This window comes from Heloderma suspectum, chromosome 4, assembly GCF_057233095.1.
Source record: "Heloderma suspectum isolate Gila_16-S chromosome 4, 16-S_ref, whole genome shotgun sequence".
Taxonomy (NCBI): Eukaryota; Metazoa; Chordata; class Lepidosauria; order Squamata; family Helodermatidae; genus Heloderma; species Heloderma suspectum.
In genome coordinates, this window is record NC_139461.1 from 268712957 (window position 1) to 269223231 (window position 510275).

A 510275-nucleotide genomic window follows, 5' to 3' on the forward strand; every position below is an offset into this window, starting at 1 on the left:
TTGCCATCTCATGTTTGACCACCTCCAGCTTACCTTGATTCATTGATCTTACATTCCAGGTTCCTAAACAATATTGTTCTTTACAGCATCGGATTTTCTTTTCACCGCCAGACACATCCACAGCTGAGTGTCCTTTCGGGTTTGGCCCAGCCGCTTCACTCTTTCTGGCGCTACTTGGAAATACCCTCTGCTCTTCCCCAGTAGCATATTGGACACCTTCCGACCTGAGGGGCTCATCTTCCGGCGTCATATCTTTTAGCCTTGTGATACGTTCCATGGGGTTTTCTTGGCAAGAATACTGGAGTGGGTTGCCATTTCCTTCTCCAGTGGACCACATTTTGTCAGAACTCTCTGCCATGACCTGTCCGTCTTGGGTGGCCCTGCACGGCATAGCTTATGGCTTCACTGAGTTACGCAAGCCCCTTCGCCACAACAAGGCAGTGATCCATGAAGGGGATGGACAGCCTACACTTCCCCAAGTGGTGAGAAGTCCCAGGAATGCTGGTTTGGTTTCCTTTGGATGAAGACATCACTTGAGAGGGGATTTATGATGTCTGGTAATGTCTGAATTTCCTTGCAAATATACAGGTTGAGCATAGGTGGAGAAAGACAGTTTAAGCAATCCTCCCAGAAAATCTGTTCTCTCTCTTCAGAGAGAGGCAGCCCCAGAAAGGCACCTTCCAGATATCAAAGAGCTAGCCATTGGCCTCTTTCAGTAGCTCTATTCAAACATTCTCCTGGCATGTAAGTTCTATATGAAAGAAGGGGTGGCAGGGACAAACGCCTTGCGGTTCTTGCCCCTTTGCATGTGGAGAGCACCTGTCTGCAAGGGAGAGTCTCCTCTAGCCCTGGAGGCTCTCCTCAAGGTTTTAAAACCCTTTTAAACTGTCAGGGAGAAACTCCACGAATCCAAGAGGCTCTCCTCTACCTGAAGACAGTCAGCTTCCATGTGTAGAGGGTGACAAAAATGGCAAGGGAGGGTGGGGAAGAGCTCATGTACTCATCCCCACTCCCACTTCTTGTGTGTACAGCTTATATGTGAGGAGAATACTTGAATCGGCCTCCTGTCCCACTCACAACTGCAGTCTTGATTCTATCAGAAAGAATCACAAATTTTACTTACAGCTGGGAGAGGTGGGCAGGCGGGCAGAAAGGTATGCCTTTTGGCAAGATGGCTCTGCCCTTCCACAGGTGTCTCCAGTTGTTTCCTAGTCATTGTGGGCCATTTTCCTGTAATTTGCCTAAAAAAAAGATGGACCTGATGACTTTGCCACCAACCATTAAGGATGTCTGAGGCACTCCTTCTGGCCCCCCATTAACACTCTTCCATCCAAACCACAATATCTTACCACAATAATATAGTTCAAGATGTTATCATGGCGACAGCAGCTGAATCCTATCTGAGGGGTGTATTTGTGAACATTTCCAACTGGCAAGGAATTAATTATTCTCAAATATACGTCAACCACCTGGCATGATCTCAGTGAGAGCGAAGTCTATGGGAAAACATATAGCAACTTGTTGCCGATATGACTGTTAAGCTGCATGTCAGAATATAATAAACAGGAAAAGACAAGTGGTACCTGCAACAAAATGTTGCAGTATGGAGTGCTCCTGTCCACTGTTCTAGTTAGTCAGCCATGCCCTTCTCCACAATATTTCATAATATCCCCCCTTCCAACCCAGTTTTCAGTCCCCCCCACACCTGGCAACAGTCATTCTATGCCCAGTGAGCCTCCTTAGGTTTTTTCCATTAAGTTTTTTTTTTGTACCCCAAGCCTGCTATTACCTCTCCCTTACACATGGGTGGTACCATTTTGGTTATATAAGTAGCAGCACTCTCCGCCTGAACACTGGAAATAGAGGGAATTATGGATTTTCACATTGGTGGAAATCTGTGTTTGGAGGCCTATATATACCACACCAAGGGGTTGTTCATATATTTCAGGTTCGGTTATTTGTTAAGAACTTAAGAAGAGCCATGCTGGATCAGACCAAAGGCCTATTAAGTCCAGCATTGATAGTGACCAACCAGCTGCCTGTGGGAAGCCCACATGTAGGAAATGAATGCCATAGCACCCACCTGCTCCTGTTCACCACCAACTGGTATACAGAAACACACTGCCTCCAATACTGGAGGTAACATATAGTCATCAGGACCAGTATCCACTGATAGCCTTATCCTCCATTAATTTGTCTTTTAGAACCATCCAAGTTGGTGGCCATTACTACATCTTATGATAGTGAATTCTGTAGCTTAACTATGCACAGTGGAAAAAAGCACTTCCTTTTATCTGTCCTGAATCCCCCACCACTCAGCTTCATAAGATGCCCTTGTGTTCTAGTATTATGGGAGAGAGAGAGAAAAATCTCTCTACCCACTTTCTCTACACCATGCATAATTGTATACACCTCTGTCATGTTTCCTCATACTCACCCTTTTTTCTACGCTAAACAGTCCCAAACATTGTAACCTTCCCTCATAGGGGAGTTGCTCCAGCTCCTTGATCATTTTGGTTCCCCTTTTCAGCACCTTTTCCAACTGTACAATATCCTTTCTAGATGTGGTGACCAGAATTGCACACAGTATTCCAAGTGTGGTCACACCATACATTTGTATAAGGGCAATATGATATTGGCAGGTTTATTTTCAATTCCTTTTCAAATAATGCCCAACATGGAGTTTGACTTTTTTCGCAGCAGCCACACAGTTACTCAGTTTGCATGATCAAAACAGCCCGCCATTACTTCGGTAAGGCACAGTGGGCTCCAGTGCATGCCAGGTGGGATTTGCATATTCAACATCATCAGGCCGTAGCTTGTCATGTCATGCAAACCCAGAGGCCTGGGTTATCCATGGGTTAAACAACCCTCCCATAACCCATCAACAGACCACAGCCCCTGGGTTCGCACAACATGACAAGCCACAGCCAGGCACTGAATATTCAAAATGGCTACCCACATACATCACAGCTCACCACGGCTTAAATAAACCATGGTGGGCTGTTTGAGCATGAGAACCAGCTCACTGGATCAACATTTTCATCCATCGCAACCCCAAGATGTCTTTCTTGGTCAGTCTTAAAATGTGAACACAACAAGGTGCACAATTTCATACCAAGTTCTCTTGCATTTAGAATTGTTATCACTTTTCTTATGGTATGGGATGTTAGCTTTGTTTAAAAGATTTAGCCATTGCTTCTGTGCCTGAAAGCACTCAAAGCAGTGTATAATGGGGGGGGGGGGATTCCATGTAAAAATAACCAGCATGTAAAATGGAATAGATAGATCAAACCAAAAAAGCCTTTCATAAAACACCAGCACAATAAAATCACTAAACCATTACACCAAGTGTGAAACAGCCATGAAAACAGAAAATGTGCACTACGGCAAATGGAACTGGTAACATCCGTTATGTTAACTGCTGGCAAAGGCCTTTTGAAACAAGATGGCTTCATGTGCCAGCATAACACTGCTAGAGAAGGACTGAAGGAGACAGGTGGGATTCCTTTAGTAAGGAATAACATAGCATGGGTTATGCAGCTGGCCCTGCTCCTAGCCCTATTGATTTTATTTGAGTAAATGATGGAACACAGCACAGAGTTTTCCCTGCTTATTTCAGGGAAAGGCATGGGAGTGGACATATCTATGACAGGGGTGGGCAACCTGTGGTCTTCCAGATGTTTTGGCCTTCAAATCCCATCAGCCGTAGCCAGCATAGCTAATGGTGAGGCATGAGAGGAGTTTTAGGCCAAAACATCTGGAGGGCCACAGGTTACCCAACCCTGCCATAAGATTAGGGATGTTGGAGAAATCTGTCTTGAGGGTGGAGTTCACAAGGTTTCCTAGGTTCAGTCCTCCAGACTTTGTTCCGGTTCCTGCTGCTGCACCCAATTTGGTCTGCAGTGAATTGGGCCAGTTCATGGATTTTCCAGGCATTTTGCACATTTTTCCCATAGGTTCTGCAATTTGCACAAATTTCAGGACAATTTGCACAAATTACAGCCAAATTTGTGCATGCTGCTCAGAAATTCATGCAAACTGCAGAACCTGCTGAGAAGGGGGGGTGCAGAAAAAGTTCCCAGAGTTCAGGGAAAAGCCCAGAGCTTGGCTTGCAAATGCAAATTGAGTTGTACATGCCGTGGAACTCTGTCGAGTAAAAAAAAAGAACTGGATTTCCCAGCGACAGACATCCCTACATAAGACAATCTGGGCCCAGGGCATTTTGGGTTTTAAAGATGAGCATCAGCATTTTGAACTGAACCTGGAAACAAGTCAATGAAGTTGAGCTAGAGCTGAAGATAGATCTTCTCTGATTCATGTCTCCATAAAATCGAAATAAGACTGAATGACAAATACTACTTCCTCTACCTACCATGTAGGGATGCTAGGCAATATTATGGGATACAACCACCTCTGGTTTCTCCAAACCACAATACATGAACATGTTCAAAGTTCATCAGCTACTCTGTTGAAATTTGCCTGTATATTGAAATGAGATGTGTAGATTTATTACTTCCCTTTCTGGCCTTGAAACCCATTGTCAAGGAAAATCCTACTCAGCATGCATGAGAGTATCCAACATGGACCAAAAATAACATCCCCAACTGTGAAGAGTGAAATGCATGTGCAATGCTATGCATCTTTCAGGTTGGCTCTGTTCGGTTTCATTGATGCTTTGTCACCCGTCATTATTCAGTATCTCCCCTGTAAATAGCTGGAAGCACTTTTCATCATGAGAGTGAACAGTACTATGTACAGAGTTGCAGTGCATATTTTTGGGGAGGTGATTTGCAATGGAAAGTTTGTGAACAGCTTTATTATATTAAGTAGGAGTGAATGAGGTGCAAGATCATAAGGCTTAACGTGCTTGGCAGAAGTGGAAAACGTTTGCATAAATGGCTGTCTTTTTTTCACTGTCTTTATCTCTGTGTAGCTCCGGCCTCCTTTATTACTTGTAGTATCCTCCCTCTATACACAAGGAGTAGGTGACAGAAACTTATTTTTAAAAAGCCATCAGAGTTAGTTCTAAAAACATATCCATTATATAAAACAGAGGTGGCCAACTTCCTTTTGATCGAGAGCCACTTTCAATGTTCGAGAACCAGACAGGAACTGCATTTCGGGGGTGGGGGGCAGAGCAAGATGGGTCCTTTAAAAATAACCTGGCTTAACATATTTGAATATCTGAATGCACCAGAAACAAATATATTAAAGTTCGCACTTGTAATTAAAAAAAAAAAAATAATCCATGACCCTCTGTCAAACAGATGAGTTAAAGTCTGCTTTTCTATTTAAAAGGATGAACTGAGGCCAAAATATGTGGAGGTCTTATGGTCAAACATGAACTTGACACAGGAGGCCATGTATTCTATTTATGATCGCTGAAATTATGAATTATGAAACAGTCAGCAACACAAGTCCATTTACTTTCGGTGTTGTGTGATGCTTCCACACTTATTGTTGCTTATGCTGGAATAGCCATGCTTTGTTCACTCACTTTTTATGAGGCATCTACACGATGCCATCATCAAATTGTGGTCTCCTATATTTCCCCCCGATTATTCTTCTGTCCCTTTTCAAACCTAGAAAATGGAAGAATACTGCAATCCCTGCAGGTATAGGTGGCCTTAGTACTCCTCCTCCACTGAGGAGTGAGGAGGTGCTGCAGGGCTTGGTCCCAGTTCCTGTACTTTTCAACATTTTTATTAATGACTTGGAGGAAGAGGTGGGGGGAATGTTTATCAGATTTGCAGATGGCACAAAACTGGGTGGGATAGTTAACACCTTAGAAGACAAACAAAACTGAAAATTGTCTTAATATGTGAGAAAACTGGGCAAGAAATAAAATAATTAAATTTAACAGAGACAAGTGCAACGTTCTTCATTTAGGAAAGAGAAATTAAATGTATAGGTATAAAATGGGGAATACCTGGCTCGAAAACAGTGCATATGAAAAGGATCTTGGAGTTGCAGTTGATCACAAGGGGAATAGGAGTCAGCAGTGTGATGTGGCTGCAAAAAAAGCAAATGCAATTTTAGGTTGCATCAATAGAAGTATAGTTTCTAAGTAATGGGAAGTAATAGTTTACTCCACACTGGCCAGACCTCATCTCGAATATTGTGTCGAGTCCTGGACACTACACTTTAAGAAGGATTCAGGTAAATTGGAATGAGTTCAGAGAAGGGCAACAAAGATGATCAGGGGATTAGAAACTACATCCTATGAGAAAAGATTGAAGGAACTTGGTACGTTTAGCCTTGAAAAGAGAAGACAGAGGGGAGATAAAATAGCACTTAAAGGGATGTCACACTGAAGAGGGCAACAACTTGTTATCTGCTTTTCTACACAAGGCTGTTAATCTGTTTTGATTTCACTGCAGAACTGAGATCTGAACACTACATGAAGAGCATTTCTTTTCCCGCTTTTCTGCTACATAACCTCTAGGTAGCACTGTGGAAGTGGAATAGCAGAAATACACAAGTGAAAAATGCATTTTCTTTTCCTTTTACAAATAAATACCACATTTTCCCTGCTCTAAAAAAACTCACCAAAAATGCTCCTTAGACACAGAAACAAAACTAGAGGGTCATGACATCGTCTAAACAACCATGCTGTTTAACCATGAGCTGGGAATGAAGAGCACACAATAAATGTCTTGTGTAGAAAAGTTCTCAAGGAGATGAAATAACAGGCTTAAGTTACAGGAAGTCAGTTTTCAGTTGAACATCAGGAAAAACTTCCTGTCAGAGCAGTCAGACAATGGAACCAACTGCCTAAGGAGGTGGTGGGTTCTCTGTCACTGGAGGCATTCAAGCAGAAACTGGACAGCCATCTATCAGGGATGCCTTAAACTGGATTCCTGCACTGAGCTGGTGGTTGGAGTGGACTCGATGGCCTAAATGGCCCCCTCCAACTCTAGCCCTGTTCAGGCGGTCACCTGAACGCATGAAGGCTCAAAGTGCATAGAGAGTTGGAGCTGTGCATGTAGGCCCCGTCCGCTACGTCTCCAGGCACACCGGCCCCACCCACTTCAGTTCAAGCCTTGCTGTGTTGAATCTTGATAAGGCCTGAAAGGGAGTTCTACTGGAGTTCACTTATCAGGATTCCCAAACACTTGGAGAGTTCTACACACCTTGAAGCGAACACCTAAACAGGGCTTCTATGATGCTATTTTAAGACGGATTTTGATGTGGTCATGTATCAGACAGGGAAGCCTATCACCACACATCAGCCTCAACAGATCTTCATTATTACCTTTCCCATTGGTGCCATTGATGATCAGGTGTATTTTTTTTTAATTGTTCTTTTAATTTGCTCTAAAATGTCTATTTAAAACAAGGCAGAGAAACTGAGCGTTTCTAGGTGGAACTATGGGTACAACCTTGTGGGAAATCTGTAATTTGCTGAAGGAGTGCTGTCACTGTGCTCACCTTGGGTATTTATAAATAAAGCAAATATTGGCAAGATACCATACCTCTCCAGTGTTCTCTCATCCAAAGGAAACTAAACCTAATGCCATCATCCCTGGAACCTCTCACCACTTGGAAATGTGGAGCACATAACACTATGCAAATATGTTCACTTTTTTAAAGACGCATCTGACCAGAGAACAATCTACAATTCAGAAAAGAAAAGTGCATATGAGCAAAATTGCATTAAGAAGAGTACAGAGACAACCAAAACAAAACATTAAGGGGTAGGGGAGAGAGAGCACTGTGGAGTAGACATAATTTAAAAGTGCTGCTTTATAGTAGCATTAACAAGGGACAAATTAAAACTGAAACAGCAGCCACGTCTGAATAGCCATCCATTTATAGTGAATCGTACTTCATTCAAGAATGTGTATACAGGTGAACTTCAGTCTGACAAAGAGCCCTTCTTGGATGGAGTATATTCTTTGAATTCTTCCTTCTCTTGCACAGCTGCCTTCACCTTTCAAGCGAGGAGTAGAGTGTTAGTAGATAGAATTCATACCTGATGAACAACCCATCTAATCTTGACCCATTCTATCAACCTGCCATTTTTAACATCTATTCAGCACCCATAATGAGTGCCTATGAAAGGCTGGGAATTTGTGTTCAGATCAATGGTGGACTGATTAATTACCTAAGATGTTATTCAGATAACAGAATTGAGAGCAAATGCAAAGAAAGAGCTCTCAGAAGTGCTCAGTGAAGTAAACCAAATCAGCTCCGAATGTGCTTTAAGGATAAGTGCAGAGACGACCTAGGCAACTGTGGCATCAAAGAAAGCAGACATCCAAAAGCCAATCTCACAATCAACAACATAGGCATGAAAGAGAAAAGAAATTTCTAAAGCCCATTAAAAATCAGGGAGCCTATTAAAACCAGATAAAAAAAGGTACAAGGAAATCAAATCAAGAGACATGGAGTGGCACTTACAAAAGAAATCTTTTAACCGTATGGAAAAATTATTTTGTGTTCCAACTGAATTCAGAAACGGTCTCTTCTCTCTAATGATTATAGAACCATCTTACTTTACAGACCTGCTTCCCATGTGTCTACCTAAAACATATCTTTACTCTTCTGAAGGCGCAAGCCTATGCATGTTTAGACAGGAAAAAAAGTCCTATGGTTCCCAGCATTCCTGGGGAGGTGGGGGTGGGGAGACAACTTTTGCATGATGAACAAGTGGCAGTTAAATTCTTATTCAGATGTAAATGGGAAGGCTCTCGTCTCTGGGATTTCACATGCCTACCTTGTAGATTCTTTTCACCTCCTACTGACTTTCTTCCACATGCTTCATATTGCAGATCCAATGCAAATGCCCCACTGTGAACACATTTTGTATGTTGGCAGTGGCACAGTAAATTAAGCTCAGGGCCCATGGTAGAAAAGACCATATGCCTCCACTCAACTGTGAGAAGAAAAGTCAGACCGGATCGTATAAGCACACATAAAAAAGGTAAAAGGTAAAGGTGTCCCCAACCAGTTGTGTCCAACTCTAGGGTGCGGTGTTCATCCCCGTTTCTAAGCTGAAGAGCCAGCGCTGTCCGAAGACGCTTCCGTGGTCATGTGGCCGGCATGACTGAACACCGAGGTGCACAGAACGCTGTTACCTTTCCCGCCGAGGCGGTACCTATTTATCTACTTGCAATTTCTTGCTTTCGAACTGCTAGGTTGGCAGGAGCTGGGACTGAAGACGGGAGCTCACTCCGTCACGCGGCACCCGGGTCTCGAACTGCTGACCTGCTGACCTTCCAGTCTGCAGTTCAGCATCTTAACCACTAAGCCACCGTGGCCCTGTAAGCACACATAAGGATGAGTATAAATGCGCTTTGCATCAGTGCATAGCTTGTGATGAAGCCAACGTAGCTGAGCTTCATTTCTGAATTTTGGCATGCCAACCCACTCTTGCAGTGGTGCAGCTGGGGTTGAATCTTGGGGGCAAAGTTGAGGACTCTGCAGCCCAGGGGGAGGGAGGGATGACCACCCAGAAAGCAGCAGGTGATGAGGGCAGAAGCAAACTCGATTTTATTCCCACAGTCATGATGGTGCTATGATTTAAGTGAGCTTAAAAATGCAAAACTACACAAGTTCAGAGGCGGATTTTTAAAAATCAGGGACGGCAAACAGTTTTTGTTGCTGTTTACTCTAACATATCAGGAATGTAGAAGCAGTTCTAAAGATGAAATGGCAGGTGGGAAGCGAAAGAGAAATGTTAGTAGGCAATAGCCGCTTCCTTTGGAACATATAGGCCAAGATATACTGTAATCATAACAGGTGCTAATTCTGTTTTGATTTTGTGCTATTCTAGGAAAGGCTGGGATGACACACATCCTACACTCTTAAATCCATCATTTGCACATTCTTTTCTTCTGGCAGGTGCTTATATTGGACCATTCCCAGATTAGACATTCCTCAAAGAGATGGAAGGAGAAAAATCTTACCCAGGATTAGTTTTCATCCCTAATTTAGTTTTCTTACCCTATCTTCTAGGCTCATAGCAGTTAATAATAATTCAAATACATATAATGTGCTAAAATGCATAAGCTGTTCAGCTAAATACTTATAAAACATATAAAGTAACATTGGGTTGTATCCAATGGTGTCATTCTGCTAGCGCAAAGCTTCTATTGCTTGCGGAAACTGTTTTCATCCCTGCGTGTGTCACATCCAATACTTCAGCTCCACTTGACCAAGCCATTCCACAAGCTATTCGACACGCTGGTACACTACTTGTGTATACACTACATATACACTAGTATATACATTATACACTAGCATAAACCATTGCACAACTCTATACAACTTCATTAGGCTGGGTGTTGCTTTGCACTAGTTGGGAAAGTTGTTCTGGTAGTGGCTGCAAAAACACAAGCAGAACAGTGTGAACTCTACCATTTCTCCCCAGTGTAACATTGGATACAACCCACTGGCACCAGGTTGGCAACTGTGTGAACAGAATGCTGGACTAGATGGACCTGTGGTCTGATCCAGCATGGCTCTTATGTTCTTAACTCACTATAATTATCTCTGACTATGGAATATTTCATACTTCTTTTTAAAGTTTTGGTTTTGTTGCTTCCAGGAAATTCTCAAGCTTGGTAAAGATCAGGGAGAGAGAGAGGACTGAGCCTTCTCCACCTTTTTTGCCTGGTCTCTTCCATTCTTCTGGTTTTAAGCCCTACCAATTTTTCACTGCTAATCAGTCCTACCGTGCTGGAATTCCTGACTGTCACCTAGCTCTGCTGCAGCTCTCAGTGTCCTCTTGGCCTGTTGCTAAATCATACAACTATGACTTACATGGCCTGTTTGGTGATGGTTCCCAAACTTTCAAACTCTTTACCAAGGATGACCAACATGGCTGTTTCATTATATTAAGACCAGGTTGAAAGATTTTTATATCCAAACACATCCTTAAGGTGTTGTGGCTGTTTCTGTTTTGGTTGCCACTATGATATCGTGCATTTCTGGCTAAACGTGAGTGATGAATAGTTACTTTTATTGATGATTTTTAGGATTGTAAAGTTTTTTGGTTTAATTTTTAGATTGTGGTTTCATGTGATTTTGTGATGTAAATGATTGCGAGTGCATGTTCAGGGGTATGCAATATAGATAAGTTATATACATACATACATGAAATGCCCCAACCTATCTGATGTCTCATCAACTCCTGCCTACTGTTGTTAACACCTACTGCCTTCCGCATGGCTCCTGTTGCCTCCCTGCCAGGTTGCTCAACAGGTATCAGGGCTGTAGAACACATGCTTTACTTGCACAAGGTCTCAGACAAAATCCCTGGCATCTCCAGATGAGGTGTCAAGTGAGGGAAAAGACACTCTGCCGGAGAGCTGCTGCTAGTCAAAGTATACAGTTTCAAACTATATGGACAAACAGACTAACCTGGTATAAAGCAGCTTCCCCTATTCCCTCCAAAGCACTAAATTCATTTTTTTCTGTTCTGGAACAAATTAAAATAGAGGCATCAACATAATATCCTCCTCATAATTATAATTTATTTATCTGTTTTAAAAATGTGTTAATGGCCCTTTGGTTAAAAGCAGTCATGCTGATGTATGGTTGATTAAAATTAAATAATGTAGACAATAAAACAATATCCAGTGGCAATAAAAAGGTGACAGCAGAAATTAAAGTCACTTTAAAAGGCACAAGAATATAGGATTATTATTTTTTTACACTGTGCCTTTATAGAGTCATCATGAAATGGCAGAGTGGGCATCCCTGAGAAGAACTGTGATCCTAGTAGGGGTGTAAGAAACCCACTTACTGTTCCAGTCTGGGCGTCCGTGGGGGGGGTGATTCGTCCCTCCCCCCGGAATCCTCCCCGGCTGGCTCCACTCTGCGGCAAGTCCGCAGAGCCGCTGGCCAGGCCCATCCGCAGCCGGACTTCTGTCCGCTGCTGGACTGCGGCCGCAAATGGCATCCAGCGTAGGGGATGCCATTTGTGTCCCTGCTCTTTTCAGTGATAGGCTACATAAATATTTACATAGCCTATCACAGCAAAGAGCAGGGACGCAAATGGCGTCCGCTATGCCAGACGCCATTTGCGGCCACGGTCCGGAGCAGCGGATGGACGGCAGCAGCAGACGGACCCGGACTGGCAGGCAGCAGGTAGGGTCCATCCGGGGAGGAGTAGGCCATTCCACCAAGGACTCCAGGGGGCTGGATTCCTTATCCAGCCTCATTGGAGTCCATGGCAGATTTCTCCACCATCCCTAGGTCCTAGAGTTGGCTGGCACCATCATGAAGGAACACCCTGTTCTGCACCCCACAAGTTTTTACTTCTTGGAAAAGTGGAACCTGGAACAGTCTATCTGGCAGATCTTAACAAATGGGAAGATCTGTCTGGGAAGAAATTGGGGTAGCCACTTATGCATTGCCAAAAAAGACAGAAATGCATCACCAAAAAAAGAGGACAAAGACGCATAATGCTTGCATATGCTAATGTGTGTGTGTAGTTGCACATTTAGAAATGATTATTATAATTTAAATAAATCTCAGTGGGGAAGATTGCAACCAGGTGACTTGTGTACCTGCTGCTCAGTCTGCTGACCAGGTGCTAAGTGGCAATGGGCAACTTTGAGACCCTTTTTCTCCCATCTTACGGTTCTTTATCATTAAGTTGGGCTTGGACTTGGCAGATTTCTAAATAGATAACAGCTTGAGATAGAGGACTGTTCTCTGTAAAGTAGAATGCATGGCTACCCTAGAAGAAATGGAGCACCTAAATATGAGAGGCATTTCCTGCAAATAATGTGCCAAGTTCAAGCCTGCCACAAATTTTAAAATAAGTCGACTAAAATGCTTGTGCAAATAAATAGTCCACAGCCTGATTAATATTTCAATAAATCACATGACCAAGTCTTCAACTCAAATCCAACTTTTTCCAGCTGTGTATGTGTGTGTATATAAATCAAATATATTCATATCCAAGCACATTTACATTTGCAAACGATCGTCCAATCTCCTAGAAACATCAACAGTAGGCCATTGAATCGCCCAAATTGAATTAGGAAGAGCAGCTAGCAGCAGGAACATGAAGCATAGTCATAGGAGTGCTTGATGCACGTGCACTAACTTGTCCCACTGAATGGGTACGTGGTAGATTATTTTCTCACTACAGCTGTGATCTTGCAAAGCACGCCTGCTTGCACAAAATGGGCTATTTCATATTCATACATGCAAAGTGAAACTGGCTGATGTGGCAAAAGATAAGGAGGTGGAGAAAGGAACATGGGAAGCTGCCTTATAGAAAGTCAGAACCTTAGTCCATCTAGCCCAGTATTGTCAAGTCTGACTGGCAGCAGCTCTCCAGGGTTTCAGGCAGGAGGTTTTCCAGCCCTACCTGGACCTTCTGTAGGCAAAGCAGGTGTTCTACCGCTGAGCCATCCGCCCTCTGGAGATGAAAGTGACCATGAGAGAGGAAGGGCAAGACATGGAAAGGAGGCACGTAAGGGAAAAGACAAGAGGAATGATAGAACAAACAGCACTGATGAGCGCTTCTTCAGTTAACTATTAAGCTCACTGGTGTGATTTCTGAACTTCTTTATGAAAGTATAAAAATATGCACGAACATTATTCCTTTTAATTTAAAACATTTGCACCCCGTCTTTCCGTGAATCATGACCAACGGGGCTAACAGCAATAATAAAGAGGAAAATATCATTCAAGCATAAAATAGAAAATAACCACAAAAACTGTCAGAGAATAAAAACCAATAAACAATCAAGTGGAGTTAAAACATGACAGAAGAACATTTGAAATGCGAATTAAAGCAGCAAAAATTTAGCAGGAATGTGTCCCAGAAAATGAATACTCTTACACACCAACAGTGGTGCAGTGGTACCTTTCTAAGTGGTGGTCATCATGACTGTCCCCATAGCCACGTTCCCAAGGAGAATCCAAAAATGCAGGCAGATGTCTTGATCCAGATCAATAAACCAGTTCTAGCAGTTTTCATCTCCACCAGAAGCAGGTCTTTGGTAAAGCTAATAGGTCTTAATTGCTCATTCAAGACCAAACCATCCCAAAGTACTTTGCATTACAACAAGGATAGCTCACAACAATATATAGTTGCTGGGGAAATCCATTCCCCTGCCCGTCCCCGGGGACTGCGGCTAAGTTCAGAGGGAACAGGGAAGTGAGGGGCGGCAGATGACATCAGCATCCCCGCTAATAATAATTTAAAAAAAAACACTGGCACTGTGTCCTTGTGAGGCCTAACTAGGGATGTCAGAGAATTTCGCCACGAATCTCAGAGAGGCCGAATGCCAGCGCATTCGGCCCCCCGAAATCGGTGGCGAAACAGTCTGCCACCCCCCCGCTCCCCCTGGGACAGGACTTACCTTAGGCGAATCTTCCTGGTGGTGGCGGCTGCAGCGGCCGGTCTTCTGACTGGCTGCCGCCGCCGCCATTTCCAGTAAAAAAAACAAAAAAAACAAAAAAAGTGATAGGCTACATAAAGATTTACGTAGCTTATCACGGCTAGATTTTTAAAAAATACCGTGATAGGCTATGTAAATCTTTATTAGATTTCTTTATTTATAGGCTACGTAAATCTTTACGTAGCCTGTCACAGCTGAGTAAAACAAAAACAAAAAAACCCGCGCGTACGAAAATGGCAGCGCCCATGGGCGCCGCCATTTGCGTTCCTTATTTTGGCACGTCTAGTCTATGTAAACATTTATGTAGACTATGGCAAAAATAAGGGGAACGCAAATAGCGTAGCATCTACGCTATTTGCGTTCCCCTTATTTTCGCCGTAGTCTACGTAAATGTTTACGTAGACTAGACGTACCAAAATAAGGAACGCAAATGGTGGCGCCCATGGGCACCGCCATTTGCGTACACGCTGTTGTTGTTGTTGTTTTTAACTCAGCCATGATAGGCTACATAAACATTTACGTAGCCTATCACGGCTGACTGCAGGGACGCAAATGGCGGCGGCTATGGCTATACGAATCCGTCCGGCCAGGATTCGGGGGGGAGGGACGCAATACCTCCCCCCCCCCGCCAGAATTTCGGGGGGAGGAACGGGGCGCCTCCCCCCCACCTTGAATCACATTTCGTTAAAAGGTAAGTGACTTTCATACATCCCTAGGCCTAACACCACTGCAGGCCTAAACAGGAAAGGTTTCATACAGCAGTGAAAAGCCATCAACCATGAGTGGGCGAGGTGAGCCTCTCTAGGAAGACTATTCCACAGTGTGAGTGGGCATCAAATAGGGATGTCAGAGAATTTCACCACGAATCTCGGGGAGGCCAAATGCCGGCGCATTTGGCCCACCGAAATCAGTGGCGAAACGGTCTGCCCCCCCGCCCCCCCCCAGGACAAGACTTACCTTGGGCGAATCTCCCTGGTGGCGGCGACAGCTCCAGCGGCGGTTCGGCGGAGGTTTGGTGGTGGCGGCAGCCGGTCTTCTGACCGGCTGCCGACGCCGCCATTTCCAAGTTTAAAAAAAAAAACGTTTTTTTACGTAGCCTATCACGGCTAGATTTTTAAAAAATACTGTGATAGGCTACGTAAATGTTTACGTAGCCTATCACGGCTGAGTTAAAAAACCAAAAAAACGCATGTACGCAAATGGCGGCGCCCATGAGCGCCGTCATTTGCGTTCCTTATTTTGGCACGTCTAGTCTACGTAAACATTTACGTAGACTACGGCGAAAATAAGGGGAATGCAAATAGCGTAGCGTCTCCATGGGTGCCGCCATTTGCATACGCACTTTTTTTTTTTTAACTCAGCCGTGATAGGCTACATAAACATTTACGTAGCCTATCACGGCTGACTGCAGTGATGCAAATGGCGGCGGCTACGGCTGCCGCCATTTGCAGACCCGGCTGGCCAGGATTCGCGGTGGGAGGGACAGGGCGCCTCTCCCCCCGGCCAGAATTTTGGGGGGAGGGACAGAGCGCCTCCCCCCCACCGTGAATCAAATTTTGTAAAAGGTAAGTGACTTTCGTACATCCCTAGCATCAAAAAGGCTCTCTCTGTGTTCCCGCCAATCACAACTCAGGAATAATATGGACATGCAAGAGAGTCTCTCCAGAATATCTTAACAACTGGGCCAGTTCATCCAGGGGAAAGCATTGCTATCTTTAGGATTTAGAAGTCATAAATTGGGCCTTTACCTAGCAATCAGAAGATGGCTCGAAAAGTAAAAGCTGAAAAATATGTAGGTTTTGAAAAGAACACAGAAAACTGCTCCAGCACATTAGGGACCTTATAAGGGAATGCTCTAGCCAAAGTTAAGCACATTTAAATCCCATTGATTCCAATGAGAAAGTTAAGTCTGAGCTTAACCCTCTCCTGTTTAAATCAACTGAATTTAAATGTGCTTAACTTTGACGGGGTCATAACTTAACTTGTGTATATGGTTTGAACATTTAGAGGTAAGAATTGACTCCAACAGATTCATGGACTGAGAAGGTGGTGTGTTATATAGTTTGTGTGTAATGGGGGGGGGTGTTGTTTCTGAACCTTTGGATGTGTGTGGGTATGTCTTTAATAAAATGACACAATTTGGCAAATTCTAAGTTTGCGAAATTATTCTCAGAATCTAGCCCAGCCAGGATGAGTTTAAAGGAAGAGTATAAATCTCTCTCTCTCTTAAAAATAACTGTTCATCTCTAATGGAGAAACAAAGTGCACTTGATTATTTTAAAATTAAATTGGCCAGGCTACAAATGTTTATTTTATGTTCTGATTTTCCAGTCTTTTCGGAATGAATTCTTTCCTTTATTAATCAAAATCAGTACAACTTTCAAAAACTGAAGACACAGCAGAGGTCCCTTTGTCCCTGTTTGGAGAAACAGAAGCAAACAAGATGTTTTTAGAAATCCCCCCCCCCCACAAATCCCCCTCCTGCCCCTAAGTTTTCTTAGCCTGATTTCACCAGCCTTATTGTTTAAGCCCCCAGAGTATGTTTCACCTAGTAAAATCCTTGTTTTGGCCAACTAAAAGCTAACCTTAAATAGGGAATCATTGAAGAATATGTTCTGTTCCCTATTTCCATTTACCTTAGAGCCATAAAAGACTCTTCTTTTATCAGCTTTTAGACATCTTTGGTTACATTCAAAGTTCTGTGGTAGCAGACTCTTTACTAAGATTTTGCTTGTATGCAGATGTGTTATTGTTTTTAGAACTTAGTTCACCAAGATGCTAATTTGCAGCTACTGAAATGCTCATATAAATAATACATAACATTGGGAAGCTATGATGCACTGAAATGGGATAATGCATTTGGCTTGCCTCATATTCCTCCAGGGACCAGACCCTGCATCTTTCAAATAATTCGGCCAAGAGGAGAAAGTCCCGCTGGTGTGAAAACCTGCCTGTCTTACGATCCCAAACTGTCTTATTCTGTGGGGGAACCACACTTACTGAAATTTCCAGTATTCATAAATTCAGACCCTATTCATATTTTTGTTTCCTAAGATTCTACCTCTCTCTCTCTCTCTCTCTCTCTCTCTCTCTCTCTCTCTCTATCTATCTATCTAATATTATGGACATAATGGATCAGCACCAAGCAAACACTGTTGCACCAAACTCTTGCATCAAGCAAGATCAAAATATATCTACACTACAGGAGGCTCAGACAGGTGCTTTTCAGGGCCGGTGTTGGGTAGGCATGGCTGAGTACCAGCTCAGGGTCCACATCCTAGCAGGGCCCCCCTGTCAAGAGCCCCCTGGAGTTGCTCCTCCTCTTCATCATTGCAGCCTGCTTGTTCCCCTGCCTCTTGCTCTGGCTCAGGTGGTGGTGGTGGTGGTGAGAAGAGGAGGAGCAGATGCTCCTGCATACTTGCTCACTGGCTTTCTGCCTGTCAAGCAAGCAAGCAAGCAAGCAAGCGGTAGCAATGAGGAGGAGGAAGAGGAAGAGGAGGAACAATAGCAGCTGGTGGTGAGAATGTAGAATCACTGAAGGGGTGGCCCATTGAAGGTGTCTTGCCCAAGGGCCCTCAAAACTCTGGAACCAGCCCTGGTAACTTACCTTTCTTTATGTAGGGAGGTGCACTGTGACAAAAATCCTTGATTTGTGTCTTTAAGCAGGACCCACTAGGTTTCAATTAATCATCCTGAAAAAATGCTTGCCAGTCATTTTCTTTAATGTCAGTCTTACTCCACAAACTATTTTGGCAACACACCAGTCAGTAGCAAAACAAATTTCCTGTCCAGCTCCTGTGGCATGGTCCTTCTTCTCAAGGTCTCTTGGTGTTGACAAACTAAATAAGGCTCTATCTACAGTACAAACATAACTTGGTTTTATGCCACTTTAATGATTGTGGCTTCCCGCAAAGAATCATGGGAAGTACAGTTTGGTTAGGTAGCGGAAATTCTCCATTAGAGACCTGTAACATATGCATGATAATGTAAATGTTTGTGTTTGAACTGTAAAATGTTGTCCAGGTAAGTTAGAATGTTAATGGAATGTTGGCGTGTGAGGGAAAGGCGGGAGTGGCTCGTGAGTGAGGGAATTCTAAGGAGCTTAAATGGAGAGAACAGACAGTTTAATGACTGGAGAGGGGTTAGCGATTCGCTGAATGTACATCTAGAGAGTGGGGGTTTGGGTGAAGGGTTTAGAAGGAGTGGGTAGGTTAGGAATAAGTATAGGATGATTAAATAATAACCTGTATAACTCTTCCTATATTTAATAAAAATTTAGTTCAATGTATATATATGTGTGTGTGTGTGTGTGTGTGTGTAGCATATGCTGTTTTTAAAAAGCATAATTTAATATGGTGTTTAATCTTTTTATTCTTTGACTATTTCACCTTTTATGTTCACCGCTTCGGAATCTGCTTTAGATATGGAGTGGTATACAAATATTGTAAATAAATAAATAAACCCACATGTTGGTTTGATTTATTAATGCTACCAAACAGAAAAATCTATTTTCCTGTTACTACTCCTGTACTGGTTAAAGGAAACCAGTTAACCTATTGAGAGTCTCCTTGACACAAAGTAAAAGGGCTGAAGCTTTGGGATTCAGTGAAGACAACTGGCCAAAGCTGAGGCAGATATCCTGGGTTTGTTTGTTTTTCAGTTTCAACAGGTGGAAACTGGAGGGCGAATAACCCTGCGCAGGAATGTCACAAGACCCTATGGCCACCATCCAAACTAAAATTCCCAGGGGTCTCGGAGAAGAATAATGGAATGGTAGGGTTGGAAGGGGCCTATAAGACCATCAAGTCCAACCTCTGTGTAGGAATCTAAGAAATGTCTGGTAAGCTTGTTTAAGTTTCTAGTGTGGATATGGTGCCAATGCCTCTTTGTCTGTGGAATGATCTGTCCTTTAAAAGTAAGGGCAACTTTGATCACCCTTTATATATCAGGATTAGCACTCGCACACTCCACACTTTATTCTTTAAATTCCTTCTGAACATTATAACACAATATCCTGTCCTGGGAATTCTTTTCTAATGTGCCAGTCAAGGTCAAGCCAAGCATAATATGGGAGTTAATAGCACCTTTTGGGGGAGGAGCAATTTACATTAGGGAAGGGCCATGGGAGGAAAAGACTAAACACCACCATCCAGAGCACTGCTTCTCTATATAAGCATCCCTGTGGGACTGCTAATTTGCAAACAAAAACCATGGGAGAATCTAATCATGGATCTCCCCACTTCATATCTGGTTTGGACTTTAATTCCAACATTCCTTCTTCAGTGATTGAGTAGTGTGTGTTTTTATTTTCTGCAATTTACTTTTGTAATTAACAGTTAAACTTACCTTTGAATAATACATTTATTCATTCTGATTTGGAGATAAATCTCTCTGAGGGGGTTAAGTCAAGTCATAGCATTATACAAACAGAACACACACACACAAACACAATTTCCTGACTCTGTCTAAGATGGGCATAAGATACAGGGAGAAAAATGAGTGGGAGAAGCAGAGCAAAAGACAGAAAGTAATATTAATCTGCTTCCATGAACCTAATCTAATACACCACTCTCTCCACATCCCCCACCCCTTGTTCTCACTCAGGCACCCTCCTACCAACTCAGACATCACCATCCACTTCATAACCTCTAACACTGAGGAGCTGGAGTTGTTCTTCAGAATATCTATAGACACAAATACATTGGTATCACCCTATTACAGTTTTTACAAGCCAACATTTTTGTATATCTAATGATAGCATCTTGCTAAGCTAGCCAAAAAAGATCCTTCATATTCTTTGGACTGAAAATATGTAGGAAGGAATAGCTTAATTGTGAAACCAATTACTTAGGTCCCACCCACCAGAAAGCAGTTCCGTGATGCTATCGAAATCTTGCTTCTCCACGCTCTGCCCTATTGTGACATCTAACCAGCTTCTTTGTCAATAATTTATATCACTAAGAAATAAGATACCACAGGTTCCATAGAAACAGTTCTTGTCTAAAAGACTTTACTGTCAGCTGGTTTCTATTACCAGCATCAGCTCCAGGCAGTGGAGGCTGGCGGCTCCAATATCAGTGGAGCAGTGAATCTGCTCCAGGTTTCAGTCAGAACTCTAAAGGAACTATCCAAGGTACAGAAACCTTGTTTGGATAACTCCTTTAGAGTTCTGACTGAAACCTGGAGTAGATTCACTGCCCCACCGACATCAAAGGCACCAGCCTCCACTGGCTCCAGGTTTGGGGGAGGGAGACTTGGCCAAGATAGCCTCAATGGACCCACCTCCTTCTCATTCCTTGCCCTCTGGGTCCAATATGTAGGACCACCTCCCAGAGGAAGAGGAGAAGGTGAGCAGAGGCTGCTGTTCCTTCTCCATGTTCCTGTCATGGCTCGCTTGCTCAGAGATGAAAGACAGACAGAGATAGCAAGGCAAAAGAGCATTAGGACCACCACAAACCCTGCAGTGGATCTCCTGCTGCGGTGTGAGCTTTACAGTCCAGAGGTAAGCCCTGTCATGTATGTACATGCATATTTCAATTTAAATAAATGTGTGAAGCTGCACATGATTACAACCTGAGAGGAGTGAAGCCCACACTACCTTGAGCAATGTTGTTTCAGAATTTAGAGTTGCTTCAACATTCTGTTAATTTAATAACATGTTCACACAGGTCATTGCCATAGGCCATAGGGTGCATTTGCAACCTATGCTGAGCAGCAGCTTGTGAGCTGGCACAGAGTTGGTAAACAACTATCTCCGCTAAGCAGTGATGCAAGCAGAGGTCTTCCTGGCATCCTGAGTCCGTAACGGAAGCAGAACAACTCTATAGAAGCTACTAACCCAGCAAAGGTCTACGCGAGACTCAGAGCTTATATGCTGGCTGACTCTGGTTCGGCAGTTGCAGCTGAGTCAGCCCCATTAGTAGCCACAGCTAAGCCTTCCTCATCACAAGTAGACCCTTCCTTCTGCGTAGACCCTGCCTCAAAAGCATACCCTGGGCAAAAGGGTCTTCTGGCAGCCAGGGGTCACTCCGAGGACAGCTTTGAGCATCCCACCTGGTCTGTCGCTGCTCTAGTGAACTGTGGGTGGCGGGAGGAGAGTCTGGCCTCATGGCTCGGCTCGGCATGGGGCTAGTTCTTGGGAGCCTCAGGTGAGGTACCACTGCCACAGGACCCCTCAGATCGCCCCAGGTGTACTATAGGAGAGGGCTGTGCTGGGGGATCAGAGTCCTTCTTCTCGAGTGAAATCTCTTCTGGGCTTGGGTTGGCCAAGAACCTGATACCTGGTAGGTATCACCTGACAGCATTAGAGTCAGGGGGCAGTAGCTAGCAAGGCCCCGCAAGCAGACTGCGGATTCACCTGCAGCACCTTGTGCTAATTTGGACCAATGATCACAGTGGCCTGTGTGGGTCGCTGCTGGCCAGTCAGCAACTGTATGCCTGCCAGGTTTTGCTGGCCTTGCCTCCATTCCTGCAATGTGACATCTGCAGAGAGGAACATAAGAACGTAAGAAGAGCCATGCTGGATCAGACCAAGGGTCTATCCAGTCCAGCATTCTGCTCACACAGTGGCCAACCAGCTGTCAATCAGGAACCCACAAGCAGGGCATGAGTGCAGCAGCACCCTCCCACCGAAGTTCCCCAGCAACTTGTGTATATAGGCTCACTACCTCTGGTACTGGAGGTAGCAAATAGTCATCAAGACTAGTAGCCATTGATAGCCTTATCCTCCAGGAATTTGTCTAACCCCCTTTTAAAGCCATCCAAATTGGTGGCCATCACTACATCCTGTGGTAGCAAATTCCATAGTGTGATTATGCGCTGTGTGAAGAAGTCTTTCCTTTTATCTGTCCTGAATCTCCCACCAATCAGCTTCATAGGATGACCCTGGGTTCTAGTATTTTAAGAGAGGGAGAAAAATGTCTCCCTGTCCACATTCTCCACTACGGTTGGCGGAGAATTTCTCCCCGAAACTTCGGGGGGCCGAGTGCCAACATGTTCGGCCCCCCAAACAAGTTTCGGGGAGAAATTCTTGGCCCGCCCCCCCCCCCCCCCGGGACGGGACTTACCTTTCCCGAATGTCCCTCCCGGCAGCGGGTCCCAGCGGCGGTTCGTCGGGTCTTCGTCAGGGGCGGGGGCAGCAGCCGATCTTTCGACCGGCTGCCGCCGCCACCATTCCAATAAAACTAAAAAAAAACAAACGCCCCCATGATAGGCTACGTGATGATTAACGTAGCCTATCACAGCTAGATTTGCAAAGTCACCCGTGATAGGCTATGTAAATCGTCACGTAGCCTATCACGGGTGACTTTAAAAAAAAAAAAAAAGCGCGTACGGGTAATGGCGGCCCCCATAGGGAGCTGCCATTCCCGTTCCTTATTTGGTTGCTGTAGTCTACGTAAAGATTACGTAGACTACAGTGAAAATAAGGGCATCGCTATTTGCATTCCCCTTATTTTCGCCGTAGTCTACGTAAAGATTTACGTAGACTACAGCGTAGCCTATCACGGGGGCGTTGTTTTTTTGTTTTTTTTTCACGTAGCCTATCACGTAGCCTATCACGGGGGCGTTGTTGTTGTTTTTTTAAACTTTTTATTTCGCGGCCGGGCGAGGCGAGGCACCTCCTCCCCGGCCTGAATTTCGGCCAGGCGAGGCGGGAAGCCTCCCCCCGGCCTGAATTTCAGCCGGGCGAGGCGGGAAGCCTCCCCCCCCCAGCCTGAACTTCAGGGGGAGAGCAGCGAAGCGCCTCCCCCCCACCGCGAAAAACTGCAAGACCAGGTAAGTGGGTTTCGTGCACCCCTATTCTCCACACCGTGCGTAATTTTGTAGACCTCTATCATGTCTCCCCTTAGCCTCCTATTTTCCAAGCTAAACAAGCCCAGCTATTGTAACCTTCTCTCACAGGGGAGATGCTCCAGCCCTTTGATCATTTTAGTTGCCCGTTTCTGCACTTTTTCCAGCTCTACAATTATCTTTTTTTAGATGTGGTGACCAGAACTGGACACAGTATTCCAAGTGTAGTTGCACCATAGATTTGTATAGGGGCAGTCTGATATTGGCAGTTTTATTCTCAATTGCTTTTCTAATTATGCCTAACATGGAGTTTGCCTTTTTTACAGCAGCCACACACTGGGTTGGCATCTTCATTGAGTTGTCCACCACAACCCCAAGATCTCTTTCCTGGTCAATCACCGCTAGCTCAGATCCAATCAGGCTATGCTTGAAGTTGGGATTTTTTGCCCCTGATAAGGGCATGGTGGGCCGCTCCCCCCTTCGGTCGCCACTCAGCAACAGGCAGCTGATTGGCCACAGTGTAAGCAGAATTCTGGACTAGACAGGCCTTTGGTCTGACCAGTAGAGCTCTTCGTCTGTTCTTATGTATTGTCAACTCAATTTACACCCCACCATTGGCACTACAGACAGAAGTACTTTGCTGGTGGATTGGCTGCAGTAACCATCTACTATTTGACAGCATGGGTGAGAGCTTCCCCCCAGCTTCATAGATGCCTGTTAAGTCAGGGATCCCAGCCATTTTAGGTCAGTGTGTACATTTGGAATTTTGAGAGTGTGTCATAGGCACTCTCACAAAATGGCTTCCAGGTGGACCTGGCCAATCACAAAACATTCATTTCCCAAAAGGCAAACTGGTGAGACTAAAATAAATGTTCTTGTATATGTTCTTATATATGGTTCTGCTCATGTGTTTTTTATGGAATTGGCTTTTAAAATCTGTATAATGTATTTTTAAATGTTTTAATTTTTGTAAACCACCCAGAGAGCTTTGGCCATTGGGCAGTATAGAAATGTAATAATAAATAAATAAATAAATAGTGACTTGTCCCCAAAAACCCAGTTACAAGGCAGATCTGGGCTCTGAGTTCAAGAACACAAAGTTTGAAACCAAACAATGATGCAGGACTTTGCTTTGCAGCATGATAGCATCCGAGTTAAAAATAATACATTTAAAAATCTTAGGGGTGCAATTCTATGCATGCTTAGACAGAAAAAAGTCTTACACCTCCCAGCATTCATTGTCCATGCAAAACACTACAGCAAGCTGAAAATTGAAAATGTAGGGATTGCATAAAACAAATTAAATTTAGTGCCAAAACAAATACAAGGGCTGGTGTACTGATTGCATTATTCATCTTCATAATTAATTCAATAAACCTTTCAATTTATGTATCTGAAGCTGCCACCAAGTTTCCAGACTTGTTCTGGAACACCAGAGAATCCAGAAACTGACCCTAAGGAAGCTGACAGCCAGCCCACTGTGGATGCTACATTGCTGCAGTTCAATCAAACAAATACTCAGGATAGAGTCAAAATGTTGGCTTATGTGGCATAATTCTCAAGATATGAGGCACTACTATGGGAGGCACAATTTCCTACTGGTCCTGTTACTATACCTGTGACTGGGGACCATGGGTTAAAGCAATGAATCACCACCCTATCCATTTCCCCAATGAGTCCAACCCAGCTGTATTTACAGCAGTGTACACTGTCTTCTTCCATTCAACACCCATCTCCTCATGGTTTATTATTAAGGTGACCAGTGAGATAAGCCTCCATTTTTGATAGCGAGTCCACAATGTGCCCGCCCCCCACAAAGCCCACAGACCCTCAGCTATTGGGCCGTATAGAAATGCAATAAATAATAAAATAATAATCAATAAACATTGGTTGTACATGTAATGGGGCACAGGAGAGAGCCTTGAGTTTTCACACCTTCTTCTACAATACTTGGAACTTCTAGTGTGAGTTTGAGCCTATGCATGTAATATCTATGAGGATATGCTCCAATCATATGATCCAACCACTATCAAAGAAAGAGAGAGAGGAGCGGGGTGAGACAACCTTCACCAATTTCACTTTATACCTACAGCTTCCAGTGCCCCCTCCCATGCTGTTTCAGGAGGAGATTTTCAGGGGGCATAGGGGCTGCAAGGGGAGGGAGAAACCAGTGAAGATGGTCTCTCCCCACCTTTCACCCACAGGAGAGTCCAATTAGCAGACTTCCACTCCACACAACTCTGGATCCAACCCAATACAATTAGTCCAAAAACAAAACAAAAATCAAATGACAGCAGCAGCAAACAAAACCAAGTCACTAAATACACAGATACGTAACAGAAAAAGGATACACACACACACACACACACACGCTTGTTTTTGACCCAATACCATATAACCAAATCAAATCAATATTCACAGATGGTCTCTAAATACATGCTGGAATCAAACTGTTTTCAACTGTTCTGGTAACTGCACATCTGAATCTGCCATTAGGAACCCCCTCTATCGGTATATCGAAGTTGAAGAGCTCCGCTTCAGTCACAAAAGGCTGCATAATTTATCACAACTAATTTCTGCTTCTAGAAAGAAGGTAGAAAATGTGAATATACGCTTGTTTAAATGTTTGATGCTGAGATGAGGAAAACGAGGAAAGTACGAAACTTTTTTTCCTGAGCTCTCTCTCTTTCTCTTTTTAAATCTTTTGGCAGCGCTTTCTGCAATTAAATAGCTCCACAGGGATGCCATATGTTGCCAATAGCTTTACACTTCTCAGTAGTGGGAGGCTGGAACTCTTTCCAATAGACATGATAGGATCCCATTACAAAATTCTTCTCTAACAGAAACAGCTAAATGTTCTATCAAGGAACTAAATTAAAAATAGACCTGCTGGAATGGTTATCTCCCCGAAAGAATGCACTTGGCATGCTGAGTAACATGGTACATCTGGTGGCACATCACTTGAATTTGTCTCCTGCATTAGCTTGAGAATGGAACAAAGCATCAAGACAAGGCTGCTACAGGCTGTAGTTTTGGTTCAGTTCAGCCCAACAGAGTTCTTGTTCATGCTGCTAATAAATACAAATAATGTCAAGTTAGTTTTAAGAGTCAAGTGGGAGTTTTGCACATGGCAACGGTTAGTTTTAAATCAATCATATTTTCTTTTCATTACAGAAAGAAGTAGCAACATGGCAGCCTTAAGAAAATCATTGGCAAGATCCATTCAGTCCAATATTCAGTCTCCCACATTGTCCAACCAGATGCCCCTGGCAAGTTCACAAGGATGGCATAATATCAACAGCCATTCCTAGTTGTTCACCTGCAACATATAATTTGATTGTAAACATATGAAGCATTACTGAAGAAATCATCATTAGATCCTATGACCCTACGTAACTACTGGCCAATCTCCAATCTTCCTTTCCTTTTCTAAGTAAAGTCCTAGAATGGATGTCAGCAACACAATTCTGCAGGCAGGGTGATGGTGGTTTGGATGAAGCTGATTATTTCGATCCTTTCCAATCTGGGTTTGAGCTTTGTTTTGCTACTGAAACAGCCTTGGTAGGGTTGGTGGATAGGAATATAGGTAGCTGTGTTATACTGAGTCAGACCATTGGTAGGATTGTCCATTGTGGGGAAATCCAGCCCTTTGGGGGCCTGATGGATCCATGCAGCAACTCTGCTTGTATTTGCGAGCTGAGCCATGGGCTAGTTCCCAAAACCCAATAATTTTATTGGCTTTTAAAAAAATTGCACAAATCACGATTTGTGCAAAACCATGGCTGGAAATAGCACTATTTGTGCAATATTGTGGGCATAAATGGTATAATTTGCACAAATTAGACCATTCACACCCACATGTTTGCATGAACTGCACTATTTGGGCTGCAATTTTGCTCAAAGTGTGATTTGCACAAATCCCACCCACCCCAATCCAGAAGCTGGCCTGACTTGTCATGCGCCAAATCGAGCCAGCTCATGGGTGAGTGAGTCAGAGTGAGCTGGCAGAAACATGCTGAGCTTCACTCCCCAAACGGATTCCTCCAACATCTCTAACCATTGGTCCATCTAGCCAGCAACAGTTCTCCAGGGATTCAAGCAGGATTCTTTCCAAGACCCACCTGGACGTGCTGGGAATTGAACCTGGGACCTTCTGCATGCAAAGCAGGTCCTCTACCATGGAGCTTAGCCCCTCTGCCATGGGAAGGAAGATGACCTCCACTGAGATGAAGGATGACGTACACAGAGAACTGGATAGGGGGAGTCTGTTCCTGTTAGTTCTGCTGGACTTCTCCGTGGCATTTGATACTATCAACCATGGTATCCTTCTGGAGCATTTGGCTAATACAGGACCCTGTGGCACCATTTTGCAATGCTTCTGGACCTATTTAGCTGAATGTTCCCAGAAAGTGGTGCTGGGGGACTATTGCTTGGCCCCTTGGCCATTGGTCTAAGGATTCCTCAGGGCTTCATTTTCCCCCCTGTGCTTTTAAACATTCACATGAAGCCACTGTGACTGGTCATCCAGAGTTTGGGGGTTGGGTCTCATCATTATGCTGATGATGCCCAGTTCTATCTTTGTTTTTTAACGATGCCAAGAAAGCTGTAGAAATCCTGAACCGTTAATGGTCTGGACATGGTGAGGGATTGGATGTGGACTAACAAACTGAGGCTCAATCCAGACAGCACAGAGGTTCTATTGGTCAGTAAATGCGCCAACCCAGGATTGTGGGTACAGCCTGTTCTGGATAGAGTTGCATTCCCTCTGAAGGATCAGGTTCAAATTTATGGTACTTATGGATCTGACTGTCAGGAGCACCCTAGCTGCCTCTTGCAGTCCCCAGGAGCTTTGCAGGATCCATCCTGATACTGACAGCTGAGATAAATGTAGCTGAGATAGTCCAAAGAGGCTAGGTCAAACGCGCATTTCTCCAGCTTGGCATAAAGATGGTGCTCGCGGAGGTGCTGGAGGACGGTGGAGACATGGTGCTGATGAGTGTGGGGGTCCTCAGAAAATGTAAGTAAATCATCGAGATACACAATGAGGAAAGTGTCCAAATAGTCCCGGAAGATGGCATTCATAAAATGCAAACATGGGGGCGGGGGGCACAGGCGAGCCCAAATGGCATCACTAGGTATTCATACGCTCCGTACTGGGTGCCGAAACAGGTCTTCCATTCATCCCGCTCCCAGATGCGAATCAGATTGTAGGCGCCACGCAGGTCCAACTTTGTGAAAATCTTGGCTCGCCCCAGGTGCTCCAGCATCTCCGGTATGAGAGGGAGGGGGTACTTGTTGGGGATCGAGACCGAATTCAACGCTCTGAAGTTGTGCACTGGGCAGAGTTTTACCAATTTCTTGCACACAAACATGGTAGGGGTGCAAGCGAGGGAGGAGGAGGGCCAAATGAAGCCACGTCTGAGGTTTGTGTCCAAAAACTCCCGCAGAGCTCAAAGTTCCGGCTCCAACATCGAATACAGCCGGCCAGCGGGGATGGTTGCCCCAGGAATGAGGTTAATGGCACAGTCAAAAGGGCAGTGAGGGGGGAGCTGGTTGGCCTCCTCCTTGTCGAAAACATCCCCAAAAGCCGTATACTTCTCTGGGAGGATCACGGTAGCTGAAGAACTGCCAGAAGCAGACGAGAAGGGGGAGGTTAAGGCCTGGGCTGGGACTGGCGCCTCCATCAGGAGGCAATGCTCCCAGCAGTAAGGAGACGCAAACTCCACCTGCTGAAGCCCCCAAGAAATCTGAGGATTATGCTTAGAGAGCCAGGAAACACCCAGCACGATTGGGTATTGGGGAACCTTGGCCAAGTGAAACTGAATCTACTCAACATGGGACTGGGTGCGCAGAGTGAGCGGAGCTGTAATCCAGGTCACCGCACCCAAAGAAAGGGGACGCCCATCGATGGTCTCCACTGCCAAGGGGGCAGGAAGAGGCAGGGTAGGAATCTTGTGGAAGTGAGCGAACGTTTCATCCATGAAATTGGTCGTAGCCCCAGAGTCCACTAAAGCTAGGGCCTCCGCCCCGCCCCACCCCACTGGGAGGAGCGGAGGTGAACATGCAGTAGCAGATGGGAGGGTGGGGTGGGTGCGGAAGGCACCCACCTAGTGGGGAACCGACCCCCACACTGGAGACCCCCAACAAGCTTGGGGGGCAGCCTAGTCAGGCCAGGGGATGAGGAGGAAGGAGAGGAGAGGAGGGGGAGGCAGTGGGGCTGCGGGTCTGGCACGGCAGTTTTGGCAAAATGTCCCAGCTCTCCACACCAAAAGCATCGGCATTCTGCGCGCCGCCGCTCTAGTTCCTCCGGTGGCAGCGGGGCTCGGGTAGCTCCCAGCTGCATCGGGGTCTCCTCCGCCCCCACGGCAGGGGGTGGGGGAGGGGCAGGAAACATGGGGGAATGGGAGGAGGGAAATCTCGGACCCAGGCACCCTGCCGGGTCTGCTGGTGCTCCTCCAGCCGACTATCTATCTGGAGGCAGGTCTGGAGGAGGTCCTCCGAAGTAGGCGGGCTAGGCATGCGTGCCAACTCATCCAAGATCTCATCGTTCAAACCGTCCCAAAACTGAGCCACCAGCGCAGCATCATTCCACTGTAAATCCTGTATCAGCAAATGAAAAGTTGTTGCGTAGCTGGAAACTGAGTCCTTGCCTTGCCTGAGGCGGCGAATCTCCCGAGAAGCCATCTGCATGTGCAGGGGGTCACCAAAAAATCTGGCCATTGCTGTCATGAGACCTTGATAGTCCCTGAGCAGAGGGTCATTAGCGAGAAGAAGTCCTGAAGCCCATCTAGCTGCCACGCCTGAAAGTAGGTTAATGATGAAGCCCACACGAACCTGTTCTGTCAGGAAATCCTCAGGTCGTAGGCACATGTACAGCTCCGATTGGGCCCAGAAAATCTGAAAAAGTCCTTTCTCACCAGAAAACGTCTCTGGCAGAGCCACCGGGCACTTGCGACGGGGGGGAATTGGAGGTGGGGGGGGTTGAACCGCAGCTTGCAGACTCTGTACGGCAGTCGTCAGTTGAGCCACTTGATCATGAAGAGCCTGGTTCTCTTGCATGAGAGCTTGCACCACCGAGTCCTTGGCAGCCTCCAGAGGCAGTAGGAGCAGAGAGAAAGAAAAAAAGAGGAACAGGGACCAAGCTGTCAGGAGCATCCTAGCTGCCTCTTGCAGTCCCCTCCAATAGCCAACTCAGGACACAGACGATGAAGATTCTTTCTGAGGCTTTATTCCTTTATGACTCTTTCAGATACTAATCACTAACGACTAAGCAAGGAACAGCACTGGCGAGTATCCTAAGCTCCAGGTAAGGCAGTTGGTCCCCGTTGGAAGGGGAACCACGGGAAGACTTTGAACTTATGGGCTAGGGAGAGATCCTCCCCCTTTCCTATGGGTCCCTGGGACGTGACCGTCATTTTAGCACCAAACGAGCAGAGCGCCTCCTTTTGGCACCCTCCATCTGTGTCACTCCCTGCATCAGCGCCGAGCGTCCAGCAAGCCCCCCTCCTGCGCTCCCTCACTGCCAGGGTCACTATCTATACCAGGAATGCTGGCAGGAGGAATCTCTGTCAGCTGTTGTGCTTGTGAGAGATGAGAGAGCTCCTCTCCCACGGATTGCTGTTCCTCCTCAGAATCAGAACTGCTCTGGGGCTCTATGGGTTCAGTTCCCACCCTGACATCAACATTGCTTCTGCAGGATCAGGTGGCTGCTGTGGCCCAGAATGCCTTTGCCCAGCTTTGGCCCAGTGGATCTGGCCAGAGTGATCCATGCCTCAATTGCCTTCTGTTTAGGTTACTGCTATGCGCCCTATGTGGGGCTGCCCTCGAAGAGGATTGGAAACTGTAGCTAGTGCAAAATGAGATAGCCAGATTGCTTTCTGTGTTGTAGACCATGTGTCACTGGTCTTATACGAACTACACTGGCTCCCAATTTGTCTCGAGGACCAATTCAAAGTGCTGGTTCTTCTTACCAATACAGCCCTAAATTGTATTTGGCCAGGATAATATCTGAAAGACCTCCTGTGTGAGCCCATAATTTATTACCTTCATCAGAAGCAGTGTTATATATCCCACCACCAAGAAACATTATGTTGGTGGGGACATGGGACAGGGCCTTTTGTGTGGCAGAACTCCCTCCCTAAGGAGACCAGTTTGGCTAGCTTTAGGCAGGCTGTAAAGACTGTTGTATCCAGCTGACTTCTGGTGAGCTGAAAAATTTTATTCCGCTCTCTGGGAGTTTTTAAAGATGACTTGCTCTGTTCTTACTTTGTTTTGTTTTTAAATTGTATATTGCCTTATGGGCCTTTTGGAGCAGAAAGGTGATTTCTACATATTTTTATAAATAAAAATAAATACTGCCCTGCACGACAGTCATGGAAGCCACTTTCTATTTACACAACCAATAAGGGCTGTGGTAGGAAACATGATGTTGTGTAGGGGTGCATTATTACATCATTATATCAGTGAATATAATCATATATAGGTCCACACAGCCGGTCAAGTAAGTTGCATTATTCAACATGCAGTTGAACACAGATGAATGTTTCAGACTGACTGCCAAACAATTCCTCAAATCAAAGGTCAATTTCCAGCAATGGTAAAAATGAATTGAAACATTAATTAGTTCTAATTTTCAGATTCCATTTTTATTATTAGTTTTATATATGTAGCAATTTCCTCTTCACATTCCTCCTTTTCTTGCTTTATTGTAGTTTTATCTAGTTTGCCATGGTTTGTGCTTTTTAAAAACAAAAAACAAAACTTCATTTGTGCAAAACTGCTTTTTAAAGGAAAACTTGACTCAGGCGTTTAACCACAATGGCATTCTTATAAACTTGATTGACATTTTCTAACTATGGTGTGTGTGTGTGTGTGTGTGTTTATAGTCAACGTATTTATTAAATCTGCCTCGTGCCTCCTTTTAAGAAGCTCAGTGTGGTGTACAGGAGGTTCATAGACAGTTTCCCATCTAGGCAATGACCTAGTTTTCTTTTGGCCAACACAGCTATGTTTGCTTTTCATGGATCTTTGGATTCAAGCCAAGGGGTGAAATCTCACACTCAAGGCAGGAATGATATCCTGTATAGTTAGCACTCCATCAACATCTCATGGCTTGTTTGCCCATAGGGGTAAAATGAAAAAAAGGCAATTAAGGTATCAATTGGAGATACCATGTGTTGAATGTGATTAGTGTGGCACTTCTGTCTTAAGGCTGAGTGCACCTTCCCCACTGCAACCTGATCGTCTTCCCTGGAAGATGGTTAGATCCAGGGTTATATCCAGTGGTGTCTTTCCACCAGCAGAATATATACTGATGGCAGATTGAATTCTCCCTCCACTTTGCAGCCCCCTAGACTGCTCTGGAGGGTTGGGGGACCCTCTGGAGAAGATCTGAGGGCCATGCAAGAGGCTGCAGGAGGGAGGACGGGAAGGAGAATTCTTGCTGTGTGGGTGGCAGCCCACTCACATAACATTGGCTGTAGTCCCCAGGCACAACAAGACTCCTGACTTACAATGCATTTACACACTAAACAATGTTAGCCTTATTTATCTATGTCATTTTGCATAATTCTGGAGTGGAATTCCTGCAGCATGAGAGTTTGATTGCTTCTCTGCTATAGATCATAGGCACAATTTGTGTGGCCAACCTAGCCACACAAATCCAACTGAACTCAATTAGGGTTAAGTATGTATTTTACAGCCCAATCCAATGCATGTCTACCCAGATGCCCAATGAGACATGATTCCAGGAAAGCATACAAAACATTGCCATATAAGTGCCTAAGACCTGTTGGCTTCAATAGGTCTAAATCATGCTCACTTGTCCTTTGACTGCATATAAGAATATTTGGGCAAAGAAAATGCCTTCGAATCTCAGTTCCCACCCAAAAGTATGGTTATTTTCAAAGTTGCTTTGGAAACCACGATGTTCTCATCCATTCAGGTACCTGTAATTGTTTCAGTCATAAAGTCTACACAGCTGTATGAAGAGTGATGCATTCCAACAAGTGGAACAAATACATTTATATAATTCATGAAATATTTGTGAAATTGCTGATAATTTAATGAAGTGGAAGAACAAATAATAGCATAATAAAATTATAGATGAAGATTCAAAATGATGGGTACAGAATGATACTCTACTATATCTACTATCAGAGTTTCCTAGATGTCATAATCATTCTTCTCTAACACCCAGTGAAAATGTAGGCTGCAATCCCATTTGTTTTTAGATGAAAGAGAATATTTCATTGGCCCTCACTGTGAGGCACATGGGACTGTATCACAATGTTACCACCAATGGCTTTGTCCCTACCAGCCAATCACTGAGCTTAGAAATGTTCTGATATTTGCATACCTGGCAGTATATAAACCAATAAGTTGGGTGGAGCCCCAGGCACTTGTAGTCAGGGAGGAGCTGAAACAGAGTGGAGCCATGCCTTCTGCATACAGAGGGAAGAGAAGGATTCCAATTCCTAGAAGACAGAAGCTCAGAAATAGGAAGATTCGCCCTGTGAAGAAGAAGCGCCCTTTCAGACGTGGAGGACAGACAAAGCGAAAGTCAGTCATGAAGCATGGAAACAGCAGCCACAGGAAGCCAAATTCCCCTCCCCTTAATGATTCCAAGACCCTACAACAGCTGCGACGGGACAACATGTACATGACAACCAAGGCCAAAGGCATAATGATTTCCTTTGTTAAGAACCTCTACAAATGGGTGTCCGTTGAAGCCGAGCGCCTGAGAAGAGAGAGAAAGCGCTCCAGCATCGGCTTCATAGAAATGCGGACGGCCCTGAAGAGTGTTATGCCAGGAAAATGTAATAAATGCATGGAAGCCTCCCCAAAGGGTGGGGGCTCTCGCTATATGAAGGCCTCCTAAAGAAAAACCCCTCCCCTTCACCCTGGGGTGAGAGAGAAAGAACTACAAAGGGAGAAGGGAGAGAAGTACACCAGAAACACCCACACCCCACCTTATATTGCCAAGAAAACATGCACTCTCTAACCCTCATAACATGGCAATTCTTCAACAATGGGATGGAGTTGACAGAAGGAAATGGGACAAACTAGTTGAGCTCAGATTCAGTATAAGACTATACCACTAAAGCAAATGTCACTAAGTCCATACAAAATATTTACCCCTCTTTTGACCTGAAAAAGTGAGAAAACTTCCATAATGGATGAAGACAGACAAGCATGCTATACACAGGAGAGACATTGTCTATGAATCAAAGATCATAACATGCAGAACGTACGAGAGCTAATGCATTCTTTTGAATTAGAGACGCAAGAGTCTTCCCATCCTTTAAAACAGAAGAATTGTATTGTGAGTTGTTATTCTGAGGGCGTTATAATAAAAGTGGATTTTTGAATATTTCTGATCTTGTGTTTTTCCAGTGTTTTGGAGATAAAGGTTGTTAGCCTTTCATGAAGTAAAGCTACAGTTAATGGAGAATTTGTAATCTTGCAGGGGTGGGGGTGGAAAAGTCTGCCTTGTGGAACATCTTGGGCTACTCTATTATACAATAACATAGTAATGTAATGTCTGTCACCTTATGAATTGCTTATAGAAAGCTTCCCCAATGTGGTGTCCACCAGATGCTTTGGACTACAACTGCTATCAGTCCTAGCCAACTTGACCAGTGATTAAAGGTGATGGGTGTTTGTAGTTTAAAACATCTGGAGGGCATCCTGTTGGAGAAGGCTGGCTTATAGCATTTCAATCTAAAATGCAAACAAACACCATCCTGCAATCCTGATCGCCATAAGTTACTCTTCTAATTGCTATGGCTCTATTAGGATGAATAATAACAACAAATTGTACAAGCACAGGCTTCTCCAAAATCTGGTGAAATATAGTTTTCATTTAAGAAGAAATGGTACTGTGAACTTGCTTAATTGAAGAGCCTGGTTCAAGCTTGGATGGGAGACCACCTGGGAACCTGGGTTTGCTGCCTTAAGCTCCCTAGAATAAAAATAGGATATAAATGTAATAAATAAATCTTGTGAAACCATGTCTTGTTCCCTGTTAATACCCAGGATCAAACTAGCAGAAGAGTTTGTGCATACTGTATAACAAGGAAGACCTGCAACTAGGGACATCAAAGAAATCTGCAGTGGAATCAAATGAGTTTGGATTTCTATGAAACTGACCCACAAATTCTGCACCAGATTGGCTTTTCCCGAGTCCCATGGATTCTGTGGACTTGCGGACCAGGTTTTTTTTGTTTTTTGTTTTACTTTCTGGAATGTTATGCAAATTTAGTCATAGAAAAATATGTAATTTTTTTTTAAAAAAATACACTGGCTGAAAATGCACATTTCCCTCCACAGGCTGAAGCATGAAAATTTGCATTTTGGGGGGATTTGTGATTTTTGCAACTGTGAATTTGCACACATGCAAATTTGTGCAAATTCAGGAAACTGAAAGAAAAAAAACGATTCTGCCAATCAGTGGATGATGGAACAAATGGCACCTCACAATCTGCAAAAAGGAGATGGAATGGATTTTACAAAACTCCTACATCCCTGCCTGTAACAAAAAAGTTGTCATTCAGAGTGCCCCTGTTCCCTGCTCCAGTCAGTCAACTATGCTGTCCTCCAGAATACTCTATTCCATTTCCCTTCCACCTGGTTTTCTGTTCCTCCACCCACCCAATAGCCAGTCAGCAATTCATGGCCACTGAGCATGTTCAATCCTCATTGGATTGTTTCAGGGGTCCCCTCTTAGGATTGTTCTTCTCTCTTGTACTTCCGCAAACTTTGGATAATGAAAATTTGTTAACACTATTAAGCTATACGGCTCAGATGTTTCATTAGATCAGAAACTTGCCTTCTGGTAGTATCCTGACCTAACAATTGCACCTACGCTGTACAAAAGGGGAAGGCCACCCCTAGCCTGCCTGTATTCCTAGCCTACATCAACTATCTCCCTTCCTTCACAGTAAATAAAATAAAATTCACAGCCTCTTCACAAAAAATGCTTTTATGTCTGCTTCAACAGCATTGCTTTGGCTCAAGGGGTCTGAGACTTGACATTAAAGAGGGAGAGAATTCCATTAGGCACTGTGCACTAAATCCCAGATTTTACAGAGACTCGTCTAAAAATATCCAGGTTGTGAAACAAGATAGAGTATAATAATAAACACACCATGGTTTTCTTATACTTGGGGAAAATAATAGAGTTTCTTGGCCTAATCATATAAGCTAAGCCATGGGAGGAAACTAGTGGGACATATGCTCTTTTGCTCATGGGGAAGCCCATGGCATTTGTTACAGATCAACTTGCTCTTGCATCTCAGAACTCTGTTGCCTATGACTGCATGCAAACTAAGTTTGGTAGCCACTTACATATCACCCAAAAAGAGGACAAAAGGGGGCACCGCTCTGCATAACATTTGCACACACATGTATGCAATACACATACTATACACATATGTATAGGTGACAATTTAGAAATAATTATAATTTAAATAGAAATGTGATATATCTCACCATAGTGGAGAAGACTGATTAGGTGACCTGTGTCTCTACTCAGTCTGCTCTCCAGGTGCTAGCAGTTGATGACCAACTTCAAGGTGTGTGCTCTCCCTCAGCATGGCCCTTTGACTTTAAATCAGACTTGAATTGGATACCTCTTCAAGTAGAAGACACCTTCATAGAGAAGCCAGTCCTTTGCCAGGCAGCTCTCCAAAACAGAACTCTGTCCTCTGTAAAGTAAGCCACCCGGCCATCCTAAAATGAAGGCTTCAGCTGGTGTCATGCCAGAGATCACTGCAACAGTCTGCACTGGCGCTGATGCACTGCTGGATTAACCATGCATGCTCTGACATCATGCAGCTAGAAGTGGGACAACCAACAGCACCCCTGAGTCTTATTCTATGAGCCTTTTAATACACCCATCACATTTTTTTATCCTGTTGAATATGTCTCCAAGGAGGTCTGGATAAGTAAAAACTGTCCCATTTTATCTTTACGACCATCCTTTTAGGTTAGGCTAAGAGATAAGTCCTATTCACACATTACAACGAACAAGTCAGTGAATGTGTAGGTGGTGGGGAGCAATGTCCGGGGACACTTGGTGTCTTCATAGAACCTACAAATCTACAACTTTTTCCATGTGTTCAGGAACCCCCTTTCCCATGGTTCCCCATCACAGGGAGAGAGCCCTACAAGTCCACAAGTAAGCTCTAAACTGGAGGGGGGTTGGGGCTGGGGGCAGAAACTGTGCATGCAGTCCCACTACCCACCTCTCCTGTTCATCATAATGTGTGGTTGAAACTGCTTATGACTGGTCCAGGGTTATCCCGCATATGATGAGGGGCCTGGAGACCAAGTCCTATGAGTAAAGGTTGAAGAAATTGGTTATGCATAGTCTGGAGAAGAGATGATGCCGCTCCAAGGGGTAAGACCCAAACCAATGGGCTCAAATTACAAAAAAGGAGATTTTGAGTAAAGATTAGGAGAACATCCTGAGGATACAAGCTGTTTGACAATGGAGCAAAGTGCTCTGGAAGGTGATAGACTGTCCTTCATTAGAGGCTAGAGACTGGATGGTCACCTGCCAGGGATGTCATAGCAGTGGGTTTCTTGCATTAGCAAGGGGTTGGACTAGATGGCCTTTGAGGTACCTTCCGATTCTACGATTCTACCATTTGTGGCTGAGTGGGAATTTGAACCCAGCTGATTCTAGTCCAAGGCCAATACTCCGCCCACTGTACCACACTGGCTCTGAAAGGCACCCATGCTGGGGACTGAGCCTGGGGACTGGAGCATAACTCCACAATGGCCTCAAGTTGCAGTAAGTGGCTCACAGGATGTTGTGGTAGCATCCTTGCTCAGATGCATTGTGGGGCTAGATGGCCCCTGATGGAGGAAGATCACTGCAGCAGCAGGTACTGTTTAAAGCAAGCAAGAAAGGGAGTTAAGTTTAAAGAAGCCTCTCTGGCTACTACTCTCTCTATTTGCTAAAAGGGTAAGCCCTGCACCCACAGATCATTTAAAACTGAGGTGAATCCCGGCAATTCCAGGAAAACGGTAGCAAAACCTTTTCTAAAAAAGAAAGTTTTATAAGAAGAAGCCTCTGACTGTGCTACTATCTCTGACGGCTAAACATGTAGCCCCCCCCCCTCCCCAAGAAAGTCACCTGAATTTCTCCAAAGCACCCTTAAATGTGTAGAATATGCCTGCCCACCTTTGTAGCCTGAGAATGGGGTTGAGAAGGTGTGGAGGGACTTGCTGGCCATCCCTAGATAGGATGGCCTTCCATGATTCAACAGGTAAATGCTGCAGCTAGCATTTGTGCATAGAAATACATAGTAAATGGTAGCATAAAGGGGTGGAGTGATTTCCTGGGTTTAGTAAATGCAGGCTGATACAGCTCAAGGAGAATGCACCAGGGGAAGAATGCATTCATCCTGCAATAAGAGGGAAGAAGAGAGAACAGGGCCAGGGAAAAAGGACCAAGAGGGGCCAGAGGAATCCTTCTGTGGCAAATAGTGTAATAGTTTTTATTCTTTTGTATCAGGCACAAAAGTCCCAGCCTGAGCACTTGTAGTCATTAAAGATCTGCACAACAAAGGGAAGCCTACGATGTACTTTTACATGGGGAGCCTGGAGATACAAATTTTCTGCATTTAAGTACCATCTTTTGGGCAGTGGGGAAGATTCAGCTGGTGAGGGCAGCGATGATGATGTGTGCATTATTTGACTGCACTGGAGAAGGATCATTTATCATTTATTGCATGAGTGGCAAAAAAGAGAGTTCATGTACTGTGACCAGTGACTACCATGCACTTACTCAACTTTGTGAGAAAATGCCAGAAAGGTCATCTATAACGCAAAAAAGACCACAACACTGGCAATTCCTACAGCAAGAGTGATTGCATTTTTTCAAGGCCTGGTTCATACACTCAAACTGACATGTTGAGAGAGTGTAGGTTGAGTGGATTCATAAAAATATAATAAAATGATCATCACAACACATTACGCCCCCTTAAAACTGAGCAGTTAACAGTTAAAACAGCAATGAATAAAAGCAGACTGAAATGAAAATAAATGTTTTAAGTAATTTCTTAAAAGTTTCTAAAGATATACAATATCTAGAAATAAAGACCTGGGAAATCTATTATCATTATACAACTATAATGATAATAAATATGGGGGGGGGAATAAATAAATAAATGTATTCCTGGAATTTATACCACCACCACCCCAGCTTTCTGGCAGATATTCATGGTGGCTTACGTTCAAAATACTCTATACAATGATTACACAATAATACATAATGATCCTTAAAACCAACAACAATGTATAAAATAGACAAATAATGTTACTGTCAGATGGAAATGGAAGTTTGGAACCATGAAGGAAGTTCAAGATCCTCAGTGACCGTGCAACAGGAAAGCAGAAGGCAGGAAGCAGTCAATACCTTCTGTCCTGCTTACTGTGACCTGGTTTGCACAACACAGCATGACTTGTGGGCTCCATTTTACTTATGTAACTCCCGCTCAGGTGTTGTGTCACGCGAACCTCGTTGGTTGTGCAAGGGTTAAATACAGTCTGGTATGGTGGACTGTCATGTCATGCAAACTGCCCCTATGCACTTACCTACATGAGGCATTTATTGTGTGCTCACCATTCCCTAGTCACGGTTGTTTATGTGTTCTTTAGATGACATCCTGATCCTCCAGTTTCGCTTCTGTTTGGAAACAGCACTTTCAGTGAGTTTTTTTAGAGCAGGGAAACTGTGGTATTATTTGTGAAAGTGAAAGAAAACGCTTTTTCCACTTGTGTAATTGCACTATTCCACTATACCACAGTGCCACCTAGAGGTTATGTAGCAGAAAGGCAAGAAAGGAAATGTCCTTCATATAGTGCTCAGATCGCAATTCTGTGACAAAACCGAAAGTAGATTCAGCACATTAACAATTTCATGTAGAAAAGCCCTATGTCTCTGCAGCACATTGCCCCTTCCAACCCCACTTTGCCAAGAAAAAAAGTGATAGTGGGTGGTTAACAAGATGAATGGGTCATGTCACAAGTAGTTTCATAACTCAATGTTTCTGGAATATTCCTCCACCCACCCAGCCCCCCCAAATTGTTTCATAGTTTTCCGTTTCCAAAGGTGGCAGGAAATTTCAGGGAACAACCTTTTACAGGTCAGGTCCTTTTGTGCAGAATCCTGGAGATTTTCAGATGTTCATTGTAGGTATACTGAACCCATGTTGGGTGAGGACGTGATGAGTAGCGAACTTTGCCCTGACCTATGCTGATCCTGGTGGAGGAGACTGGAGCTGACCATACCCTGTGAGTGTAGGTTTGGGCATGTGGTTGGGGATCTTGCTTTTGGCAGGATTCCTGTCTGAGTGCTTGTCCAAAGCTTATGCAGGTACAGTTTATATGCACGTACATTCAGTTCTAGCCTGCAAATGAGCATGTGGAGGTTGGGGGTAAAGGTTGTTGCTCCCCTTCCCCATGTGCATTTGGTGTACCTACGCTGAACATCTGAAAGGCTCAAGAGTTGTTTTGTAATATCTGTTTTCTAAAAAAAAAACAACCACCCCAAACCAAATATACACACTAAGCAGGAGGGAAGAGGCAAAGATCCAGACAGATTGTGCCAGTCTTTTAAGTAGCATCAATCCTTCAAATGCAACACAATACCCTTGTATCTTTCCCCAAGGCTGCTTCTTATCAGCCAGCTGCAAAAATACCGTCTGTTGTTTTTACAGCCCAAATTCAAAATGGCCAAATAGTTTTCTCTCCCACACTCACACATGCATGCAGGTTCTGTACACTGGTTTTAGCCTCTACCCTGGCTGAATGGTACGATCTGCAAATTCCCATATCTGGAAGCAGCCACTAATCATAACTGAGGAAGCAATCAAGCTGTGTTAACCTTCCCCAACCTGGTGCCTTCCAAATGTGTTGGACTGCAACTCTCATCAGATCTCTTGGACTGCAGCTCCTGTTATTGTCCATGTTGGCTGGGAATGATGGGAGCTACAGTCCAACACATCTGGAGAGCACCAGGTTGGGGAAGGTTCAGCTATTAAAAGCCCTAGAAAGATGGCCATCTCTTTAACAGACACAACACAACAGCATTATCATAACAATATTTTTCCCATATGTAATAAGTAGATAGGGCTAGAAAATAAACAGATGACTGCAGCTAGCAGATAATTTAGATAGGGCTAAAGGGAAAAAATGGTGACATGAAAGTGTAGGAGGGAGAAACATCACTTGCAAGTACTTTGGTTTGGTTTTGTGAGCACATGGATGTCTCCTACCTGGCTGCTGTTCAGACCTACATCATTTCCATGTTTCTTATATAAGCATCCCATTAACCTTTAGCAGTAAAAGCTGCAGGCAGTCACCGACTAATTCAATCATTCTTATATGACTGCTTTCTCCACTACCCTTTAACTTTGCATTGTGAATGTTTTTGGAGCAAGCAGGACTGATATGCAGGGGGCATATAAATGTCTCTGAATGATTCCTAGATTCACACATGTATGTATGCACGTGTGCATGCACACGCACACAGGCACAGGCACTGGGAATTAACTCCAGTGGATGTATTTGCACCTCATTTGTTGGTTAAATGCCCCATGAGAAATTCTTTCTATCCTATTTGGTTTTGTTTGATCTTTATAGGATTCACTATTGCTCTGCATCACCATATATGTATGGAAGTGTCAAGAGACTATAGATTACAGTTTTTATTAAAGCCACCTATAGGCACTGGTCTGGATCCTCCCAATTGCTCAAAACCTAGTCTATTCATGCAACATAAAATAAAAGACAGGCTGTGACAAATTTATAAGCTACTTGCCACTTCCTTATCCCAGTGCAACTGCAACCACAAATTCAGGTCATTAGTGTATGTTTAACATGCTGAAAATTCATTGCTTCCCCTCCTGTTTCCTTTGATCATTCCAGGACAAGATCCTGTGTGCTGTGCTAATGGACTACTTTCACTTTTCTCTGTCATTTTGAGGAAGTCCAATATTTTCAATGTACTCATAGCAGATTTTAGACAGGAAAAAGGAGATAATACACCCCCCACCCCGCACACAAGGAACTAGAGCAGACCCCGATCGAGCTCCCTTCAGATGTTACAGACTACAACTCCCATTACCCCCAGTCAGATACCCCTCCCACATGGACATTCTGCCTGAGGATGGAAGGAGTTGTAGTCTAACACATCTGAAGGGAACTTGGTGGGAGACGGCTGAACTAGAGCATTAATGTGGCTTATCTGAAAGCCATTAGTAGCCTAATGAGGGTGAGGTAATACACTTACCTGCACCAGGAGGAGCCAGCTGGGACAGCTGAACAACATTTCCCCTAAATAAAATAACTGATGTATTGAAAGTTGTTTATTTATGTATTTATTACATTTCTATCCCACCCAATAACTGAAGCTCTCTGGGAGGTTCACAACAATTAAAACCACAAAATGCATCATAAAATGCAATATAAAATGTAAAAGCTTAAAACTACAATATAAAAGTACGAGCCACAATAAAACCTAGCAGCAGAGTTGCCCACATGCTAAAGGTGTCCCCAACCAGTCGTGTCTGACTCTAGGGTGCGGTGCTCATCCCCGTTTCTAAGCCGAAGAGCCAGCGCTGTCCGAAGAAGCTTCCGTGGTCATGTGGCCGGCATGACTGAACACCGAGGTGCACGGAACGCTGTTACCTTTCCCGCCGAGGCGGTGCCTATTTATCTACTTGCAATTTCTTGCTTTCGAACTGCTAGGTTGGCAGAATACATGTATTCTGTATTCTGTACCCACATGCTACATGTATTCTTATTCTTGTTATTTATATTACTATTTATTACATTTCTATACTGCTCAATAGCCAAAGCGGAATACTGCTACTAAGAGTAGTATTCAAATAGTAAATTATGCAGTGTTTTATTTTTCATTTTGGAATAATGGGGCATGTTTTGCTGGTGGTAGGTTGAACATCAGACATTCGCTTGCTGGGGAGGGCAGTAGTTAGGCTCAGAAGAATGGAGACTTCCTTGCAGCTTTTCACTGGCTCTTTGTTTGCAGCCTAACACTGCAGAGAACATCTAGACGTTGAATACTACTGGTAGGGGGAAAGCAGACTGAGGACATGCAACCAAGGGCGCAATCTTATGCATGTTTAGGCAGAAAAAATCCTATGCTGGCTGTGGAATACTGGGAGTTGTAGGACTTTTTTCCTGTCTAAACGTGCATAGGATTGTGCCTTTACTCTCTGGCTTTCTACCTCTGATTATAAACAGCGGCACCCAGAAGGGGTAGGGGGTTTGCATACAACTTCTGAGCTGGTTCAGTGTGGAGCAACAAGCATCAGGAGCAGTCTATCTGAGCATTGAGAACTTGGAATTTGATTAGAAATCCTCTTGAAGGTACCCATTTCTATATGGCATGAATCATCACCTGAGAATCAATATAGGGATAGCTCTTGTTTCATACTTCTAACACCTTCACCTATTATATGTAATCTCCCCAAAGACAGGATGGGTCTTTTGAATATATGTGGTGCTGAGGCCTAGTGGGTGGAGGGAAGTATTGTCTGAAGCATAAAAATGACTCCTTGTGGAACTGGCCCGGATGTAGGGCACAGGTGGGCAATGTGTAGCCCTCCAGATGTTTTAGCCTACAAAACCCATCATCTCTCACTATTGCTATACTAGCTCTGGCTGATGGGAGTCATAGGCCAAAACATCTGGAGGGCCACAAGATGCCCACACCTGATGTAGGGGTACTCAGGAAGTCAAAAATCAGCCAGCCAGGGTGTGCACCATCAGAAAGGAAAGCTGCTCTATTGTTATGCAAAGCTCAATGATCCAGTCAACATCGTTTATCTAAGGCTGTTCCAGTCCTGGTCGCCCAGCCCAAATAAGGAGCCAGCCCAGCCCAGGCATGTATGTATGCACGTGCGCCCCACCCAGCCATCTGCCCTTTCACAGCCCCATGCCTTGTACCAGATTTCCGCAATCTGAAATTCTCCAGATGCATTGTACTACAACTCCCATCACCACAGCCAGTGCTCATGTTGGTACAGAATGATGGGGGTTGTAGTCCAGCACATCTGGATGGTGCGAATTTGAGAAGGTTGCCTTATCCTGTCTCAGGCAGGGTTGTTCACTCCCCTGCTGCTGTCTAGTCTAGGGCCAATGCACAAGTTTGCAATATGCATGCTCAGGGTCAGTTTGTTTGGGTTCTGGCAGAGGGAAGCCACGCAGCTGCAAGAGGGAAGCCAATGCTGTCCAGTCAGTTCCCAGAAACAGGATCTAGCCTCCAGGACATCACTGCAGAGTGAATCATCATCATCATTTTAAATTGCTTATATACAGGGGCTAGAAAAGACAGAATCCCCAAAAGAAATGCAAGCAGGCCCCAGTGACCATGGGACAAATGTGCCCATGGGACAAAATGACAAGAGTGTCCATGGACCCGAAAATGTTGCCTATCCCTGTGCTAGCTGAACAGTTCGCAGCTTTAATTGTAGCTGCGTTAAGAATGGCAGTATTGCCACTGGCTCTCGTTGGTAGCTTGCTGGGCAGAATCACAACATAGAGTGGCCAGATACAAAAAGCTCCTACACCTGGCAATAGCTGTGCAGAAGAGGGAAAATCAGCAGGTGTACCTTCCATGGCAAGCTATACCTGCTGAGATCAGATCCCCCCTTCTATTAAAGTCGCAGGAGCTCTGCCCACTTTTGTATCTGACCACTGTAAGGTTTGCAAAACAAAAAACTCACCCTCCCCCCACCCCCTACATCTCTTTGCCTGGTCTAGACTAGATCTGGATTCAACCCTTGCGTTGATACTTAAATCATTATGGTCTTTTTAAGTACCACTGATTTCTCTTGGCTGAGTCAACTAATGGGAAAAAAGATCATTAGCCAATATTATCTGCACTGCCTTCAAAAGCCCTGCGCATTCTGTCAATTTTAAAAAGGAAATTTTCATAGAGGGGATGCATTAGGTCAGTAGTAGAGTCACATTCAAATGTAAGGCGAGAAGAAATTATTATGTTTCATAGTGTTTATTTGTTAAAGCAATTCCACATTTGTTTGGCTGATGCCTTAATATTGTGCATTAATGGACTCACTTTTTCAGCAGCTGATGACTGTAGTTCTAAGAAATTTATTGTTACTATAAAATCTCTCTCTCTCTCTCTCTCTCTCTCAATCTGTGGCGTTAATTGACAAAGAGGCCCAGTAATTAAAGTACAATAAAAGTTTTCCAGTAATTAGTTTCTGTTGTTTGGCTACAGGCCATCAATTGTTCTTTAATAATAGTGATTGTTAACATTCAGTAGTCTCTCAAAGCATTCTGGGGCACATCCACTTACAAACACTACACATTCCATTCCCATGAGGGCATTTTGCATTCAGAAGGAAGTTAACCCTCTCCTAGTGTACAATGCTTGTATGATGGCGTTATGGTTCTGGATGAAACAGCTGAAGTAACTAATGACTGCAGGCATGTAACTAAGGCAATTTGGACTGCATCTGCAGGAACTTCCTCAGCTTGCAATTCAGTACTTCTGTGCATGGAAAGTTCCCATACTTGGATTACTTTGTGCCTGCTAAAATAGATAAGATGACGACGATTAGATAAGCACTAAAACAAACTAGACACTGAGCTTAACTTTTCATGTGTGTGTGTGTGTGTGTACTGTTCATTCCCTCCCCACACCCCTCAAAAAGCAAATAGCAGTTGGAACTCTTCTCAGTTACTTTTCACCAACTAGCTGGAAAATCTCAGACCCTTGTCTCCTTTGCTGGCTGCATTTCAACTTCACATTTGTTTCTTTCCAGTACCCAGCTTAGGAGGTGATGTGTGTAGGTTTCATAGTAGCTGCTATCCACCAGCCATGAGAGGCTATCAACACTCACTGAAGCTAGCATTTTTGAACCATCAATACACTTATGGAAGCATCTTTAGCTATTAAGTCTAGAGAAAAAAGCCCTTTCCAATATCCAAAAAGGATGCACACAACAATATGTGTATAACACTGGTGGTGTTTCCAGAATGGCACAGCAGTTATATGAAATCATTTCTCAACTTAATGACAATCACTCAGTCACTTATAGTGCAGCACCTGCCTGGCAGATCAGCCCCTGAGCTAAGGCAAATAATTTTCTGCTGAATTTTCAAGAAGGGTTGACAATTTTCAGCCAAGCCTATGGATGTGTAAAGACTCTTCAGTGGTGATCTATGGAGCTGGGATGTTTTGGAATAAAGGATACTCCCTCCAAGTAATTACTGTGATACAGCAGTATCTAGGCATTGAGGCTCAATCACAATTTGCAATAATTGAGGTTCAAATCAGCAGACTTAGCAATTCACCTTCTTCAGGAAAGATCCTGATTGACAGAGATATGACCTCTGTTCTGATTCATAACGCTTCATTCAAAGCTGTTTCTATGTGGTAGCACTACTGCCTGACTGTTTCTTGGGGAGGGCAAGGGGAACTGGCCTTGTTGCTCTGACCTGCCTCCTGCACTTGCTTCATTTCTGCCACTTGACAATTCTCCTTTCCTGCCTGATTCCTGTCCTCAAAGACAGCATTATGATAAAGCACTTGAAGGGATTACTTCAGGTGGTGGATAGGGGTGAAATTTAAGGGGCAGTACATGTTAGTTAGCCTTACAGTCAGTTCTCAGTGCCTAAATTCTGTGGTGTAGCGCAATTTTCCCCCAACCTGGTGCCCACCACGTGCTTTGGACTACAACTCCCATCAGCCCCAACTATCATAGCTGGTGGTCAGGGATGATGGGAGCTGTCTTCCACAACATCTGGGGGGCACCAAGTTGGGGAAGGCTAGTTTTTAACATAGCACTACTTTGAAAGAGAAAGCATTTCTCTTTACAGTGCTTAAGGCAGCAACAAGCTTTGACAAAGGAGGCTTTTTGCCTAGCTACTGTGTTCTCATGAAAAAGGGACGATGTGCTTCAGATTGTATAGGTGAAATTTGTGATGGCCAGGTGCATATTTGGGAGTAGGTTTTGCAGCAAATCAGAAATGCCTTATCTGGCATTTCTTTTAGGGAAAGTTAGTGTTATTTCAATTGAGAATGATTGCCTAATGTTTTTTTCTCCCATCATATCTAAAACATAGATTGGTCTAGAAACTTCAGATTTGTTTAATGCAAGAGTCCATGAAATAATCTCAGGAAGAGGGTGATGTGCTGCTTAGGAATTATTCAAATCAGAGTTAGAAATACATGAATGCTCTAGCAAAAATGATCATTTTCATGGGAGTACATAGACAACTCTGCTTCAGTATGTCAGGGAAAACAAATTATCCTAATTTAACACTGAGCCATTTTCAGCCCATGCCAAACTACAAAGTAACCATATCCTAGTACACCTATGGGACAAATTCTGATGGTTTCCTACAAGCCAGGGCATGTCTCATTATTCAGCATTCTAAGAGGCACACTTAGGGCAGAATCTGTGCTCTAAAAGTAGACAGAAGTAGCTATTATTTCCCAGTACCATCTTGGATCATGCTTTTGGGCGAGATTGTAGTGCGGTAGTAGAGCACGTAAGGTCCTTGCAGTTTCAGTCCCTGGCATCTTCAAAAAAAGAATCTCAGATGGTGTGGCTGAGACAAACCTACGGGGACTCCAGAAGGCACCTGCCAGTCAGAGTAAGCTACGTGAGCCAGTGGTTTGGCTCTGTATAAGTTCGCTTCATATGCTCACTCCGGATTGGCGTCAAGGGTAGGCATGGATGGGAACCTTCCTAGGGCCCATACATCAGGAGGGGCCCACTGACAAGAGTCCCCTGGAGTTGCACCTCCTCTACACCACTACAACCTGCTTGTTCACCTGCCTCTTGCTCTGGACCAGACAACAGTGTTGCTGGGAAGAGGGAGCAGTAGATGCCACTGGCTGCTTGCTCACTGGTTCCCTGGCGCTCAAGAAGGCAAGTGCTAGCAATGATAAGAAAGAGGATGAGGAGCAATAGCAGCTAGTGACAATGGTTGTGAGATGGTAGATTCATTGAGGGAGGTGGCCCATTGGGGGTGTGTTGTCCAAGGGCCCTAAAAAACCTGAAGCCAGCCCTGTGTTCACTTTTGCTGCTCTGGGTCATCAGCCACTGGCGGACATGAATCACAGCCCTTCCAACCCTGTGATTGGTCATAGCCCTTTCTTGCCCCTATGGAACTTACACTGCCTGTTAACTCAGGAACATTTCAGGTTTTATTGTTGTGATCACATGTGGTGCAGTTATATCGCTGTCGTACACACAACATATGTGGAAGGGAGATGCCCACCTCCAGATATCTGGAACACATAGTCAAGAGCCTCCTCAGAATATTTACATTGCGTGTTTGGCTTTGGTATAAAGCCTTCCATGCTTTATATTTCAGCTGTCTTGGTTCCCAGTCTGTTTCCCAGCTCAATTCAAAGTGCTCGTTTGACCTTTAAAGTCCTTCACAGCTTGGGATTGTTGGGAATATTGCAACCTTGTCTGCAAGCCACTGGAAGGAGGCAGTGTTGCAGTTAGTTGCTTCGTGGGAATTTTGACCACAGCTAGGCTTAGGATATCTATAGCCTACAATGTAGTTTCCTGTAATTTCTTCCTTTTGCTCCTCTCCTTCCTTCCCCCTCTCTTTATCTCTGACCTCCTCCATTGCTGGGAGCAGTTCTGTTTACTCTCTTGCTCCTGTCTGTATAAGAGATTATATGTGAGCAAACCATTTTACCTTTTTTTCACTAAGGAAGGGTGTGGTCTCCTTTATTTTAAGATAGCCTTGTGTGCATGTAGGACAGGTAAATGCTCATTCTGTTTTGCCTTTTGTTTTTCTCTGCTAATTGCCTTTCTAGCAGGAGGCATCATTACAAAATAATCCCTCAGGGGTGATACCCAGGACACATGCCAGCACCTGGTGTTCTTGGGTAGCTATGAAGGTCTCAGCATCCCATAGGGCCCACCACTGACAACTGCCATGGACTTTCCCCTTTACATTTTTTTCCAAGCCGGTGCCATCCACCAATTTAAATTTTCCACAATGGCCTTGATGCAGCATCACCCCAAGGCTTTATTTATTTATTTATTTATTAAATTTATTAGTCACCCATCTGGCTGGTCACTCAGCAACTCTGGGCGATGTACAACATATAATAAAACAGTTTAAAACAATAAAATTCTACAATAAAAACATTTTCTAAAATACCCTAACCCACCCCAAACACCCCAAGGTTGTTGCCTGCCTGAACAACCATGTTTTTAATGCACGGCAGAAGCTCATTAAAGAGGGGGCATGGCGGAGTTCCCTAGGGAGGGAGTTCCACAGAGTGGGGGCCACCACAGAAAAGGCCCTCTCCCTCGTCCCCACCAGTCTAGCTGTCCTGGCTGATGGGACAGAGAGAAGGCCATCCGAGGATGATCTTGTTAAGCGGCTGTCTGGTGTTGTTGGGGGCACTCCTTAAGATAGGCTGGGCCTATAGGTCAAAACCAACACCTTGAATTTGGCCTGGAAAACAACTGGTAACCAGTGCAACTCCTTCAGCACTGGAGTGATGTGATCTCACCGGCGGCTGCCTTTAATTATGGGAAATTAAAACCCACTTGCTTGGAACACTGCTCCTGCTCCCACTGCTGCACACGTCCACCTTCCCCTCTGTCCAAGTAAGGCCATCAGAGGCCACTGATGGAGAAAGGGGCCCACAAAAGCACTGTAAGCTGATGCTTACATTTTTAAAAAATATGATGAAGTCACCATGATATGGTATCAGTTTTGCATGGTCCATTTAGGTCACAATCCTATTCATGTTTAGACAGAAAATGGCCTACAACTCCCAGCATTCCCCAGCCAGTCATGGGGAATGCTGGGAATTACAGGACTTTTTCCTATCTAAACATGAATAGGATTGCGCTCTTAGTGTCAGAGGGTGGAATTAGATCTTATGAGGGAATGGAAGTACCAAACTCTGTGGGCCTATTCACATGCGCATGGGGGGAGGGTGGTTAGGGTAACTACAAAGGGAAGGGTAGCAGAACCACGACACATGGGCCTGTCACGACCAGGAACCACATGCTGTGTGGTTCTGCTATCCCCCCCCCCCCATAGTTACCTAGCGAGCTTATTGGAGTGGTTAGCGCACATCCTGACATCCTCAGTGACGCAAACGGGCTCCTGGTGGCAGCTCCAGCATCCTGAACAGCCATGCCGATGTGAACATAGAGAAAGTCCACAGTGGCTAGAGCATCACCTAGAAGTCCTCCGGAGCTTGTTTAAACCACCAGGGAGCCCAACAGATGATACAGTAAGCCTCCCCAGGGGCCCTTAACCCTTTTGCAGGGGGGTGGTTAGTGGGGGTGGCTTAGTAACCATGGAGAAAAAGATTTTTCCCCCACCTGACACGCCAAGCCATCATGGTTATCAGAAATTCACCAACCATCATGGCTTAGTGTGATGTCTGAACAGAGCCTGTGTTTCTTTTGTAACACTAGCACAAGGACATGCACTTGAAGGGGAGAGTTGGCAATCAAAAGTGAGAGATTTAAATCAGCCCCTGAACTGTGATTCTTTCCTGCTCATTCCTTCCACTCATTCCCTACTTATATATGATTTTTTTATGAAAATGCCCATTGCATTTAATCTGTCTGTGGTAAACTTTGGCTGCTGTCTATTATTGTGCTCATTGTTTTTTTGTTTTGTTTTTATGATTATCTTGGTTGCATTGGGATGGGAGATGCAAGGTATTAAGTTTCTTATAAAGTCATTTTTTAAAAAAATGTCACCACAGCAGATTTTACACTGACTGGCAACATCTTGAAATCCAGGAAAGGTTGTTTGTGGGTTAATACAGGGCCCAGAAAGTGAAAATAACCTTTCATAAATGATGAATGCCAAGTATCAAGGCTAGCAGTAGCTGGCCAATACTTGAAGGTAATCTTTAAATCCTCGACATCAAGTACATTCAAATAAGAGAAATCACTCCTGCCAGATTTATGTGGGCTAAGAGCAAAAGCCAGACAACCTCTCAAACCAGAGGAAATACTGTGGCCCAGTGTCTTTTATCCTTTCAACAAAGGACAAGTGAAATGTCTGATAAAGGTTTGTGGACTTTTCAGGAGGAAAATTATGCTGGCCTGTCAGAACCCTGAAAATAGACATTTCAGGGCTGCTATACATATTGGCCATGATCCAACATTGTCCCTAATGTGCCCACATTTTGTGGGTTTGTTTTCAGCACTCTCTGCCCCACTCAACCAAACTATAAACAATCTTTTAAGCACAGGCCAATTTACAGTCAGGATAAAGAGATGCTGTGTGAAAGAAAACCAGGCCCCTGAGTATATGGGTAGCTCATGTGTTCAGGCTCATTGCCATTATGTATTTGGGGGGCTTTTGTCTGTCTGTCTGCTTGTTTGTTTGATTGATTTTACAGTAATCATTTTAGAATCATTGGTCTGATGCTAGGGAAAGTGGAAGGCAAAAGGAAGAGGGGCCAACCAAGGGCAAGATGGATGGATGATATTCTGGAGGTGATGGACTCGACCTTGGGGGAGCTGGGGGTGGCGACGGCCGACAGGAAGCTCTGGCGTGGGCTGGTCCATGAAGTCACGAAGAGTCGGAAGCGACTGAACGAATAAACAACAAAGTTGCCCTCTGTCTCAAAACTACGTTGTAAATAAGATACAGGAACTTCCGTATAGCGTATTGCTTACCTCTAGCATGTTGCCCTTCGGTTGGTGGATCAGAACCGTATGTTACAGTAGGTCACCTCAGTGATAGCAATGAAGGCTGGTGACAACTGGGGCTGGCTGGGTCAAGGGCAGACTGACTTATGGTACATGGAGCCAAGGGGTCACTGAAGGTAGAACCAAGGAGTCACAGTATCTAGAGAAAACTATTTCACACAAAGGCAAATTGAGGGAAATAGGCAAGTCACTTGACAGAGATCATGACTGCAAGAGAGAATTTGGGTCCAGTTCCCAGAACACGCTAAAGCACTCCTTTGAACTCACATTTGTATGGTACAGCAACAATCCATTGCACAGGAAGGCAAACTAAGACAAGTAACTGGAACCTCAAGAGTGCAAAGCAGGGGGGTGGGGGTGGAGATCCATGCAGCAACACAAAAGCAGTCCTTTGGGTCCATATTTTTCTGTTCTAGGAATAATCCTCATTGCACCAAAAAGGGAAACTCCAGAAAATAAAATTGGGGGGAAAATAGAGGGAAATGTCTACATGCACACTGACCAGGTTTGCATGATCACTGCAGTCCACTGTAGCTTATTTAAACTATGGTGGGTTGCAGTGTTTGCCGGCTGCCCTTTTGAATATTCAAGCCACGGTGGGAGGTCACTAGGGATGTTGGAGAAGTCCTCCATGGACCTGAATGAGGTCATATTCCTGAGAATCCAGCCTGTGGAGGTCATATTCCTGAGAATCCAGCCTGTGGAGGTCATATTCCTGAGAATCCAGCCTGTGGAGGTCATATTCCTGAGAATCCAGCCTGCAGCAGACCTGCTCACTCTACCAGCGCATCCTCTGGATTTCACATGGGTTTTTTCTCTTTAAACAGGGCAAGATACGGCAACTGCAGTCGTAATTTATGTATAACTAAGCACTTTATGGCTGCAAATGGTATAAAATACACTAATTACAGCTGTAATTTGCCCAAGATACACTAATTGCGGTCACAATTGCCATATCTTGCCCTGTTTTCAGACAGAGAAAAAACCCGCACAAAATCCAAAGGACATGCCAAGGCTCTGGGGAAATCCACTGAGCCTCAAGAGGGCTGGATTTCCCCGCAACAACTAGGGATGTCAGAGAATTCCACGACGGATCTTGGTGAGGCTGAATGCCAGTACATTTGGCCCCCCAAAATCCATCACAGAACGGCCTGCCCCCCCGCCCCCCGCGGATCCCCCCTGGGACGAGACTTACCTGGGGCGGATGTTCTGGACGGCGGCAGCTCCAGCGGCGGCTTCAGCGGTGGCGGCGGCAGCTGGTCTTCCGACCGGCTGCTGCCACCGCCATTTGCAGTCTGGTCTTTTTCTCCCCCCCCCCCCATAGATGTGATAGGCTACGTAAAGACTTATGTAGCCTATCACGTCTGGTTTTTTTTAAAAAAATAGCCCACTATGCTATTTGTGTTCCCCTTTCTTTTCTTTGTCTTAGTCTACATAAATATTGACGTAGACTAAGACGGCGAAAAATAAGGAACGCAAATGGCGGCAGCTGTAGCCGCCGCCATTTGCGTACGTGTTTTTTTTTTTTTTTACCCAGAGCCCTCCGTGGCTGGAAATCTGGCTGCGGATGGCCCTGGCCTGAGCTTGGCTGGCTGCTCTGCGGAGCCACCACGGAGCACAGCCAGCCGTCGAGGATTCCAGGGGGGAGGACTGGATTGCCTCCCCCCCCTTCGAGGATTCCAGGGGGAGGGACAGAATGCCTCCCCCCCACCATGAACATAATCCGCGAAAAGGTAAGTCACTTTCGTACATCCCTAGCAACAACCCACCCCAGGCCAGATGTTGGGGGGTTCTCACATCTCTAGTGGTCACTATGGCATATCGTGTTGTGTGAACCCAGTGAGGGTGGCTTTTTAACCCTGAGACAAGCCACCCTTGCCAGGTTTGCACAACACAATAAGCCACGGCGACCAGCCTCTGTGGCTTGACTATTCAAAAGGGCAGCTGGCACGCACCACAGCCCACTGTTCTTAAATAAGCCATGGTGCGCTGCAGCAATCGTGCAAACCAGAACTCTGTCTCCCTCTCTCTCTGCTGTAGCCCTCGCTCAGCTGAAAGAAATAGTAAGACGTCACCCCTAGCTAGGAGGCTGAGCATTCCGTTCATTGTGCAAGGTGCTGTGTTTTTGTAGTTTTTTTTAAAGAGTACTGCTTTTGGCTATGGGTGTCCTACATGGATACCCATTTCCTCAAGCAGGAAACTGCTGTCTTGTTCAGCTTTGGGAGCCGATTATGCCCATTTATGGAAGTGAGAGGGAACAGTTCTCCTGGACAACTGCCTATCTGACTGAGTCTGCTGTTGAGGGGAAACAATCTGAGATTGTTCTGAGCATGTGCGATAGCCCAGCAAGGAGGCCTCCTGTTGACTGAAACAACGTGCACTCTGCGCAACTCAACTGAACACTGGATGGAGCACTTGCTGCGGGGATGGTGGGGCGAGGCACTGCACTGCCCTCCCACCCTTAATAAGAAATCATCCCTGGATGCTTTAAGGCTTATCATTCGTAGATGGAAAGAAAGAGGGAAGGAGAAGGATGGGGTGAGAAAGATAAAGGGTGCATTCACACAATCATGGGGGAAGAGTGGGTGGTGGAACCACACTAAGGGGAGAGATAAGGGAACCGTGATGAGCATGCCCCGCACATGACTGCGGAAGCATGCAGGGCAGTGTGGTTCTCTTCCCCATCCCTGCTCCGTGGTTTGTTGTCACCCTTCTGCTGCCATGGCTGCATATCCCAGCAGCCACCATGGCAGGAACAGGGTTGCGCCGGCCGCTGCAGCCTTCACCTCGCAACCGTGACATTAAGTTCAACCACGTGGGCTCAAGCGTCACTGGAATTTCTGAGTGCTCAAGACAGCTGTCTCTATGGTTGTGGGGATTTGTCCACTGAGTGCCCAACTTTACCTACAGAATGCCCCACAGATGACATGGTAAGCCACCCTGGGGCCCCATACACACTCTGCAGAGGGTGAGTAATGAAGGTGAGTGATTTACCGATTGTAGGTAGGAAAAATGTTCCCAACACAACATGCTAACCCACCGTGGTTTGCATTTGGGAGTGACCCACGGTGGATTAGCATGTTGTCTGAACCCAGCCAAAGACAGAGAAAGGAGATATATAAAGCAAGGCTGCTCTATATAAATAGATTAAGGACACAATCCTATGCACATTTAGACAGAAAAAGGCCTACAATTCCCAACATGCCCCAGCTAGCATAGCTGGCTGGAGCGATGCTGGAAGTTGTAGTACTTTTTTCTGTCTAAACAGGCATAGGATTACACCCTAAATGTAACACTGTATATGATATTAAGAAGTTAAAAGTGGGTTCCACATTAAAGGGCAGTGTTAAAGGCCAGTGAGTCTAGAAAGGCTTAAAGGCCATTCCTTTATGTAATTAATTTCTCCCACTGTGTAGACTGCTGGTCTAGAAATAAACACAACAGTTTGCCTTCAGAACAGCAGAAGCCCAGACAACAAACAAGAGGTGATAATGTGTTGATAATGCGCATGTATCAATGTATATTACAAACCCTTCCAAGTGAATAACTCAGATTTGGCTTATGGGAGACCCTAAAACTATCCACTCTACTTCCCAGCTATCTTCATGTACATGAAATTATATCAAAGTAATATACCACCTCCACCCTGCCCCTCTTCCCTGGTTCAGGTGGTTATTCTAAAGCCCTAGAGCAGATTTCATCATGTTTTCACATAGCTAAAATATAAAAGTATTGCAGATTCCTCCATACTAACTTATCACTGACCACCAAATGCCAGTGTAAAAACTCAAAATCAAAAGGCTTAACCCTGTTTCCTGAATATGTTTAGGTTCTGACTGTCAAGAGTAAAGGGTCCCCATATTCATGAAGTAGCCACCAAAATAATATCTTTCTACATTCTTTGCATCAATTATTGTGACTAGGATGTTATGTGTGGTGTAGGGAAGTTACAGAGGGGCTGTTCACACAAAGCACTAACCCACACTCAGTTGCTGAGTGTGGGTTGTTTTAAATCATGGGTTGTTTGTTGAACCGTGGGTTAGCATGTTGTCTGAATGCAGCACATTTTTCTGCAGGGTGGGTTATTGTACTGTTGGAACACAACCAGGGTGGCTTGTTAACCACCCTGAACAACCCAACAACAAACCATGGGTTCTCAAGGTGGCTTCTTCAAGAAAATAAGCCACACTGCATGGTTAACAAGCCACCCTGGCTGCATTCAGACAACACGCTAACCCATGACTCAACAAACAACCCGCAGTTCAAAGCAATCCACACTCAACCATTGAGTGTGTATTAGCATGTTGTGTAAACAGCCCCATGCAGTGTAGCTTTGGGGATCCCCTTTTGACAGCATTTCCATTCTCAGCCTGACAACTATGCTTTTTGGCCCCAAGGGTGTATCAGGGCACCACACGTGGGCGTACACACACACACGCAAACACAGCTATATACAAATACTGCTGAGGTGGTGGGGGGAAGCTGCTCTGGGGGTCACTGAGGGAGGGGGAGGCTGAAGCCCCCTCCATCCACCCACCCGTGGCTGGCATTACTGCTTTCACGCTGCCACTAACAGCATCGAATCAGCGATGGTGGCTGCTTCTGGGTCACCAGGAGGAGCCTAAACTCTCCTCCTCTCTGGCAGCCCCAGTGGGCACAGCTGCTTCTGTGCTACTAATAGTGGCAAGGAAGCAACGGTGCCAGCTGCTGCAGGGTTGCCAGCAGGAGGAGGAGGCCTCAGCTTCATCCTCCTTCCGGCAACCTGACTGGCATCGCTGCTTTCATTAGCAGTAGGGGTGCTGTGGGGTTGCCGGCAGGAGAAGGAAAGCCTCCTCCTCTCCCCATGATGCCGATTTGTGGGAGGAGGGGGGTGGAATTCAGCAGTGGAGGCTGGTGGCTCCTATGTCAGTGGGGCGGTGAATTCTCTCCAGGCGGAGAATTCACCTGGAGTCAGAACCACGTGCTCTGCGCCTTGGATAGCTCCTTTAGAGTTCTGACTGAAACCCAGAGTGGATTCACCACCCCACTCACATCAGAGCCACCAGCTTCCACTGGAATTCAGCAGCAGCATGTTGTGTAGCCCCTGTGCTCCCCCGGTGTCCAGTGGCTACATGAGATTGTATACACCTGACCTATACGAAGGTAAACCGTTGAGGTGTTGCAGCTCTAACACCGTTATGTTGTACATAGTTTGATTGTAAATGTTTCTGTGGGAGTGTGTGTATTGAGTGTGTGTGAGTGTGTGTGTGTGTGTGTGTGTGAGAGAGAGAGAGAGAGAGAGAGAGATTGCCATCTGAAATATTTATCACTTTAAATGTGGAGCGGTGCCGTTTCCTTTAATGAACTGTATCTGGTTGATTTACACATGACAAGATAAGGTTCTTGCCGATTACCTTTTCATGTGTCTGGAAAATTTAGTCAGGTCTGTCTGTCACCCCTGTCTGCATATCAATGGCATCACCGTTTGTCTCGCTCCTTCCTTTTGGGCATTTTAGATGCCAAGCCAAGCCAGCCTTCCTCATAGTGAGGGGAGGCTTTGGGGTTATCTTGGTCACCTCTTACTGCTCTGATTCAATGTTTATTTATTCTTTATTTATTCAAAGCATTTTTCATCACACACCTTGGTCAAAGGGTTCCCAGAGCAGTTTACAGGACTCAGTAATTAGACAATCTCTGCTCTCAGATTTACAATCTAAATTATATGAGACACAGAGCTTTTCTACGCAAGGCATTTATCATGTGCTCATCTTTCCCTACTCACGGTTGTTTAGGGGTTCTTTAGATGACAACACGACACTCCAGTTTCACTTCTGTACCCAAAGAGCACGGGGGGGGGGTAGAGCTGGGAAAATGCAGTATTTATATGTAAAAGTGAAAGTAAACATCTTTTCACTTGTGCGTTTGCACTAAGGATGTACAAAACTCACCTTTCCATGGAATTTTTCGCAGTAGGGGGGGAGGCGCTCTGTCCCTCCCCCTGGAATCCTCGACAGGGGGGGAGGCGATCCGGTCCTCCCCCCCGGAATCCTGCCTGGCCAGCTCTGCTCCAAGGCAGCTCTGCGGCAGCTCCGCGGAGCAGCCGGCCAGGGCCAGACGGGCTGCTGCAGACGCAAATGGCGGCCACCATAGCAGCCGCCATTTGCGTCTAGCCAAGCAGCTGTGATAGGCTACGTAAGTATTTACGTAGCCTATCACGGCTATCCCCCCAAAAAAAACCAGCGTACGCAAATGGCGGTGGCTACGGCGGCCACCATTTGCGTTCCCTATTTTTTGCAGTTCTAGCCTATGTAAATATTTACGTAGGCTATTACGGCGAAAAAAAGGAGAACGCAAATAGCGCCCGCTATGCTATTTGTGTTCCCCTTTTTTTTGCCGTAATAGCCTACGTAAATATTTACGTAGGCTAGAATGGCGAAAAATAGGGAATGCAAATGGCGGCCGCCGTAGCCACCACCATTTGCATACGCTGGGTTTTTGGGGGGGTAGCTGTGATAGGCTACATAAATACTTACGTAGCCTATCACAGCTGCAAGGTCGCCAATGGCGGCTTCAGCAGCCCGGCCACGGCCGGCCAGGAGACCAGCCGCCAGAGCCGCCAGAGCTGCCGCCGGAGCTGCTGCCGCTGGAACCACCACCGAATCCGCCGCATCCGCCCCAGGTAAGTTCCATCCCGGGGGGATTCTGTGGGGGGGCGGGGGGCAGGAGGCCGTTCCGCCACGGATTCTGGGTTCTTTAGAATCCGGCCTCACTGGAATCCGTGGCGGAATTCTCTGCCACCCCTAATTTGCACTATTCTGCTATAGCACAACGCCACCTAGAGGTTATGTAGTAGAAAAGTAGGAAAAGAAACACTCTTTGTGTAGTGCCGGATCTCAATTCTGTGATGAAACCGGATGTAATACAGCATATTAGCAGCCACATGTAGAACACCTCATGAGGAAAGGAATGGGGAGGGAGGAGGAAAAAAGCATGCTGGTGGAGGTTGATTCAGGTGTCCATATGGATGGGGGTATCCCTATTCTGGATCCAAAGGTACTCAGGTTTTCACTGCATCTATTGTCCTTCTGGCCTGGAATGCTCAATGCTCGCTTGTTCCTCTTTTCTCTCTTCTCTTCTGCTATTTCTCTTTTCCTTTTGCTTCTGGTCCATGAGTTCAAGCTTAAGCTCCTCAGAAACCCTTCCGGTAGCAGGTAGTGGTGGCTCCTCCTTCTTCCAAGAGCTGGATGGCAGCAGCTCACCAAGGTAGTTGTGCTTCTTCTCCCAACGTTGGTGTTTTAACATTTCATGTTTTTATATGAGTGTATATTGTTTGTAATATTTTTTGTTAACCACCTTGGAGACTTTTGGGTGAAAGGCAGGCTATCAATATTTCAATCAAATCAATCAATGAGATGAAATAAATGAAATAATATATTACACATTCATGGTAATGACCCTTCAAGCTCACAGTGGTCATTATGATGTATTTCGTGTTGGTTCTCTGCTTCTCCGGAATCCTTGCTGCCCATTTCCGTGTCAGTCAGTTACAAGTTCTTGTGATGGTTAGTCAATAATTGTATTGACTGGCTTAGGGCACAGTCAATAAAAGGACTCAGGACTTAGGGCTGCACCCTGGCTGCTTGGAAGCCACTGAACCAGGAGGTTTCTGAGATTCCAATGCCCTACTGGGCTGAAGCCGGCAGGGCGGGAGGAGCAGTGGAGGTGATCTTTACCTCCCCATCCTCTGTGGTGGTTTTCACTAGACAGGCTTGTGAGGGAGTTTCAGAGGAGGAGGGAAGGCGGAGTCTCTGGATATCTCATCCCCACCCACTAGAATACCTTTCCAACCTCATAGAGGCAGCCAGAGCGGTTCTCTTCACGCCATCTGTGAGGGCTCTGGAGTCAGATCTCTGACTCCCCTTTCTGAGGCTGGAGCGCTATCTCTGACCTCAGAAGGGATTTATGAGCAAATCTGTGGTCCCTGGGATGCTTTCCCAGGGACCATAGGATCGCTCTCTTAAGGCACAATCTTATGCACATTTAGACAGAAAAAAGTCCTATACCATTTTTCTTTCTAAACATTCAAAGTATTGTACCCTAGCCGACAAATCTGATGGTGAAAGCTTTTGCTGGATGGGGCTGTGCTGGGTCTATGGAGAACCATCCCCAAATGCAGGCCTAAGATAATTTGTTCCCTAATCTTGGGTCCCTGTGGGCAGTTTCTGGAAAAAGCAGCTTGAGCTCAAGGTGCAACTTCTCCTAGTGTGCAGCTGCTGTAAAAAAGGCAAACGTGAAGTTTTCCTTTTTTACAGCAGCTGCACACTAGGTTGACATTTTCATTGACCTGTCCACCACAACCCCAAGATCTCTTTCTTGGTTGGTCGCCACTAGCTCAGAGATCCCATCAGGTTATACTTTAACTTTGGGATTTTTTGCCCTAATATGCATCACTTTACACTTGCTTATATTGAATCACATTTGCCATTTAGATGCCCATTCTCGCAGTTTGGAGAGATCCTTTTGGAGCTCCTCACAATCCCTTTGTGTTTTAATGGGCAAGCCATGGCAGCCATTTTGTGAGAGTACCCATGACAGTCTCTCAAAATTCCAAACCTGCCCATCGGCCCAAAAAGGTTAAGAATCCTTGCCCTAATGTCTGCAAGTCTAGCCAAAAGTCTGGACAGAGCCTATGCTCATACAATTGTAGTGTACATACCTTGTCTCTGAATGTACAATTAGGGAGGTTGATTTCTTGCCTGGAAAAGGGGCGAGTGAGGGGAGACATGGCAGCGGTGTACAAAATTATGCAGGGTGTGGAGAATGTGGTTAGGGAGACATTTTTCTTCCTCTCTCAAAATACTAGAACCTGGGGTCATCTCATGAAGGTGATTGGCAGGAGATTCAAGCCAAATAAAAGAAGTACTTCTTCACACAGCACATAGTCAAACTATGGAATTCACTTCCACAAGATGTAGTGACGGCCACCACTTTGGATGACTTTAAAAGAAGATTGGACAAATTCATAGAGGATAAGGCTACCAGTGGCTACTAGTCCTCATGGATATATGCCATCTCCAGTATCAGAGGCAGTATGCCTTTGTACAACAGTTGCTGGGGAAAATGGGCTCAAAGGTGATGTTGGGTTTCCATGGGCAGCTGGTTGGCCACTGTGTGAACAGAATGCTGGACTAGATGGACCCTTGGTCTAATCCAGCATAGCCCTTCTTATGTTCTTACGCAAGGTCCCCAATAGCAAAAGGAAAGCCTACCAAATGTGGGCTCTGTTCTCACTTTGGAATGAAAGTGCAGAGGTCAGGTGTGGGGACAGTGGGCATTATCCTGATTCTCCTTTTCCCCCACACATTCATTATATTATATGGACTTGAATGAAACTATAGCTGAGATAGCGCTGTGAGTGACCCCATTTATTGAACATTCAGCATTGATTCAATCTTTAGACATCTGCCCTGCCACCAAAAATGCAGAATGTTTAGTATTGTGTTTCTGTTCTTCAACATGGTATGAAAACACACCACATATTTATTTTACACACCTCTATAATTCTACTGTTAATCAAAAAGTCATTGTAATGTTTCCATAATTTTTCACTTCAGAGTTAATCTTTTTAAAGAACTCTTTGACTTTATCAGTCTTGGGAATCTGTTTCTAGTTCTCCTTACACCCCAGAGAACATATCCTTTTATCCTTTTAAAATGGGGTTGATAATAGGGTGTGCCCCCTCCCTTCTCAGATGCAGCGCTTGGAACCAGTTAAGGCTGATAAGATTTTTAAAAAACAAAATGACAAACTTCAAGAGGTGTTACAACAATGCTTTATGTAAATGACAGGATTATTTTATTTTCATATAATAAACTAAACGTACACAATCAATCTTATGCAATCAATGGCTAAGAAAAGAAACCCTTGAAGGTTAACCCAAATTCAGAATGTGTAAGTTGGTTTCATTACACTAAAATGTTTTAAATGCCACATTTACCTTTGCATTTTTCTAGTGCTTTCTTCTAGAGCTGTGATCTTTGAGCATGCTTACTTGCTTCAAATAGTATTTTTTCCTGATAATACTGAGAATAATGTCTCTCCCTCCCCACCTTTTATAAGTACTTCTTCACATAGCGCATAGTTAAGGTATGGAATTCTGTACCACAAGATGCACTGAGGGCTAGTGACTTGGAATGTTCTAAAAGAGGATTAGACAACTTCATGGCTATCAATGGCTACTGGTCAGGATGGCTAAGTATTACTTCCCATATCAAAGGCAGTGTGTCTTTCAATACCAGTGGAGGCTGGTGGCTCTGATGTCAGTGGGGTGGTGAATCTGCTCTGGGTTTCAGTAAGAACCAGACAGAACTCTAAAGCAGCTATCTAAGGGGTGAAGCACCTTGAATAGCTCCTTTAGAGTTCTGACTGGTTCTGGTTGAAACCTGGAGTGAATCCACCACCCCACTGACATTGGAGCCACTAGGCTCCTCTGTTCAATACTAGTTAATACGAACACTAGTGGAAGGGGCTGTTGCACTCTGCTTGTGGGCGTCCCATATAGGCATCTGGTTGGTCACTGTGAGAACAAATATGCTGGACTAGATAGGCCTTTCCCCTGATCCAGCAGGGCTCTTCTTATGTTTCTTACATGCACCCGAAAGATGTTGATGGTATCAACTTACTGATGTGATTCACAGTGCAATCTAGGGATGTCAGAGAATTCTGCGACGGATCTCAGTGAGGCCGAATGCCAGTGCATTCAGCCCCCTGAAAACCATCACAGAATGAAGCCCCCGCCCCCCCAACCCATGAAAGGTGTGCGGAATGAAGTGCCCGCTGCCCCCACCCCACAAAAGGCGCGCAAAACGGAGCACTTACCTGCTCCTGTCCGCACTGCTGTGCGAATGGCGGCCGTCCTGCGGCTGCCATTCGCTTCCACCTTCTTCAGTCGTGATAGGCTACGTAAATACTTACGTAGCCTATCACGGCTAACGCAGGGACGCCATTTGCATCCCTGCGGATGCCGTGATAGGCTACGTAAGTATTTACGTAGCCTATCCCAGCGGGGGGGGGGGGGAACCCAGAGTACGCAAATGGCGGTGGCTACCACCATTTGCGTACGCTGGTTGTTTTTTCCCCCTGCCGTGATAGGCTACGTAAATATTTACATAGCCTATCACGGCAGGGGGGGAAAAAAACCCAGTGTACGCAAATGGCAGCGGCTACCGCCATTTGCGTACGCTGGGGTTTTGCCGCTGCCATGATAGGCTATGTAAATATTTATGTAGCCTATCATGGCTCACTGCAGGGACGCAAATGACGGCGGCTACGACAGCCGCCATTTGCGTCCCTGCAGGGCTGCCCAGCGGCCGGATGTCCAGCTGCAGGCGGCCGGAGCCGGCCGGCGGCTCTGCGGCTTGGCCGCGGAGCAGAGCCGGCCGGCCAGGATTCCGGGGATTCCGGGGGGAGGGATGGAGCGCCTCCCCCCACCTGCAGAGCCTGGTGGAGCCAGGTAAGTGGGGTTTCGTACACCCCTAGTGCAATTCTACAGTCAGGGCCAGAAATATTGGAACAAGGATAACTGTTTTGGCAGTTGGCCTCTGTACACCACCACATTGAAGTTGAAAGGAAACACACCCAGATGGGAACGAAGTCAGGACTTTCAGCTGTAAGTCAAGGGGTTTGACAAAAGTGGTTAAGACGTTGAACTGCAGACTGGAAGGTCGGCAGGACAGCAGTTCGAGACCCGAGTGCCGCGTGACGGAGTGAGCTCCTGGCTTCAGTCCTAGCTTCTGCCAACCTAGCAGTTCGAAAGCAAGAAATTGCAAGTAGATAACTAGGTACCACCTCGGCGGGAAAGGTAACAGCGTTCCGTGCACCTTGGTGTTCAGTCATGCCGGCCACATGACCACGGAAGCGTCTTCGGACAGCGCTGGCTCTTCAGCTTAGAAACGGGGATGAGCACCGTACCCTAGAGTCGGACACGACTGGTTGGGGACACCTTTAACCATTCAGGAAGTACAGCCAGTGGCATACACACACACCCATCGTTGGTGGCTCATAAGTAATGGAAGGAATGGCTGACAAGCAGCTGTGTGGCCAGGTACGGCCTGTTTCCTGGGTACCCCATGACCAATCAAGCAGAGAAAAGGCCTGGAGGTGGTTCTGAGTGTTACATTGGCATTTGGTAGCTGTTCACTGGAACTCCCAACATGAGGTCCAAAGAGGTGTCCATGCAAGTGAAGGAGGCCATCATTAGGCTGAGGAGACATAATAAATCCATCAGAGATAGCAAAAACAGTGGGAGTGGCCAACACAACAGTTTGGAACATCCTGAAAAAGAAGGACTTAACTGGCAAGCTCAGCAACAGCAAAAGGCCTGGAAGACCACGGAAGACAACTAAAGTGGGTGACCGCAGGAACCCTTTCACAACAGAGGAACCCTTTCACAACATCTAGCCAGGTCAAGATCACTATTGAGGAGGTAGGCATATCATTGTCAACATCTACAGTCAAGAGATGGCTTTATGAACGTAAATACAGAGGCTTCACAACAAGGTGCAAACCAGTGGTAATGCTCAAGAACAGACAGGCCAGTTTAGCCTTTGCCAGCAAACACCTAAAATAGCCTGCCCAGTTCTGGAATAAGAATAAGATCCTTTGGACTGATGAAACCAAGATGAACTTGTACCAGAATGATGGGAAGAGAAAAGTATGGAGAAGGAAAGGAACAGCTCATGATCCAAAGCAGGCCACATCATCTGTCAAACATGGTGGAGGCATTGTTATGGCATGGGCATCTATGGCTGCTAATGGAACTGGGTCACTGGTGTTTATTGATGACCTGACTGCTGATCAAAGCAGCAGGATGAATTCTGAAGTGTATAGGGCTATACTTTCTGCTCAGATTCAGCCGAATGCTGCCAAACTGATAGGATGCTGCTTCATATTGCAGATGGATAATGGCCCAAAACATACAGCAAAAGCTACCCAAGAGTTTCTGAAGGCAAAGAAGTGGGATGTTCTTCACTGGCCTAGTCAGTCACCTGATCTCAGCCCAATAGAGCATGCTTTCCACTTCCTGAAGACAAGACTGAAGGCAGAAAGACCCACAAACAAGCAGCAGCTGAAGGCAGCTGCAGTAAAGGCCTGGCAAAGCATCTCGAGGGAGAAAACTCAGCATTTGGTCATGTCCATGGGTTCCAGACTTCAGGCAGTTATTGACTGCAAAGGATTTTCATCCAGGTATTAAAGGCGATCCTTCAGTTTGAAATGATATTGGTTTGTTCCATTACTTATGAGCCACCAACGATGGAGGTGTGTGTATGCCACTGGCTGTACTTCCTGAATGGTTAGTGCCCCACTTTTGTCAAGCCCCTTGATTACAACTGAAAGTCCTGACTTCACTCCCATCTGGGTGTGTTTCCTTTCAACTACAATGTGGTGGTGTACAGAGGCCAATTGCCAAAACAGTTATCCTTGTTCCAATATTTCTGGCCCGACTGTATATATGTCTGTTCAGAAGTAAGTCCCATTGGGGTCTATCGGGCTTACTAAGGCTGCAATCCTATACTTACCTGGGGGTATGCCCCTTTGAACTCAGTAGGACTTACTTCTGAATAGACATATATAGGATTGTGCTGTAAAAACCCTCAAAGCACACATGTCACCATTCATTCATGACAAGGTAGATGCTTTTTCTGACACACAGTTTAATCAAATATAAGGAAAATTATAACGTGAAGCTATCATAAGCTCTATTGACCTTTTAACATTGTGGTTTTAATGTTCTATATATTTTAAATTGTTTTATTGTGTGTTGTTTGGTTTTAATTTTTGTGAACCGCCCAGAGAGCTTCGGCTATTGGGCGATATAGAAATGAAATGAATAAATAAATAAATAAATAAATTTTACTCACTGGTTCCCTAATACAAAATCTCATCCTCTGCTGCAGCAATCCTAGATCCACTTTTTACTAGGGAATCAATTCCACTGAAGGTAATTTTAATCAAAATTAACACGTACATGCACACACTCACACACACACACACACCTTACAGTATTTCTACTCTCCTGATGGCAACCAAATAATAATAAATAGCTAAACACAGTAAAACAGCATATCAAAACAGCAAATGAAAACATATGAAGACAGCAGGAGCAATAAAAACATACCAGCAGCATGAAGAGTGCATCATTAAATGATATCTTTAAAAATAGTGCATCATTAAACTTTGTCTTAACATTTCAAAATAACAAGGTCTTTGGCTGGCACAGAAGAGTCATATGAGAGTATGTGCCAGGTGAACCACCCTGGGGAAAGCACTCAGAAGGTCAGAAGCCACAATCATAAAGGGCCTTTCTTGGGTTGCCACCCCCCTCACCTCAGAAGACATGGACACTCAGAGAGAAACTCCATCCGAAGACAGTGCCAGTGTATCACCAGGTTAGGGTGGTCATGTGCCCTCTTTTATAAAGGACAGTCCCCTATTTGAAGGGCTGCCAGACAATTATCTGCTATTTTGAAGGCATCCTCTATTTGAAGGGCTCTCCAGCCCACCTCCAGTATAAAGATAAAGAACCATCAGAAGGAAGAGCTGGGCCTTAAAGTTGTCCATCAATAGCACCTGGACGGCAGACTGAGCAAGGCACACAGGTCCTCTGGTCACAGTCTTTCTCACTATGGTAAGATGTACTGTTTTTCTATTTAAACCATAATAATAATTTCTAAATTTGCATCTATATATGTCAGTTAGCATATGCAAATGTTTTGCAAATTGGTGGTCTCTTTTGTCCCCTTTTTTGATTATTCATAAGTGGCCACTCTAGCTGGTTCATGTTGGTGGAGGTGTACCTAGGCCCCAAGCCATAGAGCGCTTTGAAAATAAGCACCAACACTTACTTTGGTGAACACGAAGGGACTGCAGTCAGTGTAATCTTTTTCAAAACTGGCATGAATTGTTCCCTTCAGCCAGTCCCAGTTAGTTAGTAGCTTTGCAGCTGTATTTTGGACCTACTGAAGTTTCTGAGTCATCTCCAAGGGTAACCCCATATATAATACAATAAGCTAGTTTGGATGATCATATTCTAGCTTACTAAACTGAGATATGAATGAGTCTCTTGCTTGCACACCTAGCCTCTTCATTCCTCCCTTTGCAGTGAACCAGGAAGTCTCTGGTTAACCATAGTTTCCTGTTCTGTCCAAACCAAGTATGGTTTGCCAGCTTCAGAATAAGCCAGGATAAATATTGGGAGGGTTCATAGCTCAGTGGTAGAGCACATGCTCGCAAGTAGAAGGTCCCAGGTTCAATCGCTTGCATCCTCAGTTATGGCTAGGATAGACTCCTGCCTGAAACCCTGGAGAGCCACTGCCAGTCAGTGTCAACAATACTGGCCTAGATGGGTCAATGGTCTGACTCAGTATAAAGCAGCTTCCTACATTACAGAATATTAAATCAAGTTCAAAACATGATTTAATACCCTTGTTCCAAGGGGTGGTAATCATAGTTTCCAGATTCAGATAATATGGTAAATATGGATAATTAGAGGTTGTGTATTCAAAATGGCAGTGGATAACTAACCCATGATTTGCCATGGCACATACCATGTACATGCCGCTGCCATAGTTAACCCACTACTTGCTGCAGTTATGTCCAAACAGGCACATTCTGTCCCGTCATTTCTTTTGCAAGGCACCAGGGGTGTAGTGGTGGGGGGTCTCACAGGGACAAAGACCTGGGACTTTTTTAAGAGCCAGATCTCAGCCAGGTCCCTCCCACTCCCAGCCTACCGCTGTGGGCCAGGCTCTTCCAGCTGTCTCCTCCCCTTCCCTGCTGCCACGTGAGGATGAAACTTCCATAGAGTATCATATTTTGAAAACCTAAAATCTTTTTGTTTGAGTGAGTGAGTGAAAAAGTGAGTGGGGGTTGGACTCGATGGCCTTGTAGGCCCCTTCCAACCCTACTATTCTATGATTCTATGATTCTATGAAAAAGATTTTAACACCCCTGCATTTTTTTCTCAGACGTCCAATTGAAATGCCTCTGCCTTACTCTCAGCTGCACTGTTTTTGGATCCCAGTTGAAGGCTGTATACCTTACAAGGTTGTGTAATCTTAGAAGGGGGCATGACTGTGACTGTCATGAAGGGGCCCTGCATAGGGTTGGCGGAGAATTTCTCCCCGAAACTTCGGGGGGCCGAGCGCCAACGTGTTCGGGACGTTAGACATAATAAATAGCAATACCGTGAGAGCAGGAAGTGATCATCTGCATCTGTGGCAAATATATAGTGGGTTGGATACAGATGTAGTCACACTTAGAGTGGATCCACTGAAATCAATGGGACTTAAGTTAGCCAATACCTATTTAAACCCCACTGATTTCATTGGATCTACTATAAGGGCCAAAACAGACATTGCTTTAAATCCATATCTAGCAGCTACATCATTTTTCATTTTTACTCTACAGGAGGTTTCTGTAGTGGCACCTGGTGGGGCGGAAGGCAGGGCAGATGCTCAATATCCTACTGAGATTGCTGGAGGACTACAGGACAAGAGCACGTGTGGCGCTTGTAGGGGTGGGCAGATCACTTACCTGGCTCCATTCCAGGGATCCACGGTGGGGGGGAGGCTATCCGTCCCTCCCCCCGGAATCCTCCCCAGCCGGCTCCACTCCATGGCAAGTCCATGGAGCCGCCAGCTGGGGCCGCCCGCAGCCAGACCTCCGTCCGGTGCTGGGCCGCGGCCACAAATGGCAGATGCCATAGCGGCCCCCATTTGCGTCCCTGCATTGCCGTGATAGGTTATGTATATATTTACGTAGCCTATCACGGCAAAGAGCAGGGATGCAAATGACTGCCACTACGCCATTTGCGTCCCTGCTCTTTGCCGTGATAGGCTACATAAATATATATGTAACCTATCATGGCAACACAGGGATGCAAATGGCGTAGCGGCAGCCATTTGTGTCCCTGCGTTAGCCATGATAGGCTATGTAAATACTTACGTAGCCTATCACGGCTAACGGAGCAAGCGAGATGGCAGCTGCAGACCGGGGCCACCATTCACACCTGCGGACGGCCAACAAAAGGTAGGTTCCGTCCCAGGGAGCTTTCGTGGGGTGGCGGGGGGGATTGTTCCATTCCGCCATGGACGCCAGGGGGGCGGATGCTAAAGAATCCGGCCTCACTGGGGTCCGTGGCGGAATTCTCCGCCATCCCTAGGCGCTTGGAGCAAATGTACATGGTTGTGGAGTGATCTCTCTGCCACAAGTGGGTGGGCAACAGGCGGAGGGTCACAGCCCCATTTGCCCCAAGTATAGAGCTGCCCCTTGGTGCAGGACCCTCAATCCAGATCAGACTCATAGTGGAGGGGAAAAAGTTGAAGCCCCACTACAGCCTATGCTAGGGTCCCATGCTGGATAGGGCCCCCTGCATCTACTCTAGAGTAAAAATAGGGGGAGACATCACATCACAGATACAGATTTAAAGTAATGTCTGTTTTGGCCCTAAGTATGATTAAGAATGAAACCAAAAAGTTTGCAATGATAATGAAATAGGTACTGGAAATTATATAACCCCTCCTATTAAGCTCTTTTGGGGAAGTCCTGTACTGAGTTCCATTTGTTAGATCTGAGTGCTGTCAGGACTTTTGGGCAGTGGTCCCATTTTTGTGTAGAGCTCCCCAGTCAAACCCATCTGGATTGTTACCAATAGCCTTTGGGAGCTCGTAGTGATTTCCAGTTGTTGAGCTGTCTTTGTGTGCGTGTTTGTGTGTGTGTGCGCGCGCATGCACACGTGCAAGTAAGTGTATATTATTGTTGTGTTTTTGTTGTTGTAGCCAATGCTTGCATGAGTGGAAGGCACACTGGTAAAATGTAATTCTGGACCCTCCCCTCCAGATCACATTCTCCCCTGCTATAAGCCAAATCACTCAAAATTGGGTGGTGGCACCTTTCATGATCTCCACCCCATCCACAGAAGGTGCCTCCGCCTGATTTTGGGGTATTCCTGTTCTTCCAGCAACTCCCTACCCAAAATTCTGATGGTTTCTCCTTCTCATTATTATTTCTGATTTTAGATCATATTCATTTTCGCCCAGTCTCTACCTTTCTAGCATCAGCTGTGTTTTTAATTTACCTGTGGAAACATTTAGCTCTTGCTCTTAAAGCACAACCTTTGCATGGTTACTTCCAGTCATTGAAAACATTGACCAACACCCCCCCACCCCACCCCCACCCACAAACAATGGTCTTCTGCATTCTGTTAATTCATTATATCATAGTGCATGGAAACTCATCATCTTAGATGGTTCCTCTACCTGATGCCAACACACAGCTAACATTTTCCAAACCTAGTTGTATCCTATGTGGAGAACGTTGGAAGCTGTTGCCATGGCATTGAGGTATTGGGGGGGGGGGAATAATGCTTCTTTACTTCCTAACCAAGGCTAAACAATACACATACATACACACATTTTTAAGCACTGAAGCAAACCATGGTTTCCCACAGAGTCATATCTATCAATGCATTTCCTGTGGAAGGAAAGACGAAATTGCCTGTTTTGCAGATTAGGGGCTATTCAAGGAGTGTGTGTGGGGAGGGCAAGATGGAGAGGATGATGACAATTGGAAAGAAAAGAATAAATCAGTCTTGCCACCATTCATGACTTATTCATGAGACATGTGAATTTTGCATTTAAATTTGACATTCTCATGATCTCAATATTGTATATGCAAATCTAAAGATTTCTGCATCCCTTCACATTCTTGATTCAAGTGTGCTCTCAGCCCACCCCCTCACCCACACCCACCTCCTGTGAATACAAAACTAGCAAACCTCGCATGGATTCTGCTTTACTCAGGGTTTATTCTTTTCCACAGATCTGAAGAATGCAATCAATATAATGTATTAATTTCACAGCCTGTTTAAATGTTAATTGTTATTATTGAGCATTCTTTTTGGTTGTGTTCCACACAACCCCCACCCCACCCTTGCTGGTTTATTTGCAATTTTGCTGTCGCCTTCTCCACGATTGTATCATGGCCAAATAGAGAGTCTCTATGTATTTATTTGTCAATATACTTACAAATAATTCAGAACAGCATATCAGAATTAGAAAGGATGGTAAATGTCATCCAGCCAAGAACAAATATCGTATACCATTTGCCATGGCTCTATGAAAATTTTCAAATACAAATATTTAAAGTGTCAGTTGATAAGTAAGGAAAAACACCTTCCTCTTCTTTGACTGCCAGTTCTGAAATTACAATGTTAGTGTAAAAATAGCAACGTGTTAGTTATTAACAGGCAGGCTATTGCATTCCCCAAGCTGAAGAAAATAAGGTCACATAAGTGGTTGTACACAATTTATAGAAGTAGCTGCTAATAAACCAAACACATGCCATGATATTTTTATTTTAAATTATTTTCTGAGTTTTGTAGCCCATTCTGTTCCACACAGCCATAACAGAGGACAGATGGATCCCTTGTCCTGAAAGCTCATAATTAAAAGGCATGAGGAAACAACAAAATAATGGGCGTTGCCACCTTAAAAACAAACCACAGCCCCACTGAAATATTTTTCTTACCAAATAAAAATATTCAGTGAACAAAAAGCCTGCCGGTTTAAGACCAAAGCTAAGGCTATCTCAACCTCCACAAAGCCAAGAAAGTGGAAGGTAAAGCTGATGCCTCAAGAGATTTTCCCTGGGGTGATGATGTTGTACAATGTCACAAACTGTGCTTGCTGACAACTTACCCTCCATGCACCCACACGCTTCCTTGGACTTTCAGGCCCAAATCCAGATGGGATACCTGGGACCAGCGAAGATGCCCCATGTTGTCCTGGTCCTGTATTGCTTTATGAAGCACCTGAGTATTGCTAGAGGAATCCTCCTGAGTTCACCCACGCTTGCTTCTTGCTAACATCAGTACATGTATTGAATTGCCCTGGTTTTTTAAAAGGAAATGTATCATTACAGTATTGGCAAACCCACCCTCGGCCCAATGTACTTGAGTCTGTTTTATATGAGATTAATTAATTAATGGTAATCATGATTTCATGTCATGGTACGCACTCTTAACTTCTTCTTCTTTTAAGTGTACGACTCGAACAAACAATAAATGCAGGAAATCACATTGGCTCATTAGAAGAAATCAAAAGCAGACATAGGGTAATACTTTTAGTAGGAATAGCCAAAAGTTACAAACTAGGGAGCCACCTCTGAGTTATCCAGAAGCCTGAATCATATTAAAGAAGGTTTTATTAGGACTGCCTTCCTGCAGTTTATAATGAAGTGTGTGGATTGCAAACAGAGGCTGCGCGTCTATTCTGACTTGTTAGACAGAAGGTTCCATTACGCAAAATACAATTTACATTTGTGTAAGAAAAATATGAGTTGGGAGGTGGCTCCAGGAACTTGTCCAGCCCTGTCAATAGGGCTTACTTCTGAGTAACAGGCATAGGGTTATAGGAAATAGCAGCTGCAGTTCCAACCTCCCAACAATCTTTCCGAGGCATAAGGATTACTTCTGAGTAAGGGTTACATCAAGACTTTAGTTCTCTTCCCTTTCCTTTTCACTCTCTTCTCTCAAATATTCTGTTTAGCACAATGTCAACAGATGCCATTAGCTACCTCTCTTGCTATGTGAACATCTGATTTTCTGTCTCACAACATACTTTTTTATTCATATAAACTTCATTGCACAAGGTGGTGTGGCATGCACCTGTGCATAGCCAGGCAGAAGCTCAACAGTCAGAGTTCCATCCCTCCTACCCCTTCTCTCAGAAGCATTGCGAAGGTGGAAAGGGCCCAAAGCTAAAATAAAATCAAGATGTCACCTCCATGTTTACAGACTCCAAGGCCCACCCTACCATTAGGCAGAATGAGATGATCACAGGGCCCGTGTCAGGTCCCTTGGTCCTCTCTCTTTGCAATCACAAACTCCTGGATACCAGGCTTCAGGCTCACTACTTTATTAGTTAACGACCAGGTTCTTTACAAATGCAAATCCTTGGAGACTCTCAGGCTACAAAGGAAAACAGCTACTCCACACAACTACGAATATCAAAAGTGGAGCCAAGTGGGAATCAGAGATGTTGCCAGCAGTCTGAAACAAGAACTTGCTGGCCAGAATAACTTAGAGGGGGATGCCCCTCCCTTACAGTTGTGCCCCCCTACACATAGCCAACCAGGTGGAACGTCTGAGCTCCTCCTCTAACTTTTCCTGCTTCACTCTGCGCCAGACTCTAGCATCCTCCAGTTCACACCCCATACTCTTCTCCTCTGAGACCTGAGTTCTCATGAAGGAGGAAAGGGGTGGGGGCCTTCAGGTTGAGCCATCTGTTTGCCAAGGTCCTGAGAAGAATGCCTATCCATATCTGAGCTCACCAGGAAGGAAGCCTCCCCCGGTTCTGGCTGTTCCCATTCTGACTATCTCCATACGCTCAGAGTCATTCCTGACAGCTGGCCTAAGACATTTTGTTGCCTGAGGTGAAGAACAAGATGGCACTGCCTCCCATTCCATGTACAAAATCCAGCTGAAATGTCAGATGAATCTGTTTGGAACACTGATAGTGGGACAGCACTCTCCACTGCATCTGAAGGTGGCAAGCTAACTTAGGGATATAGAGCATAGAATCATAGAATAGTAGGGTTGGAAGGGGCCTACAAGGCCATCGAGTCCAACCCCCTGCTCAGTACAGGAATCCAAGTCAAAGCATCCCTGACAGATGGCTGTCCAGCCTCGTCTTGAATGCCTCCAGTGTGGGAGAGCCCGCTACCTCCCTAGAGAATTGGTTCCATTGTCGTATTGCTCTCACAGTCAGGACATTTTTCCTGATGTTCAGCCGGAATCTGGCTTCCTGTAACTTGAGCCCATTATTCCGTGTCCTGCACTCTGGCATGATCAAGAAGAGATCCTGGCCTTCCTCTCTGTGACACCCTCTCAAAGTACTTGAAGAGTGCTATCATATCTCCCCTCAGTCTTCTCTTCTCAAGGCTAAACATGCCCAGTTCTTTCAGTCTCTCTTCATAGGGCTTTGTTTCCAGTCCCCTGCTCATCTTCGTTGCCCTCCTTTGAACCCTCTCCAGCTTGTCTGCATCCTCCTTAAACTGTGGTGCCCAGAACCGGACGCAGTACTCCAGATGAGGCCTAACCACTGCTAAGTAGAGGGGAACTAGTACTTCACATGATTTGGAAGCTATACTTCTATTAATACAGCCCAAAAGAGCATTTGCCTTTTTTGCAGCCACATCACATTGTTGGCTCATATTCAGCTTGTGATCGACAACAATTCCAAGATCCTTCTCGCTTGTAGTGTTGTTGAGCCACGTATCCCCCATCTTGTAACTGTGCATTTCGTTTCTTTTTCCTAGGTGCAGAACTTGGCATTTATCCCTATTAAATTTCATTCTGATGTTTTCTGCCCAGCGCTCCAGTCTATCAAGATCACTTTGAATTTTGTTTCTGTCTTCCAAAGTATTAACTATCCTGCCCAAGTTTGTGTCATCTGCAAATTCGATCAGCATTCCCTGCACCTCCTCCTCCAAGTCATTAAAAAAAATGTTGAAGAGCACTGGGCCCAGGACTGAGCCCTTGGTACCCCACTCATTACCTCTCCCCAGTTGGAGAAGGTCCCATTAATAAGCACTCTTTGAGTCTGATTCTGTAGCCAACTATGGATCCACCGGATCGTTGTTTCATCTAGCCCACTTTGAGCTAGTTTGCTCATCCGGATATCATGGGGCACTCTGTCGAAAGCTTTGCTGAAGTCGAGGTATATTATGTCTGCAGCATTCCCACAGTCCACAAGGGAGGTTACTTGATCAAAAAATGAGATCAGGTTCATCTGGCAGGATTTGTTCTTGACAAATCCATGTTGGCTTCAAGTAATCACTGCATTGTTTTCAAGGTGCTTACAGATGGATTACTTTATCATCTGCTCCAGAATTTTCCCAGGGATTGATGTCAGACTGACTGGTCTGTAGTTCCCAGGTTCCTCCTTTTTACCCTTTTTGAAGATAGGGACAACGTTAGCCCTCCTCCAGTCAACTGGCACTTCCCCCGTCCTCCATGATTTCTCAAAGAGAATAGACAGCAGTTCTGAGAGTTCTTCTGCCAGTTCCTTTATTCCTCTAGGATGCAGTTCATCTGGCCCTGGAGATTTGAACTCATTCAAAGTAATTAGGTGTTCCTTGACCATAGGCCTATCGATCTCAAGCTGCAATCTTGCCCCTTCAGCCTGTACTTAGGGATGGCAGAGAATTCTGCCACGGATCACGGTGAGACTGAATGCCAGTGCATTCGGCCCCCCGAAATCTGTGGCGGAATGGCCTGCCACTCCCCCACCCCCCCGCAGATCCCCCTCGGGACGAGACTTACCTGGGGCAGATCTTCCAGTCGGCGGCAGCTCCAGCGGTGGCTCCGGCGGTGGCAGCTGGTCTTCCGACCGGCTGCCGCCCCCGCCATTTGCAGTTTTGTTTTTGTTTTTGTTTTTACAGAGACGTGATAGGCTACATAAGTTTTTAGGTAGCCTAAAACGCCTGGGTAAAAACAACAAAAAAAGGCGTACGCAAATGGCAGCGGCTACGGCCACCGCCATTTGCGTTCCTTAGTTTGGGCCGTCTTAGTCTACGTAAATATTTACGTAGACTAAGACGGCGAAAATAAGGGGAACGCAAATAGCGTCCGCTATGCTATTTGCGTTCCTTAGTTTGGGCTGTCTTAGTCTACGTAAATATTTATATTTATATTTAATTAAAATTAAAAATTAAAAATATTTATATTTATATTTATTAAATATTTACGTAGACTAAGACGGCCCAAACTAAGGAACGCAAATGGCGGTGGCTGTAGCTGCCGCCATTTGCGTATGCGTCCCCCCCCCCCCGAGCCCTCCGTGGCTGGAAATCCGGCTGCAGATGGCTCTGGCCTGGCTGGGCCTGGCCGGGTGCTCCGCGGAGCTGCCGCGGAGCACAGCCGGCTGCGGAGGATTCCAGGGGGGGGGAGGAATGGAGCGCCTCCCGCCCCGGCGAGGATTCCGGGGGGAGGGATGGAACACCTCCCCCCCACCATCAACATAATCCGTGAAAGGTAAGTGACTTTCGTACATCCCTACCTGTACTTCGCCTTTGCCAGGGGGATCATAGACCCTCTTTTGGGAAAAGACTGAGCCAAAGTAGGAATTGAACACCTCTGCCTTTTCTTTGTCATCAGTTATCATTTTGCCATCCCTATTTATTAGCTGAACAACCATTTCTTTCCTCTGTCTTTTACTATGCACATAGCTGAAGAAAGCCCTTTTGTTGCTTTTAGCATCCCTCGCTAACCTCAGCTCGCTCTCAGCTTTAGCCTTCCTGACGCCATCTCTGCAATTCTGTGCTACCTGCCTGTACTCTTCCTTTGTTGCTTGGCCTTCTTTCCACTTCCTATATGTGTGCTTTTTTGTTTTCAGGTCATCTCTAAGCTTTTTGTGAAGCCACATTGGCTTCTTCTGTTGTCTTCCACCTTTTCTTCTTGTTGGAATTGTTTATAATTGTGCCTTGAGAATTTCCTTTTTTAAAAGCTCCCATCCATCTTGGACTCCTTTTCTCATTAGAGTCGCTTGCCATGGGACCTCACTGATCATTGTTCTGAGTTTATTAAAATCAGCTTTCCTAAAATCCAGGATACGCGTTTGACTACACTCGGCTTTTGCTTCCCTTAGAACAAAGAAATGAAGTACAACATGGTCACTTTCCCCCAGAATTCCTGTAACTGCTACTTTATCCACTAAGTCATCTCTGTTGGTTAGGATCAAGTCAAGGATAGCCGATCCCCTAGTTCCTTCCTCTACTTTCTGTAGGAGGAAGTTATCTGCCACACAAGTCAGGAATTTCCTGGAGGGGCCATGTTTTGCAGAATTTGTCTCCCAGCAAATAAAAAATTGAAGTCCCCCATTACTACTACATCATGCTTCCTTAAAACATTGGCTATTTGCTTTTCAAAAGTTTCATCCTTGTCTTGTCCTTGATTGGGTGGCCGGTAGTAGACCCTGACCACCAGGTTCCTTTTATTCTTTGCTCCATTTATTTTGATCCAGATGCTCTCGATGGGGCTACCAAGCTCATGCTCCGGTATTTCTGTGCAAAGATATGTATTTTTCACATACAGTGCAACCCCACCTCCCTTTCTGTTCCTCCTGTTCTTTGTAAACAAGTTATATCCTTCAATTGCTGTATTCCAGTCATAAGAGTCATCCTACCAAGTCTCAGTTATACCTATCAAGTCATAATTTCCCTCTTGTACTAAGAGTTCAAGTTCCTTCTGTTTGTTTCCCATGTGCAGGCTTCATAGCACACAGGTCTTTCCTCCAACACCTTGTTGCCACCTCCCAGCATTTGCTGCCTGAGGTGACTGTTTCACTCTGCCTAATGGTAGGGCCACACCTGGGTGACCACTTTAGGCCGCAGATGTCTGGGAGTGTGGCAGAGCAACAGGAGCCATTCCTCCTGAGCCTCTCTGCTGTTCCCCTCTGTTTGATGACAAAGCTGTGTGTGTCACATGGCTGACCCTGTGCCTTTTAAACTAGCCTGCTGCCCTCAGGTGCAGTAGAGGCTGCTCTCCTGTTGCCCTTGTTAAGTAAGATTTAACTGCCAGTGCAGTTGGCTTCTGTACATGGAATGGGAGAGGCACCATCTTGTACTTTGCCTCAGGCTGCAAAATGTCTTGCCTTGGCCCTGACACACTGGGACCACCATGGGACGGGGGCAAGGTTAAAGCTCCCTACCCCTCCATACTAGGGTCCCAACCCTTGTAGTAACGTATAGTTTGACCCTGAGAAGCCACATTCCATAACTAAGGAAATAGGCATTGCACACAAAATCCACTAGATTCCCCGCATAACATAGAATCCATCTGTAAACACTAGAGTGCTGGCAGCATTCTAGCTTCAGAACTTTGCCAGCAGTTGCTGCTATATGGGGCAGGAAAATGTTAATAACTTTTCAATCACAGCTTAGAACTTTACTAAACCAATGAAAATTGTCTTTCTCAACATGTCTGAATAAAATACATCAATAGTTTTCACCAAATTTGAAAGAAATATATGATATGCCTGTTTAAATATGGGAGTAAAAAGGGTAAATGTGTCCATTTCAGCACTATTTAACATGATGTACCTGTGGCAGTTTTTATTGGATTGGTTAGAAATTCGGTGTGGTCCTAGACCTTAAAGCAGTCTGAGCAGGCACACAGGTCATCTGGTCACGGTCCTGTCCACTATGGTGAGTTCTATCATATTTCTATTTAAATTTTAATAATTATTTCTAAATTTATTATGTATTAAAAGTATTTCTATACCACCTTTTAGTGAGAGACTCTCAAGGTGATGTATGACTATTTTGTGATCATCTACCTAGATGACATTTTGATTTATTCAGAATCCCCAAACCAACATTTAGTCCACGTATGTGCTGTGCTGCAATGTTCGCGAGAGCATCACCTCTACACCAAATTGGAAAAGTATGCTTTTGATTTAACAGAACGTAAGTTCCTTGGTCATCTTATGAGCCCCCAGGGGATCAAGATGGATCCCAAGAAAATAGAGACCATTGTGGACTGGCAGACATCCAAAACTGTGAAAGACTTCCAATGTATTTGGGGGCTTGCCAACTATTACTGACGCTTTATACCACTTTCCCCTTGACAAATCTGCTACAGGCCAGGACCATCTTTGTCTGGACTCCCCAGACTCAGCAGGCATTTGGCAACTTAAAGAATTTTTGTACTGCAGCTCCAGTTCACGTTCAACCTGATCTGAAATGGCTGTATGTAGTAGAAGCTGATGCCTCTAATACTGCCATAGAGGCTGTGCTGTCTCAGCAGAAGAAACCCACAGGGCCCCTTCACCCATGTGCATACCTGTCCCAGAAACTGTCATCAGCAGAACAAAATTATACAACCTGGGAAAAAGAGCTACTCAACATCAAAGTTGCCTTTGAAACCTGGTGACACTGAGTATCCCCAAAGGCCAAGTCAGGAACCCATGACCACCCTACTACAGGCCCAGAACTTTACTACTGCAATATCAGACCAAGAACTAGTTGAGCTCCTTCAAACTCAACAACAACAAGATCCATTCTCCCTTGACTGCATAAAACAATTGCAGGAAGGTCCCAACTCCCCAGAGGACCCTGACTGTCACCACCAAGGACTACTGCATTTAAATTTCTGCCTCTGTGTTCCCCTTGGAATAGCTTGTATGAAGGAGTTGGGTTTATGCCATGATGCTTCACCAGTCAGGCACTTTGGGTGGGAGGCAGAAGACAATGCATCTCATTGCTCAAGATTTCTGGTGCCTTTGGTTCTGAGAGGAGGTTCAATGTTATATGGCATCATGCTACAATATCATGTACCAGTTAGCAAAGAATTGAGGTGGTAAGCCTGAAGACCTCTTGCACCCATTACCCACTCCTCATGGCCCATGGAAAACTGATATCAAGGACTTCATCATGGACCTCCCACCATCACAACACTGTACTACCATTACGGTGATCATGGGTGCATTCACAATGATGTCCCACTTTATCCCTTGCAAAGGGACCAAATCTGCTCCTGAAACTATGAAGTAATGTATTCTGGTTTCATGGATTCCCAGGTCAACTGCTTAAGGGCCTTAATTTGTGGCTTGTTTCTGGAAGACTCTGTTCCAAGCCCTAGGGGTGGGGCTACATTTGTCTTCAGCATATCACCCCCAATCAAATGGAAAAACCCAACCAGACCCTTGTGCAATATTTATGTTGTTACACGTCCTATAAACAAGACAATTGGAAAGAACTCCTGCCCATGGCAGAGTGTGCTTATAACAGTGCTCTACACTTCTCCATGGATCAGTCCCCATTTTCACCAACTATGGGCACCACCCACAGTATTTCCCTAACCCAACCACCAGCTAGGGGAGTATGAAACCCCACTTACCTGGCTCCACTGGGTTCCGCGAGGGGGGGAGGTGATCTGGTCCTCCCCCTGGAATCCTTGATGGGGGGGAGGCAATCTGGTCCTCCCCCCCAGAATCCTGCCCAGCCAGCTCCACTCCGTGAGAAAGTCCCTAAAGCAGGGACACAAATGGTGGCTGCTATGCCATTTGCATCCCTGCTTTTGCCATGCTAGGCTACATAAGTACCTACGTAGCCTATCACGGCAAAAGACAGGGACGCAAATGGCATAGCGGCCGCCATTTGCGTCCCTGCTTTAGCCGTGATAGGCTACGTAAATATATATGTAGCCTATCATGGCCTAGCATAGGGACACAAATGTCCTATGCAGGACACCATTTGCGGCTGCAGCAGCCCGGAAGACAACCCGGAGCTGCCGCCACAGCCACCGCCGGAGCCGCTGCCAGGTAGGTCCATTCCGGGGATTTCAGGTGGGGGGGGTAGTCCATTCTGCCACAGACTCCTCACTGGAGTCCGTGGTGGAATTCTCCAACATTCCTACCCCCAGCACTGACTTGCCAGCAGTGAATAATACCCTGAAAGACTTTCAGGCCCTCCACAAGCAGCTATGCCAGAACTTGGAACAAGCCAAAAAGTATGCAGATTGGAAATGTCAAGTTGGGGCCCCATTACAAGTGGGAGACCTCATTTGGTTATCCACCAGACATTTGAAGATTACTCAGCCATCTAAGAAATTAAATTATCTTTTTGTGGGCCTCTTTTCCATAACTCAGGTTATTAATCCAGTGGCCTTTCACTGGCAGCCACCCTCCAACTATGGAGATCCACCTAGGGTTTCACAGATCCCTTTTGAGCCCAGTAACCTAATTCTCATTGCCACAAACAGACACCCCCTCCGGTCATGGTGGATGGGGAAGAGGAGTTTGAAGTACAGTGTATTTTAGAATTTTGCCTAAATTGGGGCCAACTCCAGTACCTTGTGGAATGGAAGGTGTAGGGACCTGAGGAATGTTTCTGGAAACCAGCTGAGAACCTGCATGCTTGGTGAAACTATTTCCCTTCTCATACCCCACAAACAAACCCTGGACCTTGGCTGGAAAGGTAGTGAGGGGCCCATACAGTGGGGGAAGGTGTCATTGCCTAGGATTGCCATCCCTCAGAAACTGAAGCCTCCAGTGACAGTGACTCTGATGAGGTATCAGAACCAGCACATTCTGAAGTGGGGCCCACTGCCTCGGACCCCATGTCTTGTCCATGCAACCCCCAGGAGGTGGCACTACCCTCTGATTCTGTGGAGTGGACTTTGGACTTCTCTAGTGAACGGGGAGACTCTGGGGAGCAGTCCCCAACTGGCTCCTCCCTTCGCCAACCTTCATTCCCTAGGAAAAGCCAACACCTGCAGAAAAAGGCTGCTGGCCCTTTAACAACCAGAAGCAGCACCTGAAGGAGTGGAGTTTCCAGAGAGAGATGCTCCTGTCTCACTATAAAAGCCTGCCAGTTGCTCCTAGACTCTGTTGGGGTAGTTGGTTAGTTCTCTAGCTTTAGGATTGCTGACCAAGGTCCTGAAACCTAACCTTAGTTCCTGATGTGGCTCAGCCATCTTGACCTCACCAAGCCTAAGGCCTCGCCCAGGACAGATGATGGGTTTCTAGATAGAGCATGACAGATTGGGATCTACTGATAGTTCTCTGGGTGATTTGAAGTAGATCTGCAAAGATTTCTGACTCCCAGTTATCAAATAATAGCAACAGTTTAAAAGCTTTTTGTCCCTAAATTAGGTTGCTGAAACAGAATGGTTGGGGGAAACTGGGAGTGGAGTTTTGTCTGAAAGGACTTGTGAAGTTGGTTCTGGTACTGATCACAAATTCCTGGGCTGAGCATGTGCTCAGAGGCACCCTGTTCCTTAATTCTTAGCATATGCCCATGTGTGTGAGCCAGTATTTTGCACCTGGCTCCAGTTGGTGGAAGTAGAACATTTATTTGCCAACCCCTAGCGTACAATGCAACTAAGCAAAGCAACACAATTCGGAACAAGGGCAGTACATTTGCATCTACAAACATGCAAATTAGCACATGCAGTCTGTGTCCTTTTTTTTTTTTTGTAATGTATTTCCTTTTCTTGTTCTTTGTCAATGCTGTAAGTGGCCACACTAGTTTTGACGTGGTAACATTCCTCATAATGCATTATGGGAAATTGCTTGTTTGAAGCTGTTTCGCTTTTCTCTAGTTAGTTGAGAAACTAGCTCCTGTTCAGTTGCTGTCACTATGGTATTCTTAAATTGCCCTTAATTAGTCAGTTCCTGTTCCCTTCCTGGGTGGGGAGAGAGGGAGCTTTAATTTCTCATCTCTACAATCAGAATAGCATGGGGGATAGAATAGAACCCTCTAGCACCCCACAGCTTAGTAGCCATGGAGTAGAACAAGAATCCCCCAATAACAATCTCTGGAATTGGCCCTGCAGGTAGGAGGTGAACCACTGTAACACAGTTTCATTGGTTTCATTTCAGTACCAAGTTAAAACATGGCTTTTTACCAAAGGCTTTGAGGGCTAAATATATTCCCTACAGTTGCACACTGTTTTAACTGTTTTATTGTTTTAGATTTTAATCGGTATCAGCTTATTTAATGGTTTAAAATGTTTTAACTGTTTAAATTATTGTTTTATACTGTTTAAATTGATTTTATCTGTATGCCATCCTTAGATCTTAATGATATAGGGCAGGATACAAATGTTTTAAATAAATAAAAATGAATGTATTTATTGTATGAATTATTATTATTATTATTATTATTATTATTATTATTATTTGTAAGCCAGCTCAGGAACTCAGGTTGAGAGGCAGGATATAACTATTTGAAATAAATCAATCAGTTAAGAATAAGAGACCCAGGCCCAAAGTAAATGCATAATATCCATGCAGAAAAAAGTGTTGTTCAAAAGTGACACATAGTCAGAATTAGGGATGTCAAAGAATCCAACCTGCGGATCCCGCAGTGAACCAGCTTTTCCCCAGACTGGCGGATTCCATGGACTTGCAGACTGGTTTTCTAACCATAGAGAGATACATAAAATCTAAAAAGGGCCAAAAATGTGCATTTGTCCCCTAGGCTAGAGCATGAAAATGCACATTTGGGGGGGAATCTGCACATTTTTGCACGTGCAACTTTGCAAAAATGCACATTTGCACAAATAGAAATTTGCGCAAATTCGGAAACAAAAAAATCTGATTCTGTCAATGGGCGGTGGCCAGAACAAAAGGTGCCTGACAATCTGTGAAACATAGATGGAACGGATTTTACACAGTCCCTACATCCCTAGTGAGAATCCTTAGAGGCACAGTGCCTCTCGATACCAGTTGCTGGGGATCATAAGTTGGAGAAGGCTGTTGCACTCAAGTCCTGCTTGTGGGCTTCCCACACCCATTTGGTTTTTGACTGTGTTCCCCTCCCCACAGAATGCTGGACTAGACAGCATAGCTCTTATGTTCCTAGAATTCCTATACATTTCAGGCTATATAGCTCTTCTACTGGGGAATATTTAATGCCAAACGTACATTAAAAAAAAAAACCAAACAAAGACTGAGAGCTATCTGGTTTAGGCTTAGAAGGTTCATTCTGACACTAAGGGTGCAATCCTATGCATGTTTAGAAAGAAAAATGTCCTACAACTCCCAGGGAGTTGTAGGACTTTTTTCTGTCTAAACATGCATAGGATTGCACCCTAAGACAGATTGTGTATTTGAGCAGATTTTGTTGTTGTTCAGGACTATACTGAGCACATGTGTGTGCGCAAATATATAGGCATGCTTTGAAACTAACCTAAACGTGCTCTATTCACATTCATATTAACAGTGTCACAAAATACTGGGGGGGGGGGGAATAGCAGTAACACCTGGAAACGAAATTGACCCCTTCCCACCAACAAACTCAACAAGAGGAAGAACATCAGAAATATCCACAGCCATTGTGCTACAAAATAAATTATTTTTGACATTTAATCCTTGATCAATTGGTGAATCTTACAACAGATGGTTTTTCTTGTCACTGTAGTAAATGATGCTAAGCAAATCTGCTTCAAAAAATTAGAATTAATTTCCAAAGTTCGGCTATTGGCATTTTTAACAAACTGAAATTAAATGTGAGGGATCTTGTACATCTCCACAATACTGAGTAAGTTTTGAAAGGAGTGTGATGTGTCCTTATCATCATCATCATCATCATCATTAAACTAAAATACTGTAACAAGACTGGGGTGATTAGTCTCTGGGCTATCAGCAGACTTCAGAGTCCCCTTGGGCAGACCACCCTGCTTCCTCTTCCACCCCAGCCACAGGCCATGTCTACCACCCCCTTCTCATCTGCAGACTGCAGCTGCCACCTCCTTCTCCATTCCATTCATCCACCGTCCATCACTGTTGCAAGGCTCCACTGCCACCATTTTGCCTACTTTCCAGACACCTATTGTTGCCTGTTATTCCCCCCTCCCCCCAAAAAAGGTTACTGGCGGGGCAGCAGCACTTCTGAATGGGAGCAGAGCTGGTGCTCGGCTCTGCTCTGCAGTTGCCACCTGCTCTTTTAAAATTATCCTAAAGCCAATGCCTCACATTAATGTGTCAGGCATTGGAAAGGAAAGGTTCCTCCTGTGCATGCACCAGGTCATTGCTAACCCCTAGAGGGGCGCCACTTATGCTGGTGTTTTCATGGCAGACTATAGCGGGGTGGTTTGCCATTGCCTTTTCCAGTCGTGACTACCTTTTCCCCAGCAAGCTGGGTACTCATTTTACCGACCTTGGAAGGATGGAAGGCTGAGTTAACCTGAGCCGGCTACCCGAGACCCAGCTTCCGCTGGGATCGAACTCAGGTCATGGGGAGAGTTTCAGTTGTAATACTGCCACCTACCACTCTGCTGGCAGGTTGCTGCTCTCGCTGGAAACTTTCTGCAGAGTGAGGAGGAGGAGGCTCACAAAATGTTGGAGATAGTAGGGCAAAAGGTGAGGAGGGGGAGGTGAAATGATGGCAATGGTGGCAGCAGAGGTAGGTGGATGAGGTAGCAGTGGCAGCAGTAGTGTCAGTAGGGGGGAAGGCAGGCAAAATGGAGGAGGAGCCATCTTGGCTCTGTTTCAAGAGTGTCACTGCCCCCCCACCAGGGAAACCTTTCATGGGAGTGAGTGGCTGTTGCTTCAGCCTGCCATAGGGGTTGGCATGGTCAAGGATGGGCCCTTATGTGCCTGTGGGCCCTTGGCAGCTGGCCCACTATGCCAACCCCTAATGCTGTGGTCACCCCCACTACACACACACACCTTTGGAGTTTGTGGTTGTAAGAAGAGACTACTAGAATGAGTAAAGCCATTGGGCAAGTTTAGCCTGGCATATGCCCTACAGCTATGGCTGTCCTCAGACATGGCCATAGGTTGACTGTTCTGGAATGGGGTTTACCTTTCTCTTCCCCTCCCTAAGGGATATGTTAATTCAGAGATATGTGAGAACAACAGAAGCAAGCTAAAACTATACTACAGAAATGCAAAACCTCAGGCCCGGGGACCAAATCTGGCCCTCTGGGGGTCCCAGTCCAACCCTCTCCCTGTTCCCACCTCTTTTCCTCCAGTCATTTGGTGGTTTCCCAGCTTTTGTGCGATTTTTCCCCCATCCTAAAAAGTTGAAATGCCTAAGGCTTCATTACTGGCAATAAGAGCTTTTAAGCTAAAATATGCTTAAAATATGTTTGGATATTTTGCCCCATCCATTTTGTCTTCGACCATGCCCACCACTGGAATGTGAGGCCTGAGAGCTTCTCTGAAATTGAATTTGGCCCTCAGGCTGAAAGAGGTTCTGCTCCCCTGCTGTAGTAACAGTCATTGTGCTGGGACTGGGACTGGAAGGGAGGCAGAGAGCTGACTTTGCTCCCTGCAGGAAATCCTATTGCACTCTGGGTTCCCCTGTACATCTGATGGTGGAACGGGGTGGGGCGGGGGTAAGACTCTGTTAATGCTGTGAACCCTCATCTTATGCCCAGCTGGGTGTGTGTGTGCGCGTGTGCGTGTGCATGCATCTAACTATCTATCTATCTATCTATCTATCTATCTATCTATCTATCTATATGACCACCTTATATCACAGAAATGCCATAGGTCTTCAGTGATCTTCTTTTAAGGAAACTGAACCCTGAGTAAGTGCTGGAACCTCTGAAACGTCTCACGATTCAGAAGTCATGTAGATGCGCAACAATACAATATTTGCTGCACTAACGAATCTAAGGAACTGTTTCAGAGAGATTCCTTTCTAGGTTACAGAAGGAGAGTTTTTGCAGCACATATGCAAATGTAGTATTTGTATACTATGTTTAAGCTGCAACCCTTTACCCACTTACCAAGTCCTATTGAATTCAGGGGAGCTAACTTCTGAGTAGGCACATATAGGGTTACACTGTTAGTATACCAGTGTGATGGAGTAGGAATGTCAGGCTAGAAGCTGGGAGATGAAGGTTACCACCCACTGGGTAACACTGGGCCAGTTCCCACCTCTCAGCTTAATCCACCTCACAGGGTTGTTGTGAAGATGAAATGGGAAATTCCCTGTACTCTGAGTTCTTTGGAGAAAGCGTGGGGTAAAAATGTATTTTATTTTATTTTAGTGTAATTTTAAAAAATATTTGTTGGGACTAGGCTGAAGGTGTGGATAACCACATCCCAATAATTGATTCAATTGTTGTAAACTGCCCAGGGAGCTGTTGGGCAGTATAGAAAGAGATGTTGTGGTATACAGTAGACACGAAACAAAAGTTTTGCTGAATAAGACGCAACCTAAGATCCATAGACGTGACAAGTAGACACCAAAGTGGCAATCTACTCATTAGACATTTTGTGGTGGTGCCACAGCATGCGCTCAAATTCCCAAATGTGCCCACAGATCAAAAATGTTGGGGGACCCCTGGTCTAATGTTTCACATCCTATGTTCCACTAAATTCATTCCAGTGGACTTGTGTCAGGGATGAGCTGGTCCCTGATGACCTTGAACTGGGAAAATGAGTGCATTTTTAATGGATAACCTTGAATGATGGGGATATGTAAGAATTCTTTGGACTACAATGAAATGATTTTCTGCTAAGGTCTCCAACACTGTACAATGGCAAAATTAATACCCACAAAACCCTCCTGGGAATTCTTGCTTCATTTGCATCCATATCACAGCGGAGGGATTCCCTCACATTCAGTGGAAATCATAGAGTTAAATATTAAAGAAACATTTTCAAGCCTGCGTCAGAGTTGGAAATCCGGATTAAGATGTAGGAGTGCGAAGAACTTTAAAGATCAAAAGCTTGCACACAAATGCAACAGAAGCTGGTTGAGGCAAAAGCCTCACACTGAAGGGGAAACCATTCTGATTACTAAGAGGCAGGGAAAGGAGCTAGGCTCTTTTAACATTGGCATTTGGCTTGAACTTGTCACTGGGCCTGCATCTTTGGAAAACAGACTCCACAATTATAGAATAACAAGTTCTGATCGCTTCTACATGCATACAAATTGGATTAGTTTACACTAGCAGCATAAAGCAACTAGCATTAGATACTGCTTCATCCATGAAATGTGTAAGCAGCCCACCTCTCCCTAGCCAGAAGGAATCTTCTCAATTTCTCCTCTGTGCTTCTGATAGCAGAAGTATGAAATGGACAAACCCCTGAGCATGGAATTCACACCATCTATGTCCTGTCTGGCCAGGACAGGTTGGGACAAGACTGACTTGCAGTAGAATCACACAAAAGAAAGCTTGCAATTTGGCCAGCTTTTCAGGATCATCAGGATAAGCCCATAAGCCAAAGAGGATGGCTTGAGGTGCAATCTATATGCTTCTTTGCCTTCAGCAGAGTTGATCTGCAGATGGTAATCAAGTACCTTTCAGATGTCCCCATTACTGTACCACTAGACATTTGAAAATCTTAGACAATACCCAGAATTGCTGGAGACCTGTGTGTACCATGATACTGTGTCATATTTTAAATGCAAAATCAATCAAAGAATAATGTGCTTTCCTCCTAGTAATATCTCTGCTTTCTCCCCATGAATATCAGTTCTCTTTACTCTGTCCCCAAGCTTTATACAAACATTAATGTGACAACAGAGGGAAATAAGGGTAATGATTTCCATCTTACAAATGAAGAAAGTGAAGCATCTCTACTAAAATGATTTGCTCTTCATCATACACAGAGCTGATGGTTGAGCCTGGAATTTAAATTATATCTCCTTCCCCCTTGCCCTGTTTTGTGAGTTACTTGATTACATTTCCCCTTCAAACAGCATGTTATGGTTTGGAATATAAAAATATTTGCCAAGTACTTATAGCAAAGGTAAGCAAATATGGGCCCCAATGCAGTTGTGACTCCCATTCCACTGAAACAATGGAAAACATCAGTGCCTCTAACTTAAGTCCCACTGCTTTCAATTGTACTTAAAGTTGCAGCTAACTTCAGCTAAGAGCACACTGGTTTCTTCTATTGTAAATAAAATATTTAACAACAACAAGTGGAACTTGCAACAAAATCTTGTAGTGTATCCTTACCTTCAAGCAGGACTTATCCTGTTCAAGATGTTGGATAACAGGAACAACTCTGCATGCTTCCAGACACTAGGGGGTGATAAAGAATGTTCATCCCCCTTATTTGATCCATTCCTTTTTCCTGCTCCCTCCCCTTCCTCTTCCCCCTTCCTCCTCCCCCCTCTGCAACCAACAAGCACCATGCAATCTCTCCAGAAAGCAAGCAAGTAACCATATCTCCCCTTCATGGATCATTGCCTTGTTGTGGCAAAGGGGCTTGCGTAACTCAGTGAAGCCATAAGCTATGCCATGCAGGGCCACCCAAGACGGACAGGTCATGGCAGAGAGTTCTGACAAAATGTGGTCCACTGGAGAAGGAAATGGCAACCCACTCCAGTATTCTTGCCAGGAAAACCCCATGGAACGTATCACAAGGCTAAAAGATATGACGCCGGAAGATGAGCCCCTCAGGTCGGAAGGTGTCCAATATACTACTGAGGAAGAGCAGAGAGTATTTCCAAGTAGCGCCAGAAAGAGTGAAGTGGCTGGGCCAAAGCCAAAAGGACACTCAGCTGTGGATGTGTCTGGTAGTGAAAAGAAAATCCGATGCTGTAAAGAACAATACTGTTTAGGAACCTGGAATGTAAGATCAATGAATCAAGATAAGCTGGACGTGGTCAAACATGAGATGGCAAGATTGAACATCGACATCTTGGGAATCAGCGAACTAAAATGGACAAGCATGGGCGAATTTAATTCAGGTGACCATCATATCTACTACTGTGGGCAAGAATCCCTTAGCAGAAATGGAGTAGCACTCATAGTCAACAAAAGGGTGGGAAAAGCAGTACTGGGGTACAATCTTAAAAATGATAGAATGATCTCAGTACAAATCCAAGGCAAACTATTCAACATCACAGTAATTCAAGTCTAGGCCCCAACCACTGAGGCCAAAGAAGCTGAGGTTGATCAGTTGTATGAAGACCTACAACACCTTCTAGAACTAACACCAAAAAAAGATGTCCTCTTCATCATAGGGGATTGGAATGCCAAAGTAGGAAGTCAAGAAATCACCGGGATAACAGGCAAGCATGGCCTTGGTGTACAAAATGAAGCAGGACAAAAGCTAATAGAGTTTTGCCAAGAGAACACGTTGATCATAGCAAACACTCTTTTCCAACAGCACAAAAGGCGACTCTACACATGGACATCACCAGATGGTCAATATCGAATTCAGATTGATTACTTTGCAGCCAAAGATGGAGAAGCTCTATACAGTCAGTCAAAACAAGACCTGGAGTTGACTGTGGCTCAGATCATGAGCTGCTTCTTGCAAAATTTCGGCTTAAATTGAAGAACGTAGGGAAAATCACTAAACCATTCAGGTATGACCTCATTCATATCCCTTATGAATATACAGTGGAGGTGAGGAATAGATTTCAGGGATTAGACCTGATAGACAGAGTGCCTGAGGAACTATGGACGGAGGTCCATAACATTGTTCAGGAGGCAGCAACTCAATCTATCCCAAAGAAAAAGAAATGCAAGAAAGCCAAGTGGCTGTCTGATGAGGCTTGACAAGTAGCTGAGGAAAGAAGGGAAGCAAAAAGCAAGGGAGAAAGGGGAAGATATATCCAACTGAATGCAGATTTCCAGAAAATAGCAAGGAGAGACAAGAAGGCCTTCTTAAATGAACAATGCAAAGAAATTGAGGAAAACAACAGAATGGGAAAGACTAGAGATCTCTTCAAGAAAATTGGAGATCTCAAGGGAACATTTTGTGCAAAGATGGGCATGATAAAGGACAAAGAAGGCAGGGACCTAACAGAAGCAGATGAGATTAAGAAGAGGTGGAAAGAATACACAGAAGAACTATACAGGAAAGATCTGAATGTCCCTGATAGCCATGATAGTGCGGTCACTGAACTGGAGCCGGACATCCTCGAGAGTGCAGTCAAGTGGGCCTTAGGAAGCATTAGTAACAACAAAGCTAGCGGAGATGACAGTATTCCAGCTGAGCTATTTAAAATCCTAAAAGATGATGCTGTTAAAGTGCTGCACTCAATATGCCAACAAATGTGGAACACTCAACAGTGGCCACAAGACTGGAAAAGGTCAGTTTACATTCCAATTCCAAAGAAGGGCAACGCCAAAGAGTGTTCAAACTACCGTACAATTGCGCTCATTTTACATGCCAGCAAGGTGATGCTCAAAATCCTACAAGCTAGGCTTCAGCAGTATTCGAACCGAGAACTACCAGAAGTACAAGCTGGGTTTCGAAGAGGCAGAGGAACTAGAGATCAAATCGCCAACTTTCGCTGGATCATGGAGAAAGCAAGAGAATTCCAGAAAAACGTCTATTTCTGCTTCATTGACTACGCTAAAGCCTTTGATTGTGTGGATCACAACAAACTGTGGCAAATTCTGAAAGAGATGGGGGTACCAGACCACCTTCCCTGTCTCCTGAGAAACCTGTACGAGGGTCAAGAAGCAACAGTAAGAACCAGACATGGAACAACCGATTGGTTCCAAATTGGGAAAGGAGTACGACAAGGCTGCATATTGTCGCCCTGCTTATTTAACTTATATGCAGAGTACATCATGAGAACGCCGGGTTGGATGAATCAGAGGTCGGAATTAAGATTGCCGGGAGAATTATCAACAACCTCAGATACGCAGATGATACCACCCTAATGGCAGAAAGAGAAGAGGATCTAAAAAGCCTCTTGTTGAGGGTGAAAGAGGAGACTGCAGAAGCTGGTTTGAAACTCAACATTAAAAAAATGAAGATCATGGCATCCGGCCCCAACACTTCCTGGCATATGGAAGGGGAAGAAATGGAAGCAGTGACAGATTTTATTTTCTTGGGCTCCAAGATCACTGCAGACGGTGACTGTAGCCATGAAATTAAAAGATGCTTGCTCCTTGGGAGGAAAGCTATGGCAAACCTAGACAGCATAGTGAGAAGCAGAGACATCACCTTGCTGACAAAGGTCCACATAATCAAAGCTATGGTTTTCCCAGTAGTAACGTATGGCTGTGAGAGCTGGACTATAAGGAAGGCTGAGCACCGAAGAATTGATGCTTTCAAACTGTGGTGCTGGAGAAGACTCTTATGAGTCCCCTGGACTGCAAGGAGGTCAAATCAGTCAATCCTAAAGGAAATCAACCCTGACTGCTCATTGGAAGGACAGATACTGAAGCTGAACTCAAATATTTTGGCCACCTAATGCGAAGAGAAAACTCTCTGGAAAACACCCTGATGCTGGGAAAGACTGAAGGCAAAAGGAAAAAGGGACGGCAGAGGATGAGATGGCTAGATAGCATCACTGATGAAATGAATATGGACTTGAGCACGCTCTGGGAGAGAGCACAGGACAGGAAGGCCTGGCGTGCTATGTTCCATGGGGTCACGAAGAGTCGGACATGACTGAACAACTGAACAACAACCATATCTCATGCCTTCACTTACTTACACTCATGCACCCAGCTTTAAGGGGTGCTTGTACAATGTTAGATAGCCTTCTCTGATGATGTGCATAAAAGCACTAATAAAGTAAGTTGATTTGAACTTCTTTTAAACTGGCTCTAGCCTGTATTTATTGCCTTCAGTACTAAATGCTGTGTTGCCACGTTTTCTCTAGATAAGGCAACCCTGCTGTCACCAGTCACCACTGAAATTGTTATTCGAGGGCACGGTGGTGGTGGTGATAGAGATGACGCTGATGAATTATGTGCATGCAAATTCTCATTGTTGATATTTGTGAACTTTGATAAAGAATGAAGGAATTCCTGAAAATCATGGCACATAGATATATCAAGGAAGTGTCCTCCAAAGATGTCCTTGTGGCCATCTTATGTTTTACTTGGTTGCAGCACAGGCAAATTGAATATTTTGCAGCATCTGAAAGATGAATCAAGAGACTGAAAATGAGTTATAGGAGCTTATATCCTGATACAGCAATGGGTTTATTATGTTAACAAAATAAAATTGAGTAAAATCCTAATATCCCTAGTGATTAAACTTTGGTTACTCAGATAATTTCTGTACAAGAAATATAATGGTAACAAATATCTAATGAAATGCAAAGTAACAGTGGTTAAATTATCTATGGCTTTCCGTACTCACAGACCAGGAAGTGAGCTTCAAAGAGCCAGGCATAAATATGCACAAAAGCTGAATTTAAAACTCAAGCAAATATTTGCGTGGGTAGTGCATGCACATCCAGCAATATCATGTGACTTGCTTGACCATTTTCAATTGTGCATCCTGAATTTTTATTATCAAATCATGTCCTCATCAAAAAAGAAAAAAGGTTTGTAATCAAATTGCAATGTTAATATTTTCAAAAGTTTTGACTGTATTTGAAAAATAAATGTATGAGAGACTTATGATTTGCCTATGGCTCTCAGATATTGCAAGAACAACAAACAAGCATAAAGGCCTTAAATAGTAGTTTCAATTAACTGCTTCATACAATTATGCTTTAGTTTTTAAAAATGTATAGTTCTTCCGATTTTAAGATCAGAAAAATATAGCCTAGATGTTAACTTTTAAAAGTAGAATTTCCTATTTTTGTTTAATAAGCACTGAACTCTCTCACACAATGTATTTCACACTATTTTTGGTGCATGCAGACTGATTTCAGATTTTGGCCAGCTTTATTTATTATATTTTTATTCTGCATTTTGTGCTAAAGGCACTTCAAGGCAACTAACAACATTAAAACTGAAACACTGTATTACAAACATCAGTCTCAAAACAGTCTTGGGGAAAATGGACTGAACATGGGATTTATACTCTTGACCAACTTGTGAGAGAAGATGGAAAATATATAACTTTCTCTGAACTACAAAACAAATACAACCCATCAACTACAGTCAATTGGCAATATTTACAAAACAAAGGATGTTAACATCCATCTGGCCTGTCAGCTTCAGCACCCCCTGAATCTTAGAAGACCACTCTACCATATATTGTTAAACCCATGCACTGTCTGTGTAGGAGGTTGCTGGACAACAGTAAATTTGATGTGCAGGTTATGAGAGAGGAATGGAACAGGGAATTGAAGTGACATATACACAAACAGCCGTAGTGCTGCTCTTGACTCTTGTCTGCCTTGTTTCACTTGACTAGAAATTAAGGTTAATTCAACAGAAATTATTATTTTTAACATACTAGATGCCATATCATCTCTCTAAAAAAAACCCAAAACCTTCTTCTCTCCTGCTGGGTATTAGTGCTGTGATTTTGATTTTGTGTCACTATCACATATGATGTGGGCGTACCCTGCTGTGGCTCCCTTTGAGTGAATGTCTGTCTGCATATTAATTTTGTTTGAGACTTTATTGAAGTTCACAGATGTCCACATACTCCTGAATGACATTCCCGTGCTTTGGGAATTGTCAGGCAGCCACTGAAAATGGATTTTGCAAGCACTCATGATTGCAAAAAGACTTGTACTACAACACTGAAAGGACAAGTCCCCACTGTCAGTCCTTCATTGGACAGAGGGTCTTACTGTCCTTCCTACATTTGAATGTGCAGCTTACTATCAGCAATGCTTCCAGACACTGATTTGAATATCTGGACTGCATACACTGATGTACATGCCTAGCTGCCCTCCATGAACACTGATCAACTTGACTGTATCTACATTCTCCTCCTCCCATCTGTCACTTTTTCCTTGTGAGCTGTAACTGGTATCCCTTATACCTTTACACTCCCTGCCTTTATTATGTTTGCATTGTTTCAAACAAAAACAAATACAAACTCAATAAAAGTATACTTTAAAAAACCCAAATAAACAGCAGAACAGGAACAGAACCAACAGAAGAAAAATTCCAATACAATATCCAGAGGATCAATCCCTTCAAAACTCAGAAAACCTACAATTTTCACTTGGACGTCACTGCTGAACCATTGCAGAAGAGTCTACAGCCTAGTATATACTGGTGACATAATTTGTACATGATGATGTCTAAAGTACTATGCTAAGGCTGAATTAGTTCGCCAAGTACTGGAGGCAGGGCCCTCTAGATCCCAGTGAACTCCCAATATGGGGCAGAATCAAGATAATGAACCAGAAATCCTATGGAAATCCAGTTCCTGGGTTTCAACGTCTGGTTTTAGCCACAGAATTTCTCTTCCAGATTTTACCTGTTGTAGGGGTGGTTGAGCAACCCCTCAATAGGCCACACCCCAAATTGCAGCCTTTCAACATACAAACATACCAGCAACAATAAACCCTATCTGGTTTAGGACTTTCCCTGAGGTTGTTAGTCTATGTTAAATATTTCCTCTCCTTGTAGTCCATGCTGTGCTGTAATGAATGAGTGAAACAGCACCACTACTCAGGTGGTAGGACTGCAGCTGGACAGGGGGTGGGGTGGTTATGGGTCAGATTAAGCCCAGTAGTTTAATAAGCCAAGCACAGTAGCTTATTAGCCCAGTTGTGCGGTGGGACTATTTAAAACATACACTACTGTGAGTAGCTTATTAAGCCAACATGGCTTAAAGTGACGTCCAAGCGTGGTCATTGACTGAGCACTGAGGAACTGGTCAGTCTAGGACAGGGGTGCAGAACCTCTTTCATTCCAAAGGTCACGTTCCATTTTGGAGAAGCTTTCAGGGCTGCATTCTAGTGGTGGGTGGGGCCAAAGGCAAAAGGAGTTTGGGCAAAAGAGTTGGGCCAAAATGCCAGCATATTTTAGCTTAAAGCTCTTTCTGCTAGCTATTATAATTATTATTATTATTATTTTTTATTATTATTTACATTTCTATACCGTCCCTTAGCTGAAGCTCTCTGTGTACAAAGTGTACAAAGATTAGAAACCATTCAGTATGCAAAGTTTAAAACCATTTAACTAAAAATGCACCAACAGACAGTACATACAGAGACAACATAAGTCTAAAACAATTTTAAGCAATCAACTATGTTGTTGTTGTTCAGTCGTGTGCGACTCTTCGTGACCCCATGGACCATAGCACGCCAGGCCTTCCTGTCCTGCGCTCTCTCCCGGAGGGTGCTCAAGTCCATATTCATTGCATCGGTGATGCTATCTAGCCATCTCATCCTCTGCCGTCCCCTTCTCCTTTTGCCGTTCCATGGGGTTTTCTTGGCAAGAATACTGCAGTGGGTTGCCATTTCCTTCTCCAGTGGACCACATTTTGTCAGAACTCTCTGCCATGTCCTGTCCATCTTGGGTGGCCCTGCACGGCATAGCTTATGGCTCCACTGAGTTACGCAAGCCCCTTCGCCACAACAAGGCAGTGATCCATGAAGGGGAATCAACTATGACCCTAAGACAAATCCAGGACCTAATTAAACCCATTGTATGCTACCAAATGCTTGAGAAAAGATAAAGATCTTGACCTGGCACCAAAAAGATAACAGTTATGGCACCTGGTGGACCTTATTGGGGAGATCATTCCATAATTGGGGAGCCACCACCAAAAACGCCCTCTCCCTTGTTACCGTCTTCTGAGCCTCCCTTGGAAGAGATACCTGGAGGAAGACCTTAGATGCTGAGCATAGTGTATGGGTAGGTTCATGTAGGGGGAGGCACTCCATCAGATATTGTGGTCCCAAGCCATAAACTAAGCCTCAAGAGGCAGTTCAACTTTTCAGAACGGGGAAAAAACTGTCCGAAAGCCCGGGAACCACCAAATCATTGGTGGTTTGAGGGCAAAGCTGTGAGGCCATCTGAGGAACCCTGGAGCACTGGATTGGGATCCCAGGAGGGCCAGATTTGGCTCCCAGGTCTGAGGTTTTGCATCCCTGGTCTAGGATTTCTGCAAGGTTGCTTCTCTATGGCAAAAACATTATCCTGTGCATTGGTTGCACATTTTGAGATTCTAATCTTATCATGGGAGAGTGATCTGAATTCCCAAACTAAGGATTTAATTTGCTATACCATTCAGGGAAGGTACAAAGAGAGAAGGGGGGAAAGAAAGCGCAGGAGAAGCTGGTTGCACTTCTCCTCTGGGCCTGAGAGCCAGCCTCTGTGCTAAAACATTTGGAAGTGGTTCCAGCCAGAAGAAAATTGCCAACTTTTTAAATTAGCCCTGCTCCTGAGGTTCTCTCAGCAGCCTGACCCACATAGTAGGTGGAGTTTTTCTTATGACTTCATTTTCATACATATCAGAACAAAGCTCCATTTGCTTAATTGCTGTGCATGCTAGGCTTCTGTTAAAGGCACCAGAGCCCAAGTTTGAAAACAAAAAAGGCAAACCTAAACCACAGGAAATATAATATGCCAGAGGAGCCATTGATTTGACCTAGTAAAGCTATTCTTGTATTTTTGTGTCCTTCTACACCAAGTTAAAAGCGAGTCTAAAATTGCACAATGCCTCCAAAACAGATTGCGTCAGTCTTCTCTTTTCAAGTCAGGTTTCTTGAAGCCTGTCCAAAAAAGGAAAACATCTTCATGAAATCATTATAAGTGCCAGCTATTTAACCACCTGTCACTTTGCCATTGATGCCTACTCAATATTTGACAGGAAAAACATTATTTTGTCTACACATTATCTCACAACACAAGCAATATAACACATACACAATGACGCTCACCTATTGTGTGAAAATCTGTTTAGACAAAGAAAGGAAATTTCTCCCACAAAAACAAGGCAGAGCAAGGCAGTTGTGGGTAATTAATGTGACTGGTAGGTTTAAACAGTCAAAACACCCAAACAAAGCAAGCACCTCAGTTCTAGAAGATCTCTTAACAGCCTTTCTTAAATTAACCTCTTCTATACTTCTAAAATGTAACAAGAAGAGAGAAACCCCTCAAAATTAGTGTTCCCAGGTGACCCCATCAGATTAAGCAGCTTGAATGTTAACTTACTATAAAGAGGCATGTTTTATTTTTTTATTTATTACATTTATATCCTGCCTTATTTCCTCTTGCAAGGAACCCAAGGCAGCTGACATGATCCTCCTCTTCTCCATTTTATCCTCACAAAAACCCTGTGAGGTAGGTTAGGCTGAGAGTCAGGGACAGGCCCAAAGTCGCCCAGTGAGCTTCATGGCCGAGTGGGGTTTAGAACCTGGGACTCCCGAGTCCCAGTCCAACACTCTAACCCCTATATCACACTGGCTTTCATGACTGACCACCGGTTAATAAATAAGGAGAACTTGCATTATTGATTGTAGTCCATTTTTATAAATACGAGAAAGCATATTGATTTTAATTCTGTAAATTCCAAATGTAGTTAGCTGCCTTATACTGAGTCAGGACGCTGGTCCATCTAGTTCAGTATTGTCTGCATTAACTGGCAGAGGCTTTCCAGATTTTCAGAGAGGAGTTCCCCACTACCAGCAGCTCTACCTGGCACAGATTGAGCGTGGGACCTTCTCTATGCGAAGCATATGCTCTGTCACTGAACTCCAGCCATGCCCCATGCTATATATCGACCTTCCCCAACCTAGTGCCCTCCAGATGTGTTGCATTACAACATCCAGCATCCCCCAGACAGAATGGCTGGCTGGGGACTCTGGGAATTGTAATATAACACATCTGGAGGGTACCAGGTTGAGGAAGGCTGATATATATAGTGGGGTTAAAAAAAACAAAAACATTGTTGATCATGTTTCTATCTCGTTTTATTTATAAACCAGTGTAAAGCCCATGTCACCACAGGCGCTTGTGGTCTGAGAATGACTGGATGAAAATATGTTTGGCTATTTTCCTTGTGACTGGAACAACTTCCAGGGGGCATTTCCTTCTTTCCCTCCCTCTTCGTCTCTCAACTTTCCAGTTATGTCCTGCATCATCTTCCCTTCAGTGATCACCCCAATAATACAAACTTTTCCCACTACATAAAAGCAAGCCTCCCCCGCCCCTGCTATAGCAAACAGGGTCTTGCAATCCACCTCCCTCCCTCTCATTCACCCACACAGTTAGCCTCCCTCCTTCCAATAAGAACCCCCTCCCATTACATGAAAGCATAGACACAACCATACCTCCTCTGTTGCAGGGATAGGGAGTGTTCCAAGCCGCCACCCAAGAAGCCCCACCCTCACCTGGGCCTGAAAAACAAAAGGTGAGATGGGGAGAGAGAAGAAAAAAGCCACCTTTCTCTCACCTGCCTTGAGCCAGAGCCATCCAATATGGTGCCAGCCTTGCACCCCGCCCACTATCCCCCTCTCTCACACACTCACAGACTTTCTTCACACTGAGTTTTTACTCTGTGATTGAGCTTGCTCCCTCACAGAAGTTTGCGGGCTCTTTGCATGATGCCGTGTTCCTCCGAGGCGTCTTCTGCACTAAATGCCCTTTGTTCCATTTTTAAATAGATCTCAGATAATGAGCTATCAAATTACCCCATTGTGTTCCACTTGAGTTCCCACCATGAAAAGAGGAAAAGCGGCAAGAAGAGGAGCGAGATCAGTGAAAGATAATGGAAGACTCAGATACGGGGAGAAGGAGGGGGAAAGGGGAGGGGGGAAAGGAAGAACGTGTAAAGGGGGTCCGTTCTGATCATGCATTTAAAATGGAAGCAGAAAGCCCTGTTTTAAATGCAGGATTTTAGGCTGGTGTAGAGATGCCCACATACACACACAGAGAGAAATTTACAAACCCCACCAGCATGCAGGGCATCACGGGAGGAGCAGCAGTAGCTTCTTCCTCCTCAGTCTCTGATTCATCCTGTTTGAAACAAAACAATCCAAGGGGGAGACCGTGGCTGTTGCCTCTGGCAACTGTCCCGAGACCTACCAGCACCCAGTGAAGCCTACTTGTGAAACAAAATGAATAAAAACAAACCCAAACAGAAACAGAAAAAAGGAAAGTGGGAGGATGCAGGTAATGGAAGTCGAAAACACGTGATGTCAGATCAGGCGCTGCTTGGCACATTCTTTTGAAAAAGTTCATTTTGCATTTTTTTAAGTTTCACATTGAAAATATGTGATGTCAGATCATGCACTGTTTGGCAGGGAGCAAATAAACATACTGTTTTGCTGTTAAAGCTTGAGCTTTGAACTTCCTCAAAGTTTCAAAATTTTCTGCACTGAGTGAAATCTACACTGCTTAAGCTTCAGTTTTTTAAAAAAATGAACAAAATCAGTCTGATAGATCTCTAGTAATAAGCATTACACTAACATATTCTTACATAGATTATAACTTATTATTGTGGTCATGGCCAACATTTTCATTTTCTTGGCCATCCACCATAAACCTTCCAATACAGGCTGAGCACCATAGAACAAAATTGCAGCTTCTCTTTATACTGAATAATTTAGATGGACCCAATTTTCATGAACAAGGATCATCACAAGAAAGGGGGAAAGTGCATGACTATAAGTAGAATGGTTGTGTCAACTGGCTTGCAGCCTTGGTGCATTCTTCAGGTTCTAGACAAGCTGGATATGAGTGTGGGCAGGTATAATGGGTCTTGCCTTGTAGCTGGGGATTGGACTGGGTGAATTTTCTGTCCCTTCCAACTCTGTACCTATGGCCTGCTTCAGGCATAATGCTAAATCATAGTTTACCAGTATGAGAATTAGCCATGGTAAGCCTTGGAGTTGTGCGCTCCCTCTCCCTTCTCCTCCTCTTCCTCCTCTTCTTCATGAGGTGGAGGAGTAGAGATTGCAAGCTCCCACTTCTGATTTCAAATAAATCAGTTTTCCGTTACATTCAAACTCAGGAAACTGTGATTTATTGTAATGGTGCTTAGGTCAAACAAGCCAGGATCAAACTGTGGTTTCAGATCATCATTTTTTAAACTAACCGCATTTAGGATAAGCCACTCTTTTCCAATTACAGACATTATGGGATACTGTGTCTTACTAAAGGCAAAATGTAGACTCTTCCAAAATCCTCCTATCATGTGCAAAAAAAGTGGTGATGAATGAGCTCTAGAATCTATGCTTGTGCTCATGATGCCAGACCATGCTTTAGTTGCTAAAGCTTAGCAGTACTTTAGAACTAGGGTCATGATTAATTTCAAGGAGGGAAGGAGTTCCTTCTTCCATAAAAGTTAATGGGAAGGCTAGCCAACATATTCAAGGACTCCTTATGTATGACAGAGCATGCGTGTAGCTTTGGATTGGGAGTATACACATCACGAAAAGTAAGGTGGCAATCCTAAACATACTTGCCAGAAAATACATCCCATCAACCTCAATTACACGTATTTCTGAGAAAGTATGCATAGGATTGCACTACAGGGTACATTGGAACAATGGCCAAACAAAATAGGCCAGAGAAAAGTGACCCAAATTGCTAAGCTGTGTGTAAGTTCCCTTGGATAGTTGCCAGTGTTTGACCATAGGCATTTATTCTACCCTTTTCTAGTTGTTGCCTGGTGTCTCAAGTTTTATGGAATAAAATACTAAATAATAACACTAAATAATAACCTACTTACAGACAAGCAGGGGTGTATTCTTTGGAAAGGTCAAAGGCTGAAAAGGAGCAACTTCCTATCCCAGAGCGTCTCAGGACAAACTAGACTAGATATTATTCATGTGTTTATCCCTTGCATAGCTGATTTTTTAAAAAGAGAGAAATAGCTAGCGTGGAGGGTGGGGTGAATGGAGTTAACTTTTTGTCCTTGCCATGGTCCTAACTGGAATTGCCTCCCCCACCCCTCCCATGCCTGCTATTTGCACTGGGATAAAATATCCTCTTGGTGCCAGTGGAGAATTTCTTCCTCTTGAGAATAGCAGAGCAGGGGTGTGTGTGTGTGTGTGTGTGTGTGTGTGTGAGAGAGAGAGAGAGAGAGAGAGAGAGAGTCCAATAGAGACAACAATGGGGGCAAAGTGCTAAAGCCTCCTGCCTCATATCAGAGTCCTGATCTATTTGGTTCTTCTCATACTGGCTATTTGTTTTTGTTTTTTAACTAGCCATACAAGGGCTAAATTAATGAATAATGTCCCATATAGTTTGGCCCCCAGGTTAATAAAAATCAAGAATATGATCCAGCCAACACTAAATATGTTTAAGTCCCATTAATTGCAGTTAGAGAGAATTAATCACACCCCCAGTTCTCCCATTAAACTCAGTGGGATTCAAATTGCTTGACTTTGGCTGATTTGTGTCCTATGTTGTTATTTTTCATTACTTCATATCATTCTTTATATCAATTTGTATAGGAAATCTAATGAACAGAAATATATGGGCAATGTCTGATGTTGTTTATGCTCCAAATATCTGGAAAGGGGAGGGGGAAAGGCAAACATTTCCACATTTTTAAAGGAAGCAATAATTAAATGTACAGAAAAAGACCAATTCAATCTAGCAAATGTTTATAAAAGTCATTTTGTATTGGCTGAGGAGATACTCTATTTTTGGTGATGAAATGTGTTAATTTTCATGGGTTATAAAGGGATTAAATTCTGTTTAAAACAGAAAAAAATGTATGCTTAACTACAGAGCTGCTAGTGGTGCCTACACGATGTATGTAATATAATCATCATCATAATTAATTAAGATAATAATATTGCAGAACCTTGCTAATGACTGATAGGTTCATCACTAATTAACAAATTTTGTACATAAACAAACCAGAATAGTGCATCAGAAAATGTATTTTCTTCAATTATTTTGATTACTCTGGTTCAGTTTTAATTATTATTTTTTCCATAATATATTAGTTAAGGCATTTAGATTGGCTCTAAAAATAAAATGAGTAGGCTTATGACAGCTTCATATAGCATTTCAGTACAACAAAAAGCCAACCCAAGAGCACTGGACAATACCACTGTTGTTGTTCAGTTGTTCAGTCGTGTCCAACTCTTCGTGACCCCATGGACCATAGCACGCCAGGCCTTCCTGTCCTGCGCTCTCTCCCGGAGCGTGCTCAAGTTCATCTTCATTGCATCCGTGATGCTATCTAGCCATCTCATCCTCTGCCGTCCCCTTCTCCTTTTGCCTTCAGTCTTTCCCAGCATCAGGGTCTTTTCCAGAGAGTTTTCTTTTCGCATTAGGTGGCCAAAATATTTGAGCTTCAGCTTCAGTATGTGTCCTTCCAATGAGCACTCAGGGTTGATTTCCTTTAGGATGGACTGATTTGACCTCCTTGCAATCCAGGGGACTCGTAAGAGTCTTCTCCAGCATCACAGTTCGGAAGCATCAATTCTTCGGCGCTCAGCCTTCCTTATAGTCCAGCTCTCACTAGGGGTGCACGAAAGCCACTTACCTGGTCTCGCAGCTTGCTTCGCGGTGGGGGGGAGGCGCTTCGCTGCTCCCCCCAAAGTTCAGGCCGGGGGGGGAGGCTTCCCGCCTCGCCAGGCCGAAATTCAGGCCGGGGGGGAGGCTTCCCACCTCGCCCGGCCAAAATTCAGGCCGGGGAGGAGGCTTCCCGCCTCGCCCGGCCGCGAAATAAAAAGTTTTTTTAAAAAAACGCCCCATGATAGGATACGTGACGATTAACGTAGCCTATCATGGCTAGATCTGCAAAGTCAGCCATGATAGGCTACGTTAATCGTCACGTAGCCTATCACGGGTGACTTTAAAAAAAAAAAAAACTGCGTACGCAAATGGTGGCCCCCATAGGGAGCCGCCATTCGCGTTCCTTATTTGGTCGCTGTAGTCTACGTAAATCTTTACGTAGACTACGGCGAAAATAAGGGCAACGCAAATAGCGTCTGTGGTGTTCTGTGGTGTACAGTCACTGTCTGTGGTGATCTTGGAGCCCAAGAAAGTAAAATCTGTCACTGCTTCCATTTCTTCCCCTTCTATATGCCAGGAAGTGATAGGGCCAATTGCCATGATCTTAGTTTTTTTAATGTTGAGTTTCAAACCAGCTTTTGCACTCTCCTCTTTCACCCTCAACAAGAGGCTCTTTAGATCCTCTTCGCTTTCTGCCATTAGGGTGGTATCGTCTGCATATCGGAGGTTGCTGATAATTCTCCCAGCAATCTTAATTCCGACCTCTGATTCATCCAACCCAGCATTTCTCATGATGTACTCTGCATATAAGTTAAATAAGCAGGGTGACAATATGCAGCCTTGTCGTACTCCTTTCCCAATTTTGAACCACTCAGTTGTTCCATGTCTGGTTCTTACTGTTGCTTCTTGACCCTCGTACAGGTTTCTCAGGAGACAGGGAAGGTGGTCTGGTACTCCCATCACTTTCAGAATTTGCCACAGTTGGTTGTGATCCACACAATCAAAGGCTTTAGCGTAGTCAATGAAGTAGAAATAGACATTTTTCTGGAATTCTCTTGCTTTCTCCATGATGCAGCGAATGTTGGCGATTTGATCTCTAGTTCCTCTGCCTCTTCGAAACCCAGCTTGTACTTCCGGTAGTTCTCGGTTCGCATACTGCTGAAGCCTAGCTTGTAGGATTTTGAGCATCACCTTGCTGGCATGTGAAATGCGCGCAATTGTGCGGTAGTTTGAACACTCTTTGGCACTGCCCTTCTTTGGAATTGGAATGTAAACTGACCTTTTCCAGTCTTGCGGCCATTGTTGAGTGTTCCACATTTGTTGGCATATTGAGTGCAGCACTTTAACAGCATCATCTTTTAGGATTTTAAATAGCTCAGCTGGAATACTGTCATCTCCGCTAGCTTTGTTGTTACTAATGCTTCCTAAGGCCCACTTGACTGCACTCTGGAGGATGTCCGGCTCCAGTTCAGTGACCGCACTATCATGGCTATCAGGGACATTCAGATCTTTCCTGTATAGTTCTTCTGTGTATTCTTTCCACCTCTTCTTAATCTCATCTGCTTCTGTGAGGTCCCTGCCTTCTTTGTCCTTTATCATGCCCGTCTTTGCACAAAACGTTCCCTTGAGATCTCCAATTTTCTTGAAGACATCTCTAGTCTTTCCCATTCTGTTGTTTTCCTCGATTTCTTTGCATTGTTCATTTAAGAAGGCCTTCTTGTCTCTCCTTGCTATTCTTTGGAACTCTGCATTCAGTTGGATATATCTTCCCCTTTCTCCCTTGCTTTTCGCTTCCCTTCTTTCCTCAGCCACTTGTAAAGCCTCATCAGACAGCCACTTGGCTTTCTTGCATTTCTTTTTCTTTGGGATAGATTGAGTTGCTGCCTCCTGAACAATGTTACGGACCTCCGTCCATAGTTCCTCAGGCACTCTGTCTATCAGGTCTAATCCCTGAAATCTATTCTTCACCTCCACTGTATATTCATAAGGGATATGATTTAGGTCATACCTGAATGGTTTAGTGGTTTTCCCGATGTTCTTCAATTTAAGCCAAAATTTTGCAAGAAGCAGCTCATGATCTGAGCCACAGTCAGCTCCAGGTCTTGTTTTTACTGACTGTATGGAGCGTCTCCATCTTTGGCTGCAAAGTAATCAATCTGATTTCGATATTGACCATCTGGTGATGTCCATGTGTAGAGTCATCTCTTGTGCTGTTGGAAAAGAGTGTTTGCTATGAACAGCGTGTTCTCTTGGCAAAACTCTATTAGCTTTTGTCCTGCTTCATTTTGTACACCAAGGCCATGCTTGCCTGTTATCCCGGTGATTTCTTGACTTCCTACTTTGGCATTCCAATCTGCTATGATGAAGAGGACATCTTTTTTTGGTGTTAGTTCTAGGAGGTGTTGTAGGTCTTCATAGAACCAATCAACCTCAGCTTCTTTGGCCTCAGTGGTTGGGGCCTAGACTTGAATTACTGTGATGTTGAATGGTTTGCCGTGGATTCGTACTGAGATCATTCTCTCGTTTTTGAGATTGTACCCCAGTACTGCTTTTCCCACCCTTTTATTGACTATGAGTGCTACTCCATTTCTTCTAAGGGATTCTTGCCCACAATAGTAGATATGATGGTCATGTGAATTAAATTCGCCCATGCCTGTCCATTTTAGTTCGCTGATTCCCAAGATGTCGATGTTCAATCTTGCCATCTCATGTTTGACCACCTCCAGCTTACCTTGATTCTTTGACCTTACATTCCAGGTTCCTAAACAATATTGTTCTTTACAGCATCGGATTTTCTTTTCATCACCAGACACATCCACAGCTGAGTGTCCTTTCGGCTTTGGCCCAGCTGCTTCATTCTTTCTGGCGCTACTTGGAAATACCCTCTGCTCTTCCCCAGTAGTATATTGGACACCTTCCGACCTGAGGGGTTCATCTTCCAGCGTCATATCTTTTAGCCTTGTGATACGTTCCATGGGGTTTTCTTGGCAAGAATACTGGAGTGGGTTGCCATTTCCTTCTCCAGTGGACCACATTTTGTCAGAACTCTCTGCCATGACCTGTCCGTTTTGGGTGGCCCTGCACGGCATAGCTTATGGCTTCACTGAGTTATGCAAGCCCCTTTGCCACAACAAGGCTGTGATCCATGAAGGGGGGCAATACCACTAGGTGAACATAAAACATGTAGATAAACAACATGCAGACCCCTTGTGCTTTTTAATCAAGGATCTGAAAGCTGCATGAGATATTGATGGAGAATGTCCGGCTTGTATAGAAAAGACATGTATAGAAAGGTTGGGCTGTTTATCTGGAAATACTGGCCACGATCCAAAAAGCTAGTTTAGGGAAACCCCAAAGCTTGGGCATCTCCCTCCACCCTAAAACTTTTTTCAGTCATATTTACTAAGGTCAGCGCTTGATTTCCTATGTGTATATTGGTCCTCTGTTTCTGTAAGGGCTCCTTCACACTGAGCTTTTATCCTGTGATTGAGATTGCTCCTTCACGGAAGTTTGCAGGCTCTTTACTTGATGCCATGACCCTGCCATGACCCTCCAGGGCGTCTCCTGCACTAAATGCCCTTTGTTCCATTTTTAAATAGGTCGCAGATAATGAGCTATCAAATTACCCCACTTGTGTTCCGCTTCAGTTTCCTCCGTGAAAAGAGTTAAAGCAGAAAGGAGTGAGATCAATGATAGATAATGGAAGACTCAGATATGGGGAGAAGGAGGGGGGAAAGGGAACGTGTGTGAAGGGAGTCAGTTGTGATCCTGCATTTAAAACAGAAGCAGAAAGCCCCATTTTAAATGCAGGATTTTAGGCTGATGTAGAGATGCCCTAAGTCTTGAGGCATATGCCATTGTTCTCCAAGGTTTTTATTTTTGTAATAATGTTGCTCTAGATCCCTCTTTTGAGGTATCAGTGGATAATGTGGTTTGTTTACTATTACCAGTGAAATATTTTATTACAGTGTCCAGATCACCAATGCAACTTCTTGCAGCATCACTTTACCCCTGAAGTGTATATTGGCCAAGAGAAAAAGTTAGACCAATGCCTGATGTCTTGGTTGGGAAAACTAGTAAACCCTTTCTTTTAGACTGTGCTGATTTCCACCTTTAATTCTCAACTTCATGCCCACTTACAAGAGATGATATTTAGAAAAGCGGACAAAACTTTTTCAAGACATGTACTTGAGCTGGGCTGTGTGTCTGGAATTATTCATACCTTTTATTTATGACAATATGGTTTTTAAAGAAAGAACTAGTCCATTTTTTTCCATGTAAATGAATTGTTAACCATGTGAGTAACTGAGGAAATGAATAGCCCCTGTGCTCCACCAGTTGTCTTGAAAAGAAAGAACCTAGCCTTTTGGATGGTACTGGACTATCAAAACTGAAATAATATGACTCATAAGAATACTTACTTTCTCCATAGGATTGAAGACACGGTCCCTTCCTTTTTGGAACTGAGTGGGTCTCCTCCATACTTGAACTTTAAACCAGATATTAAGTGGAGTATCTATTGGTGTCCCAATGCTAGTACTATTGACATTGCACTAGTGTATACCAACACTTGCACAACATAACTAGTGCAATGGGGAAAAGTGGGTGAATTTTGGCAGCAAATCACTTTTCCTATTGCACTGGTTATATTGCGCAAGCATTGGTTTACACTACTGCAACATCCATTTAGCTAGTGGGAGCACACCATTGGATCCTTCCCAGAAGTACAAGGTACATCATTTACTCCTTTTACCACACCACTTCATACCTGGATGTTCCACATGGTGCCCTAAGTTCTCACCAATTCTTCAGCTACCTTTCAGTGTATAATGAAGATAATGTGTGGGAAAAATCTGACAGGGGAAGTAGCCTTTTTTGGATGACGTTATGGTTCCCCCCCCCCCAACACTGGATGAACATGTAGAGAGTGTTATAGCTATTCTATAAAAACTTGTTGACAATGGGATGAAGTTATTATCATGTAGATGCACTTTTTTTTCTAAACTTATGTAAGGAACTTGGGCTATGTCATTTCCAGGGAAGACCAGAGTAGGCAGACTAGAGGCTTGCAGGATCTACTTTGTTTTTTACTAGAACCCCAAGATCCACCAACCAGAACCAAGTGCAAAAGACATACACTTACAGTTAAAGAATTCTGAGCTCAGGTATTTGTTTTCAGTATCGGAACTGAACAGAGCACACAAAAATACAGTCTTTGTCACCCCACCCCCACTCCAGATTTCTTAATTTTAACAGTATAATGTAAGGATGGAGTAATTTTGATTTTGCCATTGCAAAACACTACAATTGGATATGATTGGAAGTTGCAGTTCTACTTCAAACCTTGCAGAGATCTACGGCAGATTATCTACCTTCTGCCCACCCCCTGGCCTAAGCCATAGAGGATCATACAGCTGTAAAAAGTTCTGAGTGTTGCTGCATTCTGCAGGTTTGTTAAGCAACATGCATCACTGACCAGGCATCTTAATGTATTTCTTACAGGGAAGAAGCTGAATTGCAAGAAGGGTAAATTCTCACTTCACTCTGAAGACTAATAGACAGAAGAGTGTTAGAGTGCCTTTGAAAATCTCAAAGATACACTCACAAGAAATCTGTTATTAGGAAAAGCAACAAAGAATCTTGTGGCACCTGAAAGACTAACAAACGTATCCTGGCATAAGCTTTTGTGGACACTGTCCACTGCCAGAATAAATGTGTTAGTTTTTAAGGTGCCACAAGACTCTTTGTTGCTTTTGCCGCAACAGACTATCACAGCTACCCCTCTGTTATTAGGGTTTGCAAATTAAAAGATGCCATATGTTTCACATGCCTATGCCAGACGTATAATGCTTGGAGCAACCTTGAACCAGTTATGAGGGAAAAAATCATGTTATAGACTATATGAGCAGGGGTTTAAATCCCAATGAAAGAAGATCCCTTTTCATAAACTTCATTTCTTAGTTCTCAAATGGGCAAGGGAAGAGAATTTCCGTGATTGTCTCCATGGCTCAAAGATCAGTGAAAAATAATAGCCCGTGTGTGTGTAGAAAAGCCAGAATCTGGGTATGGTCCAGTGAGTACTTCTTACAGAGACATGCTATGTTTATGTGTGGAATTATTTTTGGCGAGGGACACTAACTTAGAAATGAGTCTTAATGAAAATTTTCTTAAAAGAGGTGCTGAGACTGCATCAGGAAGCACACTAGATTCAAATCTCAACACTGAGGCTATAGAACAGGGGTGGGGCTTCTGAACCATGGTTCTAATCCAGCCTGCAGAGGTTCCCCATCTGGCCCATGGAGTCTCCTTGGATCCCTCCAGGAGGTGAGCCCTGCCCCTGAAGGAATCCCCATTGTCAGGGCCGGCCCCACCATTACGTGGGGTCAAGCACCTACATCAGGTGGTGGAACAGGAAGAAGCAGTAAATTATACTGCTCCTTCCACTGCCACCTGTCCACTTGCTTGGCCAGCCGCTCCATCACTTGCTTGGGCAGCCGGCCGTCGGCTTGCTCCTGCCTGCCTGGTCACTCCAGCCTTGTGCACCAGCCACCTGCAGGGTTCCTACAAGCTACCCTGAGAGGCTAGCCCTGGCTGACCTCTCCCAGGAGTTCACTTTACATCTCACGATAGTTGGTGCACAAGGCAGGAGCAGCAGCCACGCTGGCAGGGGCAAGCAAGCAGCTGAGCTGGCTGGCCAATTAAGTGAGGGAGTGGCCAGCCAGTAGGGAGGAAGGAACACACGCAGGAGTGCAGATGGCAACCAAGAATAGTGATAGGCTGGATGGCCGGCCGGTCGGGCAGCAGCAAGATACCTTGGGCCCACTGTTATCTCTGATCTGTGATCAGAGAATTTCCCTTTATGTTGCTCCCCCGCTTAATTGGCAAGGTGAGTGATGAGTAAGGGAATCTCTGCTGTTATCTCCAGATTGGAGATGGGGATGTGGGTGGCACCAGGCAAATCTTTTTGTATGCTGACCATTGTCCCCATGGGGGTGGTGCACACCATGCAAATGGACCCAGCCAGCGCTGCCCGCATCCCTGTTATCCCCGAACCTGACATAACAACAGATTCCCCTGCACACCACTCCCCACCCCTGCTACAGAATATTTGACTATGAGGTCTGGCCCACCAACACCACTGAAGTACAACGCCCCAACATTGTTTGGAACTACAGAGCCAAGTATCTTCTACATAGACAGTTACTGAAGACTGGAGTATCAGTGACAAAGACTCTAACCCATGTGTGGGGAACCCTTTTTCTGTTGAGGGCTGCATTTTCAGGGATAATCTGTTGGGGGCTGTGTGCCAGTGGTGGATGGGGCTGAAGCCATCAGTGGTCTGGGTCAGAGTCAAAAGGGGGCACCCCTTTCTCTCTTTCTGCCACCTCCTTTTCTCTATCTCTTTTTGCTGCCCTCTTTTCTCTGTCTTTCTACCACCACCACCCTCTGTCTCTCTTTCTGACACCCCCTTCTCTCTCCTCTCTCCCTCTTTTTCCCTGCTTGTCAGGCTGCCAGAGGAGGGACAGATCACTCTTCCCAGAGGTCTGAGCTGATTGCTTGCAGGGGGCCTTTGAAATTAGGCCAAGAATTAGGTTGGCCATGCCTACTCTAACCAGTTATGTGAGAGTATGGTTGAAACAAAGCCAGTCTCTTCAACAACCTTATCAATAAAAAAAATATAGTTAGGTAATGACCCCAAAGAGCCCAAGACTTTGTCACTGAATTTTGAACACAAGACTGCCTAGTTTGTTCAGGAAAGCTTGAGACCCAAGTACACTGTTGGGGATGACAGATGTTATCAGGGGAGCATGCATTACCCACTTCAAAATGTTGAGAATCTAAAGACATTGTTGTTAATGGTTCTGTTTAAGGTAAAAATGTTAAGACAAAGTCAGGTGTTCAGTTTAGCTTTAGTTATGAAAGAGTGCTCAGCTTGGGTGTTATTATAAAAATTATAGTCTAAATAACATAAAATTATGATACAGGAAATGTGAATTGTTAAAAGTGTCTTGGCAGGGACAGAGATTTCAGGCTGACAGAAGGCTTTACCTCAAGAGCATCTTGACCTGAGGGCCTAATTGATATGCTTGTAAATATGCTTATACATCACCTCCTGTATCATACTGGAGATACCATATACTACCTCCAGTGACATACTAGAAGTATCAAATACTACCTTTAGTAGTGGAAGCAATATGCCTCTGTATACCAGCTACTGAGGAACACGAGCGGGTGGGTGCTATTGCACTCATGTCTTCCCACTGGCTTCCCATAGGCAGCTGGTTGGCCACTGTGTAAACAGAATGCTGGACTGGATGGACCCTTGAGCTGATCCAGCATGGCTTTTCTTTTGTTATTCATCCATACATTGAATGTACAGGGGAAGGGCGGTGGCCTCCACCCCTAATGTACACATTTTCATTGTACTGCCTGAAAAGAACCTCACACATACAACTGGGAAAGCAAACATTTTCCCAAACATGTGGAGAAGAGCCCTCCATATCTACAGTTTTATATTTTCAGATGGCAGAATGTAGCTCCAATGATCACTTGCAGAGGGCTGTTGAAATTAAGGCTCCTTGTTGTCCCCCTCTGTTCTAAGAAGGTGGAGGAATAACCATTTTAAATGTAGAAATTAATCAGTCAATTATTAATAGTGTTGTCATGTACAGCTATCGATTCAGGGAAATCACAAGGTAGGATGACACCATTCACCCCATACTGAACCTATTTACCCTACTTTGGGTTGCTGAGACCTATTTTACATAGGGCAGGAATGCAGAATTAGGTTTGGGTGGGGGTCCAGATGACCCCTCACCCAGCCCTCTCCAGGCCGCAAGATGTCAGTGGGCATGGCTTCTCCGTCCAGTGGGCATTTGTTTCCTGGCCCAAGCACTGGGTGGATCCTCCACCCAGCAGCACTTGGGCCAGGAACCAGGCTTCACTGTGTGTTGGGGAATTACACTTTCAGTTCTGACTCCATTTTACATAGTGTAAAATCAAACAGATCAAGAACAGCGAATATGACTCCCTAATTGTATATAAGATAATGATCCTAAGCATTCTTATTAGGGAAAAAGGTTCTAGGGGATTTATTTCAAAGCAATATGTATAGTATCAGGGTATCTGTCTAACAATTTTAGAAAGGCAACATTTCACAACTACTGGATAATTATAAACACTTTCACCTATGAGAAATGTATTACAGCTTACAATAAGTAATAGCCAGTAACATACCTCCAAATGCAACATCTCTTATTTAACCCAATTAGGAGCTAATTGAAGACTTAAACAAATTACTAAATATCATGCAATTCATCATTTGAGATTGATTTCCACAGGAGAGCTATCTGGGACAGTCCCTTCACCCTCTGATCAGGATGGAGTGTATTTGACTTAAATATTAGCTCCTGTTGGTAGGAACAGTAAGTTTGACTGATATAACAATAATGTCCCTTTGGAGTATTCTTCAGCCAATCTCATGCTTTCCTTTTGTGCATGTTTCCTACAACTGATATGGCCAATACCTTGGATTAGCTACAGTTTCTATCCTTCCCATGGCATAAACTTTGACTTCCTTTTCCTGTATAAACATATGTTTCATTCATGCCTTCCTCTGTTGCTGCTTAATGGCTAGTCTCTTTATTTCCTTTTGTACTAGACAGAGCTTCTGTTTCTCTTAGGCTTTCAGCTGTACCTACTCACCGTAATATTCTAGACTCCCCTCCCCTCCCCATGTTGGATATGCCCAATAACACCCCCAAAGTCTTTTCTGTGTTGCCCATATTCTTCAGCTGTCTTTCTCACCCAAAACTTACTTTCCCATGGCTGTCTGACCAGGGAGAACCAAGCACAGTATTATGCCCTGTATAGACTGTATATCTGAACACCATGGTCTGGTCCTTTTGTGCCAAGAAATATAAAATCCTGTCCAAACATAATAAAAATGTAGGCATTAGTTCATTTCGTACCACACATGCCCAACCACATAATAGTTTACTCATTCCATTGTTTTACTCCCATGTTGACCTTGTCCCAAACCATATTTCTGTACAATGTTCCTCAAATTAGAGGTTTTAAAACACTATGAGAGGAACTGGAGACCAGGATACAATCCTAAACAATTTCCTGTACAGGCAAATGTAAAGCTGGTAAATTGCAGAATGTGCATCTTATTTCACCAGTACTACCTTCTTCCTCTTCCACTTCCTCTAGCAATCCATTACTAGATGAAGGCCTCCCAGTATGACTCTACAATTTTGAACACTTAGGGCACAATACTATGCATGTTTAGACAGAAAAAGTCCTACAACTCCCAGCATTCCTCAGCCATGCATAGGATTGCACTCTCAATCTATGAAAATCCCTAATTCCATCTTCTGCATCTGCACACACATTCTTTTTTCTCTCCCTGCTTAATTTTTAGTACTTATTTGGAATTTTAATGCCCTGGTACTCTTTCAGATCACACCCCATTTTTGAACTGCTATCACATTTGGCTTGGGGACCATGAGTCTTGTATCTTTCAACTGTCACCTAGCAGCAGCCACTCCATCAGGCTGCAGCAGAGGGATAGATGGGAAGCAGGGACATTTCATCAGGTTTGCTGAGATGCCAGCTCCATCAGGCTCCTCCCTCTATCAAGTGTCACCTAGATGGGAAGCAAAGGATATCAGCTCCTTTGGGCTCCTACTTTCCATGAGCTGTTTCCATCCCAGCTGGTTATTGTAAGAACTCTGTAACTTTAAGAACTGGTGTCTGAGTTTGCTTTTGTCCTCTTCCCTCCCCATTCCTTTTCCTTTTGTGTCATGCCTTTTTAGACTGTAAGCCTCAAGTCAGGGGCTGTTTTATTTTTAATTACTTTTTAGGGCCCTGGGAATCTTTTTGGCTTCAGAGTGGGGTAAAATACGATAAACAAATAAACAAACCTTCTTTGTCCTATCTTTATTGATTGCTATGCCCAGCATGCGCCTTTTCTTCTGAATTTTTGTTAAAGTTTTATGTTCTATTCCTAGGAACATAAAAACCTGGGAATAATGAATGTGTTCAATACAATAATGGTAGGAGTCAAGTTATTTTTTCCCCCCATCCTGCTTCTCTGTTGGCTTTGTTTAGCCTTTCAGCTGGTGCTTCAGTGCTTAATACACAATCACTATTTCCACACATGAAAAACAGCAGGGCTGATTCTGCAGCATCAGGAAATCACAGGGGGCCCCTGCCCCCCTTCCAGAACTGCCAACTATTTACTGAGGGTTTAAAGCCCTGCACATTTCAAGTTGGTGCCCTCCCTCAGGCACAGAATAAAAGGGGGGAGGACGGAGTTTCCGTTTAAAAATCTATAGCCAGGGGTGTCTTCTAGAAGGGCCGGCCCTGGGGCCTAGTTCAGGTTCATGGCCCTGAAGCAGGTCGCGCACAGCACCTGTTTCTTATGACGACGAGAAGTGACTCCAAGCCTAGGCAAACACTTCTTAGGCGAGGTTTTAGCGGGAGGCAGATCCGGCTCCTCAACGATGGGGATCTGTTGTGGATGGAAACTCCCAGCCCAGTTTCTCTGAAGTAAGGGAAGTCCGGGTTGCTTTTTTGAGAGGCCCCCGTCCCAAGTTCGGAGTGGGAGGGAAGCCCGCCCCTTGTGTGCGAATGAAGTCATGTTACGCGGGACAAATGTCGGGAGACGAGGAGGGCACCCCAGCTGCGCTCCCCCTGCCCCGCGCGGGGTTTTGTTGTTGGGAGCAGCGGCAGGTCCACGACTCTGAAACTCTGCCCATCCAGTCCCCTCTCCGGCGCGCTGTTACGAGGCGCCAGCTCCAATCCTCCACCAGAGTTTTACCCCCTTCTTCTTGTTTATGTGCCACCAATTCTCTGGGGGTGAGAGGGGGAGAGCTTCCCAGCGGCGCCTCTACGTCGAGGGGGCACAGTTGGGGGTGTGTGGGGGGTTTGTGGAAAAGAAGCGCAAGCCCAGAGACGCGGGGCATCTGTCCGAGCCCGCCTCCCTTCCCTTCCCTTCCCTTCCGAAGGGGGCGAGGGAAACATTTCTAAAGCCGCGGCTTCCTTTCAGCTCGCTCGTTGCCCACGGAGCGGCCGTACGTGCCAGGCCCTCCGCCTGGCGCGGGTCTGTATTCGGGGCAAGGCAGTTCCCAGGCGCGCGCGGTGTGTGCGGGTGTGTATCTGTGACAACCGCCCGCTCTGTGGCGGTCCCAGTGCCCGCCTGAGAGGCTGCTGCGGGAGCCCAGCCCAGCCAGGTCCCAGGCGCGCTCCCCTCCCCCTCCTCCCCCACCCCCCGCCTCGGTGCCTGGAACAATAGAGTGCGAGAGGAGCCGGCTCTGGGCTGCGCTCCCTCCCCTTCTTCTCCCTCTCCCTCTCCCTCTCCCCGCCTCTCCTCGCCTTCCCTCCCTCCCGCCCCTGAGCCAGAGGCAGAGCAGCCGCCGCCGGAGGAGCCGGTTCCATGCCCGCTGGAGCCTCATCTTGCCGCCGCCTCTTTCTCCTCTTCAGCGCGCAGTCCCGGCATGGACGTTAGGTTTTACCCTTCCGCCCCCACCGCCGTTGGTTCCTTGCCCGGGGCCGACCCCACTTGCTTGGGCCCCCTGGACTATTACCACTGCAACAAGGTAACTAGGGGAGGGAGGGGACGGGTGCAATTGACCGGGCAAGGGTGGAGGAGGCGAGCGAACTGACGACGTTACTCTGTGTACGAAGTCTCACCTCGCCCCCCCCGCGTGCGCCTCCTCCTCTTCCCTCCGGGACTGTGCTGCACCTTTGCCCTACACTGGAGGAGGTCGCGTCGGCGCTTGCGACGACACTGCGCTGGCACGGCGCTGCACGGGACTTGTCACGGCCAGCGGCGCTCCCGGCTCGGGGCAGGGCGAGGAGCTGGGCTCTTCGGCACTCCTGAGCAAAGCCTACCCCCCGCCCGCCTTGGCTCCTCAAAACTGGGGAGAGAGGGAGGGGAAACGTGCTGCCTCCTTCGCAGGCAGCAAGCAGGTCTCGCAAGTCGGCCGAAAGTCCCGTGTCCAGATTGCTTGCTTGCTTGCTTGCTGGCCTGTCCTGGCCAGCCGTAAGGGGGTCGGGCGGGGGGAAGAAGCACGCTCTTTAAAACAAAACATACATGAGGCTGAAACTTCGCCGCCGCCGCCGCCGGGGAGCAAAGTGTTGAAGGGAGCGAGCGAGCGGCTGCATCCTGCAGGAGGGAATTTCAAAACTGTTTTACTTAACTGCACCCAGGCTGCCTGCTTGGTGGAGCTGCGAGGCAATTCCCTTTCCCATCTTGGAAGCAAAAGTGTGTGTGTATGGCCGCCGGGGGGGGGGGGGAGGTAGTGTGGATGGGGGATATGCGAGGCGGGTTGGGGGAGGGAGGAGTGGGAGAGAGGCAGTTGGTTATCAGTTGCTTCGTCACTTCAGACCCCGGATTAGACCTCTCAGTTTTGGTAAACACCATTATGTAGATGGAGAAAAACCAAGTGTTAATAGAGAAGTGTGTGTGTGTGTGTGTGGTGTGTGGGGGAGGAGTGGAATTGTATGGGCTCAAAAGATTGCTCGGTTTGAAGTGTTTTTCTTGCATGCCGGGCAATGGTTTCTCTTGGAAAATGTACAGGCTAGGGGAGAAGTGCTTTAGGGTGAGTATGTTATCATTGTTATTATATCATCCACTAATGGCTTACTCAGAGGGATCTGCATAGGATACATTGGCCAGAATGTGCAAACCAGGATTTTGCCTTGTATGCCATGGTTAGAACTTTGTAGCGTTTACGTTTTTGTTTTAGCGTTTTCCTAAACTCAGGCTGCAGCAGGTTCTTCTTCTCCCTTAGTTGTCAACCTCTTCCCCCTTCTTCCCTACCCACAACACAATGACTTCTGTTAAATACAAGAGAGAACTGGGTTATGTATATTTCATAAGAACTACAGCACAGCATGAAAACCTCTCTAACCTAGATTTGCCTTATTTGCTAGTGCAAGAAAGTTCACTCGTGTGTGTGTGTGTGTGTGTGTGTGTGAGAGAGAGAGAGAGAAATTTGCAGAGGATATTTGAGAGTGCATGGTGCTTTGGGCAATAATCCTTCAACAGAGAAGAGTAAGAAGCAGTTATAGTGTCAGTACTTCTCTGTGAGTACCAACCATTTCAGGCTTGAGGACTACAATGCAGCAACATTTTAATGAAAGAAGAATTTGCTTTTTAATGAAAGAAACTTCAGATGATTTAATCAAGCATGAATATGTTGATGTTTCATATTACAGATGCTTGCAATTTCATAAAAGTAATTAAAGTTGCAGAGGTAGAGTTACAAAGTCCATTGTTCTATGACACATTGAGTTTTCTAAAATAACTTGGTTTTAAATGCTGAAGGCCCCCCTCATCTATTATATGTGCATTTAAAACATGCACTGCTGGCTCAGACTATTTAACGTTACCATAGACTTGCATATGGTTTTATAGAAACATTTAAAAATCTATAATATGACTGTCCAAGCTATTCAACCTCATTTGAAATTTTGTTTTCTAAAGGCAAGCAGTAACAAATATTTATCATTTTATTAATGAAACAACTATCGTTTTCAAAGCACAATAAAACATCTTAATTCTTACAAGCAGAAATGCTAACATTTCATTATTATCAAAGGATCAATTGCTAACACACGCAACAGACTGGATGTTTGGAAGTATACATGGAACACTACCACTCTTTGTAGAAAAAGGGATGACTTTTGACATTCTCTCTGGTTTTTATGAAAACAAATATTGAAAAAATGTTAGAAACAAATCCATATAATATTTGTTCATTTGAAAAGCTGTAGTTAAGAACATTGCAGTCTGTAATTGTCAATAGAAAGAGGTGAATACAGGAGGTCTGTGACAGCTCTAGAGTACAATGGATAGTCACAGAATGATGCACTTTCCCAGAAACTTTAACCATAGGTAGGCCATGGGGAAAACATTCCTCAGAGGATGGACTTAAATCCTTGCACAACTTGGGTAGGCATTTGCTGTTGTAGTTTAAAGTAATTTGCTGTTCATTCGCCCTTTCACAAATAGCTGGTTCTTGTAATGCTGGAAGAGAGACAGCCAGAGTGACAGAGCGCTGTGAAGTTTTTTTGTCAATTTCTCTGATACAGCAAATTAGTTCAAGTCTGATTGGTAAGAGTCTGGACAAGGTGATGCTAAGGAGCACATACAAAATACTGACCACTGCCACCAGGTGCTGCTGTTGTCACTGTTACCAAGATCTTAAAACATGGGAGAGGAAAGTAGAGAAAATGCCTTCAAATGCTATTTACATAGAATGTGCTAAATGTACTTGTACTTTTGGAGCAATCCCTGAATACATAAAATGTAGGGTTGCAGATGGAACTGTATCCCACAACCCCATTTTTCTTTAGCCTTGTCCTGTCCTCTATAGAAATGATACCCCAACTGAGGTGGGGAACCTTGCTTTCTGTTGAGGGCCACAGTCCCTCAGGGTTAGTCTGTTGGGGGGCTGCATGCTGACAGTGAGTGGGGCTCGAGGTAGAGCCAAAAGTGGGCAGGCCAAATCTCCCGTTTTTCTGCCACCCCCTTCTGTCTCATGTTTTCATCCTCCCCGCCCAGCAGGCTGCCGAGGAAGGGACAATTAACTCTTGTTAGAGGTCTTATCAGTTGCAGAGAGCTTTCCCTCCTCCTCCTCCTTCCATCACTCTGTCTGCCTCCCCCATTTCCCACCCTCCTTTTCACCCTCTGGGCTCCCCCACGTGCATGACATTAATCTGTGGGCCACAGGTTGTCATTTTGCTGAACACTGAAAACATGAATTATTGGTGGTTCTTTTCCCAAAGGTCTCACAATGTGAGAAATCCAGGGAATATAGTGGAGGAATACTGTGTGTGTAGTTCTTAGGTAGGAAAACTTTCAAGGAACTCACTGGCTCCTCCAAGTGAATGTTACAAAAGAAATAAACAGTTTCAATGGGATCTGAATGGAAAGAAGGAAATGACTTGGGGTGTGTTTGTGGTTGCTTACTCTGCCCTTCCTTAGTTGAGATTTTAGAATGAATAGGGGCAGCCTCAGCTTTCTATAATTAAATAGTATACTAGCTTGGAGGAGACTTGATGTAGGATGGCCTAGTTATTGCTGGAGCTTCGTCTGTCTGTCTGTCTGTCTGTCTTCCTCCTCCTCCTCCTCCTTCTCCTTCAGTAGCTCAAATATGAAAAAGTTATGACATACATTTTCAAGGCCTGTGGTTGAAGTTCTTTTTCTTCTTGATGGGTTCTTTTGTGAGTGGATGGGGAAATTCTACAGGAAGAAGGTTTTGTGTGCAGTGTTGGGCATTGGGTATATAAATACCTGAAGTGAAAGTTATTGCAAAAGCTCTGTATTTGCTTTCCCTGAGCCAATAGATGTTTTTGATACAGCCAGCCAGCTTGCTGAGGAAACACTATTTAGCTCAAAGCATCCTGAAATGTTAATGTAATTGTTTTGTGCACTTACCGAACATGATATTGTTATCATGAGATTTCCCATCTCATTTGTGCACTGCAGCAAGCCACTGTTGCTCTTTACAGCCACTGAAGTACCTGTTATACATCAGCATTTTCATTTTAAAGAGATAGAGGTGTTTACAAATAGGGCTTGTCTAATGTCTACATGAATATTCAGTTATACTCTGTTTCCTGTGCCCTGGGATACCATCCAGTTGTTTGTTTGGAATAGTCCTTTGAGAGCTGGTACAGTGTGGTGGCTAAGGTATAAGTGAGGTATAAGCCAAGAAGTTTTGGTTCAAATTGCATCTTAGCCACAAGCTCAGTAGGTTGTCTTAAGCAAGCAACTATTCTCTCAGACTCAACATCCAGTCAGTAGTATTCATTCATTCATTATATGTCTACACCATCCCATAGCCGAAGCTTTTTGGGCGTTTCACAAAGAAATATGGAGTCGATAATTCTGATCTACCTTGCAGGGTTCTTGTGAGGGTTACTGACCTAAGTGAATTACTTTGAGCACTGAAAAATTGCTACTGTATATAAATACTGTGTTCTTGTTATTGCGTCTGTATATCTTGAGTGCAGCCATGCAAATAAGCCCAAAGAAGTGACTAGCCACAAAAATGTATACTAGCCTACCTGTCCATATGCTGATTGCTGAAAGAAATAAAAGAATGTGCTTCCATTTTTTTAAAACAAAGCTTTCCAGCCTTGTTATCTGAAGGTACTAGTTACTTGCCACAGGAAACCACCAGGCAAGTTGCTACTTACAAGCCTGCTTTATTGATTCTTGCACTGGCACCCAATACTATAGTATGCTTCAGCACCTCTGTAACTTTTAGAAAAATAGTAGATTTCACCATATTTCACTATTGCTTAAATATTTGCACTGACTGCTGATTGGTTTCTGCGTCCAATTCAGAGTGTTGCTTTGACCTATAAATACCTTATGGCCTAGGAAAAGGGTATTTGAAGGACTACCAAATTTCAGATGAACCTGCTGACACATTAACATTCTTCAGCTGCTTCGGGTGCCTCTGCCTTTGGAAGTGAGGTTGGTGGTTATCAGGGATATAGAACCTTGTTTGTGGTAATAACTGGACAGTGGAACTCTTTTTTCAGGAATAATTTGTTAAGTGCTAACATCATTGGCATTTAGGTACCAGGGTAAAACTTTGCTTTTCTCCAGGTATTTAGTGGTATCTGAATTATTAGCTTTGCCATATTGAGGCTACTGTAATGGTCTCCATTTAATTGTAGATTATTAGTTATATTTTATTTATTTTTAATATTTTATTTTGCAAGCCACATTGGAGACCTTATTGTTGAAAGGCAGGGTCAAATTTCTTTCTTCCTTGTTTATTTAAAACAAATATATACTCTCACTTCTTCAGACTTAACACAGTTTGTACATCTTGCTTCCTGCGTGCAGATGATCTCAGTAGAAAACAATATCACATGTGAAGTGGTCTTTCTTCCCCAGAGAATTTGTCCTTGTCTACATACTTTTTGGTTTATGCCTACTAAATCCAAAATATAGTCTTACTGTTTTATGTGTATACTTAGGACTCTATTTGGAACTTCTTTCAGGTTCTCTCTCTCTCTCTCTCTCATTGTATATGTCACATATTGAGAGAGTTTTTACCCCTTGAAGTCTGATATCTCAAGACTCATGACAAAAACAGAGAGAAATTATATGCAATTTCTATCCCTTGTGTAGAATTTTCTAAAGGTTCTTAAATGAACATGCTCAAAAAGTGAAAAGAGAAACAGAAGCTGCAAATAGACTTTTAAAAAATCCCACAGATCATATGCCTGTGGCAACCAAATTATGCATTAGATACTTATGGTGAGTTTTGAATGTTTATACAACAGAAGGGCCCAGTTCTACATTCCTTACTCAGCCAAAGGTTCCATTGAAGAAAAGTAACATAGAAGGATTCTTGTGTAATTGAGGAATGTAGGGGTCAGGGAATGGTGGTAAACGTATTATTGCTTGTGCTCTGCTTTTAAAAAAAAATTATAGAGAAAACTTGTAAAAGTAAGCTTAACGTCTCTGGATTTTCAACTGTACAGATGTAAACACTGACTTTTCTGTTCATTACAGTTGCAGAGTAAGTAGGTTTAATGCTACATTTTAAAAGCTCCTGATAAACACAATTATGCGAAAAATCTACCCACATTGAATGGTGTGTGGCATGTGCTGCTTCTTCTGCTGGTATGTTGTGCTGCTGTCTAATTATGTGCTGTGATGGCAGAGTGACACAGTGCTAGTGGGGCTTGTTGTGAAAATCAGCAAAGCTACAAGCTATGCTTTTGTTTCATTGAACTGACTGCTTGGACTAAATTTGGTGCCCAACTTTATCAGACATGCTGCTAAGGTGACATGTTTTGATATATTGGGGGTGTGGGAGGAGGGCACTAGCAATATGTTCATGTATGCTTGAAAATTACCCACTTCTTGTAAGAATTTTTTTACTTATGTTGAAAATAATTCTTACAGTTTGATAAAATAAGTTTAAATTTAATGCAGTTAGTTTGTACCATCTGACTACCAATTAGGGGTGAATGGATTTCCCCTGTTAGTCTTGTAAGTCTTGTGGATAGGTTATGCTCAGTGGTCCACTCTGCCTGTCTTTCAACTGATCATAGGGATTTTCTCTTAATTTTGGATTTGCTGTCATATACGTGTGTGTGTGTGTGTGTGTTTGTGTATATATATATATATATTATTTTTTTGCTCTTGCTACTGCTTTCCATTTTTTCTAGCCTATGTGATCTGTCTCTTCAGCTAAACCGTGTGCATGGGTGATTCGGCACATTACCACATAATTTTAAAATATTTAGTATTGTGTCTATGATTGCATTGACATTCTCTGGCAACTTCCGTTTTACCCAGTCTTTCAATTGACCAACTTGCTGATGCTCATCATTTAGTTCTTCATTTAAAGCCCCCTCCGGTCTGCTGGTGCTCATCATAGGTTCTCATTACCATGCACTTCCAGAAACATCACACTTTTTTTAAAAAAATAAGTGATTGTGTGCAGCAGGTAATGTTGATGGGAAAGTAGATTTACCAAATTTGTCAGTTGGAAGACTGGGTAAAAGGGGATGTTAATGTGACTGGGTCAGTTCGCACGATCAGACAGCCATCATGGGCTGCAGCACGTGCGCCAATATTCAAGCCGCGACTGTGTTTTGTCATGTCGTCCGAACCTAGTGGTGATGGGTTGTGTGAGGCTTAAACAACCGTCACATAACACATGGCCTGTTTTAGGGTTATGTGAGGGTTGTTTAACCTTCAGATAACCCATCCCGCCAGGTATGAATGACACGACAAGCCGCAGTTGTGGCTTGAATATCCAAAAGCCACCCAGTACGTGCTGCAACCATGTCATTATGTGCATTACTGTCTGGAAAAAAAAGAAGGAACTCTTTAGTGCTTATATTCCTGATCAAATTGTTAATACATTTGTAAGTACAGGAGTAAAAGGCATATGCTAAACCAATCTTTTAAATGGCTATTATTTTAAAGCTTCTGATAATTTATAATTCTGCTTTTTTCCTGTTCTCAGTTTTAAGATTAAAATACATTTTTCTGTAGTCTGAAAAGATTAAGGCTGGAATCGTAAACACACTTACCTGGGAGTAAGTCCCATTGAACTTAGTGGGACTTACTTCTGAGTAGACATGAATAGGATTCTGCTGTAAGTCACTGGAGCTCAGGTGCATGCTAAATTATACCAATATTTGTAGTTGTATGTTTGTTTTTTTAACAGAGCTCATCAGAAATTGGGTTTGACCTATCGGTATAAAGGAGGGTCAATGTAATGAATAAATTTTTATGGAACATTCTGTTTTCTTTTGACTTTTACGTGCACAGCAAATTGCAGTAGTAAACACTTGCCTTTTTCTCCCTTGTATTTTATTGCTTTGGCATGCTGAGAGATAAAATATTTCCTTTTTTACTCCCCTGAGCTGACTTTGTTTTGAAGAAATATAATTCTTTCATCTGCTAATTTTGGTTTGGAAAGAAAATATAATTCCTATTTTTTTTATTTGGAGCCTCATTTTGTATCTGCTTTTGAATATTGCTAAATAAGATAAAAACTTGCCAGTCAAAATCTTTACATTCTAGAATAGTTTGAATCACTTGATGCACCATCTCTGTTTCCCGCGGCATAAGCTTTGATGGTGTGTGTGTTCCATCTGCATAATAGAAAATGTTTGAAGCTCTCTTTTGCCGAAGGCTTTATTAAATCAGGGTTTCAGAACTAAATAATGGATACCCATTCATTCATAGAAAATGTTGTTCTAGCTTCATATGTAGAGATGGATCTTTATTGTAGCTACTTTTAGAATAATAAAGATATTTTGAACACTATGGTAGACAATATGGCTGCCATGTCAAGTTCTCATTAATTCCCTTACAAGGATGATACGCTTCCCAAATTGCGTATACATTTAATGAATAAGAAAGGATGGCAGAAGAATAGTTAATAAATTAAACACTTTTCACGTATATTTTATGTAATATATTTAGAAACAAGTATACATCACTACAGCATGTTCTATGACTTTTAGTGCTGGATGGGCAACTTGTTTAGCTTTCTGTGTCACATGAAAAAGATAAAATGTGCTGGAAGGCCAAGACTAATCTGTGTGTTTTAGATGCATGTAAGTAAGAAAATCTGCATGCCATTTTCCTGATCTATATGCTACAGAAGTATTGATATGATTTTGCTACTCTCAAATGTGAGAAATCTGAATTGGCCTCTGAAGAATCTTGATGTGGGGATTCAGAAGTGGAAAAGCAATGTAATCTGCTCATTTCCTGTTCCTTTGTTTCTAATCCTGTAATATCTCTGCAGTCATGAGGACTGGGAGCACACTTAACCATAAGAAAACCTGGGACCCTCAGGATTCCATCAAGTGCTTTTAGGCTGTGTAGTTCCACCTCTGAAGCCACATGCAACCTACCTCTGCTGTAATGTAAAGCCAAAATATCTGTATTGTTGCTGGTAGTGTTAATTCCCATTTCAGCAGGAATAGCATAGATCAGCATTTCTTTTGCATTCTGAAAAGTATTGCTGGTGGGGAAAACCCTTTGCTTCTGGTGTATACAGGGCATGTCATTGCTATGGTTATAAAACTGTGAGCATACACCATTTCTTCTCATTCAGGGAACTGTTTTTGATGTAGAAGATTCTTCTGACCCATGCTGCCATCTTTTTGCACTGTTTATTTTTTATCAAACTCCATGTACTTTTAAAGATTCTTCTATGGTGGGATCTAGAGCCCATGCCTATTCAACCAATGCTTTTATTATGTGCCTGTATTAATCTGCATAAAATGTGTGCACAGACCATTTTGAATCTATATTCAGGTTATTCTAACAGTAGCATTTTATTGTGAACTCACTGGGAGGCCTAATGTGCATGGAATGAGTTTTTCTCCCCATTTACCTTTTGTATTCATCTTCTTACAAATAAAGCTCCAAATGCTTCTTTTTTTTACTACAGTTTGGATTATATCTTTCAGCATAAATGAAGCATATAATTGTGTTTTCCTAACAGCTCTGCACTAAAAATAAGTTATTTTGCTGCTAATGGTGTTTTCCTAGAAATTTTTACATCTAGTGATCATGCTTTTGTTTCTAGCTGTTTTGTACAACATTTTTGCTGTGTTCTTCCAGTGGCATTTTGAATTCCCTGAGCAGGAGAAAAGTATTGCTGTGATTCCAGGGTTCATACGAAACCATACGCTATCTGGAGATTTCTTTGATTTCAAAATGCAACCTTTCATGGAACAATAGTTTTGTACTTTGGGATTCATCGCTTACTTTTGAGGTGCTTGATCAGGGCCTGATTAATGCCATGACAGGCCCTGGGCTAGTGGACTGTACTGGGCTCCAGCCCGTCTCTGAACTTACATGACATTTGCACATGTGCGCACACACAGTAAACAAAAAACTAAAAACACCCAACCCCACCCACGATGTTATGTATAACAACAATGAAGGAAAAAATACTACATATCTTAGTGGAATATCGTCTTTCATGCTTTCCTGGAAGCAAAAGGCTCTAAAGTGCTATTCATGCATTACACCCATGTAGGAGGTATAGCAGGGCTGATCTGCTAGCCCTGCCTCTAGCATCTCAGGCCCAGGCTAGCCCCATCCCAATATCCATGTACTTAGCATACATATCTGAAAAAGAATCCTCTACGTACATATGAGCAATATATCCCTTTTCAGACATCCAAATGGGAGTGACAGCAAGGGATGGAGAACATGCCCATTATGTCAGGGCCCAGGGGTGCAGCCTACAGCACAGCCCCACTCCTAATTCAACGTCTATGCCCTACAGATGTGTAAGGCATGAATAGGGCTTAGTTCCTGATCAAATGGTATGTTCTTCATCAAGTTAGTTTCAGTAGACACTAACATCAGTGTGTTCAACCTAGTCTCCAACTGTGCTGATCTGAGGTGTTTTTTTAACAGCAACAATTTGGAAAACATGATCAATCATGAAATTTTAAATCTGAAGAGTCAAGTACAATCTAAATGTAGGGATGGAGAGAGCAGATCTAATCTGCCGCATGCCCATTTTCATATGTGTTCACCATTAAATCTGCACAAAAACCAGATTGAATGGATCTTTTAGGAAAAGTCCAAACGGTTTAACCAAAATGTTAATTTTTTTTAAACAAATAAATTAAGTATGTCATAGTCTGCGCTGCCCTTTATTTGTTTTTCTTTCTTTTACTTTTTCAAGCTGCTAGGAGCAGCTAGAAAGTACAAAGCCTGCCAGGCAGGTAGGGATGTACGAAACCCCGCTTACCTGGCTCCGCCGGGTTTCGCCGGGGGGGGGGGAGAGGTGATCCGTCCCTCCCCCCGGAATCCTCGCCGACTGGCTCCGCTCCGTCGAGTCCATCACCTCCAGAATATCATCCATCCATCTTGCCCTTGGTCGGCCCCTCTTCCTTTCGCCTTCCACTTTCCCTAGCATCAGCATCTTCTCCAGGGTATCCTGTCTTCTCATGATGTGGCCAAAGTACTTCAGTTTTGCCTTTAATATCATTCCCTCAAGTGAGCAGTCTAGCTTTATTTCCTGGAGTATGGATTGGTTTGATCTTCTTGCAGTCCAAGGCACTCTCAGAATTTTCCTCCAACACCACAGAATTGTCCTTGGAAGGGTGCTATTTTTCAGTAGTGATTTCTAGATAGTCATAAGTATCCAAGGCTGGCTGCCATGTACATCTGTAGTGCATATTTATTTGCATATTAACAATACCACAAGGGGCTTGGTAGCTAGGTTTGGGGCACCAGTAGTCATTGTGAGCAGTAGGTGACCGCTGACAGCTCCTGGAGCAAAAGGTAAGAATGCGAGTTGGTTCTCTCCATACTTTGAATAATACTTCTTTACATCATCCTTCTTCTCTCCCTATCCATTTGTTGGAAGAAATGTAGAATTTGCATATGCATTTTTACCATAGAAAAATTGTGCAATTGAATCATGCCCCCTTCCTACTTCGAGTGTGGATTTCATGGTCCAGGAGCCTGGCTCCTCATCTTTAGAAGACGAGGCTCCTGAATTAACAGATCAGGGAGAGGGCTTGGTTACAGAAAGGCAACACGAGTTTCCAGCCTACTTAGGTCCGAGTTCTTCAGGAAGGCCCCATGGGCTAACTCTCTTGTGTCTAGAGGAGGTCGTATTGCCATTTTCTGAGTACCCTAGCCATGAAGTTTCCACCATGCTGCAGCCACTTCCACATCATCACAGCTTGAGTGTCGGGGGGGCCCTAGCTGGCCTATTTCAGTCTACTCCAGTAGCCAACTCTAGACACAGACAAAGGATTCTTTTCAAGGCTTTATTCCTTTTACAACTTAATAACTCTATCACCAGCGACTAAGCTATGAACAGTAGAGTAACCTATGCCCCGGGTTGGAAACAGTTGGTCCCTGTTTGAACGAGAATCACTTGCAGACCCTGAACTTATTGGCTAGGGAGAGTCCCTCTCTTTTTCCCTTGGGTCCTCTGGACGCGACCGTTGCTTACGTGCCAAATGGGCACTATGCCTCCTTTTCACGCCCTCCATAGCTCGTCAGTCTGCGTCGAGCATCCAGCCAGCCCTCCTCCCGCGCTCTTTCACTCCCAGGACTGCTATCTATGTCTGGAATGCCAGCAGGAGGAATCTCTGCAACCTGCAGGGCCTTGGAGGGATGAGCGCGCTCCTCTCCCACGGACGGCTGTTCCTCCTCAGAATCAGAATTGCTCTGAGGTTCTATGGGCTCAGTGTCCACCCTGACATTGAGGTTCCCCTGAGTCTGCTGATACCTCCCTCTTATGTATGGATGGTGCTGTTTTAGCGATTTAAGGATCCACACTCAGAGATGAGTTCACTGTTAGTAATTCTTTATGCTTATTTGACTAGATGCAAATCTAGTCTAGATGCACAGGACATGGCTTCTCTTTTAATAGTTGTTTGAAAGAGGGAATATTTGTCAGGTGCACTGTTTCTTACCCCAGTCAAGTTGCACCTACCCAAATTCCTTCTATTTAGCTGTTAAAGGTTCGGGAGTCCTGTCCTCCTTTATATCTGATCCCTCCATATATTTCTGCCTCTCCTGGCTTGTTGCTGTTGTTGTTGTACTGTTATACCAGAGCTGGATTTATTTAGCTCAAAGATGCTGGTATAAATTGCGCAGGTATGTCTGGCAGTACTGGATTTCTTTTCTTCTTTTTTAATGGGAAGCTTTTCAAAATGTGATATAATTTTTTCCCTTCTTGGGGAAAAAAACTGATGTCAGGAAAAATGTCTGGCTTAAGGATCCTCTTAAGATTGAATTATTAATTCAACAAGTTTCATGCTCCAATCTCACACCGTTCCATCTGGTCACAATCAGGCACGCCCCAGGGTTGTTTGCTGTAGAGTGGTTGCATAGTCCAGCTACTGCTCTCTGAAAAATAACCACTTTTTAGCAGCTACTATATTTTTATGAGTGTAAGAAGGTTTACATCTCAATTTTTTTCCTTTTTAAATTTTGCTTTGCTTTGCATTAACTTTGGTTTTGTAAACAAGACAAATGCCAAAGTGAAGTCTATTAGCATGAAATGATGACTGCATCCTTAGTCCTTACTTGTTTCTCCGCCCTTCAGAGAAATTCATTATCTTTCTGTAAGCTTTCTTGGTTCTTTCTGCCTCTAGGTCACTGGGTTGTCAGGGTGAAGAAATACTGGCTTTAGTGCTGTGGAAACTTGTTTTCATGTTTATGTACTTTACTAGTATAATACAAGGAAAAATGGATGAAGCATATTGAGACAAGTGCATGTGTTGGATGCTTGGTATTCTGAGGAAATAATTGCTTCTGAAGTTTCCAATCCATTGATTTGTTTTGTTTTCAGTGCCAGAGGATATTTATGTAACCATATCTCAAACAACCATTGACTCCCACAGAGTCTAGTGGTGGGCATCTACTTGTACATAACAATTGGTGACCTGGATGGGGATGCAGATTCGCATGTATATCAAAGGCACATGAAGTCAAGTCATGGGTATCTGAATGAGCATTATGATGTTGATGGTCACCTTATGTTATGGATCCAGAATTTCATAAAATCCCCGCCCCTGTGAAATATTTGTGCATCTGAAAAATAGTGAAGAGTCCCGTGGCGTTAACACTATTATATTGTGGCATAAGTATGCATTTGGCAAAATGGGCTCTGGCCCACAAAACTTACGCCACAATCAGTGCATTAGTTTTTGGTACCACAGGACTGTTGTACTTGATGTAACAACTAGCGTGAGAAATTTTTGCATGTATTTCTTTGAAAAACACTTCTTTCTGGGTGAAACAGTAAAACAGTGGAAGAATAGTGGAAGATTTTAACTTAGTACTGAATTTTAGCAACCATGTGCCTATTTTAATAGGATTGCTTTGGGTCATAGTGATCTCATGTAGTATATGTTTTCTTGGGTATCCCATGGGATTGATTTGTAGCTATTGTCTACCTAAAATGTCATAATCTCAGAAAATAAATGCTAACTATGTAAAAATGATTGTAATTTAATAGTAAAGAAGCAGGTATGAAGTTTGGGGAGGGGGGGGCTCCTGGATCCAGCTTTGTCACTGGAGGCCAGGTGACCTTGTTGCTCCAGAGCGCCTGTTACCAACTTTGGTTGGTGCATCAACTACGCCCATTCCTGGATAGGGACAATCTAGCCATGGTGATCCATGCACTGGTAACCTCACAATTAGACTACTGTAATGCGCTCTCTGTGCGGCTGCCCTTGTGCCTAGTTCAGAAGCTGCAGCTAGTGCAGAATACAGCAGCTAGGGTGCTCAGTGGGACACCTACCTATGTTCATATAACACCTATCTTAAAAGATTAGCTACCAAGTCATGTTCAAGGTGATGTACAAAGTGATGTACAAAGTGATGTGCAAAGCCCTAAACAACTTGCGATCAAGGTATCTAGCAGACTACCTTCCTCTGTATGTACTGAGCCGACTTTTAATACCTTCAGAGGAAGCCCTGCTAGTCATTCCGCAATCAACGGAATGTTGCCAGTGTGGTGTAGTGGCTAGAGTGATGGACTGGGAGCCGGGAGATCTGGGTTCTAGTCCCCACTCAGCCATGGAAGCTCACTGGGTGACTTTGGGCCAGTCACAGACTACCTCACAGGGTTGTGAGGATAAAATGGAGAGGAGGAGGATAATGTAAGCCGCCTTGGGTTCCTTGCAAGAGGAAAAAAGCAAGGATATAAATGAAATAAATAAATAAATAAATAAATAAATAAATAGTAAGTTCTCTAAAGTGAGCTTTCGCGGTGGCAGCACCCATTGTCTGGGAAACCCTCCACCATGCAGTTTGGGAGGCACAACATTTGATATGTTTAAACACCTCCTGAAAACACACTTGTTCACCCAGGCTTTCTCTGGCTTGTAATTAATTGCAATTAATCCTATGCAGCTCCACCTTACTGTTCCTTGTATTGTTTTGGATTGTTACTATACTTGAATTTGTTTTAAATTGTGTTTTTGAATGTGATTTTTAATATGTATATGTGAACTGCTTAGAAATTTTGTTATATTAAGCAGCATATAAGAATTACTAATGAATAAATAAATACAAAGACAAATAAATTTTGGGGAAGGTCTTTGTAAAAGGTAAGAATGAAGCCCAATTGAATTTGCCTTTGACTGCCTATACTTCGGGAAGAATGAAGAGATTTCCTCTTGAAGGGGCCGGGGAAGAAGAAATACTCAAGAAAAGCCCCAACTGCCATTTTAAAAAGAGAGAAAAACTTCCTTTACCTCTAAAAGTAATTCCTCCCCCAATATGTCAGTGATTTAGTTGGCAGTAATGTCAGTTTAATATACTCTACTATCTCCGAAAAAAAGTGTTAGAAAAATGCAGAATGAAAAATATTAAACTTTGAGCAATAGCAATGTCTGGCAAAAAGCCTGAGGATTGATAGCAAGGAGTGTTGGTTAAAGATCAGATAGCATACCAATGCATTAAAAAAAAAGGATTCCAAAATTAGTCATTTTATGAACTCTGTACCTAGTCAGTGAGATAATTTTGCCTCAGTCACATTATAATCTAGTCTCCCTCTAGCAGATGCATAGCAGTGACATGTTGCTTCCGAACCTGACAAATTATTTAAAACCAAGGGCAAGATTGACTGGGTGCCAAGAAAACTAAAGCTGTGCTTTCACTAGGTGGTACAAGTTTTTATGCCTGGGGCGGGGTGGGTGGGTGGGGGAGTCTCCAGTTTACTTTAAGACTGCGTAGTCTAACACTGCATTTTCTATTAATTGAACTGACATCCTGTGTTCCTTTTTCAAGGTGGCAAATTAATTGTGGGAGACCATCTGTTTGAAAATTGGGTATATATACTATTGCCTGGCAGTACAGCGTGTAGTGGCTTTCCAATATCCAATTTAAATCAGATGGAAATGTTGGCCTTTTGAGAATTATTATCAATCAATATTTCATTTTAGTAATGGGCTTTGAAGGGAAAAAAAAGAGAAGTATAATCTTTGCAGCTGCTTCAAGCCTACAACTTTTAAAAAATCTTTGTCATTATAATGGCTTTAATTTGGCCTCCTTTCCTCACTCTGAGAAGGCAGCCAGTAAGTTTATGAAAAACACTAGAGGATTTTTTAAATTTAATGTTTATCTTTATTTGAAAGCAGAGATCCACATACTTAATATGATTACTTGTAGGTGTGCATGCTCATCAGAATTCTGTACTGGTCAGTGCTTTATATACTGAAAAATTGTTTTTGCACTTTTTCATGTAACTAAAGGGTAGAGTAGACTCATAGAGCCAGTTGTCACATTGTAACAACCCATGGTTAACAAGCTGTGGGTAGATAAGAAGTTGAGTAAGAGTAAGTGTACATGCCACGTTCAAACGTCGCAATAAACAACCTGGGGACGTTCTGCCCCCGGGTTGTTTATTGTGACGTCTGAACCTGGAACACTTGGTTGTTGTGGGATGAACAACCCTGAGTTTGAACCCATGGCTGAATCCTTAAACCCCATTGATTTCAGTGGGTTTGCTCTAAGCATGACTAAGTCTGGATACAACCCAAATAAAGCCTTAACACCAAACTCTAGTGTATGTTGATCTTTCTTTCTTTCTTTCTTTCTTTCTTTCTTTCTTTCTTTCTTTCTTTTCTATACTGCCCAATAGCTGAAGCTGTCTTGGTGGTTCTCAATAGTTCACAAGATAAAATACAGCATACAAATTTAAATATAAAAAATTTAGTTCCATTTCTTTGTGTAATGGCCCTACCATCTTCTGTTGGGTTTTCCTGATTCTTTTCTGTGGCTGTAGCTGTTTACACTCATATGCATTACTACATAAGATCACGTCTGTTGTTACCTGGAAGCCATACATTTCCATTGCTTTTAAAATTTCCCTGTCAGGATTGTTTGACTGTAGTAGCCAGGAAGAACTGCTAAATTTGAAAAACATGTATAGTGTCTGAACATAGGTTTAAATCTTGGATATGTTAGATTGATGTAAAACGGATGGGAGCAGGGCCAGTAAAAATGTGACAACCCTCTCTTTGGGATATGAACATTATATAATTCATGTGAATGCTAAGTTTGCTCCAGAAATTTGCTTCTAAGTGAGTCTTCTCAAGCATTTCAGTTGAAAGGGTCTCTTTTATATACTGATCTGAGGAATAAAATTTGGACCAATAGAAACAATAACCATAAGTGAAATACAGCACACCAAATTACCTTCATTATGATTAATCTCTATTTCAACTTTTTATTTAGGACAGCTCTCAACTACTCAATCAAAAATGAACTTTGGAAAGCTAGAGCTTTAGATTCTGTTAAGTGTGGAATTTTTTTTAAGGGGCTCAAATCACTACTTGGGATTTGGGCTAGTCATGCTCAACTTAACTTACCCTACAGGGTTGCTGTGATGATAAACTGTGTGGGGAGGTGGCCTGTACACATCGCTGAGCTCCTCAGAGGGAAGAGTGCAATAAGAATGTAATGTATACTAATAAATACTATACATTTTGCAGGACTAGTCACTTTCCTGAAAGAATTTGCAAGGACTTACATTTTGGATTTGGTGTGCTTTCACTATAATTTGATGCAGTAAGCTTTCTATTCTAGAGACTCACTTTTCATGCTAAAACCTGAATGAAATAAAGTTCAGGCTGCTTAATGCTGCATATACTTAAAGTACAGGAAAGTTCTTCTGTGTAGGGAATTTGTAACATTTAACATGACCTTGAGTTGAAGAAACTATGTTGAACATTTGATAGTTAACATTTCATGAGACTGGCTGTATGTAATCTGTCACTGACCCAGACTGTCCAAGGCCTCAGTCACAAGGAGAGGGGGTTGAATTTGCCTGCATCTTCCTTCTTCCCAATTGCCTTCTAAGTATGCAGATCTGGTTAGATGACCTCCTCAACCATGTTGTGCTTGGCAATCGCTGTTTGTCCTTTCAGCTTCCTTCCCCTGTCAGCCCTTAAAAGGAAGCTGTATGATTGGTAAGGCCTCTTTTTGATGCACTGCCCTGTTTTATGAGAGTTCTGAGACAGAGCCCTCTCCAGAAGAGGCAGGACACTCACTTTGGTCAGCTCTTTCATCATACACCCAGCTTGCCTCAGAGCTCTTGATGGTCCCGTTACTGCAATCCATAGCACCTTTAGCCCCACCAGAATTTCTGTGAGCCACTGTATAAGCTATTCAAGCTCTGAATAACTCCATTTTATTTAAACCTACTCTGAGAACTGTGGCAAGTGAGAATTTTTAGTACGGTGCTGTACAATGTTACCCATGGATCTTCATACTGTTAGGGGCCATGTCTCTGATTAACTTGATTGGCAGCTGACTCTCCTGATATTTTTTGGAGTAACTGCCTGGCAGCACCTTGCCTTTGCTGACCAAGTTCTGCATCACTGATACTTGTTTGCAGTGTGTTAATAAAGATTGCTGAATGCACATCCAGAACTCACAAGGGAGACAATTTGTCAGGCTGTGCCTGTCTTCATTGCAACTCATAACTCCACCCCCCTCACCCCCAAGATAATGATTGCTTGCTCATATTTATATATTGTCCTGAGGCTAGTAAGTCTAGATATCTTTTCTGTGACTACTGATACTTTATTTTTTGACAGTGCCTTTTTAAGCACATGAAATTATCAGTTGGTAGAGCATTTGCAGTATGGTGTATTTGGTTCAGTGCTACCAATCTGTAGCTTGCAAACATGTTACCTTTCATTGGCACACCTCATACACCAGATTATAAATTGATGTTAAAAATGGTATAGTTTTAAGCTGGTGGAGCTACCTACGTTTCCTCAAGCTGATGACTAGGTCTTGATTCTTTAATGATGGTGGTTATTGCATTAGGTAGCTTCTCTGACCTGAGAAATTTGTATATAACAATTGAAAAAAGATATTTGGAGATCTCCCCTTACAATTATAATTCAGAATTATTTATAAACTATGAATTGACTGAAAGATTGGCCAGTAGAGCTTTGAGAGCTGTTGGTGTGACCTAAGGGAATGAACCTCTACCCCACGCCTGCCAAGCTCATGACCCCTGGGCTGTATGCGGCATGCCAGCTGTGTAATTGGTCTGCCAGCTGCTTGATAAACCACATTGTTTCAGCCTTCCTGGGACCAAGAAACCCAGGGACTTAATGAAGCATGTGATGGACTGCAATGTATGGCTGGTTTGTTGTGCTTGGCCTGGAGGCTGTAATGACAGGTCTATCTCCAATGCCATTTGTACCCATTTGAAGGAAAATTCTGCTCCTTAGTTTTTGTGTGAGATTTGGATTCCCATAAACAGAAGACCAAGGCCTATGAGTATTCATATGACAGTGTGCCACAGGAAGAGTGCAGTAAAGATTAAGCTGGACTGTGTCGCTGGAGGAAGTGGTGGTCTTTGGTGCAGTTCCCCATAAGTGATTAACATATAGATACCATCAGGGAAGTTGGGTTGGATGATGGATAAATATCAGAAACCGAGATGTTAAAAGTAGAGTTCTTAGGATAAGGGCTGGGATAAGGGTAAATTTTTAACTCCAAAGTTCCAGGAGCAAAATACTTCTGAACATTTGCCTCCAAATCTCACAATATGATTCTCAGTATCATGTGAGAGAGACTGCATGAGAGAGCTGGTCCAGCTTGAGAAAGGTGCCATAGCTCAGTGGTAAGCTGTTCAATGCATGGAAAAAGTCCTGGGTTTAGTCTCTGGTATCTCCAGTTTGAAAGGATCTCAGGTAGCAGGGCTGGATAAAGCCCTTATAGAATCTCTGGGCTAGATGTGACATGACTCAGTACAATACATTCTGATGTGAAATGATCGACTTTGAAGTCAGCTGCAGTATAGCTGTGAAGGGATTCCAGCCAAAGTTGGCTACTAATGTGTTCCATGCTTTGTATAATTTCATGAAAGAAAAAGCTATTAATACGAGTCAGGTGCAGTTTTCCTGAAAGTAATGTAAAATTACACGTGGTGAAAACTTGGATTAATCCAACCCTACTATTCTATGATTCTATGATTGCTTCAATTTCTAGGCTTTTAGAATACTGGATTTAAAGGGGCATTCAAGTCTGCTGATAAGGTTATGCCACTATGGAGTTAAGAGTAATGCTATATAGATTTCATTCAGGTTGTACTAGGTGGATGTTTGTGATCGGAATCTTGCCCAGATTGGAATCTTGTCCAGATAATTTCAGGGTTTGGAAGAAGAAGAAAAAAGGAAGCTTAGTGATCATTCAGATCAAGGTATGAATGCTCGTTGAAGCACTTCTTCCTGTATAATTTATAAATAAATGCTATTTTTAGAAGGCCATTACAGTGCTTCTTCCCTAGAACATAGAGAGGCCAGTTTGGAATTAAGCAGAATTGACTAAGAGTTTTCTCTTATACTGTCAAGGTAGAGATGTTTTACAAGTAATCTTTTAAAATCTTTGAATATATGACCTTAGTTTTAAAACACCCTTTGCAAATAGATGCACTCTCCTGTAGAAGGGGAGCTGGAAATTATCTTCAGGGGTGTATTTATTATTCACTTTTGTAGCTGATGTTGTTTCATTTATAATGAGCATAACCATTATATCTGCCTTGTTAATATTAATAATCTTAGACAAGAAAAATAATGGCATTGTAATTCTCCCTACTAGGGAATCTTGTTTTAATGCACTTGGGGAGGGGGTATTATTTGAGTGCAGAGCTCATTTGTTCTCTGCAGCAAATACAAAACTCCATCAGACTAAATGCTTGGAACTGACAGTTTCATGTTAGGATTAGCATCAAAGGGATATCTCTAGGGGCCTAGTGAAAAATGTGGTCCTCTATTTCTATTTTCCATACTCTATTCCTCATTCCTTTCCCGACTCAGTCAGTAAAGGGAGGTGGTATGTTATATCACCTTAGTGACCTGGTTGGTATATTTTCATGCACATCTAGTATATATGCAAGGAAGCCTGAAGCCTTACTTGCTCGTCATTCTATCCTCTTATATAGGCAGTGTTCTCCACGGAGAAGACTGCAAGTCTGGACTTTTCGTAAGAGTCACTTCACCACTAGGTATAACTGTGGCAATGGGTTTTGTCATTTTAGCTTTGGAGAGACAAAGATGACTTTGAAATGATGCTGAGTACAAATCTGGTCTTGCAGTTTTGTGTACCTCAAATATTTATTAAACTGCTACTTTTGCTGTACATTCATGTAATGTCCAAAGAGCTTTTGGGGAAACTCTTATATAAATAACTTAAAATATGAAAGTCACCTTTTTCTTACAAAAATGAGTGCAAAAAATTTGCATGCAATCTTGTTTTGATGTGAAATTATTAGACAGCCAGAATCACACGAGGATAGATTGAGTTGTTTTAAAAAACTCATTTGTCCCCACTAGTTTTCATGCAAATACACGCATGTAGTCTACGAAATATTGTTGAATTGGTCTGTGGTGGCTAGTAATCTCTGGGTCAAGTCAGACATGACTTTCATTGTGTTTTTCAATTCCATTCTTGGGGACTAGTTGTATCTGTTTTTTTGTTTTTGTTTTTACAAAAAACAAGCCAGTGGCCCTCCAGTTTGGACTGGAACCGTGATGTGTTTTTATCACTTTCCTTTGATGTGGTCTTCCTGCTTAAAACAATCCCCCCAAAACTGCTATTTGTCCTGACTTTTTAAAAAAATCCATAATTTAAAAAAATTGGGAAGTAACAGGTTCGGGGGATGCACTAATGCTAGAAAGTTGAGTTATGGCATCTTGACATATTCTTGGTGTGTGTGTGTGTGTGTGTGTGTGAGTTTCTAGAAGCTGTGCATATCAGAATTCATGGTGGGTTGACAGCATGGTGTATTGGGCAGAAACTGGCTGCCTTCAGTCAACCCTAAGAGAATTAGAAGGCAGAGAAAAACCCTGAGAAAAACATAGTGGAATACATTAATGACCTGGTTTTTAAAAGACATTTAAACTATGAGCCTTTCTTGCTTTTCAGTTAAGAGTCCTGACTGTGTGGTAGGTGCTAGACCAAAATTTTCTCAGCACATTATTTCTTTATTCCATTCATCAGGAATCTTTCCAATTAAATATTGCTGAAAGCAACATACAAAATATAGGATTAGGATTCAGTCCTGCTGGGGTGACCAGAAGTTCTGTTATCACTCACTCCTAACATTTAAAATGGTGTTCTGTCTCTGAAAAATCTTAAGGGGAAACAATGAGGTCTGTAAAAAAAAAAAAACAATCCGGGTCCCTTTATAGCATTTTCATTTTGATAAATGAACTTTTCAGGCACTCTGCGTTTATCATTTATCCATGATTATCTGATCAGCATGCCTCCAAACTCCTCAGTTCTGGCTGAATTTTGATGCAGACATCAACTTTGTACTCAAAGCCTAGATCAACTCCTTTCCTAGAACTGCACACTGTGTGCATGGATGCTTGAACCTTTACTGACTTAGGTAACTCATGGACTAGAGGCAAAATTTCTCTTTTAGTTTCCAAAAGTTGCATCATCTGATGCTCCTCTGGGTATTTCTTTAAAAAGTTGCTTGTCAAATAAAGTAAAGAAGTAGCCTGAATTTCTGTTTCCATACATTATTTGTACTCGTTTTTTTTTTCAAATGAGCAGCGAAGTAGGAAACTGATGGTATGTAACCCCCCCCACACATCTATTTGGCCTGGTTTCCAAATTGTACAGTGTGAGCGACCACCAGCATGTAAACAACTCCAGTGCATAATCTAACAAACATTGCTCTTGTGTTGCTTCCTGGAGATCGCTTTGCATCAATACAGCTGCCCAAACTGCACTGATATGATTGCATAGGCTAAGTGATGGAAAAATTATCATTCATGGTTTTGGAGCTAGGCGAGGTACACAAAGTTGTGGTACACAAACAGACACTTGCAGTGAGTCAAGAGCTTTTGCTCATCAAAAATCTGCAAAAGAATACAGACATGTATTACATCTCGTATTTACCCCTGCAACTTTATCAGTCATCTTTCCCTCCCTCCCCATCATAGATTTAATGGACAGAAGCAACCTTCTCTCCTTACATGTAAAGCCAGCTGCTCCTTTGTTTGTGAAAGGAGTGGAAGACCATAGTACTGCTGGATGGAGAGGGCACTAAAGGTCTATAAAGCCCAGCAACCCAGGAGAGAGGCTTCTGCTTAAGGGAAAAAAATGTATGAACAAGTCTAGGACCCATGGCTTCTGCTCATTCCATGCTGCACTGGATGGAATGGGTCTCACAGTGCATGTCAACTGTGGCGTCCTTTCTTAGGAAGTCCGTCCTCACACTTTCAGGACTGTGGGCCTATGTATGCAAAAGGGTGCACATAAGGGAAAAATATTTGTAATAACTTTCCATATATCATGATCAACTTATCTTAAACCCTTAGGAGCAGATCCTTAAGCAATTTGTTCAGTCGTTAAGTTGTGTCCGACTCTTCGTGACCCCATGGACCATAGCACGCCAGGCCGTCCTGTCTTCCGGTCTCTCCCGGAGTGTGCTCAGGTTCATATTCATTGCATCAGTGATGCTATCTAGCCAGCTCATCCTCTGCCATCCCCTTCTCCTTTTGCCTTCAATCTTTCCCAGCATCAGGGTCTTTCCCAGTGACTTCTCTCTTCGCTTTAGGTGGCCAAAATATTTGAGCTTCAGCTTCAGTATCTGTTCTTCCAATGAGCACTCAGGGTTGATTTCCTTTAGGATTGACTGATTTGACCTCCTTGCAGTCCAGGGGACTCGTAAGAGTCTTCTCCAGAACCACAGTTCGAAAGCATCATTTCTTCGGCGCTCAGCCTTCCTTATAGTCCAGCTCTCACAGACATGCATTACTACTGGGAAAACCATAGCTTTGATTATACGAACCTTTGTCGGCAAGGTGATGTCTCTGCTTCTCACTATGCTGTCTAGGTTGGCCATAGCTTTCCTCCCAAGGAGCAAGCATCTTTTAATTTCATGGCTACAGTCACCGTCTGCGGTGATCTTGGAGCCGAAGAAAATAAAATCTGTCACTGCTTCCATTTCTTCCCCTTCTATATGCCAGGAAGTGATGGGGCCGGATGCCATGATCTTAGCTTTTCTGATGTTGAGTTTCAAACCAGCTTTTGCACTCTCCACTTTCACCCTCACCAAGAGGTTCTTTAGATCTTCTTCACTTTCTGCCATTAGGGTGGTATCGTCTGCGTATCTGAGGTTGTTGATAATTCTCCCGGCAATCTTAATTCCGACCTGTGATTCATCCAACCCAGCGTTTCTCATGATGTACTCTGCATGTAAGTTAAATAAGCAGGGTGACAATATGTAGCCTTGTCGTACTCCTTTCCCAATTTTGAACCAATCGGTTGTTCCATGTCTGGTTCTTACAGTTGCTTCTTGGCCCTCGTACAGGTTTCTCAGGAGACAGGTAAGGTAGTCCGGTACTCCCATCTCTTTAAGAATTTGCCACAGTTTGTTGTGATCCACACAATCAAAGGCTTTAGCATAGTCAATGAAGCAGAAATAGGCGCTTTTCTGGAATTCTCTTGCTTTCTCCATGATGCAGCGAATGTTGGCAATTTGATCTCTAGTTCCTCTGCCTCTTTGAAACCCAGCTTGTACTTCCAGTAGTTCTCAGTTCGCATACTGCTGAAGCCTAGCTTGTAGGATTTTGAGCATCACCTTGCTGGCATGTGAAATGAGTGCAATTGGACGGTAGTTTGAACACTCTTTGGCGTTGCCCTTCTTTGGAATTGGAATGTAAACTGACCTTTTCCAGCTTTTGGCCATTGTTGAGTGTTCCAAATTTGTTGGCATATTGAGTGCAGCACTTTAACAGCATCATCTTTTAGGATTTTAAATAGCTCAGCTGAAATACTGTCATGTCTGCTAGCTCTGTTGTTAATAATGCTTCCTAAGGCCCACTTGACTTCACTCTCTAGGATGTCCGGCTCCAGTTCAGTGACCGCACTATCATGGCTATCAGGGACATTCAGATCTTTCCTGTACAGTTCTTCTGTGTATTCTTTCCACCTCTTCTTAATCTCATCTGCTTCTGTGAGGTCCCTGCCTTCTTTGTCCTTTATCATGCCTGTCTTTGCACAAAATGTTCCCTTGAGATCTCCGATTTTCTTGAAGAGATCTCTAGTCTTTCCCATTCTGTTGTTTTCCTTGATTTCTTTGCATTGTTCATTTAAGAAGGCCTTCTTGCCTCTCCTTGCTATTTTCTGGAACTCTGCATTCAGTTGGATATATCTTCCCCTTTCTCCCTTGCTTTTCGCTTCCCTTCTTTCCTCAGCCACTTGTAAAGCCTCATCAGACAGCCACTTTGCTTTCTTGCATTTCTTTTTCTTTGGGATGGATTGAGTTGCTGCCACCTGAACAATGATATTGACCTCCTTCCATAGTTACTCAGGCACTCTGTCTATCAGGTCTAATCCCTGAAATCTATTTGTCACTTTCCACTGTATATTCATAAGGGATATGATTTAGGTCATACCTGAATGGTTTAGTGGTTTTCCCTACGTTCGTCAATTTTAGCCGAAATTTTGCGATAAGAAGCTCATGATCTGAGCCACAGTCAGCTCCACGTCTTGTTTTTACTGAGCTTCTCCATCTTTGGCTGCAAAGTACATAATCAATCTGGTTTCGATATTGACCATCTGGTGATGTCCATGTGTAGAATTGCCTCTTGTGCTGTTGGAAAAGAGTGTTTGCTATGATCAGCGTGTTCTCTTGGCAAAATTAGCCTTTGTCCTGCTTCATTTTGTACACCAAGGCCATGCTTGCATGTTATCCCAGTGATTTTTTGACTTCCTACTTTAGCATTCCAATCCCCTATGATGAATCTTTTTTTGGTGTTAGTTCTAGAAGGTGTTGTAGGTCTTTATAGAACCGATCAACCTCAGCTTCTTTGGCCTCAGTGTTTGGGGCATAGACTTGAATTACTGTGATGTTGAATGGTTTGCCTTGGATTCGTACTGATATCATTCTCTCGTTTTTGAGATTGTACCCCAGTACTGCTTTTCTCACCCTTTTATTGACTATGAGTGCTACTCCATTTCTTCTAAGGGATTCTTGCCCACCGTAGTAGATATAATGGTCACCTGAATTAAATTCACCTATGCTTGTCCATTTTAGTTCGCTGATTCCCAAGATGTCGATGTTCAATCTTGCCATCTCATGTTTGACCACCTCCAGCTTACCTTGATTCATTGACCTTACATTCCAGGTTCCTAAACAATATTGTTCTTTACAGCATCAGATTTTCTTTTCACCACCAGACACATCCACAGCTGAGTGTCCTTTCAGCTTTGGCCCAGCCGCTTCACTCTTTCTGGCGCTACTTGAAAATACCCTCTGCTCTTCCCCAGTATTATTATTATTATTAATATTATTATTATTAAATTTATTAATCGCCCATCTGGCTGGTCACCCAGCCACTCTGGGCGATGTACAATGTACAATAAAATAGTTTAAAACAATAAAATTCTACAATAAAAACATTTTCTAAAATACCCTAACCCACCCCAAATGCCTGCCTGAACAACCATGTTTTTAATGCACAATGGAAGCTCATTAAAGAGGGGGCATGGCGGAGTTCCCTAGGGAGGGAGTTCCACAGAATGGGGGCCACCACAGAAAAGGCCCTCTCCCTCATCCCCACCAGTCTAGCTGTCCTGGCTGATGGGACAGAGAGAAGGCCATCCGAGGCTGATCTTGTTAAGTGGCCTGTCTGGTGCTGCTGGAGGCACTCCTTAAGATAGACTGGGCTGGAACCAAATAGAGTTTTAAAGGTCAAAACCAACACCTTGAATTTGGCCCGGAAAACAACTGGTAACCAGTGCAACTCCTTCAGCACTGGTGTGATGTGATCTCGCTGGCGGCTGCCTTTAATCAGGCGAGCCGCCGCGTTCTGTACCAGCTGCAGTTTCCGAACCATCTTCAAGGGTAACCCCACGTAGAGTGCATTACAGTAGTCTAAACGAGAGGAGACCAGGGCATGTACTACCGATGGGAGTAGATGGTCGGGAAGGAAGGGGCGCAGCTGCCGTATCAGATGGAGTTGATACAGCGCTGTCCGGCTCACAGCTGACACCTGAGCCTCCATGGACAGCTGGGAGTCTAAAATGACCCCCAGGCTGCGGACCTGGTCTTTCAAGGGTAGCCGTACCCCATTCAACACCAGGTCAACATCCCCCAGCCTCCTCTTGTCTCCCACCAAAAGTACCTCTGTCTTGTCAGGGTTCAGCTTCAGCTTATTCCTCCCCATCCAGCCACTCACCATCTCCAGACATTTGGACTGGGATTCTACGGCCAACCTTGGTGAAGATTTGAACGAGAGGTAGAGCTGCGTGTCATCCGCATATTGATGACACCGCACCCCAAACCTCCTGATGATAGCCCCCAGCGGCTTCACATAGATATTAAATAGCATCGGAGAGAGGGTGGAACCCTGTGGAACCCCACAAGTGAGTGGCCATGAGTCTGAAACCTCCTCTCCCAGTGCTACCCTCTGGTACCTGCCGGAGAGGAAGGACCGGAACCACTGCAATACGGTGTCTCCAATGCTCAGCCCCTCCAGGCGGTCCAGGAGGATACCATGGTCAATGGTATCAAAAGCTGCTGAGAGGTCGAGGACAACAAGGAAGGAGCATTCACCCCTATCCAGAGCCCTCCTCATATCATCTACCAAGGCGACCAAGGCCGTTTCTGTCCCATGCCGAAGCCTGAAGCCTGAAGCCTAACTGAAATGGGTCTAGATAGTCAGTTTCGTCCAAGTGTGCCTTCAACTGCATCGCCACCACCCGCTCAATCACCTTTCCCCAAAATGGCAGATTTGAGACTGGGCGAAAGTTGTTCAGAACTTGAGGATCCAAGGAGGGCTTCTTTAAGAGCAGTCTTATCACTGCCTCCTTGAGGGCTGATGGCATCACTCCCTCCTCAAGTGAGGCATTCACCACTGCCCTGATCTCCTCACCCAGTCTCTCTCTGCAGCCCATAATGAGCCAAGATGGGCAAGGATCAAGTAAGCAGGTGGTTGGCCTTACAGATGAAAGCACCTTGTCCACTTCATCAGGAGGAAGAAGCTGGATCCGATCCCACAAAACTGGTTTGCCACAGGCCGCCTCTTGCTCACTAACTGTATCCACAGCGTGCAGAGTAACACACCTAATCTGATCAATTTTATCTGCAAAGTGCCTTGCCAAGGCCTCACAGGAGGCCTTAGAATGCTCCAGTGGTTCTGGAGCCACAGGACTGACCAGGCTCCGGACCACTTGGAACAACCTCCTGGGACAGCACTCTGCAAACGCGATAGAGGCAGCATAATATTACTTTTTTGCTGCCTTCACCGCCACGTGATAGGCTGAAGATACAGCTCTAGCCCGTGTCTGATCGTCTTTGGAGCGAGACTTCTGCCACTGGCGCTCTAGCCGTCTCACCTCCTGTTTCAGAGCTCGTAACCGCAGATTGAACCATGTTGCAGTCCGAGCCCTGTTCAGGGGGAGAGGGCGTTTCGGAGCCACCTGATCTAATGCCCCAGTGATTGCGGCATTCCAGCCACCCACCAGGGTCTTGACCGAGTGGCTGTTGGCGTGCCCCAGAGAATCCCCAAGCGCGTTCAGGAATCCATTTGGATCCATAAGACGCCTGGGGCGGACCATTTTAATGGGTCCTCCACCCCTGCGGAGGGGTTGTGGAACCGAGAAGTCCGACGTCACCAGATAGTGATCTGACCATGACAAGGGAGTGGTGGATATACCCCCGACTTCCAGATCACTCCCCGCTTCTCCAGAAACAAACACAAGGTCTAGTGCATGACCGGCTACATGGGTGGGCCCAGTTAGAATATGGTGCAGCTCCCAGGAGGCCATGGTCTCCATGAACTTCCGAGGTGCTCCTGTGAGGATGGCCTCTGAATGTACGTTGAAGTCCCCCAACACCAATAAGTTAGGGGACTGTACACGCACATCAGAGACCACCTCAAGCACCTCGGCCGGGGAGTCAGTCATGCAGCGGGGTGGACGGTACACGAGCAGAATCCCCAGACTGCCCTTTGGGCCCAACCTCCAGTACATGCACTCAGCAACCTTGGTCTCCCAGAGAGGGGGTCTGGTGAAGACCAAGGACTCTTGGTAGATAACAGCCACTCCCCCTCCCCGATCCCCAGCCCTCTGCTGCTGTGCATACGAAAATCCGGCTGGACACATGGCTGCAAGGGTTGGAGCAGCAGCCTCGGCCAGCCAGGTCTCCGTAATACATGCCAGGTCTGCACCCTCATCCAGGATCATGTCATGGATGAGGGAGGTATTCTGGGTAACAGGCCTGGCATTGCAGAGCAGCAAACGAAGGCCAGAAGATGGGGTCATGCCTCCCCCAGCCATCCTTTGGCTCTGGGCAGGCCCGGAGCAGGGGACAAATACTACACATCTCCCCCTTGTTCCCTTTACCTGGCATGGCCTGCCCCTAGCGCTCCACCAGCGCCTGCCGCCCAGCCTCGGTATGTTCTAGCCCCCAACATTCCCCCCACTGCCTCCATCAGGTGGACACATGCCCCCTCGCTCCTGCCTATCAGGCAGGCTACGCACCCCTAAAAACACAACAAAATCTGCCAGAAAAACAACAACAACAAAAAACTATTAAAAAAAACTATTAAAAATCCCCTTAAAATAATGCCAGGCAGGAGTCCACAGGGAAGGCCTGGCGGCGGCAGCAGCAGCAGGAGGCCCGCCTCTTCCCCGGTGGTGGTGGTGGTGGCTTCTCCTGCAGGCCCTGACTCTCCCAGGCCACCTCAGCCAGCCAGCTTATGTAGCCCCTCCAGGGAGGGGCAGGTAGATGCAGCACAGCTGGCTCGGTACCTGGGGGCCTGGTCCTGCAGGGACTGGCAGTCTACCAGGCAGAAGTCTGCAGGGAAGGCCTGGTGGTGGCGGTGGCGGCAGCAGGCCCAGCAGCAGCAGGCACTACTTTCCCCAGTTGTGGTGGCTTCTCCTGCAGGCCCTGGCTCTCCCAGGCCACCTCAGCCAGCCATCTTATGTAGCCCCCTCCAGGGAGGGGCAGGTGGGAGCAGCACAGCTGGCTCGGTACCTGGGGGCCTGGTCCTGCAGGGACTGGCGGTCTGCCAGGCAGAAGTCTGCAGGGAAGGCCCGGTGGTGGTGGCTTCTCCTGCAGGCCCTGGCTCTCCAGTATATTGGACACCTTCCGACCTGAGGGGTTCATCTTCCAGCGTCATCTCTTTTAGCCTTGTGATACGTTCCATGGGGTTTTCTTGGCAAGAATACTGGAGTGGCCTGCCATTTCCTTCTCCAGTGGACCACATTTTGTCAGAACTCTCCGCCATGACCTGTCTGTCTTGGGTGGCCCTGCACAGCATAGCTTATGGCTTCACTGAGTTACACAAGCCCCTTCGCCAAAACAAGGCAGTGATCCATGAAGGGGTCCTTAAGCAATACCTCTTCTCATAAATCTGTGGAAGGCTGAATAATTTGATCTTTGCCAATTGGGTTGGAATATTTTGTTTTATTAATCTTACTGATTTCATACCTTTTTGTGGCACTGCCTTGATGAATGGGTGTGAATGTATTGTGCCGGTGTTAAGCAAATCAATTCTTTACATTACTTTAATGTTAAATTAAATTTTTTAAAAGTATGCCATCTACAGGGAAAGCAAACTGAAACATTAAATACCTTTTCAATCATGTGTCTTGTTTTATAAAGTATTGAGTTTGCAGATGACTCATAACTTGCAAGGCTCTGACACTGGGTATCATAATATTTTGATATTAAGCTGCAGAAACCCATTGCATTATCAACCTAGCTCTGTAGAATAGAGGAGGCAGCAGCTGAGGCATAAAAACCAAGGCTTCAGTATGACAGAACTAAAATTGGACTTGGCAATTACCACATGCATGATTCACAGTATTGTGAAGAGAAGCTACTATATAAATCAGCCCCTGTAATCATAGGGTTTAAAATTAGTCTGTTACTATTAACTCTGCTAGCATTGGCATATGCTGAAGCATTATAAAAGTGAACGGTGTAGAATATTTGAAACACAGGTTTAAAGTAAATCACTTAAGCAACCCCCAGCAGGAGGCCTTAAGTTCATGGAGGAGGAGAGTTTCAAGGTGCTAACAAAGGTTTCTGTAACACAAATGCCCTTTATTGTGCAGTGAGGTCTAATAATAGCTTAGTGATGGAGCACATGTTTTGCATGTATAAGGCCTCAGATTCAGTCCCTGGCATCTCCACTTAAAGGATTTCAGGTAGCAGAGCTGAGAGGATCCTTTGTCTGAGAACCACTGGAGAGCTGCTCCAAGACAGAGTAGAGAGCAGTGGGTTAGATGGACAAATGGCCTGACCGGACTAGAAGGCAGTTCCTTATACCTAATCTTCTGAATGCTTAATATCCTTTATGAGGCACATTTCCCCCATTCTCAAAATTCTCAGCGTGGACGCAAGACTCAGCAGATGCTGGGAAGGCTCTTGTAGCAAAGTCCTTTCTTCTACCTGCTCCTGAACACAGATATTCCCAAGGCAGGAAAAATCCCAGGCTCTTTAAATGTTGATGCTGTGATCTAGTAAAGGTGGAATACTTTCCTAACACTGAGCATCACACAGCTTCAGCTTGTCCCAGGGCAGCGCAAAATACAGAAAGAAATTCTTATTTATTCCTTGGCTTCCAACCTGTCCCTCTGTTTATACCTCTAAAAATCACTTGGTGCCTTTCTTTTTCAGACAAATAAAATAAATAAATTGTAAACTATATTAAGGCTGCAATCCAATGCAGGCCCAACCCTAATTATGTTATACTCAAAAGCAAGCTCATTTAATTTCATTGGGACATTTCTAAATTAAATGTGTTTAGGACTGGGGATGTAAGGTTGTTTAGCATTCCCTAGATATCTAGTTTAACCAAAATGTAGTTTGTTTATTAATTAAAATATTTACATTTCTCCTTTCCATCCCAAATGGAATCCTCAAGGCGGCTAACAATCATTATTTAAAATGTAGCAACCAAAAATAAAACAACATAATAAGCACCTTAAAACATCAGCAGTATTTCATCAGCGAAAGAATACGAACACGAGCCAGTATTCGTGGTATTTAATATCAGTACTGTTATCGTATTTAATAACAGTACTGTTTAAACACTGTTTAGTTATTATATTTGTCTGTTTGTCTCTGCTGATTGTATTTTTTGCTACTGCAGTAAAGCAATTGGTGGTGTTCAATATGTGATTCTATTTAGTGTGTGCCCCTTAGTATTTATTTCCATTAAATGGAAACAGGGATATAGAACCACTGATCCTGGATGGAGATAGTGCAGAGAAATTCAAGTGTTACCCTCTGCACTCCCTCATATACCATGGTGCTAAAAACCCTTAATCCCTAAGGTCCTAACCAGGTTAGGGGGCTAAAGCATTAACACTACAGACCAGAAACCGAGGTGGGTTTTGTACCATTTTTTACCAGTAATGAGGCTTTAATATAAAATATTAGTGACCGTATTGTTTGATTCCAGGTTGTGAATTTTGAAGGTTTCCTTTGTATAAGAAAGTCTGTGTTTGTTTGTTCTTGGAAGTTTTGCATTCTGAAATACTACTCTGTTTGCCACCAAGTGAAATGGCATTGCTTTTATCAGGCAAAAATAAATATGTGGGTATTCTGGCAAAGGGCTGAAGGTTTCTGATTTTTCATTGTTTGCAGCTGTTTAGTTCCCCTCCCCCATTCCCCACAAATGAAATAGCATGTAATACGTTTAAAGGGCTAACTAATAGTCTAAACAAAATGTATAGAAGATAGTGCAAACAAACGGAACATGAGAAATCACAATTAAAGAAGCAGGAAGTTGCCTTTAAGCCAGGAAAAAGCTGTCATTGGCATTGTGAAAAGAGTGGTATAAATAGGGCATTGGATTAGAAAGCAGGAAACCTGGGTATTGTGTATTTTGCTTTTCTGGTGGCCTAAGATAAGACTATTAACCCTTTTTCCCTCTGTGTTCTAACAGGGTTTCTTTGCCATTCAAGGAAGGTCAGCTTTTTTTTAAATGCTTCACAGGTATTGGAAATAATGTTACTTGGTGATGTCAGTAGTAGCTTGTCTTGAGAAGGGATGTGCCTGTGTTCTGTTACTGAGACATCTCCCTGTGGACTAGATTTTCTGATGTTTCCCATTTCCTAGAGGTGACACCAGCACTGCTCTCTCAACCTGCCAGTGGCAATGCTGAGAAAGTGAGACATCTGGCACCATTCCCATAACGCATCATCTCTGTAATGTCCTAGCTTGCCTGGGGCTTGAGGTTTTTGCTCTAGTTTCCAGTGAGGCCTTTCCAGGAGGGAGCTTCAAGTATTGTCATTGCGCCAACTGCCTAGATGAATTAAACTTCTTGAGTGACAGCTGAGCTCCATATTTATTACCCAATAAAGAAACTAAACATAGATACCTATGTTTGTAGATTTGTTTCTCTCTTTTTGCAGTTGCAGTGGCTTTTTTTAATGTTTTAATTTCAACTATAATGAAAATATATGCAGCATATGCAACTCTCTTCCCCAAACAAGCAAAGAGAGATCCAATGATGAGCAAAGGGAGGGCTGGACAGACTTAGGCTGCAATCCTGTGTATACCTGGGAGTGTCATTAAACTCACTGGAAATTCTGAATAGACCTACAGAGGATGGCGCTGTGGGACCATCTAAACTTCATTGCTTTGACTGTTATTTGAATTGTGGTACCTAAAGCTGAAATCCTAGGGCAGTATCCAGTGTTGCCCCTGTGCCTCTGCTGTTTGTGTTGCACCAGCAGGACCCACCACCAGTGCAACAGGAAGCTAGGACTTCCTAGAGTAACCATGAGAATGAACTCCAGTGCTTGTGTCCGGAATGGGACATGCTAGTGGAGCACTCTTCTGTCAGCTCCACTGACCTGGAACGACCATTTTGGCTTATTTCCAGTTACTTTAGGAAGCACTAGCCGCCTGTTGTGCCTCCGGTGCTCCCCCTGGCACATGGGTAGCATTGGATACTGCCCCTAAGAATGCATATTTGGAAGTTAATCCCACTGAAAGCAGTAGTATTTATTGTCATATAAACCTGTTTGATGTAAGAATTCATTGTAAACAAAGTATGCACCTACATTTTGGATTGGAATAAACACAAGTGAAAGTGTGAACTCTGCAGAAAAGCTGGATATGCATGCATTACAAATCGCTGATTTGTGTATTTTGAGATAACGTTGCCTTGTCATTACTTAGAGGCAGTTCAAGTCATATGTTGCCATGCGTACGTATTTTTCTGGTGTTTGCTATATCCCCCAGTAGGCCAGCCTTCCGCAACAAGGTGCACTCCAGATGTTTTAGACTACAACTCCCAGGATTCCTGACCATTGGCCATGCTGGCAGGGCTGATGGGAGTTGAAGTCCAAAACATCTGGAGGGCCATTGGTTGGGGAAGGCTGCAGTAGGGAAATAGTATTGTGTTGCTTAGAATTTTAGTTGCACTGATTACTCCCAATTATATAACCCTCAAGAGAGTGCTGTTTACCGAGGCTCCTTTGCATGATCAGAGCTTGTTTCCACAATTGGTTATCCTGAAGTAGCAACCTTTAGATTCACTTCAGCCTCTGGTTTGTTTACCCAGTTTGTAGTTGAAAGAGAGTCAACAGCCACCAGCATGATTGTGCTGGAGAACATGAATGGCCCTTCTCTTGTTGTTAATTGGATCTTCCTTGGCTTCAGATCCAAAGAGTACTGGGTTAAAGTTAATATTTGAGAATAAAGGCCTGAAAATTTGTATTTTAGGCTTACCTGTTATTACAGAAAGTGTGCATCCCACACAGTTTGGTTGTTTCTTGGTTATAGTAGATTCACGGTTTTGTTGCAGTTGGCTAGTATCTTAGCACATCTGAACTAAGCTATCTGTCAGGGCTGGATCAACCTTTGTAATTGCATATTATTAGGGAAAAGCCCCATGCAGTTTCTGTCTGAGCGAATATGCAGGCAGCTGTGCCTAGTATAGTGCATGCTGTTTATACCATTGTATTTGCTTTTATTTGACTTATCGCCGTGTTGCTGATTGCTAGACAGCAGCAAAAATTACATTTTTTAAAATGGAGAGATGCCAAAGGACCCCGAAAAAAGTAACATAATTCAGCAACAGAACAATAAGTGAAAGGGAGGAGCTGTATTTTATGCTGCAAAATGGCATGTTATTCACATCATTTTTTACAAAACTTATTCCTGTTTTCTTAAAGATCACATTAATGCTGGCAAATGCTGGACGTTTTTAGAAGTCGCATATTCTTCTCAGACTTAAGATATAAGCATGCTGTTCATGTCCCATTTGAACTTGAATGCACTGATCCCTTTATTAACTTTTTGCTTTTAACTTGAATTTTATTGAAACTTCTTAAAAGAACATGTGAACATTCATATATACTGACCACTGATTTTCACTTTGTTGATTGTAACACTTTGTTGTTATCTTGCATTCCCTACTGTCAAAAACCCTTTACAAGTCTAAGCAAGATTGTAGTGTTTCTCCATCAGCTCCCATCATGTACACTAAAATAACATATAAAAGTGTGAATATACAGAAAGATATGTTACATAAATATACACTTAAACAAAAGCAATCTCATCGATCATATAGAAATAACTGTGAATTTAACAATAATACATCCATCTTGCACACATTTTATTCAAGCTATTAATTTAATTTCCCCCTCCCCCAACCCACTGGCAGTAATTGCAAAACACTCAAATTACTAAGCAAACATGTCCCTTTCTAGAATTGGGATTCTCTTGTCACTTGTTAATTGTTAACTTACCTTGTCAGTTGGCCATTTATTATATGAAAATATTTGACCATATTCCATGGAGCCAAGGATGCCATTGTGTAGGTGATAGCCTGCTTTTTTTATCATATCATGAGGTCCTTTCATTAATTACTTGCATTGAGACTCTCATGGGTACAATGAGGAGCAGATCCTCACTGCAGGCTTCATTCCCAATGTCACACAGCTAAGTTAGTGCTGCTCCTGCCATCTGTGCATTGAGGACATACAATCAGGGCCAGAAATATTGGAACAAGGATAACTATTTTGGCAGTTGGCCTCCGTACACCACCACACTGAAGTTGAAAGGAAACACACCCAGATGGGAGCAAAGTCAGGACTTTCAGCTGTAATTCAAGGTGGGGCACTAACCATTCAGGAAGTACAGCCAGTGGCATATGCACACCCCCATCGTTGGTGGCTCATAAGTAATGGAACAAATGGCTGACAAGCAGCTGCATGGCCAGGTGTGGCCTGTTTCCTGGGTACCCCATGACCAATCAAGCAGAGAAAAGGCCTGGAAGTGGTTCTGAGTGTTACATTTGCATTTTGTAGCTGTTCACTGGAACTCCCAACATGAGGTCCAACTGGTGTCCATGCGAGTGAAGGAGGTCATCATTAGGCTGAGGAAACAAAATAAACCCATCAGAGAGATAGCAAAAACATTGGGAGTGGCCAATACAACAGTTTGGAACATCCTGAAAAAGAAGGAATTAACTGGCAAGCGCAGCAACAGCAAAAGGCCTGGAAGACCATGGAAGACAACTAAAGTGGATGACCACAGAATGCTGCTCATGGTGAAGGAGAACCCTTTCACAACATCTAGCCAGGTCAAGAATGCTCTTGCGGAGGTAGGCATGTCATTGTCAACATCTACAGTCAAGAGATGGCTTTATGAATGTAAATACAGAGGCTTCACAACAAGGTGCAAACCGCTGGTAACTCTCAAGAACCGAAAGGCCAGATTAGCCTTTGCCAGCAAACACCTAAAAAAGCCTGCCCAGTTCTGGAATAAGATTCTTTGGACTGATGAAACCAAGATTAACTTGTACCAGAATGATGGGAAGAGAAAAGTACGGAGAAAGAAAGGAACAGCTCATGATCCAAAGCAGACCACATCATCTGTCAAACATGGTGGAGGCAGTGTTATGGCATGGGCATGTATGGCCGCCAATGGAACCGGGTCACTGGTGTTTATTGATGACCTGACTGCTGATCAAAGCAGCAGGATGAATTCTGAAGTGTATAGGGCTATACTTTCTGCTCAGATTCAGCTGAATGCTGCCAAACTGATAGGACACCACTCCATATTGCAGATGGATAATGACCCAGAACATACAGCAAAAGCTACCCAAGAGTTTCTGAAGGCAAAAAAGTGGGATGTTCTTCAATGGCCAAGTCAGTCACCTGATCTCCACCCAACAGAGCATGCTTTTCACTTCCTGAAGACAAGACTGAAGGCAGAAAGACCCACAAACAAGCAGCAGCTGAAGGCAGCTGCAGTAAAGGCCTGGCAAAGCATCTCGAGGGAGGAAACTCAGCATTTGGTCATGTCCATGGGTTCCAGACTTCAGGCAGTCATTGACTGCAAGGGATTTTCATCCAAGTATTAAAGGCGATCCATAAGTTTGAAATGATGCTGGTTTGTTCCATTACTTATGAGCCACCAACGATGGGTGTGTGTGTATGCCACTGGCTGTACTTCCTGAATGGTTAGTGCCCCACTTTTGTCAAACCCCTTGAATTACAGCTGGAAGTCCTGACTGGCCCTGACTGTATGTCTGAAGAGGAAACCTTGTATGTGAGCAGGTGCTTGCATGCAGGGGCTCTTCAGATGTCCGTGCTTAGTTCACAGACACCGGGGTGGGTCTGTGAACTAAGCTAGCTTGGCCACATTTTGGTGGGGAGCAGTGGAATAACTCCTCTCTTTCTATGTGTGAGAGCCCTCCATGTGAGTAATGCATGAAGAGGGCTAGAATGTCATGCGATAGCAAAGACAGAAGTGAGCTTCTTGTCCCTCAATCCTGTGTGCATATACAACTGGACGCATCATTTAGGAGCACGTATCAAAGCTATGGTTTTCCCAGTAGTAATGTATGGCTGTGAGAGCTGGACTATAAGGAAGGCTGAGCGCCGAAGAATTGATGCTTTCGAACTGTGGTGCTGGAGAAGACTCTTACGAGTCCCCTGGACTGCAAGGAGGTCAAATCAGTCCATCCTAAAGGAAATCAACCCTGAGTGCTCATTGGAAGGACAGATAATGAAGCTGAAGCTCCAATATTTTGGCCACCTAATGCGAAGAGAAAACTCTCTGGAAAAGACCCTGATGCTGGGAAAGACTGAAGGCAAAAGGAGAAGGGGACGGCAGAGGATGAGATGGCTAGATAGCATCACGGATGCAATTAATATGAACTTGAGCATGCTCCGGGAGAGAGCGCAGGACAGGAAGGCCTGGCGTGCTATGGTCCATGGGGTCATGAAGAGTCGGACACGACTGAACGACTGAACAACAACAACAACTCCTGTTCTGCCTTAACATTTTAAAACTGAGTTTTCTCTTTTGTAGTCACTATGTTTTTGTTTAATTTTATTTTAAACAAAATTTATAACTGCTTTCAGAAGAAAAACCAAGAGCAGCATTTCACTTTCTTGAATATTGTTTGCTCGTATAGTTATGTGCATAACACTTCACTGTTTTGTAACAACAGTCGCTTAACTTGGGGTTTGGTAATTAGCATAAACATCTCTCCTTGTTACAGTTCTACTAAATTCATGCTTTAAATACCTGACCATATTTGACCAAAATTTGACTGGTCTATTGCCAAAGTATTTTTGACTAGTCAAATGGTCAGCTCTATTCTTCTTATTCTCAGAACATGTGCATAACTTTTAAGGATGCCCTGGTTTTGTCCATCCCTGATTCTTTCCTTCTGGATACATAAAATGAGGGTCCCATTCTTTTAAAAACATTTTTTACTTACCCATTTCTTGCTGTTCTCCTCATGATTTATCCCTAGCACCCTATAATACAACCGTCCCCAACCTGGTGCCTTTCTGATGTGTTGGACTGCAACTCCCATCATTCCCAATCAGCAATGGCCATGCTGGCTGGGAATGATGGGAATTACAGTCCCAACACATCTGGAGGGCACCAGGTTGGTGAAAGCTGATATAAGTGGATGTCTATTGTCCCTGAATCAGGAGGTTCTATTCTTTAGCTATCATGGCTAATAGCCACCCATAGGCCAAGCTCCAATGAATTTATCTTAACATTTAAAAATCCATCTAAGCTGATAGTAAATTTGACAGTCTTGTGACAAAGGAATTTTCAAGGCCAATCAGGTGCTGTGTGAAGAAATACATTTGTCAATCCTGAACTATTAAAAAGGGGAGAGAGAGAGAGGGGGGAGGGAACAAAATGCCATATGGACTTGACACAGTACCATGTGCTGTGTCTTTGCCTGACTTCATGAAAGAGCTTCACAGGGGCCTGTCTCTATTGCTGTAAGCCTGCCTAGCCTGTGAAGGTCTTCGCCTGAATAGGCTCATGGCAGCAACTGCTCGGTTCCTCTGCTACCTATTTCCTTGGAGGTGGCTTACAAAAGGAACAAGGAGGGATGGAGACTTCCTCCCTTTACCCTTACTTCAGATATCATGCATCTTCATTCATTGCTGTTATTTTGCAACCCTGAAACTAAGGCTGCTCGATAAGTTCTATTTTAGGCAAATGCCAAGGGCTCTAAAAGAATTTACTCATACTTGAGTGTTTTCTCCTTCAGGTTTCTGTTGTTATAAACCTAGGTCTGTTATCTGGGTCAAGTGTTACAGTTGCCATGTGTGCTGATGCCACTACTTTGTTTTATGGAAAAATGAAGATTGTCTTGATTGCATTTTAGGTAGATGTGAAGATTGAGCCTTGAGGCAGAGGATGTTGCACAGCTGGAACACGGCATGGAAGAGATTATAGTCTAATCTACTTTTACAGTATGGCTGTTCAGAATTGAAGTAGAATGTTCTTCTTTTCTTTTATATAAGGAGCCAGCATGTTTTTAGATTGAAGGAAAATTGCATTGTGCTAGAATACTTGTCTACCAGATTTACTTCTATGCCACTATGACCATTGTTATGTTGGTCACCAATTTCTAGTTTTAAACACTACCCAACGGACCGTATTTCATGGTCCCATTCTCCTAGCATGCTGCAAGGCATTACGTCAGTTTTCTTTGAAGATGACTAAGAAATTCCTACATTTCTTGATTTTCAGCCTGAATAATGAGGAGAGACATTTAACAATTGTAATGCACTCCCTAAAGGTTTCACGTTGGCTTCTGTAGGAGAGGTTCAGGTTGGAGTTTATGTCATTAACCAGATCAGAGTTTCTGCCATGCATCAAAAGCAGTTGTTGTCTTTTTGAACATTACAAAAGTGGAAAGTAATTCAAATATGTTGTTAATGTGTTTCATGAACATTCACCGATACTTTCCCAGTATTTTTGAAGATAGTTGTTTAAACTGAGATGAAATGAACAACACATTCGTCAATTTTAATGAGTAGGTTTGGTGGTTGCAATTTTTCCTAAGGGGTTTCTGCCTGGGCATTATGATATTTTGCTTAGTGAATAATCAGGAACAAATAGTAGATTCACTGTTTCTGTGCAGCTGCTACTCATGGCAAAGATATTATTTCCAATTCTGCTTCATGTTAGAGGAATTTCCTACATGGATATAACTTTTCTGTACCCCATAAATTTACTATGATGTGTGATGAGTGTACAGGTATCTATTTACATACCCTGAAACAAGGCTGGAAATCCCAGTTGGTAGCAGGGTCTTGGGAGATTGTGTACGTACAATTGCCTATATGGTAGTAATGCCCATCCAGGAAATTCACCTTGTCTTAAGCATTCCTTTGGCTCTGTCTGCATAAGAGTGTATTCATGAGGGCTGACTTTATATTGGTTGCAGGCCAATGTAATCAACCCACAGAATTAAAAGCTGCATCTTGGCTGTTCTCCTTGGAACAAAACTTGAAGCAGTTGTAAGGTAAGGAAGTAACTAGATCACAACTTTGCTGTTATAATCACACAGTACCCTTCATGGGTGTCTATTAGGTTTAATGCATATATGGGCAACATGTACGTATCTCTTGTTCCTTAAACAGCAGAGGAATAAAAATGTTTTATACAATTTACCTGTAGAGCAAGCCACAGCATTTTGTGTATTTTTTTACTCTGGTAGTCTAGTTGATGTCAGTGTATTTTCTCTTGGCCAAATGTTATCTGTAAATTTAGCAGGGTGGACAAAAATCAAGGATTTTTTTTTTTTTAAGAAAATAAAAGAAAACAATTCTATACATTTTAATTAATTTTAATATTTTAAAAGTTTTGGGAGTTGTGTGTGGAAGAAGGGGACATCTTTGCATCTGTTTCTGTTAAAATTGTCAAGTTCATCACAGTTCTTTCTAGTAGCTTTTGGAAAGAGCTTCCCCAGGGATCCATGAAACTGTCCAGCAAATGTATTGCCAGGCAGCTTCCTAAATTCTCAAAGGAGCTGCCTTCTGAGCTGCTTCAGAACTTTCAAGGACAGTCTTCAGGTAATATAAGGGGGCTTGGTGTGTCACGATGATCAGCTGATGATCAGTATGAGCTACACCCCATGAAGTTATATACACCCCACCTCCTCAGAGCTCGGTTCTCATCAGCTCTGGCCAGACTGGCACAGGCTGCTAGAGCTCACAGGTTCTGCTTGCAAGTTGAGTTTGTTTACTTCTGTGCTGCCACCTTTCTGCTCTTTCCCTACCTTGTGGATCTATTGGCCTAGTAATGGACTGTCATAGATGGGGAATAGGTGACCCACCAGATGCTGTTGGACTGCAACTCCCACATTCTCGCCAGTTGCAATGCTGGCTAGGACTGATGGGAGTTGCAGTCCACTAACATTTGGAAGGCCAAAAATTTTCCACCCATGGACTATGTAGAATTCCTTCCCTTTGGGCAGTGGCTTTGAGCCCCCCCCCCCCCCATTTTTCCCTTAGGCTTTTTCTTTTCACTGGTTCTTAGATGGGAGTTTCCCGTGGATATTTCTTCTCATTGGGTCCTGGGTAACACTCGTACTTAGCATTCTGCCTGCTCCTTGCCTTTGAATTTTTATTCCCCAAAGACTTTGCTTCAATTCAGCATGCTTTGAACTTACAACTAACTGCTGGAATGAAGTAAAGCCTCAGCTATATACTTATTACTCCAAATCTTCCCCCCACCTTTTTTTTTTTTTGCTTTTTGGGGGATTGTGCGGGGGAGGGGCATATTTTGCTCCAGCCCTTATTTTTCAACACATCCAGTGTTCTGTGCAGTTTTGCTTATGTGTAGGGATGCTGGAGAAATTTGAGATGGATTAAAATGAGCTCGGATTTCTAAGAATCCAACCTGTGGAATCCGCCTTGGAGCAACCCCCCTCAGGCCCTGCGGAGTCCGTGGACTTTTGGATGATTTTTTTTACTTTCCCAAAATTTATGCATATAATACGCAAGTTTCTGCTTAGGAAATGTAGAATGGAATAGGGGACAATATACTAAATGTTCCGTACTGGGGTAAATTATGTAAATACTTACGTAAATATTTTCAAATTTTTCCGCATGACAAAAACAAATATTCACATCTGTCTGTGGGCGGATGACAGAACGAAAGGCACCTGACAATCCGCAAAACACAGACGGAGCGGATTTTACACAGTCCATACATCCCTACTTCTGGTGGTGATGGATTCGACCTTGGGGGAGCTGGGGGTGGCAATGGCCAACAGGAAGCTCTGGCGTGGGCTGGTCCATGAAGTCACGAAGAGTCAGAAGCAACTGAACAAATAAACAACAAACAACATCCCTACTTATGTGCTGAAGCAAGTTTGTACAGTAGTCCTGTAGTTAACATGTGTCCACATAGAATCTGGCAGGTCAGCACTGGAATGTAAAGAGTGAAACCAATAACAAAATTTTTCAGGGTATCTGCATCTAATGGGAGTATTTCTGTTCAGGGTTCCAGCCAGCTAGCTGTGTTCTCCTCCAGTATACTTACTAAGGAGCTTAAGCTTCCCTCCCCTGTTTTTCATTTCCAACTGACACTAAACATTCTGTGGCTACTGAGCATGCTCAGTCCACATTTCACTGCTTTGGGGTTGTTGTTTTTGCTCCATAGGCTTTTTTATTTTACTTCTGCAAACCTGGAGATGGGCACCAGGAGGAAACATGTGAATCCATTTGGGCTTCATTTTTGTTAGCACTCACTACCTGATTTGCTATTAGACAGAGTGATTGGGAAATTATCACATGTAGTCTGGCCTTTTTGGGTAGAGGTTTGTCATCACTGCATCTTGCTTGTAGGGAACCTCTGTCTGTCTCTCTCTCTTTTTCTCTCCTTTTCCCCAATTTGCAGTTTTTACACTAATAATTAGAATGTATTAAAATCTTTCCCCTTCATGGATCACTGCCTTGTTGTGGCGAAGGGGCTTGCGTAACTCAGTGAAGCCATAAGCTATGCCGTGCAGGGCCACCCAAGATGGACAGGTCATGGCAGAGAGTTCTGACAAAATGTGGTCCACTGGAGAAGGAAATGGCAACCCACTCCAGTATTCTTGCCAAGAAAACCCCATGGAACGTATCACAAGGCTAAAACAGATGACGCCGGAAGATGAGCCCCTCAGGTCGGAAGGTGTCCAATATGCTACTGGGGAAGAGCAGAGGGGATTTCCAAGTAGCGCCAGAAAGAGTGAAGCGGCTGGGCCAAACCCGAAAGGACACTCAGCTGTGGATGTGTCTGGCGGTGAAAAGAAAATCCGATGCTGTAAAGAACAATATTGTTTAGGAACCTGGAATGACAGATCAATGAATCAAGGTAAGCTGGAGGTGGTCAAACATGAGATGGCAAGATTGAACATCGACATCTTGGGAGTCAGCGAACTCAAATGGACAGGCATGGGCGAATTTAATTCAGGTGACCATCGTATCTACTATTGTGGGCAAGAATCCCTTAGAAGAAATGGAGTAGCACTCATAGTCAACAAAAGGGTGGGAAAAGCAGTACTGGGGTACAATCTTAAAAATGATAGAATGATCTCAGTACGAATCCAAGGCAAACCATTCAACATCACAGTAATTCAAGTCTATGCCCCAACCACTGAGGCCGAAGAAGCTGAGGTTGATCGGTTCTATGAAGACCTACAACACCTTCTAGAACTAACACCAAAAAAAGATGTCCTCTTCATCATAGGGGATTGGAATGCTAAAGTAGGAAGTCAAGAAATCACCGGGATAACAGGCAGGCATGGCCTTGGTGTACAAAATGAAGCAGGACAAAAGCTAATAGAGTTTTGCCAAGAGAACATGCTGATCATAGCAAACACTCTTTTCCAACAGCACAAGAGGCGACTCTACACATGGACGTCACCAGATGGTCAATATCGAAATCAGATTGATTATGTCCTTTGCAGCCAAAGATGGAGAAGCTCCATACAGTCAGTAAAAACAAGACCTGGAGCTGACTGTGGCTCAGATCATGAGCTGCTTCTTGCAAAATTTTGGCTTAAATTGAAGAACGTAGGGAAAGCCACTAAACCTTTCAGGTATGACCTAAATCATATCCCTGATGAATATACAGTGGAGGTGAGGAATAGATTTCAGGGATTAGACCTGATAGACAGAGTGCCTGAGGAACTATGGACGGAGGTCCGTAACATTGTTCAGGAGGCAGCAACGAAATCCGTCCCAAAGAAAAAGAAATGCAAGAAAGCCAAGTGGCTGTCTGATGAGGCTTTACAAGTAGCTCACGAAAGAAGGGAAGCGAAAAGCAAGGGAGAAAGGGGAAGATATACCCAACTGAATGCAGAGTTCCAGAGAATAGCAAGGAGAGACAAGAAGGCCTTCTTAAATGAACAATGCAAAGAAATCGAGGAAAACAACAGAATGGGAAAGACTAGAGATCTCTTCAAGAAAATTGGAGATCTCAAGGGAACGTTTTGTGCAAAGACGGGCATGATCAAGGACAAAGAAGGCAGGGACCTAACAGAAGCAGATGAGATTAAGAAGAGGTGGCAAGAAGACACAGAAGAACTATACAGGAAAGATCTGAATGTCCCTGATAGCCATGATAGTGCGGTCACTGAACTTGAGCCGGACATCCTAGAGAGTGAAGTCAAGTGGGCCTTAGGAAGCATTAGTAACAACAAAGCTAGCGGAGATGACAGTATTCCAGCCGAGCTATTTAAAATCCTAAAAGATGATGCTGTTAAAGTGCTGCATTCAATATGCCAACAAATCTGGAACACTCAACAGTGGCCACAAGACTGGAAAAGGTCAGTTTACATTCCAATTCCAAAGAAGGGCAACGCCAAAGAGTGTTCAAACTACCGCACAATTGCGCTCATTTCACATGCCAGCAAGGTGATACAAGCTAGGCTTCAGCAGTATGCGAACCGAGAACTACCGGAAGTACAAGCTGGGTTTAGAAGAGGCAGAGGAACTAGAGATCAAATCGCCAACATTCGCTGCATCATGGAGAAAGCAAGAGAATTCCAGAAAAACGTCTATTTCTGCTTCATTGACTATGCTAAAGCCTTTGATTGTGTGGATCACAACCAACTGTGGCAAATTCTTAAATGATGGGAGTACCAGACCACCTTACCTGTCTCCTGAGAAACCTGTACGAGGGTCAAGAAGCAACAGTAGAACCAGAGATGGAACAACCGATTGGTTCAAAATTGGGAAAGGAGTACGACAAGGCTGCATATTGTCACCCTGCTTATTTAACTTATATGCAGAGTACATCATGAGAAATGCCGGGTTGGATGAATCAGAGATCGGAATTAAGATTGCCGGGAGAATTATCAACAACCTCCGATATGCAGACGATACCACCCTAATGGCAGAAAGCGAAGAGGATCTCAAGAGCCTCTTGTTGAGGGTGAAAGAGGAGAGTGCAAAAGCTGGTTTGAAACTCAACATTAAAAAAACTAAGATCATGGCATCTGGCCCTATCACTTCCTGGCATATAGAAGGGGAAGAAATGGAAGCAGTGACAGATTTTACTTTCTTGGGCTCCAAGATCACCGCAGACGGTGACTGTAGCCATGAAATTAAAAGACGCTTGCTCCTTGGGAGGAAAGCTATGGCAAACCTAGACAGCATAGTGAGAAGCAGAGACATCACCTTGCCGACAAAGGTCCGTCTAATCAAAGCTATGGTTTTCCCAGTAGTAATGTATGGCTGTGAGAGCTGGACTATAAGGAAGGCTGAGCGCCGAAGAATTGATGCTTTCGAACTGTGGTGCTGGAGAAGACTCTTACGAGTCCCCTGGACTGCAAGGAGGTCAAATCAGTCCATCCTAAAGGAAATCAACCCTGACTGCTCTTTGGAAGGACAGATAATGAAGCTGAAGCTCCAATATTTTGGCCACCTAATGCGAAGAGAAAACTCCCTGGAAAAGACCCTGTTGCTGGGAAAGACTGAAGGCAAAAGGAGAAGGGGACGGCAGAGGATGAGATGGCTAGATAGCATCACGGATGCAATGAATATGAACTTGAGCATGCTCCGGGAGAGAGCGCAGGACAGGAAGGCCTGGCGTGCTATGGTCCATGGGGTCACGAAGAGTCGGACACGACTGAACGACTGAACAACAACAACAACAAATTAAAATCTTTAGATCCAACTGAGCTTTCCCTAGGGCAAGACAAGACATCTGTATGCATGATTCATGGAGGGTTCTTTTTCTCTCCAGCCTAACTCACAAACTCTATGTACTTGGTAATTTTTGTTGTCATTAATCACAAGTGCCTGGACAGCCTGGTTTTGCCCTCTGTGCATTGTAAAGCTCATTGACTGACCTATTAGAAGTTCCAGTTAATTTTGGTGACATTTATAGTATTGAGATCTACAACATTGACCTGCTGTGGGGACACATTGTAGCTTGACATCAGTTTAAGTAAAAGAGAATGTGCTTTTGGAGGGAAGGGGGAAAAAATCCTAGATCAGTGCATGTTGTCATGAGCAACAGTGGCTACCTCTTAGCTTGGACATATTACATTTTAATCAGTTGAAGTTGCTGGCAATTGATTTCTACCATCATGGAAACAAAACAACTGATGGTGGAAAATGCCTCCATAATTAATTATTGAAATGTACCTTGGGAGAAAAGTAAGGACATGCCTGGTACTAGCAGATAACTTTAGAATATTTTTGCTAACAGTTCTCTGTGGCACACAGATATTTAGAACTGGGTTTCTCTTCATTTGGTTTAAAAAACAATGAATGTAGAGCCTACAATATATACAGTTTAAATACATTTAAGAACTGTTGCAGTTGGAAAAACGCTGAGAATGTGTACTTTGCAAGCTGAAAATGAATGTTGAAAAATAATACCTGTATATTTGTTGCTACATCTTTGTGACTAAAACAGAGTGCAGCATTTATATGACTACAATACTATATTACAACAAAAAAAGCCTTGAACAACCTGTTATAAGACATTTGAATTGAGGTGATCACTTAGTGACCCAGGTAGAAAATCTGGGTCACAAGAAGCAACAGAGTAGTTTTGGATGTACAGACCGGAGAATAATCGGAGGATAGTATTTAATATTTTACCTACATTTTGCAACTTCTTTTGCCTTTTTATAGTAAGCTTGCCATATTCCTGAGAATGCTTTCCGTTCTTAGCATTCTTAGAACTATTGCTTTGATGCCCCATCCCAAGTTTGTAATCCAACTGTGTTACTGATGAAACCTGAATCCTTGACAGTGCAATCCTATACATGCTTATGCAGAAGGAAGTGCTATTGAATTTGGTGGGACTTACTCCCAGGTGAATGAGTGTAGGATTGCAGTCTCAATAATTTTAACCCTCCCTCTGTTCTATCTATCTGCATTAATTATTTGATTGTTTCCTGGTATTTATTACACCTGCTACAATTTGATCCTCCTTTTCACTGAGACAAGAGTTTTTCTGTCAACTGTTCAGTCATTTCCTGAGTGCTTACATAGAACCCATCAATAAACCTATTATAAAGATATTCCACATTTGTCAACCTGGAGTTTCATCTATCAAAACGCTGACATTCATTTTAATTTCAGAAAGAACCTCTGAAACAGCTCACAGTTTTCCCTAATCTTGGCTCACCAAATTAATTTTTATGGTGATGGCTATATACATTGCCTTTGGAAAAATATGGCAATTCAGCATCATAGACATCCTGTTGCCTGGATTTTCTTAATAAAACTGATTTTGAAAGTACCATAATGGCTCTTGATGATAATTTGTGGACTAGCATTTAATTTGATTTGACTGATGTGGTGAGGAGGTAGAACTAGGGATATTTGATGATGAGAGAAGAAATGCAAAAAGGATGTTTTAAAACTATTTGTTTTTAAAATGCATGGCTTTTAATCAGAGTTTGCACTGGCAGAAAGAAAGCATTTAGATGTAGTGGATCTGGTATGGTGCTGCATCTGGTAACTTGGAGGCAATTTTTGCTCACTATAGGAAACCAGGCATGTGCCTAATTACAAGGATAACAGTACAATCCTATAGATGTCTTTCAGAAGTCCTATCGAGTTCAATGGGGGCTTACTCCTAGGTAAATGGTTATAGGATTACAGCCTATGTTAGAGCCATATACTATCTTTCTGGGGGCATAATTAAGCTCAGTTTATTTTAAAACAGTGTAAATATAGGTGGAACTTTTCCTCCCCCCCCCCCCCCGTATCAGTTAGATTCCTTATATTCTGTGACTTTAAAACCTATCTGTGTGCATTGCTGGTTTGCAGCAGAGCCTCTAATCCTCAACCACATATCAGTGAAACATTTCAGTAACCCTCATCTACAGCAGAATAGCAGCTGATCCTCTCTTCTCAGAATAGTTTATCCAGTTTGCAAAATATCCAAGGACTTAGTGCTTTCTAGTGAAGTGCTACACCCTCTTATGGGTGTACTTGCTAAACATCTGAGAACTTTAATCCTGGGAAGTAGTCAAATATGACAGCTCATGGTAAATCTTCTGGGAAATAATACATAAAAAGAAGTGAGCATGAATTTCTAATTAACTAAATTTGCAACTGATACACATGAGTTAAAGGGCACCTGATTTATCACTTGTCAGTAAAAATGTTGGTTACAGTCACTGTTGCTGTCAGTATTTCAGTGTATGCAGCTGTGACACACAAGATAAAGGGCATCTGATTTATCACCTGACACGAACTGTGTTCATTAAGCTATCTTGCCTTGGGGTTGCAGCGCAGTACGTGTTCTGCTGTTTCTCGTTTTAACATTGTACCTTTTGGAATGTGTGCATTCCTGAAGGACATACAGTGATGCTTTTATTTTTTTAAAAAAACACATATAAATATGTGTGTTTGATCCCCTACCCTTTATGTGTGACGCTCCATGTGTTCCTTTGCTGTAAGATCTGTGCAGGTAAGTGGCCAGGAAGTGACTGTAGTGTGTATATTTGTAATGTGCAACTAGCCAAGTGCACCTGTGAGATGCTTTTTTTTTTTTACTCCATGGAGCAGTTTCAAAAACCTTTCTGAAACATGTCTTTAGGACCAATCTACACCTTACTTTATCTCCATGGCATGCCACTTCTGCATTATGACTCTTCTTGCGTGTTGCTACTGTGACTGGCCATGTAGATTTGTCCTGTTATCCAAATGGCAAACTGCACCAGGGCAAGGTGAAAAAAGTTGGCCACACAGAAGCAGTCCTCTGCGGGGATCAAGTATATGTAGACCATCACTCAGGCACAGGATCGCTTTGTGTGCATTACTAACTGGTATCAGCTGAAAACACCACACCACCAAAAAGAACCCTGTGTTATATTTGGGTACATGGTGATATATAAGATGTGTATGTTGCATATGAAAAACAAGTCATTTTGATGTGTTAAATGTGAAGCTATATTTTATTTGGACATCCAGTCATTTTAAAGATGCATGTCTTTGGCCCATTTTGCAGCCAGCCACTTACCTACATTGTCCTAAGACAGTGAACAGGGGGAAGAAAAGGTATGCATCAGTGCTCAGGGCCAAACTAGGTATGACTCTAAATATAATAGAGTCATAGGTACAACATTAGCAACTGTGTCTGTGTTTTATTTAAAATTAATAGCAAGCACAGGTGTCAATGGACACTTTCCTTCCTGGAGCTAATAACAGCTGGGGAAGGGGATTATCAGTGGGGGAAGAAAGGGTTCAACCACCCCTCCCTGCATGCTGTGGTCTCACCAAAAATTGCCTTCCCATGCCAGCTATTAAAAACAGACATGGTTGGTAATGGCACATTGATAGGACTGTAAGACTGAACATGCATGTTTTTACAAACTTGGTATGTAGATCTTCTGATTTGTATAGTGGCCTCTGATTTCTGTATTAATGGTCAGTGGCCTTAGACATATGATTTTGGTCTTAATGAGATATAAGCTAGTTACTTTTGTTACTGTACTGCTTGATTTTTTGCTATATAATGCAGCCTTCCCCAGCCTGGTGCTCTCCAGATGTTTTGGACTTCAATTCCCAGCAGCCCTAGCCAGCCTGGCCAGTGATTGGGAATGCTGGAAGTTGTAGTACATCTGGAGGGCACCAGGTTATCGAAGGTTGATATAATGGATGGCTAACTCAAGAAGAGCAATGCTGCTATCCCAGCTACATCTGGCGATGTCAGCTAAAATTAGTGTAATGTTTAGTTGGTTACTCTCCGCTGCAAAGTCAACAGCAAAATGATATAACCTTATCATTACCATGGCGTATATGGAAGCACCACTGAGTCTTACCAGCAAGAAGCTGCATGCAGTCGATGCCCGCCAATCAGCCACTGTGGTGCAGGCAGCAAGAACTTGATCTGCTCTAGGGATCCTTGCAATCGGCTTCAAGTCCTATCCTGAAGTCAGCTGAGGTGATTTACACAGAGACAGAGCTGGAAGACAGCAAACACTTTATTAAACAGCATCATGCAGTGAGCTCTGAACAGAGCTACCAATCTCCTTTTTCAAGCAGAGCTCCTGCTTTTCTTGGAAGGTTGCATGACAGACAGCACAGGAACACGGCAAGCGTTCCTAGGCTAGACGTGGCATCAGCTGTTACATAACTTGTCAAGTAGCCTGCAGAGGCGCAGGAGCTAGCTAGAACAAAAAGGGTTGGCTACAGGTGGAGTCACAGCAGTCACTGTTTCTTTAGGCCTCATTTATGCCCTGCATTATACTGTGAGTTGGGAATGGGCTTGCCTCTGCACCTATTGAAGGTCTGCCTGTAGAGAGCCAAGACAGACACAGGAATAGTATTTAGTTAGTTAGTTAGTTAGTTAGTCATTATATTTTTAATCCACACAATAACCAATGTTTTAAAAGTAATCAGTAATGATCAGCCACTGCAACACATAGTCACTAGACTTAGATGCTCAGTAGGTGTTCACGAACAACTGAGGGAGAGTGATACTCTTTCAGTGCCTGTGACTCAGCTTCCGTACCCCTGTTGAGGAAGAGAATATAGTTCAGGGGTGAGCAAGTGGTGGCCGCCTGGATATTTTGGCCTACAACTCTCATCAGCCCTAGCCCACATAGCCAGTGGTGAGGGCTGATGGGAGCTGTAAGCCAAAACATCTGGAGGGTCCCAAGTTTCCCACCCCTGAGTTATAGTCTGAGAATATTGTGAAGGGAGTGAGAGAGAAATGTTATATGTACAGATCTATGAAATTGTGAGCCTGGGACTGTCTTTTATTATCTGTATACTGCTTAGAATATTTTAGGTGCTTTATACATGATGATGATGATGATGATGATGATGATAGGTTGTATGTTGTTTTTTTAGGGGGGGGGAGGAGGTAAACATGTGGTTTTTATTGGCTATGGAGATTGTAGAATTTCAATATGATTTGGTTTTTCCCCAGAGATGGGATTGGACAGTGGGGTTCTAAGAGCTGTTGGAGAGAGGTGAGCATTTAAGTTAGGACAGTTGGAAACTGGGGTTTGAGAAAGGGAGAAGTCCTTGGAAACTGAAGAAAGAAGTAATATATATGACTGCAAGGTCTATATGTCTTGTAGTTCAGGAAAAAAAAAAAAAGTTAGGGAAGTTAGCTACCATAAATTAGAGAACACCATTTTTTCTCTTTTGTTATTATTATGTACCTGGCCTGTTTGATTTTGTTTAAAATAATATAAAGTTGTTACTGTTATTTTAAAAGAGGAATATGTTGTTACGTATCCAGTGTGGTTGGAAAAAATAAGTTCCCATGTTGTTAGCAGGTTAACAGCTTTCACAGAATAACCACAGGTTATCTTGGTATACTTGTGAGTACATTGTAACAGAAGGGAATTTCTGAAGTGGGGGCAGTGGGCTGGTAATACCAGCAATAGAAATCTCACCTCACAGGATTAGGTGTTATACAGTTAGGGCCAGAAATACTGGAATAAGGATAATTGTTTTGGCAGTTGGCCTCTGTACACCACCACATTGAAGTTGAAAGGAAGCACACCCAGATGGGAGCAAAGTCAGGACTTTCAGCTGTAATTCAAGGGGCTTGATAAAAGTGGGGCACTAACCATTCAGAAAGGACAGCCAGTGGCATACACAAACCCCCATCATTGGTGGTTCATAAGTAATGGAACAAACCAACATCATTATAAACTTAATAATTATAAACATTATAAACATCCAGCCTTTAAAACCTGGATGAAAATCCTTTGCAGTCAATGACTGCCTGAAGTCTGGAACCCATGGACATGACCAAATGCTGAGTTTCCTCCCTCAAAATGCTTTGCCAGGCCTTTATTGCAGCTGCCTTCAGCTGCTGCTTGTTTGTGGGTCTTTCTGCCTTCAGTCTTGTCTTCAGTAAGTGAAAAGTATGCTCTATTGGGTTGAGATCAGGTGACTGACTTGGCCATTGAAGAACATCCCACTTTTTTGCCTTCAGAAACTCTTGGGTAGCTTTTGCTATATGTTTTGAGTCGTTATCCATCTGCAATATGGAGTGGTGTCCTATCAATTTGGCAGCGTTCGGCTGAATCTGAGCAGAAAGTATAGCCCTATACACTTCAGAATTCGTTCTGCTGCTTTGATCAGCAGTCAGGTCATCAATAAACACCAGTGACCTGGTTCCATTGGCAGCCATACATGCCCATGCCATAACACTGCCTCCACCATGTTTGTCAGATGATGTGGTCTGCTTTGGATCATGAGCTGTTCCTTTCTTTCTCCGTACTTTTCTCTTCCCATCATTCTGGTACAAGTTAATCTTGGTTTCATCAGTCCAAAGAATCTTATTCCAGAACTGGGCAGGCTTTTTTAGGTGTTTGCTGGCAAAGGCTAATCTGGCCTTTCGGTTCTTGAGAGTTACCAGCGGTTTGCACCTTGTTGTGAAGCCTCTGTATTTACATTCATAAAGCCATCTCTTGACTGTAGATGTTGACAATGACATGCCTACCTCCGCAAGAGCATTCTTGACCTGGCTAGATGTTGTGAAAGGGTTCTCCTTCACCATGAGCAGAATTCTGCGGTCATCCACTTTAGTTGTCTTCCGTGGTCTTCCAGGCCTTTTGCTGTTGCTGAGCTTGCCAGTTAATTCCTTCTTTTTCAGGATGTTCCAAACTGTTGTATTGGCCACTCCCAATGTTTTTGCTATCTCTCTGATGGGTTTATTTTGTTTCCTCAGGCTAATGATGGCCTCCTTCACTCTCATGGACACCTCTTTGGACCTCATGTTAGGAATTGCAGTGAACAGCTACCAAATGCAAATGTAACACTCAGAACCACCTCCAGGCCTTTTGTCTGCTTGATTGGTCATGGGGTACCCAGGAAACAGGCCACACACAGCCATGCAGCTGCTTGTCAGCCATTCGTTCCATTACTTATTGTAGTAATGGAACGAATTGATTTTCATCCAGGTATTAAAGGCAACCCTTAAGTTTGAAATGATGTTGGTTTGTTCCATTACTTATGAGCCACCAATGATGGGGGTGAGTGTATGCCACTGGCTGTCCTTCCTGAATGGTTAGTGCCCCACTTTTGTCAAACCCCTTGAATTACAGCTGAAAGCCCTGACTTCGCTCCCATCTGGGTGTGTTTCCTTTCAACTTCAATGTGGTGGTGTACAGAGGCCAACTGCCAAAACAGTTATCCTTGTTCCAATATTTCTGGCCCTGACTGTACCTTGTTTCTCTTGTGTGGAGGAAAAGATCGTTTACACAAATACATAGCTGGAGTCATGTGTGACTTCTTTTTAAACCCTCTTCCCCATGGAGGGGGGTAGAATTTCAAGACAAAAGGGGGGGAGGAGCTTAAACCCTCCTCCTCTCCCAAAGCACCATAGTCCTGATCTGAATTGAGGCCCTGTGTGCTTGCAGGAGAGTAGCGGAGACAATCATGCATAGCTCAGCTATGTGTGATTAAAGGAACGTTTAGTTTGGCCCTCAGATGTAGGAATGAAGTTCAGGATTCTGTGGAGTGTTGGGAAACCTCTGAGATTGGGAGATGACAAGTGTTAGCAATATGCTCTTCTGTATGTGTTCTGAGATCTGGCAAAATGTTCCCCATCACCAAGGTCACCCCCTTCCAACTTGTGTGCTCTTAACTATGCATAGAATGAGGCAAAAGTGATGGTGGCCTTATCCTCTGAGATAGGAGCTCCCTGGCAAGGGTTTACATACTACTGTAGATGAGTTATGATTGGCTGTTGAGTTAGTCAAAATCCTGTGCTCTGTCATGGCTCTGCAGGCAGACTGGGTGAAGGTGAAGGCAATGGTATTTTGCTCTCTGAGTTCAATGGGAGCATTTTAAGTTCAATGGCAGCATTCTTGTTTCAAATCTCATCAGTCAGGAGCTCACTAGTTGGCCTAAGGCATGTCACTATTTTCTCACCTGCACCTTCCCATCTGCAATATGGGTATAATAATACTGGCCTACTTTACAGGATTATTCTAAGGATTACTGAGACAATTGAGTAGTTCACACATAACAACAGCCCATGAGTGAACCAAATCATGGGCTGTTGGGGATGAGTGGGAGAGAACGGGTGGGCTGCCTCCACCGCACCAGCCGCTTCCACTTTTAGTGAACAGTCTACGATTTGGTTTGAAGGATGCTTGTCTGACTTACCTCCATCACTGTTGAATGCTGTCCAGTGATGACTGCATGCATTGTTCTTCCAGTAAGAGTTACCCTAAAGACCCAACCCGCAATAAACAGCTTAATTAAGCAACACATCATATTGGTTTCCTGTGGGAGTTGGCTTTTCACACATTAAGTAAGCACATCTGGTAGCTGACTGTTCTCAGTGCTGATCTATGCTGTAACAGTTGTGCTTTTAGTATAAGGAGTATAATGTAAACTGGTCTGGAGGCTTTCCTTGAGTGACTCCACCAATGCAGCATGGTAGGAATAAAATACCCTGTGATTAACTTTATTTGTTTAATATATTTCTATTCGACTTCATTGATTCCACCTGCCCCGGCCCCAACGAAGTGACTGAAATGTGTTCCTTTGCTTATGCTTAGATAGAAGCATCTAATGGCTTTATATGACTAGAGCAGCAATCCTATGCATGCACACTTACCTGGGAATATACCCTACTGAAATCAGTAGAACACTTTTTTGAGTAGGCATGGATATGCTCAGGCTTTTCAGGTGCTGAGAGTGATGGGGGTTCTTAAACATTTTATGAAATGAGTCCATTAAAAAATTGACAATATTTTATTTTCTGGGTTCACCTCTTAGTGTCAGCTCCTGACTTGGTGGTCTCCTTCTATAGCCCCCATGCTTCAGTGTTCCAGACAGTTACCTAATAAATGGTTTAAAGATGGGCAGAAGTAAAAGCACTTCATTTATAAGTCATGGGAAAAGTGAAGGCATTTGGACACTTTCTCGAGTTGTAAGGTTCAGCCTCTGTTTATGCACAGTCCTCACTTTCCCAGGTATTGGAACAAACAAACCTTCTATCCTAAGCATATTTACCAGGAAGTAAGTTCTGTTAGGCACAGTAGGGCTGTTAATTCTCCCATGTGTGTGCATAGTTCATCCCAGCAGTCGCTGGTGTCAGCATCGAACCCTAGGCTCTCCAGTCTCACGTCTGGGGCTTCCATTTGCAGGCAAAATGGTGCATAATGCAATATAATTAAGCACAGCATTTCTCTGCTGCTGTGTCTAAAGTTCTTCGTTTCGAAATTGTTCTGTGCAAATCTTAGTTCCTCTTTCTAGAGAATTGCTCACCTTTCCTTACAATTGGGATAAGATAGCGAGCCACCTATGCCAGTGACTCAGCAGGAATTGCTTAATGTTTCCAGCAGGGCTCACACCTTCTCATAAGAATGCAGTGTGTTTAAACTAGCACTGCCAACTTCTTCCACCCTGCCATAAATCGTGACAGTGAATGTATATAAAACAGAACAGCCTTGAGAACAAAGGTTGCTCAAACCTGTGTGGGAGTGCTGTTGGTTTTTCAGTATACTTTTGCTTCCATCTCATTTCTCCATGTTACTGTTTTAGAAATGTATGCCTTGGTAGTTAGACACATGAGCTATAAAACAGATGCATGCTTGTGACATTTTTAATTAAAGCAATTACAGTGAGCACTGGAGGAAGCTAGTTACGGCAAATTCATCTGTCTCACCCACATTATTACCTGTCTCCCACCTTCAGAAGTAATGATGGGAACAAGGACTGAAAGAAACAACAATATTTTCACATATGCAGGGATTCAGTTTTAGTTTCATATTTCATTAATTATTGTTTTGTCACATTACTTGTACAGGAAGGAAAATTTTAATCACAGGTGCTGCTAAGTACAGTGTCTCTCAGTAAATTGATTGATTTTAAGCAGGAACCTGGGCATGCTTGGTGTTTCATTTATTTTCCTTTCTAAACTGAAGGCTTCCTTACGATGCACTTGAGAATCTTGATCTGGTTCCCCTGTATGGTTTCATATGTGAGTGACATGCATGTGCCTAAATAATGGCTATTGCCTTTGAAATACACATGAGCACTGGTTGGGAAAGGATCAGCTACTAGACTGTATTCTGTAAGCAAAACAAATAGAATATGAAGGGAGAAGGGAGAACCATGCAATGTAAAGCTAAAACTGCAACTCACTCACCACCACTGGAGTAATGAATCCAATAAATTACAGTTCTTAAGTGGAAATGTATTGTATTCAAAACAACCACATCAAAATCAGTTCAGTGCAATAAAATAAAGTCATGTAGAATAAAGATTACATCAATAAACCAAATTGACTAATCAGACTGAAAATGAAAACTTTGTCCAGGAGCACAGATTCACTTTATGATGTAATAGCCAAGTGTTTTAAAAATGATTCATCGATGCTACAGATTCAAATCCTCATTATTAAAATATAGTGAAAGTTCTCTGATGGGAAGCTCATTTCAAAAGCCCCTTCCTTAATGAGATCAGGTGTCAGATGTAAATTGCTAGAAATTCAAATGGTAAGGCCTTGTACATGTCATGTCCATAGATGAGTTCTCTTTATTTTCAAGTAATTTATAAAGTGTAATGTATGATGACATTTGCATCTTAAAGATTCTTGTGGTTGTTCTAGCTCAGTCTCCCCAAATTTAGGGAACCACCATCTGAAGGCAGTGTAGCTGTCTTTGTTTAGGTTGCACATCATGTCGCAATGGTGCTAGTCATCTATCCCCCTCCCCATCACAATGCTACAACAACAGGGAGAGGTAATAAAACACCACATGATTTGCATGCAGTTTCCCTGGCATTTTCAGTTAAAGGACCTCAAGGAGTATAGTTGGCACAAGTCTCTGCCTGAGATCCTGGAGACCAGTTGCCAATCACAGTGGACTGTACTGAGTTAGTGTACTATCGGTCTTATTTTGTAAAGCAGCTCCTTGCACATTCTAACAATGCTGTTTCATTGATGGCCAAATCCCAGCCATAACCCCAAAGCTTAACTAACTTTCAGGACTTGATTAAATATGATATATCATCAACATGGACACCAGCTCCTTTGACTTCCCTCCCCAGCTTTGGTTTCCTTAAATCATTCTAACCAAAATGCTTTTTTTCATGCTTGCCCTTGCAAAGGACTTTAGAGTTAGGAAGCTCTGACAGATATATCGAACTTCCACTTACCAGGACTTTTAAGCAAGGGTTTAAAAAGCATGTTGTAGCATCAGGCTGCAAGAGGGTCAATTCAAACTGGCTCTTTGGAGCTAGACCACGCACCCTCCAGCAAGGGCAGACATGCATACAATGTTTCTACAAAGCAGCCACTCCATGGTTGAGGTAAGCTAATTTGTGTTTATCACTGTGGGCTTCATAACACTGAGCTTTTATCCTGAGATTGAGATTGCTGCTTCATGGAAGTTTGCAGACTCTTTACCTGACGCCATGACCCTGCTGTGACCCTCCCGCACCAAATGCCCTTTGTTCCGTACCTCGTTGTGTTCTGCTTCAGTTTCCTCCATGAAAAGAGTTAAAGCAGCAAGAAGAGGAGCAAGTTCAATGAAAGATAATGGAAGACTGAGATATGGGGAGAAGGGGGACGTGGAAAGGAAGCGCATGTAAAGGGAGTCAGTGGTGATCCTGTATTTAAAATGGAAGCAGAAAGCCCTGTTTTAAATGCAGGATTTTAGGCTGGTGTAGGTCCTGTGTGTCTGTGTGTGTGTGAAGAGTGCTAGCTGTCACTTGCCTCTAGTCGAATTTTCAGCTCTCCTGTTAAAAGGGTGTTGGGTCTGTGCACACACATTCCCATGCTTTGAACAGAAGGGCTAAATGCAGAGGTATTCTAGAGTAAAATAAAAACAAGAATGTATCATTCTAACTTTCTCAGGATAGAGAAATTGTAAGCATCTGCTGTGTAGGTCTGCTAGAAAAAATGGTGCAAGATTATATTTAATGCTTTTTTGATAACCAATCTAGACTATATGAGTGAACTGTTAATTTTCATTCAGTAATCGTGTTACATTTGTTTAAAATGAGAACTTGTTACATGCTAAAAAGTAAGCAACTCTTTAAATGCCAGTTATTATGGCCTCTAATTTTTATACTGAATTTCTCTGGGTCTCTTTTTGGTCATAGCTGTAAGTGGGGCATCAATACTATGCAGACTTGCCAGAGAGTAAATGTTATTGAATTAAATAGGACTGATTTCTGAGGAGACATGCATAGGATTGTACTCTGAACAATTAACACCCCCCCCCCCATATTCAATTTCAAAAGTGCTCTATATTCAGGGGCTTTTGCAACAGCTGGTTGCAGAACTGTGTTTTTTCTTGAGAACAAGGGCAGCAATTTGGCGATGAATTCACTTGTTTACCCTCCTGTAGTAGCTTTCTGTATTTATGTTCTAGTGATATGTACTCTGTCCCCTTTTGTGCATTACTGTCTGAGGGACATAGCTTGGTCTTCAAGCTGTGGCAGGCTGATGAGATCCTACTGGCACATTAACATTGTTTTAGCAAACTGAAAACAGTGTTTGTTTTGTCAAGGAACAGTGCCCTGGAGTAGCTTTGCTTAATGGAGTACAACATACAGTGCACCCCTCTGGGGGAAAAAATCTGCCATTAACCTTAAAAAAAGAAAAGAAAAAAGCAATGTCTTTTGGTTATGTGTGGATCATAATAAATATAACCATGCCAGATATTTACATAAGAAGGCAGGTTTGCATCATTCTCAGTCATGAGGTGTATGAATCAGAGCATCAAAACTATCCAACCACCTTTGCTGTTAGCATTACTGACTTACTGAACTTCAGGGTATTTACCTTTGTGTGTACGTGTATCAGAGAAAGAAAGAAAAACTGCAGATTGCATTAAGATAATCAATTATGTGAGAGAGGAAACCAGAACTTTTTTTTTCCACTGCTTTTATCAGATATTGTGGTCAGTTGAAGCAATACAAAGCAACTCAGAACCCTATTACATTTACTTTTGCTGTAATCGCTTCATCTCTGTTTACCATATTCAGTTAAATTCGCTTGTTTGCTACATCCGCTTTCCTGCCAAAATAACCTCATTTACTCTTGCAAAGGCTTCTTTCAGTGCTGCAGCAGCATTGTTGCCTTGCAAATACATTCTTGGTCATAGAACTGAAGCTCAGAATATATTGCTGTTTGAATCCCGCAATGGAGATTATTGGTTGATATATTCATTCACTTTTAAATAACATTTGGATGAGCAGTATTTTTGGAAATGTACATTTGGCAGGACTATTCTTTAATCTCTTGCAAGGTTGGGTGATCTGTTAACTTGGCATTTCTTCATTCTGAATTTATTTTAATTCAGATTCAAGCAGAACAGCCTATTCCAAATGCTTCTATTAAAGACTTTGCACAAAGCAGGCTGTGAATTCAGCAGCAAATCCAAGCACTGGCAGAATTAGAGGTTTTAATGATTTGGCCATGAATGTTAATAAATGTTGTAGGCACAGTGTTTCTTGCCATTTGTTCAGATATTGAAGCCCATTATTTCCTGGGGCCCATACATTTTCATTCTTCTCACCCTTCCCAATCTGTCAGTCCTGGGAAACCTGGTGATTTAATTTGGGTGTTTGTGGTTTAGGCCAGTGGTCATAAGAGATGGTGAGTGCCCCAAATAAATAGAAGGTAAGTGGCAACAATCCTTTCATCAAGATTTCCTCCCTCGACCACTGGCTAAATACGAAGTTAATAGATTCTTAGACAAGGCACTTGAACTATAAATTTAGTATTGTGAATTTTCTGTCCCTAACTCTCATGGCTCCTCATATCAGAGTGCTACTACCTGCTGTTGATACACAGAATGTGGGGCAGCTTACACATTTTACAAAAGGTGCCCCACCCTGGAACAGAGGAGTTGTCTGTAGTTGTCAGTCCCAAGAAGTAGGGTGTGGTTTCTATATTGTACCACATTATTTAGCACAACGGATGTTTGTAATCCAGGGTGAAGGAAGATGCAGTATGCATAGCTTTAAAGGTTTGTTTGTGGTACCTAGGGAAACACGTGGAATATTTCATTTAGATCAAAAGAGCAGTCAGACAGCAAAACCTATATAGTCCTGCTTCTCTAAGACATTTACATCTTGAAGAAGATTGATTCATATTATACTTCAAACATCAATGCATTATGAAAGATTTTCTAGGGCTGCAAAAATAGGGGTTTACCAGCACGTTTGTGAATAATACAGTGGTGGCATGCCAAATATGCCCTGAGGGCAGAGTTTGGCAGATCTGCCAGGCAGGATAAAGTTAAAGGTTTAATGTACACAATAAATAAGCATTTAGTATTTATATTTATTTATCTGTTTAAATCAGGGGTGGGGGAAATCTATGGCCCTCTAGATGTTGTCACACTCCAGCTCCTATCAGCCCCAGCTACCATGGCTAATAGTCAGGGATGTTAGGACTTATAGTCCAACATCATCTGGATCTGTCAAGTGTTCTTTAAAAATAACTTTGTATTCTGTATGGATATTTATCAGACAAATTTATTAAAATGTGTGCTTACAATATCTTAAAACGGGATTTATGACCCTTTATCAAACACAGAGTTAATGCCTGCATTTAAAAGAATGAACCAGGTGCAAAATTATGTTTCACTTGCATCTAAGCCAGGGGTGGGCAACTTGTGGCCCTCCAGATGTTTTGGCCTACAACTCCCATAATCACTCAGCATTAGTTATGGTTGCTAGGGATGAAGGGAGTTGTAGGCCAAAACATCTGGAGGGCTATAAGTTGCCCATCCCTGGTCAAAGCAGTCTTAACATAACACAATAGGTCATGAATTGTACTATTATTCAAATTACGAATATTTAGAATCTATCAGATAAATTGAGTAACAATTTACTTTCCATATTATAGAGAGATAATGTTCTTCCCACTAAGCAGCAGCCCTTGGTTCAGAAAAGGTTTTGGCACTTGGTCTTTAAGCAGGAGATCTTGCTTCGTGTCCTTATGAGAGCCAAATAGAAACCTTTTATTTCATAGTTGCTCCTCTAAACATGTGCGTGTGCACACATACACAGAGAGAGAGAGAGAGAGAGAGACTACTGCAATGCACTTTATGTGGGGCTGCCCTTGAAGACGACTCGGAAGTTGCAGCTAGTACAAAATGTAGCAGCTAGACTGTTGCCCAGAACATCTCGGAAAGATCACATAACACCAGTCTTAAATGAATTGCACTGGCTGCTGATATGCTTCCGGTCGGAATTCAAGGTGCTAGTAATGACATTTAAAGCCCTAAGCGGCTTGGGACCTTGATATTGGAGGGAGCACCTCCTCCTATATATGCCTGCCCGAGGATTGAGATCTGTTGGAGTAGCCCTCCTTTGCATCCCACCAGTGTGAGACATGTACCACGGTGGGATGTGGGAGAGGGCCTTGTCTGCTGTGGCACCATGGTTGTGGAATACCCTCCCCTTGGAGTTCTGATTGGTGCAGATGTTGGTTTCATTTGGACGCCAGGTTAAAACATGGCTTTCTATCAAAGCCTTTGAGAGCTAAATGCATTCCCTAAACTAGAACACTGTTTTAACTGTTTTATTTGTTTAGATTTTAAATTGTTATCAGCTTGCTTAATAGTTTAATATGTTTTTAGCTGTTTAAAGTATTTATTGTTTTATACTATCTCAGTTGATTTTATCTGTACACCGCCATGAGATCCTAATGATATAGGTCAGGATACAACTGTAATAAATAAATAAATAAATGTATATATACACACACGCACACTTAAGTGCAAAAGTCACATGGGCTGCTTGAACAGATCTTCTGGTTTATGTTCCTGAGTAGTTTAAAAACTTAATTTTGTTCCAAACAGATATGTGTTATTTGTTTTAGTAGTCAATTACTATGCACACTTATTCAGGAACTCTGTGTATTATGAAGTCAAAGATTTGATTCGAATAATTGATTTAAATTAGTCTTTTTCTTGGTGATTAAGTCAGTTATAGAAATTGCAAAGGACTGTGATTAATCTGAATCTGACATAGTTGGGGGAGTCACCCTTTTACTTTAGAAGTGAAACTTGACAAGAAAAAAATCAGTGAGGAGCGGGGAAGCCGACATGCACAGAATTTGTTCAGAAACATGGAAATTTTCCAATGGCTTTCAGTATTCAAGTCATTACATGAAATCTGTGGATATCAAACACCATGCAGTAGAGCAGCAGAAAACTGTACTGAAATAAAGGGGAAAGTTTTCTGTAGAATCAATTCTAAAGATAAGTGAAAGTGTGTATTTTAAAATAGCTTTTATAGTCTCTTCAGTCAAACTGATTTTGGATTCTGCGGTGAACTTTACTAATCCAGATGCGCCGTTATGTCACTAATACAGCCCTATTGAAAGCAACAGATTTGTGTCACTATAAATAAAGAGAATGGGCTTGGTTGTTCATTCCACTATCCCTGTTTATTTGGGAGCATGACTTCTCCTGCCAGCTCTGAGAACTGAAAGGTTTCTGGTGAACTTCGTACAATGAGAAATAAACCTCTGTGTGACTTGGGTATAACAAATGTCTCTGTGTGAGGGAAATGTGAAGATCAGAGCTTTAGAGAGCTGCTTTTAAATTTCCCTTTGTCAGCATGAGTCAATGTGGAGCAAGCAAATGTATCCCCTTCAGAAGGGAAGCCTAATAAGATCTTATTTATGAATATATGAATAGTGGTTTTGTAAATATTGCATCTGAAATTTATGAATGATCCGACACTGACAGGCTGAAATGAACTCTGCAGTGTTATTGTATTAGATTTAGTGGGTCGGAGGCAGGGATGCAAAGTAGAAGTGACCTAGAAAACCTTTCTAGGTCAGACAATGGAAAAGCAAGTTGTTGGGCTTCCTTCTCTCCCACCCCCCCAAGGGCAAGGCCATACTATTTTATGCTTACCCAAACATTTTTTTGTTTTTGTTTCCACAATGTAGCACAGTGTCTGAAAAATATGACTTGAGGCCTGATTTCATACCCTTGGAGGAGAAGAAATATGAATTTCACTCCTTAGCACAGCTTTTCCCAACCTGCTGCCATCCAGATGTGTTGGACTACAACTCCCATAATTCCCAGACAGCATGACTAATCTGGCAGGCAATAGATTGGGGAGCACTACATCATTACTTGCCTTCCAGGTGTTTTGGAGTACACCTTCCATCATGGGCCATGCTGGCTGGAAGTTGATGGGAGCTGTAGCCTACAATATCTGGAAGATACCACTTTGGGGAAGGCTGCTGTACTATATCTATCTATCTATCTCCATCCATCCATCCATCCATCCATCTCTATATCTATCTGTTACAACAAGTTAAAATAACAAATTTAAACGCTTAGGAAAACTTAAAACATATTTTCCTGGTGCAAAAAATAATTAGTAATGTTGGGGACAGGCAAGCTTCTCTGTTAGCGAATTCCATAAAGTAAGGAGCAGGACCACACAGAATGTAAATGCTATGCTAGATCAGACCAAATGACTGTCTAGTCCAGCACTCTTGTCTTCAGCAGTGGCCAGCCAGATATCCCAGGGAAGCTCACAAGCAGCACATGATGGAGAAAGCCAATCTCAGATGTTCCTCATGTGTCTAGAAATGATGTCTTCTCTCCCTGAATATGGAGATTCCATTCTAAGGGCTCAGTCTTATGGGATTGCTACCTGTTAGACAGAAGCTTCCAAGCTCAGAGGCCTCTGAAAATCCTGTGCCCTGCCAGGCTGTTGCTGGCAGTAGAGAGGAGGATGGAGGTGACTTCACCTCCTGTTCCTCCTGAAACAAACAAACAAACAAAAAAGCTAGATGGGCCCCTGAGCCCATCTAGCCCACCTACCAGTGGTGGGCAGGAATGGGCGATGGAGAGGCCATAGGATTCTGCAGATCCTGGCCTTTCCTCTCCTTCCCCACTGACTGGAACACCCGCTTTTGACCTCTATGAACCTTTTGGATAGCAGCTGGTGTGGTTCTTTCCACTATGACTGAGAGGGGTCAGGGGAATGGGAGGGATTCAATGTCTGGTTCTTCCTCCTGAGGTCATAGGAGTGTCTACGGCCTTGGGAGGGGAATCTGAAATATCCTGTGGTCTCTGGGATGCTCTCCCAGGGACCATAGCATTGCTCTGTTGGTTTATATATTTATATAATTATTTATTAGTCACCTTTTAGCTCAAGGACCCGCAAGATAATATGCAAATTGAAACATATAACAGTATCATAATCAGCAACTTATCAACACTAAAACAGGAGGGGAAAACCCTTTAAAACCAGAATGCAGATTTACATTTAAAATAATTCAAGCACCAGGTGGAACAAGAGAAGTTTTAAAAGCCATAAATTGTATTTGCTATGGCTAATACTGATTGATAGACCCACCATTCATGAATTTATAAGTAAAATAAAACATGACTTTTAGCTTCCATTGCCCTTTTAAAGGATCTTACTTTTGCCCTCTTCTTCCACAGACACAGAAAAATCCCCTACTGGGGGAATCTGGGCCTAACTTTCAGATTCTGGCCCAGATCCTAATCTGAAAGTTAGGATCAGAATCTGACCCTTGAATTCAGACATGTGAGACATGTCTTCCAAACTAATTCATGAAGTCAAAGTGGAACACGTGTCTATGCTGATATCCTGTTCAGTGCTCCATAATTCTCAGCTCCAGCGTCTGAGAAATGTAAAACAGCTGGAAAGATCAAACCTTGAGGTTTCCTAATTCCAAATATATAAATATTATAAGATTAGCTCAAATTTCACACAAGTTTTTTGGTTTCTGAACGTGAGAGGGATGCTGCTCCATAGCTTTTGGCACCATTTTCAGAGTTAGTAGTTGGTAGACCACTTGCCAGACGTTAGGTCAAACGTCAGGAGTAGGCCACTGTCTTCAAGCCCTTTTCCCAAAGGCATCTTGCTGGCCACCGTTGGAAACAAGACTAGATTGTACTTTAGGGTTTATTCAGTATTTATTATGTTTTCTCCACAACCATAAGAACCAGATGAATATGTAGGGGAAAATGCTGAAGCTTAGGTTTTAACTGCTGCAGCGTTCATGAACTCTGTGGTAGCAAGGGGCTTGAGATGAAACTGTAGGCACTCAGCAGTGTGACTGTTCTCCATGCATTGTTCCATATCCCTACTATGTAGTGGATAAACCAGACAGAAAGCAACAGACTATGTTTCCCCTCAAATTAAATCACACAATATATCTGGCTCATAAGGGCAACTGTGTAAGGGAAGAATCACTGGAGTTTTCTGCCAGTGACCATAAGATATGGGGGTTTATTCCCTGGCCACTAGCAAATAGGAGAGCAGAACAACTTCTTTATGTACTGTCTATTCCAATAAAGGGAACAGCAAAATGAATCTTTCCAGCTTTTCTCACTCACTGGCTTGTTGAAGAAGTATCATAATGAGAACTCCACAGGTTTCGAGCTGCATTCTCTAGAGCACTTAACTACTTCTAACACTGGGTTTTTGTGTTACCTCAGCAGCATGGGAGCCACAATAGTGCTATGCTTTCCCACAGTGTCAGGCTAAAACGTTAAGCCCAGATTGTGCAAGAGGAGCTCATGCTGATGCCTGTCCCCACATCATCATTATAATATCATTATTATCATTTTAATGAATGGATTAAATGTCTCATAAAATAAATTTATCTAGGTGTTTTATAACGTAAAACATAACAAATTAAATCCCAATAATAATAATAATAATCAACAATATAAAACAAATAAATATGCTAGCACAGCATACAATATAATGCAAATATATAAAATATAATGCAACTAAAATGACCATCAGATATAAGAGTTAAAACTCCATTGCAGGGACTAAAATAATAGGTCTTAACTGCTAAAAATATTAACATACTTCAAAAGCCTGGGAGAACAGAAAAGTCCAAGCTTCCCTTGGGAGAGCCTTCCAGAGCTGGGCTGGGGGCCACCACTGAAGAAGCCCTCTCTTGTTGCTAACCTGAGATGGAGAATGAGGGAGCACTTGAAGACGGGTTTGCGTGGGTAGGTACATATGGGAGGAGACGTTCCATTGGGTACTGAGGTACATGTAGAGTTTTATAGGTCAAAACCAGAGCTTTGAATTGTGCCCAGAAAGTAATTAGAAGCCAGCACAAGCAAGAGAGGACTGGCATAATATGATCATTAAGCCTGGCCCCAGTTAGAATAATACAGCCATATTTTGCACTGAGTGAAGTTTCTGGAATGGGAGGTGAGAGCTGCAGCACAGTTTCCTCTTGCATGGTCTGGAGCTTCTCACTTTACCCTGGCAGCGCAGGAAGGAGTGGCGCTGCCCTGACTCCCATGCCACCTAGGTAAAAACCCAATCAAAGTAGCTTCTGACATCCCAGCAGAGCATTAGATTTTGAGGCTGTGGTGCCTTCTGAACAATTACAGCTCACAGCAGTCCAAATGAAAATGTTTGTTGAAAACAACATGTGCATAATTAAGGCTTAATGAGCCCTTGTCTGTTTGGAATCTGCAATTAGATTTATAATAGAAAATACTAGCAAATGCCAAATAGCTTTAAAGGAAGCTTAGATGAAAGGTAATTTTGTTGTAAATCTATAGTAATACTGTAATTGAATGAGCTGGAAGTGCTGGAAGAAAAGGATTGTAAAAGCACTGGGCAGGTGTGCATTGTGCAGGGTTATCTTATCTGTCCATTTGCCTATCTTTGAAACTGTCAGTCCCACTTTTAACTGTTGAGCAGAGCTGCACAGCTTCTCTGAAATGAGCACGGATTCGATTTGGGCTTTTCTCTAAGCCATTAATTAGTTGGACAAAGATGCTTTTACACTGTCTCATCAACATGTTTTAAACTTATTGTTGGCCATAATGATAATAATGTACCATCTGAAGCCTCTGATTGTTCCAGGCAAGGTTTGTAGAGTAACAGTTAGAAAACAGAATAAGTTGTAAACTTTCAAATATTTTAAGCTTTCCTTGGCTATCTAAACTGTTGAACATTTAATACTTCCTTATTCTGTCCCTTCATGAATCACTCATGAAAAGGCCAGATAAGAAGTTCAAACATTTATGCGCCCTCCTACTTAAAATAACTCTTGGGCGGCCTTACCATATTTATTTATTTATTTATTCACTCACTCATTCCAAGAATGTATATCCTGCCTTTTGTCAAAATGGCCTTAAAGCAGGTTGCAATATCTTGCTGCCCTTTATGCATGAATGACCTCCCAGAACACCTGTATGAACCCATTTACTTTAAATCGCTCCTCAAAATCCACCATTTATTTGAAGCCTTGGAACAATTCCCTAGTTTCCATTTCCCAGTGTAACTAAACCTAACTAAATACATATAACTGGAATAAATGCGTATTTTTCTCTACTTACCCTCTTTCTCCACGTTCTTCCTCTGTTCGCCTGTGTTGAATTTTAGATTGCAAACTCCTGGGGACAGGGATATCTCCTCTTGTACTCTGTAAAGTATCATGCTCATTGCAGGAACTGTATGGGGGTGGGAATGGGGGGTGGGGGGGTTGCTAGGATTATCATTATTAAGAAACCATCTAAACTAGAAGAATAATTCTTCTTTTAGATTTCTTAGGTACTTTCCTCAAAGACTCAATGCAATGTTCAACAAAATTAGAACATACATACAAAATTTAAAATGGCTACAACAATTTCCACTAAAATACAACCATGCCATAAAACAGCTAGAACATCAGTGACAGCTATAAACAATTCAACGGATTTATTAAAAAGCTGATCACATGCCAGCAAATGCCTGGGAACAGATGAAAGTCGGTGCTGACAATATGGCAGTGCTAGCATCAGGCGGGCCTTGCTGGGGAGAGCATTTCATAAGGAGGCCATCTCCAAAAGGCTTTTTGGGGTGTCTCCATTTTTGCCATCCACTGAATCTCCCTCTGAAGAGGTGCTGGGAAGAGGGCCTCAGATATTGATTGTAGGGCATGGGTAGATTCATACTGGGAGAGATGCTCAGTCAGATATCGTGGTCCCGAGCTGTGTAAGACTTATAGCAGGGATGGGGAATGTGTGGACCTCCAAATGTTGCTGGACTACAATTCCCATCAGCCCTAGCCAGCAAAGCAAGTGGCGAGGGATGATGGAGTTACAACCATCTGGAGGGTGTCACATTCCACATCCCTGTTTTATAGGTTAAAATCAACACCTTGAATTGAGATTGGAAACAGATAAGAGCCAGCGAAAGCAGGCCAGAATTGGTGTTACATATTCAGACTTTCTGGTCCCCGATACAAATCTAGGTGCCTGCATTTTGCACAAGCAGCATTTTCCGAACCGTCTTCAAAGGCAGCCCCACATACAGCATGGGTTAGGCTGCAATCTTATAAACACTTACTTTGAGTAAGCAGATATATCAGACTTCTGTCTGAGTAATTATGTATAGGGTTGCTCCTGAAATATTATCGACTTAAATGGAATTAAAGTAGTTTCAGTGCAAGTATGTTTAAAGGTTTGCACAGCTATCTGAGAAGGTCAACCAGTTTCATACTTAAGAGCATTATTCTAATAAGGCGTAGTATTCTAATAAACATCAGCAGTCAACTGTATTTCTAATTATCATTATTATGTTTAAGTTTGTTAACTTCGCTGTGTACTCTTCCATTTAGATTCCTTTCAGATAAGACAAATATGTTTATTTAAATAAATTGTCCTGTTTTAAGTTTCTATTGAGGTTTGTTGATCAAACTAATGAGCATAGTCCCTATTTTTCTCATAAGCATAAAGTCTTTCTGAACAGAAACATGAAGAAAATTGGCACAGATGCAGGCTTTCAGAAGAAATTACCCATATTGGGGCTGATCAGTGAGAGAACTTTGAAAAAAAATGAAGGGAAGGAAAAAACAAGACTTCTGTGTTAGGAATAGACCTGCTGTTTTAATGGCTATAAGCAGCATCCTTCAGCCACACCTATATGTGGTTCTATATTCAAATAAGTACATTCAACAAAGTGTAGAACTAGGGCCACATTTTTGCAAAGTTCGTTCTGAGAGGTAATAAGTGCAATTTAAGGGATTGATGAGAGCTCCTGAACCAGGCAGGCTTTTTGACGAAGTCCCTCACGAAAGACTCCTGAGCAAACTTAGCAGTCATGGAATAAGAGGACAGGTGGTCTTATGGATCAGGAAGTGGTTAAAGAACAGGAAGCGGAGAGTAGGAATAAATGGTAAATTCTCCCAGCAGAGGGAAGTAAATAGTGGGGTCCCACAGGGATCTATATTAGGACCAGTGCTTTTCAACCTGTTCAAAAATGATCTGGAATTAGGAGTGAGCAGTGAAGTGGCCAACTTTGCCGGTGACACCAAATTATTTAGGGTGGTTAAAACAGAAAGGGATTGTGAGGAGCTCCAAAAGGATCTCTCCAAACTGGGAGAATGGGCATCTAAATGGCAAATGCAGTTCAATGTAAGCTAGTGAAAAGTGATGCACGTTGGGGCAAAAAATCCCAACTTCACACATAGCCTGATGGGATCTGAGCTAGCAGTGATCGACCAGGAAAGAGATCTTGGGGTTGTAGTGGACAGCTCAATGAAGATGTCAACCCAGTGTGCAGCCGCTGTAAAAAAGGCAAACTCCATGTTAGGCATAATCAGAAAAGCGATTGAGAATAAAACTGCCAATATCAGACTGCCCCTACACAAATCTATGGTGCGACTACACTTGGAATACTGTATCCAGTTCTGGTCACCACATCTAAAAAAAGATAATTGTAGAGCTGGAAAAAGTGCAGAAAAGGGCAACTAAAATGATTAAGGGGCTGGAGCATCTCCCCTGTGAGAGAAGGTTACAACAGCTGGGCTTGTTTAGCTTGGAAAAAAGGAGGCTAAGGGGAGACATGATAGAGGTCTACAAAATTACGCATGGTGTGGAGAATGTGGATAGGGAGACTTTTTTCTTCCTCTCTTATAATACTAGAACCCAGGGTCATCCTATGAAGCTGATTGGTTGGAGATTCAGGACGGGTAAAAGGAAGCATTTATTCACACAGCGCATAGTTTAACTATGGAAGTCGCTACCACAGGATGTAATGATGTCCACCAATTTGGATGGCTTTAAAAGGAGGTTGGACAAATTCCTGGAGGACAAGGCTATCAATGGCTACTAGTCTTGATGGCTATGTGCTACCTCCAGTGCCAGAGGTAGTGAGCCCAGTTGCTGGGGAACATGGGTGGGAGGGTGCTGTAGCCCTCATGCCCTGCTTGTGGGTTCCTGGTCGACAGCTAGTTGGCCACTGTGTGAACAGAATGCTGGACTAGATGGACCCTTGGTCTGATCCAGCATGGCTCTTCTTATGTTCTTACACTTGAAGAATATTTATGTTGAATGAAAAATAATTTATATAATTTGGCACTTATATGGTCCTCTGTGTTTGCTCTGATTAGTGGATAGAGGTCCTGTATGAGTTCTACTGTGTGTCTGAGTTCAGTTGTGAAGGCAAATCACAGTGTGGCTGTTCTCACATTATGGTGGCATTTAGCAGCAAATTGTGGGTAAATTAACCCATGATTTGTGGGGATGCGCACCGCACATGAGCTGCTTCCATTTTCTGTAACAACCTCTGATCGCCCCAGTTGGAGGTTGTGAGCGTGACATGCAAACCTGGACCGATGGATTGTTTAAGGGTTAAGTAACCTAGCAGCTAACCCAACAACAAAACATGGGTTAACTGCTGGGTTGTTTAACCCCTAAACACCCCATTAGCTCCTAAACAACCCATCAGTCTTGGTTCATACATCATGCTCACAACCTTCAATTGGAGGTTGTTTACAGAAACTGCAAGTCACTAGCAGGTGGCATTTGTCCCCATGAATAATGGGTTAAATAACCCAGGATTTGTCACTGTGATGTGCGAATTGGGTCAGTGAGCATAAACCAAGTTTCACAAACCAGCTTCAAACCATAATTTCATATCATGGTTTGTCGACCCCCCAAAAATCATTATTAGTGAGCCAGGTTGGGTTCAGATGACAAAGAAACCATAGTTAAGGTAAACAAACCATGATTTAATGTTACATCCTGACTGAGCCTGAGTGTGCAGCTCTGTGGTGGGGAATCTGTGTGGTACATGGGAATTCCTTTGGGGGCATTGGGTCAGTTGAGTTGAATTGTATCACTTTTCAGGTAATGACAATTTCTGGAAGAACGCCTTATTAGTCTCCTTGCAACGAAGGTGACAAAATCGGTGGTAGCTTAAAGACTTTGTTGCACTATGAGGTTTTGTTTAGTAAGAGCCTACTTTTTGTTAGTAAGAGAGACATCTGCTGAAGTAGGCTCTTGCGTATCAAATCTTGACCTGTAATAAATTAGTTCATATTTGTATAGTTGCAGGTCCTTTGTCTGGTATTCTCATGGGCTATTTTTTTAAACAAATGTGAGGTTCAGATTTAAGCTGCTTCCATACTGAACCTGTTGCAGAATGCTCCTTTTTATGCTGTGTAGTGTTTTATTTTTATCATATTCACCTGTGCCATTTTTCAATTTTCTTCCATTTTTGAAGGATATCATAAGTTTCCAATTACCCTTCTAAAGATAATCCTGCATGTAAACTTTGTCTTTCGTTCCTGCAGCTTCTTTTGCAGATGAAGATTTTTTCTGTATGTAGATTGTCATGGCAATGTCTGTGGAGCAAAACTGCTAGTAAAAGGCATAGGAACAGGGCCTAACAACAACCTGGCTAGTCTGTTTGATCCAGAGAGGTTCTTATCATAAAGATTACAATAAAGTTATTGTTTTGGCTACATGGGCCAAAACAATAAGGCATTAGAACTTTAATGATTTAAAGGCATTAGAACTTTGTATGTGTGCATGGACATGTGTACTCTGTCATACTTCGTTTTTCTATCTCATACTTTCTTGTAACAAAATAAGTATTCTTTACAGAGCCATCAAGGCACTAGAGCAAATGCTCAAAATGCCAAGTTTTGCTGTTTGAATTGTCATTCTTGCCTGCCTTGTTTTAGAGGGTGCTTTATCACTTGGGATTATCATAGGTGTTAATTTCAGTGAATTTGCTAACAGCCATATTTCCATATGTCAGTTGAACTCCCATCCTTTTTCTCTTTCCCATCTTTTTTTTTCTTTTTGGTCTGAAAACAGCCATACCAGCTCCTTCCCTAACTGCTTCTCTTGTTATTTCTGCTTGTATCCAAAAGGGGCATTGGAAATTACCAGGACTTCTTTGAATCCTGCTTAACCACAGTTTTTGGCATTGTCCTTTCTTGCAACAAGCTTAAAGTTCACTGTGAACTACTTTGCAGGGCTAATTTCATGTTTGTGCAGGCCCTTGGATGTGTCTTCTGCCATGCTGTGGTCTCCCCCACCATGCTGTGGGTGGCCCTTGATCCCCTCTCCCATCCTCTCACCCCTTCACACTAAACAATTCCACTATTGGTGGACAGGCAGGTGGGCAGGCTCCCCTGCACAGAGAGAGAGGGAGACAGAGGGTGCAGCATCAATGCCAACAGAGGAACTGGAATCAGCGGTGCCATGATGGATGAAGGAGGAAGGGCAATGGGAAAGAGTGCTGGGCTATTGGTAGGTGCTTGGCCATGCCACCTGGTGCTGCCAGGCCTGCTACCAAGAAGAATAAGAGAGCACAAATTTTCCTTTCTGTAAGAAAGCACACATCCTTTCTGACTGACATTCACCACTGAAAATCAAGTTCAGAATCAGACAGTTATTCTCTATACTTTTATCTTATATGCTAATGTTTTATCTTGAAAGAAACAAAAACAAAACTGTTTCTGGATGCCTTCAACTGTTAGCTGTTAACTGCTGGCAATGTCTGTGGATTCTTTGTATTATTTTGCTATGTGCCAATGTACCCTCCATTTCCTGTTAGTTACAAGGTGTTATTGTGTAAGTGGGATACAAAATCAGTGCCATTATCACTTAACCTTGTTTGTTTCAACTTCTGTACATGTGTTAACACACTGCATGAAAACATGCAAATTTAATTTACTCTCTTGTCAAAATAAGTGTAGGGGCCAACCAGACCGGCACAATTTGGGGCCCACTATGTCAATCACTGTGCTCTAGTTGTTGATTTGCCAGGAACTCAGTAAACCTATTTTTGCTTTAACTGCAAAGTAAGTAAATGAATGGGCTATAAACAACTAGCAGGTCAAAATGCATTAATGTTAAGTATTTGGCTTGGCGCGTCACAAGTTGGGCATGGAAGGAATGTACAAAGATAAAGGGAAAGGAAACATGCACTAAAGTAATGTATTTGGCCCATGCTTTCCAGTAAACTGTTTTAATCTATTCAAAGAATAACTAAAGCAGTCTTGTAGACATCTGGATATTCTGCTGCTGATATGAACGTTGCCATCCTTCAGCAGAGGGATTGCCAAAGAAAACTCCAGTGTAAAATAGCTGAATGAGAACTAATAAAAAAAAATTTGATTCTATATTAGTTTTGGCTTGAATTTGAGATAATGGCTTCCTGACCCACTACAGGTATAAATGTCCTTACCAATGCTATGACGATTGTGTAATATCATCAATTACTGCTAATGTGAATAGGCACTGTGCTTACTTTGCATATATTTAAGCTTTAATTGATTTGTCACAGACTCTACTTTTTGTACGTATTTGCCATTTTAACTCGGTTGTTACAATTTTTCCACTCATGTATATATTCTGCCAACTGAGGATTGCACTTCATATATCTGTCGAAGGGGACTCCAGTCTATGAGAGCTTGTACTATGTGTGGAGCCAGTGTAGTGTAGTGGCAAGAGTGTTGGACTAGGAGCTGGGAGATCCGGGTTCTAGTCCCCACTCAGCCATGGAAGCTCACTGGGTGACTTTGGGCCAGTCACAGACTCTCAGCCCAACCCACCTCACAGGGTTGTTGTTGTGAGGATAAAACGGAGAGGAGGAGGATAATGTCAGCCGCCTTGGGTTCCTTGCAAGAGGAAAAAAGGCGGGGTATAAATGCAATAAATAAATACATACATACATACTATAACAAATTTGTTGGTGTATATGGTGCTTTACCTTCTAAAGTAGTCTTGCATACTGTCTCAAGGTAGGACAGATGTGGTGCAGAACATGCCCAGCTAGAGCAATGTCATGATTATGTATTATTATTATTTCAATTTATGAGTTGCCCTATAGCCATTCTGCATGTAAAACTGCAGGTATGGCCACCAGTAATTTAATACGTGTTTCTTATTTCTTTGGGGGGGATGACTGCTTTTTGGTTGGAATAAAAACCAAAGGTGCTGGTGCTCTGAAATACTGCTGAAATAACCAAGCACTATACCGCAACTTAAGAAATTGATTTTGAAAAATGGTTAGACTTTTGTGGCTTGGTCTTTCCCCTTCCCCAGCCACACAGCTATGATGGAACACAGCAGGATGTAAACGGAGAAAAAGCACAATATCAGTGGTAGTCTGGAAAGCCAAGTGCAATTCCACTTGCAGCTTACAGCTAAAGAGTAATGGGTGTGTGGCACTTGGAACACTCTGTCTGGATGCACATTATAGGAAAATTGTAATGTTGCAAAAGGATTGTATTTGACAGGAAATTCATTTGGCAATATTATACTGAAGAAAAATGGATGTAGCACCAGTATGTTGAGGCACTTTGATTAGAGATGCAATCTTATACACACTGGGGAGTAAGACATATGTAGGATTGCACTGTAAGTCTACTTATTGAAACAGCTTGGGATATGTTCAGAGGTAGGTCAGTAGAAGTTTCTGGGTTGTGATGTTTGGAATTTTTTACCAGTGGCTATTTTTAAAACTCCATTTTAATGCTAGGCAATCAGTTAACCTTAAGTGTGCCTGTATTTAACAATTGCTTATTTCCTCCCTTTCTTGCCTTTAGAGCTTGAACCCATTATCTGGGCTAATGCACTGGATAACTTAAGGAGAAGTGCTGTATATTAAGAGGAGGATTTGATTACTTGCAGTAGGAGTTAGTCTTCCAATATGCATCAAATATGGTTGTAGCAATACTGCTGAAAGGACTACTGTGGGTGAACTGCAAACTATATTCTTCAGAGGACCTCTGCTATTTTATGAGAACATTGTCTAGTTTTGATGTATCTATAGATGCTAAGAAATATTGGAAAATGGCAAGCAACCATGGCAATATAATCCCAGTGTTAGTAAAAGAATCTTGAAATGACTGTTGAAATAGAAAAAAAGCCTATTGGAGCAACCCACCATTTCTGAGTACTTTAAAAGTGTTGCCTTTCTTTATTGGAGTCTTTTAGGAGGAAAAACAGAAAAAATACTAAGATAAATAGCTGCAAATGAATTAATTAATTAATACATACTAGTTGCATACCATCCTTCATGCAAATACATCCCAGGACAGTTAACAATAAGTAATTGCAATAAAATACACTTCCATAATTAAATACTACAACACACATGCGCAAACAAAAGCACTTCCAAATTCCCACAACTTCAAAACCCATTCAAACAGTGGAATGGATAACTGTTATGGATCTGGGAGGAGGGATGACTTTTCCTACCCCTTCATTTACAAAGGTTCCCCCCAAAGAATTACTGATGGATGGCCACCACAAGCTAATCCTTGCCTGAACAATGTAGTTTGTCCAGCTGGGGTGTTCTAAACTATTTGCGCTCAGCCTAGCTCTTTGAAAACAGTCAATAAAAAGAAAGGTACTTTGGATTTACTTACCCAACACTTGAAAAACAGAACTCTACAAAACCTTGTGGAATTGTCTAAGAACACAAGGGGCCTCTTTGCAGCCGTGCACATGGACAAGGTTTTAGTGAGAAATTCCCTTTTAGAATAATACAACCAAATGTCCAGATATAAAAAGGAGTTTATTTGGGAAAAGGGGGAAGAGGAAGAACAAGTGAAGACATCAATCACACACACAGAATTCCAAATAAAAGCCAGTAAAATCCATCTGCCTTAGCTAGTTGCATATTACCTAACTGAGTATGGTCTTGGGTTTCAGAGTATATACAGAGTTCCTTGCAGAGAGGATGCTGTGTGTGAGGGAGTCTTTGGCCTCCTGGTTATATGTTACAAAGACCCAGAATGAGAGCAAAGTAATGTATTTCTGAGAATGTGAGATCAGTGAAAGCCAGCTTCTGAGTGGAAACTGACTGTTTTGTCCAGTGGGACAATACCTTCCGTTTCTGATTTCACTCGTCTAAACAAATCAGAAAATTACATAGCACCTTAATAACACTATAGTTGAATTATAAAAGAGCTGTCCAGTTCCAGTGGAACAAAGTGTTATACAAAAGAGCTTAAGAGAGAAATCCTATGGTCTGGGCTCGGATTACCCCATCTGAGGTCAGAGACAGCACTCTGACCTTGGAAGGTGGCATCGGAGATCTGATCCTGCTCCCTCACAGCTGGCGCAGAGAAGATCCCCCCCATTGCCTCTCCAAGGCCAGAAAACTGACTGTGGAGAGGGGGAAAAGGAGGCATTCTGGTGGGTGGGGAGGGGAGGAGAACAGAGAGGCCAGGATTCAATTTATCCTGAGCCTCCTCCAGCCTCCTTCCCCTCTCCCAGAAGTGCCCTCACTAGACAGGCTTAAAAGCCCATCTAGCCAAAAAATTAAAAGATCAGAAGTAGGGAAGGCAAAGATCACCTCTGCCACTCCTCCCATTCAGTTGGCTTTATCCCGGCAGGGCATGGGAAGCTCGGAAGCCTCTGAGTCTGGGGGTTCTGAGTAGCAAGTGTGTAGTCCATAGGATTGTACCGTTATTTATGGATGTGTATTCAGTGACAAACTAGGGTGTATGCTTATTCAGGCTTCCCAACAGGATGCCAATTTACCAGACACTGTAGGGGGCACTGTTTAGCTACATCAGAATGTATGTTTATTATTACAACCACTCTCTTCTGTACAGCACTTTCCTGTTCCTTACCCATTCAGCCCTGAAAGAGTTAGCTCAGAACTTTGATCTCTGCAATGTTTCCACATTCTGTTTCTAATTGTCTATGACAAAGATTTGAGAGGGACAGGATATGGTACAGATTTTGCAGACCAATTTGAGTGCTGTAATGGGAAGAGAAAATGGCAGGGGCAAGGTTGGGGGCGGGGGGGGAGAAAAGAATTGTAATATAAAATAGAGAAAAAAGAGTCCAGGATTACTTCTGAGCAAACATACATAGGATCCTATTGCATGTATTAGTTCTGAATGGGACTAAATGAAGTTACGGAACGACTGGATCTAGGATCTGCCTTCTGTGAGAGGAGGGGACCTTCTACAAGAAGAAGGCCTCTGCTCACCGAAGATTCCTCCACCTGAATTTTGGGAGATCTCCTCCTGCCACCATCACACCTTCACATCATAGCTTGCCCCATTCAGCAGTGTCTCCTGATTTTCTGGAAGGCCACTGCCATTTGTGCAGTTGATCCAGCATAAATCTGGATCCACCCCATATGTTTTGTAATCCCCATCCTAAACTTGTTAGTGAGTAGTAAGTCCCATTGGTTTCAGTTTCAAAGGGACTTGCTTCCAAATAGATGTGTCACTTAAGGCTTCATTTTGTGTGTTTGAGAGAGCATCCTCAAACATGCAAATAAACTCATCAGCTCAGGTGTGATCTGTACAGAATGGTATTAAATTCATAACCATGTTTTAACAGGAGCTTAAAAGTATCCCTTAGTAAATGCCAAATTGCCTTTGCAATAGCTTTTCTTCTATAACAATGAGAAATAATGCATGCTGTAGTGCTAAAAACAATGCCGGTAGTCAGTCCTATTTCATGGTGCAACAATGAGAAATAGAAATGTTGCTATTTAGTTGCTATAGTTTTCTTGGGGTTTAAATAAATCTGTTGCTGAACTATTGACCCTCTTTGACATTACCCACTCAGGGGAAATCCATGCATTTCAGCTGGTCAAATGAATAATGCTAAGTGGATCACTTTGGGCAACAGTTTGTGTGAAGACCATAATGGGGAAACTGCAGTTAAAAGAGATTAGGCTAACCTTAGTGGTATATATTCCCAGAAGGGGGCTAATGTTTAATAATTCTTTTAGGAAAACACACTGGTAGCCCTGCGGATAGGAGGTTTTGATGGCAGCAGTCCAGAAGCAAACAGTTTTACATCCCTGGCACTTGACAAAAATGAGCACTGACAAAGTAGGCATGACAGTATTCTCAGGTGTTTGTTCTTGTATTAACCCTGCAGATTGTGCATGTGGCTTATGCTGTGCTACGAGGACTTCAGTACCTTTCATGGAAAGGCGTGCAGGGATTAATATTCTAGCTAGGATACTGCAATTTTTAAAGCATTTTAAGATGCAATCCTAAGCAAGTTTAGACAGAGAAAAGTCCTACAGCTCTCAGCATCCGTTGTAGGACTCTTTTCTGTCTAAAAATTAATAGGACTGCAGTTTTAAAATGTTATTTTTTATCTCTCTCTCTCTCTATTCATTGAACTTATTGTTTGCTGTTCTAAATGTTTAAAAAGCCACGTGTGCTTTAGTTAATAAATAAAAAGGCATTCTGTAGGCATTTTTAGGTAACTATATTTAACATTGGGTAATATCTTTTTTAAAATGACTCACTTTATCAAATGATTCATTGTGGCTGTGATCTTTCAAAATCTTGCACACTGTCAGGCAAGCCCATGCAAAAGCTGCTATTGTTTATATTGGGTTTTGAATAGGAACCATGAAGTAGTTTCCTTGATTTTAAACTCATATATCTTGGTGGCATTTGAGCCTTTGGGCTCACTCAGCTGTTCCATGCAGAAGCATGCGGCACGACATAACACAACCCACATTCTTAAAATCCCATTGCATGGCAACGTTTATAGTACAATAAAAATAGCATTTGCATGTTGGAATTCATTAATTAAACTTATGTTATTATTGCCAATGATGTACAGCCTCAACAGATTGTATGACTTTTATTCAATCATACAAAAATAAAATGCAATATAACAATAAGCAATAACAAAAATAGAGAGTTAAAAACCAGAGCCAATTAAAATATATTCATAGCAGCCGGGAAGCAAACACTGAAAAACAAAAGCTTGGTGAAACAAAAATATCTTTACATGTCTTTAAAAAGCCATCATTGAAGAGGCCAGTTGGGAGGGAGTTCCAAAGTCTGGTGCCACAGCTAAAAAGGCCCTGCCCTGTTTTCCAGCCAACCAAATCTATGGCAATGGGACAAGGAGCAATGTCTCAGTTAAAGAATGCAGTAGTCTGGCAGGCTCATGTGGAAAGGGGGTGGTCCTTCAAATAACACGTTCACAAATTGTTTAGGGCTTTATAGGTGATAACCAGCACTGGAAATGAACTGGAAGCATGTTTAGGTTAAACAGAACCAGAGAAATACACTCTGAAAATTGGACCCCAGACAATAGTATGGCTGCTGCAGTTTGCAACAGATGAAATTTCTGAATGCTTGTCAAGGGCAGTCCCACGTGGTGTGCATTGCAGAAATCTAATTTGGATGCGACTATGACATGTATGACAGTGGCCAGATCTGTTTTATTCAGGAAGGGACACCACTGGCTCATCAGCCAAAGCTGTGCAAAGGTACTCTTGGCCTCAGCCACCACCTGATGATGTAGGAGCGAAGTCTGGTCTAAGAGCACCATCAGACTGCAAACCTGATCCTTCTGGGGGACTGCAATCCTGTCCAGCTGTACACCTAATTTTCCTACTGACTAACCACACTTTTTTCTTGTGTGGATTAAATATTATTGTGTTTGCCTGCATCGAGTCCGTTACTGTGCTCAGGCCACCAGGATCTCCACAGCCTTCCTGGACTTGGGTGGAGAGGTAGAATTGGTTTCATGTAGAAGTTGAACAGCATAGGGGACAAGATGAACACCTGTGGGAGTTTATAAGCCAAAGCGTCAAGCAGCAGATCCCCAGCACCACCTTCTGGAATTTTCTGCCAGGTAGGTCTGGAGCCACCTCAAAACAGTACCTCCCAGGCCCATACCAGCCAGACAGCCCAGCAGTTGCTGAGATGTCCAGCAGAACCAAAAGAGATACATACTTCTTGTCCAGCTCCCAGCGACAGATCATCCACCAGCCCAGTCAAGGCTATTTCAATTCCAAATCTAGGCCAGATCATAAATTGCAAAGGAGCAAGATAACTCCAGTTAGTAATCTCAGTTAAGCTGAGGAGTGGCCATACTACTGAGTGGTCCCACCCTTATTTGCATTCTTTAATTTCAGCTGTTTGACTGATCTGCCTTGCTTATCGTCCTATTCTTCCAATTCACTTGAAGCATGGTTAAGTTTCCCTCTTATTTCTGTCTCTTCGTTGGTTCCATTTTTTCTCCTATTAGCCTTTACATCTTCTCATGCTGCTGCTCTCTCTCTCTAGTGTTCTTCTCACTCTGTTTGCTCTTTTTGTTCTCTGCTCCTTCTGAAATCTAAACTTTCCTGTTTGTTTGGCACCTCTCTCATTTCTCACTTGCCTCACCCTTTGCTTGGAATGCTCTGTCTACCTGTTCATGTTTGACTTGCTTCTGACCCTCTCCAAAAGTCATTAAAGACTTTTTTTCACTTTAACCTTCCCTCTCTGCCTTTATACTGAAGCCTATTTTGCTACTACCATCTAGCACTAAAAGGACTGACATAGTGCCTAAATAATCGTACCTTTTTGCTTTCCTCTTCTTCCCCTTTACTTGAATGGTTGACCTTCATTGTTGATAGTTAATCATAGGCATAATATTGTTTTATTTTTATTTTTAATATGTATTGAACAGCTCAGGCATTTAACCAATGAATGATAAAATCAACAGAATAATGCACACATGTGGTAGAGAACAAATGAAGGAAACTGATTATATATCTCTCACTTCTATTTATTAATTAACATTATTTAAATGCATTTATTATTTATTCGATTGATACCCTGCCTTTTTCCCAAGAAAAACGATGTGCAGGGCAGTTTATAGACTGCCTTTCTTCATAAAAAATAACAAGACAGTTTACAAAACAAGACTGATACAAGAAAACCCCAATTAAACATAGGAGATACCCAAAATTCATAATTAAATAGGCTGATTATTAAATAATTGATGAATGAATAGATATGTTTTTACCAACCAACAGAACACCTGCTCCATAGGTCCCCATTGGATCTCTAAGTGGAGGTCATTGTACAGAATGGGTCCACCATGGAGAAGTCACCATATGATATGTGTCTGCTAAAGACAGCATGACTGGGAGAGCCTCCGATGACAACCTCAGTGAATGGGCTGATGTATATGGAAGGAGGTGCTCTCTTAAGTAGCCTGGCCCCAAGCATAATTCTAGTGTATAATTTGGAAAGCACACCAGGTAGAGAACTTCAATTGAAATTTGGTGGTAGAATAAGCCAAAAGGTATCAAAAATAGTATAATGCAAACAATCAAATCCTGATAAGTTTTGAGCTAGAATGCTCTTCATTAGGGGATATTAAAATCAATTTTTAATTTGGTTCTTCAACAGGCTTGGCTGTGATTTGAAGAGAAAAATTTTATTTTGTTGAAGAACCAAGTTAACTTCTTAAAAATAAACGCCCTGCACATGTTTAAGGCTGCAATCCTATAAAAACGTACCTGGAAATAAGTCCCACTGAAAACAATGGGACTTACTTTTGAGTAGATATGCATAGGATTGGAGTATAAAATACTGTTTTGTCCCTGGTATTAACCTATTTTTGATATCAATTTACTGAATGAGGTGTGTGTGTGTGTGTGTGTGTATATATATATATATATAGAGAGAGAGAGAGAGATAACAAACCAATTAAAACAGAATAGATAGAATCTTTCAAAGTTTGCAGGGATTACATATCACCCTCATCTGTTCTGCTCTAAAAATCCCATTCTTCGTCTCACGGGCATACAGAGTAAAATATATTTTAAAAAATCAATTGCATGTGGGCAGAAGAATAATTAAGACAATAGTTCCAGTCTAATCCCCCCCCCCCAAATTAACAGAACTGTTTCCATTGTGCAGTATGCTTAGGTGATTAAAGATAAATCGGATCAATTTTTATCGGAAATAGAGTATGATGAATGTATGTCCTTATATCTGGAAATCGATTAGTACCTCTACATGCATGAGGAGTTATGCCTAATCGAAACTGGGAGAAAACGGTCCTAACAAAAGGAAAATATTAAAATGTTTTGTTTCTACCGTAAATCAATGTGGAATGATGAAGCCGATCGTCTTCAATTGCATTCTGCAGCACAATGATAATGAGAATACAGCACACATTATTTATCTACTATACCTGGCTATAGCATAAGTGGCAAACATTTAATTGAAAAAATATCCTGGCAGGAGAATTTTTATAATAAATTTGTTTGTGCCCTTATTGCCTGTAGGGCTAAAAAAAATTATCTAATCTGCAGTAAGGAAGTTCTGAAGTTTTCACTGAATTTTGAAAGTTGATTTTCAGCCTCACTGGTTGGCAATCAGAAGCATAGTAATTTTCAAGACAGGCTTCATTTCAGTTACTGGGATGGGGGGCAAAAAGAATATATAAAGCAATAAAACTAGTATGTTTTACCAAATTGGAATTGTATAAAAGGAGAGTTTAAATTTGCTTCCAGGGAAATGACACCTTTAAAAAAGACATAATAAGTATGAAGATGAACTCAATCTCCTGCCTACTTCTACAATGGAGGTGATGCAATTAGGCTGTTTCCTGGAGATGGAAAACATTCGGTTTTGAATGGATAAAGAAATGAGTGTGTATTATGAGCGATGTAGATCAACACACTGCCTGCACAACAGTAGCATACAACTGGAGTTGAAGAGATTCAATTTTAGTGCAATCCTAAATTCACCTTCCTGTTGAACTCTGCTTGGTCATATGTGGTTTCAAAATGGCAACCTTAATTTTATAGGTTCACCTCTGCCATGAATGGAGCCAGCATCTGGTTGCCTGCTGGAGTTGTGAATTATCGAGGTTATGGCGAACCAGAAATAATGTAATGATAACAAAAACTATATATGCTGTAACATTTGTGTGTGTGTGTGTGTGTATTGCAAATATCTGTCTCACTCATACCTCTGTTTTTTCCTCCTTGGGAATTTTTATTTCCCAGCATTCCAAACTGCCATTCTTGGTACCTGTTTAACATAACAGCTACTGATGAGGGTGGACTCTGAAATGTTCAGTTCTAAATATATTTTGAAATTACTCTGTTAGTCTAGCTGTCTTTCATTCATATATATGTGTATGTATGTATGTATAAAAAATAAGAGGGAGGTATAAGCATGCTTGGGGGAATTCCAAGGTTTGCAGAAGCAGAAGAAAAATCTTTAGGGGGAGAAAACTGTAAGGGGTGCACACACACATCCTGCACCCCCAACCAGCTCAATGTGGACTCAGTTGTTGGACATCACCAGATGGTCAATATCAAAATCAGATTGATTATGTACTTTGCAGCCAAAGATGAAGAAGCTCTATACAGTCATTAAAAACAAGACCTGGAGCTGACTGTGGCTCAGATCATGAGCTGCTTCTTGCAAAATTTTGGCTTAAATTGAAGAACGTAGGGAAAACCACTGTACCATTCAGGTATGACCTAAATCATATCACTTATGAATATACAGTGGAGGTGACAAATAGATTTAAGGGATTAGACCTGATAGACAGAGTGCCTGAGGAACTATGGACGGAGGTCCGTAACATTGTTCAGGAGGCAGCAACTCAATCCATCCCAAAGAAAAAGAAATGCAAGAAAGCCAAGTGGCTGTCTGATGAGGCTTGACAAGTAGCTGAGGAAAGAAGGGAAGCGAAAAGCAAGGGAGAAAGGGGAAGATATACCCAACTGAATGCAGAGTTCCAGAGAATAGCAAGGAGAGACAAGAAGGCCTTCTTAAATGAACAATGCAAAGAAATCAAGGAAAACAACAGAATGGGAAACACTAGAGATCTCTTCAAGAAAATCGGAGATCTCAAGGGAACGTTTTGTGCAAAGACGGGCATGATAAAGGACAAAGAAGGCAGGGCCCTAACAGAAGCAGATGAGATTAAGAAGAGGTGGAAAGAAGACACAGAAGAACTATACAGGAAAGATCTTAATGTCCCTGATAGCCATGATAGCACGGTCACTGAACTTGAGCCAGACATCCTTGAGAGTGAAGTCAAGTGGGCCTTAGGAAGCATTAGTAACAACAAAGCTAGCGGAGATGACAGTATTCCAGCTGAACTATTTAAAATCCTAAAAGATGATGCTGTTAAAGTGCTGCACTTAATATGCCAACAAATTTGGAACACTCAACAGAGGCCACAAGACTGGAAAAGGTCAGTTTACATTCCAAATCCAAAGAAGGGCAATGCCAAAGAGTGTTCAAACTACCGTACAATTGCGCTCATTTCACTTGCCAGCAAGGTGATGCTCAAAATCCTACAAGCTAGGCTTCAGCAGTATGCGAACCGAGAACTACCGGAAGTACAAGCGGGGTTTCAAAGAGGCAGAGGAACTAGAGATCAAATCGCCAACATTCGCTGGATCATGGAGAAAGCAAGAGAATTCCAGAAAAACGTCTATTTCTGCTTCATTGACTATGCTAAAGCCTTTGATTGTGTGGATCACAACAAACTGTGGCAAATTCTGAAAGAGATGGGAGTACCAGACCACCTTCCCTGTCTCCTGAGAAACCTGTACGAGGGTCAAGAAGCAACAGTAAGAACAGGACATGGAACAACTGATTGGTTCAAAATTGGGAAAGGAGTACGACAAGGCTGCATATTGTCGCCCTGCTTATTTAACTTATATGCAGAGTACATCATGAGAAACGCCGGGTTGGATGAATCACAGGTTGGAATTAAGATTGCCGGGAGAATTATCAACAACCTCCGATATGCAGATGATACCACCCTAATGGCAGGAAGTGAAGAGGATCTAAAGAGCCTCTTTTTGAGGGTGAAAGTGGAGAGTGCAACAGCTGGTTTGACACTCAACATTAAAAAAATGACGAACATGGCATCTGTCTCCATCACTTCCTGGCATATAGAAGGGGAAGAAATGGCAGCAGTGACAGATTTTACTTTCTTGGGCTCCAAGATCACCACAGACGGTGACTGTAGCCATGAAATTAAAAGATGCTTGCTCCTTGGAAGGAAAGCTATGGCAAACCTAGACAGCATAGTAAGAAGCAGAGACATCACCTTGCCGGCAGAGGTCCATCTAATCAAAGCTATGGTTTTCCCAGTAGTAATGTATGGCTGTGGGAGCTGGACTATAAGGAAAGCTGAGCGCCGAAGAATTGATGCTTTCGAACTGTGGTGCTGTGACTCTTACGAGTCCCCTGGACTGCAAGGAGGTCAGATCAGTCAATCCTAAAGGAAATCAACCCTGAGTGCTCATTGGAAGGACAGATACTGAAGCCGAAGCTCAAATATTTTGGCCACCTAATGCAAAGAGAAAACTCTGGAAAAAACCCTGATGCTGGGAAAGACTGAAGGCAAAAGGAGAAGGGGACGGCAGAGGATGAGATGGCTAGATAGCATCACCGATGCAATGAATATGGACTTGAGCATGCTCCGGGAGAGACCACAGGACAGGAAGGCCTGGCGTGCTATGGTCCATGGGGTCACGAAGAGTCGGACATGACTGAACGACTGAACAACAGCCACAGTGAATTCTGGGAATGGGATGGAACAGAATATCCTGAAGGAAGGCATGGCTGGCATATCAAATTGCAATCTTTTGATACAGGTCCCATTTGTTCTTATTCTTCCCCAGCCTGGTGCCCTGCAGATGTTGTGGGAGTTGTAGTCAAATGCATCTGGAGGGCACCAGGTTGGGGAAGGTTGTACTAGGGACGGTCCTTGATAAATATGGAAAGTTGGAGTATTTGAATCTGGCCTATCGTTTATTTATGTCATTTGGCAGTCATAGAACTATGATTTGTTAGAATCCATAGCATGTGTGCCTCGTGTGGCGCAGAGTGGTAGGCAGCTGTATAGCTCTCCCCATGACCTGAGTTCGATCCCAGCAAAAGCTGGGTCCCAGGTAGCCGGCCCAGGTTGACTCAGCCTTCCATCCTTCCGAGGTCGGTAAAATGAGTACCCAGCTTGCTGGGGGGAAAGGTAGTCATGACTGGGGAAGGCAATGGCAAACCACCCCGCTATAGTCTGCCACAAAAACGCTAGCGCAAGCGGCATCCCTCTAGGGGTCAGTAATGACCCGGTGCTTGCACAGGAGGAACCTTTCCTTGTAGGGCCGTGGTGGCTTAGTGGTTAAGACGCTGAACTGCAGACCGGAAGGTCGGCAGGACAGCAGTTCGAGACCTGAGTGCCGCGTGACGGAGTGAGCTCCTGTCTTCAGTCCCAGCTCCTGCCAACCTAGCAGTTCGAAAGCAAGAAATTGCAAGTACATAAATAGGTACCGCCTCGGCCAGAAAGGTAACAGCGTTCCGTGCACCTCGGTGTTCAGTCATGCCAGCCACATGACCATGGAAGCGTCTTCGGACAGCGCTGGCTCTTTGACTTAGAAACGGGGATGAGCACTGCACCCTAGAGTCGGACATGACTGGTTGGGGACACCTTTACCTTTACCTTTTTATAGCATGTTTACCTAACAATCACTTGTTAGCAATGCAGCACAGACTTGGAGCAGTATTTGTCTTTGACATCTTCAGCATTTGTTGATTTGTGTTGTTGACTTTAGATATTATATTTAAATGCTGTCTTGTAAATTTCAGATGATCCTTTGTCAGTCTGAATGATTCTCTATGGACCTTCTTTTTAGGACTGTAACAACATTATTTCCATTGACTTGCACTATTGTGCACCATTTTAATGGTTAAGTCATGTGTGACACTTTAAGAGTAGGAGTGGTTCTCTGCACATTTTTTACTGGTCTAATCTTACTGACAGTGCCTTCTAGAATAAGAAGCATTTTGAACAAATTTGCCCCCTTTAATTCCCTTCAAAACCCTCCTCTCCTGAATTTATGATGCAAATCTGCCAAATATTCAATATTTGATACAATTTTTGACTGTAGATATTTGATGGCCAATTTTTTTTAAAAAATATTTAATGTTTAATATTTGGTACTTTATCAAATATGTTCCTTGTTATAAATTAATAATCAGAAATACTTGATCTCTCATAATAGCAAAAGTCACAGTGGAGGTGAGCTGTTGGAGTTCTTAACTATGGTCAATGAATGAGGTGCCCAATTAAAATGCAGAACATATAGATTTGCAGAAAACCTGCTGAATTAGCAAATACATACTCTAGTCTGGAGGGCCCTTTCAAAGGATTAAAGAGGTCTTTTCCCTCTTAGCAGTGCACTTGTGCTGCCCTTCCCCAGAACTATTATTTTTTTTATTTTGTTTCATTTCGTTTCTATACCACCCAATAGCTAAAGCTCTCTGGGTGGTTCACAAAAATACAAGATAATAAAAACATAATAGAACATCTCTAACATACAAAATGTAAAACAATTTAAACAGCTAAAACAGTTACAATAAGATACTGGATCTAATAGGAACCACTGGCATAAATGCCCCCATCATGCACCATCAAATACCTGGGAACAGAGGACAGTCTTAAGAGGACACTCTTGTTTATATCCACGACCCACTTATTGAAAGGAATAAACGATCTTATGTGGGGGAGGGGGGAATGGGATGGGGAGGTAGCCAAGTCTAGGTGAAGAAAACTTTTCATTTTTATTGATACTATTATTGTACAGTCATTAAAGTTGCAATCTTTATAGTGCAAGTATTGCATCATGTTTCATGACATTATAACCATATAGTAGCTACTCCACTCCTAGGAAACATTAATTTCAAGCCTGATTTGTTATGTATTGCTGGCCAAGCCTACTGTCGATCAGGGAGGATGCAAGAAAATTAACTTGTTATTTCAAGATTTGGGCTCATGACTTGATTTGGTTCCATAGCTGCTGTTCTCTTTCGCTGGGTGACCAACATGATAGGACACAATGCTGTGGGACAATGTGTGTTGGATAACATCGTCCTTGTTTGGGGATGCATCATGTTCTTGGGTTCTGCAGGGCTTTTTGCACTTTGCTCTTGACCCTGGCCTGCACTTTGAGAGCTTGCAGGTTAGATTATCAGCTAGGGGTGTGCAGCTAGGGGCAGAAAACTTTAGAATATAGTGTTGAAGGGTTTAGGAAGGGGGCTGCTAGATGGTGGGGGGGGGAAGCTGAGCTTGTTTGGCTGCCATTTGTAAATACACCTGCTAGGCTTTTTTTGCAGTTTTGTTCCCTCTACTTTGGGGTGGCAGGAAGCAAGATGAAGGGATGCAAGACATGTTGAACCTCACATCAGAAACATGTTGAGTAGGATAACCCTACCCTGACATTGTTCCTGACCCCATGTAGGTCGTATGGTTTAGATAACTATTTCCCAACCCTGGATCCCCAGATGTTTGATTACAGCTCCCATAATACCTGACCATAAGACCTGCTGACTGGGAATTATGGGAGTTGTACTCCCCCAACATTTGTGGGTTGGGAACTTTGTATAGGTTGGGAACTTTCTTTCGGTTGGTTTCACACTGTCATAGAAATGATGCAATATCAGTCCATAGATATGCTACCATACGGATTTGAGGCAGAGATTTTAAGAGGTTTCAAATGTTAACATATTTTTCCCTGTAGGACAGACACTGGTGGTAGTTCTTGCACAAAATTTATTTGCTGCATGAAACAATAGATGTGCCTTACAAGAAACTTAAGGAGCCCTTTCAGTCTTGCATTCTGTATTTTGAAGAAGGAAATAGTAGTATTCATTTATAATTACTTCTATATGACATTTAAATTAACAACTTATTGATGTACATATTTATCAAAGCCATTGTTCTGTTTTCTCCAGAGTCATTACAGTTCTTGTTTTAGTTCTTTTCAGTTCAGTTCTTACTAGCTAGAGGGGTATGCTGCAACTACACATGTAGTTGCAGCATAGCTGGAATGCTTATTCCCTCCTATAATTCCTCCTCTGCCAGGTTTCTTTCCAGTCTCTGAGCCCAGCTGTGAGGGAAGCTGCCTGGGGCAGGTGGAGGGGGGATGGGTTGTGGGGATGAGAAGGAATGAGCACCCCCACTTCCACCCAGTGCTTTCCTCCTGTAAATACCTCTCAGCCTATGCAGTGATGTTATGGGAACCCATGTTTGTCCTGGTTAACATTAGTTCCAATTTTACATTGTTTGAAATAGTTGCCTGACACAGATTGCTGTTCAAGCCAGATGTTTCCCATTACAGCTGGTGAAGTTGGTCCAGTAAAAAGGATAATTTGATCCATTTTGCATCTCTTCATTTAAAATCTCAAATTTCATAAAAAAAAAACCAGTTGCCTCTATTTTTGTCATGGCACCCAGGTCTTGAAACTGGTTAAAAGAAGGGCTCCATTTGAGCTTATTGTAGAAGCTTCATTAGACTACACTATTGTGAAGATGAGATTGGGGCTTTCACAATAACAACATGCATCAGAAAAAGGAATTAAAACAACTTTGGTGATTGCTTCCAGTTCTTGATCCCTGGGTAAAGCACTGTTACATTTCCAATAAATGATTCTTTCACCATTCATGCATTACCTTTGCTATGTATGTTGCTCCATAGTAATATAGAGGAGTGAGGTTTCAACAGTTTGCACATCACGATAAGCTACTGTGGTTTAATTCACCAGTGGGGCTCCAAGACACATCATCCACCATTTTGAATATGCAAGCCATGGCAGGGATGCGCAGGGGTTTGTGTTGTGTGAACCTGAGCATCGTGGGTTCTTTGAGTGTTAAACAACCCTTGGATAACCCAAGAACAACCATGGGAGCCCCGCAAGTGAATTTACCCATGGTGGCTTACTGTGACGTGTGAACCAATTCAATCAAGGGCAGTTATGACAGGCTCATACTGATAAGATACAGAATAAAGATGGAAGACAGAAGATATAAAGTAAAGTTGACTGGGGGAAACGAAGTGGAGCGCAGGTTAATATTTATAAATTTATTTATAAATTTGTCTCAAATGCCCTTTCAATTTATATCTATGTAATAATGCAGCTTTGGAATTTTAATCTATATTTTGTTTTATAAGAAATAATACATTTAACAATGCTGTATTAAGTATATAAATACAAGGATATTTACCTTGCCCATAGTAGGTCTTTCCCACTGTAAGCGACTAGAAGGGGAAAGAACCTGCTTTTACAGTAATGGGTCTTTGCTTCATATAGATGGCAATGACAACTCCATGTCCTCATGAGCTTTTGTGCCTTAGGCAGGGACTCTTGTTAACTGTTAGCTCAGTTTTCTTATTTTCCCCCTACTTCTGTTTCCAGATGGCTTCTAAAAGAGATTTTGGTTGGAGGATGATCATTAATAATAACAAGTCAGTTCTTTGGGGGTTATAAAATTTAACTCCCCGCTTTTTGTGAATTTATGCACACAGACATACATGTGCTAATGAGCCTTCCACGATCTTGCGTTTGTGTATGATGCTCATGTATAGTGGCACCTTTATGTCTACTTTAGCACAGTTCATATGGATCTTCTGCAGGATCAGTGCTGCTATTCTGGTTTTATTTGGTGCTGATTTTCTGTAACCAGTGAGATACAGGGCCTTCAGCAATAAAAAAAAATAAAGTAACATGGTGCTTCACCATTAGAAAGGCTGTTATGTTTTCATGGGAGACAAGCATTTCCTTGAGAGTGGCGGTATATTCAGCATTGTGATAACTACTGTTTCTTCTGCCTTTTCAGTTTGACGGAGAAAACATGTATATGGGAATGAATGACAATAACCAGGAATTCCTCTCAGCAAATCAGGTAAAGCTAACAATGTTTTGGGGCTGTGTATATTTATGTGGTGTAGTGGCAAGAGTGTTGGACTAGGAGCTGGGAGATCTGGGTTCTAGTCCCCACTCGGCCATGGAAGCTCACTGGGTGACTTTGGGCCAGTCACAGACTCTCAGCCCAACCCACCTCACAGGGTTGTTGTTGCGAGGATGAAATGGAGAGGAGGAGGATAATGTCAGCCGCCTTGGGTTCCTTGCAAGAGGAAAAAAGGCGGGATATAAATGCAATAAATAAATAAAATAAAATGTAAGTTAATGCACATTATATGCTTGTGCATCACTGAGGACACAAGCCTAGCTGTAAAATGTAGGTGTCACATAGAACGTTGGATGTCAGCTTCTCTAGAAATGACTGTGATGGCTGTACAAAGTTTTCTATCATTTTAGAACAGCAGTTATGCAGGAAGACTCTTTTCATTTTTAACATTTACTACCTTACGAAAAGCCAGCATGTACTGAAGGGAAGGTACACACATACCCCTGATGTCATACACTTCTTTCCCCATGTTTTGATATTTCATATACTGTTGGTTTTGAAATGCAATACAATTAAAATGGGGATTAATGATCTGAGACTAGTCATCTTGCTTATCATTTTCATTGCACCTATTTGTGATGCTCTTTCTGGTTTGGAGCTCCTTAGTGACCACAGGAACATAGGAAGCAGCCTTTTACTAAGTCAAACCATTGGTCCCTCTAGTCCAATATTGTCAGCACTGACTGTCAGCGGCTGTCTAGGGCTGTGTTTCCACCAGCGATTTACTCCAACCTGGCTGCGTGGTGAGGTCTCTGTGTTTCCATGATGTTGTGGCCATTCAGCACCAGCCCCGCATTTTGTTGCGGAAAACCCACTTCTTCTGAGACTAGTTATAGTCCGACTTTTCCAGCTTACTTCGACTCCATTACTGGCCTGTTTCCACAACCTCACTAGGTTCGGTATCACAGTCCTGCCCATGGCGTGTGTAGCGTGGCCCGTGTGAGTGTGTCGCTCACCTGCCCGTGATCTCAGTGAGCCAACCCTTTCCCTCTGCCTATTTTCTGGAAGTTTCATTGCCATTTTGGAGCAGGATGCCGAGGGATCAACTTTTGAAACATCATTGAAAGTAAGCGCTAGAACACTAGTGCATATAAGCCTGCTATCACAGGCAAGTAAGTACTCCCACTACAGCCTGAAAATCAGGTTTATCTCGGGTCGTCTTCCATCAGTACGCATACCCTCTATGTCAGTATCTGCCTATGACTCGATCACTCAGTCATGAAATAGCAGTAACGTGCATTTGTGCATTCGTGCGATAACGCGTTTTCCAGAACAAGCCTCCTTGACCTCAGCAGGAGTCAGCAGGCGCCCCTGGACTGATGCGCTATTGTCTGTTAGTGCTATTTCGTGATTGAGTGATAGAGTCATAGCAAGACACTGATGAGGAGGGTATGCGTATTAGAGGGAAAGGAAAAAAATGGGTGGAATCGGGCATACGTCCAGGAAGTCTACTCAGAAGTAACTCCCGTTGTGGTCAGTGAGGCTTGTTCCTGAGATTGCCATTAAGGGGAGTTGAGCCTGGAGGGGGGAGCCTCTTTGATTGGGTGAACAGCCCCTGCCAGTCTGATGACATTCACTTCCAATCCCCCCACCCCACCTGGAAGTATTTTTCTGTCAGCGACATATGGTGTGCAGAAGTCGTAACGGGAGCGGTGCGCTACGGGAACAATGGGAAGGATTGCAGTGCCTGTTACCGTGCAACTGTGCCTTTGCTTTTCCACTCCTCTTTGTTAAAGTGCAGTTGCGCTTTAAAACTCACATTAAAGTGGGGGGGGGGAATGGGCTCGGAAAGCAGGGAGGAGGCTGGCCAGAGCAGGAAACTGGAGCAGAGCAGAAGGGGGAGAGGGAGGGGGGACTCAGCAAGAGGAGGAAGTGGGAACACGGATGAGGTAATCAGACCCAACTCAGACTCCACCCAGACTCCACTCGGCCATCAAGAAAATAATTTGATTAGAGCTCAGCGGAAACAGCACAGACCCCAGGCTACAGCGATAATAAGCTGGGACTTCAAGCGCTGTGGAAACTGGAAAAGGAGCAGGTACAGTTGGGGAAGCATTGCAACAAAGTTGCAAGCCAAGTGAAGCCAATAGCATGGAAACACACCCTAGGATTTCATACAGAAGGTGCCAGGATTGAACCCAGGACCTTCTGCATGCAAAACATATGCTCTGCCACTGAACTACAGCCCCTCCCTCAAAAGATCAGGCTTCCTTTGGCTTAAGGTACATATGTACTAGGGATGTTAGAGAATTCCACCACGGATCCCAGAGGGGCCAAATTCCAGTGAATTCGGGCCCCCGGAATCAGTGGCAGAACGGAGCAACCCGCCCCACCACCCCGCGAAAGCCCTGCGAAATGGAGCCTACCTGGCTGCGGCGGTGGCGGCAGCGGCGGCTGCGGCTGCTGCCGGGCTGCTAAGGACGCAAATGGCGCCCTGAGTAGGGGATGCCATTTGCGTCCCTATGGTAGCCCGTGATAGGCTACGTAAATATTTATGTAGCCTATCACGGGCTACCATAGGGGCGCAAATGGCGTCCCCTACTCAGGATGCCATTTGTGTCCGCAGCAGCCCGGCAGCTGCTGGAGGCCCCGCTGCAGGTTGGCCTGGCCGGTGGCTCTGCGGCCTGGCCGTGGAGCGGAGCCGGTCGGGCAGGATTCCGGGGGGGAGGAACAGATCGCTTCCCCCCCCCCGTCAAGGATTCCGAGGCAAGGGACGGAGCGCCTCCCCCCCACCGCGGATGTCCCTGGACGAAACTAGGTAAGTGTTTCATACATCCCTAGTATGTACTTACTTCCTGACCCTTGAATAGCAGCACACACAGGCCACAAGTCTCACAAGGCCTTATTGCTGAATGTAAGAAGCCCTGGGGTGGAAAGAGCATTATGTATGTGAGAGTTCTAGTGGTGTGTGTTCGTCTTTAGGCCTCAAGGTTCACAGGCTATGAAAGTAGCATGTACAGCCATTCCAGAAACTCTGTTTCTCGCTCAGGACTTGGAGAAGCTCAAGGTTTGCCACATGTCCAGAAAGCTGCCTGGCGTAGCTCTGTGGATCAGTAGCAGGCATTTGCAAGTCTGCTTCATTGTCCCCACTGGAATTTGATTGCTCTGCCAGAGACTGAGGAAAGACTGCATTACACATTCTGTATAATGTAGTGATCAATGTGTATTGTAGGTTTATCAGCCTGTGTCATAGAAATGTAGAGCAGTATGCCCTGTAGAATATAATCCTGCATGGGGATTTGTATCCAGATGCAGAATATTGTAAGCATCTCTTTTTTTCTTGGAAGCTGATACCTGTTTTCTAGGGCAAAGTTGCAATATGTTCTCGCTCCTGTGATTACTCTGGCAGGAACCTTGTCTTGTCCATATATCTGAATTCATAAGTGAAGTGTTAACTTTACATGTAGAACAGAGACTGATTATGATGTAAAACTAATGTTAAACCAAAGACAAGAATAAAACAACAGATTTACACCGTCAGAAGTACAATATGTGAGCTTGGCAGGTATGGATAAAATGAAACATATCTGAGGCTTCAAGAGATAGGCTAAACTTATTGCTAATAGAAAAAAGGTTTCATTTTTCCAAGGAGGAAAAAAGTTAACTATTAATTGTAACATATAAAACTCCCCCCCCCCCGATCAATTCTACAAAAAATATTTCCTAAGTAAATGATTAGCAAATTCAGTGGAGTCATCATTACCTAAACCTTGGTCATACAAAACATGTTGCTACCTAAATTCATTTATTTATAAATTTGTTACCTGGTTCATACAACACAGCAGCCCACTGTGACTTAATTTACCTGTGGGGGCTGCCACACTGTGCCAGGCACCCATGGGTGCCATTTTTGCATGTTGCTTGTGGGCACCTGGCTTGCCTTGTTGTGCGAACCCAGTCAGGAGGAGTTGTTTGATGGTGATCTGACCCTCAAAACCTCCTGCCGCCTGGGTTTGTATGACATGGCAAGCCACGGGAACCTAGGCACCTATGGAAAGGAAAGGTTCCTCCTGGGCAAGCACCGGGTCATTGCTGACCCCTAGAGGGATGCTTGCTTATGCTGGCGTTTTCATGGCAGACTATAGCGGGGTGGTTTGCCATTGCCTTCCCCAGTCGTGACTACCTTTCCCCCAGCAAGCTGGGTACTCATTTTACCGAACTCGGAAGGATGGAGTGCTGAGTCGACCTGAGCTGGCTACCCAAGACCCAACTTCTGCTGGGATTGAACTCAGGTCATGGGAAGAGTTTCGGTTGCAATACTGCCGCCTACCACTCTGCGCCACACGAGGCTCCTCTAGGCACCTATGGCTGCCATGCAAAAATGGCAGCCATGGACATCTGGCACGATGTGACAGCCCCCTGTGGGTAAAATAAGCCACGGTGGCCTGTTGTGTTGTGCCAGCCTGGTCAGAATGTGCATAAGGGAGACTTGGGTGTGGCAGTCAGGTCCCCTTCAGCTTTCCTGAGGTCACATTGTGTCCCTCTCAAAAGTCTTTTATCATCAAATACTTCTTCCAAGCTTGCTGTGCAGTTGTCACCACTATTTGTAAAAACACCTAAGCTATATAGTTGTACAGAGATAATATACACAGAGATTCCAGCTCAGAGATTCACAGTCTAAGTAAAAACTGAAAAGGAAAAGGAAAGCACCTGGAGGGAAACCTTGCATTTTTTTTTTGCGTGAAGCTAGAAGCTGGTTAGCTCTTATGACAGCCAATTAGCCATTTTTGCCACTGTCACTCCTTTGCCTCAATGTATGTATGGATTGGCAAGGAGAGAGTCCATTAACTGCTTGGTGAGTTTCTTTCTGCACTCTTCTTTTCAAATCCTTCTGGAAAGCCCATGTGTATTAGAAAGCATTTTCCTTGAATGTTTCAAAATGGGTTTGGAATAGCTGCATCCAGGTTATGCATGCATAAGAATGTGATTTTAACTTATCAGTGTTCTAGACAAGGCAAACTCTCATATATGTAAGCATCTGATGCCTTGATTGTTTCCAGAAAAGAAACAAATAATACTTTAATTTAAAAAAAATTAGCATGAATGTCATCCTTTTCTCCAGATGTGTAGTCTGCTCTTTGCCTTAAACATCCCAGCACCTCTTCTGATATACAGTGTGTACACTCTGACAAAAGGGATCACAAAAGATGAGCTTGGTTATTGCCTCTTCACCATGAAACAGAGTTGGATAGGATTTGCTGATATTGAGCCAGTTCTCGTGTAACAAAAAGCCACCACGGATAAATTTCCCCAGGGGTCTTCCTGTTGCGGTGCTGGCTGCCATTTTGAAAATTCAAGCTGTGTCGGGGGGCACATCACAGCCTGTTGTTAAGTGCAAACCTGGCCAGGATCAGTTGTTAGGGTAGTTAACAAGCCACCAGCAACCCTAAAACAGGCCATGGGTTCTGGGTAGCTTGTTAACCACCCCAACAACCCACCCTCACCAGGTTTGCATGTAACAACAAGCCGCAGTATGCCCCTGCCGCAGCTCGAATATTCAAAATGCAAAACGGCAAGCCCCACGGGGAAATTCAGCCATGGGGTTTGCTGTTACGTGTGCACCCATTATCTGTTACCGCCTATCAATATAAATGTCCAAAGTGGTTCACGATACAAATCTGGAACATTCAAATAATAGAAGATTATAACATAGTTAAAATGTTACAATCTTGTATTATTTGAATAAGAAAAAGTACAGTAAAAGCAAAACAAATACATAAGTAAACAGTAGAACAGAGAAAAGCATGTTCGAAGGCCCAACTTCTGAAAGCACAAACAGAAAAGGAAGGTCTTAAGCTGCTTATGGAAGGATGAGAAAGAGAGAGCCACATATGTTTTCCATGAGAGGGATTCAAAAGGATACAAGGTTACAAGCAGGTAAGTTTCTTGAGCTAGATACTGTTCTTTAAATATGGACACAATCCCATTAACTTCAGTGTGTTTATGTAATCTTCTGTTCTTGCAACAGATAGGGCAGGCTTTTATAAGCTGATTATGCACTAGAAGAGTTCATTTGGCTATAGCGGGGTGGTGTTGGGTATGAGGATGAGACAGTACCATGGAGGAACTATTCTTAAAAATCAGCCCCCTTTTTCATGTGGCTTTTTTAGGAATTCTGATTGTCTCCACACAAACCGTCTGATCTAGAGAACTACAGAACCACACCCACCCACCCATCCCTGGCCAGCTGATATCTAAGCTCTGGGCTTGATACAGCTAATTAACTCTTTGTTTTGTTGCTTATCAAGGTAAAACCAAATAATAGAAGTTCATTAGCATCTGAACTGAAACCACATAAGTCACTGGGAACAGAAGTTTTCTAGTACACCTCTGAATGAAACTCAAAGTGTGTTATTAATAGAACATGAATAATGAAAGGAGGAGCTAGATGCTCTGTGTATTCTTTATTGGGAAAACATAAGCAATAATTTTACATACTAATGCACAAACAAAGGTCAAAGAACCCCAGTCCAAGGGCCGGGATGACTCATCTATCCATGCGGAATATAACATGGATCAGCAAAGACAGACAAAGTAGATTATGGTGAGTTTGGTTTGGTATTCCCTGTGGTAGATTGGAATCTTACCATACTTTTTGTACTTTGCTCACAATATTCAAGCACAAAATATGTGATACATATTAGATAAGAAGAGCAAACCTGCACGTGTATAATTTGCCACTTTTAAAACACACGTAAATGGGAATCTGATCCTTTCACATTTACTGCTCATGGTATTATAAAGGGAGTGATGCAATTCATACACATCTCTCTCATATCTGATGTGATACATATGTATTTTTTATTGGGATATCAGGATCCAAGTCCCAAAAAGTAATGAAAGAAGCTCCCTTTTGCTTAAAGTTACAACCTAATCAGGGAGGTACTAATGGCTGTCCAGGGTGCCATGATTTAAAAAAAAAAAAGTGGTATCAGATTGGCCCACCATGGGAACCATTGCAACTTCCTTCTTGTCACTGCATGTGGCTTAAAGGCCCAAGTCATCATAAGACCTGTTTAGCGTTTGTGGTGGTGCCTGGAAAATCACTCTGACAAACATTTATGTGATTTGCTGAGGTTGCTTTTGTATGTTGCAATAAATGCTGAAAAAGGAATTGTATTGCACTTCCTGTACTTAGACTTTGCCTGCAATGATAAAAGCAGGGTTTTCTAATATGGCGGACAGGATATTTTTCTTTCCAAGGAGGAACATATGCACACTCTCTTTTCAAATGTTACAGAAAATGTGCAAAAATGGGCTATATTTGCACTGGTGCCTAAGCTCTGGGACATCTTCCCCTGGAAGCTTAGTGGGAAGCCCCGCTTCTCCTGCTTTCCATAAGAATGTGAAAACGTTGCTTTTCCAATGAGCTTTTGCTTTAAGATGCTACTTTTAGTTAGGTTATTTGTTGCTTTTGGATTCCTTTTGATGCTGTTCATATTGTTTGTTTAATTGGTTTTATATCCAGTTCAGAATATGCAATATTTAAATAAACAAACAAATGCGAACATGATTAGTGATAGTGGCAGGCTTCATTTTTTATGGGATTTGAAGCATGATTAGTGATGGTAGTAAGCTTAATTTTTTTAATGGGATTTGAATAGTAGATTTGTTAAGTTTGAACTCCTTGAGCCCATTGTGAATAGGGCCTTGACTCCTCTGGAGTCTAAGCCTGGCTGAGTTATAATACCTCCCTGACCTATACGTCCAGGCCCTCCCCGGCATCACCATCATCTCTTTTCCCTATTTCTACATCAAACCATTGTTTCAGATCCTAGCTTGTTCTCAAACTATAGTTTAGACAAATCAGAGGTACCCTGTTTGGAAATCATGGGGGAGAGTGGTTAGTTTAAAAGCAGAAGATTTTGATCTTCTCTGGTACGCAAAAGAGGAGGGGACAGGGTACATGCAGGCCCAAAGATCATGCAGGTTCATGCATAGTCGACAGGCCTGAACGCCCACTTATGTGACAGCCTATCATGGAAGGCTTAAGAATACACACCAGTCGGGAAGCTTGACAAGAACTGTATTGTCTCTTTCCAAGAAGAACAGAACAGGAAACTCCTGACTCCACCCAGATGTAACAAAATCCAGTACTACCTAGGGACTAAACTTTATAATGAGTCTATCCACACAGAGCCTATTCAGACCATCAGAGAAAGAAGGACCACACTACTTTAGGATATATGTTTAAATGGAAAGCTAGGATGTCAGGGTGAAGGCTGGACTAGAACCTTTCTGGAATGATAATTTCTACTGACAGACATTAAGGCTTTTAATTTTTTTTTTAAATTGGACTTTTTAAGATTAGGTATTGTTTAACTGCTGTGTAGAAGGTAGCCCTTCTACCATCCAAAGATGGAAGGAAATATGCAGCATCTTAAAAGTAACCTAAAGATGCTTACTTCTATAATAATAATCATAATGTATTATTTCTAAAAGCCCTAGAAAATAGATGCATTTAGTAATCATTCTAATATAATAAATTATCCTGTCCCCGACACAATTTTTTTCCTCTTCATAAGTAAAGAAACCCAATCAAACTGTCTGTTTTCTGCCTCTTCCTCTAACTCTTGATTAAGATGCTAATTTAGCCAGCACAGCAGTATATCATAATTTGGTTAGCCATTCTGGCTTAGATGGGCACTTCTGAGATTTCCAGTATTGGACCCAAATGATTCATGCTGTGAAAATCCTACTGAGAATTAATTCCTTATCCTCTTTAGCAATATATTTCTTAATGTAATTGGAAAGTAAATTAAAGGGTCTTGGAGTAAAGTATACCCTGCCATTTCCTTTATACTTTCTGCAGTCTTTTCTTCCTAAATTGTACCCCTTTTGAACATATCTAACCACATGTGGAAAAAAATCCCCCTTCCGGGCTCCACATGCCCAACATTTTTCATATTCATTTTTAAAGCTATGTCTTCCTATGAGGTAACAGGTTAATTATTGCTTAAAATGGCAGGTCTATGGAGATCTCTTCCAAGATATCTGAAAATCCCTGAGCCAATTTTAACAGTAAAAAAATCAAGATCAAAGCAAGAATACTTATACTAGTTTGAAGTACAAAGTATGATATTAATAATAAAAATCCTACTTGCCCATTGCATGGATACCTGGGTACAAAGGAACTCGTTCAAGAACAGTATCCTTCATATTCATACTGCCTTAGTGTCTGGGCAGAACTGTTGCCTGTGTGTGTTTTGTCACACACAGACAACAGTGCTTCAAGGAAAGGCCCTTCCACATCTCACACTGAAGCGTTCAGTACCCACCTCCTACACAGGTCCATTGAGATTCTACTCTTCAGTCCTTGGAGGCTTTATGTGCTCCAGCTGATCTCACAAGGTTATCCATCTTGCATTTGGCCACAGACAGCAGCCACTGACTCGGATTGTGTTGCTACGAATCAATGCATCACCTTGCAGGGCAGTACTGAGTAGATGGGTTTGGTGCTACCATCCATTTGCTGACTATTGTTGGGTTTGGTTTTGTTTTTTTGTAAGATTGCAGATTGTTTTCATCTCCTCCATAATTGGCCTCTCTTTCTTCCTCTCTCCTCTGCAGGCACAGCTTACTTATTGCTTAGCGCTTTGTAACAAATGCAAAGAATTTGAAATACAGAAATGTTAACTGTCTAAAAAAATTACAAGGCTAGTAAAAAGATAATACTATTTGTGGGTGTGAAAGATATGCAAACAGAAAATGATAAAAGGGAAAAAAGAATAACTGGCTAACAAAAAGTATATAAGATATGCATAACATGCACAGATGTTTGATTAAGTTAACTTACTATATAGTTACAGTAAAATGACTGTTTTTTTGCATGATAAAATGTTTTGATTCTATTCATTAATCTTTTCAGCTCAGACTCGAAATGCCTAGGGAGTAGTGAAAATATGCTTGTTTGGAAAGCTTGTAGTATTACCGTATGAGGTTTTCTTTTCAATAGAAAAATAAAGTCTATAGAAATACTGCACTGTTGTACATGTTTATATTAAAAGTATCTATTAATATTTAAATTTTAAACTTACAAAGATGTGCTGGTTCAGGTGTAACACTAAACCTTAGTTTAGTTATGTGAACACGTCCAGCACCCTACCCTGGGCTTACATGCTCCCCCTCCTTTTCCAGTGCAGCTGCAAGAAGGAGTTCAGAGGTATTCGTGTCTGTTCTAGAGTAACCACAGCTTGCCATGTCATCTGAACCCAGAAAGACTGTGGTTAACCTTAACTATGGTTACCGGAAATAAGCCAACTTCAAACCATAGTTAAGCACAGTTCAGGGTTCAGAAAATATACTGAACAGCAGCTCATCTAAAATGGAAGCAGAAGCTTCCAATCTCCTTGCAGCTGAGGTGATGGGAGGAGGGAATGCACAAGCCTGGAGGGAGACTAGGTTTGTTCTTGTAATGCTAAACAATAGTTTTGTGTTATGTGTGACCCAGGCCAGTGAAAGTTGTAATGTAAAGAGAAGGGGCACAATCCTATGGCAAGCTCTACTTATTTAGGCGCTAATACAGGGTTGAGATGCTCTTCACTGCAGCTTTAAGAATGTAAGAGCTGCCTTACTGGATCAGACTGAGGTCTAGCTAATCTGGCCAGATGCTTCTGGAAACTCAACAGCATGCAGGTAATGGTCAAACTTGTTGCATGTCCCTGTCAAGGGCTCCTTGGAGGCCTCTCTCAGTCTAATCCAGTAGCCAAGTCCAGACACAGTCAAATGGATTCTTTTCAAAGCTTTATTCCTCTTTTACAACTTAACAACTCTCCCGTTAGCAACTAGATATGAGCAGCAGAGTACCTATGCCCTAAGTTGGAAGAGTTGGTCCCTGTTTGAAAGGGAATTACTGGCAGACCCCTGAACTTAAGGACTAGGGAGAGTCCCTCCCCTTTTCCCTTGGATCCTCTGGGTGCAGCCGTTGTTTGCGCGCCAACCGGGCACTACGCCTCCTTTCTGCGCCCTCCATTTGGCGCCGCTCTCTGCGTCGGCATCGCGCGTCCATCAAGTCTGCTTCCCTCGCTCTGTCACTCCCTGGACTGCTATCTAAGCTAGGAATGCTAGTGGGAGGAATCTCCATCAGCTGTTGGCCCTGGGAAAGAGGAGCGCGCTCCTCTCCCAGGAACGACTGCTCTTCCTCAGAATCAGAACTATTCTGGGATTCTGTGGGCTCAGTGTCCACCCTGACAGTCCCCAACATCTGCTACTGAGAATACTGCTTTTGAACACGGAAGTCCTGTTTAGCTATTATGACTAAAAGCCTCTAAGGGAGTAATCCTATAGCCACTAGTCAGCGGCTAGATGGCCATAGGATATCTGGTTTTCTGGGTACTGACCTTGGAGCCCATGCCCCAAGGTTGGTTCCCAGAGATCCAACCTTCCCCCCTTCTGCGCTGCTTCGCAGGCAATGCGAAACAGCTCCGCACTCCCCTGCTCCACCTTCCTGTGGCTAGACAGCTGAAATTGGCTGTCTAGCTGCAAATGTAGGGCAGGAGAAGTGTGGAGGGAATAATCCTCTCTGTGCTTCTCCTGCCCTGCGTTGGATAGGTGGTCACCTCCGAGTTTGGAGGCGGCCGCTTATCCCCGTAGGATTGTGCCCTAATAGAACTACGTATCTCCCCTGACTTAGAGCTGTGGAAGAGCATTAGAGTTTGTGCTAGGTAACCTCTAGGCAGAGACATAGCTCAGTGGTAAACCACATGCTCTACAAGGTCCCAGATTCAATCCCTGTCACCTCCACATAGAGCTATACAAGGCCCTTGTCTGAAAACCTGGAAAACTAATTGACTGTCTTGGTATAAGGCAGGTTCTTATGTTCTGAACCTTTTTGCAGGAAGAGCTGTAGCTTAAAGCACATGTTTTGCGTGGAAAAGGTCCCAGGTTCAATCCCTGACACCTTGGGATGTCTGGGAAGGCTCCTTTCTGAAACCCTGGAGAGCCGTTGCTAGCCAGAGTAGATGATACATAGCAAGACTGATCAATGCTCTGACTCCGTATAAAGCAGCTCCTTATATTCCTGTGGTAGATGCTCGGGAATCAGTGAATGAGACATCCATGCAGTAGAACTTCCCAACGTATTTATTCTAATTTTACATTGCTTTCTAATTTACCATTTGTGACATCCACTGAATGGAGGCACATTGCGTTCACATCATTAATATGCACAATTATATGAAATTATGAATGTGTGGCTAAAATGATTTTTTTTTAATTTAATGTTAGTATTTAAATATATAACCTTCCTTTCTATCCATGGCACTCAAGGTGATTAACAATCAAAATAAAAACAAAGTAAGGGATAAAAATACATAACGATATACAAATAGAAAAACAAAGAAAAATCAGGCAGGGACTGACAATAAAATAATACATTATTTTATGTCCTAAATTTATGTTTATCTAAGACATTTGATAGGTAGCCTGGTTGCTGCTCAAAACATGACACTGGGTGCAGCTGACAAGCTGTTTGTGAGAAACAACTTCCTTTACCTATTGGTACAGTAGTACCAACCATGCTATCACAGATTTTTTTAAAAAGATTTGCAGTTATTGATATTTCTAGAATAACATGGGCAGCTTCATATAAAGAGCTTACAACACAGAGTTGTAACCACATGTCTGTGTTTCAGGATGTATATATTGATAGGGTTGCCATGCCACAACCTGGAGAGTCCCCCAGTAGCTTTAAATTACCAGGTGCTGCAGCAGATGAAATAGCTGTGGGTTTTAAGAACATAAGAAGAGCCATGCTGGATCAGACCAAGGTCCATCTAGTCCAGCATTCCATTCACACAGTGGCCAACCAGCTGTCGAATGGGAACACACAAGCTCAACCACACCCACCCATGTTCCCCAGCAACTGGTGTACATAGGCTCGCTGCCTCTGGTACTGGAGGTAACACATAGCCATCCAGACTAGTAGCCATTGATAGCCTTTTCCTCCTGGAATATGTCTTTTAAAGCCATCTAAATCAGTGGCCATCAATACATCCTGTGGTAGCAAATTCCATAGTTTAACTGGGTACTGTGTGAAGAAGTACTTCCTTTTATCCATCCTGAATCTCCCACCAATCAACTTCATAGGATGACCCTGGGTTCTTATATTTTGAGAGAGGGAGAAAAATGTCTCCCTATCCACATTCTCCACACCATGTGTAATTTTGTAGACCTCTATCATGTCTCCCCTTTCCTACCTGTTCCTTCCCCACCTCCAGGTTGGGCAGGGGATGGATGACCAGACTGGAGGAGGAACATTTGGGAGAACTCATAGCTACTTTGCATCCACTGCATTGGGGAATAGAAAAATACAGCAAAATATCTGGGTTACAATCTGGCCACCCTATCAACCATGCTGCTGATTTCACACATGAATTTGGCCTTAGAATAACTTATCTCTGTTCTTTAACTTCCTTATAATACTTTTGCTTCTAATAGGAACTGCAGTGTCATTTAAAAAATGTCGTTGTTTAGATTTCATGGCACTTTTTCTGCACACAAAAGGACTGTTTCCTTTCATTGTAATAGCAGCAGTGTATGATTTTTTTAAAAAAATTGCTTTGGGTTCCCATTCTTCTCACCCTCATTAGTTTGTAATCTTGCCATTATTTACCTTGACATTGCTGTTTATTTACCAAAGAGCCTTTTATTGCATTGGTCATAATATCATTGCTAATAACACAAATGTTGTATTAAAATGAGCACTCTAGATATTATTTATTGTTTGCCGAACCTCGCCTAAGCCTGCATAAGTGCATTAAAACGTCAGGAACACATCTTCAGAATCTCATTTTGAGAGGGGAGTAAATAACCATGACAGATATGAGACTATAGTACACACTGGAATATCACTCTGTTTTTCTCTGCGGATTTTAACGCATTACTCATACACAATAGTTCATCAATGTAGTATGTTTTGATCACTTATTGTCAGAAAATGTTGCACACTGCCCACCACCAATGTAACTAAAGAAGTGCTTTAGTTCTAAAGAATTAAGTAAGGTAACACTCTTGGATGGTCAGTAGTTTTTCAGGTGTAATTCCGTAGACAAGTAAATTTCTTCCCACCTCTTATATTGATAATCTTTTGTCTCTTTGATATTTTACGTTTCACCATGCTTCTATGTTCTTTGCAAATCCTGCTAGATAGAAATTGTTTTATCCTTGAAGCAATTTTTGTGTGTATAACCAGATGATAGTATAAATATTGAACACAATTCTGAGAATGCTGCTATGCTCTGGTAGGAAGCATAGGAACATAGGAAACTGCCTTATAATGGCACTGTTTGGACGATCGCGACAGGGAAGAAGCCATCTTGGCTTCTCCCCCCACCCCACGCGTCCTGTGTGTGTGACCGCTTATTTGCATAATCCCTTCCGATGCAGTGTGAGTTGGCGTGTTGTCCAAACTGGTTGTGTGGGGTGGCAGGAGTGGCTTCATATCCATATCACTACACGTCATGAGTTTTAGGATGGGTAAGAAGCCACAGCTGCCACACCGCACACCCGGTTCAGGGACATGCCAACCTGTGCTGTCTTATGGGGAATTTTGCAAATGGAGGCCAGGAGCTGGAGGAAAGCAGCCACAATGGCTTCTTTCCCCATTGTGATTGTCCAAACCCAGTCATTAAGTCAGGCCTCTAGCGCAGTATCAGCTGCACTGATTGACAACAGCTTTCCAGGATTTCAGACAGGAGTCTTTACCAGTGCTACCTGGAGATTCCAGGGTTTGAACCTGGGACCTTTTGTATCCAGAGCTGATGCTCTGTCACCGAGCACACTGATCCTGCAAGGGAGATCAGCGAATGGAAGCAAGGTTCTGCATCTGGATCCATTCGCTGTATTGGAATTCATATATAAGTACAACATGGTACTGCCTACAGCAATTTCTTGGGGAGGGTTTGCCTGCATCTAGTGATTTGGCCTGCATGTTTGGGTACTGATGCTGGATCAAAAGCTGTGTCCACAGCATCTAATGAATGGGGATTGGGATCAGATGCACATGATGATAAATGCGATCTCATTAGCATTGCATGATATAAATGGGAATGCACATTCTCATCCATCTTGTGATACAATTGGGGGAATAGGTGGTTCTTCAGGTCTCAGTTTGAGCCTGAACTTTATGAAAAATCCTCTAAGTATTCAATTCTGGCCAACTGAATTCCTTCTTGTGGACAGTATAATGCATTAGCTAATTATACAAAAAACATTATTTGAAAAATGTGCATTTAAAGGCTGTGATATTATGAGGACACTTCCGTGGAACTAGATTCCACCATAAGAAATAGAATTTACACTGAAGCAGATTTATTTAAGGCCAGTTTGCAAGGCAACGGATCTTCCATTCCCACTGGAATTATTTTAAAATATGTGGTCCAGGCCTATAAATGTCTAGCTCTGTTGCCAAAAACAGTATGTCTGAACTGAGAAATAATCCTGTGAACACCAAAAGCATATAGCATAATAGAAATGCTGACAGATTCTTTGTCACAGCAGCACACAACTGCTGCATGAAAATAATTCCCGTTGTTCAATCAAATCAGAAGGGCATTTGACCCTCACAGTGAGTCAAATGCAAAATGTAATGCAATCCCCAACAGGGGCATCGGTATTAATGGAACTTGACATGTGATCAAACGGCCATGGCCATTTGACCTCAGAGATGAGTGAGGGATCTATTGTGTCTAATAAAATTGGCAGGGTGTCATTCTTCACCCTAATCAATTTTCTCCCTTTCTCTCTCTTTCTTTAAACAAAGAGAAAGATCTAAATTATGTAGATTGGTTACCAATATTTCTGCATTCCGTGCAGTTGTTTTAAGTGACAGTAAGGTAGAAATTGAAACATATTTATGTACGGTACATACAATTATGGTGGAGAAATGGTTTACTACAATATAGCAGCAATAATATCTCCCAACCACCCTTGACTAAGATCTTCCCACCAACAAAAGGAAAGAAAGAGAAAAAAGAGAGAAACAAAACAACCCTGAGAACAGAATGAAAAAATATGTGGTAAGCAAGGTGTCCTGGGTGCTCAGTTTGGCTTTGTTGGGTGCTTAATTCAAGGTTATTGCATGTTGAATTTGTTTTTACACTGGAAGTTGAACACAGGGCTTACATGTTTGTTTCTGTATTTTGCTGTCTTAATTGATAAACCAATAAACAATTATTTATTGAATACATTTATACTGTGCTTTCAGAATGGCTTACATGCAGTTTTAAGGTAGTCTTCCATGCAGACAGCATAGTCTAACAGGGCCAGATAGGCTTAGCTTTACAAGTAGAACTTCTGTCCCAATGCTCTAAACCCAATATCCTATTTTAATTAAGCTTAAGACTGTGTGGCTGAAATAACCACATATTCCTCCTTTCCTGCATTTCCCACCCCTTCCACTGTTTCCCCTCTTGTATCTATTTCTAGACTGTAAGCCCTTTGTGTGCAGGGACCTGTTCTCATATTCTTTGCAAAGTATCATGTACATTGGTGGTGCCATAGAAATCAATCAGTCAATCAGTCCTCTGGGCCCAGTTAAAAGCAAACTAAAGAAAATACTTGGTCAACAGTACCTTTGCAGTGGAAGAATTGGCAAATTAAATGTTTGAAAATGTGAAACTTGGAATGAATTTTGCTTTGAGAATTGCATTAGGTGTTAAAACATTTTATAGACATTGTATATACATGAAGTAAAAATTTAAAGGCATGTTTATATATGTCAACTAGCTAATTTTGAAAATGATTTGTAGGTTTGTTTGTATGAGCTCCAGACACTGCTGGCCCAAGACATGTTGCTTCTAGAAGCAAGGGTCCAAATTCACATACACGTACCCCACTAGCGCTAACCCTTAAAAAAAAATCTTGCTGCACCGTTCATGTACCAGTTCCTGCCTTCATCTACTCCCCCCTGCCCCAGACCGGGTACCTGAAGCAGGTCACTTCACCCTTCTGCATTGCTAGGCTAGCCCTATCTCATACATTTCTGAATGGCTTTCGGTTCCAGGGCTCAGGATAGAATGTTTGGCCTATCTGTTTAGATTATTACTTTAGGCCTATTCAGGCATTCTAAAAGAGGTAACACTTAACACATGAGGAGAGGGAGCACTGTAGTGCGTTGCATTCATCGTCCCCTACTTGTGGAGGGCAACATTCCGACGGGGAGAACCTCCTATATCCATGGGGGCCCTCTACAAGATTGAGAAGCATTCTTGATAGTGTGGAGAGCCCCCATGGATATAGCAGGCTCTCTTGACCTGCATGAGTAGATTGTGATGAATGCAACTGTCAGAACTACCAGCCCTCCCACTGTGCAATCACCAGGCAGAGATCCGATCTTCAAGTCTATAGTCCTTTAATATGCTAACAGCTTGTCTTCAGACAATATAGACTCAACCTCGTGTGGTGCAGAGTGGTAGGCAGCAGTATTGCAACTGAAACTCTCCCCACGACCTGAGTTCGATCCCAGCAGAAACTGAGTCCCAGGTAGCCGGCTCAGGTCGACTCAGCCTTCCATCCTTCCAAGGTCAGTAAAATGAGTACCCAGCTTGCTGGGGGAAAGGTAGTCACGACTGGGGAAGGCAATGGCAAACCACCCTGCTATAGTCTGCCATGAAAATGCCAGCGTAAGCGGCATCCCTCTAGGGGTTGGTAATGACCCAGTGCTTGCACAGGAGGAACCTTTCCTTTTCCTTACTTGCCCAGAACTGCCCCAGGCCTAATTCGTTAATCCTGAGTTCCCTAATAGAGAAAGACTGCAGTGGAGTAAGAGAGTTGCAGCTAAACTAACATTAGGCGACTTAACACAGAACTCAAAGGGCTTCCTCAGTCGCTCCCTCAGGGAAGGTCCTCCCTCCATTGACTCTGGTGAGTGTCTGATCTGGCAGAGCATCTCAGTTCCCTCCTCTGCTCCGCCCTCTTTGAGTGACGGCGGGCTCTTGCATCTGCCAAGTCTTGCCCCTCTCCTTCTTGAGTTGCTTCTTTCCCACAGAAGGGAGAAGTGGTATCTTTGCCTGGCCCAACTGGTTATCATGCTCTTGGGAAGATTCTTCCCTGACTCCTGGAGTCTTTTGGGGAATTTCCTCCCCTGCTCTCTGAACCAGTTCTTCTCTGCCTCGAAATCTGATTCAAAATCTTCGAACTCCACAGGGCGCCTGGGCCCAATCCTAACAGTGATGAAGGAGAAGGTAGGTCTAGAACACTCCCTCTCCTCACATGTTAAGTTTTACCTCTTTTAGAATGCCTGAATAGGGCTTTTGTGCAATTGCATTGGGGTAAAATCAGCACAGTGTAAAACAGCTTCTGTGTTAGAACTATAGCAGTGGACATTTGATAGTAATCTTGTGATAGCATCCACTAAGATAAACAAGGGGCACAGTTTTTCTTACTTTCTCTCTCTCTCCATATAAATCTGCAGTGAATGAATGGAAATCAAGGAAATTGTAACCATGTAATAATAGTGACACATATAGTTGGAGAATTTAAGGGATGTTTCAGACTAACTTTGACCAAATATACAGAGCTCCTGTCAAGCAGAAATAGTTATTTTCCAACAGCAGCAGTCAGATCGTGTTTGTGTTCGATTCTGAGAATTTCGCATTCTGAATGTTTTTTAAGCCACTCTCTAAACAGATGGTAAAGAACTAGAAATTTCATGGTTCCTTTTACTAGGCCATTTCTGAAATGTGCAGCAGCAAGTTTAAGTTAAATCCATTTATTTTATGTTTGTAGTAGGAATGTTTGAAATATATGACAGTCTCACGCTTATCCCCACCCCAAAATGTGCATTTCTTTAGATGCTGACATCCTATTTATATCTATTTAGTTAGAAAAAAGAGAGCAGAGAGGAGGCAACAGTGCTGTCATTATGGACTGGATGTGAATACATATATGGGTTAGATGTTCTTAGGGGCATTTCTCAGGAAGGGAAGCTTTAAAAGGAATACCTTCGAGTGCTTTGCTGCTTGAGGCGAAGGACAAGCTTGCAGCCCCCTCCCCATTCCGTGTACAGAAACTCACTGGACTGCCAGTTGATATTTGCTTTAGCACTGGCAATTGGACAGCATCCTTCACTGCCACTGAGGGCAGCAGCCTGGTTTAGGAGGTGCAGGGCCACTGCTCACTTACAGCTCCCCTTTACCTGCTCAAATGAATTCTGCAATGCAGCAGTGGTAGCAGCACTAACATGTGTTATGGGAGCAGAGCAATGCAATGTGGTGTATCCAGTGATAGTCCTACCCAGAGTAGACCCATTGAAATGAATGATACTTACATTAGACTAACACCGGATACAACACAAGGCCTGCTAGGGTGTATGGCTTGGGCTCGCTGTCTCTCGGCCTGCTCACTCAGGGGTTATCATTCCCAATGGCATGATATGTATGACTGACATGTTGAAAGAAGACAACAAAGTGAAACACCGTAGCAATAAACAAGCTTTTTTGACACCTGAGCACCAGCTCATGAGGAGGAGAATAGGCTGGGGGCTTGGGAAATGGGATGGGGGGCTGCCACTGCTACATCCCCCCAGCACCTGCCTCACTGTGGTCCTGTGGAGGCCAGTGGAAATAGATTGAGAGAAGTGCTTAATAACAGATGTTGTGCCAATGTCTTCAGAATCTGAGAAGGGGCAGGCGATAAGTAAATCAATCAAAACTGCCAGCTCAGAGCTCGCTGGGGCAGGAAGGGTATAGCGGGAGTTATTCTTGGCTTTGCAGCCTTGAAGCAGCCTTAAGCGGTTTCAAGGCATGGGAGGAATATGGGTGCATGGCTTCCCCACCACAGGTAAAGTATCATCAACAGGTAAGCCATCGACCAGGCTTGAAGGAGAATGAAATCGCCCTGCATTTTTGTGTATTTATGTGCACATTTGTATGCTGGTTGCTTACAAACAAATCAGCATGTGTATCACCACATCTTCATCTTCTTTGCATTTTGGTCTGCAGGGAGCCACAATACATGCAGTACTTTGCCACTCTTCGGGGCTGAGGATGAGGTCAAATGGTCAGGTTGCTTTATCAGATGTCAAGATGCATTACCACCATGTCCTCTGTTGGGTGCTGAATTACAACTTGCATTTGACTCATTTCTAGGGTCAAAATGTCCCTCTCATTTGATCAAATGGCAGAAATTGTATAATTTGTATATATCCCTGAGCCATATGTGCTCTGAGTGCTGCTGTAATGTGTTTTATAAAGGCACAGCTGTCTGAGTGACTTATTTAAAATGGGATTTTGAAGTAGCATTTTTGCTATTAAATGTCCTCATTCAGGGTTACGCAAGGTTTATCTGTTAATATATAGCATTTAGGGTGCTCATTTTATAATCACAATAGTTTTGCTAGTTATGAAACATTGGCCATTGCAATAGAACTATGTTTGGTAAACAACCAATAACATAAAAATGAATAATGGCATAATTGGGCCCTAATGAGGATGCTGGAAATGATGGCATGTTCGTTGCAAATCAGACAGAGCTTTTTTCTTAGCACTCCAGGTTATTAGATGTGGTGCAAACATTTTAAATAAGTTGGCAGATATATGCTCCCTCTCCCTAAAAATCCACCTGATATATATTGCAATAAGACATCAATAGAGGAGTGTGTGTGTTTGTGTATATATAAAAGCAGGCAGATGACTACAGCCCTATTTCATTAACAAGGGCCACCCACCACATCAAGTAGTGAGAACCAGACCAAGCCCGCCTCATAGTAACACAATGCATTCAGAACTGTGATAACCTTGGAATAAGGTAGCCTTCTACAAAAGCAAAGGTGTGAAAAGTACATAACACACTTAAATCAAAAGAATTTCAGCACTTTGCTGTTTGGGCAACCTAGTCCAAACTTGGTGACAGTTAGTGGGTATACTGACATGGACTTCAGATAACAATGGATTACAGAGATGGGGAGAAATGCACATATCTTTCCTTCCAAATAAGGATGTAGCAACAGAGGATGGCCTGGTCCAGACATGACAGGGCTGCTCAACAAACCATGGTTTATTTGAACATGCACAAGCGACAAGCTTGAGCTCTTCTCCTCCCGTGTGCCTGGCTGCAGAGGAGACTTTCTGTTTTCTTATTTTGGAGTTTCCTGCAATGTCCATATGGGGAAATTGTGGTTCAAGGGCTGCTTACAAACCAGGAACAGTCACAATATATAGGCAGTCCTTAAACCACCATTTCCTGGTTCAGACTAGGTGTGGCTGGATCAGCCTATTTCTAGTGCATGTCAATTTCACATGTGTTCATTCATAAGTCCATTCAGTCCCATTGCCACATCAACCTGTAGTTTAACCTCCCTCCCCATTCACTTTGTTTTTAATGTATTTTTTTTTCACAAAATATGCATTTTTGGACACGTTTTGGTATGCATTTTGGTACTTTTTTTGAGATGAGAACTGTATTGCAAAAATTGAAGAAGTGTGAAAAAACAAGGTTGCTCCAATCCATGTATAAGTTCACGAAATGCAAACCAGATTGTTTAGCTTAAAATGTGGACTGAACAGAATTCTCAGTCGTCCCTACTTAAGACATCACTGGAAACTATGCTTTAAGAAATGAGGAAATCTCTTCCTCTACCAGGTGCATGAAAGAAGCGTGGGGGGGCAAAATGCTCTCATTAACTCAAAGACACCATGGTCTGCTGAGTGGCTCTGTTACATCTGAATCAAACCAGTGACATACTAAGTGTTTTCATTCATTCATTCATTTCATTTATTACATTTCTATACATTTCTAGAGAGCTGGTGTGGTGTAGTGGCTAGAGTTTTGGACTGGGAGCTGTGAAGTCCGGGTTCTAGTCTTCACTTGGCCATGGAAGCTCACTGGGTGACTTTGGGCCAGTCACAGACTCTCAGCCCAACCTACCTCACAGGGTTGTTGTTGTGAGGATAAAATGGAGAGGAGGAGGATTATGTACGTCTCCTTGGGTTTCTTAAAGAGGAAAAATGGCGGGATATAAATGTAATGGTAAATAAATAAATAAATATACCACCCCATAGCTGAAGCTCTCTTGGCAGTTCACAAAAATTAAAAACCATTAAAATACATTATATAAAATATAAAACCATTTGTGTAAGGACATAAAACAGATAGCACACACACAACAACATATATCTAAAACAGTTGAAAACAATTGGTCAGAGTCCATCCAGGACCTGATCAAAAGACTTGTTAAATGCTGCCAAATACCTGAGAGAAGACTCAGTTTTAACCTAGTGCCGAAAAAATGACAATGTTGGCGCTGGGTGGGTCGCGTCAGGGAGATCATTCCATAAGTTTTAGGGTCACTTCATGCATTAGAGCAGAATTAGGAACAAGTTAAAAATTTACTGTACACCACATTCTTCCCTGTGATTTTGTGAAGGCTCCATGTTGGTATTGTTTGCAGCGTGTGTGTGTGTGTCATGGAAACACCCCGAAGGAGGTGTGATTGGCCTCACCTTTCTGATGTTTTCCACAGTATACACATTGTGAAAAATATATATTGTCAGGAGGGCCCTAGCTGCCTCTTTCAGTCCCCTCCAACAGCCAACTCATGACACAGACGAAAGGGATTCTTTCCAAGGCTTTATTCCTTTACAACTTAATGACTCTTTCAGATGCTAATCACCAGCGACTAAGCAAGGGAACTCACTGGGGTAGTTGGCAGCGTAGCCTAAGCTCCGGGTAAGTCAGTTGGTCCCCGTTTGAAGGGGAAGAGCGGGAAAACTCTGAACTTATGGGCTATGGAGAGGTCCTCCCTCTTACCTGGGGATCCTTGGGACGCGACTGTTGTTTTAGCGCCAAGCGGGCAGAGCACCGCGTCTCGGCACCCTCCAGCAAGATCCCATCCCCCGCTCTCTCACTGCTAGGGTCACTATCTCAGGAATGCAGGCAGGAGGAATCTCTCCCTGCCGCTGTGCCTGTGAGAGATGAGCGAGCTCCTCTCCCACGGGTGGTTGGTCCTCCTCAGAATCAGAACTACTCTGGGGCTCTATGGGCTCAGTATGCACCCTGACATATATAGCCACACTCACCCATTATGTTGGATACTCAAGGATAACACAAAATTATGTATTTACGACCTGTGTCCAGCATGCATACTTATCCCCACCAATTTAAGGCCAATAGATGCAATCCTGCTGAAAAGATCACGACTACTGGAAAGAGGAGAAAGGCCTTCCCAGCATTAACCCCAGTGATCTGGAATGATCAATCAGAGGGAATACATCCATGTTTTTCCATGGTAATGTTCAGAACACATTGTAAGATTTTGGAATACAAAAGGAGTCATTTAACAGCCAGCTTTTGCCCACTGATCAGGTCCAGACATGAACTGTGTGCAATTAGCTTTAGAGACAATTTGATGCAAAGTGAGAGCCAGAAGCAATCTGATGTGGTATCTTGGCAATTTCATTTTTTAATTTTATTTCAAAAAATTATAACCCACTTTTCAGCTGGATACCTAGTTTCCAAAGCAGTTGACAATAAAAAGATAAAACAATATACATATCATAAATGACAAAACAACCAAATCAATACAGCAGTGGATAAAAATTAAATGCATAAAAGGATAAAGAGCAGCATTAAACCAAAATGGTCACAGTGAAACAGCAATTGAATCAGTCATAATTCTAGCTGTTCATCCCTAGAATAAGTTCTAAAATGCCTGGTTGAACAAAGAAACGTAAAACCTTAACCTGTCACCTAAAATGTAATTTAAAAGATGCCAGACAGACCTCTGTGGAGATGAAATTCCACAAATGGAGTGCCATCATAGCGAAGATCCTTTCCACATCTTGCCACCAGAGTAGGTCTTCTGATGACAATCTCAATTCTTGTCAGTTTGAGAGAAGGTGATACCTTCATTGGTAATCACAAACCCACTGTAATATTCTAAGCTTGCACTATATCCATTATTGATTTATTTGATATATATCCCACCTTTCCACCAAAAAATGGCACTCAAGGTTAGATTGTAGAATACCACCATTCATTACAATATATGTAACATGTTATATTTTCTTTCATTTCTGTTACATTAAGTATTGTATGTAAGTATCATATGTAAGTATTATAAGAGGGTATATGCTGGAATTGTATCAGCAACATGTTCCCATATTAGACTATGGGTCTTCAGGAATGGGTATACAGCTGGACAATTGTCTTGGTCCTTGTTTGTGTGTTGTTTTGGTTTTCAGCTTGGGTCATTTCTGGGAAAGAAAAAAAAAAGATTTAATCGTGTGCAGAAAAGAGACAATGTGGGCACTAATATTTAGCTCAGCAGGGTGGAGCATGTGAGAAGCTCCATTGTTGTAAAGACAGAAAAAAATGAAAGGAAGAGTAATTGTTTCCTTGTTTTGTCCTTTTCTAATTTAAAACAATCATTTTAGGTAGTTGAATCAGGCCAGCTACAGGCAACAGGAATTTCTACCTCCTGTCATTGAAGTCTTATATGATTCTTCTAGTTATTCCTCCTGGGTTATTTACATATCTAGTTTGGCTACTGTAAGGGCTTGTCTGCACTAGTTCATCTGCAACTGTGCCAACTTATGACATCTGCAATTTGTACCTCACCTGCCTTTTCTGCATCATAAGCATCCGATCTGCATATTCTGTTCTAATAACATCTGGGAATTTGTGAAGTACTGTGCTGAAAACTGGATTCCTTAGTTTTTTAAAAATTGCATTGAGTATTTCATTGTATAAAAGCTGTTAATGATCAGCTAATGATGGCAAGATGTATTAAAATAAAAAGCAATATCATAGAATTAGTGACTTGTTCTGAGAAATCCTCAAAAGACAGCCATCCTACCATTAAGTAACATATCCATTCCATATAGATAAGGGTCAAAGCTACTGCTGACGACTGGTTTTGAAGGGAAATTTATCCGATTGCTGGTGGGGGTTGGAGGTGGAAGTGGGGAAAGAGTAACTGCAAAAATCTGACAGTTGGAGATTCTACCAAGAGAGAAGAAACAAGAAATTCAAATTAGTTTGTCTGTCGTCTCATTACAGTAGTCTAACTTACTTTCTGTATATTTGTTCTGCAGTTTGAGGAAAAACAGAGGAAAGGGCAGTGCATTGGAAGTTGCTAGGATAAAGAGGATTTGGGACAGTGATTGTGTGAGTGACTTGCCTAATAAGTTCTGTGTGTGTCAACTTAGAATCTTGGCTATATAAAGTTTAAGCCAGTTCAGCGGTAGTCAACTGACCTAAGTATTTTCCCTGCTGGGCAATGGCCCAATGTTGTGAACTTGTTGCCACCTTTCCTGATGGGAAAAAGAATCTCCCCCAGAAATACACTTTGGGGCTGTAACTGGTGAGGAATAAACTGGGCAGTACAGGTGTGTGTTTATGTAATTGAGTTACTATACCATGTAAATGTATCGTGTGACTGTGTGATCGTTTGCTGAGAATGGGAATTCATCTGAGTGATGTTAAGATGTAAATAAGCCAAGGCTAAAAGTGTTTAGGTATTTCATAGTATGCCTCACAAAAATTGTGCATCTTTTGCTTTAGTGTAGTTTGGCATAATTGCAGGGTTAATCAATAGGGTAAAATATAGGGCAGCTACTGCATAATTAACTGAGGTATTATTTCCTTAGTCGTAACTGCTAGTCTCTCCACATGAATTGGTTGGGATCACGATACATCTCTTTATAGAATGATTACTTTGAAGTGGGACTTATTTCCTCATGTCATCTCAACTGTGCTACATAAATGTGTGGAAGGCAATTCTATACATCAGGGGGCCACGGACCGGTATCGGTCCATGGCCTGTTAGGAACCGGGCCGTACAGCAGGAGGTGAGTGTAGGGGTGTGCGAAGCCCCCTTACCTTGGGTCCATGGGGGTCCACGAGGGGGGGAGGTGATCCATCCCTCCCCCCTGGAATCCTCGCTGGCCCTGGCTGGCTCTGCTCCGCGGCGAGTCCGCGGAGCTGCCGGCCAGCTCTGGCTGCTAGCAGACTTGCGTCCCTGTTCTTCAAGTAATCGGCTACGTAAATCTTTATGTAGCCTATTACTGCAAAGTAATAAATGTAATGCGCTTGAATCATCCCAAAACCATTTCCCCCAGTCCGTGGAAAAATTGTCTTCCACGAAACCAGTCCCTGGTGCCAAAAAGGTTGGGGACCACTGCTATACATGATAGCCTGTTGGTATCTCTCTTGCCCCCTAACTAGTCTGTTGCCTCCGGTGTGGTGGAGGACACTGTCCCATTGCAACTGTTGAAGTAAGTTACACCTGCCACTCCAGCCAGATGGTGCACATGGGGTGAGAAGGTACACCATCTTGTCCTTTGCCTCTGGCAGCAAAATATCGTGGGCCAGCCCTGAATTAGGGCATCTTCTTGATTCATTCTGGTGAGTTGTTCCACACACATACATAAGTTTTTGCTTGGTTATTATGATTCATTCACTGTGTAAGCCAAAGAAGGTTCAGTGGCTCTCTTGGAGATGACAGAGTCTAAGTCACATGAAACAGAATAAGAATCTTAACTGGCCTCAAGAAGCGGAGTTTTCTCCTCTGTCCTGAGTGCATTGTTTCTGAGGATTGCTGTTTGTTAAATGGATGCTTAAACTGGGATGATGGGTGGAAAGGCACCTGAAGGCGGAAGTGGCACATTAGAAGAAACCAAGGTTGTTACTAATGCTGAGACAATATGAAGCAACAAACTGAGGATGCTGATTTCCATCTATTAATAGAAGATATTGTCCTTCCAGTTTTCTTCCCTGATCCACAAGATGAGAAGGAACGAGCCTTACGTACCCTAGATATGTGTAGGCCACTAGCTTTCTGCTTTAACAGAATGGAACAATTCAGGAAAGATAAAAACATTTCCATCTGTTATTCAAATTTTATTCAAGGATTTACCTGATGACTATTTTCTACTATCATCCCCTAGGCTGTCCAGATGACCTATTCCTTTTGGGATTAAAGGCCAATCGACTTAAGGAATGATTTCATCTTCCATCTTTTCAAGAAGTGTCTCTATTGCCAAACTGTGTAAAGCAGCTACCTGTTCTACACCTTCCATGTTCACCAACTATTATGCCTTGGATGTGTGTGTTCAAGGGTTCCAGTCACTCTAGGTTTTTTTTCTACATTTTGGGTTTTCTTCCTGGGGGTATGGCACGGAGACATCAGTGGCCAATCACAGTTACATTACAATCTTTGATTTCTCTGTTGATGTCTGTGGGCAGGCCTCACTTCTGTCCATGGGGATTTTTAACATAACTTCTCGGAGTGAATGAGGAAATGACCTATTGAGACACTAAGCTGTTCTGTCTACTGCTTTTATTTCTATGTATTCTTCCCTCCTCCTTGACCAGCCACTCCACTCCATTCCATTTCCCCGGCCCCAGTCAATTGTCAGGTTGTTGTCGTTGTTGTTTTCCTTTCTGTCTGTCAACATTCCATGTAATTGAATTATCATCGGGAGTTTCCCCCTTCGGGATTTTTTTTCCTTAAGCATTTTCATACCTTTTCAAAACTCAGGGTTACAGAGTCTGGCAATGCTGCCCTCTTGTGCATGGGTGGTGCAATTTTGGCTACATTCCCACAAGCATGGGAAAACTTGAATCAATATTGGAAGGAATGATGATCAATCTGCAATATTTGCAATTTTATTAAATTTTATTTTACAGATTATGGAGTAGACGGGAAAACAGTTTTAGTAAATATTAGTATTTACAGAAAGTTAAAGCTACCAAGATAGGAACTGCAAAGTCAAGCCTAAACCAGGAAACGCAAAAGATAAAAATGAATGAGCAGTCTTGCCTCTTTCTCTTGTATGTATATATTAAGATATCATGTTCCCTGATCATAGGCTTTTCTCAAATGACACTTCAATATATATAATATATATGCAATGTTGAAAGAGCAAATACAGAGGGTACTGGTATCGGTGGACTACAGGGGATGTGCTGATTAATGTTAAACACCTATCTCAGCACAGTGCATAGTGATACCATCATGTACCATTTTAAAATGAGCGGTATAATGTTATATTCAGTTTAATGGAATAAGGAGCTAACATACATCATCTCCTCCTCAAATAAGAGTAATATTGAGCTGAACGTGAGTGCAAGTGAAGATCCAAGCACCTAAATTTTGTATGAGCTCTTATCTGACAATGGAATTTTTAAAGCACACAGCCAAGGAGGCATTATTGTAATTTAGTTTGATAGTAATGAAGGTCTTTGTAGTAAAAGCATGCACATCTTGGGTGTAAGACTGCTATATTGGTTAAATGGGGAAGAAAAAAATACTTTGGTATTAAAGGAGAATGAATATTATTTTCCCATAATTTCCCATAACTGGTGGCGGTTCTTTCAAACTGTTGTGAAAAAACAGAAATAAAGATAATATCTTTATAGAAATAAAGAACAGCTCCTGAAGCCTAAATGAATACTTTCTGTTTCTTTTGTGTTTGCTGTGGGGCAGCAAAATAGTATCTTACACAATTGGGACGGCTGAAAAAGATGTTAGATGAAGTTCTGAATTCCTTTTTGGGTGAAGATGGTTCCAAAGAGCAGAATGCTATATATGAATATCATAAATAATAGTTGAAAGAGCATCTTGGGACTTGTAGGAAATCAGATGTGAATTATAAGTGAGGTTTGGGGGGGGTGAGAGAGAGAGAGAGAGAGAGAGTCTACATTTGGGAAAGAATAAAAGGGAGGCAAAACCTACTGTTGGCACCAAAACATGGTGGTCCCTATTACCTTTGATGGCTTTGCTGCCGAACTCTTCAGACAGATGTAATAGTGAAAGGCCCTGTTTAAACTAAAAGTGGGGCTCCACACATTTTGGCTGGCTTTGCTAGGTAGCCAAAACTTATGATCTCTGAAATCTGGCTGAACTTGGAAGTAGAGAAAAGTCTTGCTGTCTAAGCCAAATGGAAGGAGGGTGAGAACTCCTCCTTGCATTTACATTGAGCTTAGGAGGCACTCTGGAGCACTGAGATTGCTCCAAAACTGTCACAAGGCAGTACAGGTTGAAGTAAGTCATGCCCATACCACATCAATTGCTAGCCCAGTTCGGATGTACATATCTCCATTTAATAAGTTAAGATATGTACATCCAAATTGGGCCATTGAGGAGGGACACATTTTCCAAGGTTTCTTCCATATGTAGGCACTATACATTTTGCCCCAACACCAGGAGCAAAAGTCATGGAAGTGAAACATCCCTTAACATAGTTAAAAACTGGATGGCTATTTCCCAATGGCTCAGATAACAGCTAAGACAGAATTTTAAATGCAAACAAGACAGCTGAAGTATTTGTTAAGTGAACCACTGACACCCCCCCCCCCCCCGCAAAATAGCTCTGTTGATCAAAAGTGGTGTTTCTCTCAGGAACTTGAACAATCCTCCGGCTTATTAACCAGAACTAAGAATTAGTTTTTCACATGATCGTGTTAATTCTATGTAGCAAAAAACAAAGCAGGACTGAAGGAGCTTGTCCTGCTAAAGTTTAGGAGAGGTGGAAATAGTGCTAGGACGTAGTTGGGAATTTAGAGGAAATCTAATCAGATAGAATTTTGTTCAATAGAAACACAATCTTCTAGGAACAAGAGGATATTAGGATAATGAAGATGAGTTTCAACAATATCCCATAGGATGAATCAGCATTTGGAACAAATAGTTTGTTTTTAAGCACTAGCTGTCTGCCTCTCCACTCTTCCTGCTATCAACATTATTCTATCACCTTTCTGAACTTCTTTTGGAGGTCACTTGCGATCCAGTCAACATCACCATGTGTTCTACTTTTTAAATTATACAAGTATGGGCACTATCAAAAAGAAACATGGCAGCCTGGGCAGGGGCACCAGCACAAAACTGGTGACAGGCTCCAAGCCAGCAGTCAGGAGGTAGTCTGGCTCTGCTAATGGTTTATTTAGTTAGTGTAATACCTTAACTATATTTTCATGAGCTCCCCCCTTTTTCTTATTAAACATGCTGTGTTAAGGTGCTGAGGAATATGGGCATGTGTTGAAACCACTGGAGCATGTTTCATTTTTTGCTTGTACATCTGTTGATACAGAGGGATTAGGAGTAAGAAAACAACAGAAATTTAGCGCTGGCCTATGAAAGCTGGTACCAGACTTGTACTGAAAGATATTTTGAAAGCCCCTTACACTTCTGAAGGACAGTTACATAAGACATAATAAGAACAGGCTGCTTACCTGTAACTGTGGTTCTTCGAGTAGTCATCTGTGAATTCGCACATATGGGTTATGCTCCTGCCCAGAACAGTCATTCGGAACATTCTAGAGCTAAACAGAGTTTTAGGTGGGAGTCCTGCCCACTTTGTCTGCACATGCTCAGGGCGCGGCTCCCACCTGCCTCTCAGCTCCAAGTCCACCGCAGCGGAGGAATAAAGAAACCGAGGAATCGAAGCGGGGAGAAGGTTCACAGATGTTAAGTGAGTTCACAGATGACAAATTGAACAACCACAGTTACAGATAAGCAACCTGTCCTCTTTCGTGGTCTCTGTGACTGACACATATGGATGACTGAAAAGCAAAAGACCTACCAGAGGAGGGAGATGTCACAGCAGAATTGAAGAAAGACCACTCTGCCAAAAGCTGCATTGGCGCAAGCTCTCATATCCAGGCAGTAATGTTTGATGAAGGTAGAGGGTTGCTGCACTACACAGTTGCGGAAGCGAAATACCTCTGAGTAAAGCAGCAGAGGATGGTATGGCTGTAGTCGAGTGACCCCATACTTGTAGGAGGGCCAGTAAGTGTGCCAAAAGGATGGCTGAAATCACCTGCTTAGCAAAGTGTTGTGATGACATCGGAACCGTCCACCAGTGAAAGGAATGTTGGACTGAATCAGGAAGAGATAAGATATGAGTCTGGAGGTCTGTTTCTGGGTTGAAGATTTGTAGGAACCATGCCTGAAGTGGTCCATATGGAGTCATGCTGATAGAGTTACTGAGGTGGTGGAGACCATGAGACCGAGAAGGTGTTGGATGATGGTTCCTTGACATTGGTGAGTGGCCTTCAGTTCCTGTGTGAGGTGTCATAGGGTGTTCTCTCTGTCCCCTGGTATGCACGTTCAACTGGCTTGGAACTGGCTTGTCTCAACTATAGATACTGAAGGGCTGGTTTCAATTTTTTTGGACTGAGGGGATGGCTGAAAGCTGTTGGTATGGCAGGGGCTGGTACTTTCTATGCCCTGAAGCACTTTCCATAGTATTTGCTGGAAGCTGAGAGAGAGCTGGGGCTGGCTTCTTGCCAATGGAGCTGAGGCAGTGTGCAGTGCAGCTGTGTCTGCTGCCCTGAGGGCTTGTTCCTGCAACAGGGCTCAGAGGCATGCTGGCCCTGGCAGTGGGTACAGGAGTCCACCCTGCGTGCCTCTCCAAGGCCGTTGGGGTGTCTGTTGATTAATGGTATCTTCCCACCATTGGTGCAATATTTGAAGAAGGCCTTAGAGGCCATGCACCCCAAAGGGGCCAATGAAAGAGGAAGAAAATTCAGGGATAATAGGAAAGGAAGAGAAGAGAAAGAAGAAAGGATAACTTCGGCTATTGGGCAGTATAGAGATTAAATAAATAAATACATACATACATACATACATACATACTTTGTTCTGTGTCCCAGGAGGGAACAGTAGAATTTTTGAGAATTTTGCAGTGAGGTGAGAGAATGTTTGAAATGTTGCTAGCTGCTGTGGTGGACACCCAGGAGGCAGGTGGGAGCCACACGCAGAGCGTGTGCAGAGGAGGTGGGTTGGGCTCCCACCGAAAACTGTTTAGCTCTAGAAAGTTCTAAACAACTGTTCTGTGCAGGCACATAACTTATATGAGTGAGTCACAGAGACCACAAAGAAGAATTTAGGCTGCTGTCCTATGCACCTTTACCTGAAAGTAGGTTTCATTGCACTCAATAGGACTTAATTCTGAATTGACATGCATAGGATTGCACTGTTAGTTACGTTTTGGTACAGCTAATATTTCTCTCTCTACCTATGCCAGATACTTTGTTATTTTTTCACTTCTAGTCTCTGGAGTTACCTACCGTTGTATAGAATAAATGGCAAGTAGTTTTCACTTAGTTAAGGAGTAGTACTGAGCTCTGGTTTGTGACGATACTTAACAACATAGGAAGAGCCATGCTGGATCAGACCAAAGATCCATTCTAGTCCAGCATCCTGTTGACACAGTGGCCAACCAGTTGCCTGTGGGTAACCCACAAGAAGGACATGAGCGCAATAGCACCCTCCCTCCTGCTTATGTTCCCCAGCAACTGGTGTACATAGATACTGCCTCTGATACTGGAGATAGCATATAGCCATCAGGACTAGTAGCCATTGATAGCCTTACCATAACTCTGATAAGCAGAATTTTCTGCACTTGTGTACTTGGATCCATCATGACTGTACTTCAAATGTTATCTCAGTAAGTGTTAGAATTGTATGTCTAATATAACTCTGGCAAATTCTTAAAGAGATGGGAGTACCAGAACACCTTACCTGTCTCCTGAGAAACCTGTACGGGGGTCAAGAAGCAACTGTAAGAACTGGACAAGGAACAACCGATTGGTTCAAAATTGGGAAAGGAGTACGACAAGGCTGCATATTGTCACCCTGCTTATTTAACTTATATGCAGAGTACATCATGAGAAACGCTGGGTTGGATGAATCACAGGTCGGAATTAAGATTGCCAGGAGAATTATCAACAACCTCAGACACGCAGACGATACCACCCTAATGGCAGAAAGTGAAGAGGATCTAAAGAGTCTCTTGTTGAGGGTGAAAGTGGAGAGTGCCAAAGCTGGTTTGAAACTCAACATTAAAAAAACGAAGATCATGGCATCTGTCCCCATCACTTCCTGGCATATAGAAGGGGAAGAAATGGAAGCAGTGACAGATTTTACTTTCTTGGGCTCCAAGATCACCGCAGACGGTGACTGTAGCCATGAAATTAAAAGATGCTTGCTCCTTGGGAGGAAAGCTATGGCAAACCTAGACAGCATAGTAAGAAGCAGAGAATCACCTTGCTGACAAAGGTCCGCATAATCAAAGCTATAGTTTTCCCAGTAGTAATGCATGTCTGTGAGAGCTGGACTATAAGGAAGGCTGAGCACCGAAGAATTGATGCTTTCGAACTGTGGTGCTGGAGAAGACTCTTACGAGTCCCCTGGACTGCAAGGAGGTCAAATCAGTGCATACTAAAGGAAATCAACCCTGACTGCTCATTGGAAGGACAGATACTGAAGCTGAAGCTCAACTATTTTGGCCACCTAATGCGAAGAGAAAAGTCACTGATGCTGGGAAAGATTGAAGGCAAAAGGAGAAGGGGACGGCAGAGGATGAGATGGCTAGATAGCATCACCGATGCATTGAATATGAACTTGAGCACATTCCGGGAGAGAGCGGAGGACCGGAAGGCCTGGCATGCTATGGTCCATGGGGTCACGAAGAGTCGGACACGACTGAACAACAACAACAACAAATAACCCATATATCCAATCTTGCAAAAGTGAGTGAGCTTTTCCTCGGTTTTTTTCCTTTTCTTTCTTTTTTTTTTTTTACACCAGTTGTCCCACAAGCGTATCCATGATATACTAAGGATTGTAATCAGTGGGTTTATTTCCCTAAGGATCTTGTTGAATTGTTGTATGTGCTCTTTTCTACTGTTGCCTGTGTTTTTAAGTTTATTTCAAAATAAAATTTGATAAACATTGTATTTGGTGTTTTTTTTAACCCAGAACTGACTACAGCCTCCTTATATCTTACTGCGACCTGGCTGGCCAAAATGGAACCATAACTGAATTTGTGTTTACACCTTCTTCACAACAGGATGCTTAGCTTGCAAGAGGTTATTTGGGAGCCATTTACTTCAAACAGGAAAGCATTATTTTCCACTTGAGTGTTTGGATGGAGGCCTGTGCAAACAGGAAGAAGACTTAGCAAAGCAAAATTGACTAAGGGAATGCATGTTACATGTAGTTCTAAGATTATTTTTCCCAACTGCCCGCCTCTCTCAGAAAAATACCCTTGGGAGGCTGGAATTGTGAGTGGAAGACTGGCGGTTGAAGGGAAGAGGCTCCTTAACATTTTCCTGCCAGCCATTCATCTACTCAAAATCACCTTTGGAATGAAAAATGGGGCCCATATCGGGTTGATTTTAAGCAGACAAAAGCTTGTAGGGAAAGAATCACAAATGTTGATTGTTTTTAATTTTTGCAGACATACATGATTATAAAACAACAATAGAACAACACCACTTCTCACCCACTCCCATAAAATATGGGAGAACGAATTAGAAAATCAGACCTAGAACTACAAGTAATATGTAGTTTTATTACTCTTATTATTACTTCACAAATGGATTGGGGCCATTATCTATTTACAGAAAGCCATCTTAGTATGCCATTAAGCTGATAGAACAGTATAGGATCCTCTGTGCGTTTGTTCGTTCGTTCATTCATTCATTGGAATTTCTTTATTGGTCCCAGTATCTGAATAATCTGCCATGTAATCATGCACATTCCTATTGACTACTTGTTGAATTTACCTCTGTGTATTATTCATAACTTGTCCTGAAAGGAAACACATCAAAGAGAAGCGTAAAATTGGCTTCTTGGTATCCATACAAAACCATGGATCATTTGCTGTCAGTATTCTGCACTCGCATGTTATCTTTTTGGAGGATTGACTCTGACTTAATTTTTCTTGCAGAATACCGTTTGCGCTACCAGCATGGTGCTTGCTTTACTCACTGAATATTTTTCTGTAGAGATTTTGTGTTGCTGTTGCTGTTGTTGTTGTTATTATTATTTGCTTCAGCAGAAGTGAATGCTGCAGCTAGCAAACTAGCATGATCAAATCTAGCTGTAGTATATGACACCAGGTGGAAACCAGTAGCAAGGCAAAACACTAACCTGAATAGTTAGGAAATAAATCTTGTGACCATTTCACCTTGTATTCAAGATCTGTCCACATTCTGGTCATTTTCAAGTTTGTTTGAGTAGGTAAAAAAGGTAAAGGTGTCCCCAACCAGTCATGTCCAACTCTAGGGGGTGGCGCTCATCTCCATTTCTAAGCCGAAGAGCCAGCACTGTCTGAAGACGCTTCCATGGTCATGTGGCCGGCATGACTGAACACCGAGGTGCACGGAACGCTGTTACCTTTCCCGCCGAGGCGCTACCTATTTATGTACTTGCAATTTCTTGCTTTCGAACTGCTAGGTTGGCAGGAGCTGGGACTGAAGACGGGAGCTTACTCCGTCACGCGGCACTCAGGTCTCGAATTGCTGTCGCCGACCTTCTGGTCTGCAGTTCAGCGTCTTAACCACTAAGCCACTGCAGCCCATGAAAACGTCAGCTTAAGCAGCGTCCCTCCAGGGGTCAGTAATGACCCGGTGCTTGCACAGGAGGAACCTTTCCTTGTTTGAATAGACCCTAAGCCAATTCAAGCTGAATTTGGCCTCTTGTTTATTTAGGTTGTATACTTGCATTGATTACACAACAGCCTGGTTCAAACATAACATATCTTTGCTTATGAAGTCGAGATTTGCACAAACCCTGTGCCCGCATGCACTGTCCCTTCTCGGTATGCTATAATTAAAGAATTCCTGCATTCATTAATTATAGTATCCTATTGTGTATGAACCAGGAAAGTATGGCTACCAGTTTTGAACAAACCAGGAACTTAAGCAAACTTCAAATGGTGATTTCAGATTCTAGTTCATTCAGAACCTGACAACCGTAGATTTCTAATTCAGATGTAATGGGATATGGTAAATTAACCCATTGAGACTTCAGTTGCAGGATGCTGAGAAAGGAGAGAGGATGGGCTGGCACAGCACCCCTTGCATATCTCAGCTAAATAAAATGAGATATGTTATGCCCAGACTGGGGCGTTGTGATTTGGGTCATTGGGTTCATGTTAGCCAATGACGCATCAGAACCTGGTAACCATAGTTTTCTGGTTTGGATATAATGGGAAACTATTAATTAAACTGTTCTCTTTTTTTTTTTTAATTGAACATGTGAGTCACCCTATAGCCAAGGCTCTCTGGGCAATGTACATAAATACAAAATAAACACAAAATCAATAAAATACAGTAAAAAAAAAAGACGAAAATATCAAAAACAAAAAATACCAAAAAGACTGAAAAAAATTAACCCAGGAGCTATTCAGCTGCAGTGCACTAAGAAGCTAGGGGGGGGACTGGCATGAGGTTCATGCTTAATAAGCGGAGATACGTTACGTCTAAATTCTGACTTGAGTCATGTGGTTCACGTTAGCCGTCTTTCCTGTTGTGCTACAGTTGTAGCACTGGGCAGTCTCCAACACTGCCAGTCCACTTACACTATTGATGTACTAAGTGTCCTCTAACTGTACGTCAATAGTGTAAGCTGGCCTGACAGGTTTCCCCAGAAAACTTGTTGTACCAACTTATGCTGTTTGTGTGCTGCTAGAGGTCACTTATGCTAGTGGTACATCAAAAGTGTAAGTGGACTGGTCGTGATGGATATTGTCCAACGTCTCTTCATGAGAAAAGCCTTTTTAACAAATCCAAATTGGATTTATTCCATATTGACGAACGCTTAATTGACAAACCCTTCACCAGTCATCAAATGTCTGCATTGTTGATATATAGCTCAGGTTTGGGTATGTCATAAAGGGCAAAATATGACTTGCTTTTTATTACTTGAATTAAGATCCAAGTGAAGAGCATGAAGTTCATATTAAATTGTATTTTTTTTCTGGCTGCTGTTGTTAGGGAGCCAACTGATCTGATTACCATGAAGATTACTGACTATCAAAGTGAAAAAAGGACTTTCTGCAAGCATTTCATATTAAACCTTCAGATATAACAGTTTAAGAATAATTATAGTAGTATTACTGGGAAATGATTCATGAATTTTGAATTAAATATAAGACCCCTGAATTTTTTTAAAAAAAGAAGTTACAAGACCATAGTATTCATTCTAGTCTGATGAAATTTAGCATCCATTTTGTAGCTGTAGACTAAAATGCGGGAAAATATGTACTTGGAGTGTATTGCATTTGCCAGACTAAACTAATGAGGGTTTTTTTTGTCATTGACTTTAAGCATGCACTCAAGCAAATGGAATAGCCATTCTCATTTTCAGAATAGAAAGCTGCTAAGGAAAAGGGGGTGGTGTGGTGGAAAGGCTGTAATTGATTGTTAAAATATAACTATCTGTATATGTAGGGAGAATTCTCATATCTGGTCTACAGAATGTTTGAACTGATTTTAATAGGCCTGTAAGAAAAAGGAACACGCTAAAAAAGAAAGAAAAGGAAAAAAAGAATAAAGGAAGGACTTGAACTGGAAATTTTATTAGAATTCCCAGGGGGCTATAATAAAGATTCTTTTCACACAATACACAGACTGTTTACAGTGGACAATTTAGTTTCCTTCCAACAATTATGAGTGAAATTGAATCTCAGGAAATGTTACTTTTCTCCAAAATTAGAAATAACAATAAAGATATCCCTGAAAGTTTATGGAGAGGGTGAAGCGGGGGGGGGGGGGAGTAATGTTGGGGGGGAGCCATTACTCTTTGAAAGACAGTTTAGTACATTTATTTAAAGAACTTCAGATGGCTTATAAACAAAGCATATCCTCGTGTAGTGATTAAAGATTGAACATTTTCCCTGCAGCTCTGTCTGTGAAGCATGGTGATAGGATGCGCTGTGCACAGGGGTACTGCTGACAAGGCTCAAAAGAGCATTTTCCGTGTATTATTTGTGTAGGACCAATGTGGGTTCATCTTGATTTTGTAAATGGTAATTAAATTTAGCATGAGGTGTTTCTTGGTGAATAATGTAAAGCTTTTTGGCTAACCACTTGGGAGGCACAGCTGTGCTATGTTTACTTTTGCTCCTATAGTAATGATAAATCCCATCCCTCATTATGCAACAGAGGGTGATACTCATCTGACAGGAGTTGTTCAGAGAAGGAAGTGTGTGTTTATTCTTTCTTCCCCACCCCTTTTATTTTTGAGTGAGAGAGAGAGAGAGAGAGAGAGAGAAATATAAACAGTTAAAATTAGTATTGGCCAAATCATCTCTGTTCTAATTCTGTCACCCATCTCCAGTAGTCAGTTTAATAATTCACACATGAAAGGCTTGGATTAGCATAGTCTTTCTCTGTTTTACTATTTTGAATCAGAGGGAGACGGAGAGAGAGAGGTAGAAGTGTTTCATGTTGAGAAGGAACCTTGGGTTGGCAGGGCAGAATAATGGAAATGGGCACTCTATGGTATACTTTGATCTGAGCCCTTACAAAAGGTGTTATTGCCTATAACAGTCTTCCCCAAACTGGTGCCCTCCAGATGTTTTGTACCTCAACTCCCATCAGCATAGCTAATGGTCAAGAATGCTGGGGGTTATAGTCCAAAACATCTGGATGGCATCAGGCTGGGGAAGGCCATGATCTGAAGAGCCATGCATTGTCTTCCACATGTGTACATGGACCTTTCGGTCACCCCTATCTCCTGCAGCCTTCTGAACTTCCCAAAAGTTGTCTCTGGAAGACTCTTCAGAACGGCATTCAGTGAGGAGTTGCTGTCGGAAGGGGAAATGGGCAACCCTCCTTGTGTACATACAAAAGTGTTTTGCACATGGACAGTGGCCTCTTTGGATCCTGGCCAAGGTATGCAATCACAGATGTTGAGCCACCTATGAAATGTGCTGCGCTACAGATTGTGTAGCTGTTCTTTTCATTTCAGTCACTCTAGTGTTGTCTTAAATTCTCTAGACATTTCCTCAGCACTCCTATCATCAGATGTGGGAGATGGGAGATGTGGGATGTCCAACCATGTTCTGGGTTATAAAAGCCTTACGAACACAAGAAGCCAAAAATCCAAACACAGAAAGCCACACTTGGCAGCAGGGAATATCCTTCACAATTGAAATGGAGTCTTACTCCTTAGAGGCAAAATGCTTGAGCATTCTGGGTTTGTTTTTCAGAATGTATCCTAATGTTACTTTAAATGTGAGTCCATGTGAAGTTTGCATAACTACATGGGTTACTGTAATCAAGTCACATAATAAATGCATGCTTTTTCATTCACAACTGGGCAGGTGCACAAATACCAACTGAGCAATCCAGTAAGCTTCTCTGGAAAATAAGCCAAATGAAGAAAACAAATAGACTATCAAATATAAAAGCACAAATAAGAAGTTGTAAATGAAGGAAGAAAATTAGTAAACTAATCAATCAAATTTGCCTAGCATACTGTGGTTCAGAAGAAGGAAAGCAACTCTGTAAAATTCTGAAAACTCTTCAAGCAGAAGAAGCTATGGCTTTTAAATGTCAAGAACTCAAAATTGATTATTCTGTTCAACATTTATATGAAGCCGTTGGGTGAGGTCATTAGGAGTTTTGGGGTGGGGTGTCACCAGTATGCTGATGATGCTCAGCTCTACTTCTCCTTGTTGTCGGAGGCAGCAGGGGTGGTGAAGGTGCTGGACCAGTGCCTGGAGGCTGTAATGGGCTGGATGAGGGCCAATAAACTGAAGCTGAATCCTGACAAGATGGAAGCTCTGTGGACTGGTGGTTCCCAAGTCCGGGAATTGGGTAAGTGACCTGTCCTGGACGGGGTTGCACTCCCCTTGAAGGAACAGGTGTGTAGCTTGGGAATACTCCTAGATCCATCCCTGTCACTGGAGCCCCAGGTGGATTCTGTGGGCCGGAGTACTTGGGGCCAGCTTCGGCTGATCTGCCAGCTATGGCCTTTCCTGCACAGAGATAACCTAGCCACAATAGTGCATGTGCTGGTAATGTCCCGATTAGACTACTGCAATGTGCGGCTGCCCTTGAAGATGACTTGGAAGTTGCAGCTAGTGCAAAATGCAGCAGCTAGACCGTTGACTGGAACATCACGTAAAGGTCACATAACACCGGTCTTAAAGGAATTGCAGTGGCTGCCCATGCGTTTTCGGTCTGAATTCAAGGTGCTAGTGATGACGTTTAAAGCCCTAAGCGGCTTGGGACTTCCATATTAAGATCTGTTGGAGGAGGCCTCTGCGTCCCACCAGCGCGAGACATCCACTATGGTGGGGTGTGGGAGAGAGCTTTATCTACTGTGGCACCCCAGTTGTAGAATGCCCTCCCCTTGGAGGCCTGATTGGTGCAGACACTGGTTCATTTCGGCTCCGAGTTAAAACATGGCTTTTACTAAAGCCTTTGAGGGCTAATTGGATTCCATGAGTTTGTACAGTGTTTTAACTGTTTTATTGTTTTAGATTTTAAATTGGTATTAGCTAGCTTAATGATTTAATATGTTTTTAGCTATTTAAATTATTTATTGTTTTATACTGTTTAAATTGATTTTATCTGTACACTGCTCTGAGATCCTAATGATATAGGGCGGGATATAAATGTTTTATGAACTTGAGCACACTCTGGGAGAGAGCGGCGGACAGGAAGGCCTGGCGTGCTATTGTCCATGGGGTCACGAAGAGTCGGACATGACTTAACAACTGAACAACAACAAATAAATGTTTTAAGTAAATAAAATATTATTTTTGCTTGCTATATGTAGAAATGCACGCGCGCACACACCCATAGTTAGATAGATACAGATACTGATATATCTTCAGAGAGCTAGTATAGGCTAGTGGCCAAAAGTCTGGGCTATGTGAATCAAACCCATCTTGTTCAACCACTTTCAAGATCTTGTTAACATGGAAAGTTCGCTCAGGTTCTTTTCTGTACTCATGAGCAGCCCACAGCTGACATTGGGCACATACTCATACAGAGAAAAGTCAGTCAACTATGGTGTAAGCCAGCAGTGGGAAATCAGCCCCAGCCAGTATAGCCAGTGGTCAGTGATTATAGGAGTTGTAGTCCAACAGCATCAGAGGCAGCAAAGGTTTCCCACCCCTGATGTAAATGGATACAGTCATAGTGATTCCTGCAAACTTCAGAACTTGGGAAAAGTATTGCTGTAGTTGTGGAAATTGCTGCCTGCTGTTGTTCATGAAGAGCCCAGTTCATATTTATCTTTCCCTATCCAGACAAACATGGCTTTGGGACTACTCATATAGCAGGTGAAGCAACTATGTGAATCATGCTTAGAGCTGACAATTAGGAAGAAAATGAATGGGTTCCTAAAAGTATTCTAGTAAGAACCAAAGAGGTATGTTAGCTGGAAAGTTTGTTCAAGCTGATTTTGCTCAGGCCTGACAAATCCTGAGAGTGATCATATTCCTTAAGCATATGTTCCTCTTTTGCTGGTAACTCTGGATATAACTGCATGTGGATTGCTAATTGCTGTATCTACTAATAATTGCCTAATTCATTTCTGTTAGTTGAGTTAACACGGATTACCCCATAACACATTTTAAACACCCTTCACAAGGTTTGAACCACAGTTTTTGTTTCATTTTTCATTTTTAGGTTGTTCAAAAAACAAAGGAAAAAACCCTTGCCTTTTGTCATTTTTTTGGCACCCTCTAGAATATTTTTGCTAGTCTTCTCTCACACTAGGCTGTACAGTCTCCCAAGTGAGCTTTAAAGGGGCACATGGCTGTCTTGCATCAAGGCATCTACCTCCATGAGAACAGAGAAACCTGTGCTAAAGCAATGCTTTGCCAAACATCCTGCTTCGATAGTAGCTTAGGATCATTTATCCAACCTCTTGCTTAACTTGCTGCCAAGGTTTGCAGTGATGCTCTCTCAGACTGTCTATGCATCCTTAGCTGCTACAACTCTGGCTGCTTCCTCCTGAAAATGGGATGAAGAAGTGCTAGATAAGCTTTACTTCTGAAACTGCATAAGTAAAGGCAAGGAACAACCAGACACAAACACCACCTTTGATCCCTTGTTGCTGTGGGCAGGGATTGCTCTAGCAAAGTTTCCATTGCAGATCCCATAGCTTGGGTGTGCAGAGAAATTCAGGCAATGTAAAACTATATCAGATTCATGCTCATTCAGAATATACTCTTGTGTTGTCAGAAGGCACTAGACACTCTTTTTTTCCTGGATTGGTATTGTGTCCCTCTGTTAATGCTGTGCTATCAGTGGATATAAGGGACAATATCCCCTGTTCCTATATACCGGAAAGACATGGGGGCACACCTTGAGAAAGGAAGCTCATCACACACACACACCCCACACACACATACACACACACACTTTCTTTAATTGTAAAAACCACACACTTGAGCCCAGCAGTAGTCAAGACAGTGATGAAGAAGAAAAATGTAAAAACAGCCAAAATATTGCTGAGCAGTTAAAAATGACATAGGTAAGCGGTAGGGCGGTGGTGATGGTAGTCATGTGCCTGGTGGTGATGTCGCTGGCACATTCTAATAGGTGTTCATGACACTAATGCAGACACCTGCCATATGGAAATACATGCAGCGATAATTGTGTTTCTCTGGGGGGTAACAATCACTGTTTCCTACAAGTACAGTTAGTTACCTAACTTGCTGGGGAATAGTAGTTTACCCCTAGCAGGAGCCTAACTGAGATGATGCTATGAGTAAAGGAGTTGTGTCTGCCCGGGAAAAGGTGAGTGCCTGGAAAGGTCCAAAGTTAACCCAGCTTTGGTAGTCTTCCTTGCATTTCACCCTCATTTAGAGTCACGACTTGATTTTATTTCCTGTTTTGTTGTTTTTAATGTTTGCCATAGTACCATTAAGGTTTTTTTGTTAACTTTACTCTCCCCAGCTCCTTTCTAATGTTTTGATGTTGAGTCCAGGAGCTTGATATCAGCTGTTAGGATGCTTTTATTGAATTTATGCCAAACTGCTCATAATCCTTTTTTTTAAAGCAATTTTTAAAACTGGTATCTAATGCCTGCTAAGGCAGAAGGTGTGGTAAAAACCATATAAAGCTTTTTTGCAGGGGTCATAGGGAGGGTCTGGAGGCATTAGCTGTGTAGGTTTAAAATTAAAGATATGTGCTTTGTGTAGTGTTGCAACAAAGCAGAGCTGTTCCAAGAGTTGTTAGCAGAGCTCTAAGTTGAGCTTCCTATCTCCTGTGTATGTTCAAAGGAGCCTGTATTGTATCAGTGCTGCTTCAGTGAGTTTTGCCCCCAGAAGGGAATGTAAGTGAATTCTGTAAGGGATTTGAACATGGACTTGGACTTCATTTTATAAGTGCACTTCCTCTCTTGTATCGATTGACATGAATGTTTTGGTGTTGTTCCATAGTAAGTGCCATGGATTTATTTCCTGGCTGTGGGACTCTGCTAAATCATCTATTTTCTCTGTATTATTGGCCTATCTGTGTGCTGTCCAGCCCAATCCCCCTACAGTTAGAGCCACCTTGTGGTAATGTAGGGAAATGTATGTAAACAAACACCAATCTGCAAGGGTTTGTAAATTTGGTTTCTTAAATTACAGGATAAGGAGAATGGCAAAGACACAATCCATTAAGAAATAACTAGGTGGGTGATTCACTACCATTTGTGTAAATGGCACTAACTCCAGGCTGCCTGCACAATTTATTAATACTTCACGGGAGGAAAAAATTATTTTAATCTCATAATGGATGATGAGCTGTGAAATTGCTTCAGCAGCAGCTGGGCACCCTGGGGGAGGTGCTAGATTCTGCCACATTATGCAAGCTTCCTCTGAGATCTGCTACACAGTGCTAAACAGATATCATCAAATGTTTAAGGGAGAGGGATACAGTGGGGGCAGGAGGGGGGAAGCTGTAATTGTCTTCTCTGTTTCTAGAGAAAGACAAAAACAGCTTTCTAAAATGTTACAGACTTGGGGAAATGGGAGATGAGCTCAGCTGTCCATTTCATAATGGCATATTGGGGAGGATATCAAAGGGTTTTTTGAACAGGTCTTCCAACGTTGTACGTTGGCCATGGGATTAAGGGTGCAATCCTATGCATGTTTAGATGGAAAAAATGTCCTACAACTACCAGCATTCCCCAGCCACCCATGCTGGCTGGAGACTGCTGGGAGTTGTAGGACTTTCTGTTTAGACATGCATAGGATGGCATCCTAACATATCTAATCCATTTCAAGCACTTCATGATGGGTTTGGGGAGGACTGGATTTGCAAGCATGTCTGATCTCACAATCCACTAGCACTGGCAACTTTAGACTTGCAGAGCCCCCCCCCCTTTCCTACCTATTCCAGTTGGAGATGGAGAAAATTATATTTATCTCCCACAGTTGGATTGACAGTATGGGGATGCAGGGGGGGGGGCAGTGTACTTGTTTTGCCAGTTTCCTGCACTTCCAGTTTGGTGTTAATGTGCTAGACCAGTAGCTGAAGGAGCTCTTGTGCAGGCATGCCCTTGGGGCTACCTAAAAATCTCAGCCCTAAGTGTATATCCTGTTCTATTATTCATAAAATAATAAAAAAAGGAATGTATATATTCCTTTCAGGAATGAACAAATTACAAGAGCTACCAAGAACATCAACAGAGTAGTGCAGACTTTTTAAGAAGTAGTGTAAGTAAACAGAAGCTTACATCACTCACACAAGATGTTTCTGAGAATCAGCAACCTTTTCAGGAGGAGTGGAACTACTTCATATTTTAAATGTATCTTGGTTGTACTGAACTACATTACACATGTAAGTTGGATATAACATGAATTGAAGAGTCTGTCCACATATGGCTTGCAATCCAGACAACCATTTGGTGAACTCTGGCCCAGAGGGAATTGTACCTTTTCCCCTATGTAGTTTGTGTTTCAGTACAAACAAAATTGACTTCCTTGTATTGCCCAGTGGCTAGCTGGACTTGGATATAAGCTGAACTCCCATCTCTGCCATTTAGGCAAAAGATAGTAATAACAGTGAGCTACCTGTCTCCTAAAATTACAGTGGTGATGAAAGCAGTAAAGATTGTAAAGTATATTTCAAAGTAGAAGTGATATAAGGATGATACTTAGAAATGTATCTTTTTACATCTTGAAGTATTTAGCCAGGATCCAAAGAAATGTGGAACTATTTCCAGCAACCCAATGGGGTTTCAAGCTTGTTTTTCTTAAATAGCAGCATGTCAAGGCAAACTTATTTTGAACCTTTACAGTTTGTTATATGGTAGAGGAGTGATCTGTTCTAAAGAAGAAGTCAGTGGCTTTTTTAGTGGCTTTGAAGAACCCCCTGCATGAAGTTAAGCAACTCTTTGGATCATTTTTTAATCCTGGTTATAGAACCTGGTTAGTAAAATGACATTAAGCTAGAGTTTTCTGTTTGGACATTATGCAGAATTCTGGTTTAAACAAACCAGGATCACAGCACTGAAGCAGGCACACAATAGGAGGAGGGGAGGAACATGCTCATTCCTGGTTTAGCAAGCTGAGGACATTAGGAAAAGGGCCAAGGAGATTTGAGAGCAATTTCCAATTGATCTTTAAATGTTCTGGCCTGTTGATTGTACTGATGTGATTTAGTATCACTGGGCACTTTCCATGCTCTCATCATTGTGAAATTTAGTAATGAAAGTACCATGTGTTGGGAAATGTAGCAGGTTATTGTCACTGTGGGATTAAGTTCTCGATCTTTATATTAGAGGAAATCGGTAACATTTGCTGATTGTATGGCACAAACTGCTATTTCCAGGCATGTGCATTTGCCATGGTGGTAACCGTAACCATTTCCTGAACTGGAGATTTTTCCTGAACAGGAGCCCTTTGGGACTTGTGTGGGCTTTCTGGATGCATTTTTTATGAATGCAATTAAAGTACCATGAAATTGCAAACCCAATTGTGTTTGCTTTGTTGGCTACTCATTTCTGCATCCAAACCCACCATAGAACAATGAAAGGAAAGAACTGACAACCTCCACATACAGTTGGTATGTGTTATAATAAACCAGCTCATCTTCTCCACTGCACTTTATACTTTATGTATTGCCTGTAAATAATACTCTCTAAAAGACATTAAATCTTAGATCCAGCCTAATTGTAACTATAGTTTGGTTTTTCATTTTGGTTTATGTACAGTGTGTGACTTTTGCAGAGACATTTTTATTCTAGGAAAATGACAAGCCAACAAGAAGCTATAATTGCCCTGATTTTTAGAAGTGGTGCAATACTACAGATCTGATGTACTGCAAGACATGAATCAGAAAAATTCTATTAAAAAATCTCTTGAATGGCTGACACGGGAGTATTATCCGCAATGATTAATTTGACTCGGTCATTATGAACACAGACAAGTCTGACAAAATTGCATTTCATTCCCCACTGAATTCATAAAATCGCTGTACACATAATAAGAAGTTATAGTCCTATGCTATCCACTATATTTGACAGGATTTCAGCTCTGGAAAAGGGGTGTGTGGGGGGGAGAGATTGGGGAGAGGGAATTGCGAAGCTGTTTAAAAGCCTACAGTATATTTTGCTGTAGATGGCATATCACAAATATGCACTTGAAGTTTCTTGTTAAAGTTGCAATGAAAGTAACTTTGGAAGGACCTGGAAGTGACTGCTGTGCTGCTGCCAGGGAGGAAGGCAGGTTTCCCTATTTAAGCAGAGCTGAGGAGCCAGTTTGGAGAGGGGAGCATGAGGCCACATCATGCCAGGGTGAGAAAAACTGCACCTGTCCAAATGCCCTCTTCTGTTCTTGTGTAAAAGCTTACCAGAGCCCTGTTGGCCTTTGCAGCTAGTGAGAACAACTCAACCCCCAGCTGTATGCTCTTACTGGAAAAACAATACTATGCTGCTGTTCCTATCCTGGTTCACTGGCATCTTCACATCAGCAGATGACCCCATTACCCCTGTCCTTGCCACAGAATCCATGGGGGAAACCTAGAAAAGGAATACCACTGAGTAAGTATAATTGTGGTGTGCAGCTTTTTGAGCTCCCTGTCGGTGTCACTTAGACCCATCAAAGCACATTGACCCCTTGGAGGAAACTAGGGGACCTGGCAAGTTAGAGATGACATCTCACTGCAGTGGAATTGTATTTTAGAACAGTGATTCCAAATAATAGAGGTTCAGGAGTGGGATGTACAAGCTAGGTGGACGTTTGGCAGGAGAGTGGCAGTGGGTCCTTAGTTGTAGACCAGGAACCCAAAGAGAGCAAGTGGGCATGGCTATGTGGCCATGGGTCAGTAAAATGGTTGGGGACTGATATTTTTGAAAGTGTAGCAATAGTGTTGTGTGGGCAGTGATTCTGTTGAAAGGCAGGAAGGGATCATGCAAACACCCATCCTGTCCCATTTTGCATTGACAGATGAATTTATATTGCTCAGCTTGTTTTCCTTGCAGTTCACCAGAAACAATTTCTCTGCTGCTTTCTCTCTTAAACTTCTGTTTGCCTCTGAATGTTATTTGACAGGGCAAATATTTACCTCCAATAATGATGAAAATCTCCATCTTGCTAACTGTGAATAACATTCTTTGAATCAATGTTTGTCTGAAGCTTCCAGGATCCTAGCAGATAATCACAGAGAACATGACTTGACAGAGAATTGGGGTCACTTGATATTTGTTAGGTTTCTAAGGAGAGCGTTTCCCCCGAATTCTTGCTCGGCCAAGTAATGTTCTTTGTGATTATCAGTTGCACACAATGTCTGTCTTGATGGAGTTGCTCATCTATAGAAGTGAAAGCACTTTTCATTTACAACCCATTTTACATGTGTGGAGTACTGAGGCACAAGAAAGGAGTTTATTTTCAAAGATGTTGAGCAGGAGATGCAATGAATAGATCTATGCAACATTACATTTGTATGGCATCTAGAGTGTTCAGATGCAGAAAAAGGCAGCGGCCTTGTATCTTTAACCATTGCAGAGAAGAGGGAATTTTGACAGGGTCAGTAGCTGTCTTCTTTTCTCTATATGACAGTCTGCTACAATTCTCTTTTCTGCACAGCATATAAACTTTGCACTTGGCCACCTTGATGCATCTGAAAGCTGTAATAAAGAGTTAATGTTTAAATGTATGCATGTACAGTTGGTAGCAGACTATTATGAGAAAGTTATGTGGGTTTGTTTGTTTGTTTGTTTGTAGCATTGTCATCTGGGTCGCCAGCTTTTTTTCTAGCAGGTTCCTATGCCATTAAAAGCTGCATAACAAGCAAACATTCAGCAGGCAAAGTTTCCCCCATCACCCAGGATTATTTATTTATTTATTTATTTATTCTCCAAGGTCTTTGGAAGATTTTTAAATACTTGTTTAGATTTAAAAAAAAAAAAACTTTTAAAGCTACTATGGGTGTTTTTAACTGCTATGTTTTAGGATTTTTTTTTAACCAGCTCTTTCTTTCTGTTGTTTCAGTGATTTTATGAGGTTGGTTATTACAGTATTCTTTTTTGTTTTACTGATTATTGTAACCTGCCCTGGGAGCACTTGTTGCTAAAGGTGGAGTTTATAAATTTGACAATACACAAATATCATACCCACACACACACACACACACACGGAGGGAGGGAGGGAGTCCCAGGGCATCTCTACACCAGCCTAAAATCCTGCATTTAAAACGGGGCTTTCTAAATCACAGCTGACTCCCTTTACACGCACTTCCTTTCCCCCCTCCCCTTCCCCCCTCCTTCTCCCCATATCTGAGTCTTCCATTATCTTTCATTGATCTTGCTCCTCTTCTTGCTGCTTTTCCTCTTTTCATGGAGGAAACTGATTGTTCAGGCAGGCATTTGGGGTGGGTTAGGGTATTTTTTAAAATATGATGTTTTAAAGTAGAATTTTATTGTTTTAAAATTGTATTGCTGTACATCGCCCAGAGTGGCCAGGTGACTGGCCAGATGGGTGATTAAGAAATTGAATAAAATAAACAAACAAACAAACAAACTGAAGCGGAACACAGCGGGGTAATTTGATAGCTCATTATCTGCGATCGATTTAAAAACGGAACAAAGGACATTTAGAGCAGGAGACACCCTGGAGGGTCACGGCAGGGTCATGATGCCCACAAACCCCACAAACTTCCGTGAAGGAGCAATCTCAATCGCAGGATAAAGGCTCCATGTGAAGGAGCTCCCAGTATGGGAAAGAAATGCTCTGCCATTTGTAGGACTCCTCAGGCGGCCACTAAGGGCCAAAATAGACATTACTTTAAATGTATGTCTAGCAGCTACATCTTTGTTTCCATTTTTATTCTAGAGTAGGTGCAGCCCCCCCCATCCAGACTGGACCCTAATGTGGGGGTTAGGGGTTTTTAACATCTGGATTGGGGGCCCTGTGCCAACTCTAGAGTAAAAATGAAAAGAAGACATAGCTGCTTGAAGAACGTTTAATGTGTGTTTTGGTCTGGGGGGAAGGGGGACTTGCAACACCCATTAGACCAGTTTGTTTCAACCTGGTACCCTCTAGATGTATTCACTACAACTCCCAGCATCCCACAGCCAGCAGGATGGCAGCAGGTTGGGGGAGGCTGTGTTTGAGCAAATAGAACTCACTCCTCTCACTGGTCCCTTTCACACGAAAGGAGTTTGCAGTATTAAAGTGTCAGTGGGGCTGTAGGATTGGCCTCACCCCTGAGGTCACCGCACTCTGTGATGAAGGGATGTCTGCAAGGGGAAATCAGTCTTCCACAGGAGCTGGAACCCTGCATGATTGGGAGTCCAGATCTCATCAATGCCTACATGCATATATGGACTAGCATGAACTGGAAGAAATCCCTTTATTACTAGGACTTGTCTTAAGTAGCAAAGCAATCTAGACTTCCCCCATGTTGTTTCCATAGCCTAATTGCTCTAAAGCTTAACTGCTAAAGCTGTTTTAAAATGTGTTATTTTCCTAGAAATGTCATCCCCAAAACTGTTTCTCCAGACTTGGTAAAAACTCAGTTGTTGGTGTTTTAACCTTGGTCTGAACTGCCTTGATTTTCACTCCACATTGAATTACCTTCCCACTCTACCCAGTACAAAGAGTTGCATGGTTAGTAAGGAAGTCAATAGAGACTGCACAGTTTCAAAGAATAAAAGGCTGTTTTTAGTGGAGGCATCCAGGAAAAATAAAGATGTTCACTTGGTGGCAGCAGTGAGGACCACAGGAGGGGAAGGGAAAATAGGGGCCTAAGGACACCATCCTATGCATGTTTAGACAAAGAAAAGTCCTACAACTTCCAGTGTTCCCCAGCCATCACAGGGAGTTGTAGGACGTTTTTCTGTCTAAACATGCATAAGATTGCTCCCTAAGTTAGTTGGATTGCTCGCTTTTGCGCCTTCTCACTGTGCAGGCTACAGCCCATGCTGTGATGCCCCCCCCCCTTCAGCAACAAGTGCTCCCAGGGCAGGTTACAATAAAAAGTACAATTCCAGAATCCATCTCCATGTAACACCTTTATTAGGCCAACTGAAAGATCACCAAAAATGTGCAAGCTTTCAAGATCTCCAGATCTCTTCATCAGACAAGATGTTACAAAAAGCAGGTTGTGGGGGTTGGGGAAGGGGGGGGAACCTAATTTGATGCTGAATTCATGGTGCCTGTACAATCACAGTCTCGAGATGGAATGAGGGAGGGAGGAAGGGTCTGCAGACATTCAAATAAGGCTGTAGCAGGTGATGTGATGGTTTCAGTTTTCACCTGGAGTTGCTACTGGGAGGAAGAAAGGCAAATGTTTGATCCTCCATTTTTGAAAATATAAAATCTAGCTGTTTACTCAGAAATGTCTCCATCTTGGGCAAAGTTCATTGGCTCCCTTGACAGTGGCAACAGTAAATAAAATAACAACAATAAAAAGTAAAATGCAGTAAAACAAAAAGGTATGTTTGCATAGGCTTTCTCCCTGCAGGCATCCATACTCAATATGTGGACGTCGGTGCTTCTGATTAGGAAGCAGCGCAAACTTGGGGGTGAGGACAAGTGGGCCCATTGCTGTTTCAACTGTGTGGACCCCATTCACATGCTTAACCCATAGATGGGACTAAAATGGCTCCAGGGTTTACTTTATTCTGTTTTCAAGGTGTCAAAAATGGATATGTGGACTTAAAAGATTTAGCTGGTTTATTAAGAAAACACTAGTGTCTTTTCCATCCTAGCAGCAATCCAGCTGGGAGATTCCTTATCCTCTATAGATTTATTAAACAACTACCTCCTCAGTCCAACTGGCGTGAGCTATACAGTGTTCCTGCAGTTTTATTACCACAAACTATAAGAGCTTTGCATTTACCATATGAAGCTCTGCTTGCCATCTGTTACCAAGGGATTCACAAGAGTATTCACGCTGTGGCAAATATCCTGGTTTGATCCATCTTTGCAGAAAGCCAAGAGGGAAGTCAGAGCAACCATTGAGTTACTGAAGGACTACAGCTTCCTAATCAACTACACTTTCAACGGGACCGGATGTTTCTGATGACAAAATGACAAGAGAAAGGCTGAGGTTGTGCAGGGGTCTTGCAGAACAAATCTCTTCCTTTGCACACTTGAGCATCTTGTTAGGATGTTTGTGCTCTGGGTGACATTTCATATACAGCACCTGCAAAGCCTACAACTAACTTTCCAACTACAAATATTGACTTAGGCACAGGTGCACATCCCCACATCCAGGAAGACAAGGAAAGACATGCACTGCCAACTGAAACCATACAGGCTATCCGAGGGCATGTCTTTGAGAACCATACAAAATTCTTACCACACTTCTTTGGCTCCAGGATGAGCAAGCATGAACCTCAGCTCGGTCGCATTGGCTCTTGTAGCCTTCAAGGACAGAATACAAGACTGCACTGCTGACTGAATGTTACATCTTCAGGGGCCCAGGAGATCATAGGAAAGCTTGGAAATCCAGTAACAGAGCTCTTTGCAAGCCAAGTGGAGAACGTCAGATGGAGCCATTCACTTGTCACTATCTACCACCAACCAGCCCAGCCTTCTCCAACCTGGCACCCCGCAGAAGTCTTGGGGATTACAACCCCATGGATCTGTATTTTCCATCTGGAGGGCACCAGGTTGGAGAAGGCTGACGTAGCCAATGGTGCTTCTCAATTGATGTGGGGCTTTCCTCCGATTGATTCTGCTGGTTTTGCATTTGCTGCGCCTGGTTCGAGGATCAAGGAGCTAGAGATAATCCTGGAAGCCACTTGTGACCAAAAAAACTCAGCTATTTGGAGTAGGCCAGTATGTTTATGCTGCAGTCTTAGTAGCTGCTGAGAAGAGTCAGCTTCCTTTCTCAAGGTCCGGTAGCAGATCTACAGTCATACCTGTTACAGTAAGAACATAAGAGCCCTGCTGGATCAGACCAAGGGTCCATCTAGTCCAGCATTCTGTTCACACAGTGGCCAACCAGCTGTTGACTAGGAACCCTCAAGTTCTATCTAACCCCCTTCTACAGCCATCCCAGTTGGTGGCCATCACTACATCCTGTGGTAGTGAATTCCATAGTTTAACTAGATGCTGTGTGAAGAAGTCCTTCCTTTTATCTGTCCTGAATCTCCCACCTATCAGCTTCATGGGATGACCCCAGGTTCTAGTGTTTTGGGAGAGGGGAAAAAAGTCTCCCTATCCACATGTCCACACTATGCATAATTTTGTAGACCTCTATCATGTCTCCCCTTACCCTCCTTTTTTCCAAGCTAAACAAGCCCAGATGTGTTAACCTTGTCTCATAGGGGAGAGAATGAATTCAATCATTTGTCTCCCATTACCTCCTTTTCTCCATTTTCCATCTCCTCAGTCTGCATCTGTTGCCCCTGTGAAACATCTAAAGAGTATAGCCCAGAATGAGCTTGGGGATTGCCATCAGGCCTGCATGCAATTCTTGGGATTTGTCTATATAATGTCCTTAGCCTAGAGGCTAAGCAACGGCTCAGAGCAGGTTCTAACTCTTCTTTATGCTGGAAGAAGACCATTAAGTCCTATAATAGAATGCAGAAAGGCTTCTGAAGCTGATCTAACAGGAGGGATTTTAACCAAATAAGACCCATTTGGAGAAGATACATAAAACCCATCTTTTCTGGAACTTTTAATGAGGCTTTGCTGCTGCTGAGGTTTGGTGCTGCTGCTGATAGAAACTGCTGAATTACTGTTTGGTTAATACGTATCTTATTGTATTTTTATGTTTTATGGTTTTAATTATTGTTGCAAGCTGCCTTGAGACTTGGAGAAGCAATATAAAATTTTTGTATTTGTTTAAGAATTTATATGCCACCTTTCAAAACAATTTTTTTCAAGGCGGCTTAGAGTTAATATAAAACATTTAAAGTCAATATATTAAAAACACTTAACTAAAAGCAGCAGCATAAAATGATTTTAGTCAGACCAATTAAAAACATATTACCGTTAAAAGTAGAGAGAAGGCATTAAGAATCCAACTCATCATTTCAATAACAAGTGGATTGAAATAAGAAGCTCTTTAAGCCTGCTTAAAAGCAAACAGGGTGGGAGTTCCATAGATATGGGGTCACTATTAAAAAGGCCCTGTCACTATTAAAAAGGCCCTGTCTCTTATACTTGCTAACCTACCTGATTTTAATAGCAAGCCTACAAGCAGGACCTCTGAGGCTGATCTTAATATGAGCCATGCAGGTTCGTATAGGCAAGGGTCTTTCATGTTTTACACAGATAAGTAAACAAAACTCTTTTTGTTTGGGTTCCCCACTCCTGTCCCTCATGCATGGTAACCCCCCTTCCCTGCATACATACATATGAATTTGTTCAATTGTCATTTCTTTTATTTCCTGGTGATGCTCAGAGGAGTACCACTGAATGCCACAGAGAAGTATTCCACTGAAACAAAAATCTGGCATCGCTGTGAAAGTTACTGGAACGAATAACTGACAATCTTGCATGTGTGTCTGCATGGAGGAAGTGTCTCCACATGTATAAAAACCACAGTACAAATCCATTGTAAGAAAAGTGTATGAGTTGTCAAAATCTGTATCTCATTGTTTTTGTTTTGTCTTTTGTCTTTAATGGGGTTGGGGAAGAAGAGAGTCTTCCTTAGTAGCATAATTCCCCGCTCCCCATTATTTTTTACTTTATGCACCCTCTTTGGGGGCCACCCAAAAAACTATTTCTTTAGAATAATTCTGGAATAGCCATAAGTCCATTCTGGGGAGTGGAAGGGGAGATGATTCCAATGTAACTCCTTCTTGCCTAACTTGTGAAGTGGCATTGTGCAAGACTCTGATAAGGCCAGAACAGAGAGGCAATTGTTTCATTCCAGCCAACTGGAAGTGACAGAGTTCTGTTCCTTTGTCAACTATATACTTATGCAGGGCTAGACATTTATGCTGAAAATGCTCAATGCTGCTTGGAAGTTGTTCATTGCTAGCTTCAAATGTTTTGACTAAAAAAATCAGTGGCTTATATATGTGAAACTATAACTCTTTTTGGAACCCAATTAAGTTTGCTTGCATTTCCAATTTAAGTGATTCAGCTGTGCTGTGTAAATTACATGATTTAGTATCTATGGAACACTTGAATGATGCCCTGAACAGTGGACACAAAGACGGAAGTAAAACTTAAAGGTAATTCTGACACCTTGGTATATCAGTACTATTCAAAAACCATTTGGCTTCCTTACTCTTTCGCTTACCTCCTTTTCTCCATTTTCCATTTCCTCAGTCTGCATCTATTGCCCCTGTGAAAATATCTAAGGAGTATAGTCCAGAATAAGTTTAGGGATTGCTATCAGGCCTGCATGCAGTTATTGGGATTTGTCTATATAATATCCCCACACTTTGTCCCAGTAGTAGAAATTACTCTGAAGTACTTCCATGCCTTTTGCTGAGTGGGAAATCTTGCCAGTGGGAAAACCTTGGCCTTGGGATTTAACAGAGCTTCTTTCACTCTGTTCTGCTGCCTTTCGACTATGCATCATGAGTGTGATTGATCCTTCATTCCTCCCTTGTAACTTGCAAATAAACTAATCTATAAGTCATAGCATCATTTGACAGTTCTACTTGCATTATTAATTCCTTATTCTCCTCCTCCTATTTCTCTTCCTCCTTTTTCTTCTATCTTGGCTGCTACAAGCTCCTTCTTTCAATACTTCTCATGAGTTCTACCCGGTTCAGATCATTGCAGCTCACCTTTGCAGTAGGATATCCCATTTTGTTTTTTGTTTTAAGCTACACTGGCAACTCTGCATTTTTGCGATCCAGTTCTGTCTTATGTTTATTTTCCCACTGTCTTTCTTTAGCAGACATCTGGGATTGCATTGTGTATCCCTGCATCTCATTGGTTCTTCCTGCCAACAAGAGCAGCTAAACAAACCAAGGAACCTGTGCCCATGATTTATTTAACATTACATTTGAACTTGGATCTTTAGCTTGTTGCTCTCCTAACAAGCCAGAATAATAAACCAGTGTTTGTTCTTGGCCTATGACTTCAGCTTGTTAGGAGAGCAACAAGCAAGAGCTCCTAGTTTGGCCTTAACTATAAACAAACCACGGACAAAGGCTCCCAGGTTTGTTTAGCTCCTCCTTCTGGCAAGAGGAGCCAAATGGGAGTGACTGAGCAACGCACATCACCAACATGCTTGTTCATGGTAAGCTAGAATTCTCAGCAATTCTGACTTAGGGGTTCATCACACGGAGCTTTTATCCTGCTATTGAGATGGCTCTGTCATGGAAGTTTGTGGGCTCTTCGGGTGTCTCCTGCAATTTCCCCCAGCCTCTCCTGTGTTTTCCCTAAAAAACACACAATAAATGTGGTATTTTTTCCAGCCCACAGAACAGGAGCAGCATGATCTCTCCGTGTAGTTCTCCAATAGTGGGAGAAACCGCCCTGTCTGCCTGCTGTGGGCGTTTGTTTTCAGTTGCTGGTGGCATGCATGGTCAGGATGAGGAAGGCATTGAGGATGGGAGCGGGGTGTGCAGGAGCAGATTTGACAGGCGTAAGGGTAAGAATCGCCTGTTGACTGCAACTCCTGCTTCCACTCAAGGCTTGCTGAGGAAGGACGTTCCTCGATTCCCAGGTATCTGCCATGTAAATGCTTGAGCACATTTCTCAGTTGGAGAGAGAAGAGGGCAAAATGCCTCCCTGCAATGAAGGGTGACACATCTGATCCCCCATCCCACCAAACTCAGAAGCAACATCCTCTGTTGATTCAGAGCACCCCATTAAGTTCAGTGCGGCTTACTCCCAAGTAAGTGTGCTGAGGGTTGCAGACTTACAGGGTGATCTTATGTCTACTCAGAAGTAAGTGTCATTGCATTCAATGGGGTTTACTCCCACGTAAGTGTGCCAGGGTTGCAGACTTATGGCACAATCTTACATTTTATGTCTACTCAGAAGTAAGTCAGAGGCTTCCTGGGGGCTGTGAGAAAAGAGTACAGTGGAAGTTAAGCTATGGAAACAAGAACCCCCCCACCCCCCACTCCTCTCCTTTGCACACATGCCAGGGAGGGAGGGAGGCACTCCCTCAGCTCAAATCAAGTGTCTGCCGTGTAAAGGAGCCCTTCCTAATCCAGCAAAGAAACCGAAAGCAGGAAGCTCCAGAAAGGATGTGGATTTTTGCGGGGATTTTGCTTAATGTAGAAACACCCTTACTGTGAGATGCAAACGGGCTCAGTATGCACTGCTGTGTACAGCATATCTCCTAGTGTCATACAAATATGATGGCAGGAAATAGAATGGGAACAACAAAGCAAGTTGGCAGACATGTGATGTGTTTCATTATTTCTATGTGACAGTTTTTGAAGAGCTGACTGTAATATTACACATTTGTGGATACCAATTTCAGAATAAATGCTAGGCATCTACCAGTCGCAGCTTGGTATGGAAATGGAAAGCATGGTAGTTTGGTTCATGAAAATGATAGTCAATTAAGTAGAATTACATGCCAAGAAATAAGTAAAACTCCCATGGCCCTCTGGCACACAATATACTTTGTGATGTGGCTTTTGGTGGAGAACAAGAATCAAATCCCTGTTACAGTTTCATTGAACAGTGTTTATGGTGCTGTGCAAATAAAAGATACTGAACAGATAGAGATATGCTGTACCTCACCTATAGGTTTACTCTTGTGGGGAGGGCAAGGAAATCAGAGTTGTCCTCTACCTTATCAGAAATGGATTTCTCCACCCCACCCAGTAATTGATTTGTGAAGAAACATATTTATAATGGGTACAAAATTAATTTCACACAAAAGTGGCTATTGCCTGCATCATTGTTCTTATGCTTTATGAAATATTGACTGAAGCAGTGGGATCTAGTGCTCTGTAGAAAAGTTGTCATAAAATACCAAATCAAACCTTCTGATGGGTGAAGATAAACTGAAGATTCAGCTTTCATTGCTCATTCTCATCATCAATTTAAGAGCAGCCATCAAAAGGAAAGGGAAGGATCAGGGTTACAAGGGATGCTGGAGCAAATAGCTTTGGGGGAAAATAGATGGTCAATCTATTGATTTCATTTGACTTATGTAGCTAAAATCATGCTCTTGGAGCAGTATCCAACAGTGTCATTTCACAAACTCAAATAGCGCTAGCAGAGCTCTGTTGAATCTGTTGTGTGAGTGCTTGTGCATTATCCTTGCGCAAGTGCTTGCACAACTGTGCTTGCACAAGTGGAACTTTAGTTGGAATCTCCTCTTGGATGTAGTGTGGAGTCCTGCCTGTGCAGTGCCATTTGTGCAAGTGAAATGACACATTTGGATACTGCTCTTTGTTTCCATTGTCGCCCTTATAGCAGTACCAAGCATTTGCTCTCGACTGGATCTAGCTATCTAGCTGACCTAGAGCCTTCTTACTGTACATGTGTTATGATCCAAGTATGCAACAATTTCTCCATTGCCTTCAGTGACCTGGTTTGTACGTAACAGCTAACTATGGGTTGTTTAAAATATAGTTGTGGTGCATGGCAGTGAGCGAGCGCGCTGCCTGTCATGTGCTCGTTGCTTCTCCTTTCCTGAACAACCCAGAAATGCCCTGTTCCTGGGTTGTTGTGACATCCAAACCTGGCACTCTGGATTGTTTTAACCTAGCAACAAACCATGAGTTAAAAGTCTGGGTTGTCTAACCCTAAACAACCCATAATGTCAGGTTTGGAGTTATGACAACAACCCAGGAATGGGGTGTTCTTGGGTTGTTTAGGAAAACCCAGTTCTTTCAGTCTCTCCTCATAGGGCTTTGTTTCCATTCCCCAGATCATCTTCGTTGCCCTCCTCTGAACCCTCTCCAGTTTGTCTTCATCCTTCTTAAAGTGTGGTGCCCGGAATTGGACACGGTATTCCAGATGAGGCCTAACCAGTGCTGAGTAGATGGGAACTAGTACTTCACGTGATTTGGAAGCTATATTTCTATTAATGCAGCCCAAAAGAGCATTTGCCTTTTTTGCAGCCACATCACATTGTTGGCTCATATTCAGCTTGTGATCTACAACAATTCCAAGATCCTTCTCGCTTGTAGTATTGTTGAGCCAAGTACTGCCCATCTTGTAACTATGCATTTGGTTTCTTTTTCCTAGGTGCAGAACTTGGCATTTATCCCTATTAAATTTCATTCTGTTGTTTTCTGTCCAGCGCTCCAGTCTATCAAGCTCATTTTGAATTCTGTTTCTGTCTTCCAGGGTAGTCACTATCCTGCCCAATTTTGTGTCATCTGCAAATATGATCAGCATTCCCTGCACCTCCTCCTCCAAGTCATCAATAAAAATGTTGAAGAGCACTGGGCCCAGGACTGAGCCCTGCGGTACCCCACTCGTTACCTCTCCCCAGTTTGAGAAAGTGCCATTGACAAGCACTCTTTGAGGCCGATTCTGTAGCCAACTGTGGATCCACCTGATTGTTTCATCTAGCCCACTTTGAGCTAGTTTGCTAATCAGGATATTGTGGGACACTTTGTCAAAAGCTTTGCTGAAGTTGAGGTATATTATGTCCACAGCATTCCCACAGTCCACAAGGGAGGTTACCTGATCAAAAAATAAGATCAGATTCGTCTGGCAGGATTTGTTCTTGACAAATCCATGTTGACTTCGAGTAATCACTGCATTGTTTTCAAGGTGCTTACTGACTGATTGCTTGATAATCTGCTCCAGAATTTTCCCAGGGACTGATGTCAGACTGACTGGTCTGTAGTTCCCAGGTTCCTCCTTTTTATCCTTTTTGAAGATAGGGACAACATTAGCTCTCCTCCAGTCATCTGGCACTTCCCCCATCCTCCATGATTTCTCAAAGAGAATAGACAGTGGTTCTGAGAGTTCTTCTGCCAGTTCCTTTATTCCTCTAGGATGCAGTTCATCTGGCCCTGGAGATTTGAACTCATTCAAAGTAATTAGGTGTTCCTTGACCATATGCCTATCGATCTCAAGCTGCAATCCTGCCCCTTCAGCCTGTACTTCATCTTTGCCAGGGGGGTCATAGACCCTCTTTCAGGGGGAAACTGAGCCAAAGTCAGAATTGAACACTTCTGCCTTTTACTTGTCATCTGTTATCATTTTGCCATGCTTATTTAATAGTTGAACCACCATTTCTTTCCTCTGTCTTTTACTATGCACGTAGCCGAAGAAAGCCTTTTTGTTGCTTTTAACACCCTTGCTAATCTCAGCTCATTCTCAGCTTTAGCCTTCCTGATGCCATCCCTGCAATTCTGTGCTACTTGCCTCTACGCTTCCTTTGTAGCTTGTCCTTCCTTCCACTTCCTATCTGTGTCCTTTTTTGTTTTCAGGTCATCTCGAAGCTTGTCTTCTGCCTTTTTTTTCTTGTTGGAATTGTTTGTAATTAAGCCTTTAGAATTTCCTTTTTCAAAAACTCCCACCCATCCTGGACTCTCGTTAGAGTTGCTTGCCATGGGGCCTAAAATTTGCTTTCCTAAAATCCCGGATATGCGTTTGGCTATACTCAGCTTTTGCTTCCTTTAGAACCAAGAACTCAAGTATAACATGGTCACTTCCCCCCAGAGTTCTCGTAACTGCCAATCCTCTAGTTCCTTCCTCTACTTTCTGTAGGAGGAAATTATCAGCAACACAAGTCAGGAATCTGTTGGAGGGGCCATGTTTTGCAGAATTTGTCTCCCAACAAATATTGGGGAAGATAATCTGTTTAAAAACATATAGAGACCATGAATACAACTTACCAAAATTGTCTTAGCACTGTCTTGCTACTGTCTTGACTGGATATTGTCTACTCTTGATTTTGATGTTTATAACTTTGAAAACTTTAGGACAGATAAAAGGAAGTACTTTTTCACACAGCGCATTAACTATGGAATTCGCTACCACAGGAAGTAGTGATAGCCACCAGTTTAGATGGCTTTAAAAGGGGGTTAGAAAAATTCCTGAAGGAAAAGGCTATCAGTGGCTACTAGTCTTGATGGCTATGTGCTACCTCCACTACCAGAGGCAGTGAGCCTATGTACACCAGGTGCTGGGGAACATGGGTGGGAGGGCATTGTTGCACTCATGCCCTGCATGTGGGTTCCTGGTCGACAGATGGTTGGCCACTGTGTGAACAGAATGCTGGACTGGATGGACCCTTGGTGTGATCTAGCATGGCTCTTCTTACGTTCTTATGATCCTAATTTTGACAGTGGCATAAAGCTTCAACAATTTTTTCCCCTGAACTGAACAGATACAGAGGAAAATGTGCAAAGGACACAAGAGGGGTGATAGGTTTCTTAGGACGCAGTTATGCGTGTTTAGAGAGAAAAACCTCCTGTAGCTTCCAGCATTCCCCAGCCAGCCATTCTGGCTGGGGAATGCTGGGAGCTGTAGGAGTTACTTCTGTCTAAACATACATAGGATTGTGCCCTTATACTTTAAAACTGGGTGGTGGGGGTGTTAAGAACCTTTTGGTGAGCCACTCTGAAGTTTTACCGGAAGGGTATGTTTGTGAAGAATGCTTTAGGTCACTTCAAGTAGGAGTTTTATAGCTAGCTAAAAGGTATTTTGCCATTTCCCCCCAGCCCTCTTTTTCAAACTCAGAATTTCTCATGGGGTGCTCTGTCCTACTCTTCAGAATACAGTGGATACTATGTAGCATTTTGGCACATGCCTTTTATTTCTAGTCTTGCGTTCGATACTAAATCACAATTCATCTTTGAAACACGGTGTCCTGGACAAGTCGGTGTTCTGTACACGAAATCTCAGAAGAACTTTTGTTACAGGTTCAACAAGGTTAAGTATTTCAAGAAGCTTTGTCTTTATCAAAGAACTGATTGCATTTTGTTCCCACATTGCAACTAAGGCTTCCTTCAATATTCATTCCTGAAACCAAAGTACATTTATAGAGAGAAGTCAATTTCACTAGTGCAGTACCTGATCATTTTCAAGTGTATACATAATATTTCCCAAAACCTTCTTGTGTCATCCAGCTTCCTATGAATTAATATGTTTCTAATGTTTTTCCCTCTCCTGTAAGGAAAACATTATCTTTGTCTAGTCCAAGGATGCAGAACCTCTTTCAGCCCAATGGCCAAATTTCATTTTGGAGACGCTCTCGGGGGCCGCATTCTAGTGGTGAATGGGACCACAGGCAAAGAGGGATGACCAAAATACCAAAAACACCAGCATATTTTAGCTTAAAGCGCTTACTACCATTAACTAAGCCATAGGAGATGCATTTCAACCTTCTAGAATGGGAAAAACTGCACAAAAACTGGGAAATCACTAAACAGTAGGTGGTTTAGGGAAAGGGTAAGGGGGTATGGCCTTCTGGGAAACCCTGGAGAGCCAGATTGAGACATCAGAGCATTGGATTTGCCCCCTGGGCCTGGGGTCTTCACCCCTGGTATAGACATACTTCTTCTTTCTGGCTGCAATTTTGTGTGAGTAAACCCCATTTAATGAGGCTGCATTCTATGCCCACTTAGTGGCAGTCATTGGCTTAAAAATAACTACAGTTTTATATTCTTGGGGATGCCATTAATAGAAAGAGTTCCATTCTAATTGTGTCTGTTCTTAAACAGCTTTTCCAGAAGAAAGTAATGACTGGAAGATTGCATATCTGGGATTAGCCTTTTTTTGGACAAAAATACTGTGAGACCTATTTTGTAAAAATAACTTTTTTTTTTCATTTTTGTTTTAGACATACAATGGTCAGAATGAAAATAATGAAGACTATGAAATTCCTCCTATTACTCCTCCTAACCTTCCAGACCCTTCCCTCCTTCACTTGGTGGATCACGAAACTGGATATCATTCACTGTGCCACAGTCTCCCTCCAAATAGCCTGATACCAGCATATTCCTACCAGAATATGGACCTTCCAGCCATCATGGTGTCTAATATGTTAAGCCAAGATGGACATCTCCTCTCTAGTCAGCTGCCTACTGTGAGTAACCTTTCCCTTTCTACTTGTGCTTCTGTTTATACTTCATGTTGTGTACCATCAGCATTCTGTTTAGTGTGCAGAGGTCCTGTTAGTTTGGTTCCAGGTTATGAAATACAAGTTAGCTAAGGTGATGCCTTACAAGGTTAACTTCTGCTTCTAAATTGACAGCTTTTGTATTCAGAATGCTCTTGACTGCAGAATGGAAATTCTTAGTTCAGTGCAGAGCCCTGTAGCATATGTTAAGAACCACCATTATATAACTGAGCCTTTCCATTCTGCTGGCTCAAAGACTTTTGTGAATCTGAAATCTTGCATATTCTTTTGCTGACAAAAGTTGGCCCAAGAAATACACAATTTTGTCCCATTTTCTATCACTCATTTTCATTATGAACAGTTTAGATTTAGAAACATATTCATACGAAAGCATGCCTTAGGGTGAATTGAGTTACCACCAATAGATTTTTGACTTGAGGGAACCTGATCTCAAGACTAGAAGTTGTACAGGTGACTTCTTTGTATGGTCACACTGACAATACTTTTCCATGCAATTTTGGATTTGAAATTCTCTGTCATTTTTTTAAAAGCCCTTGCTGATAACCAAGATGTATTCATGTGGTAGTTTTATGTTTCACTCTTTGTGTATATAATGCCATACATATTGATTTGGGCCTTTTGGGACTTGCATGAACGTGCTTTATTCTTCTTGCCTGCTTTGGCTTGATTGGCAGAAGAGATCTTCCACAGCCTCCTGCTCATTGCTTTGTTGATATATTTTGTGGCAAATACAAATACCATCATGTCCATCCAAGTTTATGATAAGGGAAGTGAACATTTCCATATGTTAAAGTATGTTGTCAGTATTGGGCCATCTAGCTCTATGTCTGCAAAAATCCATACAGCTTACATTTTATTTTTTAGTTTTTGATAAGAGTCTTTTCTTGATTTCCTTTTCCTTCTGCTTACCCTTGTGCACAAGGATATGGCAGAGAGAACCATCCAGGGCGGGAAAGCTAATGGGCTCATTCAGTCATCTTCAATAGCAATGCCTAACTGACTGAAGCAAGACTAGGATTTCCCCTGGCCATGTGCACTTTTTGTACCTCACCCCATTTCTTGAGAAGTTTTAGGTATTGTTTGGTCCCCCTCCAACTGCATAGAAACTGGGAAAAGGACGAAAGGGAAGAAAATAGAAAGAAAAGGAGCAAACAGGGACTAAAAGCTGTTCTACACGAGGCTTTTATTGTGCACTCATACTTGCTCAGTCATGGTTGTTTGTGGGTCCATTACACGACGTCGACATCCTCCAGGGCCTCTCCCATGCTTTGTAACCATTATCGCAGTTTTTTTTCCCAACGAGGGAAGACTGGTATTATTTAGAAATGAGGAAATGAGGGTCTTGTGTAATTGCACAAGACTCTCATTCTGCTATACCACAGTGCCATCTAGTGGCTGTATAATAAAACATATAGAGCATCTCTGTTGTTGTTCAGTCATTCAGTCGTGTCCGACTTTTCGTGACCCCATGGACCATAGCACGCCAGGCCTTCCTGTCCTGCGCTCTCTCCCGGAGCGTGCTCAAGTCCATATGCATCAGTGATGCTATCTAGCCATCTCATCCTCTGTCATCCCCTTCTCCTTTTGCCTTCAATCTTTCCCAGCATCAGGGTCTTTTCCAGTGACTTTTCTTTTCGCATTAGGTGGCCAAAATAGTTGAGCTTCAGCTTCAGTAACTGTCCTTCCAATGAGCAGTCAGGGTTGATTTCCTTTAGGATGGACTGATTTGACCTCCTTGCAGTCCAGGGGACTCGTAAGAGTCTTCTCCAGCACCACAGTTCGAAGGCATCGATTCTTCAGCGCTCAGCCTTCCTTAGAGTCCAGCTGTCACAGCCATACGTTGCTACTGGGAAAACCATAGCTTTGATTAGACGGACCTTTGTCGGCAAGGTGATGTCTCTGCTTCTTACTATGCTGTCTAGGTTGGCCATAGCTTTCCTCCCAAGGAGCAAGCGTCTTTTAATTTCATGGCTACAGTCACCGTCTGTGGTGATCTTGGAGCCCAAGAAAGTAAAATCTGTCACTGCTTCCATTTCTTCCCCTTCTATATGCCAGGAAGTGATGGGGCCAGATGCCATGATCTTAGGTTTTTTTATGTTGAGTTTCAAACGAGCTTTTGCACTCTCCTCTTTCACCCTCAACAAGAGGCTCTTTAGATCCTCTTCGCTTTCTGCCATTAGGGTGGTATCATCTGCGTACCTGAGGTTGTTGATAATTCTCCCGGCAATCTTAATTCCGACCTGTGATTCATCCAACCCAGCGTTTCTCATGATGTACTCTGCATATAAATTAAATAAGCAGGGCGACAATATACAGCCTTGTCGTACTCCTTTCCCAATTTTGAACCAATCGGATGTTCCATGTCCGGTTCTTACTGTTGGTTCTTGACACTCGTACAGGTTTCTCAGGAGACAGGTAAGGTGGTCTGGTACTCCCATCTCTTTAAGAATTTGCCACAGTTTGTTGTGATCCACAGCATCAAAGGCTTTAGCTTAGTCAATGAAGCAGAAATAGACATTTAAAGTGGGGCTTTCTGTTTCCGTTTTAAATGCAGAATCACAATGGACTCCCCTTACATGTGCTTCCTCCCCCCTCCCATATCCTAGTCTTCCCTTATCTTTCATTGATCTCGCTCCTCTTCTTGCAGCTTTTCCTTTTTGAAGGAGGGAACTCAAGCAGAACACACTTGGGGTAGTTGGATAGCTCATTATCTCCAATCTACTTAAAAATGGGATAAAGGTCATGTAGTGCAGGAGACGCCCTGGAGGTTCATGACATCATCTAAAGGGCCTGCAAACTTCCATGAGTGAGCAATCTCAATAACAGGATAAAAGCTCCCTGTGAAAGAGGGCATAGAGAGGCAGAGAAAGAAAAACTGCTGAAAAACAGCACGTGTAAAGGAGCTGATCTTAATCCCTCAAAGAACTCAGAAGCAGAAGCCTTGGTAAAGGTGTGGGATAAAATCCTCATGTAGAAATGACCTTAAAAACTGCTGAGGGGGTGCTCATTCCCAGCCCCTCTCTTCAAGGCATCAGCTTCCATCAAGTCCATTCTAAAGAGAAAAGCAGGATATAAATGTAGTAAATAATATTTTGGAGAAGAAGAAAACAGCCCCTCAATCTGCTAGTCTATTGTACGCTCATAATAATTTAACCTACTACCTTTTGATTATTGTGAGATGTTAAGAAGGTCCATGTTACCCTTTTGCATAAAATAGCAGCACAGGAATAATTCATTAAACATTTAAAAGGTAGATCTGGGAGAGAATGTCTGAAGTGGTTGTCCAGAGCAAAGCTGAGTTCATCACGGGAGGGGGAAAAAATTGTTATATTAACTTCAATCATAGTTTTATGAGCACTGTGGAAATTACTGTGCAGTCTTATCAGATAACTGTGCATGATTTCCTTCCATCTTTGGCTTGTGAGAATGTTAACTTCCTTGGATGCATCATTTTATTTATTTAAAACATTTATATCCTGCCTTTCCACAGCTATTGGCCTCCAAGGCCACCTACAACAGATAATTAAAAATGCTATCCATTATAACAAAATCAATAAAAATACAGAAACAGGGGGCCAATAAAAGAGCAGATTAATCATGAATAAAATTAAATGCTGCCAGTCCATTGGGCCAATAAAGAAAAGGGTTTAGTTGCTACTTAAAAGACATATTTTTTAGGGCTGTGCACCGCTTCAGCCTGAGGCCTGAATCCCGAATCGAAGTGGGCCACTTCGGGTCACTTTGTGCCCCTCACAAGGCAAAGCGGAGGGGACACAAAGTGACCTGAAGCAGTTCGGGGGGCTCACCGAAGCACTTGGTGAGCTTTGGAGCTTCAGCCCCTGGCCCAGCCCCTGGCCCAGCCCCCCCCCCCCCGGTGCCTTCAGGTCCTTACCTGAGCCGCCTTCTCTGCTGCTGCCGCCTTCTCCTTGTTGCCACCACGCCGCCACCTTCTCCACCTTCTCTGCTGCCTCAGCCATCGCTTTTGCTGCTGCCGCTGCCGCCGCTGCTGTCTCCACCACTGCCCAACACCGCCACTACCACCATCTCCTGAGGCCTGGACACACGGCGACTCATCTTCTTCCAGGGAGTTGCCATTTTTAAAATGGCAACCTCCTGGAAGTTCTAGGAAGTTGCCATTTTAAAAATGGCGACTCCTTGCAAGAAGAGTCGCTGCACATCCAAGCCTCAGGAGCTGGCAGCAGCGAAGGCGGCAGCAGAGGTGAAAGTGGGAGTGACGCGATGCCACTGCCTGCCGCCGCCTGCTCCTGAGGCCTGGATGCGTGGCGACTCTTCTTCCAGGGAGTTGCCATTTTTAAAACGGCAACTTCCTGGAACTTCCAGGAGGTTACCATTTAAAAAATGGTGCCTCCCTGAAAGAATACGAGTCGCCACGTGTCCAGGCCTCAGGAGATGGCGAAGGCAGTGGCAAAGATGGCAGCAGGGTGGCAGAGAAGGTGCCAATCCAAACCCCGCTTCGGGTTTGGGTCTGAGGTGGGTAGGGCCCCCCGAATCTGCCCAAGCTGGATTGGGCCCACCTCGGATCAAGGGGTCCCTTCACAGCCCTAATATTAACACGTGATGATCAGTATAATATGGTGGCTACAATGTTGAGCTTGGATGTGGGAATCCCAAGTTCAGAGTCCTAATAAACTATGAAATTTTGTTGGCCTTGAGTAAATAACTTATCTCTCAGCCTAACCTACTTCACAGGGCTTTTGAGATAGCTTGACAAACCAAACTGTGCTTTACAAAGCCAAACCAGCGATTACTGAATCACAACCACATGGCAAAACCATGTTTTGTACATGCCCTCCTATCCAAGATCTGAAACTGTGTTATGAAGCTGGTGCGCAAAGTACAGTTTGGGCAAACTGCAGTTTGGCATTACATATAAACAGACCAGACATCATTTGGGATGCCGCTTTTCCCTTTGAAGCTGTTGTTTGGGATAGCATTAGGGTATTCTCAAGGAGTGGGAAGAAGAGGGAAGTCACATTATCTAAGGTTTGCCTGCACACCTGGAACATAAATCATGGTTTGGAGTTTCAGCTGTACCTTGTGCTAATCATGGTTTGGCATTACATCTGAACTATCCCTTTGTGAGAATAACATTGCTTTTTAGAGGAAGGGTTGGGATACAGATAGATATAACCATTTTTGCCCAGTTAATATAGCAGCAATTATACAAACCTTCCAGCTAAAAAGTAACACAGTTTTTTGGTTGTGTGTATGTCAGGATCTAGAAAACAAGTAAAATTCATAGGAGACAGTAGTTCAGGAACTGGGGAAAGCTCAGTTCAGTTCCACCCTCCACCCCACCCTCACAACCATCTCCTAAATTTGAGGTGGACCTGTTTATTTCTTTGTGATTAAAATGAGCATGGCTATCTCAAAACCAACAGGCGCCTTTGTATGAAATCAAACATTACTTTAGGGCTTCTCTTCAGCTGAGTTGATTAAAACATTCATTTCTGAGACAAAAGAGTCAATTTCATATGAAAGATATTTCCCCCCTCAGTTTAATTTAAAGCGCAGCCCCAGTGCCTGACCCCTATTTTCATAACATGATAATTTTATCCTGCGTTGATTGTCTCATTTTTGAGAGGAGATATTGCACTTATAAATCAGTTTCTAAAATACCCAAAGAAACAAGAATAGTGGGATTTATTAAGCAGCTTCCACACATCTGAAATAATTTATTTTGGAGTAGTCCTTGGGAAATGTTCTCTTCCTTACTTTATGGTTCTCTTTTACAAATGCAGCATCATGACAATAAATCAGGACTGAGCTGCAAGAAGATAAGAAGAGGGCTTAGTGTGCTGTAAGCGTAGAATAGGCATATTAAGATTTGTTTCCCCCTTGTAATGAAAATGAAAAACAAAACAAAACAAAAATCTGGAAAAGTTAGAGTTTCCCAGGTGGTTGTGAATGGAGAAGGGTTCATTTTCAATGGAGGCCTCTGGAAGCATGATATATCCCTAAAGCTCTGAGCAGCAAAGAGGCCGTTGAGGAAGAAAATTGTCTTTCTGCTTTAAGCCCAAAATGTAAACTTTTCTACATTTCTGTCAGACATCTTTTCCAAAATCATCAAAATTTCCATCTCTGGTTAAAATGATATTTAGCCGCTTTCCTGTCATAGCAAATGGGCCATTATTTTCTGTTGACATGCACTCCCAATATTTCCGCTATATATTCATGGCTGGGTAGCATCTAGCCCGGTTACATGCAATGCAGTTTTTAAGTGGCATTAATAGAAGCTATGCATGCACAAGAGGGAGAACTAAATCCTACAAACAGAACAGATTTCAAAGTTTGTCTACATTAATACCTTTCACATATGTGTCTGACCAACCCTTACTTCATTGTATAATAACCATGATGAAGTGAACTGTATCTATTTTATTGTCGCACAATAAATTGCTCCAAAAATGTTAAAATGTGGAATGTGTCAAAATCCATGTAAGACAGCATTTTGCCACTCAAAGGCTATAAATTTTGGTATTAACTACACAGCCAAAAAGGTAGGGGTGTGCACGTGTGTGTGTGTGCGTGCGCGCGCGCGCGTGCGCTATGTGTTTGTATATAATATGTAAAAGCTGGATGGTGTAAAAGAATGCGTTTGCTCTTCAGCTCATCCTGTTTTAAAGGTCTGTGTTTGAAAGAAAAGCATTCATCCTGTGCCAAACTTCACATATAACCAATCACAGCCAGGAGCAGGCGGACTCTTAGTGTGCTTCTATTTGTAGGGTTGCTAGGTTGCAGTCCAGAGGATCTTCCTCCCTCTTTTAATAGCCCCAGAGCTCTGAAGGAGGATCCAACCAAGTCTTCTCTCCTGTAGCCCCTCCCCCTTCTTGCCTGCTGAAACAGGCAAGAGTCTTGTTCTGTCACATCATGGGTGAGCGAAGGTACTGGATAATGAGCATGGTAGGAGAAGCAGTGGCTGCATCCTCCTTTGTGACTCTGGGGCTGTTAGACAGACAGAAAGGTACCCCTAGACTGTTAACTGGCAATCCCTCCTGTTTAAGATTTATGTACTGTACTCTCCACCTCTGTCAAAGTTTTACTAGTATTTATTATATTTTTAGTACAAGAGTGGTGTATTAATGTGCAAGAGTTTAGGATGCAATCGCAAGTGCTTGGATTCAGATCCAAGTTATGGATCTTAAGGTTCCATTGAAAATGGGACATGGTATTCATGACTTAAGTCCCATTCTTTTTAATGGGAACTAAGTGCAACTAATATAGTCTGGATCCAACCCAAGGTGTTTGAACTTGTTTTGGCATTCCCTTTGAGTACTTTAGATTCTCCCCCCCTCCCAATACGTTTTGACATAAAAGCTATGGTCACAAATATACATTGTCTGCTAGGACCAGCTGGAAGCAAGAGGGACTTGCCTTGTACAATCATGTTTTCAAATAAGGAAATCATGTGCAGCTACTCAGTAATGCCTGTTATCCAAAACATCTTCAAAACACTGTATGCAGATGAATAAATAATTCTCACAATAGCCCTATTAGATAAGAAGAGAGAATGATTGTCCCTCTTCTATAGATAGAAAGTCAGAAGGACACTGAGAACCAGCGTGATCTAGCTGCCCTAAACGTAGGAAGGGCTTTGGACAAATAAATAAATGAATAAATGATTCACTGGCAAAGCTTGGAATAGATCCTTTGTTTCCCCTAACTCCCAACCCTGTTGCTTTAGTCATTAGATTGCCTTCCACTGAGGTCCATGGGACTGCACAGGAGTAACTATTTGCAGCATGTGGTAAGTGTTTTCAGAAATGGAGCTTTAAACTCCATGCATATGCGCAGTTATGTTTAAATTAACATACCCATATGCAGAGAATTAATCTTAACCTCCATTTTTGTTTCATAATGTGTGTTTTTCATGATGTTAAGAATTACTGGTTAGCTAGTGATCAGAAGCTGTATTTACCTTACTTTTTTGTGTAGTTCCATTGGGATAGAAAGCTGAAACTGGATAGAAGTATATAAAACAGAACAATATTGTTAAATTTTATTATTATTAAAACATACAGAAAGCAATGGCTGTTCTCCAGATAATCATAATGTAGAAAAAAATCACAATAAAATACTGATATCCTACAACAGAGCAAAACTTTAAAAACTACTTACTGCGTTGGAATTAGCTGCACATAAGGAAAACACATGGGTTAAACCAATGTTGCAGTAGAGGAAGTCCTCTAGCACATTGGGACTTTATTCTTCTCTCCTCTTCACTGTAGCCCTCCACACTGCCTGAAAACCTGTTCTGGAGGGTTTCTGAACCCTCCGGAGCAGATTTTCAGGATGTGTGGGGAGCTGCTGCAGCGGGGCAGGAAAGGGGGGTATGCGGAATCCATAAGTGGAATGACCCGGTTGGACACAACCCTCTGAAATGCAGAGTATGGTAGTAGCTCAATTTAGACATCACGTTAAGCCATGATGACAGAAGCTTAACCATGGTTTGGTGTGAATTCACAAATTGTGCTTTGTGGTCAGCTGGCAGTCCACAATCAGAAACAGTAGGTTGAAGTGGATTTGCATATTATTGTTTGTCATGATATCTGAATTGACCAATCATAGTTATGGCTATCACTCTTACCTTCAGAGGCTGCTATACCTCAGAGACAAGAATAAACTTATGAACTTAAGAAGTCAATTGCTAAACACACAAAAAATGAAAGCAGGCAATTAGCTGTAGAGTTTTAACCATGGGTGTCTTGTTGTACATCTTGAAGCTCAAATCATGGGATGAGGTTTTTTACTATGATTGGCCATGATGTTGGAATCAAGCCATTGTGACCTTATTGTTCGTAATTTATCTAAGCTATAAAAATTTTAGTAGCACAGCATCAGGGGCCATGGATACTTCCTCAGGGCTCAACCATAACTATCAATTATAGTATTTGCTGAATGGGACCATTGAGTTCCAGTGTCCAGAGCTAGACACTCAAGCAAGCCTCTGTAGGACTGTGGCCTAATGACTGAATTAAGGCTGCAATCTTACCCTCATTTACCTGGGAGAAGGCCACATTGAATAAAATTGGATTTATTTCTGAATGAACATATAGTACACTGCCTTGGGTTCCTTAAGGAGAAAAAAAAGGCAGGATATAGATGTAATAAATAAATAAATAATTCTGCTATAAGTATCCAGTGGGTCCAAACCACCAAGCACCATTGTTTCAACCCTCCCCTCATTAATTTTAATTGGGGTTGTGCCGATTTCCATGCAAGCCCAGCTAAATGAATGGAGGATGTGCAACAACAGTGCTTGGTAGATTGCACACAATGCATATTTAATGGAATGATTTGATGAATGCATTGTTAAGTTTTTAAACTTTCAAACTTTGCTAAAGGATTAAAGATTCTACATACATACTACCTTTCATCTGTTCTCTGCACCTGTCAGACTTTTTCTCCTTTCATCCCCATTGACTGTGAGATATGAAGAAAGTTAATGTTCTCTTCGTTAAGGCAAGGGGAGTGTGGCCAATATTTTGACCACATCCTCCTTCGTTGGTTATAAAAGAAACTTTAGTTCTATAAATATCCTGCATACACCAAGTTCTCATTACGAAGGGGCAAAGTGAGGAGGAAATTCACCAGTTGAGGTGTAACCACAGATGTCGATGTGTGCCTTTCTCTTCTTGAGGCCTGCCTGATGTGAAATGCTGTTACAAAGACAAGGAGACTGTTCTGGGCCCACTCATATTTATTTTTATAAACACAACATTAGCCTCCCAGTATTGTCAGGAAGTCATGCTGCACTAGATGTTTTACTAGTTGGAATTTGTTACATAGTCCATGGCATCTGTTGAAAGCAGTTGTGGTGGGAAGCATGCTCAGTTTCACTGATGTGCAGCCCTGGAGTTGAGGAGTATTAGGGACCTTATGCATCATCAGAAAACTAGGAGTAAGGAACCTGCAGCTGAGTCAGCATCAAGAAACGTTTTGTCAGGGCAGAATCAAGAGGACTTAGTCCACAAATGAGGGCCATTCTTAGGAACCCATAATAAATATCATATATAGAAATGTGTCCTGTTTAGAACCACAGCCTGAGCAGGCATTGTTTGATTTTTTTTCCTATTATTTCATATGCCTAAGAACAGCTAATGGAAATTATTTTTCTTACTGAGTGCAGCACTAGGCTCAGCTTGTGGTGTGGTGGGGGGCGGGGTGGAGAGGTGTAGTCCATAAGGATTCTGTCTCCCTGTTCAGCTGCCTACCAGTTTTGAATGTCTGTATTTGGCATGAGGGACTCAAGACAGGATTGGGATTTTGTTAGTGTACCATCTGGCCCAGTACAACAGCTGGCGGAGGTAGTCTCAAGGTGTTGTTAAAGACCACAGAGATATTGGTCTTGGGAATCTTCAATATACATGCCGAGATCACCTTGTTTGGAGCAGCTTGGGATTTCATGGCCACCATGGCAACTATGTTCCTGTCTGAAATGATTGGATCCGGTTTTCTGTACTGGATTAGGAAAAGGTAATCTATGCATGGGTAGCTGACAGTCACTCTGTTGTCCTGGACAGACCATTATCTGATTAGGTCTGGCCTACTACATGCTGCTTTGGAACTCTGCAGGGGTGGAGAAACATTTTTAATGGTCTGCCCCTGGATGCTTATGGATCCAGAAAGTTTCCTACAGTCCCTGGAGGAGTTTCCCCATAGATTTGTCTGACTGTTCTTCCATGTCTGTGCCTGCAAGAAGGAGATGACTCAGGCTATTGGTACTATTGCTCTCAGATGTCCTCAGACAAATCATGAAGTCATGTTGTCCATTGTATTCTGAGGAGCTGAAGGCAATGAAACGATTGGGTTGACAACTAGAGCATAAATGGCAGCAGGACTCAGGGAAAATATGGGCTAGAGTAGAGTCAATTTAAGGGACTTCTCTGTGGTATTGAAGAAACCTTACTTCTCTGCCACCATTGCTTCTGCACAGTGTTGACCATTGCCATTCCAAGCTATTCTGAATCCTGTGGGTCAACTGGTAGAATCCTTGGAGGCCAACTGTGATCAGTTTGCTTTAAGTTTGGCAGATAAAATCACATCTGCACTGACTTTGATGCCATTGTTATTACAGACTCAGGGAAGGATGTAGCCAGGATACCATCAGGTCATATTGTTATTGATACTTATCAGCTTATGCAGCCTGAGGATTTGGACAAGCTGTTTGGAGCGTTGAGCACTACTACCTGTTTGCTGGATCCTTGCTCTTCCTGGCTCTTGTTAATGTGTCTTTGGGAGGGGGGTGTACTCTACCGTCTTGAGAGAAGTGGTGGTTCAACCTTCATTGGAGAAATCTGACTTGGACCCCACTGTTTTGGATAACTTTCACCCAGAGTTCAGTTTATTACTCGAGCAAAGTATTGGAGTGAGTAGTGATGCCTGAACTTCAGGCAGTTTTGGATGCAACTGAGTATTTTGATCGATCCAAATCTGGTTTCTGGCCTTGTTTTGGGACATAAGCAGCCTTGGCCACCCTGGTGGATAACTTATATCAAGGAATGGATGGGGGAAGTGAAACCCTGTAGGTTCAACCGGACATCTCAGCAGCTTTCAGTACCATTGACCGTGGTGTTGGTCAATGGCATTGAAATGGGGTTGCATTCTCCCTGAAAGACCAAGTAGGCAATTTGGAGGTTCTTCTGGACTTGGAGCTACCTATAGAGGCACAGTTGGCATTGGTGGCTGGAAGTGCCTTTTACTAGCTTATGCTGGATAGCAGCTGCAATCCTATCTGAAGAAAGCAGACCTTGCCTCAGCTACTGTACCATTTAAGGCTGTGGGTTCTGATGATGCTCTGCGATGTGGCTTGAGTTATAGGGTTCTGCTATGGATTGGATCTTGAGCAGGGGTCAGATTGGGTCAGTTTTCTCAGAAAGCAAGACGGAAAAAGATCAGCACCACAGAAAGCTCCAAGTCTACTGGGGCTGGAAGCTAGACCAGGTGTTGTCTGTATGTTGCTCCAACAAGGAGCAGAGCAAGACTGAGATATAAATAGAAATATAGCAGCCTTTAGGTTGGTTGGTGCTGCCTCCATACTGTCTGAGGCATGGTCTCTTATCGGGGCTGGCCTGTTCTACCAATCTCAAGCTGCGATGACGTTGGGGTGGCTGGAGTATATTAGTGTCCTCATGGCCTGAGTCCTCAAAATCTGAAGAGGGTAATGCAACCTCCTCTAGATGCAAGAGAGCCAGCTCTTGGGGCCTTTCTGGTGAATGGGGTCCTGCAGAGGTGGAAGCCACATGATGATTTTCCATGGCCAAGTCATATCTCTGAACCATTAATTCTGGAGCCTCATCAGAGGACAAGAAGTTGGGAACCTCTGAGAATGAGGGTTTAGGGTCCTGGTCCTTGACAGCTACACATGTTCTGATCTCATCCAGATTAGACTACTGCAATGTGTCTATGTGGAGCTGCCTCTGAAGATGGTTTGGGAACTTCAGCTGGTACAGAATGCAGCTGCTAGAATGCTTGTGGGGACCAGGCAGTCCAAAGATATTACACTAATACTGTACCATTTACATTGGGTGCCTGTTCATTTCTGGGTGCTGGTTTTGACTGTTAAAACCCTGAACAGTTCAGGATCAGGTTATCTGAAGGACCATCTGCAGCCATAGAAACCTGCCCGGGCCCTAAGACTAACTTCAGAGGCCCTGCCTGTTAGCCTGCAATTAAGGTCTATTGGACTGGCAGGCATTAGATACAGGGCCTTTTCAGTGATGGTCTCACATCTGAAACCCTCTCCTAAAAGAGATATGTATGGCCCCAAGTTTGTCCTCTTTTAACCCAACCTTAAAACCCTTTATGTTTCAGTCTGGATTTTATTGAAGTGTTGTTGCATGATGGGCTTTTAAACAGCTGCTGTTTTTAGTTTTGATCAATTGTTTTATGTATATTGTGTATGTTGTATATTATGATGTTTTAATTAGTTTTATAAGCCTCAGTGGGAGAGCTGAAAGATGGCATATAAATTTCCTAAAAAATGAAATAAATAAAATTATCTAGTCATTACCACCATATGCACAGTGAAGGCCAATGGCAGTTTGGTCTCTGATTACTGAGGATTTACAGCTGATCCATACAATGCTTGCATGATGTGGTTGCCATCTTTACTCACCCCACCCTATTTATGTTTGAAATTGGTCCACAGAAGGGAGGTTGGATAACATGGCTACTTCTCATAACAGCATTGGGATGGGAAGTAACCACATTATCCACTCATCTCATGTGACTCCCTCTTTCAAATGTTGCCAGCGGCATGGGGGGTGATTGAACAGAAGCAGCAACATTTCCACACAGGAAATGAAAGAACTGGACTTCAGTACAAGACATAACATTTTGGCTGACTGGTTTCCAAAAGTGTCTGCAGGAGGTCCAAAGTTCATCCTATCATGATTCATAGCACAGGCTGCCGCCACAATGGGTAAGATTAATTTAGGAATGTCTACCAAATTGGAAAGGAATAAAAAGAGAACTTGGGGCCAGTTAACATGTTATTACATGGAAATACATCTGCATTGTGGTGCTCAGTGCAATTGAAGATTACATGGGGGTGCAGGGAGAGAAACATGTATGCTACCTTGAGTTCATTGGAGGAAATGCAGGATATACATTTACAGTGTACATTTACAAACAACAGCAGCAGCAGCAACCAAAAGATAATGTTTGCAAGCACTTACACCATGTAACATTCCAGTTGTGTGGAGTGTCTCCATGCTGTGCTGCCTGCCCTTGGTAAGATTTGGGTAGTGAAGAGAAAGAAGTTACTGGGAGAGGACTGGTTTTAATGCAAGAAGGGAAGGTGGGAGAGTGAAGTAGGACGACTAGAAGAGATAAGCAAAGAAAATATTGAAATAAGGAGTGGAGTGGACGGGAGGATAAGAATCGCACGTGTTAGGAAAACAAGCGGAGCCAACAAAAAAGGGCATGATAAAGCAAATTCCTCATCAGTGCAGTAGAGTGTTTTTTTATTTTTTCATTTGAACAGGAAGCTTTTTCCCCCCTTCTCCTCATTCATTCATTCCATTTCTATACTGCCCAATAGCCAAACTTCCCTTGGCAGTTCACAACAGGATAAAACATAATATAAAACCTTTAACATACAGAAATTTAAAACATTTTGGGGGAAAAACAATAACAACCCTTCCCAGGCCTTTTATAGTATGTAGGGAGACATAAGCTTCTAGGACGTTGCTGAGCACTTTTTAGCTGTTCATTTTGCAGGAATAATATCAGATACAGCAGAGAGTTCTTTTCAGCATCTTGGCAAAGAATGTGAAGCAGCACTGAGAGACAGACTCTGCAACAGGGGAGGTGGGGGGCATCTATTGAGCAGGCTGGGTTAAAGAACTGTCAGCAAGAAATGGGTTTTCAGGGGGGATTTGGAAATATGTTCATTTGTCAGAAATAAAAGACAGATCAGAGCCAGAACAGGAGAACATTCCATGCAGTACAAACCACTTTCTATCATGCTAGAGAGTGGGACAGGGTGTTTTTGATACAATGGCCCCATTTAGAGAACCATGAGCACAGCAGAATGCTATGCATGTGTTCCTATGCTCATGGGGCAACTGTGCAAGTCAGAGCAGAAATTTCTCGTAGCATTGGTGGAGGGAAGGGTGGTGAATGGGGAAATTGTGTGTGTATGTGTGTTTGGATTCAGTGTAAATTGCCTATTATGATGGCCAGAGGAACCTAGACTGTCCAGGGTGCTCCCACCCTCGTTTCTCCTCTGCCTAATGGCTGATGAGTGCTAAGAAAAGAGACTGGGTATGTCCAGACAGAAAGACATTGCACAACTATTCCATCTTCTCTTCCTTAGGCAGTGAGAAAACACAGGAGTATTATAAGTTGAAGACACCATCTGGACCCAGGGCCATCATCAAGGGTAGGCATGGTTGGGCACCTGCTGAGGGCCCATATCCCAGCGGGGGCCCATTGACAATAGCCTCTGGACTTGCTCCTCCTCTTCATCATGTAATCTGCTTGTTCACCTGGCTCTTGCTCTGGCCCAGACAACAGTAGTGGTGAGAAGAAGCCACAGTAGATGCCACTGCCTGCTTGCTCTCTAGCTCTCTGCGTACCAAGCAAGCAAATGGTAGCAATGATGAGAAAGAAGATGAGGAGTGTCAACGGCAGTGAGAAGATACACTCAATGTTGGAAAGGCCCCCTTGAGGGTGTCTTGCCCAAGGGCCCTCAAAAACCTGGAGCTGGCACTGTCTGTACCCCTTGTAATCCCATGACTGAGGCAGGGCAATTGTATGATAAAGGCCTGGTCTGGAAGCACACCGTTTAGAAGCTCCACACAGAATAAATCTACTAGGGAGGCAGGGAGAAGAAGATTCAAAATCACAGAGACAACACTGTAGCAGGTTTAGGGCAGTTACTGAATGCTGAGTTTCTTCTTCAGGCTTTCACATAGAGAGTAAAAAATATGTTTTGCTCACTAGCTGCTGTTACGTTTTCCTCTGCATGTTCCCCTTATAAAATAGTGCCACCGTGCAGTTCATTTTCTCCATTTCTATGATGCATGCTCAGGGCCGTTGGATAACATGGTAGGTGCTGCTGAACCTTTTATACAGAGACCCTTTAGCATGTCATTGAAGCTGTTGTAAACAGAAACCGCTGAGCCAGGGTGTTTGTGTCTGCAATTTGTTGTTGCTTTTATCCTAGAGATGTGGCTTTAGCCAATGCCATGCCTCTCTTGTCTGGGTATATTTCTGTTTGGGGGTTGAAGGCAGTTGCAGACACACTCACAAAGGGGTGTTCCCTCCTTTTAGGCACTTAATTGGAACATTCTAAAATCCTGATGTGGATTAATAACAAACACACTTCAAATAAGTAAAGTGGTTCTTTTTTCTTCTTCTCCCCCCTCCCCCTCCAATTGATTCCAATTGCGGGATTAGCTGCAACAGCTCCAAGCTGCCATAGAAGGGGGCAATTCTGTAGCTTCCCTGGCAAACATAAGGGGATTGGATCCCTGTGCGTGGAATGATCCATTTCAGGGACATACTGCTGGTGGGTACATTGGTGGTGGTGCTTGTCATTAACAGCTACAGAGCTTTCCAGAGTGTAACTGAGGCCTCTGGGGTGCTTGTCTGATTTTGATTTTTGATAGTTATGTGTTTGTTTATGTTATAACTCTCTGTAGTCCTTAGGAACAGGAAAGGGTTGACATGCAAACAAGTACATGCAGTTTAACATTATAATATGGAAGAATATTTGAAGGGGCAGCATCACATCTTCAGATATTACTTCCTTGTCTATTAAATGTTTTAAATCAACATCTGCAGGTTTCAGGAGTGGAGGCTCCCAAAGTGCCATCTTTCTAAACTGGCAAAGTATTAAATAGCTTCTGCCTTGTGCAACATACAGTCAGGGCCAGAAATATTGGAACAAGGATAACTGTTTTGGCAGTTGGCCTCTGTACACCACCACATTGAAGTGGAAAGGAAACACACCCAGACGGGAGCGAAGGCAGGACTTTCAGCTGTAATTCACGGGGTCTGACAAAAGTGGGGCACTAACCATTCAGGACATACAACCAGTGGCATACACACACACCCATCCTTCGTGGCTCATAAGTAATGGAACAAATGGCTGACAAGCAGCTGCATGGCCAGGTGTGGCCTGTTTCCTGGGTACCCCATGACCAATCAAGCAGGTAAAAGGCCTGGAGGTGGTTCTGAGTGTTACATTTGCATTTGGTAGCTGTTCACTGGAACTCCCAACATGAGGTCCAGTGAGGTGTCCATGCGAGTGAAGGAGGCCATCATTAGGCTGAGGAAACAACATAAACCCATCAGAGAGATAGCAAAAACATTGGGAGTGGCCAACACAACAGTTTGGAACATCCTGAAAAAGAAGGAATTAACTGGTAAGCTCAGCAACAGCAAAAGGCCTGGAAGACCATGGAAGACAACTAAAGTGGATGACCGCAGAATTCTTCTCATGGTGAAGGAGAACCCTTTCACAACATCTAGCCAGGTCAAGAACACTCTTGCGGAGGTAGGCATGTCATTGTCAACATCTACAGTCAAGAGACGGCTTTATGAATGTAAATACAGAGGCTTCACAACAAGGTGCAAACCACTGGTAACGCTCAAGCACAGACAGGCCAGATTAGCCTTTGCCAGCAAACACCTAAAAAAGCCTGCCCAGTTCTGGAATAAGATTCTTTGGACGGATGAAACCAAGATGAACTTGTACCAGAATGATGGGAAGAGAAAAGTATGGAGAAGGAAAGGAACAGCTCATGATCCAAAGCAGACCACATCATCTGTCAAACATGGTGGAGGCAGTGTTATGGCATGGGCATGTATGGCTGCCAATGAAACCGGGTCACTGGTGTTTATTGATGACCTGACTGCTGATAAAAGCAGTAGGACGAATTCTGAAGTGTATAGGGCTATACTTTCTGCTCAGATTCAGCCGAATGCTGCCAAACTGATAGGATGCTGCTTCATATTGCAGATGGATAATGGCCCAAAACATACAGCAAAAGCTACTCAAGAGTTTCTCCAGGCAAAGAAGTGGGATGTTCTTCACTGGCCAAGTCAGTCACCTGATCTCCACCCAACAGAGCATGCTTTTCACTTCCTGAAGACAAGACTGAAGGCAGAAAGTCCCACAAACAAGCAGCAGCTGAAGGCAGCTGCAGTAAAGGCCTGGCAAAGCATCTCGAGGGAGGAAACTCAGCATTTGGTCATGTCCATGGGTTCCAGACTTCAGGCAGTCATTGACTGCCAGGGATTTTCATCCCGGTTTTAAAGGCGATCCTTAATTTTGAAATGATGTTGGTTTGTTCCATTACTTATGAGCCACCAAAGATGGGTGTGTGTGTATGCCACTGGCTGTCCTTTCTGAATGGTTAGTGCCCCACCTTTGTCAAGCCCCTTGAATTACAGCTGAAAGTCCTGACTTCGCTCCCATCTGGGTGTGTTTCCTTTCAACTTCAGTGTGGTGGTGTACAGAGGCCAACTGCCAAAACAGTTATCCTTGTTCCAATATTTCTGGCCCTGACTGTATATAAGCTAAGTATCATGGCCCTATAGGGAGGAACAGGCAAGAGTTCAGTTGGAGGAACCAGAGTACAGTGATGTGAATGTAGTAGGCCAGGAGTGGGCAACCTCTAGTAATAGGCCAGGAGAGGCAGATCATTCTTGCCAGAGGTTTGGATCGTTCACATGCAGAGGGTTTTTGAAATTAGGCTGAGGGACACAGGTTGCCCACCCCCGATTTGGCAGATAAGCAAGCCATAGTAACTCGTCCTTCGATGAATTCAAGAGGAAACAAGTGGTTGTGAGAGTGATATGTGACCCTCTTTCTTGATCTACTGATACAAGATTCTTAAGCAAGCAAATTCAGACACCTGCATTTGCTGAGCAATCCATGGAGTGGGTGTGCATGAGATGGGGACAGGAGATTTAAGGGAAGGAAGTGGGAGGCACCTGGAAAACTCAAATGTACAGAGCCACTCAGCCTCTGCAACTGCATCACTCGGAGCCAAACAAGACATTACACTAATTCCGTAGCGTGTAGCTGAGGCTTGACTTAGTTACATGAGCTTGACTCATGTAAATGCACATGGCCCTGATTCAGATTGGGACCATGGCACTCTGAGAGGGGAGGGCTAAACTCCCCCCCCCTCATTTTTTCCCCTGAAATCCCACTGCAAGAGGGTTGAAAAAAGAAAAAAAAAGTCTCTATTGACTCCAACGGAGGCCTTTTCTCCTTTCTTTTAACCTACCCATCCAGGAATGGGAAGGAATTTCTGGGGGAGGGAAATGGGTGAGGGGAAGATTCAACCCTACCCTCCCAAAGTGCCATGGTCCCAATCCAAATTGGGGATGTGCACACTTACAAGAGAGTAAAAAGTAAGTCAGGCCTGAGCTATACACTACACATTTAGCCTAAGGAGCAATCCTATGGCTGCTAGATAGTGGGTAGACAGCCATAGGATATGCTGTTTTCCAGGAAACCCCCCCCACACACACACTTCTGCGCTGCCTCAGAGGCAGTGCAGAACAGCCCCATCCTCCACAAAGGGGAGCGTGGAGGGGCTGGAAAGGGGCGTGTCTGGGGACATTCCGGGGCAGGGAGATCGTAGCTGCCTGTATGACACATCTAATATGTTGTACAGCAGCCTCCTTCCCCGCTCCGTGCTCCTGCAGCTAGACAGCCACAATTGGCTGTCTAGCAGAAAAAGCAGGGCAGGAGAATCATGGAGGGAACGATCCCCTCCGTGCTTCTCCTGCCCTGCTTTGGATAGGCGGTCGCCTCCAAGTTCAGAGGCGGCCATCTATCTAGATAGGATTGTGCTGTAATGTGTTGCTTGCCTCTTAGCCTTGCCAACGTACATGGTGTGTACATAAATCAGATTGACTACATCCTTTGTAGCCAAAGGTGGCGGACATGTATGCAGTCGGTAAAAACAAGACCTGGAGCTGACTGTAGTTCAGATCACGAACTTCTTATTGCACAATTTAGAATCAGACTAAAGAGAATAGGGAAGACCCACAGAGCAGTTAGATATGAGCTCACTAATATTCCTAATGAATATGCAGTGGAGGTGAAGAATAGATTTAAGGGACTAGATTGAGTAGATAGGGTCCCGGAAGAACTATGGACAGAAGTTCACAACATTGTTCAGGAGGTGGCAACAAAAAACGTCCCAAAGAAAAAGAAAGCCAAGAAGGCAAGATGGCTGTCTGCTGCGACACTGGAAGCAGCCCAAGAAAGAAGGAAAGCAAAAGGCAACAGTGATAGGGGGAGATATGCCCAATTAAATGCAAAATTCCAGAGGTTAGCCAGAAGAGATAAGGAATTATTTTTCAACAAGCAATGCGCGGAAGTGGAAGAAGATAATAGAATAGGAAGGACAAAAGACCTCTTCCAGAAAATTAGAAACATCGGAGGTAAATTCCAGGCAAAAATGGGTATGATCAAAAACAAAGATGGCAAGGACCTAACAGAAGCAGAAGAGATCAAGAATATCTCTTCTGGCAAGAATATACGGAAGATCTGTATAGGAAGGATAACAACATCGGGGATAGATTTGACAGTGTGGTCAGTGAGCTAGAGCCAGACATCCTGAAGAGTGAGGTTGAATGGGCCTTAAGAAGCATTGCTAATAACAAGGCAGCAGGAGATGACAGTATCCCAGCTGAACTGTTTAAAATCTTGCAAGATGATGCTGTCAAGGTGATGCCTGCCATATGCCAGCAAATTTGGAAAACACAAGAATGGCCAACAGATTGTAAAAAATCAACTTATATCCCCATTCCAAAAAAGGGAAGCACCAAAGAATGTTCAAACTATCGAACAGTGGCACTCATTTCACATGCCAGTAAAGTAATGCTCAAGATCTTGCAAGGTAGACTCCAGCAATTCATGGAATGAGAATTGCCAGATGTACAAGCTGGGTTTAGAAAAGTCAGAGGAACTAGAGACCAAATTGCCAATATCCACTGGATAATGGAGAAAGCCAGGGAGTTTCAAAAAAACATCTATTTCTGTTTTATGGACTATTCTAAAGCCTTTGACTGTGGATCATCACAAATTGTTGCAAGTTCTTGGTGGTATGGGGATACCAAGTCATCTTGTCTGCCTCCTGAGGAATCTGTATAACGACCAAGTAGCAACGGTAAGAACAGACCACGGAACAACGGACTGGTTTAAGATTGGGAAAGGAGTACGGCAGGGTTGTATACTCTCACCCTACCTATTCAACCTGTACGCAGAACACATCATGCGATGTGCTGGGCTTGAGGAAGCCAAGGCTGGAGTTAAAATCACTGGAAGAAACATTAACTATCTCAGATATGCAGACGATACCACTTTGATGGCTGAAAGCAAGGAGGAGCTGAGGAACTTTATGACGAAGGTGAAAGAAGAAAGTGCAAAAGCTGGGTTGTAGTTAAACCTCAAAAAAATCAAGATTATGCCAACCAGCTTGATTGATACCTGGCAAATAGAGGGAGAAAACGTGGAGGCAGTGACAGACTTTGTCTTTCTAGGTGCAAAGATTACTGCAGACGCTGACTGCAGCCAGGAAGTCAGAAGACGTTTACTTCTTGGGAGGAGAGCAATGACAAATCTTGATAAAATAGTGAAGAGCCGAGACAGCACACTGACAACAAAGGTCCACATAGTTAAAGCAATGGTATTCCCCGTAGTAACCTATGGCTGCGAGAGCTGGACCATAAGGAAGGCTGAGCGAAGGAAGATAGATGCTTTTGAATTGTGGAGCTGGAGGAAAATTCTGAGAGTGCCTTGGACTGCCAGAAGATCAAACCAGTCCATACTCCAGGAAATAAAGCCAGACTGCTCACTTGAGGGAATGATATTAAAGGCAAAACTGAAGTACTTTGGCCACATAATGAGAAGACAGGATACCCTGGAGAAGATGCTGATGCTAGGGAAAGTGGAAGGCAAAAGGAAGAGGGGCCGGCCAAGGGCAAGATGGATAGATGATATTCTGGAGGTGACGGACTCGACCTTGGGGGAGCTGGGGGTGGCGACGGCCAACAGGAAGCTCTGGCATGGGCTGGTCCATGAAGTCACGAAGAGTCGGAAGAAACAACAACAAAATAGTCACAAGCAGCCCTTTCCCAGTTGTAGTGAATGGAAACACCCTGTAATTGGGAACATGGCTGCTCACCTCTATGAACTACATCTGCATATAGCCCAATTCACACCAAGGTTTCTGTAGAAACGAGTCCTTATTTTAAAACAGCACTTGTGGCTAGTGCAGACATAATGCTAACCAAATGCTAACCATGGTTTAGCGAACTGAAGTGGGACACAAAGTTAAGTGCTCCTGTCAGTCACGTGTGAATTTACAATCAGCCCTGGCCTACATTTGCTCATTGCTAACAATGGTTAAGGCTGCTCCTGAACTCCAGGTCAGAGATCAAACCGTGGTTAGCAAAGGTCACACATATCGCCCAACCAGGAATGGGGGAGGTATGGTGAGAGAGAACATGAGACTGGACAGCGAGTTCCTGATCACAAAACCACAGTGAGTGGTTATATCTTTAGAGTCTCTCAATCTCTCATTCATTTAGACAAGGAAAGGGCTACTGTACATGTTACAAGACTATACAGAGGCCACCAAATTGCACCATGTTGTTGCTATTATCACATGTTAAGCCATTCATGTGCAGCAGATTACATAAATGTTGCCACTCCATCAGGGACCTTGCCTTTTGAACATTTGCCATAGTGTACAGTTCATGAGGAGCTGCATATGAATAACTCACCACTTGGTTTTTTTTTTTTTAAAAAAAACCCTCTGGTGAGGTTTAAACATCCTGTATATGGCAGCTGCCACAGGTAAATTATTCCCTCTCTCCTTGTTTCATTTTTTAAAATTGTGAGCTGGCAGGCAGGGACTTGTGTTTTTCCCCCCCTACTTTTGTGCAGCACCTAGTACATATTGGATACTTTTTAAAGTAATAAATTATGATGATGATGACGACGACGATATGGATTTTACGTTTGTGTACAGCACCTACTGTGATTTAGGTGGTGGTGTTACTTTACTATTAAGAAAAATAAATCCTTCTCAGGAAGAAAATCAAGGCAGTATAGACCACAACTGTCATCCTCCTGCAGAAACCAAATGTTGCTGCTTCTCTGAGTTACAGTGTTTAAGAACACCTGTGAAGTGTAATGAGAAATAAATTAGCATTTAAATATAGCAGTACAGTTTCCAGGCCTGGCGACCGCTGCAATAAAACAGAGCATAAAGCCACTCAAATCAAGCTGCAAAACAAATTGAATTCCAAATTAGCAGGCTTACAAAAATAAACAGAGGTAAATGTTGGAGCATTTTAAACATAACACCAGACATTGTTGACACGGGAACAAGCAAGCAAATTGAAGTGTTCAGGACTCTGAGGCTTCTTGTAATCCTATGAAGACAGTAGTCAGCCTCTCTCCATTTGAATGGAGCCTTTACACTTTTGGTTATAACTATCTTGAAATTCTGCTCATTAATGGGACTCTATTTAAAAACAAAATTCTCTGCCATAAGTCCATGGTGAGGAATAATAATCATACAATCCTGTGTGAAGATTTTCTTCGTATTAATCGGAGGCCTGTTTGCAATCCTGTGCTAGTGTTTTTCTCAGAGGCAATAAATGAAAGAAATATGTCTTTTTAAATTTTATAAAACTCAAAGAAATGGTTTTAAACAGCTTTTCTTCACCTCCTATAATTATTTATTTTCAAACAGTCCTTCAGGGTAATGTTCCGTTTTCTTATTTCACACTCCTTTTTCTCATAAATGAACCATCACTTCAATAAATCATTATGAAAACAGAGACTAACACAAACCCTGAAAGGTTGAAAGATTTATGTAACACATTTATGTTTTCCATTTTCTCATTCTGGTACTCTGCTGCTAAAGCTAAGCTAATAAAAGCTGCTATTAATATTTCTTGTTGCCTAGCAACCGCAGAGAGGGAGTAATAGCTATAGCTAGAAAAATAGATGACCGATAAGGAAAAATTCAATTCTTTTATTATCTCAAGGGAAAATGGGCTTTTACTGGAACATTATGATGTACGAGTGCGAAGTTGAATACAAAGGATTTTTCGGGTTGTTTTTCTGTTTTTAATGAACATTATTTTACCTTTGCTAACTCTGTTAAGTTGTTCCTCTCCCCCCTTCTTAGGCTTAATTGAACAGCCCCCACTAATGCTCTCATTGTAATAAATTTGGCATATACATTTGGAAACTCTCTCCTTTTTTTGCTAGAGGATGTATAATCACTTGTAATGTTTTTCTCCAGGCTGATACTTGCAACATGACATCTAACTGCTTTATGTGTGTGTGTGTGTGCGCGCGCGCGTGTATATATCCTTATCCTTAACTGAAGGAATGCATAGTTCAAAGAAGCTACTTTTTAATTATTTGCTGTGTGTTCAAGTTTGTGTCCATTAGGGGAGTTTTTTACTTTAGTTAACTCACTACTATAAACCATGAGAGATGCTTTTGTTAACTAGATTTGGGGCCTGTTTTCAGAAAATCCCTTTATAATGGGAATGAGCCAGAACTCGTTAGTGCGTGCTTGTGTGTGTGTGTGTGTGTGTGTGAGAGAGAGAGAGAGAGAGAGAGAGAGAGAGAGAGATGTCTTACCAAGGTAAGTGCAGGCGTTAAAGCTTAACAAACTCTTCTATAAGCAAATCTCCACATGCACCTTGAGTTCGAATCCATATTCGTTGCTAGAAGTTGCTAAGAAACAACTTTGTGCCACCCAGAACTGTCATAGGATTTCACTCCTTTGTCTTTGTTTGTGGCTATTGTGCAACCTGTTGAGATGAGACCTGGCAGCAAAGGCACAAATGGAAGAAATTAACTGTCATTTTTAAAAGAGAGGAAATGAGGAGCGTGTTGCATATGTTTTGACTGTATGAGAGCCAAACAAGGATGGCTTAGCCAGTCTTGCTATGATTAGACTTGACCTTGGATCCTTATTTTTCCCTTAGGAAAAAATGGTCATTTCTCAGCAAGGTGGAAAGCTCACTGAAATATACTAGAAGTAATATAATATAATACAATACAATATAATAGTTCAGCATTGGTTGCATCTTTATTGCAAGAAATGCAAGAGGCAGCCCTAGTGCTAAGAAAATAACTGTACAGAATATCCAGCTATTCTCTCTGTTTTTGAACCTCTCCACAACATCCTGTAGCCCTTCCTAACCAAAGCATTTGGGAATTTAGATTTCTACTGCCTTCTGTGGGCAGCTTCCCAACACTGATGAGGGCCTGTGGCCTGATGCATATGTTCATTTTTAAAATATTAAAGCCAACACACGTAAGTGTTCCCTTAAAATATCTTATCAGGAACCTGTGGGTATCTTCACACCATTCTTCAAAATTCCAGAACATGATAGCAGTGATGTGATAGCTCCCTTTGGTTAGTCAAGAAGAACCTTGGTTCTTCCAAGCTTCCTTGGTGAGCTCTTGGGGCATTCCATTAGTGCAAATGGTGTTGTGCGAGCGGAAACTAGGTTCTGAACTTGCGCAAGAGAAGAATCCAACTAAAGTTATTTTTGCACAAGCACAGTTGCATAAGTAGTTGTGCATTATGCTTGTGCAACCCGTTGTATAACCCATTGTGCAACCAGTTGCACAACTGCTTGCAGAACTGATTGCGCAAGAGTAATGGGTACCCGCTTGCACAACAGAAAGATTCAGCGGAGCTCCGCTAGTGCTATTTGAGTTTGCAGAATGATGCCATTGGATACTGCTCTTAGAAACTGATGGTACAGAGGGGTAAATGAGGGCTACAGGAGAGGTGTTGTAGGCCTCTACCTTAAGGCCAGAAGGCTGCTCAGAAATATCCTTAGCTGCTGGGTTCATGGGAATTGCTGCTTACAGGTCTTCCTGATTCAGTGGTTTGGGTTAGAGGGCACTAAACATTTCAACTCCTGTCCGTGCATGTGGTATTTCTCAGCATACTCAGTATTGTCCAGGCTTTAAAGTTGAGACCTACATGGCTTTTCCCGTTGCCAGCCAACCCTTCCTGCTGTCAGTCCTCCCCACTTCAGTTTTTTTGAGATTGAACCAGGGACTTTCTGCATGTAAAGCATGTGCTCCACCACTGAGCTATGGTCTCTCCCACATTGTAAACTGTGCATTCGCCACATTTACCTGAATGGTAGAGCACATACTTTGCATGTAGAAGGTCCTAGGTAGGGCAGAGAAAGTTTCTATCTGCAATCCTGGAGAGCAACTGCCAATCTGTGTAGACAATACTGAGCTAGATAGACCAATGGTCTGGCTCAGTATAAGGCAGCTTCATACGTTCATATGCTTTCTTGGGAAGAGAGGGCTGGCTAGCAACAATCCCCTTATGAGCTGGGCCAGAACTTCATAATGGTTTGGGCTGGGCCTGTAATGGGGTTGGGAAATGCACACACTCTCAGTTCCAACATCACCATATGGTAGAGATTACCACAGAGAAAAGTTGACACAGAAGAAAGGTTTATCTTGCAACATGAAAGGGAAATGTCATGCGTTGTGGTTTTACTACATCAACAATGCTGCAATAAACAGATCTTTAGGGCGCAATCCTATGGCCGCTAAACAGCAGCCAGATGGCCATAGGATTTTTCAGGTTTTGGGAACCGACCTCAGAGCCTGTGCTCTGAGATCAATTCCCAGAAAACTACTTCCCTGCCCCCGCCCCCACTGCCTCATAGGCAGCACGGATCATCCCGGGCCCTGGGCTCAGAAGAGCAGTGCAGAGCGGGAGGAAAGGGGGCATTCCCAGGGGCGGGGATGGTAGAAGCATTATTACGATGCTTCCTATGCGTCAGCCCCCCCTGCCCGAACCGCTCTAGCTAGGCAGCCAAAATTGGCCATCTAGCTGGTAATGCAGAGGAGAAGATCCCCTGCGTACTCTGCCTGCCCTGCATCGGATAGGAGGTCGCCTCCGAGTTCAGAGGCGGCTGCCTATCCTGATAGGATTGCTCCCTTAAAAAATCAAAAATGACCTTAAGAATCTGCCCTGAATCAGCTACAGCAGTGGCCAACATTACCCTGGGATATAATGCATGTTTATGTTAAGTCCCTTGGATAATCTTATGGTTTTACATCAGAGGAACTTTCAGTCCAAGATGAACTGATCTATGTACTCAAAGTAAAATGAGTGTATATGGCTTCTTCCAAGTGTCATATTATTGTTTGGGGTTTTGCAACAGGTATTGTGTGTATTTGGATAGCTCCTATCTAATGCATTCACTCAACTTCAAGACAGCAGCTTTTGTTACATAGATGCTGCCATTACTGCTATGGAACTGTAGCCTTCCATGTTTCTGTTGTTGTTGTTGTTGTTCAGTCGTTCAGTCGTCTCCGACTCTTCGTGACCCCATGGACCATACCACGCCAGGCCTTCCTGTCCTGCGCTCTCTCCCGGAGCGTGCTCAAGTTCATATTCATTGCATCGGTGATGCTATCTAGCCATCTCATCCTCTGCCGTCCCCTTCTCCTTTTGCCTTCAGTCTTTCCCAGCATCAGGGTCTTTTCCAGGGAGTTTTCTCTTCGCATTAGGTGGCCAAAATATTGGAGCTTCAGCTTCAGTATCTGTCCTTCCAATGAGCACTCAGGGTTGATTTCCTTTAGGATGGACTGATTTGACCTCCTTGCAGTCCAGGGGACTCATAAGAGTCTTCTCCAGCACCACAGTTCGAAAGCATCAATTCTTCGGCGCTCAGCCTTCCTTATAGTCCAGCTCTCACAGCCATACATTACTACTGGGAAAACCATAGCTTTGATTAGACGGACCTTTGTCGGCAAGGTGATGTCTCTGCTTCTTACTATGCTGTCTAGGTTGGCCATAGCTTTCCTCCCAAGGAGCAAGCGTCTTTTAATTTCATGGCTACAGTCACCGTCTGCGGTGATCTTGGAGCCCAAGAAAGTAAAATCTGTCACTGCTTCCATTTCTTCCCCTTCTATATGCCAGGAAGTGATAGGGCCAGATGCCATGATCTTAGTTTTTTTAATGTTGAGTTTCAAACCAGCTTTTGCACTCTCCTCTTTCACCCTCAACAAGAGGCTCTTGAGATCCTCTTCACTTTCTGCCATTAGGGTGGTATCGTCTGCATATCGGAGGTTGTTGATAATTCTCCCGGCAATCTTAATTCCGACCTCTGATTCATCCAACCCGGCATTTCTCATGATGTACTCTGCATATAAGTTAAATAAGCAGGGTGACAATATGCAGCCTTGTCATACTCCTTTCCCAATTTTGAACCAATCGGTTGTTCCATGTCCGGTTCTTACTGTTGCTTCTTGACCCTCGTACAGGTTTCTCAGGAGACAGGGAAGGTGGTCTGGTACTCCCATCACTTTAAGAATTTGCCACAGTTTGTTGTGATCCACACAATCAAAGGCTTTAGCGTAGTCAATGAAGCAGAAATAGATGTTTTTCTGGAATTCTCTTGCTTTCTCCATGATGCAGCGAATGTTGGCGATTTGATCTCTAGTTCCTCTGCCTCTTCTAAACCCAGCTTGTACTTCCGGTAGTTCTCGGTTCGCATACTGCTGAAGCCTAGCTTGTAGGATTTTGAGCATCACCTTGCTGGCATGTGAAATGAGCGCAATTGTGCGGTAGTTTGAACACTCTTTGGCGTTGCCCTTCTTTGGAATTGGAATGTAAACTGACCTTTTCCAGTCTTGTGGCCACTATTGAGTGTTCCAGATTTGTTGGCATATTGAATGCAGCACTTTAACAGCATCATCTTTTAGGATTTTAAATAGCTCGGCTGGAATACTGTCATCTCCGCTAGCTTTGTTGTTAGTAATGCTTCCTAAGGCCCACTTGACTTCACTCTCTAGGATGTCCGGCTCCAGTTCAGTGACCGCACTATCATGGCTATCAGGGACATTCACATCTTTCCTGCATAGTTCTTCTGTGTATTCTTGCCACCTCTTCTTAATCTCATCTGCTTCTGTTAGGTCCCTGCCTTCTTTGTCCTTTATCATGCCCGTCTTTGCACAAAACGTTCCCTTGAGATCTCCGATTTTCTTGAAGAGATCTCTAGTCTTTCCCATTCTGTTGTTTTCCTCGATTTCTTTGCATTGTTCATTTAAGAAGGCCTTCTTGTCTCTCCTTGCTATACTCTGGAACTCTGCATTCAGTTGGGTATATCTTCCCCTTTCTCCCTTGCTTTTCGCTTCCCTTCTTTCGTGAGCTACTTGTAAAGCCTCCTCAGACAGCCACTTGGCTTTCTTGCATTTCTTTTTCTTTGGGACGGATTTCGTTGCTGCCTCCTGAACAATGTTACGGACCTCCGTCCATAGTTCCTCAGGCACTCTGTCTATCAGGTCTAATCCCTGAAATCTATTCCTCACCTCCACTGTATATTCATCAGGGATATGATTTAGGTCATACCTGAATGGTTTAGTGGTTTTCCTGACGTTCTTCAATTTAAGCCGAAATTTTGCAAGAAGCAGCTCATGATCTGAGCCACAGTCAGCTCCAGGTCTTGTTTTTACTGACTGTATGGAGCTTCTCCATCTTTGGCTGCAAAGGACATAATCAATCTGATTTCGATATTGACCATCTGGTGATGTCCATGTGTAGAGTCACCTCTTGTGCTGTTGGAAAAGAGTGTTTGCTATGATCAGCATGTTCTCTTGGCAAAACTCTATTAGCTTTTGTCCTGCTTCATTTTGTACACCAAGGCCATGCCTGCCTGTTATCCCGGTGATTTCTTGACTTCCTACTTTAGCATTCCAATCCCCTATGATGAAGAGGACATCTTTTTTTGGTGTTAGTTCTAGAAGGTGTTGTAGGTCTTCATAGAACCGATCAACCTCAGCTTCTTCGGCCTCAGTGGTTGGGGCATAGACTTGAATTACTGTGATGTTGAATGGTTTGCCTTGGATTCGTACTGAGATCATTCTATCATTTTTAAGATTGTACCCCCGTACTGCTTTTCCCACCCTTTTGTTGACTATGAGTGCTACTCCATTTCTTCTAAGGGATTCTTGCCCACAATAGTAGATATGATGGTCACCTGAATTAAATTCGCCCATGCCTGTCCATTTTAGTTCGCTGATTCCCAAGATGTCGATGTTCAATCTTGCCATCTCATGTTTGACCACCTCTAGCTTACCTTGATTCATTGATCTGACATTCCAGGTTCCTAAACAATATTGTTCTTTACAGCATCGGATTTTCTTTTCACCGCCAGACATATCCACAGCTGAGTGTCCTTTCGGGTTTGGCCCAGCCGCTTCACTCTTTCTGGCGCTACTTGGAAATACCCTCTGCTCTTCCCCAGTAGCATATTGGACACCTTCCGACCTGAGGGGCTCATCTTCCAGCGTCATATCTTTTAGCCTTGTGATACGTTCCATGGGGTTTTCTTGGCAAGAATACTGGAGTGGGTTGCCATTTCCTTCTCCAGTGGACCACATTTTGTCAGAACTCTCTGCCATGACCTGTCCATCTTGGGTGGCCCTGCACGGCATAGCTTATGGCTTCACTGAGTTACGCAAGCCCCTTCGCCACAACAAGGCAGTGATCCATGAAGGGGTTCCATGTTTCTCCCATGGCCCAAAAGAAGCTACCTGAAGATAATAGCGTCTATTAGCAACAAAAACATTAACTGAGTGTTTTTCTGAGCTCCTCAGATGCTGGCAGATGTGAAAATGTCACTATGACTGTTAGGCTGTGAGTGTTCCTACTGAACAGGATCCTTGTACATATCATATTCATTGTCAGGTCTTGCCCTCAGCAGCCATAACATTTCCTCCATGTGAAATGTGGGAGTAGCATGCTGCAACATGGTAGATCAGAGGGTCCAGATTTTATGGTAAATTACACGGTTTGTGTCTGGCCACCTGACATACCTTCCAGAGTGTGGGGGAACCTTATGTTCTCCAGCAGGACAGGCAGGCATCAGTTTGTTCTCATGACAACCCTGTGGTCCAACAGCCATTCACAGCTTACTCTGCTCTTGCCTGCAACAGTCACTGGGCTCGAGCAAAGACACTGGGCTGAGGCTTTCCAGAAACATGGCCGGGACTGAAGAACGTTTAATTTGGTTGACAATGTATGCATTTTAATGCAATGTATTTTATGCAATGCAATGTATTTTAATGCAATGTATTTTATGCAATGTATGCATTTTAATGGCACCACTTTGGAGATCCCAGGTCTAACTTCTTAGTTTGACTTCTGCCCTGGCAGTAACTTTTTAAAGTTGGTTTTTTTAAAAGAATTACTGTAAACTCCTTGGAGTGCATGCTTTACCTGAAAGCAGTATACAAATGCATAAATGTGCATAGGACTGCAGCTTTGAAACCTGATTCTGTGTAGGTTTATTAAAAAATAAACCCCCATACAGCTTAACGGACCTTACCTCTAAGCAAATGTGTATAGGCTTGAGGTCTTTAAAGTTACATATCTTCACCCTGGTCTAAGGTAACTTGAGCACAGGAGGAGGCTGGCCATTCAGTGCTGTGCCCCCAGAGATCCAGGAGCAAAGCTCTTCACTCACTTATCCATGCACATGCCTTTTGTGAAATTGAAGCAAAAGGCAACAAGTTCATCAACTGTCCACCCATTTGGAAATGGGGTGCATTCTAATCACCTGCTTTTTCACTGAAATCCCCATTCCATGGCTGGGAAGATGGAAGAAGCCATTGGCTTGCATCTTTCAAGGCAGCTTCTGAGCTTTTTATCCAGAGCGTAATGCACCTGTTTCAGTATGGCTGCTCTGCTGGTTCCTGGGCCATCTCTGGTATGCTCAGGGGATGGGATTCATGTTGAAGTGTTGTCCAAGGAACATGGCAGAGACATGGCAGTGGTGTGAATGACCAGTCCAGGAGCAACAGGGCAGGCTCTAGGTGTTCAGAAGCTGCAATGCACTGGCTTCATCTGTCCTCTCTGCCTTGGAATAGCACATGTCACTGGAGTAACACGTGATAAAATGCAGCATGTTCCAAATAGTCAGAGAATTGACTACCAGCCCTTGATTCTGACACATCTGCTACCTGCACTGCTAGCAATCCCCCAGAAATTGGTTAGAAGTCAACTTGGTATTGGCTGTAGTCAACATCCTGCTTGCCCCTGTTAGAAAGGCTGCTGTCATAATTGGAATTCATTGCAATCATAGAACAACACTCTTATGTTGAAGAGGTACTATTGCTCCAACATCTTGACCTGTTCCCTTGCCCAACCCAACATGAGGAATCTGTTTTACAGGTGAATGTGCAGAGATTGTCTTACAGAGTTACATGCATTGTCCTGCTGCATGCAATAACCTGTGGGTTGCCACATCATGGCAGTAGAAGAGAAGTAGGACATCTCTGACCCTCTTCTAAAACCACACATAGGAAACTATTGTTAAAACAGAACAGCAGTTTTCCTTAAGCTTCCTTCTTCAGATTGAGATGAGAAAAATACTAGGGCTGCAGACAACTTCACAAAATTAATATGGATCAGTCAGGCTTCTTTCCCCAGTGGGGCAGCGGGACATGGGGGAGGGGAAAGAGGCATTTAACCAACCCAGGTCTTATCTGGCGTGGTGCGGTGAAGGAGGCTGTAACTCCCTAAAGATCCTATTTTCTTTCAATGTCTTGCAGCCCCAAGTGGGAGCTGCTCCACTGTTTCAGAACCACTGGGGTAGAATATATAGTCTGTGGCCACAGTCCTCTATTTATGTCAACTGAGAATTTGATACGAATTTATGGAATTTGTGCTACAACGTTAACATTTCTCTGTAATTCTTCCATGGTTACTTGGTGTTATAAACACAATTCATCAAGATCCACCTGTGGGAAGTATATCAGTCACAAACCAACAATTCCTTTCTCATGGTTGTATCTCATTTTTAACTTTCACCATTTGGGGTTGCAATAATAAGAATAATAACATCAGCAGAAGAATAATAAGAATAATAACATCAGCAGAATTCCAGAGAAAGAAGAAACTTGAAATTTCCTTGTGAAAATTGATCATATAAAGTTCCCCATATGTACATTAGTGGGCAGAGGATGATCATATAAAGTTCCCCATATGTACATTAGTGGGCAGAGGATTAATGATAAAGCTTTTTTTTAAAAAAAAAATTACCATTGGCCATGTTTGGTAGTTCTGTTCCTTTTTCAGTCTAATGATATTTCCATTCACTGCACTTATTCTTAGAAATTATTTATTTATTCTTTAATTTATATAACACCCTCAGTGTGCATAGTTCTGACTCAACATGATTGACAGTAGGGACCAGGGACACACACATCTAAAAAGACTCCCCAGAGCAAAAACCTTCATCATATGTACATACATACAGATGTTTTTAATGCTTCTGAGTTCTATCTAGTACTGTGCCAAATTTTAACACTTGAACGTTATTGAGGGGGAAAGTGGTTTTTCAAGGTGTATGAAAAGTCTCTTGGGAAAAAAAATCAGCCTTAGCAGTCTTTCGTGTGTTACTTGTGCCTGTTTCCAGCCCCAATATGCTGCAGCTTCAGTGCCATTGTTAAGGCTTCTTTCTTCTGCACTGCATGATCCCAGCCAATCAAGGATGACATCGTGCATCCAGGGCCAAATTCAGCTTCCTGGGGTTCCAATCTGGCCCTCTAGAGTTTCCCAGAAGGCCATATCCCCCTTTCCCTGGCCTCACCCCCTTTCCCTCAACCACTGATTGTTTGATGGTTTCCTGGCTTTTGTGTAGTCTCCCCCCCCCCCCAATTCTAAAAGGTTTAAATGTCTCCTTAGTTACTGGCAGTGAGAGCTTTAAGCTAAAACATGCTGGCATTTTTGGTTTTCAGCTCTGCCTATTTTGCCTTCAACCCTGCCCATCACTCCAATACAGCCCCTGAGAGCTTCTCCAAAATGGAATTAGGCCCTCAGACCGAAAAAGGTTCTGCACTCCTGACATAGTGAATGTAATGATGTCATAATGTCATGTAGCCATAGGATAATGTCACTGAGGGCAAACAAAACCCTCATATTGCCCTCACTCTGAATGGAGCAGGAAGAGGGATCACATCCATATTGCCGAAGCAACCAGGCTGCTGGTAGTTTAATTGCCTGCCAGTGCTATGCACCAACACTTTCCATCTGATCTATGCATGACCAGTTGCAGTACTATGTGGATGGGAATGTACATCCCTGTCCACATTTTGCTGCATCTAGTCAAGTACAGGAAATGGAATCGGGGCAAGGGAGCGTTGGCCATTTGCTTTGGCAACAGGGACACATTCCCTCCTCTGACACCCACCCCATTGTGAACACTTCTGTGTCCTTGCAGAAGGAGGTTGTTAAAAATAAATGAAAATGGGGTGATTTTGCAGGGTGTTAGTGAAAGGTGATCCTTGCTCAATGTTAGTGCTACCAAGATGAGGATGGTGAAGATGAAGCTGAACATTCTTCATAATCTGCCCTCTGCCACCCCTTTGTGGATTTGCACATTTGTGATACAAAGGGATGCCATATGTCTGGCAAATTATTGTCTTCAGTTCAGTAGTGTTGATGGATGCCAACTAAGGATTGCCTCAATCATTCCTTTCCATCTCCCTTCATAGATGAATCACCCTAAGAAACGAATAATTCCTGTTGCTCTTCTCCCTCAGCTTTTTCCTGCCTTGTACTCCTCTTCTGGTCTTCTGAACTAAAAGCATGGTTTCCACATATGGTTGATCAGAGTCAACAAATCAGCTGTAGAGTGCTGTGAATGTAGATATTGTTGCCTGGTGCCTCATCTACTAAACACATGTCAAGTGGAACAATAATTCTACTTTGCATTTTGCTTGGCGTTTCCTGCCGTTAGGCATTTGCAAAACAATTTGGTGTTGGGTTGTGGGGTGTGTGTGTTTTTTGTAGCAATTTAAAATATTACTGATTATAAATGCAAAACATCTTTGGAGCAATAATCAGAGCCGTAAATAAGCTGTTTGTCTAACACCAATGAGGAGGTTCATTGGGAACAGCAGCATGTATGTATTAGTAGTGTAATTAAAATATCAATTACGCTGTGTTGACAGTTTGCCAAATAGCTGGCTTTTGTGCACAGTAAACTTAATCACTCCTAAATCTGCTCAGAAGTCACGATGCAATCCTGCGAAGCTCAACTGGTAGAAGATAATAATAGCATTTGTTAAAGCACATTTCCAGTATAACTCTCTGTAATGGCTCTGCATTCCAAGTGCATATTGGGTATCATGTTCTGAACATTATTTTTTAATGTAAGCTTTGTACTGCTGAAAAAAGTCACTTAATCTTGGCAAAAGGAGCCCCAAGATTTATTTTAGTCATCCTTTTTTTGTCTCCTACATCAGATAGATAATAGCAATCTTACATTACGTGTGCCATGTTTATGTCGGGTTTTAAATTTAGGATTTCATAAAAGGATGTAGTATAAATAAAAGCTGATATAAATTAAAAGTACTGTAGCAAATAAAATATATGAACTGCTAAAGCAGGGGAAATAAATGCAACATGAGGGAGCTTTAGAAAAACAGTATAAAAATGGATGGGGTGGCTGTCCAGTAAATATGTTGGGGTATGTAGAATCATAGAATAGTAGGGTTGGAAGGGGCCTGTAAGACCATCGAGTCCAACCCCCTGCTCAGTGCAGGAATCCAAGTCAGAGCATCCCTGACAGATGCCCAGCCTCGTCTTGAATGACTCCAGTGTGGGAGAGCCCCCCCCCCGCCAGTAATTGGTTCTTCTTCTTTTTTTAGAATACTTATTTATTTTTGTCTTTATAAATGAAATAAACAATACCAACAACCTGATCAATAACTACAATTTCCTAACAATAAAATATTCTTAAGAGGACACAACAATACCAAAAAGAAGGTGGGGGGGGAGAGAAAGGAAAAAGGAAGAAAAAGAAAAATAATTTTTCCCCTTCTTTTTTAAAGGGTTAAATTTAAACTCCAATACACACGAGCTTCAGATCCCATTCTAATTTAGAAACTATACCTATAACATTAGCAATATTACAATTTAATAATCAACCTTACATTTCAATATCATATCATCAATCTTATAGCAAGGAAGCAGGCCTAGAATTTATTCCCAGCAACCTTATATTGCCCTTAAGTTAGAATATAATAGTAATAATAAAGCTTAACAGTGTAACCAACCAAAAACTTACTTAGTAGTCTTATAGTAATGATAATAATAGTAATAATAATAATAATAACGGCAAAAAAAGAGAGATGGAATTACGTTATATAATAATAAAGCTTGAAAGCAACCTTACAACAGTCAGTAATATATTTTATACTAGATATATAAATGAGTGTGCAAAATACACCCTCAAACAATATATTTAAATACAGCATATCATAACGAGAATTTAGAGAAAAATAAAAAAGAAGAATGAAAGAAAGAAAGCAAACGAATGTATGTATAATCAGTTATCTCTGACCTAGCCTGAATCATGCAGACTAAACATAAACAATTAACAAAACTTGTTCTAAAGATTCCAGTTCAGGGGGCTGGAACAGAAGTCTCACGCATTTTTACATTCAGCCATGCCTCCGCCATTTCATGATTTAGGAACTTCTTCATCTGACCTTCAGAAACAATGCAAAATGTAGCAGGATATTTTAAGTGATATTGTAAGTTCATTTGTTTTGCCATATTTTTCGCCTTGATGAATTGCCTTCTTTTATCAGCCACCTCTTTGATGTAATCCGGAAATAACATAACTTTATCTTGTTTCCAAAAAAGATTTCCACCCTCTCTTGCCAAACGCAGGATATAATTCTTTGTGGAGATTCTTGCAAATTGGACTATAATCATATAGCCAGTTCTTTTAACATTTGGTACATGCAGTGCCTGCTCAATATCAAGTAAATAATCCGATGGCACAGAGAATATCTCATGCAAAAACTTGTCCACAAAGGTAGGCAAATTTACATCTCTAGGCAGATTTTTAATACCAATAATACGTACATTGGATCCGCGCGTGAAGGACTCCAGTTGGGAAATTTTGACAGAAATTTTTGAAAAAAGCTTGTGTCGTAGTTTCGTTCGTTGTCACCTTGTTAACCTTCACCTCCATTTTTTGCCAAGAAGTGTTAATTAAATCCACAGCTCCTTGCAGGGCGGTGATGGAATTTTGGATTGAATCCAACCTCTTAGATTGCTCAGCAAATTGCGAAGATAAAGTTTTTATCAAAGTAAATAATTCCCCTATATCTTTGGTTCTCGGAGCCTTTGCCAGTGGAGGTATGGGGGGAGTGGGCAGTGATGCAGTTCCTTTCTTTCTCCTTGCTGTAGCCATGTTTCTCTTCAAACAAATCTTGCAGGTCCTCAGATATTCTCAAATATTGTCGATATTTCTTATACCATCCCTCAGTTGTTGTTGATATTTCTTAATCCATATATTACAATGGAACACATCAGCCCTGTTTTCTCCTATTAGATAGGAGTTTCAAAACAGCTTTTTGCGATGTTTACGCTCTGGGAGGGTAGTCTCGGAATCCAGCCCTCCTCCCCCCGCTTCTTCGCGGATAGTACTTTTCTCCAAGATCTCATCCAGCTGCTGCCTTGCCCCCCCCTTTTAATTCCAGGAGGAAGATGAAAAGGTTTTTCAACCTTTTAAAAAGCTGTTTGAAAATAGCGTCCCGTGGAGGTTCCGTGGACTGCTGCGAGGGCGACATTGGTTCCAATCGCAGTAATTGGTTCTATTGTTGTACTTCTCTAACAGTCAGGACGTTTTTCCTGATGTTCAGCCAGAATCTGGCTTCCTGTCACCTGAGCCCATTATTCCGTGTCCTGCACTCTAGGATGATCAAAAAGATATCCTGACCTTCCTCTCTGTGACAACCTTTCAAGTACTTGAAGAGCACTATCATATGTTCCCTCAGTCTTCTCTTCTCATGGATAAACATGCCCAGTTCTTTTAGTCTCTCCTCATAGGGCTTTGTTTCCCATCCCCTGACAATCCTTGTTGCCCTCCTCTGAACCCTCTCCAGCGTGTCTGCATCCTTCTTAAAGTGTGGTGCCCAGAACTGGACACAGTACTCCAGATGAGGCCTAACCAGTGCTGAGTAGAGGGGAACTAGTACTTCACGGGATTTGGAGGCTATACTTCTATTAATGCAGCCCAAAATAGCATTTGCCTTTTTTGCAGCCACATTACATTGTTGGCTCATATTCAGCTTGTGATTGACAACAATTCCAAGATCCTTCTGTAGTAGGATCTTGTAGTGTCATTGAGCCACGTATCCCCCATCTTGTAACTGTGCATTTGGTTTCTTTTTCCTAGGTGCAGAACTTGGCATTTATCCCTGTTAAATGTCATTCTGTTGTTTTCTGCCCAGCGCTCCAGCCTATCAAGATCACTTTGAATTTTGTTTCTGTCTTCCAAGGTATTAGCTATCCTGCCCAATTTTGCGTCATCTGCAACTCTGATCAGCATTCCCTGCACCTCCTCCTCCAAGTCATTAACAAAAATGTTGAAGAGCACTGGGCCCAGGACTGAGCCCTGCAGTACCACGCTCGTTACCTCTCCCCAGTTTGAGAAGATCCCATTGATCAGCACTCTCTGAGTCTGATTCTGTAGCCAGCTGTGGATCCACCGGATCGTTGTTTCATCTAGCTCCATGTAGAAAGCCATCTGGTAAAAATAATTGAAAAACATTTGCACATGTGAATATAATGTTATATATCATATATAAAGATGTTTAACATATATAAATAAGAACAGTATATATTTATAAATATAAGGATATATAATATCCACAATAAAGCAGAATGTACAGCACTCATAGTTGGGACTGAAACTAATTTTGATTCTAACGTTCATGTTTGAGAAACAGTATATTTCAAATACATTGTCCTGCCCAGCCCAGCTCAATAAGGAAAGGATGCTGCATGCGTGGTATTCCAGCACTGGATCTTTGCATCAAACACTTCAGGTTAACTGCAATTCCTATCAACAGAGCAAGAATTATTTTTGCAGCGCTGAACAGAAACCTGCTTTGGACAATAGGGAGTAAAGGCAGTCTTGTCAAATGATGAGGAATGAAGGGGGCGGGACGCTTCCATTAAGGTCCCGCTATCCATACCAAATAGATGATTGGTGGTGCCAAAGCTGATGGTACCAGCCAATGTTTGGATAGCCGGGTGCTCATGAATGCACTCACACAGGAGCACATGAGTTACCCAATGCTGCACATATTTTTCTCTGAAAAATGTTGTGGGTTGAAACTGAATTATTATTTGTCTTCTATTGTTTTGTCTATTTTACACAAAACAAATCACCATTTTACAAATATAAAAAACAAAAAACAGCATTTAATTTGCTTTTGTTGGAATGCATCTCCACTTGGAACAATAATAATATCTAAGTGGCAATAATTCCTGGTGCCTATGGTCTTTGGCGAACACACCTAAGCTTCCCTTTGATGGTGCATTATGGAGTAAAGTTTTTAGTGCTGCTTGATTGCAGTGTGGCCAGTTCAGGGAGGTTCTCCCCCACCCCCTTTCCCAGTTTCAAAATCGGAATAACAAAACGCAGCAGTAGTTTCCTTCCTGTGGAGATTTGCAATCTAGTGTCATTTTCCACTGGTGGGTCTTGCAGCCTGAAGGTAAATGGTGATGTGGACTTTGCCACTCCCAAGTGTGAAGAGTTGAAAACGCCAAGGCTCTGAGAACACAAGGACAGGGAAATGAATGCTTAGGAAGCTAAGGGCGCATTCCTATCAGGCGGCTGCCTCCGAACTTGGAGGCAACCGCCTATCCAAAGCAAGGCAGGAGAAGCACGGGGGGATCATTCCCTCTGCGCCTCTCCTGCCCTGCTATTTCTGCTAGACAGCTGATTTCGGCTGTCTAGCCGCAGGGGGGCTGAGTGGGAGAGGAGGCTGCTGTACGACACATAGAATGTGTTGTACACACAGATCTGCTCTCCCCTTCCCAGAACGCCCCAGCCTCACCTCTTTTCAGCCACTCCGCACTCCTGAGCGCGGAGGACAGGGCTTCTCTGCGTGGACATTGGGGGAGGTTGGTTTTCCAGGAACCGACCTCGGCGCATGAGCTCCGAGATGGGTTCCCAGAAAACAGCATATCCCATGGCTGTCTACCTGCTGTCTAGCTGCCATAGGATTGCTCCCTAAGTAACCCATCCTTTAATTAGAAGGGCAGGGGAGTGTTGCAGTTCAGGGAAGGAGAGAATCATACTATCAGTTGGAAATGTGAAATGCAGACTCACCTGTTGCAGGCTGCTGGGCCCTGGTGAATGACCTGGGTAGGCCTGATGTGGCACTATTGCTGAAGCTAAGCAGGTACGCACCCATATGAGTACATAGGAGATAACGACGAACACTATATATCAGTGGGACTTAAATAAAACAAAAACCTAAGCGTTGAGATTGCTTGTTTCGCCAGGCACCATATGCAAATGGTCGTCTGAGCAATCTCAACAATGTATTCTACACTGCCTGCAATTTTAGAATTCCTGTTAGTAACTGTGAGCCTTGACTGAATTAAACTCGGTGGGCATTTTGTACTGAATAATTTTTCCAAGAAGACATTTCTTCAACAGCATCTCACAAACATAGAGAGGATGGTGGGTTTTGCTGCACAATTTGTAAGAGTGGGTGACCTTTGAAGAAAGAAGAAAGAGTCTATTTTTGCATCCCCCCCTCCCCCTGTAAACATGTTGTGGTTCGTATTTAATTGTTTCAGCAGAAGATTATTTATGCCTTTACTTGACATTGCCAACTCTTAGCACCTCTTCAACTTAGATCTAGCAATAAATAATACATAATTGTAGTTTTCAGCTCAAAAGCTGTGCTTCAACAGCTTCTAGACTTGTTTTAATGGAAATTTATGCAGAAATAACATTGCTTTTTGAAAACATTTTGCATAAATATCTCTGCTACTAAAAAGGGAAAAATTCCATTCGTTTATGTATAGTACAGCATGGGAAAGCAGCCTGAGTGCCATCCCTTTGAATTGCTTCTAAGATGTACTTTGGGCAAGAGAGCTCAAAGGAATGGAAATTTCCTTGCCTTTGTTTCAAATACAGAGGTTATGATGACTACATAGAGATGAAGGTGTATGTGCACTGAAGAAGCCTTTTTTATTTAAATGTGAATCATTTTAGAGGCAAATAACACATATTGCTTACAATAAAAACTAATAGGCTGTGAAATGCTTCTTTATGTAATAAGTACTTCAAAGGACTCCATGAGCAACCGTGTAAGTGGTCGAGGTTTTTGAGGAGTAGGTTCTAAAGGGAAAGCAAAGGCTTTCCCATTTAATCAACAGAAAAACTAGTATCCATCTTAGAATTATAGAATAGTAGGGTTGGAAGGGGCCTATAAGCCCATCGAGTTCAACCCCTTGCTCAATGCAGGAATCCAAGTCAAAGCATCCTGACAGGTGGCTGTCCAGCCTCATCTTGAATGCCTCTGGTGTGGGAGAGCCCACCACCTCCCTAGGTAATTGACAATTCCATTGTCGTATTGCTCTAACAGTCAGGAGGTTTTCCTGATGTACAGCCGGAATCTGGCTTCTTTATTAGTTTTGTATTTATCTTAGGGCCATATTAGTAATTTATCTTAGGGCCAAATTAGTAATTGCATGAATTGCTTTTTAAAAGTAGGGATGTTGGAGAAATCCACAACGGATTCAAATGAGATCAGATTTCTGTGAATCTAACCCACAGATTCCATAACAGACCAGCTTTTTCTGAGTCATGAAGATTCTGCAGACTTGCAGGAATTGTACACAAATATGAAAATTTTTAAAAAGACTGACCAAACATGTGCATTTCCCCCCCATATGATAAAGTGTGGAAATGCATATTTTGCATAGATTTGTGCATTTTTGGAAGTGCACCTTTTCGCAACAGCACATTTGCACAATTTCCAACATGAATGCAAGTTTGGGAAATGGAGAAAAATCCGATTCCGTCAATGAGCAGATCATGGAACAAAAGACACCCGACAATCTGCACACGACAGGTAGACTGCTAATTGTGTGAATGGCATTGCTTTTAGTTTGACCTGTAGTAAGGACTTAAGTGGGGGAAAATGATTAGGTTCGTTTGGCAATCGAATCGTGTCACATTTCCAGTTTCTTTTCTGAGGAAATAGGTCATCAAATCTTTTCTTTGCACATGTAAATAATTGGCAACACTTGTTCTTTTGAGTTACATGTATCTAAGGAAGGTTGGGCTCTCCTCCTTTTATCATTTAACTCATGCTGTACTTTTTTTGTTTAAATTTTACATGGGTAAATGCAAGAAAAATGAAGCTACTGTTGAGTAAAAAAAAAAAATCTTTAGCCCATCTTGTCTTGAATGTCAAGAGATGTCATTCCAGAAAAATTAGGACAACCGAGAAAAATTGAGAAAAAGAGAAGGAGAAAGAGAGAGAATGTTCCACATGCAACACATTCAACAAGCCAGTCAGTAGTGAAATGCATCCAAATGTTTTTGTCTGGCCCTGCTGCTTATAAAGGTTAATGTTGTGCCATATTTTGTGGCTCAGCTCTACAGAATCCTATTACTAAGCTTCCTTTTACACCTTGGACATTGTTTGGCTTGTCACTGAGAAGGGAGGAATTGTATTGCTGCAATTCTTCAACATCCATAAAAATTGCCGGTGTCATACTTCTCACTTATCTCTCAGTGCAGTGGGCATTTCTCATTATAGATGGAGACTGGCCTGCAACCTGCTCAAGCCAGCTGTTATACACCGCTGGTGTCATTAGAGATAAACCGTCCTCACCAACATCCCTTCATTGTGGCCACGGCTGCTGTGTGGAAACCAAACCTTTGTGGAAATAGTCGGAGGGTTAGCATATGGTTGAATCCTTTTGCCCTCACATCTGCACACTGTATCTTGCACTGTTGGATAGTGATCTGAGATAGAAACTCTATCTTTTTAAAAAATATGTATTTCTATGCTATCGGTGAAATAAATTTTTAACCATATCAGCTTCATATCATAGCTGCACCACTTCATAACTCTGTGATCTTGTGAATTCCATTTCCTGGTACAAAAATATTATCTAGGCTACATTTCCCTTTAATTCTATTAAGAATTAAATGTTAGAGACCCAAATCTAGGTTATTATGGCTGTTTTATTGATTCCTGTGCTGTTTATTGTTTTGCATTATATTGAATTTTATTATTTTAAATATTTGTATTGTATTTTATATTTTTAACTATTCTGTGGCATCTTAGTTTTTTAACTGTTTATAATCTGCCCAGAGAACATTAATTATTGGGCAGATTAGAAATGTAATAAATAAATAATAAGAGGCCTGGGGATTTTTTTCCTTTAGTATGTATAAACCCAACTTCATATGCTGGTTCTAGGGCATTTGTGTTCCAAAAATGATTGAGCATAAATTTGAGATAATTTTGAAATACAACATCTATTACAGTGTAATTCTGTACATGTTTACTCAAAGGTAAGTCCCATTGTGTTCAATGGGGCTTACTCCCTCATAAATGTGTCTAGGGTGTGTCTAACCTTAGACTACAATCCTAGTAAAGTCTAAACTAAGGATAGGTAACTGGTGATCCGTAGACTCAACCAAGCCTCCCAGAAGATTTCCATCAGGCCACTAGCATAGTCTCCCAAACCATATTCCCATTCACTTTCTTGAAAGCACCTAATAGCAGAATCTGATGATTCTTTGGAATTCAGCTATGGCAGTATCATCCTTGAGCCTGTATTTCATTCACTACTAACTAGGGCTGAGCCAAAACTGTGCTTGGTTTTTTGTAAATACTTTCACCAGTGTCTAAAAACACCTTCATTTTTTACTATTTCCAGCGTTCCTTGCAAAAGTGCTCATCAGTTTGTTCACATATGCTAGCCTTATTCAGACATTCCATGGAACGTGTGTGGGCCTAAACAGGGAAGGGCTAGGGGCACACGTGCAAGCCCCGCTCCCAAGATCCCCAGAGGCATTGGCTCCACTTCTGACTGTCTTCTTCTGATAAGGCAGGGTCACAAGTGCAGGCAGGCTGCTAAGCACATTCAGTTGAAAGGTCTGAAACATCTTGTGTGGGGATAGGTACACTTGGGGGCAGGGCTACATGCACAGCCCCACTCCTCCCCACACACAGATATTAATTTTGGATGCCTAAAGGGAGCTTCTGTTACATTGGCCCTCAGAGTCTAGAAACGGCAATTCGAAACTACTTGTAGAACGTTACCCACATTACCCTCTGCTACCACCTTAGAAAGTTATTGAAAAGATTTTTTATAATCCAGTAGTAGTTTGTACTCCATCAATGGAGGCTTACTTGATTTAGGGAGCAATCCTATGGCTTCTAGACAGCGGCTAGACAGCCATAGGATATCTTGTTTCCTGGAGAACTGACCTCCCCCCACTTCCGCACTGCCTCGGAGGCAGTGAGGAACCGCCCCACACACATGCAGATCCTTTCAGAGTGGTGGTGTTTTGTTGTTGTTGTTGTTACATCCCCATTTATTTACTCTATGATGGAAAACAGATGTGATTGTGCCTTTACAAATCAGAATATGAATTCAGATCCCTTTAAAGATTTATACTTCACTGTCTATAATGGTTGATAGGAGCTGGAATTCTCTTGAGTGGCAGCTTTCCACATTCACTTTTGTTTTGCGTTTCCAGTGAAGTAGAAAAGTCACACGGAGTACAATGAATTTAGTTCACTCAGTCAGCAAGAGCTGCTTTATACAGAACCATTCAAATCTAGGTTTGCTGCTGCACAGTAACCACTAAATTTTCATGTTGATTTGCTTATCATCTAATGATAGATTTTCTCCCCCAAGTTATTATAGCCAGACCTTGGCTCTGTCATGTTCAACTGAGGAATGATTTTGCTCTCTGCAGGGGGGTGCACATATCAAGAGAGCAGAAGGCTAATTCTGAAATCCAGTATGTAGATCATTTTGTGACCTACATTTTAATGATGTGGGACCCTCATATTTATGCATGTCTCACAGGGCATACCCCTGCTTAGTAGAGACTGAACTGTTGTGGGAGGAAAATGGGTTGTTAGTCATACCCAGAGAAGACCCATTGAAATGAATGAGAGTTAAGTTAGTCATTTATTTCAGTGGATCTACTCTTAAGTGTGACGAAGTCTGGGTCCAACCCATAGTCTTTATTGTTGTTCAACTTCATGGCTCTCTAAATAATAATTAACAAAATTGATATCGAATAAAAAATAACTAACTCACTGGTATGTGGCAGTTCTTTATATAACGTGTATTTATTGTTTAATTCAGTGCACTTTGTTAGCAACCCAGGCAACTCTAAATATATCTGCATTGTTTATTAGACAACAACTACATGTGCATGATCTGTTTTTCCACGTAATTCTGTGTCGAAGAAAATATTAAAAAAACCTTTACACTCTCTCTCAAAAAAAAAACCCACTTAAAATTCACTAAGGCTGCAGTGAATATTCTCCTGATCCAGTTTTTGAGCAGAAATTAGTAAGGAGTGGGAGAGAAATTGTTTCCCAAAAATGCTTTGTGAAAACCCTTTTCAATTTTGTTCAGTGCCATTGCTTTAGGGGGTTTGTGGCATGGCTCCTGGTTAGAACATCTTTCCCTTTCTTCCATTACTCACATGGGGGATCACAGCTGGACAGGGAATCTGTAATGAACACAATGACATCACAATCCTGCATGGCTGATCAGATTTGGTTATGTACTGCCATCACTGAGGGAAAATAAAGCCAATTGATAGTGAGTGCAGTACTTCTTGGATTATTCACTGATGCTATGTAGCCAATCCAATATGTCTTTTTGCTAATGTGAAGGTAAGCAAAGTCCATTCAGAGTCAGATCAATGTTTCCTGAATATTCAAACACTTGAAGGCAAGAAAAAACATTAAAAAGGGGGTAAGATTTTCAGTTCTGCTGAAAACATTCACAAAAAAACAGTGAGCACCTTCTTCACAGCTTAAAACTTGCTATACATTAGATCTACTAAGTCAGCTTTCCCAACCTGATGCCTTCCAGATGTTTTTTGACTACAACACCCAGCATTCCTGACCATTGGCCATGCTGGCTGGAGCTCATGGGAGTTGAAGTCAAAACACCTGGAGGATACCAAGTTGGGGAAGGCTGTACTAAGTTCTTCCCACAATAGAGGTAGAGGCCCTTTATGCAACATGTGCACACTAGGCAGTACCATAGTAGGAGGAAGTAATTTGCAAAGTTTGCAGAAATGTAGTACACTTCCTTTTCCTGGCACACTGCATTCTCAGTTGGATGTTAAAGTGGGGTGGCATCCTCTAGAAGAGAGGTTCTCACACTATCACAATAAGCTTTTCCAAGTCTAGAAATAAAGGGTTTGAACCTCTGTGTAAGACAAAACAAATACTCATTGATGGATGGGGCCAGGATTCAAAAGGAAGGGGAACCAGTGCCATATTGGCCCATGGCATACTTTTAGGATTGTTAAGAGGACAGGCCCAGGAAATCAAAGAACCCCATGCAAAAAAAGGAATTACTATATTTGGGTCCAGCACCATAAAATAGAAGAGGCATGTACCTGCCTACAGGACTCTGATGTGAGGTATGAAAGGGAGATGTCTCCTGGTAAACCAGTATATACACTAAGTGTTGTGTACATATTCAAGAATGAGCTTGTTGCCTCTTTTGCAAAATGCTTGTGTTTCCATCAGGAGTGTGTCTTGAGAATACTGCGTCTAGACGCCCATCTTTTATTTTGATTGATTTATGTGAATCTTTGTCCAAATATTCCTTGTTCAGAAGCAACATCAAAATCCATATTCTTATAAGCCAGAAGGTCTGGCTGATTACGCTGATAAAGTCAGGGAGCAGCATCCAAGTCTGCCTGTGAGCCAGCATGACCCACTGCTAGTGCAAAGCTAACAGTTCTAAAAGCAACCCAAAATGAGTGGAAATGCTCATTTCTAGAACAGGGCAGATCAGCAGAGTTTGCAGAAGGAAGCTTAGCTGACCTGTCCTGATCCAGACACAAGCATTTCTGCTTGTTTCCAGGGTTGCTTTTTGAACTGCTACCTTTCTGTTGCACAAGCAATGGGTCTCACTGATGCAGTGGAACTAGTAGGAATGCATCAGCAGTACTGGATACTGCCCAGGCTTTACTAAAATGTTGGCTGCCACCCTGCAAAGTCCACAGGAGTAATCACAACCTCCATAACAACAACTGGGCATGAGTGAATTGTGTGAGTGCATATTGCATTTCAAGGGAATGGTTGTTGATAACATGATTTGGTAATGAGAGGGTGCAGAAGCTGTTTTATATTGTGACCCACCCTTTACCAAAATATTGTATTTTGGGGGCTTGTCAGTTTATATTTCTGTCAAGCCTATTAGAAACCATAAACTTTGACTGAGAGCAGAAGTCATAAATCATGCTAGCGCCTATCATTAAATCAACACCCTATGGGTTGAATTTGTTGCTTATTAACTTGGGGTGGAGAAGGCCAAAGGTCTCTGAATTTGCATTAACCTCAAGAGGCTGACAAGAGTATTAAAGAGGCAACATTAGTACTTGTCTAAATGGAGCAAAGCATTTACTGAAGTGACAGTAGGAAATTCTTCATCATTTTAGATTCATTGGCAGAGTTTTGGCAGATCCTGCTATGCTCAAGATGCCAAGAGTTGTATTTTCACTGCACTGTTTGGCAGAGAGTGAGTTTGAAAATTGCTGTTGGCTTGTGTTTAGTTCCAGAAATATATTTCACAGCACACTGTCCTTGGTGCTGGAAAGGCTAGCAACAAGTAAGAGGCATACATTAATGATGTTGTAGTCTCTCTCAATCAGCACCTTTGTTAAGTACTCTTATTTGGAGCAATGTGTCAACTCATAAATCGGCCAAGACTTAAACTTATCATAGTGACAATGATACCTCTTCTTGATCCAAGGAGATGAATAAACATCTTCATATACCTGGGGTGGGGAACCTGTGGCTCTTCCATATGTTGTTGGACTACAGCTCCCATAATCCCTGGCCATTAGCCATGCTAAATGGGGCTGATGGAAGTTGAAGGGCTCAGGTTCCCCACTCCTGCCACATACAGATAGACTAGAGTCTTCAAGTTATGTTGAATTGTGTTGATGTGCTTGCACTCAACTATGTATCTTAAACAGCTCACTCATGGGGGCTCCATCTCAATTAACCAAGGTTCCAGAGAATGAAAGAAATGTAAGCAATTCGAAGTGTTATAATTCTTTAACTAGTTTTTAGGACTTTGGAGATATGGAAATGATTGCCCGTGACTTGTGTTCTACATGTTGCTTATAGTAAGAGGGGAAATTATTCAGAATATAAGGAGACATAATCATGGCAGAATAAAGGTCCTTGGTTCGATCCAAACTTAGTCATACTTAGAGAAGACCTTTCAAATCAAAGGGACTTAAAGTCATGTCTAACTTGTGTCCCATTTATTCCAGTGGGTCTGCTCTAAGTATGTATAGCAAGGTCTGAATCCAACCCACTGAATGTTTACTCTGGTTACAAGTTAAAAATATGTTTCCAAAACACATGCCACAATGGAAAAAAATCTGAATAGTCAAGAATATGGTTACTATTCTTGAAAGCACTGATGGCTGAAACCAGATAATATCTTAGAAATGCAGCAATGCTGGCAAGAGCATGTCTTACACTTCTTGACTCACACATACAGTTGGTGGGCCAGGAGCAAAGTGTCATTCCAAGAATGGATGGATGTACTGAGTGATGATGTGCCATGGCATACAATGGGTGAGCCATAAGGAGGAAAAAGTAGAGAGTGAGCACTTCAATCACTAATCATGATGAAAAAATGGAATAGAGAATCCAACCTCATCATTCCTAGTTTGCAACCTCTACATTTCCTAGTTTTGTACTTTCATATTCCCATTGTGCAAATAAATCTCAATTGATTTTAGGAGTTCTGCGGTATAACAGTAGCCTCCTGGGATAGTAAAAAGGAAAACACAGAAATCACACAGGATGCCTGAAAATAGATAAGACAGAGGCATTGATGGAATGTTATAAGTGGAATGTGTCTGAAATAGAAAGATGGATAGAAAGAATAAAATACGCACTGCTATAGGACCAAAGATGTTGTTCTATTGAACTAATAAAGAATTGTTTTTTCTTGTTTAGAAAAGCATTGACCACAAAATCGTAATGAACTGCTGGAACATCTTGTTTCTAATTATAATATATTTTAATGTTGCATATTTCAGTCAGGATGGAAGACGATTGTGTAGTTTCCACTAGCTTCATGATGGAAATGCCCCCAGTTAAAGGGTGGTTTGACAAAATATGAGAACTGCTTATAATGGACAAACTTCAAGGATAGTTTCTTGGAAAACTAGTTCCCATTTCTGGTATATGTTGACTAAAAATGGGATGCATAAAAGGCCTGCTAAACTCAATCCTACATACACACACGTGGCCACGCCTGCGCGCACACACACACACACACAAATATTGTGTGTTATACTTTCAATGAATTGGATCTCTGGTGACTGAAAATATGTGAGTGAAAATTGGTGGATATGTTTGAAGTGAGTGCTTAATATACTGTTGGTTAATGAAATCTTGCTCAGTGTAGTTCTCATTTGTAATGGACAAGCCATCAAATAAATAAATAATATTTTTAAAAATCCAACATACTGGGTTGGATCTAAACTGCAAGCCTATACACATTTACCTGGGAATAGGTCTCACTAAAATGAATGGTGCTTACATCTGAGTGGACATGTATAGGATTGCATATTAGTCATATTTAGAGTAGGCCCATTGAAGTCAATGGAAGTGATGTTACTCATGACTAACTCAAGTCTCATTGATTCCAATGGGATTATTCTGACTAAGTCTAGATTCAACCCATAATTATTTGACTAGAAGTGAAATAATGGAGAGCTTGGAGTGCTGTAAATCAGCCTTCTCCTACCTGGTGCCCTCCTGATATTTTGCACAGCAACTCCCAGCACTCCTAACCATTCGCCATGCTACCTGGGTCTGATGGGAGCTGAAGTCTAAAACTCTGGTGGGAACCAGGCTGCAATAAATCATCTTCCCATCATTCAGACAGGGGCAAGTAGCTTGCCAAATATATTACTCAAGCTACTTTCTAACATATAAGTATATGCGGGAATGCTGGCTGGTTAATGTTAATTTGGAGACAGGGGAAAGGCAAAAGTGGACATATTTCTTAAGGGAAGAGCTAAATGAGGAGGGGAGAAGAGGACCTGGAAGGAAAATGGGTGTTGAGGGATTGTCATGTGAGGAATAATGGAGGGAATGAAGGGAGGGGTGTAGCGTGAGGTTATGACTGGGGAGGGGGTCCTAAGGGAAATTTTGGGATATTTAATAAGGAGAGTATTGAGGCAATATGGCTGGGGAAACTGAAAAGCAAATGGGGATTGGGAGGGGGCCTTGAGGAGACTAGGGCTTTAGCTGAAAAATGGGCCTGGGGTGTCCTTGGGGGAGTAAAGTGGAGTTAATGTGGAGATGGGTGGGATATTACTGGAAGCTGAAAGGAGACTAGGGATGGGAGTTCCTGAGAAAGGATTGTTCCTGAGAGCTACCTTGAATGCAATTTTTGTGGGTGGAAAGGTGGGGCATAAATCTAATAATAAATGTACCTGCACCACATGTTGACATTTTCAAAATGGGTAAAACGAAGGTTAGGTGAGGACACTGGGCACCAAGTCAATGCTCTTCATGCCTGAGGCTGTGTCCCACTGAAATCGTTATAGCCCATGGTAATATCTCCATGGAATATATAGACATGCCTAGTTTCTCTAGATAACTCCTTATGGCAGTGTTAATGAGGCAGCACCAGTAATCTAGTCCTACTTGAATGAAATAAATAAAATCATGAAGTTACAGTGAGGAGCCTGTTTACCTGAGGAAAAATGAACCATGTCTGTCTACAGAGCAATGCCACTGTAATGTTGAAACTTAGAGCCAGAATTTCAGTTGAGCAGACAGATACATGCTTGAATATCAGATACAAGGCATAACCACAGGCAATACAGGCAGACTTGGCAAGAAGGTGCCTGCATTTGTTTAAATTGGTTCAGTCAAGCAATTGAGTAAAAATATTTAAAAGGAAAGGGATGCTACCATATGCATTCCCATCAATGTCACCCAGACATTCATCAGTGGATCTCTTGAGTTTTTCAATAAGGCAGGCAAAACACTTGGGCGGCGATGGGGGTGGTGGGGGTGTTTGCCTGTGTTGCACAGGAAATATTGAAGAACATATAGAAATATAACAAGAGGGACCTCCGCAAATTGTTGCAGTGTGCCCATGTCCAGAATACTCCATTCCACCACCACCACCACCCCGATTTCCATCCTACCCTCCCAACAGTCAGACAGCATTCTGTGGCTACTAAGCATTCTCAGACTTTATTGGACTGCTTCCCCACCACCACACCTTTTAGGGTTTTCTTTCCTACTTATCTTTTGTACTTATGCAAACCTTGCGGTTTTCCCAAGCATATTGATGCTTCCTTCTTGCATGTGGATGGTGCCATGTTGGCTACATAAGGTTCCACACTCAGAGAATGACTTTGCTACTAGAGTATAGGAAGTACTTCTTTGAAAGGGCAAAATAAATGTGCAGTCACCATGTAATAAAATAATTTTACTCTGTTTGTGCTTATCTTCAGCACTCTGTATATTCTTTTGTTGCCATTATCTGCAAGTAAACCTTTGAGATCAAAGACTGAAGTTTGTGGTATATCATTAAAGAAACAAAGTGATTCGGTACTATACGCAAATATATTAGGTACAATGTGTGCTGTTAGATTTTGGGGTGATGATTTTAAAGGGAAAAATTGGTCTGTAAATGACTGTGGTATGCATTATGCAACAGGCTGCTATACCCAAGAGCAAGACAGATGCCCATATTAGCTTATCTGTGAACAACCTTATGTGACTAGTAGACTAGCCAGATGCAAAACAGGACAGGGTTCCTGCACCTTTAATAGTTGTGCAGAAGAGGAGATTTCAGCAGGTGTAGCTTGTATGGCCAGACCATTCACAGATTTTCAGTGCAATACTGAGTTGGTTTAGGCAGAAGTAACTCTTGTTGTGTGCATTTGGGTTTACCCCTAGTTAAGTGTCAGTGGGATTGCAGCCTTAATTTGTCACTTGTTGGTTGTTACTTTATTTGTATGACTGTTTTTATGTGGTATACTAGAGAAGGGTACTCATTCAGAGAGTTAACACTGAGCGGGCAGCCTGATTCAAACATAACATACATATGGATAAGACTGACAGCCAATTTTGAACAGCCAATATAGCAACAGAACCTGCTTACTCCACACTTCCACTTCTTGTCGGTTTCATTCCCATCAAAGTGGTCTTGACAGAGTGTATATTCAGGTTCCTTGAACACTATTGAAAACCGGTGTGATCCTGCTCTTCAAATTTTTACTGAAAGTGGTCAACGTTGACTTAACTCAAATGGGAGTCAAGTAGTTCTTTGGTTGTATTCTAAAAATGGCAGAGCAGTAGCTGGAATATTGCTGTGATTAGCTGTGCAGCATTACCATTTTTACTGGCATAGGAGCTTGTGATGCAACTGTGATGCCTCTATGTTGCTGGTGTATCAGCGTGACCTGTAACACTGACTTGGGATGTTGGCATAACAGTTTATACACCCCATTCTAAACAGTTATGCACTGGAACAGAAAACCTTAGAATCAAGCCAGAAAATGTATACAGATAAGTTTTAAAATGATCTTTTATTTCTGTTTGCCCTATGGAGACCATGTATCTAAGGAAAAGTGAGTAGGAATTTGTTTCAGAATTTGATTCATTTATCATTGTTAGTAGAACTGTTAATGGCTGACATGATTTCCTCAGTGCTTAATGTCAATGTTCCTATAAATTGCCTAGAGCCCAAATCCTATGCTGAAATGTGCCGAAGTGAAAACTCTTTAATCCTGGAAGTGAAAACTGGCAATCCAATCCAATCCACTCTCCACTTAAACCGAAGTAATAGTACTTAACACTTAATCAGGGTGTGTACAAATTAGTGCTGTAAAGCAGAGAGATTCTGGTTTGACTCTCAGTTCACAAATTGAGATTGTACCAGTGTCAAGGGAGATAAAATATCATATAGTCAATAAGCAACACAGACATTTATGCCATGAGGCAATAAATAGAAAGAATGCTTTTTAACTTCAGGTATACAACCATGCTGAATTTATACAGCATTTAATTTTCTTTAACATTACTTTTTAAACTGTGGCATTAAATGGTGTACCACTACATATGCCTGCCTTGAAATCATTTGCCAGCAGTTTTATTTCCAGCTGCATTTCTGTTCATTAATTTTGGCTGCACCGTGTACTCAGAACAGAGAGCAAATAATTACATCTTACAGCAGAAGAGCTGCCACTTATTTTTGAGCTAATTATCTACAGTCTGAGCTAGCTTCAAAGTGAACCCATAGCAACTGCAGATTTCAGTGTAAATTGAATTGTGTGAATCAGTTTTTCCAAGAGTTTGGGGATTTTACTCAGCTAAAAGCAAAGTTGGATTTGTTATCCTCAGTGTAACAGGTACTCTGCAGGACGAGTTGCTCGAAGTTTCTAAAAGAAGGGCATTTTGGCTGAGTGGTGGGTGTTTTATATGTTGCTTTGGAAAGTTGTGGCGTAGAGTGGTAGGCAGCAGTACTGCAACTGAAACTCTCCCCACGACCTGAGTTCAATCCCAGTGGAAGCCGGGTCCCAGGTAGCCGGCTCAGGTAGACTCAGCCTTCCATCCTTCCGAAGTTGGTAAAATGAGTACCCAGCTTGCTGGGGGAAAGGTAGTCACAACTGGGGAAGGCAATGGCAAACCACCCCGCTATAGTCTGCCATGAAAACACCAGCGTAAGCAGTGTCCCTCTAGGGGTCAGTAATGACCCGGTGCTTGCACAGGAGGAACCTTTTCTTTCCTTGGAAAGGTGGATTCAGAAATATGGAACCTCCACTGTATTCTTTATGTAACCCTTTTACCCTTCCCCAGTGGGGACATTCTTCACCAGCACGTCTTGGAACAACAGAGTGGGTCCCCTTTAGCCATTAGAATCTTGTACCTTTTGCTATTTGTTTTATTTGCTGCATTATTATCCCACTATTGTATTATTATAAGCAGCTCATGTCAATAAAAAAGAGACACAGGCCCTGCCATCAGGCTCACAAACTAAAATGACAAGACACACAAGGGAAGGGGAGGGAGATCACTTTCTCAAGGCCAGAACAAGGTGGTGAGCTACAAGAAGGCATTTAAATGCACTTCAGGCCAGGCTGATCTTCCTTTGCTGATGTTCTTGCTTGAATGAGGCTTTGTTTCTTAGGCCAGTGGAAGAGGCCAGGGCATTCTTACCCAACTTCTGAAGGCCCAGGGCAACTGTCAGTTGGAGCCCAATGTTCTTTCTGGCCAGGAGTGGGAAGTGAGCTCCCTGCAACTGCTCCTCTTCTGGATGGGCCAGGTTAGTCTCCCTCTTGGCTTGATGTTATTCCTGGGAAGCAGAGGGGTGCAGCCTCCCAATGGCCCACGGTCATGGCAGAAGCCAGAGTGTGCTTCCCTTCTTTTATGTGAGCTAGGGATGGCCCCACCTCTTCCATTTCTTTTCGACCTGTAGTGGATAGGTTGCCTCAGGGAAAAGCTACTACTGATTTCAGTTCTAAGAGTTTTCCATATTTAAACTTTTCTTTTTAGGGTTCTTTGATGTTAGATCTGTATGAGGGTCTATAGAGGAAGAAAGGTATTCCAAGGAAGTAGCTAGGCTTAGATGATGGAACACTTCCCACAAGCCCCCACAGTTGGTTCTTTATGGTAAACCCTGGCTGACTGTGCTGTGTGTTTTTTAAAGAAGTATGCCTCCATAACATTCATAATTGCAGTTATCTAGGAACCCCAACTAACCTCTTATTGGTCCACCTGAGCCACCTTATCAATAATCTGGCTGGAGCCTTCTTCTTTTTTAAAATATGAATTGATGCAAAAAAGCCAAAATACTTGATGCATGATTATTTCTTGATGCTCTGTCCTGCTTTAGGCTTATTTGCATACCCCCTTCCACTAAAGATATGACCGAGCTACTTCCTGCATAAAGGCAGCCTTGCACCAAACTGAAGAGGTTGAGCGGGAAGTGCATACATACAATTCATTGGACAGCCATAATTATTCAGAAACTGCTATCTGAGTGCCAATATATTCTCTGTCTTGTAGTTAACCACCTATCTTCCTATCGTCCATACATTTCAGTGCTCTTACATTTACATTTATATAGTCAATGGGTCTTTTCATAGATAATGACCAAAACTATGGTTTGTTTTTTAGGACTATGCCTTGCCGACACTTACACCCGCATTGCTTCTGTCCTCGTACACTCTAGGTCAGATTATGACATCTTGGCTTAATAAAATATCAATGAGCCTTGTGGGCAAGAGCCAACCAATCAGAAACTTTTAAATTAATTCTAGTTTCATGAGAACCAGGAACTATAGTTAATGGCTTTGAAACAAGCTAGGATATTAAGCCAACTTCAAACCATGACTTGATGTCTTGGCTTGTTCTGAAGCCATTAACCATAGTGCAAAGAAAGGATCATCTGAATGGGGCATCTGATTCCTTCCTTCACTTCTTCATTTGGGGCAGTCATAATTTGTCAGGACATCTAAAACGGGAAAACTATGGTTTGTGAGAACCACAGAATATGTTATGCTCTTCTGCAAGGCCTCTTTGAAGTGTGTTTTCAAGGGGACAAAAGATAGCAGTTCATCATCAATTAGCACCTTCTGTAATGTGGCAGAAGATTGGCATGTTTGATCCTGATGACTTGGGAAAACTGTAGTGCTGTAGTTGCACCGTATGTAAAGCTTCTTCCATTTGAAATTGTGCCAGGCCACATGTTTGGAGCAAAAGAATACAAGAGTAATATCTGCTTTATATTAATTATGACTTCTGAAGCTTTGCCTAATTACATTCCCTCTCTTAAGATGACACAAATATTTATGAGTGGGACATTTTATTTTTGTTGTAATCAGTGGCATAAATAGGTAACACCTTTATAAAGAGTTAATAAAAATATGTAAACACCGGATAGAGTGCAAAATATTGAGCAGTGTTCAGTAAAACATTCCAGTGTTTATTGTATTAATTGAATATTCATGAGATGCCAATTTAAATTACAGTTCACAACTGTTGCTGTGTCTAATGAATAATTTAAACAAGTGTGGCCAAAGAGATTTCAACGCTGCATTAGCAAACTGCAACGGATTAGCAACAGAGAATTTATAATTAGCTTTGTATATCCTATAATAAATTCATTGGGAAGATGGTTTTAATTATCCCACATGTTAATTTGGAATGGAGTGCATTAATTTTCAACTAAAAAGTAACTCTTTCCTCCCAGGTGATGCATTTTTTCCTCTTTAATTTTGTAATTGGTTTGCACTTTCTGGGTTTTCAGCTTGTAATTCTGCATTTTTTTGTTGAATGACCTTTCTGTTTGGCTTAAAAGTTTACTTAACCCCAATCACCCGCCCAGTTGGTTCTTGGTACCAGGCACCAGTACCAATAACTAATTCACATATATTGGCTTTCAAACATAACATTAGCATGCAGATAGATAGATAGATAGATAGATAGATAGATAGATAGATAGATAGATAGATACTCCTGGATCCATCTTTGTCACATGAGACTCAGGTGGCCTCACTGGCATGGAGTGCCTTCTACCAGCTTTGGCTGGTTGCCCAGCTACATCCCTATCTGGACAGGTGTAACCTGGCTTCAGTAGTCTATGCTCTGGTAACCTCCAAGTTAGATTACTGCAATGTGTTCTACTTGGGGCTGCCCTTGAAGACTGTTCAGAAGTTGCAGCTTGTGCAAAATGCAGCAGCTAGGTTAATAACAGGGACCAGAAGTTCTGAGCATATAACACCAATTCCAGCTTGCTTGCATTGGCTGCCTGTATGTTTCCAAGCCCAATTCAAAGTGCTGGTTTTAACCTATAAAGCCTTACACAGTTCGGGACTGCAGTACCCAAACTGTGCCTCTATATTTAACCTATAAAGCCTTACACAGTTCCCAATGGAGTGCCTCTCCTGACATGAACCTACCTGGACATAACAATCAACCTCTAAGGCCTTCCTCAGAGTGCTCCCTCCAAGGTAGGCTCAGAAGGTGGAGAGGAGGGAGAGGGCCTTCTCAGTGGTGGCCCCCAGTTATGGAATGCTCTCCTCATTGAGTTCCACCTGGCACTAACACTGTCATATTTTCAGTGCCAGGTTGAGACTGTCCTCTGCAGTACTCCCAGGCATTTTATGGCATATGATGGAACATTTATGTCAGTTGTTTTTATCAGGTCCACTATCTTATTGTACCTGTTTTAGTTGTTTAAACTGTTTTACATTTTTGTAAGTTAAAAATTTTATATTATGTTTTTAGTATCTTGCATTTGTATTTGTGGTTTGAAATTTTTGTGAACTGCCCAGAGAGCTTCCACTATTGGGCAGTATAGAAATGAAATTAATAACAGTAATAACAACCACAACTATATATGCCTATATTTTGGTCCCTCTTGAAATGCCTTTTATTGTGTTATTTTTCTTTTTAACACTTCAATCTTTTTTTACTGGCCCTTCTTAATTCCTCTGTCTGTGTTCTCAATATCTGTCTTATCCCACTGTGTTCTTCAAAGTGCTGGCACTGTCCTCCTTGTTAAACCCAGAGTTTCATCCTTGTTTGCGATCACTGTCCTTTCTTGTGTCCCTTATTGCTAGAATCCCTTATTCCTGGCCATCCAGGTACTATCTTCTGTTACTATGTTTAAATGCCTTATTAAAATTATGGTCTTCATTCCAGTTTTTCCTCTGTACTTGTCCTTTCACCTTATGTCTCCAAACTCCCTTTTTCTTATTGTCTTTGTTCAGCTGGACGCTTGTGGGCAGGTCCTGACTCATTTTATTTAACTGTGCACCTTGCAGTGTTGATGATTTAAAGAAAATAATATCAGAAACCTGATGGATCAATGAAAATTAATGGGATACAGTTACCCCTGGATGTAAACTAAATGGAAAAGACAGCGTAGGTCTCACAGGAGTTGGTGTTTGTATGTCAAAGGCATAGAGTCCAACAACTTAGAAACTGTAACAGAAGTTAACCACTGGTGTTGGATCAGGGCCAGAGCTACAGTAGCATTGAGGGAGAAATTGTTCCTGTTGCCCTTCAGACATTCTTATCTGTACATAATCTTTGCGTTATAGTATTACGATCAGTCAGGACTTCAATCAGGAACATAACTCTGTGCAGTGGTGCCTTTTGTTGCAAGCCCCTTGAGGTCATGGAGTGGAGAAAAAGATGGAATTGTTGTCTGCCCATATCTGCAGCATGGCTCCACCATGTCCCCGGGCATTTATTCATTTATTTATTAGATTTATATCCCAGTTTTCCTCCAAGCAGCCCAAGACAGCGAAAATGACCCTCCTCCACCTCCTCCTCCTTTTTATCCTCACAACAACCCGGTTACCAAAGTCACCCAGTGAGTTTCATGGCCAAGTGGGGACTAGACCCTGGGTCCCCCGAGTCCCAGTCCAACTCTCCAACACTGGTTATAAATGCTTCCAGGTCAGGCCTGCATCTGAGGCAGCATTCCTCTGTGTACCAGTTGCTGGGAACACAAGCAAGAGGAGGGGGAGTTATTGCACTCATATCCTACGTGTGGGCTTCCCACAGTTAGCTGGATGGCCACTGTGGGAACAGAATGCTGGACTAGATTCAGCATGGCTCTTCTTATGTTCTTATCTGGAGGGCCAAATAACTACCTCTGAGAAAGACTGCCCTTTCTTGCCTGGCTCCTTCCTTTACTCCTGCAAGCCTGCTTGCTGTTTTATCTCCTTCCCTGCCTATGCCTGCCAGGCTACTAGCTTCAGTATCTGCTTACCTACATTTCTTCCTTTGCATGGCTCCATCTTTGCTACAACCTCTCTTTGGACCCTGGCCTGTGATTGACTCTTTAGCCCTGCTCCAGCACTCCATCCATTTCCAGTCCCAATCCTGCCTGGATTCACACTTTAGTTCCCACATGCTCAGCTACCTACAGCCCAGTGCTGACGTAGAGTTCTAAAAGGGATGAAGTGGCTGCTTTCTGTGTTATAGAAGCAAAAATGTCATCCATAAATGCAAGTGAAAATATATATTCTTAAAGCTTGGTTTCCAACAGAGTTGACCACTGAAATTTTAGCAGAGGATTCCAGTTGAGAGATTGTTCCAGAGCCAGCAAACTGTGGTATGGACAATTTTTAATCTTTAAAATGTTCAGGAATTGAAAAATAGAACTATAGTTTGGAATGGAGAAGGGCTTTGAGGGCTATAATATAAAAATTTACATTAATTCAAGTATTATATCCCCCCAAAGCTCATTCTATACCAGGCTCCTTGAGATATATAGTTCCCAAAGCTCCTGATATCCTTTACTCCTGCTCTCAAACTATTTATTTACCAGTGCATCAACTCTGTCTTGAGATTGGGGATCAGCCATTTCTAAATACATCATGAATCATGCAACAAAAAATAGCATTTCCTTTAGATGTCAGCTATTCTTCCCTAATCCTGACACTGGCTAGTGACTTTTTATTTTCTTCAGGAGTGCCACTGTGAAGGCAAGAAGCATTGCCCTGTCTTTGATTTGGCTTTGTGATGTCATTGCATAGCCAAATCTGATTGGCTTTGTGGCATCATCCCAAAGCTAAATCAGAGTGAGGGCAATGTTTCATTCTCTCACTCTGATACAGCAGAAGGATAAAAAAATGGTGCTGAGCAGCAGTGGAGGGCACTTTTGTCACCACTGTTGGTACTTTGGAAAGGAGTTGTGAAAGCGTGGTTGAAAAAAAGGTGTCCAGGGGAAGCTTTTAAGAAACCTTCCCACTCTCAAAAGCACCTCCCGCTTTCCTGCCACAACTAAATAAAAATTTCATTTTAGGAGTACAGTGCATTAAATAGAGGGAAATTTGGGAAATATTTCAGGGTATATACATCTTCGGGTGTGCATGAAAACATCTGTCCTTGGCATACAGATTCTGAAAGAGTCTCTCTGTTTCCAGTGAATATAATAGCACCCCATCCAGGTGGTATTGTTTAATTCCAGGTCGTTAGGTTAATCAGATCTTGCTGATGTTTGATTTGTTCTGTAATATAAACATTGACTTGGCACATGTCCTTAAGATCTGATTGGATAAAAATGCAAATGCTGCATTGAACATAGTGTTCCTTCTGGAATATTTTGGTGACACAGACACTGAGACAAAGAGAGGAAGCTTTTGAAAAAGCTTAATTGAAATATGTGCTGTTTTCTTTGAGATTCATCTGGTATATTAAAATAGGCAGCTGGCTGTAAAATGTAAAGTGCAGAGAGATGGAGATAAAAAGTTACTTTCTTCTCCCTACTGCTCTGAAGGAATACATTTTGTTTTGCTTTGCCATATTCTTAGTGAATCCTAATCCGTTAGTATGTCTTATGTCTGGGTAATACCTATTGAATGATACACCCAGATAGAGATTTGGTATAAAATATTAGAAGTATTATATGTTGAAATTTGAGTCTTTCAAGGAAGTGCAGATTGTAGATACTTGTATCTTAAATGCTCAAGTGATTCTCTTAATGGAATCTCATGTTTGGCACACAAGAGAGTGAGACCCAGGTGGAGCAGTCTTCACCTTGATTAATCAGGGATTCTTTTGTTAATTTTTCATGAGAATATCAAGAGCAAATCATAGCATCTTTCATGTATTTAAGATATACAACATATAGCTTGGCTTTGCCATGATATCAGACTACAGGAGTGATAGAATGTAAAGGAGAAGATCTGCTCTTGCTAACTAGCATATTTTAGGAAATCAAGACAATATGATCAAATATCAGACTATCTGGTATTTACTGCTTGGGAGACCAAAGTGATGTGTGACCAAGCAGTGAATAATTCAAATGAAAAAACATAGATGCGACACCTACATGACTGGCTGATGACTGCCCCTATTCCTCTAGGATCACTGTATGCATGATGTGTCAGAAGCCTTAATGGTAACAAATTAGACATGGCATGAGTCAGTTCTTGCCTTATTTGACTTACGACCTTGTTAAGATAGTTATTACTCATGCTAAGGCAAAACAGGAGAGGGGATTTTGTTAACATTTCCCTCATTTTCAGTTATTTTTCGCATTCCTTTCCAAAAGGGTGCAAAGGTTCTGTAAAATCAGTCTCCTAAAACCATTCCAACCCACCTTATTACCTTTTTGCTGTCACACGTGAATGTTGGTGTTAGACACACTAAGGATTCCACTACCTCCCTTCACCCCAAAAGCTCCTGTGATGGGGCTTATCTTTCAGTGGCCCCAAACCTGCACCTGTGTCTGCTTTTGCCCTAAATCTTGGCACCACAGCAAAGGGAAAAGAGAGCAAATTGGGGATCTCTGCATCAAAGCAGCATTGGGCTCAATATGTTGTGTTGCAGAATTCAAAGTTGAGCTGTACTCTTCTTGTGACAGCATAGTTTGTTTTTCTAGTTTAACTCAGGCATCAAAGAAAAGAAAGATTTTCTGGTTGAATAGGGAACACTTGAGGTGATTTGGTAACTGTTTCTGGCTATATAGTATGTCTGCATAACAACATATTTAGAAGATCAGACCATAGATGACCAATGTTATTTTATATTCATTTAGGGTGCAATCCTATGCACGTTTAGACAGAAAAAAGTCCTACAACTCCCAGCATGGGAGGGCAGGATTGTGCTTGCAATGTTACTTGCAAGAGCTAGGAAATACTACACCTTTAACACTTCTGACCAAGACAGCTTTAAAATATTACAATGTTAATATTATAAAATGTAGCAGCACACAGCACACTTAAGGCCAGATGTAAAAATAATAGCATAGTGGTACATGGTACATGCGCACAGTAAACTGCGCATCTGAAGCAGTTAGTCACTGGTTATGGCATTTTCACCATAACACTTGCAATTGTGTGTGAGAGAGAGAAGGTGTGTGTGGGGGGGGGGAGGCTATGTTGCCAGAACAATATGGTGAGTGACCAGGATATTTTTTAAGGAATTGTTACTGGGTGTCCATTTTTTCCTTCAAGTGGCTTGCACATGGACAAGCCCTGACATCTGGATTGAGGTGAAAGTGGTTAAAACTAAAAACAAAGAAGTGCAGGCAGTGAACACAGCCTTGCAAATGAATTTATACAATTTACTAGCCTAGCAAAATTCTTACTAGCCTGTCTACCCACCAGTAAATACATGAATTAAAAAGCAAAATCATCATCTCTAAAGCTCTAATTTCAGAACTTAGAAAAAGTGGTTAAAAACTCAACTATTCTGGTTTTACAAATATATATATATATATATATATATGGGGATTATTTTTATTTTTGTTTTGCAGGAACTTAAAGAAGGAACTTAAAAAACTGTGTAACTTACAATAAAAACTAAAAACACTGAATCCTCTAATGCCAGAATTTTAAGATCACAGAAGAATTATTCTGGGATTAGTCAGGATTGAAAAGAAAAGTTGTGTTATTTCATTTTTATATTTTGTAGTAAAAGAGCAATTCTTTACCTTTCTGCAAAGAAGGTTTTCTCTCTTCCTACCCCAGTCATGGCCCCCAACATCTATTTAAAAGAGCAAGTCTTTGCAGTTGAAGCTGGGCTGCAACACACATACACACACAGTATATCAATTTTTTCAGAATATGTATGGGCTTAATTCATGCCAGATTTTAATCCTAGAGCGAAGTGATTTCAATACCAAATTGAGCCACTAATAATAAACTCCCCCTGGACCCTCTAAGCATATTCAGAGGGCAGCCCCTTCCCCCTCCCCAGTAAGTAGCCATAGACCTATACATTAGATCAAATTAAGCAGAAGGATTTCCAGGGCAGATGGCATGGTCTTCAGGCAGCTTTAAATTTTGGAGCCCTAACACTTTTCTCAGGAATTAAGGCCTGGCCTCTGAGCATATACAGAATTCCCTTCCCATATCATAGAAAGTAACCCTAACAAAAAGAAAAAAGCAACAACACAAGGGGTGGTGATGAATTGTGGGGGTTTGGGGGGGGGTTCTGGCCCACTTTTCACAGATCAGATAATCACTCAGTCAAACAAACAATACCTTACAACTTGGGAGGGTGACCATCAACGAGACATCTGACCCAGAGAACCAGTGCCTGCAGTAGGAGAGTTATAGTTCCCATCAGCTATTGCCCAACCAGCAAGTTTAGTCTCCTGCCCCTGAGTGCCCCCTAGTGGCTGAAATATGGCAGTAGTAGCTCTATTGCGCTGTATAAAGGGAGATTTCGTCTCTAGTCTGCCCCTATGAATGAAAGAGGGATTGACTCTTCTGACTCCTACGGCTCCCTCTCTGGGACAAACTTCCCTTTCCTCCCAAGAATCCCTGTGGCGGCCATAGCTTGTAAGATTACAAGTGCATTCTGCATCTAAAGAACAATATTGACAATATGAAGCATTCAAATTTGCGTGACTTGGACAAGAAGAAGGAGGAAGAAAACACAAAACTGTGGAAAGATGCTCAACAAACAATTCAGCAGAAAATAACCTTACTCACCTGCACTGCTGCGGCTTCTACAGCACCTCACCCAAAAACAGACCCAAAATCAGCAGTAGCACCTCATATTTCTCTAGAACCCACTTCAGAGAAAAACATAATTGCTGCAAGTTCTTATGATCATATGATTCCCAAACATGACACCTGCAGGCACCTCCAATCGTGTCTGCAAATGGGTCCCCGCTGTGGTTCCCATGGGCACCCAATTTTTTTAATTTTTATTTTTTCCCATTTCTTAAATATACATATATGGATTTGTATGAAATGCATGCAACTTTGTAGCAATTATACATGGGCTGCAACAAAAGTGGACCAAATATCCAAATAAGTATCCATTTGAAGGTGAAGTATATATGCCACCTGTTCAAATATTGATAGCATTGTAAGGTCTTCAGTCCAATGCATTATAGGAGGTGAGTGTTTATCTTTCCAATGTTCCAATATCAGTCTTTTAGCTGGCAAAAGGGTGCAGAGAATCCATTTATGCTAATCATTTGTTAATTTTGATGAAGCAGGTAAATCATTTAAAAGATTGTGTACATCAGTGAATATTAAAGACTGTTCCAATACAAAATTTCTGTGTAATAGGCTCTTCCCAAAAAGAAGGAAGTACTGAACATTGCCAAAACATACAATTAAAAGAAGTATTCGCTGTATTGAGCAGTGAAGTGGCCAAGTTTGTGGATGACACCAAATTATTTAGGGTGATTAAAACAAAAAGGGATTGTGAGGAGCTCCAAAAGGTTCTCTCCAAACTGGGAGAATGGGCATCTGAATGTCAAATGCGGTTCAGTGTAAGCAAGTGTAAAGTGATGCACACTGGGGCAAAAAATCCCAAATTCAAGAATAGCCTTTCAGGATCTAAGCTAGCTGTGACTGACCAGGAAAAAGATTTTGGGGTTGTGGTGGACAGCTCAATGAAGATGCAGCTGCTGTAAAAAAGGCAAACTCCATGTTAGGCATAACTAGAAAAGGAATTGAGAATAAAGCTGCCAATAACATACTGCTCCTAATCAAATCTATGGTGTGACCACACTTGGAATACTGTGTACACTTCTGGGAAGAAAGGAAAGGTTCCTCCTGTGCAAGCACCGGGTCATTACTGACCCATAGAGGGACGCCGCTTATGCTGGCATTTCATGGCAGACTATAGCGGGGTGGTTTGCCATTGCCTTCCCCAGTCGTGACTACCTTTCCCCCAGCAAGCTGGATATTACCGACCTCGGAAGGATGGAAGGCTGAGTCGACCTGAGCCGGCTACCTGGGACCCAGCTTCCGCTGGGATTGAACTCAAGTGGTGGGGAGAGTTTCGGTTGCAATACTGCCGCCTGTGACTCTGCGCCACACAAGGCTTACACTTCTGGACACCACATCTAAAAAAAGATATTGTCGAGCTGGAAAAAGTGCAGAAAAAGGCAACTAAAATGATCAAGGGGCTGGAGCATCCCCTTATGGGAGAAGGTTACAACAGCTGGGATTGTTTAGCTTGGAAAAAAGGAGGGTAAGGGGAGACATGATAGAGGTCTACAAAATTATGCATGGTATGGAGAATGTGGATAGGGAGACATTTTTCTCCCTCTCTCAAAATACTAGAATCTGGAGTCATCTCATGAAGCGAATTGGTGGCACATTCAGGACAGATAAAAAGAAGTACTTCTTCACACAGTGCATAGTTAAACTATGGAATTCATTACCACAGGATGTAGGGATGGCCATCCAATTTGGATGGCTTTAAAAGGGGGTTAGACAAATTCCTGGAGGACAAGGCTATCAATGGCTACTAGTCTTGATGGCTATGTGCTACCTCCAGTACCAAAGGCAGTGAGCCTATGCGCACCAGTTGCTGGGGTACATGGGTGGGAGGGTGCTGTTGCGCTCATGGGTTTCCGTGGGCAGCACACTGCCCACTGTGTGAACAGAATGCTGGACTAGATGGACTCTTGGTCTGATCCAGCATGGCTCGTCTTATGTTCACCACCAGCAATTAGCCAAATTAGACAATCCCTTATTAAGGAGACGTTGCAGTGTCTAATAGACATGAAACAAAAGTTTTTGCTGAATAAGACGCAGCCTAAGATGGGTTGGGAGATGGAGGCACTGCACTGCAGTGGTTCCACTCCTACGTGGATGGCCGACTCCAGAAGGTGGTGCTGGGGGATTATTGCTCTGTCCCCATGGCAATTATGCCGTGGGTTTCCACAGGGCTCTATTTTATCCCCCATGCTGTTTAACATCTACATGAAACCACTGGGGGAGGTTATCCGAAGGTGTGGGCTGAGGTGCCATCAATATGCGGATGACACCCAGCTCTACCTCTCTTTTTCATCAAACCCAGGTGAGGCAGTGGCTGTTCTGAATCAGGGCCTGGATAATGGATGGTAATGGACTGGATGATGGCCAATAAACTGAAACTTAATCCAGGCAAGACAGAGGTACTGTTAGTAGGTGGTTTGTCTGCCCGGCTAGGTGAGATTCAACCTGTTCTGGAGGGGGCTGCACTCCCCCTAAATGATCACATTCATAGTTTGGGAGTGCTCTTGGATCCAGAACTGTCACTTGAGGCACAGGTGAACTCAGTGGCACGTAGCACTTTTTATGAGCTTAGGCTTTTATACCAACTACGCCCATATCTGGACAGAGATAACCTAGCTACAGTTATCCATGCTCTGATAACTTCTCGTCTGGATTACTGCAATGCGTTATACATGGGGCTGCCTTTGAAAACGGTACAGAAACTTCAGCTGGTCCAAAACAGGGCAGTAAGATTGTTAACAGGGACTGGCTAATGAGCTCATTTTATGCCAGTACTTTTCCAGCTGCACTGGCTGCCAGTCCATTTCCGGGCCTGATTCAAAGTGCTGGTATTAACATTCAAAGCCCTAAACGGCTTGGGGCCAGGTTATCTGAAGGATCGCCTCTTCCCATATGTGCCTGCCCGGACCTTAAGATCATCTTCAGAGGCCCTTCTCCGTGAGCCTCTGCCAAAGGAAGTGAGGTGGGTGACTCCTAGGAGGAGGCACCCCAGCTGTGGCACCAGGTTGTGGCACCCCGGCTGTGGAATGAGCTCCCTAGTGAGGTTCGCCTGGCACCTACATTGTATTCTTTCTGGTGCCAGGCGAAGATGTTTATTTTCCCAGGCATTTTAGCATTTTAGATCTTTTAGAGCTGTTTTAAATCTGTATTTTAAATCCCTGCACTGCTGCTAGGTTTTATTCTGGTTGTACTGTTTACTGTGGTTTTAATGTTTTATATATTTTGTATTGTTTTATTGTGCTCTTTGGTTTTAATTTTTGTGAACCGCACAGAGAGCTTCGGCTATTGGGCGGTATAGAAATAAATAAATAAACAAAACAAACAAACAAAAATCCATAGCAGGTAGACACCAAAGCGGCGATCCACTGATTAGGCATTTTGTGGTAGTGCCCACAGCATGGTTTCAAATTCCCAAATATGCCCATGGATCCAAAAAGGTTGGGAAGCCCTGAACTACAGCCACAGACTGAAGCATCATCTGTAGCAGTTCAATGTAAGGAGTTGATTTGTTCAGAATCTACTGAATCAATGCTAACTCTCAGTCAACTGTTGCTGCACATACCAACACTGTCACCTATACAGAAAATGAGGTAATAGAAGAATCACAGCCCACAACCACGACAAAGTTAGATTATTTCAGTAATCTTGCTCTTGAAACTTCAAATACATCATCATGTTGGTATAAAGGTCATAAAATGCACCTGTACTGGCTATTGAAGAAATACTAGCTATTGAAGAACCAGACATCACAGTGTACAGGGGGAGAGATTTTGTTAAGAAGTTTTTCAGAAATACTGGTGGTTTGTAAGAATCCTAAGAATTATTGTGTAATATGCCCCTATCATCTACTGTTTCGATCTGATTTCACTCTAGTCAGTATTTCTGTGCTTTCCAATCTGAATTTGTGTTCTTGGTTCATTGATTAAATTTTATGTGTCCGTTTGTGTCCACTGGGTGTCCAAGAATTTGAACACACAACTGTTACTTAAAAATGCCTTGTGAGTGACTAAACTAAAATAGTTTAACACATAAAGCAGTCTCACCCTGTAACTGGCCCAATTCAGCCAGGAAGACTACAGAACCCTGTCCTGAATTGCACCCTGCAATCACGTAGATTTTAAAGAAGCAGCTATGCTTCTTTCTTTTTTTCACCCTGTATAAGTCTTTGTTAGCTAAACTTGAAACCTATGGAGAAAGCATCTCAAAGTCCCTGGATAATGAACTTGCATGCAAACCTCTGGTTTCTCTATATCCCTTATAGTAATGTCGAAACCATAATGGTTCACAACTATAGGTTCTCACAGAGGCATGAAAAGAAACTGGATTGAAATATATATTTCCATTGCATTCCCCCTTCACCCCTGATCCTCCCACTTCAAATTGATGAATGCAAATTAGATACTTTTTTCTGTTGGCTGTTTTATATCCCACCACACTGGGATAGAGAAACAGCCAGATGGAGCTGCAATGGAAGATTGCAGGGGTGGTGGATGAGGGGGCAGGAGGAATTTGGGCAAGAGAAATGCTTGGTTTTGCCCTCTGTTCATTCCCTTAATTCTCTGATATGTTACTTAGTGAAATATGAACTTTTTTTTAATGGGAAAAGTACCTTCTACTACGCTGGTAATTTGGTTTTGAAAAGAGAAAAGAGGACATTTTTATTCTGTGAACCAAGCTGTTGGAACTGGAAAGGAGGCAAGAGGATACCAGGGGGAAAGGACTAAACATGTTCTTGGAGGCAGTCTTGGTGAGACAGGGCATTGCATTGTTTTCAAACCATAAGCCCCATATTCCCCAGCAGGAAATGACACTTCCATCCTAAGGAAAGGTCTTGCAAGGCCTTTCTTGTGTGCTAATTGGCCGTCCCCATGATGTGTTGTCCTCTTCCCCGAGGCAAAGCTTTTTCTGAGGTGGGGGCGGGGACTTCCAGAGAGGACTGGGTAGTGGCTTGACAGGAACTTCAATCCAGGCCTCCTTAATCAAAGTCCAACATTCTATTCCATATAAGGTGCCCAGGTGTCCTACTTTACAGAGGACAGTCCTCTATTTGAAGGTTTCCTCTGTTTGAAGGGCTGTCCAGTTCAACTCCGGAAAAAAGATAAAGAACCAGTGTAGTGGTGAGAGTGATGGTGTAGTGTAGTGGTGAGAGTGACAGACTGGGAGCTGGGAGATCCTGGTTCTAGTCCCCACTTGGCCATGGAAGCTCACTGGGTGACTTTGGGCCAGTCACAGACTCTCAGCCCAACCTACCTCACAGGGTTGTTGTTGTGAGGATAAAACGGAGAGGAGGAGGATAATGTCAGCCGCCTTGGGTTCCTTGCAAGAGGAAAAAAGGCGGGATATAAATGCAATCAATCAATCAATAAACAAACAAACTATAAGAAGGGAGAGCAGAGCCAGGGGCCTTGAAGTTGCCCATCAACAGTTAGCATCTGAGAACCTTATATGTTCCAGACTGAGCAGGAACACCAGTCACCTAAGCACAGTCATCCCACTCTGCTGAAATATGTTGTATTTAAATTATAGTAATTTCCAAATTTGCATTTATGCATAAAATTTAGTGCACAAATGTTTTGGGAAATCTGTGTTCTCCTTTCTCCTCTTTTTGGGGGTGATGCATCAGTGGCCACCCTACTTGAAAAGCAGGGTAAGTTCACATTTCAAACTCCCCCATTCAAAGTTTTGCGGTATGTCTGATTATTTGTACTTGCTCCTTCTATACCAGTTGGTAGAATCCCAGAGGCAAAGTTGGATCTGACCAGCCTCCTTATATGAAATTTGTTATGGCCCAAATACCATAGAGCCTTCTCTGCCTCTTTATTGAGAAAAGTTTCTTCAGGCAGGTATGTAAGGCAGCTTTATACTATCTTGGCTTGGCATTTTAGATCTACAGCAGGATAGCAGAGTTGAATCCCTGAAATGCAGAAATGATGTGTCTGAGCACATCATGCCCCCTAAATGCTCCTTTTTTTTTTAGTGCAGATGAGTGGAGGAACCAACACAGCCTTATCCCAAGCACATAATAGCCACATCTATTTCAGTACTAAACCAAAATATCAGAGAGTTACCTACTATGACATATTTTTAGGAAAAAAGCTTCCAAAAATAAATATAACAAATGCATTTGTAAATCTCCGTTTTCATAGTTAGACTTTAGTTTTACAATGCTGTATTGTTTTAATTACACTTGAAATGCTTGATCAGATTTTGCATTGAAAAAGCATGCTTTTAAAATTAATTCACAGAGCTCCTCCCCAGAGGGTGATTTTTCTAGATGGTCTTCTCATTTTTCCTGTTCTGTTCTAAAATCACTATATTTTATACTCCCTGCAATAAAATGTAGAGGCCTGTCATTACTTTGGTTCCTTTTACTTTATGGCAACACAATATCTAAAATGTCTAGCAAAGGCCAGAAGAGGCATAAAACAAGGTGGATGGGACTCTGCAAAAAAGCTCAATAAAATACAAACGCTCATGTGGGGGAACGTTTCAGAGCTCTAGATACATATTATGAACTCTGTCACCATTGCTGCATAGTACAGCGAGGGAAGGAACAGCAGAAAAGACTTACACAGAACAGGCGCAAACATTGAAAGGCAATGTGCATGCCAACCTGTCATAGGCATTCCTCAGTAAGATCTCTTCTGAGAGTAATATTCTTCTGCTAGGGACAATGAAAGCTCCACATAATTATTCCAGCATCAGAATGACACCATGTGAGTCCAGTCTTCTGTTGCACTCATGTTCTGCTACACAGAGCATAAAGAAACAAAAAAAGGTTATTTGACAAGAACCAAGAGGCAAACGTTAAGCCATTGTTATAGTCTCTTTATATATTAAATATGTATTATGTATACATTATGCTGAAAGTTGTCACACACACAAAATACATCACTATCCATCATATCCATCTAAGACCATTCAGAATAGTGACATAATCACAAAATACATAATAAAATAACATCCGTATCAAAACATCACAACTAATACTTCATTTACCACAAAAACATAGTGAAACACCCTCTGATTTAGATGGTAAGCATCAGGTAGCAAAGCTTTCTCCTCTGGTGATAGTGCTTCTTTTAAAAAGCTGCAAAGGGAGGCAAAATTGAGTGTCCAGAATTTTGATTCTAACTAAGCACAGGTTTTTGTTGGGCCATGATTTGATTCTACTACTTCCTCTCTTTGCCAAGCTCTCACCTCCACAACGACTGCCATTGCACTAGCCAGCCAATAATGGCACTTCTTGCATCAAAATATATTAAGGTCCAGCAGTAAATCCAAAATATGGATTTAAAGTAATGTCTGTTTTGGCCCTTAGTATCTTGGTGTGCTCTGTTGGATTGTCAATTAAAATGAAGGGTTAATATGATAAACTACTAGTGAAATCGAGAAAACAGACTTCTGATCTCTACATCAGATACTGGGGAATTATTAGGCTCATTACAGAAGCAGTGGCAACAAAAATTCAGAATAATGTTCCCATTTATAAGCATCCACAGTGAAAACAAACACCAAGCTATTCTTCTAATTTGTGGCTCTAAAACGTGGATGAAGCCTGGTATGTTAACAAGAGACGCTCCCCATTTGTTAAACACCGTTTTCATTCTGTTTCCAGCAGCTTTTCTTAACACTGAGGCTGTGGAGATTCATCTTCATAATGAAGTGTTAATTATGTTTGGATGACTCTTTCCCCAGTAATAATAGTATGCCGTAACACTAGATCATAGCCCGTCAAAACACTGAATTCAGATTGCTGAACAAGTATTCTCCAAAAAACAGTAACAGAGTCCTGTCAAATACGGGATGACAATAAATGAGGAAAGCAACAAAGACATCTGGGCTTTTTGAAAGGGGGTATTTTTTATGTTTGAAGTATGCAGTGCCTGAATAGAAAATGTTTTAGTATTGGGTAATTGTCTGATTTAAAGTAGCCATGCTTTGTTTCTGAGTGAGAATTAGGTTTAATGGTCTAGTTTTTGATCTCAAGTCACCACATAGTAGAAAACTAAAATGTTCTAGGATGTGGTAAATCTCAGAATTAGGAGGCACATTCGATAGAAATGTTGACCATGTGATGAGGAAAAGTCATGTTGCGGTAAAGTCATCACATTAATATATGTGAGAAATGGTCATTATCTGCCTTGTGTTCCGCTTGGCAAAGACTTCTCAGCACCATGCAGAATGTGGACTTTCAGTAAAGAGTACCATATTACATTACAGTAATGTGAACTGGCTGTGCTTGTATATGAACCAGTGATTGAGAGCTATAGCAGCAAGAAGCCTCTACTGTGTGATAAACGCACCCCTACAGAAATAAATTGCTTCCTCTTTAAATCATTCCCTACTGCTCCCCTTGTATTCATAACAGGATGTTTGGTTGAACCAAAAAGGTGGCTGTTACTTTAAAGGATAAATTAGTTTGACTCTTAACTCAGTAATTAAAACGGTTATGGCTATGAGCCTGCAGGGATAATGTACTATTATTATAGTCATTTGTTTCAATTAAATGCTTACTGATTTTACAATAGCAGCTGGGCACCTGTGTGAGACAGCTATTACTCTGAACAAGACATCTCAAATTCCACCAGAAATTTGTCACCTCTGTAAAGCATTTTCCATACACCACGAAAGTTTATTAGGAGCTGGTACAAATTGGGAAGAGGAGCGGATGGTAGTTAGGAGTGTGTGTAGGCTTCTCTGTCCTCTGTAAAGTGATTAATTTTAAATATTTTGGCTGTGGTTGTGCATTTAAATTTAAATGTATACACACACACAGTACCTACTGGGAGATGCTTTGGAACTGTTTGTGTGATATTTCACTTCCTTGTCTAAGAGGAACTGACATGGGTTATTTTTAGGGAAGCCCAGGGGGATGCCACCTGTGTCACAGTCATAGATGGAGCATATCAGAATATCTTTCTGATTTGTTACCACTGAGGAAGTCGCTCTTGTGGGCAGCTGATTTGAGTTGGTTGTAGCTTTTGGTTCACCAAAGGAGCAGAAATATAAAATGGTTGATCAAGCCTGACAGGAGAGAATGGTTTCTTCAGAGGGATGGAGTAGTAGCTAATCATAGCAGTGGGGACAGAGCATGTTGTACTGAGGATATATTAATGACTGCCTTAGCAGTTCTATGTAAATTTTTATGTTGTTTGGTTACCTTTTGGCAAGGGAAAGGAAATAAATAATTCAGGACTGTTCTGATGATATTATCGTTCAGGTGGTTCAGATTTCTTGCTAGTTTGGGATAACACCAGTAGTTATGGTGCTCAGGAAACTTTTCACATATAGAACAGAATTGAGACACATGTTTTTAAATGTCTTTGGAGGTATACCTTCCACTGGAAGTCCCTTAAGACCTGAAGACATTTTCTAGAATATGATTTCCAGATATGCTTGCCTAGACACCTCTGCTATTAGAAGTTAATCATTTGTTAACATAATAGCAAAATGGTAGCCATGCTTAAAATTTATGGTTAACAAGAATGCTAACAATTTATGGTGGTATAAGGTAGATGTGACATCTGAGGACCCTTTTCTCCTCCATGTTTGTGAGGTTTCGGCAGGCTAGGAAATTGGTCTGATTTAAAAATCTCAATTTGTATCCTTAACTGAAGCTGATTGAAGTCTAAACACGTGTAGCACCATTTGCTCATGGTCATGCCTTCTTACATTTGCCTTTCCTATTTCCACTATTAGTTAACCTTCCCCTTCCCACCCCTTGCCTGAATTTTTGCTTTTGTCTCCCAAAAGGATTATCCCTTTGTTGCCTCTCTCATTGCTGAAATTTAAATTGTAAGTCCCTTCGTCTAGAATCTTTGCTTATATAATTCTAGAAAGTACCATGACACTCATGGCACCATATTATTAGGGCCAAACTACGTGGGACATTAATCACATGATTTGCCCTTGAGTGTAGAATTTTTCTTTCAGAAATAGCCAGTGTGGGCCCCACTCCAGAACACGACCCTAGTTGAGGGGGTGGTGTTGGGGACTTTAGCCCTTTACCACTCCCTGCTGCCCCAATATGGATTGTGTCCCTCACACCTGTAATTTGCATGGGGAGGAAAGCTGTTATTAAAATGAATGTGAGTCTCCTCCTACCCCTCAATGTAAATTGCAGGTTTGGGGAGCCCAGTCCAGATTGGGAGTGCAGCAGCAGGCAAAGAGCAAATGCCTCCACCCCCACCACGCATGTTGGTCCCAATCCCGGGGGGAGGGGCATACTGGCTATTTCTGAAAGAAAGATCCTTCACTTAAGAGCAAACCACATGATTAACATCACATGTAGTTTGGTCCTTATTTATTGATCTTTCTCATCTATCACTCTTCTTAACCTATAGCTGTCTTCAAGTCCACCTCTCACCCACATCCCTTACCGCACTTCTTCCACATTGGTGAGTGCTAGCAATTATAAATGTGCCCATCTGGAATTTCAGGAAAATAATACTGATCTACCTGGTGAAAGTATGTAAAGCACCAGGTATTATTATGACTAGGCCTTGCATTATCAGGCAGGAATCCTCAGGCAGCTGCCCAAGTCCCAGTCCCGCAGCAGGGCCAATGACAATGCCTGTCCTGGTCCCTAATTTAAATGCTTTCCCCCAGAGTTCACAGTTTCAATTTCTCACAAACCTCTGGATTTAATTTCTGGGAAATTAAAATGGCAGCTGTCTAGTGCTGATCAGGGCACCTTCAAGGGTCCCCTCAAGCCTGGAGCCCACTGTGATTATGATTATCCAGATAAGTTAGAACCCCAAATCCCCTGTCTCAGAGCCAAGTATATTACCTGTGCTGTCTCTGTTGTGGTCTGCTCACATGAGCAGTGTAATGTTTGAAGAAGGACTTCGTGGAAGCTATTGATCCAGCTTCCATGAGCAGATATTTCTTGTATCAAAGTGCTCCCTGTTTATGGGAACTGAGTCATGATCTTCAGTGAATTATTTTCTCTGACATTACACTTCTCTTGCCAAGTAGACCACTCACATGAGTACTTAAATGTGTAAGAGAGCCTCTGAAGGTAACATATGTACTGGCTCTCAGAGGCTGGAGTCAAACTACTATTGGTTGTCTCCTGTTGAATGTGTTTGTCTGTAAAGTAAATGGTAAACCTGTCACAGCAGGTAGAACATAACCCAACCTCCCTATGGAGAAAGAACGAGATTTATCAGAAACTGTTTCAGTGGATGGTGCTTTGCAAATGCTCAAGCATAATCATGTGTGTTTTTGTAGTTTCTACTTAATTCTCTTAACTATATTTTCTCTTTAGGAATACGGCAGGGAGGGAGGACATGGCCCAATCATACTCTGATATTTAAAGTGTAATAAAGAGAGAGACTGGTAACAATGTCTACCCTGCATGATGAGTAAAGCTTACCAGGGCCCCAATCCAGTGTGTTCATCTGGAATCTTTCCATTGATATTAATGGCTGCTAGATGGAGCTCATACTCATTTCTGCAAATTTCATAAGAAATTTTCTGAACAGGTCTCATATCCATAATTACATTCCTGGACTGGTTCTGCTCTGCTGCATAAATAATATGCACTTTAAAGGGAAAATGTATTATTACATATTTAATGGATAAATGGAGCCGTTGTGGTCTACTGGCTCCATAATAAGAATTTTTAAAAAAATATCTTAATATAGTATTTGCCGGAGAGACTAACGTAACTGCAGATGGGAATGATCTTTTAGATTTGTTTAAACCCAACAACCTATATTATATATTTCCACAATTATAAAATACATATTTTACAAATTTTACTTAATGTAAATGTAAAATAAGGAAAATACATTATTTTCCTTAGCAGCTGGAAATCATCTTTAACGTTAAAAGTCTTTATTAAACAGATGAAATCTAAAATAATTCTGAACAATTTTATTAGACTTTAGAATAGACTCACGGCGAATAATGCAATAAAAGTTCATAATATGTACCAGACCACTAGAATCAGCATCCTTACCAAAGAAGGTAGACTGAGAAGGTAACACCATTAAACAACCCCCCAAAAAAGGATTCCTGAGGGTGCCAGGAAAAACAACCTGTTAGCCTACCTTTGCCCCTTGCAAATTGGTGGAAAGCATTTTGAAACATAGATGAACAAGCCTTGCCAATGAAGAATCAGCATAGCTTTTGCAAAGACAGTACTTGCCTCGCTGACCTTTGAGAGTATCATCAAGCATATGTAGATTAAAGTATTCCCATAGAAATGATGTCTTGGACTTTAAAAAAACCTTTGTGTTTTCATGACAACAGAAGGAGAAGTGAATGGAGGAGTACCGGATTTTTTTAAAGGAATCAGTTTTGCTGCACTTTGGACCATGCAGGGCTCCATGAGAAGGTTCTCCGCACCAGTAAAAATCACTTCACTAAACATACTTCCTGGTGGGGGTGGGGGTTGCAGTGAATGTCATCTGACTGGCAGGGGCTGCCAACTAATAAGAGAGGCTCCCCCTCCCGCCCCTTTCTCCTTTTCCCTGAAAGTCCAGATGCACCTGCATTTCAGGAGCAAGCCTCATTGACCACAGTGGGAGTTACTTCTGTTGTTGTTGTTCAGTCGTTAAGTCGTGTCCGACTCTTCATGACCCCATGGACCATAGCACGCCAGGCCTTCCTGTCCTCCGCTCTCTCCTGGAGTGTATTCAAGTTCATATTCATTGCATCGGTGATGCTGTCTAGCAATCTCATCCTCTGCCGTCCCCTTCTCCTTTTGCCTTCAGTCTATCTCAGAATCAGGGTCTTTTCCAGAGAGTTTTCTCTTCACATTAGGTGGCCAAAACATTTGAGCTTCAGCCTCAGTATCTGTCCTTCCAAGGAGCACTCAGGGTTGATTTCCTTTAGGATTTTATTTTATTTTATTTTATTTTTATTATTAAATTTATTAATCGCCCATCTGGCTGGTCACCCAGCCACTCTGGGCGATGTACAACATACAATAAAAACAGTTTAAAACAATAAAATTCTACAATAAAAACATTTTCTAAAATACCCTAACCCACCCCAAATGCCTGCCTGAACAACAGCATTTTTAATGCACGACGGAAGCTCATTAAAGAGGGGGCATGACGGAGTTCCCTAGGGAGGGAGTTCCACAGAGTGGGGGCCACCACAGAAAAGGCCCTCTCCCTCGTCCCCACCAGTCTAGCTGTCCTGGCTGATGGGACAGAGAGAAGGCCATCCGAGGCTGATCTTGTTAAGCAGCCTGTCTGGTGCTGCTGGAGGCGCTCCTTAAGATAGGCTGGGCTGGAACCATACAGGGTTTTAAAGGTCAAAACCAACACCTTGAATTTGGCCCGGAAAACAACTGGTAACCAGTGCAACTCCTTCAGCACTGGAGTGATGTGATCTTGCCGGCGGCTGCCTTTAATCAGGCGAGCCGCCGCGTTCTGTACCAGCTGCAGTTTCCGAACCATCTTCAAGGGTAACCCCACGTAGAGCGCATTACAGTAGTCTAAACGAGAGTAGACCAGGGCATGTACTACCGATGGGAGCAGATGGTCGGGAAGGAAGGGGCGCAGCCGCCGTATCAGATGGAGTTGATACAGTGCTGTCCGGCTCACAGCTGACACCTGAGCCACCATGGACAGCTGGGAGTCCAAAATGACCCCCAGGCTGCAGACCTGGTCTTTCAAGGGTAGCCGTACCCCATTCAACACCAGGTCAACATCCCCCAGCCTCCTCTTGTCTCCCACCAAAAGTACCTCAGTCTTGTCAGGGTTCAGCTTCAGCCTATTCCTCCCCATCCAGCCACTCACCGTCTGCAGACATTTGGACAGGGATTCTACGGCCAACCTTGGTGAAGATTTAAATGAGAGGTAGAGCTGCATGTTGTCCGCATATTGATGACACTGCACCCCAAACCTCCTGATGATAGCCCCCAGCGGCTTCACATAGATGTTAAATAGCATCAGGGAGGGGATGGAACCCTGTGGCACCCCACAAGTAAGTGGCCACGGGTCCGAAACCTCCTCTCCCAGTGCTACCCTCTGGTACCTGCCGGAGAGGAAGGACCGGAACCACCGCAATACTGTGTCCCCAATGCCCAACCCCTCCAGGCGGTCCAGGAGGATACCGTGGTCAACGGTATCAAAAGCCGCTGAGAGGTCGAGGAGAACAAGGAAGGAGCATTCACCCCTATCCAGAGCCCTCCTCATATCATCTACCAAGGCGACCAAGGCCGTTTCTGTCCCATGCCCAGGCCTGAAGCCCGACAAGGATTGACTGATCTCCTTGCAGTCCAGGGGACTCGTAAGAGTCTTCTCCAGAACCACAGTTCGAAAGCATCAATTCTTCGGCGCTCAGCCTTCCTTATAGTCCAGCTCTCACAGCCATACACTACTACTGGGAGTTACTTCTAAGTAGACACAAATATGCTTGTGCTGGGAAAGAGGGGGGAGGAGAACACAAAGACGGGAAACCAGCCCACATTTTAATCCACAGGATCTCTAACACAAAGGGTTGAAGTAGATACTTCCTAAGGCAATAAACCAAATGGAGAATTGGAGCCTTGAGATCGTGCTTTACCACACTTAGGGAATTGGGCTTTAAACTGTGCCATATCAATTGAGGAGGATCTCTGTAAGTTCTGATGTGGGCATTCAGAAGGCAAGCCTCATTCAGCACAGTGGGAGTTACTTCTGAGGAGACACTATTTGGTTTGTGCAGGGATGGGAAACACACAGGAAAAATCCCTTGACTGGGGTCACGGTGAAAGGCACACCCCTGGGCAAGGCTAGCATACCCGAGGTAAATGCTGGGATTGGGGCACACAGCAACTATACAGAGGAGAACCCGACTTAAGGAAAAGAACTGGACTTTAAGCAGTCTCAGGAAATCCGTTTTTTTCCTGATAAGCTCCAGGGTGGCTGTTGGATGGTCACAACGTCATGTATCCCTAACGACCTCAACACGCAGCCGGCTCAGAGCAGGTCGCTCATGGACACACCTCCAAGCTCAAAATCTGAGCTCTCATGCTCAGCTGCTCCATTCTGCAATTTAGGCCTCATATTCCAACTAGGAATCAGGGCCAGTTTACTCCATCCTGTTACCATTATTCCTCAGTGTAGGGGTTTCTGCAGAGGCTTATTTAAGGATGGAAGATGCATGCACAGCCTTATTTAGGGATCACTCCCCTCGCCCAAAGGAAATGTGTCACCAAAAAAAAAGAAAGGAAAGAGGACAGCAGCTCACAGGTGGCTGCTGGATGGCCACGACGTCATGTATCCCTAACAACCTCAACATGCAGCCGGCTCGGAGTAAATTGTTGGTGGAAACACCCCCAATGCTCCTAAGCTACAGGTAGGGAGACATTAGGCTATCAGGAGCCCTGCCCCCGGCCCCACTTTTTTTTAATTTACACTAGAACATCAAGATTTGTTATTTGGAAATAGGTGCAAAATAGTGGCTACAGAAGGGTGGAGTCAGATGCAAAATTGTAGCTTGGAGGAGAGCTAATTTTCTAGCACCTCATGAACCATACTTTGGGACAACTGCATGTGAAACTGCAAAGTTACGTCTGAGTTACTACATAACAAGGATTCTAGCACAAAACTAAAACTGTCCAGCAGAGCTGCATGAAGGCAAACAGCTAATACCAAGTAATACTCAGAATGACTAGAACCCAGGGTCATCTCATGAAGCTTATTGGTGGGAGATTCAGGACAGATAAAAGGAAGTACTTCTTCATACAGCACATAGTTTAACTATGGGATTAACTTCCACAAGATGTAGTGATGGCCACTTTGGATGGCTTTAAGAGGGGGATTGGACACATTCATGGAGAGTAAAGCTATCAACAGCTACAGGTCCTGATGGCTATATGTTACCTCCAGTATCAGAGGCAGTATGCCTATGTATACCAGTTGTTGGGGAACACAAACAGGAGGGTGCTGTGGCACTCCTGTGCTGCTTGTGGGTGTCCTGTGGGCAGCTGGTTGGCCACTGTGTGAACAGAATGCTGGACTAGATGGACGCCAGGTCTGATCCAGCAGGGCTCTTCTTACATTCTTAATACTGAAGCCACGATAGTACAGGCCAGCTATGGCAGGTTTTTTTTGTTTTTTGTTTAAGCTTGCTGTTGTTAAAACTCCTGTGAACCAGAAACCCTAGCTGATCTACTACAAATCACCTAGAGATCTACCAATAGAACCTGCTGTATCTTCAGCCTGCCCCTGTCCTAAACAAACGTAGTAGTCATGGAATAAAAGGATTTATCCTCTTATAAGAGTATTTTATGGATTAGTAACTTGGTTGTGTGTTTTTTAAGGAACCTGAATAATTTTTTTTAAAAGTTATGCAGAGGAGAGGAATAAATGGTCTTTTTTTTTACAATGAAAGGAAGGAAACGGTGGGTTCTCCTCAAGGCTGTCTATACTGTTCATGTGTTCATAAATTACCTGAAATCAGCCACATTTGTGGTTAACACCAAATTATTCATGATGGTAAAGTCCCAATCTGACATTTGGCCATATAGAAAGGGCTCAAATTTAGCATTTGAGTTATAAATTGAATATTGCGATCTGTGATTAATTTGGTTAACCTTTTTTTTAATTAGAAACAGGTTATTCTACCAGGGCTACCTCTATGCCATATAAATCTTAAGTCATTTTGAATTTCCAAGATGATTAGCCACTGTTTTTCTAGAATCTAAAGTATAGAGAGGTAATGTAGCATAGTGATTGGACTAGGATGTGGAAACCCAATGCTCAGATCCCCCCTTAGGCATGAAGCTCACTGGGTGGCCTTGGGCCAGTTACATTGACTGGGTTCAGAGGACTGCATAGAGAGAAGAAGCCATTGTGGCTTCTCCCCCCATCCCCATGTGTGTGGCGTACACGACCACCATTTACATAATTACCAGCAGCAGTGGTTGGAGCGTCAACCGGACCCAGCGTGTGGTGTGTGTGTGGGGGTGGGGGTGGCTTCGTACCCACCCTGCAACCTCTACTGCACATCAAGGGTTGTAGGGTGGGTACGAAGCTACCCTATGCTGCATGCTGGATTCAGATGACACGCCAATCTGCGCTGCAGCGCAGGTAATTATCTAAATGGTAGTCGCACACGCGGGGGCGGGGGGGAAAAGCCACAACAGCTTCTTCTCCTTATGCAGTCATCTGAACCCAGGCAATGATGTTGACAATGATATATATCAGTTTGAACCTAAGGCCTACATCAGTCAAGCAACTGCTCATGTTAGTAACTGCTCAAATTGTAGATGTATTCAAATCCTCCCCCAACTGTAAATCTTACTGGATGCTTTTACCTGCTTAAAATTACTGGAACTGCACAGGGCACTGGTTACACAAACAGCTAACCATGCAGAGCTTGCCATGTAAAGGCTGGTTCAGACATGTATGTACATTGTTTGATTTCTCTACACCTGATTATCAGCTGGCAGCTTAATCTGGAAACTGACTCAGTTTAAGAGCTTGGTGCTTGAGGTAATATGTGTTGGCATGAAAGTTCTATTTGTAGCAATCCATTTACACACTGACGTCATCAACTTGTGTTGCAGTCATCAAGTCAAGGTGTGAACCAGCCCTCTGGAGGAAGGCCAGTTGACATTTCCATGCATAAAGGGCTAGTCTAAAATGCTGTGCTCACCTCATAAGCAGAGCCCTGGTGGATCAAACCAAAGGGCTATCTAGTGCAGCATTCTGTTCTCACAGTTCTTGTGCCCACAAGCAGAACATGAGCACAACAGCCCCCTCTTCGTCCACCAGCCTCTCTGCCCCTCTCAGCTCCCTGGAGGTTGGATGGAAACAGAATACAAATGTACCAAGTTTTAAAAAGTAAATTGAATCCTCATATTTATTTAACAGAACAGACAAGAGCTGCTCTTGTAAAAACTGTGCCAGTTCCCCACTTTTCTTAAGCTCCCCCCTTCAGTGCCTATTGAATATCTGAGCCCTACATGCTGTCTAGTGTTGTAGAAAAGCTCTTGATTCCCGACCTGTAGCAGTAAATCTGCTTCTGCATTTGGATTTATTTCTGCTGAAACCTACTGAGCCCTCCCAGCTCTTCCTTACGTTTCTTACTTTATGAGCTGCTAATGGAGTTGGCAGGAGTCCCCTGCTAATGAGAGATTGCACCTCAGTGGGCTTATCGGAAACGAAAATTGTTAATAAATAAAGCCCTGGGTCTTTAAACTCATGTTAACATTAATCAGATTAATATAAAAAGAAAAAAAGAAAAAAGGTCTGGAAAATGTTTAAGACAGAGTTTGATTTCCCTCCTGCTGGTTTCTGCTGTGTCTGAATCTGATTGTACCTAAGTATCTGGCTTAATTCCATCTTTGAAACTAATAAAGAAACTGTGGTGTCCCAATGCATTGCCCTTTTATTAGCATACCAGAGTAATTAATTCTTTGATATTACCTTTACAGGTAGGATGGGAGTGACAAATTGCTACTCCTGTGGGGTTTTGTCTCCAGCAAAAGGAAACCTAAATTAGGTCAATTGCTCTTTTTTGGCATTTCTGTGGGCCCATGCTTTGTTCCTTGGGTATCCCAGAGTCTGATCTCACTAATCATATGTAATTCACCATTGTATTTTTGCCTTTAATTGGGATTATTTTAGGGTTCTGCATCTTCCAGAGGAGGAAGATGTCAATTTCCCACTTCCGTCTGTTAATTCATTTAAAGTAAGCCAATGAATAGCAGGAAGAAGTTAAGAGGCAAGATCAGCTGAACAGGCATTTATATTACTGTAGAATCCAGGCAAATGGGGGTCCCATTTGTTTATTTATAGCACCATCAACATCCATGATACTTCACAGGGTAAGAAAAAGAAGATAACTGCTCTGCTGCAAGGAGCTTACAATTAAAAAATTCTACCTAGGGAAAGCAATGAAGGGTGGGGAGGAAGACAGTGAGAAGGTAAACAGGGGAAGAATATGCATGCAGTTCACATACATGCAGTTACATTTAGTTTCAGTAGGGGATGATGCCTAAAGGGTTGTACCAAAGGCTTCATGGAAAAGATGGGGGTTGAGAATGAATAGAGAGAAATGGCATCATGAAGGTTTTCTGCGAGACACTTTCAAACATCAGGGGCAGGAAGGGGGAAATGGAAGAGTCATTTAAGAGAGCAGTAGACCTGGGAAGTGGAGCAAAGGTAATAGGTAGGCAAATATCAGAAAATGGGAACTAAGAAATAAAAAGGGGCTGCCTTCCCCAACCTGGTGACCCCCAGAAGTGATGCACTACAACTCCCATAATTCCCAGCCAGTATGGCCAATGGCATCAGGTTGACAAAGGCTGGGAAGGGGTAAGGAATTTGTAGACAACTTGTAGGCATTCTTGGAGTGGACAGTATAGGGATGAAGTGGAAACATCACATAGTCCAAGCAACAAGAGAGATCAATGATTTTGCCAGCAGTTATGAATGGGAGGGTGGTCAAGGAATGGTAACAGAAGCCTAGAGAGCAGAAGGGTGCAGTCGTCATGGTGAGAGATTGCAAGGGGCAGGGAGCATGAGCAGTGTTGTAAAGGGACGAGTGACATGATTTGGTGATGGACTGAATAGAGGGAGCAAAAAATAGAGTCAAAGATAAAGTCAAGGCTCCATGAATGTTCAAAAGGATGAATGATGATGTTGTTTGTCAGAGGAGAGGAGGGCTTGGGAGGAAAGATAAGAACTTTGATCTTGGACATGTTGCATTTGAGGCAGCAATCAAACAGACAGGTGAAAATATCAGACAGCTATAGATGTAGGATTGGACGGAGGGAGGAAGTCCTAGGGTAGACAGGTAGATGAGTCCACCAACAGTGCTCTTCTCCAAATGCCTGTTATCCCTGGGTGACCTTGTTAAATCCCATGGCTTTTAGTACGACAGGACTGAAAGCTACATGATTTGATGAGGTCACCTAGGGATAGTATGTGTTTAAAGAGCAAAGGATCAAGAACAGATCCTTGAGTGACCCCTCAACAGAAAGGGAGAAAGCAGAGGAAGAGCTTCCTTTTGTAGAGACTTCAAATGAGTGATTAGACTGGCAAGAACAGAACCAGCTGAAGACAGTGTAATTGAAGCCCAGGCTTGACAGGAGTCAAGCAGGAGAAGATGATCAACTTGTATCAGTGGAAGCAGGGGGTCAAGGAGGATGGGGGTTGAGTAGAGACTTTGGATTTGGCAGTGAGGCAATCATCAGTGATTTGATGGCAGTTTGAGTGGAGCACAGAGGGCAGAAGCCAGATTTTAGAGAGGAGAGGAGCTGGAAGACAGAAAGTCAAGGCAGGAAGAGTAAGTATCATGCTCCAGGAGTTTGGAGGGAAAGGGTAGAAGGGAAACGGATGGTAGCTGGAAAGTCAGGATGGATTGAGAGGTGTTTTTTTTAGAATAGGGGAAACAAGTTTGAATGCACATTGCACATGGAAAGAAGCCAGTGGAAAATGATAGCCTGCTTATGAGGTAGACAGGAGAAATAATGGGGGGGTGGGGGAGATGGCAACCAGGAGTCATGACACAGGGGAAAGGATCAAAGGGAATGTGGAGGGGATAGAGTAGGACCACAGAATCTACTGTGAAATCCCAGATAGGTGATCTTTATAGTCAATCAGGTATCCAGTCAGTGATAGTGGATAATACCAATTAAGGCCAGTATCAAGGGCACCAGCAGGGGCCTCACTGATAAGAGCTCCGCTCTTCACCATGGCAACCTGCTTGTTCACCTGCCTCTTGCTCTGGCGCAGACAACAGTAGGAGTGAGGAAGTGGCACAGTAGATGCCGCTGCCTCCTTGTTCACTGGTGCTCTGCCTGTCAAGCAAGCAAGTGGTAGCAATGATGAGAAAAAAGACAAGGAGCAATAGCAGCTGATGAAAATGGTCATGAGAAGGTAGACTCACTGAGGGAGGGTGCCCACTGAGGGTGTCTTGTCCAAGGACCCTCAAAAACCTGGAGCTGGCAGTGATAACCAATTGTTTCAAATGGATTGCAAGAATTAACAGATATTGAGTACTCAGGACACAGAACAGGCTCATTTCACTGTTCCCTTTCTACCCTCCTCCTCTAGCTCTCATGTAGCTGGTAGCTCTTTCACTGTGCCCTCCTGTCTTGTGGTGCTGCTATTTAACGCCAGATTGGTCTGCAGTAAGACCACACTCATTCACGATTTGATCATGGATGAGAAGGCCTACCTGGCGGGTATTACTGAGACTTGGGTGGGTGAGATGGGTGGAGTCAACTTGACTCAGCTCTGCCCACCTGTGTACTCAGTGCAACACCAACATAGGTTGGAGGGCTGGGTGTGGGGGAGTTGCCGTGGTTCATAGAACTTCCATCTCTAACACCAGGAGACCACTCCACCTTGGAGCGGGACTTGAGGGGTTGCACCTGGTGTTGGGCCATAGAGACAGATTGGGGATGCTGCTGCTGCACCACCCACCCTGCTGCCCAGCATCCTCCCTGACTGAGCTGGCGGAAGCAGTTGCAAGTGTTGGAGGAACCCAGGACAGAGCTTCTGGGTGACTTCAACTTCTATGCTGAGGCTGTCTCCGGAGTTCCAGCTCAGGATTTCATGGCCTCCATGACAACCATGGGGCTGTCTCAGTATGTCATTGGCCCAACACATGAAGTAAGGCACACCCTTGATCGGGTTTTTGCTCAAACTTGTGAGATGGGTAGTCTGAAGATTGGGGGGCACCAAGTAATCCCATTGCCATAGTCAGACCATTTCCTGGTGAGATTTGAACTTATGGCGTTACTCTCCTCCCGCGGGGGTGGGGGACCTATTCGGATGGTCCGCCCCAGGAGACTGATGGAATACAATGGATGTCTGAATGCTGTTGAAGATTTTCCAGTGGAGAGAGCTGGTGATCCAGCCAAGGCCCTAGCCTCACTGTGGAGCAGTGAGATGTGGAGGGCCATCGACTTGATTGCACCTGAGTGCCCTCTCCAGCACTGTGGAGCCTGTTCTGCTCCCTGGTATACTGGGGAGCTGCAGTCAATGAAACAGGCTAGACATTGGCTAGAGCGTAAATGGCACAAGATTCGAAGTGAAGACGACCGAGGACACTCTATCGTGCCTACTGTGTGGCAGTGTAGGCAGCAAAGAAGGTTTATCTTGCTGCCTCCATTGCGTCCTCAAGTAGCCACCCAGCGAAGCTCTTCCAGGTGGTCCTGCAGTTGTTAACATCTTCCCCAGTAAATGGGGCCCTGGCCCTGTCAAGGACCCGCTGTGACCTTTTTGCATCGCACTTTGAGGACAAAATCGCTTGTCTCCGCAGTGACCTTGATGCTGTTGTTAGTGTAGTACCAGTCGAGGTGTCTGATGCCACTATCTGCCCGACTTTGTGGGATCAGTTCCAGTTGTTACAGCCTGATGATGTGGACAAGATGCTTGCAATCATGCGACCAACCACGTGCCCTCTTGATCCCTGTCCTTCCTGGCTAATAAAAGCCGGCCGAGGGGGTATGACTGGGTGGGTCCAGGGAGAGATAAATGATTCCCTACAGGAAGGGGTGGTCCCTGCTGTCCTTAAGGAGGAAGTAGTGTGGCCACTCCTGAAGAAGCCCACTCTGGACCCAATGGTATTAGACAACTACCGCCCAGTCACAAATACCTCTTTTCTAGGGAAGGTACTTGAGAGGGTCATGGCGGACCAACTGCAGGCACTCTTGGAGGATACTGATTATCTAGACCCATTTCAATCTGGGTTTTGTCCTGGTTACAGGACTGAATCAGCCTTGTTTGCCCTGATGGATGACCTTTATCGAGAGAGGGACAGGGGGAGTCCAACCCTGTTAATTCTGCTCGATCTCTCATTGGCTTTTGATACCATTGACCATGGTATCCTCCTGGATCGACTCCGTGAGATGGGTATTGGAGGCACTGTGCTACAGTGGTTCTGGTTGTCAGGGTGGAGACTGAGCCCATAGAGCCCCAGAGCAGTTCTGATTCTGAGGAAGAACAGCAATCCATGGGAGAGGAGCTCACTCATCTCTCACAAGCACAGCAGCTGGCAGAGATTCCTCCTGCCAGCATTCCTGAGAGAGATAGTGACCCTGGCAGTGAGAGAGTGGTGGAAGGGGGCTTGCTGGACGCTTGGCGCAGACACAGGGAGTGGCGACAGATGGAGGGCGCCGAAAGGAGGTGCTCTGCTCGTTTGGCGCTAAAGCAACAGTCACGTCCCGAGGACCCACAGGTAAGAGGGAGGATCTCTCCATAGCCCATAAGTTCAGAGTCTTCCCGCGGTTCTCCTTCAAACAGGGACCAACTGCCTTACCTGGAGCTTAGGCTGCTCTGCTATCTACCCCAGTGCAGTTCCTTGCTTAGTCGCTAGTGATTAGCATTTGTAAGAGTCATTAAGTAATAAAGGAATAAAGCCTTGGAAAGAATCCTCGTCATCTGTGTCTTGAGTTGGCTATTGGAGGGGACTGTAAGAGGCAGCTAGGGCGCTCCTGACACCGGCCCTACCTACGGGGCCGATTTCAGAGAGTAACATTGGGCGACTATTCCACAGCCCCTTGGCAATTAAGCTATGGGGTGCCACAGGGTACCATCTTGTCCCCAATGTTGTTTAACATCTATATGAAGCCACTGGGAGCGGTCATTAGGGAATTTGGAGCTAAATGCCATCAGTATGCTGATGGCACGTAGCTCTATCTCCCTGTGACATCTGAATCGGGAGAGACTGTGCAAGTCCTGAATCGGTGCCTAGACTCAGTAATGGGCTGGATGAGGGCCAAAAAATGAAGCTGAATCCTGGCAAGACGGAAACCCTGTGGGTGAGTGGTTCCCGGGTCCAGGAGATAGGCTCATTGCCTGTTCTGGATGGGGTTGCACTCCCTCTGAAAGATCAGGTCCGTAGTCTGGGGGTACTCCTAGATCCATCATTGTTGCTGGAGGTCCAAGTGGTCGCAGCAGCTCGGAGTGCCTTTTACCATCTTCATCTGGTTCGCCAACTACGGCCTCTCCTGGACAGGGATAGCTTGCCCACGGTGTGTCAGGAGGTCACCCCTGCTGCCTTCTGAAATCCTCAGGTAGCCAGAATCAACACGCAGACAATAGAACTCTTTTCCAAGGCTTTATTCCCATTCAACCTAATGACGTTTACAGATGCTAATTGCTTGATCCTACGAGTAAGACCTAAGAGAGTTTCCTACTCAGGGATTCTAACCTTAGGAATCAGTTGATCTCCATTTGGAGGGGAAGGCGGGAAACCGCTGTACTTATGAGCTAGGAGGAGAGAGTCCACCCCTTTCCCATGGGGCATCAGGGTGCCGCTGTTGCCGTCGCGCCAAGCGGGCTGAGCGCCGCTTCTCAGCGCCCGCCATCTCATGATTGAGGGTGCGCCGGCGCCTAGTGTCCAGAAACTGCTGTTGCTCCACCCTCTCCCTGTCAGGGTCACTATCACTCTCAGGAATGTGTACCGGGAGGGGCTCTCCCCCTGGCTGCTCCTCTGAAACGCGCACAGGTTCCTCTCCCATGGTTTCTAACTCTTCCTCAGAATCAGAACTTCTTTGGGGTTCCCTGGGCTCCAATCCAACCCTGACACGGTGGTACAGGCATTAGTAACCTCAAGTCTGGATTACTGCAATGCGCTCTATGTGGGCCTGCCCTTAGGGCTGGTCCAAAAGCTGGAGCTAGTGCAGAATGCAGCAGCTCAGCTGTTGTCGGGAGCTGCCCCTTTTCAGCGTGTAACTCCTTTGCTGAGGGAACTGCACTGGCTGCCTATTCACTACTGGGCCAGGTTTAAGGTATTAGTACTAGTGTACAAAGCCCTAAACAACTTGGGACCAGGATACCTGAGAGAGCGCCTCCTTCCTTACTAACCTGCCTGGTCACTGAGGTCATCAGAGGGCATGTTCCTGGTGGTTCCACATGGACCCATGGCCCGGTTGGAGTCCACCAGGAAAAGAGCCTTCAGTGTGGTGGCCCCCTTCCTGTGGAATTCCCTGCCTTTAGAGGTCAGCATTGTGTTCCTTCCAGCGCCTCCTGAAGATATTGTTATTTCAAGAAGCCTTCTTTGCATGACCAGCCGTAGTTTGTTAAATTCCACCTTGTTGGGGTTTGTCTTTTTTTTTTTTTTAATGTTTTAACTCTTTTAACCTGTTGTTTTATTCTTTTATCATGTTGTTCAGCACTCCGAAATCTTCTGATGTGGAGCGGTATATAAATGTTGTTGTTGTTGTTGATGATGATGATGATGATAATAATAATAATAATTCAGAATCAGGCATCTGGAGACAGCCCTGAAGCACAATGGTGTATATAACTTTTAACTTATTTTTCTCCTATTTGATACAAACAAGACACGTCTCCCAGTGAGAATATTATATGTTTTTGTTCACTTCAGACAGCTTAGCCTCAGGCAATTTAAGCGCTAGCACCCTTGGTGATCTTTAGCTGTAGTTTCCCATTTTTTAAAATGGGCCCATGTTTAAAGATTAAATATTGCAGGTTCTATTTGCATCAGTGGATATATTCTCTGCATGGGTCCAAAATTCCAAATTTGGAAAAGGGTGTCATTTTTTTAATTCTTCAAAGCATGTTAATTTCACTAATAATACCATGTATTAAGCTGATTTGAGTGAATGCATTTTGTTTTTTTAAAAAATGTTGACATTAGTATTAGATTTTATCTTCAATAAAAGTAATTTAAGAAACTATACATACCAAGAATTACTGTATAGGACAGTGTTCCCCAACATACTGGCTGGGGATAATGGGAGTTGTAGTCCAATACTTCTGGATGGCGCTGGGACCAGATGTATTCATTCTTTAAGCTGAATCTGCCCTTTCTCTCTTTCTTCCCCCTTGATTTTGGATCTTCTTTCCATCCTCTCCTCACTTCTGTTTGCAAATCTCCAGCTAGTTCAGCAAGTTTAGAATTACTTTTTTAAAATGTTAGAAATATCCATTCAAAACTGGAAAACAGACTTGCTTGTTCTACTACATCAAGTTTGATACTTATTACTACAGAATATTGTGTGGACCGTTGGACCCAGATTTGTAGTCTCCATCTCTTCATGTTTGCTTAATTATTCAAGAAGAGACTCTTGCATTGTTGTTGCTTTGATCATACGATCACATGTTTCAACTTTGGCTTTTTATCATGAAAACAGGAATATCTGGAGGTCTGAGGTGGATAGTAAAATGACAAACCAAAACTTGGTACAGCCATTTTGAAAAGTAAACATTTAAGAGCACAGTTGGCAAGTCTGCTGCACTGTGCTGCCACAATCGGCCTGTGCAGCCCCCACCCCCAAAGCCTGGTATATCTGGGAGCCAGAATACTGCATAACCCAGTTCAACAACAATTAATCACCTGCTGATTAATGTCAGGGGAACATGGCAGTCTTGTAGTTCCCACTTGTCACAGCAGCACTGCTGTGGGATGTATGGTATTTGGATCCCAGAGATGCCTGTTTTTGCCAGGGATTACAGGACCCTTTAGAATACCCTGTTATTTATTCATATTAAGACATATAGTATAGTTTTTTATTTGGCAACCATAAATACATTGCCGAATGTTCTGCAAACTGGAAAAAACAAAACCTAAAGCAAAAATGTGTAAATCCATTGCAGTCGTCTGTGTAATGAAACGGTTCTGATAACAGAAAATAATTGAAGAAGATATTAATGCCTTAAAATAGGAGCAACTTTTTCCCAGCATGGAACAGACTAGTTTTCCCCAGGGTGATTAACACCCTGGTAATAAGCATTCCCAGCCTGCATCATAACGTAATTTTTATAAGACAATAAATATGATACAATTTTAATTAAAAAGTAATATTCTCCTAACTCAGATCCAGGAGATGGTCCACTCAGACGCCACTTCCTATGAGTCCAACCATCAAGTTCCCCTGATCAATCGACCAGGGATGTTAACCGGTCACATGAGTGCCCTCAGCCAGTCACAGCTGATTTCTCAGATGGGTTTGAGGAGCGGTGTTACCCATGGTTCCCCATCACCCCCGGGAAGCAAATCTGCTACGCCATCTCCCTCCAGTTCTACTCAGGAAGAGGAGACAGAATCACATTATAAGGTACGTGCAGCCATGCCTGTTTTGACAGACATACTGTTTGACAGTGGCAGCCAGCCTGCAATGGCGGAAATAATGCAGAGCAGTCAGAGCAAAGACATTTTGCTTTTCCTTGAGAAAGAAAGGGGGAAAGAGACTTTCTCTGTCTACAGAGAACATTTCTAAGCTAAGGAATTGGAAGGCATGTCAGGTTTGCAAATCATATCAAGAACAGTAGTGGTATTATTGATGCATATAATAAATAGAACAATTAAGGAGGCTAATTCTGAAAGAGGTTTTTCTCCCTAAATCTTTTTCTATCTTGCAAAGATGCCAACTATATCATTTTGTACTGTCCTTCCAGGTTAGGATTGTGACAATAAATGTATGGCTTAGTACGCGCACGCACACCATTTTGCCAGTTAGGAACATTTTTCTGTAGAAGCAAAATTCTCATATTTGTTTGGAAAGGGAAAATGGAAAAGCACAGATATCCAGCTGGGGTTTCAGTCGAGTAGCTTGCTGCCTCATCACCAGAATGAAATAGAGAAAGTTTCCACTGTATTTTAGCTTTCATAGGGTTTTTAAAAACTCAATAATTATTAAGTTAGTCAGTAAACCAGAAGGCTTGTTAGGCTTCAGGGGGGAAATCTCACCTTTCTGCTTTGGCTAGCAATCAGTAGATACTAGATGTAGTGTTTCTGCTGAGCAGACAAATAGAATGGGTATATGTAACACAGAAGCATTCTGTAAGATGAAAATCCTCTTCATATGTTGGGATGCTGGGAGGATAACTGGAAGGAAAGTCATGCTAAAAATAAATATTACCAATCCTCAAAGCCCTGTTTTGTTTTATCAATATCCTCCTCGAAGCCAGGTGCATGAGGGGTGGAGGAAAGGGGAATAGCGAGCAGGGAGCACACCAGCACAAGGCTAGTCCTCTGTCCAATAAACTATGGTTTAGTAGACAGAGATCATGTCTGAACCAGGCCACTGAGTCCATGCCATGCACTAGATATTTTTACGTGAGGTCATCAAGAGCCTTTCCTGGACAATTGTGCAAAGCTTGCTTCAGCCAGATCTTTGCTTAGTATGACAGCTTCCACAAGTCCCTTTTGGAATACTGAACCCTAATATTCCAACATAATGGAAGGCTCACTCTGCCATGCTACTGCTGTTCACCTGTGTTAAGAAGAAAGAAGGTGACCTTACAGGATGAACAAGTTGGAGAAGACAGGAAGAGCAAGCTTCAAAAATAAAATAAAAACTAGAACAAAATGAAACAAAAAAAAATAGCAATATGGCAGGGAGGACTTTGCTGGTGTCACTTTTTAAGTTATGCATTACTCATTTTAATACCATATGAGTTTGGAGTTAGTTAGTTAGTTAGTTTGTTTGTTTATTACATTTGTATCCCACCTTTCCTCCAAGGAATGCTTCTGTGTTACATATACCCCTCCACCACTTTATCCTCATAACAACTCTGTGGTGTAGGTTAGGCTAAGGTGGTGACTGGCCCAGTAAAGTCACCCAGTAAGCTTCAAGGCTTAGCAAAGATTTGAACCTGGGTTTTCCCAGTCCTAGTCTAACACACTAATGCAGAAGTAGGCAAACTGGTGCCCTCCAGATATTTTGGATTACAGCTCCCATATTTCCTGACATTGGTCATGCTGGTTTAGGCTTAATGTAATCAATGCTTAGCTCTAAAGTAATGAAAAAGTGTAGCCCTGGAGAAAAGGAAGCTAGTCATGTAAGTAGAAGCTGGAGATTTGATTATTTGGAAGGTATTTTGACGGTTTCCCTTTCCCCTGCCTTTAAAGTCTGAGTAGGGTTTATGTTGGAAGGATTTATGGCTTCCCAGGGAATAATCACTGAGTGCAGAATGGAGTATTACATTGGGTATTTCCATTTCTTGAATGGTGCAGTCAGCTTACACTTACAACAATAAGGGTGCTATTGCACCCATGTCCTGCTTGTGGGCATCCCATAGGCATTTGGTTGGCCAATGTGGGAACAGAAATGCTGGACTAGACAGGTCCTTGGTCTGATCCAGCATGCACTGCTGGTATCAAGGGTCAGCACTGTCAGGCACCTGCTGAGGACCCACACACCAGCTGGGGCCCACTGACAAGAATCCTCTGGAATTGTTCCTTCTCTTCACCACTGAAAGCTGCTTGTTCACCCACCTCTCATTCTGGCCCAGACAACGGTTGTAGCAGTGAGAAGGAGGAGCAACAGAAGCCACTGCCTACCTGCTGCTTGGCTCTCTGCTTGTCTAGGAAGCAAGTGGTAGAAATGATGAGAAAAGGAATGAGCAGCTGGTGGCAGTCTCATGAGGGAGGAGGTCCATTAAGGGTGTCTTGTCCAAGGGCCCTCAAAAACCTGGGTCTGATTGTGCCAGCTTGGTTCTTTTGTTCATATATTTCTTAGACATAAATATATCTTCCTACAGTAAGGACAACCAGTGACATGCAGATGCAGAAATGCTGTTTTGGTCGGGGTCATCAGAGCAGAGAAGCAGCAGCAGACGGTGGTGCTCAATCCTTTTCACATCTACCATTTCCCCACCCCTGTTGCCCCTCATTCAGCTTCCTCTCCTTGCAGGCTTTTAAATGGGGGGAAATGTGGATGGGATTCAAGGAAGGGCAACACTGGGAAGGAAAAGAGTTAAGCACACACACACCCTACCAGTTCTCCTCTCCTGATCATCCCCACAAGAAGCAGCTTTTCCTCATGTAAATGGGTCATTGGCTCCAAGTACACTTGTGTAGGTCAGGCATCATCAGCTTGAAGATTAAAAGGCTAGGCTCTCAGACGAAAACCGGAGGATGCAAAGCAGGGGGCCATCGTAGAGTTGAAGGAGTTTTCAGAAGGGCACACATACGATTGAACCTTCCCCTGGATTGCTGGAATGGTAACGTATTTATTTCATTGTTTTTTTATTAAAACATTTTTAGACCACCCTTCATCCTTGCAGATACCAGGGCTGTTTACAAATACAAATTAAAAGAATACATAGTACAGTAAAAACATAGAACCTCATCCTGATAAAGACAGCAAATAGAACAGACAAAAATCAACCATTTAAAATGCTTGAGCCAGCAAAAAGGTTTTGTGCCCGCACTGAAACAGCTGCCATGCTGGTGCTAGCTGCACCTCCATTGGGATGTTATTCCAGAGCCAGGGCCACACAACTGAGAAGGCTGTCTCCCTTGTTGACACAGAATGTACCCAAGGTACTTTGAGAAGCACATTTTCTCAGTAATAGGATGTGTTCCTTTTGTCATTAGATTATTGTTGTTTGTTTGTTAGATGTTTATTTAAAGTAATTTTACCCCACTCTTCAAGTGGAAAGTCTCCCAGAGCAACATACATAAGATCAAGATAGTCCCTGCCTGCAGGCTTACAGTCTAAAAGACACAATACAAAAGGGATGAGGAGGGAAGAAGAAAACAAGCAAACTCAAGCACGAATTCAAGTAACATAGTAATCCTTATAATGGATATAATAATTGGAATTTATAAAGTTCAGGGAGAGGAGGAGCCAAATGGAAGGAGTCTCAGCAGAAGGGATGGAATGGCCCTGCAGGCCCATCTCTCCCTCTATTGCCACATAGTGGGATTGTTCTCTTTCAGGCAGTGGTCCCTGCTGAAGAAAGGAAGTTGGAACACTGTTAGGGGATTGGCAGAGGAGACAATCCGGAAATGGGGTCAGACAATTCCAGGGTCAGATCTTTGATGGGCAGAGCAAAGACCTGGACAGTACCACAGAGGGCTCCAAGTGGGTATGGAAGCCAGAAAAGCTTAAGCTGCATGTTGCTCTCACACACCCTGAATGAGCCTTAAGTAGGGGTTGGGCTTCCTTTAGGTTGTTTGCTCTGCCCCTACACTGAATGGGGCCTTTTCCCTTAAAGGGACCTTGCTTACTTTAGAAACCTTTGTCTGTAATGACAAGAGGTGAGTGCACTGTGGTGGTGGTGGTGGTGGTGGCGGTGGCTTTGGAGCTGGACTCCGAGGATGGTAATGTGACCACCTCCAGATGAAGGGGGCTGGCCCCATGGGCCTTTCTGGAGAAAGGGGGTCTGAGGAGGTAGGGAACTTGAGAAGTGCTTCCAGAACCCAATCCTATTCCTGCCCTGTGAGATGGTCTACATCAAATGCCTCTTCCTCTGAGGAAGAGGGATCGGAGCCCTGAATCCTGATGGGAATGGGCTGTTAGTGTATATTTATTAACTGTTGATCCTACCTTACAAAATAGTTTGACAAATTCTCTGACATACATGATCTAGGGCAGTATCCAATGGTACTCCTACCCAGACTAGGCCCATTCACTTCAGTGGGTCTACTCTGTGTAGGAGTGCCATTGGATACTGCCTCTAGTTTGTCAGATTTCTGCTTTAAATCTGTTCGTTACCTAAATTATCCTTTCATACCTAGAGACAGGTGTTATCTTCTCCATTATGGCAACTGCTAGTTTGCAGCATTTACTCTGGGCTTTTTCCTATCCTGTGATGATAACAGGAGAATATTGATGCACAAATAGCAGCTCCGCTGGATTGCAGTCACCTTCAATGATATGCATATGGAAGCACTGAAATACTAAAGTTAATGAGAAATGTCTACTTGAATGGAGCTTTGTATATTTATTGTACCCTTTATGTCTACAATAAAGGTGCAGTATCAGGGTGAAGTTGTGTAGCACCCCTAGATCAGAGGTAGGCAACATGCTGCCCTCCATATGTTTTGGACTACAGCTGCCATAATCCCTGACCATTGGCCATGCTGGATGGGGTTTATGAGTATTTTAGTGCAAAACACCTGGAGGACAGAGGTTGCTTAGCCCTGCCCTTGGTGTTTTCTTCCTCACTTTTAGTACATTGAAATTACTTGTCACAATTGTTTTACCTTTCCTACAAGTTCCCATGGGCAATTTAGTAGGTGCAGCTTGTTAGGCAATGCTGGGGAAAAGATGCACCGGTGACATTCCCTCTGCTGCACAACATTCAAGAAATAGAAACTCTGACTTCTTTTGCATTTGGTCATCTAACTGAAGAGCGTTTAAACTGAGATGTTAGCCCACATTAGGCAGTTAGTACAGATGTCACGCAGTTGTAAAATTCAGCTATGATGGAGAAGCAAAGAGTCTAAACAACATGTTCTAATTATTTCTGTGCTATCTGCCCAGCGGCTTCAGTTGAATTTATCTCTGTCAAATCATGGATTTTCATAAAACCATTGTGCGATAGAAGAACTGTAGTAAAGGTTAGATACCTGATATCACGAGGCTCTCTTCGTATTTCAGCCAATCAAAGCAGGATTTTTGCAAGACAAAATTCATGTCCATTTTAACCCTTGGTGGCATGGCAGTCACAATCAACAGTGGAAACCATTTGACTTTACCTAGTCCCTTAAGGTGGTAAGATGTTTTTGATGAAAATGCAGCATACATTGCTTTGTTTATTGATATTGGCAGGCTTTTCCTATGGGAAAAAGGGTTATTGTGTTCATTGGAGAGATGAGACATTTGTCCTGTGGCTTTTTAATGGTCTTCCAGAAAGTTTCATCAATGGTCTTTCCCATTTGCTCAGGTCTTTGGTGGCTGAGAGGGGAAAACAAGCTGTGTCCATTGTTTTGTTTACTCTTTGAAATTGTTTTGGTGGATATGCTGTTTTAGTAATATTTTATTTTGGAATTATGTTTCATTGGTTTCATTTTTGGTTTTTGTATGTTGCTTCAAATGGCTGGAGAAGTCTGATATAAATATATACAGTAAACAGAGGGGGGGCATCCCGCAGCAAGTGGCTGGGTGATCCCACTGATGCCATGAGTCCCTGTGCTTTGGGAAGCCAGCTGAAATGCAGGAGAGGTAGCAGTGCTAATAAGGGGAAAATGGGAATTGAGCAGATGTGTCTGGGAGAGTATATGGGCTGTCAAGGAGTGGGGGCAGAGAGCAAGGGAATGAAAATCCATTAGGGAGAGCAGATCTGGGTCCTCTCTAGCCTTCACTAGCTAGGACCAGTCCCTGAGACCATCCTAATAAGTCTTCTGGATGCTAGCTTGGGTAAACAATCAGCTTCTATGGCAGAATAAAATGTCACACGGGACATTCCTTCTTAGTTAAAAACCAGGAAACAACCTTGATCATGTTCAGAATTTACAATACTGCTGAAAACGTTATCGTCTAAAGGGCATTTTATTTTTGTTGTTTGTGGTCTAGTGCATGAACTTTAATCCATTATTGCTTGACGTTCATGGCATGTTATCAGGGACCCAGTCCATTAACAAATATGACAAGGGGACATTCTTCTACAGCTACAATGAATGATGAGTGAACTCTTGGCAGCCCAGAAGAGCTTCAGTAGTGATGGCAACCTGACTTACCCACTGCATGCTTAACACATGCAGTTGACAATCATTAGTGCACTCTTAATGTCAAGCTTTAAAAATACTTCAGGCATATGCTTTAGGATTTGCCCTTCTCTTCTTGTAGGAAAAATGTGTGTGTGGGGGGGGGGGGTCTCTTTCATCAGTAAAAGCATCTGAGATTGTCTATCAATGGCTGCTAGTCCTGATGGCTGTATGCCACCTCCAGTATCAGAGGCAGTATGCCCATGTACACCAGTTGCTGCAGAACATGGGCAGGAGGGTGCTGTTGCACTGATGTCCTGCTTGTGCGTTTCCTGTGTGTAGCTGATTGGCCTCTGTGTGAACAGAATGCTGGACTAGATGGACCCTTGCTCTGATCTAGCAAGGCTCTTCTTATGTTGTATTATGTGGGGAGAACAATTCAAGAAGAGGTGGTGACATAGGGTAACTTTACTCACTGTAAAGTATATTTCAAGTTGCAACTACCTTTTGGGCAAAGTTCTGCTTACTACTGATACTGTTATTTAAGGCTGATTCTCATGTTGCTTTTTCATACATTGAGTACCACATGCATGTACAAAGTCATATGTGTTTTGAAGCATGGGCCCTTTTTTTCTTCCCCAAATGCATGCTGAGAATGGATGCCCTCCCTGCTGCACGTATTGGGGTTGAAAAATAGACCATCATAGTCATTTCCACTCCATGTTTTCTCATACATGAGTATTGGCTGAGGAGTGCAGAAATGTAACACTTTGGTTACAAGTGAAAGCTGGCATGACTTTCTAAACAAGTCCTTGTAATACAGTGCAAATCTTCTAATAGTTTTTAATAAGAGGGATACCCAAAGATATATTGAATTTAATCTGGCCATTACATGTCAGATCCATCCTCTCCTACGGATTAGTCCCATTTGTCCTGGTATTGCATTTTTTTCCCTTTAGCACCTATTGGGAAACCTTCCACAAAGTCCATGGCCCCACTGATGGTTGGGATTGTCACTGTATTTTCTGGATAAAGTTTCTACCAGTTGAAATCCTGGGTTTTACAGAATGACCTAGTTCACATGTAATGGCAAATCATGGTTTAATTAAGCCATGATTTGCTGTGCAGGTGTGAGTGAGTGTGCTACCTCCTCATTTCCACTTCTAATCAACAATCTTCAATTGGCAAGGTCGTAGGTTATGAGTGTGATGTGTGAACCCGAAGCACTGGGTTGTTAGAGGCTAAACAACCTAGTGGTTAACCTATGGTTTGTTGTTAATTAACCCACAATTTGCAAACTGGCCTAATAACTGTTTTTCTCTGTTCTCATTACCCAAGATTTTAGATTCAGTTTTTAATTAATGGTTGTAGAACTGAAAAGATATGTTCAATAAGTAACATCCACATAATTTAATGCCATATGTAGTTGGTTTTGTATTTTAGTAATTACTTAATGCGATTATTACTAGGGCTGAGCTGAAAAAGAGAGGGTTATTGAAAACATTTGGCATTTGCAAAAAGCTCCTCCCTTTTGACGATTTTTCAGCGAGCAGAAGTGTCCACCCATTGTGCTGGAACAGTAGACATCTTGGGTGACAGGGTACTAACCTGGTTGCTCTGATAACAGGACTCACAAAAGTGAGAGTGAACAATAAATCATTGCAATGCAGCAAGATAGGGAGCATCAACCCAGTTGTGCTCCACATTCTCCCTTCCCTTTGATTGAGGCATTGTCTGGTAGCCATGTCCTCTCTGACTCCCATTCAGAATGAGGGCAGTGTGATGCAGGAGATTATCACATACCTCTGATCAGCTATGTGCTGTTGTGACATCACCATGCTCTATATGATCCCTCATTGGCTATGATCATTCAAGGAAGGAGAAGCCCTAAGAAAAGATGGCACTAAAGCAGCAGTGAAAGGAAACAATGGGTGCAAACAGCACTAGAAAAAAAAGGTAAAAGAAGGGGGGGGAATAGTCCACCTCCTTCCAAAATCACACTTTTTGGTGGACAAATATCTGGCATTGCCTAGTTTTGAAATTAAATATGAACATTTGGCATAGCCCTAGTTACTATATCTAGACCCACTTCAATCTGGCTTCAGGCCTGGGTTTGGCACTGAAAGTGCTCTTGTCACCCTGATGGATGACCTCTGTCAGGAGAGAGACGGGGAATACGACCCTGTTAATTCTCCTTGATCTCTCTGCAGCTTTTGATACCATCAATCATGGTATTTGCGTGATCAGCTCTGTGGGTTGGGTGCCTGAGGCATGGTGATGTAGTGGTCCCACTCCTATCTTCAGGGTTGCTTTCAGAAAGTGGTTTGGGAGGATTTCTGCTCAACCCATTGGCAATTGCACTGGTGGGTCCTACAAGGTTCCATTTTGTCCCCATGCTTTTTCACATCCCTATGAAGCCGCTGGGTGAGAACATCAGGGGATTTGGAGTGAGGTGTCAGCAGTATGCTGATGACATTCACCTCTGTTTCTCCATGTCATCTGAGTCAAGTGAGACTGTGCAGGTGCAGAATCAGTGTTATGGGTTAGATGAAGGCCAATAAACTGAACCTGAATCCTGACAAGATGGAGGCCCTATGGTTCTCTTGTCTGGGAATTGGGAGCTCACCCTGTTTTAGACAGGGTTACACTCCCCCTGAAAGAGCAGGTGCATTGCTTTGTCCTGTAATATCACTTGAGGCCCAGGTGGCTTGGTTGCGAGGAGAACCCTTTATCAGCTTCATCTGGTTCACCAGCTACGATCTTTCCCAGACAGGAGAAGTCTGGCCATGGTACATGCTCTGGTAACCTCCTGATGGGATTACTGCTATGTGTTGTATGTGGGGCTGCCCTTGAAGATGCCTAGATAGCTTCAGGTAATGCAGAAAATGGTGGCCAGGGTTGTAACTGGTACAGCAAGGTAGAGTCACATCACACCAATTCTAAAATAATGGCATTGGCTGTGTATTTGCTTGCAAATGCAGTTAAAGGTGCTGATGCTTACTTTTAAAGCCCTAAATGGCTTGAAACCCAAATATCTGTCGGAGCACCTCTCTCTGGGTCAGTCTGCCCATGTGTGTTAAGATCATCAATAAGGGAGAGGCTTCTCCAAGTACCCATAGTAAATTATGTGCCAACATTATACTCTTTTTGACGCCAGGTCAAAACCTATTTGTTTGCCTTGGCATTTTCAATTGGTTTATGGAGCCAGGTGGTCTTGCTGCCTATTTTATATATCTTTTGCCTTTTTTGTTGTGGTTTTATTAGGATGTTTTAAATTTTTAAATTACATTTTGTAAACTGCCCTTGTACCATGAGATGAAGGGGAATATATAAACATTTTAAATAAATAATAAATCAAATATGTCGAATATTTCTAGTTTTTTTAATATAATATAAACCAAAGTTAAATATTAGAGCATTTGAAAATAACAATAGCACCAGAGTCTAAATATGAAATATGTAAACTTGTAGACTGCCAGCAAAGGCTATGTGACATTATAGATTCCCTTCCGTTTATGTTTGCTAACAGTACCGCTGTTTAAGGCTGATTCCCATGTCACATTTTGAGACGCTCATGTACACACAGGCCAGTTTGGCCACCAAGCGTACTTCCCAGGGAGCTAGACAGGGTAAAAGCCAGATATCGCCTTCTGAACTGGGGGCGTAGGAGCTGATTGACAATTTCCCCCCCAGAAAATTGTCAGGCTTGGACTGATGTTGGTCTTGTTCCATTGTGCACCTGCAACACTCATGCCATTCTGCCAAGGATAACTTTAGCCTTATGACAATCCTGTGAGGTAGGTTCAGCTGAGACTGTGAATTGCCCAGGCCACCCACTTTGATTCACACAGGAGCAGGGAAGTGAATGCCGAATTCCTACAGCCAAAGCCATCACTTGCAGTGCACTGGCTCTCATGGGCCACTATGTGAATGACTGTAAATAACCATTCCTCGGCAGACCATTCCTGGACTTCCTGCCATGCCTCACCTGTTTACTCACACAGGAAAGAAAGAAAGAAAGAAAGAAAGAAAGAAAGAAAGAAAGAAAGAATCTGCATCACCACCCTCCTTCCACTAATTCTGCAACTTCCTCTGTGCTGCCAAGCTTGAGCACAGGGCAGAAAAGCATCTAAGAAGGGCCCATCTGTGTGGAGAGCCTGAGAATTTAAATTGAGGCGGAGGCAGGGTAGGAATACTGTGTTGATGGTAGAGATTCCTCCATTTCTCAGGAAAACATTTGGGGGTCAATATGACCCTAGGCTCAAAACTCCAGCCATAGATGCCACATTGGGAAATATCCCCAATAGTAGAGGGCAGCATGCATACACTAATGCTAAGCAGGGATCTGGGGTTACTTTGTATTGGCTGATGGTTCTTCAGATCCCTCCCCTCACAGTGATCCCAGGGATGAAGGAAGGATGAGCCCTCCATTCTCCCCTGAAGTTACCATGGTGGAAGAGTAATGTTGGTCTCACAGAAAGCATACCTCTCTGAGATAACAGCAAGCTAGAAGTTGGGCTGTTAGGGGACGAATGTGAGAATTGTGCTAGAAGGAGGGCAAAGAATTCTCTTTATTCCTCTGCCCCCTTCCTTTCCTTGTGCTGTTTATTTCCCCCCGCCAGTGTGGTATAGTGATTAGAGTGTTGAACTGGGAGCTAGGAGATCCGGGTTCTAGTCCCCACTCAGCGATGGAAGCTCACTGGTTGACTTTGGGTCAGTCACAGACTCTCAGCCCAACCTACCTCACAGGGTTGTTGTTGTGAGGATAAAATGGAGAGGAGGAGGAGGATTATGTACACCACCTTGGGTTCCTTGGAGGAAAAAAGGTGGGATATAAATGCAATAAATAGAGAAATAAATAATTTATTTCCCAGGGCTCCACACTTGTTCTAAATATTCCTGACCCTGGCATATGCTGATAATTACAGCTTGTTCTACAGTTTCATCAAGTCAACCCTCATCATTTACTCCCTCCCACTAATAATAGGGTGCTTTCCACCTTTTCAATCCCCATTGGCATTTTTAAATTAAACTCATTGTGAGAGAAGGTGAGGAGTATTGTGCTTAGTAGTGGACAGCTGTCCACTTGACAAATACCAGTGCATTAAGAATTAGCTTAATGGCCAGTCTGGACTGGATGAGCAGAGAAAATTATTACTTCTGCCCTTCCCACTCTTCCCAGGCTGTTCCCAGCAAACATGAATTCTTTTACACTCAGCAGGCTTCAAGCATGTTTGGCAGAAATGCTTGCAAAAACCATACTTGCAGAAGTCTTCGCTGTTGACTGAGTGACTGACAGACTGACATATTGGATTACTACTTTTATCTTTCTTTCTTTTTTGCTAAATGGCTTGGTATTCAGATTTCATTCTGTCCTAGTTTTTTAGAGTGTTCTCTCTCTCTCTCTCTCCTTCAAAATGCATACAGTTTATATCCAATATAGATAGAAAAGCTGCTGGAGTGCTTAAAACTAGCTGCCTTAGAGGTACTTTACATTATGAGTCTTATTCCATTCAAAGAAACCTGCTGTAGTTTAAGAGCAGGCCCGACTTTTCGCACTTTTAGTTTGTGTTCTGGGCTTAGCAGTTGACTCTGAATGTAACATTTGACCTCTCTGGGTTTTTGTGAGGATTTTTTAATTCACAATATGGCTTGATCTCAATATCAGTTATGCAGAGATTTTTTTCTACCCCACATAAGTATGGACAGTCTGAATAAACCTATGTGCAAAAGGGCACTGCAGGCAATGACTATTGTGTGTGGTAATTTGTCAAGGATGTACATTTGCATCCAGATCCAGGGACTCATTTTATATGGAAATATGGAGTATAAATTTAACATATAAACCATAAAACTAAAAACTTGTGTGTGAAACACTCCTAAAGAGGATATTCTATTTGGGCTGGCAAGTGATATACTATGTGATTTGCTCAATTCTCGCTCTCCCACCCCTTTGCCTTCTTTGTTTTATCTTTTGGGTTTTAATGGTAAGGGATGTCTTTTGCTACAAATGGAAAAAAATGGCGATGGGTGACATTGGGTAGCTACTATAATGCATTAAAAAAAAGAATCAAAGTACTTTACTGCAAGCTTGTAACTTTACTGCAAGCTTGTAACTCTTCCAGTTGAAGAAGAAGAGAAGCTTAGCAATAATGGGGTTTTCTTTGTTTTAGGCCAAAACAAAAAGCTTTGGGGAAAGGGCCATATCTCAGAGGTGGAGAACAGCCTCTGCATACAGAAGGTACCAGGTTCAGTCCCTGGCATCTGCTAAATGATCTCAGATTGCACAGCTGGGAAAGATCTTTCTCTCTATGTGTCTGATACCTTGGAGAGTCAGTCACTGCCAATCAGAGTAGATAGTATTGGTTAGGAGGACCAGTGATCTCACTCCGCATTTGTCCTGGTTCACACGTAACAATAACCCAGAGTACAGGTTGAGCATGAGTTGTCACTGAATCGTGGGTTGTTGTTGAATCATGGGCTGTCATTACATGCAAACTCTGCACTGTGGGTTAACTATGGGTTGTTAACCACAAACAACCCAGAGTTCACAACCCAACAACAAACAATGGGTTCTCTTCCTGGGTTGTTTGCAGTTAAACCATAGTGCAGGGTTCGCACATAACATCCCATGATTCAGTTACAACCCATATTCAAGCCATACTCTGGGTTGTCGTTATGTGCAAACCAGGCCTTAGTCAGCTTCATATGATCATCTAAAATGGCTAATGGAGATATTTGGGCATGTCAGCTAGTCAGAATGTTTGTGGGCTCTTAGTGTTTGCTTGACTTATTTGCAAGGCTGCTGTAGTACCGTGCAAACACATGAAATATGTTACAGTGTTTCCTCAAACTATGCTAGTTTATTTCTGAAACTAATGACAATTACTTTTCAGACCTTTAGTTCAATTGTAATTAGTATTACAATATTCAGTAATGCCCAAAGATCCAATGTGCAACAATCTGCATCATTTTCTGAATTTCAGGAATGACTGAGGCCATGGCTATCAGAAGAGCCTGAGGCCTCATCTACACATGCAGCAGAATAAGGTAGCAGAATACTGAGGTGGTAGAATGGACCATATCATTTCAGACTTCAGGGGGCTCATATTTTTGAGTGATCCTTTATAGGAGGGGCACAGAACCATTTTGGGCTCGAGGGCTGAATTGCAATCTTGGAAGGGTCCTGTGGGTCACATTCCAGAGGTGGGCAGGGCCTACAGTGAAAGGGCAGGGCTATGATCAAAGGGCAGAGCCTGTGGGTGCAAGGCCTAATTACAAATGTAAAAATATTTAAAATTCCAAAAATTAGAAAAAAATGTCATTCTACCTATCTACTTCAGTTTTGGCATTCATGACTTTACAATAGGATTAGAAGCGAGCCGCAGCAAAGCACAGCTAAAGAACTCTGAAGTAGGCATGAGCAAGCAGTGGGGTCAAGCCCATTCTGTGCATATTTACTCACAAAGTAGCAGTTCTGTGCATGTCAGAGCCATCTCCAGTGTTGCTGAAAGTTAAGGAAACTTTAAAAAAGGATGAAGTGCTGATGCTGCTTTCTGAACTTGCAAAGCAACAAGTCTCTATAGAGTCTACAGAAGAATCTCCATGTAAACAGCACAGCAGAGAAAAGGCTGGAATAGAACCTCTTCCCCTGATGTGCTGCTGCTGCTTTGTATGGGAGCGCTTATATTGGGGGCTCATTCAACCCCCCCCCCCCGTTGCAGTCTGGAATGGTACAGTCCACTTCACCTCTTCAGGATTCTACCACCTCCACCTTTCTGCTGCCTGACTGGGGCTTGTAAAAAAAGTGTTGTCAAATGATGACTATCAGATGATGAAAATTTCAGCCAGCTCAAAGCTGGACTTAATATGTCTGGAAAAAGAAATGGGGAAGATGTTAACACTTCTGTCAGTAGGTTTTGGTGAAATGTATGAACTGTTGAATGAAACCTGCAGGGAACTGGAAATGACTGCAGAAATCACAGTCAGAAAGAATGAGGGGTTGGTTAGTGAGAGAAACTTGAAACTCCCCCAGGGAGATGTTTTGCCAGAATCGTTGAGGGAGATTACAGGTCCATGGGGGGAAGCAGAGAAGAAATATCTGATATTTCTTAGAAACCTTGTTGCTTTTGATATTTGGCCTTGACGTTCACAACAGAGAATGTGGGAAGCATTGCTACACCCACACAAAAGGAGTTTTGACATTTGTAAATCTAGGCAACAGCAAAGTAAGTGAAAGAAACTACAGAGCGATTCTAGGGAATAGGGAAGGTTAAAGTTCAGTGTCTAGGCAAAACTGGGATGGAACTATTGGACTGCTATTTAGAACTGAGAAATGAAGAGTGCTTTCTCTTGCTCGCTTTCTCCTCTCTCATGCACACACAATCCATATCCACAACAGGTAGAGGCCAAAACGCACATCACTTTAAAGATGTAGCTGTTAATAAGCATAAGCGCAGGGGCCCTGATCCAAACTGGGACCCTAGTGTGGGGGTCCCGTCCCCCGGCCACTACAGTCCCAGTTCAGATGGGTGGTCTCACACCTGCAATATATTTTGCCAAATAATGATCCATTCGCTTTAAGAATGTTGCCAACTAAATGTTTTAAATAAATAAATATTTGGCAATATAAATTTCAGGCCTAGGCCCCCTGATCTGGATTGGGACCATAGCAGAGAGAAGGGTTAAGGGTCCCCTACCCCCCCCCAACCTAGGTTCCCAATCAGGGTCAGGGGCTCTGCGCTTCTGCACTTACACTGCCATAAAAAGGAGAAGAAAAAAGAGATAGCTGCTAGCTACACCTTTAAAGTAATGTGTGCTATGGATCTAAGTGCGAGTGCTCAGTTGTCCAGGCTGCGAAGGATTCTAATGTAGAATTCAGATGATGCAGATGGTAGTGGGAAGCGAAGTAAATAGTGCCTGAGCTTCACCATGGGGAGGATATGCTCAACTAACCTAATCATTAATGTCTCCAGAGAAATAACAATATGGGCTGCAAAGAGTGCAATTGGCCCATTAATCAGACTTTGAGGAGGGCTTTGATACAATATACAGCTCTAAAGGATGTGGACAAGGTTAACGGTATAATATCAATTATTCTTTATTTCTATAGCAGCTTCAGCACAGAAGGCATTTTTACAGAATAGCGCAAGCAAAATAGAATATCCCCTTTCTGCAAACCAGTGACAGAATAGTAAAAAAACATTGGCTGCATAGAGTAGAGGGGTCAGTTAGAAATGCAGGCTATAGATAGAATGGAGATAAAAGAGTGATCTCTTCCAGTTTGTTCACACTGTAACTGCTGTTGCTGCTTGAGTTCACAATTCCCTGGCTTGGAATATGAACCTTGGTGACTTGGAATCCTTGCCGCCAATCAGAGGGGAGCATTATATCACCCTGGATTCTTCTCTGGCTAGGATTATAATCCAGGTTGGAGTCCAACACTTCATTCCCTCCCTTTCCCACTTGCTTACCTTCCACATCCACCTGCTTACCCTATGCTTTCTCCCTCTCCTTACCTGGCTACTGTGGTGGCAGCAACAGCAGGTACATAGGAACATACGTAGGAAGCTGAGTCAAACCATTGGTCCATCTAGCTCAGTATTGTTGACACTGACTGACAGCAGCTCTTCAAGCAGGATGCCTTCTTAGCCCTACCTGGAGATGGTGGGGATTGAACCTGGGGCCTTCTGCATGTCAAAGCATGTGTTCTCCCACTGAACTACGGCTCCTCCCCTTAAGAGAGTAAGGTCTTTCCCTTTACTTGGCTGCATGGTTATCACTTGATGACTGGTGGAATGGCCCTGCTTTCCCTCTCATCTCCCTCCATACAGTCTGCTGGGATGGCTGCTGGTGGTAACAGTTGAGGGAAGAGGAGCCTTCATGAGGGAGGTCTTCAGCAGAGCTGATGGAATGGCCCTGCTCTCCCTCTCATCTCCCTCATTCCCTTAGTTCCTCCTTCCACTCTTTATGTGGAAAAAGATAACTCCCTCAGTTCCCATCTTTATCTTTATATTAGGCCTATTAGTAGGACTATACTTGTCCATGTGCCAGTGGTCCGTGTGCTGTGAGAACTAGTACACTGGTTCAAAAACTAACCAAGCCCTTTTTTCCTTTTGTAATGCATGTGCGTGTTAAGAACAAATTCTGGGGGGGAAAATCTATGCTTTTGAACTTCAATGAGTGTTTGAGCTAATTACCTCATTTTAGAAAAATAACTATTTCCCATTCTGTTAAAGCATAGTGCATAAATCTGTTGTTTGCACATCACACCTCTGGTAAAGGTCCCCTTAGATCTGTGTCTGTTGTAACATGTGTACACATGCAAGATCAGATGGACGTGTGAACAAGGATGCATAGCAACCACAGATATCTCACACCACATCAAACACAAGGATTTCAAAGGATTTTAATCACACATTCAGGGGCAGTTCTTCAAATGTTTGAGTAACCGAATAAGGACAAAGAATATGTTCGCAAGTGTGAATCTCCCCTTAAAATAGCAACAAAAGTGGACGGCATGCATAAATACAGTAGTGCACTTGCAGAGGTTTGTATACAAACCAGATACAGGGGTGAGCAATACATGGGCCACAGGCCACATGTGTCCCCAATGGCCATTTTTGCGGGCCTCAATGTGTTCCCCTGCCACCACCAATTTTGCTGCAGCAGTGGCAAAAATCATGATGATTTTTCAGGAAAACCAGGCGTGCAAGGAGTGCATGCCTTTTTTGCTAGCAGAATATGTTCCAGACACCTCTTAAAAGCATGATTCCACTTGGAAACAATGCATGCACTTCCTGCAGTCCTTGTTTTCCTGAAAAATTGCTGCAATTTTTGCAACTGCCACTGCAGTGGCAAATCCAGCAGCAGCAAATTCAGCAACGAGGGTGAGGTGTGGGCCCTGGTGGGTTTGTGGGTGGGGGAATGCAGCCCCCCAACCTCTGGAAGTTGCCTACCCTTGAGATATAGGATAATAAAGACATCAAAAGTTAGGATTGTGGAGGGAGCATCTACAAAAGGATTTGTCTGTCTGTCTACATTTTGTTTCATCGTGCTTCCTTAAGAACTGAGTTCATAAGCAATTATATGGAAGGCTACTTGTGGGTGATTCTTAATTCTCTTGAATATTGACCTTTCCCCCCAGTTCAAAATCCATTAGAAAGTTTAAACTAAACTAAGAGTGAATTGAAGGGCAGTAATTAATGCATCCTTCTTGACTTTTGACAGGTAACTGGAGAGAAGAGACCGTTGACAGATCTGGGCAAAAAACCCAAAAATCAAAAGAAGAAGAAAAAGAAGGATCCCAATGAACCCCAGAAGCCAGTGTCTGCTTATGCCCTGTTTTTCAGAGACACACAAGCAGCTATCAAAGGACAAAACCCCAACGCTACCTTTGGAGATGTATCAAAAATTGTTGCATCAATGTGGGATAGTTTAGGAGAAGAACAAAAGCAGGTGATTTCCTTATCCATCTCACCACTGGTTTCTTTTCTTGATTATGCAATGCTTATTTTATTTTTTAAAGATAATGTAATTATTTGGTGCAAAAATGTCCACACTGGTTTTTGTATTGTTTGTTTGTTGCCGTGGCTTACTTGTATTATTTTCTGCAACAATATGAGTTGTAAATTTACCTTTTCTTCTTCAGAGCAAAAGCTAGAATTTCCAGTAAAAGCCTTGCCTGGGGAAAAAAATACAGTCTTTGCAGCATGTGAACTTCAGTAATCCACGCCCACCCCCAGGGGTGGAGGCAGAGAATGTGCAAAAAGAGACCCCTAGGATCTTAGATGCCAAAAGCTCGTGCTTTTAGTTCACTTTCAGATACGTTTTGTTGTTCTTGTTGCAAACGCACCCTCTGCAGAGCTTTTGTAGTTCTGATATGACAGAGTACAAACTGGTTTGTGTATTTTGGAGAAGCCTCCTACAGACTAAAGACCAGTTCACATGCTACATTGTGGCATGATTTAGCATCATCACACATTGTTTTTAGGGCCAGTTTCTGGAGAAGGCATTGGGGACAATGTAAAGTGAGGAGCAGAAACTCATGAATTCACTCTAAGCCAAATGATGCAGCTTATAAGTAATTAACTATGTTAAGGCCTGTGTTATATGTTCTCAAACTGAGATGAAGCCCATAGCTTCTTTTAAGCTTGTGATGACTATTTAAAGGGGTACAAGCTTTTAAGTGTGCACTGCTTGGTATTTCTCCTCTATGGAGAGACCTCACTGCCATTTTGAAATGGCCGCATTAAAGGGCAGAAGTCATTTCATTAAGCAGCACTTGCAAAAAGACAGTAGGCAAAGTGGCTTTATGCACATCATTTTGAAGACTGGACCACAGGGACCTCATAGGGCAGAGATATGTACCCCCATCCCCTGGAGGGTCCCTGCTTGGCAGCACATTGGTCTTCCTCCTCCTGTCTAACTTGCAACATGGTATCAGCCTGCCTCACACAAAGCCGCCATTGTGGGCCAGACTAGTGATAGGGGTCTGCCAGAGCAATAGGAGAAATTCATTTGGGTTGCCTTGAGCAGCAAGACCTTTCTCTCCCTCCCCAAGCCAAGCTGCTGCTAGACCCAGATAGGCTGGAGCAGAGGCAGTTCACTTGGGCTTGCATTGTGTACAGAAATAATGCTGTCTCTTTCACACACACACACACACACCAAGGTGGATGTGGCCAAGGTGCCTGTGCTACTGTGAAAATGCAAAAGGAAGGAGGCCAGGGTCCCAGGCCTGCCTCAACTCCTCTGCTTTGCATCGCATATATTCCATATCTCAGTGTTACAATCTATCACCTAAACAGAAATGGTAGCTGATTTTTGTTTGTGCTGATTCTTAATATTGAAGGGGCATAAACTAGTGTCTCTACAGGCCAGTTGCGTTAAAGCTTCAAACAAGGCTAGCAAATCTATGTTTAAAATGAGATTATCCAGGAAATCTCCTTACAATTGCCCCATGTACATGGGCAGTAGCATTTCTAGGCATCTAATTGGCATTAAACCTGAAAATCTGTAATTGTTTGGTAAATTCAAAGGCTTAGTTTTCAGAGAGCAACTATGCCCTTAATGGCTACTTTATGTTCTCTGGTGATTGCACTAAACTTATGCCTGCTGTTCTTTTCTTTTGTTTTTTAAGCATGCAAAACTCAAATATTGCCTGACAGTTTGGATCCTCCCACTGGAAGGGTTCCAAGTGGTTACATCTAGGAAAGGAGGAGCAGGTGGAGAAACCAATTTAAATTAAAACTGTGTTTGAAAATGGTTCTGCATTTTATATTGTTTTGTGTAGGCGACAAGTGCCATGAATATGTTTAACTTTAATGAGGCCAAAGTCTTTCTTTTTAATTCTGATGTAGTTTTCTAACTTTCTTCACTTTTGTGGCTCGATAGCATGGAGTGTTGGTGATTTTCCATTACACTTGGCTGTGTACAGATAATTATTTCTATAGAATAACTTAGGGTTATTTTTCCCCTTACTGGTATCTTGGCACTAGCCATGCCCCACTGCTGAAAAAGAACATGTACCATTGCAAAAGAGGGCAAAAGAGGGTGTAATTTGCATAGAATTTTCATATGCTGCACATCTCAGATAATTACAGTGATTTAAATTTCACAGAAGGCAAATCAATTAATTTCCCAACCAAGTCATCCCCTCCAAAATTCTTAAATTAGTTTTCACCCTATCCCAGATTAGCCAAATCAGTTCTCTACTTTTATTCAATTAATTTACCCGAAATGATTCAGATCTTGCTCCAAAATCAATTTCCCTACAATTAGAATTACCCTAGTTCAATAGTCATTCGCCTTCTCCATCAAATTAAATTAAACATAAATATGGTGCACACAAATATCACAATTCCCTTCTGGGGCTGGGGGGCGGGGTGTCTTACAATAAGATGAAGTGGTTGGAAGACTGGCCAGTCCGTCTTTCTTCCTATTTTTAATTGAATTAAGCCAGGAGGCAAAAAGTAAATCAGCAACTGAGCAGAGTTGATCTGCCTTCCCTGCTGGCACCTTGTGATGCAAACTTCATATGTCTCTTCTGGATAGGAATATAGCTTTTCCATTCCTTTTCGAGGGCAATGTACCGGGGGGGGGGGGGGGGCTGGTGGAAATGGCTGCCCCTAGAGAGTGTTGAACATAGACCTGTATTCAAATTATCACTCTTGCCATGAAGATTACTGGGTGACTTTAGGCTATACCAGATTAACCTACCTCCTCATTGTTGTAAGGAGGGGGAGCACGTATGAGCTCTTTGGAGGGTGAGATAAAATGTAATAATAATAAAGATAGCAGAGCTTTGAAAGTCGTCCACTTGAAAGCTTTGAGAGCTACTGGCACTGCCCTAGATGGAGCAGTGATCCAACTCTGTGTAATACAGATTCATATGTAGCCGTCATGGGCACAAGAAGATCTATGCTGATCAGACAAAAGGCCTATCTAGTCCAGGATTCTGTTCCCACAGTGGTCACGCAGATGCCAGTGAGAAGCCCACAATTAGGACATGAGTGCACCCTCCTGTTTGTGTTCCCCAGCAACTGGTATACAAAAGCATACAGCCTTTGATATTAGAGGTGGCATACAACCATCATAACTAGTGACCATCGACAGCCTTATCTTCCATTAATTTGTCTAATCCCCTTTTAAAGCCACCCAAGTTGATGGCCATCACTACATCTTGTAGTGAATTCCACAGCTCAACTATATGCTGTGTGAAGAAGTCATTCCTTTTATCTGTCTTGAATTTCCCACCATTCAGCTTAATTGGATAATTCTGGGTTCTAGGATTATGGGAGAGGGGGGAAAAAAATCTCCCTAGCCACTTCCTCCACACCATGCATAATTTTGACACCTGTACAAAATTATGCATGGTGTGGAGGAAGTGGCTAGGGAGATGTTTTTCCCCCCTCTCCCATACACCTGTACAAAATTACACCTGTACAATTACACCTGTACAAAATTATACTCATACTTGCCTCTCCCCATACTTGCCTTTTTTCTAAGCTAAATACTCCTAGACATTGTAACCTTTCCTCATAGGGGAGTTGCTTTACCTCCTTGATCATTTTGGTTGCCCTTTTCTGCACTTTTTCCAACTCTACAACATCTTTTTGAGGTGTGGTGGCAAGAACTGTACACAGTACTCCAAGTGTGGTCGCACTGCAGATTTGTTTAAGGGCAGTATGATATTGTCAGTTTTGTTTTCAAATCCTTTTCAAATAATGCCCAACAGAGTTTTCTTATCATGCGAACATGCAGATAAAACCCTACCTCCTCCTGGCTTTTCTCATAGTTGAGAAGATCTGAACCATTCACCCTTTGCCTTAGAGAGGCTTGAAATGAAACAGTTTAAGAATTTATTTACTGTATGCCTGAATGTCTGAGGGTAGCTGGTTTAAATAAACCAGTTTCTGCTTTTACAGAATTAATTTTAAGATCTCTTTTTTGCCCCTTCACCAAATTTTGTAGATCAATTGCTTGAACCAAATGTCCCTTGCTGCTTGTCAATTTGTTGTACCTAATAAATAAGGTACAATATTTACCTGTTTGCTTGGTTAGCAGTTGCACAAATCTTGCTAAGCTGTCATGATGATGCTTTCCCTGCTGTGGTGTTCAGGAAAAGTGTCCTATTTGAAGATAGGAAAGGACAGATGATCAGGAACTCGGGGCTTGGAACAGTTTGGAATACACAAGATGAGAGCTGTTGTCTTGCTGAGTCATGCATATTGATCTCAGCTGATTTTTCATCAGCACATTTTCATTTGGCACAGTAATCTCTCTCTTAAGCAGCCTTCCCCAATATTACTCTGCAGTGGACTATTATTCACTCTGGTCAGTGATCCTGTCTACAAGCTGACAAAGGGAAAATCCATAACGTTCTCTTTCCCCTTGGAGCCACAATTAGTGGATAACTTATCCAGAGGACAGGCTAATAATGGCAGCCCTCAAGGCAGGACTCTGATTATCTTCCTACAGCTGGCTGGCTGGGTGGCAGATAAGTATTAAATTGAGGGACGCTAATCCTGGCACTGCTACAAACTGAAAGGAGTGACCATCCATTTTGGAAGTGCCTTATCCAGCACACAGAGGGTTAAGTATCTCTGGGCTGCTAAATAGTTGTATACACTTAAAGTATCAAAGCTGGAGACATTTATGTGCTATTGAACAGGAGCTGCTGCTCCCACAAAGTAAATTTACTTTTCTCCCATTGATTAAGTACGCAAAACAAAGATTGCTTATTTTATATTTGTGTGTGTGTGTATGTATATTATATAATTTGCTTACATTTACTGGAAGGCAGACATTGAGAGGAAAGCATCATTTTCTTTCTAATGGAGGTGGGGGAAAATAAAGTAAGGCCATGTTTGATGTAGATGCAGATGTCATTTGTATGCATATTTTCACAATAATCCTATATTTTTGTTTGTCAGTTGTGCCTTCTGTCATATTGTTCCTTTTTCTTCTTCTCTTCCCCAGCTCTTCACAATGAATCTTCATTTTCTTGCTGACACACTTATATCTAAATTCCTCATTTCCTGCCTTTTTTATTTATATCTGTTGCTTGGTGATTTGATCATGCTGTGGAATACAGGATTAGCAATCTCCCCGTCCTTGGGTTTTCATCAAGGACACCTGTTCTGCAAGTTGCACAATTTCCTTCTGCGCCTTAACCCTTTCAAGTGTTGGTCTTGTGCACAAATATGGGGTGGGGGAGCTCACAACTAAAAATGCCTTCACCACTGTGGTTTACTACATTATAATCTTTATTCTTTACCAGCTGGCATAGCCTTTCCTAAGAGGTTTACACAGGAATCTAAAGAATGTGCCAGTAAGGGGGGGGGGGGGGCGCAAAAGACTCTTTCGAACCTTGCAGATAATTTAGCAGCTGTTCCTGTAGAGATAGTTCACATTTGACTAAAAAAATAAAATGCTAATTCAGCTGTTATCATTGAGTGAAGTACCTGCTCCTAGTAATCTGTCTTCAGTGCCCTGCTTCTCCTTTTTTAAAAGCTCAGAGAATGCCTTGCCACAATGTATATTTATCTATCTTAAAACAAATCTGTTCCTAAATTCACAATGATACTAAGTAGGCTGATTTGACATTAGCCATAGCAGATCTTAATTCTAGATTGAAATAAAGCCCTCTAATCAAGCAGCGAAGGCTCTGCCCTGCTATTGGCAAGAAAAAGTGTTGTTGTTTTATAATCCAACTGTCTATGCAGGAGAATCAAGAGGCTTAAATTTGGTTAACGTTAGCACCATCTAGAGGAACTGGGGTTATCTAAATGCATTCTAAGAGACCAACTGTCTGGACTAGCATGGCTTCAGTTTATAGCTATGACCACATTTCTGTCCACAGTTACAAATGGGTAGATTCCACTTGAAGTTGGATTGATTTTGACATATGGGTATAATACAGAGTGCTCATGTGCACCAAATTTGTTGTAAGCATTTCCTTCGTTGCCTCTTTGCATCCCCTACTGCTTAATTCCCCTTTGCCTTTTCAGTGCTGCACAGGCAATAGAGTCTGGGTCTGAGGCCTATCCACCAACGCGGTAACCACATAGTTTGCATGCTTTAGGTTCGGTCCTAGCCTCTCCCATTAGAAAGATATCAGTTTGCTGAACTAGGAAAGACCTGTGCCTGAAACCATGGAGAACTAATTCCAGTCAGTAGTGGGCTATTCAGATAAACGGTCTGACCCAGCATAAGGCAAGATTTGAATGTTCAAATATGTCCCAGATCAGCCCAGAAAATTGATCATGCTCAAACCTCTGTTTGGCTTTTCCTTTCAGATTGCTTCTTTCCCTTCTTAGGTGCTTTACTTAATTCTTCTAATTTCCTTAATTTTACTATACAATTTCCCAGTATTACTTTTATGTTACCATCTCTATATGCAAAAACTAGAGCAAACATCCATTACCCCACTCCTACTTTTAATAACTGGTGTTCTGTGCTGTCCCAAAGTCTTTGCCTGCCTCTTTCTTATATTTGGCAACACTTAGATGTGATGTTTTTATTCTCCTTAATACCTTCCATCAAGTGAGAGGCACACCCTTCCCCTGCAGGCTCCAAGCCATTTATCTGTATTGATTGAGTCAACCATTTCTTACTATTTCATTTTTTCTCCTTTAATGTGAACCTACTCACTATGACTCTGTACCTTGGCACTAAACTTCGCATTGTTAATGTTCATCATTGCCCACCCAGCACCACGTCAATAAACTAATTTAAATTCCAGGGCAGTTAAACTTTATCCTTTTCTTCTCATATTATCTGTCTTCCTGGCTCTTTTCACTCCTGTAAAACCCAAGAATCGCCTATAATGTAAATGGGGTTCATAGAGGGTAGGGCAAGGGTTCGGCTCCTCCCTCTCTCCCACCAATGCTGCACCAGTTCAGCCATAATGCCAGATCCTTTTACCATTGTAGGGTGAGCCTGCACAAGCCTCATGCTTGCGTGCTCCCCACTCTCCTTCCTCCACATGCGTGAGAAGATAGAAAGGTTTAGAACTAACCACAGTTCTCTGACATTTAAACTTGGTGAACTGTGATTTGTTCTAACTATGTTTAGTTAAAAAAAACAAGCCAGGATTGAATCATGGTTTGATATCCTGATTTCGTAACTAATCATAGGTAGGTTGCAACATCATATTACCTCAAGCAACCTGTGCTCAGAAACCCACATTTCCTGAGGTAATATGAATGCAGATATGGGGTCATTTGTAGGTGAGAATTGGTGGGAAGGAGGGGAATCTTATCCCTATTTCTTGCCCAGACAGGCTTATTTTTAGTCTTGGAGCCCAGAGGTGGACGTGGGGGGAGGTTAATATATCCCTGTATTAATGTTACAAGGCAAACATAGGTTGGGAACCGTGTTTGCATCATAATTCAGGTTGCCATAAGGGGAGATTTTGCCAGGATTCTGGTCATGCCACATGGTGCAGGTTAGCCATTAGCTGGTCCAGATTCCCAGCTTGATTTTATTCTCTTTTTAAAAACACACACATTTATATCTGTTATAGATCTGGAGTTATGAGGAAAACTGTACAGGCAGGGTTCTGCCCAATTGTATAATGAGAAAAAGCCCTTTCCCACCTCCTGTTATTCTCAGCCAATGAGGGAAGTCACAGCTATGGCTGACATATAAGAGAAACAGTGATAGCCAGAGCTAAGGAAGGCTAAAGTGCCAAATTATCACTCGAATTTCCTGGAAATGGAACTGCTGCTTCCTTTTAAAGCTCCCCCCACCCCCCCGGCCACATGGCAGAAATGAGAGGTGCCCATAAAAAACACATGGAGAAATCCAGGACTTTAGCATAGTTGTGCTGGGCAGCACCATGTTCTGCACCGCCACCAAACAAAAGGTAGCATCACTCCCTGTGCTGCCAGTGATGAGCTATGAGTGGTAAACCAGGAGTGCTCTGGGTGAACTTTAAGTTGCAACTGTCAGGGATGACATCTCACTACCAGTGAATGGAGGCATAAGGATGGGGGGAGTAATGGGGGTTACAAAGTGGAGGATTCGTTCTGTAATGGTTTCAACCAAAGGCATTGATGCTTCCTCTCTGTCTATGCACTGTTTAATATTCAAGGCCTGGGTTCGTCCCGTGAAAGACAGGTGTAGAAAACATAGGAAGTTCTAGAGTATGGGGACCAAACTGGTAGGTTTTTCCTACTGCATCTGGAATGGGAAATGATTGGGGTAAGATACATAAGAGGAATGTTTGCACATTTATTGTCATTTTAAAGGATTTTTGTGCTTCTGTTAGCATGTGATAGCTGATTGAAAAGCATTACTGGTGAGATATGACAGCACTTTCCCATTCATTTTGCAGAATACTTCAAGACTCTAGAAATATACAACACTACTGGGCTTATCCCAGAGATATCCTAAAACCATTCTGAGTATCTTGTCAATCACAACATTCTGTAATGGTGCCCATATCTATGATCATGGAGTGCTTGCTGACAGCGACTATTATTTAAATGATTACTTAAGAGTGGTGGCCATTTATAAGCTACTATTTCATTTTTACATTTGCAAGTCTCAGATTGATGACTGCTAGCTAGGAGTGCTTGAGAAGTAGCCCGAAGCAATGCTAAGCCATTTAATTATGCTAATATTGCTCTTCATGATTTTATTCTAGTTACTGCAAGAGATAGGCCACTACAACTGGTGACCCAAATGCTACATTTTTAGTTGGAATTGGCATGGTGTAAGCTTTCTTAAGCCAAGGGGGAAAGGTGATGAGATATTGAGAAAGTGACAGGTTAGCCAACAAGTGGAGATGGCTTATTACTGTGCTCATAGAAACTGAACACAGATAGGTACTTCCAAGTAAGCATCACACCTGCTGTGGTTTAGACATAATTCCCTTATGTACAGAAGTGCATCCCATCCCCCACTCTTCTCTATATAGCAGGATCATGTTCATTCATAACATGTTACAAGTTCCCCAGAGTGCTCCTCTTTCTGTGCAGACAGTTTCCAGTGGAGTACACATGTTAGTTTGCAGCTGCAAGATTATAGCCTTAACTATGTGAATGTATTCCAACCACCTTTTCACTCTGCATTGTGCATGTAATGAACTGAGCAAAGTGTAGTGTAGTGGCTATGAATCTGAGGGAGCAATCCTATACCCCCAGACGGGTCTGGGGGCGGCATAGGATAGTTCAGTTTCCTGGCTCCATGGTCAGAGACAGGGCCCACTCTGTCACTCTGCCACTCTGACCCCAGAGACAGGAAACCGCACTCCCCTCCCCCTCGTAGCTGATGCAGAGAGAACCACACCAGCTACCTCTACACACTTAGAAAACAGAGCACAGAGATGGGGAAAAGGGGGTGTTCCTGGGGGTGGGGAGGGGAGGAGACCAGGGCAGCTGCAATGTGATGTATCCTATGGCTACTCTAGCCTCCTTCCCTGCCTCTCTGAGGCGCTGCTGCTAGACAGGCAAATGCCCATCTAGATGCCCATCTCCGCTGTCCTCCCACCCTGCATTGGATACTCTGCAGCCTCCAAGTTCGGAAGCTGCCAGCAATCCACATAAGGTTGCACCCTGTGTTTTCAGTTTATTTATTTAGAATATTTCCGGATTTCTCCTCCACTTAATGAATGCTTGAGACAATGAACAATAAAATTCCAAATATTTAAAATACAAAAAAGTACAAAAACCTAGAACATATTTTTAAACTGGGGATGAATGATGAAAACAGAGAGCAGTGTTAATTGTTAAAAACATGGCAGAATGCTATTGCCTTCACCAGCTGCCTGAAGTGTCCTAAAGAGGAGGCTAGCCTAGCCTTCTTGGGGCGAGTGTTCCACAACTGGGTTGCCACTACAGAAAAAGCCCTGTTACAAATGCCGACCAACTTCACCTCTCTAGGAGGACATGCAAAAGGGCCTCAGATGCTGGTCCCAAATTTTTGAGCAGGCTCATATGGGAGGAAGCATTCTTTCAGATACCCTGGCCCTGGTTCAAATCTCACTTCTACTGTGAATTCGCTGTGTGCCCTTATGCAAGCACACAAACATTCCATCTGCATATCTACAATGCGGAGGATTAATCCTGATTTATCTTATAGCCACCTTCCCCAAACTAATGCCCTCCAGATTTGTTGGACTGCAGCAATCTTGTCCGCCATGCTTTTTAACGTCTATGTGAAACTGCTGGGGGAAGTCATCCAGAGGTTTGGGCTGAAGTGTCATCAGTATGTGCAGGGGTGTCGTTAGTAGAAGCCCACCTGGGCATGGGCCCTGGATCTTTTTTGAGCATGCCCCGGATCTTTTGAGCTGTCCTAATTGCCATTTTTCTTTTACATTTTCCCATTGACTTGCATTGGAAAACAAAAATGGCCATAACTTTTTGAGTTTGTATGATAAATACATGAAATTTGGAGGCTTGGTTGTTGTTGTTCAGTCGTTCAGTCGTGTCCGACTCTTCGTGACCCCATGGACCATAGCACGCCAGGCCTTCCTGTCCTGTGCTCTCTCCCGGAGCGTGCTCAAGTTCATATTCATTGCATCCGTGATGCTATCTAGCCATCTCATCCTCTGCCGTCCCCTTCTCCTTTTGCCTTCAGTCTTTCCCAGCATCAGGGTCTTTTCCAGGGAGTTTTCTCTTCGCATTAGGTGGCCAAAATATTGGAGCTTCAGCTTCAGAATCTGTCCTTCCAATGAGCAGTCAGGGTTGATTTCCTTTAGGATGGACTGATTTGACCTCCTTGCAGTCCAGGGGACTCGTAAGAGTCTTCTCCAGCACCACAGTTCGAAAGCATCAATTCTTCGGCGCTCAGCCTTCCTTATAATCCAGCTCTCACAGCCATACATTACTACTGGGAAAACCATAGCTTTGATTAGACGGACCTTTGTCGGCAAGGTGATGTCTCTGCTTCTTACGATGCTGTCTAGGTTTGCCATAGCTTTCCTCCCAAGGAGCAAGCGTCTTTTAATTTCATGGCTACAGTCACCGTCTGCCGTGATCTTGGAGCCCAAGAAAGTAAAATCTGTCACTGCTTCCATTTCTTCCCCTTCTATATGCCAGGAAGTGATAGGGCCAGATGACATGATCTTAGTTTTTTAATGTTGAGTTTCAAACCAGCTTTTGCACTCTCCTCTTTCACCCTCAACAAGAGGCTCTTTAGATCCTCTTCGCTTTCTGCCATTAGGGTGGTATCGTCTGCATATCGGAGGTTGTTGATAATTCTCCCAGCAATCTTAATTCCGACCTCTGATTCATCCAACCCGGCATTTCTCATGATGTACTCTGCATATAAATTAAATAAGCAGGGTGACAATATGCAGCCTTGTCGTACTCCTTCCCCAATTTTGAACCAATCGGTTGTTCCATGTCTGGTTCTTACTGTTGCTTCTTGACCCTCGTACAGGTTTCTCAGGAGACAGGTAAGGTGGTCTGGTACTCCCATCACTTTAAGAATTTGCCACAGTTTGTTGTGATCCACACAATCAAAGGCTTTAGCGTAGTCAATGAAGCAGAAATAGACGTTTTTCTGGAATTCTCTTGCTTTCTCCATGATGCAGCGAATGTTGGCGATTTGATCTCTAGTTCCTCTGCCTCTTCGAAACCCAGCTTGTACTTCCGGTAGTTCTCGGTTCGCATACTGCTGAAGCCTAGCTTGTAGGATTTTGAGCATCACCTTGCTGGCATGTGAAATGAGCGCAATTGTGCGGTAGTTTGAACACTCTTTGGCGTTGCCCTTCTTTGGAATTGGAATGTAAACTGACCTTTTCCAGTCTTGTGGCCACTGTTGAGTGTTCCAAATTTGTTGGCATATTGAATGCAGCACTTTAACAGCATCATCTTTTAGGATTTTAAATAGCTCGGCTGGAATACTGTCATCTCCGCTAGCTTTGTTGTTAGTAATGCTTCCTAAGGCCCACTTGACTTCACTCTCTAGGATGTCCGGCTCAAGTTCAGTGACCGCACTATCATGGCTATCAGGGACATTCAGATCTTTCCTGTATAGTTCTTCTGTGTATTCTTGCCACCTCTTCTTAATTTCATCTGCTTCTGTTAGGTCCCTGCCTTCTTTGTCCTTTATCATGCCCGTCTTTGCATAAAACGTTCCCTTGAGATCTCCAATTTTCTTGAAGAGATCTCTAGTCTTTCCCATTCTGTTGTTTTCCTCAATTTCTTTGCATTGTTCATTTAAGAAGGCCTTCTTGTCTCTCCTTGCTATTCTCTGGAACTCTGCATTCAGTTGGGTATATCTTCCCCTTTCTCCTTTGCTTTTCGCTTCCCTTCTTTCGTGAGCTACTTGTAAAGCCTCATCAGACAGCCACTTGGCTTTTTTGCATTTCTTTTTCTTTGGGACGGATTTCGTTGCTGCCTCCTGAACAATGTTACGGACCTCTGTCCATAGTTCCTCAGGCACTCTGTCTATCAGGTCTAATCCCTGAAATCTATTCCTCACCTCCACTGTATATTCATCAGGGATATGATTTAGGTCATACCTGAAAGGTTTAGTGGTTTTCCCTACGTTCTTCAATTTAAGCCGAAATTTTGCAAGAAGCAGCTCATGATCTGAGCCACAGTCAGCTCCAGGTCTTGTTTTGACTGACTGTATGGAGCTTCTCCATCTTTGGCTGCAAAGGACATAATCTGATTTCGATATTGACCATCTGGTGACGTCCATGTGTAGAGTCGCCTCTTGTGCTGTTGGAAAAGAGTGTTTGCTATGATCAGCATGTTCTCTTGGCAAAACTCGATTAGCTTTTGTCCTGCTTCATTTTGTACACCAAGACCATGCCTGCCTGTTATCCCGGTGATTTCTTGACTTCCTACTTTAGCATTCCAATCCCCTATGATGAAGAGGACATCTTTTTTTGGTGTTAGTTCTAGAAGGTGTTGTAGGTCTTCATAGAACCGATCAACCTCAGCTTCTTCGGCATCAGTGGTTGGGGCATAGACTTGAATTACTGTGATGTTGAATGGTTTGCCTTGGATTCGTACTGAGATCATTCTATCATTTTTAAGATTGTACCCCAGTACTGCTTTTCCCACCCTTTTGTTGACTATGAGTGCTACTCCATTTCTTCTAAGGGATTCTTGCCCACAATAGTAGATATGATGGTCACCTGAATTAAATTCGCCCATGCCTGTCCATTTGAGTTCGCTGATTCCCAAGATGTCGATGTTCAATCTTGCCATCTCATGTTTGACCACCTCCAGCTTACCTTGATTCATTGATCTGACATTCCAGGTTCCTAAACAATATTGTTCTTTACAGCATCGGATTTTCTTTTCACCGCCAGACACATCCACAGCTGAGTGTCCTTTCGGCTTTGGCCCAGCCGCTTCACTCTTTCTGGCGCTACTTGGAAATACCCTCTGCCGTTCCCCAGTAGTATATTGGACACCTTCCGACCTGAGGGGCTCATCTTCCGGCGTCATCTCTTTTAGCCTTGTGATACGTTCCATGGGGTTTTCTTGGCAAGAATACTGGAGTGGGTTGCCATTTCCTTCTCCAGTGGACCACATTTTGTCAGAACTCTCTGCCATGACCTGTCCGTCTTGGGTGGCCCTGCACGGCATAGCTTATGGCTTCACTGAGTTACGCAAGCCCCTTCGCCACAACAAGGCAGTGATCCATGAAGGGGGGAGGCTTGGTAGCCCCCATGCAACTGGGTGAATTTGCCAAATTTCAAGCAGTTAAGTCCAGTGGATTTTGTGCTAATCACGGGTAAAATTTGCTTTGTCCAAGAAAATCTGTCAAGGTAAAGAGCTATAATTTTTTTGTGCTTCCACATAAATTCATGGAATTGGGAGACCTGGCAGGCCCTGTGGAGCTGACTGAGCCTGCCAAAGTTCAGACAGTTAGGCCCAGTGGCTTTTGCGCTAGCCATGCGTAAAGTTTCCTTTTCTCAAAGTCTAAAACAAAGTGTTTAAACTGTCAAGGCACCCAGGGGATTAGAGATCCTAATCAGAAGGTGTTTAACGTGACCATTAGGCAGTCACTATCTCTAATCTCTGGTGTAGGGGGTTTTGTTGAGGTGCAAAAAACCTCTCTCCTCCTACTTTTCTGCTCTTACATGCCCACTGTTGGGAGCTTGCCTGCAATGAAATTTTGAAGAGGGAGAAGGAAGGGAAGAAAGAGCTCCATGTGAAATACTAGCATTTCACACCGCATCTGATTTTACTGCCCCAAACTAGAACCTTTGCCTTCTGTAGAAGTTAAGTAGCTTCAGTACAGCAAAAGATCCAATCAGCCTCCACAAAGTTCTTTCTCCCCCTCCAGTTTAATTTCTCCTAAATAGCTGTAGGACTCAAATACTCCCAAAGTAAGGGTTAGGACTATGTGGCGTCATGATCAAGAAACTGCTGGGACTTGTAAATAGGTTCTACAGTTTTAAAAAAGCTAGAAAAAGCCCTCAGCCACCTCACTTCATAAAGTTCATTTAAGTACATGCAATCCTTACAAACCCTCCACAGCCTCCTAAATTCGTCTGAAGTACTACCTCTCTGAAAGGAGCCACTTGGCTTAGGGAATTCTCTCTACCCGCCCACCCCCGCACACATTTCCAATCACCATTCTTCTTTTCCCCTCTCCTCTCCTCTCCTCTCCTCTCCTCTCCTTTTCTTTCTTTCTTTCTTTCTTTCTTTCTTTCTTTCTTTCTTTTTCTTCTTTATTCCACTCAGAGCATATCTTGGGGAATTCTTAAAGAGAATTCTCTTTGGCGGGCAAGAGAAGTTCTGAACTGTATTTGACTTTATACAAACAGACAAGAGGGTTGGTTTTTCTCCTTCTCCTCACTCAAGTCTTTGAGAAGAGTGGGTTCACATGGTCACAGAGAATGGAGGGGAATAGAATTGGTAGGGGGACAATGTAAGTGCTCAATGATGAAAGAAAAACATTCTGTACATGCTCAGAGACACTCTATATTTAAGAACATAAGAAGAGCCATGCTGCATCAGACCAAGGTCCATCTAGTCCAGCATTCTATTCACACAGTGGCCAACCAGATGCTCATAGGAAATCCACAAGCAGGACGTGAGTGCAATAGCATCTTCCCACCCATGTTGCCCTGCCGCTAACATGTGAAATGTAAATAAATTCTAATAATTCTAAATTTGCATGCATGTATATCCTTCAGAAACGTTGCAGGTTTCTTGCCTGGTGGACACCTTTAATGACCTGTGCATTTTCATACAAATTTACCCAAAAACTGTTGGGGAAGGGGTGAATGGAAGGGAAAGCAAATCACTCCCTCCCCCAAATTGGAGAACTCCACTTCCACATGAACTGCTGCACCTATCCTTCTGAAACTTTTCTGGTTTCTTCCTTAGGGACAACTCTAGGTTGTCTGTAATTTTCAGAACAGTGGTCCACAAGGAACATAGGGAGATAAATATGTCCTCTTTTGGAGATCTCAAAATGTCAAGGCCACCCTTGCACAAAAACCCTTGTGGCTATCATTCTGAAATTTGGCAGACTTTATCTCCTCTGATGGGGCAGTGAATCCTGAAATTTATATCAGCTTCTTCCAAGTAATAAAAATGCTATTGGCAGTTCCCTTTAAAAGAAAATCAAAATATAAACCCTGTACCTTTTCTTTTTTTTTTCCAGATATTGGGCAGGTGTAATCTCCTTCTAGGGGGCTACTATGCCAGAAATTATCATCCATTTCTGACCAAGAGAAAAAAGTTACTTTTTTTTTTCTTCCTAATTTCGCATGGTAGTCAACAGGAAGCATAAATACTCATTTTTCCAAACATTGACTCAGGTTTGGTGCTGAGCTGAAGTGGTCCGACTACAAATTGGCCTGAGCGAGCAGAAGCAGGATGTTTTCCAAAATGTTGAATCGGGGTCTGAGTTGCAGTGGGGTGGGGGGGGGTCAGTGCACACTTCTTATGTATGTATGTATGTAATCTACACACGCACACAAGCACACTGCATGTACACCTCATGCACACATATTAGACGTGCGCTTAGACTCAGATATATGTGCAAATTTTTGGGCCTGTGGGCCTGTGCCCCGGATATATGTGTGATATATGGGCCTGTGCCCCGGATCTTTTAAGAACCTAGCAACGCCCCTGAGTATGTGGATGATACTCAGCTCTACCTCTCATTTCTATCTACACATCCCAGGGAGGCTGTGAAACTCTTGAACCTGGAGGCTGTTTTGGGATGGATGAGGGTGAACAAGCTGAAACTTAATGCAGACAATACGGGGATACTGTGGGGAAACAGTAGACAATACGGGGAAACCAACTACTCTGGATGGAGTTTTACAACTGGTCTTAGATGGGGTTGCGCTCCCCTTAAAAGACCAAATGTGTAGTCTGGGAGTCATCCTGGACTCCGCACTAACCGGGGAAGCCCATGTGGCTGCTGTGTTCAGGAGTGCATTTTACCAGCTTAGGCTGGTACACCAGCTGCAGCCCTATCTGGAGAGGACAGACCTTGCCACCGTTATCCATGCACTAGTGACATCCAGGCTAGACTCCTGTAATGTGCTGTATGTGGGGCTGCCTTTGAAGATGGTCCAGAAATCCAGAAACTTCAGCTGGTGCAGAAAGCTGCTGTACAAGTGTTGGTGGGGGGCAAGGCATTCAGAACATATAACGCCTATACTTTGCCACTGGTTACCAGTGTGTTTCTGAGCCCAATTTAAAGTGCTGTTTTTGACCTTTAAAACCTTAAATGGTTTCAGCCTAAATTACTTGAAGGACTGCTTTCACCCTTATCAGCCTGCCTGATCAGTAAGAGAGGCCCTTCTCACTTCCCCACCTCTGAGGGCAATTAGGTGGCTGAGTAGATGAGAGAGGGCATTTTTCCACAGTGGTCCCACACCTCTGGAATAAGTTGCCAGGCCCCATCACTGCAGGCTTTTAAGTAAGCCCTGAAGACTTACTTCTTTATTCTGGCCATTCCCTATATTTTATCAGACTGGGTTATAGCTGCAATTGTGTTGTAGAGTCTGTCTTATGCTGGTGTTTGTTGTTTTGTGGAACTTTTGCTGCTCTTATTACCGCATCATTTTTTTATTATGAACTTATTATACACAATTTATTTATTTATTTACAATATTTTTATACCGCTCCACATCAGAAGATGTTGGAGTGCTGAACAACATGGTAAAAGAATAAAACAACAGGTTAAAAGAGTTAAAACATTAAAAAAAAAAAAAGACAAACCCCAACAAGGTGGAATTTAACAAACCACAGCTGGTCAAGCAAGGAAGGCCTCTTAAAATAATGACGTCTTCAGGAGGCGCCGGAAGGAACACAACGTTGGCGCCTGCCTGACCTCTAAAGGCAGGGAATTCCACAGGAAGGGGGCCACCACACTGAAGGCACTTTTCCTGGTGGACTCCAACCAGGCCATGGGTCCATGTGGAACCACCAGGAACATGCCCTCTGATGACCTCAGTGACCAGGCAGGTTGATAAGGACGGAGGTGCTCTCTCAGGTACCCTGGTCCCAAGTTGTTTAGGGCTTTGTACACTAGTACTAATACCTTAAACCTGGCCCGATAGTGAACAGGCAGCCAGTGCAGTTCCCTCAGCAAAGGAGTTACACTCTGAAAAGGGGCAGCTCCCGACAACAGCTGAGCTGCTGCATTCTGCACTAGCTCCAGCTTCCGGACCAGCCTTAAGGGCAGCCCCACATAGAGCGCATTGCAGTAATCCAGTCTTGAGGTTATTAATGCCTGTACCACCATGGCCAAGCCATCCCTGTCCAGGAGAGGCTGTAGCTGGCGAACCAGCAGAAGCTGGTAAAAGGCACTCTGAGCTGCCACAACCACTTGGGCCTCTAGCAACCCTGATGGATCTAGGAGGACCCCCAGACTATGGACCTGATCTTTCAGAGGGAGTGCAACCCCATCCAGAACAGGCAATGAGCCTATCTCCCGGACGCAGGAACAATTTTATTGTTGTATGTCACCTTGGGAGAGCTTCTTCCCTGAAAAGCAGCCTATAACGATTTTAAATAAATAAATGAATAAATAAACTCCCATCATCTCAACCAGCATGGCCATGTTGGCTGGGTAATGGAAGTTGCAGTCCAACACATATGGAGGGCGCCAGGCTGGGGAAGCCTACCTTATAGGGTTGTTGTAAGAATTGCAGTTAGTAATACCTGTGAAGTGCTTTTAACACTTGAAAGTGCTACACAAATGATAATTATGACCAACAGTTTTCCATAAAAGCTAATGTTGCAATAGATTGGTTAGTCTCCAAGGTTTCACAGCACCTCCTTGTGTTCTACCTTGGGAAGAGGTGGTAAAAGCTTTGCCAAGGTAACATTTGCATGAATAGTTTTTGAGTTCACTCCTCTTTGAAGATCTGCAAAGATAATGAATTAAATGTCATTGCTGCCTCTTCGGTTTAGCACTCCTTTCTCACTTGGAACAAAGTAAGTTCCGAATGGACAGACTCCATCCCTCATACGTGAAGTGGGGGAAATGTGCAGAAGGTCATTTGGCACCTCTAGTTCCTGCTACTTCTCTCCAGTAGTAGTGCATGTGGTGCTGTGCCATGCAGGAAGTAAACAGGTGTACAAGTAATTTGGGAAGGGAGTGGCTTGACCTCTGAAGCGGCCCCAGAATTCCTTGGGGAAGCAGCAGATCGAGGCCTCAGGGTGAAAAAAGATAAGACTACATTCATCTTGGATCACACAGTCTATGCGCCAAACTAGACATACGTCTTTGCATTTAACATGCAGGTTTTTAAAAATGCAAAAAGCACCAACTGATCATTATTGGGATTTCAGCAGGCGTAAATAGAGAATTTAGCCCTTTCCTCCCCTGCTACAGTCCTGAGGGAAATGGTGCCAGTGAGGGATTTCCCCCCAAGGCAAATGCGGAGGATGGATTTTCTTCAGGACCACAGGAAGGGAGAGTTAGATCCCCTCTTCATACCTGCTGCAATTCTGATAATTATTGGCCCTTCTCCCACCAGCTGATGCTGTGATCAGAGAACCAGTGTAGTGTAGTGGTTAGAGTGTTGGACTGGGATTGGTGAGACCCAGGTTCAAGTCCACACTTGGCCATGAAGCTCATTAGATGACTTTGCCCGAGGCACTGACTCTCAGCCCAACCTATCTCACAGGGTTGTTATAAGGATAAGATGGAGAGGAGGGGAATAATGTATGCCGTTTTGAGCTCCTTGGAAGAAAAGGCAGGATATAAATTTAATAAAAAAATAAATGTTTGACTTTTTAAAAATCTGCAGTTAAATGCAAAGACACAATTTAACCCCATGTCTAGTTTGGGGCATGGTGGAGAGTTCTGACAAAATGTGGTCCACTGGAGAAGGAAATGGCAACCCACTCCAATATTCTTGCCAAGAAAACCCCGTGGAACGTATCACAAGGCTAAAAGACATGACGCCGGAAGATGAGCCCCTCAGGTCGGAAGGTGTCCAATATACTACTGGGGAAGAGCAGAGGGTATTTCCAAGTAGCGCCAGAAAGAGTGAAGCAGCTGGGCCAAAGCCAAAAGGACACTCAGCTGTGAATGTGTCTGGCGGTGAAAAGAAAACCCGATGCTGTAAAGAACAATATTGTTTAGGAACCTGGAATGTAAGGTAAAAGAATCAAGGTAAGCTGGAGGTGGTCAAACATGAGATGGCAAGATTGAACATCGACATCTTGGGAATCAGCGAACTAAAATGGACAAGCATGGGCGAATTTAATTCAGGTGACCATTATATCTACTACTGTGGGCAAGAATCCCTTAGAAGAAATGGAGTAGCACTCATAGTCAATAAAAGGGTGGGAAAAGCAGTATTGGGGTACAATCTCAAAAACGATAAAATGATCTCAGTATGAATCCAAGGCAAACCATTCAACATCACAGTAATTCAAGTCTATGCCCCTACCACTGAGGCCGAAGAAGCTGAGGTTGATCGGTTCTATGAAGACCTACAACACCTTCTAGAACTAACACCAAAAAAGGATGCCCTCTTCATCATAGGGGGATTGGAATGCTAAAGTAGGAAGTCAAGAAATCACCAGGATAACAGGCAAGCATGGTCTTGGTGTACAAAATGAAGCAGGACAAAGGCTCATAGAGTTTTGCCAAGAGAACACGCTGATCATAGCAAACACTCTTTTCCAACAGCACAAGAGGCGACTCTACACATGGACATCACCAGATGGTCAATATCGAAATCAGATTGATTATGTCCTTTGCAGCCAAAGATGGAGAAGCTCTATACAGTCAGTAAAAACAAGACCTGGAGCTGACTGTGGCTCAGATCATGAGCTGCTTCTTGCAAAATTTCGGCTTAAATTGAAGAATGTAGGGAAAACCACTGAACCATTCAGGTATGACCTAAATCATATCCTTTATGAATATACAGTGGAGGTGAGGAATAGATTTCAGGGATTAGACCTGATAGACAGAGTGCCTGAGGAACTATCGACGGAGGTCCGTAACATTGTTCAGGAGGCAGCAACAAATCCATCCCAAAGAAAAAGAAATGCAAGAAAGCAAAGTGGCTGTCTGATGAGGCTTGACAAGTAGCTGAGGAAAGAAGGGAAGCAAAAAGCAAGGGAGAAAGGGGAAGATATATCCAACTGAATGCAGAGTTCCAAAGAATAGCAAGGAGAGACAAGAAGGCCTTCTTAAATGAACAATGCAAAGAAATCAAGGAAGACAATAGAATGGGAAAGACTAGAGATCTCTTCAAGAAAATCGGAGATCTCAAGGGAACGTTCTGTGCAAAGACGGACACGATAAAGGACAAAGAAGGCAGGGACCTAACAGAAGCAGATGAGATTAAGAAGAGGTGGAAAGAATACACAGAAGAACTATACAGGAAAGATCTGAATATCCCTGATAGCCATGATAGTGCGGTCACTGAACTTGAGGCAGACATCCTAGAGAGTGAAGTCAAGTGGGCCTTAGGAAGCATGACTAACAATAAAGCTAGCGGAGATGACAGTATTCCAGCTGAGCTAATTAAAATCCTAAAAGATGATGCTGTTAAAAGTGCTGCATTCAATATGCCAACAAATTTGGAACACTCAGCAGTGGCCACAAGACTGGAAAAGGTCAGTTTACATTCCAATTCCAAAGAAGGGCAACGCCAAAGAGTGTTCAAACTACCGCACAGTTGCGCTCATTTCACATGCCAGCAAGGTGATGCTCAAAATCCCACAAGCTAGGCTTCAGCAGTATGTGAACCGAGAACTACCAGAAGTACAAGCTGGGTTCTGAAGAGACAGGGGAACTAGAGATCAAATCGCCAACATTCGCTGGATCATGGAGAAAGCAAGAGAATTCCAGAAAAACGTCTATTTCTGCTTCATTGACTACGCAAAAGCCTTTGATTGTGTGGATCACAACCAACTGTGGCAAATTCTGAAAGAGATGGGAGTACCAGACCACCTTCCCTGTCTCCTGAGAAACCTGTACGAGGGTCAAGAACCAACAGTAAGAACTGGACATGGAACAACCGAGTGGTTCAAAATTGGGGAAGGAGTACGACAAGGCTGTATATTGTCTCCCTGCTTATTTAACTTATATGCAGAGTACGTCATGAGAAACGCCGGGCTGGATGAATCACAGGTCGGAATTAAGATTGCCGGGAGAATTATCAATAACCTCAGATACACAGACGGTACCACCCTAATGGCAGAAAGTGAAGGGGATCTAAAGAGCCTCTTGTTGAGGGTGAAAGTGGAGAGTGCAAAAGCTGGTTTGAAACTCAACATTAAAAAAATGAAGATCATGGCATCTGGCCCCATCACTTCCTGGCATATAGAAGGGGAAAAAATGGAAGCAGTGACAGATTTTACTTTCTTGGGCTCCAAGATCACCACAGACAGTGACTGTAGCCATGAAATTAAAAGACGCTTGCTCCTTGGGAGGAAAGCTATGGCAAACCTAGACAGCATAGTAATAAGCAGAGACATCACCTTGCCGACAAAGGTTCTTATAATCAAAGCTATGGTTTTCCCAGTAATAACGTATGGCTGCGAGAGCTGGACTATAAGGAAGGCTGAGCGCTGAAGAATTGATGCTTTCGAACTGTGGTGCTGGAGAAGACTCTTACGAGTCCCCTGGACTGCAAGGAGGTCAATCAGTCAATCCTAAGGGAAATCAACCCTGAGTGCTCATTGGAAGGACAGATACTGAATCTGAAGCGCCAATATTTTGGCCACCTAATGCGAAGAGAAAACTGACTGGTAAAGACCCTGATGCTGGGAAAGATTGAAGGCAAAAGGAGAAGGGGACAGCAGAGGATGAGATGGCTAGATAGCATCACCAATGCAAGGAATATGAACTTGAGCATACTCCAGGAGAGAGCAGAGAACAGGAAGGCCTGGCGTGCTATGGTCCATGGGGTCACGAAGAGTCAGACATGACTTAACGACTGAACAACAACAACAACTCTCAGATACTGAATCATGATGATTAATAGTGTGATTGTGTGATATGACTTGGACAGGTAGCAGCTGATGGTGGTAGTAAATCCAGTATCCATGGCAGGTTTCTGGATATAGTGGTCACCTCATGTTCTGTCCAAACCCCTGTGATATACAGTGGATATCAGCATGGAATGAGAGCTACTGTGGAGTATTTCCACTACCAACTTAGAACACATTTGTTTGCCCAGGCATTTCTGTGACCACTAGCGTGGTTTTATCACTATTTGATTGTTTTAATGATTAGTTTTAATATATTTTACCGTTATTTTATCTTACAAACATCTTTGAGGTGTGCTTTTTTTTAATGAAAAGCAGTATAGAAATCCTTTGAAATAAATAAGAGGAGCATTTGCATAGTATTCTTCAGTTACAGTATAAAGCAGCCTTCCCCCACCTGGTGCCCTCCATATATGTTGGACTACAATTCCCATAATCTGGGAGTTATAATCCAACATGTCTGGAGGCACCAGGTTGGGGAAGGTTGTGATAAAGCATAGCTCTATTCAAAAGAAGTGGGCTGGAACCCAGAGTTTGCCGATAACAGCTACTCCTGTCATTCAGCATGTATACTTGACATAGAGCAGTTCCGTGGGTGTCAGCAGGGCTTGGAATAATTGTCTTGTCTAATTAACTGGTTATCAAAACTGAACATTTCATTATGGCACAATTACTAGTTGCTTTGCTAAGATACAGAGGCGTCAGGATTGCAAATCTGACATATGCTTCTATCAGCTCTGATTTCTCCCCCCACCCTACCCATAATCAGTAACATATTTGTTCCCCTCCCCTCCTTCCTAACACCCACCCAGTCCCTTAATGACTAATGAATGCTCCTGCTGACAAATAGGAAAATAAACCCACAAGCATGGCAGATTATCTGGGAAAACATGCAGAATATTTCTTTAAATCTTTAAATCTAATAAATGACTGAAATTAATATCTCTGGGGGAATAGTTGATTAAATTAGAAAGAAGGCCAGTTCTGTCAGTATTTACATGAATCTTGCTGCAAAGCCCTTTTTACAGGGATGGTTTTTAAGCAACCCTGCTAGGAACTGCTGTTCACATTTTGCCCTGGATTTTCAGGGTGTCAAGTAGGGTTTTAGCTATACACTTCTCATTGTTAATAAAACCAAGTGGATGCTATAGTAAGTATGATTTCTGAACAGGGTCACAGGTAAATCATGTTAACACATACAAAGCTAAAGAAGTCTTACTGTCAGTGGAAGCTTTGCACATGTGTCAGTCAGAACAGTTGTTAAGAAGACACAGATTTAGAAGCTCTGGTTTCATTTTGTTTTTTTAAAAAAGTTGAATAAATATATACTATTTATGACTATTAATGATTACAGTAGTATTGATTAGGGTTTGTTTTCCAGCCATTCCAAAAGACAATTAACAACCCAGATAAGCAAATTAGATGTATACACCATGTAGCAGCAAGATATAGTAATATAGTTACGAAGGGTTAAATGGTAATGAAAACATACCAATAGAGAACAGCAACAATAACAGTAATTGTTAGCATTATTAGAGAGGGGAATGCAAAACATGCAGTTAAATCTTGAGTTTAACAAACAAAAAATAACTTTTATCTACCAGACATGAAAGAAAAATGAAATGATAAGCAAAGTGTCTTGTACAATATATAATAAAAAAGGAAGTGTGGAAAGATAACTCTTGTGTCTGTTAGGCAGGAATGTGGATATTTGGACTGTCAACCAAAGAGTTGTTTTGAATTATTATTATTATTATTATTATTATTAGTTAGCTGCCAAAAGTTGTGGAGCAGACTAGAGATACCTGTTCCACAAAAGGAGAAAGCAGGATTTAGTGTGGGCATAGGTCTGTCCAACTGGCCTTCTGAGCTCCAGCTTTCCCTCTTCTTTTATGACCTCAGCAGGATGGGCAGGTAAAGAGAAACCAGAAAGATGAAACAGATCCCAGCAGAACCTTGTGTTCTCCCATTTGTTCATATTTTCAGAAGTCCTATTTCGGAATGCAGTCAGTCTGCATAGAGACAACTGAGAACAGAAACTGGAGATGTTCTGCACCTATATTGGAACCCCCTCTGCTCTTGCAGAAAAAGAATGGGGGATCAAACCATCCTCCTAGCAGATGTATATACATCACTTGCCAAACACTAATAGTAGAAGGTTGGGTGAGTTAGGTATACTCAGTTGATGCCTGCCCCACCTTTTCTGGAAGCTCCAGTTGTCTTGGGATGCCTGTCAGCATCTTCCCCTCATAATAATTCCTATCACCAACTGCTGGAAAGGCAAGGAGAGAGTTTAAGAGGAAAAGAGTATGTAAGTGTAGGGGGGTATCCTATGTATGCATGTGAATGGTGGGGGAAGATAAAGATATTCTCTCCTCTGTCCCTTCACTCATTGTGTATGTGTCTGTATGTTATGCATCATGTGTATGCATGTGTGTATCTATGTGTGTGCATGTTTTTTGTGTTGGTTGGAGGGAGAAGGTGCAGGTCCATCCATTTGTCCCCCCCATCCACCCTTCATTGGGAATTATTGTGCATTCTCACTTGTATTCTCTACTCTGGTCATGTAACAGAGTGAGAATCAAAATATCATTAAGAAAAACCAAGACCTATTCAAATTGTGGAAGACGGTTTAAAAGATGTTTTGATACTTATTTCAACTTAACATTGTTAAGATTCAGCTCTTTGCATGCATATGGTTATGGTTATTAGAAGGAAATGGTAATAGATGCAACAGAAAAAGGAAAATTCTTCTAGCTCTTCATACAAATTAAAAAGGAGAAAAACTCATTTTAAGTTCCATCAGATTGATGTAGGAAGGAGGGGACGGTAGCATCTGTATGAACCTCTTCAAGAGAACTGAGTGTTTGCTCATCGTTAGCTCCACCAATTAACATATATTTAAAGCATTAAACACCAATCCAGCACAGGTGATCTGCAAAGAGCAGAAATCCCAGGGCAGTGGCCCTTGACAGATTGGGGCCGCACCAGCATCCCCTAACAGATGGTCTGCATGGTTAGTTCTAACAGTGCCAACCACCTTTGGAGCGCTGGGAGTGGGGACTTTATCCAGGCCGCTTCTTCTCCCCTAGCACCATTCAACAAGTGATCACGATCTGTGTGTGTGTGTGTGTGTGTGTGTCTATGTAGATGTGTGCACAAAGATCAGTAGCTCAGGGCTTTAATCAACAATTCATGAATTGAACCTCAAGGCCCAGAATCCTAGTTTAACAAATGGAATGGCTTTATATCTCCTGAGTGAAATGTTTAACTGGAGTCATACAGAGCTATTCTAAGAGCCAATTTCTCATGATCTCTCCCTAACATGGAAGTTGCTACTTAAGGCCAATGGTACTACTCACAGAAGTAGTTATGTGCAGGCTGTGTGTGTATGCATATAGGCGTGTATGCATTTTTTATGTGATGCATAGAAGAAGAAGGTGCAGATCCATCCCTTTGTCCCACCCACCTTCTGTAGTGAATTATTGTGCATTCCCACTTGTATTCCCTACTCTGGTCATGTAACAGAGTGAAAGTCAAAATAACATTAAGATAAATTAAGATCTATTTGAATTGTGGAAGGAGGTTTACATTAGACATGTGCGTTAGAGATGTGAAGGCATGGGCTGGTAGAGTGGGGGAGGGTATGGAAAAATTTGGAAAATTTTTCCATACATCCCCCCCAAAAAAACCCTTTTTCAATTATACCAATGGGAGAAAAAATGGAAATTTCATAGAATCATAGAATAGTAGGGTTGGCAGGGGCCTACAAGGCCATCAAGTCCAACCCCCTGCTCAATGCAGGAATCCAAGTCAGAGCATCCCTGACAGATGGCTGTCCAGCCTTGTCTTGAATGCCTTCAGTGTGGGAGAGCCCACCACCTCTCTAGGGAATTGGTTCCATTGTCGTATTGCTCTAACAGTCAGGAAGTTTTTCCTAATGTTCAGCCGGAATCTGGCTTCCTGTAACTTGAGCCCATTATTCCATGTCCTGCACTCTGGGATGATCAAGAAGAGATCCTGGCCTTCTTCTCAGTGACAACCTTTCAAGTACTTGAAGAGTGCTATCATATCTCCCCTCAGTCTTCTCTTTTCAAGGCTAAACATGCCCAGTTCTTTCAGTCTCTCTTCATAGAGCTTTGTTTCCAGTCCCCTGATCATCTTTGTTGCCCTCCTCTGAACCCTCTCCAGTTTGTCTGCATCCTTCTTAAAGTGTGGTGCCCTTTTAATTTGAGAGAACACTGGAAAAATTCCTATGAAATATTTTCTCTTTTGGAATGGATAAAATGCTTTTTAAGACAAGGTCTTATTTACTCAAAATGTGTAGTATGAAGATTTTTATGTAAGACAAACTACATCATTAGAGAAAAATAATGAAGCTCCCTCCCTCTCTCTCGTATTGTGTATATTCATAAAATGAAGCATGCAGTCTTAAACACACATAAAGGTGTCCCCAACCAGTCGTGTCTGACTCTAGGGTGCGGTGCTCATCCCCGTTTCTAAGCCAAAGAGCCAGCGCTGTCCGAAGACGCTTCCGTGGGCATGTGGCCGGCATGACTGAACACCGAGGTGCACGGAACGCTGTTACCTTTCCCGCCGAGGTGGTACCTATTTATCTACTTGCAATTTCTTGCTTTTGAACTGCTAGGTTGGCAGAAGCTGGGACTGAAGACGGGAGCTCACTCCGTCACGCAGCACTCGGGTCTCGAACTGCTGACCTGCCAACCTTCCAGTCTGCAGTTCAGCGTATTAACCACCAAGCCACCGTGGCCCCTTAAAACCCCTTAAACATACATACCTGGAAGTAAGTCCCATTGAACCTATTGTGTAGGTATGTATAGAATTGCACTGTACATGTGGCGCTGCAATATTTATCTGGGAGCAAACTTCACAACACAGAGAAGGCCTTACTTCTGAATACAAATTTTCGCCAAACTTCCGTTTTCCCTGAAATCCCCCCATAAAAAGTGGCTTCTCCCCCCATCCCTTCACTTTTGTGGAAATGTTACATCACTACTCCGCATGCATTAGCTTTTAGCGTGCTGCTAAGAGAGGGGCTTGTGAAAGCCTCTCAGTGGCATGCTAAAAGTCAGTGTGTATAGAGTTATGTGTTCACCTTTCACTTGCACACAACCACCTTCCATATATGGTTTATAGGTCAAATACAATTCAAATGCTAAGAGCAGTTTGAATATTGTCTGATGTGGAGAATAGCAGCTAAAGCCATTTCACCTTTGCATGGCAAGTTTATGACTAATAGCTTTATTTTTACATTACAGATGGACACAGATTGCAGAAGCTTTTTCTTGTATCTCCCAAACAAATGCATGCCTTTCAGTAGATCACACAAGGATCGGTAGATCAAGGCTACTGACTGAGTATAAATAATATATTTCTAAAGATACTGTTTTGACAAAGGCATCTTTATTTTATGGAACCGAGATTTCCAGTATTTTAATATTTTCTTTTCTGCAGTCTTGCGTAGCAAGATTAGTTCAGTCTCAGCTCTGAGCAGATAGCCTGAAGTAATTTTAGAAAAAGCCAAGAGTGCTTTAAAAATATCTTCCATGGGACCCTGGTTGATTTGATAGTCTCGAGCTCCATATGCTGCCCCATAGAATGCTTACGTTAGGGATTTAGCCCAATATATTTTAAAGCAGGCTTAATTAGAAGTCTTGTGTAACATAATTGTGTAACATCTCATGGACAATTTGTTTCATTGTATGGGAAACACGTGGGGTTTTTTCCTGCATTTGCTTGAAGAAGAAAAGAGGACTCCTAAATAAGGAGAGGTCAATGGCTGCTGAACTGGATGACCATTGATATTTCGTTCTTTGGTAACCAAACACCATAACTGCAGTTTTTGAATAGTTGATATTGAGCAGGCCATTACAACAGTAAACAAATAAATTACAACTCTTGTAAGGCATGTGTGATTATTAGTGAAAAAACATAATATGCTGCGGGGGGGGGTACAAAAATCAATAAAGGATAATTCTTAAAAGATGATTTCTTGATTTTCAGTCTTGTCCATGCCTCTAAAGATAGCTTTTAACTCCCCCTACCCCTCGCCTCCCCATACGCACACATTGTAGTGGTTGGGCGATCTAGCATTTGCTAACAGTATTGTACAGCTCTAATTGTCATGGTGCACATGGGTTACTTGTGCCCTGGGTTCAAATCTTAGTTCCTACATGCAGCTGCATCTACAGGACTGCTCTGTGTGAATGAATATCAGATATCAGAGCTAACGATTAGTGATTGGAGCTGTACCCTGGAGAATAGAAAACTTGCTTCCAGAAGTGCAACACTGCTTCTGCAATAAATATTTGTACATTTTGGTGTGAGTACAGTGACCATGATGAACAACATACTTGCCATCCTTGCCCAGAAAGTTTTAAAGGGTTTGAGAAGTATGTGTTTTTTTAAGTTCATGAAAGGAAGCTTACATAGCCACATGAGTGCTTGTTTGAAAAGAAAAAAAACTTTGAAAAGAAAAAAAAGTGTAGGGTTCTCTGTTCCATACACTCATTCCTCGCCATTTCAAGAACATTTTTTTATTTTATTAAATCTATTTTTCTTTGAGCAGTATGTGTTTCCCCTCTTTACTATTATAGCAAACACCCCCTTTGTTCTTGTTTTAATGGCCTGCCAGCCTGGCTGATAGGCTTTTTCACCTGTAGTAAGGCTGTCCCCTTGAGGTGAAATTGAACAGAAGCTGCTTGTAATCTTATCTAGTCAATTTCACCTTTCCTATTACCTATGACTTGGGCAAGTGGCTGCAACTAGGATTTAGGAAAGTGGAGTGTAAGGCTCATCCTCCTGCTCTTTCCATCCTTCTCTGTTATTCTTCTACAGTTATCAGATCACCTATTCTAGGAGAGAGAAGAAATTGCAGGTGGAACCTAAGAAAAGACATGAACATTATGATTAGTGCTTTCCTCACTATCATTTCTTATAACTGTTTGTCCCCCGTTTCTTTGGTTTTCTTAAGACTTCACTGCATGTGATCACCAATTCAATTTGAGATTAAGGAGAGCAAATGTTGGTTAAGCTGTTACTTCTAACATCTTACCTTAGGAGAGGGGATTATTATCTATAAAAGTTGCAACTTCTGCCTGGAGCTAAATCTTTCTGAGTGTAACTAAAGTAAATTTTTTAAAGTAGGAAATTTATTCACTGACAAAACTGATATTCTCTTGGGAGTCTTGTGCAGAATTGGGGTGGGTTTTTTGAAGCTCAAATTGGTTTATTTAAATTGGTTAACCACAAAGCAGTATTTCTTGTTACGAAGTTTGGAAACCTCAATTTGGAAACCTACATACAAATGGCCTGAATTTCCTTTGTATCTTTGTGTAATTTTTATGCATATGAAAGCATCCCAGTTGCTCAGATGTTCTAATAAGACCAGGGCAGAGGGGGAGGAGGTTTTTTAAAAAAAGTCTAGTTTCTCAGACTGAATAGTAACATGAGGTCGCTACCCAATGTTAATATTCAAATTCTCCTTTGACTCTTCTTGGAAGTTATGCAGTACAGGGTTTGACATCACCTGTCTCTCCCATTGGATTAGGCAGCTGCCATTTGTACAGAACAGAGTTGACAGTGGGGTAGTCACATGTCATGCTCCCTTTTCAGTGGGGAACAAAGCCCCTTCTCCCCACTTCCTACCATAATAAAGTAGCAATGACAGATACTTCAGATGTATTTTTAGTTCCTAAAATGCCAAAGCACTTTTTTTTTAATCTTCCTGCTCCAGGCTAGAGCAACTGCTGTTCTAGTACCTCTACCAGTGGACTTATAATGTCTCTGCAACTGGACAGCACTATAGATGTCAGTGCAGTGTAACAGTTTTGAATCCAGTCTGAGGACAGAAAGCCGTAATATTTGCACATCGTTTTTTCACTTTTGACAACAGTTATCAATGACTCAACAGCTTTGCTATATTGGGTGATTTCTAAACACAAAGAAGAAACTAGTGCTTGGGAGGGTTGTCAATTCCCCCCAACAATTGCAGCCCCTCCCCCATCTTCCGGATGGACTTTTGGAGGGAATGGGGCACTGCTGCCAGAAGGGTTGTTGGAAAATCCCACTTGTGTGCGTAGGAGCAACCTTGTGCTACTTTGCATTCAAGCCATAGGCTGGAAAGACTGGAGTTCAAACCTCTGTTTATGTCCTGTTCTATGTTCTCCTAAGGCTCACAGGGGAAGGTGGTAGCATCCGATGGAAGTCAGAGGAAGGCAAGAACGAAATAGGGCCTTGGAAAGCTACAAGTAGGGATATATGGGAATTTTGTTTCAGTTCACAAAATCACTCAAAAATATCTCATTCACAAGCCCAAACATGAACAGGAGTGCATGTTCTCTGAAAAGGTTTGCAAATTCCTGAACTTCTGTTTGCGCTAAAATATGCACACTTTACGAAATGCAGAACTTAAAAATGCACAATTTAAGGTGCATTTTTAAAAGTGAGCATTTAAAGAAAGGCACACTTTTAAAAATGCACACTTCAAATTGTACATTTTTAGAGTTGTGCATTTTTAAAAAGTCACATTTTCATGCTTTAATGAATTGGGGAAAGTGCACATCTTTGAACAAACTGGAAAAACAGGTCGCAAATGGGAATGGGAGAGAGCTGAACCAAGCTTTGAAGTAAAGTTCAGAGAATTTCATTGTGGGCGAGCATCCGTGGTTCTCTATTCCTAGCCCCAAGTGGGTCCTGCTGGCCAGAGGATGTTGTCTCAGGGAGCTAAAGCCAACTGAAGGCTTAGTAGGCTGACAAGACCTGTAGTGTAGTCCACTTTGCCCCTACTTAAGGAGCTGACTGGACTGTTAATGGGCCCTCACCTGATTTTGTACCCTGAGACTTTTGCAAGGCTGGGGAGGTAGAGATTCTGCTGGGGACTCATCTTCTGAACCAGAGGATGATGGCAGGACTGCATCCTCTGGCCGGGAGGGCCCTGAATAAGGCACTGACTATCCTGCCTGTGAAGAAGTTGTCTGTGCCTTGTCCTCATCAGAATCCTCTGCTGCACACTGGAAGGTCAGCCTAACCTACCTCTTAAGGGCTGTTGTGAGAATCAAATAGGTTAATCCCATGAATGTCACCTTGAGGAAGAAGGGTAGATACAAATAGTATTTAACAGTAATACTGTATAGATCTTTCATAATGCCAAAGCACAGAATGTTATCCACCTCTTTAAAACAACCTGCTGTACTCTCTGCCAATTCTTTGCACTTTAATGAATCTTTAGTCGTAGAACAAACTAAATATGATCATATTAATTCTTTATTAACTCAGTGGGATTTGCTTCTGGGTAGATGTGTTTAGGAAAGGCCTGTAAATTGCACCCATGTTTTATTCACTTTGTGATCTCTTAACTTGCCTAGTGGTTATTAGTTTTAAGCTTTGGCAGAGGTTCATCCCAGTTCTAGGTGCAAAAATAGTAATGACGAATGGCAGTGTGGTTAGTCATTACCACACTTCACTTCTTTTCTACTTTACTTCTTCGCTACTTTGCTACTTTCTCTTCTAGTTCAGAAAGCACCCAACTGATTTTAGTGCAACTGAAGTAGGTTCACATCAGTGCCAACATGAATGATACCTGGTCACCTTGAGCTCACTCCTATGATGAGGACTTTGTTCCTCTATTTCAAGGAACCGTTCAGAATTCTCACATTCAGAGGTTACTGCCTTGTCAGTTTCAAATGTTATGAATCCAAAATGATGGTGGGGAAAAGCATGCTCTGTTAACTAAAGCTCTATATGGCTTCAGACCAGGCTACCTGAAAGAACACCTTCTCCTACAAGAGCCTGTTTGGGTTTTAAGATCTTCAGGGGAGGTCCTTATCTTGGTCCCACCACCATCAGATATACATTTGGTGGACCTGTCTGCCAAGGGAGGCCTGGTTGGCTCCCTCTTTGTTAGCCTTCCACTGGCAGGCAAGATGTTTGGTCCAGGCAGGCCTTCGGCACGTAAGCTGGTTTGTTGTTGAAGTGGGGCAGGCTTAACTGACTGGATGCTGTTTATTTCTTTTATTGTTGTGCTTTAATTGATGTGTTTATATGTTGTGTTTTAAGTAATATTCTGTTTTTTAATCTGCATTTTATTGTTAGCTGCCTTGTGTCCCGTTTGTGGTGGAAAGGCAGGATATAAATTTAATAAATAAATGAATCTGAGAGGAATTAGAACCGTGCAGATACGAAACCTGGAGTAATATAGTTTAGGAGATCTTTCTTATTGAAATAAGCTTGCTTACCTAACAAACACCAGACTGACACTCTGAACAACACCATGGTTGCAAGGAGGAGAATCCTATTTGTTCATTATTTATATAAAAATTTGTATCCTGCCCTTCTGCCCCAAAAATGCCCTTCCAGGACAACTGACAACTCACAAGCATAATAAAACAAATCACAATACAGACAATATAAAAATGAGTTAAGAAACTAAATAATAGAGATAGCAATGAAGAAATTCCGGCAGCAACAAACTCACACAATTAAGAACAAAACTGAAAGCAGTAATTTAATTAAAGTTCAATTTAAAGAGCAGCATGTTTACCTTTCTGTACAAGGTAGGGGGAATGAGAATCAGATTTCCTGGAGCAAGGTGTTCAGAACCTAGGTGCCACCAACAAAGTTCCACTCTCCCATGTACACACCAATCTCACTTCTGTTGGGATGGGGCCACATGGCCCACACAGCTCCCAACACCTCACCGTCACTTTCCAGTATTAATTGCCTGAGGTAGTTACTTCATGCTGCCTAATGGTAGGGCCAGCCTTGCAATGAATAGCTAGATGAGCTCTCTAATACTGTGGGGAAATGCACAGGGAGAAATATATGATAAGGCAGGCCTTGATCATATCAGGTATCTTTTCTTGATTACAGTTTCTTTTTAGTTAGGTATATGTTTAGATATGGCGATTTTGATTTGGGCTGCATTTCTGGCTTTGGAAATAGCATATCAGTTGCATTTTCACATCAATCATATATGGAATCTTTTCTTGTAACAAATCAAAACATGTCATGGACCCCTTGGGCAACATGCAAGAGGTAAGTCACAGCAAAGTCTGAGAAGCACCATCCTATTCTGTTTGTTTAATTAATATTCTCTTCTTGGTCTTTTCAGGCATATAAAAGGAAAACCGAAGCAGCAAAGAAAGAATATCTAAAAGCTCTGGCAGCCTACCGGGCCAGCTTGGTTTCCAAGGTAACAGACTATGTTTCATACGTGAATCTCTATGGATGTGGCAATGATAAATTAGTTGCAACTCATGGAAATCTCCAGGGAGGAGTAAGTTTATAAGAAATGCACTGTAACCGTGCTATCAAAACTAATTTCAGTGTTTAACTACCTTCTGTGAGAGCTAAGCAAAATACTCTGTGGCATGGCTCAAGGAGGCCTTGCAAGGAGGCCAGTTTTCCCCCCGCTGCACCAAAATAACACCTAGTTTACTGTGGTATATTGCAATATTTGGAGGCAGGACTTCTGGGATTTCTCCTTGCTGTAACCAGAGTCATAACTTTGATTGGGAGGTCTGGGTTAATACTTGTTTACCCACACAATCAAAGGAAAACTGAATCAACTGCATGGCCATTCCAAGCTCCTTAAAACAACACAAAACATAACTTCCCTCAGATGGTTTTGTCTGCAGTCAAACTAAGGTGGAGCTCTTGTGTTCTTAGCACACTACACATTTGTTTCTAAGCAACCTCTAAGAGATGTTTATTAAACTAGGCATACACCTGGTATGTACTGATAGAGAGGCTTGTCCCATCAGAGAGACTCACAGCAACAAAGGATCTGCCCCAATGTTTAGGTCCTGGAGAATTCAGCATGAAATATTTCTAGGTTGTAGACCTTGCATTACTTTTTGGAATGGTGTCAGTTTTGTCAAAGGAAGCAGCAGTAATAGTGGATAGTTGTAGTTTACTGGGAGGAAAATGGACAGAAGAAACCAGGAGGGTGTGGGAGAAAACACTGCATCTTTTAGCATTTGATAGGTGTCTGCTACTTTCAGAAACTGAATGGTGGATTGGGTGGACTTCAACTGATCCAGTAAGGAAGTTCTTATGTTTTTAACTGTAGCAAGTTCATTTTGAAAAGTTATTTTGTTCAAATAAGTTGTTCAGGTAACCACATACATGAAAGAAATTATGGAAAAGAGTGCACTTAATAGTGTAATTGTCATCCATGATCAATGTACACAAGAATGACTATTGGTTCATTCATGCAGTTACAGTAACGATGTCAAGTCTGTGCACATGATCACCTAAGATCATTTGAAGTTGACAAGCATGGATCTCCATTGTTGCCTCAGACAATGCATCCGCTGAATAAATTGGCCAGTGCTTCCTGCTGTTCCTTTCCACCATATGCTTCATATTATTTTGTATTACCCACAGATCGTAAATTCTCAGCATCTGAAATACTGAGTCCTTAGACCTCAGTGTTCAGAATTCATAGGATTAGAAGTTAGGAATGCATGATGCTGTCTAGGGTGCTCCTGAGCAAAGTCTACAACAAAATATGGGCTCAGCAGAGAGAACAAAACACCGTCTGTTAAGATCTCATGGAGTATTTGCAGTTGCTCAAAGAAATCATGGCAGGATATGAGGAATAAAAGTTGGGGACTGGGCTTGCCACAGTAGAGAGCAGGGAGGGGGAAAACTAGTCACTAGTTTTTAACCTATGACCAGTCAGGGCAGAATTAGTTGGGTTCTGATTCCAGTAAATATAAGAAAAGTAGACACTATCCAATGGGATTGTAAAGAAAAGAGGTAAGTGAATTGAGAAACTAGAGATGTGGACTGAGAGAGAAAAAATCTTAAAAGTTTAAGATGAGTACCTTTAGCCTGAAAATGTTCTTCCATTTCTGAATTCATCTAATAAGTAGCTGTTGCAGCATACACAATGTGACCCATTGGCCACTTGAGAATTAATTATGGGGCAAAGAATAATGCAGCTGCCTTGTGGTTATCGTTGTCATCTATAGTGATGGCAGCATTTCTATGGTGAAGTAGCATTCTGTGGTAGAGCCTGCAATAGCTATCGCTGGATGATGTCACAGATGCATTGAGGAATTATGAGTAATAACTCTAATGGTATAGTTGATTGGGTAGCGATGGAAATAGGGGGGGGGGAAGAATGATTATCTGCTAGAACAAAGGAGACACTGGGATATAATAATTATTTTATTTTTTAAACTATCAGTGCAGGTAATTCCTGCTATGATTTGAAAAGACCTCCATCTTTGAATGGCCATTGTCACTGTATATGGATAACCACAAAGATATGGTACTAGAGCTAATGTATTTATCACCCATGAAAGAAGACATTAAGGGGAAGCAGCATTCCATCATAAACATAGTAAAGTCAGCCATCTTTTCCCCAGGACTGCCACCACACTCACTGTTGGAAGCAAACTATGCAAATTTCACACAAGTAGAGTAGGAAAGAACCAGCAAAGGCTGAAGGACAGTGCACAGCTGGACTCTGAAGATCGAAAGCATTGAGACTGCCCAATTCCCCCAGTGGTGTACAATGCATGCACGCACGCACACACACTAACATAAAGACATAAAACAAAATAGCAAGCTGTACTTATATTTTTTAAACCCTGAAACTACTGAATAAAACAAAAGCCTCTGAATTATTTTTTCATGTCCAGCAGTTCTTGCACAGTCAAAGATTGGCTCCTTCTAATATATAAAGGCAAGTCATTCAAAACCGGAGCCAGTCATGCTAACTGTCCCACAAGCCCATGCATGATATACTAAGGACTGTAATCAGCAAACCTAGTTTTTCCTTTTCATTCCATTTGTGTTAAATGTTTAGGTGGCATTCTTCCTTTTTGTTGTCTGTATTTTCAACTTTGTTTCAAAATAAAATAAAATTTGATGTTAATAACAGAAGTGAAAGCCTTGCTCCTCACTGTCACACTCCTGAACTCTCATTGTGAGGGCATAAGAAGCAGGTTTTGATCTACTGACCACAACTGGCATGAAGGCTGATAGAGGGTCAATTAGGCATGCTCCCTAGTGAGCTACCTGGATGTGCTTCCTAGTGAGCTTCCTGGATGTGCTCTCTAGTGAGCAGATTTAGTCTAGAGGTCGCTACTGCAAAAGATGTACAATGGAGGAAAACAGTTGGATAATAGACTGGAACAGTGTGGTAGCCACAGAGCTCAGAAACCATGTGGAGTTCTCTAAGTCAGCCATGCAAGTGGCCAAGCAGATACTAGTTTTTAAATTTATATTGTGAGGAATTACATTTACCTTTAAAAAGAACCTTGCATAATTTTAATTTCAGTATAATTAAAATCAAGGTAAACATACACTTCATGCTGTTGAGTGAGCACAGAGGAACCTTGCCTGGGGAGTTAACTGAGCCATACTTGAAGGTTAAGAGCTGTGGCAAAAAGGTCAAAAAGGAAATAATCTGAGTCCCTTTCATTGGTTTAAGTGTTTAAAAAGATTCATAACTGCACTGAATGTATTTAAGGTTGGATATTTTGATATTGGTATTCCGTTCATGCTATGTATAATTCATTGGTGCAGTATCTTGCTGCATTTAGCAAAGCAGCAATAATAAGTGTTGTGGACTTTTTTAAAGGAGAGTTTTAAAAGGTGACTTTCATATTTAAATAAACTTGGAATGAGGACTTCTAGAGCAAAAAAAATAATAATTGAATCACCTCTTGCACTTATCCTTGCTAGTAAATGCCTTAAAATCTTGTCTATTGCCATAGATAGATAAATATTTTTTTAATGTCAGAAATTCCCTGCATTTGAAGCAACCCACAAAATGTTGCAGGTGGCATGGTAGATAACATACACGGACCAGGTTTTCTGCTAGCTCTCCCTAAGTTTGGGAATTTGCACTTTCATTACTTAGACCAGCCTTCCCCATGTGATGCCCTCCAGATGTATTGGACTACAACTCCCATCAGCCCCAGTCACCATGGCCGGCAGTCAGGGATAAAGAAAGTTGTAGTCCAACTCATGTGGCGGACCCTAGGTTGCAGAAGGCTGACGTGGACACCAAGGATACCAGAACTAGAAACCACACACACACAATTTTTCCAAATCCACCACCACTCAAATGCTTTCCCCTGCCCTGTGTTTTTTTCCTCTCAAGCCACTGTTGTTCAGTAGAAAGGGTGTGTGTGTTTTTTAATTCTGACCTTGGTTCTAGTCTCTAATCCATTCTAAGCTTACTGGGTGGCTCAGGCTTACTGGCTGTGGGAAGGCAAAGACCAGACCGTTTCAGTCCGTTCTTTGCAAAAATGATGATGATGGTGATGATGAAGAAGAGGATAAAGAAGGTTAAGAATTGCTAAGACTCTTAACAGGTCAAAAGTGCAGCCTAAATAAAATGAAAATCACAAGAAGCTGCTTTATATTTGTCCATCAAGACCAGTATTGGCTAATCTGAGTGGCAGTGGTTTCCCAGAGTCTTGGGAAGAGGCATCACCTGCTACCTGATCCTTTAGATGCTGAGAATTGGTCTTGGTACCTTCTGCATGCAAAGCTATGCATAAGGTCCCTCTCCTCTTATAAATCATAATTTATAGAAGTATCATGTTATAAACCACAGGTCTATTTGTGCTACTAGGGCTACCTTTACACTAAAGAAAAACCCAGCAGTCCTTCTGTTCACCGCAGGCTCCCAGACAGTGACCACTGATTGCTGAGAGGGGAAGCTTTTAATTTTCAAGGTTCCATAGAACTCAATGAAACAGCACCATCTAGTGGCTGTTTTAATCATGTAACATTCTGAGTTTAAAAGATAGTTCATTAGTTCTGGATCTTTTTGAGATGGAATAACCAGGAAATACCTCTGGATGTACCCTGGAGGTTGACGACGTCATGAAAAGGACCTGCAAATTTCCATGAGTGAGCATTCTCAACAGCAGGATGAAAGCTCTGTGTGAAGAAGCCCTAGCACTGCTTATAAGGTTATGCATGAAATGTTTCAGATGCCATACTTCACCTAGTAAAATGCAGGGAAAATGCAGGATGTTTGTTGTATATTTGCTTTTTCCTCCTGGTGTTGATTCTGCTCTAAAACTGTAAGCCTAACTTAATTGCATCGCCTTCTATTACCATGGGAAATAATGCTAGGCGCCAAAACTAGATTCAGTTGCAGGATTACGGTAGTGGATGAAATGGCCTTCAGGAGAGCAAGGCACTCAGGTTAGACACATGTGCTGTAGCATTTGCAGTAGGAAAACACCCCCAAGGACAGCCAGACTAGATCTCTGAAAAAATGAACAGAAAGCAAGAGGCTTTTGGAACTGGTCTCTCTGTTATCTGGATCTCTGTAAGCCAGGCTCTTCTTCCAAGATATATGTTATCTCCACCCTCCACATTAAGCATGGCACAGCAAGATTCTCATAGCTAGCCAAACAAAAGGCATGGCCCTAAGATGACCAGATACCTTGATTATGCAGTTACTGACCAGATACTTTGATTATGCAGATTATGCAGTAGAAAACATGTCCAGTATTTGCATTGAGCTGTTAGTTCGCAGTGTCCTTAAAAGAGTTTACTCGGCACTTAAGGGATTGTGAGATTTCTTGCAGAGTTGCCCTTTGTGGAAGAGAGAGAGAGAGAAGCAGATTGCATTAGCACTGGATGTCATAGCAGAACTGTAGCATGTTTGGAATATAAGGCATTAGTACTAATTTAGTTTCCTGTCTGCTTCAGTAGCCCTTGATCATAAGAAGTAAAGAAAAGATGAAAAGTGAAAGCTGCTGAGGAAAATGTCTCCACGCCACACTGGTTTCCACTGTATTTCCCCCTATTTATGAGATTCAAACATTGGAAAGATGTATTAAATCATGTATTTTACAACTTGTTCTTAGATTTCTTTTCTTAGCATCATCCAGAAGCAGGGACACTGTTTTAAAAGGGAGGCAAACAATGCTGTCCAGTAATCCAAAGTTGTGCTTGCCTCATTTCAATGACTCATCTTTCATTTGCTCTGTGTATGTGTTTTCCCCCCAACAGAGCTCAGCTGACCAAGGGGAGACAAAAAGTGCTCAGACCAACCAACCTTCAAAAATGATCCCACCAAAACAGCCCTTGTATACAATGCCACCGCAGGCCTCATCACCTTATCCTGGCTTGGGCTCCTTCTTGTCCCCATCAGATCTGCAGACTTACCGTGGACACCCTCACTCCAGCCTCTCCAGGACCCTGAATTCCAAGCCCATGTTGCCCAGCATCAGTGCCTCGCCACCCCCTTCTTTCCAAATCAGCCCCCCTCTCCATCAGCAGCTGTCTTTGCACCACCCGCAGAGCTCCATCCTTAACCAGCCCCTCAGCATGCAGCAGGTCCCACAGCAACCCATTTTGTCTCCTTCAATGGCACTACAGGTACAGCCCCCAATGAACTCTTCACCACCGGGCCAGCAGGTGAGTGGCTTGAGTTGTACATTGCAGTTCTTTAAGCAGGGACATCCTGCACATCTGAGCTTCGCACACTTAATGGCCAAAGTGGACGTGACACTTGAGATCCATGATTGAGGTCTCCCAGTTTTTTTTGTTTTGTTTTACTGATTAGTTGCCCCCCTTGGGCTGCTTTGAAGATTGCAGAAATCGTGCTCTGGGAGGGAGTGTTGAACTCTTTCCTCCCATGCTATTTTTTCCATGAAAATGCTCCACCCCCAACCCTGGGGCTGCTATTTGCTCTGCAGGGGACAATTTGTTCCCCCTTGTGGATCTAATAGCAACGTCTGGTGGTTGGGGCCTGATTTATCTTGTGGGGAAAGGCATCAGAGGAAACAGTCAAACACCCTCTTTCCAGAGCACCATTTTGCCGATCTTCAAGGAGGCCACTGATCACAAATCTTCTGCATCACTTCTGGTTTGCACTGCTCGTTCAAATGACATGTAAAGCCTGCTAACTGTCGTTATTTTCTGGGACGTAATAATTTGAATTCTTTAATAAAACACATCAACCTTTTTGGGGAGGCTCCTATTTTACTCCCACAGGTGGACCAATGTGACCTAGGCAGCTCCAAAGTAACAATGGCAAAAGGTCAACATTGCCACTTTTCCATTCCCCATAGTTCCATGAGTCGTGACGTAGCAGCACTGCTCTGCCAACTAATGGAGAGTACATGTGTCAGAAGGTCCTACGTGGAAAAGAATACCGAAGTTATGTTCTCTTCATTTTCAAGTACATTTTGTGGGATCTAGGATGGTGTTTGTTTATCAAAGCAGATCCCCCAAATTTATCACTCAGATAGATACAAAGGTGTATCTATATAGCCATCGTTTGTGTGCTCAGGCCATCTGTCTTATAGAGAAGCAGGGCCAAGTACAAATATGTGTCTGGGGGTTGACTTTCCTTTGATGTATTATCCATCCTCTTCTGAGCTGCTGTATGTACGCACCCTCAGCCTCCTACTTTGGTTTTTGGTATCAAGAGTGAGGACTGGTCTGTGGAAGCAGATATGAACATTTTCCTATATCCATCGAAGTATAATATTTTGGTAAATTGCCACATAGTAAGGTCAAAGTCCTCAAACCAGCTTCAGAATAATGTGGTGAAGTTGAACTAGTAACTGTGGTTAAAGTCAGTGAGACTGCTCTGGAGTAAGTAAGTACTAGGGCTTTAGAAATGGGGTATTTTGCACCATTGACTCAAATTATCTATAGAGTTTAATTTCTGTAAAGCTTGAACTTCTTATGACTGCCCAGATGTCCCATTTCTCTGGTTAAAACATACTGACCATTTGCTTATGATTAGGTCATGCACAGACATGACCAGCATCTGCAACAGCATCTCACATGAGGCTGTTTGCTGTCCAAAAGTGGTAGCTGATAATGAAACAATGCTTGTAAGGGTTTTCCTTATCGTGTCGCTCCATATTCTGCTAATTTAATGTATTACGCCAGTGAGAAATACATTTCTGTGGGAAATTTGGCTATGATTGCAACCAAAAACTAACCATAGATGCAGGCAAAGACATTGACATCCAGCAACGGGCATAATTTGGAAAATAAATATGGAATGACATTTTCCCAAAACATCACTTTGTAAAACAAGGACAAGAAAGAAAGCAGCAGACTGCTTTACAAAAGCAACAATCTTTTGGATATTTCTACTTTGATCATGATTAAATAAAGTTCTTGAACACATGTTCAAGTCCCATTGGCTTGCTCAGTTATGTGTCTGAGTACATATCTAAGTAGTTTGCTCAGTTGGGATTATTCTGTTTGGGATGTTTTCTTTAAATGGTGACATGTAGCACCAGATTGTTCTACTCATATCCAGGTTATGTAACTTTTCCTTTTTTTCTGTTCTTGTCTTCTACACTTAGGACTTTTCACATATTTCATCCGAGTTTCAGAACAGTGTTGGGCCACGATCACCTGGTGCATCAAATCCCCCGGGAAATACCGACTGGGACAACGATTACCCCAGCAGAGAGTGTGGGATTAACCACTGCAGGCTAGTAGACAAAATAAGAAACTGCAGCTTACTTAGAGGGCCATCTAAACTGTATTTATTTGCAGAATCAGGGACACAGTAGTTTGTCATTTAAAGGTCAAGAAGAGAAAATGATGAAGTAATCAAAACACCATGTTCCAAAAACATTCACATTTGTTTTGAACATGAGTGTGTTTTTATTTAGTGCCTTGCCTTTCCAAGAAACAAAGCTATCTTGTTCCCAAAACAATTGTGTGAGTTTTCAGACTAAAATGGCCCAGTTTTGATTTGACAAAAACTCAGCATTTACCTTTAGCTGTCTTTCTTCCTTTTATGCATCACAGAAGCAATCTGTATTATCTAACCATACGCCCAGACCTGGGAGGAAGCTCAGATGCCAACACTGAGTGATAAGACAGGGCAGGAAGACAGGTGAATAGGATGGACTAACCTACATATGTCCCCCTGCCTCTTCCCCTCATTTGTCAGCTGGTCCTTGTATTCTCACTATCCATGCACAGAGCCTCCATGTGCCTACTGGCCATATAAGCCAAAATTGGTTAACTAGGTAATCACAGGAATTGGCCAACAACAATTTCCAAGATCATGGTGGCACTTCAGTGTGGTGTAATCACAGAACTTGCTGTTCACCAATATCTAGGATTATCCAGTTTACACATTATGTTTGGACTCATGAACATGTACCAAGACAATGCTCAGAACTGTGCCAGTGGATATGTAAATGCAGTACCTAAACCAACCCCAAGTTATATGGGAGCAAATAATTAAGGATACTTGTGGAAGTAGTGGTTGAAGAGGTAATGTATATGCACCCAGAAGCCTTTCCTTTTTCATTTCCTCATAGGCCTCCATAACTTCTGCCAGCTAAAAGTGGTAACAAATCTGTAAAAAAAAAAAAATCCAACCAAATGTGAACATCTATCTGTCTGTCAGGGCATATCTGCATGGTAGCTTTCAATGGGTTCTGTTCAGCCTGTTAGAGTTGCTAGAAAAGCATTACTGGGGAGAAGTATGCACTATGTTGAGAAAATGGGTTGATCCTGGGTTGATCATGGATCATCTTTGCCTGGATTTTGGTTTGCTTGTCTTCCAATTGTTCATAGAGGATTTCTAGAATTAATTTTGGAATTGGCAACTTGATCTTGCTGCAGCTTTCCCTTCCTTCCATTGTTTGCCATGATCCCCCCACTCCCACCCCATTTCATCTAAGTCAGGGGTGCAGGCCCAGGCCAGCCTGCATTCCCACCTCAGATCGACATAGTAGGAATGAGGGGCAGGGAGACTCACCCGTGCCAGTAAGAGCAGCTGCACCAACTCTCCACTATTATGTCCAGTCTCAGATCAAAGATAATAGTGGGGCATGCCTCCAAGGGCATTCCCCCAGGGGGCTCCATGGGTCAGATCAGGGTGCCTACAGCTAGATTAGGCCTGCAGACCAGGGGTTCTGCACCTCTGATCTTAGTAATGTGTGTGAACTATAATGTGCCTTGAAACATCAGAATTTTTTTTTTAGCATGCAGCTGTGCATATAATTGCATCAGCAACTCACTCAGTATACAAGTTGGTGTCTCCATTTAGAGTCTTGACTGGTTTGCTAATGCTCATCCAGTTCTGAGCATGTACATGCCTAGGGAAAAATGACTAGGGAGAAACCTGAGCCAGGAGTTATTTTGACAACACTTAAAGCTTGAAACAAAGGGCAGAATCCAATGCTGCACATCCACTAGAAGAGCTTGTGCGACCAGCCCCACCACTTCTGGTCTGCAAGCAGCCCCTAGCACTTGCGGAATGGCTATTTAGTGCTTCTGGAGGCAAGCCCCAAAACAAGTGGAAACACTTATTTCTGGAAGGGGGCAGATCGGTAGAGCTCTGTTATGCGAGCTCCACTGATCTGCACCTTTCCAGAAACAAGCGTTTCCTCTCATTTCAGGTTGCCTCTGGAAGCACTAAATCACCGTTCTGCAAGTGATAGGGGCCCCTTGAGGACTGGAAGTGGCGGGGCTGGCCACAAGCACCTTTGGATTCTGCCCAAGGGCTTTGGAGGCCCTGACAGGTTTCACAAAACCACATGCTCCGCAATACCATTAAAAAAAAAAATCCTTACATAATGAAAACTACTGTAGCATGGAGAAATCCAAGATGATATTTACTTTTCTAGGTGTAGATTATTATTTTTGTATCAAGAAGAATTCAGTTATGTGAATCCCTACCTGTATTCTTTAGGCTGTGCAGTCCAGATCCATACTTAAAACCTCATCTGCTGTTTGTGAGAATAAGATTTAGCACTGACTGGTTGCACATGGGTAAGAGCGCACTGGAGGAGAAGCGTAGCTTTTTTCTTCTGTCGTGTATCCACTGTAAACATAAACCAGTTTGACTGGCAAGCAGCATGCATGTGTTTCCAATAAAGAATCTTGAGAATTGCAATTCTTTGAGGCAGCTCAAGAGTTCTTTTTGAGAGTCTTGTCAGTGCCTCTACAAAATTACAATCCCCAGGAGGTCCCTGGGAGGTGCCATGAGAATTAAATCAGTTTGTAATGTGAATGTAGCACTGGTGGGTGTTTTTTGTTTTTGTTTTTAAAGAAGTTAGGGATATATCTTGAAACCTCATTCCATCCAGAAAAAGCATTTTATTTGGACCAACTATGCACGTCCAGTGATGTTTCAGCATAGAGAGCATCTCCATTTCTTTTGCAGAACTAAATATTGTTCTGGTCCCTTAGAATTACTGCTGTCTGTTTTAAAATTGCTTTGCTACAGGGAATGTTTCTGAGTGTATCCTTTGTGAATATAAAGCCCCTAGGGAAGTCTAGAAAAGTGCTGGGTTGTTGTTGTTTTGGCTTTCCTTTAAGACAACTTGGGAAATAAATAATTTCTCCAACACCATGATAAAGCAGTTTTCTATGTGTAAGACTAAACACTCTGTAAAGTTAGCTATGTCTAGATGTTGGCATTAAACAGCTGTTGAATTCGAGAGGAACGAAGAGCCCACTTTCAAATGCTGACCATTAAAAAAAACACCTAAGTAAATGCTGCCCTTCTATAATAACAAAGGTGAATGTATGTCTGAGTGTCTTCTGTGCCATAGAGCCAAGACTATGATATCTAAACACCTGAAGCTTGCCATACGTACTAGGAAGGCCCTAAGGGTGTGCAATTCCAGGTTATTTCCTTTTTGAAAAGCATCTTTTAATTTTAATTATTTAGATGTGTCCATGTGTTTCAAGTCTGCAGTATCATCTTCAGTCAGTAGGTAGCAGATTTCCCTAACCAACACATAGCTTTCAACACAGTTTGAAGCCCTCCCCTCTGCTGTAGGGCACGACCTCCTCAGAGAATGGAGTGGGCAGGCCCCTCCCCCAGAGGGCTCTGTGGTCATGCCTAGGGGTGCCAGCAGGAGTGGCTTCGCTCAGATGGGATGAGCACAACCTGTCCAACTCTGACAGCCCTGAAATGTTGCTTGAAGGTGTTGCTGCATCAGACGAAGGGCTATTCTAACCCATGCAGAGCTAGATCCATTTGCAAGTTTAAAAATAAAATAAAACTTGGCCAACATTTTAAAATATAGCCAGGGATTGCCTGTGCCAGTATTGCTGGTATTCAGACAGAATTATGAGCCTTAAGCATTTGCTTAAAATCTAGCTCATTGTCTCAAGTTAGGACAGATTAAATCTCTCCACTGCACCACTTCAAAACATTACAAAAAATCATGAGCCAGTGTCTGAAATTTAGTGTGCTTTTTCCAGTGGTAAGCTCATGTTTTGCATATGTAAGATCCCAGGTTCAGTCCTTGACTTCCCCAGCTAAAAGGTGTAAGGTTGCATTACTGGGAAAGACCCTTGCTAGGGATGGTGAGATCCCCTGCTAGTCAGAGGATGCGTCCAGAACCACATCATTTTAATCATGATCTCGCTGTGAGAGCACACTTGCTGTGTGTGGGTGAGACATACAACCTTTTCCCCCAGGTCGCATCAGGAAACCCATTCTTCTTGTTTGCAGCAGAGCCTGCTGAGCACAACACTGATTGGCTAGGAATGGGTGAGGTCACTAGCCCACTTCCCCCTTCTTCTTGAACTAATTGCACAGATATATATATAATGGCGCTTTACAAATAAAAAGACCAGACAGCTCACCTAAAGCAGTGGGGGAGAGCAGCAAGACAGACTATTGAATTAGTATATGATTCATTACCCAGCTGCAAAGGCAGAGGGATACCAGACTACTGTATTTGTCCATCTAGCTTGGCACTGGATTCTTTGATTCTCCAGGGTCTCTAGCCAAGGCCCTTCTCATCACCTGCTACCTGAACCCTTTTTTTGAACTGGAGATGCTTGGGATTTGAACCTTCTGCATACAAAGCATGTGCTCAACCACTTATGTATGTATGTATTACATTTCTAATCCACCCAATAACTATTGTTCCCTTGTTGATGTGTGGGTGTACGTGCCGAAGGGGAGATCAGGTCAAGGAAGAGGCACTGGTATATTTAACCCTTTCTCCCATACCATTTCCTGATCACCCCCCTGCTCTCCCCACAAATGCTCCTATTTACCCTGTGAGGGGGGGGGGGAACATACAGGTAACTGTATGTTTTCTGCTGCAGGGCTTATAACAGCTTGTGCAATTTACATCAGGAAGATGACATGTGGGGGAAAGGGTTTTACACCATGTCCTCCACTGCCATTTCTCCAATCTGATTCACCTACCCATATGGACTATAAAAAAAAAATCCTGACACAGACCTGCCAGCATCTTGTCTAGTTTGATCTTGAGTGTCGTGTGAAAGGTGGCTGTGGGAGTATCAGAGGCACCAGTTGGGGCTTCACGTGTAGCACATCCTCCTTCCCCTACAAGCTTGTGCCTACTACTGATTTTTACATTAGCATTTTTACCAATGCTGCGGGAGCATTCAGCTGTTTTCTTACAATTTGGTGGAGAATACACACACACACACACACGTAGATACATTCATAGTCTGGCAAACGCCAGCAAGGCTCCTTTACCACAACAGTAGTCACCTACCATTTCCAGTGAACCGATCAGTTCCAGTGAACTGATTTTAATTTCATTTATTACATTTCTATACTGCCCTATAGCCAAAGCTCTCTGGGTGGTTCACAAAAATTAAAAACAATTAAAATACATTATTGTTGTTGTTTATTCGGTCAGTCGCTTCCGACTCTTCGTGACTTCATGGACCAGCCCACGCCAGAGCTTCCTGTCGGCTGACGCCACCCCCAGCTCCCCCAAGGTCGAGTCCGTCACATCCATCCATCTTGCCCGTGGTCGGCCCCCCTTCCTTTTGCCTTCCACTTTCCCTAGCATCAGCATCTTCTCCAGGGTATTCTGTCTTCTCATTATGTGGCCAAAGTACTTCAGTTTTGCCTTTAATATCATTCCCTCAAGTGAGCAGTCTGGCTTTATTTCCTGGAGTATGGACTGGTTTGATCTTCTTGCAGTCCAAGGCACTCTCAGAATTTTCCTCCAGCACCACAGTTAAAAAAAATACATTATATAAAGTATAAAAACCATTCACATAAGGACATAAAACAGATAGCATACACAACAACAACATATATTTAAACAATTTAAAATGATCAGCCAGAGACAATCCAGGACCTGATCAAAAAGACTCATTATATGCTGCCAAATGCCTGAGAGAAGAGGGCAATTTTAACCTGGCACTGACAAGATGACAATGTTAATGCCAGGCCAGCCTTGTCAAGGAGATCATTCCATCATGGGAGGCCACCACTGAGAAGGCCCTCTCCCTTACTGCCACCCTCCGAACCTCCCTTAGAGGAGGGTCTTGGATGCAGAGTGTAGTGAATGGGTCAGTTCATGCCCATAAACGCCCGTAAATGCCTGGTTGATTTGTCTTTCATTTTCTTTTTAAGTGACATTTGTGTGCCCTCTCACCTCCAGCACTGAAGCATGCATCTAACTACTGTATTATTAAAAGAAAAAAAGATAGAAAACAGGGAAAGCAGCAAAGAAATGAATTTCCAAGACAAGCCTGCTCTAGTGCAACAAGGCTTCCCACCCCCATCTATTTTATGGAGATGGGAAATGGGAAGATCAGGGTCAGACTGGTGCCCTGCTAAGAGGAAAAAAGTGGGTTTTATATAATCTGGAAAGTGCAAGGGCCTGTACAAATTTGTTACATACCCAGCACGTAAGAATTTAAGAAGAGCTTTGCTGAATCAGACCAAAGGCCTATCTAGTCCAGCATTCTGTTCCCACAGGCCCAACCAAATGCCTATGGGAAGTCCACAATCAGGATACAAGCGCAATAGCTCCCTCCCACTCAAATTCTCCAGTAACTGTTATTCAGAAGCCATCCAAGTTGGCAGCCATCACTTCATCTTGTGGTAGCGAATTCCACAGCTTGATTATGTAGTGTGTGAAGAAGTGCTCCCTTTTGTCTATCCTGAATCTCCCCCCATTCAGCTTTATTTGATCTCTCAAACACACACACACACACACACACCAGGTTCTAGTGTTATGAGAGAGGGAGGAAAACATCTCCCTCTCCACTTTCTGCACTGCATGCATAATTTTCCACAAGGCTTAATGAACTTGTGTTGCTCATGACCCAACTGCTTGTTTGGGTCCATCCTACAACACCTATCCACACAGAACCTGCTGTGGAATAAACAATACTTTGCATGGGGAAAGAAAATGATGGCTTGATGTGTTATTTTTATAATAATGCAGGAAGCAAATAAGCAATTTCAAGCAACACACTAGCATTCAGGACTCTCAAACTTTGCCATTTCTGTTATATGTAATCATATTTCTTTATACGTGATTCATGTCTGCAGTAAAAGAGGGTGCTTTTTAAACATCGCATATAAACCTCACACATGCATGTTACAGAAAGCAGGTTTTATGAAAAGAGCTACATGGTCTAGGGGTGGTGTGGGTTAGAAGCCTCCCTTAAGTGCAGCTTCATTATATAGCGTAATATAAAAAGAATATATTGTCTAATATAAAATTGCATTATTTAGGCCTATTGGAATATTGACGAATGCTGGAGTACCCTAATGAAACGTGAATGCAGTGGGTAGGTAGGAGCTCTAAGTAGCTAAAATGAGCTCTTTAGCATTCTGGCAAGATGTTGTTTTGTGTGCTCTCACATTTCATGCCTTTGTTACAGCGAAAATATCAGATTTCATGGTTTTATCTCATATTCCTGGAAAATAATATTTAAACCATGCAGATTATGCAGAGAATGACAGAAAATCATTATAGCAGATTATGGGGGTGAACTAACTTCTGTAGTTAAGCTTTAGAATTTGCTACCACAAGACGTAGTGATGGCCACCAATTTGAATGGCTTTAAAAGGGGGTTAGACAAATTCCTGGAGAAGAAGGCTATCAGTGGCTACTAGTCCTGATGGCTATATGCTACCTCCAGTATCTGAGGCAGTATGCCTATGTACACCAGTTGCTGGGGAACATGGTGGGAGGGTGCTCTTGTGCTCATGTCCTGCTTGTGGGTTCCTGGTTGACAGCTGGTTGGCCACTGTGTGAACAGAATGCTGAACTAGATGGTCCCTTGGTCTGATCCAGCAAGGCTCTTCTTACGTTCTTAAATTGAGCTCCATCTTTCAGTGGAACTCAGACCAGTCTATAAGTTACGCTTGTCACACACACTGCCCATCCTGGCCATATTGGTTAACATAACACAAAGTTTGTGTTTGGAGCCATATGGATTTTTTTCCCACCTATAACCTATATAGCAATGGCATTTGGCAGCAGACTAACGGAAAGTCATGACATGATGGGCCCAGTAGGTATGGCCAGGAGTTGAGAAATTAATTTCTGTTGCAACTAGAGATGGGTGAATCCATCATGTTCAGTTTCTCTCAAAGTCTGCACAGAAATTTGTCTGAATATTTGCTTATGTTTATTGGTGATACTTTTATACAGCTAAATATCATAAAATCCCTAAGTGGGATAGGGTTAGAATATTATCCTAATATTCTCATTTTTATAACTCTTGCCCAATATATGCATTTTTGCATACAATCCTCCCATATATAATTATTTGTGGGTACATTTCTGTCATTAATATACTCATTTTTGTGCTCACTTTCCCCTAATGTATGATTTTTGTACACAGTTTTGTTGACAAGAACTGTATTGCAAAAAAACCACAGAAGTATGAATGTTGTTGTTGTTCAGTCGTTAAGTCGTGTCCGAGTCTTCGTGACCCCATGGACCATAGCACGCCAGGCCTTCCTGTTCTCTGCTCTCTCTCGGAGTGTGCTCAAGTTAGAAGTATGAATACTGAAGGACAATCACGTTCCAGTTTACATATTGATTCAGCAAGTGTGAATTTGGTATGCTTGTATCAATATGCAAACTGAATAAAATTCTCTCCCATCCCTAGCTGCAGCAGTAATGACATCTAAACAGGCTTTTAGGCATGCCTAATGTTCTCTTCATTGTCCATTGTGAGTCATTCAAGCCATTCTGCGACAGCCATTGTCGTTTTCAATTTTGTTTTTGTCTGTCATGAAGTATTGTGAGATAAGTATTTGCTGTCTTCAGCAAACCATGATACCTCCGGTTATTCCTCCGTGCTGGAAGCATCATGGCCACTTGGCTTTGTGGTCTTCCGCAGTAGGCTGCTGCATGCTACTACATCTGGTTCTTAAGTGTTAAGAATAGGAGTGTGCATTAGAACTACGTTTGTTTGTTTGTTTATTACATTTGTATACCACCCCATAGCCGAAGCTCTCTGGGTAGTTTATAAAAGTTAAAACATTAAATACAATATAAAAAGTTTAAAAGCCATTTACATAAAAGCACACAGACAATATACACAAACAATATATAACTAAAAACAACTTTGAACTGTCAGTCATAACTAAAGACACATCCAGGACCGATTAAAACTCACCACGTGCGGCCAAATGCCTGGGAAAAGAGAGATGTCTTAATGTGGCACTGAAAAAATAATAATGTTGGCACCAGGCAGACCTCATCGGGGAGTTCATTCCACAGATTGGGGGGGGCACCATCCCTCATTGCTGCCTTCCGAGTTTCCCTCAGAGGAAGCACTTGGAGGAGGACCTTAGATACTGAATGTAGCATATGGGTAGGTTCATTTCGGGAGAGGCATGCTGTCAGGTATTGCAGTCCCAAGCCATGTAGGGCTTTATAGGTTAAAACCAGCACCTTGAATTGAGGTCGGAAGCATATAGGCAGCCAGTGCAAGCAGGCCAGAGTCGGTCTTCTGTGTGAGGATCTTCTAGTCGCAGTTATCAATCTGGCTGCTGCATTTTGCACGAACTGCAGCTTCTGAACTGTCTTCAAAGGCAGCCCCACGTAGAATGCATTGCAGTAATCTAACTTGGAGGTTACTAGAGCATTGACAACTGAAGCCAGGTTATCTCTGTCCAGATAGAGGTGTAGCTGGGCCACCAACGGAAGCTGGTAGAATGCACTCTGTGCCACTGAGGCCACCCATGCCTCAAGTGACAAAGATGGTTCCCCAAGCTGTGGAGCTGCTCCTTCAGGGGGAGTGTAACCCCATCCAGAACAGGTTGAACACCCTCCATCCAGTCAGCAGAACCACCCACCAACAGCATCTCAGTCTTGTCTGGATTGACATATGCGAGTCAGCAGTCTTTTTGTTATAGTCCTTTTTTAAGCCTACAAACCATACGTCGAGTACACTGCAGTGTTATATAGTGAGAATTGAACTAGTATGGATGGGCTTCAGAAATGTGGAGTCATTTCCCTGCTTCATATTTGTTTTTGAAACCTTGATTTGAAACATATTGACCATATGATCAGTGAGAATAAATAGCACAAATGTGGCCTATACTGGTCTACTTATTGTAAATTTTGGTTTTGTGGGGCAGCCAAAGCTGGAGGGATTTTGGCAGCATAAACGGTAGCATCTTACGCCTGGCAGATGAGATAGAATTTGCTTTGCAAAAGCCTCTTTTGAAGGTGTTGTCAGTCAAGGTGGCTTGTTACAGGCACATGCAGGGCCCCACCCTTTGCAGGATGATGCAGCTGGCCTTTTGCCTCTTTTCAACCTTTCTTATCAGAATGCAGCCCTGCTCCAGCCTAATCAGGACCATGTACCAAATCTGAGTTGTAACAGCAGCTGAGTCACAGATCTTAGAAAAAGACCATTAATATTTGCTCTGTTACTTTACTAGGGCTTTTCCCATTGTAATAATACTAATGACTGCTGAGTTTTTCTCTTTAAAAGCGACGGCTATGTTTTGATTTGTCTTTTCTGTTTATCAGACATTAGACTACTGAATGGTTGTCTGTTGCTCATATCCCTCACAGTTAATTACTGTTTACTCTTCTTTGCCACCACATACGACCTTCTCTCTGGGCATCTTAATCAAACTTCGTAATTTAAGCTGAGTTCTTTAAACCTTTTAGTCCAGAGTGGTCATGGGAGCACTCTGGGATAAGTAGCCTAAAAAGAGCATTAGTCTGTGAAGCAAATCACACAGACCTGCTGACTTGCATACAGTCAGTTTGTCCAAACAAAAACAGACTACTAATTCATGCTGGAGACTGGAAGATGTATCCCAAATTATTCAGTCTTCCAAATCACTTGAGTAAGTGAACAAACACCATAAAAAAGGAAAGATAAAACATGGCAAATGCACTTAGTTTAGATTCAATTATTTATAGTAATACCCATAATGTGTCTGGGAGAGTAGTTTGTAAAATTAATGAAGTTTTGGTACTAGAAGACCTCACTGCTCCATGCTCATATTAAATCTTTGCTGAGCATAAGAACACAGAACATTTAAATGTAGATTATAAAAGGTACAGATAAATGAGTTATAAGAGAGAAATGTGATGGATACAATACAGTGATGGCATCTTTTGCAAACAGGTGCATCAGTGAAGTACTTCAGTATGTTCTCATTGTTCCTGCTCTAGTGTTTATTTTTAATCCCCAGTACGCAATCCAGCAAAGGTCAAACTTGACATGATGGCCACTGACCCATTTCTTTAAAGCTGGGTCTGTTCCAGTCACATATAAAGGAGTGGGAGCGGAGGGGGAAGGTCCATCTTTTAGAAAAAAAGGAGTCATGCAGGTGATGGGAGCTGAAATCTCCAGTCTCTTACCTCTCCATAGCCTCTTCTCGCCAACACTTTTTTCCCAGCTGAGCACACTTCTGGGGTCGGAGCTTAGTTTTGGAGAAAAGCATCTGTGGGACTGTTGATAGGTGAGTTTTTGGCAGGTGGATTATTTAATACCCTCCTATCTGTGTGGCCCTTCTGTTGTAAAATCAGACACCCCCACTCACTTTTTACATTAGTGTGGCACACCTAGTTTTAAACAAAAAGTCTGCTACCATCTAATTTGGCCCCAAGTCCCTTTGAAATCAAGCCCCTCCCCCAATCCCCACAATGGCAGGGTAAGATATTCACTTGCTTTGTGAAATGGGATAATGGTATCTTTTAGTTTGGAAGCATTGTAGACATACTCATTTTTCAAGGTTTTTACTAAGAAGCTGCACAACCATTCTATGAATTGAAACACCTCCATGTAACCATTAAACAGGATGAAGTCTTGCAGCTCTGAAGTAGCAAAGCATTTGTGAGCGCAACACCGATTGAACCAAGTAGAAATCTTGCATATAAAGACTTGGAGTATCTCTACACCAGCCTAAAATCCTGCATTTAAAACAGAGCTTTCTGGTTCCGTTTTAAATCAGGATCATGACAAACTCCATTTACACGCACTTCCTCCCCTGCTCCCCTTTTCCCGCGTCTCTGAGTCTTCCATATGTTTCATTGGTCTAGTCCCTCTTCTTGCGGGTTTTCCTCTTTTCACGAGAGCTCAAGCACTGTAACTTGATAGCTCATTATCTCCAATTTTTAAAAAATGGAATAAAGGTCATTGTGTGGGAGACACCCTGGAAGTTGACGGTGTCATCTAAAGGACCGGCAAACTTCCATGAGTGAGCAGTCTCAACAGCACAATAAAAGCTCCATGTGAAGAAGCCCTTTCACTGTGTTCCTTCCCAGAAACTGCTTTCGGAATGGAAGAGGACCTTGGATGCATGCTTGTAGCAGCATATGTCTCTGTACCATAAAACACCCATTTATACTAGCATTAAATGCACATAAGATTTATTTATTTATTTAATTTCTATACTGTCCAATAACCGAAGCTCTCTGGGGAGTTAACAACAATTAAAACCTTAAAATATAATATATAAATTAAAGCTACAATATAAAATAAAAACCAAAATAAAACTTATTATCTAGCAGCAGTCCAAAGATTTAAAATACAGTAACAGATTTAATGGGCTCAAGTGACAGGAAGCCAGATTCCGGCTGAACATCAGGAAAAACTTCCTGACTGTTAGAGCAAGATGACAATGGAACCAATTCCCTAGGAAGGTAGTAGGCTCTCCCACACTGGAGGTGTTCAAGACAAGGCTGGACAGCCATCTGCCAGGGATGCTCTGACTTGGATTCCTGCATTGAGCAGGGGGTTGGACTCGATGGCCTTGTAGGCCCCTTCCAGCCCTACTATTCTATGATTCTATGATTTAAAACAACAGAATTGTCAAGTCCAAATGGTGGAGTTCTTGTAGTACAATAACCATAGATAAATGCCTAAGGGGGGCAAACAGCACTTGGCTGCAGCAGGATATGGGAGGGGACTTTCCCTTCCATATGCACTTCAGGAAGAATGGAGGCTGAAGGAAGCAGAGTAGATGATCGAATCTGTAGGGAAGCAGAGGAGATTCAAGCCAACAATCTAGGGGCAGCAGGCAGAAAGGTGAGAATTCCAGGGGCTTGAGGCGGGGGAGTTGGGGGCCATCATAAGATCCATATCCCCCGCACTCTTCCCCCACATTTAGGAATTTATGCCCTGCCCGTAGACTTCTAGAGTAGTAAGTAAGGGTGCAATCCTATGCATGTTTAGACAGAAAAAAGGACCATGGCTGGTTGGGGAACGCTGAGAGTTGTAGGACTTTTTATGAGTAAACATGCATAAGATTGCGCCTTAAGGGAGCTATCACACACACACAACTCCCCTGTAACTTCTGATGGCCATCTGAGTTGGTTTCTTTCCCCCCGCCCCCCACCCCGCTCTTTTCCCCACTGGAGTTCAAGATTGTGCTCACCTTTTGGATCCTGATATTGCTCCGGATATACGTTTAGCTTTAAAGCAGTTAGTGAGACTGTTCCAGTTGGCTGGAAAGCTCCTTCAGTCAGAGTGCATAAACTCTTATGTTAGCTGGAATCCTTGGGGTGTAGCGGGAGACTGGGGGGTATCTGACCAAAGCAAGTACACAGGAGAGAGACAAGCAGCCTGCCACCCAGCTAGCTAGAGAGAGATCCAGCCTGGGGACATAACATGGGTGGATCTCAATAGGCAGCCTGAGAAAACAAAGGTGTGCAGAGCTGGAGACCAGATTCCCTTTCTCACTCAGGATGGAGAGTTCCAGGTGTGGGGAAGAGATCCAGAGTTAAAATCCTGCCCCCAGTAGCTAGAGGCAGTATGCCTATGTACACCAGTTGCTGGGGAAAATGGCTGGGCGGGAGAGTGCTGCTGCACTCATGCCCTGCTTGTGGGTTCCTGGTTGACAGCTGATTGGCCACTGAGTGAACAGAATGCTGGACTAGATGGACCCTTGGTCTGATCCAGCATGGCTCTTCTTACGTTCTTATGTTCTTATAGCTTCCTAATGGTAGCTAAGCAGGCCAACGCCAAGGTAGAAGGTTGGGGTGGGGTGGGGGGCTTCCCCCACCTGTTCTTTGAGCACTGTATGAGGCATAGGTAGGAGGGACAAGAGCAGCCCATCGAGGCCCAGGAGGCTGGAATTGCTGAGAGGTCCAAACAGAAAAAGAAACTCTATTTAAATTGTTTTCCTAGAGTTCCAGCCTGAGTTAAATGGCTCAGGCAAATTATACAGAGGAGCACAATGGAACAGCTAAATGTGCCGATCAGCAGCTTTCATATGACCGTTAGCTGAGTCCAGTGAATTACATTATGAGCCTAAGCATTGCTACTCACTTGACAATGAGAGTGTCCACCTATTGATGGAATGTAGGAAGCTGACATACCAAGTTAGTCCATCCATCCATCTAGCTCAATATTGTCAATGCTGACTGGCAGCAGCTCTCCAGGGTTTCAGACCAGAATCTTTCACAGCCCTACCTGAAGATGCCAGGGATCGAACCTGGGACCCTTTGCATGCCAATCACATGCTCTGCCACTGAGCCACTGTCCTTGGACTATAATATTGGAGGAGTAAAACAGAACGAATGCACTACTGCTTGGAATTGCCGTTCCACTGGACAGTCTGCAGAGGGCCATTGCCAAGCGAACGTAAAAAATAACAAGATCTAGCCAAGGAGGGTTTAAAGGAGGGCTGGCAATGAAACAAGTTCACCAGAGGACCAGCTGTGCATTCTCAGTAAAGGGGACTGTTAATTTATTATTTATTTATTAAATTTCTATACCACCCAATAGCCAAAGCTCTCTGGATGGTTCACAACAATTAAAACCATAAAATACAAGAAGATAAAAGACAATATAAATGTTTCAACTACAGTATAAAAAAAATAACTAAATAGAAGCTAGCAGCAGTGTGAAATTTTAAAATACAGTACCAGATTTAAAACAGGAATGCTAAAATGCCTGGGAAAATAAGAAGGGTATCACCTGGTGCTGAAAAGAGCCCAATGGAGGCACCAGGCAGACCTCTCTGGGAAGCTCATTAACAGCAACAGCAACTAGAAAAGCCTTGTTATCCTATTTTTATTTATTTTATTTAAAAATCATTTTAGGCTGCCTTGAAGGATAAAACCCTCTCAGGGTGGGTTGCAGGATAAAAACCATACAAAAATATGGTAATAGGCAATAAATATACAGTAAAATATTATGAAATCTAATTACACCAGTACAACCTGCAGCCCATAGATTACGAGAAAGCCAGAGAAAGCAGGTGAGTCTTCAGAGCAGACCGCCCAGGCCCACCAATGTCCAGGCAGCTGCATTCCGCGTCAACTGAAGTTTCCAAACTGTCTCCAAAGGCAGCCCCACATAAAGTGCATTAGAGTAGTCAAGCCTGGATATCATAGGGGCCCTTTAGACATGACTGCAGCAACAGCAGCGTAGGAGCCCCTCTTTTCCATGAGTTCATCCTACGGCTCTGCTATGTAAATTCTTGAGACTACATGGGTGGTGCCAATCACAGAGTTCATCACCACGTGGTCATTGTCCGGGTTGTGATTGAGGATGACCATGCGATGGAAAGGACCCACGCAGAGGGCTCTGTCCACATGGTAACAGGACTTTAAAGGATAAAGCAGCACCATGGGATGAACCCACACCAAAGCTGCTCCCATATTGCTGCTGCAATGTTTGAAGGGCACGCTAAACTTGGGCTCTTTCCATTTTAACACTGCCAGCTAAGTCAGCAGCGTTCATGCGTGCCAATGAGCTAATACTGCCAGGATGCTACCAGCAAGCCTTTGCCTTGCTTATCCCATAAGAGGTTTCACTCATACGGCCATTGCACACCTGGGGTTGTATCCAGTGATGTCGTTCCGCCAGCAGAAAGGGGATCATTGGCGGAATGGATTTCCCCTCCCTTACAGCCCGCTACACATCCCCAAATGTGCCCTGGAGGGTTGGAGGTCCCTCTGGAGCAGATCAGGGGGCTGTGGGGGGGAGGCGAGGATGGAGAAGGGCTGTGCATGAGCAGGAATCCCATTGCATGACTGGGCTTCTGTTCATGAGACATTGACTTCAAGCCTTGATGTTTTCTGTACACTGGTGCACACCACTGGTGCATGCATAAAACCATCATGCCTACATATTGTCAGTGTGTCTGTTTTACCACATGTATATGTGTTGGGCTGTTATTTGGGACCCATATGTGTATGGAGCAAAATCTTACTCCTCAGTCACCACAGGTAGTTTTCGTTCCCAGCCCATATAAGTGAATGGCCTCTATTCATCCTAATAGGAAAAGTAAAGCACTGGGGCACTATACCTGGGGAGGATATTGCGGGTGCCTCCTGATACTGGGTGGCCAGCCTTCACCAGCAGGTATCTCCTGGGAGGGAATGGTGTCTCTGCGCAGACCCCCAAGGTTCCTGCAATATATAGGCCTACCACCTACACCTATCCCAGCTGTCATAAGTAGACTTGTGCAAGTTGTTCTTGAGTTTGCAGCAAAGAGAGCAAACAAAGAAACACATAAATGAATAAGAAATGGGTCATCTCATGGGTCATCTCCACCTTGGATGAAATTATGGCCAAACACAGAACATTTATTTATTTATATTTTTATCCCACTTTCTCTCAAACTGGGTCACATCATTAAAAATAATTGACTCGGACTCTGCTCCCAAGCTTACAAACTAAAAAGAAAAAACACACTAAGAGCAGGAATCAAGGGGAAAAGTGAAGGAGAGCAATACCAGAAGGAAGTGCAAATTGAAAACAGGCATTTATACATCCAGTTGTGGCCAGGCTGGTCTTTCCTCCCTGTTTTTGCTTGTATGGAGCGTGCATCCACCCAGTGGCCTTTGTCCCCCTGGCTGGTGGAAAGCCTAGGGGGTAGATCTCCTCACTTCTACAATGCCAGGAAACTTTTTCCGAGAAGGAAACACTAACAGCCATTTTACTATTCATGAAAGATGTAGGAGATCAGGAGCTTATCCACTATAAGAAGAATATGAGATACATTGTACTAATTTCACTTCAATATCTGTGGGCTTTTATAAATATATAATTTAAGTAACTGACAGTTTTCATTCCTTTGGCATTTCAGTGCTTGTAGCTCACCTTGGTTACATTGGCTATTCATAATCTGACAACGGTTCAACCAATCAGCGAGATAAAGAATTTTAATAAGGGAACATGACAAGTACACACAAAATGAAACACACACAAAAATCTGCTGGACTTCTTTGAGAAGCTTTTGAGAAGCTTCATCTTTCCAAAACCAGGCTGCCATCTACATCCCACTGGATTTAATGGCAAATATCTCACTGATTTTAATTACTATAGTTTGCCCCTAGAGTCACTGGAGCCATTATGCATTTCATGTAAGAACAACAAAGTGGGGGGATTTAATCCACTTACTTATTCCTTTATGTCCTACAAGTATTGATGATCCAATTGTATTTGAATCATCCAAAGTATTGATGATCCACTGTCCAAGTGGGCTTGGATTATTACATCTCATATGTTTTAAAAATCCAATGCACATTTACAGTGTATATCTGCACAAAGCACTGGTATGGAATCTCTGTGTCTGCTGGCCTGGTGGCTAACTTTTTCTTTTTAAAAAATTACTTCTCATAGGCCGGGTTCATACATAACACTAACCCATGGCATGGGTTGTTGAATTCTGAGTTATTGCATTGTGCAAACACAGCCACACTAACAAACCATGCTTTGTTGACCATGAACAACCCAGAAAGAGAACCCATTCTTTGTTGTTGGGTTGTTAATTCTGGATTGTTTAAAACATGGGTTTACTTGTGAACCCAGAACCGTGGGTTGTACATGGGTTGTTTCACCAGGCTACAGAGGCAGTAGCAAGAGTGATAAAAAAAAACAACCCCCCCAGCCACTCTACGTGCCACTACCTCAGCGCAGCAAGGGCATTTGGAATACAAGAAGGGAGCAGGCCAAGGAGTGAGGAAACAAACAACCCATGGACTGAGAAAATAAACCATGGTTTGTTTGATTGTTTGCAAGACAAATCATGGGTAGGGCAACAAACCATGGGTTAGTGTTAGGTGCAAACCAGGTGACAGTCTCACCTGCCCTTTTCCTTTTGTTTCTCTTGCAGCATGCTGCCAAGGGACAAGTCACTCTACCTCACTTAAACCCTGACATCTCCATTCTGCAAAGGTGAAAAGGAAGGACATTTACGAGAGTCTGTGTTACAGGCTACCCAGATGGGCATCAAGCAAGTCACGTGGACAAGAGAGCACCTCGCCTTTGGCTTCATATCCTGGCTCTGAGAGCAGCCGGTTCCTTTTCTTCTCTCCTCCTCCTCTCTTTCTTTCTCTTTCTTCTCAGAAGTCTACTGTACATGGAAGCCAACCTTGCATAAATCATAAAAGAACAAAATTTACAGATGACTACCCCATCCCGCGCACACCTTTCTCTGCTTGCCACCAGCTTAGCTATGGACCCTTTTCCTAGCGAACTGCTTTATAGATTCAGCACAGACCTGGGCACAGCGCTCGAAGGTATTAGGCTTGGCTCATCAGGAGGAGACACTCTTTTGACGACTTGCTAAATGGCACTAACCTTTGTGCAAGACAAATGTGAAGTCTGTGTGAATATTGTACATGCAAAAGGCCTTGGATGTCTGGCAAAGAAAAAAAATTAAAAATTAAAACTAAAACCTATTGTTTGGAGGTTGGGTGGATGGAGCAGATGGGAAGCAGAAGTGCAAATATGAGAGGGAAACAATGTGAAAAAAGACCATGAGAAATATAATTTGTTGGATAGTTGTAAGTAGCTTACTAAATGTTTTAGACCTGTGCTAAAGACATCTTTAAGATTTTTTTGTGGAAAAAATTAGTAGTTTACTTTATAGTAAAAGCATTTTATATTAATTGTAGCACATTTTTTTAGTTATACATAGAATGGAGATGTGTATAAACAAAAAACAAAAAAACCCTGCCAAACTCGTTTCTATTATTTGTACAGCAAGAAATGGACAATTTATATCCATGTTATATGGCATTATTATATTTTTTTCAGCCATATGTCCATCTATTTAAAATTGCTGACAAGGATTTTTGTCTATTTATGAAAAAAAAATTAGAAAGCAGAATTACAGTTTATGAAAAGTGCGTTTTCCATGGTTTTTTTTTAATTATTATTTTTTATTTTCTTTGTGGTGCTGTTTTTACAGTACCTGCACATTTTGGCTCACAATGCTTATCTTACCTTTCTTTATAATAAAACATATGAAAAGTAGAAACAAAGTTGTCTCATTCTTTTGTGGGACATAGAGAGATACCATTCTGTGTAGCTGCATTTCACCCATGGAAGTACTGGGACATTTGTTGCTCTGCAAAGTCCTATGCCGTTTGTGATGTACCTACACAGTAAAGTACAGGATCAAGGATGTATGAATGGGCAATGTTCTTGGCTTGATATCATTACGTCACAGACATTTGCTTCCTGCCTTAAGAGAGCTTGCTCTTATTATTTGCTCCAGTCCAATGGGTATCAGAGTGGCCATGCACACATGGGGTGTCTCTACTTAGGAAAGTTTTATTTTTCTTACTTCAGTGGACACCAAAAGAAAGTACACACAGAACTGCCCTCTGCACTGAAGTGTAAATGGAAACTTGCACCATCAAAATAACGAAGGATTCTGTAGCATCTTAAAGGCTAACAAATTTATTATGGCATACACTTTCATGGATTACAGTGTACTTCACCAGATGCATGATGTATCCGCACAATCCAGAGTCCCAGAGTGCATTAGAAGGTGCATAGGAGTCTGAACTATAACCACTGGCCACAGCAAAGAGTGATCCAAAATCCATATAGGGTAATACTTTTATTAGGCCAACTCAATAGATCATAAAAGTGTGCAAGCTTTCAAGATCTCCAGTTCTCTTCATTGGGCAAGATGTTACAAAAAGCAGGTTGGTGTGGGGGAGGAATAGGAGTGGGGGAAAGGCTGATTGGATGTTGCAGTTGCTGCATACAGTCATAGAATCATAGAATAGTAGGGTTGGAAGGGGCCTACAAGGCCATCGAGTCCAACCCCCTGCTCAATGCAGGAATCCAAGTCAGAGCATCCCTGACAAATGGCTGTCCAGCCTCGTCTTGAAGGCCTCCAGTGTGGGAGAGCCCACCACCTCCCCAGGTAATTGGTTCCATTGCCGTATTGCTCTGACACTCAGGAAGTTTTTCCTGATGTTCAGTCGGAATCTGGCTTCCTGTAACTTGAGCCCATTATTCCGTGTCCTGCACTCTGGGATAATCAAGAAGAGATCCTGGCCTTCTTCTCTGTGACAACCTTTCAAGTACTTGAAGAGCGCTATCATATCTCCCCTCAGTCTTCTCTTCTCAAGGCTAAACATGCCCAGTTCTTTCAGTCTCTCTTCATAGGGCTTTGTTTCCAGTCCCCTGATCATCTTTGTTGCCCTCCTTTGAACCCTCTCCAGCTTGTCTGCATCCTTCTTAAAGTGTGGTGCCCAGAACTGGACACAGTACTCCAGATGAGGCCTAACCAGTGCTGAGTAGAGGGGAACTAGTACTTCCCGGGATTTGGAAGCGATGCTTCTATGAATGCAGCCCAAAATAGCATTTGCCTTTTTTGCAGCCACATCACATTGTTGGCTCATATTCAGCTTGTGATCGACGACAATTCCAAGATCCTTCTCGCTCGTAGTGTGGTTGAGCCACGTATCCCCCATCTTGTAACTGTGCATTTGGTTTCTTTTTCCTAGGTGCAGAACTTGGCATTTGTCCCTATTAAATGCCATTCTGTTGTTTTCTGCCCAGCACTCCAGTCTATCCAGATCACTTTGAATTTTGTTTCTGTCTTCCAAAGTATTAGCTATCCCTCCCAATTTTGTGTCATCTGCAAATTTGATCAGCATTCCCTGCACCTCCTCCTCCAAGTCATTAATAAAAATATTGAAGAGCACTGGGCCCAGGACTGAGCCCTGCGGTACCCCACTCGTTACCTCTCCCCAGCTTGAGAAGGTCCCATTGATAAGCACTCTTTGAGTCCGATTCTGTAGCCAACTGTGGATCCACATGATCGTTGTTTCATCTAGCCCACTTCGAGCTAGTTTGCTCATCAGGATATCAGTCTTAAGATTATATGGAGGGGAGGAGGAGGATTTGAATGTCTGGAGATCTCGAAAGCTTGCACACTTGGGGTGGGGGGTGATTTTTGAGTTGCCCTAATAGAAGTATTATACGATATGGATTTTGGATTTTTTTCTTATGGCAAATGCGGCTGCCTTTGTTTTTAGGAAAGAATTGAGCACTCTTAAGTCCATTAACTTTGTATTGGTTGGAGCTATTGTGTGGAAGGTTCACATATGATCGCTTTATAATCACAATTTTAACAAGCTGATGATATGTAAATCTTGGAGCAACAGTGTTGCTTCCTATGTTCCTCCCTTGACGCAATTATCTTTCATTGGTGCTTGCCACTCTTAGACTTTCTGAAGGGGATGGAATCAGGAAAGCAATTTTCCCACTGGTGATTGTTTTAACATGGTCAGGTCCATCCATGTAGAAACTGGATCCTAAACAAATCCAAAACACAAGAAGTGCCAGGGACACTATGCTTTTGCAAAGAGCCAATCTTTGATCTGCCATTTTGGGATGGTGCTGCAAACCTTAAGAGCCTGAAACAAAGCATCTCTGTTTCAATCCTACTGTCATCTTGATAAGCCTCCAACTTAAGCCCTGTTCACGAGTTGGAAAATCAATGCACCCGCCTTGCCGGTTTGCACTGTACGTAACATGAACTAGTCGATATGGACATATGGCCATAAGGCATTGTCCCTGCCTAGCAAAATAAGGGAGGCAGGATAATGCTTATGCTGGCGCAAGAAAGGCAAGCCTGATCAACTTCTCCAAACATTCATTCTACCCACTTTTCTCAGCTTATAAATAGGGTAAGTAATTCAGCCCTGTTATTTGAATGGTTTCAGCAGAATCACTTACATCCAGTTATTTTGGTATACCTGGGTTGTGATTTGGGTTCCATAGCCAATGTACATTCCAAAACAGCTTGCTTGGTCATTTCAGTGTGGATGAGGATTTATGGTGCAATCTTATTCATGCCTACTCAGAAGCAAAGCCCCATTTAGTTCAATGGGACTTGCTCCCAGGTAAGTATATCATTGTATCTTTAGATATGTTAACACCAGCCAACTTTTTTTTTAATGACTCTGGTCATGCTCTGACTCTTGGCTTAAAATCACTGTTCTTCTTCCTGAATTTCTGACATCAACAATACTCTTGCAAGCTAGGCAGCTCTCTGCCCATGCTGAAAATATTTGTGCTTGGCTTTCCAGGAGAACAGGAAAGCAACCTTGATGGGTGGCACTTTAAGGGGGTTACAAGTAAGTACTCTTTACACAATTGTCTAAAGTGTTAATTTTTCTTTTTCATGCCTTTGAGTTCAGTCAGCATGAAAACCGGCTGCATGGATCTGAGCCTAGTCCTGTGTTTTTTTAAACAGTGGGCAAACATTTGTGATTTTTTTAAATTTTAATTTGATTTGATTTTTGTGAGCTGCCCAGAGAGCTTCGGCTGTTGGGTGGTATAGAAATGAAATCAATTAATCAATAATTTGTGGCCACAATGGGGCTGCCAATAAAACCTTTGTCCAAGAAGCGTGGCAAGCAAATGCAAGTAGGACCATCCGACTGTTAAGATGAGCACCATTTTGGCCCAGTTCATACACTTCCCGGTAGAGGAGCAGGCACGCCCCACCACGCCTCCCAACACATACATAATGTGTGATGGAGTTGCTGTGTCGGCTCCAGGTTTGTGAGTGTGCGTGGGCAAGCCGCCCTCAATGGGCCCTGTTCCTCAGTGAATCCACCTCCTCACCACCATTGTCACCCGCTGCTGCTGCTCATCTTCCTCTTCCTCATTCTTGTTGCCTCTTGCTTGGCAGGCAGAGAGCCAGCGAGCAAGCAGGCAGCGACTGCTCCTCCACCTCCGTTGTCTGGGCCAGAGTGAGAAGCAAGTGAACAAGCAGGTTGTAATGGTGAAGAGGAGGAGCAACTCCAGGAGGATCTTCTCAGGGGGCCTCTGCTGCAGATGTGGGCCTCCAGCAAGCGTCCAGCCATACCTACCCTCGATGCCAGCCTTGTGTAGTTGGTCCATGTGGAGGCCTATATCTGCAGATGCCAGTCTCTCAATTCTTCCCTTTCAGAAAAAGGGGGAGGTGGTTCTTGGGTATCTCAGGCATGAGCAGCCCCGTTACACATTTCATTTGGTACATGGTGGAAGGGAAGGTCTAATGGCCACTGCTTCGCCACAGATGTTGGATCACTGCCTGCTAAGCATAGAAGCTGGGTCAATATTAAAACTAGTAGCCAACAGAATAGGCAGGCAGGCAGGCACTGCAGGGAGATTAGCCCATCTCCCCCCAAATAGCTTCTCTACTGCTAGCTGGGACTGCCAAAATCCACTTGCATTTCCCACTCGCTGTGGTGGAGGGCCAGCCCAGCAAATGGGCTGGCAGAAGCACCTCTGTCTTGTGAGGATTCTTCACCACCTTCACGAAGTGTTGCAGCTACATTATTTGTAAGGAGAAGATTAAGCTGTTACGTAGCACAGGCTTCTATCTCTTTGGATGCTAAATGATGCCCACTGAAGCTTGCCATCACGAATCACCCCCTTAGCATTATTGATCCTGTTTTAAAAATAGGAACCCAGAAAGGTAATAAAAGCTACTGAAGAGCTGTGAGCAGTAACATTCAGACATTGTTGAATGTTATGCATCTAGCAAATAAATATATGTTAATAGTAGAAAGTACTCCCTGAAGGAAGACATGAATATGAAGTTAAAATCTACTAGGAGACGTGGTCAGTTATGCTCTTATAGGATCGCATGGGCTTAATCAGCGAGGATGGATGGATTTTCAGCAGGGACTGAAAGCAGAAGGCCTGTCTCACTGATCAGCTTGCAGAATTAACAAAAGGCCTCACTGAGCTTGAATGGTAAAACTTTTCCAAGTATTTCCCTAACATTATTTCTAAGAGAGCCCACCATTTTTAAAAAAACAAGTACATGCATTTTAAGTAGATACCATCTGCTGATCTATATTGTTGCTCCAGTTATTTAATTCCAAAAAGCGGTATCTATCTACCTGTCTGTCATCTTATCGTCTGTCTGTCTGTCTGTCTGTCTGTCAGTCTATCTCTTGCAACCCCTGCAGTACAGGTGGTTTGTTTAGATGGCCTATGACCTGCTTGTCCCAGCAGACAGAATAGCCAGAAGGATTAAGAAAGGGCAGCGAGCAAAGTTAACATGGAGCTTGTCAACATCGGATGGGCTGAACTGTGACCCTAGAGTGCCCTGTTGCTATGGAGCTCACGATCCAGATTGGAGGGAGAGTCTGGAGAACTCATTGTATACCTGTATTCTATTTTTCATAGCAGAGCAAGGCTGAGCTATTGTTGATCACCAATCTTGTTTTCATTGTTACAAACTAAAGAACTGCAATCAACCTAGATGTAAAAACAAGATTCCTTTTATATTTGTTCCGGAATAGATTGTGTGAGTTGAGAAAGCTTTCATAGTTGGGAGTGAGGAGGATCACAGACTTGTGTTAAATGGTTGATAACTATCTTGTTATCAAGACAGGGTGCCGTTGGGGGATACCAGGCAATAATAAAGCTCAGTTAATAACTACATCCAATAGTGCACAGCCCTGTTGTTAATCTGTGGCATACCACATGTATCGAGAAAGGGACTGAACTGCTTTCACAGGGATGCTTTGCTTGTTTGTTTCAAGTACTTTTCGAAATCTTGTAAATATGCCATTAACTAGGGGAAAGCGGCACAGCTACAGTTCAACTGATTGTTTCTAAAAATGATAGAAGTGAGTTGATGAACCTGCTTTTTATTTCATTATTGTAAAAACGTATGTCCTGCTTTCTCTTTCATTAGCATTCAAGGCAACTAATGAGAAAATCTATTAAAAACAGTAAACTTATGTCAAACAACAAACAAAACCAGACCACAACAGATTAAAAAAATCAGAACGGCAGTAACAAAACAATAAAAAGTGAATAGCACCATTACAAAAGCAGGAGAAGCAATGCAACTAAAAGCAGCCAATTACAAAGGCCTTTCTAAAAGGACAGGTTTTTGCCAGGCATCTAAAAGCACTCAATTTGGGGGCTCAGGCCTCCCTGAGGAGAGCACTCCATAAAGCTGATGCCACTACAGAGAAGGCCCTGCTCCCTGTGGACACCTGCCATACTTCAGTTGACAAGAGAACAGAGGGCAAGGCCTCAGATGCTGAACAGAATGTGTGGGGGAATATATATGGGAGAAGCTACCCTGGGCCCAAGTTATTGGGGGCTCCTAAACTGAAAGAAGGGGATTTTTATACCACCTGAAGATACGACTTTATTCTCTGAGAGTACATTCCCTCCAACTACTAGATAAAGCTACCCAATTTAGCTTCTATTCAGTTTTAAAAAAATAACACACTACCCAAAATTAACATCCAGCTATGTGGAATATAGAAACTGTCTACTTTCTCTTTCCCACCTACCAAGGAACCTGCATGATTCACGTAAAGATTGATGCAGATCTGGATAACACTTGGATCTTACATTTGTAAAAAGGGGGGGGGGAGGTCAACCATTGCATGTTTTCTCATCCCAGCAGACCTAAGGAAGTTCTAGGTGTAGTCTGAAATCTACATAGCACCTGAAAGGGCCTAATTTGAATGTCCGCTGTCTCCTCCCAATTTCCATTTTAAGATTGTGAGTAAATGCAGACTCCATAGCTTCAACATCAGCCAGCATTTCTCCTCCTCCATTCCCACCCCATGCTTTGTTTAACATCTTGCCAGATGAAGAGTTCTGGAGAACTATTTTGCAACATTTGGTTGGCCTAAGACATGTATTGCCGTAATATAATATGGATTTTGGATTTATTTTTTTTCTTATGGGCCAACACAGCTACAGTTGCTACATTTATTCCAGTCTCTCTTGAATGTATCAGGCGTTGTGTTTTGTTTTGTTTTTGCCTTTCTCAATGCCATAGAGCCCTCTGAAGCTCCCCCTCCCCCCACCCCGGTTTTTGGGCACACCAGGTGTTCCCAGCTAAATTTGTCCATACGGGCTTTACCTCCAGATTAGCTGTGTTTTGCAACGAGAAAGCAATTTTCATTTTCCATTTACATGGCTGGATCATTCTATTCTCATATCATTTCCCCTCCAGATGATGGCACACAGTAAAGTATTTCAGCAGGTTTGATTTGTGCATGCAAAAACACCACTGATATCACTCAGGAAAAGAACAGAATAAGTCTGCCTTCTTTAATCCGGGTCAATTGGCTGTTATAGGGCTTTGCTGAGAATTAGGAAGAGGTTTCTACAGGTTGGACCTGCAACAAAATGTTGCAGTGTGAAGTGCTCGTGTTCACTCTTCCAGGATACTCCATCCCATTCCATGGCCACTGAGAATGCTCATGGGAGTCCACATGGGGGTTGGGGGGGGTCCCGAAAGACTTTTGAACTTCTGCAGACCTCATGGTTCCCTGAGCCCGATGAAAACTCCCTCTGGGATGTGGGTGGTGCCATTTCGGTTACATAAACAGTGGCACTGATGCCTGAACATGGGAAATACTGGGAATGATAATGGCATGTCTTGATCATTATCCTCTTGCCAATACTGTTCGCCGGGGCATCCTTTGCTGATCTGTAGCTCAGCTGCTTCCTACTGTTCCAGTTTGAAACCGCTCAAATCAGAGGTATTGTTACATCTGAGCTTCAGAATTTGCGAGAGGTCAGTGCTAAGACTATGTCCAGGCCTTAGGACATAGGTCCTTGACGTGGCACCAACAGCACCCATGAAGTTCTACACTCCCTGCCCCTTTCAAAAAAAAATAAAATTGTTTTAATAAAGACCTTGAAAAACGTACAGCACCAGGTTCTCCTTTCTGTCCTGAACCTCCCACTGATTAACTTTTCGGCAGCCAGGAAGAGTTGCTTCCTGGTCTCACCCAATCTTCATCTTCCCACACAGACCTTTCCCCTTTGCTGTTTCTCTCTCTGTCCATGTCCAGGCTCTGGCTTTGCTATTTCTCTCCCCCAACGCCTTTCCTCACGATTTCTCTCCCTTTGCTGTCCCTAGCCTTCTTCTCCCTTCCTGGTCCCTAGCCTTGCTCTCTCTCTCTCTCCCTCCCTCCCTCCCTTTTATCTTGCTGTTTTTCTCCACATCCAACCTCTAGCCTTGCTATTTCTCCTCCCACCTCTTTACCTCACTGTTTCTCCCCCCATCCCAGCTCCTAGCCTTGCTCTTTCTCTCCCTCTCGCTCCTTTATCTTGCTATTTCTTCATCCTCCCAGCCCCTAGCCTTGCTCTTTTTCCTCTCCCTTCCTAGCCCCTTCTCTCATTCTTCAAATGCACACATACAGCACAGCACCTTCCCGGGTGGGCGCTCTGATGGCAGAGGAGGAAGTGGGAAACAGAGTGGCTGAACCTGGGGTCAAGGTAGGGAAAACATTTTCTTTCCTTTTGGAGCTGGGGGCATTTTCCTTTCCTTTCGGGCTGGGGAAAGGTGTGTGTATGTATTTGAAGAATAAGTTCCAGGTAAGCATGCATAGGATTGCAATGTTAAATGAGGATTTTGTTGTGCTTTTGTGAACTGGCTTTGGAGTTTAAACTCTTTCTCTGCTTGCACTCAGTTTCTTGAGTAAATTACTTGTTTTTTGACTAGCCAGGCCCCCTTGCAGCCATTATGTGAGTAGCCACATCCTCCATGGGAGCCATTTTTGTGGTGGTTCTTTGGAATGAGTTTGCATCCAATCTGTTAAGCTGGGGATCAGGCAGCAATATAATACTGGAGAAACAGGAGGGACATAGCCAGTCCCACGGGCCCTTCCTGTTCCTGTCCAGAACTGCCGCAAACGCCTACTGTTTGTGCTGCTCGTGGATACCCATACTGCCGACTGGCCACCCATGCAATCATGCTTTCTTCTCTGTGGCTTGTTGTGGTTGCATGTATATCTGCGGTCTCATGCTTTCATAGTCCTAAATAGAAAAATGCGTTCAAGTGGTAGAAATCCTTTTCATGCCATTTTAAGGTCCTATACTCACAATCGTTTTAGCCCATGGCAGCCAGAGGAAAAGCTTAGCCAGCTGCTCTCAGAGTATACCAAGGCAGCTGTGTGTACTTGCTGCCACGTGCACTAAATTCAATGTTCGTATGCCTCCAGCCTTCCACACACCACCCTAGGTATGGGCTGGTGATGGCATGCCAATAATTTAATTCAGCCTTGGCTGGAGAAACAGAATGTCAGCATAAGCTAAGCTTTTCCTGCAGCTTCTCAAAGGATTGTCAGAATAGGCCCCCAATCCTCCTCAAAGTGTATCTAAAAGTTCTCCTCAGAGAACGTTTGGCCCAGCCTTAGTACCAAGTGATCCTCAGTATGCCCTCTTGCTTAAGAATATAAGACGTGCCTCGCTGGGACCAATCAAGTCCACCAAGTCCAGCATACTTGCAAACATCCCAGCAACAAGCAGGTACCAAATTAAGTTCTAGCAATCTGCAGGTGCTAAATTATTATTTATGCTAAATAATAAAATATTACATTATCATCATAATCATCATCAAATTTCTGCATTGCATCCCACTTCAAAAGCAATCTTGAAGCAACTTACACACAAATACATAATTACTATAACAGGAAAAATAATAAAATTGATATAAATCATAATCAGCAGAATAATACAAATAAACACCATAAAGACCAATACAAAAAGTGTTCATCCACAATACACATAATCTCCCACCACCCCACTCATAGGCTAGAATGAACACCACATCAGGAACCCACAACAGTGGGGCCATAACTAATGCCCAAATGCCTCAGTAAATAAGTACGTCTTGTCCTGGTGCAAAAAAGATGATAAAAGGTGTCTCTATTTAATGGAAAATCCCATTTTCCCACTATTTAATGGAAAATCCCACCATTTAATGGAAAATCCAACAGCCCTACCTGAGCATTTTGCCTCCATTTCCGTGGCGCAATTAGGACTGGCTGCTTTAGACAATGAATGTAACTCAGCAGCCTTACCAGGGCTTTCTATATTTTCCAATGAAACAGCGCCATCTAGTGGTGGAATTATCACGGTATGCTAGCACTCCTCACTACAGAAATGGCGGGGGTTTTAAAAAATATATTCCAGCTTATCTCCAGTCTTTTTTAAGGTGAGATAACTGGAGAAAACTTCGGGAGATGTCCTGGAGGTTGACAATGTCGTGTTAGGAACCCTCAAACTTCCATGAATGGCCAATCACGAGCACACGATAAATGCCTTGTGTGGAAACGGCCAAAGCGTCGGCACAAGGCAAGCTTTCTTGTGAAGAGTGTTCCATACACAGGTTGTCTAGAAATCAGAAGCCCAAAGAACAGAGGTTAAAAGCTTCAACATGATGCTCAAAGCGGGAAAAGCTACTGGAAAATGCAATATGCCCAACTGAATGTTTTTGAATAACATGCTTTGAATGAATCCCCACAAGTGGAATAGCCATTTCTTTGCCCCGAAAGCATATTGCAATCTCCAGTTCATTTTTCCCCATTGAGCATTGCGATGCTTTGCTTCATTTTAGGGGCTCCAGTGCTGCTGCTTCTTTTTTCCAACTACTACACATTAGCCAGCGGTCTGCTGTTGGACTGCAATCTACCTCCTGCCCATCCCTGTTCTAGATGGTGACCCCAAAAAGACCGATAAGCAATCAGTGGCTCCATGACCTCTTCCTTGCAACATGCTTCCTTTGAGCGAGAGCACTTGGATTTCAAATAATCTTCTATTGACTTCCATGGAACTCAGTCCGCTGAAACCCATATACTCTCAATTAGTTGAATTGTTCACTGTGTTTGCCTACGTGGATGGCATGTTTTACTTTTAGTTCCATTATCTAACTAAAGTACCCAGCAGGCATGGTACCAGAAAGGGCTCAACATTTAAGGGATCAGGGGGCAAAGAAAGGCCACCGCAACCTGTTTTGCTGCTGTGACCCTCCTCTTGGTCTCCATTCCCCCCCCCCACACACACACACACTTTAGAATCCCCTTTAAATTGTGCTACATGGGATTCGGGTGTGTGTGTGTGCTGCTATTGCTGGTAATGCACCTCTTTCATCCCCATTCTGGCCTCCACTAAAAATCATTGTAATACCCCCTTTCACAATTTTACCATTTGTGAATGGGCTGGCAGAATTGGGGGAGGGGGCATTTTGGGCCAACTTTAGTATAAGCAGGAAGACAGTGGTTCTAAATACTCATGGAAAAGATTACCTTCCTTTATAAAATTAAACAAGATGGTGCACGGTATCTCCTGCTTAATCTCAAGCCTCCAGTTATACACCATACCCTGCCTAAACCCGTTACATGGAAGTAAATCCCACTGAAATCAGTAAGACTTCCTTCCACAGAAAGGTGTAGGGTAGGGTTCGAGATGCAAAGTCTGTAGCCAGGCAAGGCTACACTATGGGATGCAGCATGACATGAAACTTTGCTTTAAAAAGCTTCACTTGCAGTCATTTGGCTGATAGCACAGAGAACAATTAAGAGGCACAGTCGGAGATCTTGTTAATTGCATTTGGATTACGGAGAGTTAATTAATTATATTGTGGAATTAAGGTAAATGTCTTGCAGGATTTAACAACTCTCAGTGCTGGCTCTACAGCAATAAGTAAACTGTTTAAGTCACAGTGTACTGAATTGTTGGGTTCCTCATTACTCATCATATTGTGGCTCCTGAGCAAACAAGCTGTTTTTAATTGGTAGGAAGAGATAGAAGGGATAACTCCACACCTGGTGAGAAGGGATGACATGGCACATAGATGAAGGTCACCAGGACAAAGCAGGGGACGACGACCAAATTTTGATGCCACCTCCCTAGAGATCAGGTGCCTGAGATTTGACTACTGCACAGGACTAGCCTACAGGCTTATCATACACAGAATTGCATTGACAGGGGTTGGTTCATCAGGTGCACCATTTAATCCCACTCCCATCCTTATCCTTCAAACCATGTACAATTAATGTATGAATGAATATATGTACGTAAGTGTGCGTGCGTGCGTGCTTGCTTGCTTGCTACATTTATATGGTAGGTTGGATCCAGATTTATGCTGGATCAACTGCACTGACATAAAAAGAGCCTCACTGTATCAAATCAAGGGTCCATCTAGTCCAGCATTCTGTTCATACCATGGCCAACCAGCTGCCTGTGGGACACCTACAAGTAGGACACAAGTGCACAGAAGTGGACTTCCCTGCCCATGACAGCCTCTCCAGCCCACTGAAAATGCTTCACAGAGAGTTAAGAGGCCCTACTGAATGGGGTGAGCTGTGGCATGGGGGAGGAGGGGGATCTCCCAAAATTGGGTGGAGAGACCTTCAGTGAGTGGAGCCATTTGTTCCACTCTTATGGGGTATGAAACAGAAGAAAAGGACAAGAAATGCTCTCAAAACACACTGCTTGTTAATACAATTTAATTTTAACTATATGAAAAGCAGGCCTTCAGAAGTTCCTGAGAACCTTGTCCCGCTCCACATCGAAGTCTGAAATGCCCCCCCACACACAGTTCGCACATCTATATAGAGGCATGGGAGCCATTTCTGTGTGACATAACACCAAACCACACTCCCTGATCAGATACGAAGGAACCATTGATGTGGTTCCTTCATACACACATTTTTGGAATGATGTGGAATTGCACCATGGAGAAGCGGCTCCTGTAGTGATTGTTGTAATTTAGAGATGCTTCCCTATAAGGAATGGGGGGGGGGATTTAGAGATGATCCCTTCAGAAAGGAGGCGAGGCCAGGAGCAAACTGAGAGAAGAGCTCCATCAGATGATGTTCATATCTGTCTGGCAATAAATAATTATATTAACATCTTCTTTGGTGTGATCTTCATGTGAGTGAACCCCTAGTTTATTACAGCAATTAGAACACTGTGGGTAAATGTGAATCACCCCTTAAAGAGCTTAAATACAAACATTCAGAATTATATAATGAGTAGGGTGGCCACTTGTGAATCACCAAAAAAAGAGAGGACATGCATCACTGAAAAGAACGCAAAAGGTGACACCAATTTGCAAAATATTTGCATACGCCAATTTGTAGGTATAGATGCACTTTTAGAAATTATTAGCATTTAAATAAAAATACAGTACATCTCCCCGTAGTGTGGACGACTGTGGCCAGGTGACCTGTGTGTCTGCCTAGTCTGCTTTCCAGTCTGCTGTTGATGGGCAACTTCAAGGCCCAGCTCTTTCCTGTGGTGGTTCTTCATCTTTAAACTGGACTTGAACAGCCCTTTAAATAGAGGACACCTTCAAAATAGAGGACAGTCCTCTGTAAAAGAGGACACATGGCAACCCTATGACTCAAAACGTCATAATGGCATTGTATTTTGCTCAAAGTGTTTAAGCCTATTCCAGGATGGAAATATTCCTTCAGATATACTTACCTGCAGTTAGCATTAGGTACAATAAATTAGTACAATGGAATTTCCATTATATTCCAGGAACATTTATCTTGATAATCAGTCACAGTGTTCCATTACTGATTCCTGGGATGGTCAGTCAGTGCGTGCAGCAGTCATTCTGGCCCTGTGTGGTTGTATGAGGTTTTAATGTAGTTATAGTTTATAAATCCCCACAGTTTCACTCATAAGACAACAAAAATTGTTTTCAAAGATTCGATGAGAGAGATCACACACTTAAAATTTACTGAACATCCATGAAGGGATTTAGGTTTTGCAGCAAAGTATACTTCTCACTCCCTGGGCCGTGTCTGGAGAAAAGAGAGGCCTCTGAGAATACAGAAGTTGGCCATCCATGATCTATTCCATCTCTCCTTCCTTTTTTCTCTTAATTTTTGGGCATAAGTTTCCACAGACATCTCCAAAAGAAGATTTCTCTCTCTGATTTTTATGCTACTGAGAAACTCACCTCCATGTTGTGTCTTGCTTTTACCACAGAGCTTAGTCTGGGAACTCACAGATGTGTAATCTCTGCTTGATAGAAGAGTGTTTAGTCTTTGTTATGCTCATGCTATTATTCTGACAGTGATGGAATGGAAATGAAAACTATCTTGACAAGCCATATTGAAAATATTATGCAGAAAGGGCCAAAAACAAGGAGCTTCATTTGATAAATTCTAAGCACCTGGAAGCCGGACATCACACGGGGCTCAAAGAAGTGGCTTGTGAGGAAAGCTCAGACTGATTCATATAGCCATTTTTAGGTGAAAAGTCACTACAATTTGCCTTCAAAAGATGCACAATGAAAGAGTTTTGTGGACACACCTCTGTGTGGTAAGACTGAAAACTCTGATGCACTGAAAAATCATAGTGATTTTTTGATCTCAGGAATGATCATATTATTGACCCTTGGACCAGCAAATATTTCCAGAGATATTTATTGCTTCCAAAAAATCTCAGAGCTAGGATTATATGTGAAAAAACATTTATGATTACCATTTATAATAACGTTATGTTATAGTGTTATGGCCACTGCCTCCTCCATACAAATGTTTTCCCTCTGCCCCTACATAAAGAAAGCGAATTAGGGCTAAAACCCTCTCCCCATGACATTTAGTTTTCTGTGTTGTAAGAATGTTTTATATAGAGAAGCAGTCATGTGAGTCCTCCTCCAATTGTTGCCTGAAGTGGTATAGCCAGACACAGTTTCTGTTCCTTGTAGGCCTATGTATGTCCTTGCACTGGGCTGAAATACCATTGATGTATCCTTTGAGCTGCTGATGGGACTGTTAATCAATGTTGTTCAGTCGTTAAGTTGTGTCTGACTCTTCGTAACCCCATGGACCATAGCACGCCAGGCCATCCTGTCTTCCGGTCTCTCCCGGTGTGCTCAGGTTCATATTCATTGCATCGGTGATGCTCTCTAGCCATCTCATCCTCTGCCGTCCCCTTCTCCTTTTGCCTTCAATCTTTCCCAGCATCAGGGTCTTTTCCAGGGAGTTTTCTCTTCGCATTAGGTGGCCAAAATATTTCAGCTTCAGCTTCAGTATCTGTCCTTCCAATGAGCAGTCAGGGTTGATTTCCTTTAGGATCGACTGATATGACCTCCTTGCAGTCCAGGGGACTCGTAAGAGTCTTCTCCAGCACCACAGTTCGAAAGCATCGATTCTTCAGCGCTCAGCCTTCCTTATAGTCCAGCTCTCACAGCCATATGTTGCTACTGGGAAAACCATAGCTTTGATTAGACGGACCTTTGTTGGCAAGGTGATGTCTCTGCTTATTACTATGCTGTCTAAGTTTGCCACAACTTTCCTCCCAAGGAGCAAGCGTCTTTTAATTTCATGGCTACAGTCACTGTCTGCGGTGATCTTGGAGCCCAAGAAAATAAAATCTGTCACTGCTTCCATTTCTTCCCCTTCTATATGCCAGGAGGTGATGGGGACAGATGCCATGATCTTAGTTTTTTTAATGTTGAGTTTCAAACCAGCTTTTGCACTCTCCTCTTTCACCCTCAACAAGAGGCTCTTGAGATCCTCTTTGCTTTCTGCCATTAGGGTGGTATGGTCTGCATATCTGAGGTTGTTGATAATTCTCCCGGCAATCTTAATTCCGACCTGTGATTCATCCAACCCGGCGTGTCTTATGATGTACTCTGCATATAAGTTAAATAAGCAGGGCGACAATATGCAGCCTTGTCGTACTCCTTTCCCAATTTTGAACCAATCGGTTGTTCCTTGTCCGGTTCTTACTGTTGCTTCTTGACCCTCGTACAGGTTTCTCAGGAGACAGGGAAGGTGGTCTGGTACTCCCATCTCTTTAAGAATTTGCCACAGTTGGTTGTGATCCACACAATCAAAGGCTTTAGCGTAGTCAATGAAGCAGAAATAGATGCTTTTCTGGAATTCTCTTGCTTTCTTCATGATCCAGCAAATGTTGGCGATTTGATCTCTAGTTCCTCTGCCTCTTTGGAACCCAGCTTGTACTTCCAGTAGTTCTCGGTTCACATAATACTGAAGCCTAGCTTGTAGGATTTTGAGCATCACCTTGCTGGCATGTGAAATGAGCGCAATTGTACGGTAGTTTGAACACTCTTTGGCATTGCCCTTCTTTGGAATTGGAATGTAAACTGACCTTTTCCAGTCTTGTGGCCACTGTTGAGTGTTCCAAATTTGTTGGCATATTGAGTGCAGCACTTTAACAGCATCATCTTTTAGGATCTTAAATAGCTCAGCTGGAATACTGTCATCTCTGCTAGCTTTGTTGTTAGTAATGCTTCCTAAGACCCACTTGACTTCATTCTCTAGGATATCCGGCTCAAGTTCAGTGACCGCGCTATCATGGCTATCAGGAACATTCAGATCTTTCCTGTATAGTTCTTCTGTGTATTCTTGCCACCTCTTCTTAATCTCATCTGCTTCTGTTAGGTCCCTGCCTTCTTTGTCCTTTATCATGCCCGTCTTTGCACAAAACATTCCCTTGAGATCTCCGATTTTCTTGAAAAGGTCTCTAGTCTTTCCCATTCTATTGTTTTTCTCGATTTCTTTGCATTGTTCATTAAAGAAGGCCTTCTCGTCTCTCCTTGCTGTTCTCTGGAACTCTGCATTCAGTTGGATATATCTTCCCCTTTCTCCCTTGCTTTTCACTTCCCTTCTTTCCTCAGCGACTTGTAAAGCCTCATCAGACAGCCACTTTGCTTTCTTGCATTTCTTTTTCTTTGGGATGGATTGAGTTGCTGCCTCCTGAACAATGTTACGGACCCCCGTCCATAGTTCCTCAGGCATTCTGTCTATCAGGTCTAATCCCTTAAATCTATTCATCACCTCCACTGTATATTCATAAGGGATATGATTTAGGTCATACCTGAATGGTTTAGTGGTTTTCCCTACGTTCTTCAATTTAAGCCAAAATTTTGCAAGAAGCAGCTCATGATCTGAGCCACAGTGAGCTCCAGGTCCTGTTTTTACTGACTGTATAGAGCTTCTCCATCTTTGGCTGCAAAGGACGTAATCAATCTGATTTCGATATTGACCATCTGGTGATGTCCATGTGTAGAGTCGCCTCTTGTGCTGTTGGAAAAGAGTGTTTGCTATGATCAGCATGTTCTCTTGGCAAAACTCTATGAGCCTTTGTCCTGCTTCATTTTGTACAACAAGGCCATGCTTGCCTGTTATCTCGGTGATTTCTTGACTTCCTACTTTGGCATTCCAATCCCCTATGATGAAGAGGACATCTTTTTTTGGTGTTAATTCTAGAAGGTGTTGTAGGTCTTCATAGAACCGATCAACCTCAGCTTCTTTGGCCTCAGTGGTTGGGGCATAGACTTGAATTACTGTGATGTTGAATGGTTTGCCTTAGATTCGTACTGAGATCATTCTATCGTTTTTGAGATTGTACCCCAGTACTGCTTTTCCCACCCTTTTGTTGACTATGAGTGCTACTCCATTTCTTCTAAGGGATTCTTGCCCACAGTAGTAGATATAATGGTCACCTGAATTAAATTCGCCCATGCTTGTCCATTTTAGTTCGCTGATTCCCAAGATGTCGATGTTCAATCTTGCCATCTCATGTTTGACCACCTCCAGCTTACCTTGATTCATTGATCTGACATTCCAGGTTCCTAAACAATATTGTTCTTTACAGCATCAGACTTTCTTTTCACCACCAGACACATCCACAGCTGAGTGTCCTTTCGGCTTTGGCCCAGCCGCTTCACTCTTTCTGGCGCTACTTGGAAATCCCCTCTGCTCTTCCGCAGTAGTATATTGGACACCTTCCGACCTGAGGGGCTCATCTTCCGGCGTCATGTCTTTTAGCCTTGTGATACGTTCCATGGGGTTTTCTTGGCAAGAATACTGGAGTGGGTTGCCATTTCCTTCTCCAGTGGACCACATTTTGTCAGAACTCTCTGCCATGACCTGTCCGTCTTGGGTGGCCCTGAACGGCATATCTTATGGCTTCACTGAGTTACGCAAGCCCCTTTGCCACAACAAGGCAGTGATCCATGAAGGGGAGTGATCCATGAAGGGGTGTTAATCAATACTATGTAATAAAGAAACATTATTGCCTACTGTTTAAATGTCAAGGGCTTTCACAACAAGAACTGCAAATCCAAAGTGTGCTATTTTTCCTTTCATTTTCTGTCTTAGCAGCTGGTTGTCCTGCTTAGATGTTAGACAGCAATTCTCCAAAATGCCCAGTGTCTCCTTCAATATCTGGTAATAGAGTAGTGTGTGCATGCAAAATAAGTATGAGGCTGACTGTTTAGTTGTAACAGACAAGAAGAGATCTGAGAGCCATGTAAGTTTTTCCCCTGGATGATATACTGCCCAGGCCATGGAAGGTCATTTAGTATCTGCTTTCAGATGAAACATTTTATGGCAGTTTCCTCAACTCTTCTTGACTTCCCACCACAATCTGATAGATCAGCATAATTGCCTTGCCCAGGAATTGCTTTAGATAACTATTGTGGCTCATTTATTATGCTTCAAGCACCTTAGAGGGGAGGTTTTGGTTACTCTGCTCTTTGGAGCAAATGATGTATTTTTAAAGGTTTGTGGCTAGTGGATCAGCTCAAACTGTTGCCCTCACTCTCATGCTATAGATCAGTGCACCCCACCGCATGGAAAGGCCAGCCCTGAGTGCCCCACAACATTGCATAGTGTTCCAATTGTGGGAGAAGGAGGAGGAGATTGGAAGGTCACGTGAGTGTATTTGTGTCACTTTGTGATGCACATTTATACCACATGTTGGCTTGTAGAGCTTGGATTGTGTTAGAAGTGGGAGAAATGAACTGCGCCCTTTGAGTTCTTTCTTTCCTTCTTTTTAATCCACTGACAGAATGCACACCTGCAATGGTGCGAAGCGATGGAGGTTCGACAACAACATTCAGAGCTCCACTGTAACTTACATGTGCAGTCAAAAGTAGCCACACACAAAACTCACAGAGGAGAAAGAAGTGTGTGTGGGGGAGAGGGGGCTATCTTGCCTCCTCCTCCTCCATCTCTGCTTGCACCTTCAGCATGCCAACTAGCAAGGGACCTTCACTCACCCCCAACACCCTCTTGCTTCCTCATCCACTCTTGTATGGCAGCACCCAGCAAAATGGCCCCTTGCTGCTGCGGCCCCTCCCCAAATCTCTGGCTCCTCCTCCTTTCATTCCCTGCTCTTTCCTCAGTGACGGCAGTGGTGAGGGGCCATTTTGCTGGGCAGCCGTGTGAGAGAGAGTGAGAAAGGAAGGGCATGGTGGGGTGGGGGGAGGCTTCCTGCCCACAAATCCAGCTAAAATCAGCGTGCCCTGTTTCAGCACAGGCAAGGGCCTTGGGCAAGGTGCAGATAGTCCCAGGAGCAGCAGCAAGCAAGCAACCAGTTCAGCCCAAGGTCATACACAGGAGTTCCGAGGAGGTTTTGCAGGCACAGGCAGAGGCGAGGTCAGAGCAGTCCAAAGGTCAGTTCACAAGCGTCAGTTTTATCAAGCGTCAAGGCCAGTGAGGGGGTGTCCGAAAGCGTTGTCCAGATGGGTAGCCGAGGGTCTAGGAGCCTGTCAGAATGCAAAGCTGAGGTTAAGGCACTGTTGTTTGCAGCAGACAGCGGGCATCGGCGGGGCTGATTTATAGCTGGACATTAATCAGCACAGCTGGCTAATTAGGTCGGCGTGTTGCTTTTCAGGGAGGCCCCACACTGTGACTTCCTTTTGTTCTTTTGCTGCTTGCATCTGATTCTACGCCTTTCCAAGGGATGGATCATCTCAAGCTCTGCTTCCACCATTTGGGGAAATTCAGGAACTGCTCGAGAGGGGCCAGGTTGCTCCTGTAATGTTTCCAGGGGAGGACTGTCAGCCAAGGCCTCCTGTTCCTTGTTTACCTCTAGCTGGGGCCCATGGTGCTGGCTCTCCCCCTCCTCTTCTTCCTCAGATGAACCCTCCTCCATGTAAGGCATGACACAGTGTGAGGAAAGAGCAGAGAACAAAAGGAGGAAGAATAAAAAGGCAGGGGTAGGGAAAGCTAGTGGGAAGAGATATAATACCACTTGGCTGGAACACACATATCTTTGTAGCACATGGAAACCGCAAGCACCAGAAAAACCGTTGTAAAAGTAGTTTGGAAAACAATGGAATATTGAAAGAGAAACAGGGCATCTCTACATGAGCAATTTATTACTTGCTTGTGAGTGGTGACCCACGGAAGTTTGCAGGCCCTTTACACGACTTCGTCAACTTCTAGGACATCTCCTGTGCTTTTCCCCATTTATCCTGCTTTCAAAAAGATCGGAGATAAGCTAGAATTTTAAAAACAGTGGGATATCGCCAGTGTGTAATACTGGCGTAGTGCTAAAATTTGGCCACTAGTTGGCGCTGTTTCATTTAAAATATAGAAAGCCCCAGTAAGGCAGCCGAGAAAGCACGTTTTCAATTCCATGTCATGTGTTAATTGTCTAAAGGAGCCCATCCTAATAACGCCATGGAAATGGAAGCAGAAAGCTCCAGTAAGGCTGTGGGATTTTTCCATAATGTAGAGAAGCCCACAGTGTGAGGAGGACAGTTTGGGGTGTGCATTTTGTGATGTGCCAGTGAGCCAGGCATTACAATGCCAGTAAAAACCCTTCATGTGGATCAGCCCCTGGTCATGGAAGAACTGCTTTGAGGAATTGCTCTTTTCACTAACTGCTGACTAGGGATGGCAGAGAAATCCGCCACGGACTCCAATGAGGCCGCATTCTAAAGAACCCCCGGAGTCCGTGGTGGAACAGACTGCTCTCCCCCACCACCCTGCAAACTAAGGTTGGGATGGACCCTACCTGGCGCCAGCCGGTCTGGGTCCGTCCGCTTTGTTCCGCAGCCGGCCGCTGCCAGGCTGCGGACGCAAATGGCATCTGGTATAGCGGACGCCATTTGTGTCCCTGCCCTTTGCTGTGATTGGCTATGTAAATATTAACGTAGCCAATCACGGCAAAGGGCAGGGACGCAAATGGCATCCCCTACGCCAGATGCCATTTGCGGCTGCAGCCTGGCAGCGGATGGAAGTCAGGCTGTGGACAGCCCCGGCTGGTGGCTCCGTGGACTCGCTGTGGAGCGGAACCGGCCGGGAAGGATTCTGCGGGGAGGGACGGATTGCCTCCCCCCCCAGCGGACACTGGAACGGAATGGTAAGTGGGGTTCGTACACCCCTACTGCTGACATGGGGACTTCTGAGGGCTCTCGAGCAAAAGTTGTTGACTCTGTTTTTAACATATTTGTTTTATTATTGTTTTAATCATGTTCTATTTTTATTTTTAATACGTTTTTAAATGTTTTGGGTCTCATGATTGTTGGGTGTCATTTGCTTGGTGGAAAGGCAGGATACAAATTAAATCAATAAAAAGTTAAAAATCGACATTCTCCTGCAGCCCTTAGCTCCACCTTGTTCAACCGGGTTCCCTCCAGCTGTGTTAGACCACAGCTCCCATCATTCCCAGCCAGCAGGGCTAATGGTCAGGGGTTGCAGTCCAACACATCTGGAGGGAACCCGGTTGGGCAGGACTGCCTCAGCATAGTAAGCGCATGCCATGTGCCAGCCAGGATTGCTTGGGGCTGCCTCGCTCTCCCATAGAGATAGAAAGCTCCCCTCTGTTCTGAAGGAAGATGGTAGCCAACAACCAGAATCTGGGTTGGGATTCTCACTCCCCGGCATCTGGCATCTTGTGCATGGTGGCTGACCTCATAAACTGCCCAGTGAAGCAGCTCAGTGAAGTCTTTGAGGCAAAGAACACAGAGGATTCTTTGCTCAGTTTTAGGCAGGTGGTGAAAATGTTTTCTGATCCATTTGGCTTTTAACTGTTTTTAATATGAGGTTGGTTCCACTCTCTGGGATTTCAATGATAGCTCTACTATTCATCTGACCTGTTGTTCTGAATTTGTTTTAATGTCTTTTCCCCTTTTTGTACACTGCCATGGCAGGTTATAATCAATATTTTTAATGAATAGTATAAAAGCCCAGCTGGAGCAGACCAAACATCTTTCTAAGGCCAATCAGTGAGCATGAAAATGATGGACTTTCCTTGATTTTATCCCCAGTAGCATCTGGTGGTATACTGCAGCAAAAAACCCAACGATTTTGGACCCATGGGCACATTTGGGAATTTGAGACCATGCTGTGGGCACTACCACAAAATGCCTAATCAGTGGATCATCACTTTGATGTCTACCTGTTGCATCTATGGATCTTAGGCTGCATCTTATTCAGCAAAAATGTTTGTTTTGTGTCTACTGGACACCGTAAGAACTCTTTAATAATTTGGATAATTGCTTGTGGTGCAATGCAGCTAATGCTTTTTTTAAACATATGTTTTGGCAATGTTCAGAAGTTGCTTCTTTTGGGGAAGCTGTTATTACATAGATAAATTTTGTTCTTAAACGATCTTTAATAGTCACTGATGCACACGCTCTTTTAAATTATTTACGTGCTTCATGGAAATTTACAAATGGTCAGTGTAAATAGATTCTCTGTGCCCTTTTGACAGCGAAAAGACTGATATTACAACATTGGAAGGATAAATGCTCACCTCCTATAATCCAACGGATTGAGGACTTTACAGCGCTATCAATATTTGAATGGTAGGCATACAGACACTACCTTCAAATGGATACTTATTTTGATATTTGGTCCACTTGTGTTGAATCCCATGTATAATTGCTAGAAAGTTGTATGCATTTCATATAAATCCATGGATGGATATCAAAAACGTTGACAAACTTTTAAAAAGTATTTAAAAAAATCAGGTGCCTGTAGGCACCACATTGGAGATCTATTCATGGATGCCATTGGAGGTGCCTGCAGCCACCATGGCACCCATGGGCACCACGGTGGGAGCCCTTGGTATACCGCCTCTGCATGTCCATTTAGCTATCATGGTGGCCCCTACTTAGGAAATGGTTCAACAACATGTCCAGTCATTATCATTCATTCTAACGTATAGAGAGTCTAGGGCAGCCTTCCCTGATCTAGTGCCCTCCAGATGTGTTGGACTTCAAGTCCCATAATCCCCCAGCCAGCAATGGGATTGTGGCAGTTGTAATCCGGGAGTTTTAGTTCTCTGGGATTATAGGAATTGTGGTCAAAACACCTGGAGGGCACTAGGATGATGGAGGAGTTGTGAGCGGATGGATAGTTGTGTGTAAGGCAGCAAAGCCAGGAAGCCGATAGCCAGCAGCTCACTCTGGCTCTCCATGTGTCTCACTCTGCTAACTGCAGTTAGTCACATGGACTCACAATCCAGTTCCTCTGACGATAACCATATTAAAAATTTATTACGTGCAGCGCCTCCTGCCCTGTGTGTCCAAGCAAGAGGGAACACATTTTACCGCTTTTCGGGAAGTAATTAATGTCCGTTTCATTGCTTTACAGATTAATTTTTTTAAAAAATAGGGAAAAGTTATGGCTATAAAGGAAAGGGGTATAAGTCACTGCATAGAATGCTAACAGAACCCTCACTGTGCTGGTTGTATTCTCTATATTTTTCATGATGCATCCACCAGAAAGGATTGCAGAAGGACAAGTTGGTCATTTGAAAATGACATTCCAGTTATTGACTATTCTTACTAACATCCCAGAGTCCAGATGGTGGCAAAAACTAGCTGCTACAGAGTGGTAAAAAGGTCAAATTTAGCTTGTTCTCAAGCTAAATTTGACCTTTTTATCACTTCATAGTGTTTTGCCAGTGAACATTTTTTGCCATTGCAAATTTCAGCAGCGCTGCAGTGGTGGGCAGCAGGGGCCATGCCAGGGGGCAGAAGGGGACGCATGTGGCAAATGTCCCCCGGCCCCCGTCTACAGCAACCATCCAAGGTGTAAGATACAGCATTATCTGAATGATTTTACCACATGCAGTTATGATGATACACTTTGAGCAACCATCCTGTTCTACATTATGTAATGTTATAGTATAGGAGGAACTGGAAATACCACTCACTTGAAGTTCCTGTTCCCCACATGTCTTTGTAAAGTTTTCTGAGATGGGGGTAATTTGAAGTGCAGTTTTGTTGTTTGGGGGTGGTGGGAAAGAAGGGTGATTGGAATTAGAATTGAGGGTGCACAGCTGTATTTTTGGTACCTCTACATCCACTGGCCGCAAACATCCACAGTCAGCCTAATGCAGCCTTCTGGAATCTAGTGTCCTCCAGATGTTTTGGACCACAGTCCCCAGCATTCTTGACCATTGGCCATACTGGCTGGGACTGATGGGAGTTGAAGTCCAAAACATCTGGAGGGCACTAGGTTGGCAGAGGAAGGCTGGCAGAATGTGTTTAACAGCACATTCCTATGCATGTCTACTCGGAAACAAGTCCCATTGAGTTAAATGGGGCTTACTCCCAAGTAAGTGTGTTTAGGATTGCAGCCTAACTGTGCTTAACTTTGTATTGGATTGTGGCCACTGCATTTTATAGCCTGTTTGTAAAATGCTTATTTATAAATCCCTATTGATTTCAATGGGACTTACTTTCTGGTAAGAATGCTTCAGTTTTCAGCCTAAGGCTTAGTTTACACTCAGAACAGTAGAATTAACTTCTGTGCAAACACGGTTAAAAGTGGGCTTTTTTATTCATCATGTGAAGGGCCTAAAAGGCCATTTAGCTCTGCTCCCTGCTGTGAGGCAGGGCTGTCCACCCATCCATGTGCCCCACAGCCCATTACAAACACATGCACACACATCAGCCTATGCCATCCGGAGCAGATGAGGTGGACTGTGGGTGCATTGCAAAATAGACTTCCCCTGGTCCCGGAGCTCCCACATCGAAACCAAAGGGACTCTGGAAGCACAAGCCTTAAAGCATGTGGCTGAGTGATCTATTCATGGATAACCTAGAAAACTGCGCGCGGAGGGGTGGGGGTGGATATGAATCACTGCATCTATTTTTTCACTGTATCAGGACTTCTCTTTTACATGACAAACATGATTGTATTCAAAGAAAACTGAATGGCTTTATTTTGAGTTAAAGTATATTATTTTTCAAATTAATGGTTTAAAATAGCACAAACACAATTGCAGAACGAATCACAAGCATCTGCCACGAGGGATGCTTTCCCCGCCCCCCAGCCCCCAAACACGTACAGCAACAGTTCCGCGAAAAGAAATGAACTTGCATAACCTTATTCCTGTTGAAGATACACAGGAGATTAATGGGAGGAGTGGCTGTCGTTTGCAAATTTTCCTATAATGTTGTCCTTCTCTAAGCATTTTTACTTAATGGCTTCAAGATAATAATAATGATGATGAAGAATAATGAGAAGGAGAAGAAGATTTGTGAGAGTTTACATCTTTGATTCTGTCAGTTCTGCAGCAAATAATCATCAACGTTTCCAGGATGACTATTTCGAGATGGAGTCAGAAATGTAAAACAAAAATTAGAGGAACGGTCTTCACACTGCTCTAGGAGCCAAAATGCAAGCAGTGTGCTTGGATGCTCCTGGTAGTTGTCTTCTTTCTTTCTTTCTTTCTTTCTTTCCTTCTTTCTTTCTTTCTCCAGAGTGGTTTGGAAACCAAGAGGCACTCAGTAGGTGACTAATGGAGCCTCACGACTGCAACAACTTACATCTATGTCATAATGAAAGTCAAATATTTAAATGATTCATGCCACAGGTTATAATGCAGCAGGAAATAAATGCTTTATCTAGAGGCATGGATCTCAAGGGGAAAGCATTTGAGTCTCCATAAAGAGACTTTCCGAAGGAGGTGGTAATCAGAGGCAGAAGATAAAAGCAAGGTGAAGTGGGGAGTGGGAGAGAAGGCTAGGGAAATAATAATTCTAGAAAGAGTAAAAAGGAAAGCCAGATAGAAGAATGGAATACTAAACACAAAGAGAAGGTCTTATCTACACTACCAACTTATACTGGTGTTAACGGCGTTTTCACTGTCATGGCTCACCGCAAAGAATTCTAGGAACTGTAGTTTGCTGAGGTGCTGAGAATTCTGTAGTACAGATCCCTACCCCATGTCTATAAAACTACAATTCCCATGGTTCCTTGTGAAAAGGAAATTGCTCAGGACCATAGTTGTGGAGTGGGGCTGAAACAAATGAATCATTTTTAGCAATGTAAATTGCAGGCACGGGGCCCCTGACCCAAATCAGAAAGCAGTGGGGGGGAGTGTTAAAGCCCCCAACCCCCGTGCTAGGGTCCTGATCCAGACTGGGGGCTCCTTCACACTGAGCTTTTATCCTGCGATTGAGATTGCTCCTTCACAGAAGTTTGAGGGCTCTTTACATGATGCGGCGATCATTCAAGGCGTCTCCTGCACTAAATGCCCTTTGTTCTGTTTTAAATAGATTGCAGATCATGAGCTGTCAAATTACTCCCATTGTGTTCCGCTTCAGTTTCCTCCTTGAAAAGAGTAAAAGCAGCAAGAAGAGGAGCGAGGTCAATGAAACAGAATGGAAGCCTCAGATACGGGGAGAAGGAGCGGAGAAGGCGAGGGGGGAAAGGAAGCGTGTGTAAAGGGAGTCAGTTGTGATCCTGCATTTAAAACGGAGGCAGAAAGCCCCATTTTAAATGCAGGATTTTAGGCAGGTGTAGAGATGTCCTGGGTCTCCCACTCTTTGTTGTTGTTTATTCGGTCAGTCGCTTCCGACTCTTCGTGACCTCATGGACCAGCCCACGCCAGAGCTTCCTGTCGGCTGTCGCCACCTCCAGCTCCCCCAAGCTGCTACTCTTACTTTTCAGTAAAAAAAAAAGACGTAGCTGCTAGTTATGTCTTTAAAGTAATGTGCAGTTTGGCTCCCAGTTATAAGGAAAAGTATGCAAGCAGTATGTTACCCAATTTCTCACTAAGAACTTAAGCTGCTCCTAGTCTCCTTTTGACCAATGAATGCAAAGATTCTGAAATAGGCGACAGGCGCTAGGCACATGTTTTAAAGTATATGTTGGGCTTTTCTACACGAGGCATTTATTGGGCACTTGTCGTTCTCTATTCATGGTTGTTGAAACATCTTTAGATGGCATCATGACCCTCCGGTTCTGCTTCTGTGTTTAACCAGCACTTGGTGAGATTTTTTGGAGCAGGGAAAATGCAGCATTTAATTGTGAAAGTGAAAGAAAGCACGATTCCCTCTTGTGTATTTCTGTTATTCCACTATACCACAGTGTGACATAGATGTTATGTACTGGAAAAGCAGGAAAGGAAATGTGCCTTATGTAGAGCTGGGATTTCAGTTCTGCAATGAAACCAAAAGTAGATACAGGGCCGATTAACAGCCTTATGTAGAAAAGCTCGTTATTTCAGAAATACTTAATACATCTAAATAATTTTATACATATTGGGCTACCTGTATTTTGCTACTGATTCTCCTCCCCGAGAATCCTAACATTTCCCACTGCATCATAACATTTCTGATTACAGACAGGAATTACTTTTAAGTCAGTTTAAGTCTTTAGTGTATAATGGGCTATGTTCATGTTGTGTAGAGAGCCAGTAGATTATGCGGGATAAGGTTGGGCTTTCCATCCATGTGCATACTACACCAATGTCTGTAACATGCTTATTACATGCTTATTTGGCTCCCTATTCCTATCTGTCCTTTGAGATGCTCTATCCTCATTAGGCCATTTCCCCTTTGCTATGTCATCTTCTTCACCTGTGTGGATAGTGTCATTATATGGGCGTCTCTACACCTCCACTTTATTGTACATTCATGACTGTCCACTCACTGAATTGTGCGGGTCCATTACATGATGTCATCATTGTCCAGTGATTATCCCACCTATCCTGTGTTTTCCTCAAACGGAAAAAATGTGGTATTTTTCCAAATATGCGCAAATGAAGCACCATGACCTCCCCATGTATTTCTCCCCTAGCACAAATGAACCGCTGTGTGTTGGCAGTTGTGGGCAGTCGTTTTGGGTTGTTGGGGGTGCGGTTCTGATGGCGAAGGCGATGACAACAGGCTGTGGGGTGTGTTGCCTCCCCCTGCCAGCACCACTTTGGGTCCTTGCCATTTTCGGCCTGCAGCGTTCTAAACAAGGCAGCAGGTCAGCAGAATGGCAGAGCGGCAAGGCGGCAGAGCAACAGGTCGGGCTTCCAACCTGCCAGGACGCCCCCTGCTGTGCATTCGCAGCGAGTAAATGGCTGAGTAAATGGCAGAAATTGTCAAAAACACTGAATGAGGAAGTGGGGGGGCGGGGAGATCGGGGGGGCAGCCAGTAATGTGCAAGGGGAGGGAAAGGGGCAGGAACCAGGGAAGAGCTGTCGCGACACCCCAAGTATGTGTAATGCTTTTTTGTGGAAAGGTGGCAATGCCTCTGAGCAGCATCACCACCCCCGTGAGAAGGACAGAAATGACAACACGACAGGGACAGCCATCTAAAGAGAATGACCCAGTCCTGCAATGATACTGGATGGGGAAAGAACTGGCATTGATGTGGAATTCTCTGCCTGTGTGATGGAGCCCTATAGTTGGCTCTGGACTTAGTTATATCTGGGTTGAATCGGGAGTTTTCTGTCACTGTTCAGTTCTTCTTGGAAAGAGATGATAAAGTTCTTGTCTAGCTTCCTGCTGTGCCCTTTAAGCCCTCCACAACATCACCACTGCTGCCTTCTCCAGTGACCAGTCCCCTTCTAATGTTGCACTGGGAAGCCAGGGCCATATCCATGGATCTTTGTATTACACACCAGCGCGGTGGGGCATGAGGGGGGGTTTGCATTGTCAGCCTCAACTCCTTAACAATCCATGCCTCGGGGTTGTTTTTTACAGGTCCTTAAAAAATCACTTTGCATACGTATTCCGTTATTATATCTGTATGCTGCCCTCAGAGCACTGCACACGTCCCCTGTTTCTTACTCATAACAACCCTGAAAGGTAGATTTAGGCCTGGTCTTCACATGCTGCAGACCAAAGTGGAAAAATCTTGTGGTGGTATAACAGACTGTACCATCTGAGACTGTTTCCACCCTATCGGCTTCACTTTGTTTGCAACTTTGTTGCAATGTTTCCCCAATCGCAGCTTCTCCTTTTCCAGATTCCACAGTGCTTAAAGTCCCGGCTTATCATCGCTGTAGTCTGGGGCTCTGTGCTGTTTCCACTGAGCTCTAATCAAATTATGTTCTTGATGGCTTGGTGGGGTCTGGGTGGGGTCTGATTACCTCATCCGTGCTCCTGCCTCCTCAGCCGTATTTCCAAGACAACGGAAGGAGAAGCTAATGGAAGAGTACGGGATTTTTAAAAAGGAATCAGCTTTGCTGTGAAGAGAGGCTTCCTCCCTCTCCCCGCCTTTCTCCTTCCCCCTGAAAGTCCAGATGCACCTGCATTTCAGGAGCAAGCCTCATTGAGCACAATGGGAGTTACTTCCAAGTAGACACACATATGCTTGTGCTGGGAAAGTGGCGGGGGAGAACACAAAGAGGGAAACTAGCCCCCATTTTAACCCAGAGGACCTCATTGACCACAATGGGAGTTATTTCTGAAAAGACAGTAATGGGTTTGTTGTGGGAAAGAGAGCGAAACCAGCCCCCATTTTAATGCACAGGATCTCTGTACAGAAGCTGTGAATGAGTTACATCGTAAGGCAATGGACCGAAGCCTCGGGATCGCGCTTAATCGCATTTAAAGAATTGAGGGCTTTGTTATGTGCCATGTCAATTGAGGGGCCTCTCTGTCATTTCTGTGGTCATTGAGAGGGCAAGCCTCATTCAGCACAATGGGAGAACACATGCCTTGACTGGGGTGATGGGCTGTGTTCTAGTGCTTATTTTCAATGATATTTTAAAAGTTGCTACCTCGGCAGCCTGCTCCAAAATGGCGATGTAACTTCCAGAAAACAGGGAGGGAAAGGGCTGGATCACTGAGGTCAGAGCAACACACCCACAAAGGCTGGGCTACACGCCCCATGGGCAGGAGTATGATACCAGACCCAGTGTGGTTGTGGAAACAGGTCAGTAATGGAGCTGTGGTAAGCTGGAAAAGTCAGACTATAAGCAGTCTCAGAAGAAGTGGTTATTCAGCGATAAAATGCGGGGCTGGTGCTGAATGGCCATGATGTCATGAAAACACAAAGACCTCACCGCGCAGCCAGGTTGGAGTGAATCGCTGGTGGAAACACAGCCTATAAGGTTGTGGCCATTCAGCCCTGTCGTGACAGGGCCAACTGCTTGCCCCTTCCCTGTTACTCCCTTTAATTCCTCACCCCCCGCACACACACACACTCCAATCTGGATCCGGGAGCCACCACTTTAATTGCTCACAATACCATGAGGTCACATTGCTCTGTGGCACTGTGGGAAATGTAAATGGTGTCCAGTGTCCAGCTAGGTAATTTTGCTTAATGGTCGGGGGTGGGGGAGTTAAGATAGCCATGTGTATTACTTCAGTTGTGATGCACACAAATAACATTTATCTTTCCTTCCCCTCCAGCTGCCATTCCATCCCTTAAAACTGCATCGACATTCCGGCTACGTTACAGTAAGAACAACAAGAAAACTCTTTGCCAACCCTGATTTAAAAAATAATCAGTGGAGGCCAGCGGCTCAGTGGGGCAGTGAATCCACACCGGGTTTCAGTCAGAACCTGTCAGAACAATAGTTATCCAAGGTGTGGAACACTTAAATCATAGCGCTCGCTTAAGTCATAGCACTATCATGGCTACAGGAATAAAACGAAATCTGCACCTGATGCTTTCTGGGTATTGGGCTCTGTATTTGCCCCCAAGGTCCAGCCCTGGCTGCCCCACTGCTGGTGCCTCCCAGTACTGAGCAGAGTCTTCAGAATACTGCTGCTGGTACTACAGTTGTCCCCTGCTTCTGCCGCCATTAGATTTGCCCATCGCGACCCACCAAAGTAGGAAGGGGCCTACCAGAAGGCACTTTGCCGAGAGCTCTCACAGACCTGGTGCCCCTGGTATGCAGCCCTTTTAATAACTCGACTACAATAATTTGGGACTGCCAAGCCTCAAACGATCCAGAAAAGAAAGGAGTGAACCCCAAGCTGCCTCAGCGTTACCTTGGATGTTTGAATTCCCCTTCTTCCTGGGGACTTGTGATGTTGCGGATGCTACGCAGGCCTGTGCTGCGAAGGAGCCCAAGTTAAGAGCCTTCTCAGAACAGTGGTAATATATTGTCCCTCTGAACTCCCTGTGGTCAGCTGGCAGACTTACTGGAGATTCATGGGAACCTTTTGTGCAGGCCGCGTCTCCCTTTTATGCCTAATTATGATGTTTTTGCCATGAAATATGTTCTGGGCTTTGGAGCTGAAGTGCAGTGTAATCTATGAATACCAGGCTAAAGCACTCACAGAGTGCCGAGTGGCACACCACGTAGCACATCCGTAGGTCAGAGTTTGCAATCTTCCACTTGATGCTTTTGCATCAACTGTTGCACCGAACTTGGTTACCATTCACAAGCGCTTTTCTAATGTTCCTGTGTAGATGCATATAAATGTTAAAAATGCAGATTTTATTTACACTTGTCTTAGATTTTAGTACTGGATGTTTGTCATTATTGCTGGTATGTATTGATATTTATTAATGTTTGCTGTTCTATTATGGGAGGGGATTTTATCATGTAAGCCACTTTGGGAGGGGTTTTTGCCTTTAAAGGAGGCCTATAAATATTTTAAATAAACACATACATAAATAAAAGATTCATAAGCAGGTTATTAATTCCTCTCTCAGACCCTTCCCATGCATCTGTTCTGTCTTGCAAACTATATATGGATGAGCACATTTGACATAGTGGGCAGCTTGGAATGTAATAAACATAGTTTACCATTACAAGCATGAGCTGAAATGAGCCTCTTCCCCTGACACAGCCTTGAGGAGATCAGGAGCTTCCACTTCCACTGTAGTTTCACAGCAGTTTGCAATGTCTTCCAGGTAAACTGTAGTTCAGTGTTCTTCACTGCAAGGCCTGTGGGCTACTGGCAGCTCCCTATCCCCTCTTCCCCCCGCCCCCGCCACTCACTCACTCACTCACTCACTCTATCTTTTTGCAGTAGGTGCTTACTCAGCAGGGGCTCTTACCATGTTTGCTTTTGGGTGGACTGGCTGCTGTGACCTGGACCACTGGAGGAGGCTTTGGGGTTTCTCAGCTGTGAGGCTTGTGTGTGGGGTGGGGGGAGAATGCAGGAACAATCAGCCAATTAGCTGGGGTTGGAGCAGCTGCAGTGGGCACTGCACAGGCACTGGAGGGGTAACTGAGTGTGTGGGAGGGAAAGAGCGCAATGCCGGCCTGCGCGGGGAGATTCTGCAGCACTGAGTAGAGCAGAGAACTCTCCCAGTGACGAGAAAAAGATCCATCCCAACCCAAGGACCAACTGAGCCTGTCAAAATTTGCCAGCCTGGTGATTTGGTAACTGACTGATGAGGCTCCGCTTGGATGATGTGGAGGGGGGAGAGGGAGGAGAAGCCTGAAAAGGCTTCTTTTCCAGCTGACTGGTGCACAGTGTCATCGCTTGACTGGGGTTGGGGAGAGAGGCTCCCATAGCTGGGAAAAGGCCCCCATGTGGCCTTGGTGGTGGTGCCTGGAGCCAAAGTGGCTCCTGCTGGAAAAATAGTGAAGATCACTGCTGTAGTTAGTATTAACTACAGTTAGTTGAAACAAACCTACTTCAAACCATAGTTTACAAAGGTAGCTTGTTTCAACTATCTGTCATTAAGAGTAACTACACTTTAGGGTTCAGATGACTGATGATTGGAGGAAAGGGGGTGGGTCCAGGGGAGGGGGGCATAGCCATCTGGGGAACCCTAGAGGGCCTGATTTAGCCCCCAGGCCTAAGGGTCTGCCCCCTACCCTATCATATGCTACAGAACTCTCTGCAACATGCTGGGGCTCATAGGAAGTTGTGCACAGATTCCACAGCAGATACACTGGTGTGAAAAAGTCCCCTAAGTATAGGAATCTTCAAGGGCACCTGCACAAATGGAGTTCAGCTACTCTTCGATCTCCCTTAGTTTAGCTGATCTGCTGTAAGCAGATAATACAGACACAACAAGATAAAGGGGCATCTTTCTCTTTCTCAAAATAGTCAGTGGTGAGAAAATGGTGAGGAACTCCAAGCAAGCACCAGAGAGCTGAGTTGCTGGGGTCTCAGAGCTACTTGTATGAGACTGCAGAAGCTGAGGGGAGAAATGACCATGAATGGTAAGAACTTTAAGAAACCTCTACTAATGTAATACACATTTCTTAGATGTTGGGAGGAACTGTGGTTGCATTACAGGAAGGCCACAAGCTTCTGGTGACACATTCACAAGGAAAGGATTTGGAGGAGGGGTAAAGGACCACCTAAACCACATATGGTCCCGTTACTGAAGAATCATCTGCATTTGAAAAAGGGCTGTAACGGTTTACTGTTCACAGAACTTGTTTTGTTGGGGTTTTGTAGGAAACAGGAAGAGTGTAGGTGTCTGCAAAGATAAAGAGACTAAGCAGAATTCTTAAATGGGTGGTCAGAAAGAATGCTCCATAAATTTCATCCAAATTTCTTCCCTCTCTGATCAACATTTGCATAAAAAATACCCTGACACCCCCCTCTCAATTTACTGACACCCCTTCCCCACTCTATTCAGAGACTGTCGGGCCTGGGCTGTAGGCAGCTGACAGAGAGCAGCCAGAAGCTGGGAGCCAGGAGTTGTGCCAGACAGCTGGAGCCTAATAATATACCAAAACACACCAGAGCTGGGAAGAACTTGTTGTTCAGGCAAGGCACCAACACAGACAGGAAATCCTGTATAGCCTTCCTGTCTGAGAGGGCCCAATGGCCAGCCTAGGTGGGCAGGGCCAGACCAAAGCCAGAGAATACTTCTTGGCCCTAGAAGATGCTCCAAGCCACAGATTTGGCAGCTGCACAGAGAGATCTTTTCTACATGAGGCTGTTAATCAGCTATTACTTCACTGCATGCACTTTCGGTTTTGTTGCAGGATTGAGATCCAAGCACTATACAAGGAGTGTTTCCTTTTCTGCTTTTTCTCTACATAACCTCTAGGTAGCATTGTGGTATAGTGGAATAGCGCAAATACATAAGAGGAAATCACACTTTCTTTCGCTTTCACAATTAAATGCTGCGTTTTCCTTGGTCTAAAAAGACTCTCCAAAAGTACTGATTAGACACAGAAGGAAAACTGGAGGGTCATGAGGTCATCTAAAGAACCTGTAAATGCTAGTAGGGAATGAAAAGTGCATGATAAATGCCTTGTGTAGAAGAGCTCACTGTCAAGGACTCCCAGTTCTAGGCCTGGGACTTCCTTACAAAGACTGAAGTAGGGTGGCCAGTTGTAAATTGCCAAAATAGAGGATATGCATCACCAAAGTAGAGGACAAAAGAGGACAATGATGTACATGAAATGTGCGTATGCTAATATACGTATATGTGTGTGTGTGTGTGCATGCGTGCGCGCACATTTATGCACATTTAAATATGCACGTTTAGAAATAATTACAATAGAAATAGAAATACAGTCTCACCATAGTGTGAGAGACTGTGACCAGGAGACCAGTGTACCTTGCTCAGGGTGCTGTCCAAGTGCTGTTGATGGGGCCAGCTCTTCCTTCATATGGTTCTTTATCTTTAAACTGAGCTCGGACTGGACATCCCTTCAAATAGAGGATGCCTTCAAAATACAGGACAGTCCTCTGGCAGCCCTTCAAAGGAGGACACATGGCCAGCTCCACACAATGCAATTGTTGCAGGAAAAAGACTGATGCTATACATGTGTTTTACACAAACATACGAAGTGTGGATGTCCCTCACCCATGTACATGCAGCTGTTTGTGCCAGGGTTTCCAGACCTATGTATGTGGGTGTTTAAAGATATGGGTCCACACATGTGTATGATGCATCCACATGTTTGTGTGTGCTGCAGGAAACACTGGTGTAACACTGGTATTTCCCACAGCAATCAGGAACTGTGGTGCTCTCCTAAGATCTATCTAAGTAAGTATACTAAATAAGTAAGTATTTGATGCTTCCAAGAGAGGCAAATAGACAAACTCTGTATAATACCTTAAGCCAATTGTCCTGTTTCGTACATGGGGAAAAAAATCCTCTCATTCACTTCCAGACTTTAACACCCAGAGGATATTGCTTAGATTGCTCTGTTTTTCAGACTCAGTTTAGCATCACAGAGGACATTTCAGTCTTACTAGAATTAGGAGTATCCAAGAAAAAACTAATCTTTCATGTGGAAAAGCTACTCCCTAGACATTGACCTTTATGAGCCTCACTATTTCTATCTGCCTAGTGAAATTATCATTTTTTTTCCTGGCCGCTGCCTATGCTCAAGGAACTACATGCAAGAAATCAACCTAGCAATGGGCTATTGAAAGGTCGATAACAGCAGAAAAACTTAAGAGTGATTTCCAATCTCTTGTTCAGCACATTCAAAAGAATGTTTAAGAGGAAATATAGGGTGGGCTCCCCCCCCCCCCGCACCCCAGTACCAAGTGACTAAACGCTGTCATTTTGTAGTAGTGGTTGCTATGGATCTAGGTCACGAAAAGAATCTAACATGCTTGACAAGCTGTTTCCCAAATCTGTGTTGGCCCATGTTCCCAGCATATAGTGCTGCCTGAAGGGCCATCTATAAAGCCGAGCAGGGAGAGTCTTGTCAGCAGGTACCTTTTTAATACACCCTTCTTAATACACCATAAATTACTACAAAAATCTCATGATCTTAAACGTATTTTGATCAGGTACTGGAGCAAATGCTAGTGTACTGATCCAATATATGAAACGTTCTATTCATCTCTGGCATTAACCTTAAAGAGACTACAAAATTCAACCCTTAGTTGGAGAAGAAAAGAACTTTGTGCTCAAACCTCTTATGCTCAGTCTTTAAAAATAGCTGAATTCACACTCAAATGCATTCTGTACTGTAAATTGTACACACTCAAGAATACATCAGTTTTGTGAATTTTGTAAGTACTCATGAATGAATTGCAAATTGCGCATGTACATTTTGTAGATTTATGAATCTAAGCCAAAAATAAACTTCTATCTGAACTTCGTAACTAGAACTTTAAATTAAAGTTGGTATGGTAAGGATTAGTTGAATTCCTAGTTCCTTTTGAATTTTTGTTTCACTGCTAAATTATTAACAGGGTGGAGGGTTACTGACATATTTGAGAGCTGCACTTAGTCTCAATACAGCTTTCTAGAAAATGCCCATTTATCAGTTCTTGCCATTTCTAGCTGTCTGTTGTGATTAATTCACATCACTCTTGTTACAGATGCATCTGTCTTTCCATAGCATGATGCATATGTGCATGAAAAATGTAGCAGTGTTGCTATATATGTATCTAATATACTACAAGATGGCAGGCATTTGTCTCCCTCTTGTGGCTCATCTAAAATCTTTGTTTATGGGTTAGTCAAGTTTATTAATGCACAAGCTGAAGGCCATGATGGCATTTTAAAAGCAAATGGATACAAAACAGCATGATACATAATATATAAAATGATTCATATAAAAGCCATAAAATGGAACCAAATCACAATAAAATAACTTATAAGAATACAATGGCTACAAATCAACACAAAGTTAGGCACACTTAAGCTTATTGACTTCACTGGACTTGTGTGCTCCAATGTGTTAGATCGTGGGCAATAAATTCATTGCATAATACATTTCGTTCTGATTTTGCTTATGGCAAAAGAGTCTATAGTTCAGTAAACCTTGTCACTTAAAAAGAGCATAATAATGACTATGGTAGTCCTACTCCATTACACACTGGGTTACAGATATCCTTGTATCTGTAAGAATTGGGTTTAGATGTCACCAACAGTCCAAGCAATGCTGTTAATATGTTAGAGAATGGTGTTAAAATAAAAAAGTATCTGTTCCAGCATGCGCAACTATTTCTGAGCCCATTTCCTTGCTGTGTAATGCAATCCTGGGCATGTTTACGTAAAAATGAATACCACTGTGATCAAGGGGGCTTACTCTTTGGTCAGTGTATTTAGGACTGCAGCCTTAGCTACCTTAGGGCAGGGGTGGGGAAAAATTTCGTGTCAGGGTCTGCATTACCTTGGTCAAAACCTGCCGGGATCCACAATCCAGCACTGGGCATAGCCAGAGCCAAAAGTTATAGTTATATAACTATATTATATAGTTATAATATAGTTATAGAAGCAACTCTTACTTAGAGATATGAAGGTGGGGGAGGGGGCCTGGAGGGAAACCAGGAAAATTCAGGGAAAAACCTTTCATCTCCCAGATTTTCCAAAAATCCCTTGAAAACATGTTAGTTTTCTTAAAAAATGTCTCTCCCCCTGCCATTTTTTCTGTCCCCCCCCCCCAGGTCTTCACATCAGTACACAATGAAAAACATACACAAATTTGCATCCAGGCATTCTCCTTCTTCAACTTGTAAACGTTCCCTCCATCAATGTGTAGTTGGGGGTCAGAGCAGGGCAGACAGTAGTATCCAATATTAGTCCAACTTAGAGTAGACCCATTGAAATGAACGGGACTTAGGTAAGCCATGACCACCTTAAGTCCCATTCATTTCAATGAACCTATTCTAAGAAGGACAAACATTGGATACTAACCAGAGAAAATAATAATCCCAGTACCCTGGATCAGGGGCAGTGAGGGAGTGTGGCCTGGAGAGAGTCCAGACTGAGAGGCATGGAGGTCCACATTGGCCCATGGGCCAGAAGATCACCACCCCTGCTTTAGGTTGAAGACAGATGTAATGTTGGAAGACAGGCCATTACAGGGAGTTTGCTTGCAGCATGAGTGCCTCCTAGAATACACAGTTTGTATGACAGATGTACATTCCATCAAACTGATTGCTGGGTTGGACATTACTTTTGCCCCTCCTGTCTCCCTTTGCTTAAGGTGGGCTACTCACATTTTAATATATCTATATTTATGCCTTTATACCTTGACCCCAGAAAATCTTTAAAGCATTTTCAGGGCTTCTTTGGGGATACGAGGGAGGTGACTTAGCGATGAAATAGGTGGGAACCAACTGGCATCGCCACAGTAAAACCCCACACGCACACACGTGCGCACGCACACCACTTGACTCTTTGGAGAGAAAAGCACATTTATATTTAACATAGTGACCGCACTTCCAGAGCAGCTCCAATGCTCTACCAGCAATATGCCTGTTCTCTCTCTTAGCTGGCTTGGCTTGGTAAGATCAAACCTCGCTGCTTATACCGCAAAGCAGCAGTCAATGTGGATGTAAATGGACCTGGCATTTCTCCATTTGAAAGGCAGATGGCTATTTTTCTGGCAGGAAAACTGTTCTATGGAGCTGCCTTATCTCCTCTGTTTTGCAGATATAGACTTGATGGAAATCTGCAAAATAAGGCAGATTTGACTACAGACAAGTTTTTCCTACATATTACCTGTGATTTCAGTGCTCAGATTTGTTCATAAAAGAAGGAGGCTGCAATGTTTCCAATGAACGTGACTACAGCTTGTAGATTCTCCAGCTCCATTTGGACGTAATTGCTTTTCTTCTAATATTGTTTGAATGTTCTTTTGAGATATCTTCGCTTTTCATGATCATAAGCAGACTTTACTGCACAAGTATTTCTGCCCAAGGACGTTCATTCCTCCAGCCAGACATGTCTTCCAAAATGACCCCAATGTTTTCATTTTACATTACACATGCAACTTATTTAAGATGAGCAATTTAAGATTAAGTTGCCTTTGTACATTAGAAATTCTAAAACACTTGTTGTGAGTATCTAGTAGGATAAGAATTAAGAAGCACTTTGTGAAGTGGAGTATAATGTAGAATTAACAGGTAAAATCTGCATTCAGTTGAAATCAATGGCAGTATAATTCCCATGGAGAGTTGCAGTGTATGTATATGTCAGGGTTGCGATGATCAAACACGCATGAGATGCTGGGGAAACAACTGCAGTGTATTCTGCATGAATGTTGATTTGGATGTAAGAAATATTTAACAGGACAATAAAGCATATTGCTGTACAGATGGACATTAAGGGGATGATCCAGCCAAAGGTTATATACTTAAGCCCCATTGATTTCAATGAGAGAATTAAGCACATATTTAAATATATCCCATTAACATCAGTGGGTCCCCACTGACATTATTTTGATGAAAATAACTACGTTCAGTACCAGGGCTCAGCCCTAGGTAATGATGATGAGAGTGCCTTTAAGCATGTGCAGGGTGCCTTTCTGTTATCAATTAATTATCACAGCCAACCTTGTCTTAAGGGATCAGGGTTTCCGTATCAGAAGTGATCAGGCAACTTTTAGCCAGGGTACACCCTTGTGTCTCTCTTGAGCCATGGTAGCTGCCCTAGTATCCCTAATTCTCACTACAATTTCCTCCCCCTTGATATGCAACATTTACCCTGTCTTGATGGGGGGGGGGTAGTTCAATGGCATAGCACATGCTTTGCATGTTGTAGGACCCAGGTTCAAGCTGCAGCATCACTCGTGGAAAGGATCAGATATCAAGTGATGTGTGAAATGCCTCTTGGAGAGCTGCTGCCAGTCAGATTAGACTGGTCTAATACTGGTCTAGATGGACAAATAGCTTGACCTTGTGGTACATGGAAGCTTCCTATGTCCCTTAGACTCCTAAATTTTCCCCTCCGTTCTTTCCCACATCTTGCAAAAGTGCGGATGATTGCAGAACAGTTCCAAAGGTGGGGTTGATTCAAACCAGGGGAGAGAGAGCAGTGGGATAGAGGTTTGGGGGGCAGGGTTAGTGAGACCACTAATGACTAGGGTAAAGCATAGGTAGACCAAGAGCTTTTCTATACAAGGCTGTTAATCGCTGTATGGAGATCTGAGCTCTACACAAACAGCTTTTCCTTTCCTGATTTTCTGCTACATAACTGCTAGGTGGAGCTGTGCTCTAGTGGAGTAGCACAAATACACAAGTAGAAACAGCACTTTCAAAAATAATACCCGATTTTCCTCATTCTAAAAAAAGCCCTGGAAGTGCTCTGAAAAAACAGAAGCAGAACTGGAGGATCACTACGTTATCTAAAGAACTCATAACAACCATGAGTAAGAAATCACAAGCGCACAATAAATTTCTTATGTAGAAAACCTCAAAGAAGGAGGAAGCAATCACAGCCATGCATTCTTAGAGTTTGTGCACATTTTTCTCTTCAGTGCAGTCAGCTCTGCACTTTCTTCTTTCAGGGGATACCCCAGTGATTCCGTTTAATTACAGCTGACATTTCATCTGTCATACAATGACTTTTATGAAAGGACAGAAATAAATTAGCTTGCCTCTGGAAAGAGCAAGTGTAAACTCAATAAACAAAAGCACATTATAAAATGAATACATCACAAATGTACAAGGTGGTTCCTCCCACCCCCCTCGCTGCATCGCCCTTTCAAGACTAGTTTGTACTATTGATGTTCTGTGCTAATATCAGATGTCTCTGAGCAGACAGCTACAGAAGAACCTGCAAGTTGACTTCATTGTAATGCAATATGCCAGTTCAACAGCCCTGGATTCATCCACATAACTGGTCTACCAGCATGTCTGCTCCCAGGTAGAGCCCTTCAGCATTTTCTTCCTTCAGAGAAACTGCCTGTCTATGCCCGCCTGTCCCTTCCTATCACCAAGGGAATGACTGTGGCCAGGAGCCCCCCACTCTCCCTGGAGCTCCAGGAGTGGTGTGATTATAGGCTCTCAGGTAGCAGGTGATGGAAAAGAGCTCAGGATGAGACTCTGGAGAGCCCTTACCAGTCAGAGTAGTAATACTGGGCTAGATGGATAAATAATTTGACTAGGATAAGACAGCTTCCTATGCTTCTAGAAATGCATCCTCCTCACCCAGGATGCAGAACTTGGGACAAGTCCATTACCATGCTAATGTACTGGCTTAAAGTTTCTGTTGGGAAATAAAGCTGTCACCCGCTGTCAGGGTTCCTTTTATGACCTGGACCTCCTGAGCAACTCTTTAAGGATCTCCAACCTTCCTTCTTTTAAATTTCTCCTTCCCAGTAACATGGGGTTTAAGCTGTAGACATGGGGTGACAGACACACTAGTCACAAGGTTTAACCACAACAGTTTACTAGCGGATTTAAAGCCAACGAATTACAACTAAAGGTATTTACACAATAGAGCTGAGTAATTAAAAAAGGAAATAAAAGTTGCAAAATGCAAGTTCTTTTACCCTAGTTGTCCTTAGACTTTTCTAAGCTGCTTCTTCCTGCTCATTCTTCAGACTCTGCTCTCACTTCAGGCTCTGGCTGTCTCTCTTGCTCTTGCTCTCTCACTCTCCTTATATACCCTCCTCCCTCAAAACCCAAAGTACTGCTTCAAACCTGATGAAATGAAATTTATGTGGATAAATGAAACTGACACTTAACCTGAGAAATGAAACTACTCCTCTCAGGGCTACCCCCTCCCAACAGAATCTCTAGGCCTCTAAGTCTGACCTTTTTTCCCTTTGCTTCTGTTGGCCTCAAACCTTCACGCCTGCATATTGATGGCACCTCACTCCAAATGTCTGGATGATCTCACTCAGTGATTTCATTTAGATGTTAAAAAGCATAGGGGATACAATTGAGCCCTGCAGGTCCCCATAGCAGAAATGTCAGTGAATCAAGCAATGGTCCCCAGCATTACTTTCTAGAATCAACTATCCAGGTCAGAATGGAATCACCATCAGATGGTGCCCCCAATTCCCAATCCAGTCCACCTGTCCAGAAGGATACCATGGCTGATGGCATTGAAAGCTGCTGAGAGGGACAGGAGAATCAACAAGGTCACACTCCCCTGTCTCTTTCAAAGCATAGGTCATCCATCTGGGTGACCAATGTAGCTTCTATACCAAAACCAGGTCTAAGGACCAATTGAATGGATAGAGAAAATCAGTTTCATCCAAGAGTGCTTGGAGTTACACAGCCACCACATGCTTGAGCACCTTGCCCAGGAAGGAGATATTAGCAACCAGCCAATAGTTATTTAAATATTCTGGGTCCACAGTAGGTTTATTCAAGAACAGTTGTACCACTGCCTGCTTGAGATGACAGGGACCACCCCCTCTTTCAAGGAGGCACGTGCCATCTCCTTGATTCAGCCAGCCAGACTGTTTCTGCTCAAGGTAACAAGCCAAGAAGGGCATGGGTTGAACATACATGCAGTTGGTTGGCCACTATGTGAACAGAATGCTGGACTAGATGGACCCTTGGTCTGATCCACAATGGCTGTTCTTATGTTCTTATGCTCTTATGTAGTAGCCTGGACTTGCCCAAGCACCTTGTCAACATCCTCAGGCCTCAGGAACTAAAATTCATCTTTCAATATAGGATGAGCTGGATTATTTGATGGAAGTCATTTGATGACACCCACCCATCCCATCTTTCCTCATTCCCTTATAGTATCTATTCCAAAGGAACTTTTAACTGTGGGTTTGGGAAGTTCAAGTATACTAACAAGCAATTGTCTATATGTCACTAGTAGAATTTGAGAGAGACCATTTCTCACCACATTTTTCAGAGCACAGCTAACATGACCTGTGCTAGTGCCTTTGCTCACTAGTTTGACTGCCTGTTGTGTTTCCCATTTATAGTGGATCTTCTAATTAGCTTCAACCCAGCAGTTATGTTTTAATTTTGTTTCTTTTCTACCTCTCTCCAATTCCTCCATCAAGTAGCTCTTGGTTGCACCTATTGCATTGACATCTCCCAGCCCTCATCCTTTCTCTTCAACCTTTTTGGCTGTTCCTGGGGTGGTTTCAGAATCCATGGGTTCCCAGTCTGAATGGCAAGTGGACCTTGCCCATATGAGGGGTACATGAGAGAGGCCGTGGCTCAGTGGGAGAGCATATGCTTTGCATGCAGATGGGTCCCACATTCAATCCCTGGCATCTCCAGGTAGGACAAGGAAAGACTCCTGCCTGAAACCCTGGAGAGCTGCTGCCAGTCAGTGTCAACAATACTGGGCTGCATGGGCCAGTGGTCTGACTCAGTATAAGGCAGCTTCCGATGTTCCTAATGGCTCCTATACATAATCATTTCCAGGGATATTAGGACCAACCTACACGTGGGCCTAATGTATCTATACATCTAACCTGCAGATTTTTAAAAACTTTCTACTTACCTGGACCTGTTAGGTCAGTGCCTGCCTCAAGACTGCCATACTACCTGCTTCGCCATTCTTTAGATTAAAGATATGTTTTATTCCAGTCTTCATTCCCTTCCTTTGTTGCCTGCAGGTACAGTTGAGACTTTGGCTTTACAGAACCTGCGTTCAATTTGAGGAAGAACCAAAGGGAACAAAATAAAATTGTTGTTTCCAGCTCTGTATGATTATTCTGAAAGCAGAGAATATAACCTCTCGAGTCAGATCCAGCTCTACCATACAGCAAGCTGAAGCAGGCAGCTTCAGGCAGCAGATGCAGGGGGAACAGATGAAGGCAGAAATTGAGTCTGAATGGGGCAGTGAGACTTTTCAAGGTTTGGTCCTTTGGATTTGACCAGCCTGGCAGAAATCACCAGTCTCAACCAATACTCAACTGACTTCCATCTTTTAATACTATCACAATAATCATATACTATTATGCAAGATGTTTAGAGGAAGAACAAGTCATTTTCCAGGAGATACCAGTTCCTGTTCTTCCTTTAATGAATGTAAATGTTTGTCAGATGAATAATACTTTCCCAGAGGTATGTACCTAATGGACCTCAAGGAGCTCTGAGCTCTTAGCTGCCGATTTACAAAAAGCTCTGCTGTTCAGCAATCAGAAGAACAAGCCTAGAAAATTAATAAAGGCATATTTCCAAAAGACAACAATTAATGAATTTGTATGGTATCCTGGCTACAAGGTACATTAATTTAGATCGACAGCACTCAAGGCCTTAAGAGCTGGCACTGCCGTAGATGGACAGGATGAAAGCAGGAGACAGAGTAAACAGAGAGATTTCTAAGTGCTGGTGACATTTGTTCAAATACTTTATTTCAATCAGCTTAAAAGGAAAATACAAAGCGGGGGTCATTCTTAACTGAGGAAACAAAATTGAAATGTGGTGACTGCAATTAAACCACAGGTGGAGAGGAAAATCCTCCTGGACATAAAGGCCAGAAAAAGGAATGTTGTTGGGGTTTGGTTTGTTCTTTGCTTCTTGGGTGATTTTTCAAATATCAGGCTCATCAGCACAGAAGATAATGCTGGTGTTCCTCAAAGTTAAGGTGTGAGTGATGTGTTTCAGAAGGCTGTTTTCCTCCCGCAGGTCTTGTTATTTACAGCATCAATTGGGTGAGAAACTGCTAGAAAATGAAACACAAGGGACAACACCCCACCTTCTGTAAGGAATGGTATGTAGTAATATTGTACTAAGATGTATGTGCTATGCCTTTGTGTAATAAGGGGGTATTTGGAAGAACAGGGAATTTTTAATTGTGCACATCCAAGAATCTGTTCCGTGGAATTTTGTAGCGCTAGGAGTTTCTGTTTCATTACAGACTAGCACATTTCTGAAATAAGGTGTACTTTATAGCAACTGTGCCTTCTCTACAGATGGCATGGACAGTTTTAGTTGCCTGAATATGTGTGGAATTTGGTGGGAGATTAGGGGATTTTTCGGGAGAACTGTCATGCTGAGAGAAGCCTTGGCTAACTGTTCCATTTTTATTTTACTTAAAACATTTCTTTCCCTCAGATTCCTTTTAAACTTAAGGCTGCATGCAATAAAAACAACATGGCATACACAGAACAAACCAGATCACGTTAGATGTGACAAATAGGTCACATCTAACATTAAATAAATTAAACACTGCTTGTTTGAATAATAATGTCTTAAGGCCAAACTACACACATAAGGGTAGCTGAACTTTCTCTCTCTCTCTCTCTCTGTGTGTGCGTGCGTGCGTGCGTGCGTGTGTATGTGTGTTTGAGAGAGGGAGAAAGAGAGAGAGAATTTCCTTCATGGAGAGTCAAAGGTGAGTGGAGAAGCAGCACGGGTAAGGAAGTACCTAACCCCTTCCCCATTCATTGATTCTCCACTCTAAATTACACCCCCACCCCACCCCACCCCACCAAGCTGCTTCTACTCCTATAGGGTTCCAGACATGTATTTACCTTCACAAACACACGTTTGTTTGGAATTTCCCACTGCCACCTCCTGAAGTGACATTTTATTGAAGAAAAGAGGTTTGGGGCTCCATTTACATATAACCTGTAGTTTGGCTCTTACCGTGTTTGCAGAGCATCCATAGCAGGCCTGGCACCAGCGTGCAGCACCTTTGGGCAGCTGCTAAAAACACCCAGCACCCTGGCAGGGCTCACTATTGGTGCTTCCCCTGCACCGCCCTTTGAAACCAGCACTCCAATCAGTGTGGAGCAGTTGCCATTTTAGGGTAGTATCCACTGTTAGTCCTATGTAGAGTAGACCCATTCACATTCATTTCAATGGATCTACTCTATGTAGAATTAGCATCGGATATTACCTTTATTTTCCCTCAGTGCCCAAGAGCAACACTGTGTCAAGAGCAGGCAGCCGATGCTGATTAGAGCACTGTTGCTGCCACTTGTCACTGGGAAAGCCTGCTGAGAGGCGGGTGTCTGAAACAGAAGGGGTCCACCAGAAGCCATTTTGTTGAGGGCCCAGCCAAAATGAAGCCAGCTTTGTTCCTTGGACTGAGGTGGAGCATTAAAGACTTTTTATTTTGACTTGATGGTGCTATGGTAACGACTGACTCTATGAATCATATTAGATGTACCCTTAGCAAGCTGTGCTACAGGGTCTGCAAGGAGAAATCCTGGCAGTTTTTGTGTCCTTATTCAGCAGGTTGTTAAAATTACTGTTTGGTCATATTTCAATCTCCTGAGTTAGTTTAATGTCCTTAGCATGATTAAGTATGACTAGATAAGATTTGATACTGTAGATATTAGATTCGGTAGTCCTACCAATCTTTTGTATTTATTTATGGATTCTCAAGACTCTGCCCTTACTTCGAGACCTTGACAGAGTTGGCTTATCTTTCACCCAAGGCTGCCAGCAAATACGTTTTCCAGTCAACAGATCTGCCAGGTTACAGACCTGGTTATAACTACGTAAGAGAGGTTATGCTGTGGGAGAGAAGAGCCTTTTCATAATCTTTACTCATACTTCAGAGTGAGAGAAGAGAGTAAACAGAGTATTCAGAACCTACTGTAGAAGAGGGTAGACAATGGGTTGGATCCAGAACAAGTCATATTTAAATTAAATTGATTTCAATGGGTCTACTCCAAATATGACTAAGTCTGGATCCACTCCAATGTTTAGTAGCATTATAGCTTTAAATTTAACTGATACAGCTTTTCCTACCATGGATAGGGAGTGGCACTGTTGCACGCCTCTTGAATTTACATCTGCTATGAAGTTGGTAATAAAGGCAAGTAGTCACGGCCAGGGGAAAAGGGGCGGGGGGCAACACTGGTTGGTGGTGGATGCAGAAATCTATTCTAGAATATTTTCCCTTTCCTAATTTATTTACTTACCACATTTATGTAACACCTTTTCGCCAATGTGCGCAAGATGGTGCACCATAATGGCTTAAAATAATGGCTTATAATTTAATGGACAGAATGCAATAGTGAAAAGGGGTAGGAAGGTAAGAAGAAAACAAAGAAATTCAGGTACCATAGTGACTTCATTAGAAACTTCTGGAGGGGAAGGAGACAAAGGGAAGCTGGATCTAGTCATCATGGGTGTATATTACCTCCAGTACCAGGGGCAGTTTGCCTCTGAACACCATTTGCTAGGGAACACAAGAGTGCTCTCGCCTTCATGCCCTGCTTGTGAGCTTCCCATAGGCAGCTGGTTGGCCATGGTGGGAATAGAATGCTGGACTATTGCTGAATGCTGGATCCTAGAGTAATAAAGGAACTGGCAGAAGAACTCTCAGAACCACTGTCTGTTCTCTTGGAGAAATCATGGAGGATGGGTGAAGTGCCAGATGACTGGAAGAGGGCTAATGTTGTCCCTATCTTCAAAAAGGGTAAAAAGGAGGAACCTGGGAACTACAGACCAGTTTGACAACAATCCCTGGGAAAATTCTGGAGCAGATGATAAAGCAATCCATCTGTAAGCACCTTGAAAACAATGCAGTGATTACTCAAAGCCAACACAGATATGTCAAGAACAAATCCTGCCAGACGAATCTGATCTCATTTTTTGATCAAGTAACCTCCCTTGTGGACTGTGGGAATGCTGTAGACATAATATACCTCGACTTCAGGAAAGCTTTCGACAAAGTGCCCCATGATATCCTGATGAGCAAATTAGCTCAAAGTGGGCTAGATGAAACAGCGATCTGGTGGATCCACAGTTGGCTACAGAATCGGACGCAAAGAGTGCTCATTAATGGGATCTTCTCCAACTGGGGAGAGCTAACAAGCAGATTACCGCAGGGCTCAGTCCTGGGCCCAGTGCTCTTCAACGTTTTTATGAATGTCTTGGAAGAGAAGGTGCAGGGAATGCTGATCAGATTTGCAGATGACACAAATTGGGTGGGATAGCTAATACTTTGGAAGACAGAAACAAAATTCAAGGTGATCTTGATAGGCTGGAGCGCTGGGCAGAAAACAACAGAATGAAATTTAATAGGGATAAATGCCAAGTTCTGCACCTAGGAAAAAGAAACCAAATGCACAGTTACAAGATGAGGATACATGGCTCAACAACACTACAAGCGAGAAGGATCTTGGAATTGTTGTAGCTCACAAGCTGAATATGAGCCAACAATGTGATGTGGCTGCAAAAAAGGCAAATGCTCTTTTGGGCTGCATTAATAGAAGCATAGCTTCCAAATCCCGGGAAGTACTAGTTCCCCTCCACTCAGCACTGGTTAGGCCTCATCTGGAGTACTGCGTCCAGTTCTGGGCACCACATTTTAAGAAGGATGCAAACAAACTGGAGAGGGTTCAGAGGAGGGCAACAAAGATGATCAGTGGACTGGAAACAAAGCCCTATGAGGAGAGACTGAAAGAACTGGGCATGATTAGCCTTGAGAAGAGAAGACTGAGGGGAGATATGCTAGCGCTCTTCAAGTACTTGAAAGGTTGTCACAGAGAAGAAGGCCAGGATCTCTTCTCGATCATCCCAGAGTGCAGGACACGGAATAATGGGCTCAAGTTAAAGGAAGCCAGATTCCGGCTGAACATCAGGAAAAACTTTCTGACTGTTAGAGCAATACGACAATTACCTAGGGAGGTAGTGGGCTGTCCCACAGTGGAGGCATTCAAGGTGAGGCTGGAAAGCTAACTGTCAAGGATGCTCTGACCTGGATTCCTGCAATGAGCAGGGGGTTGGACTCGATGGCCTTGTGGGCCCCTTCCAACCCTGCTATTCTATGATTCTATGACTAGATTAGTCTTTAATCTCATCCAGCAAGTCTTATCTTATGTTGTTATGATCTAGCCAAGCCAATGGGGAGGGGGTCTTCACTGCCTCACCTCTCCTCCTGAGGTAGGCAATGGGTTTTTCTACATGAGACTGTTAATCTGCTCCATCTACTTTTGGTTTTGTCCCAGAACTGAGATCCAAGCACTACACAACGAACGTTTCCTTTCCTGCTTTTCCGCTACATAATCTCTAGGTGGCACTGTGCTATAGCAGAATAGTGCAAATACACAAGAGGAAATCACACTTTCTTTTGCCATCAGAAATAATACCCATTTTCCCTGCTTCAAAACCCCCCACAGAAAGTGCTTTTTACAACAGAAGTGAAATTGGAGGGTCACAATATGGTCTAAAGAAGCCATAAACAATGTTGAGTAGGGAACGATGAGCACACAACAAATGCCTCATGTAGAAAAATCTAATATCAATCTTTGCAGGCATGAAAAGGCAAAAACAGAATCTTGAGGGGTGGGGGGTTGCACTGGGAAGGAGCAGGAAATGGAAAGAAAATAATGATTTCAGCAAACCTAAAGTCAATTCATAGGCTTTTTTCAACTCCCCCCACTCCACCACACACAAGAGACCTGGTTCACATGTAACGACAACCCAGAGTACGGGTTGCATATGGGATGTCATTGAAACGTGGGTTGTTGGAGAACCATGGGTTGTTGTTTTGTGCGAACCCTGCACTATGGTTTAACTGTAGATTGTTAACCACAAACAACCCAGAATTCACAACCCAACAACAAACCATGGGTTCTCTTCCTGTGTTGCTTGTGGTTAACAATGCATAGTTAAATGATAGTGCAGGATTTGCACTTAACGATAACCCATGATTTAACAACAACCAACAATTCAAGGATAATCCATACTCAATACTCTTGGCTGGGATGTACAGATTTTGTTAAATCCGTTCCATCTGTGTTTTGCAGATTGTCAGGCATCTTTTGTTCCATCAGCCGCTCATTGACAGAATTGGGTTTTTTTAGGGATGTACAAGAATTTCGTTCCACTTGCAGAAGTGTCCATTAGTGCAAGTACACGTTAGCGCAAATCCCTCCCACAAGTAAAAAAAAAACCCCACTGGTCTGTAGAATCTGTGTGACTTGGGAAAAGCTCATCTGCCATGGAATCCACAAGTTGGTTTCATAGAAATCAAAACTCATTTGAATCCATTTCAGATTTCTCCCATGTCCCTAACTCTGGGTTGTTGTTATGTGCGAACCAGGCTACATCCCATCCACAGGTATTAATGAACTGTTAATTACATGATTTGTAGCCATGACAGCACTCGAAATATTGTTCCAGGTGCAAAAATATTTGCGAGTGTGTCTCCATATGTGTCACATAGTGCTTTCTCTGCATGATAAGTATGAACCCACTAAGGAAATTCAAGTGATGAAAGTGGCAGTGTAAAACTGCTCCTCAGTTGCATTTTAGGTCTAATATATGGGCAATGGAACCCCACTGTAATGTCACCAAAAGAAGTAAAGCTACCCTAGAGTCCCCCTCTAATGAAGACATTTATTTATTTATTTATTTATTTATTTATTTTCTTTAAAGTATTTTTATCCTGCTCCCAGACGTTGCAAAATATTTATCTTTAGCAGTTGTATTTGGAAGTTTTAACAATTATTATAAATAAATGTATTGTAACGGCAGCCAGAGACCTAATAAATGCAGAAATCATTTGTACTTAGAAGAATGAACTATTTAAAAACCAAATTTGGATGTGTATTTATGTTGTTGTTGTTGTTGTTCAGTCGTGTCCGACTCTTCGTGACCCCATGGACCATAGCACGCCAGGCCTTCCTGTCCTGCGCTCTCTCCCAGAGCGTGCTCAAGTTCATATTCATTGCATCGGTGATGCTATCTAGCCATCTCATCCTCTGCCGTCCCCTTCTCCTTTTGCCTTCAGTCTTTCCCAGCATCAGGGTCTTTTCCAGAGAGTTTTCTCTTCGCATTAGGTGGCCAAAATATTTGAGCTTCAGCTTCAGTATGTGTCCTTCCAATGAGCACTCAGGGTTGATTTCCTTTAGGATGGACTGATTTGACCTCCTTGCAGTCCAGGGGACTCGTAAGAGTCTTCTCCAGCACCACAGTTCGAAAGCATCAATTCTTTGGCGCTCAGCCTTCCTTATAGTCCAGCTCTCACAGCCATACATTACTATTGGGAAAACCATAGCTTTGATTAGACGGACCTTTGTCGGCAAGGTGATGTCTCTGCTTCTTACTGTGCTGTCTAGGTTTGCCATAGCTTTCCTCCCAAGGAGCAAGCGTCTTTTAATTTCATGGCTACAGTCACCGTCTGTGGTGATCTTGGAGCCCAAGAAAGTAAAATCTGTCACTGCTTCCATTTCTTCCCCTTCTATATGCCAGGAAGTGATAGGGCCAGATGCCATGATCTTAGTTTTTTTAATGTTGAGTTTCAAACCAGCTTTTGCACTCTCCTCTTTCACCCTCAACAAGAGGCTCTTTAGATCCTCTTCGCTTTCTGCCATTAGGGTGGTATGGTCTGCATATCGGAGGTTGTTGATAATTCTCCCGGCAATCTTAATTCCGACCTGTGATTCATCCAACCCGGCGTTTCTCATGATTACTCTGCATATAAGTTAAATAAGCAGGGTGACAATATGCAGCCTTGTCGTACTCCTTTCCCAATTTTGAACCACTCAGTTGTTCCATGTCTGGTTCTTACTGTTGCTTCTTGACCCTCGTACGGGTTTCTCAGGAGACAGGGAAGGTGGTCTGGTACTCCCATCACTTTAAGAATTTGCCACATTTTGTTGTGATCCACACAATCAAAGGCTTTAGCGTAGTCAATGAAGCAGAAATAGACGTTTTTCTGGAATTCTCTTGCTTTCTCCATGATCCAGCGAAAGTTGGCAATTTGATCTCTACTTCCTCTGCCTCTTCAAAACCCAGCTTGTACTTCTAGTAGTTCTCGGTTCGCATACTGCTGAAGCGTAGCTTGTAGAATTTTGAGCATCACCTTGCTGGCATGTGAAATGAGTGCAATTGTGCAGTAGTTTGAACACTCTTTGGCGTTGCCGTTCTTTGGAATTGGAATGTAAACTGACCTTTTCCAGTCTTGCGGCCATTGTTGAGTGTTCCAAATTTGTTGGCATATTGAATGCAGCACTTTAATAGCATCATCTTTTAGGATTTTAAATAGCTCAGCTGGAATACTGTCATCTCCGCTAGCTTTGTTGTTACTAATGCTTTCTAAGGCCCACTTGACTTCACTCTCTAGGATGTCCGGCTCCAGTTCAGTGACCACACTATCATGGCTATCAGGGACATTCAGATCTTTCCTGTATAGTTCTTCTGTGCATTCTTGCCACCTCTTCTTAATCTCATCTGCTTCTGTTAGGTCCCTGCCTTCTTTGTCCTTTATCATGCCCGTCTTTGCACAAAACGTTCCCTTGAGATCTCCGATTTTCTTGAAGAGATCTCTAGTCTTTCCCATTCTGTTGTTTTCCTCGATTTCTTTGCATTGTTCATTTAAGAAGGCCTTCTTGTCTCTCCTTGCTATTCTCTGGAACTCTGCATTCAGTTGGATATATCTTCCCCTTTCTCCCTTGCTTTTCGCTTCCCTTCTTTCCTCAGAGACTTGTCAAGCCTCATCAGACAGCCACTTGGCTTTCTTGCATTTCTTTTTCTTTGGGATGGATTGAGTTGCTGCCTCCTGAACAATGTTACGGACCTCCGTCCATAGTTCCTCGGGCACTCTGTCTATCAGGTCTAATCCCTGAAATCTATTCCTCACCTCCACTGTATATTCATCAGGGATATGATTTAGGTCATACCTGAATGGTTTAGTGGTTTTCCCTACGTTCTTCAATTTAAGCATAATTGTTTTATGGTGTGTTGTACATCGCCCAGAGTGGCTGGGTGACCAGCCAGATGGGCGATTAATAAATTTAATAATAAATAAATAAATAAATAAATAAGCTGAAATTTTGCAACAAGAAGCTCATGATCTGAGCCACAGTCAGCTCCAGGTCTTGTTTTTACTGACTGTATAGAGCTTCTCCATCTTTGGCTGCAAAGGACATAATCAATCTGATTTCGATATTGACCATCTGGTGATGTCCATGTGTAGAGTCGCCTCTTGTGCTGTTGGAAAAGAGTGTTTGCTATGATCAGCGTGTTCTCTTGGCAAAACTCTATTAGCTTTTGTCCTGCTTCATTTTGTACACCAAGGCCATGCCTGCCTGTTATCCCAGTGATTTCTTGACTTCCTACTTGACTTGAATTACTGTGATGTTGAATGGTTTGCCTTGGATTCGTACTGAGATCATTCTATCATTTTTAAGATTGTACCCCAGTACTGCTTTTCCCACCCTTTTGTTGACTATGAGTGCTACTCCATTTCTTCTAAGGGATTCTTGCCCACAGTAGTAGATATGATGGTCACCTGAATTAAATTCGCCCATGCTTGTCCATTTTAGTTCGCTGATTCCCAAGATGTTGATGTTCAATCTTGCCATCTCATGTTTGACCACCTCCAGCTTACCTTGATTCATTGATCTGACATTCCAGGTTCCTAAACAATATTGTTCTTTACAGCATCGGATTTTCTTTTCACCACCAGACACATCCACAGCTGAGTGTCCTTTCGGCTTTGGCCCAGCCGCTTCACTCTTTCTGGCGCTACTTGGAAATACCCTCTGCTCTTCCCCAGTAGTATATTGGACACCTTCCGACCTGAGGGGCTCATCTTCCGGCGTCATCTCTTTTAGCCTTGTGATACGTTCCATGGGGTTTTCTTGGCAAGGATACTGGAGTGGGTTGCCATTTCCTTCTCCAGTGGACCACATTTTGTCAGAACTCTCTGCCATGACCTGTCCGTCTTGGGTGGCCCTGCATGGCATAGCTTATGGCTTCACTGAGTTACGCAAGCCCCTTCGCCACAACAAGGCAGTGATCCATGAAGGGGGTGTATTTATGGATAAGCACATTTAACAAACCAAGTGCTGGTTTTATTATCTTGATAAGAAGAGTCATGATTAGCTCAGGTCAAAGTTGCACTCCAGATTAATCCCTTCTCCTGTTACACAGCTGTAAAAGGCATGAAAGCCCAGAAGGAAACCTACTAGATGCTGGGATTAAAAGAAATGGATATTGCCATTTTGTCATGATTGCAAACTTCCCTGACAGCAGGTTTGAATGTTAACAGAAACATCACTAGCAAATAGACAAGTGATTTCCTTCTCTGGCTGCAGTGCTTCTTTTTACCATTCAAAAGGGAACTTGCATAGGAGAAAGATGCAGGCTGTGAATGGAGGTATAGCCTGTGCAAGTTCCCCAAGACATTCCACCACTGGAAAGGACAGGGCATTTGGCTGCTGGTGCTTCCTCAGTAAATAAATAAGTAAACCACAGCTGCTCTGAGCTATTTGGTGGACTGCAAATGGTGGACAGAAGGACCATCAGTAAGACCATCAGAAGAAGGACCATCCTAGAAGGACCATCAGTAAGGACCATCCTAGAAGGACCATCAGTAAGACCCAGCATGGCAATTTGTATGCTTTTTGTATGCTTGTCCACACGGAAAATACCAAATGATAAGCTTGGCTCTCTAAAGACTGCCTGATAAAACATCTTTATCTCTACTCACCAAGATGCACGTACACACACACACACACACACACACACACAGCATTGTGATTATCATATGGAAAAAGTGCACTGTGCTGTGAGTTAATATTGCACCATATTGCATGGTATTAGATGAGCCTCTAACTGTTGGTCGCTTGGTAACATCATGGGTCATCACAGTGTGTATCAGTTAACTCTCGAATTAATGGGTATGCTGGACCTTGATACGGGAGAGAGAAGAGATCTCCTGTTAAAATTGCTTTTCCCCCCTGCCAGAGTTTCAGACTGTTGGATTTGCTCCAAGTGGTGTGAAGTGGTGAAAGTCATTAACTTCCCGCAGTTCTAATCTGGCTGTGAATGAGAATGAGCAGCAGGACGCCGCATGTTTAACTGCATGATCTCCTTGTGTTTATTATTCACGCAGTCTTTGCAAGCAAGGGAATCCTCCGCTGGCCCTTTCAGACGTCAGAGGACTGGCAAATCTTTCTCTGCAGCAGGTGCCTCAAGGCAGAAACAGGCCAAGTACTTTAAGGGACTTGCCAGAAACCGTGTGTGTAAATGTGTATGTGTAAATGTGCGGTAAAGCACTTCTGTTGTGGGGGCTCAAACAGCAATATTTGGTTGCTGGTGGATATGCATCTGGATAGCTCTAGGAAGACCCCCAAAGGTTGACTTTTTCTTTCTTGCTGAGCTTCTACAAACTTGAGAGTTGTAATAGGTAAATGAATACAGGGGACAGTAGCTATATTAGTTAGTTGGAGCAAAAAAAGAGAGAGATGTGGCACTTTAAAAGCTTAGTATATTATGAAGTGCTTCAAACAGAGCCAAATTATTGGTCTGTCTAGCTCAGTCTTATTTACACCGGCTGGCAAACTCCAACATGCCTCTTTGAGTCCAAGGAGAGGAAGAGTAATGCAGATACAATGATGAGCCATTTCCACATTCCCACTTCTACTTCTTGATTAGTGATGGACTGAATATTCTTATTAAAGAACATTAGGCTGGATGGGGGGAGGCATACCCAAGGAAAGGGTGAAAGTGCCCCCCCTTTTACATTCTTGGGGTTGGATGGTAAATTTTGATGGCAGGAGGGACCAAAGTGACTAACATACCCCACCACACAGCTACTGCTGGCTACCATTTTGCTGCCTCAGAATGCATTGAAACAATGTTATGTCACAATGTAGCATCATTCTAAGGGACATTCTGGGGGGAAATGGTGGTACCCACTGGCAACTAACATCCCCCCCCCAAATACCCTTAGGATGATGCTATGTCATGATGTATCATTCTGGGGGCAACAAAAAGCAGCAGCAAGGAGTCAGGAGGAAGGCTAATGAATTCCTTGTGGGGGAGAAAAGGAAGAAGCTGAACTTGACGGGACCAGGTCCTAAGTTGTTTAGGGCTTTAAAGAAACTGGACCTTAAATTGACCCTAGAAACTAATAGGTAACCAATGAAGATTGAATAGGATTGGAATACTATGCTCCATCTGAGGGGCAATCTACACTTAGGTTTTTTTCCCCGCTTCCAATAAGGTTTCACCACTCATCTTTCACACTACGCAGGACTTGCCTCGAATTGGGACCGGAATTTCCCACTTCTGTGCTCCCGCTTTCAATACCCTGATATCCCGGTATTTCCCATTCATGTGCTCTGCTCTTCAGTGTTCATTACCTTATAAGGTCATAGCCCCCTCCCATGCCTGGCCATATATGGCAGTGTTTGTATTTCCCTCCTGTCCAATCATAGCTCTAGATGTCCCCATCTGGTCTTCCCGCTACTTATAGCATAGCTTCCTTAGCACTGGAAGTTTTATCACCAATGAGCAGAGGGCTGGAGGTGCTGGCTCTTGTCTGATGGGGAAGCTCAGCTGGGTCAGCCCTGGTCAGAATTTTGGATGGGTGACTGCCTGGGAATCGGGCTTCAGGGGGTTGTTCTCTCCCTTCAAATGACCCTAACTTTTACCTCCTTCTGTCCTCTGCTTTGGCTTAAAAAAAAATTAAGGAGCACAACTGAGTGCCTTTACACGCGCTGCCTTCCCCCCCTTCCCCCCCCATTCTAGCTTAACTGGTGCTGTAATGTTTTCTTTTGGCCCCAATCCAGGGCACTCACTTACTCAGGGGTAAGCCACATTGAACTCAATGGAACTTACTTCTAAGTAGACATAAGATCACCCTGTAAGTGATCTCTCTTTTTTTTAATTAAGGCATTCAAATATTCAGATCTTCAAATCTTTGAAGAATAGGGCTTCTCCAGCCTGATTTCCCCATGCACAAGCATAAATTTCTTCACAAGGGCAGTCTTCAAAGACGCAAGCAGCCCCCGCCCAACCTGAGCATCTCCCGCCTCTGCATTTCTCAATCAGAGGGAGCAGAGGGTAGAATGCCTCCCTGCAATGAAGGGAGACACCTCTGATCCCCCACCCCACCAAGCTCAGAAGCAGTGTCCTCTTCCAGAGCACCCTATGGGGCTCAATGGGGCTTACTCGAGGCTTGCAGACTTACAGGGTGATCTTATGTCTACTCAGTAGTAAGTTCCATTGAGTTAAATGTGGCTTACTCCCAAGTAAGTGAGTGCCTAGGATTGGGGCCATGAGGAAACATTACAGCACCAGTTAAGCTACGGGGAGAATGGGGGGGAGGGGGGAAGGCAACACGTGTAAAGGCACTCAGTTGTGATCTTTAATTTTTTTTTAAAGCCAAAGCAGGGGATAGAAGGAGGTAAAAGTCAGTGTCATTTGAAGGGAGAGAACAACCCCCTGCTCAGTGCAGGAAGCCTGATTCCCAGGCGGTCGCCCATCCAAAATTCTGACCAGGGCTGACCGTGCTGAGCTTCCAAGACCAGACACAGCATGCACCTCCAGCTGTTTCCTTGCTGGTGCTAAAGCTTTGAGTGCTGAGGAACCTATGCAATGTCATCTCAGGGACTTCGAAGCTGTGCAGCTTTGAAGCTTCGGAGATGCTAGCAGCCACCCCCCCAAAGCTGAGCACTGGGTGTCGCCGCCGCTGCCCCTCTTCCTCGCGCTGGCTGCAAAGGGCTGGTGCGGGGAAAAGAGCATTGACAGATGCTCCCCCAGCCTCTCGCCCTGGCCTCCAGCAGGTGTGGGGGGAGAAGAAAATAGGTGCCTCCTTCTTCCCTCCACCCCCACCTGCTACAGTGGTGGCAGCAAGGGACAAGCTCTCACTGGGCTTCGACCCCCAACAGGAGGCTTGCACCATCCCTACACACACACACAGGGATAGAGGAAGAGAGGGATGATGGGCAGGGAATCAGCAGAAACAGGGAGAGTTTCTGCTTCTCCAATGAGAGCCACCGTCTTTAAGATCAGGGAAACAGCGCCGCTCTCGAGTGTGAACCGAGCTTGCGCATTCGATCAAGAACTGCAACGGGGAAAATGGATGAGTGTGGATAATCATGTTTTAATGTGAGTGCGTTTAACCCAACAGGACCCCGACTTCGTTGTGATGGCGGGCACAATGTAGATCGGCCCTGACTCACCACAGACATGTAGAATTTTCAAACAAATAGAGTTTTGTAAGTATAGCTTCACATAGAACATGTTACAGTAGTCCAGTTTGGAAGTTACAAATGCATGAATGATTACTGTGTCCAGGTCTCCAAAATGGTAGAAAGCACTCCTAGCCACTCCTGTGCATCCAAAAGTAGTGCTGGATCAAGAAGCACTCCAAAGCTGCAAAGCTACCTCTTAAGAGGGCGTGCAACCCATCCAATGTAGGCTGTAAACATATCCCAAGCAGGGAGGGGAAAAGAAGCATTCCCTAATCTTTTTTACTTTTAGCTTCTCTATGGTAAAAATCAGGGGCCTCTCTGAGTTGCCTCAGCTAAATCTGACTCAAAAAGTCAGGTTTACACATATTCCCCACTTTTGTCTGAAGCTGGTACTGACTTTCAGGGATGCCAAAAAGCTTGCCAGCTTTTAAACCAGCCCTTGCTTCTGTTTGTTTAACATCACCTTGAAGTATAGACATTAGCAGGTGACAATGACCTCTGTGACATGAGCAATTTCAACTATTAGATTTCTACAAATTAAGCTGCTGTTAAAGGCAGAGAATTAGGCCAGGACCTTTTTTTCCTGTTCAGTTGGCAACTCTTTTCCCCCAGCTGTTGCACAACATGGCCCAAATGGAGATTATATATGAAAAGCACCCCTCTTTGGTGGATGGCAGATGCCAAGTTGTCCTTACTGCAGCTAAAGGGTAAGGACTTTGAATCAGTTTTAATCAGATGGTTTGATGCAGTTTTGAATCAGTTTGAATCAGATGGGTACCTACATTCCAGCTGGCAGATGCCAGGTTGTCCTTACTGCAGCTAAAGGGTAAGGACTTTGAATCAGTTTTAATCAGCCTGGCAGCCCTTTGAACTAGCAGGGCTCCTCTTCAGCATCTGCTCTAGGTGAAGAATTACCAGGATTACATTTCTGGCTTCTCAGCATCACTCTCCCTTCCGCTGCCCAATATTTCATCATACTCCTCAGCAAAATGTGTATTTCTCTTTTGAGAGCTCTCAAAGAATTATATATATATATATATATATATATATATATATATATATATATATATAATTATCCTGACAGTGAGGCTGTTGGTTGCCATGGTTACATCCCTTTGCTGGAATAGGAGCTCTCTGGATGTTTTTAAATTCTGCTATTTCCATCACCACCCTTCTACCTTTTCATCAACCCCCCCCCCCATAGCCCCATCCACCATGTTGTCTTTATAGGCATATTTGTGTCATTATGTGGAACAATATATAATGAGTAACAAAGAGATGCTGAATCCTTCATCAGACTTGTTAACAGAACCTGCTCCTTCAAGGTGTTTTTGAAACACACACACACAATCAACCATGTGACATTATGTAGACACACAGACACAGAGCACCTAAATAAATAGATAGATAGATAGATAGATAGATAGATAGGAAACTCCAAAAGGGCCTCATCTGTCTCTCTTCTCTCTATATATTATACATTAAATCCCATCCCTGCACTTCAAGACTTTTGAATGAGTGTTGTAAAATGAAGTCCAATTTGTGTGGTTTTCATAGTCTTGGTATAGAATCAGTCTATATCTTCCACTTGTCAGCTTGGCTGCCTTCAGCTCCATAGCCTTTTAAAACCTTAATCTGTCTTGAAGTACACAAAGGGTTCGATGGATATATTTGCTTTTTATTTATTTTCTTTATAATTTCCAGACTGTGGCATCTCAGCAGCCAGCCAGATGCCTATTTGCAATTTATTTATTTTTAAGCACATTAGAGAGACAAGTGAGCCATTTTTAAAAAAATCAACATTATTTGGTATTCTTCTAAAGCAGATTCAATCTTCTCAGCTGTATGACAAAGGACGCTGTGCTGTCTAAACTGAAAACAGAAAAGCTTTGTAGAAACCTTAAATATACATGGCCCAGTATGGGATGTTTTCTTGACAGGAGTGGCCAATTCAGTCTTGGCTTGCCATCTTTTTTTCTGGCAGTGCTTCTGTTCTGCCTTTGACAGTTGTGTGATAAGCAGAAAACCAGCAAGTGAAGCTTCTCCTGCCAGATAGAGGGATAGAAAAAGCTGAACCTGCCGAATTTCTGCTTGTGTACTATTGTGAAAGACAATGGAGCCCCACTAGAAAAAAGTTGGCAACTCTAATCTCATTTTTTAAAGCAATTAGGTTACTAACATTATTTTAGTTCCTTACTGTTTTAAATGGGCATATTCTAATGATGTGTTGGACTATAACTCCCATCATCCCCAGCCAGCATGGGTAACTTCCTTAATAGTTACTGGCCAAGCTGCCAGTAACATCTGTCCTTGGGAATCTTTAAATATGTATACGTCTGTGGAAAGGAAGGAACCAACAAGAAAATGCAGTTTGGAGAATGGGAGAGACAGAGGCCTGGTTCACACCTAACAACAACCCAGACTATGGGTTGAGTATGGGTTGTTGTTACTTGCAAACCCTGCACTATCATTTCACTATGGGTTATTAACCACGAACAACCCAGGAAGAGAACCCATGGTTTGTTATTGGGTTGTGAATTTTGGGCCATTCATGGTTAACAACCCATAGTTAAACCATAGTGCACGGTTTGCATGTAACAACAACTTACGATGCTATAACAACCCATATTCAACACATACTCTGGGTTGTTGATAGAAGCAAACCAGGTCAGAGACTCAGAGAGAGCTAAGCTGTAAGCTCTGGAAGTATTTTGGAGGTATAGGTACCTCTTTCTGGGGATCTGATATAGCCGGTAGATTTGCTGCTGTTGGAAAGTTAAGCTGTGTCTGCACCTATGCTCAACTTGTATATGTGTAAATAAAACTAAATATTACAGAAACACCTTAAGTCTCCCATCATCTATCTTTCCAAAGGGGACCTTAGCTGGGTAAACACTGTCCCTGGAATTCTTCACTAGGGGAAGTAGGACATGTGTTAACAATATTTAGGATCCATATTTTTATGGAACTGGGTAAAAGTGTTTGCAGGGGAGAGGATATATCTGTAGGAGCAAAGAAAAGCAAACATTCATGCCTCATTCTCCAGAGACAGGAGCTGTGTTGGCATAAATGGCTGAGAGGAAAGTGGCAATCACTATAGTTTTGAGCTATGGGATACATATAGGAAGCTTCTGGCTCCTGTTGACCTCAGTTCAATGGAATGTTCATCATATTACACAGATGAGAGTGTAATTTTGATCTTGAGTGTAATAATTCCTTGCAACTAATTATGGGACTTTGAGAATGGAGGAGTGGCAGGAAAGAGCCACACACATCTGGCTGGGGAATGCTGGGAGTTGTAGGACTTTTTAGACTTTTTTCTGTCTAAACATGCATAGGATTGCGGTCTAATTAGCTAGCAAGCAAGCAAGGTGTGCAAATTCCCTCTTCTACCCAATGATTAAAGGATGGGTCCTCATCCTCTTTTGCGTCTGGACACTCTGTGCAGAGCTGTGTTTGGGGGTAGCTTATAAAAGAGCATGCAGAGACTCCAGTTACTCCATCTCCATCTCTACTGTGCTTGGTTAACAAACCTGAGTTAATAGTCTCAATCACCAAAGCTGTGAAAAAAACTGCACGTGGGAAACTGATAGGCAAAGACAAATTAAGTGACAGGCAAATTGGGTATAAACAATCACCACAAAGAAAAGTGGTGGTAGGGGCGGGGTGCGGTGGGGGCTGGCTTGTGTCTAGTCTTCATTTCTTACCCCTTCCATCAGTGTGAAGTTCATTTGATTCCCATGCCAAATGACATCCTTTCTCCTGTCATTTGATGTGCCTAGCAATTTTTGTATTATCTGCAGAATGCTACACCATCCCATCACACACACAATATCTGTTTTAGAACCTCTTTAACAATGTCACCCCATTTAAAGCACATTTCATCAAAATATGATTTACCTTTAATACAGGCTGGGGGGAGGGGGGAGACGACAAAAAGCTTATTCATGACTCATTTCTTGGTCTATCCATTCAATTTCACATCACAAGCTGTTGCCATGGAAATGTCACACACGTAAGATGGGAGCTGGAAGTCTAATACAACAGCAGATAGGCGCAATGAGGAGAAGGAAAAAAGAGAAAACAAATATTTTTCATAAACAAAGAAAGGAAAATGGAAATGGAGGCAAGTGACAGCCAAGCAGATGCTATGTTTTTAAAACTGGAACTATTATCGGAGAGTTGACAAATATACCACAGTGTGTGCGATATTTCTTACAGTGGATTAGGAAAACAGTCCCAGCCCTTGCTCGCCTCTCAGTACATCAGTGGGCAGGCTAACATTCAGCAGCAGTTGCCAATTTTTCATCTGACCGTTGCAGCTATGCCTTTACTACCAATTTGATATGCAGGAATTAGCAGTCAAAGATCTTCAATGCACAGAGATAAACATTATGTACTAGTTACTGCAGAGGAAGCTGCTGTTAAAGGCACACCTACAGCAGACTGAGAAATTGGCAACCCAATATTCATTGCACAATGTAAGTTAAATGTAGGGGATCTGCCTTAAAGCTGCATCTGCCCCAGCTCTTTTTATCCCACTTTTCCCTTGTGTCTCAGTGTTCTGGGATGTTCATGTGCTGGTCTTTGTACTTTTGCAGACCACACATGCAGTGAATAACACACAGATAAATACCCCAGAAAACTAGCCTGCTTGCAAGTAGAGGTGTTGGCTTACCACTTAAAATAGCAGGCTGGAGTGCTTACTGACAAGTCAGTCTGCTCATAGCTCCACGTTCAGAACAACGATAGAACACAGAGAAGATAAGAAGAGCCCTGCTAAATCAGATTGAGGACTCATCTAGTCCCACATTTTGTTCTCACAGTGGCCAACCAGCTGCCTGTGGGAAGCCCACAAGTAGGACATGAGTGCAGTTGCTCCCTCCTGCTCATATTCTGTAGCAACCGGTGTTCAGAAGTGTACTGCCTCTGATAGGTGGGATAAAATATAGCCATCATGACTAGCAGCCACTGATAGCCTTCTCCTCCATGTGGGGGAAAAGGCTAATCCCCCTTTAAAGCCATTCAAATTGGTGGCCATCGCTACATCTTGGGAGAGTGGATTGCATGATTTGATTATGCAGTGTCAAGAAGTCCTTCCTTTTATCTGTCCTGAATCTCCTGGGTTCTAGTGTTACGAGAGAGGAACCTCTCTCATATTATGTCAGACTATTTGCAGTGGAGGTTGGTGGCTCTGATGTCAGTGGGGCGGTGAATCCACCCTGGGGTTTCAGCCAGAACTCTAAAGATGCTATCCAAGGCATGGAAGCTTGGATAGCTCCTTTAGAGTTCTGACTGAAACCCATAGTGGATTCACCACCCCACTGACATTGGAGCCAGTCTCCAATGTTGACTGTTGACCCTGACTGGGAGCAGCTCCCCACGGTCTCCAGCAGAGATTGTTAATCTCACCTGCTGGGATCTGGAGCTTAATTCTATGCCAGACTTTCCCAACTGTGTGCACTGGTTGGGAAGGCTGCCCTATGCATCGCTGTCTCACCACAGTAACCCATAAAATTGGCCTGCAAAAGTCTATTTGTGTTGTTGGTGCTGAAGATGAACTCTAGCTCCCTAACAGGAAATTTCAGGAACAAGGAGGGAAAGATTCATTTCAGGGAAACTGCTGCTTTCCAGATCTAATGTGATGCCTCCTATTAGAGAAACAGGAAAAAAAAAGGGGGCCTTTGCTTCTCCGGGTCCCATAAATTTAAAGCAAAAATATATATCTGCTCTACCCATTGATATAATGCTATTTGCCCCTGTAATATCAGTTATACTTTACGCTAATCAAATGCTATCTCCGTGTCCTCAGCATGGGAAATAGATGTGGTATCTTGGATACCTCTGAGCACTAGTAATTCCCGATGAATATTGACTGTTTAATGACAGCCACTCCAGTATAAATACCAACTGATATTATTCAGTCAGATACAGATGATTGAATAGGGATGACATACATGTTACTCAGCAAATGAATTATTTGATTCGTCCTCCCTCACCGTGCGCTGTCTGCTAGGAAATTTTCATTTGGTCTCCCTAACTGGAGAACCAATTGTAAATGTCAGGCCTAAATGCTCAGATTTAAGTGTTAGGTTGTCTTGTTTGATTACAGAAGTAAAGGTCACAAATGACTAATGAAAAGTACAAGTGATATTGCCAGGGTAATGGTGTACTGCTGCAGTAAGCAAACAGTGTGGGACAACCTTATCAGTGATTTCATTGTCTCTTTCTCAGAGGGGCCTGCTGCAGGCATTTTACCGCCCTCTGCTGCTCACCACAGCGATTGCAACCCCCTATCAGGGACACTGCACCCCTCCAATCCCGGGTTCTACTTCTATCTGGCTCTGCATACACCCTTCCCACCCTGCCAGAGTTCCTGCTGCCCCTCTCAGCATAGAATTTCTAAAAAGAGAAGAACAGGAGCCTGCCTGGGAGAGATGCACCATTGGAACATCCTGCTTCCTAATCCCAAATATGCGGAGATAACCTCTAGTGTTGTTGGACTATTTTTTAGGAAAGGCAAGGTATAAATCTTATATGAGACAGAGAGAGAAGTACGCTTTGTCCATGATCAAAAGTGTTCTTTCGTATGAGTTGAACTCTTCCAAATAGGACACTTTTCCTGGCATTGAAAAAATGGGTTCTGGTACCCTGCAGCAGATTAAGATTTGGCAGTCCTCTTCTCCTCATTACTGCTGAATCTCGACCACCTCCCCTGATTGATCGCTGCCAAGATGGTCTTCATAGGAAGCTGTCTAATACTCAGTGGAGGCTGGGGCTCTGATGTCAGTGTGGCAGTGAATCCTGTCCCAGTGTAAAGCACCTTGGATAGCTCCTTTAGAGTTTTGACTAGTTCTGACTGAAACTTGGAGAGGATTCACCGCCCCACTGACATCAGAGCCACCAGCTTCCACTGCTTATACTTCTTCAGACATTGGTTCATCTAGGCAAATATGGGCTACTACTCTGACTGGCAGGTGGTATCCAGGGTCTGTATGTCTTTTCTCATCACTCTAGTAAAAATAAGGTTGAACTTTAAAATAATTCTTTACAGGAAATTATTTTTTTAGACAACAATCCCACTAGCGTAAGAAACAACATGCTAACAGTTCCAGTGTCCAGCTCAATGCAAAATAGATATTTTCATCTCCAGTTGGTGCCCTTGTTACAGGGCCTTATTATACCACTCAGAGCATGGCAGGCCACCCTTAGGTGATATCATTGAAGGCCTCATGTGGTTACCAAGGCCTCTTCCCAGGCTTGGGGAAAGGGAAGGGCTATGGTCAAACCAAACAGGAAGTGACACATTTCCACTTCCTGTTGGATCAGAGCCTGGGGGAAAAGTATCAGAAGCCCGCCTTGAAGGCCTCAGTCAGTGCAACCCTGTGTCTGTTACTCAGAAGTAAGTATCACTGTGTTCAGTGGGACTTACATACAAGAAAGTGTGCGCAGGATTGCAGCCACAGATAGCGGCGGTGAGGAATAGCTAGATAAGTGCTGGAGTAAGTGGAGGGAGAAAAGAGGGAAAGATTACTTGGGGTAGGGTGCTCAGTCCCATTGAGCTGTTTGGTGTTTTTTCCCCTCATGTGTTTTTTCCCTAAATATTTCATTGTACTTCTGCAAACCACGTCTCACAGAGTTGCTAGGAAGATCTCCTTTCAATATTGTAGCTATCTCAGACCTGTTTATTACTTCAAGTTGCAAACACAGAGTTAAGTCTAGTCCCTTGGTCACTGAGCGGCTTAATTTTGCATGCCCTTCTTTTTGACATTTATGTTATCTTACCGTTATACCTTAGTGCTGCACTTCTGTGCAGTTTTGAAAGGTCAGAAACTACTTACAAACATGCATAATGTAGGCATGTTTTACTAGCTGAGAAGCAGAACACCCTGCTGCTTGAGATATCCTTATCCTTTATTGTGACTGTGGCTGTTAATTTACAGTGCAGTCTTTTAGAGAGCAATCCTATGGTGCTGGGAGTCCATTCCAGGGACCACAGGATTGTTTGGAGGCCCCTCTCAAAGGCCGTGGACACTGTGACAACCTTGGAAGGGGGACTCCGGAAATTTATTTATATGTATATATGTATATAGGGGTCACGCTGGCTTAGTGGTTAAGACGCTGAACTGCAGACCAGAAGGTCGGCAGGACAGCAGTTCGAGACCCGAGTGCTGCGTGACGGAGTGAGCTCCCGTCTTCAGTCCCAGCTCCTGCCAACCTAGTAGTTTGAAAGCAAGAAATTGCAAGTAGATAAATAGGTACCGCTTCGGCGGGAAAGGTAACAGCGTTCCGTGCACCTCGGTGTTCAGTCATGCCGGCCGCATGACCACGGAAGCATCTTCGGACAGCACTGGCTCTTCAGCTTAGAAATGGAGGTGAGCACCACCCCCTAGAGTCGGACACGACTGGCTGGGGACACCTTTACCTTTATATATGTATTTATAAATAATTACTATAATTTAAATAGGCATACAATACACCTCACCGTAGTGGGGAAGACCATGACCAGGTAATCTGTGTGCCTGCTCAGTTTGCTGTCTAGGTATGCTTCAGATGGACACCTCCTAGCGCTACCAGAAGAAGACATTGTGCCACTGTTCCATCTTTTCCTCCTTGATGCATTTTTTTTCCAGTAAGAAGAAAGACAGAAGAAGTGGTGGGAAAACACAGGAGGGTTACCAATGGAAGATGTCACCTGGACCCCCTATAATAATCCATGAGTGAGGCAGGGCAATTGCAGGATAAAAGCCTTGTCTAGAAGCATCCCATGTGGCTGGGATGCTGTGGATGGGCGACTTCAAGGTCCCTGCTCTCCCTTCTTGTGGTTCTTTCTATTTAAACCAGATTTGGACTGGACAGTCCTTCCTCTGTAAAGTAGGACATGTGGCCAACAGAAAGACCATCTTAGAGGATAAACAGGGAATGGTGAAAACATAATAGTCTGTTTTCTGGACTGTGTGGCATTAACTTGGCATTCTCCAAATTCAGCACAACCACAGTCCTTCTTCAACTATTCACTAGCTCTTGACACTAAGTAAGAAAAGTTTTTCCTTTTGCCTGATATGTGGCAGCTTTTACAAATACAGTTTTGTGTGTTCTTCCAAGGGTGGTGGTGGGGATTATTGTTATGTCAGGAGCTGTATGAAATCACTGCAAAGTAAGTACCGCAGTTGATGAAAATGACTCATTAATGGAAGGTTTTCTTTTAAAAGAAGCTCATTTCTTTTATGTGAGTTGGTATTTTATCCTCTTCTTTTAAAAGCCAGTGAGCTAAAATCAGGTGGGTGGAGAAAACTTGAAAGGAGGCCAATTTCTCTGTATTCCCAACTCGGTAATACCTGGTGTAGTTATTCTTGCTTGTTTCTGTCAGATAACTGCCATGGGCTGTCAACGCTTGCTGATCTGGAGCACTTTCATGCTACTTGGCTAGCAGAGCCAACAATAGCTCATGTTTAGGGACTGAATGGACCTGTGGCATGAGCATGAGAGGCAGTTCTGGCTTTGAGCTCTGTATGTGCGCACGCACGCGCGCGCTCATGTACAAAAGATCGCAATATATATCCTTTAAGCAGTGCATTCTAAAATTGCATCCCCCCCCCCCACACACACACACACACATCCACTTCGCAATAGCAACAGTTTTTGGTACCCTATAACCCAGAGAATGATTTCCTCATTACTTTTATCTGAAAGCAATTGAGAATGTTGTATTCTTCCCACCCTAACTAACCAATATTCTCTGGAGTAAACAAGTATGTAATGAATAGGCTGAACTACCCACTGCAGAATTACTTGTTAAATCTTTTCACAGGTTTGGGGTGCAGGTTTTGGGATGGGCAGGTTTTGGGATCCAGTAGTTCAGCGCTGTGTCGTATTATAAATAGACGGATAGAAACATAAGAAGCTGCCGTATACTGAGTCAGACCCTTGGTCCATCTATCCCAGTATTGTCAATACTGACGGACAGCAGCTGTCCAGTGTTTCAGGCAGGATTTCTTTGTAGCCCTACCTGGAGATGCTGGGGATTGAACCTGGGACCTTCTGCATGCAAAGCAGGTGCTCTGCCACTGAGCTACAGTCCCTGAGCTACGGTCCCCATGAAGCTATGAAGGGGAATGGTGGAGCTCAATGGCAGAGCGCATACTCTGCATACAAAAGGTCCCAAGTTTAGTTCCTAGCATATCCAGGTAGGGCTTAGAAAACCCAGGAATGCTGCTGCTAGTCAGCACAAACTACAGCTAGATGGAGCAACAGGCTGACTTAGTGTAAGGCAGCTTCCCCCGTGCTCTATGGTTGTAAATTGGTAATGAGAACATGGGAAGCTGCCTTATACCCTTTCAGAACTTTGGTCCACCTAGCCCACCCTGATTGGCAGCAGCTCTCCAGGGTTTCAGGCAGGAATTTTTTCAGCTCTCCTTGGAGGCCCCCATGATCAGACCTGGGAGCTTCTGCATGCAAAGCAGTTGCTCTACCAATGAGCTATGGTCCCTCTCACATTCCCTCCCTATAGTCCATGCTTCCATGTACAGATCACCTTCCTGGATGAAGATGTTGCATTTATGAAGGCCTTCCAGTCACAAGGCAAAGGCTCCATGAAAGTACCTTGTCATTTCAGGTTGATCGTTACTTTGCCTTGAGGAGTCTGAGTCATGTAATCTACCTTTTCTTTTAACTTATCAGGAAAATGTCGGGGTATGTGTGTGCACGCTACATATCTTTTGCAGCACCTGCTTTTGGCATGCAGATTTCCCTTTTCCTCATTTCTGACCTGTTGCCCTCTTTCCAATCCATCTTTTCTTTTCTAATTTTCCTCTGACACATTATCTGCTGCCTTGTATGTTTCTGTTTATAGCTTCAGCTAGGATTAAATTTTGTTAATTTTGAAAAAAAGAAAGAAGCTGCATTGGGTCAACATGACCTCCAAATATTTACGATGGATCGTAATCAATTCTGGTTTCCATAAAGCTGTACTGAGTTTTCCTACAGCTGCAATACAGACTTTTGGGGATGAACTTTTTCTGCCTCTGTTCTTTATCTATTTGAGTGTAGGAGATTTAAAGTGATCCATAACAACTTAAAAGATGACACTACAGAGCGTAGACCATTCTGTGATATTTCCTACAAAAAAGCTACATTGGACAATAATGCTTTTTGGGCTTGGGGTTGTTACTTAAGCATAAATTTTGGATAAATAATACATGTGGCATCCAAGTGGGAAAACAAAATGCCTATTATTTTATTTTTTGCTGAAGGTAGCAGTTTGCATGGGGGATCTCCAGAAGAAGATGTAACCATTTTTTGTCATGAAACTTGACCTGCATTTCCAGTTTAGCCCTAAAATAATTCCTTCTGTAGGCAAAGGAGTTTGTGGGGAAGAGTTTGCTTTCTTCTGTAGCCCTACGGTGCAACTCAACACCACAATGGAAAAAATAAACAGTAAGAAAATGTATCTGAATTGGAACACAAACAGATCTTAAAATTTCAAAGACAACATCAATTAATCTGCATAGATCTAACTAGTAAAAATAGCTCTTCCATTGGTTCCACTGTTCTCTATTGTGCTATATTCTGTTGCTGCCAGAACACGGCCAACACCAACAGATAACGATACCAGCACAAGTTGATGAAATACATATTGGGTTGGATCCAGATTTTGTCATCTTACAGTGGTGGAGAATCTGGCCCTCTTGGGGTCCCAATCCAGCCCTCTCGGATTCCCCAAATGTCCCTGCCTTCTTCTCCCCAACCACCGATCATTTGGTAGTTCCCCAGGTTTTATGCATGTTTTTCCCCATTCTAAAAGGGTTAAGTGCCTCTCCTAAGGCTTATTCCTGTGGCCACAATCCAGCTGCGTACAAGACAGATTTTGCACGAATAGCCACCCCAAATGGGAATGGGCATGTCCTTCATCCTTATACCAACAGATAGATCCATCAGTTTCATTGGGGTTGGGTTGGGCATCAGAGTAGCAGTATCTGCTGCATGCACACTTCCTAATCTGGCAAGGAGACCAGATTTGTGTGCACAAAGATGCTGCTGTGCTCACCATTGCTGAGCAATATGCCTGTTGGACAACCAGTTCTAGATTCCCCCCTCCCTTCCCTGGCCACATGTCTCTGAAATGGAATTGTAGCCCTTCAGAATAATGTGAAATTTGCTGTGGATTGGAAGTGATTCCTTCTCTTATTAAAAGGATCATGGCAGCAGGATAGTAACAGGAAGCTAAATTACTATAATAATTTTTTTCCAAGAGCAGACATGCTTTTGATCAGAGAAAAATACACCACCGTTTCTGAATTACTTGTTGTATTGATTTAACAGTTAGTAACTTTTTGTTGTTGTTGCAAATCCATATTGTCAGGCTTTCTGGGAATGTGACATTTATGTGTGATAAATGGGCTCCTGTTAATCACAAAAGAAGATAGCTGCTGTGGCCAGTTACATGAGCGTGCTGAGGCACTCCAGTATTCAAATTTCAGTTTTACACAGCATCCCATGAGTTTCCTCTGCAGCCTTTCCCCTCCTTGGGTCCCCAGATGTTTTGGCCTACACCTCCCATCATCCTTGACCATTGGTCATCTGGGGACCCAAGTTCGGGAAAGGCTGCTCTATTGGATCCAGGATCCGCCTTCCATGGAGGAAGGGCTCTGCTAACGGAAGGTGCCTCTGCCTGATTTTTGGGGGTCCCCCTCTCCCTGCACCATGGCTCACCCCATTCATTAGGGGCCCCTGACCCTCTGCATAGAGTTTTCAGAGGGCTAGAGGGGCTGCCATAGGAGCAGAAAAGTCCAGTGCCATGCGCCTAAATCTGGCTCGACTCAGCACATTTATTATTATTACTTTTGTATCCTGCCTTTCTTTCAGGATGGTAATCAAGGCAATAGGCATAGGGTTCCCATACTCAAGTCTACAATCGAGGTGGTGATGAGACTAAGATCTCCTTATCTTCAGCACAATTGTTGCATCATGTGCCTTCAGACCATAACCCTTGCTCCATAAGTGGTGTGTAGTCTGTGCTAAAAATAATAGCCGTGTTTATTTTTATTTAAAGCATTTATATCTTCCTGTTCAAAAATGTTCAAGTGGACTAACAAAGAAAAAGAAGTAAAATATATGCAGAGAGATTAAAAAATACAAGAAAACATGATTACTTAGAAGAAACAGAACAGCAAGACCCAGGAAGATAAAGTCATAAAACAGTACAAACCTGTCAACCAAAGTCCACTAAAATCACTAACAACTGAAGGATTTCCTAAAAAGTGAGGTCTTCATACTGCACCCAGAAGACCATCAAGGAAGGGACATGGGGAACTCTTTAGGCAGGGAATTCCAAAGCCTGTGTGCAGACCTTGAGTGTCCGTACCTGTGGGCACCAGAGACAGAATTGGGATCCTGTTGGTGTACCATAGCCTTTCCAACAGTGTGATCAGAGCTCCACTAAGCACTGCTCTACATCCAATCCACTGACTACACAGCACACAGTCTTCTGATTTATTCACTGCCCCTGTAATTTTTAACACAGCTAACTTACTTTTGCAGAAGAAAAACATCAACAAATGGTTTTGGTGGTGGTTGTTGTTACTACCATTATATTATTTTTTGGGAGGTTTGCACGCTGTCTAATAGTTTTACAGAGCACAGAAACAGCATTACCATGACAACGACTAACCGGCAATTGCGTCAGTCAAGGGGAAAGAGAATACATTGCTGCAGAATCAATTTATTACCATTGCTCAGGAGTGCCGCTCCTTATATATTTAGAATACCTGGCACTTCAGATGAGATTGTATCTGAGCTAATCATTTGCATATGTGAAAAGAACATTTCTCCCTTGATAATGGGAGCTCTTTTCTTGGTAATGAGTCATGACTCTCTTTCTCCCCCCACCCCACCTCACCAAATGCTGATTGAGAGTATAGGTACAAACAGAAGGGGCTACCCGTATGGCACTGCTTACAACTGGAAGGCATTACTTCTCTGCTTCACTTTTAGCTGTTGGGCCACAATCAAAAAGGATTAAGTGTGATTAAGCCTACTGAAATCAATGGGGTTAAGTGTGCTTAGCTCCAAGTTGGATTATAGCCATTGGGAGGAATCAGAGAACCTGTTTGTTCCATTGTGTTCTCTTTTGCGGTGACTGTGGTTGGAATCGAGTTGAACCAGACTGTCAGAAAGGGTTCAGTGCATGAACAAATAAATACTATTTATTTATTTTATTTATAGACTGTATACATTGACTGTATCTAATAAGACATCCAGCCAATTTATACAGTCTACAAATTAAATACATAAATAAACAAATAATATTTATTTGTTCATGCACTGAACCCTTTCTGACAGCCTGGTTCAACTCGATTCCAACCACAGTATAAATTGATTGTATCTAATAAGTCATCCTCCCCTTCATGGATCACTGCCTTGTTGTGGCGAAGGGGCTTGCGTAACTCAGTGAAGCCATAAGCTATGCCGTGCAGGGCCACCCAAGACAGACAGGACATGGTGGAGAGTTCTGACAAAATGTGGTCCACTGGAGAAGGAAATGGCAACCCACTCCAGTATTCTTGCCAAGAAAACGCCATGGAACGTATCACAAGGCTAAAAGATATGATGCCGGAAGATGAGCCCCTCAGGTCGGAAGGTGTCCAATATACTATTGGGGAAGAGCAAAGGGTATTTCCAAGTAGCACCAGAAAGAGTGAAGCGGCTGGGCCAAAGCTGAAAGGACACTCAGCTGTGGATGTGTCTGGTGGTGAAAAGAAAGTCCGATGCTGTAAAGAACAATATTGTTTAGGAACCTGGAATGTCAGATCAATGAATCAAGGTAAGCTGGAGGTGGTCAAATATGAGATGGCAAGACTGAACATCAACATCTTGGGAATCAGTGAACTAAAATGGACAAGCATGGGCGAATTTAATTCAGGTGACCATTATATCTACTACTGTGGGCAAGAATCCCTTAGAAGAAATGGAGTAGCACTCATAGTCAATAAAAGGGTGGGAAAAGCAGTACTGGGGTACAATCTCAAAAACGATAAAATGATCTCAGTACGAATCTAAGGCAAACCATTCAACATCACAGTAATTCAAGTCTATGCCCCAACCACTGAGGCCGAAGAAGCTGAGGTTGATCAGTTGTATGAAGACCTACAACACCTTCTAGAACTAACACCAAAAAAGGATGTCCTCTTCATCATAGGGGATTGGAATGCTAAAGTAGGAAGTCAAGAAATCACTGGGATAACAGGCAAGCATGGCCTTGGTGTACAGAATGAAGCAGGACAAAGGCTCATAGAGTTTTGCCAAGAGAACACGCTGATCATAGCAAACACTCTTTTCCAACAGCACAAGAGGCGACTCTACACATGGACATCACCAGATGGTCAATATTGAAATCAGATTGATTATGTCTTTTGCAGCCAAAGATGGAGAAGCGCCATACAGTCAGTAAAAACAAGACCTGGAGCTGACTGTGGCTCAGATCATGAGCTGCTTCTTGCAAAATTTCAGCTTAAATTGAAGAACGTAGAGAAAACCACTAAACCATTCAGGTATGGCCTAAATCATATCCCTTATGAATATACAGTGGAAAGTGACAAATAGATTTCAGGGATTAGACCTGATAGACAGAGTGCCTGAGGAACTATGGAAGGAGGTCCGTATCATTGTTCAGGTGGCAGCAACTCAATCCATCCCA

The 510275-nt window shown here is 43.1% G+C and overlaps 1 protein-coding gene across 15 annotated transcripts; it reads left to right on the forward strand.

Moving 5' to 3' along the window:
• Positions 1-114855: 114855 nt before the first annotated feature.
• On the forward strand, positions 114856-437405 carry TOX2 (TOX high mobility group box family member 2). 15 transcript variants are annotated; one of them, XM_084853820.1, is made up of 10 exons: positions 114856-115054; positions 206352-206417; positions 268308-268553; positions 276313-276375; positions 358492-358731; positions 376284-376511; positions 410091-410171; positions 415976-416383; positions 418297-418427; positions 436260-437405. In XM_084853820.1, exons 1-10 carry the CDS (start codon positions 114953-114955, stop codon positions 436294-436296), a joined length of 1602 nt encoding a protein of 533 aa, XP_084709946.1. In that variant the 5' UTR covers positions 114856-114952; the 3' UTR covers positions 436297-437405. The 15 variants fall into 15 exon arrangements, with proteins under 15 accessions (XP_084709946.1, XP_084709954.1, XP_084709948.1 ...); XM_084853815.1 differs by lacking the exon at positions 114856-115054 and adding an exon at positions 115817-116059; XM_084853828.1 differs by lacking the exon at positions 358492-358731.
• Positions 437406-510275: the final 72870 nt, after the last annotated feature.

Excerpts from the sequence above, each read along its gene's own strand:
- TOX2 (XM_084853815.1), top strand. The coding sequence starts at position 115,889 with ATGGAGAAAAACCAAGTGTTAATAGAGAAGTGTGTGTGTGTGTGTGTG. Across the intron at positions 358,732-376,283 it reads AGACAGAATCACATTATAAG|GTAACTGGAGAGAAGAGACC; the intron begins GTACGTGCAGCC and ends GACTTTTGACAG. Across the intron at positions 416,384-418,296 it reads CTTCACCACCGGGCCAGCAG|GACTTTTCACATATTTCATC; the intron begins GTGAGTGGCTTG and ends TTCTACACTTAG.